Here is a 567,908-nt window from a genome sequence, read left to right as displayed (position 1 = left end):
CTTTAATCTGGCAGATAGCGGCTGTCGGGGATACACGTTCCAACCTGCTCCATGACACTGTAGATCATGTTAGCCTTTGTGCTGGTTTAATTGGAGCTTTGCAGTTGCCCTTGGTCACTGCTAATTGCCTTAATTGAAATGGTGCACGTCTGCGCGAGTGGGAATACATGCCTGTGTGGGTTTATGAGGAAAACACATCCTCAGCGTTCCTAGCCATTGTCCAATGAGTTCGGGCCGAATTATGTGATTGCATCAGCTGCCTGCAGTGCTTTAGAAAAGCTGGTTGGATTTATTGCAAGCTTATAAAAACCCAGCTCTAAGCTGCATTGGTTGCACTTGGTTACTTAAGGGAAGGGGAGAAGAGAAAGGCAATGGAGCAGTTGTCTGAGTTTGTAACGCTCACCCTGCTGGGGTGGGATCTCCGTCTGCACCCCCTCTCCCTACACTCCACGTCTTCTCTGGCTGGCTAAGGCTTGTATGTGCAGCAAGCTGAATTAAAACAGGAGCCCCCATTTTCTGCATGGATTTTCTCTGGGCTGAAGACAATGAAACGGGGTGGTACTGCGCACCTTAGAAATATCACGAGATACATTTGAGTGGAGGAGGAGACAGGAACTCATCTGTCTTCCCTACCTCTGAGCACAGGTGATCTCATCAAGAAATTGAACACATAACTCAGTGCACCTCCGTACCCAAACTGTAATTGCAAAATATGGTAATAGGCCTTAGTGTAGTGAGAGGTGTCTCTTCTCCCCGGCCAGCGCCTTTTGCTATAACCAATCGTCTATAACAGCGTGAATCCCCCCGCAAAGCAAAGTCCATCACTCCGCCACCTTGTTGAAGGCTCTAACCTCTAAGCAGTCCCATGAAAGCTGTGACTTGAGTCAAGGGAGCCCCATGCTTTGCGGTGAGAAGCCCAAGCAAAGGGCAGGACTTAAGAAACATGTCATTCCCACACGGGCAGCTGACTGCCTGGGATCTTCTAAGGCCTTTTGTTCTCCCTCATTCCTAAGGGAGATGAGATGCTGAACTCTGGGCCACGGACTCTGCTCATGCCACTAACCTAGGAATCGGGCTGCCGCAACACCAGGACTAAATCCTTTAGTTATATCTGGGCCTCAGCCTCTCCATCATTGCAAGGGCCTAGAAGCTTGCACAGATTTTGGCAGAAGGAAGCTTGGCAGCCCGCAAAGATGCATCACTTTGAGTTAATTTATAAGAACTTGGACAGGGAGAGAGTTCATTTAATTGAAAGATGTAATTATCAGGTGTTGGAGGCAAAGGGGCTCATTAATTTCTGAGACATGCTGTTGACTGAGCTGTCCTCATTTTCATTTTTCACTCCATATCAAGGCTGAATCCACGTGTCGGGGAGGCTAGAAGACACCAGATCACTGTTAGTCTTCTCTTTGTTTTATTTTCCACAGGGCAGAGGTTTTTCTTTAGCCCAACAGTAACCACAGAGTGTGCGGTCCTGCCCTGCACTGTATGACAACAAGAGCTCCCGTGGGGATCTGGGCATGATTTCATTAGGGCCTGGACCCAGAGGACTCACAAACCTTCTGGTAACAGGGTAGACTGGGCTAAGGCGGAAGGTGATGGATTACACAAGCCACATCCAGTGATGGAAGGAAAGCGATGAACTCCCTTCACACATCTCTTCGCCTTCCTTCAGCTTTAATGCTTACATTCAGCCCTCAAACCAAGAGGACCATGGTGCTTAGAGGGTCCAAGAGCTCCTACAAGAGGGAATCCCAGGGGGGGAGCAGTGAGAGGTTGTGGCTGTAGGCTAGCTGTCCCCTTTGCCAAAAATCCAGATCGCAAACCTCTCCATTTGGATTTTTACACCCATCCCACCATTACTCCCTCCTCACCTCTACCCCTAACAGAAACTGAAACTACCCGGCTGTCACCCTCCCTGCATTGGTATTCCCTCCAGCTTGCCAGTCTGCACTTAGATTTATGATTTATTTAGAATTGGATTACACCAAGGCTCAAGGCCAGCACTCCCTAATCTGTCACCGTCCCCGCCACGGCCATACACAAACATTTGTTTTAGCTGCGTCAGCATCTCTGGCTCCTGAAGAAGGACGCCCATTGTTAATTGCTATAGCAACCACGATTCAGGGCTTGGGCACTTTTTCTTTTTTTTTGTTTTAATACTCCTTTCCCTGTTGAAAAGCACTGGCGTTGTCAAGTGATAGATATTTATAACTTAATATAACAGTGGCGTGTCTGAGTTATGCCGTTGAAATGCATCACAGCCGGAGTTGTTCTGTTATTTGTTTTTGTGCTGAATAGCAGCAAGCGCTCTAAGTTATTGTCCTCGTACACCCATAAAAAGGGAAAAGAAGGGATGTATAATTGTTGCTCATATTTATAGCAATTGGATGCAGAGTGCCAAGGTGCAAAGAAGTCTGCTTTCAGCAATGTCACCCAAGATGATACCGAGGACCACGTTCCCTTCAAATACGCTGATCGTGAATGTCTATTTGAATTGGCAAATGAAAGTTTTGGGCTTGGATGAACGAACTGATTATGCCAGGGATATTTTTGGCCCCAGCTGGCTAAAGTTTGATGAGCTAAGATGAGAGCATGCTCAAAAACGTGGAACCAACACAAAAATAATGAGTAAGCCCTTTGAAATTACCAAGCACAAGTGCAAACCAGGAAACAATCCATCTTTAATGCACCATGACACACACGCAAAGAGTTTGCACTCAGCCTTTTCTTACTGTTTTCTAGGCAAGACCCTGTGGAGGCTTGTTCTCCAAAAACCCCTCGGGGAGGCACAGTGCTCTCACCACACACCTATTACCCGTTGAGACAACTCGGAGAGGACAGGGCAGGGAATCACCAGGCTATGGTCTCTCCTCACAGGCTCTGCAGCTGATACAAGTCCGTGCCAAAAACATATGTGTGCACACGTAATGTGCAACGATGCAATCCAACGCCTCTGCTAAGGAAAAGACTAGAAGTTGAAACTGTGTTTACTACCCAAAAATTTTTGAATTTGATACAACAGTCAGGTGCAATGTCAAAGCTGAAGCATGCTGCAGGTCAGGCATGTTTGTCAAGTGCCTCGTGGAGTCTCGCTCCACAGACAGCTGCTCTTGCTAAGCAAGAGATTTTGAAAGGGAAGCAAATCTTAACACAGCACATGCCACCGAGTCAAGGGTCCAGCTGCTGTGAAGGGGCACGGGGTGTAAGTGACCCCTGAGCCAGAAAGGACGCTACAGCACAGGGTCAAGAAAAAAAATCTCCTGTTGCGAGGACTGGAAGAAAAACAGGAAGACCGGGCCATGAGAAACAATCTCCATCAAAAGAAAGCTGAAGGCAACATGGGCCAGGTGATATGAGAGGATGGAGGCCTGGAAGAGTGGCCAGCGTGCACTGTACTGTGAAAAAATCTGAATTGCTTGTGACTGCAATAGGGCCTCTGGTCAACGGCCTTCGCATGCTGAGGGAAGCAACAGCATCACGCAAAAAGAGGAAAACTAGAAATCAATGAGGTCCAGATAGGACTTAAGATCTTATCAAGGTCATTGGATAGATTAAAAAGCATGTAGAGACACAGAGGCGATTAGGAGGAAAGAGGGAGCCACAAGAATGGGTAAGCTTTCTCTAGGGAGCTGGGAAGAGCCTCGGAGATAACAAGGTTTACGCAAGGGACAGTGCTGTGACCTCCACAGAGAGCATCTGAAGGAGGCAGAGCCATCAGGGTGGAAATCAAGGAGCCTCCTAACAAGAATTGCAACCCCATTTCACCCCTCTAGGTCCAGGTTCAGCTATTCATGCCTCATCTTCCCATGTTCTCAAAACCTGGCTTCCACGATGCTGTCGGTGCTTTGGTGCTCCCAGGCTGGTGGCGTATGGGTCTCTAGGGAGAGATGAGGACTGGGGGAAGGAGAGCTCTGACAGGACCACAGGCAGAGACCACAGTGTGGCGACATGGGATAACAGAGGACCTGTCTCAAAGACAAGACAGACATCCCTCCTTCTCCTGGACCCATTCATTCCTCTCTCAACACTGCGCTCGCAGCACGAGCCCTCTCGCTGTGCATCCTCGGAGGAAACCTCAAGTAGACTACATTCCTCTCCTCCTCCAGAGTGGTTTTTCCCTTGTGCTTGCAGACTACTTCTAGCGCTCAGCTTCTTTAATGCAGCCTTCCCCAGCCTGTTGTGGTTTCGGATAGCTTTTGGCAGATCAGGTCCCCATCCTTATGCTGCAGAGGAAAGCTCCCCAGCTCAGCTGCTCTCGATGAAGCACCTGGCACTACCTCCCAGTAGCTGCTGGGTGGACTGGGGACTGTAAGAAACGGCTGATGGAGCTGAGGTGGAATGAGGTAGGGAGAGGCAGGGCATTTTCTTAAACAGCTTTAAAACCCATCAATGATTTGATTTGCTTTCCCAGAATGGTTTAGCTCAACAAACAATTGCAAGCTACACAGTGGCAAGGTAAAACGAAAAGCCCATGGGCATTAATTATATATATAGATATTAAAAAAGAAGCTACTGCTTAATTATTGTTTGCAAATCTCGGTATTTAAATTGACTTATTTGCAAATGTCTGTTTAGAAATTGACTTTGTAATTATAAAGTCGGTGCAGGCATATCACAGGCCCTGGAGGGGTCTCTAACGAGGAATGATAATGTACCAGGCAAAGTGAACTATCCTGAGCTGCATTTTAATAACCAAGAGGTGCTCGGAAGGGGGAGCGGGGGGTCCGCGAGAAATCCCAAAGCCAACAAAAGAAGCAGCAAGAGGCAGAGGATAGAGAGAGCTGCCTTTACAAAGCAGAGGGCTAACATGTTTGAGAAGGGGCTTCAGGGGAAACGCCATCTCTTCCTGAAGCCCCTGCAGTAGGAGCGGATTGGCAACGTCCTCCGTTTCACCTCTTGAATGAGAATGAGACAGTCTGCTGGCAGCAAACCGCCGGCTGCTGCAGAGCTGTAGCTCTCTACCAGAGGAAAAGACACCGTCCAGCACGTACCCGGCCATCCCCTCTCACCGAGCACTCCCTGCAGGGAAGGACACGGTCTCACTTTGACTGTCCGTAAGACCCTTCCCAGGCACACCTGCATGCGGCACTGAGGGCAGCTCACGCTGCCCGTTCCCCGGGATAACGGTAAGCGAGGTGGTTCCCAAACCTAACACGTGTTTCTTGGAGCCGTGTTAACCAAACTCCATGGTTGAGGATCATCTCCAAAAGGGTGCGGAGAGCGTCTCCACGTGCCTGTGGCTGTGCTCTATCATGAGAAGCAGCTGATGGGACACAAGGTTTTCTGGGTGAAGAGGGGTATATTTTACCAGGCCACAAATCCTTGTCAGTCCCACAGCACGTGCAATAACTCTTAAGATTTAACTTCTGCATGTGTACAAGAGGTATATGTACATCAAAGGTGAAACAAGACTGTCCTGTCACCTTTTCCTCTCGATCACCTTTGACAACAGCACTATGTCTCCAGATCCAGTGGTCCAGGGCATTTCTTCTTTATGGACCATCACCATTAGCTTTAAAACCAGCCACTGGCCTGTGATTTCTTGTACAGTTCATTAACAAAGAGGGGAAAAAAGCTTGGCTACTAAGAGGTCCATTAGCGAGATCAACAGCTGGCAGGGTGCAAAAATAATAACCAAAAAAAATAATTATCATAAGCAAAAGCTCCAGGTTTTTGACTCGTCTGCTATGCATAGTCATGTTATCCCTTACTCGTGAGCATTCAGATGGCACCAGTATATTCATGAAAATGTGGCAGCTTAAGCAAGGTCTGAAAGTTAAATAGGATCCAGCATCCTACTGGAGCAGAATAATGTAACTCTTTTGAGTGAAATTGTGAGTGAAAATGGGGTCCTTGTAAAATCAAAGGCAAACACCCAAACACATTTTATTTTTTTTACATCACTGCAAAGGCAAAGGAACTATGTGAATTAAAAAACAACTGCTTCCCTGACCAACATAGCTGTGCCAGTATAAAAACACGGATGTGATGGACTCAACACCCTCCTGATCTGTCTCTCTAAAGAGCAAGCAGTGCTCAGTGTTTGCTTGTGCCTATTAAATACGGAACAAATTCTGCTTGGAATGGCAGTATAGGCCTTATATGAGAGAGATAAGAAACCCCACCCATTAAAACTGGTGACACGGAAGGCCCAAATTCCTTTATGTCTGTTTGAGCTGGCCAGAAATTAGATATGTCCCATCTGGAGGCCAGGTAGCTGCATTCGGATCGAGCTGGAAACACAAAATCACCACTGAGGGGTCTGTTCACAGGCACATGGCCTTGGAGAGTGTATTCAGCCTGTACGGTGAAACTAGCCTGGTCAATGATACTTGGATTTTCTGGTTGTCCTGCTCACTAGTCCAATGCATTTGGGTTTTAATTATATCAGTGAAGGATAAGAAATGGACAGAAAAAAAAAAAGAAGAGAAAAGCAGCAGCTTCTGTTGAATTAAAAAAGAAAAACACCCTCCAAGCATCTTGATTAGATTTGAAATGGAAGCGTAAGCTGCTTCTCCCATTAGTTTCAAAAAATGTGCTTTGCATCTTAGTATCAACTTGTCTAACAGAGAAATGATGTGTTGCCCTTGTACAACCGCAACGTTTCCTCAGTAGACCTTCGCATCGTGCAGAAGGGTGTGCGGTCAGAGCAGCTTTCCCAGGCAGGAGACTCAGGCTGAGAGGTCAGGGCAGAGCCGCGGGAGCCGGCACCGACCCACGCGTTCCTCCCTAGGTGGGTTCTGCTCAGAGGTTCTGTAGCATCCCATTTACTTCTGTTCTTCCCCCCCCCCCCCCCCCCCCCCCCAATCCTTTAATTCAAGATTTGTGCTAGGACAATAATTGTTCAAACAAGAAGCATATTACATCTCATATTCATGCATTAATTAAAACCATCCAAAATCTCACAAAGTTTGTCACTGATTTCAGAGCGAATGAGACCTGCAGATAATTAATGACTCTCAATGACAATTCTTGAAAAATTAGTTTCTGGCAGCAGTCAGCATGTGCTGGATAGATTTCTATTTTATAAGCCTGTTCTCTTCTTAAAGACACAAGAAATTGTGAAAGCAGTCTGTTCTTTTCAATATTAATTAGACCATTATTTACTTGGAAAAGAGAGTTTTTTGTTTTAGATACTTACATGTCAACTGCTGAGAATTCCACCCAAGTCACTTAATAGCCCATTAAGAAATTGTTGTGATGACTAATTATTTATTACAAATTCAGAATCCGTTTACTAGATAGCATTAGTTTTGTTAATTAATAAGATTACCTCTTAGATCCCAAACTTGTGTTGCCTATTCTGGCATTGTCTTGAAATACAGCATACGTGAAATACGACAAGTCGCGCATTCTCCTATTAGGGTGTTTTAAGTTCTGCCTAAGGAATATGACTGTTCTGTGCTTCACTGTGGACATATCATTAAGCCCAATTACAGCTAACAGCTACTAATAACAAACACTAATGAAGGGCTTGATTTTACCTTTAGGAGCAATAGAGCTGTAGGCGCACTGTGACTTTACATATATCTGCGTTACCAGCCAAAATAAACGGTGACAAGTCATGATGCAGTGTGGGCAGCCTGAGTTCGCCGACTGATGAGATGAAGGCAACCTCAGGTGATCTCCTGGAGGCCAAGTCCCCCTAATGGACCTGAATTAAGGTTGAACCAGGGTTCAGCCTTTACCACCTGATTAAAAAAGGCGTTTATTTTTCCTAGGAATTTATTCACAAATTCAAACCCCAGTCCTTCTCCCTCCACACAGCCATTTCCCACGCGTCCTAAGCCTCTGTTAAACTTTCACACCTCGGCTAGGTACTCCAGTGCCCTGCCCAGACGCCATAGCGTGCTACCGCGGCTCTGAGACAACCAAGGTCTCTGCCCAAAGAAGCCCACAGTCTATATAGCGTTCATCAACTTCAGTGGGCTGACCTTGAGGAGAGCACCTTGGACTCTCTCCGTGTGGAAGCAGCACCACGTCTAATGAAAATCCATACTGAGAGGGTATGCAAAGATCAGACTCGATTAATTCTTTCCAGAGGTGCCTCCACAATGTCAACATTGATCTGCTTCCTAGTCGCACGGTATTCTCTCGGCTGACAACCATATGCCAGTCAGAGCTCTGCTGTATTGTAAATTTTAACAGATATGGAGATAGGATCATTAAAATACCTTGAGAATACACAGCAAGTCATTGTTTTGCTGCTTTTGCTGAGAAAAATCTCACAGTACCACTGAAGAAATAAATGCTATGGGCCAATCTTATGGCAAAGAAGTTAATCCTACAATGAAATTGGATGAAACGCCTGAGGATAGGGATCAGTATGCGGGTGTCTTGTGCTGTCTGTGCTAAAAAGCGCTGTTTATAGAGCAGGCTTGTAGGACAATTGCAGAAATACACATGCATTTCATTTCTAGCCATACCCATGGGAAAATAAAACCAGCCTGGTCTCCATAACTGGTCGCTCGCAGGGTGCCTGCCTTTCAGACTGCCCTCAGATATTTTTTTCACTAGAAATAGCTTAGGGATAAACCATTTTATCTTACCAGAAGAAGGCGAGCTCAACCACCACCTCTCTTCCTACATATGCAGCAGGACCTTTTGGATTCAGACAGTATTTCCATGAGCCTGGAGTCATGCCGGTACTGACTTTTGATTCAGACCTGTAACATCCACCTGAGACACGCGGCAGCTATTCATATTGACTTCTACTACAGTTACCTTGAATCTGGGGGTGTGGGTTTGGCCCCACCTCCAGTCAGCTGTTAGTTGCCTAATTGAGTTCAGGTGCAACCAATCTTTGCTAATGGGCCGGGCATCTTTTCATTGTAAATACAAACCTGGGAAGATTGGGCTCTAAGGAGGTCTATTAGTATCTCCAAGTAAAGATGATCTATGTTAACAGTGACTATTGTTATTAATAAAGTCCACAAGTCAGAACTATGTCATTTTGATGTCCTTTTTAAGGCCAACTTTACCATTACGCAGAGATCTACCTTTTTTTTTTTCATCTTCTATCCTTTTTGGTTTAAATTTAAGGCAAATTAAACAACAAAATGAAAAAAAATTAGAAACTTCCTAATAAAAGAATTAAAAGAAAAAAAAAATCAGAGAAGAAATAGAGAAATTCTTTTTCTTGGGGCCCAAGCTTTGAAATCAAAGCTGTTTCACCCTTGCAAATAATCACCACATGACAAAGACAACACATGCACTGCAGATATATCGAGGGCCCCGCTGTCCTAAAGGTCACAAGCATCCATGAAAGATCTCCTCGGTAGGGTAAGTGGTGCCCAAGAAAAATGCATCGAGAATTACTCACCTTTCAGAGAAGTTGCAGACAAATGAGAGCGGCCTTTGGAAGGGCCGGCGTGATTACAACCAGCTGCCTTCCCTAAAATGCCTCTAAAGGCAACAGGAAAAAAGTCAAATTAAACCATCAATTCAGCAGCATCTTTGCTACTCATCACACTGGCATTTCTAGAATAAAAAAAAAAAAAAAAGGTTGAAAACAACCCAGAAAGAGATGTCTGTGCAGAACTCAGAATGCTTTCCATGCGCTAACCTGTTCCGTTCCCTTCTTGTGTCCCACCTGCACCGCACCTCTGCGCGCTTCCCAGCAATGCATTCAACAACACGTGCACGTTGCTGAACCTTCTGCTCCGACGCTAACTGCTTTGACTTCCACAAACACGCCGGCCAAGAAGACATCACAAAAGTACCTAACCTCATCTTGAGAGTGAGAGAGGGAGAATTATGAGAACAAGTTTAAAGGAAGAGAAAGAGAGGGAGACAGAGAGATTTTATTGCTCAAGGGGAAAAAAAGAGATTATAATTGAACTGCAGAAAATTCTCCACATCACGGGTAATGGTGCCTGGGTTACCTCTCTTTATCTGTGCAATAGAGATTAGCAAACGGGGTCATAAAGGGAAATTAAAGTCAAATAAATTCTGGGCCAGCACTTGGTAAGTACTGATTTCCTACCATTTAGAAAAAGGAACATCAGGGCAAATGAAGTGGCACAGCATAAGGTAGCAGCCAGCGGAGAGAGCACGCTGCCAGAAACATCGAACGGAGTGGGGACAGACCGGTCCCTTGCCACGGACTGCCGTCGTGGAGGATTGCAGAAGGTTTTCTCCAGGAGTGAGGGACTGTTTAGTGTGGACACTGGCAGACACAGCCCCGAGCACGTCAGACATTGAGGTCTCGGGCAAGGTGGACACCAGAAGCCTCGCTGGAGATGTAAGATATTATCTCCCTACTGTTTTTTTATTGCCCCTGTCCTGCAGGTTCCCATTTTCCCCAGAAAGACAGATGAAAGTAAAGAATGTACATGCCATGACCCCTTCCATGAGGAACTGGAGACTTAACCTCAGGCCCTCTCCCTGCCCAGACCCCACGCACCTATCCTTCCTCCGACGGCTTACACGGAGCCCCCGGACCTGCCACTGCAGCAGATGAGGAGTGCTCACACACAACCACATTTCCCACTCGGTCACAGCAGTAATTGCCACGACACAGCAAGGGGGGGGAGGCACCCCAGGTACGGCCGGCAGAGTTCTTCAGTATTTTTTTGACAAATCCTTTGGGGCCACAAGTCCTACTCCTGACTCTGCTTCACCTTTGCAGTGGGGTGTGTTGGACGTCTGCAGCAGCACTGTCAGAAATGACAAGAGGGTTTGGAGGCTGTTATTCTAAGATTTCCCAATCTGACACCCCTTCAAGAGCTTGAAAGTGCTGGGAAAAAAAAAAAAAAATCTCTGGAAATCGGGTTTCTGAAGGTATCCAGATACAGAAAATAAATAAAACACAAGGGGAAAAAATACAACCTAGAGAAGACATTACTACAAATCACTTCAGGTCTGTTGAAAGCTCCTTCCTGCTCTTTTTAGAAGTGACTGTTGCTTGTTATGAATGTTTTTCCTTGGCTTTCTTAAGTAAATTTTACTGACCTTCACAAAAATATTACAGCATTGCTGGCCAGTAAAATATTCTGGGAACTTTCTGAAGGAAAGGTGATGTCTGTATTGAGGTACCTCTACTCTTTTCTTGGAGTGCCAAATTAAATCAGCATTCACCTTCCTCCCCCTTGCCTGGGTGGGCAGTACACGGTGAAGAGGAAGAGGGCGGCAGAAGATGTCAACTGGCAAGAGAGCCGGACAGTCCACCCCAACCTGTCCAGTGCCCATTACTTTGATGGTGAACTGGACCTTACATCTCCCTGGCAAGTCCGGTGCCTTGCAGCGCTGTGGGCAGGTGAGCACAAAACTAGCTCAGCAGCTGATAGCACACCAGCCTTTGCGGCAAACAACCTCATCCTTATTCCTCAGAACTGGAGCGCTCATATGCGTTGGGGTTATTAGACTGTCTTCGCGGTGCAAAGAGCCAGGTTAGGTTCAAGTGGGGCAAGGAAATTGGTCTTGCAAGAGAGAACTGGGACAACTGGAAGAATAAAGCTGGGGATGTGGGTAGCAAAGATGGACAGATATCGGAGATAGAAATCAGCCTGTCTGCTCTTCTCCACTCACCCCTTTCAAGGGAATGTGTTCCCAACCATTCATTCCTTCGCTCCCTCCCTCTTCCCCCGCCACATATTCTCTCTTGACTTATTTGATGCTGTTTGAAATCAAGCACTTGGTTTACCCTTCTCAAGCGGAGCTGATCTCTCCCAGCATGACTCTGACTGCAGCGGGAGGCACAGCGGGATGCTGGATATGGAAACCTGGCATTAGTATCACTTTCAGATGACAGCAGATCAGAGAGCTGGACCTGGGAGCGAATTAATATAGGGCTAGGATTCACTCGAAGGGTTTGCTGCTGTCATCCTCCTCTCAAGATGTGAAAGAGAATTAATGCGAGGGGCTGGGACTCGCTCCGAGTGCTGCGATGGCTGCCTGTCATCCGCAGGGAGAAGTGGGACCCGGAGCACGAATGAACACAGGGGACGGGTTTGCTCCAGAGCTTGCAGGTATCCCAGGGAGCAGAGAGGAACGTTACTCAGCTTCTGATGACCTCCAGGGCTGTTGGTTAATTGTCTGATCCCAAATCCACCAGTGAGGATGACTGAGGGTTGGCTTAACTTCAAATAAACAACCAGTTGGTACAGGGTTTTCTTGCTCCGGTGTGATGTACTCTCTTCGCTGTGGACTGACGCAAACGGGAGTCTCATGGAAAACCATAGCAATGCTGCAGATCTCCAACCAACCAGTCAGCCACGGGACAAGGCACCCTCAGATCCACTGGAATACATCTTTAAATGTCTTTGGACAAATAGAGCCGCTGAACCCACCGGGCCCCCTAATCACTGACCCTCTGTATGGGCAGGGACAGAGCACGTTTCTCTAGGGAAGGAGAACAGCAACCAAACTACCACATCTGGGTAACAGAAATTGGCTTCGTGTGCGGGAGCTGCTGATTATCCAATAGCAGCGCCTTTTCCATAGATCCTCATGCCTGAAAAAAACAGCATCCGATGGCCTTAAATGGTTTATCTCACCCTTTGAATCACAGCTTTTTGCCTACACATGGTCTTCCAGGAGAGGTTAGAGACCTGCATGCTCTCTCGTGCCAATGTGGCTGGCCAGGACTTTGACTGGGAGCAAGCTGGAGATTTCCTGGTGGCCACAACCGGTGCCTCCCCTCTCATGGTGAACTTGTTTGCCCGACTCCAAGGCACACTCACGAGGACTTGTGCACAGGCACGTTTGTAACAAGCACAAACATAGAAAAGGGTGCAGAAAAGATAGAAAGATCTGTCATTGCAATAGAAAGTGACCCACATTTGGGGGAGGTGAAGGGTTATTTAGAACAATGTGTCCTTGAGCCAGTGGCTCTGTGGGGCAGGAACCAAAGGGAGGATTTGCTCCCTCTTTTCAAAGGGAGAGAGAGGTTTGGAGCCTGGAGCATAAACACAGCTGAGGATTCTGAAAATAGACAATATCCTTCAAATGCAGCCTAGGGACGAGATCGAATCATCGTATATACCCGATTTCTCCAGAAGAGAAAACAAAACAAAACAGAAAAGGGAGGAAATGGGCCCTTGGAAGCAAAATAAGGACAGAACAATGGAAAACTAAGCACTGGAGGACACAGCTTCAAATAATTACATTGTGCGAGCCTCACGCTGGGAAGTAGCATATGCTGGAGGAGCCCTCACTGGGGACACAGGATAAGCAGGCAGGGGGGAGGCCAGGAGAACCGTCAGCTTCAAAGCCGCACGCGCCAGGCCAAGTTCAGAGCAGCTCCGGCTCCGGTGAGGTCAGCGTAATGATGCCAGAGATGAAAATATCCTCGTGCTTAAACCAAAATCCCTTCCTTCCATTGCCAACAGCACCCGGTAATAAGCAGCAGGCAGGGGACTAATATTATAACAGATATTTGGGTCACGGGCTGTCACTTAGTATAGGCGAGAGAGGTGTATGTCACTCAGTGCCCCCGCTAAGAGCAGAGAGGGGGCTGAGCTCTGCAGGGACGCCTGGGGGGTCGCGAAAGAGCGCTTAATTGTTGAACTGGGATCAGGGCTCTGGTCTCAGTTCATACAGCACTGAGCCCAGGCAGCTCTGCTGCTGGGTTTCTAGGGATCAACAGCGCTGTGTTTCAGTTGTAGTTTCCCAACTAAACAGACGGAAAGTTAGGAGCCAATGCCTTGTGAAAGAGTCTGAAACAGTCGAGGCAGAAACTATGAATTGCTTGGGCTGCGCTGGCAGCGCACCCGGTTTGGAAAGCAAGGCTGAATGAGGGCAATGTTCCGGTTGTGGTCGGGTTTGTGATGCTGTTTGGCAAAGCCTGACGCATGCTTTAGTGCCTTTGTTTCTGACAGGCCTGTGCATTTTATATTTAAGTTCGCAATTTAAAAAATATTTTCAGTGTTCGGGCTTTTGAATGGGGACACCTCGATCTTCTTCTGTAAAGATAAGTAAGTTTGTTTTTAGAGAAAAGGAAATCCCAGCTTCTGTCCTGAAAACGTTCCACTTACGTTTCAGTTTCCTTTGGTGGTGGGAGGCAGCATCTAGGAAGCACCTATACGTTCTGTAGCTGTATGATCCAAATTATGCTAAGCTGTGGGACCAGCACCGTGAAGCCCATCTGGACGTGCCTGTGAGAGGTAGGACTTTGCTGCTTAGGAGCTGCCCTCAGCCGAAGAAATTCTCCCTTTCACCTCTCTGTGAAGAGACCACCACAGGAAAGTGCTGCGCCCATAAATCTGTAGTCCGGCGGTTTCCAGTCTGGAGTTTGTGAATCCTTGGAGGCCGTCCATTATTTTGCTAACGGATCCGTGAGTGGTAACTACAGAGATCGAGTCTGTTGTGACGGAGCTCACATCTGCTCCGCAGGGCCTACGCCTCCCTGGGGGAAAAATTTAGGGAGGCAACAAACTGCAAGATGTGAATTGGTGCAGACAGGCATGGTGCCCTCATCCTTTACACAATAAAACCACAATGAACCTACATAAGCACAGATGCACCTTAAATACCTGTGTTTACTAACTCAACCCAAACATGCCCAACCTATCTACATACATTTATCTGCTGTGGCTGGCTGTGGCAGCTTTCAAAAAAACAGAGAAAACAGCAAATCCCACTAGAGGGCTTGCAAACTGCTCAGAGAAATACTCCATTAACAGCAAAGAATATCCCCCACAAGCACAGTAGTGATACATGGGGTTGCTTCTTAAGTTTGGATGTTTTGTTATGTTCTCTGAGATGGCAAATGTCTTAGCACATGTCTCTTCCCAGCCTCCATCCCTCACTTCCCCCCCCACCCCAGCCCCGACCCATCCTCCCTGCCTGCAAAATGAGAAAAATGTCATTCATACAGAACGCTCTTCAGCAATTCTACTATTGATCCCCGGCAGTTTCATTTCAATATCGACCAGCTCCGTGATGATAATTGATGAGAGATGCAAGTGATGGAAGAGTGAAGAGAGCAGCGCTGAGCAGATCTTCCAGCCCAGATGGTAGGAAGCCCCTCGCTGTGCCTCATCCCCATTCCATTTGGTATTTCGTAAGGGAAAAAGGAAAAAGCTTCTTTTTTCTTTTTCTTTTGTGTTTTTTTTTTTCTTTAATAAAAGGACAGTGTAATTTTCAAGATTCCAGTTTGCATGAATGGCCCAAACCAATCAGCAAAACAATGAAGGGCAGGAGGGAACAAGGGGGACTGAGGATGCCATTGAAGATAAAAAACCTGAGCGGCTGAGCTTAATGCTTGCGGGGATTTTGCCCATTTTTAAAATATAAATCTCTTCCCTAGACATCCTATTGGTGAGGGTAATCTGGAAAGCACAAGAGACAAAAGGTTAGGAGTTAAACTTCCCAGCACAAAAAGCAACAGGCTAAAGGAAGTAAAGGTTGCAGCTGAGACATCCAGGAGGAATAAGCATCCCTGAAAAGCTGCCTTCATTAAGTGCTTCATCAAACGAGGATTGCTGCAGCACAGTCAGTGCTTGTGCCCATCCAGACTTCCAGCACTCAGTTACTCTCCTCACTCACTTTTAATACCCCAGCCGGCAATGGACGTGTCGTTTTATATCCCTGACGCTGTTCCTCTCTAGATGCTCAGTGATGGACTTTTAATATCACCATCCTAAGAGAGCCTAAGAGATATAGCTCCCACGGTGCACCGGGCACAGGACCGAGTTGTGAGCTACCGGCAACCACAACAGAGCAAAACATACGCATACTAATGCTCACCATGTCGTGGAGGTCACTGGATGTATCAGGTTTCTCATGCCTGCCTCTGCTGTGCAATTAAGCTCATAAACAAGGGAGAACATCCATATATAAAAAAGGTGAAGGAGGGAAAAAAAAGAAATCAAAGAAAACCTAATTATCTTGTCAGGGACAGCCATGAGATGCTTTACATCTCCTGGTTGTACAAATGGTCCATGGGTAGAGAGCTGTCAGGTTGTAGCGGAGAAGTGGCTGCCTTTCAATGAGGTGATGTCTCTGCTTCTCCTCCTTGGGGAAGGCTTCATGGAGAAAGGTGAGCTGCACTAACAACTCACTGATCTCAAAAAGGGATGGTTATAAACCCCTTGGCATGCTGTCCAGGACCTCCTGCCTCTGTCCTGGCTGCGCACATCCCTTTGCTTAGCTCTGGAGCTCACTGGACTGTTCAATGAGCCAGCTCAGCTCTCTAACCCAGCAGAAGACTAATCCAGCCCCTCAAAAATGTGTTAATTTACCTCATTTAATATGAGATCACTTGCAATTTTTATAGTTAAGGATGTTGCTCATATAACAACCTCCTCCTCACTCCTCTTGCTCCCTATAGAATGTATGTCCAATTTCACCTTGACTTCTTCTTCGCGTTGCCATCCACGCTGGGGAAAACTACTGAGTCACTTGGTAGCATTTCACAGTTGGTTAGCAGTAGCGAGAATGGCATTCGCAGGGGTCCCCAGATAGTGCTGTTGCAGACAGTGTTACAACCTCTTTTCCTGAGCCCTTGTGCGGGGCTTAGTCCTGCAGAGCGGTGGTGCAGGCAGTATGAGGTGGATCATCGGTTTGAAGGATCTCAGAGCCTGACCTCTGATGTGGACTCCCCTCAAAGCTAAAAATCACTCTGGGACCAGGGTAACGAGAAAATTGTGAGGCTTTCTACAGTTAGCTTTCCACATAGGTACACCTTGAGATCCTAGTGGCTGCCCTCAGAAATTGCTCTGAAATGTCCTATAAATAGGAACAGAGTAATTGCAATGTATATTCTAATAACTGCTGCTATAATAACACCCCCTCCTCCCCACTTTCCTCTTTAGGGGTGATCTGCCAAAATGAGAAACAAAATTACCATGTCTGTTCAGCAAATTCTTACTGACAAAATCTTTAAGAGTTGACAAGAGTAATATACTGAAAATTAGTTTAGAAGTGTTTCAAGTTTCAAAAAAATCAATCAAAATCAAATTAAGTTCTGAAGACGCTGTCTGTAGAGTTTAAGGAAAATAGAGATCAGCTGCAGCAACATGGGATCGTGGGCTCAGCTTCAGAGCAGGAGACTTATATCTGCTCTGCCACCTCTTCTGGCTTAGGGTAGAGAGCTACAGCTGATCACAAGGGTTTGCTGATGCTCTTGGCTAATCTGATGAGCTCGGGTACCAACAACAAGAAACCCAGTCTAAGTAATCCTCAACAGGGACCTCAACATGGCACTTCCCCCATCCTAAGGCTATGCCTTAACCAGTGAGCCATAAATCGCGTGTTAAAGAGAAGGTTTCCCCTCCTGCTTCCTGATAATTCCTTTCAACATTTGTTTACCCCAATGACAGATAGGGGAAAAGAAAATAATTGAAGCTCATAAAGATCCTCATCAAGGAGGACAATCAGTTTACAAACCAGATCTATTGTAAAACGTGGCAGGACCGAGCACGGGTTAACCCAAAACAGGGGCAGGGGCAGAGTTAATGTCACTTAAGTATTGCTTGTGGACTCTGTTTCCTTCTTGGCTGTGTGATCTCAAACAACCGAAGCTTATACTGGTCCCAGTGTCACTGAAGCAGCCTGGGACTCACCGTCTTGTTGAGAATATGCGAAAAATTACATGAGAGTTTGTCCTGTTTCTGAGTGATCAGAGCCTTTCTGGGTAAGCAGAGTGCATGGCTTGCTCAGATATGCTGTCTTTTTTGACCTTCATCCATATGGTACCCTGACCCCATCTTGGCCCAGCCGATCCAAGAGCTACTGACCTACAAATCCTCAGCCATCTGCTTTGCAATTCAGCCTCAGCCCAGCTATTCTGGCTTGCTGTTTCAGCACTCACTCCGAGTGGATGGGGTTGCTTTAGGTTTCCAATTATGTCTTTCTTAATTATATTCCTCCTTGGGGTCCTAGAGGCCCTGGAAATTTTCCCCCACTCTGTCTTTTCCCAAAACTGTGAGTCAACAGTTCAATTATAGTCTCTTTATACAGGCATGAGAATTTGTTTCTTGGGCAAAGTTCCTTGATAAGATGATATGCTACATAAATGTCTCTAGCAAAACACATTTCACAGTGAATTTATCTCTGCACAACTTCTCCGCCTTATAGCACCTTATCATTCCAAGACGTCTCAAGGCACTTTCCAAAAGGTGTGCAATAATAATACTTCACAGTTATACACAGCCTTTCATGGGAATATCTCTGAGCGCTGTATGGAGAGAAGCACTCAGCTCCATCAAACAGCTGGGAGTGCTGAGGCAAGGGATGTGGAACAGACTTGCCCAAATAAATTAGGAAAATGCAGGGCTTGTGATGCAGTCCAGGACCCCACAAAACCCCCCTTCTTTGCTCCTAATGTGCTTCTCACAAGTTAATTGCCCACCATACCAGTCCTGGGGACCAGCCACGCTGCAGAGAGGAGATACAGTTTTGTCCTCTGGTCATGGGATGGGGACTGGGTTCTGCGTCTATCCTATTTACCCTACACTCAACACACGCATGTTACGCAAGGAATAAAACTCCAAAACTGCAAGTGGTAAAAGGTTTATAACATGCCTTCTGTCTATTCCTGAAATGAAGATGTCTGTGCTCAGCTGAGGATCTTGGCCTGCAGTAAAGACCCTGTTTTCTATGTGGGACAGAACTCTGGATGCTGCTGGGGTCTCTGTAGTCCTTGGAGAACTAGCCAGAAGTGCACAGCAGCTGGGTTCCTTCGCGTCTTCAGAGGCACTTTCATGAATACATTTAATTCTTTAGCAATGACCCTAAATCTTGGACCACAAATGTTCTTTATCTGTTCCTGCCTGAGCTCTCGCACGGCACTTGAGAATCATTTTGCCTTCTTCCACCTCCCTGCTGTAAGGTTTTTCCTTCCTCTGGTGCTTTTCCTTGTTTGTTTGAGATTGAGCTGCAATTTGAAAACAGCTACATGAAAGACAGCCATCTTCTGGGGGACACCATGCAGCTGGATCTCCGATGGACCACTGGATTTGGTGTTGAGCCACAATGCTTAATGCTGCTGCCTTCCACCACTCAGCCTGCTACGGCCATAGGCACAGATGCTGCTACGCGTATTCAGGCCCCATCAGAAGCATCTTCTATTCCCAAAGTCTGGGGTTGGAGTGATGTTAGAGCTGTTCCTTGTCTTCAAAGGAGCACCTACATCGGTCCCCATGGGGTATGGGCACTACTAGTACCCTCCTCCATTGCTGTGAGGAATTGCCCACACACCTCACGCTTTCCATGGTTTCCCTTCTGGCTGGAGGACAAGTGCCTGAAAAACAGGAGAGCCATGAATAACAATGAGCATTTGCCTCCTCAGGGGTGGACTTCCAGCCAAATAACCATTCTTCTTCCAATATGTGTTGGGAAGCAAGCCAACAGCAATGCGCTGGGGTCCTGGTTATTTTTAAGGGTGCCTCATGTCTACTCAGCCAGCTCCTAAGTAACTAACCTTTCAGCGGCACAGCAGCCTGGGTGGCAATCCCTTGATTAGGGGCGGATCTACCTATCCGGATCCAGTTCCTGGCATTGACCATTCCCTTCCCGGCCACACGTCTCCCCCAGCACTCGCCTTGCACTGAGCTGCCATGTCCCCCATCAGCCCGGTGTCCTTGGTCCGGCCCTGCCCGTCACCTTCCTCTGCATTTTATCATGTTCAGCAACCTCTCCTCTCCCTCCTCCCCTTCAGCCCAGCTTATATCATCAAAAAATCACTTTGGCACCTTCACTGTCAGCAAGCGGCTGTTTATCTGCTATATCATTGGAAAGATCTCTAAAACCAGGCTTGGAAAACAGCCCTTCTTTTTATTTGATGCAGGATCATCTGAAAGGAGGATGAGAAGCGGCAAGAATATGTTTTCCTTGTACAGATCAATATGACTTTAACCTTCTTCCACAGCAGGGCCTGCCTGCCCCCCTCCTTAGCTCACGTATTTCTCCTTCCCTCCCTCTTTGCTTACCCTTCCTGCATTTTGGTGTTTGCAGCACTCCTCACACCTCGATCTCTTGATCCTGCACCCATCAGGGCAGAATTTCTGCCGTGCCAGAGCAGGTCCATGGGGTCCAGCAAAAGGATTCCTGGTCAGTCAATTCACAGACTCACTCAACCCCACAGGTTTCAGATCCTTTCCTTCTCCTCCTCTCTCCACTCTCTTTTACCGGTCCCGTGTCATATACTGTACAGAACCCTGCTTCCAGAGGTTGGGAGTCACTAAAAGAATTTTCCATCTCTTCCCTTTCTTCTCCTCTTCTGGGCAGAAACAATAGTGTCCTTCTCTCGTGCACCCTTCACCTCCACCAGTGGCAGATTTACTTCTGCTCGGTTTCCTGGCAGCTGCTGCAGCTGCAGCCCTGAATGGGGGCTCCGGCGTCTTTCGGTCCCACTCCCACTGTGCTGCTTTCCCAGTGGGATCAGAAATAAAGAAGGAAGTTGTCCAGGTCCTACGGTGCGGCTCTGAAGACCCAAGGTCAATCTAAGAACAGCAAGCTCACTCCTGAGCAACCTTGCTAAGAGACCAACGTTATCATTTTATAGACAGGGAAACTGAGGAACTGCTTGGTGGAAGGACCCAGATGTGTTGGCACAAGAAATGAGCAGGAGGTCGCTTCCCCCTGGCTCAGACATTAGAGATGTCTTTGAGAAAGGGGGAGAAAGGCTGAGACACGCTGAGCGGGCATTTCGTGGGGATAGTCTGGGCTGCTCATGCTTGACAGGTACCTCCCATATGAACCACCACTCACCAGGTTTTAGCCTGCCACGGGCAACTGGTACCAAACCTAATTTTAAAGAAAAAAGGAAAAGGCTGAGTCCTGTCTCAGATCGAAACCCAACAGCAAACGCCATTCTGCTATTCACACCCAGAGACAGAGAAGCACTTCTTTCTTCTCAGATGGAGATAGGAGGGGGGAGACAGGTTGTTACTATAATAGCAGTAAAGACGCCCACCACTGTGCTAAATGATGTATTTATATATACGTATGTAACGAGAGACTGTTCTTGTTCCCAAAGCACTGACAGCCTGAAGGAGAAACGCAAGCACCTTCTCCAAGGTCACCCACGAGCAGGGACTGCTGTGCTGGTTCCAGAGGGTGCAGGGAAAGGATTCACCCACTGTCCCTCTCCTCCTCCTCCCTTCAGATGTAATGTGCTTAGCTGGCCTCCCGAGCCCCTCGGTCAGCTAATCCGGACTCGGAGGGCTGACACTCATTCAGACAAACAGACAGGGAGTGCGACCAGCGCATACGGCACCGGGTCCTTCACCCTTCATGTACGACCCTCCTGTGGAAGGAGCTGCAACAGCGTCGCGGCAAAGGTAAAACAGGAGCGAGAGGGATCCCAAGAGCTGAAAGGTAGTTAGAAATCTCACATGAGAAATAAAAAACGCAAAAAATAGAGCTGCTGTGTTCTGTCCACGTCCAGCCAAACACCAGGTGCTGCCAGAGATTAGACGCTTTTTCAGATAAAAGCAGGTAATAGGGCCTTACCAGATACGGACAATAAGAGGAGAATAAAGGGAGGGGGGAAAAAAGCCAGAGGTGAAAAAGAGGTGAAAGGACAGAAACGGAAAGGATGCAGCAGATCAGACTGACAGATGGATCACTGGGCTGTGGGGAACCAGGAGCTGAGGGAAGGCACTGGCTACCCTGCAGGGACATGCCCTGGCCTCCACAGCCGCTGGCACTGGGGGCTTGGGGCTCTCTGCCTCCCACCGGTGCCGCTCCAGCATGGGATGCACAGGGCATCCCCAGCAAATTCAGGATTGCTGCTGTCCTGATAAGTAATGTGAACAAGCATCACTGTTTCTGGGCGGTCACCCTTCCCAGATGACCCAGCACGATGGTCACACTGGAACTGCTGTAAGCAGCAGATGCTGAAAGCAGCCAGGGAGGCAGAAGTGCCGGGACTGTGTTTTTTTGGCTGGGAGACATCCATCTCCTCACCACCGAGAAACAGCCATCAGTCAAGGGTGTTATTCTGCACTGACTGCAGCAGAGTTTCATCAAGGGTGACTCTGGCCTTATAAGTCAAGTGCGATCTGATGATCTGAAGAGTTTCCTGCTGTCCTCCAACTCCCCTCCTGCTCCCGCCTGTTCCCGCGCTCCTCACAGCCCCGGCTCGTTCCGTGCAGAATAAACGCTGCTCGTGTGCACTGCCAGGCTCAGCCCGGTAAAACAACTTTGAGGCTCAGAAGCTGCGATCAGCGCCTAAGGGCAGCTGAGATGCCTGAGGGGATTTGCCGTTGGGTAGGAACAGGGGCAGCGAGCGATCAATGCGGCGGCATGGCTGTCTCTCAGAGAGGACTGCATCCCTTTGCTTGAGATGCTCTGTGTAAAGCCGTAACAGCATTTTTGATACCTGACCCACCGTTCCCCAGGCTGTCTGTAGTGATGTATCACCCCCTCCATCCCACCCAACACCAGGGGAGTCTCTGCAGAAACGGGATGAACTTTGCTTTCCTCCGCAGAGGGGATCTTGATGCTCTTACTTTGTTAAAAACCCATAACTACACCTAGAGGCTTGGAAAAGAGGCGTCAGCCTGTCACTGCTTTGCGAGACCTGCGTCCCCATGTGGAGAAAGGACAAGGACACTCGGCGGCTCCCCAGGGAGCACCGTGCTGTTTGCAGCATCCGAGCACACCGCATCCCAGCCACCCGCCAGCCCGAGGGCCAGGGCCCCTGCGTGAACTCCTCTGAATAAAAATGGGCGAGCGGCAAAGAAAGGAAGAGCAAACCTGCAACATCATCCCCTCTCTCCTCGCCTCCCACCTCCAAAGCTTCCCTGAGCCGCCAGCGCCGCGGCGCCAATCGGGACCTCCGCGCACCTTGCGTGAGAGGTGGCCCAGATCTGTAACAAATGGGCTCTCAGCCTCCTCGCTGCATGCGACGCATCGGCACAGGTGACTCATTTAACTGCCATTGATTATACTTTGTGAGAGAAAGGGGCATGCTCAGGTTGGCCGTTTTTCTCTCTCTCAAACGCCTGCCACCTAGACGGGATGCAGAACCCGGGCTGCATCCTGCAAGCCGGGTAATAAACCCCAGGCTTTAGGCACAGCAAAGCACTTACAGGGAATGGTTCCACGGGGGAGGCAAAGGCTTAACTCCTTGATTACCCCGACTGCTGGTTCCTCTTCCTCGGCAGCTATCAATTAATCCACCCCAATTTTCCTTCTGCAACAGGTTCCTGTGAACTCCCCATGGAAGGACTCAGCAGTGAGCTTAAATGATTTGTGACTGGCCTGAAAAACTTCGGTGTGATGCATAGACACACTATCTCTCCCTTGGACTCGGTGGGAGCCGAGAGAGCCCAGCACCTCGTCCTGCTCCCCCAGCAGGGTGCAGGATCCGGCTGTAAGCCCCGGTACAGCATCACAGCCATCATTCCCCCTGTATGCAGCTGCGACTGCTGGGGAGCGCGGTCTCTCCCTAATAGAGAAATAGCCGCCTCTTTCTATGATTTATCTTTTGTTTGAGTAGCCTGATAATTCCCAAGTCTACTATTCTTCCTCATAAACGTGGAGTCCTCCTCACTTACCAGCCTCCTTGTTGACAACTTAATATCAGAGCCTCTGAAGAAGACATTGAAAACCTGGAAAGGTTTTGAAAACCGGGAGTCTCGCAGCAAGCTGAACGCTCTGCCAGCAGCCGCAGTGGAGAAAACTGCTTTCAGAGGAGGTTTAAAACCCAGTCCTGGTTATTTGTGGCTAATAAATCTCCCTCTGCAGTTTTTAAGAAGCTGACGCTGATGTCTGTACCCCAGTAAAGTTTCTGACTTTCTTTACTACCTTTCCGGTGGCAAGAAGGGCCCAGCAATTTGAATTTGAAGGGTGCTTTGCACAAAACGCCCTTTGCCTGATGCTTAGCCCCCACTGTGACCTAGAAATGGCTATGTTGGTGCTTCAGCCGATACCCCTCGCATGAGCTAGTGCGTAACACAAAACGGAAAACTGACCCTGTACCTGTCCCAGAGGACTTAGAGATTTTCCCTTCACAGGGGCAAGGAGCGGGGGATGGAGAGGGGATGGCAGTGGCCACTAGGAGAGTAAAGGAGAAAATCTATAGGTTTACAAATTGAGCAGAGGCTATAGCTACAAATGTGACGTTCATGGTCTCCTCCACCCAGCCCAACCCCTGCAGCGAGAGCATGAGGGTATGGCAGCACCGTATCAATAGGCAAATGTGACCCCAAACCACATCCGAAGCTAACCCGGGTTTGTTGCTCCTTTAAGAAATCACACCCCAGTGCACTGAAGCCCACTCAGAGGCAAAATTTCCTCTTTTCTCCCTACCATTTGTCATTCACAGGAAAACCCTACACCTCAGGGTAATCAGGATCCTTGCTCCACAGCTGCAGTCATGAGCAAAAGGGAGGAGGAGAGAAAAAAAGACTTTGGGGATTAACCATCCCAAATCTACCAAAGGGTCAACATCATTCCGACTCCATCTGCTCCACGTGCATAGCTGGAGCCAGAGTCCAGATTTCAAACGACTTTCCCCTTCCCACGTCCACACACGGGCTTCTCTCTAGCTGGGAAAGACAGAGACCATCGGCACGTGCAGCATTTGACAGGAGACCCAGGTTATTGATTCACAGCTCTACTTCCCTGAACTTTTCTGGAGGAAAACGGGGCTGCTTTGCATAAGGCAGGCATATGTTGCAGCTTTGGCACAAGGAGAGCCGGTTGGCACTTCCTTGCCAGACTTTTCCCACCCTCCTCTGACACCATCTGCCTCCCTGAAACGCTGAAACTCCCATCTGTCAATTTTACTGTAAACACACAATTATCCAGGCTGCTGGGGAAGAGAAGCAGCCCAGCCAAAGCTCGGCCATTCGTGGAAAGGACTGAGTTGGGATGTGTGGCCCTCTCAGTGTCCCCCAGGGCAGCTTGGTGGAGGGAGCCATGCCTTTTCATTTTCGACACCCCATCTGTGGTGGTGGCCCTCTCCTCCCAGTGACGGATGAGCTGTTGATGCCACCAACCGCTCCGTCCAGAGGCTGGTGGGGAGCTCCAGCCACTTGCAGCCCCCGGGTCATTGAAGCCAAGTCATGATGTTTCCACTTTCTTCCTTTCCTGCCACGTCACGCCAGGGAGGACAGCCTGGGCACAGCCACCTATAACCCAGGTCCATGCTATGCGAAATATCAGCCATGCAAACGTCCCAGTGACAGCACCCACCCCGAAAGCAGGGTCAGCACCGGAGAAAAAGCCTTCTCTTGCCAGGCCATGTCAGCAGCGTATTTGCAACCGACTCTGCCTGTGCCTCACCTCTGGGTTTCATCACAGCAATGCCCAGATCCTACAAGCTTAGACGCCAGTTTTTTTTCTGTTTTCTCCCTGGAAATCTTCCTCTTTCTGGCCGGGGTCAGCCTTCTCTCACCACAGCAGCCAGCAGAGCGCTGACAGCAGCCCCTGGCGTGAGCTGGGCCCTGCCAGCCCGGCCATCCACAGTCGAAAGATGTCCTCAGTGGTGCTCTAGGTGACTCTCACCCCTTCCAGGGGCAGCAGAGCCAAAAGAGCATCTAAGCATGTGGGATGAACAAGCAAAGCATGAAGACTGAGAAGAGAAGGAGCTGCAGATAACCGCGAGCTGGGGGCTGATTTGGGGAGCTGGGAGGTGGTTATATTTTTTTTTTTTATTAAATATTGGTCCCTGTGTGGTGTCTCCAGCCCAGAAACCAGCTCCACCACCTGTTTCATTTAGCTGGGAAGAGGGAGGGGGCCGTGGGGTGGCAGAGGAGCTGGCAGATGGCATGTGTTCCCAGAGATAACACGGGGCTAGTTCAGAGGTTACTAATTGGGTTTCTGCTTGCCTTTCATATTCAATGCGAATCAAAATGAGAACATGTGGTTCAACACACACACGTCGTCCTCCTTCCCCGAGGATGCTCCCCTCCGCCCCATTCCCCCGCCCGCTCCCTGCACGTCCTCACCCAGAAAGTCTGAATCGGGGAGGTGTCTACCATTCATTCACAAGCCAGAGCAAAAGGGAGATGGAGAAAGCAGTGGGAGGTTAGTGAAGAAGCAATTAACACATTTCTTACCCAGGGTGGACCCTCAGGCCTGCAACCGGCCCTTCTGCACAGGCAAGGCTGTTAGCAAACTGCTACTTCATGCAACCAGCGTGGGAACGCCACACCACAGGCAAGTGAGGCTTCAAGGGCAGCATGTAGAAACAGCATCCCAGACTGGTGGGGGCTGGCAGGGCCCTCTGGAGCCCCCCCAGTGCCACCCCCCGCCAGAGCAGGGGCACCTCCAGCAGTGGCACAGGACACCTCCAGGCAGGTTTGGAATGGCTCCAGAGGGGGAGACTCCCCCCCTCTCTGGGCAGCTGTGCCAGTGCTCTGCCGCCCCCACAGGAGGGAAGTCCCTCCTCAGGTTGAGATGGAACTGCCTATGGTCACGTTTGTGCCCATTCCCTCTTGTCCTGTCACTGGGCACCACTGAACAAAGCCTGTTCCCATCCCCCCGGCACCCTCCCCTGAAGGATTGATAAGCATTGATAAGATCCCCCCTCAGTCATCTTTTCTCCAGACTAAAAAGCCCCAACTCCCTCAGCCTTTCCTCAAACAAAAGATGCTCCAGTCCCCTCATCATCTTTGCAACCCTTTGCTGGACCCTCTCCAGCAGTTCCCTGTCCTTCTTGACCCGGGGAGCCCCAAACTGGGCACAGTGCTCCAGATGTGGCCTCCCCAGGGCAGAGCAGAGGGAGAGGATGACCTCCCTCAACCTGCTGGCCACACTCTTCTTGATGCCCCCCAGGATGCCATCGGCCTTCTTGGCCACCAGGGCACATTGCTGGCTCATGGGCATCCTGTTGGCCACCAGCAATCCAACAATGGAGTCAAACAATGGCAGAGCTGCAAAGGGGACTCCAACCACGGCGTGTCTGGTCAAAGCAGTGTCCATCCCTGACCTTCACCCCTGGCACCTCTCGAGACGTGCTTCAGCCTTGAGCTAGGGAGAAAGTCTTGCACCCAAAGAGGTCAACTGTTACCCTAGTAGAGGTATGTAGCAACACATCTCCTTTGGGGAAGTTCTCCTTTTTCTGCAGCCTCCTCAGTCCATGGGTGTCTCATGTACATTTTGTGCAGAGATGCAATCTCACAGTCAAAGGCAGAGGGAGAGAATCAGGAATAGAAAGCAGGATGTGCGCACACGTTGTTGGAAGGGGGAGAAGGATGGAAGTTAACTGAAAAAAACAGAATGGTCTCTGGAAAAGAAAAGATAAAAAACCCCACAACTCTTTTTCAAAGCTTTTTGCAAATATTGCTTTTTCTCCCCTCCCTCATTTTCTGACAAGCTGCAATCAGCATTCAATATTGCCACTCAGTGCCCAATTTCACAAGGGATAGGTATCCACAGAGCTCTTTAAATGAAATAAATAAATACATCTGGCCACGTATCGCAGGGGTTTAGCTGGGAGCGAAGTTCTTCCGAAAATCTGGTCAATCACAGTGACATTGATTTCAGGACAATTACTCCTGATTTACACTGGTGTAAATGAATGGAATGGCATTAAACTGCTGACTGGGGAGTCCATACGCAGGCAGAGCTCATCAGAAGGCTGAGTTCCCATTCTGTGAAAGATTGAGATCAGCTTCCCCATCTAAATCAGGACAAAAATGGTCTATTTTTCTTAAAATGGAACAGAAAGAGGGTGAAAAAAAGCCACTTGGGTTCAATAAAAACTTTGGTTTTGAATGCCTGGCATTTATCAGTTTGAATCTTCAAAATGTTATTCATATATAATAAAAGTAGGTAAAGCCGACTTTTCCTACTGTCATAATGAAGCTATTGCCTTCGAGTTTTCTTTTCGCCCAACTAAAACCTAATTGGGGCTAGGGAGGACAGAAATCTGTTTTTAACCAAACAATCAAGCCTGCCCCCACCACACCATCCCTTTTTCCCCCTTGCATTTCCCACCATCAAGCTCTGCCAGTAAAGTTCCCAAGCCCCTTTCTGCACCAGCCGGGCTCTGGATGCCCTTTGGAAGCGCAGCCCCGCGCCGTCGCTGGGGCACGAGCGGGCAGCTTTGGGATGCACCTTTAGCGGCACGCAAGGCAGGGCGGAGAGACGGAGAGGCAGGCTGAGGAAAAGGAGAAACATCAGGAACCTTTAAAAGCCACTTTTTTTTTTTTTAGGCGTAAAGGAATGAATGAAGGAACTGCCTGTTAGGGTGGTGAGGACAGCCGTGGGGAGGAGGGAAGGCTCCCTCACGCTGTGTCACCCCTGCATATTTATAACCGCAATTAGTTTATGGGGAAGGAGAGGAGGGGAAGAGAGTAAAGCTCTTTGAGAGCCCCTCCCCTAGTTTTTAAAACACTTTTTACCTGGATATACGCCCCGGACATAAATCACTGTTGCTCAGGATAAATGGAAGCCCATAAGTGCCACGAACACTAATGACAACATTCATCAAACACTGAACCGCTCCATATTGCGCCAGTCTCCGGGATGCCTGCGGACATATGGACCGAGCTCGCTCCAGCAGCCCCCGCTCCCCCCTGCACCCCTCCGCTCCCCGGCAGCGGGCAGCGAGCCTCAGCCAGCTCACAGCAACAGCAGGAGCGGCCATCGGGCAGCCCGGCACCGTCTCCTCAAAATAATAATAATAATAATAATAATAATAATTAAAAAAGTACCCAGAATAACTCCCCTCAGCGCCCCATCTCTCAGCACTTTCCCATCCTGTCGCTCCTGAGCCAGTTCCACTCCCGATTCCCCAAACCCAGGTCTCTGTCTCACAAGAAAAAAAAAAAATAAATCAACCCTCCATCAAAAGTCAGAAACACGAGGCATATTCTCTAAAGCAATCAAGTTACCAGGGCTCCGTGAGACAGTCGCTTGCTGGTAAGATAATCCCGCTCCCTTGCAAAGTGAAATGCATTAGCTTAATTGCCAAGGAAAGCTGGGCAAAGCCCTGAGAAGGTGGTTTGAGCTAACAAGAGCTGCTTTATAGTGGCAGCGGGCTAATACCAGGTGGAGAGATGGTTACTGCAGCTCAGCTGGCTGATGGGAATGGAATCAGGTATTTATCCCTCTCGGTACTAAAGTGCCTCCCATGGGACAGGGCAGTTTAGCAAAATAAAGTTCTCTTAATTCGGTATCAGCCCTGGGGCTCTGAAAGGACATTTAGTCTCCTGTACATCCAATTCAGGCCAACCCCAGAAGTAATAATTTAAAAAAAGAAAAGGGAAAGAGGGACCGTCTCAAAGGTGCGGGTAGTGGGAGTTTCTTGCACGTGGAATGCATTCGATGGTACTCACGTGACAAGTGTGAAGGGAAACGCTAAGTTCACGTGTCCAACACTTCACAGCACAGCCTGAGTCACCAAACAGGTCACTCTGTAATTACTTTTATTTATTGAGAAATTTATTAAACTGAGATTTTTCTGCAGTCATATTTCGGGTTCAGGAGTAAAAGTTCTCAAGGTGGAATTACTGCCCCAAACTCTGAAGACGTACCAGAAGCCTGACGGGATAAGGGAAGCTGGGTAATATCCACTGCATGATTCACAGCAGGAATCTAAAACTGGGTCTCTCTCACACCCCCGACTGAGCTGATTTCTTGCTAGACCAAACTCTTTCCCTCTGAAAAACCTGAAAGAACAAGTTCTTATTTCAGCCCTGGGTAAAAAAAAAAAACAAACCCACAACCAAAAAAAAAAAGGCAAAAAAGCACAATGTAGCCTTCTCATTTCCTGGCTTTGAGCTTTAAGAACAAGGTGTGCAAGTGATTGCCTCCATTTCCTAATTTAGTTAAGTAAGTTGCAAAACTTGGGTTCAATTTAAACACAAACGACCTGGCTGCATCCACAAATGACATGGTTTCCCCTAGAAAAGAGGGTAAAAAGTACAGCTCAAATAATGTCCTAGAGTAGAGAGAGAGAGAGATTTTGCTTGCTTGCTCACTTGTTTTCTTAAACCCTATCAGAAAGTTAATTTTGTGTTTGAGCTAAAGCAATTGTATCTGAAGACGTTTATTATAGTCATCTTGGTGCTTTCCCATGGGCGTGCAGGGAGGAATATCCATATAAATCAAGGGGGAATGTGGCTTTACTCTAGTGAAAATCAGCGTTAGTTTCGGACAGTGCTCTGAATCCCTCAAATTATTCATGAACAGGAACATTTACTCAAATGGAAATAAAGAAAATTTATTGAAATATGAAATGGCAAATAGAAATGGCTGTTTCAGGCCCTTTGCAGCAATTATGGAGGAGATATTCATTTCCTAGCTTTTATATGCAACTAAAAAGATGCTTTAGCTTAATTTTATAATTTATTTACTCAGGGAAATCCCAGCTTAGACACAGCATCTGTTTTCTTTTTCCTCGTCTCTCCAAACCCCAGTGCAGAAGACCCTTCTTATTTCTTACTCAGTTTCTAGTTATGAGCTAGAAGAAAGGCAGATGATGCGCCTAAGGCCATGTCTGTAGCCAAAATCACCAATCAATTTTGGAGACCCCCGTGGCCAAAGTTATGTTAATGTCATCTCATCCTATTATGTTGCCTTTAGGGTTGTCAAACCTAGGAAGCCATTGGGAAGGGGACGGTGCATGGTGGCCAGAGGCACTGGCCATATTTAGGGGACACAGGATGGGGTGGGGTACCCCCCAGGAGCCAGTGGGGTCCGGGTCTTTTGGAGATACAGGAGGGAGAAAAGAAAATGTGGCCGGAGAGGACAAGATTAGGAATTAAGGGCCACCTTTTGCCAAGCGTTGGGCAAAGATCACATCTGCCTGGGGGAGATTACAGCTTAAATGGGCAGAAAGTAGTGAGGGGAAACAAAGGCAGGAGGAAATGCTAAAGGCTGGTCCAGGACGACGCACATCACCGGTAGAGCTTGAAAAGTGGCCCAGAAATCCTCATGCAGCAGCAACTGCAGCTTCCACTGGATATCTCACGGTGAGGAGCTGTAACAGCCATATACTGCCTGGGGACCAGACACCAAAAATCAATCTTCAGAGCACAGTCGGTGGGGAACGCCGGATCCTGCTCTCGTGCACTGATGCCGGGGCCGTGCTGCTTTTCCAAGCCAGAGATTTGGGCCTACAAAAAAGGAGTTATTGTGATACATGTCCTCTTTCATCAGAACGGCTGCTCAGGGAGGGCTCACAGAAGTAAGAGATGCAACATAAGGGTTCTCCAGGTTTGAGCCCAGCTGCACCGCACAGATAGTTTTAAAATATATATATAGGTCCCTACCATGTACCTTCATCTTATTAGACTGAGCCAAGTCAAGCTGAGTTCTCGAGACAGTTAATTTCATAATTCCCTCATTTCATGGGTGAATTTCATGCGTAGAAAAGCAAAGAATTGGTGGTATGAGTGTGCTTTGCAGGTATAAGACCAAATGAGATCTGGATGGAAGACACCTTCTTCCATGAAAAATGTCAAATTATTTTTAAATGTTTAAGGGGGGGGGGGGGTGAAAACTTCGTTCCTTCATCCTGGAGAGTCAAATATTTTATTAAAAAGTCAGGAAAATAAATTTTTAGAAAAAGAATGTTTTTATGTTTCTACTTCAAGAAAAGTTTAATAACTTTTTAGGCACGCTCTGCACCTGCTCAGGAACTAGAGCCCGTCTGTCCCCAGGCCCACTGTCTGCAGAGGCGCAATCCCTCTGACGGGGGCTGGGCTTGCTATTTGCTCAGTCCCGACGGACGTACCCAGGGCGGATTTGCAGATGTTTGGGAAGAGCGGACATTGCAAAGACTGAAGTCTGGATAGGTGCGAGCTCTTGTCCGTGGTGTCGGAGTCCTGCTGCGGGGCCACTCGCCTCCACCTGAGCCCTTTTTAGCTGTTTGTGGCAATTGCAGAGTGAAATGGCTGCCGAGCTGCAAAAAATCCAGGGCAAATTTCAAACCAGCAGCCTTTCAAACCCGTTAATATTTCAGGGGCCATTAATCACACACAGAGCTCACTGCTGCTGCAGGTGACTACGGGCTTGAAATCAAACCCAAAAGTGAGGTGTGATGAGAAGCGAACACTCCCTCTCCTCCTGCGGCGACGAGAGCTGAGCAGTTTTGTTGGGGCAGAGTAGGGACCTTCATTCCCCCAAGCGTGTGCCCTTCTGACCACCAAAGCACCCGACCTCCCGTCCCCTCCTGCTGAGCTGGATGGGGCCGTCGCTGTGTCCTGAGCACCCTTCACTCCTCTCTCTGCTCTCAAACCTCTCTGCATCAGAAGGAGATATCTCTCCAGCACTGAGGCTTTTTCCTCTAGTTTTGTAGGTGTTTCACGTGACATGGGGCCTGTTTTATGTTTTCCTGCCTTACCATGGCCATACCTCTCCATCCACATCTCCTCCCAGCGCTCACGATCCTCAAACCGCTCAAGTCCTCTTCTCCCCGCCTCTCCCTCCGGCCCCAAACCCGCCCTGCTCCCAGCTACCGCGTGTTTGCATATTGATTCTGATTCAAGCAGCTCTTCGCCTTATTTCACATTGATACGGGAAGGGTTCACCAGGGGAAAGTCAGAGATTCTCCGTGGGGAGCGCGACCCGAGCAGGAGCCACCCCTGTCCCCGGGGCAGCCTGCAGAAGCAGGGGAGAGACGAGAAGCGGGGACGAGGGAGGTGATGCTCTGTGTGTGTGTGTGTGTGAGATCACATTTGTTTCATTGAGAACTGAGGAAGAGAGGAATTGAGAGGAAGGGGAAAAAAAATACATCAGTGGGGGGAAAAAAAAACCCCAAACCAAACAGCTAATAAAAAAATAAGTGCAAGTGACTGAGAGAGCACATGCGGGAGAGACGGCACTTCTGAACAGCACGGACTCTAATCTCGTTACTGACTTCAGTTCGGGAGGCTGATATACCCCTGAGGACAGGTTGACATTTTGATGCTCCTAGTTAGGGAAAACATGAACTGGGGGAAGCTGCATTAACAAGCAAATAAATTTATGGTCGGCTGGCACCAAAATGAATCTCGCTGTTTGTCGGCGGCGTTTTCAGGGTGATATATGAACAGGGTGAGCTCCCGGCAAAGCAGCGCTCCCTTCTCCCCCTCGGAGCCAGGGCTTGGTGGTAAGGGAGAGGGAAGGTCGCGGGATTTCCAGTGCTGCCACCGTGCCAGAGAGTGGGACTGAATAAAACCATCCCAAGGGTTATACTCAGGCCAGAGACAGGGGATTTTGCAGAGCGCACCACCGCTGACGCCGCAGCCAGGCCAGCCCCAGCCGAGCGCGACTTACCCGGGGAAGCGTCATCCTCACTAAAACGAGACGTCTCTGATTTATAGCAAAAAAAGTCAAAGCGCCTGTGGTTTCAAGCAGACTCGCCGGGGAATAAAACTAAGAAACTCCTGGCATCCGCACAGGGCTGATGCTCGGAGCGGCTTCCCGGGAGGGAGGTGTGAGAGGTTCCCGGCAGACCTTGGGAGAGTTACTTGGACTCCTCCTGCCGACATTTTTCAGGCTCGCACTGCCCACATGGGGCTGAGAAGGGTTTGGGTGCTTTGGGATCTCCCCGGAGAGATGCTTCTCAGGGACAGGAGCATCTTTCTGAGAGGGGAATCAGTGGTCAGCAGGGAGAGGAGCATTGATTTGTAAACCCTTGTTTTCCTGCTCAGGTGGGCTGCTCTCTCTGGAAAAATAAAACTTCAGATGGTCTCACATCTTTACACAGCTGATAGGGGAAAAAAAGAACCCAAACCAAAAAAGCTGTGAAACCTGGACTTTCTCCACACCCCCTCCAGCGAAGGAAACCTTTTGCTCTGAAAGCTTCCTCCAAGGCACCTCATGCAGAAGAAGGGTGTCAATCACAGGGTTTTGTCTTGCTCTTTTAGGATCCAGATCAAAACTTGCTGAAGACAAAATTCTTTTCACAGACATCTCTCTGTATTTTTTTTTTTTTTCATCGCACTTTTATTTTCCATTTAGGAATATGATTGAATTAAACCTTCCAAACCCTCCACAAGGGAGAAAGAGAGGAACAGCGAGTACTGAACTGTCTCCCGCATGCTTCAGGGAGAGAGACGAGCAGCAATTTAGCACTATCCATTAGTACAGAGAAAAGCGACTCCGGGGTCTGATTCTCTTCCCACATGCATTGATGCTAATCGGGTGTAACTCCACAGCCGTGACTGCAGCCCCACGGGCGCAGGGGAGAGCCGCGCCGCTCTATCCTTTCTACCTTCACAGGCAGCCCCAAATACCCTCTGTTTTCCAACCAAGCCGAAGTGGGAATTTATAGAAATAATAATAATGATTAATCATGATTTGCACTTCTCGAGGATTTTTCTTCTTGGCAACTCAAAGCTCTTTTGAAACGGCAATTAATTATGCCTCATAACCCCCCTCTCGAGGTAGGTCAAGGACAGTTAGGGGCTGTTTCCCCCTCCCACGGAAGCAAAGGGAATGCGTGAGCAGCTCGGAGCCACCCGTCCCTCCAGCGCAGGCTGAGGCGAAGGACCCGGCAGCAAGCAGAGAGCGCGCGGGGCTCCGGGGAACGGCGAAGCATCGCGAGCTGAGCCTGGGATGGCCCTGAGATTCCCAACCTCATTCCAGCAAAAGGCGCCTTGGACTATAGTTGGAAGCTAATTGTTTCTCTTGTAAGAGATGCATAAAGTAGTAATATTAATAATAATAATAATAATATTTATTTGTTTCCAGTGTGGGATGTAATGAGACCTTTTTAATTTTCTCGTAACACTTAAGGGAGATTATCCATGCTACTGATCCTGTGTACCGGTGATAAAGAAGGATAGGCTGAGGTGTGAAAGATGCAGATTAATTGCCCCTCCTCTTCTAATTAAGACCAAGGATTTGAAGCAGGTTCTCCTGCAGCATCAGCTTTGAAGCAGCACCAGGTGAACATCTCCCTCCAGAGCTTCGCGGCCGTTCCGCGCCCTCTTTCTCTCTTCTCCTTCAACAGAAATTTCACCTTAGACACGAGAAACCTTTTCCAATAAAAAGTCATCAAATCAGGTAGAGTCCCCCCACGAGCTTTGGACCTTGGAGCCCACACTTCACAGCAGCACAGGAACACCGAGCCTTTCGCAGCCCTTCCTCCTAATCAGGCCCCATGTTCCTCATCGTGGAGGAGCTGAAAACACGCTACAAGACAGCAGCTTATTTCACGAGCGCTCAATTAATTCGCAGGCGGCCTAAAAACAGCAGAAGCCGCGAATTTCACCGGTCCCGTTGGCTGCGAAGGAGCTGAGGATAAGCACAGCAATATGAAACCAAGGCACGCAAGCTAAAAAGTTATCAGCAGGCTGAGGCACTGCTGGAAGTCGTCTTTGTGCCCCAGGAGCTCAGCAAACCCCAACCTCTCTTCTCAGCCCAGATTTTATCTCCTCCCTCCCCATCCTGCCTCCTCATTTGCAGCCCGCAACTAATGAATCCTCGGCAGTTTTATTCGATGCGAGCTCCTTTTCCCGGCTCGCTGGAAACTCAGGGGACGGGCGAGGTGCTCAGTTCCAGGTTTCTCAATATCAAAGCCCTGGCGAGTTCAGCTGGGTCACAGTCTTTTTGAGCGCGGGAAGTACGGGAGAGAGAGAGCGGAGAAAGGAGGAGAGAGGAGGGAGTTGCAGTCCCGGGGAAGTCCCCGTGCAGTCGGTGGGGATGCTGCCGGTGACAGCACTGAGGTCCCCGTCAGCCCTCCCCAGGGAACCAGCCGCCCGCAACAGCCCCCCTGTGAATTGACAGCATTTTAAGGTGAAAAGCAGAGCATTTAGGGAAAAAGGAAAGCCCTCCTTCTCCCGCATCTGGAGGCACTCGCAGGGATATCCCCCAGAATCACAAACACGTGATAAAGTTCCCCTTGGCAGCCCCACCAACAGCTCACCGGGCCGAGGAGCTGGGGTTTAAGATGGGCGAATAAAGAAAGAAGCACGCTGAGCCCGCACAAACTCAGTACAACTAAGGATGCACCAAACCCGCACCCCAGGGAAGGGCCCTCTCCCGGCACGGTGGGAGGGATGCGCACAACCCAACTCCCAAAGCCACGGAAGAGCACGCTGGTGTACACTTGTGGAGCGGAGACAAATTCTCCTTTGCGCCCACACACACACACACATGCACACCCTCCACCGCTCTGCCGGGATAAGCACAGGCTGATGGTGAGCGTTGAGGTTCCCCCCGTGTCCTGGGGACGGGGAGAGTGAGGTGCCCGGCGGAGCCCGTGCGGCAGAGCGAGAGGAGCTCACCTCTGGGCAGCCGCCTTCCCCCGTGCATTTGCAACCCGCAGGGAGCGGTTGGTGCTGTCCTCAGGCACGAGAAACTTCCTCCATAAAATTAAGCTTACGGGCGTCAGGGGACGGGCCGTCACTTGGTTAATTTTCAAGGTCCTTCATATCTCTTGCCAGCAGCACCAGTGCCGCAAAACTTCTTCAAAGGACTGCTCCTGGGGAAGGCTCAGGCGGCCCCTTTCCAGCCTTATCTGCGTGGCTCAGACCAACGGATTTGCCTAATGGCATCGCTGCATCTGCCGTGAGACACACCGCGTACCTGACGGAAGCAAGCGGGGCTGAGCGAGGGCTCCCCTCACTCCTCGGTAGCCGGGCTGAAGTCAACGAGCCCACGGGACAACTGACCAGCAGGACATCCCGCAGACATTACATCTCTTAAAACGTAATTGAGCAGCTGAAAAAATTAAACTATAAACTCAGCTATAAACACATGCATGTTTATATGCAAATATTTACATATAAATATACCTCAGTTTGTAAGTAATATTGTAAATTACAATTCGTCCTGACCTGAAGGTTACATGCGCATGCGGATCTTTCTATCGCGAACGAAAATCTGAGCACAGCTGGGTCAGAAGTTGCTTCACAGAAGGTTTTTCAGGCAGAGGATGGTGTTCAGTGAATGCAAAGTGGCTTCCAGAAGTATGACAATTCCACTTACATTTTATTGCTTTTTTTAAAAAAAGTAAAAGTGATACAGTTCTACTTTGCCATTTATTTTGGTTTTCTTTTTTGGACTCTTACCACATTATCACTTGTAAAAGACTCCAAAAGTCAAGATGGAAGTGTCAGAGTGATCTTATCAACTACCAAAGCCAAAACAGTTTAATGCCGACGGTAATCATTCTAAATGCAAATATTTCTCTGCAAATTATTCTGTTTTTACAGAGGAAAAAAGAAAAAACAAACCAAACCCACTTTTATTCTACTTTGGAATGAAATAAGCCCTGGGAAATTCACAGGACATAAAATCTGAGTTCGGCTCTATTCTGCTTGCTAACTCCCCACACACTGATGCAAACTTACCCTACACATTTCAAAACACCATCCCAAAGTGCCATCCACATCTATTCCTGGGAATAGTCTCCTCCACGCGGAGCCAGCGCTGCGAGGAGAACACTGAGGCTCCTGCCAAAATGTGCCCAAGCCTGTATTTCATCCAAAATTTCCTTTCTATATTTAGTTATCGTGCAATTCCTACTGCAGTGGTTCTGGCAAAGTCCCCGCAGCTTTTCTGAAGTTGAAAATTGAACGGTGTTTAACAGCACCGGGTAAACAAAAAAAAGGACAAAGGTGCTGCGTGGTTTAGGGTGCCCCAGCCCCCTCTGGGCGCAAACGCTGCACAGCCGGGAAAAACAGGGACAGGGTTAAGGTTGAGGGGGTGGCATGGGGGGGACTATCCCCCACCGCCGCGCATCCCCGCCCCGAGCGTCCCCCGCCCGCGCATCCCCTCCCCGCGCATCCTCTGCCCTGCGCATCCCGCCCCGCGCATCCCCCCCACAGCCCATCCCCCCCCCAGCGTATCCCCGCCCCGCGCATCCCCCCCGCTGCTAATCCGCCCCACAGCGCATCTCCTCCCCGCGCATCCTCCGCCCTGCGCAACCCCGCCCCGCGCGTCCCCGCCCCGCACATCCTCCGCCCTGCGCATCCCCCGCGCATCCCCCCCCCCGCGCATCCCCGCCCCGCGCATCCTCCGCCCTGCGCATCCCCCGCGCATCCCCGCCCCGCGCATCCCCCCCGCTGCGCATCCCCCCCACAGCGCATCTCCTCCCCGCGCATCCCCGCCCCGCGCATCCCCCGCCCCGCGCATCCCCCGCGCCGCCCACCCGCGGCCGCCCGTCTCCCGTGGAGCTGGGACGCCACCTGCCGCGCGCGGGGCTCGGCTGAAACCCGGGTCCTAAGGCCACCAAAATCCAGCCGTGGCCCCCCCAAAACCCTCTCCCCCGGGGCGGGGGGGTGCGTGTGTTTCACAGCCGCGGGGGTGAGGATGCAGCCTGCCCGCTCCTGGGGCAACCAGAAAGCATCACGGACTTTGATTTTATACTTATATGCGTTCTTTTATATATATATATATAATTATTTTTGTCATGGATCTGCAGGATTTTGAGGAAATCCGCAGCAAGGAGCGCAGACGGAGATGGGAGGGCTGATCCTGACGTAACGTGTCCCCCAAAGCGAAGGCTGAGCCTTAACCGAGGTGTGGGAAAACTCATTTTGCGCGGCGCTGCCTTGCTCTGCTGACACCTCTGCCCCCCCCGCCCCGGGGCCGGCGGTTTAGTCTGTGTGGGAAAACAAGGATTCCTCTGTGGACAGGGCTTTTCCTGTGATTTCTGCATATTTTCTAGGTCAGAGTGGTTTGTGCACTTCTCTAAACTTTATTGCAAAGCCCTCAGCTTGGACCATCCCATCCCACAACCGCCCACAGCATCGAAATGCTGTCTTCTGCTCTTGACCGCGCTGGAAAATGGGCCACCAGGAGCCTGGCGAGGGTCACACTTCAAACCCGGCAGGCAAAAAGCGAGATATACGTCTTACCCACTTCATCCATTTTATTGACTCAGTATCGGCTCCCGCCTGGAAAACGCTGGGCAGCCTCAGTTCCCTTTACCCCACGCACACCCGACGTGGGCTGCGGGGCCGCGAAGGGAAGAAATTTTAAAGCGAAGTCGCAGGGAGAGCCTGAGAGCGCCGTCTGCGGGGTCACGCTGCAGCAGCCGGAGTTAAAAATACAGAGAGGGCAAGTTTTAAACGAGCTTTCCGAGCTTTAAGCGCAAAGAACAGCCTTTGAAAGGCGCTGATTGAAGTGGTTTGAGGTCAGCGTGGGTGAGCGGCACTGCTGCTCCGGGAAGACTTGCTGCACCGCAGCACCTCCCGCTCTGGCAAGGGCTGGCACGGAGCAGCGAAACTCAGACAGTTTGCGTTTGGCCAGGGCTCGTGCTGGGCCAGTTACAGCACAGTCCCGGCCATGGGTACCATGAAATGACACGTGGGTGGTTGGGGAAGGAGGAATCTTCACCAGCATCACCGTGACACACCTTGCAGGATCAGGCCCTCGCACGCCCGTGGTCCTCGGACACGCTGGCTATGCTGGAGAGGGACAAGCCTGGGACGTGGGGACTGTCTGGGGGACAGGGTGGGGGGCATCAGTTCACTGCGGGATTTTTGGAAGTTGTTTAGTTCTCCTGTTGGCTGCAGTGTTGACTTGGCAGCTCCAAGGGGCAGGTCAGGAACCTCCGGATGCGGAGGACCTCTCCTCTCGGGCTGCTGCTGTTTCCAAGGGAGTTGGAGGAGTTGGCTTAGTTTGCATGAAAAATTCCTGCGGAGGCAAAAGATTAATTTCAATCCCGAAGTTTCTTTGCAATTTCTTTAGGAAGCCAGGGAGGAAAACAAACACCGACCCTGTATTCAAAAAAAAAAACCCTCTCTGAAAATATTGCTTTTGATAAGACAAGTCATTTTGTGCTTCATGATTAGTTTTGAAGGGGAAAACAACCCTAACCCAACCCGCGCAGCCACCTGCCCGGCGTTCTGCACAACCTGGGCAAAACAGGGGATAATAAACACTCCTTTATCCAGCAGGCACGTTAGTGAGGCTTCATTAACTCCGAGGCTCAATTAAAGTCTCTAAAAAGCTTCGAGCTGCTTGACCGAAAGGCTCTATGAAAACTAATTTAGCGCTTTTCTATCTGCTCAGCACCAGGACCACAGCGAGATGCTCCGTCCCACCAGAACGGTGCGAGGAGGCTGACGGCAGGGGAGGGGATGTGACAGGTGACTTATCTGGTGGCACACGGTGGCCGGCGGGCGCGGGCTGACCGCGGCGAGGAGGGAAGAGCTCTGATTTTTAAACACTGTTTTTCCTCGGGTAGCTGCCTCGCAGCTGCGGGCTGAAAACAGCACGCTCATCTCTTCACAGCTGTAACGTTTGCCCAGCCTGGGAGCCTGATGAGACAGTTTGAAGTAGGAAGGGGGGGTTAATTGCACATTTTATGGTTGCTAAGAGTCCCCCTGAGCCAAACTGCCTGCCTGCTGCAGCGGCAGAGAGTCACGGCCGGGCTGAGCCGTGCACCGAGAATCCCCAGCCGCGCACAGGGACACTCAGATAGATGCTACCCCCGGTGCTTCGGTGGCAGATTTACCAGGCTGTTCACATCTCCGGTGTAAATCCAGTGACTTAGAGATAAACTCGGTCCATGGCAAGGAATTGTTTCAACAAAACAGGGCCCGTCAGGAGCGGGGTTGTGTTGACAGAGCGGCAGTCCCTGCCGTGCCAGCTCTTGGCATCCCCCAGCTGGAGCCTTTATTTACACAGCTCTCCGCAAGGAGCACCGCTCATCCCAGCATGTGTTGCTCTTTCCCAAAGGCGAGGAGTCGGGAGGAGATGTGGGAGAGCAGCAGCATCCTCTCGGCCTTCCCCCGCCAGGCAGGAGGAGCAGAGGCACGCCTGGAGCCTGGGAAACCAAAGTCCTCAGAGCACGGTGGTTTCCTCAGTTTCCCCATCTACAGTTAACTCCCAGAGTCCGTCCAGAAGGTGGAGAGCATGGTACCTCTGCGTGCCAGCAGACAGTTTGCCCAATAAAAGGAAAAGTGGAGGGGAAAGTGGGAAAGGGAAAGCACGGAGGAAAATAAAAAAGAAAAAAACGGGCACTGCTGAGACACTCCGCTCTGAATTTAAATAAAGCCCCGTCTCTTTTCTCCTGCTCCCTGACAGTTCTGTCTGCAGGTTTGCATTCAGCATAGGCTCCTCAGTAAACAAATACATGAGTTTTATGCAACAGAATAATTGTTTAGTATTAAATAATTCTCTCCATTTGTACACTTCAAGCCGCAGACGCTCAGCAGAGCCGACGCTCAGCTCAGGCAGGAAAGGAAAAAAGCATTGGGGCATGGGGAGAGCCGAGCTAAAGCCCTGCAGAGGAGCTCGCGGTGGAGTCCAGGCTTTCGCTTTCACTCCGATCCCCATATAATAGACTCACCGAACCCCCTGAGACGGGCGGGCGCCTCTGCACCACCGCCTCATCCAGCTGATGCTGGAGCAGGGCCAGCTGGAGCAGCTTGCCGCGGGTCCCCCATCCAGATGTGCCTCACCAGGGCCGGGCAGAGCGGCAGGACCTCCTCCCTGCTGGCCACGCTGCGCCCGATGTCCCCGGGTGCCTGTTGGCTGGCTTTGCCACAAGGGCACGTTGGTGGCTCGTGGTCAACCTGGTGCCCACCAGGAGTCCTGTGGCCTTCCCTGCAAAGCTGCTCTTGGGCATGTGCCGGTGCCTGCGGTCATTCCTCCCCGGGTAAGGGGTTATTCCTCCCCTATTTAACTTCATGGGATTCCTGCTGGCCCGTTGCTCCAGCCCGCCAAGGTCCCCCTGAGTGGTGCTGAGAACCATCTGGTCTATCAACCACTCCTTACAGTTTCTTCAAGTCAGCATCCTTGCTGAGGTGCTCTGTGCCATCCTCCCGGTCATTAATGAAGACATGAAACAATGCTGGTCCCAGTACTGACCAGTGACTGGCTTCCCCTTAATGGCCCGTGTGGGTTCACAGTGCCCACCCCACGGCATCTCACCGCCATCCCCACTTTTCAACTTGCTTGAGACCCTCCAGAGGTAGATCGGTTTTGTCCTCCCCATCATAAAGATGGGGGAGACTGGGACCAAAACTTTCCAAAGCAGTCGCTCGTTACAAGTAAGCAGGGATGTTTCCACTGGTTTTGGAGCGACTGTCTCGGAGAAGCAGGAACGGACAGTGCTTGACACTAAACATCCCTCCTGGAAGAAATTTCTCGTGCGTTTTCCCCGAGGCCAGAAGCGTATTGGTTGCAGAGCCGAGAAGTCTCTGCTCGTAGCTCACAGCTTAGAGCAGCAGACAGAGACAGCAGCTCTCGAGACTTTAGCCCTGTCTTAATAGGAGACACTGCAGTAAGGGAAATATTATATTAAATCTCTATATTTATATGTGTAACAAAAGTGGTATCAGCAAAATCCTACAGCATCAAAGCAAATCACTTACCTATTTTTAGCTGTGTGATTTAGTCACACGCTCTGCGGAAATAAGGTCAGGTTCTTTGCAGTGTATCCCTTTCTCCCCATCTCTCGCTATTTTTTCCTGTCCTTATTAAAATTCTCCACCCTGCAGCAGAGCTTTACGACACGGAGACTTTGCGAGCTCCTTACCATCTGTGGGGTCAAGCTGTAGCACTGTCCCAGTAGGAGCCCGTCCTGCTGTCAACGTGTCGGGATTAGAGGTAACAAAGGCAGGCAAGGCAGAGCCGGGATTTGCAGCCCAGCCTCTCTGCCGGCCAGCGATGCCGGGGGGTCTCCGAGCCTCCCCGGTCTCTCACTGGTCCCACAGCGGCCAAAGGGAGTCGCTGGCAGATGCCACCGCTGATGGCATCAGGGACCTGGCCTGGGAGCGCCCAGCTGTGACAGCGCTGCCTCCTCCCACAGCCTTCAGCTAGTAAGAAATCACTCCCTGCCTCAGTTTCCCCGGTTCCGATGTCATGCTTTTTGGTCTCTCATTCAACAGTGGAATGGGGAGTTACAAGCCTTCAAGAGAGAAGATTAAGTTTGGGCTCCTTTTAAATGTCATTGGAAGAGCAATTCAAGCAAATGATGGGGAAATTATTCTATTTCTTTGAATATTTAGTGTCCCCAAACCTTTTTCTAGAAATTGTTCTGGCAGACATTTTCCCAATTTAAAAAGAAAAAAAAAAGATAGATCATATTTGTATTTAAAAGAGAAACTACCTGGCAAAAGTCCCATAAAGCACACACAGTATTTTTTACCCACCTGCGAAACACCTCAGCATCGTTAGCAGTAACAAACAAGTAAGGGAAGTTAATTTAAGAAATTAAAATGGCTCTTGTTGCCTTCTTTTCAGTGAGACTTTATTTGTTCTGTTTTCACTTCAGCTGCTACAAAAAGGTCTTCTCTGGGAAGCAATAATACATTCATCACATGATGCAGCTGAACTTTGAACTTCGTGGTCCGGCACACAATAACCTTATTACTGCTTCTTTTTTTTCAGTCTGATAATTCATTATTATTTATAACTGCAACATTAACTGCTGTCTAATATATTTTGATATTGTACCTGTTGAGCAATGCCCGTGATTTATAGCCTTACTATCCTATGAGTACAGCTCTTGACCCCTGAAAATCCCTTCTTGCTTTGCAAGTTGCAGTAATACACGTGAAAAAGCTAAAATTGGCTCTAACTTGATTTCTGGACCACGTGAAACCAAGCTTTCCAATAAGGATATACAAAATCTTTGTAAAATTAGTTTTTCAGTCAGTCTGAAGTCAACCGAAAATCCCTTCATTTTAATAAGCTAAAATTCAGAATGATCCAAAAGAACTTTGAATCGAGAAATGCTTTCAAATTTTATTATTATTTTTTAAATTCTGAGAATCTAAAGTAGAGGACCTCGACCCTACGAAACATTTTGTTTCGTTTTCGAGGAACGTTCTAGTTCCTCTAAACAAAATGATGCCAACTTTACGAAGATAATAGTGTCAATTAAATAGATACTAATAAATAAAATCCTTTCCTTGGAAATGGATGTTGTGTCTGAATATTATCAACAATCTCTTAAGAAAAGAAAAGCCTGAAATACTGTTTCCAGTCTTAGATGCGGGATATAGTCTCTAGCCCTTACAACAAGCTATTTTACAGCTATGTATTGATATTTGCTCAAAACTCTAGATGCTATTTTCTGTGTTCATTATTTACCACTTGGAGAATGCATCTTGTTTGCATAAATTATGTTGGTTTGGGCACTGGGGCAGAGTTAAGGTTATTGTTGAAACTTCCATCAATACCTTTGATGCTTTTTGGCCTGTGTGTTTCTTGACCTGCTGGTTCTATATTTGTTTTAAATCTTGCCATTGAATAACAACAAAAGAAATCCTGCTATTTCCATGAATAACTGCAAGGTACTAATTATGTTCCTGTAAATTAATGGTCTATTTACTACCTTAACCTATCTTAACAAAGATTTTGTTTGGGGATATATTACTAATGAAAAAGCCTTGACATCTTAACACTCTCCTGGGTAAATCGTTAGAATAGATTCCAAATGCAATTAAAGAAAGACTTTTTTTTTTTAACCACTGTATTAGGAGATAAATAGGCACATTCTCCCCCCTGAATGCTTGTTTGTAAATTCACAGAATTTCCATTAACTCCACGCTTCTTGCCTCAAAATTGGTCTGCTGCAGGTGGACTGGGAGAAATGGTTAGGACAGGAGGAGGTTTTTGGTTTGCTTTTATTTTTTGTGCGTGAAGCGAGAAATTGAAATGAGGGAAATCTCCAGAGGTGGCAGCAGAGGAGGAAACACTGGGGGAAACTGGGAGCAGGAATATTGCCCTGGGGTGGGAATCTCCTCCAGGAGAGCACGGAGGACCCTCTTTCCACAGCCATCAGCAGGGCTTTCTCCAAGCATGAGGTGTCCACAGGTCTGAGACAGCTCCCCACTCCGATTTCCAAAACACCTTTTCAAAGGCTGTTGCCAACTCTGATGATCTTTTTGATAGTCTTGTGATTTCCTGGGGGAAAGGGGGATTTCTCTTGCAGTTTCTAACCACTCACAGCGTGCCATTTCTTTACAGTTCTTACGAAGGAGGAACTTTTTAGCCTTTGGAGACTCCAAGAGAAGTTTTAGAATGTCAGTCCTAATATTACAATAGTTTGAGAGAAGCCCTGGGTTATTATTTAATCAATCTTAAATATTTTCTGACAAAGACATAGCACAGGGAGGACCTGACCCTTGAATTTGCAACGAAGGGAAATTGCTTTTTTTTTTTCTTTTGAGGTGTACAGATCCTTTCCTGACAAATTCCAAATCTGCAGCACTCAAACATTTAACTTTTCCTTTCACTGCATTGACAGAGAGAAGAACGATTTCAAGGGAGGAGGGGATGAAAGGGAGGGGAACGGATGGACACAGTCCATAACCCCGCTGAGACGCACAAGAGATGTCCATGCCCCGCAGACGCAGGAGGGGATCCTGCACAGACAAGCTCCCGTGTGTCCCCGCGGTCTGAACCACCAAGAAGAGGCTTCTGAAGTTTGGCCAAATAAAGAGCATCCGAATCCTGTCAAGGCAGGGGCAGGCAGAAGGCAGTTGCTGCTTCTGCCACAGATTGGCATTCAAGCAGCTGAATTAATCCATAGTTTCGTGCCTGCCGGTCCCTCTGATTGGGCTTTTACAATTAGAACAATCTTGTCCCCAAGTGTTTATGAAAGAGCTCCAGTGCAGGTTCCCAGCTTTTTATTACAGCTGAATTTAAGGGCATTTATTTAGCTCGTTGCTGCCACTCCCCAATCCGTATTTGCTAACAAGGGCTTTGTTCCACGCTGGGGATTTAAGAGGGACAGAGGATTACTGCAGCCTCGCCACCCCTCCTCTCTCCGTCCCAGATCTGTCTCTCCGGCGCGCGCTGGCTCCATTGGATTACGGCATCGTGCCATGCTGCATCTCTCTCTTTGTGAAGTGGATTGATTTACCCCTCTCAGCCCACTCGCTTTTCTCCCCACCTTCCTCCGAAAGAACAAACAGCATCAGATATGCCGGAGCGTCTCATGTCACCGCTAAGATTTACCGCGCTTTGCAAAACAAAAGTGTGTAACTTTGCGGCCGGAAAGCGAGAGAGACAGGCAGGAGGTGACAACTCTTTCTGAGGCCGAAAGAGAGGAAAACGGATTACAAGGAAAGGCTTCGTGCCAGGGCTTCGGAACGAAGCAGAGCAGCACCAGCACCCCCCGCTCTCCCATCCAGAGCTGGGAAAGACGGGACGCTTTCTCCCACAACTGTATTTCCAGGGTAGGAGCCCATTCCCCATGCCCAGAGGACCATCTCCCAGCTATGTATTCTCCTCAGATCTCCGGAGTTGTAGCTCTCCTGTGTCGCTGGTCCTTAAACCACACCAGGCTGCCACCCAGATCCTGCACCAAACACATGCTGCCTAACTATGCTTTTGTACTAATGTCTGCAGTTTCAGCCTTCTGGGGCTTTTGGGCAGGAGGGAAGGTTGTTTTTTTCTTTGAAAGGACAGTTTCAGCCTTGAAGAAGGCATTAGAAATCTCCATGTTTAGTCACTCCCTTTCTTCTTCTCCCTTTGGTTTCGGTTTTGTAGATTTATTCCCCCCGTGGTGATTTCCCTGCCATTTAAATATGTGCCAGCAGTTTACAAGCCTTTCCTGAGGCTGCCGTAGGCAGTATTGTATGTTTTCGCCTTCCCTGCCTTCAAGGTTTCGCTCGAGGGCCCAGCCCCAGTGGTAAAATACCTGGCCCTTAAAATCCCAGCCTGCTGCCATCGATTGCGACAAATCGTCTCGGGCTTACGAGTCAAACCCAACAAAACCGAGTCTTTAAGACACAAAATGCCCAGCCTGTAAATATGGGGGTGCAGAGGGCTGAGGGGCAGGGGAGGAGATGAAGATGGGGGGGAGATACTGGAGGGCAGAGCCACGGGCACGTGCCCGGCCCCGGCGAGGGGCTACCGGCTGGGCAGGGTGTGCGCCGGGCAGGCGGGCGCCGACCCCCCCCCAGCCTTGTACGCTCCCTTCACCCCACACAATAGATGCAGCAAGCTATTTCCAGCAGGTAGGTCATAAATCCCCCGTTTATTGCCTTTTATTATGTTGTTTCAACAGCTCTTAAAGCTGGAACAGCGACCGATTGATAGCTGCTTTAAATCTCTTTCATTTTCTGCCCATATTTCTTTATTTTTCAGGGAGGGGGGCATCCATCTTTTTTTCACCCATCCACCGTCTCTTTCCCTTCAGGAGTCAAATCCCATCTCATCTCCTTTACGAGTCAAATTTTATAGATCCCCCCTCCGCGGTGGAAGACGGCGGCGGCACAGAAACGCTGCTCGCGACTGGGGAAGAGCAGCCAGGGAGGGCGCGTGGAAGAGGACACGGTGGTTACGTTTGGCTAGGAAATGCACATAGACCGAATTCGAACCGAGAGGGGCAAAGCGGAGAGAGGAGAAGAGGCGGCCAACTCGGCGGGGAACGATTGCCTGCCGCCGAATCGGGAGGGAGAGAGCCACAATTAAAATACTGTAAGACGGTTATAGCCCGGATCAATTTTCAGGTGTTCATTTGCAATTGCGTCCCCTCCTCTTGAACGACCGTCTCACCCTCCAGGGGAGAGGACAGCAAACGCAACTTCAGGGAGGGCGTCTAAGGATGCCAGCGGATCTTTATGGAGAAGCCAGAGGAAAGTTATGGATTAAATCTCAGCGTCTCAAACAGCCCCAGTGCAGCCCCGAGCACAAACCCTGATCTTAGGGGTCACCAGGGACCTCTGAGTCACACCAGCAGCAGCAGTGGGGCCAGGGCTCGCTCGGCCGACAAACCTGGAGGCAGGGATGTGATTGATGGTAGCGCTGGGGAATCTCGAGCATCGCCCTCCCGAAGCCTGTATTTTTCCAAGAGTTGATCAAAATCTTATTATTTTGGTCAGGGTAGCTATCTACTAGCAAAATAGAGTTTTCCCATGAAAACATTTCATAAGGATATGTCCACAGCGCTGAAATTTATAGTGGGGGAGAAACCGAGTGAATTATTTCAACAGTGTTTGCTCCAGTTCTCATTTTGATTACCTTCATTTTGACACGTATTTTAATATATTCATATTTTCATGCTTTGACCTTATCAGAACGAAACGCTTCATTCCATCTAAATGAAGGGATTACAAATGGGCTGGATGAAAGTCTTGGCTGTTCTGAATCTGAAAATGTGACAACTTCTGTTCCACAGAAAAGTTCCAAATTTCAGCATCTCATACGCATTCAAAGCAAACTCCCCAAAGAGTGAAAAGGTCTTGAATGAACACCAATTAAAAGTCCGGGAGCACTCACCAAACAGTAGCCTTTTTAGGCAGGTTTCCAACCTTCATTAAGGCATCTAAACTAACAGCTAATTTCCATGCCGGATTCAGACTGGCCGTGTCTGAGAACTTGCTTTAATGGTGGTTTTTAGGCACCTGGAAATCCAGCCCCAGGTTCTCTGGGCACATCAGATCCCGCAGCCCTCAGGTACATTCCTCAGAACTCCTTTTCTGGCTGGAGGTGAGGACTTTTAGCAGTCCATTAGCTGTAAGCAGCCCCTTACAGAAGGGGTTTAAGAAAAACACTGAATACCTTCTGCTTAACTAACCAACTGAATTAACAGTCACAGCAATTAGCATCCTTTCCAGTAAGAGTCTCTTAGGGCTGTGGCTATGTGCTGTGAAAGAAGCCAGCCAGCCAGCGGGGTAGCTCGGGCACCGCCTGGGAGGCCAGAAAAACGTATCCTCCGGCTTCAAGGGTAATGTATTTCCACGCGGTGCAACGGGATTTATACCAATAATTCCCAAAGACCAAGTGTGAAATAACTAAATCACGTGCAAGTGCCAAATGGGGGGGATCTCCAGTCACTTCAATCCACTAAACAGATTTCTTCCCGTCCAAAATGAGAATTAACTGCTTTATCTTCTTTTTAAATTAACATGAGGGGGCAGAAACCAGAAATTTTCAGCACGCGACTCCCAGTTTTACAATAACTGCAGCTGGATCCCATGTCTTGACTGGCTCCACCTTTTCTGATTTACGTGACAATTTATTCTACTGGGATCTGTGACAAAACCTTGGCGTCTCTGATGGATGGAATGTCACTGGTGAACAAATTCTTACCTGGGAGCTTTTGAAGCAAGGAGCACGCCTATTGTCCAACATCTTCATTTCACCACTCCATTATTGTATTTTTAAAGAACTCCCAGACGAAGGCCGAGTGTACTCTTCAAAGTTTGGCCAGTGCAAGCCCTGTCAGTTAAAAGGGCGAATAGCTTTTTTAATTTTTTTATGGTTTAGATGTGCCAATAAATCTCTTGGCCAGTTTTCCACAGTTTTCTTGCTGAACCAAGAGCAAATTAAACGGAGAAAGCAATTTTTTTTTTTTTTTTTCCAGGGGCAGAAGTTGGTAGAAGAGCTGCTTTCTAGGACAGCTGTCCAGGCAAACCTTTGAACTTTATCCAGAGGTAGAGGTGGGATTTGTAAAACTGCTTTTCTTGTCTTCAGAGAGACGTCAACTAAGATTCTCCCTTTGACACAATGTAAAGAAAAAAGACATCCCTTTCTGAAAAGCCTCATTCCAAGGAACTGAATAGACGATCCAAACAAATAAGCACAGAAATAGAGTTAAGAAAAGGTGGGATTTAATCTAAGATAAATCTGCATCTGAACAGGAATAATGGTGGCACAGAACAACCAGGAGGTTCAGGGCTAAAACTATCCAGCTGGGTCCTCAGTGTAAACTTCTGAACATGGGTGAAAATTCAGAATAAAAGGCAGATTCCACCTGCCTTCGCATTAGACCGACTAATTATAAAATTATTGCCCTCAGCCCTGGGAAACCTCCCTGGGCTCTGCTTGTGCTGAGCTGTACAAGCATGCTTCTAATCATGGTTGGCTCGGCACGATTTTTTTGTTTAAGGCACACAAAATCAAGCCCTCTCTGTCTCGCTCCTGCCCGCAGGACCTTAAACCACGATTGCGCTGAGGGGTGCGCAAAGCAGGACGGCTAACGTGCCCAGCCCACGCGCCGCCGTCAGCAGTTCCGCCACGAACTCACCCCAAACCTCCTCCCCAGCGTAACACACCCCACCCAGGGCAATAACAAAAAAGTGGTCCCAAGTTTTTGGGGCTTTGAGGTTGGTTTGTTTTTTTTTTTTTCAGGACCGCTAGCAGCAGCAGGAAAAACACTCTGGAAATCCTTGTTGTAGGTTGTACAAGAAAAAAAAAAAACAACAAACATATGCCATATAAAATGCATCTCAGCCAGGGTTCAAGGTCCCTAGCACCTCTGCAGATCTACTCTTTGGTGGTGCCTATATCACCGACCGCCCGAGCGACCTTACACCAAGCGGTTCGAAGCCCCGTGCCTCAGTTTCCCCACCTGCCAACGGGAGGAGGCACTATTCCTGTACTGCACAAACCTCCGCCTTTGGGAGGTGGCACAGAGACCACTGCTACTGGGAACCTTGCAAAACTCAGGTTATTGGATCCAGGAATACTGCTGTTTCGTATTAGCAAAGTATTTATTAATAACCGCTGTCACAGCAATCAAATATTGTCCACAACAGCTTCTGCGGTTCGCCACAAACAATGACAGTCGCTCGCAATACTTCTCTCTTAATCCAAGTGCCAGACTGCCTGCGCTGGTGACTCGGTTTCTTACTATTTCTGCCTTTAATAGCTGCAGCACTGATTAGATTGTTTGGAGTAGCCCATGTTCGGCGGTTTAATGGGTTCCAGCCCAGACAGACTAATGGATCTGGAGACCAGCAAAGAGCAGGAAGGTGAGCTGAGTGGAGAGTATTGAGGCTTTTAAGGCAGAAAAGTAGCAGCTAGACATGGGGTGGCTGACTCGCAGAGCCTCGGCGGAGACAGATATCCTCGCTGATCGTCCTCGGTCATTCATCACTCTGCAACGTGCCCATGAAAACCGGTCATTTCTAGAAACAATTCGCAAAATGCAAAGCAGGGCTGGGAAGGGTTCCTGGGGCTCAGGGCCAGACACGCAGCCAGGTGAATTATTGCAGAGTTGGAGCCCACAGGATATTCCCTCTCCTAAAGAAGTGCGTTTCTCTTCCTGATGCCTCTTATCACCACCCGGGAGATGTCAGCACCTCAGAGAAACCAAATCTCCTTGCTCCATCCAGCACGGTCCATTTTTTTCTGCCTCTGAGAGATCTAGAGAAGAGAGAGCTGCTCCTCCTTCTCATGACTACCAGACCCTAATACACGAGGTCTGCTGGGGGGAGAGGTCTTGGATTCAGTCCTGTGCAGGGACTCACCCAAAGGTTGTTTTTACCTGCACGTTATCACTGGTAGGTGACTTACCACGAAGGAGAGACTTCAGTCTACTTCAAGATGCGTTTCCAGACTGTACTGTCTGGGTTCTGGAAAAAAACTGTTTGAGGCATGTGCCACAGAAGAAACAGAGTAAGTAGGAAAGGATTTGCTAAAAACGATTCTCATGCTCACTCAGAGAAACCCTTAGGGTCTTTGCTTTGCTTTTTACTAAAAGAAAATCCTGATTACATAGGAGGGGAAGAAGATAGGAATCAGGGACACCGCGTGTCTTTTTGCAAAAATATTTGTAGAATAATATTTATAGTTCCCAAACTGACTGGGAAGTGGATGACCCTTTGCCCTCTCCTCCCAGGTATTAAGTATTCTGAGTGATGAAGAAGGGTTTGCACCAGTGGGAACACGAACAGAGAACATCTAGAAGTTGTTTGAGCAAACCATCAGTCGCCAGCAGAGAGGGAAGTACCTCCTGGACTTCTCACTGATATGATGCGAGGGGAGGCTGGGAGGGGCAAGAGACTGGCGAGAACATGAGTGATCCCATAATTAAACAAAAGGCTTTCTCTAAAATCCCCACTGATGGATATCCTCCTGCAGGCTGGGTACCAGCTTGTGTCGTTTGGTTTTGTTCCACCAGCCATAAATAAAAGGTCTCCCGGGACTCGTGAGGAGAGTAAAAATGGCATTTGGCAGAAAAATTGCAACAAGGACAAGGATGCGATGGAGACCTCGAGTAAGGGATGCAGAAGCCCAGGCGGAGACAAATTGCCAGTTTATCCTGATCTTCCCTTGGGGCATCCCTCCCCCTTTCCCAAATCTACAGAATGAGCAAGGCAGAAACCAATAGCCCAGCACAGTCGCCGAGACGATGAGGAAAGCAGCAGACGGACAGGACGGTAGATCAGGAAAGAAAACCTTGTAGGGAAACAAGCTTCCAGGGGAGGGGAGAGAGTGACATCAGATGTCACAAGGGATGGCATCCTTGTGACAACACCCGGGCGATTTTAAACCAGAAGATTCCTGTGCACATTGCAGGGGGTGGCTAATCATCCTCTGGCTGCAGGAAACCAGGAGATGGGGAAGGGAAGACACGTCTGAGTCAGAAAAAAAAGCCCAGGGAGAACTTAGGTGCCCTGGTAGTGCTTAACCTCCTCACTCAGGCCGTTTGCTGTGCCAGTTGTAAGAGCCCTGTAAGAGCCCCAGGCTGGGCCCTGCAGGGTGCAGGGCAAGTGATGCTGTTTGATAAGTCCTCAGACCACTGGAAACCCCCAGCTCCACCAGCAGGGACGGAGGTTTGCTGCCCCCCAAGTTTGGAGGAGGACAGGCCAGGTCTGTGGGGACATTTGTAAGCCCCAATCTGCCCAACGTCACAGATTGCTGGGAAGGCATGCACCCAGGTCCTTGGAGTCTAAACATTAAGTTTGATCTGCAAATGTGAACTCAGGCTCGCTGATTGGATTCATCTGCAGTTCTGGGCAGTGCTTTTTGGACAGAGAAGCGCCCCTTCTCCTGCAGACCTGAACCCCGGCAGCTAATGCTCTACAACGATGTTGTGCACCTTTTCACTTTAGTTACTTAAATTAAATTGCGTTCTCATCCCCGGTAAATTTAAAAGGCAAACACTCCGAAGAAGAGCCATGATAGAATTCAATTTGTGTCGACTCCAACCTGGTAAGGATTTACAGCCATGCTCGATCCGACACAATGCACTTTATTCTTTTTATAGTGCAGCCTGAATGCAATAGTGTAACAGTCACGTTAGAGGGAGTCAAGCAGGAGCTAAAGAACAGGAAGAGATTTTATAGGTACAATAAGATTTATGAAGAGAGACATTCCTCTGGAGCGGGAAGGGAGGGAATTTCCAAAAGCAGCAGAATACTTCTGCTCTTCCCCAGATGCTTTTAACGGCGAGAGGAGTCTACCGTATCCTTGATGGTTTTTATCATAAAATAGAAAGGAACACAAAGTGGTATTGTGTTCCGGTGACTCAATGGCACAGGAGGTGTCCAGGGCACCTTCATATATCCCAAACCTCCACACCACACACTGTCTCCTTGCAGGGGATAGGGCTGCCTGCTAACTTCAGGGGTGACAAGGAGGAAGACTTTAGGTCTAGAAGGGTATGGTGGGAAACCATGGCCATGACTGAATTTAGGAGACCCTGCAATGCAAACATTGCTGCTCCCCTTAATGGTCCCATCAGAAGTGTAGTGCCTAGGGGTCGTGGGAAGTCATTAATGGTCTGACCACAGACACTGGTTGTCATCTTAGCTGTTAACATGAGTTAGCAGAAGAGGAAAACGTCGGCTAAGCGTGCCCTCTCTCACAGGGCGTCACAACACAGCCAAGAATGATTTTTGCCTCCAGAGCATAAACTTTAACTGCAGTTAAACCTCCACTGGACTGCAGACAGAACCTGTGCAAAGTCTGGGACATCATGGCACTTCTTGCCTGTCACTCAGTTTCCTGCAAAGCCAAGATGCTGGTGTTTACCTATGAAATCCGTAAAGCATTTGGAGTCCCTCAGATGTAAAGACATGCGGGTAATGGTTCTCTGCCAACAACTGTACATGAGAGGTGCTCTCCCCCTCGAAAAGGCAGAGAAGCCTCCTAAGACCTCCATCATGGTGGGTCAGCAGAGCATCCACAAAGCCACAGCTGATTCGAAGTACGTTTCTGAAATCACAGGGAACTCCTAGGTAGCAAGGTACCTTCTAAGGCCCCCTAAATGCTTTTGAGGGACCCAGCCCTATCATGTGCCTGTCTGGGCTGGCACAGAACCCTCACTCAGGGTGTCTCTGTGGCAGAAGACGTGTCACTGCTGTTCATTCCTTACTGCCGCCCTCCTTCCCCAGCCGCCAGCTCTGCCAGCTCCAGCTAGCTCCAGCTGCGATTAATTGGAAGATCTCCCACTGATTCCTGATTAGCTGCTTTTGATTAGGGTTTAATGACTTCACTCGGCCCCTAATTCGCAGGGACGAGCTTCAAAATGCCTGGGAACTGCTCGAACAGAATCACATTTTCTCCCACCCTGGAGCTACCACCTAAGGTCTGTATGCACCCACCCTGCCCCCCCCCCCGACCCCCCAGAGCCTGCCGTCCCCAGCCCTCCTCCTCTCCGCAGCACCAGCCGCAGCCAGGATGCCAGACCCGGACTCCTGACGGCCAGGGAAGGAGCTGGAGGAAGACTTGTTCCACAAGTGCGAACACGGGGATAGATATTTCAAAGCCACCTGGGGACTCGGGTCATCTGTAACTTCAGTATTTTGGACACGGCTTAATAGCATAACTAAAGCACAGCTGGAAAACTTGGGATTGAGTCAGAATCACGGACCCTTGGGTGACTGTCCTGATGCACAATGGGATGTTCAGGGATGGCCAAGACAAACCTATCTCAGACTTCAGATCTTCAAGGAGTAGGAGAACTGGTGTGATCTGGCCCTCGGTGGAGAACAGCAGTGGCACTGCACACTGGAGCTGGACATCTCTTTTCTAAGTGGTGTGTCCGGATCCAGGATCTAGGGCTGAGTAAAAGTCTCAGTATCTGTATAGTCCTGAATCCTGAAGAGTTTTGTCCTACTCTCTGCCCCCAACTCCATCTTCCCTTTCTCTTTCCTTCTCCATCCCAAAACCGTTGTTCAGTGCCTGAAGAAAGACAGTAGGCAGAGGTGGGGGAGTTTTTGCCCTGGCAGAAAATAGAGGTAAACCTAAACACGGCATGGCTGACTGGTCCAGCCATGCTACTGGGAGCTCTGGTACCCACTCTGCTCCTGAGGACCAGGATTTGCACCTCAGCTTGACATTGGAGGCTGAGCTGAAGGTCGTGTCATGCCATGCCAGCTGCCTGCCCGGTCACCAGCCAAAGAGGTTGTAAACACTGGTTTCAGAGGCTGCCTTGCTTTTTGAAGATCTGAAAGTGCAGTTATCTTCCTGAGACATGCATTAATCTATTAACTACCAGCAAAGATACGGGGATGAAAAGAGGCTGTGAGGGGAGCAAAAAAAATGAAATGAAATGGAATGAAAGAAAAGAAAATATAAAATAAAACAAAACAAAATAAAATAAAATAAAACAAACCAGAATAAAATAAAGGAGCCATTTTCATCAGCAAGAAGAGGTTCATGGGCTCTTTCGCAGTGCCTTAGGCACAATGTCTCATCACACAGCTGCCTTATCACAGCTCTCCTCTGCACCAGACTCACCCCGACAGTGTGAGGTGACAGCTCACAAAGTGTCTGGGTCCCCTCACTGTGCCCCAAGCCCCACGGTTGATATCTTTAATCGCCACATCTTGGTGACAAGGCAAAAAAAAAAAAAAAAAAAATCAACTCAACTCCCAGCAAGACAAATCCAAAGCAGGTTGTTTATTTTCTCTGCAGGCAGCTTTGACTCTGTGCCTGGGAAGAGCCAAGCAGGGCCAGAGCTCGGAGCTTTGCAGAAATAACCCCTTGGTGCTCTGTAGCTGGACCTCAGGTCCTGCTGTGGGATGTGGAGGTATCTAATGGAAAACACGCGTGGATTATAATCCCAGCTCCAGCCAGCAGAGCACCTCATTGCTCCGAGCCTCAGTTTCCCCAGCTGGGAGAGAAGAGAATTAACATCGTCCTTCCACATAAAGAGAATTGATGATAAAGGACCTTTTGGGTTTTGTTTTGAATTATTCTCCACAGTCTGCTCCTCTGCTGCCCCCCCCCACTGAATTGCTTGCCCTTCATGGCAGAAGCCTTGTGGGCTCGGGCATTGAAGGGTTGCTAGCAAAGAGGAAAAAAAAGGCACAAAAATGACTCATTTTGGAAGAAGGCACACTACAACCGATAGGAGGGGAAGAGGGACCCAACTGCCTCCCTAACCTGGGGGCAGAGAGCCCCCCAAACCTTGTGAAGGGAGGAGAAAGATGGGCTCCTCCACCACGCGGCACAGCGGTGATTTTATCAGCAGCACGTCCCGGGGAGAGCTGGCTTTGGGCTGCGTGTGCCCTCAGCTACACCACGATGGGCGCAGGGTGATGCCACCACCTCCACAGCCCAGGTCCCCCCCGGCAGCACGGCTGGGCGTCTCCAGCCCAGCTTGGCCCCGAGCTGCCGGGCTGATCGTGTCCACCACGGCTGAAGACGAAGGAGGAATTAGGGGAAGGGAGGGTGGGGGGAAAAACGCCGCAGAACTAATAAGCAGCTTTGAAGGAGATGGGGAATTGAGTCAGGTCCACATTAAAGGGCACGGAAATGAATGCTGAGATGAAGGCGCCCGCAATTTCAAATGTATCAAGCCGATAAATAAATGAAGTTAAAAGAATGACTTTCAATTACATTTGAAAGAGAAAAATGGGGAGAGAGAAAAAAACCGCGGACAAACCCAGATGCTCTCGAGCACTGCACTCCTCTTGCGGGATGCTCCGCTCGCCCGCCCGGGTGAGCCCAAGCAGCCATCCGCCACGGCAGGGCTGCGGGTCCCGGGAAGAGCAAATGAACGCGTTTTTAATGCCTCAATTAAGGTTCATTCTGTTCAGCTTTAAAAAGCGATTTAGCCCTGCTAAGCTGCACCGGGTCAGAAGCAGGGATAGATGGCAAGTCTCATTTGAAAGCCAAACACACATGTTCCCATCATTAACGGTCCCTTCCCATTAATGAGAATAATGTTGTTGGCTTATAACGTTGCTTTCATTTAACAACTGGAGAAGAATGAAACGCTTTCCTCCGATTTTGGTCTGGTGCCAGGAGCTGCCTGTAAAATCCAGATAAGAGTTCTCAGCACAAACTTCTGATAAGGGAATTAACAGGTAAACTTTAAACTTTGGGGAAGGAAGAGGTGAGGAGGAGAGGGGAAACCTTTGTGATCTCTTCGCTGGTGTCCGCTTGTCAGGCTGAATCTCCCCCGACCCGGCTGCCGTGGTCCCTGGGTCCTCATCCCTATTATCTGTCTATACTGGGAAATTAGCCTTTTCCATAGCTTTGGCTAAGGCCTCATCTCCTTAAGAAGAGATTTTTCCTCTCTTTTCTATTTCCTTACCAACCCAGAGATCACCCTCCATACTATTCCTAGCATAGCTCTTCTCTTAAGTGGAAACTAATTCCCCGTCAAATCTTTTGGGTTTCTTTCATCCCTTTTTTTTAAAAATCACTTCTCCTAGATTATCCACAAATCCATCCAGAGCTAAGAACGTGTGTATTGACTCCAGATACAGCTCTCCTTTGCAGATGCTGTGAAGAAGAGCACCTTGTCATGGTCAGGATGAAACACCTGGATGAAATGCCCTCTGGGGAAAGACTCTTTCACCCCACTTGTCCACTTTGCCAGGGTTCAAGCTCATGAAAAGCTAAAGCTGATCCACCAGATCTAGGAAATCCTGGGACATCTGAAACTTGGAAGAAAAGGGTAATAAAGAAACGAGTCGGTTCCTACCAGCAGGTCAAGCTATACATCCAGAGGACACTTGGTTTAAGAATGATATATTTCGTTCATCTTTGGCCACTGTTTGGCTGGACAGGTTCACTTCAGGGATATTTCTTCCAGCTCTCCTCTACAACTAAATACTCCTTCCACCCTTGGAGAGCCTATGCCCAAGGGACATTACATGAACAGCTCGTGATCCCAGAGCAAATTAAGGTCAGAAGAGCAAAGATTAGAGCATCGAGTCATCTCTGTCTAGCGCTGAATCCTTGGAGTGGCTCCTAGCCAAGTCGCTCTGTGCTTAAGACTTTTAAAAATAAAGTGGTGATACAATCAGCAAGAAAATTTCGATGATCCTCCTAACACTGAACATATGATTTTGCCTGTACAGCCCTATTACCCTCTGGTGTTGAAAAGGTGGGTAAGGCACAGGAGCAGAATGACTCCTCACGGAAGCACCAAGGTTTCGCAAACTGCTCTTTTCCATCTTCCACCTTTTTCCTTCAGTAGCGGCTGCCGGAGCCGAGCAAACCAGCTTTGGGAAAGCAAGGGCGAAATCCAGACAGCTCAAATAGAAATATCAGAGTTTTTCAGAGGCTAAAAGGAATTTGATTGGTTTGCCCAATATTGCTGTTTCTGGACTTTTATATCCTGAGAGGGAACACCAAAATAACATGTCAAAGGCCATTCACAACAAATTTCCTGCTTGCACCGGAGCGAGCAAGCTGGGAATCCCAGAGCTTTTGTATGATCAGCAGCACTAACGCACCGGTCTCTCGGTGGTAGGGCTGATTAGCATCTCCAAGTCCTCAAAGTTTGGGAAAGGCTGAAATCCTTGTCACCCTTGGATATGGCTCCTTAAGCCTTATATTCTCCTTTTTGAACCCCAGCCTGAAATTCCCCCCCAACCTCTGTCCTCTGCCCTGCCCATCGTCGTGCACGCCTCTCCCGTGAAACTCACTCTTTCTGGAACAGCAAGAGCTGGGCAGGAATATCTTGTTAAGACATCTGTTGTGGTTTGAAAAGGGCTGATTCATCTCAATTGAAATGCTTCACAGAAAGAAAGTCAGTTTGATGAATTTCTTCTGTCGAGAAAGAAAAAAAAAAATGAGACTAAGACAACCTGTTTTAACTTTTTATTCAAAGTCACTTTGTTTTGAAATTTAAGCTGATTATAACAAAAACATTTTTTTTTTTAAATGAAAAAGAGGTCACACATGAAACACTTTGATATCATCAAAATGAGGTATTGCAGGCAACTTCTTTATTTTTTGTCAGCTCACGGGAGTCTTAGCGATTTTGACTTTTCATCCAGGACAAGGAATTTTAAGCCCCTGTTTTTCTTTCCACGATGAGAAATCATTTCTTGCTCATTTCTAATAGAAAAACAGAACCGGCCTTTCAGTTTCTAGTTCGGCTTTGAACTGGGACTGAGACTTAACTAGAGTGATCCAAAGTTGTTAAAAACCAAGAGAAAAGCTTTCATATTTCAGACTTCAATCTTTCTCAGCTCCCAGTGGCCAGAGAAAATGCCATTAGCCTTGGAGGTACTTTTGGTAAATAAAGAAAAGGGGAAAAAGAAAAAACAAGGAAAAAAAAAAAAACAGACAGACAAGAGAATAGTCTTTATCTTTTATTTTTCTCTCATATATATATGATAAACCATTTTCTCAAAGGCGTGAAAGTGTCGCACTTCAGCCCACGGAGTCAAGGGAGTCTGAGGTTTCAAAGTGGCATTTTGAAAGGGACGGGTGGCTTTAAAGCCCGTCTCAAATGAAGTTTGCTAATACGGGGCAGCTTGACACGGGTTCCCCGCAGAGATCCCTTCAGCTCTTCCTCGGATCGTGTGAGGGTCTGAGGGAAAACAGCACAACTCGGCGCTGGCTGCAAATCTCAGACACTATTTGCACATCAATACCCAGCAGAAGGGGACAAATGCTCGCTTATCACATCTCCCAGGCTTTGAGTTTCTTGCTACTTAGCTATTTATTTGAAAGTATTTCGGACGGGGGAGTTGTTCCGGGGAGGTGGGTACATCCCAGCGTCATCAGCGCTGCCCCTCACCGGAGGGGTCGGGGATTTGAGGAACACAGTGGTGACTTTTGCTTTTATAAAGCCGGAGCTGCTGCTGCTATTTTTACTTGTCGCTTTGCCTTTGAGACCACAGGGACAGAACTGGGAGCTCTACAGAAGCTGCTGTGGTATGGAAGTTTATTTGGAAAGAGGCTATTTTGAGAAGTGTTGCCCGTAAACGAAGTCACGGGAGGAGTTCGCATTTGGGTCTCTAAATTTCTTGTGGGGAGGTGAATCAGTGTGCGAAGAAAAAACTGACCTTTCACTTTGTACTTTCCTACTTCCCTGCCCCGAGGTGGGGCCAGTTAAGGCTTCTCCACAGAGATTTCTTTAACATAGTCTCTTATTGCAGTAGGGGTCCGTTTGTTTCCAAACTGGTATCTGCTAAACACACACACCCCCAAAAAAAAACCCAAACAAAACCCAACAAACCAGCAACAAACCCAAGGCATGAATCAGCAGCCAGGTTAGACTGCCAGAAAATGCCCCGTTTATTTCAGGATAAAGGATGTGTGCCCGCAGGATCAGCCTCAGGACCAGCACTCCAGCCGACCTGAAAACGATTGCTTCCAACCTGGCGATTCCCACCCCACCTCTGCGCCTCTCCCTATGAGGAAACTCTCAAACTTCAGCCTACTCCGTGAGACTGCTTGGACACTCGCATGATTTGGAGTGACCGCGTCTCAAATTTCTTCAGGATTGAACCACTAATGGACTTCTGACGACAGCATATATTTTTTAAATCAGTTTTAAATTTCTGCCATTTTTGAATGGCAATCTGGAAAGTACATTACTCTTGGGGAAGTATATCCTCCAGGACTATTCTCCTAAACCATCTGGTGCCTAACGTCTGCCTTGATATGTAATGAAAGGCAATGCCAGGAGGGATGGAAGCACATTTGGGACCTAAGGCATAATGAGGGCGAGGGCTGTGGTGAGGGCGAGGATGAGGGTGATTCGAGGGCGAGGATGATGTGAGGGCAAGGGTGAGGTAGAGCAGGGCAGGGCAGGGCAAGGCAAGGGTGCTGCACAACCAGCCTGAGAGAAGCCCTCTTCTGCATGTCAAGAGAAGGTCATAATCACCCCGCTTTGTGCCATGATGCATGGAGGAAAGGAGATGGTGCGGAGGTCTGCATCTTGTGTTGGAGGAGCTCTGTGAAGCATCCCCACACGAGAAACGTAACAAGATAGTTTGGATGCTTCCAACTAAATGGGTCCCAGGGTGAGACACCTGCTTCTGGCTTCCCCTGCTGAGTTCCTTAAAATGCTGGTGACACAGTAGTCAGATTTGAAGTCACTGGGAGTTTTGCAACCAGGTTGAGTACAGTGTGGGATTTCACCCTTTCTGAGAAACGATTTGCCATAGGCAGCCATTGCCGTGGCGAGGAGAGCACGAGGCACGAGGCAGAAGGGAAACCACAGAGCGCGTTTGCTCAGTGTTGCAGGAAGTCACTTAATGGCACTGCTGGTTTTGCTGGTTAAAAAGCAGATTCACTTTTAGCGAGCCGCCTCCAGAAACCCAGCACTGGCAGTCCCACCAGATTCCATTTTGGGTGGAAGAAGCAACACAACTTCTCCTCCTAAAGGAAATACGCAGACAAAGCATCTCAGGAAGAGCACAACAGTGCTACTTTTATTGGGAGAAAAGAGACACTTATAAGCTTATTATTACTGTTATGGCAAAGGTTCCACTGAAAATTAGGCTTGTCTCAGTGGTTGATGGTATTCACATTACAGAAGACATGCCCAGCTTCCAAGGACTCATCTGCATGCAACTCTGAAACAATTAGGTCCAGTAACATGACCATGGCCACTTGAGACATCAGTGGCAGAGACCAGACGGCTCTGTCCCACTCCGGCCACGCACTAATTGCATCCACCTCTTTCTTTTTCTTGCCTCAGAGTGCAAGCCTTGATAATAGAGCTGCTGCAAAACACTGCTGATTTTGAGCCCTCAGGGATTCGCAGCCCCTTTCATGAATAAAGGCAACCGCGCAGAAGCAAGGCAGCTCTGGTGCTGGTGATGCTCCCGCACTGCGGTGCTCGGGTGGCATTTCTGCATATATTTACAGCTGCACTCCTACGGAGTCTAATAGTCCCATCTGGAAACATTAGAGCTCAGAGGGGGCTAGAAGTGGTTCTGGCAATTCCAAGCAGCAGGAGATGGATGTATGGGGTTTCATAAAAGCCATTGCAAGGATGTGACACAGACAGACCTCATCTCCCCCTCGCATCAGAAGCAGGGAGAGGCTGCAGCGTAGCTCCTGAGAGAGCACACAAGCATGGAGAGCCTGCACTGTGCTTGGGGGGAGAGAGTTGGTGTGCACCTCCTCTGCACGTGTGTGTACATGTCCGTGTGTATACGCAGAACACCCCAGGCAGAGCAGCTGCATCTGATCTTCCTGAGTCCCTCCAAGGCTCCTAGACTGGAAATGGCCTGGACATCTTGGAACCACAGAATGGTTTAGCTTGGAAGAGACCTTGTAGATCATCCAGTGCCACCCCCTGCCCTGGGCAGGGCCACCTCCCCCCAGCCCAGGTTGCTCCCAGCCCCGTCCAACCCGGCCTTGAACACCTCCAGGGATGGGGCAGCCACAGCTTCTCGGGGCACCCTGCGCCAGGGGCTCACCGCCCTCGGCATAAAGAATTTCTTCCTAATAACTAATCTAAATCTCCCCTCTTTCAGTTTAAAACCATTCCCCCTTGTCTTATGGGATCTCCCTGATCAAGAGGCCCTCCCCAGCTTTCCTGTAGCCCCTTTAGGTACTGGAAGGGGCTATGAGGTCTCCCTGGAGTTTTCTCTTCTCCAGGTTGAACACCCCCAACTCTCCCAGCCTGTCCTCCCAGCAGAGGGGCTGCAGCCCTCACAGCATCTCCATGGCCCCCTCTGGCCGTGCTCCAACAGTTCCACATCCTTCTGACGTTGGGGGCTCCAGAGCTGGAAGAAGTCTTCTTTTTATCAGGCATGTACGGCTTTAGGGAAGGGGCTGGGAGGTCCCTATTGCACTAGAGGCACCGCTGCGCTCGCCAGCCCACTGCTGGTGCCGGGGGAGGTGGAGGGTGGGTGCCCAGCTGATGCTCTGGGCTCCCCCGGGGTCTTGGGACCGTGCTGGTAGCCTTTGGCAGGGGTGCAGGAACGGGATGGCAACACTTTCACCACTTTGCTAATCTCCTCTCTAAGGTCACTGTTTAGGCTCAGGGTGGCCCTTGCTACACTGATCAAGTATTTACAACCCTGACAAGCAAAAACTTCTCTGTCAGCAGCCTCCCCCGTGATCTCCAGGAGTACCTGCACAAACATGCAGCTTTACATCCTCGTTATGCACAAGTGGATACCTCCAGGCACATTTAAGAGACAGTCGCGACTGTTTAATTCCAACAGCCCACATCCACCAAGAGCCACAGCCCCATCCGTGGCTCGTACCATCACACCACATCTGGAGCACATGATGGTCTCTGGAAACCATGTGTGCATACCACAGCCCCAAAATGGCTTCTTTCTACTGAAGCAGCCAGATCTCACCTTGTCTGGGACGTGCCAGACCAGGTCAAACTCCCAGTCACCCTCTGAGGAGTCAGGAGGACTATCACACACCATTTGTAAGGTTTTTTCTGGGATAGATGGAAAAAGGGAAAGCAAACTCATTGCAGAATGACAGGTATCACAAGATGCAGGTTTTATCATCCCTGTCAGAGAGCGTTTAGTCCTCACTGCTCTGCAGAGAGCCACCGGCCGTGGTGGCTCTGTCAGGGCTCTTTTGCACAAAAAAAACACAGCAACCTGTAAAGCGGGAGTGTTCCCCGGGACTGGTCATGGTCACTCGCAGCTCCCAGAGCTGCAGAACACGTTTGGGCTTTCTGAGTTTCAGGAGCATCACAAGACAGGTTTGAGCTGAGAAATTCTACCACCCTCTCATGGCTTTATTTTGTTCTGCAATCAGTCCGATCTGAAGGCAAATCGTGATTAATAAAGGGAAAGGAGATGAAGGTGACCTTTGCTTTTAGGCAGCGATGGGGAGCTCCCTGCTGTGCCTGCTTACAAGAAAGAAGAAGCTGCGCTTCCCAGAGAGCAGACCACCAGTGGTCATTTGGCGTCAGACAGCCAAGCAAAGCACTGCCCCAACAGACTCCAAGTGGTCAGGACTCCACCATGCTCCCCCAGAAAGCTGCTTCTCCTGGGCCCTTGCCGTGTGCCTTCAGAGAGCAGAGGAGGTAGGAGCACCGGCACAGGCAGGAGGGCCAGGGCTCTGCCTTCCATCCCTCCCGTGGCGCTTCGGTTCCCCCATCCTGTTGTTACCAGCCGAGGATATTGTGAAGGTGAATGCGATATCAACTGAGAAGGGTTCTCAGCTCCTTGGAGGGAAGGACTGAGGACAAATGGAATGCAAAAAAAAAAAAAAAATTAAAAAAATAAAGCACAGAAATAGTATTCTTATGAGCAAAGGGAAAGAGGCCATGTTGCTCTGGGCAGGAACACAGAGCTGGGCAGGATTTGGCACAGTGTGTCTGTGTTTGGGATGCGGCACCAGGGGTGGGAACTCAGCAGCATCCTTCCCTGGCGAGAGCAGGTAGGTGGGAGGTCCCGCAGGTGGGAAGTCGCAGGTCTACGGGACTAACGGCCAAGGGAAGCAGCCTGGTGGTGTGGCCCACGTGGATAGACATGACAGACTGTTACAGCTCATCTGCCTTGCGATGGGCTGTCGGGAGAGCAGCGCTGCTAACCCCGTCTAGCAGGGACACAGAACCTGGCAAAAAAAGAGCTTCTTTTGGTGAAACGCGTGATGCATCACCTCTCCCCTGTGTGAAAGCAATAAAAGAGTCTTTCTCTCCCTCCAGCTGCCAGTGCTGGTTCTTGCCTTCCCCCACCCCCATAGTCCAACACCTCCAGCCCATTCCAGCACTGCCAGGACACCCGCCCCTTGTCCCTCTTGCAGATCAGATACCTGCTGGCCCCTGAGCACCCTTAGCAGGAGCAGCTGGATGCATCCAAGACCAGTTGTGCTATGAAGCAGCTCAACTTCTGTGCTTGGACAGTGAACTTGGGACACTTGGAAATCTTCCTCCTCTTTCGGCCACCCAAAGCGCTCAGCTGGAAAGGGATGCAGATTTTGTGACAGCAAAAAACGGAGTGTGGAGAGCCAGTCCTTGCTAGCAGAGCTAAATTGTTATTATCAGGAGGCGGTCTGCTCCCTTCCAACACCAGTTTTGCTCACCAGGCTGTGCCAGAAGCAAACAGGGGCAATCCTGCAGGGAAACCCACAGCCCCACACTGCCGTCGGTCTATCTGAAAAGCCCTCAGGACTTGTGTTTTTTGATGTTTCTTGATGCAAAATAAAATGGAAAGAAAAAAAAAAAAGTGTCAGCAAATTGGAGAGGGGCTCCAGCAAAAGGAGATAAAGATGATTAAGGGTTTAGAAGGATTGACCTATGAGGAAAGATTAAAGGAACTAATTATGTACAGCTCAGATAAAGGATGAGTAAAGAGGTGATTTAATAACGGCCTGCAAATACTCAGGAAGGTGTCAACAGTAAGGAAGGGGGAGGAATTATTTAGAGTCCTTCACCGAGGAACAACACAAGTGATGGAATGAAAGGGGAAGGTGACATGGGACATCGGCGCAATGCGGGCAAAACCAGAGATTTCTTTAGGGAGCAGCGAGTGAATTGTTAGGAGCACAAATCCTCTGGAAGCGCTCTGGCCTTCCATCCCTGAGTGATCTAAGAATGCGTTTTCAAAGGTGTTTAGGTGCTTAAAGGTGCAGAGAAGTGCTTTAATAGGATTTTCAGATGCATCTAAGCAGGTTAGGCAACAGATTTCAATATGCCGATGGGAGTTAGGCACTTAAATAGTTTCATCAGTTCCATCAGTTGCTTACTTATCTTTGCACAAAACAACCTGAAGGTCTGGCTCCGGGACTCATCAGAAATTGCCCAGTTGCAGCAGGTTAGAACTGAACCCCAAGCTGCCGGAGCAGTGTAAAAGTGGACCGGCTGATGTGCGGGAGGCCGTTGTGTAGGAAACCATCTTGCCTTGTCAGGGCATTGTGCATTGATCTGCATGGTCGATTTGAAAGTCAATGAGCTTTAGAGTCCCAGGCCCATTAAAATAAAAATTTAAAAATGCCTTTGGCACTTAAGCACCTTGGTCAGTTAGGTAGGTCTTTGCTGCAGAGCTACCGTGGGCTATCAGTGCCCAAGGTGAGCACAGTCACAGAGAAAAAGCCCACCCAAAGCTGCATGTTCTCCCTCGCGCTTGACTTGAGTGTGTCACCGGGTCCCCAGGGAAACATGGCCCATATTTCGCTGTGCTGCAATTAAGTCACCCGTTGTTTTCCTGGGGACAGGAGACATCCTTCCGCACTAAGTGGTAGGAATAATCAACTGGATGGAGGAGGGGTAGGAAGACATTAAAGGAGAAGCAGCATTGACGATGTAAATTGAAAGTGAAGAGGCTGCTAGGATGAAAGCCCAACCAGAGTTTCCAGCTCAAAGCACTATGAAATTATAGGGAGGAAATGGCAAGTGTGGACTTAGGAGAGGATTACTGACCTGAGAGCTGTCTTCCCAGTACCCCATGCAGACATTACCGAAGACTTCAAGACCAATCCGCCCTCCAAGGAGGTCAGCCAAGAATGCCTACTCGGTGGGGCTCTCCAGTGTCATGCATGGAGCTTCACCATCGTGCTCACTTGGTTTACTGCACCTACCTCAGCTCTCTTGGACAGCAGGTCTCAGAGGAGGTCACTACCTTCCCACCAAACACTTGTTTGTGGGAACTTTAACCCTGCTCTGCAGATGGTCACGGTGAACTCACATCTCTGCCCCGAGCCCAGGAGCACAAAACGTTGTGAAGTGCACTTGCGTTCTCACTGTTCCCAAATACACATACAAATACTTCAGAAAAAAAAAAATAAGAAAAAGGAAAAAAAGCCAGAATTGCCAAAGTGTAAGCTTACCCAATGCCCAGACATTTGACTGTCACAGCTATCGCAGCTGCAAGTTTAGATTCCGTATGAAAATTTTGAACACAGTAATAATAGAAGGCAAGGTGAGAGGAGAGAGGTTGTGACTCGTTCTTGTTATCGCCCTGAAGGGTTTTTCAGGGCAAATATTCTAGAGACAGTTTTCATTAAACCACAAACTTGTCAATTTAGCCTAAAATACATATATATGTATTTTCAAGTAATTGCTTAAAAAACGGGGAGATAGTTGAAAGACTGGTTTAACCCTTTCGCAGCACTTGAGTCCACTTGAAATGATATGAAAGAGGAAAGTTAAATACAAAGATAAATGCATAAATGGCCAGAGTTGCTATGGAAATGTAAGAGGATGGAAATTGAAAGTCAATAGAGGACTAACTTACTGTTCAATTTTAAAAATAGTCTTTCTCTACAGAAATGGAACATTTTTCAAATCTCTGTTGGCCTGTATTATACAAAATGGGAAGCGGTTTTGTGGCTGGGTACATCTATTTAATGCTGCATGCTCCATCTGCAAACCGTATGGTCAATGGTACGTACTAAGTGGGACCTTTTTCTCAGGTTAATGCTAATCTCCATCACAGCTACAGAGCCCTGGTGCTAAATGTCAGCCATGAAAAGCACAGGTATGTGGGTCAAACTCTGTGGGATATAATGACAAATAATTTGTAGGGATTTCAGGTCAGGTCTGTTTATTTTTTTAACAGTTTTTCCAAGGAAACAAGGCTTATCTGATTGGGTTAGCTGGCCCACAGGCATAATAGCTTTCTAAACCTGCTGGCCTGCAATCAGATTTGATGGAAGGAGAGACATCTCAGAGGAATTAAGTTCTAACAAGCTTTATAAGGGAGCATATACTCAAATTAGCGCTTCTTCCCACCCTCCCTCCACTTTCCATCCCACTCCCAGGACATGATACGAGTTCAGCTACTCTATCAGACACCAGAGAACCCACATGGGAGGCGACGGTAGGAAACCAGGCTTCCTATGTTCCACTGCTTGCGACGCGACTTGTTTTATTAAGATAAATGTAATACACTTCTCTGGTTCCATTCAGAGAGGGAGAGCGAATTATGTTTGAACAGCGTAAAACCCCGTCCATGAGCAGCATACCAAGTGGAAAGTGGGGCTTTGCTTCAGACCGTCCGCACTTACGCTCCCACTCCATTACCACTGGGGTTTGTCGGTAGATTTATTCACCTACAAAATGTCTGGTGCCATTTTGGCATTGGCAGCCCCAAATTCACAGCTAATCGCGTCCCACATCCCAAGGGCATGACTGTTTTGGCCCTTTTTCGGTCTTCTCTGCCTGTTTGCAGTGGCTTTCCCCACCTCTTCCCCTGCAGTGCCCAGAAGCTGCAGGCCACCAACCCGACACACAGCCCTGAGCGTGAGAGCAGAGCATCACTGGGACATGTTCCTGCCCACCCTTCCCATGAAATGGACCCCTGCGCCCGTCTCGTGTGTCTCGACACATATTCAAAGCACACGAGTCTCACCCAGCAAGTTTCTGGCGGCTGGAGGCATCTTGCTGACTTAGGTACAGCAAACCTAAAAAAAAATTAACAGACGCAGAAGATGCTGAAATTCAGCTTTCCAATGCGAAACGCTGGCACAAGCTTCCGACTTGGCAAAATAATTCTGCCTCTTCCCTATTTCTGAGCCGCGTTCCCCAAGCCTAGCTCCGTCCTCTTCTGCGAGGGGTTGGAAAGAAACCCACGGCACCAGCAGCGTTCTCACCAGCCCCGTCTCCCAGCCCGTTAGAAAAAAAAAAAAAAAAAAAAGGCTTTTAAAAATAGTTACGTGCTGCTGGGTGGGATTTTCTTCTGCAGGTGCTGTGCAATATAGAGCGAGATGAGATTCTAATCATAGCTCCTTCACAGAGGAAGGGTTCAGGGTTTAGCCGTGCGGCAGCAGCCTCATTTTCACAGCTATATCGTTATATTCTCCGGGTGTCAGGGGGACACATATTGCTGTCATTTCCCCCGCACTGTGTTTGGGTATCAGATGCAAAGAGCAGCAACGAAGCACGCAGCTATCACCGCTCCATCGCACTACACCGGAGGAGGGCAGCCTCTTCGGTGGCCCGGTGCATCTGCTCCGAGCTCAGCTCACCGAGGAGCTCTTGGCCAGCTCATGCCACAGGGGACAGGGTCCCTGGACTGGTGGGTGCCCTCCCCTCCTGCTGGAGGGGTGGGAAGAGAGGGCTCCCCATCCAAACAGGGACTGGGCAGAGAAATACGGGCTGAAGGCTGCGTTTTCCCAACACACACACATCCCGCCATGTGTCATACGCTCACTGACGCAGCTCTGTGCTCACCGCTGAGGACTCTCTGTTCCCCACAGCAGACCCATGCTGGCCCGTTAAAAATTCCCCACACCGTAAGACAAATGGTTTTCCCCCAAATTAGTCAAAAGCACCAAAATTTCCCTTAGAGCGAGTTGCCACCACCCTGCTCAAAGGTGTACAACCCGCTCGGCATGTGAGTGCCGGTTTTCTCGAGTTGGCCATCTCCCCAGGCTGCTCCCGCTGACTGGGCTGTGCACCTTCTGCCAGGTCCCTTCACAAAAGAGCTGTCAGCCCCCAGGAGGAGGAGGTCCCTGCCAGAGCCTCAGCATCTGGATCTCTTCAATAGAGCAGACTGGAAGCCTCAAGACGCAGAGGGATTTCTGACAAGGTCTCCCAACCTAGTCCGGCAAACGTGTCCACCATCTGCTAAAGTTCACATGACTGAAATGCCTGTGGGAATTGCATCACCACCACACAGCACAGACAATAGCACCTTCTCCTTTTATTTTCCTCTTTATTTGGCACTGTCTCTACTGAGCTATGCCTACTGCCTTCTGCCAGCTCATACAAGCAGGGCTGCCCTAGCTCTGCGACACTGCTGTCTTCCCCGTTTCTCCATTGCTGTGCTTTCAGAAGTTTGAGTCTAACCACTTACAATGTCCTGGAGGGGCACAAGGCACCACCAGTTTATATACAGTTAAATAATGTTTTCTAAATGGAGGGCCAAGCCAAAACACCGCTCCAAGGACTCTCACCACCATGAACAAATCCTTGGAAAGCTCAAGAAGGGATAGACTTTGGCCCAGCATTCATCTCCTCTGGTTGGTTTACCTGTTGTTCCTTGCTCTCCAATGTATAGTTCCTTCCAATGCCCCCAAGGTTTTATGAGGATGTTTCACTTTTAGCCCTTTGCTGCAATATTAAAGTAGACAGACTCTACGTTTTCCTTTAAGGATGTGGAATCAGCAGGAATCAGCCTGGATGCACTCAATCCAACAGCCTGGCGTGACTTAGGGAAGGATGTGAGCTTTTTGGGTTGCCTGGGCCTGTTCTAGGTCAATCCTGAGCTGGTTAGCTGGGTACCCAACCTGGAGCATCTCTGCAGCCCTCACCTGCCCTGGGGTCCCGGCAAATCTGCCCAGGCTAAGATGTACCTGTTCACTGTAGGATCCTATAGAAAAGTCTGATATCATGGTGAGAGGAGTGACATTCATCACCTGGACCAGAGCAGCCACCACTTCATCCTTGAGGGGAAGTTTTCAGAAACAAACAGATATTACTGCTACAGATCTATACCTTCACGTCACCCACACTGTACCCACAGCCAGAAAAGCATAGATGACAGCAAAGTCATCCCAGCGTGACCACGTTGCTGTGACATACCCTCAAATGCACAATTCCACATGCACAGATGTTTCATCAGATGCATGACAGGGCGAGCAAACCCCGGCTCAGGGCTCTTCTGTGGTTACTGGCAGCAAAGCTATTAAGCCCCCTTTGCAGCCCCATATGCATTCACTTCATGCATTTAATCCTGACAGTCCTCGTAAATTCTTCCTGAAAAGAAAAGAAAACCCTTGTTTCCCCTCCCCCTGAGCTACCGCTTCTTGTTAAATGTCATTAAAGGCAGAACCCACAGTAACATCAGTCCTTGCTGAAGGATGAAACCACCTTGACTGTAATCTTGGTGTGGCACTGGAGGGGGGGGGGGGGGGAAGGCAAAACCCCCAAATACTTCCTTCCACTTCTCTGTCAGCTCCACTTTGCATCAAAATCTCCTTTGTATGTCACACAGTTATTAAAGTTGTGGATTGTGGCTTGGAGTGTGTGTGTTTGTGTGTGTGTGTGAGAACGTGTGTGTCTGTGCCTGTGCCTGTGTCTCAGAAACTGGGTCACCCGGGGAGCGCTCTGTGAAAACTCTGCCCTGACAAATCCAGGCTGGCAAGACTCAAAGATACCCCTTATAATGCTTTTCTGCCTCCCATCATGCTTTGAAAGGAGCAAATAATACTACTTTCTGCTGTATTTTTGTATCTTTTATTCAGCAGCTTCCTGAGGTAAATAACCTCCGGCAGCCAAATCTAAGGGGATGCTCCTATCTCGCTTGCTGTCTGCTCACACCGAAATCATGATATACTTTGCTTTCATGAAGCTCTTTATAAAACATTCCTTTTTTTTTTTCCAAGAGAAGCAGCTATCAAGGAGGGCAAGCAACTCCCCAGATTTGGCTCAGGCTCCAGTCCCAGCGTCTTTTCATCCTTCTCTCCCCCCTCGCAGCCCCGGGGATGCCGGGAGGGCAAGTCCCCAGCGCCCGGGGGACATCGGCGGGCATCTCTCCGCTCAGAGCAGAGGGCTGCTCTCCAGCCGTGGCCCGTTTTAGCAGGCAGCCATCCTCTTATTGCCATCGGGGCTCGGAATAACACAGCTCAGGCAGTTTCTGTCTGAGGCTGAGCGGCGAATCCTGTCACCCACCTGCCTTCAGTGGGGCAGGGAGAGGTGGGGGAAAACCGGCAGAGCGTGGAGCGGGGCTGGCCCAGCTCAGCACCGCGCAGGGGACGGGCTGCCAGGGGGGACAAGCGGCAGGGAACTGAAACTTGCTGACTCTGTGCAGGTCAGAAAGACGCGGGCTACAGTCTCGGGAGGAAGCAGAGGAGGGGGAAGACTGTGGGTTTTCTTATTAACAGCTTGTTTTAATACGTACAGCACCAGTGAAGGGATGGCAGAAAGGAATACCTCGGCAGGGAGGGCTTTACTGCTAAGGCAGAATTGCAAAGAGGGTCCTGCGGGTGAAATACTGTCAGTGCACTTATTTCCCTTAAAGAAAGCAAAACTTAAGTGATCGTGAGCAGGACAAGTGATAGGAAAGGGGCAGGAAGGATCTGACCTCAGACTGCATTTGCTGCCATGGGGGAGAGCTGTAGAGAAGGATTTCAAAACCCTGGAAAGGGGGAAAGGGAGTCGAGGAACAGAAAGTGCAGCTTTCACAAGCTCTGGTCCCGACTCCACCTACCTCGTAGTGCTTCACTGGGTAAATCACAGTCTGCCGGTTGTGATCCCCACTTTCCCCACAGAGAAAACGAGGCCGGGCAAAGACAACAGGCGGCGTTTCTCATCTGAGGGGGCTCAGCAGCATCCAAAGGCAGGCAGGGGTGGTAGCGTGCCCCTCCCAGCAGAATACACTGCTCGGAGAAGAAAACAGAGGGATTGCACCGCGGGAGCAGGGGAGGGGAGATGGGCTCCCACCACATCCATCGCCGAGATGAGCAACTTCAGGCATCGCCTTGTGATTCCCACACCGCGGGAGCTGAACCACTGCAGAGCATCCCAGCGCCACCACATCGGCCGGTTCGGGTTTGTTTCGGGTTACTAAAGAGAAGTGCTCACCCAGGGGCCTCTGGTGGATACGTTAAACTGGACCTCCAGGCTCTAGGGAACAGGCACGCTGGAGAACAGTCTCCTGAAGCCCACTCCTGTCCTCTGGCTAATGTATTCAGCGGTGAGTTTAGGGGATCTAAGGAAAATGAATTGTCAGAGCATCGGAAGCAAGCGATGGCAGGGGAATTACTGCTAATCCTTCCTGCGGGCCAAAACACTCCAAAGGATTTAAAGACTGTTTAAAAAAAGTGAAAAAAAAGGACACCCCTCCCTTCTTTCACGCATTTTGGGTTGGTCACTGGCTGCTGTCTGGGAGATGAAAGAAAGTAAAGAGAAACTTTGAGGAGAGGGAAAGGATGAGAGAGGGGGAGAAGAAAAGATAAAGACTGGAGATCAGATCTGGAGAAAATCCTATCTTACCCTCTCTGGGAGTGTAGGCTGCAATTAAATCTCTTTTGCCTAACAATACCCCATTGTTATTTGCATAGTGCTCAAGATGTGGCGGCGATAAGGGAGGAAGGAGCTGCAAGCAGGGGAGGATGCAGTTCTTCTCGCTGCACTGCGCTGGCGCAGCGTTTGGAATCCTCTGGCTGGGGGGATGGGGGGCCCGAGCCCTAGAGAAGGGGGTGACCCTTTGCTTCAGCTGAGGATCTGCCCCACCACCAGTAATGAATGTTTTTTGACCAGCTCTGGTGGGAGAATTTTGGAAGTGTGGGGGCAGTATATCCTCTCCCTGCCCCACATCTGATGTGTAGACGTGGTGAAGACTTTACTTTTGTGGCTATTTCAAGCCTCTCCTTAATGCTTCTCTCGGTGCACCGCCTCAGCTGCGGTTCAGCGAAGGATGCTGTTGAAGAAGGGGTACAGCGGGGTGCTGCGGGGTGCCTAAAGCCTTTTGGGAAGTGGAGCCCCCGCTTTGCCCATCGATTCAGAGCACAGAGCCCCTGTGTGAGAGGGGGGCTCAGGCAGGCCAGGAGGAAAGGGGTACGTGCTGTCTATGGGAGGGCTTAGTTACAGGGGTTAGATATGGTAAGCAGATGTCTTTTGCCTTGGGACTATCTCTCCTCCCGTAACTTGTGTCCTGTAATTGAGAATGACTATAAGCAGAGTGAAGAATATCAAATTGTGACCCAGGGGATTTTTTTGTACATATGGGTTCACTCCCTCTATACATTGGGTAGCCTGGCAGGCAGGAAGGGAGATCTGGGATGGGCCCTCCAGGACTGTGGCCCTGCTGAAGTGCTTTCCTTCCAGTCACTTGCCCCAGCTGGAGCCCCAGGGGCTGCCACCGCCAGAACAAGGCTGGTACCCACGGGATGCTCATTCTGTCCCTCCTGCTCAGACTCAGGTCTTAAACCAACACCTGCTCTGGGCCGCAGTAGTACCGCAAGGACAGGAGTCTTATTAATACCATTCCTAAAGCTGAAGTGGCCCAAAGTTGTAAGTTGGGCAGCTGGTAAATACAGATGTGCAGACGTTTCATTTGCTAAACGGGGAGGCTGTGGTGGACGCAATGCAAGAGACTGTTGAGGGAAGTGTCATCATGCTTCTCTGATAGGGCGTCCAGTGACAATAATAGCTAAAATCACACTTTTTGCAGACTGAGGTCATAGAGAGCATTGCAGAATGGGTTTAAGGTCCCCTAATGAACACAGGAAGGCACACACATAACAGGCTTCAAGGCCAGGGTTTCATCTGTCTGTAAATATATTGAAACAGTGACTCGGGCCCTCTCCTCCAAATGGGTAGGAACAGGACTAATGTGGGTAGGGAATGCTAGCCCAGCCTCAGCTAGTTGCCGGGAACTGCCCATGCTAGGGAGACATGGAGAGGAACAGACAAAGCACCATTTTCATTCAGGATGCCTCAGGATGACATTTAGAGAGGGCGAACGAGGCTCTCCCAGCAAGGAAGCACCAGGGTGAGAACCTCACAGGTCCCCAGTCTGGGCTCTCCCCAGCAGGACTCGCTGAACAGAGCAGAATTACCTCCACCTTCTCAGGAGTGATGGAAAACACACCACTGCTGCCTTAGTTTCTCTCTGAGCAGGCACCGGTATGCAAAAACCTCATATAAAAGCAACTTCTCGGAGACACTGATTTCAAAACATTTTCCTACCACCATTACACAAAAAGGAAGCACTTACAGACTCATCACAGAACTCCTGCCTTCTAGGTGCTTTGGGCTGTTAGTGCTGGACGCCCTGGGACCAAGCCACCTCCAGCAGGTGAGACTCACCCAGCTGCGAAATGGTGGCCACTTTCCCTGAGATCCTGCACCAGTCTCTTCCCTATTCTTTTTATTCCTTTTTTTTTTTTTCCTCAATATTCAGGGCTCTTAACAGAGCTGTCCTCAATTATGCAATGTTTCTCTCCCTGTGCTCGCAGCAGCGCAGGGAGGTCCACGCTGGCGGATTATTGACTTTGCCCTCTACATGACCTCGAAGCTGAGGAAGGTGAGCGCTGTTGGCAGATGGGGTCTTCTTCTGCAAATCATGCTTTGCTGTCATTTGTCCCAATTCTCAGCCTGAGCCGCGATGGCAAAGAACAACTTGTTAAGGAATTGCTTCTTTCCTGCTACATTCAACTGCTCTCAGTCTCAGGCAGTTCGTATTGATTGACTGCACCTACTCAGGATGTTTTGCAAAAGGCACTTAGTGAAATTCATTCTGGGGGTTCTTCAGCGTTTTTTACTGCCCGAACTACATGTGTGATACAGCCAGGGGAAGGCTGAACTTTCAGGGTAAGAGCTGTCACAGAAGTGGAATTTCCATTTTGTCAAAAGTCCTACTTATCAGCAGGGTACAACAACGAAAAATCGTGAGTTTGCCCCCAAAATGAAATTTGTGTTTTTTAATTTGGGCAGGTGGAAAGATTTTTGCATTTTGGTTTTGCTTTGGGAGGCTAGTCAGTTTATATAAATAGAAAGAAATTTCAAAACGAAAGGGTAGTCTGAGAAACAACAGCATAAGCCTAACCCGACGTTTTTTAAACGATGTTGTAGAGCAATTTACCTTTTATTTGAAATCCTTTTTTCCAACTCCTCCAAAACATTGCAAAAATCACTGTTTCCATGCAAAGTGTCTGTTCCAAGACTACAACTCCATGCAATACTAAACCAGAAACCCTGCTATGACAATTTCTGTTCCATAGATTCACGACGCTACCTCATTAAATTACATAAACCACCTACAAAATAGCATTTCCCAGAGGACAAACACTCTTCCAGAAAAGTTTCAACCTGTTCCTGTCAAGTATCAGTCGGTCCAGAGAAACCAGCTGCTTTTTCTTGTTTTGTTGATTTTTTAACTGACACTGGAAGTCTGTGCTAATACTTGGGGAGGCCAAGGGAGCATTCACGCAGCGCTGTTCCCGCGGCCAGCCACATCCAGGCAGGCATCAATGCAAATGGCACTTGTTTTTAGCTTTCACATAATGTCTCTGCTACGGTGTGGAGATCACAAATGCAATCATGCTAATGAGGGCTTGCTCTGTTCAGAGCCCTCACTGCAAACCACATCTTGGCGATGATGCCGGCGCGTCATATGGGCTGCCTCTGAGACATCACCCTCTGCAACGCGAGCGAGACCGCAGCTTCATCCATACTGGCATTTTGCACGGGTCAAATTAAGTACATAGTGAAATCAGGGCACATCCCCATTACAAATGGAATGAAATTAAATAGCTTGGATGCAACAGCCCTTTGGAGCTTCGTCTCCATCTGTTTTCATGACCTTAGTAAAATAGATGCTTTAATAACTGGAACGTGTTCAGCTATTTACATGAGAGATGAATGCAGACCTGCATGGATGTCTGGTTGGCTGCTCATTTATTCACCCAAACAAGTAAATAATACCAAAGCTACCTGCTACACAGCGAACACTTCCAAACAACAACGCATGCCAACATGTTTGGAGACATGAGAACATTTAGAGTTTTCCTTTGGAAATTCGCTTTCTGTAACAAAGGCAAATATGTGTGTGTGTTTCTGTTTGAACCACAATATTTACAGTATTGGGAAAAGTTGTTCCCAGCCTTCCAAAAACAAATCTACTTTTTCTCTGCTGGGTAAATGGTGAAAATATAATTGCTCACACAGTCTTTTTCCTCCTAGACTCATAAACCACAAAGTATGGCAGACAAGCACTGCCAGGGCAGGTTAGTGAGCCCTCGGGGAGGGCTGGGAGCCGCTCACCCAGCAGAGGATGGACATTTACAGCACGTGGCTGTGCCTGGCACCCCAGTTCCATCAAGGGGCGTTCATGTCACCAGCCAGCCTCTCCTCCTGAGCCTCCTTGTGCCACACAGCAAAAAAAAATAAAAATAAAATAAAAAAATCCTCGTTCTGTTACTGAAGGTCTCAGTAGTAAACCAGCTTGTGCCTTCAAAGCACCAGCTACTGCCGAGGCCAAGTGAAATCTATACGCACGGAGGAAGGAGCCATCGTGACTGTGGGGCTTGCAGAGGATGAACCTCTTCCAAACTCCCTTGTTTTCTGAATGCCCCAGCCTCCAGTCTCTGCCTCACCACACTCTCTCCCTCCCCTCACCCCTTCCAGAAGCTGTGATGGGTTTTGTGCTTTCTCTCCGGCAGTAAGAAGGCCTGGGGCAGCTCACGTATCCGTCTCTGCTGCGGAGACTCTGAATAGGAAGAGAATAAGTGCTGGTTTCTTTTTAAATCGTACAGGTGGGAGCCTCCTCTCAGCATCACCTCAGCTCTCCTCCTAAAGTTGCTTTGGTATTCAACAAACACGCTTTTTAAACAATACTGTCCTAAACCCTTATTGTAATGCCCACAACCACTTGCAAGCTTTCTGAAACTCATTATTATAATTACAATCAAGAATCATAGGACTCTGCTTTGTGCCAGAAATACATACACACTGAATTGTTTGTAGACGAGTCGCAGAGAGAAAGAGCGAGGGAGAAATGCTGCTTCAGTGCTGCTCGATTCAGGAGCAGGAACTCCCACCTCATTTAATTTTTCCTCTTTTGTTTTCCAATTTAACTTGTAGCTGCTGAAATCCGGGCTAATATTTGCTTAGTCCTCTGTGCTCTCCTTTGGCCACAGCAGAGGGAACCTCATGCTGTGCCCTCATTTACTGTCCCCCCTCCCCGGCTGCTGCAGCCCCTGCCCCGGGGAGCCGTGGGGGCTGCGGGCAGGACGCAGCGCTCGGGACCCCCCGACCCCGGCCCAGGTACGGACCACTGCACTTGGGACATCGCTGCAACAGTACTCAGCAGATGCAAAACAGACTCGCTTGGCAAGTGAATGCAGCATTGAGCTCAGCTTCGGCTCATGGGTCACAAAAAAACCTTAGAGAGGGCTGTGGGGTTTTTTGGTAGTGTTATCCCAGTATACTACTGGCACAGCACGTGCAGAGGGATCCGTGATTCAGCTTTTCCCAGCACAAGCCCTGGAACTAGCTCTCCCTTCTTTGCAAATAGTGTCTGATGTCGGTCTCACTTATTACTGGCTTCCACGGAGATGTTGCAGATGTCGCTGACTGGTGCTTAGAAAAGTGAGACGGATCAGGCCCTTTCTTCTGAATAAATATCAGATCTGATTCACCACTCAATTGTTTCTGTTTTATCTCTGTAGAACGTCATTGATTATAGAAGGATTTGCAAGTTTAAAACTAGACTAATTCAGTGATTAATCCCAACCAAAGCCCTCCGTAAATATAGAGCAATACTCCAGCACTCTTCAATATTCGACACATCCATGGAGTGCTCTGTAACATGATTCAGTGGCATTTAGACTTCCCTTCCCTTTATTCAGGGCGGTGCTGGGATACATTTAGTTTAGCTAACCCAGACTTCTCTCCTCTACCTCTTCTCCCTGCAAAATATCAGCACATTCCCAGCGAAACAAAGACAAAATTCTCCCGTCCAGTGACTGTCCTGTTCCACGTAGCAGCTGAACCCTTGGAAAGGCTGACCGCTCATGTTGAGATGCCCACCAGGACCAGGGGCTGCCATGGGAGGAAGAAAGAGGGACTCTCAACCTCATTGCTCGGTCCAAATATATCTAAAGCCCATTTCAAGCCATGGGCTGAAGGCTCCTACAGCACCTTCCAACAGTGAATTAAGGCTGGTCCAGAGACTGGAAAAACATACTCTAGAATTGGCTGGCTGTAAACATCAAAACACTTTGCTCCAGCTCAATCTTGCTTATATAGGGCAGTTCCACACCTTATGTCCAGAAACACTGGATGAGGAGAAGCATTTCAAGCAAAGAAATATCTTGATTTTAAAGGTATCAAGTATTTCTGCAGCTTCTTCTAGTCCCACTGACCTTTGGATACTATAAGAAAACCTCAAAGCACTCTAATGCTATGTAATCTGGATATAAATAAGAGTTCCAGGTGATGGAAATATTTAGGTTTTTGACATTTGGTCTCGGTCTAAAGAAAACTGAAATAAACACGTTGGGGGAATTTCCCACCAGTGGCAACCTCCCCCCCCACAGATGACATAATTGCTCTGCTTCACTGAGTAGCTGCCACACGGCCCGTGGCTGCAGGGCACCCCATTTCCGTCTGCAGGGTTTTTCCCCTGAGTCATGGTGCCTAAGGAGGCGGACCCAAAACTTTCAGGATCCAAATCTTGTTTCTGTTTGCCACAGAGCCAAGAATCCTGTACCTTTGCTCTCCTCTGGAATACCTGGGGTCCACTCAAAGCAACAGACCTTGAAGTTCCACTGGGTAAATGGTCCCAGGACTCAAAACCACTTTCTGAGCCAGGTAAATGACCATAAGAGCAGTCCATCTATTCACCAACCCACCAGACCTGCACAGATTGCTGGACCAGCTTTGGTTGACAGCTACAGACAAATATGGAGCTCAGGCACGGGCAGCTCTTCTAGCTGTTGTCACTCCTTAGCTTTCAAGTTCCCTTGAGAACGGGTGACCAGCAAGGCAGGTATTTCTGTAGTGCTTTTACAGTGCCTCCATCCACTTCCTCCAACTCTGAACATCCACAGAAGAACCAACTTCTGAGCACCAGCCATCAGCCAAGGCCAGGACGGGAGACAGGACAGAAGTGATCTCTCTTTTTCTCACATGAGCTTTACCTCCTCGTGATTCCATTTTTTGCCTTCTAGCAGGACTCCTGTCAGCTGCCTCCAGAAGATGTGCTTGCTTATTTCCTTGTTTTTCCACTCTAGATAGGTGTTCCTCCTGAGGTATCGGGACAGCCCCAGCCTCTGCCTCAGCAACGCCTTATTCACTTCTTCTAGCACAACCATGATGATTCCAGCCTTTCCTTCAACAAGCTGCCAGGACTGGGCAATGTCAAACTCAAAGCTGCACCACTTGCTCTCCAGAAAGTCAGTAGAGATGACTGCGATGACATTTCTGCTACTCAGAAAACCTTCTTGGATGATGTTGGTGACAATGGGTACCCCTGGTAGGAAATCTCTGGAGTAAAGACAAAGCTGGAAGGGAGGTGTTCCTCCTTCTAAAGGTTCCACCAGCTCTTTCATCACCCATTCTTGGTCTTTGCTGGAGTGGATAACAAATGCATCATAGGTGTGACCCCTTTCTGCAGAGTGTTTACACCCACTGAGCAGCACCAATGAGTAGTATAGCTGGAAGTAGTACTTGTAAATCAGGAAGAGGAACACCGCTACAGCGACCAACGTGATCACTGAGAATGACACTGTGGTAGCATTGAGTTGGCAGGAGGACAGATCAAAGCTTGACAGGCTCACATTCTTCACGTATGCAGGTGTGTGGCATATCATCAACTCCTTGTTCTGCAGTAGCTCCTGCTTTTCCTTGATCCATTTCAGAAAGTTCAGGTATACACAAGAGCATTCAAACAGGTTCTGAGAGATGTCTAACAGGACCAGGCTATCAGGCAGGATTTCCATGGCTGAGTCCAACAGAACACTCAGCTGGTTGTTGCTGAAGTCCAGGGCTGTGAGGGCTTGGAGCGGCTTGTAGACTATAGGATCAAAGCTCAGTAGCTTATTGTTGCTGATGTTTAGCACTTTTAGTTCAGAGAGCGCATCAAATGTACTTCGATCCACCTGTACTAATTTGCAACTTGAAATATCCAAGGTGTGGAGGTGACTTAGGTTTTTGAAAGTGTTGGCCAATTTATTGTTCTCAAAGGAGTTGCCTGCCATCTTGAGCACTTGCAAAGAGTTCAAGCCACAAAAAGTACACTGGGATTTAACATGAGTTCTGGTGTGGGAAATATCGAGGTAAATGAGTTTCTGAAGAGATAGAAAGACAGGGTAGGAGCCAGGACCAAATAACTTTGTATGCTGAAAGTCCAAATATAACAAATTCTTCACATTGGTGAAATCTCCAGTTATTCTGATGTCAGAATTGAAGCTTAGGTTCAAATGTTTCAAATTTGGACACTCATGAAACTGAGGGGAACAGCAGCGAGTGAAGGAGAGGTGATTCTCGCTCAAGTCTATGACCTCCAGCTTACTTAGACTCTCAAATTTCTGCCGGAAGCTATTGAGGTGCTTGCTCTTGGTAATACGAAGCACTCTCAGCTCCTTGAAAAGAGACAGCTTGATGGCAGGCACTTCCTTAAACTTGCATTTCTTGCATTCCAGCTGTTTCACTTGAGAGAACATAGGAACCTCCGACACCTCTTCAAGTTGGAGGTCCACCAACCGAATACTGGAGACATTGCCTATGCAGTTAAAAAGAGTGTCTGTGTTATTCTCAAATCCCCTGAAACAGATTAAGACAAACTCTTGCATTTGTACCTGACACAGTCCACTCAAGAGTCCACTCTGAAAGCTTACCAGTCTCTGTCTGTCACTGAATTCTCCAACTATTAGCCTGTTGACCTGCAAACCAGTCAGGCCTTGAAGAGAAGTGTGCATCACAATGAAGTTCTCAAAAGAGGACCTTAGAACCAGCTCACCAAGGTGCATCTTTGCAAAGGAACCTGGCTCTATGTATTTTATATTGTTCAAGGAAAGCACCAGTGTGAGGTTGAGCCTGTTTGCTTCCCTCAGGGCATCAAGGTCTCCTTTGGAGATGTATGTGATCTTATTGGAGAGAAAGCTCAGGTGCCTGAGAGAGGTCAGGTTGGTGAAATACTTGGGAAGCTTCACTGAAGCAATACTGTTGTGGCCCAAATTCAGCTCCTGCAGGGTATGCAAGTGTCCAATGGGTAGGTCAGTCAAAGAGGATACGTTGGTTTGCACCAATACTAGTTTTTTCAGAGATGTCAAGCCATAGAAGGCTGCTGTCCCCATGTACTGGAGCGAATTGGCAGTTAAAATTAAGGTGGTCAGTTTATGAAGATCCTTAAAAGAGTTATCTTCTATTGTATGGAGGTGGCACCTGTTGGGCAGGAAAAGAGAATAATAATGCATGAAACACTGTCCCTTTCATTACATTTTCACAAACATTACTGCACTAAGAGCTGATGCAATGTTTTCAGGCTCGACCTCACACTGGGGTTTGCTTTGGCTTTACCGTTCTGGGCAGAGTCAGAACTTCTGAATGTGCAAATGAAACACTTCCACAGCAGGAGACCTTCTCTCGTCTCCTCCTCCCTCTCTAAGTCTGAGGTTCAACTGCAAAGCAAGAGACCTTGAGCCACGGTGAAGGTAAAAAATTCATGCAGGCAGCAGGGAAGAACAGTCCTTGCTTTCTGTTTAGGCCCTAGAAACATCGTAATGACCATCCCTGACGGCAGAGCCAACCAGATACAGCACTCCCTTACACCTTGCACCCTCACAGCCTTCAGACTGTCGCCTCAGCCACCTCTGGGCAGCCCCACTGGCACCAGCATGATGCAGCAGTGGCAAAGCTCACGACTGTCAGCAGTTTTGCTGATGATATCTGGGAGGGAATAGACCCCAGGCCATGTCAGCTCTAAAGGAGAGAAGGAAGAGGGGAAAAAGAGGATGGCCACCTAAAGATGGTCCTCAAACCAGGACAGATGGTTTCATATGGGAAGATCCAGAATTTGAGACCCAAGTCCATTCTGCAATGAATTAAAGAAAAAATAGTTTTACAATGCAGCCAGTGCCTTACAGCGAACCTGCTCTGCCACTCAGCCACTTCGGAGCTGTAACTGTGATGGGACTGAGTGACATTTTTCAGTGAAACAATTTACCCAGAGAAACTGTTGTCTCAAGTCAATGGAAATTATACATCAATTCAAATTTGCTAATAAGCCTCCCCCATCTCCTCCCCCAGATATGTAAGGAGAAGGAAAAAGAGAATATGTTGATATTTTAAAACAGCCTTTTAGAAAATGAATGTACCTTCATTTTATTTTTTTTAAACTGTGATTAGAAAAACAGCTCACCCAAGATGTTCTACTTCAGAGTTTCTGTAACAGTGAAAAGTCTGACATTTTTCTTGTTCAGAGAGAAGTAAAACATCTTCTTCCTCCTTCTCACATCCCAGCCTACAAGATCAAGCTGACAGACCCAGCTCTGCACAGAGGGTGTGCACTCAGTAACTGGACTACAAGCTGCACATCACTTGACTGTGGGGATGTGCCGAGAGACAGACACAGGGATAAAGTCACAAGCCAAAAAAAAAAAAAAAAAAAGAACAGCTAAGACCAACAGACCCCAAAATAAGCAACCACAGAAGCCCAGCTGGTGAAGCAAGATTAACCAGTATCCACATTACCTTGTAAGATCCAGAAGCTGCAGTTCAGGGACTGATGAAAAATAATTTGACCCTAGTGATTTCAGATTGCTGAAACTGAGATCCAAGTTCTGGGTGGTATTTGGGACTTCAGCAGGAACTCCAGAGACATTCAGTCCCATGCATCTGAAAACTTTGTTAGGGATGACCTGTAACAGTGGCAGATCCAATCACGGTCAACATCTGCTCTTCATGAAGTGCCAGAAAATTACACTGTCAGGAAAGCAGGAGCAGAATAACTAACCTTGTAGTTAATTTCTAAATGAGCCGCCCTGAGTTTTAGGAAATAATCTTATATATCCTAAGCGTCTTTCCCAGTTCTAATAGAACCAGTTCTACTCCCTAGGAAGAGCTACATTTCTTGCTGATTGAAGCAGGTGCAAAACTACAGGACAGTGTTCCTTGAGGCTATGGATGAACTGGCAGCAACCTTTGAGACAGCCAGCAAAACAAACACACGGGGATGCAGTGCGTGTCCAGGATCAGCAGGCAGCTCAGTTCCTAAGCAGGCAGTTCTAACCACAATTACTCTGTAAGCAATAATTGTCATCAAAGGTTTGCAAAAGGCAGTTGATGGGGTACTGGTGAAATCACTCTACGGTACAAACCAGGTAAAAATACTGTATTTTACAGAAAATATAGAAAAGGCTTGGATCTCTTCCTGAAGGGAAACATAATCTATTGGCTTAACTGTACTGCAGTAACCTCAGAGGTACAGAAAGCCAACAAGAAGAAATGGTTCATGCTGCTGGTTCTGGTTCTCAGATGTTTTTGAGACCAGCATTTACTTCAAATACTTCAATTGCATTGGTAACAGCCTTGGAAAAAACACAGGCTTTCGTAAGACAGCTAACACACAACAGACTTGAAGCATAAATCTGTCAAGCAGAGGGAAAACTTGCACCAGAGAAGCAGAATGATTTTGTGCTCGTTCAGAGATCACGTACCTCCAAACAGGGATTGAGGAGGCAGCCTGCCAGCTGTGATGGGACAAGCACCAGCTGCAGCAGCACCAAGTGTGTCCACGGAGGAAGAGCTCCTCTCCTGGGCATCTTCAGGAGGCCAGGAGTGCAGGAGAAAGCAGCATGGGTATCACTCAAGGACCTGGAGCGAGAAACCTCCTGAAATGCCAAGCGTTGTGTTTCACCACTCCTGCTTCTCGCTGCATGTCATTGAGGAAGTGAAACTGGTAGCTGTCTGGTCTCTAGACATGCTCTGAGTGACTTGCTGTTCTTGCAATTGTTTTTAAAAAATGTTTAAAAAAAAAAAAAAACAAGAAAAAAGGAAGTAATGAAAGGTATAGTTTGGACTAGAGGAATATGGGTTGTATCAGTGTCTCTCTTGAATTGATTGCTTCAGATTAGCTCAGGTCAAATTGGCAAAAAAAGGGAAACTTTTGTGAAATTCTGAGTGCAATTTCTGGAAGGTCATGCTTCACATCTCATAATTCAAACGAACTGGATAGTGCAAATGACTCTGCCTTTCTCCCCCTGCCACGTTCGCAGCTACACCACACTGGCAAGTACCAGAAAAGTGCTTATGAACATGTGCATCTAGGTTTTATCCATCTGGCTGGACCACAGTATTGCAATTATCGCAGGAACAAGTAGCACACGGCCAGGCACAAGATGTAAATGCTGGAGATTCATAGAGCAGTCAGAGGCCAGGACCTTACTCCCCTTCACACCCTTCCCCTGGGGGCAGCAAGCCAGGAGAGGCACAAACACCCCAGCTGGGCTTAGAGCTGCTATATGCCCTGGTCATGCCTCAATCTGCGTTTGATGCCTTGCTATAAAAGTGAGTACATCTCAATACCATCCTTAATTTACAGTGCAGACACGGCTATTGTTTCTGGAAGAGGCTTTGTAAAACCTCACAGTTGGCAATATTAATTTAAATCAGCTGTGAGCCTTCTAATAAAGCTCCCTGCCTTCATTTGCTCCGATAAATGGTAGTGCATTCATGTATCTACTCCTGTCTTTCTGTAGATAACTGAGAAGTGTTACTAGGGATCCAGTCATAGGCTTTCTGGGTATTATTAACACCATGTAGACAGAGAAGTAGCAAAAGTGCAAGACAAGGATGGGATACCAGTCTAGAGTTAGATGGAATGGGGAATGACTAGTCATGAAAATTTGTGAAAATTGATATTAGATATAAGCTGCAGTATCAGGCCAGTGATCAATCCACTTATAAAGAAAAGTTTAAAATAGGGAGAGGGGAGACCGGACTTTGGCAGATCAGTAGAGGACCACTGAGAGATGGGGAAATACTAAAATAAGAGATGATCTCTGCAATGAAAAACACATGGCAGCACAATGGGAGCTAAAACCGACACCCTGATGCGCAGCCAGATAGTGCCCATTAAGCCAGCAGACAAAAAGTTTGTTGAAATTGGGCAAGTTCTACAAAATCCCTGTTCTGAAAAGCCTCTCGTGATTGCAGGTATTTCCTTTCACAGACAGAATCAAAAGTAAATGGAAACAATTGCTGACTGCTTCTGTGACTGGATTAAGGAAATTGGCAGAGCATCATGTGTCTGCAGAGAGGACAAATGAGTGCATCTTTTAGTATTCAATATGCAGAATGAAGCAATCCACATTTAATTTTTATCTAAAGCTGAGATGAGCCTGAAGTATGCTCTAGAAATTACCATTTCAATGGAGTCTCACTGAAGATGCTGGAGAGTTTGGGAGCATCACAAAATCCGTCCAGCAGCCATGCTCATGGTCAAGTGAAAAGTACAGCTTGAAGGACATTCAAAGAATGTGCTGCTTCTATCACAAGGGACAGCTTCACAATACACATTGTCATTTGTTCAAGGACAAATCATATAGAAACTGCAAGGGATAGAGCACCAGCAGAAAACATGCAAGCTAGCAAATCAAACCCAGCCACCAGTTTAGAAAGTCAATGCTGGTTAACTTCATATTCTTCGGCTTGCATACAACAATGTGCAATGACTGCAGAAAGCCATAATATCTATGTAATTGCTTCTTTCGTTTCACAAGAAACAAAAGTATTATTTGGAATCCTTTAAAGTGACAAGAATAACATCTAAAATGAAACATGATTCACTGTGCTGGCAATTTACTGGTGGGATCATCAAAGATCTCTTAGAAAGGAGATGTTACAGAAAATCTATGTTTCTAAAAACACACGCCCAAATAATCTTTGTTCTCCTGAATATTATTATAATATAAGTAACACAACAGCAGACAGCGTATACTCAACCTCTGTGATCTCAAGCAAGGTATTACATAGCATAAGACAGCCACAATGTAGCTGGACTGACAAAATATCTTGTACTTGCTTATATTAAAAGAAAATAACTCGTGAACTCCATCCAAAAAGAGAAGTTAGCTAAACTCTTGGACAAGACAACTGGTGATAGCCATGAAAACAGATAGGGCCGTCTGTATCTATGGTGATTTCAAGGTCACAGCTAACCCAGTATCAAATGGAGATCAACAGTTATTACCCAGAAGAGAGGATATATTTCACAGAATCACAGAATTGTTATGGTTGGAAAGGACCTTTAAAATCACCAAGTCCAACCATCAACCTAACACTGCCAAAATCACCACTAAATCATATCCCTAAGCACCACATCTACCCGTCTTTTAACTAACTCCAGGGATGGTGATTCAATCACTTCCCTGGAGACTTCCCTGGCAGACTGTTCCAACGTTTGATGACCCTTTCTGTGAAGAAAGCCTCAGTAGTCATCCTGAGCAGTTCCCCAAGTCTATCTGCAAACGGAAGCTGAGGAACATGGCAAGAATTTTTTCAAGATTAAACAGACCAGTCCTTACATTCAGCAAGTCAGTCACCTGTCCAAGTCTTATTTAAAGTGAAAGGACCATCTGTAACAACTATTTGATTGTGAGTGATGGATCAGGCAGAAGAGAGCATTCCTGAGATGCTGGCACTTACACAACACAGTATTTGTGGAGCTAGAGATGGGGAGCACCACAAGAACTTCCAAAAGTACTTGAGAAACTCAGGCATGTGGTCATGCTACATACACCAGCTGACCCAGTATTGCTCTCAGATGCAGCACTGGCCATGTGTGCCTTCCTAACTAGCACAGTATCGGCTAATACAACTCGGCTTAGCAGTCACCTGCTAAAATCACGTCACAATACAGCTGAGATCTAGGCTCAGGGTGTGGAGATAGTTATTGAGTCCCCCAGTCCTTACATTCAGCAAGTCAGTCACCTGTCCAAGTCTGAAAGGTTGTCTGAGTGGACAGGAAAGGCAAAAGGAAATGTTTTAAAAATTTAACAGAATGGCTAGGAAAAACAATTTATATAAATCACAAGGAAAAATGTGGAAAAAAATATCTGAAAATGGCTTTAAGATCCTTTTGCTGCAAATTCCACAAATACATTGCTTCCTGGAACTGGTGAGTCACTGCCTCACCCAGCAACCCCTGGCTGACCCAGCAGAGACAGTGCTGAACCACACACACCCAGCACCAAGGCTGGTGAAGGAGCTGAGAAACTGGTGTCATCAGAACAGGTCCTCACTCGAGTGCCTTGATGCCTATAACTCTCACTTGTGATGCTTCCCCATATGAAGTGGGTGTAATAGCCTCACACTTGATGGAAGATCAGCCTGGAAGACCTATTGCCTTTGCTTCTGGATCTCATACCACTGAAGAAGAGAACAATGTTCAGATGGAGAGAGAAACTCTGCATTTAGTTTGGGGTGTTAGACAGCTTCGCTGCTGTCTGTCTGAGCAATGATTGACTCTAGTTACAGATCATTTAACTGCTAGTTTCAAAGCAAGGAGCATCAGTAATGCAGATTGCTTGTCATGCCTGTGACTGTAAGTGACAGGTAAGGACACAGAGGTGAAGTCACAGACAGTCTCTACATGCTATGTAGCACAGCCCAAGCCCCAGCCCATTGCAAATGGTGCCACCTCAACCAGAGAGAACCCAGCATAGCCAAGCTGTTTCCCATTGCGGAAAAGGACAGATACTGGTGTACACGGGACAGAAAAATCCCCAAAAGCTGGTGTCCAAGTTAGTTTGATGAAAAGCAGCCAAGCCTACATTGAAGTAGGTAATGTGTGTCATCAGATGGGCTATTCCCCAAGGCCAAGGTCATATGAATACCCCAGAACTATTCAAAAGCTATTAGGGAAGAACTGTGTCAAGTAACCAGGGACAAATACACAACTAGAAGAAGTGATTAATCAGTGTCAAGATAGTCACTATCTGTGGCAGCTACTCCATATGGACTATGTCAGGTCAGTTAGGAGCCCTACATTTTACTGAAGTCAATGTTTAACCTAAATGGTTGGAAGGATTTCACACAGATGGTGGAGGCATCCAGACTCGCTTGCCAAGCATTTGTGGACAGGCAGTGAGTGACAGGGGAGCTCCCTTGACCCCAGGAGAGAGGCAGGCTGGCACCAAACAGCCCAGCAGCTCCCTGCCCTTCTGCCTCGGATGAACCACAGTGGCCCCTGGGCTGGCCACAGGGCCGGGGATTCACTGTTGCCATCAACGCGAGGATGTTCTCAGTGCCTTGGTATGAAATGCGCTGTGCTTAGAAGGAGTATAATTGCCTTTCCGCAGTCCTGAGAAGGGTGGATTTACCACCTCAGACTGATGCTAGCTTTTGCTACTGAAGCAACAATAGGACTCATTTTCTTTTTCTTTCCCCCTCCATTACATCCTTATTATGGTATCTCGTAGACCTAATTTACATATGTTTTGTATTACTGTGGCTTTGCCTTATCCTACTTATTCCACCTCCTTTCCCCCAGTTCTCTTGCTAATAATGAGTCCGCTGTAGGGCAGGGATTTATTCAGACTATCAAACATGAAAGGTGTGTAGGGCACAGAGCACTGCAGATCTTAGACTTTTCAGACTGGACACAAGAAAGGTTAATTTGGGGATTCAGTGCCATCACCGAAGCACGGTTAAATACTAAGCCTCTACCACATTGCTCCGACACTCTGGGAAACTTTGAAACAAGAGGCAGCTCTAATGAACCATGGTTACCCGGAGAGATTCCAGAACCCTGTTTTGAGGAAAATCCAGCCAGCTCTTAAACGTAAGAGCAAAAAGCTGTGTAGCAGACCTGCTCGCTGCAAGTACTGAGAGCACTGCCACAGGCAGTGACCAAGGCTAAGACACTTGAACCTCATGTGTATGGTTTCACTACCATGACTTGACACTACATGACAGGAAAATGTTGCAACAACTGCGGCAGAAAGTGCAGACACAGCTCCTGCAAGCTGTGGCGAAGTTTTTGTACACACATTACCTAGAGAAATAATGTAAACCATCTCCTGGGGTTAGTTCATAGCATGCTTTATACATCAGCTTTTAGAGTTTTATGCCATTTTACTCTACCAGAAGAACATAGAATATTAACTGTCCACATAGTTGAGAGCTCACTTCCATTACTTATGAAGCAATAAATTCCAAAAGAGTGGTCGAGCCAGATCCAAATGCATATTTGCATGCATTTGGAACACTGTATTTTTGGAATCTGCAGAACCTGTGTGGCTATTATGTGCTATTTAGAGAGTAAAGACTTATTTGTGTACAGAGTAAAAGCTGAAGCCAGTGTTCAGCTGATAAAGAGGAATTAATTAAAACCTCCTTTTTCTCCCAAGCTCAGTTCAGTTCTGTTCGCATGTGAAAGATTAGGTCATCCTCCTTCAGCCTTTAAGTGACACTTCTCAAAGTGAGCTGAACCAGGGCCTCCAGTTCTTCTACCAGTCTCCCAGGGGAAGGCAGCTTTGGGGGATTTTTGTCACCATTTCTTTAGCCATGAATTGCACGCATGAACCAGGACAAAACCATTTCAGCTCTAATGGAAGAGGAACCAGACTGGCCAGAAGGGAATAGCAGTGGGAGCAACATTAACACTTTGCAGATCATGAGAGACAGAGCGTTATGGAAAGCTTTCAGGAGGCAGAGCTGAGATACTAGAAGAGAAGTTAGCCAGGAAAAGGACTGACACGAATAGCACAGGAAGTGCCCTGAAAGCCTGACCACAGCGTTGGGGAGGGAGGAAGGAAATGGGAGGGAAAGCAGAAGTTTCATCTCCTGTAGAAATAGTTAGGAGTTATATGGGTACTGTACTAATGTTCCCACACCCCAAATGCTGCTTCTGTAAGACACATGCAGCCTGATGTCAGTTAAGCCAACCCCACTCTTAGCATTGGCCCTCAAATAGCTATTGCAGAGGAGCCTTCTTCTCAATGCGCACCTGGGTGAAGAGGCCACAGCAAAGTGGTTGTACCAACATAGCCATCAGCTTGTGCATTCATCACTGCAGGTTCTTTCTGCTGGTAGAAGCAGTGTTTTGGTGAGGCAGCAACTGAAGGGAACCCACAATGATAACAGGCCAGGAAGAAAGTAGCAATGAGGGAGGCAAAGAAGGGGAAATGTGACATAGCTGCATCCTGAGAGGAAACGGTAGAAGATGAGAAGGTGTGGTCCCAGAGGTGGAATGTGGACATGAGCCAGCCACACATAAGCGGGGGTTAAAGGGGGCTTCTTAAATGTAGAAGGTGTTCAGCACACAATGTAGACTTGGCAGGGTGGGTCCATGCTTAGAACAAGCTTGAAGAGACACGGAAAAGTCTGGACAGCATACCAAAGAGAAGAAAAAAGAGGGGATTACATGGAGTCATAAAGCCATGAGAAGATCTCAGAGGAGATGCTATGGTAATTCTCACCTGTCCTGACCAGAAATACCCCTCCCACAAGACAGTGCTAACTCCTTGAAATCAGAAGTACATTTATTCTCAAACAGAACAATTAAAAAAATAATGTTTCTTGTTTCCTGCAGACATGAATGTTTCCCAACAATTAGCAAGACACTGAAATCTCTGAGTGTTCAACCTGGCCCTTTCCCAAAGCGGTGGGTATGACTCTCTCTCATTTCAATCTGTTTAGGAAGGAGGCTGAAATCCAATGGCAGATATCGTACCCTCACCCCCTCCCTTTCTCAGGGGCTGAGGACCAGCTTAGCATCTCGGTTTGGTACTTTTCACAAATAACTGATGAGCACAGGATGGCTGTTTACAAAACACGAGAGGATTACCGAAGGCAGAAGGGTTGTGCAACATTCCACCCTCCACCACAGCAGTCAGCAGCAGAAACCAGAGGCCAAAAGAGGAAAGGGCAAGTGCTCTGAATCTCAGGGATTCAACTCCCACCTCACATGCAACAGGACATACTGTGACCTGCTCAAAGCAATCTGGAACAAGGGCAAAGCCCAGCTGGGACCACCATTGGTGTCTGGAGGGGACAGCAAGCAACACAACCCTCTCTCAGCAGTTCTGGGCCTGGAAGGAAGGGCTGGCTAAGTCAGCAATCACTCCTAACTCCATCATTTTCAGCAGCCAGTTCCTTTCAGCAGTTGTATTGTGCCAAAAGAGCTGCAGGGTCCATAGAGGTAAAGTTATAGATTATTCCTTACAGTGCCCCTCATCCTGCCCAAAATGCACTGTGTCCTGCTCAACCCCACTTTGCCTGCAGCCCCTTGCAGGACTTGCACTGCACAGGACCCTCATCACCAAACTAGGACAGATGAAAGTCACCCTGAAGGTGCCCAAGCCACTCAGAGAACACAGCATGTCCCAACATGTTCCCCTGGTGTGTCCCAACATTTTCCCCTGGTGTGTCCCAGCAGGAATTTTCATGGTAACACCAGTGATAGCTACCAGACCTCTCATCTTGATTCCCAGCTTTGTCTGGTAAGTTCCCCTATGGAGACCACCTTAGTTTGAAGGGGAGGCATTTTCTACCTCTTTTTTTTCCCATGAGCGGCCCGTTTTGTAATAAAGTATTGGTGCAGTATCGTCATGGTTTCCAGGGTAACCAAAGCCTGCAATATTGACCTCTTGGCACATACGGAGGGCTAAGTTCAAAGCAATGATTCCCATGGTGGCATACGTCTGGGAAGGTAAAAGACAGAACATCTGTTTAGGATTTCAGACTCATACTTTTACAATACTGACACCAGCAACACCTTTGCAGCTGGGACCAGTAGCTTCTTCCACACTAAATATAGCAAAAAGATATGTTAATAAAACAGGACAGGTGCATGGACAGCACTCCCCAAACTCAAACAAGGAGCACCTTACGAAAAGGTGCTGCAAAAGATGAGGGCTCATGAACATACAACTTCTGGGTTGATAAAAGATAGAGCTCCACGGAAATCAAAAAGCTTTGAATGGAAGAAATCAGCACACTTTTTAACAAATCCACATCCATGACAGAGCCTATGCAAGGCCTCTGCATCTCTCTCTTCTCCATGTGCCTCTTTATGTGTATCCCCTGCTGGCGGCTCTTGTGTGAGACCTCACTTTTAATCCACATATTAAATTCCGGTCCCTGGCCGGTGTGCTACAAAACTGCCTTCTGCTCACGTAAAGCTAACATGACCAAGTACAAAAATCAAACGCTGCCTTAAAAGCCTTGTGACTGATCAGTGCAGCCACCACGCTCGCAAGCAGCTGAACATGCTCTCTGGTCCCCCAAGCCTAACCAAGCACTTTGCGCTCCTCGCCTGGGTTGTCCCACTTTGCACTTTCCAAATATTATAGCAGGGAAATGTCCTTTTTTTGCAGCATTGCTTCAGCAGTTAGAAAACTTGGCATCTAATCTCAGCCCCATCTGAAAGTCAGTGCATGACCTTGGACAAGGTTATTTTCCCAGACCAGGCCTTCAAGCTTCTCCTGCATTTGTTGCAGATTATAAACATATCCTAGTAGTGCCTGGCAGGCTTAAATTTAATTAAAGATTGCACAGCACCATCATAAAGATCATCAGGACCAAAGACAAAGTATCATTAGATTCATTAATGAAATAATCCTTCATCGTGCAGTGAAGGGGAAAACTGCGCTCCAGAAGCAGTGGGCATAACAGCCAGCCTCAGGCCAGAGATCTGTGAGAACAGAGTGTTTTAAGGAATGCCAACCAAAATTCCTCCCATTTTACGCTAGCTAATTATCAGTAATGGTCTTCAGCCAGGGAAAGCACAGGAACGCGTATGAAAGGGCTTATAAGGCAGAGCTGCTCGTCACTAGAGAACCAGGCTTTCTGAGGTCTAGAACTATGGACAGAAACACAACTCTGAACAGGGATTTTAATGTAAGTGGCAAGGGGTAATGGGCAGACTGGAATGAGAATAACACTGCAGTGCTGTGACAGGTGGGGAAAAGTCTCCCTTTTCTGGGCAGGAGCAGGGCTCCAAACCTGAAGCACCATGCTATAGGAAAAGGCTGTACTTACCAGGGAAAGGGACTAGCTAATCTAACGAAAAGGTTTTCCTTCCCCTTGCACGGCACTGAAGCAGTAAGGTATAAAGGAAGACACAGAACACCGGTGCTCATCTGTCTGATCTCCAGTGCGGTATCATACCCTACTCGATGCACTCAGCTGCAGCAGTTTGTACATCACTTCATAGGTGACATATGGGTTGAGAATATGTAGCTGAGAGACGTTCCCGTTTCACTCCCAGGGGGGCTGGTGCCAAAACTCCACCTTCGTCTGCAGGAGAAAGGCAGAGAGATACTTGAGGCATGCCCATTCACACCAGGTAGTGCCATGATAAAGATCCCTGCGTTAGCTGTGGTCTACTGCTCTGGCTGAGTGCTCAGGACTCAGGAGAGTTCGGAGGAACAAAGGATCTCCTGATCTCTTCCACTCATCCCTGTACACCTGTCTCCAATGTGGCTGAGACTGGGGTCTTTCTAATTAGTGAAAATTAAGGTTTCAGGTGCATTATGCAGCTCATTAAATATCTGAAAGATCCATGATTATTAGAGCTATTGAATATGTCACTGCAAATAACCTGGTTTCAACAGAAAGACATCTCACCTTATTTCTTGTTTTCAGCAATACTTCCCTTAGCCAGAGGAAATCCAGGGGCTTGAATGGGACAAACACCATCAATGTGTTATTGTCATTGTTTTCCAGGGGGTTGGGCAGAGCTGATTCAGGGAAGAAGAGACGGATGCTGGTTCTCTCGCCCACATCTTTCTTGAGCTCTTTTACTGGAGCATCATTTAATCTGCACATTAAGTGACTTGCACATTATCACTCCTCAGTCTCTGCTTAATTGTTAAAGGCTTTAGTAAGGATTCAGTACCTTATGATAATGTGGTGAGAGTCAATCGTTTCCCCAAAGCATTAGCCATGGCTGGAGCAGCCATTGCTGACCACAATGCACCTTTGGCACCATAAGCTGGCAAAAGAATAGATTGCAAGAGACTAAGTCCTCTGATAAGTGTCTCCACCAGGTCGGATCAGCATCCCCTGAGGGCCTTTTTGATGTTCCCAGGAAACACCTGGCATGTCATCAACGGAGCAAAGCTGTGACTAGTAGGACTCCAGCTGTATCCTAGACAAATGGGTCTTATCTCAGTGACCATAAGGCAATGCAGTGCCATCAACATACCAGTAAAATTGTGAGGGATCTCTGGTTAGCCAGAGGTCACAAGACACTCAAATGGAGAGCAAGTCAAGTGAGGATACCCAGCAGACCAGTAACTAGGAAGGTGAACCTCTGCTTAAGGCATGCAGTGTATTGTAGAGAGGAAGAATGAGAGGCCACAGAAAAATTCCTCTAATTAATTTGATGAAAGAAGGGCCCAAATGAAAGTGTTTGCCAACAGCTGCCACAGTCCATTTCGCTTTCTGCTCTCCCTGAATGTGGGCAGGCAGAACTGAGGGAGGCACCCAACTTTCCAAGCCCTGGACTGTCATACTTGGGTTGGAGTTAGAGCAAGAAAAAATTGGGACGGGGCAATACTGAGAACAGAGATCAGGGTATGACAGGAGTTAAAGGCAGGGAGCTGTGATCTAGCAGCTTAAGTTCATCAGTACCAGAGCTGCTTGAAAGGGCATGTTTAAAAGGGAGAGAGAGAGAAACCTACTGAGAGAGGAGATGAACAGTGACAGGAGTGAGAGGCAGAGAGGGCTGTGAAGTTGAGCACTACAAGGGAAAACTTCGAGTAGCTGCAGAACCCAGGGCTCTCAACCCAGCTATCACTTCCCTCACATGCCTGCTCCCCCAAAACTCATCTCCAGCCCAGCCTTCATACTGGCCAAAGGACCCAGGCAACTCCTGCTGTGGAAGAAGCTGCAATGTGGTAAAAGCCGAGAGAACTGGAAGACAAGAAGCTGATGAGTTATCTTCAGGGAAGATATGTGGCCCCACCACTGCCAATGGGCCAACTCTCTTTTTTCTTCTTCCCTAAAAAGATAGGTTTCATCCTTTCATAAAGTGCCAGGACACTTTACATGGGACAGCCTGCTCAAGCACCACTCTTGCCACGTCCATCTGCCCAACCCTCTCCAAACTGAGGCATTTTTTCACATAAAAGGCATGCACTTCATAACCAGCGCTACAGCAACCGAAGGTGGTCTGTCATACCTCACACTGAAAAAGGCAAAAGGCACTGACCCACTCAGCATCTTCCCTCTGTTGGCATTTGGTAACTTCCACAATGGCTCCCGCTCCGTCCAGAGCAGCATTGCTGTCAGCCTTCCCCTTTCCATCCCTCCTGGCACAGCTAGACCCTGGAGTTAAAGCACTAACCCCCTCCTTCATGACCACCATCATGGACTATGACCTTTTCTCAAAGCATGCCATCCAGTCAGTCCAGATTTCCCCTGGTGCACCCCGGTGCCCAGCTGTTTTTCTGCCTCCTCTGCAACACTCAAGGCTGCTCTATAAGGGGGAGGCTTTCCAGCTGCACAGTCTCCATCCAAGACATGACAATGCTGAGGGCAGAGCATTGCAATACCTGAGCTCTGCAGCCCAAAAGGCAGTTTACGGAACCACAGAACTTCTTCAAGCTTTCCTCTAAAAGGTCTGTCCATGAGTGAATATAAGCATTTACTAGCGCATGTAGTGATAGGACGAGGGGGAATGGCTTTAAACTGGAGGAGGGCAGATTTAGATTAAACATTAGGAAGAAATTTTTCACTTTGAGGGTGGTGCGGCACTGAAACAGGTTGCCCAGAGAAGTTGTTGAGGCCCCATCCCTGGAGGTGTTTAAGGCCAGGCTTAAACCTGGGCACAGGTCTGGTGGGAGGTGTCCCTGCCTATGGTAAAGGGGTTGGAACTCGATGATCTTCAAGGTCCCTTCCAACCTAAACCATTCTATGATTCTATGATTTGCTGGTCAGGAAAGGCTTCCAGTGAGATTCAAACCTACCAAGAGAGATGCAGAGAGGCAGCAGTTTAGGGATGAGCGGAGCAGTCACAGCAGTATCAGGCACAAGGACGAGGGCAGCTGAAGCAGGCTGTATAATGAAGAGCTTTGGAAAGCTGCTGAGCTATCCTGAAGTACTTCTCTGAAATGACCCACATCTTTTAAATACAGTGCTTACTGCTGTTTCTAATTCACCTTCTGAGCAGCAGTGACAACAAAATCTCATTTACCTCCAGTTCTGGCCCCCCAGTTCCTCTCCCTTTTCGGTCATTCCTCTTTCTTCACATGTTTGGCAAAGGCTTATTCATCCTTTCGTTGTTTATCCACAAGAAGAGAGAGGTGCAGAATTCCAGTTACGTTTCCAATTTCATTTATTCATTTACTTCATAACAAAGCTCATGACACCCATGACAAAGCGTCACTGCACACTGATCAGTTCAACGGTGTGTCTTTTTCTCTCTGATTGTCCTTCAGAGGACATTTTACACATGCATCTTTATTGCATGATTCTTCTGGCCTGTTGACTCATTTGTAATGATGTCAAGATGCCATTGTGCAACAGTTAACTGAACTTATCTCTGTTTCCCTTCCTGTGAATCTGCACATAAACCCCAGGCTGCCAGTCTCCACCCATCAGCAGCCATTGAAACACTGATTCATCTCTCAACAATATTCCCCAAACAAATGAGACATAGCTAACAAACCTTCCAAGAAAAGACTTTCTCCACACAAAACCTCTATGGGTTAATTTCCTACTAGACACAGTGGCTCTCAGATTGTGGCCTGAGAATCAGTGATAGCTCTGGAAGTGTCTTAAGAAGGTCTACAAATACAGGGTTTTGAGCTCCTGACCATGTTGTCCTGTCTCCCAGCTCCTGACCACTTCTGTTCCATGAACTGCACACCCCACTCCAAGAGCACGTAAAGGGCTCCTTTACACAAACAAATTTAGGTGGAAACAGATCTCTGGAGAGCTAATGCCAAAGTTAGGTCAAGATGTTCAGGACTTAGAATAGCTTGAGTTTTAGAAAATCATTGGCCTTAGGTTAGCCTCATTCATTCCTCCAGGTAGAGGTAGGGTGGGGTGAACAGCACTGTGGGATGTCCACAAGACACTCTGGAAGTCACCATCAGCACCAGGGTGCCTCTTCTGAAGTCTAGATAAGGCATCTCCAGGCTCACCGACGCTGCTTCATCCTGCTGCATTTCTATCTGCCCTGCCCTCATGTCACTGACAGGCTGAACACAGTCCTCCATAACCCGAAAGATTCACATTATTGAGTGAGCTGTTTCTCACCCCGGTTTTATCCTGGGAGGTGGTTGTCTTTTCTTTCCACAGTAATGAATTTTCCCCCACCTCTAACCCGGACCACAGTAGCATTGAGGTCAGAAAGGGGAAGAAGAAAAGGTAACTTATTCTGCATGACTTTCAAGTGAGTTCATCACAGAGAAGTACAGGCTCTGCACGCACAGACCCGCAGAAGGCAATGGAGAGGCTGACACAGGCGGAGCAGCCACACAGCCACAGCACTACAGCTAGGACCAACCCCGCCGTGCAGCCCACAGGACCTCTTCCCCCTGACAGCATCTCCCGAGCCCCTGCAGCCATTAGACCTGCAGACGAGCAGACCCTGTTTCAGAGTTTGGAGCCTCCAAGTGGCTGTATTCCAGTTAGCCCCTTGCTAGACAAAATTAAACGGGACCTTCTGGTGATGAACCCTCGCAAGTGCAGCATCCTTTTTCCCAGCAGCTAAGGAAACTCGCTTGCAAGCTCAAGCTTCACAGCGCTCCAGCAATTGCTCACATCAGTCTGTAAAATGACACATGGTGACAGTGCAGAGAGGGGAAGGGATTGACTATGGCATTCCCTGAGCTGGACAAGACCTCAGCCCCTCAGCATGCTCGTTGTGGGGCTGGTCTGGCTCCCCTTCCCTGCACCCACAGCCCTCCTGGCCGTGCTCGCTGCTGGGGTGAGCTGTGGAGTCCCACATCAACAGGATGGGCTACCCTGCTCCTTTCTCTCCATAGCTGTCAGCTGGCTGCCCCTCAGGATGTCACAGGAGACAGGGGACCATGAAGGCCTTCAAACAGCCCCTGTTGCACAAAGTGATCCATTATCCCACAGACAGGCAGTAGGATGCAGCTGCAACCCACACCATGGTGCCTGGGTACATGCCCAGAGGACAAAAGCCTTCGCTGAGGACAGCAAAGACTTGCAGCAAGAAGAAGAAATGTATATGCAGGAGAAATCCTCCAGTCCTGACCAGGGCTGCTTCCCAGGCTGAAATCAAGAGTTTCGTGCCAGAGAAAAGATTAGCAAAAAGGAGTTCCGTAACACGGATGGTAGCTTGGCTGAGTGGCTCTTCACCTTGACCCAGGTGCTGTGCTGATTCAGAGCACAAGCTCAGCTCACCCTGAGTGCCCCGCTGCACACAGGTGAATTTGGGTCTGTGGATGGAAAAAGGAAAAAGTCCTCCACCATTTGCACCCATCTACAGAAAATGACACTGGTCGCATCTTGGTCATTAAGCAGCAGTGACTTTTTCTGTGACAAACAACTAGCCTTTAAATGATGGTATGAAGTTAGAATTGGGTTTCTTTTACTCTTGGAGGGAGATCACAAGCAGTTACATACGCTTGTACAGGCACTGTATCAGTGGGTCTCTCCTGGACCTCCTACGCACCGCACAGAGGCTTTCATCATCCGATTACTTCAGGGCTGCTACACACATACACACAACACAGGTAAACACCCACCTTTAGACCCTAATCCTGTAAAGATCGCAGCAGCATTTATCAGAGGGTGACTGCTAGACCTCCCCCACACACAGAGGAATTTAATTTGTGTTTCACAGAAGCACATTAACCCTGCTCCAGCCTCCCACAGCCCTGTGCACACATTTCACACAGGATGCAGGCCTTGCACGGGTGTTTGCAAATATTAACCCTTTTGAAAGAAGTTATTCCTCCTTTGCCCTTGCTGCAGAGGCAGCATATCGGGTGGGAATAGGGGAGAATTCATCTTACAATTGTGCAAAACAACAAGAAGATTTTTACACTTGGGGAAAAAAGTCACCTTTCAGATGCTTTTCTACTCTCCACATCCCCAAAGGCATCCAAGATGACTTGATTTTTTAAAAATACACCCAAAACAGGCACAGCTAATGCCTCTCTGGAGAAGCCCAGCTTTGCTAGTGACAAATGCTAGTGCAAGGCCTGTGCACAGGAGAGCTGCGTATGGTGGGGCCATTTGCCGGACGGGGCTCAACACAACTGCTGGAGCAATACGCAGCTAAAGCAGGGCACCATGACCAGGGCCTGTGCTCCTGTTGCTGATGCTCATGTGTTGGAAGCACACATGAGTCCCCCCCAGTCTCAGCCACCTCGGGCTGCACATGTCTGATTTATAGAAACATGTCTCCTCCGTCCCCTCTTCTGCCAGGTCCCATTTTTGGGGTCTCTCCAGTGAAGGCACCAGTGGCTAGGAGGGTCCTCTCCTTCTGTAGAGCCTCAGCCCAGCAAGGCGCTAGGGTGGGGGGATGCAGTGGTGAGCGCTGGCCGGGAGAGAATAGGGCTCAGCATACACTGAGGTTTTCTTACCCACACAGAGCCACATCACCAGCTTTCTCCACTGGAAGAAGGCGAAGAAAGCAAAGGAGAGTCTCCTCACTACAGATCTGGCATTCACGCTGTCTCCATACACATCCTGCAAAACAGTGGAGATGACACAAGTGAAAAAGCTGATAAGCTTTCACCTGGCCCTTTTGCAGAGACAGACAGGCTGGGTGCCCATCCCACAAGCCTAGACTTCCCAATGCCGTGCCTCCATCCCTACAGCGTTGGTTCCCCCCTGCCTCTGCTGACCCTCTGTGTGCAGAGAAGAGTCACTGCATTGAGTCAAGCCCTTCTCTCACTGTTTGCTGAGTGCTGGTCGGTGGAGGCAGTAGAAAAGCACTCAAACTCCCTGCCACCATAGGCAGATCCCACCTATGCCTTGAGCCCCAGAAGCAGGCTCTGACTCAGGAACAGTGACCAGGATCAGTGCATCCTATCCCACCACCGGCACATGACCCATGGTCACAGCTAGCATATCCAGTAAGCCCTGGAGGCACCTGACTGCTTTCCCAGGGACGTTTCCTTCTCACAACCCCACAATTTGTTCCTTCAACAAGGGAAAGAGAGCCTGCAAAGTGCTGCTTTGACTGCCAAGCAATAAAGTCCTGTGATCAATCCTCATAAGCCATGGAGTTTGTAGTGTTTAGGTGTCTGAGTTTGACTGACAGCCTTAATTATATAGGGACAGCATCACAGCTCAAAGAGACGATTGCTGGTTCAGGCTGGTGAAAAACAGGAATAATATGTTCCTCTCTTAGAGGGATGGTGCAGAAAGTGAGAGCTCAGCTTACCCATCTGATGGTGATCATCTAATTATCCTCAATGAGCTAGATACAAATCCCAGCTCAGCAGTTGGAAATGCTCTGTGATGCTTTCAATCCACCCTCTTCCCCCTATACCCTGGCCTGGAAAAAGACCTTTGCGAGGCTGATTAATCCATCTAAGCAGATCCTTCTGCTGACTGCCACCCAGCTGGAGCACCACCACCCTCTGAAAACCAGGACTGGCAGCTGCTGCTCCGCCTGGCCATGCCAAGGAGCTCCAGTGACCCTCCAGCTGTGGGCAGCACCTGCCCACAGCTGTGCATAACGGCCGGCCTTAAATGGGCAGCCCTGGTGTGCGTTGGGAAGGCAGGGTGTTTTTTTCTGGGTATATGGCTATACTTTAGGTGAAGGTACTGGGAGTGTTTCCCAGAAAGATCTTAAGACAGGGGTGTAGAAAGAGCTAGCTCATGTCTTCTGGCTTCAGACCTGCTTTGGGCACGGGAGGGGGCAGAGTGGGTGCCCTTCAGAGGCTGCTTCCTTTGCTTAAAAATACAAGGAAGGAAAGAGCTCACTTACCACTTTTCCTGCAGGAAAGCCTTGCAGACTTATACTGTGCTTTTGCTTATAAATGGGGTCTCCCTTTATCCTGCTCTATCAAAATTTGCAGGCAAAACTAGATGCAAGGCTTTCAGTCTCTTACTAGATTTAGGGAGAAAATCTTCAGGTCTGAGCAGCAATTTTGTACTTGCAACTTCCCATCCCTCTCATCTGTCCCTGGAGTTAATATTGGCCTGGCATATGTAGGAGTTTCTTGCTGTTTGCTGCTGTTGTGCTTTCCCCAGAGGCAAGCTAAAGCCAAGGGAGAGCAGGTACAAGGAGTCCCATAATCAAATACAGCAACCACAACGGATTAATTTAACATTTTGCCCTTAAGTGAAGGAAAGAGGCAGGACAAACATAAGTAGAAGATCCTGTTTCCTTCTTATTCTCAAGACACGACCATCTGAAACTAACCCGTTCCGTCTGTCCTGGACACAGACTGAAGCAGGAGGTGGAGGACAAGCTGTTTGAGAAAAGATCTCTTATTTCTTGACAGAAATGCAACTGGATTTCTTCACGTAACCGTGACTTTCACCAGCACCTCCCTCCTTGCATTGGGCAAAATAGTCCCAAAAGCCTGCGCGCATATATGCGCTCGTTCATGCAAAATGCATCCTGGTAGCCAAAGGGCTTTGTTTGCCCATTTCTACTTCTCTCAAGTATTTTAGGATTCTTTTTACAGAGGCTGTTTCTTATTCTGTGTAATTTTTTTTCCTCCCTTCCATTTTAATTAAAGTATTTGTCTCCACAGCAGGAAATGTAAACTATGCAGCAGGCAATCTTGATGTATATTTTAAAAGAGGAAAAATTATTTAGCAAAGCTATTATCTTCTGATGTGCACAGAAGCAATCACTAGCCCTGTTCCTAGAAGCCAGAAAAATCAAAGAAAAAAGGGAAAAGAGGGATGCTGCTCCTTTAAAAACTAGAAAAAAACTAATGAACACGTTTTTAATTCTGTGCCTAGAAATGGAGGGTCAGAATTCTGGCAAAGAAAGAGACATTCCTCTTAGCAAAATGCAGGAGCTTTTCCCTAAGAAACTGCAAGAGCTGAGGAGTAGCTGAGTTCTTTGAAAATCTGCTGCTCAGTATTATCACTGAAGAAGGGCTGGCCGCTAAGCACTAGTGAAAACCTCGTTTTGTCTAAGTTTAATTCGGAGTTGAGTGCTGCTGGAGATGTGGTCTGGGTGGTGGGTGCTGACTATGTCCTGGTTTTGGAAATCAGCCCTTAGTGCCTGTGCCGTACACTGTTCATGGCTGCACAGGCGATCTGAAGGGAAAGGAGCCAATTTACTGCTCTGTGCCTCAGTTTCCCCACTTGCAAAATGGAGACTTTCACAGTGCAGGCTACAAACCTAAAATCATTGGCATAGACAATGAGTCACTGCAGCAGACCAGGAATAACACAAAAATACCTGAAGAGATGAGGCACTCTCTTCAGAGAGCAATTGATTAGTTGAGCTATACTGTGATTTTTGTCCATCAGAGACTGCAAACTTGAAAAAAAATGGCCTAGAAAATGAGTACATTCTTGCTGATTCTCTTTCCCTCTTCCCACACCATTCCTAGCCTCTACCTCCCCTGCTCCAGAAAAAAAAAATAAATTAAAAATCAACTTCTCTAAATATTGTTTCTCTCACATCAGCCCAGCAGGAGAGGCAGAAATCAAATTATAACCACTGAAATAACCATCAGCGCTTAGTGCCAGGAGGGTGGGTGTAGACACTGGAACATTTTGCTTTAGGTTTCAAAAAAAATAAATATCTATCTTTATTAAAATAAACAAGTGCAAAAGAAGAAAGAGAAAGAAAATCAATCAGCTGCATTTACAACAGGGAGATATCAAGCAAAGAGTGCTTCATCCAGAGAGACGGATGAGTGCTGCAGGAACCAGACCCCCTCTGTCCTTCTCCTCTCTTGGAAGACGTTTATTTTCCCTCCACTCCTCATTCTGTGCTTTCTCTCCTGGATATATATCTTGTTGCCTCTGGAAAAGTCCTAGAGACAACTTGTTCCTATGGGGACAACAGGAGGCGGAAGAGCAGAGCTATCCACCTTGTGCCTACCAGATAATTCAAGACAACCTTTATGAAGGGGATCACACTGTTTTTGATACCTACAGGATCTGGCGATAATTTGGGTAGAACTTGCTGGGTTTATACCTCTTCAATTCTTTGTAGATAAGAACAGATAAATATCAGGATTGTCACACCCAGATATTTTCACAGAGTTTCTCCCTTGCAGGGATTATTTCAGGAAAAAGCATGTGCTATATGGAAATGCTCTTGCAGCCTTTCTGTTCGTCTCTACAGCTCTCCCTGGGTTTTGGCTAGAGAAGCAGTAAATTCAGGAACCAGCAAACTAACAAATTTGCTCGCTCTCTTCCAAAACCCATCTGCCAGCCAGCAGGATGTTATCATGCAAGACCTGCACCAGGGCTTGATTCCGACCAGTGTGTATTTGAAGACCATCTCTCTGCCTGCATGATCTTAGAAGGTGAAGCCAGACAGCGTGGCAGCAATGGGGCTGAGGGAGGGGCAGCTTTTCTCGGTGCACCCAGGTGGATGCAGTTGGTGCACATTGGTCTACAGGTGCTACTGCCCAAATTAGCCCTAGACCTACTTGTCTTGCTGCCTGGCTAAGCACAGCCGGTCTCTTTGGGAAGGGTTGTTTGAGCCTATGCAGGGAGGGAGAATGGTCTCAGGCATGCCAAGACCAGGGACCCTTCCATGTACGGCTGTGAGGAACCACTGCGCAAAGCATCCACTGTGCATTTTGGAAGATGCCAGCTCACGAACACATGCTCAGGCCCATGTTGCAGCACTATGTGTACTTGTGTCTCCTCCGGTCTAAGGAGATGGGGCAATCCTGCAGCAGCAGCCAGCAGCTCGGACTCGAGGCTTTGCCCTAGTCGGGGACAGCAGAGCACTGGGCATCGCCATCTCTCAAACCTCCTTCCACACCTTGTCCCTGGAAAGCCACCACACCTGCAGCAGTTTCCCCTCCACAGAGGGGTTAAAAATCCAGTTGAGTTGCAGAGGAGGCTGAGGCGGTTTTGCGCTCCTGCAGTGCCATCATGTGCTTTTGGTACGCACTGCAGAGACACTCCTGACTGACAAAACTTGCAGGGACCAAGGAGGCAGAGGAACTGGTGAGCAAAACCTCAGTGTCCCTGGGTGTCCCTGGAGGTGGTATGTCCCAGTTCCTGGCACTGACCACCCAGGAGCTGAAAGTCCTGTGGCCACCACCGCCACATGCACATGCACACCAAGAGGCAGACACAAGGGAGCCGCATGCCGTGATGCTCTCTGGGCAAACAAATGTTTCAGCAGTTTCGATGCCGTTCAGTACAGGACTGAAATCAGCCCTACATCCCACAGAGCCATTGCAGGCTATGGAGATCTCAGAAGGGAATGGCAAAGGATCCCCCAGGAAAGGAGCCATGGAATGGAAAATGGGGATTTTGCCCTGTATTTCACCTGGAAATTTCCCCAACCTGGACATTTCCCAATAGGCCCTTCTTGCTGCTTAATAAACCCTGCTCCAGCCATGGCAGGTCCTCAGCTCCTGTCAGCGGGCGCTGTGCCACACTGTTAAGCGAATCCATGGGAGAAAGTGCTCATTAACAACACCGGCAAACAACGTCACGATACTGTGACGGCACCTATGGTGAGAGCTACAAAGTGCTCTGATCAGTGATGGCAGCAGCGACTGGCAAAAGCTACATGGTCTCCTGCCACCTCAGGGGACCTGGGAAAGCGACGTCCAGCAGCAGAGCTGTGGGCAGAGGAGCTCTGCACCGTGCATAGCGTGACGAGGGCAGGGTGCATGGCTGGCAGCATTCGGGGCCGCTAGTGTCACTGTGTTCCCTTTGCTTTGCTGCTGTCTGGCTCCCTGGTGGGAAAAGGCACCTTGGGGTGCTGCAGCCATCTCAGGAGCATCTCCTCTGCAGTCCTGGCCCTCCACAGGGCTGTCACTGTCCTTGCATGGCCTGTTGCCCCTTCCCATACCCCTAGTCCTCTCCAAGGCATGACTACAAATGAAACCCTCCTGCAGTCCTCATGTTTTCTCCCATTGCTCTAATGCCAGCTTTCCAGCCCAAAGCTTTGGCAATTCATCCTGCCCTCCACAGCTCCAGCCTTTCTTCCCCCTGAACCTCAGACAAGCAGCAAGATATGCAAGCAAGCAAGCCCTGGAGCCTAACCAAGCACTGGCCTATTCTGCAAGGAAAAAATGAGCTATTGCATGGGAAAAACGAGCTATTGCATGGGAAAAATGAGCATTTGCAACGGGAAAATGGGTGATTGCAAGGGAAAAATGAGCTAATGCAAGAGAATCCTAACCATTCGGGGCAGAAGCCCTGCAGGGCAGATAGAAGAGGATGGATCTACATGTGCTGTCAAGCTCAGGGAGAGACAATGGCTCTCACAGCCCTGGGGTATGCACCACACACATTCCCACATCTCCCTGGCTTGTGGTCCAGCCTGACACAAGCAGAGGGGAAGATGTGCACATCAGGAGGCCCCAGTTTCCCCTCCAGTGCCCCCTGTTCTGGAGCTGGAGCCCAAAGCCCTCACAGCTCTCCCCAACCGCCTGCCCCCACCACATCCTGGGGCAGAGACTGTCCCAGTGAGCAGTGAGCCCCTGGGAGGACAGGCCGGGAGGAGACAGCCAGAGACCAATGAGAGGAAAAGTCTACCAGGGCTTGTTCTGCTTGTGCCTCACAAAGGAGCCTGCAGCCGGGTTCAGCCATGTGCACCCGGGGCCAAAAAGCAGATGCTGTGAGCAGCACTGCCACAGGGACAGGCACGGTGGCAGCACAGGGCACTCCCGGCTTCACAGCCCTTGTTTCTGGCTCTTGCACTCACCAAGAAAGTAAAAATAAACCCAATAAAATAAAAAAGCACCAGAGGGGAGGAAAGTGGAGCAGTCTGAGAGTGGCTGGGGCGCACGACGCAGGGCACACCACCGGCTAACCACACCAGGGCTCTGGGGTGTGAAACCAACTGCTAAAATAGCCATGGCCTGAACTAGCTTTTCTGGGGTGAAAAGGAGGAGAATCAGGCCTGGTGCGAGGTGAGGGCAGGCAGGAGCACAGGGGCTGCCCGCAGGGTGACAGGGGAGCAGGAGCTTCTCCGCCAGGCCCCTGCTTTTTCCTCCCACCAGGGCAGCCATGTGGAAGGGGACCCCTGCCCAGACACGGGCTGGCCCTGTCACCCCATACCGCACAGGCCTCCCCCATGACGCCATGTCCCTGCCTTTGCCTGCCCCCAGCTAGTGGCCCCTGGGGAGGGTTTTGCATTCCAGTGCCCCCGCACCAGGCCAGCCTGCAGCAGCTTTAACACTTCAAGGCTTAGAAGGGGACCTTGTCCTTCCTCGCCAGCCAGCTCACATCCAGCTGGCCTTAGTCATGGTGGCCTTTGTGTCCCCCAGAGTGACAGCTCCCCCCGAGGCCTGCCACAGCTGTGAGGCACCGAGCAGGCCTCACAGGCCAGGCAGCCATTCTTAGCCCGGTACCATGCAGGCCTGTCCCTGTTTCCCTGCCTTTATCGGGGCACTGCAGACCCCGGGGAGGCACGGCCATAGGGGAACAAGCCATGGCCACCACCGTGATTTGAATCCTAGCCCTGCCCCAGCTGTCGGCCATCCTCACCCTGAGCCAGTGTCACCTACCTCTGCCATGGGCCCCCTGCACGCTTCCCGGGCTGGGGGATGAAATCCCTGGAGGTGATGAAACTGGTCCATGCATCAGGTGGCTGGGGGCTTTGTTTTCCTGGGAAGGGGCTTTTTCAGGCTGGGTCCCTGCCACAGTGTTTCCTGGAAAGGAGAGGGTAACAGGGTGACTCGCCACCCCACCATAACACCCACAGAGAAGAGGAGGGGTGAGGTGGGATCTCAGGGGACGGTGCTCCCATGGAGAAACTCAGCCAAAATCCTTCTGCTGTCAAAGTTTTTTTCTCAGAAATTTTGACTTTTCAATCCAGCTAACAAGGAACCAAACTATGTAGGCTTTGGCAATGGCCCCACCTCAGCACCAAATGTATTCGTGGTTCCTACGCTACAGCTATCTAGCTGGACTACCTTCACTGCAATACCGGGCTTTGGCTGGCTACGTTCAGTTATTACGTTTTAATGAAAAAAAAAAAAAAGATATTTGGGAGAAAGTAGGTTCTTTGCAATCAAATAATAAAATAAAGGATCTACCCCAACCAGATTCTGACAAAAATTTCTGCTCAGAGGAAATTTATGCCAGCGTAAATGGATGAAGAAAGTTATTAGAGTGGAATCACAATATTTTACATTCATTTTATAGCAGTCTAAATGACAGCAAAAACATAAGCAAAATTAGAGGTGTTCATACATTTTCATTTCTTTCCTCTTTGCATTTCCTTACCTTTCCTAGCCTGCTCCATCTGGAGGAAGGTTTCCAGCCAGGCATGCCTGGCAAGGAGTCAAGGGCAGAGGGACACCCTCTGACCAGCGTCCAGGGCTGATTCTGGGTAACAAAAGAGAAAGAAAAGCAGGATCTATTTAACCTCATGCTCTTTGTTAAATCTCTATAGAAAAGCACTGCAGTAGAGAGGACTCTGACACTGTCCATGCCACAGACACCCTTAGCATGTGCCTTCTATCATTGCGAGCCAAAAACTTCCTACAGCCAACTATTCTCTCAGTCCCTTTTCTACTTAAGCATGTTGTGTTTAATTTGAAATCACGTTGACGACAGTAGGATGCAAGCGGTTCTGCTTAGATGCTCTTGCGATGTGGGTGTCTAGCTACTGATCAGCCCTATCCCTCTTCCTTCCCCCACTTTGAGTCACACTTCCCAATTTTTTTGCTGGCGGTGGTGTCTATTTTAATAGATGGGAAAGAGACGCCTCTTCAGACTTATCATGCTGCAACCAGCAACCACCTAACTAGGAGCTGCTGGATTGCTGCTTTCTAATTACCCCTTGCATACCCAAATAACTTGCAGCCGGTGGCACAGTAGGAAGAGGCTGGTGTTCAGGTTCTCCCCTGGAAAGGCAGCAGGCAGCCCCGTGTCTGTTCAGTATCACTATTCCTGCAAGGGCCAAGCCTGTTGCAGTGTTTTGGCCCAGAGGCAGAGAAAACCTAGCTTTGATTAGAGATAAGCAGGATGTTTTCTATTCAGAACTTCCAAGGAAATATTAGACAGGATCAATGGAGCAAACTTCTCTTTAAACACCATCTGCAGAAGACAGAGATCCAGAGTTAACAGGGAAATGAGCTATCTGACACAAAAGTACTGCCCTTTGATTTCATCTTATCCCTGTGCCAAAGCAACCAGTCCTTAGGGGTGCACTGTGCTATGGCGTGTATGGAAACAGCATTCTGGGGTCCAGAGGCTTTGCATGGGAGCTGGGAGAAACCCTGTTTTACCCTAGAGAAGACCCACAGCAGCAGGGAGGGGGGGAGGTCTGAAGTGGCAGTTTGCCATCACGTACCAGTTCCAGGTGGTAATGGGCACAGCTCCTAATTGCACTGACCCCTCTTGAAAACCGGTTAAGCCCTTCCTGTACAATTGGGAGCTTTTGTTTCACGTGTTTACACAGGATGTCTGCAGGAGGGCTAAAACAAATCATGGGAGCAGACAGAGCTTGAGGGTCTCTGCCAGATACCTCCTGGCAAATTGAGCTAAGATGCTGCATGATCCTAGCTATCTGCTGGACGCTGCCATCCCACCACAACTGGCTGATCCCACCGTGGATGTCTGCTGGAGCCCTCTCTCCTCACACTCTGCCAGGAGAGGCAGAGGAGGAGGCATGAAGGCACCACGTGTGAGCTGCCAGCCACCCACTTGCGTCTGCCAAACTTCCCCAGCGCGCTCCCCCAGCCCAGATGAATAGTGTAGGTTTGGTCACGCCACTGAGGAGCGTCACCGCTTCAAATCATGAGACTGGCTTAAAAATAATAAATGGCGATAAGTGAAAAATGCTCGCTTCCTCTTCGTTTCCCTGGGGTTTAGGAGGGTTTTGCAAGATTTTAGAATTCCAGTTTTCAGGTTTTCCTGTGATGGCTAAAAGTTTGTATTTGCTTTAGTGAAACCTTATGACTCTTGTAATTAAAAGGTCCCAAGAACAGCACTTAAAAGTTAAACAAAACATAAAAAAAATCCAAATATCACTGTATTTGCCAAAAAAGCCTACCAGAACAGACTACAGTAAAAGGAGCTCTTTGGTCAGGCAGTTTGCTTGCCTGTGTATTTACAGGATTTACTGAGGTGCAAGAAGAATGAATATAAATTGACATGGGGACAGGACTCATTTTTTAAGTTCTGTAAGTAATTCATGTAACTTCAGTGGAGGGTCTTGCTTTCTGTGTCATCCTCTTTCTACAGCAGCTGCATCAGCTGAATCGGTGACTGTCACCAGAGTCCCCTTATGCATCTGCAAACAGACTGTAATACAGGTAAGGACTCTGGTTCCCCTCCACGCTCACCACTGTAGGTACCAGAGGCAGAAGGTACCCGTGGGCACACACAAGCTGACATGCCCTGTGAAATCAGACTGTCCACTGCAGACTTTTACCAATTCTGGTCCCCATTAGCCCAGGCATCTCTATGCTGCTCCCTGTTTTGTGAGCCAAACATGTCCAAGGGATGGGAGGTGAAGAGAGAATGATTTTTCACTGTCTTTTTAATGCAAGAACTGGGAACATTGAGTTAAATTAGTAGGTGATATGCTGAAAACAAAATAAGATATACAGCTTCACACAGGAGAACTATGGGACTATTTGAATGAAGATTTTGTGGATGCTCAAAGTTTGCATAACTTTAAAAAATGACTAGGCAAGTTTGAGGAAGAAAATTCCAGTCAGAGCTAGAAACCACAAAGATCTCCCTGGGCTGCAGACTGCTGGAGGCTGCTAGAGAAGCAGCACTCTGTGATTGACCTTTTCCTATACATTTCCCAGAGCACACACCGTTGGTCACTGCTGGAGACCAAATATTTGGCTGGATGTGCTCTGACCTAGCCTGGTCACTCTTCTGCCCTATTTATACCAGTGTATCAGCACTTGAGGGAGGGAAGATCTGTGCCATTGAGAAGCTGTTTTCCTATTTTCTGAAAGAAAAACATCCTCTGAAGGCTGAGTCTCATCAGGAATCAGTGGTGGGACCCTGGGACAGCAAGTCAAGGGTCCAGTGACTGAGTAGGAATATCCCCCAAAAACAACCGGCAGGGCTTTATTAATAGACAGCACGGTCAGGTAGCTTGGATGGAAAAACACATTCCTGCTATCAGCTTCAAAGGCTCAGCCTGGCAAAGAGTGTGACTGCAGATTGTGAGTGTCTGTTTCCTTTTCTTTGTTTCCTTGTTGTGTTTTTTTAAACAATCTGCCAATTCATCATTAAGAAATTAAATATTTTATAGCTGCTGTGATGCTGATGACAGGTGCCAGATTGATTGGTTCTGGCAGAGGAAATTTGCTGCTCATTTCTTCCCTTTGCAGCAATAAGTTATGTGCACAGGGGTAGAAAGAGGGAAGAGCTGAAGTCTCCAAGCTGTCCAGATCTGACCCAATAAAGAGTTTAAAAATAGGTACAATCTGGAAACATTTTGGTGCCAACAACAACAACAAAAAAAGCCCAGCTAGAGTGGCTGCGTTTGCTACTCCTTTACGCAGCGGGTGGAAGGGGAGAGTCCTTGGCACGGCTAGCAGAGATGTCAAGGTTGCCCTGACTTACAGGACCCCCAGGACAGTGCTGTTTCAAACCAGCCAAAGTGCTCTAAAAGGAAAAATCAGGTAATTGAGCCACTAGCAGCAGAACCAGAGACCTTGATCTCTGTTCTGGCCTCTGCCACTGACTTCCCATACAGCCCTGAGTAACTCACTTCATCTCTGTCCCAGGGAAGCTGATACACCTCTTTCTTCGATCCTGGCCTATTTCAGACAGTTTGGGATTAGGAATGAGTTTATCTGTACAGTATCTGGCATATCAGGGAGGCATTGGCTGGTGTGGCCCAGCGGACCTCCCCTTCCCACATGCAATCTGCCTGCTCTCCCCTTAGCCCCAGCCTGAACGGACCCCGTCTCGTGTCCTGGGAGAAAGGGGATTTGGGAAGTCTGGCCCATCTTTGTTCGCTTCCGCCTCCTCCTTCTCCACTGCCTTCCCCATAAGCCAAGTTCCCCTGGGGCAACCTGGTTTATACAGCACTCGGCTGAGGAGACAGACGAGACACGTTTCCAGAGATGACACTAACAAGATTTACTACGTGACTAAGGCTTGCAATCGGTGGTGATAACTAGAGAATTACCCTGATAAATATTTGATATGATTTGGAGAGTAATAATAGATTTTTCTTGCCCATGATTTCCATCAGGAAGAAGCAAGGGGAAAGAGCTGCTGAATAGGGGAATGTAATTGTGGCATCCGTCTTTCTGGCTGAGGTTACCTGTCCTTTGCAATAGATCAGTGGGGAACAGGGCCGGGGGGACGTGGAGGGGCAGAAGGTGACAGGGCATCCCTCAGCCCCACCACATTCAAGATCTTCTGGCAGGTCTGCGGCTCTGGGAGGATTGAGTGTGTGACTCTGTGAGTGTGTGACTCTGTGTGTGTGTGTGACAAGTCAAACTGAAAGATGGAGGGGGGGGGGAAGAAAGGGAGGTCAGAGAAAGAAAATAGGATAGAAGGATCCAGGGCAGCAACGGAAAAAGGGCTGGGCTGGTGATGAGGAAGGAGAGCTGGGGTGCAAAGGGAGATTTCTCTGTGCTGTTGGATGCGAAAGGACACAAGGGCTGGCTGCTGCTGCAAAGGCAGAGTGTCCTTTTGTAAACCGTCTCAGGGTGCAGGTCCGTGGGCAGATGTAAGCCATCTGCCTGTAACCCCGCTATGCCCCAGCCAGCCTTGCACCAGCCACCCCTGGGCTGTGGGAAGGACTGGTGCCTGTGTTAACTGGCGCTGCTCTCAGGCTGCCTGGAAACCCCATCACCTGTAAGCTGCACCTTTTCTTTCATGAGAGCACCCCAACACCACCAAATCCCAATAGGATTTCAGCTCACTAAAGGCAAGATATTTTGTGAACACGTAGCTCAGAACAGCAAATATCTTTGTTGGAGAAGGTCAGAGCAGCCAGTGACACACAACATGGCCTTGAAGAGTGTGAAAGCAAATCTTCCCCTTTTCCCACTGGCACAGGACGGTCTCGGAGACCCTGCAGTTTTTGCTGTCATTTGGTATCACAGGCAGCAGGACCGCAGTGCCATCCCGGTGTCACCAGTCTCCCAGCGCACCCTCAGCAAAGGCCAATAACTGGCACATAAAGGTTCAGTTTCTGTCTTGCTGCACCCACAAAACTGTGTTTAAGACCATAGGTACATTTTCATTTCTGAGAAATCACATTTCCTCACACTGTCATTCCCACAACAGGATGAGCCTGCCAGGACTCTCCAGCTAAGGATTCCCAACGCAGCGGTCCAGTACAGAGAACCCCATTTCCCGGCTCTGCCACCAACCTGCTGTGACGCAGAAAGCAAGTCACTTCACCCCTCCATGCCTTCATTGTCTTTCCTTCATTTTCCTGAAGTACCCGTCCCCTTTGGAGCAGAGGTTTGACAGTGCCTAGCCCAGTGGTGCCTGGATCTTTGGTTTCCAACAGGACATAAATCGATGTGTCCTGATTTCCTGAGAAGCTGTCACTGGTGGGAGCAGCAGAAGCTCTCTGCCTCTGAAACAGTGGTCCTCCTTTCACTTTGGTGGTGCCCAATTTGAGGCCTCTGACAGTAAGTGTTCCCCTCATTCTTTATTCCCATCCTTATTTTGCACTCAAGTCATTACTCAGGCTGCATTGAGTGGCATCAGCTAAAGGAGATTTTAAGCTAATGCAGAGAAAGCAAGTGAGAACAAAGATCACAGCAAGGAAAGTGGTACTTTGGCATGTTCACGTAACAGCTACTCCGTCAGGTGGAACATGACAGTTATTGTAGGAATCTCTTCATAAACCCTAATACACACTCAATTATATACTCTTAAGATTCCCTTTTTGTTCCATGTCATTCATCTAAAGAAGTGTCAGATGAAGAAAGGCAATAATCCACTGAGACCCCAATTCATTTTATCCACATGCTCAGGGATAGTTATTAATAGCAGAGCTGCTGGTTAATTGCACGTGTCCTGTTACAGGAGATCAATCACATCTAGAAGAGCTTGAAAACAACTTAGTGTCATTTTACACAGAACTGTTTAGTCAGGGCTACACTCCTGTCCTTGCCGGACTCGTACAACCTTTTGTGAGGGTTAAGATTTGCTATGGTTGAACTGTCCTAGAAACATTGCTTCCCTCCCTGGGTTTACGGCAAACCCTGGTCTGTCTGCACAAGCCAGCGTTCTACTTTTGGGCTGTAGTGTAGACACAATGTGAGGGGCCAGGGCTTGCAATATTGATATGCACAGCCTTGATGTCTTCCATATTAAAAGACAACAGGAAGAAAAAGCCAAAGGGCTTTTCCTCTGCAAGAGGCTGCGGACAACATGGTTGTCTCTTCTGCAAGCCAGCAGCAGCAGGAGGAGGAAAGAGAATGTGCAACATGTAACAAACAAAACTAAGCGCTCTGCTGTTGGTAAATAACCCGTCTTTTATTTAGCATCACATAAAGTTCCTAGGCAGGGATAGGGATCTTGTCGCATGAGATGCAGCTCACACATACGAATAAAACTTCAGTCTTCTAAATCTTTTCTTGTTTTTTAAAATATGAATAATAATTAACTCCACAATGAAATCAGATGTGGAAAAGTGGATGAGAGGAACCCCATCAAAGACAAACTCCATTTCCACCTTTGTCTGTGTCACCAAATCCTAGTCCAGTTTCCATCACTTCCAGCTCCAACAGTCTTCACCGGCTCTTGAAATGAACAACAATGAATTCTATCATCACATCGTAAAGGTTAATCTCCCCTTCAAGCAATCATCTTCATAAGAAGGACGAGTTTAATTTTAAGGGATAGGTCCTAGACAATAAAGCTACAACTTACTTACACTGCTAGGCTGAACAGATTCACACAAACAAGGCTGCCTCTGATGATGGATTCATTCAAATCCAGACAGCTGGAGTCAAAAGAAAAATTCGATAAAGCCTTCTTGATTTTTTTCTTTTCTGCCCATTAAGTTATCGCCAGATGCCTTAATTAGATATTGTTATTAACAAGAACGTAACACACAAATTAAACTTACTCCATGCTCCATGCTTCATCTTATTTGGGCAGTAATTTTACCCAACTGTGCTCTCTAGAGGCCATGGGATCTGCTTTATCTACTCTCCTCATCTCTGAAATAGCTCCAGATCTGGGCCCCAGTTCTGCTGTGCATTTGAGCGTGAGCCTTGCTCTAAATCTGCAGGGTGGGGAGATAGGTGTTTCACAGAGTTCAGACAGTTAGCAAAGACTTTTGTGTCTCATCCTGAATCCAAGACATCCAAAATCCTATGAAAAATGTGGCTGCTAGGATCCCGGAGTAAATTATTTTCTTCTTTTTTTCTGAGCCATACACCTGCAACCTGTTTTTGAAACACTGATACAAGAGGAAGGTAATTCTTATCCTGATACAGAGCGAGATGCGTACAGGCTCTGAAATGCAAATATTTTTTAGCTTTTGTCTTTATTTCATGGAAATATGTTGGCAAAGCATCTTTTTGAGTGGGGCAGCACTGCCCATCACCTGCAAGCTCAGTCCTCATCTCTCTTCATGGTCCTCACCAGCGGTCCCACGCATGGCACCTAAGAGCTGGCAGACAGCTGAAGCCTGTCCCCTCTGCTTCACAGCCTTGTGCCTGGGCTGGCTTCTCTGCAGGAGGGACAATAAGACTGGGTGGCCCAGGTGAAGTCAGACATGGCTCCATTTCTTACCCTTGCTGCCTGAATGTAAATAACTCTCTAAGCACCAGAGAAAGGAAAGCCAGACCCTTGGAGCAAATCGAGAAAATGAGTGGAGTGGTCTCGCAGTGTGCGGAGGAACTAGAGAAGCACCGTGGGAATAGGAGGAGAGGGTTGACTGAATGCCGGTTCAATCACTGCAGCACCACCGAAATCACTGGCTGTAAACCAATTCAGAGCAGCTGAGGAGCTGGCCAGAAATGTGTATGTGTTTGGGGAGACTTGAATGTTCTGCCATGAAAACAGACTCCTAGAAAGGCTGCCAGCTGCCCTCCTGCCCTGGCCTTTCTCCATGGAGCCACGTCCATCTGTCCGTGCTTTGAAAAGGTCGTGGTGCCGCAGCCCCGAAGCTCTGGGCATTGACCTTTTCTGGAGGGAACAAACACTGACACTCAGAGGTTCACCATCAACCTGCCAACATGGTGATCCCGCAGGAAAGGGAGGAGGGCTTCCTAATCTGGTAGCTCCACACAGACAGGGAGATTAAGCCTGACGCTCTACATATGTATCTGAAAGAGGAGTTGGGCCTTAGCAAAGCTGCCTTCCCCATACAGGCCTGTTCTAGGGAGAGCTCCTGATCTGCCAGGGCAAGGAGAGGGGAAGGGGCAGAAGCAGGTGACACAGAAGCCACCAGGCACACACCTGCGTGCTGGGCTGAGACACCCTTGATGCAGCGGGGGAAGGATTCTCCTGTCATTCAGACACGGGGATGGGATAACCTGAATCTCATGTCGTGTTGGATGAAGCACCAAATGCTAAAAACTCCTGAATACTTTTTACAGCTGTAAACCTTGACTTCGGACCACTTTCACTCTCTGTGCCTCAGTTTCCTGCTCCGACCAATACAGAGTATGGTGTTTTTTAGGGGGTATGGCAAGGCTGGATCCAGGAGAGCGTGTGAGCCGCTCTGTGGACGCAGAAGAATCAGCAGCTGGGGCAACTGGCCAGGCATGAGCATGTAGTATAGGAGCAAAGGTGCCACTTACTGCCCTGACTGTTTGTCCCCATCCCCTCTGAAGCTAAACCATCACCCCCTAAGCCAAATCCTGCCCACCAGGCTCTCTCCTGTGCTGTGTATGAAAAGAAATTAGGTTAAAAGAGCCGGGAGCTGCAGACAGGGAAAATAACAGTGACAATTACAATTTAGCAGAGTTCCCAACATACAGGGGAGAATGTACCTCAAAAGGATAAGATACCCCTGCATGTATGTTAAAGAGATGGAGCAGACAGACAGGCAGAGCCCGTGCCCAAGGCATGAGACAGTCCCCCACTCCCTCGCAGACTGGATGGAGGGTTAGCATTTTTTAAGAGGCAACAAATCACTGACAATCCCTAATCCGCAGCCCCTGCCTCTTCCTTCCCTAGGCCCTGGCAGGTTCCCCAATGCCTGGCACCTGCTAACGTAATAATCACAACAGGGGACAAAACTTTGTAAAAATTTCCTTAAACAGCTTTCTCCCTAGCGTGCCAGCATCTACATGTAATTACAACATGTGTGCTTCTGGTCCAAAGCTGAGAAGAAAACCTGCAGGCTCACCAAAGCCTTCCCCTCTCTCCCTCCCAGCACCTTCCAGGGGCATATCACCTTGATTGCTCAAATCTGACTGTTTCCCAATCTTCTTTCATCTCACATTGACCTCCCAGCATGGCAGGCAGCAATAATCAAAGCTGTGACACGTGTGATAGCCCTGTGCCAGACAAGGCATTAACAGTTCCTTTAGATTTAAGCCCAGTTCAAACCCACCCAGTAAATAGCCTTCCCAGCGAGCTCCTCAAATCCATAGTCAGTTCATCAGAAAACACTTGTCCCAGTTTCACAAAAGGCCTGAAAATGAGGCAAAAATAAAGCAGAAGGAAAAAAAGCATACACTAGTTAAAATGTCTCTAACGCAAAAGCGACAGACAGGAGGGGAAAACATGCACTTGCGCAAATTGTATAAGCACGTCTGATTCAAAATGCCAGCTTACCCTCTTTAGGTATCTTTAGACAGCAAAATGCAGAAGTGATTGTCTCATATGTTGATGTAAGCGAGGAAGAAAGTGGCAAGAAATGCTAACCCAGAGCAGTAACAATGCGATAGCGCGGGATAGCAAGCAGATCACCGGCACCCCGGGCAGATAGCCTGGGTTCTTACACCAGCTAACTCTTTTCCCGATCTGTTTTCCCTGGTTTTGTTACCTGTCCTGGCTATGTTAGACTTGAGATTTTCCCACGTGTGCTGCAAACATCACTTCAGTTTCCCATGCAGATGTATTGGCTCTCTGGCAGCAGTCTGAAGGTATTCTCAGGAGCACCAGGAGTAAGAAAGCTGGCCGGAATACCAGGAAAGACTCAAGGGAGAAGCACTCTGTCTGGGAGCACAGGGATGTCAGAGATCTCCTGGGCTGGAAAGGCCAGTCGCTGCCATGGCAGATGTAAAAGGAAAAGCTCAGACCTCAAAACATTCTCTTTTGCCCCTGCATCTTCCACCAGCAGGCAAGGAATGCTTTCTCCTAACACTGTTCTGCCCTAGCTTGCTTCAGGAGCTGTAACCCATCAGCTAACGGAGCTATTTACCTCTCTGGAACTTCTGCCATGTCAACCTGTGTTTTACCAAACTAAACATGCTGTTCCCGACTCTTTTACTCTCCACTCTGTGATCTGTTTTACATCTTCTAGATTACCTTCCAGCCTTCCTCTGCATTCATGCAAGGTTAAGCTTATCCATCTTGACCTTAAGAAGTCAGACCCACAGTCAATGACACCATTTTTTGTCTATATTTGCTGAAATATCCCTCCTGATACATCCAAGAATAGCATTCGCCTCTCTGTGCCTGACATCTCAGTCAATCTGCAGTCACTTAGACCACATAGATCTTGATCATTTGCAGCTCATCATCTCCTGTATTATATCTGAGGCTATCACAAGTCCTCAGATTTGTGACCTGTCATCTCAAAGTTTTTGTTTTCCATCTCATTTCAGATATTCCTATTCTCAAGGTCAATTAGTTCTTTCAGACTTGTACTCTCATTCTCTGCATTGCTAAAGCTTCCAGTTCTGTGTCGCTGGGCAATTTTAGCCTCAGGATCCTGCTTTCACTGCCAAGATCATCCACAAGAAGAAAAGATCAGTTCCAAAACTGTTCTGTGAGAAACTCTTTTGGTAAATTCCCTCCAGAGAGTTGCACCTCACCCTACCATTTACTAATCCTCCTTTTCTCCAGCTTCACTAATAATTTCCCACATGGCACCCATCAGATACCTTACTGAAGTCTAGATAAAGGAGATCGGCAGCATTTCCTTTGTCTAGAAAATCAGGTATCTTATCAAAACAAAGCTATCATGTTCGGCTGACACAATCTACATTTCGTAAACCCATGTTGCATCTTATCTCATTTCCACTTTATCTCTGGGTATTTAATTGTTCTTTCCTTCAAAATTCACTTTGAAATCTCAAGTCAAGGTTAGACTAAGAGGCTTGTAGTAAACTGGATAACTTTTTCTCCACACCTACTACTTCTACTGTTGTCTGGTCATATGAAATGACCCCTACAAGACATTATTCATCAACTTTTCTGCTGGACCTACACTTTAATGTGCCAATTCTTCCTGATCTACAGCTCCATGGAGCTCAGTTCATTTGGGTGCAGTGCAACATTAAAGCCTGGTTGCAGGTATATTGCAGGAGAAGGGATTTGCCTAGGGATACCCAGGGGGGTGGTGGGATGTGAAGGACAGAGGTCTGTGGGAGAAGTATTTTGGAAACTGGGCTCTGGTGGGATTCATCACAAAAGTGAATAGGAAGGAAGCTGGCTCTACTGCTCATGCCAACAGGGAGCGCAGGGTATTAACAAGGTGCGATCAGGCTGTTTTGTTTGTGAGCAGCTTTAAAAATGTTAGACTTATTAGCGACGGTTGTCAAAGTGCTGCTTGCAGAGTTCCCCACTGTCGCAGTGACTGCCAGAGCTTTAATGTTAATTGGACAGATTGTCTCTGGTTTTGAAGAGAAAGCTGTGATTAATGAAACAACTGTTAACGAGGCTGGAGGAAAGCAGACCCTTCACCTTCCTTCTTTTGAGAAGAGGTAAACAACAACTGGCTTTAGCTGCCCTTAAGAAGCAGCTGATTGAGGGCTTTCCTTAAGAGCGAGGACAAACCCAAGCTGCAGAGATGAATTCAAGGATCTGAAAGGCATGAAGGTGCTTCATGCTTCCAGGTGGAGGCATGACATCCACGGCCTCTTCCGTAGTTTAATTCCTGGGCAAATCTTCCTAGGTTTGTCTGAGATTCAGTACCGACTAGAAAACACAGTCCTGGACCTTAGGTATTTTTAGTCCCACATAGGTTCTCCATGGTCTTTTGCACTCTGTGCCTTTGCGCTGGTCTAGAAGGGGCACAGTTTGCTCTCCTAATTCAGAAGTGTCTTTTATGTTTATACTGGTTACTGGCTTCTATATTTACACTCACACAATTGGCCAGAGGAATAGGCATAGTTCCTCCTTCGATATAAAAGCTGAAGGGGATGAGTGCTTTTCTTAGTCTTTCTTTATCATTGGCTTTCCCTATCCATGGAACCTTGATCTCTGCCTACCAATCCTTTGGCACTACCACCCTCCCTGAATTTCAGATCTGCTTCCTACGGATTTCTGAAGATGCCCATCACAGGACACAGAGCTTAAAGCAGACAGGACCTTCACCTTCTGTTATACACCATTCTCTCCCACCTAGGAACTCAGTCTCTTAACACATACAGGCTAAAATGCTTCCTATTGGTTTCCGAGGGAAAGCACAGACTGTTCACAGGAGTATCCAACTCTCCTTCGGTTTTTGTTTCCAACTAAACTTCTGCTGAAGGAGAAGGTTGGAGCATTTGGTGTCTGAGCCCTACCAGGGTCTTCCTGCTTCCCCAGTGAATTCACTGGGGCATCTCTATGGAGCCACCCAGCCCCATTACCAGCACTTAGGTCTTAATCTTCCTCTCCCTGTGTCAGCAGCAAAACTCCAGGGTGACTTGGAGGGGACAAAGATCAGGCCTCGATGTCTGCTTCGAGCAGTGAACTAAGAGTGCTCCCCCCTCTCTCATGATGTGCTCACACTCTGAGGCCTCCGGTCATTACTCTCCTTGCTGCCTCATTACCAGAATGTGCCATTAAAGTTTCGCTCACTTGAAAATGATCTCTTATTATCTCTCCATGGAAATTGCCCCGGCAACAAGCTTCCTTCAATATCTATCAAGCCAAAGAAAGCCATTAGAGAAATTACAGTGAGCTGCATGGATGCTCACGCCCCTTCCCTGGCAGGTAGGCTCCCCAGGCACACGGCACCAGGTCCGCACGCTGCTCTGGCTCCATCATGAGGCCGGTGGAAGAGCAGCCAAGTGTCCCTGTCAAGGTCCCTGTGAGGATGGGTGGAGGAGACCTGGAGACCAAGCCAAAAGTGGTACCATTTGAGGCACCATTTGACTCTCCATGGAAAAGGTGATGTGCTGGGAGCCTGGTCCTCTGTGCCCAGCACCATGAGTGTTGTTGAATAGAGAAAGAGAAGGGGAATGACCCAGACTATCTGTACAAATTTGGGTAAAGGTTCCCCAATAATCCTTTCTGGTTGCTTTAATTTTGGGGTGTCTCCCATGAAACACCCGGAGAGTCTCCTCTCTTCATTCTGGATGTCTGTAGTGCTGTTTGTCTGGCTTCATCGCACTAGGCTGCCTTTCCAATCCGTAGAGACAAGAGGCATGTCAAGGACATGATTCATTTCACCTGTTTTAGACATCAGCGCAGGATGAACTGCACCCCAGAGGTATCTGTTTCTCTCCCCTGTCTGGAAAAGAAGATGAAACAGCTCACTGCTGTAGGTATCTGTGTGGCCAGATGAAGCGAATTCTCAGTGTATTATTTCCAGAGGTGCCAAAGCATTTGGATTAGGCATCATGAAAAGATCAGGAACACCAAGTGATTACCTGTTCCCAAAATATAGCCCAAACCTGTGCAGAGGGAGGACTTTATCTCGTGATATCTGGGTGTTTGACAGGGGAAGTATCAGACAAATTGAGGCTGTATTCAATATTTAAAATGTTACAAAATCCTCTGAATTCACATGGGGTGGCAGCAGACCAGGTCCCAGGTCCTCCTTTATTCTGTACTCCCTCCTATGACTCCAAGTCACAGTGAAGGCATGCGGTTATTATTTTTATTTCTATTTCTCTCCAGCAGCAGAATAACAGCACTGGCTCGTCTGCCACCTTCGACAGCAGTGTAAGTATAAAACACTCAAGGCATTTTCAGAGAAACAAACTAGAAACAAACCACGGGAGCAGGTCCCCGCTCTGCCCTTTCTATCACCAAACTCTGCAGGTTGCATTTCTGCACTTAAGAAAAGGTTTGATTTGCTACTCACAGCCCTGAAAATGGTGCAAGGAAAAAAGAACGGGGGCATGTCTTCATTGCCAGCCGGAGGTCTGTCTTCAGGAGGATTTTTATATGAGGAGCTGCAGCATAGCATCTCCTCGCCAAGCACCGGGTAGCCTGAGTGCAACGTGTCTCCACTACCAGGGTTACATCTTGCCTTTAGCTAAGACATGCTAGAAGGAAGGATGGCAAGAGGTTATCTTCCAGGCTAGTGACAGGAGCACTGGGTTTGAGTGATCATTATGCTAGAAACGTAGACTGATCCCCAAGGGTGTCACGCGTTGGATATCTGCTTTCCTCTAGTCGGTATTGTAGCTCCTTCCCGTGCTACACAGCCCTGTGCTGCGCATGTATTCTCCTACCTCTCTGCTCGGCTCTCTGTCATGAAGGCTTGTGCCTCCTCTGAAATGACTCCAGCTTCCTTGTCCCTTTTCCACCAAATATAGGCCACTGGGCTCCGTCTGCATTAAGCAAAGGTTGACACATATCCGTGGGAGCGCTGGCTCCAGGGAGACGCTCCGCATCCTGCCTGCCGCTTTTCTGGATCTTATCCCGGCTCTACCATCACCCATGTCGGACATCCACTCTGGTACCCACAGCCTCCCCCTGAACTGGAGCTGCTGCTCCGCTCGGTGATGGACCCACCATTCAACCCAGGTCACCCCAGGCTATAATTATGCCACTAAAATCTAGCTTAAATTCCTTGATCCCACTTTATTGTGTTTGTACAGCTCCCCTTGCTAAACTGCCTGGGCAAAGCAGTGTTATGCCTTAGCCCAGGAGAGGAGGGGAGAGGGAGAAAAAGAGGTATTGAAAGAAAATGAGGAAATCGATAAACGAAGTCAAAGTGATGCCAATACTGAAAAGTGAATGGGAGAGATGGAGAAAGAGAAGCAAGCCATGGGTGTGTGTCGTGTTCTTGGTCACACCTGATAAGGGACGGCAAGTTTCTTGATAGAGCTTCTCAAAGCCTGCCTAGTACATAGGTCTCCAAGGAGCCCAATTTTTGGTGCTGGAGCTGACGGTACTGAGGTGGAAGGTGTGTGCAGGGGCAGTGTTGGGAAAGCATGGGTGCACTTACCCTCAGAGAAGGCTTGCAGCTCCAACAACTCTCATCTTGGTGGTTTCCCTTGCCAATGCCACTGAGATGAGTTCATACAAAAAAAACCCAACAAAAAGATAATCTCATGCTAGAAGGGACAGGTTTTGCTAAGCACAAACCAGAAAGAAGGTCCCTGGAGGCACAAGCAGCGTTTATGGGATTTGGTTTGGAGTTCACAGCTTGCTCAGCTGCAGGAAAGGGATGCGGCCTGAGATTTTCGCTCGCTTACTTGGTCATAAAACAGCCAATTAAGTCGGAAACTCCCATGAGAAGATTTCATTTATTTCAGCTGGACCCCATATGTGCTCTCTTTCTCTGGCTGGCCAGCAGCCAGGCCTGCTAGAGCAGCCTTGGTGTTCCCCATACCTGGAGAGGTTTGTAAGCACTCAGTTGGTTTCCACTTACACTCTATAATGGAACTGGAAGTCACGACTCCTGGGTTCCTTTCCTGCCTCTATCTCTGCCTTGAGGTATGACTTCAAATAAATCATTTCCCTTCCCTGTGCTTGCCATCTGTGAAACATAGCTAATGATACTCTCTCTCCTACCTTTTAAGATTGCTCCGAGATTCTCTATAATGGCAGGGTAGTATTATTGTAGCAACCATTCTGGACTTTCCCGCTTCAAAAATGATTTTCTGAGATCTGATTGTGTTGAAGGCTGGTGTTTGCTGACCTGAGGCAGAGCAGCGGCCAGAGGGTAAAAGATCAGGAGACAGGATATGAGAGGCTTGGGATCAGCTAAGATTATAGCACCCAAGGAAGGATATGATGAACAAAAGGAAAGATCAAACTTGGTTAATATTATGTCAGGAATGGTCTGTCCAATGTGATAGTCACCAGCAACGGGATGGGGTCATTTTTTGCTTCCCCAGACCTGTTGAGAGTTCTGGTTTTGATACTCCAGAGTGGTGAAACATCCAGGATAGTACCTGGGTTCTAGATTTGTAAAGATAGTCTTGCAACATATTCAACTCAAAGTAAATCTTTACTGATTGGATCACATTAGGTCATCAAAATTACAACAGCAAAGGAGCTTTCCAGTGTTTCTCCAGGCATAGGGATGTTGAGTAGACAGTCACAGTACAACTCTACTGCTTCAGGGAACAGAAACAAATTTGATCTTTGGGAACTGGGATTTGAATTTTCTGCGTTAGGTAACGAACCACTGCCCATGTCTCCGAGCTGCTGAAGAAAAGATGTGGCCAAATTTAGCCTGGATATACTTAGACTCTAGCACAGTATGTTCGGGGTCATTTCACACTGGGGAAGATGTCAGTGTTTAATTGAGATTGAAAAACTGGAGGGAAACAAAGGCGACCGAAGGCCTAAATGGGGTTTCTCTACGACTACCCCATGTGGCCAGAATTCTCAGAAGGTATTTAGCCTGGGGAGGAATATTAATGGCAGGAGTATTTTAGAATTATATCAGTTATAGTGAAAAGCAATTTATTGCTCTTCTTGCCTTATCTTATAATATGAAAACTATGGTCTTATTCCATTAGATTAATGGTTAGGCAAATTTAATACAGGTTAAAAGAAAAAAAAACTACCACACCTGATGTACTGTGTAGTCAGTTCATTTAATTCACTACTGCAGGAGGTCAGAGAGTGATATGCTGTAGTTGGAGTTAAAAAAGGGCTCTGTAATTTTACAGCCATTAAGAGCATGTCATTATACCTGCGAATGGGGGAATGGAAATCTCAAACTTCAGAATGCAGAGAAAGAATCGCCTTAGGAAAGAAATTTCCCCATCTTCTCCCATCACCTTTCACACTACTGGGGAGTTGTATTAGACTGGGTTATTGCCATTACCCGTGGAATTGCCTGCTGGCAGCCACCACAATGTATGCAGGTGTTCACCGATGCAGTGAGGCACATCAATGAACATGGTCTCACGGAGTTTACTGAACAATGCTGTGTTTCCTCGCAGGACCTCAGAGCCCACTTGCGTATTGGTTTAAGGGAATGCACTCTGCCTGCACCCTGAAATGCAGCAGCACCACAAGCAGATCCCCTTCACCTCCAATGGATATATATGGCCAGGAGAAGAGAAGAAGAAAGGCAGTGCAGGTTTGATGGCACTTGGTGCCCTTCAACTGATAGTTCCTCTTCTTGTAGAGGCTCCTTGGTAGTTGACATCAAAGACTGGGCCTCATGGTTTGAGATGAAGGTGATGGGTGTTGAGCGTGGCACTTTCCCCATGGGGAGTCAGTGCCACATAAGGCACCACTTACTGGGCTTCCTAAAAGCAAGCTGGAGCGAACTGTATTTCCATGGAAGCAAACAGCATCAGGAGCAGCCAGAGGCCTCCATGCGAGTTATTTCACCCTCCAGATATTCACAGATCCATGAGATCAGATGAGCTGGGAAACGTGGAGCTCCTTTCACAGTGTCCTTTTTCCCAGGGAGAACCATGGCATTTGATCCCCAACGTCATGTCCCTACTGTCTACACAAATAACTCCTCATGTTTAGGTGATGAGGGCTGTCATAGAAGGGTATCCTGGGCCCAGAAAAGATGTCATGGATGTGGCAAGCACGCTGTGAGCTAATGGGACACTTTCTTGGGTGACATATCTCCTCAGTCCATGGTTCATCTTGGTTCACCTTCAGGTGCCAAGCTGCACCTGCCTCCCTCGCAGCTAAATGGAGACAGTTTGGTTTGTCACGTTCCTAAGAATTAGCCACACGTGGGAACTCAGTGTCTTTTCCACCTGCCTTCACCTTCAAAAAATGAATTAATCTGGATTTAAATTGGCATTGTTTTCTATGCTGTGTGAGGAACTGGGGAATAGATTCATGTTTTAGTCAGGTTCTAATTTGGTGGAGAATTAAAGCCTCATAAGTAAGGCGCGGTATTTATCCAGCATGCTTGATGAAGACATTCTTCCTATAGCTCCAACACAATCCTTTTTCTTTTTTGCAAGCAGAACACAGTGAAACGCCAAACATTCTGTATGCCATCAGCACACGCAACTCATGGCCCCAGTGCTCAGCTGGTGCAGACTGGCACGGGTTAGTGGCTGGCAATGCAAATGCATCCATGGATACTGCACGGAGAGGTGTCAGTGCTGACCTCGCTTTGCCCTCACAGTCTCTGTAACGTTGCCCCCAAACTGCGCGGTCACACTTGCATCTCCCATCTCCGCGTGGAAGCCTTTGCCAGTGCGCCGGACGCGGGGAAAAGGGCTCACAGCATTGCAGCAGTGCAGTGTGAGTTATTTCCTCCCCTGTGCGCCTGAGCACTTGCTGTGCCGCCCCACCGCCCATCTTCACAGAGAAACACAGGTGGATGCTAAGTAGTGGCAATGTGCTGGAGAGCATTTCCCGGGCTTAGGTGAGAGATTTAGCCTCCAAGCCACCAAAAAGACCTTTGGCAGGAGCAGCCTGGACCTGAAGTAAAAGGTGGATCATCCAGCCTCATGGCTCAAACTTCCCTTCGTGCTTCCCTGGGCTCCCTGGCTCCTCTGAGACAACGAGAGGAACACGCACCTCTCTGCTCTGTGCGCTCCTGCCACCGGCCGTTGGATGCTTCCGCCAGCCTCGCCAGCATCCCGGGGTCCAAATGGCCCTTCTCCAGCTCAGCTAATCCGTCACTGCGGAATCTGTCAGCTGGCGGATAATGTATGTGCACGAGCTCTGGGGGGGGCAGGGAGGAATGGCACGGACCCAGGATTTACAACGCACGCGTCCAGGGGAAGGTGGGGGTAAAAGCTGCAGACGTGACGCTTTTCTCTCCCTGTTTAGAGCACACTGCCCAGCCCCTTACAGGGGGAGTAGCCCACCTCCCCACGGGAGGCCGGGGGTTTTGTAGAAGCTTTTTGCTGACCCTGAATTAATCCCAAATTTTCACTGTCTCCCTGCAAAGTTCCCCTGAGCAACCTGCCTGGCTGACACCTGCCAGAAAATTAAAAGCAGGGCGTTTGGGGGACAGCCAGCTTTTCAGGAGTGTGTCTCCGGCTCTCCTGGGTAGGTTCGGATAGCACTGTCTCCCAGCTCCCAGTGCCTGCCGCTGCCGAGGAGCAGATCCGCAGTCACGGGGGCTCTTTGTCAGACTGATCCGGTGTTGTAAATCCACGAGCTGTACGTGTGTGCACCCCGGCGCCCCCAGCTAAACCCCATCTGCGCCGCGCAGAGGAGCTGCGAGACGAGGCCCTGCGTGGCAGGAGCCCAAGTTGGCACTGCTTCAGCTGGAGACCATCCACCAGTGACAGGCCATGTCAAGGTTGCATTTCACAGCTTGTGAATCCCTGTCTGTGGGTGTCTCTGGACTCTACGTGGCATCTGACACCCCGCTCAGACCTCGAGCCTCCCTGTTAAACAAAGCTCCTTATAATTACCCATCTCCAAAAGTCCTGCCCCTTCACACGCAGGCCACCATCCCCTCCCCCGCAGAGCAAGCTGTCCATTTCAAACGACATGGGTCAAACACTAGGCAGGACTTTCAGTAAAACATATTCAAAACAATACTATGACAAGTAATTATGATGATCCCTGCCCTGGAGATCACCGACCAGACTCACAAAGCAGTAAAGATAATCTCTTTGTATCAGCGGTAGGACGAATCCGAACTCTTGCTTCCACGTCTGGTTACCTGGGTCATGTCCCAGTGGACCCACAGATGCTGCTAGAAAGCCCAGGAGCTTTCCCGGCCGTGCGTTGGAGCAGGCACTGCCTTGTGCATAGGGCAGGACAGCTTAAAGGATTGACATTGAGCTGATGAACCAAACACCACTCAGCATCGCTGCAAGCACCGCATCGCCCGGGAAGATGGAGCGTGCCTTTGTAAGGCACACTCTAATTGCACGGAGCTGTGACAGCTCTTGTGGTGCCATCTGAATTACTATGTCAGCTGGACACTTATCACCAAGAAAATAATAAACACTTAGAAACAGGGTACATCAATGCCGTGGATGGCCTTCGGAACACGCTCGGTTCCCCCACCAAAGGAGCAGGTGTTTCTACTTGATGCTCTTCTTGTGAAGCCGGAGAGGCAGAATCCCGCGGCATGTTTCTGGTGACACGGAAAGTAAACAGTAATTTACCACCCACTCTGCTCTCAAGTCCTCTCTAAAGAATTGGGACCTGACATTGCTTCCCTGAGACTGACAGAAATCGGGAATGACTCTGGGCAGTCTGGGTGCTGTAAAGCTGGCCTGAGCGCTTCCTACCTTCTGCGGTGGTCCCACAGGCTGACAACTTTGTGTCCGGACTGGAATCCAGGGGGGTTTGCTGATCTACACCTGCAGATTTACAGAAGATTTTAATAGGGTAATTACAGACAAACCACATTTTCCTGTCGTTTACACCGAGCTTCCCCACGCACCTGCTCTCTCTCCAGTTCCAGCCCTTAGGAGCAGGTTGTCTCTGCAACTTCTGCAGGACTGCCTCCACACAGAGTTAGATCCGCAGATCTAACTAGGGGGAACTGACCCATCTGCTTGGCACGCTGATGCTCCCTTATGGGATACTCAGTGGGATACCTCCCTCCTAACTTCAGCGGGCCAGAAATCAACCACTTAGTGTAAACCGATTGTCTGGGCTTTTTCTATGGTCACTGGAGAAAGATTGGCGTGTGCCAGGACAAATTATTGCTGTCATACAGAGTGTGTCTAGGGAGGGGAGGGTTGAATTACCACCTCATTAGGGCTATGCAAAACAGGGAGAACACAAAACTTGCTTGATTTGCCTAAAAAAAAAAAGATCTGCCCCTGGGGTAAGTTAGTAAAGCTCTTCTAAACTGTGCCAACAGCACATTTGGATTGATCGATAGCCCTGGCTCAGCTACCCTTGATATGCAGTAGTGCTCATCTACAGCAATTACCTAAAAGCCTGGGAAGGGGAGGAGATCAAGTAATTTAGCAAGGGGACAGGGCCTCTGCATTGATTAAAAATGTAATGGGATCTTTGAGATGGCTTCAGAGTTGCCCCTGAGGTACTTCATCAACTAAAGGCAGGAGTCACAGCGCTGCTGGGGCTTTGCCTCTGTTCCCCAGCCCAGCAACCCAAATGCAGTCAGGGGAACATTTTTAGGTGAAGACAGTGCTTCCCTGGGAAGGGGTTGTGGCTACAGCCCAGTTACAACAACAGTGGATCGGAGAGGGAAAGAGAGGGAGATGTGCCAGAGATTAGGGAGCCCAGAAAGAGGGGCCCGGGCCAGCGTGTTTAAATCGATGGAACAATCAGTTGGAGGCTAAAGCAATTTCGAGATTAGGCCTCCTTTATGGAAAGCAGTGATCTCTTTCTGATGAAAAAGCCATGCCAGCCTATTGTTGTAATCTTACCTCTGCTCAGGCAGTTTCCCTGTGTCTGGTGGCTGACCCACTTCTTCAGCTCCTTTGCCTCTTTCCTTCAAGTGCAGTTTTAGCTCCAAACTACATAAACACCTTGTTTAAATTGCTTTAATCTCCAAGTGCTCTTTCTATTGATTTGAAACAGTTAAGCTGTCAATCAGCCCTTTCTCTTCACACTGTGGACCAGGGAGGAAGATTAAAATAACAAACAAACAAGAGGTGGATGGGCAGGGAAGTTTTAGTCTGGATTTCGCAGCGGGTGCTCGCTCTTAGGAGCCTGGAAACTGGTGAGAGGAGGTCCTCCCGGGTGCTGAGCTCTGTAGAAAGCCCCTATCCAGAAGAGAGAGCAGCGTGTGATGCCCTGCAATGCCCAGTTCCTCATCGATTCAGACACTCACACTGCTAATATAGGACCTGGGTGTCTCTTCATGCCAAGTGTTGTGCAAATATTTCTAGGAGACAACCTCAGTCTTCCCAAGTTTGCAGTCAACACTGATAAGACAGACGGAAAAAAAAGTGATAAGAGAGGTAAACATGCACAGAGAGAAAAAGTAGTTTTCCCAAGGGCAGTGCATGAGTCCAAAGAAAGACTGTCTCCTGATGAGGATCTCGCCCCTCATCAAAAAAACTCAATAAACACACTCAGGGTGACTTTTTTGTGCAGTAGTGAGGAAGCGAACGGACCTGTGCTCTTACAGATATGGGCGGCATCTGAAACCCAGCCTGCCCGCAGCCCTGCCCCCGCAGGCTGTGCAGAAATGCCATTGAGGAAGGACATCTGAGCTGGCCCTCCGAAACCGCGGATGCTCTTGCAGTCACTGGATACATCCCCTGGCATGTTCCCTCGCTTGGATAGCATACCAGGCCATCTGCGCTCAGGACAATCCTGATGGCAAGCTCGAAGCAGCAAGCTATTATTTCATCATTACAGCACGGATAATGACAGGGCCAGAGGGGCTGATTGCTGCTGGAGAGGTCGACGGTCAAGGAACTAAGAAGGAGAATAAAGCTGAGGCATGGTACGTGTGGCTTTGAAAGAGGTGTGCAGCTGGCTTAGCCTTGCTCTAGTCAAGAGTATTGATCACTAAAATGAAGCTGAGGGTCTCTAGTCAGAGTCTTGAGCGTGGAAATGCACTGAAGTCCAGTCCAGTGCTAGACACACGCTCTGAAAATCCATCAATTAATCACATTATGCAAAGCCAATATTAGACACAGCAGCGCTCAGATACTACATGGGCTTACTCTGTTCTGCATGGGCTGAGGAGAAACCTCTCTGGTGACCCACTTGTTTCTGCCCCCCCATAAACAGGTTTTTTTTACAGGCTGATGAGTGTGATAAGGACTCGGCCTCTGCTCTCACAAGAAGGAAACCAAATTTTCCCAGTACTTTCCCTTGCACCCAGCGCAGAGGGGTTTTCAGGGAAATGCCCCTCTTGCATTTGGTGCTGAAACGCTTTGAACGTGGTGGCCAGGGAGGGACAGCAGAGCAGGGGGATGACAACCCCCGAGGGGCTGGAGGGACCGCGGGGCGAGACGCGGCGCTCGTGGCAGCGCTCTGCTTTCTGCAGGGCTGAGCTGCAGCTCCCGCGGCTGGAGCACACGGGGATGCCAGGGAAGGGTTCACAGAACAAAGAGGCCTGAAATTGATTGGGTCATTCATTTGAATGTTTAAAATAATACTACTAATAAAAAAAAAAAAAAAACCCACAACCTTCTTTGAATGGGTTTCTTTCCCCTCAAGCAATTCAGGCAGCTGCTCGATTTCCATTTGGCCTCGAGATCCTTTTATTGATATGCTATAAAAATTTGCATGCGGTGGAAAGGCTGCTGGAGAGCTTGCGGTCGGAGGGTTGCACCTTTCTAGCTACGGGGGCTGAAGGGATTTCACCTTCTTCTTCTGACTTTTGGGAGAAAGAGTGGAAATAAAGACTGGGGCAGAGGGGTCACAGAGGAACCTGCACAGATAAAATGAGAAAAGATCACCGCCTGCACAAAACGAAGCAACTGTCCTACAGACAACAGTCTCCTACGCTACATTTCACCAGTCCACTCTCAAAAGGCACCAGTGTTAGATACAGAATAAGGCGGAGGTCCTGTGGGGAAAATACAAGGTGGTGACAAGAATAAAGATGGCATAACAAATTTACGTATGGGGTAGATTTAAGGTTAGGCGGACAACTGGCCTTTCATTTCTCGCTATCCAAATACTTCCTTCTTAAACCTGTACTAATATTCTTTGGTCAAATGGGAGAAGAAGGGGCAGAAAGGCATCGGAGGGATTAATGTGATTTTTGACATGATAGGGAAGGCTGGGGGGGACGGGACAAACTGCTTCTGCATGGGGGAGCTTCACAAAATGTTGACACCCCAGAGAAAACCTTCTGGAGGCTGGTAGAAGACAAGTCTACGCAGGGAGCAGTGTAATATGGCAAAGGAAGAATATACGTCAGCACTCCCTTTCTGATGATAGAGCAAAGTGTCATTCCAGGAAAACAAGCAAATTTCAAAGAGGGAAAAGAGAGAGGCTTCAAAACAAGCAGCGTTTGTTGGTTTGGGGTTTTTTGGGGTTGGTTTTTTTTTTTTTCTTTTTGTATACAAAACACACAGACTGGATTGATTTCATGTTTTTAGAGGGCTTCAATCATATGAATAAAGATGGCTTTCCCCAGCTCCCCTTTCCCAGTTGTTAACAGCTGGCTGATGGCCATCGCACGCAGCGGCAAGGGGCAGAGCACAGAACGGAGCAGCCGGAACCGACACTGGGGGATGAAGACTATGAGAACGGGACAGAAAGAGGCCTGGGGAGAGGTGTTAACTGAAATAGAAAAGGACAGCAGCAGGGCCACAGCACAATGATTTAATTTTTGGGCTTGTTCTGCTCGGTAGGGGTGGGCTGATGTGACACCCACGCACTGAGCAACAGCTGGCAACATCTGCCGCAGCTCCTCCTCTTCTTCAGCTTTCAAACACTTGCTGTCCTCATCAGTTCTTCTCACTTCTCCTCCCCTTGCACTTCCTGACTGCTGCAGTTTGCTTTTTTTTAATGAAGTCCCTTATCAGGGCTTCAAAGGGGAGGTGCACCGGAGTCAGGAAGAGGAGGGAGTGGTGCCTTCCAGTCTTTCAGGTTAAAATTGCAAACACACGCATATGCATACACATTGAAAAAGCAAAGCAAGGAGGGAAATCAATAGCCCTGGTCAAAACTCATTTTCAAATCTGAACGAAGCTTGTGATTAGTAGAGCCCCACAGAAGCCACTGTTTCCAGTCTTGATCTAATCCTTAAATGTCAGCCTTGCAGAATCATAGAAAATTAGGGGTGAGCAGGACTTCCAGATGCCACCTAATCTATCCCCGTGTCAAACAGCCCCATATGCACGAGATTCACCAGTAACGGGAAATGCCAGCTCCTTTTTATGGCTCGGTGCTGTGTTTGGACTAGAAAACTGCAATGGGCAGAACCTGCTTGCTTTACTGAATGTACCCCACCCCGAAGGCCAGTGTGTCCCAGGATCTCCAACATGAGCAGGGCTGATCAGACATTCAGACCCTCCTCATCACTGGCTCTGGGTCCTCCCCACTGTGTTCAAAAGGGGTGGGGAGAGTTGGGGGGGATAATGATGGATGAAGGAGGAGTAAATTCAGAAAAGTATGATCTTGTCTCCAAAATTAGTGATTTATATATATATGTATATATATGAGGGGTCTGGAGGACAAATCTTATGAGGAACGACTCAGGGAACTGGGGTTGTTTAGCCTGGAGAAGAGGAGGTTGAAGGGAGACCTTATCACTCTACAACTACCTGAAAGGAGGGTGTAGAGAGGTGGGGGCTGACCACTTCTCCCCGGTGACAAGTGATAGGACGAGAGGAAATGGGCTCAAGCTATGCCAGGCGAGGTTTAGATTGGATAGTAGGAAAAAATTTTTCACGGAAAGGCTTATCAAACATTGGAAGAGGCTGCCCAGGGAGGGGGTGGATTCACCATCCCTGGAGGTGTTTAAAAAATGGGTAGATGTGGTACTTGGGGACGTGGTTTAGAAGTGGTTTTGTCAGGGTGGGTTAATGGTTGGACTTGATGATCTTAAAGGTCCCTTCCAACCTCAGCAATTCGATGATTCTATGATTCTATGTATAAATACCTGTATTTCATCAAATGACACCTCACTGCCACAGTCCATAAATAAGTGGTGATGGGGTGGGAGGGTGGAGGACCAGGCAGGGGTAGATGGAGATATGAGAATGTGAGAAAGAGGAAATGAGGAAAATAAGCTCTGGCCACCTGAGCTCATTTCTGAAGGTGGACATACAGCCGGTGATTAGCTAAGTCCAACTTAACCACTATTATCTCCTGCCTAGCTTGCGATGTAAATGTCAGCCTCCTGCAGCAGGGAGAGGACCACTAATGGCTGCAGCAAAGCAAGGAGGGGCAAGGAACTTCCAAATGAGCTTGACATTTTCTTAACCTGAAGCAAACGGAGGCTGTGAAAGGCCAGGGAAGGAACCCATCGCAGTGACTGAGAGGGCTGTAAATGAAGAGCAAGACCTTGCTTAAACACAGCCATTTGTAATGGGCTGCCGAGCTGTGACAGAGGGTGAGTTGTGGGAGTTTGCACTGGGAGGGGGTGCCAAGAGGGTGGGTGGAGGAGCAGATGTGTTCACACTCCCTTTTGGCAAAGAGGATAATAACATTTGCCTTCTTTAAAGGGAATACTGATGAATAGTTAGTAAGCCTGGGCTGGGCTGCTTTCCATAGGCTCACTGTCTTCTCTGAGGGCTTTTCATATGGGAGGATTTGAGAAGCAGGACCTCTAAGCTAAATAAAAAAGCTGCGCAGCAGGGATCATTCCCTTTCTCACAAAATTCAAAATTCAAAGACATTTTTCATCCTCCTGAGGGTAAAAATGAGATCTCAAAGTTTTATGGGCTGAACTGGGAGGGGGAGCACGGTGAACAGGTTCCCTCAGATGAGTCAATACATTGATGATCAGCAGAGTCACCTAAGACGTGGCAAATGCAGATTCAAGCCTTTGCCTCAGCCTGGTTCAGAGCAAAGTTGCTGTAATTCACAGCTCGGTCGCTCTTTGGGTGACAGTCCTGTGTACCTCACCACCGTGACTCAGGTCTGCATCTCTCTGCCCGTTAGACTTGTCCCAGTTAGGAATTCGTGTAACCTGGTTCATTCCCTCAGAAAGAACTGATGTCAAGCCACGAGCGCTTTCCAATTAAAATCCATTTCAGGGAAATAAGACCGTAATAAAAGATCTGTGGTGCTGTGTCATACCGAAATTTCCTTGCCCCCCACCTCAGAGAGAAGACTGCAAAGCTTCAGAGAGGGTCTAAGATCAATTACACCTCTAAGCGTAGTTTGTGCCACTGGAAGAATACTTGGGTTTGAGGTGCACCTCAACCTACTAAGTCTCCTGGAACTTTCCTTGAACCAACACACAGTCATCACATTATTTTTTGCTGCACATAGGTACGTGCACGGTTTTGAAAAAGCTGCTTATTACAGTTCAATGGAGAAGGATAGACCATATTTTATCGCAGATCCGCTTGTAAGGTTCATTATTGATTTTAATGTACCTGTGCCAAGAGGCAACAACGGGCATAGTTTTTTAAAGAGAAGGAAGGAAGATTAAATATACTCAATCCTTGTCACCTTAGCAAACATTTATCCATCCGGTTGTGTGTGATGAGAAGTCTCTATTCCAAAGAAGGAATTAAATTTTAATAGGACAGAAACATGTTTGTAGGCCTGTCATGGCCCAGGATTGGAACAGACTACAGCACTGCAGGGAAACACCAGAGGCTGCTGACAGAAGAAAACCAAAAGGTGATAACTTATGCCTGAAACGACTGCTAGTAGGGAATTAGGTGATACAGGACAGGACCCATGTGGAGTGTCCTAGTCACTGATGGTAGAGACACTCCCTGCTCAGAAAGGAGGCAGAGCAGCCCCCAGCATTGCCCTGGCTGTAGTTACTGCTCACAAAAGTGATGCCAAAGTTACAACGAAAGCCAGAAAATCTCACTACAGACAACAAGGTGTATACTCACTGCTGCAGCCTTTCCCAGCAGCAGGACTCAGTCTGCAGGACGGTGATCACAAGTAATCCTCTTCCCTTCTTTGCAGATGGCCTTTCCTCCAGTCGGGGAATGTTTAGTCCTTCTAGGTGACACCGGCCAAGCTCAATGCTAACGAGAAGATTAATAACCTCCTTGCTTGGGTGGAGAAAGGCTAGCAGTGCCAGTGAAACCTTTGCTGGGCTCCTCAGGATACAGCCCGGGGCCCTCAGGACCAGAGTGAAGTGGGGGATAGAAGGTGCACGAATAAACTGGACCAGTGGAGGCTGCCAAATGGTTTAGGCGACTCGCACCTCCTCTGCCGTGCTCAGTACCACGGAGCGGGCACGGTAGAGATTGCTGCTCTCCCACTGTCCCGTGTACACCGAGGTTCCTTCCATGCTCCAATGAAGAACTCACTTTACCTCCTGCCCTTTAGTGGCCTCCGCAGCTTCTTACTTCCAGTCATTACCAGCCACGGTCTGGATTTAATGAGGCCAGAGTTCACGGGATGAAATAAATGCAGGTCCCCGAACCCTCTAAACCAAAGCTAATGAAAAATATATGCTCCCTCACTCCTGCTCTCATTTTCACATCCTGCAAATTATCTGTGCTAATGCACGCAACTCTCTGCTCCTCCGCGGCTTCAGATGCTGAACTTTGAGTCTTTGTCACATCAGCCGGCACCAAGTAATTCCGTACAGAAGTCTGACATTTCCAGTTGAAAAAAATAAATTGATTAAAATTCAACAGGCATGTAGTGTTCAGCTTTTAAAGGTCGGCAAATCTAAGGAACTATCAACTGTAAAATAATTCAGCATTTAGAGGGGAGGGGCAGCTTGGGGGGGGGTACCTGGGAAGAGGGGGGGAGCGCAGAATGTTAGGATCATTTACTGCCTGCATTTTGCTGTCAAGAACATAATTACAGGCAATTTAATTATCATATAATGGATTGGGTCCATCTTCCTGAGCATCATGGCCAGATCCTGCTTTGTCTCCCTGGGTCCTGTGAAGTGCAGACGTGGGGAGGGGACTTTGACAGTGACCATCTGTTCCTGTGAGTATCTACAAGGGAACCTCAGAGAATGAAGATGGGTGATGTTGCTTCTGCTGCTTCTCATGTTGGAGACTGGATCAGGCTCATCTGAAGGAGGCTTTGAGTCGCCCAGTAGAAGGATCAGGCTGTTGGAGCAATAGTGGCAGAAAATCCTTCCGGAGAGAACTGCTTTCACATGGGAAGTATGAATTTGCCCGGGCACAGGTCATCTTTTTAGCATACTGCTGTCTATTTGGTCCTGCGTGTCTCCTGTGACATCTCTATTACTAGGAGGCTCCAGTGAATATGGAAGCTAAGACGGACAAGCACAGCCCCGTAAGTGAGTTACAGAGATGAGTACTGATCCCAGAGGAAACTAGGTCAGGGTTTCAAGAGCTGCCCCATCCATCTCGTGTCCCTGGACTTCTACCAAGACCCAGATCTGGTATCTTGAAGTTCCTCCAGTTCTGCCATCTGGATTTTTCTTCTCGAGGTCTGTACGACCCAGTTTTGAGTAAGATCAGGTTAAACAAACAGGAAGCAAAGTCCCTTTGCACCAACCTTGATGGACCACCATCATTTACATGAACAAGAAACCCGTACACAGAAGTCTTCAGCCTGAGACTTCTTTGACAGGTTGCAAGTTATTAGTTAGGACAGTCTCCCTTCCCTTGATTGCACTGTGCATGTATAAATCATGATATCTAATGCATGGCTTCTCCTCTTCCTTCTCCCTTATCCCACCCTCTTGGTAAAATCTTTGTTCTTCACACCCTTTTGTGCATGAACTTGAGACCAGCTCTTTCCAGCCTGGAACATGTATGGTTTCACTGTTCTGTTAAGTCAAGAAATACATCCCAAGGGAACCATCTCCCAGACCTTAGTGGCAGTGAGAGCACAGGAGGGGTTGGAGCCCACCCTAGTGGGGTTTGGGGCAGCAGCGGCACTTGGGGCAATGGGCACTTGGCCTCCTGCTGGCTTTCTGACCCACGGTTTAGCAGGAAAGGGACAGTGTGATGGTCTGATTGCCTTTCCCAAGGACAGGATCACAGCCTGTTGTACAACCCAACTGTGACCCCTACAGGTCTCTGAAAGGAGAATACTGATCTCCTCAGAGGCAGGCACAGGGAGAGAGCAAGCAAGCAAGGCATCTCCTCTGTCCTTATCACTCAGTCCATCTGAATATCAGGGCACAGTTGAGATGCCTGTGATTTGTTATTCCTTGTAATATCAAATTCTCCCCTTGCTCACGCGGATGCCATGCCATTGATTGTAGTGGGGACAGGATTCCTGTGACTGAAGGGAAAAATGTCATTCACGAAGTTGCCAGTGAATCACAGTCTCCAGGCCAGAGACCACCAGAAGGACTCAGCTCCATGGAGCAAAAATACACATCAAAGGAGAGCGAGGTGACTCCTACCGCAAGGTGGCTGTAGGAAGCTTCTCCAGGGGAAATTGTGTCTCAGCAGCAGGCCAAATCAACCTTGAAAAATTGAAATAAGGTGAAAAGAAAGAGAAAAGGAAGTACCAGCAGTCACATTGCTATTAGTCTGTCTATCGCCCAAATGCTGCTCTGTGTCAGTACAAAGGAGAGGCAGAGGAAAGAGAACACTGCCTTCTTCCTTTAAAATGCTCCCAGCCCAATCTTTGCTAACTCAGCTCCATCCTTGGACCTCTGTTTTGCCTTGTCTCAAGAGGAATCCACTACAGTGCATCACTGCAAGCTCCAGCTAAGCTTTTGATCTCACTAGCATCACTGGAAAAGTCCCCCTGCCCTTTACCCTGCCTAGCGAGTCCCTTTTGCAAGCAGTGGACATCCACATCCCCACAATATCTCTGCTCATTATATCAGCCCAATAGAGGGAATTGGCTCATCCACCTCCACTACAAGACCTGGACCTCGCTTCTCCAAGACCGCCATAGTCTCCAGTGCACTACACACTTGCCCTGGATCATGGTGGGTCAAGCCCACCACATGTATCAGCCCATTGCCAGGCTGCATGGTCAAGATGCTCCAGATCCCAATCCTTCTGGCAGAAAACCCTATGGCCTGAAACCTGTGCGAGGGAAAGAAGAGGAACCCCTGCAACTCCACATCCCATTAGTGCAGAGCTTGCAAAGCCTGGACATGGGGAAGGTGGGTACCACAACTCCCCACTGAGTAGGTCTTGCTGATCATAGAATCGTTGAGTTTGGAAGGGACCTTTAAGATCATCAAGTCCAACCATTAACCCACCCTGACAAAACCACTTCTAAGCCATGTCCCCAAGTACCACGTCCAACCATTTTTTAAACACCTCCAAGGATGGCGAATCCACCCCCTCCCTGGGCAGCCTCTTCCAATGTTTGATAAACCCTTTCAGTGAAAAAATTTTTCCTACTATCCAATCTAAACCTCGCCTGGCATAGCTTGAACCCATTTCCTCTCGTCCTATCACTTGTCACCGGGGAGAAGAGGTCAGCCCCCACCTCTCTACCCCCTCCTTTCAGGTAGTTGTAGAGTGATAAGGTCTCCCCTCAGCCTCCTCTTCTCCAGGCTGAACAACCCCAGTTCCCTGAGTCGTTCCTCATAAAACTTATCCTCCAGACCCCTCACCAGCTCCATTGCCCTCCTCTGGACACGCTCCAACACCCAGGGCTCACTCGTGAATCAACAGCAGCCAGGCGAGCTGCTCTGCCTCCTTCCCCCTCCCACTGATGAACAGCAGCCAAAAAGCACCATGTTGATTATTCAAGAGTGGACTCTTAACAGCTCTAATCAGTTGATAATCCAATAACACACTCAGCCGAGCTGCACTCTCAGCTCCCAGGTCCCCGCCGCTGAGAGAACATTTACAGCTGCGTCGTGTTGATAATAACTGCCCGGCGGTCAGGAGGAAAGCACAGCAAACGACTTCTCCGCTCGCTCGCTGCCGCCTCCTGCTCCTTAGCCAGGTGAGAGGCAGCCAGACCTTTCTGCCCCATCGCACCCCGGCCCCTCTGCGCCCACCATGAGAGCAGGACGCCGCACAGCTGGCTGCCGCTGGCGCCCCGTCTTTTGCCTTGCTTACAGCTGCACAGCAGCCCAGCTCCTGGGATGCTCAGGAAAAGAAGTTGCCTGTTCTCTTGAGCTACCCCCCCGGCAAAACTGCTTTAAATGTAATAAATAAAAGGGGAAGCATCAAATCCATCATTTTGAGGGCATTTGAAATGCAAGATGCCGGGGACCAGCCAGCACAGCCTCAGGCCCTTTCAGTTCTCCAGCACTTCAGCACAAACTGTGAGCATTCAGCCCGGGTGGCCTGGAGCCAGCAGGCAGGGAGAGACATTAAATGCAGAAATATCCCTTCCTCCGCACCACCCCAGCTTTCCATCCCCAACCCCATCCTGAGGCAGGCAGAAAACCATTCACACCTGCTTCTCACTGCTTTCACAGCCTGATTTCTCAGCTGGAGAGCCTGGCTGAGCCTCCTGGCAAAGTCCTCGCTTTGCCTCACCTTCCACTCATTCATTTTGCCTTAACTCCTCTTGTCTGGTCCAGCCCAGCCCCTCTCTGCGTGCTGTGCTCAGCCCCCTCCTGCCCCACACGGGGGTGTGCCTGGCCCTGCCTCATTAATCAGTACCCCTCATTAGCACTGTGATTACAGATGGCTGCTTATTTCCTCCAGGTGTATCATCAGGGCTGCGCTAGGAAAAAGGTGTGGAAAGCCATTTCTGGACCAAAATACAGGTTTTCCATTAAGAGATTAAACCAATTTCCCCATGCATTGAGACGAGTAGTTGTGTCTGTTGTGTGCATGTGACTGCGCTCGCATGTGCGCAGCAGTTTGTGTGTTCGGAGTGTATCACCCTTTATTTCCTTTAGTTGGTAGATTTACTAGGGACAAAAAAGGGTGTGAAGAAGACTGTATCCCTGCTGCAACCCTTCCTTGGGTACCTGAAGAAAAAAAATGACATGAAATAACCCGGAGAAAGAGACGTGTGCCGTGTGTCTAACTCTCACAATGCCCGAATGCCTCCAAATGGTTATTTTTCATGGGCACCCCCATGGAGCAGGAAAATGCATTGCTCCTAGTAATATTGAGATGTTCGGGTCAAATGAAAATGAAAATGGGGTGTTTTTTCTGGAGCTGGCCTCCTCCGCATCCAGGGGACTGTGGGCACCGCACACCCTGGGTCCCCATCCTCCCCGCGCATTTACCCTGTTCTTTTCTCTCCTGGTGCAAAAGTTCCTCCGGCTCAAACCCCATGGTGGGGCACACTGGCCTGCTCTTCCTCCTCTTCCTCCTCCTCCTGGGATGGTGCCAGTTGCCATGGCAATGCTGCCAGCCAACCTCACACCCAGCAGGAACCGGTCAGGCTGCCCATCCTCACCACAGCCTGGGGCAGCCACCCAGGAGGGTTCCCAGGGGGGCTGTGGAGGCAACAGTCACCCCCCGTGCACAGACCACCACGGACCTGCCCCGCTCCATCCCTCCCACCTCTGCCCAAAAGCCAGTTTGCTCCCCTCTGCCCCTTCTCCTGCCTGACCCCATCTTCTCCCCTTCCCTGCAGTTTCTCCTGGATGTCGGTTCCCTGGAGCCGCATCAGGGATGAACTGTGCTCTCCTGCGCTCCGCGCATGGGGCCGGCTGCAGAGTCTCTCCGCTCTTTCGGCAGGTCTCTCTCCCACCTCCAACCTCCCCTCGCTCCCGCCAAGGTCTTTCCCACAACGGGGCCCAACCAGCAATTCTTTCTCTCCCGGTACTTTTCCTCCCTGCCCACTTCACAGGTTGTCTCCTCGGCACCCACCTCCAATGCCAAGCTGCCACGGCAAGGTCTCGGGCACCGAGCTCTGGGCATTGCCTCTCAGGCTCGGGGCTGCAAAACCCTCAGCGTTCTGGGCCGTGGGAGTGGGACATGTGCATCCTGATGCTCCACATACGCAGGGACCAAAAGAAAAGCCCATTAAAATCCAGAGCCCCCACCATCCTTCTGCCCACACAGCACATGCAGCGTCAGTCCAGTGTTTCTCCTTGTGATGCGTATTTTGAGTAGAGTGCAGATCCTAATAGATTGCCATAGCCCCGATGGGGCTCTTCTGCTCTATTGTATGTGTAATCCCCTCTGTAAGAACCAGTCCTGCCTGGTTATATGCTTGGACAAGGGGCTAGAACAACCCCAGGGACACCAAGATTCTCTACAGAAGAATCTGGGAAGAGCTGTGTTTTTGGAACTGAAAACAAAGTGAAGAAGTGCCACTGGTTCACTTCTTCCCTGCTTTGCAAAAATCTTCACAGCAATAATGAGTGGGGGGAATGTCTGAGAGACATCCCGTCTGGGGGAGACATCCCTTCTGGTGGAGCCAGGGGGCTGGAGGGGCGGAGGGGAGAGCAGAGGAGCTCCTACAGCACATCTCCAGGGAAGGACTTTCCTGACAGAAGTTCTTCAGGGCTGCAAACTGCAGCTGGCAGCAACCCAGATCCCAGTCTGCACCAGTGAGTTGGGGCCAGATGCGACCACCCCACCGGTGGTTTCGAGGTCCTGGCTGTTCACTCCTCTCCAATCCTTTCCAATTTCACATTAATTGGGCCAGTGCACAGCTATTTAGCATGATCCCACTGGGCCATGGAAGGTCTGCACAGGTCCTGACCAGCCTCATTTCACGCTCCAGGCACAGGGAAAATCCACAGGGATATGGGGAGCTGCCTTCACCTCCTCTCTCCCAGGCCCAGCCTTTCTGACCCTTCTGGGGTCCACAGGACCAGGACCCAAGGGAGGGGAAAAGACCCATCCGTGCATCAAGATCAGCCCCTGCCCAGGTGGTTCCCTGTACCAGAGCCTTCGATCCCCTTTTCTGGGGCTCAGGAGGTGCTTTTAGGCAGTGTAAGGGGTGAGGATGGGCAGAGGGTGCACAGACAGCACAAGAGCTCTGTATGTGGGCTGATGGGCTGGAGGAAACCATGCATTGCGGCACTTCAGCATCTCCGGGGCTTCCTCAGCCCCTTCTCCACATTTGGCCCTTGGTCTCTTTTGGTATATTCGCTCCTCAGCCTTGACGAGGAGGGGCCCAATTAGCGGAAACTGCTTTACAGCGGAAACCACTGGGCTGAGACTCCCAAAGCCATCGCTTGGTAATGGCTTTCTCTCAGCACTTGGGCGGGCACCAGCAGCCCACAGCTGGGGACAGGGTGGGCTGTTACGGTCCCCTGCACCACCCACCCCATCCCGAATTCCACCCCTCTGTGGCGTGGGCATCCCGGCTGGGAAACGGTGACGGTGCCCAGCGGTTCCTCCCGGGGCTTTGCAGATGTCTTCCTCGTCCAGAGCGCCCAGCGAGGAGTTCCTGCGCTGATTCTCCAGCGGGCTGAGGAATAAAGTCCACCTCTTCACGGCGGTCATTTTGGCTGAGCGCTCTTTGGGGTATGTTTGATTTGAGCCGTGATAATCAGGCGTACCCCTGGTCCTCGGCAGACAACGGCTCGTAATCAGGAGAGTTTCTGCTGCGAGTGCTAAAAGGCATGGAGATGTCTCCTCAAGGCTTGTCACTCGCTGCCTCCTGCCGTGTGTGTTGCCCTGTGAGAACGGGGCTGGGAAGGGCAGCGCTGGCAGAGGGACGCCGGCCAGTTTGGGGCAGGAAGCATGGAAAAAGAGGGCACCAGCAGCCAGAGAGGAGGCAGCAGCGCGGAGATTTTGGGATAGCACCTGGCACAACGGGGACCCAACCATCCTCCGGGAGCCTCAAGTCCTGTCACAGCAGTGTCCCTACAGCCATCTCCTGCGCTGGCGGCAGCCAGGAGCTCCGCAGGGATGCCCTGGCTGTCTCCTGCCAGGATCGAGCCCACGCCTGGGCTGGGGCTTGGCACGACCTGACCCGCTGGCACCGCTGTGCTCCATTCCGCCGCCGCGCATCCAGGGCTCCCAAACCCAGCTCGGCGTCGCATCCCCCCGCTGCCGCTCTGCCCCCTCCTTCCTGTCATTCAGTGACATAATGGAATCAAATTAAAGCCCCATTTACCAGTTTTATTGCCTATTATTTATAATACTCCAGCTCCAAAGTGCTGTTTTATAGAGTGCTTAAGCTGCCATTGCTGGATAGAGTTTGCCATAAATGTCTCCACATGCACAGAACATAATGTCCTCGCGTCGTGCAGGAAAAGGGAAGAGATTATTCTCAATTATTTCATATAGTCTGTTTTATTGTCTTATTGTAATAAACTGTCATACCCTACAACACTTTAAAATCAATAGTTTGCATTAAAAGTAATGAAAAGTAGTTATTAATCCCGCTTAGTGCTTCCGCTCTTCCGCTCACCGCGAGGCCCTGGAACAGGGAGCGGGTGATAATTATTCATTTCCGATCAATAGGAACGTTTCCCAGCGCTCCTGTGTGTATCTCTGCTCTCGCGGCTGTGCGAGCTAATGGTGCCGGCGGGCAGGGGTGCGGGCTGGGGGCTTGGCCGTGCCTCAGTTTCCCCCCATCGCCAGTGCCCGTGGGACAGAACGGTTTGCTTTGAGAAGCAAGCTGGAGTTTAAACGCAAACGAAGCAGGAGGGTGTATAGTTTTGTTTCGTCTCCCCGAGAGCTGCCAGATTTATGGCACATGAGGGATTTTTTTCAAGCACAGGAAGCAGATATTGGCCCATGGCTGTTTTTTCCTCATCCCTGGACTATCTCAGCTGACATCAGGCTCTTCTCCTCACCCAAGCTGTGCATCCCGGACTTTCGACCAGCAGCGACTGAGCCATGCCCAGGCATTTCTGAAACACCCACCAGTGCCATCTCACAGCGTCTGGAGGGACACCAAGGTCCATGTCACCAGCTCTCAGTTTGAAGATGTGTGGCTCATTCTCTGGAGCCCCACGTGGCCTTCAGCAGCACGGGACATGCTGTGGTGTCCGCTCACTTACTGCGCGTGTTACTAAACCTGTGTGTGTCGGGACATGAAAGGAGCCTGCGCTTCAGGCTCTGCATGCACGCTCACGTATGATGCCAAAGAGCTTGTAAAGACTGAGGAGGAGCCTGGACACCGGAATCGTAGGAATCGCCAGCCTGAAGCAGACCCAACTTCTCTCCAGCACAGAGAAGCATCCAAACAGCCACCGCCAGCTGTTTCCCACCCCAGGCTTTAGGTCTCCCCAGCACGTCAGCCCCTGGTAATCCCCAGAAAACTTGGATTTATGCATAGCTCCGAGGCATAGACCTTACCTTCTTCGGGAACCGTTCACATCCTCCATCCATGGTGCAGGCAGGACCTCCATGCTCCCACAGGAACACACCTCTTGTGTGGCTCTGAGGAGATGTAGCAGCCAGGGAAGGCAGAGCTGAGCAGAGAGGTTTTGCTGGTACTTGTGGGCAGACCATGGTGAACGTGGAAAAAAGATGAGCTGGATTCCAGGTTTCTTTGGGATCCTGCAGCGAGGTCTGCAAATCTCATACCAGCTGAGCAAGATGAACCAAATTTGACCTTATTCACATGTCTCATCTTTGTTTCATGGCTCTTCGTACTATTTGGGACCTGTGAGTTCCTCCCTGGATGTTGTCCAGCGTTGCCACAGTGTCACATGTAAGTCAGAGTGTGTGTTGGTGCTTTGGTAAAGCAAAATGGCCCTTTCCCAAAGGCACACTTTTATGTTAACCGCTCACTGCAGACATGGTAAAAGGCACCAAAATGCAACTTGTGTACATTTTCCAAAAACTGCATTTTGTTAAACCTTGATGGTGGGGTTATGATACAGGCTGAGCTCTCTGCCACTCCTCATCTCCAAGGAGGCGGGACCAGTTATCCCTGTACTCTGTACTGAAGCGTAGAGAGGAGAACTGACTGATGCAGGCGTCAAGGCCAGGAGCACGAGCCTGGACGCCTTCACCTGAGAACCCCAGGATCCTGCTCCGGGCCGGGGCCCGTGCTGGTACACACGGCACAGCTGGGAATAGCGGAGCAGAGCTGAATTTCAGCTGAGGAAGGATGGAGAGAGCAAACAAAGGGATGATGAGGCATGTTGAGCATCAGGTCCATTCTTTTTTTATTATTTTTTAATCGTATTTCCAATATTATTTTTTTCAATGGGAAAACCCAGCTGGTTACTTGGATTGACTCTGCCCCTGATTCAATACCGTTGTAATGAAAAGAGTCCACCAGCACATTAATTGTCATGATAAACATCAGAATGACCCGTCCACCTGCGTAGCCACAGCTCCATGGCAGGCCCATTGTATCCACAGCAGAGCAGCATTTCCTCACCCTCGCCGTCTGCAATAACTGAGAAATACAACAAAGTACTTGTACAACCCAGAAGGAGTTATCAATGCCTGATCAGATCTCCAGAGATTTTTTTTTTATTTTTAATAAAGTCCATCCTCCCTGTTGTTTGTCAGAAGCACTTTGCTTTCAATGTTGTATGAGCAGAAGCAGGAATTACCTGTGTCTGCATTCACTCAGGGAAGAAGGCATCACCAGGTGCTTCCACTCCTTCCATCCAAAGATCTCATAGCAGTTGAGAGCATCCTTACTCCAGCCAAATGGCTCCATTTTTGTCAGCCCCAAAGCATCGAACTGCAAGCCCAAGGAGCCACAGCTAGCAGGAGCGCAAGTCGCAGCGGGCTCCTGGAACTCAGCAGAGCTAACTCTGACCCAACACGAGCAAGGGAGAGACCGAGGGAGGAATAACATTAAAACACCAAAGCAGTGACGTCCAAGAAAGGTGAAACATCCTCTGTGCACACTGCTCCTCGTTACCTGTCAAGTACAGATATAGGTGTCTAATTTAGGGGCTGCTTTCATTTGACGATGCCATTCTAAGTGATGTTCCTAATTTCTGTATGTCTCTGGCAGAGCCAGGAATAAACCCCCCCCCAAATCAATAACCCTTTCTTTCTCTGCAGGCATGCCAGGAAGGGGACGGGGGGGCAGCCAGGCACAGAGGGGAGCTCTACACAACCTGTTTCCACCTTGTTCTTTAATGGTTGGCCCAACCATCCCTCACCTCTCCCTGCTTTTCGCACACCCTCCCACACTGGCAGCTCATTTCCCAAGTGTCCGTGAATGACAGCTCATCTGTGCCTCCCTGCTCCCCTCCCTTGTCCCTAGACGAAGCCCCCTGGCACCGTGCGAGCATCCCGGGCGCGATGCATGGAGGATAGCGGGGCTCTGCTGCCCAGGGTCAGGGTCTGGGGAGGAGATGGAGAAGGGGGTCCAACCTCCCACGCAGGAGCCTCAGCAGTGTGCCAAGACCTGAGTGTGTCTGGAGGGAGAGGAGGGAGGGATGGCAATCACTGTCCTGGCAGCTCAGTGAGATGGGTGGGAAGGATGGGTCTTTTTTTCCTACCTAGATGATAGCGCTTTAATCTGGCTTTGACATTATCTGAAATTAAAATCGAACCTGACACGCGGACAGTGGCAGAAATGAATTACACCTCTCCTGCTGGTAGATAATCCCCTTCTAATTCCCCCACTTTATTCAGATGGGAGATGGTTTAAGGAAAGAGGAGGCAAGAAATATTTTCCCTCTCCCCCTTTGCAGACGGCAGCTCTTCCAAAACCCCTCCCTGGCACAGCCCTCCCAGGGCGCATCTGCCGCTGCCAGCGCCACACCACATCAGGTCACCCAGCAAAGTTTTCCCCCTCCGATGAGCAGCACCCTCATCACCACCGGGCACCGATACAGCCGATGGCAAGACCGAGGCGGAGGAACTGAGAGCGCAGTATGCCAAGGGGGAATGCCTCGGTGCAAGAGGGGACAAAGAAACAAACCCCTGAATCCTGGAATGAAGACTTGCAGAATGAGTTCTCTGCCTCATCCCTCCCTTCCCCATAACTTCTCAACCTGTACACCAGCTTCAACCAATTTAACAGAGTAGCTAACGCACAGCTGTCGTGTTCTTACAGGTTGCATAAGAAACAGGTGGCCAAGTAGAGGAAGGCGAGATGAACGTTATTAGACATCAGAAAGGCCACAAATGACAGCACCACAGGAAACCTGGCCTTGTCTGTGCTGCTGCCCACGTGGTGAATCTCTCACTGCACCCCTGTGCCATCCAGCAGAGCATTTTTACCTCCACCAACAGCTGTGAGCCCGAGGCACCAAAAGACTCAAAGGTCTGCTAGGACAGACCGAAGCGCTGACCTTTGCAAGCCGAAGTTCCCAAGGGGAGGGATGCCGGCCATCTCCCCTCCCCGCGCTCTGCCCATGATTGCCACCCTGTGTAGGTGACACCACCATGGTGAGGTGGCCCCTGTGCTCCTCATGCCATCCCTTATAGGCACAGGTGAACCTTCAGTGGCCCCAGGCAGCTGTCTGTCCTCACAGGAGCTATTGCAAGATGTGTTGGCCTTTGAGCCCCTTCACACTCCTCCTTGTGAGAAACTTCTTATCATCCCTTCTTTTCCCTGTCTCTGGAAAGCTGTTGCCTTGGAGAGAGGACACAGAGGTTGATGTTAGCCCTTATTTGTTTTCATGTCCTCCCTGTCCTTGTTTTCCCTCAGCAGGCTCCCCCGAGTCGCTCATGTCCCAGTGTCCCTACGCCCTACAGCGACCCCGTCAAATGCTCTCTCCTTCCCGCCTCTGCACACCTTCCAAGCAGCCGCAGGCAGAGGGTGTGAAAGCCTCATATCCCAAAAGAGCCAAGCTGAGAGACCTGGGAGCGTACTCGGAGAAAAGCGAGATGTCGGTGGGGATGCTGTTACCCTCTGGCCCATCACTGCATCTCTAGAAGGACATCGGGGCATGGAAGTGAGGAGAGACGAGGCTGATGAGCTGTTTGCTCCTCGCTCACAGGTTCAAACCCATCTCAGAGCAGCAATGACTGAAAGGAGGGGACAGTCAGTGCTTTTAATGGCTGTACAACGTCTCTCCCTTCCTCAGCCAGTCTGTGGGGAGCAAATACACATTGAACTCCTCCACCACAAATGACCATTTCAGCAGAGGAGATACCATTAAGGGCAGCAAGACGCCCTCACTGTCCCCACCGCAGAATACCAGGTAGCGGTGCATGCCTCGAGGCAGTTCGGCTCAGTGGGGTGAAGAGTAATTTTTAGTGTGGGTTCTTTGCCTGAGGAAAGATTCTGAATGGGAAAAATTATTTACAGAGCCCCTCCTCCCCAGCCGGATCCCCTCCTCCAGCCACGCTTTCCTCTTCCCCAGGTCTAATGCAATCCCTGACCGTGAGCGAGTGAGGCTAAGATCAGCGAGGAATCTGCAGCACAATTCAATTTCAGAGCCATTGCAGCCAATAATGGCTCTAAACAAAATATAATGTGTAATTCACATAGTAATATCACCTTAATTACATTTTTTGGAACAGTCTTTTCTCTCTTGGTCTCTCCACCCTCCAGCCCCAATAAGCATATCTAAAACTACAGAAAGTAAGTCATCCATGTCTTAAAATATCACAAGGGATGGGAGGGAAATTGCAGGAAGAATAGATGAAAATTGCAGGGAATTTTGCCCTTTTTGTGGAGCAGCGTTCTCGGCATCACCTTCGCATGCTGAGTAATTGATTTTCCATGGAACTTTTAGAGGCTTTTTTTTTCCAATTTAGTTTTTGAATTTTCAGTTAATTTCACGCCAGTGAGCTGGACCTATACATTGAAATCTCCTGTGTTATCCTCAGCATAAGCATAGAAAAGAGACAGCAGGGCTGAGTCCTAATCCACCTGTCCTACAGCTATGCCTGAATCCCACTGTGTGCTGCGTAAACACTGAGGCTTATCCATCCTCATGTAGCTGGTCCTAGAAATGGTTAGGCCATACTGCCCTACATAGCTCTTTGATGTGATCTTCTCGTGGAAACATAGGTCCTAAGGCCAAAGGGACAATCTGGTTTGACCACAAATGTGACTATAGGAAGTTCTATCTCAACCTGAGGAGGGACTTCTCTCCTGTGGGGGCGGCAGAGCACTGGCACAGCTGCCCAGAGAGGGGGGGAGTCTCCCCCTCTGGAGCCATTCCAAACCCGCCTGGAGGTGTCCTGTGCCACTGCTGGAGGTGCCCCTGCTCTGGCGGGGGGTGGCACTGGGGGAGCTCCAGAGGGCCCTTCCAGCCCTCACCAGTCTGGGATGCTGTGACCTCTGGTATAAGAGGCCATGGGATTTTCCTGCATCCATACCTGTTTGGAATGTAAACTTGGGGAAAAAAAATCCAGTCTTGATGGACAGGGATGGAAAAATCAAGGACTGGAGAGTACTCAGTCTCCTATTCCTGCACTGTGGAAAGGAGTCAAACTTCACAACAAGTATCTAATGTAGCTTTGTCATGGCATCTCTCTCAGCAACACTCCTGTCTCTGACCAGAAAGCACGGCCACCGTCACATTCAACTCTTCACGGTAGAGCCTGCTGGGTACTCCATCCCCCCTAGCAGGGTATGAAATCCCGAGACAAGACTGCAGCTCTGGGTGGAACGCCAACATATTGCAGACCTCTGCGTTGCACGTCTCCAGCATTTGAGCTGAAAGATGCGGCTCTCAGCAAAAACTGTCACAGGCTCAGCAGCAGCTCCGTGTGACCCAGACGGCACAGCGAGGGGGGATGGATTACAAGTGCACCTTCTGTTGGACCAGCTGATCCCGTCCACGACGGTAGGAAAACGGCTCATAACACCTGTTGAGCGAGTGCTGGAAGGAGCAGTATTTGACAGCAGCTGCTACACACGGGTTATTTTCATAACACGGACACAAGTCATAATCTTGAGTGAGATTCCCAGCAAGAGGCTAACTGGGAGGCTATAGCTAACAATGCACACAGCTGTGACTTACCAAGTAAGAGCTGAGCCAAGAGCAAGAAGCCATTAGAAGGTAATAGTGTGAAAACACTAATGGCCTAGAGCCAGATTTGAATTAACAGTCCAGGAGAAAAGAAGCCTATCAACACTTCTTAGTTTCCCCTTCGGTTTTTTATAGGATTGCGGTGCTGTCAGAAAGCTGGGAGAAAAAGGTGGCGTGTCCTGTCGAGGATTCTGCCCCCAACACTTTGCAGTGCATTAACCTCTGCTCAGAAGATCCTCTGCTCACTGGTCTCCCAGGCTGGGAGGCTAATGAAGAGAGGCACTGAACGGTGGACCTAAAAATTAAAGGCCCTTAGGGCTTCCCATATGAATTTACAGGCAACGTTAAAGCGTATCATGTCACAAAGACATACGAGTGACTCAGGCTGAAAGAAGGTTCTGCTTTATTCCCCCCGTTTCAATTACTCAGACTGAATGCAATTACCCACTGAGCGTGCAAGAGAGCCGGTGCAAACGCCAGCGAGACATGGACATGCAATGGAGTCCGTTCCCTGACACCTCCTCCGGCGTGCGCCTGAGCCAGCATCTCACACAACAGGGATCTCATCTCCTTTGTGATGGGACACAGGAGCTGGTTTTAGGAACATTTTTCCTTTCCAGCTCCTACACGCCTTTCAACGCACTGTCCGCTCTTTGCCCTCCTCTAGCCCCCGAAGCCTTCTCCTCCTCTTCCCACCGCGGCAGCCCGTTCCACAGAGCAGCAGGGAAGGCAGCGTGTTGGAGCCCCCCCCACTGAGAGCCCCGATGGTGTAGCTCCAGAAGCAAAGCACGGTCAGCACGCCTCCTCCTTTCCAAATCCCTGACACCATCAGCCTGTACCTGCTGTCCCGTCACAGCCTGAGCCGTGTGCTTCCCACAGCTCCTCTCAGCATCTCTGCTGCACACTCTCACAGGTGCCAGATACATTCCAGGTGCTTTCTAGCTCAGCCCCCTCTGGATGTGACTCTCCAAGGCCACATACTGGCCTCATTCCCTTCCACAGATGGTTTCTCCCCCTCCTTTTCCTCCCCACAATAAATATGAAGTCTCTTTGCGATTCTGCATTCTGGTGTGACCGACAGCACTGGGGTGAAACCACTTAGCACAGATGGTAAATTATCCTTCCCAGCTGCTCCTATGTGATCTAGACCTTTTCTGCCTTCATCGCTCTTCAGCCCTGGACTCCTCTTCCTCCATGCTGCTAGTGGACCTCAGCACCTGGATGAAACTGAGTTCTGGTCCTACTGGGTCCCAGTAACTCCCGGTGATGTCAGTAGGGGCTACATTCTGGCTGAGAGGACAGGTCCCACTGCAAGCTCTCTTTTGGCGGGAGGAAAGGGAGTTTCCATTCTCTAGCCCATGTTTTCATCTTTTAGTGTCTCTTTTCAGAAGTTTTTCAACTTCTTTCTTCAATGGAGTGAGTTCATAGAGGTTGCCAGGGAGGACTACAGTCTTGTAAATACATGTGTGACGTCTTATATCTCTTCTTTGAATTTTTTTTTTTTTTCCATCAAAACAAGTCAGTAAAACACAGAAAACATCTTCCACAGATGCCCTCAGGGCCCCCTTATTCTGCCTACTCTGAACGTTTCATCTCTTGCTGATGCTTTGTTTGCCTTTCTCTGTTCTCCATTTACAATCAGTAGTTCCTCAGCTGTGGTCCCAACAGAACAACGCTTTCTGAGAAGACAGAAGATGGTTTTACTTACAGTTAAAACAGCCCTTCTCTTTCTACTGCATCAATGGTCCTCTTGTCATCATTCTACTTGGAGAAAGTGACTAGATCTCAAGCTGAAGGCCTGATGAGAGGACAGATGCTCTGCTTCATGGAGGGATCCATCTGCTGCCCCTGTCCCAGTTAGGCAAGAAATCCCAACATCTCAAAATCTCCCAGGAAGGAAAACTCCAGGTAAACGTGCAGAGGGGTCGCCTCAGGTAGACCAAAAGTGAGGTCTGTTCACCCCTGCTGAAGAGCTGGCCCTGAGACCCTGCCATGGAGAACCAACCTGATGACTGACTGGCCTGTCTGCATCCATGAAGTGATCCTCTCAGTCACTGCTTTCTGCTCGATGGTTCCCATGGCCCCGGGGCAGGGTGTCTGCACACCAAAGAACGTGTCATCCACATTCAGCTTTTTTTTCCGTCTTTCCTTTCCCAGTGCTGGACGCATCCCAGAGCCCAGGTCCGTGCTGGCTCTTAGTTCCTCCTCATGAACCTACATCGAACCCTCTGCAGCACACAGTGCTGATGGCTCCGTGGTGTGTACTTGTGCCAAGCGTGAAATAGGCTGCCCTTTGCTCACTTTTCCAGCCTCCCAGATGAGGACAACAGTGCCCTTGAGAGTTGGCTTCAAATAACCTTGCAAGACACAAAGTATGTGCCGTTCCTCCAGGGAGCCTCTACCTCCCATCTCCTATATATCGTGGGTCAAAGCTCCAGTCTACATTTGCTCAGATAAATGCAAACCTTGGGAAAACAATCAAGAAATGCCATTCATTATTGAAGGGGAACTGGGGAATAGGTGGAAATTACTGGCAAAATGACTTGAAAGCCCTCCCGTTTTCTGAACATTTTTCTTTGGTTTCTTGAAGATTTAAAAGGTCGCTAGGAGCTAATGAACCTCAGATAGCAAAGCTGTCTCTTGTTTGTTTGTCATTTTGAGTTTTTCTGGTTGATTAAAATCCATGCTGGCAGTAAGGTATAAAATAGCAAGTTTCTGTGTGTATAGTGAGGTCGCGTTTCCTACCCTGAAAAATTGCTGAACTTACCAGGAAAAACTGTTATTCGTGAGGACAGCTCTCAGCAGAGGACACTTCTGTGTGGTTCTGCTACCCACATTTCCTTTTTTATTCCTAGTCCCATAGACTTTCAACAGCACCCACCAATACAGTGATGTGCCAGATAATCTGCACCCCAAGACAGGCTCATCCTAAGGCTACCACATATTTGGGAACGGTAAGATGTGTCTTCTTTCTCCACTTGAGAACTTTACCTGGGGTGGATTTGAGGACTTTGTCTGTTTTTCTGCCTGGTCACTCGCTTGAAGCAATGACAAGAGAAGTCCAGATGCACATCTGGACACATCACCCCTTTCAGATCTGTGCTGCCCAGATGCCTGGTGGGATGCAGTGCGGCCATCGCTTCGACATATCGACAGCTTGATTCTAAGTGCCTGTCACACCGGGCTGAATAATGACGGAAGCCGGAAAAATGCCCATTGTTTGTGAAACAATGTGGCTCTGCAAAAAAGTCCCACCTGGTCAGCCAGATGTGTACAGGACACACTGGTCTGCACATACTCTGCCTATGAACAAGAAATCTGCCACAGCAGAGCTACTGAGTTCCGTGTACTAGTAATGCACTGGAGCGCAGGAGGCTGGACGACTCCTGGGTTTGTCAGATTCATTCTAGTTTGCATTCACGCTAGCAAATGCTAGTCAAAAGTATGTTAATATCCCTATTCACTACCATGACTGATGACTCACGTTAGTCCTATCACACTGGAGAGTCCTTGAAGGCCTATTCTCATGCTTTTATCAGTAGAAGCATGTCTCTCCTCTTATACCTCCAGCTCTGGACCCAAGCGACCATGGTAAAAAAAATAAATAATAAAATATCCATTTTCCACCTATCTGCTTCTGCTCCCAACCCACTCAGAGCTAAAGGACAAACACACCGTTGTTCTCCTTCCTTTAATCTCCCTGTTTAGGAGAGCTCAGGGTTCGCAGCACAGCACTGAACAACACCCGTTTTTTTCTGCTGAAACCACTGGAGAAGCTGAAGGTGCCTCAGCGTTTGCTCAGACCCCTCCCAAGAGCTGTTGACTGAAGTGGGAACTTGCTGCTTCCACTCATACAAGTGAAATAACCCTGGGGAAAGAAATCTTTCTTGATGGAAGCTTTTCTGTCTGTTTTCAGACCAGCTGCCCCAGTTTTGCAGGCACTTCAGGGGATCCTTCAGAAATACCGGTGGGCGTTTGTTGCTTTGTCTCTGTCAGAGACAGTGCCCGCTGCAGACCTAAGAGAAGCCTAAGGCAAGGGAAAAGTGACCTTACAGACCCAGCTCAAAATGTTTTAAGGGTTAAGGGCCCTGTTTCTACCAAACAACTCAGCCTACTCAGGATCAGAGCTTGATATGGTCCACACCTACCACCCCCTTGTTGGGGGGGAACCATTTCAGACCCCTGTCACAAGGCCCTGTGCTCATTTCCCACCCTGAATGGAGAGCACACCTTTGAGTGCCCCTACAATGCAGCTGTAACCATGAATTGCCATCCCCCCACAGTGTTACAGAGCCCACCGTCAACACACAGGAAAGGCTTGGACCAGAGCGTGACCAACATCTGGGCCAGCAAACCATAACCGTCTTGCATGTATCTACATTAAACTGCACAGTACTGACTTCAATGGGCAGGGATGGACATCTTGAAGAGAAACGTCATGAGGAGTCTGAGTTCCCCTGTTCACCTCAGCATCTGTTAGCACATGATGGGAAGCCACCACCACCACGAGACTTCACAGCCCGCTCTGCGCCCCAGCATGAAGATTCCCCTTTACCTTCCCGGAGAGCAATCAACCGACGTGAGGGTGTGTTTCCTCTGCAGTCCAGGCATGACAGAAGCTGCCCGGGAGCCAAACGCCGGGCACACAAAATCTGGAGCTTCTTTTGAAACGCTTGCCTTGCCCAACACAGAACTGGCTTGAACTTCCAAAGCAGTGAGCACCCATGGAAAAGCATATCCTTTTCCACCAACTCCATCAACTACAGCCTCTAAACTCTCGCCTTTCCCTGCTGTGAGCAGACCTCTGTGGAGTGGCATTACCTCACCGACTCTGACCCTTCCACTGAAATACATCCCTGCTCCCGCGGGGAACAGGGAGCAGATGTTTAATCACACATCGCAGCACAACAAAGTGGTGCAGGCCAGGGAGCGAAGGCGGATTCCACACTCCAGTGAAGCTGTGGGATGGATTTTGGTAGACAGAATGCAATTATCCAAATCATAATTTACTCAAGACATAAATCTTTTGAAATAATAACAACATTTAGCGCATATAAAACGTTATACATGTTCAAAGCACAAATGGTAATGTTTATGCCAAAAATGTTTGAACTTCCAATAATTAATAACAAGCAAGGAAATTGCATAGCTGGGAGGTTTTTTTCCAGCTTTAATTCACAGGAGCAGCATATTTTTTTTTAAGGAAGACTTTGCTAACTTCTCCCTGTCTTCTGCAGATCCCAACTTTCCTCCTAAAGCTGTGCCAAGAAATAATTTAAAAAAAAATCCTCTTCTCATAAAAAAAGACTGCTGAATCTTAGAAAAACAAAGAAAATTAAAAGATGTGATTTTATAAGTGGATCGCTTCTTAAGGCTTAGATACATATGTACCCACTTACACATATATTTTATATATACATATAAGCATATATATATATGTATAAAACCCACAAAAGCTCACACTTTGGGTATGAACCTTCGGTGCAGTCCAGCTCCACCCAGCTCAGATAATGGTACCGAGCTCACAGTGACGTTTCCTATTGCCGCAGATGTGGGTTCCAAGAAGGGACATGTTACATCACTCCATAACTTAAAAAACACCTGAAGATGGCTATAATATATCGAGGTTGGTAAGCTTCCCCTTCTGCCTCCTGCTACCACCTCTGCTTTCAGAAACTCATCGGCGTCATTTGGGAAGCACATACGGGATCAAACCTTATACTTGTGGGGAGTGGAAGCAGAAGAGCCTCAGACCCCCGTCAGCTGGTCAAAGGGAACACGTTCCTTGGGATACCGTGAGATGTAAACCACCTATGCGCAGCCTGGCTGCAAATCCACACCCTTCATATGCAAAATTTGGTAAAAGGCATTTGCTTGCAAAAGAGTCTGCTCCCATAGCCAACTGCGTGCGATGAGCCCTGGTTTTCTCAGCCTGACTGGGACTGGGCTGTAGAGCCAGCTCTCGCTGGGGCAGCTGGGGGAGGCTGGGATGTTTTTTCATGAGAACAGTAAGCATTGTGTTGAAAAAAATAAAAAGTGAAGCCGTGTCTCTGGACAACTCTTGGAGCCAGAATTCATTTCTCTCGCTCTGTTCTCCTAAAGCGTCAACAATGGCCAACGTTTTCAGCACTAGTGGCACGTTGGCCAACTCACCAGAGCTCCAGGGCCTGTTTCTCATTTGGATATTTACATAAATTTCCATATGGCACGGAAAAACAATAAATAGAAGTAGGAATGTAATTTTGCAATTTTCCATGTGTTTGAGGTTTTCTTCCTGCAAGTGGCCGAGCGCTCGCTGCCCGATTCAGCACAAGGGCCTGAGCCTTAGCTTTAAATTAAGCACGTGCTCAAGCGGCTGGGGCCGGAGAAGCAGCTCTCCGAGAAGCAGCCCAGGATGACGGCAAGAGCACGGGCGTTTTTTTAACAGCTGGATACATCATTTTATGGATGCTACAGGGGTAGGAGCCTTGGAAACAGGCTGAGCTGGAGTGAGAAACTGCTAGAGGAGTAGGCTGGGCCGTGGTGCAGGAGCAGGTAGACGTCTTGTTGGAATGCGGTTGGTGCCTGGGCGCTGGCCGTGCATAGTAAGAAGGCTGCAGCCTTGCCTGGGTCCGGCAGGGAGCACACCCGTGTGCATACACATACACACCACGTACACCCAACGCACACAGCAGGCCGGTTCCCCGCGTCAGCCTTTTCCCTCAGCCTGTTTTTGTTAACGGGGGAGCTTGATGGCAAACCTGCAGTAGCCCCAGCCCAGCTGCCAGACTGGGAAACAGGTTGGCCCTCAACCTCCCCCAGGCCGGGATGCAGAAGAAGGGAAGGCAACATGAGGCCTTCTGGATGAGGGGAGGAAAGAGAGATGCAATAAGTGTCCCAAATTCTGTTGGTTTGGTGTTGGTTTTTTGTTTTGTTTTGGTTTTTTTTTAATTAAAATCCAAGGAAACAAACAAAAATTCAACCCAACCAAGGCACTATCAAAGCAGCAACTTTGGTTTAAATACCTTTTCTAGGCACAATTACACTGAGCAGGATGCTTGAACTTTCCCCGAAGTGGGATCCCGGTGGAGTTGAGGCTTTCTGAACTCGCTGTGCCCAACTTTCTCCCCCTCTCCCTCTCAGAGCCAGAGGGGAGATTGACTCATTTGGTTAAAAATAAAAACACTGCTATCTAAACTTTAATGGCTTTGTTTCTCATTGCTGCAGGCAGTGGTTCATATGCATTCCAAACAGCACTTTGACTGCAAATGTACCGTTTTGGAAGCTATTCCACCTGAAAAACAATATCTTTCATCTCCCTGCCTTGCACTGTTGGGGGCTGGGAGCACACCCGTCCTGGCTCCAGACACCGAGGAGGCGGTGGGGTGGAAAGAGAAAAGCTGGCTCCTCCGCAAGGCTGACCCGTGCTGCAGCCGGCCTCTGCCTTCGCTGGAGAACCCCAAGGGGATGGAGAGTGGTGCGCCGATGCGCTGGAAGTGCTGCGGAGTAGGGCTTCAACCTGGGCTGGAAGAGAAAGTATTTGAGATGTTGGGCCAAACCCCGCCGCTCCCAGGACTTGCCGCGGGGCTCTGTCAGAGACACGGTGCTCCCTGCAGACCTCCAACCCTCCGGCTTTTGCTGCCCAGAGACTCCCCTACGCACCCAGAGCCAACTTTTGACTGTAACATGCACTGATGAACATGTCCAGTTGCATCTTCCTAGCCCAGGGACCAACGGCAAAGAAGAGGGGAAAGCTGGAGCTGGAGTTGCTCTACTAACCAGCAGGCACGCACTGCACCAGCACCGGGGAACCAGAGCTCACTCCTTGTTGAAGCCCTCGTTATAAAATCATAGAACCATAGAATCGTTGGAGTTGGAAGGGACCATCGAGTTCCAACCCCTGTGCCCTGGGCAGGGACACCTCCCCCCAGCCCAGGTTGCTCCAAGCCCCGTCCAACCTGGCCTTGAACACCTCCAGGGATGGGGCACCCCTTGTTGAAGCCTCTTCCATGATATCTTCACCACTGTCGTCACTTTTGTCAGGGCAGTTGTGTCAGGACCATGTATGCCATCACCTGCCCAAATGCTGCAGCTTCGTGGCGCTGCAGACGTAGCAGCCTCTCAACTGCACTCCTGGAGGCAGCTGAGCCACCCTGCCGGGCTCACACAGGCACATATTCCCCTTGCCCACACCAATCCCACACAGAGCCCGGCTTTGTCTGAGTTTACACAAGGGAAAGGCCACGGTAAGGTCTGGGATAAGTAGTCTGTGCAGTGGTCATCACTCCAGCCCCGCACTTTAAAAAGCAGCGTGGTTTTGCTGGTGGCCCCAATTCTGATGTTGAGTTGCTCAATTTGTTAGGGTCTTTTTGTCTAACCTTTGAATGACGGTTCCCCATATCGCTCCTGCTCCCACGGAAATCAGTGATGAACCTCTCACCGTGTTTTACGTCGTGGAATCTGGTTTAAAAGGGAGAGACAAAGGAATCCGAGTTGGGGGTCACAAAGGGACGGTCAAATAACCGGTCCTCCAAGGGGGTTACGTGTTCATCTCATGAATATAATGACTTTGTGGTGTTACCCTAGCAACTAAAGCTCAGAGATGATGCAATCAAATTTGGGAACGATGTGATTAGAAATGACAGGCAAGGGGAAACAAAGGGAAGCAAAGTTGCTGTGGCAGCTGGGATGCAGCGCTCGGCGCGTAATGCATGTATCGGGGCTGCGAGACATTCTTCCAAGCAATTACACTAAATATCATATTCTATTTGCCAGCTAATTACAGAATATCATTCAGCGCCTGCCGTCCAGCCTGTCCCTGCTCTCCCCGCTTTGGTGAAGCCCGGGGAACGGTACTCGCATTAACCCGGCTGTGTTTGATCTGCTCTTACATTTTCCCTTGGCACCTGCCCAGCACAAGCTACTATTTGCTTTTCCCCCCACTTTCTCTGCATATTCCCCTCCCTACTTCACCCCCCCCACCCCCCCCAGGGACCCGCTGCTCTCCCTTGGCAGTTGCACATCGCTGTCTTTGCAAGGATCCCTCCCGGGGAGAAGCGGTGCTGATGAGCATCATAAAGGGGAGTGCTTTGCTTGGGGCTTGGTGTGCAGGGCTTCAAGTGCTCCGCCAGCCTTTAACCCCTCTGTGCGACAGCCCCAGGAGTTCTCTGCACCACCTGAGGTCTAATAAAGCCGTGATATAAAGCTGAAATATCATTTAGGCCTGCACTGCTTGAGCACAGCTGCCCAGATGTTCTGCTGGCTTCACGCAGCCGCGTGATTTGATGTAGGGTGCGTTGCTAAGCCGTGAGCTCGCAGCTTCAGCATGGGGGGACACCTTGCCCGCCCCCGAGAGATGCCCTGTTTGCCTTCACCCCCCCTTGTTTGGGGGGGGGGTGGCGGGGCCAGGGCTGCAAGAAGTCTGTGGGCTCTGCCAGACCCCCGCTTCGGGCTTGGCTTGGGGGGGGACGCATTCAGGCGCTCCTGGAAATGATTGCCCTGGAAAGGAGAGAAAAACAAGTGGAAATATAGGGACTAGGGACTTGCACTGTAAATATTACTGATGATTCATAATCCCTTTCTCTCAGAATTTCAGGTTTCTTAACTATTATCCCTCTCGCAGGAAGCCCCGACTGTTCTTTTGACAGGTTTATGTGACCCAGCAGGCACTTTTCATTCATTTTCACTGTAAAAACAACAGGCTCAATTCTCTATTGCTTGGTACCTGGCGGTGTCATTAGCCCAGTGCCGAGGATGAGGAGGGGGAATGGGAAGAAAGAAGAAGCACTGCTGCTCTGATGCGACACCTCTTTACAGCCATCCATGCTGTCCTCAGCTGTCATATGTGTCTGACAGCAACCGAGAGTCACCTCAAAGATGTGGAAACCAAATGTTTCCAAAGAAGCGCTGAGAAGGACACAAAACCAATGCCATTTCTCTCCCAGACCCTCCAGCCTTGTCTCCGCTGCCAGAAAAAGAAAAGGTGGTTTGAAATATGCATTACCTGACATGTTTCAAGATCCTCGTGGTGACAGGATACCTTGGTAGATGGTCAGGATGAAGCATGAGGTTGTCTCCTATGAGCAAATGTGTTCAGAACAGAGCAGGCTGTTCCTAAATCAGGATTTTAATGTGCGAGTTAGCCACTTGGTAAATGTGATAAACTGCATTTCCCCCCCGCCATGTAGTCTCTCTGTTGTCAGCATCCCAAAAGGCTCCCTTCCCCTCCTCCTCATTAACTTCTCCCCCAGGCGGGAGCTGAGGGTAGAGAGAGGGGAAGGGGGTTCTGGCTCCCCTTATTGCTCATATTGTCAGTCTCTCTAGAAAGCCAAGGCAAAGGCTCTGCCTTCCATCGCCCTGTAAGGGCACTGTGACCCCGTGCTGGCCGGGGAATGGCCAGACTTCACCATAGCCAGTTTCTCTTTCCTTCTGTCCCAATCCGGGTGATAACATCAGTGCCAGAGGGGACAGTGAGGGGTTGGGCTTCAGCTCCCGTCTCAGGGACACCCCGCCAGTCCCACACCTACATCTCCCTCGTTATCCCAAGCGGCCGCCCGGCACGGCTCTCCTGGGCTGATGCTGTGGGTACCGCTGCCACGTCGCACCTCCGCGGGGAACCGCAGCACCGCCGCTTTCTGTCGCTCCTGCAAAGCAGCATTTTCACACCCATCTCCTTCTCCCCCAGCCCTCTCCCGCTGGTCCCCGTCTTGCATTCAAGAGCGAGTTGCTGGAGAGGGCTGGGGCTGGGATGCAATGAGCCCCGGCAGGTGGCTGTGCAGCACCGTGGGCCGGCAAAATTCAGACAGATCAAACCACCGTAGGATGCGAGAGAGGGAGAACAGCTGAGAAGGCAGCAAACATAAACGGGGGAGCTGCTAGTGCCAGATGGGGCATGGGGAGCCGAACTTCATTTGAATTGCTTGCAGGCTTAGCAGCCAGGCAGAAAGAAATCATGGCAAATCCATCTAATGCAAACTAATGCCGGTCATTAGAAAGCAGGCTAGAGGAGCGCTGCCTGCATCGGGGAAAAGACATTAGGAAGAAAGTTTCTGAGGAGGTTTCTGAGCCAAAATGGATCATCTCTGAACAATTTACTCTTCATTTACTGTTGTTCTCTGACCTGGGGAAGGGAGGGTTGTTTTGTTTTTTTTTTTCTTCCATAAAGAAAAGGTACCCCAGGATGATGCCGCTTGTACTGTGGCCAGCTTTTCAGCAGTGCTGGGCAGAAAGCAGTGCTTGTGGCTCTCAGCAAAAGGCCCGGTCACTCAGCATCACTTAAAGGCAGAGTAGCCCTTCCCTCCGTGCGCGCATCAAGGGTAATATCGGTAATTGGGTTTATGCAGTTCTGGAATGGAACACAGACCAGTCCTGTCCGTGACTGGCACTGACCACAGCCTCCCTCCCCACAAACACGGCTGCCACAGCGGTGGTTTAACAAGAACCAAATGCTTTTTGATGACGGTTTTGTAAAAAATAAACAAATCAATAATTCCCTCTCAGCTGCAGACCTTGGATGAGTTCTCCCGACCCTCCTGGCTGCTAATGGACGGCAGCAGCACGACTGAAGGGACACCGTGCCATTAAAAAGTTATCTTTCAGAAATAACCTGTCTTCCCCCAGAACAGCCCCTTCGATTATTCAAAATGGCTTCAGCATCAAGGCTGTTTCTAAACGTTTTTCCACATTTGCTGTCTCGTACTTCATTTCACTACACAGGACAATTTCTTAGCGCATAGTTTTGGGCATCAGTCATCATATAACTTGTCTTGCCAAAGGCTGACGGGGAAAAGAAACTGAGTCGTAGGACCTGGCTTGCTCCCAGCCTAACCCCTACTCCCGGTGGGGTCGGGGACGGTGGGGAAGGCTGGACACCCACCCTGCACTCTGCTGTCACAGGGTGGCTGGGAGCCTTGGGGAGGGGGGGGGGGGAGGAATAAAATATCACTGGAAAATGCAGATGGAGTTTTGGAAAACTTTTGCCAAAACACAGATCATTCTTGCTGGAAACTGCCACGTTCCTTCAGTGGTCACCTTCAGGACCTCCAGCCTCCAGAGACAACTTCACAGGGTGGGTCATCCACAATTAGGACATTTGAAGCCCTCCTGCGGGTCACAGGGGACAGGAGCCCCATCTCAAGGGCATGCCAGTCAACTCACAGAGTACCAGCTTTTTTTTTTTTTTTTTTCCAGAAGGAAAAAGAAATAAAAGAAGTCTTTTCTGGCTCAGCATTATTTTTTTGCTTTCTTGAATCAGGATGAAAACTTTCTGTAAGTCTCGAAGTATCAACCCACTGTAGCAGCCCGTGAGCGACATGCAAAGAGCATCTCTTCTCTCCTCATGCTTCAGCTGCGCAAGTCTAATAAAGCCAGACAGGGTCTCATTACTGGAGCTGAGCTGAAATGGCTTTTGGGGAAATGACCTCTTGTTTTGAGGTCTCTTCAGGGGGAGGAAGGCTCAGGGGAAAGAGGTTACAGGATGGGAGGTCTTGGGAGCAAAGAGCCTTTGGGAAGTCTGTAATTCCCCTTGGGACTGTTAGAAAATCACCCCCTGCTGTTGCTCTCTATTGGCTTTAGAATGAGATTTCAATAAACTCTGTTAATTTTCTATAAAACCCCATCAACTGCATTCACATTAAATCCTATAGCACTTTTGCAGACAGCTCCAGGGAATGATAACCTGGACTCTTGCCAAAAAAAGAAACTCAGCAAGAGAGACTTTCCACCAGAGCTGGTTCATAGACCATCAAGCTGGACAAAACCATCTCTTCATCTGCCCAGTCCCTCCTATATTCTGAGCCAAAGACATCCATCCCTGTTCTCTGCCAGGGCTCACCTGACATCCCACCAGCTAGCATGCTTTGCACAGGTCTATTTGACCAGTGTGGAGAGCTCTTGCTTTAAACTGGATGAACATTTCTTCGCTACTGACTCAGCAGACAAGACACTCCTGCCCACCCACCTCCCAAGGAAGGAGGAACCTGTGCGGGGCTGATGATAGACCTTCCTTTCCTACGTTAAATCCCAACACCTTCACGGAGCAGCGGGGTCTCAGCAGCTGTTGCCTGCCTGGCATTCCGTCTCCAGAGCCAAGAGGAGAGTGACCACAGAGAAGCCCTCTCGGTGCCATCAGTCCAGCGTTGGTGGTCTGCACAGTGGTCCATGGGGAGGACCGCAGGTGCTGTAGATTGATCTGAGCTAGTTTGAATCCACCCAGCTTGGAGGAGTTTCAGCAGGGGCTGTGGAAGCCAGCGAGGAAGACTACGAGGAAGAGGACTGACCTTTGCAGAGGACCGAAGTGCCCTAACGCCCCACTTACACTCCCCGTGTTAACAAATATGAAGTCTCGGTGACACTGAGGACAGACAGACTCTCTATTTCGCTGCCCAGAATGGGTGAGAGTCCGAAGCTGTGGCCTTGCCGTGGCTCCGGGATTTTGTACCCTATGCAGCTGTGGCTAATTGTTAGCCGGGTTTTCAGATAAGGCCCCTGCTGTATTTTAAAGGCAACCAATTTTCTTTCTAGGTGTTTTGTTTTTTCTTCCTGCATCTGCACTTGTAGTTACTTCTATCCTCTCTCTTACCATCTTTAGCCTGCCTTATAATGATTTGCAAATTACAGGAGTTGGAGGTGGCAGAAGCATCATCTTTTGCTGCTTTTCGGTACAAAGTGTCATGAGTCCACCTCAGCTAACGCACGCACGTTAGCACACCGTGACCTGCGCACCAGGACACCCTGTCCGGGCTCTCGGTCGAGAAGGAGTTAACATGTTTGTCTTGCACAGACAAGATTGAAGGCAGGCTGGGCTCAGCTGGAGAGAATCACTTTATCAGGAGAGGTTATGAGGAAAAGAAACTCTTAAAAGACTCTCTAGCAGTTTGTAGAGCTGGCGGGGCGTTGTGTTGTTTGGACCTGGGAGCGGGCGCTTGTTGTGAAAGCCTCTCTTGATGTCTTGTGGGGGCAGAGCTCAGCGCGTGGTGTTCGCCATGAAAGGTGGGGGTTCGGGGGCAGAGCGGCACAGGGAAGGGACTGTGCAGTCATGCAACACTTTTGATGTTGTTCTGATCCGGAACAGCTGAAAACCTCCATATTCTTCACACAGCAGTATTGCCAAAGCAGAAGTGATTTTTATTTGGTTTTGGTTTTGTTTTTTTTTTTTTTTATTATTGGACTCAATGTAAAGGCTTTTTCAAAGAGTTAATCAAATGCTTGTGTTCCAGGTCAATCTGTTGGTTTAGTTTCAAATCATCAAAACAAGGAAACATCTGGGATCATGTAAATACTGTTTTATTTCCTGAACTTTTCCTTTCTTTCTGGTGTGATATGCATGAGCAATAGCTCTGCTAAGTAGAGGGTTCCTTTTCTTTTCTAATTTAGAAAAAATAAAAGCTTAAATATAGGTTAAAAAAAATCACTTCCTGGACTTGAGAAAAGCAGAGACCAAGGCTGCAGGCAGAGTGCCATCCAGAACACCGGCCTGCTCGGTCCATCCAGATGGAAAACCCAGTCTCCTCATGGAGGACCCCAACACAGACTGTTATTTCCCAGGGCGAGCACTGCTCCGTGAACTTTCTGCCAGGAAACCCACGATCCCACTTGCAGTCACTCATGGTCTCTCCTTGCAGCTTCTATTTAGTCCCCCCAAAATGATCCTGTCTCATCGCTTGTCACAGAACATGGTGGTCCCAGCACCTGAGGGCTGTCGCCAATCTTCATCTTCAAACTTCACCCTTTACATGTCGGGTCAGGCTCACATGTGCTGGCCTTTTGGCTTGGTTTTGGTTTAACGCCGTGACTGTTATTTGGTGATTGTTTTGCCACTCACCGCTATTCACCTCCCCCTCCTCCTTTTCCCTGATACGCAAAAAAAAAAAAAAAAAAAAAAAAAGAAAGGAGCTTAAACATATTTTGCGGTTAAACCACTTTTTTTCATGTTGGCTGGTTCCCACTGGGCTGAAAAGCAATAAAAAGTCAGGAAGAAGTATGGGCTCCCCTCTCAGCTTTGTCATATGGATGAATAGCACAGTAAAAAGCGCTGAATGCTATCGGTTAAAACGAAGTCGCTGCTCTTCCAAGTACATTTTGCAATGCTCTGAAGCAAAAGGGTGGGGGATCGGATGGCGAAAAACCTCTCCCAGAGATGGATCCTTTGTCGGGCTAAAGATTTTTGCATTAAAAAGAAATTCTGGTTATAATCACTCTACCCACAGCAACGTTTCCAGTTCTGCCTCCCTCTGCCCTCGCCCCCCTCACTTTTCTGTGGCACTGAAATAAATCTCAAGGTAATGTAACTTGCGGCAAGGCTATCTTTGAGCATCTTGGAGGCTCTGTCAATAAAAGGCCAGGCTAGTAGCGCTGGAGTGCAAAGATCCTCTTATTATCTCACTTCGCAGCCCTTCCTGGGCATTTCTCTCCCTTGTGTTCCTCATCAGGTCCCTGATCATGCTGATAAGGGGGAAAAAAAAAACAAAAGAAAATGTAGGGGAAAACCAGCAAAACAAGATGACACGTCTTTGTACTATTTCACATTTTCACCTGGAAAATACTCTGGTCTGCAATGTTAATATCTAATTGCAGATAAAAGTAGACATGCAATGGCTGGAGAATTTCCCATTAAGTTACTCAGAAATCGCTTCTTACTCCTGGTTTTGATCTCCCATTGTTGAGCAAGCTGAAAGCGGTTCACTTCAGGAGAACTCAGGCTCCATTGTGTAAGGTCTCTTTCCAGCAACGACAGCCAGACTGGAGCTTTCAATAAAATGGGGTTCTCTTTTCTCTTGCGCTTTTTCTCCCCCCCTCACCAACCCACCCCTGTTGGTTTTTGTTTGTTTTTTTTTTTTTATTAGAGTAAAGCCAACTTCTCAAAACCCAAACCTTCCCGAAGAACAACTCCACCCTGATAAGATGGTTTAGCCCGGGCGAGAGGGATATATGGTTAAACCCTCTTACAAGGGGAAAGAGACGTCAGAAGAGCAGAGATTATCGGGGACTGTTGAGCGCCTGGTGCTCGAGCCACCCTGACGACAGGGGTGCTGTAATGCCCAAGTCTCTGTCAGGTCCATCAAGGGTGGGGATTTGAATCTCGGTCCTTCACATCCCCCCAGAGACCCCAACAACAAGGAGAGGACAAGCTTGTCGGCGATCTCAGGTTCAGAGGGGGATGACATTTAAATTCTAACCAACTTTAGAGATTGGAGAAGCCATTTTCTTTCCATACCCAGATCCTCTCTCTCTTTTTGTCCTTTTTTTTTTTCAGTTCCTAGAGATGAAGCCTATATGACCACGTATTTCTAAGACAAAAAGAGTGTCAGATCAGGGTAAACCCTGTTGTTTTATAGGCATACCACCAGAGCTGGGGAAAGGGTCTGGCTGCAGACTCGCTCCTCCCTGCACAAAGGCTTTAACTTGGGCAGCCGTGGACAGCCTCAACCTACAGTAGAGGCAGAGCGCCGCGTGTCCTGTGGAGACAACAGGAGGGTCTCAGTGAAGAAGAATTTGTCGCTTTTCCTCCCAAAGTTTTTCTCCCTTGTCTAAACATAGATTTTCACAGCTCTGCTTTCACTGGTGGGAAATCAAATGTTGATTCGGGTTTTCTTTTTTTTTTTTTTTTGCTGATATTCCACTCTGGTTAGGTTTGGTTATGCTTCTCTGAGGAAATATTGAGGAAAAGTAAAAGAATAGAGTTTTATCCCTTGGAATCCTCATAGGATATTATTGTGCCCATCCCGTTTCTCCCATCATTACACTGGGCAGCCAGAAAGAGTACTGGGTTTTTCCGGGTGGACTGGGACTCTCTGGATAGAGAGGCGCATCACTGTACCGCGGCACTGGATGCCGCACATGACAGCCAGTACAGGAGGAGGTGAGAGGAGCTGACCCTCCCTTTGGCAGCCCTTGAAGAGGAGACACCAAAAAGGAGGGATGTAGTGGGGGCCTCAGCCACTGCTGAAGGAAATGCAGCATTGCGAAACCGCGGGCTATAGGGACCTTTGAAGGGTCCGAGTCCCACTCAAAGCAGGTCTAACTTGGGTCAGGCTGCTCAGGGCTGGTCCAATTGAGCCGCAAACACTTCCAGGGTTGGAACTTCACCCAAGCTGTATTCCGCTACACTTGTTGTGAAAGTTTTTCCTTGTATGTAGTCGAAATTTCCCTTGTTGCTAGTTGTGACGGACGCCAGTCATCCTTTGCTGCAAGAAGAGTCTGGCTCTGATTATGATGAAATTGGGGTGGGAGGAAGGGTCTGACTTGTGGACAAAACAACCACGGAGGGCTAGGGCTCCGGAGGATTCAGAGAGTGATAGACAGATAATGGACATCCATAGATAAGCGGATAAAACGCTTACAAGGGATAGAATCCCTTCTGCTCCTGGTGATAAGCCAGCCGCTGACTGACAGAGGCACGGGGGAAAACCCTTGTGGGAAGCTTATTCCAAACCTGGTGAATTTAAGCCATGGATACTTGCAGAACTGGTTGTGGCAATCTCAGAGTCAGTAGTGGTTGTCTCTGGAAGCACCAGAAGATTGGAAGGGACAAAAAAATGCCTAACTTTTTAAAAGTATTGGGAACGTGGGCAGAAGTGGGGAACTATAGACCCATTGGTTTAATTTCAGTCCATGAAAAATCCCGATCGAAAGGTACAAATGCACTGCTGTAAAACAGGTATCTCTCAGGTGCCAAAGAGAAGAGTCTCAGTGACCATGGATTTGTCAAGGACACCTTTCTTCAAACGCCTCTGTGACAAACTGGAGAAATGGACTGAAAAAATAAGAGGTTGAGATTCAGCTGGGGCAGCCAGAAAGTAATATGCCTTGAGATGATGGACTGCGCAGGTGAGCTAGGCTTCGGTTCAGCAGAAAAAGATCGGAGGTTTATTTTGTTCCACTAAGTGAACATGAGTCAGTGATATCAAGCTGGTACAAAAATGGCAAACATCACCCCAGGTTGTACGAGAAGGCAGATGATGCAGGAGATGTGCATTAATCCTAGGGACTGGTGACACCACAGCGGAGCTCCGTGGCCAAAGGGGTTACCACATGGGAAGGAAGAGGTGGGAGAACGGGACAGAGTTCAGGGGGAAGCAACAGGAATGATGAGAGCTGGAAGAAATTATGCCCAAGGTAAAAAATAGTCTAGAAAAGAAGGAAAGTGGAGCAACAGTTTGGGTGATGCGAGGCTTGCCTGTTTTGGAGGGAGAAGTTCATGGCAATCTCTTTTCTGCCTGGGCCTCCGACTGGACTGAAAGCTTTAGCCACAGTCGATGCCTGGGATGGGCAGCTCAGAGGAGACCTGAGAGAAGAGATTTCTGGTCTTATCTGAGGATTGGTGGGTGGGTCTAAATAAAGTTTAGGGTATACCCAGGCTCTGCGTCACTGGAAACTGCCCTGCGTGGCCCCCAGCATCTGTGCTGCACCGCAACAGGAGAGCAGGCAGGCTGGGAAAATGTTTAATTTAACGGTTTTCCTTTTGTTAAATGGCTCCTGCTGCCCACTCAGGCCTGACAGAAGGAGAGGGGAGTACCAGAGCCGTTGTCACCTGGGAGGTGACACAGTGGCAGTCTGCTGGGGTGGCATAACTGAGTCCTCACCCTTGTCAGCATCCTGGCCGCTGCTGGCTGCTCAGCATCACTGGGCGGCGAGGACGGGGAGGTTTGAGGAGAGAAGGAAAAGCCCTTGCCCTTGGGTTCATCTGCTGCTTTGGGGGGTCTTGGTTTTCATTTTTAAGGAAAGAGATCCTCCAGCACCACTCATGACTGCCACATCTCGCTGGTTTTCTGGGTCAGGAGGTGAAGAGGCACAAGAGAAGGCATTCAAGAGTCTGGCAGCACGCCCCAAAGCGGCATCTCCACCAGAGAGCGGCAGACAGCAGGGAAAAGCCCTGTTAGACCATCCCAAATGGACCCCCAAAGTCTGAACAGAGAAGCCTTCGGCTGCAAACAGTCTGCATAGAGCTGATCCATCCTGGAGACCCTCTTTGATAAGTGTCTGGGGGGAAATAATTTCTTTTCCTTTGCAGAATCATTGTTTGATAGAGAAATCGGAGCGCGTAGTAGCTACTGAGAGATGGGCAGAAGCCCAGGAGAGGAGCGGAGAGAGGGCCCAGCCTTCCCCTGCTCCTCGGTCCCCTGGCAGGACCAGCGCCAGACAGCCCCGTGCTGCTTCCAAGAGCCGGGCAGCAGAAAATGATTCATGTCAAGTGAGCGCGAAATGGTGTGCAGACAGTCAGCTTCCCATTGTCTGCGTCCTCGGACGGCTGCCAAGCCCCGGTGCCTTGGCGAAGGCAGGGGGAAGGAGCCCGGGTTGGTTGACATCTGCTCTACTCAGGCTACAGCGGAGATGGAGGCAACAGGGCAACGTGCTCTTCTCCTTCCCTCCCATCCCTGGTTGTGCTGGAGATGGCAGCAAGCGCCTCCGTTCATCTGGAGAAGCTTTGGCCTCCTGATGGCAGTTGGCCATCTCCGGTCATTCCGGCAGATTGCACCACGCTTAAATCTTGACCCCAGCTGCTGGCACTCCACCACAAATCACACCGTGGGTGTTTGTAATCAGCTGCGCAGCAGCAGCAGCGTGAAATGCAGAAAGGAAAGGCTTTACAGCTTGTGGGGTCTTTCTCCTTCCGCGCCACTAGGCTAGCCAGCGAGAGGCAGACCTGGGTCTCACCTGGCAGTAGGGTGGAAACCAGGAGAAACCTCTGGCAAGACTCAGAGCCCCCGTAAAAGAGAGAGAGAAGAGCACGGGGGCTTCTACATTAATTAAGGGGATAATGTCGATACTGACGAAAGAAACGGCTTAGAGCGCTGTTAACGTATGCTACACTAACATATGCTAAGTCATCAAAACCATGCCATTTTAAAAATATCCAGCATGCTTGCAGAGAATATCAGCCCGTGTTAGATACACGCTTTACCAAAGAAGACTTTCTGTCTCATTTAAAGAAATCCAGGAAAGATTCTGCTTTCTGTCACCCAAGGGCAACCTCGGTATCAAAAGAGATAACATCCGTGGCTATAAAACACTGTGTGTATTTACCCAGACTCTAAAGGCCATTTTTATAACTTCAATCTTGGTTTACTTTTCAATACTCTTATCTTTTTTTCCCCATGTTTTGGAAAATATATAAGGATTGGCTATTGGAACATGCAGCTTCGTGCAAAATATTTAATCAAAGCCTTTAATTGCAAGCTGTAAATGTAGTACTAGTGACAGATTGTAAAGCCAGAAACCATTTGGTCAACACACAACAGCTAACAAGGGTGTTTCAGCAAAGAGGAAAAAAACATAGCGTACAGGACAGTATTTTAGCAGAGACATGAGTTTTATTGCAAGAAAATAAACCTTTCAGAAAATTTAGGAAAAAGAGGAATGTAGGAATGTGCTAGCAGATCCACGAGGCGCATGATAAAAATCAGGCTTCTTTCTTTTTCTTTTTTTTTTTTTTTATGTAGGAAAAAATATCTACTTTAAATCAGCCAAAAGAAGTGATATATTATTCTTACTGAAAGTAATTTTGTCTATAAACACTTTCAAGACTTCAAACAAAAACAAAGGCGGGGCTGGAAGACAGTCTCTGGAAGATGTTAGTTCCTCCTGTTCAACCCATGTTTCCTCTTGTTGCTGTAAAGCTTGGTTGATTCCTTAAATGTTTGAAATGACAAGCTTCTCTCGAGATGTGCAGTTGCAAGTGTTGTGCATCTGTGTGCAGACAGTCACAACAGAACTTCCCACCGCATTTGCTACGCGACCGGTGAGATGCTTTATGTACAACACAGCAAGGTCAGATGATGCTGCAGTTGGTTACTACTATAGCGGCAGCTGAAGCATAGAGTATTTATATTAATTGGGTTATTAGTTATCTGTCAAGAGGCACCTCACTAAATGTTGCTAAGAAAAAAGGACAATAACTTCTTTAATGACTGCTCAAGTTTAAAGGCACTCTTTAAGAATTAATTAAATTAAGAAGACTATTTTGAGAGCTCAAAGACTTTTATACATAAAAGTAAGGTTGTTTGGACTTATTGGAAACAGAATTTCACTTACTATTAAACCCTGATGAAACTAAAAGAATGAGTCAGAAAAATGACTGAATAAAAGAAAAACTCTTCAGATGCTGCGAGAATTTCCCCCAGCAAGAACAAAGGCAATTAGAAGTGTACTGCATAGGCATTCAGCAGATTACATATTCATGAGCTGAAGACATTACCAGGTCCTTCCCCTAACGAAGGGATGGCAGCAGCCAATTTTATATTGAACGTCACATTACCCTTTCCACAAAGCAATAGGGTCAGGTGGGGCCTGAAAACTCTGAAGCGAGCTGAAAGCCACGTGTTTGTCCCGTCCTTTGCTCCGGGGCCCTGGCAGGCTCGGCGCGCGAGCAAGACGATTCAGCAGAGCGAAGCACAGGAAGGGGCGGCCGCAGCCTGGTCTCTGCCCAGCCATATTTTCACAGACGAGATACAGCCATAAAATACCACCACAAAATTGTATTTGCATTTTTGAGCTGATTTAAGGGGATATCAAAGCGCTCTTCTACTTCGCAGTATTCAGAGCTTCTCTGGTAAACACCAAATTGGTTAGAAATGTTGTCCTGCAATTGGGAGACCAGCTAAATTTGTGTATAGTGTGATTTTATTCAGATGTAAGAAGTTTGATATTCCATGACTCGCCTTTCTTAAGGCGGATCTTGCTATGGTTTCTTTTGAATAAGTGACTTAAATATTTGCACTGGCTTCACAGGGTTTACTTAAGATTATTCGTGTTTCTTATTACTAGCCGTTTAGATTATCCTTGATATACCAAAATAGGATTTACAAGACTCCCCCCGTACATATAGACAAGCCATGTCTGCGCCTTGTTTTTTATCTACCATTAAAACAAGATTACAACTCATTTTAGTAAAAAGGTACTTAGATCCTCTCCAAGAGTAAATCCACTCTTGCCATATATAATCTCTGTTACAGTCTCCTCAGAGAGAAGTACAGAGGAGACTGTAACTGGAATAATCACAATTTATTGTTTATGATCTCCTTTGGTTCAGAGTTTGCTTTTGCTTTCTTTGGCGATAAAATCGCCAGTAGTCATTCACAAAAATTGTTGTATTTGTTCTTTATTGAGACAACTTTTGAGGATGGGGCAAATAGTGACATCACGCCTTTGAACTGCCATGAAAGGCAATTTTAAAGATGGACACTCCTTGTGCATCTTGCTTTTAGCTTTCAGCAGGTCCTGAGGCAGAGCCCAACAACTGGAGACATCATCTCTAATCCCAACCAGCCTGAAAGGTCCCTTCCTTCTGCATCTGGGAGAAGGGGATATTCAGCACCTACCGCTTAACAAAACCTTTTCCTGCCATTGGGGTGAATGTCAGGGAGTAGCACCACTTGTCATGTTGGTGGGACCCCCAAATTCAGAGGACAGCGCTACCCAGATCCCCAGGACTACACAAAGCCACAGCTGACCCTTCCCAAGCCTGGCCATGCCTTGTTATGGGAATGATCAGTCCTTGGGAACGATCGGTCTCCTTCTTCACTGGGGACTGAATTATGGACATCACCTTCCAAGGAGATGCATGTGTGCCCTCCCCCGTGGTGTCAGGGCCGGGAGAGCTAACGGACTATAATGGCCTGACCAGCCCCACCTGCCCCAGCCACCACGAGCTGTATTTAAGCTCAGGCCCAGCACTTGAGCCTCCCTTGGGCTGTGCGTGAGGCTGTCTCTAGATCTCTTATGGCTATACTGCTCCTCTGTGTCCTGTCCCACCAACTGGCCTCCTGGATGGATGCTGGACCGGCTTTGTTCCTACAAACTGTCCTGATGCTGTGGGTTCTCAGCAGCTGGCCCAACTGCCCTGCTCAGGTATAGTGGGGTGGGATGGGGACCACGACAGCCCCTTGGCTCCTGGCCCTAAAGGAGCACCAGCCCTCATGCCACCTGGATGTGGTGGCCCAAAGTGCCATCTGCCTCTCTGGTCATTGACAAGAGACCCCAGAGGGCTGGGATGAGCAGGGAGGCAGCAGGCAAGGCAAAACCAGCAGTACTGCAAGGCATGAGGTGGGCCTGAGTCAGGGCAGGGATCCCAAGGTGGGTTCTTTCTTGCAGGTCAATGTAGCTGAGCCCTCCAGACCACCTTGACATGTGCAGCCTTTCTCCATGGAAGGATGTGCCCTTCAACATGTGTTATGGTGACCTCCAGATGCGTTGAGAAGGTTTAGCCCAGTGCTGTAAGCCCTCCCTACACACTGTCTATCTGACCAGGACCCTTCTGCTGTGCTCATCCTCCTCAGGACATGAGGTCTACCAGCAGGCACCAGCTGCCCTGGCTCTCTGGGGTGCCTGGGGCAGGGGAAAGCTTGGTCACAGCGGAGCAGTTTCTCAATCTGTTGGCCTGTGTGGCAACAGCTCTGAAAGATGATTGCTGTATGTTTTGATTTTTTGATATATGTGCTTGAAGGGGTCTAGAGAAGAAAACCATGGTCTGCAAACTCGGTGTTTACTGCACGCTGCCAGACCCTGCTTGTGCAGCACCGCTTTCCTCTCCCCTTGTGCTCCCGTTCCTCGCCTGTGCCTCGGATGCTCTTCCTGGAGGTGGTGACAGAGCTGATCCCCGCAGAAAACTGCCGCTCCACCACCACGGACCCTCCGCCTCCACCCAGGAGGACCACACGTACCGCGGCAAAGTGACCCAGGAGCATCTCCCTGCAGCTCCCAGCCAGAGCAGGAGCGCGGTAGGGAGGGAGATTCTGCAGCTCGCTGCTCCGTGCCGTCCGCGCTGCTGCGCTGCAAAGGCCCTGCAAATACTCCCTTGGGTGCTCGGGGGCACTGCTCGTGGCCGAGCAAGTGGGGGCGCCGGGGCAGGGGGCTGCCGTTTACTTTGTGCTCGTAGATTAGACCCAGCGCCGAAGGCCGGTCCACGCGGCGCAGGATAAACGGTGGGTGAATGGCGTAGATCTGAGCCACCAGCTTGCGTATCTAATCATATTTTTCTAAAAGATGCCAACAGAGGGCATCCGCTGCCAGACACGCAGCCTGCGAACTCCCTGCTGCAGCCCCTCTGCCTGGCTTCAGATAAAGAGCATCTCAGGTTTTTTAACCCTCTCCCACTTAGGCTCGGGTTAAGCTTTGTCAGAGGTTTTGAAGCAAATGGGCTCTTTCAGTGGGTGTTTTTTTTCTTTCCTTCAGAGAAAGGAGAAGGTGGGGGGAGAAACAATAATCCCCAGCTGCAGTCTCTCGGTGGAGGCAGGACTTTGATAATTAGCATTTAAGGGCTTCACGCAGCCGGGCAGAGCGACAGCCGGGTTCAAAGGGAAGGTGGATGCTCTGTTGTCCTGTGCAGCTGTAAACAAAATCCGAAGCGCTGCTGTGCTGGTGCTGGGGGAGAGCAGGAGATTTCATGACAAATGTCCTGGCTTTGGTGGACTTAAATAGTCAGTTTTATTTATAGGTGTTTATTCCTGGTGTTTAATCTCCTTCTTTCATGTCTCTTGTGGACAGTCAAAGGGAAATCGAAATTCTAAAGCCTGCTGCTCCCTCTGGTAAATCCATATCGATGTTTGGGCTGTGGAGCAGGCTCCCTCCGAGCACATTGTCACTCTTACCTTGTCAAGACCTCACACCAAACCATCCGAGATGCTCAAAGGCCAGACAGCCTGGCCAACGGTAAGCTTGTGAATCCAGTTTTGACTGGGGCAGCAAAGGTCCCGAGGCAAGGGCTGGTGTTAAACAGGGCTCATGAGAGGATCAGGGATGGAAGAGGTCTTATCAGAGGCTTCCTCCCCGCACAAACCCGGCAGAAGGTTAGTAGGTGCAGGAGCTGGGGAACTGTGCCTCGAAGCGGGCTAAAAACAAGGGTCAGTCTGAGCTGGGTGAGGGCTTAGGTGTATAGGGATGGTTCCAAGCGGTAGTTTTTAATGGAAATAAGGATAGGGCACAAGACAGATGTTCTGCTCCCTATAGTTGTGTAGTTCCTTTGAACCAGCCTGGATGGAGCGTGACCTCTTTGAGATGCAGCTGAACCTCAGCAGTGATGGGGCTGGTGATCGCTGGGCTCCCAGAAGTATATTCTGGTGTAGGGTTTCCAGCCGCTTTGAGCACAAAATGGGGCAAAGACCTAAAAAATGCAGATGGCTGATGGGCCTGGCTAGGGTAGTCACCTGTGCTTTGGAAAGACCTGTCTCGGCCTCACGAAGCTAAAGCTGATCCAAGCTGTGCTGTGGCTAGCCTGGTCCCAGAGTACCTGTTCTGGGTCTGGTTTAACTCTTGGTGTGGGAACATACACCTTTTAACTTCTAAAAAGTGTTTGTGTTTTCAATGGTGCAGCTAGAAACACAGGAACGTGGTCTTTTTAGAGAAGGTGCTTGCTTGTTTTGATTTTTTGTTCCACCCAGGGTTTCCCAATTGGCCACCAAAAAAAAAATAAATCTCCTCTGTACATGTACTTCATATTATACATTGAATAAGGGCCAGAAACATACAGCCAAATTTGATTTATGGACTGCCTTAGAGATTTAAGAAATTTATGATTTGATTAATCCATCCCATATATCTTTTTCTTTATTACCGGTAATTCGTGCTATATATCATAGCCTTCGGAGCAGTAATTTGGCTGCCTGGTGCATGCCAATGTTTCCTAAGGGTTAAATTCTACGGTGCACCAACCAGACAATAAACTGTTGTGATCTGCTGGTTAAATATGTATTTGGCAGTACCGGAGTCTGACTTACCCAATAGATTTGTTCCGGTTTACCAAGTGCGTATGTATTTAGGACACGTAGTATGTGCAGAAGAACATACCGGGAGCCGGGGGGGTGGTTGGAAAAAAATCTTTGCAAAAGAGACTGATGTGCCAGGGTGGCCAGAGCTTGTAGAAAATGGACAGCGCTCCTAAAAATGTATGCTGAGCCTATAGACAGGGTGACCAGGTCTCGTTATGCAGAGGGACCGGCCGGTGACAGCCCTTAGGAGCAGGTGAGGAGCCTCGGCAGCGGGGCTGGCTGCTGAGAACTGGTCCCTGCTGGCAATCGTTGTTTTGACTCGGAGGGAGGTGGGGGTTTGGCACAGGGCAGGAAAAGCAAATCAACTAATTAACTCAATGAGGGAATAAAAAATAACATACCTCAGACTGAATGAGGATGTGACCTGCGCCTGTAGATGCTTCTGCGGCTGGTAAACATGTTTTCTGTTTTTCCCTGTAACGCTATCGACATTTTAAAATGATCAGAATATTTCAGAGCGCATTTAACGAGCCAGAAGTACTGGATTTCAATAGCGTCAACTCCAGAAAGCAGAAGGCGGGTCCTAAATTACCTTCAAAATCATAACAATTTAAAAAGTGCAATATTTTCTAATTTGCCTTCTGTTTTTTTGGTGCTGGTGGCTTGTTCCCACCCCCTTCCCCCCCCCCCCCCCCCCCCCCAGCTCGCCTCCTCCCCTGGGAGCAGGACTTTGAAAAGGAGGAGGAGAGGGGTGATCGTGGCAGGCGCACACCTGCCAGCCCTGGAGCACATTCCCTCTGTGGGATGCAGGTGTGTGAGCTGCCGGGGCCGGGGGACCCCTCTCCCCAGCCCTGCGGTCCCCGGGCTCTGCCGATGGGGATGGGGGATGCCAATTAGCAGGAGCCCCGGGTTCATTTTGCAGTGAGGACTCCTGACGGGTGAGAGTCGAGCGTGGTTTCGCCCAGCAGCCTTTAAGAGTGCCTCGGCTCTGTTAAGCTGCCCACAGTTTCCGCCAGCCACCTCTTTCCGAAAAGCCCTGTGTCTTCATTACCTTCCCTTCCAGCCATCTGGTCCTCCAACCTGACCTTTTTAAAAAAGATTGGTTTAAAAAAAAAAAAAACGAAACCCAAACTGGAGCAGTCCCTGGACAGAAGACCTTGTGTGTCATGTTTAAGCCCAGAGCAAATTTTTATGTCCAAGCTGTAAAACCTTGAAAATAAAGATTTATAATTGAGATTCTGGCTGAAGCAGAGCGAACAGAGATGGTCTAATTAAATTCTGTGGTGGGTATAATTAACCCATTTATTCATTTATTACCCTTTATACAGCTAATGCAGGCTACGCCATGGCCGTATGTTTATGAAGAACCTGTCACCTGGCTGCTTGGCTTGGGCTGTGCAGCAGCCGGGCCCATGGTGGGGCTCCGGAGGGGCTGGTGATCCCCTGCGAGCAGGTCTGATGGGACAGATGCTTTTTCGGAAGCCAACCCAGCTCTTGAATGAGTCAGCCGAGAAGGAGCAGGGCAGAAAGCAAAGAGACTCCGGGTTGTGCTTTGGACTCTTGGGCAGAGCTGACAGAGGACTTGAGTCAAGTGTGGTGGTTTGGGAGAAAAGCATTTTGATTTTTTGGTGGTTGTTTATTTTTTTTGTTTTTTTTTTTTTTTTTAGAGCAGAGTGGCTCTCTGGTGTCGTGCACACAAGGTACCGTGGCACTGAATTCTTGCTGTGCACTATCGAGGGCTGCTGTATTATCCATGCTGACACGTGTGGATTTCTGCATTCTCCCCTTCAGAGTTCAGTGTGGAAATGGCACTTGCAAACCCGAAACACAGATAACTACTCACACGTCCTTTGGGAGAGCCTCGTCTGACTAAAAGCCCGGCTGGCTCTTCCAGAACGGAGCTGTTGCTTTTCACCAAAGACTCATTTTTGCTTCGCTTTCTCGCAGCCATCACAAGATAAAAAACAATGAATCAACCAGAGATTATTTTTCATGAAAGTTTAATCAGGCACCGTCCCTTTCCTGTGCCTGTGTGAGCAAACCTTGAGGAGCACGTAGGGCTTGAACGCGGCTTAAAACCCATCTGCTTGAGAGGCGAGAAGCGCAGGGAAAATCCTTTGCTCGCTGCCATCTATCTGTCTGGGCAGAGGCACTGTCTGCAGATCTGCCTCGGGGTCCCTTAGCCCATCCATCTCGAGCAGTGAAAGCTGCTGCCATCCCCCCCCCCCCCCCACTCTCCGCTCTCCTTCCCCTCCCTTTCTTGCTCCTTAATATTTCATGCATCAAAGAAGTTTCACTTGTAATGCAAAAACTGATTAATTAAGTAGAGTGCAAGAGTTACATGCGTTTAAAGTTTCTTTCATCTCGGGGAGAAGAGGAGCCGCGCTGGAGGCTGTTGTTGCTCACCAAAGAGTGTCGAAGGGTGGGCAGTGATGGAGTGGCTCCGTGGTGCCGAGGGAGGGGAAGGGACAGCCTCATTCCCTGGACTGTGGCTGGAGCAACAGCCTGCTTTCCAGTTGTCTGTGGGTTCTCCCCTCCTCCCTAAGTGCACTCGCTGGCCCGTGCCCCCTCCGGCAACGGGTCTATTTGGGGAGGGGATGTGTACCGTGGCACCTGCCTGATCCCAGGCTTGCCTCGGGATGTGCGAGGTCCCTTTCCAGTGTGGCTTTGGTCCTAGGAGTGGCTGAAGGTGGCTAGCACGTGGCTGGTACCGTACACTGTAACGTCTGGCTGAAACCCCAGTGTGCTCCAGGGTGAGTTATAAAGAGGGAGGGAGCGCAGGATGATGCCACGCAGAGGAGGAAAATAGACAATGCCCTGACGCCACGATGATGGGCACCTGGCTGCAGCATTCCCATCTGGGTAAGTCCGGGCTGTTATTTGCAGTGTAACCGTTTAGCTTGCACCTCAACCCCAAAATGCTTAACAGCCTTTCCTGGCTGTAGAAACTGTGCGGCCCCCTGTTCCCTCCCCCAGGCCCTCCTGCACCGAGCCCGGGGGCTGCTCCCCGGCACGCAGCGGTGTGGCACGGCAGTCTGGAAAAAGGTAGGAATCAACGACTTGCGTTTGAGGAGGGAATTTGGCGGCTGCTGGCTGCTTCTGCAGAGTGTCCCCTCAGGGTGCTTATCTGGAAGTGGTCAGGAAGCTCCCGGTTTGATGCTGTGTCAGAAAGACAACATCTCCTGCAGCTTTGAGCACAGCGAGGGGTCCCTTGGCTCACCATTAACCCAGGAGCAAGAACGTCACCTACTGAATTGCGAAGGGCACTTGCTGCATCCCCTCGCTCGCCCTCCCAGGAGGCGTTTCTCTGGATTGCTGACCCAGCCTGTCGCTTGCTTTGCTTGCGAGAGCTGACAAAAGCACAGCTTGAGCAACGTGGTCGTCGACCACAGGCAGATACCATATGGCTGCGGACCAGCACTCGTACGCCGCGGCATAGAAACAAAATTAGTTTTGTGGTGTTTCCTCCAGAATATAAAAAAAAAAACAACCCTCAACCCTTCTCACTTCTTTAGTGGAGCTATGGATGCTGATGTGACTCTTGCAGGGTGAAATATCAGCCTCTGATTGCATCAGAGCTGTGTGACTGACTTTCTCCTCCACTTGCTAGCGGTAGGATTTGCGATATGCGTTACAGACATAAATTTTTCTCTATATTGTAAGTACATAGTGCATTTTAATGATTGCCGCTGTATGTACATATCTTCGGTAATAGGGCCAATTGAAAACCACTTCAGAAAGCTGCTATTGATATCTTTGCAATAACCTCCTCCTCCTCTGCGCCAGCCGATAAAAGATGCATTAATTCTGGGTGTCCAGAAATCCAGCTCGCAAGATTGAAAGCCGAAGAATGCTTCATCTGTGACCCTTTAAACGAGAATGACTTTTTTTTTTTTTTTTCCCTCCCGATCATTTTTAAACTTAGAATGTATAGATATTTTAGGCATTTTCCAGGAAAATGTCTGCACAAAGTTCTCCACAGAGACACAAAACCCTGGGTATGCCTCAATCCCACTTGGGGTATTGTCATACAGAAGAAAATGACCCTGGGGATGAGCTGCTCTGCTTGGGAAGAAGAAATAAATTGAAGAGTGTCTCAAAGTTCCTGCTAAAAAAAAAAAAAAAAAAAATCGACTCAGGTGAAAATTTGGCATGAATGTAGGCAGATACAGACATAAGGTAGGCATAGTTCAGCATAGCCAAGGTTCCCGGTTCACATGACACACAACATATGCTCTGCCTACTTCTAGAGGCGGCTCCACCTGAGAACATCCCACTATCGCCGCTCAAGAGTGGAGAAACTCCCAGCTCATGCTGAGAACGTCTGTGCTTCTTGTACCGAACCCCCCACGCCTGGGACTGTCACAGATCTGATTTGCACAGCCCTCGGTATCTCTTTTTATCTATTATGGTAACGACTAATTATTTTCTTGAGTTTCTGTATATAAAAGAGGATACAAACCGCAAGGATGGAAAATAGAAGGGATTCGCCCGCAAACGGCATAGTCGGCAGCCGAGGTGAGAAAGGAGCTGGTGTCTCCTGACAAGCCGTCGCGCCCTGCCCAGATGGGTCTTCTCGCTGGAATGTGTTTGCACTTGTAAGATGATTTCCATTTTCATCCCGGAGTTTTTGCTCGGAATGGCAGTTTTTGCTGGTTGCTGTTGAAATCGATGGTCAGGCAGTCGCCGACTTTCCTGAGGAAAGGCTGGATCCATGAAGAATAGGAAAAAGATATCAAAAAAGGATTTTGTTTAGAAATAGAAAGGTGGATTATGGGTGGTGTAATTGGCCTGGAAATATGCAGTTTGTAGGGACTTAAAGTAACCCAAAATTAGCAAGTTTATGCAAACTTCTGTATGTGTTCCTGGAATATTTTGGTAGCGAGTGAAACTTGCTCAGCGTGATGTGCTTTACCCTGTTTGTGCTGTTTACTTTTCTGTTGAATGCTGCTTGGGCGCGCAACAGGAACCCGCTACCTCAGTTGTAAGCCAGGACTGACACGTTTCCCTTTGGAAGTATTATTGGTGGTTTTCAAACAGCGAAGTTTTGTGTTTAGCTCATTTCTCTGGAACTAGAAAGCAGGTGCAATCCTTTTCTCCCAAGACCAAGAACAGTTTTGCATTAACACCGGGAAGGATCGAAGTTAAATTGAAGCTGAAAGTACCCATATAAAGGCAGCGGTTTGCAGAATGTTCCCCTTTATCGTTGTGTCCGTGCTTGTACAGGAGGACTTGAAAAAATCTCAGCGTGCTTCTCGGAAGGTAGTTGTTAGCAGTACTTTATGGATACAGACAGTGAGGCAAAATAGGGTTGAATGATGCACGTAGAGCTGCGCGGGATATTTGGGCAGAGGCACAGACAAGACAACCCCTCAAGGGCCCTCCCAGCAATATTTCCTAATATCTCAGAAACCCCACAGCCCAAAGGGTGCTGCCCAGAGCCGTGACAGCAGTGGGTATCTCTGGATGCCATTCCCACCCCAAGGACAGCCCCTTTGCCAAAATCTTCTGGTGCTCAATAGCAAAAATATCTCTACTTATGGCACACACACAGAGTTGTGCAGCAAGTGGCTACAAAGAGACCTAACAGGGATGGGGCCTTAAACAGAAATAGATATTTTTCTTTTTCAGGATTTCCAGTTCTAAAAAAAATTTTAAGAAGTGCTTCATCACTTTTTAGACATACTGCCTATTAGTGTGTTGTTTTGCGTTTCTATGCGGTATTGTTTCTTTGCTTTTTTTGCCCAGAATAATTTTCAAAACTAGGAAGAAGAAATCAGCGTGCACCCTGCCTGGAAATTAGAACACACACTGACAACAGCCTAAGCCAGTCCAAAATCTATTCTTTCCCCCTTTAAAAAAAAAAAAAAGAGGGGAAACTTTTTTTTCCTATTACGCTTTTCCCAACCAACAACTGACGTTTAGGACTGCATTTTTTGTGAATTTTTTTTTTTTTCCACCATGCCTGGAAACTTCATCCCTCCCAGTTAGGCAGACCTGGGGTCCCACATTAAATGTTTCGTAACTAGTTGCCTGTTTGCTGGCGAGCGCTTTTTGGTTTCTCTCTATCCCTGCAGCTGGAAATAGGCACCGTACGCACACTGACACCCTTTTGGTGGGGGCTGCAGCTTGTTCAGGCTGTGAGCTGGAGCTGCGGCCGCTCCTGGAGCGGGGACTGGCCCCCGGGAGCGGAGCTTGAGCTGTTTGTTTGCTGGATTTCACGTTCTTTGCCATTCTGCCCTTGTTGTGGTTTTAACATTTGATGACCTAGGTATCTCAGAAGGCTGCTTTGCCTCAAGAGGCGTATGATGAATTGATCTTAATTAGCTTGTGGAAATAATATAAGCCTGAGCATTAAGCGTGCTTTGTTAGGGTTTTGACATCTTCTTTTATATGTACATCTACAAATAAAATCAGGTAGATTAGCAGTCACTAGGAAATTGTTGTTGTGAGTCACTGACTCATAACTACCGTAGGCTGCCTCTCCCCGGCTCCGTTAGTCATGCCCGGCCGTGGGCAGGGGTTCACGCGGCTCAGGGGCTGGGGTCAGCCGTGTCCCTTTTACCCATAGGGACAGGGTTTGCCTCCAAGCTAATCCCCGTCATTTCCACCTTCCCGGCGGGAAGAGCCGGTTGGCTCCGCCGCGGCTCAAGGCAGAGCGTGAGCCAAACCCGCGGCAGCGGAGCTCACCCGCTTTGCTTCATGCACAAGCTCCAGCCCTCGGGTGGCACCGGGGCACCCGTGCGACGGATGGATATAGAAACCTGTGATGAGACCTCAGCATCATTTATCCCTCCGGCTCCCATTTAAACACGGGCTGTTTAAGACCAGGTCAAAAATCTTTGCTAGAAGCCACCACTTGGCCTCCTCCAGGCGTGTCATCGCAAGCCATGGCCGCGTGCCCTGGCCGCTGGCGGTGCCTAATCACCAGTGAAAGGGTAATAACTAATAAAAAACTCCTGGAAAGCGTATTTCTGTGCTGTTGCGCCCTGGCAATGACCGGTAAGGCTGGGGGGTGGCAATGAGCCAGGTGCCGTGGCCGGGCGGGGGAAGCCTGGATGCTGTGCCCGGGGGGGGGAGCGGGGCAACCGGGGGGGAGGGGGGGGGGCGGTGCCGAGCCAAACCGGAACACCGGAGGGGACTGAATAGCCTTAAAGCTCCGCGGGGCTGCGTTTGCCTCCTTCTCCCCCCCCCCCCCCCCCCCGCCGGTTGAGCGGCGGAGGGTCCCCCCAGGCACGGCGACGAGGGGAGGGAGGGGGGCGGGCCGGGAGGCGGAGCCGGGCGGCGGCGGCGGCGGCGGGGCTGGGGCGGCTCAGTGCTCCCGGCTCCGCTCGCCTCCCCCCTTCGCCTCGCCTCGCCTCGCCTCGCCTCGCCGCCGCTCTCCTGCGCCTGGCTCCGGCCCGGCATGGCCGCTCCGCCGCTTCCCCGCCGCCTCTCCGCCGCGTCGCTGCTGCCGCTGCTGCTGCCGGTGCTGCTGGGCGGCGGGCCCGGCACGGCGGCGGCGGCAGCGGCGGCGTCCCCCCCGCGGGAGCCTCCCGGTCCCTGCCGGGTGAAGACGGTCACGGTGTCCACGCTGCCGGTGCTCCGCGAAAACGATATCAGCTGGAGCGGCGCCCCGCCGCCCCCCGCCGCCGCCGCTGCCGCCGCCGCCGCTGACTCCCGCCTGCTGCTCTTCGTCCGCAGCGAGCTGCCCGGCCGCGTCGCCGTGCAGGACGACCTGGACAACACCGAGCTGCCCTTCTTCACCCTCGGTAGGAGCCCGCACCGCTTCCCCCGCCGCCTCCCGGCCCGTCCCGTCGGTACCCGCCACCCCCCACCCTCCCCCCCCGCCACCCCTTCATCCGCCTCCCGCATCTCCGCGGAGCATCCCGGTGCGGGCAGCCGGTGCCGGGCTCTCGCCCCGCCGCGCCGGGATTCTCGGTCATCCCCCCCCTTATCGCCGACAGCCTGGTTGTGTTTTGGAGCTGTCGAACCCTGCCCTTATCGCACCCGCTTTTATTTTGGGGTTGTTTTGATTTTTTTTCTTCCCGCTGGGGAGGGATTTTTTTGGCAGGGCCCGAGGGGTGCCCTGGGAGTGAAGCGGCTCTGCTCGGGCTCTAAAGTGATGGGCGCCGCTTCTTGTGCTCCAACTTGAACGCTGAGCCCCGGAGGAGGTACCACCGAGCTTGGGAGAACGGGGAGAAGCTGTTTTTTCTAGCCGGAGCCTAATTTTATAAACGCTTCTTCTTAATTCTCGAAGCTCGCTCTTGCTTCACGCGCAACTCCAGCGCTGGGGTCGGCGGCGAACGCCTGCGGACTTTCCTCCGATCTCCGCGTTTGTGGGGAGGGGGATGGGACTAGAAATAATTCTGTTGGCGTACTTTCCTCTGGATGCCCGCTCCTCTCGTCTCAGATGGGGTGCCCGGGCTGCCTCTTGTCACTTTTATCCTTTTCTCTGCCTTAATCAACCTGGGGATCCTCCACGGGAACTGTTGAGGAGCCGTATGGAGAGCGCGGTGTTTACTCTGCCAGGTCACCGGAGGGTTTCTGTTGATCTTTTCTTTATCCACTAGCTCGCTTGCTTTTCCGTGTCTGACCCTAAGATAATTCGAGTACCCGCTTAACTTAGGGTCTGAGATCCTGCTTGTCACCGCTGGCTTGTGCCTCCCAGCGCATCGCCCTGCCTGCATCAGGCGTGTCGAGGTGTGCCCATGTGCAGGCTGACCCGGTGGCCACCTCGCCGCAAGTCCCTTCCCGTACCGTGTGGAAGGGGCTGCCTTTCACTGGCTGTGATGTGCCAGGGTAGGAAAATGACTGTCTGTGTCTCCCGGTCCTGTCATTTTGCCTCCTGTGAAGCTTTCTTGTAGCAGGCGCCTGTAATAAATAAGTTGATGGTACTTCTAGAGCCTCTTGGGCTCTGGCTTCGCAGTGTGGCTTCCTTAGACACGGTTGGTCAACCGCAAAAACCCCAAACAAACCAGATACTCTATTTCAAGTAATAAAAGTGAAAAATCAAAGGTTTGACGCGGTAGGAATGACATTTACCTTGAAGTGATTAAAAGTAACAAGAAGTTTCATGGTTCACCGAGTTGAATTTTCAGATGAGAGTAGGGTTTCTTCAGGGACTGGGTGTGAATTGCGCACTGATCTAAATATATCAGAAGGCAAAGAAACCCCTCTGTGTGTAGCTTAGGTAATAGCTCAAGTTGGAGGAGAGAAATTTGTCTTGATAGATCAGAGACATGATCTTGTATAGCAAATCCTATTTCTGTGAGTGACTGCCAGTAAAGAGACCATGTCTTGGTCTAAAAAATTCTCTTTTGCTTGCCTGGGATGTTGGTTAGGCATGTACTTTTGAATATGTAGCATGTCTCGTGCAAAACTGTGGGGTTTTTGCTGCCCATTCCTGGACAAAAGACCCCAAAATGTCCCCTCCTGTTTCCCTGAACCCGCAGGCATCAGGCAGATTGGAAGATAAATGGAAGCTTTGCCCATGGTGGGATGGCTTCATCACAGTCCTGAAATTAATCAGCACGTTGCCTCCAGAGAAGGTAAAACACTTGTCCTTCCCCAAGGTCTAGCTCATGAATTGCCGTGGATGCTCTGATATTTCAAAGTTGTTGCATTTCTTCCCCTCTCCTGGTGTGGCAACTGAGTCTCGCTCGCAGTTAACTCTTTTCTGGGTGAGCGCGTTAGCGGATTTCTGCTGGCTTGGTTCTCTAGCGCGGGAAGTAAGGCTGGAGTTTTCTGTTGTGTTTTTTTCCCCACTGCATCCCTTTCTAAGTTCATCGGCGGTTGGGAACCGGAGAGCTGCTGCTGCCTTGTACTGGGCTCCTGGAGGTGAAAATCGCGTTACACGTGGGAGGTCAGTCGCGTGGCTTTGGAGTGACTTGGGGGCAGGGATTGCTTTAAACAGCGGCTTCTCTTTGCCCAAATCTTCGCTAGCCCTTATCGTTAGCTGATATTTATGCATGTTGCTGGACCTGTTTGGTGGCTGGCTGGGCCTGAGCCGAGGGAGGCGCGTAAGAGCTGATGTCCTGCCCGTGGCAAATGTGTTGGGGGCTCCCTACTGCTTTTGCTGCTAGCAAAGACTGCTTTCTGGCCTCCTGGGGGTGAGGATGGTGGAGGAAGACCTCCTAAAGCACACATCTCAGGACAGCCACCCTGACTGACATCCTGGGCAGAGGAAAAAAAAAAAAAAACAACCCAAAGAACCAGCCCCAAAGCATGAAGCAGGCAGAGCTGAGTCCTACAGGCTCTGAAGTGAAATAAGTTGAGAATAAATTGAGGCCGCCCCGTTCTGCAGGGCTCAAAAGTCTTTCCAGGCCAGGGAGCATGAAATGAAACGCCGCCTTGCTTGGTGGCGATGAGTTTGTTTAAGTGCGGTGTTTGAGCAGGCGGTCTGCAGCCGTGGGTCTGCTCAGCAGCTCCGGAGGCTGGAGTGGTTCCCGTGCCGCTCTGCGCGGCAGGAGGGTGGGCGATCTGTTGCTAAAGGCTGGCAGATGCCAGAGCCGTGTCTGCAGCAGCCTGAAACTTAGAATCCTACTTTCTTTTAAGTTGGAAGAGACCTCTAAGGTCATCGAGTCCAATCGTAAACCTGACACTGCCAAGTCCCACTAAAGCACATCCCAAAGCACCACATCCTCTGCCGGTTGTTTTTAGGGGCAGACCAAGTTAAAATAGGCGGAGGAGATAGATGCTCTGCATCGGTACAAAGCACATGCAGTGCTCTGTGTCTGCTTACTTTAAAGGATCCCTCCTTCTAGGGAGGAAGCAACTTTTTCTGTTCCCTGACAACAAGAGATTTTATTCGCTCGAGTATAAACGCATGACACGCGGGTTGCGGGGCTGCATCCCTGCCTGCCGGAGAAGCCTGGTCTGCGGGAGCCGCTGCACCACTTGAGACGAAAGGAGAAAGCGGCGCTAGGAAATCCCCGGGCAGCTGACCCCTTGGCCCCACGGCACGCTTGCAGGAGGAGCAGCAGGAACAGCAGGAGCAGCAGCAGCCGCTTGCTCGCCTGCCTGAGCCGTGGGCCGCGCGTGGCGCGCGGGCAGCGCGCGGAGCCCGCTAGAGGGTGATGGGAGCTCGGAGATGCTCTGCCGGGAGCATCTGCTCTGCCGGGAGCCTTCTGCAGCGGGTCCAGCCTGCGCGCAGCCGCCTGCCAGCGGTGGGGAGACTGGGAGGGGGTGGTTTCATCCCTTTCCAACAGAGGTACAAAACTTTGTCTCCTTGTTGCATCCTTCCCGGGCTGCAGCGGGGGGACCTGCCGCCGGAACGCCGATGGGCAGCTCCGCTTTGCTCGGTGTCCCTTCTTCAGCGGGGTGTCACAGTTTCTGTATTTCCTACGCCTCGGTTTATTTTTTCTCTCTTGCGTTGGAGACAAGAAGGATGTTTCTCTCCCTACTCCCCTGTTACATTGCTATAAAATTACCCGGCAAAGCACAGTGGTGGCAGGAAAAGACAAATGTAACTTTGCCACCAGCGCGTTATGAATTGCTGTACATCCCCTTTCCTGAAAAAGCATCCTGCCCTTTCCTTAACCTTGGATACAACTGATGCTTTGCGGTATTTCTCCCCCCCCACCTCCCCCCCCCCGCCTCTAATTCTTCTAGTGTTACGCTGGCAAATGGTGCAGACGATCATTGACTTTATTCCTGTACAATGAGGTCTCTCCAAGGTATGTGTCTTGATTTAGTCAGCAGCCGTGTGCTCTGTACAATAGCTGCTCCACGAGCGCCGGAGCCTGCTTTAAGTGCAATTCAGGGAACGAAGCAGTTAGCTTCCGAGCTAATTTAGATGAGCTCTGCCTATGTGTGAGCAGATATATATAGAGAGAGAGAGAAGGAAAGAGGCAGACAAATTTTCACCGCTGCTCTTACCCGGTAGTGGCTTACGTAAGAACAGTTTACTACACACTCCTCATAAATGGCTTTAATGGATGCTGTTTGACTGGCGGCTGCGGTGCTACAAGGTGCTTTGTTTCGGTGGTTGTCAGAAAAGGTGCTCGGGCATCTCCATCACCGGCGTCCCGCCGCGGCCCCTGTGCGTGGCTGATGGTTATCCCTCGCTTTTCGAAGCTCTGCAGCTCCTCCATCTCCTCAGCAGTTCGCTGCTGCTGCTTCTTTTATCTTCTTTCTGAACTTTTCCTGGAGCCATCTTTTTGGTTCTTCTCCTCTTCAGGGTGAGAATGCATTAAAATAAGGGAAAGCACTTAGTTCCCTCTGGATTGTTTGAATTTACTGCTTTTTCTGAAAATGCTTGAGCAGGGTTTGGCCACCCTTGCTTTTGTCAACACCTCCCTTTATTGTGGAGAGGGGCGGAGAGGCTGGAGGGTACAGGGCAGCACCGGTGCCACTGAAGCTTTTTGACGCCGCTGGTCAGCAGCGCTGTGTCCTGCTGTGAGCTGACCTGCGAGGTCTGGAGCAGCATGGGGTGGGTGGCGGAGAGGAGCGTGCCCAGCGTGAGACCCTGCTCCTCTGACAACTGGGTTGTCTCTGCAGGGAGAAACCTATGAGCAAAGTTCGGTCCCTTTTCTGTTAACCGCCTCCTGCTAGACTTGAAGAGCTGCCCTGCACATCTGGCCAGAGGTTTGGTTAATCAAGTATTGGGTTTTTTCCTGTTTAGTTTTTTTTGGGTTTTTTTTTTTTTTTTTTTTCTCCCCTGGCTGTTCCAGAGGTAATCCAAGGGGTAAAGAGTGTCATCTTCTACCAGGCAAGTGGAGGGAGCTGAAAAGCCCCAGCGAGGTGGGACAGTGAAGATGAGAGGTGTTGGTGGGCTCCTGGGGGTGGGGACTGGAGGGGGATGTAGACCTGGGAGCGGGGGCTGCTTCCCTTTCCCTTCATGCCCGTCCACAGCCGTGCGTGGCCGTGGGGTCTGGGCCAGGTCCCCAGTGGTGGGGGCTGCCTGGGGAGGAAAGGGGGAGAAGCACCTGGTAGCAATGTTCCTCCCCCACTTGTATGAAAGGATATGGTGACTTCAGCTGTCCAAGCTGTTGGGTTCTTCTGGTTGGAAGGGGCAGGAGGGATGTGGTTGTACTGGGGATGTGAGTCGTGAGCTGCAGTCGTGCCCAGCGGGGTTGCAGGAGAGGTGAGCTCTCTAACACCCAGAAGGTCCGTTAGGCACAAAATGCCCATGAAAATGGGTCAGTCCACAGATGACCGTGTCCCTCCTCAAAGGCAAGGTTGAAGGTGGCTTCTCCAGCACGGTGGGCGTGTGGACTGGCGGGGGTTTTGCTTCGTCTCGGGTATTTTCTAGGGTGAAAATCCCAGTTAAAACTGGGAATCGGTAACTGAGTGGCAGGCTGTACTTGGAGAGCTGCTGCTTTCCAAGAGTACCCGCGTTGACCAGCTAGTGGCAACAGAAGATTAACTATGGAGAGAGGAGCCGGGTTTCTGCGGCGGAGCTGTCGGGCTGGAGCAGGGGGAGGAGGCGCCGGCTGGGGATCCCCTCTGCTCCCCCCGTCCTCCCCTGCCACGGCAGCGGGTTTTCCATCATGCCGGTGTGCCGGAGGTCTTTATTGCTGTTCTGCTGGCAGAAAAAAAAAAAAAAGTGCTTTTTTTCAGAATTAGGTGGGGAGCTTGTGTGTTTTCCGTGGGGGCTGGGGAGGTGGGTGAGCTCCGCCTGCCACGACGCAGACGTTGCCTCCAAAACTTGCTGCCTTTTCCTTTCTAAGCCCTAAAAGTGTGAACCCCGGCTGCGTGACGCGCAAGCCTTTGTGTTGCCTCGGTGAGACGGCGCTGATGCGCGGTGTCGGCCGGCTGTGAAGCCGGGCTGAGCCCTTGGGCTTTCCTGGTGGAACAGGAGTTGAGGCGCGGGACTGGCTGGGACAGGAGGAGAATGGATGGATCCCACTTGCGGGAACGATGAAGTAGTGATCTTACGCTACCTCGACACGTATGTTAGCAGTTGCAGGCGGCTTGAGAAACACCTCCTGTCACACCAAAACGCCTTGTGGAGCGCGGGGGTAGGCTGGGGTTGGAGGCTGAAAGGAGGAGTGAAGAAAATAGCAGTGCCTCGGTTGAAGCCTCTCATTGTCCGTAATTCCCACAGCACAGCTCATGTTGGGAGAGCCCTCGGCCCTCTGAAATGGGGAATGATGAGCCTGGGCCAGTCTTCCCTTGCTGCTCCCCAGCCCTGCCCCCGTCGCTACCTGTGGGGCGGGTGAGGGCACCGAGCAGGGACGATTCTGGGGCATAAGCAGCTTAAGGAATGGTGCCACTTAAAAGAATTGAATGCTTGTGCTGCTGCTCGGGTCTCGGCTAATGCGGTTAAGGTTTCCAGTGTCCAGACAGTATGGAGACGCTTAATGGTATTGAAGAAGCAGAATGGCACACGGAGGGGACGAGCAGTCATCTTGGCTGCCGGCATCTGCGCTGGCTGGGGGAGGCTTTCTGGCTGTCTCCTGGGAAGGAGGTGGGGGGGGGAGTTTATCACGGAGTAAATGATTTTGGCCCTTCGATCCCTTTGGGCATCTTCCCTGTATGCCGTGCGAGGAGCACTGCTCTCGGATGCATCCAGCGTGCTTATCCCGCTGAGGTCTGGGGAGGATGGAGGGATCCCTCGCAGGAGGAGGTCGGGCTGCCGCTGCCTGCGGGAAGATGGGGTGGATAAATTTGGAGCCAGGGCTCTGCCTGTGGGCAGAGGCGGCTGGTGGGGAGGAAGACACAAGTCCGAGTTCCCCCGTTTCTCATTATCTGTTCCCCACCAGCCTCGCACCCCTCCCTCTGTGCTTCCACCTCTCCCGTCTCTGTGCAAGACAAAGTCCGTATGAAACCGCGACCGGCTTTGAAAGCAGCAGCGAAAGGGGAGAAATTTTCCATTAGCAGCATCAGCAGCAAAAGAGATTTTTTTTCTTTTTTTTTTTTTTTTTTTTTTCCCCAGTCACCTGGTAACTGCTGTATTTAGGAAGATTACTGAGCTGATGGTGTTGCTCCCAGGCGTACGCAGGGGAGTGATCCTGTTAACAAGGGGAGGCGAGGGCCAGCGGGGATGGCCGGGCGCAGCAGGGGCTGCGTGGCGGAGAGCCGGTAAAGGTCGGCCGTGCATCTCTCTGCGGGGAGAGGAGAGCGGGAGAGGGGACCCGCTGGGCTGAGCGGGAGAGGAATCGCATCGCCAGCCGCACCACCGAGGGGGGAGCGGGGCCAGGCGGGTGATTTTGGTGCACGACACCTTTCTTTCTCCAGGTCTGACGAGATATAACTATGGAGGGGTGCTGCCCTGGCGGCACAGACCTTAGCAACTAACTTGGGGGGGGGGGGTCAACCTGCCCTCCCAAAAGCCCACGGCCCCGGCACCGCACAACTGGGGTGCAGCATCTGGAGCCCCCAGGTTTGGTCCCAGCCCTGCTGCTGGCCGTGAGCATCCCCACAAGAGCTCGGCTGTGCTCACGCCTTTCCGGCTTTGGTTCTTTTTCCTTTTTCCCCTCCCTCACCTCTCTCTGGGGGGCAGCGGGGTGGCCTCACCTGCGGCCGGAGCTCCGCTGCGTGAGCCGGGCTCCCCGGGGGCTGCTGCCTGCCGGGGCACTCGCCTAAGGTGAGCTGGCGTTGAGAGCGTGCCTGCGGCTGCCGCAGTCGCATCCGCGGCTGTCCCAAGGCCGTTCACAGCCCGTATCCTTCCCATGCTGCTTTTTCTGGTTGTCGAGCGGTTGGCGTTCCAGGGAGCGCAGCGCATCCGTGAAACACGGGATCAAGTGATGGAATGTAGGAGTTGGCAACAACATAGGGATTTATTTTATTTTATTTTATTTTATTTTATTTTATTTTATTTTATTTTATTTTATTTTTATTTTTGCCTCTAGCCAACTGCTCAGTGACATCAGCTTCTTGATGCGCCGCTCCCGTGTCGGCAGCGTGCCGTGATGGCGAACGCGGGGCGGTGTGGGGGGGGGGAGCAGGGAGGAGGGCTGGAGCGCAGCGTGTTTGCTGCAGCCCTGGACCAGGACCTGCTGCTTGTCTAGCCTGGCCGGGGAGCACCGGGTCTGTGTGCCGAGGCTGTAAAACCTCTGCCTCCGCTCGCCCTCGCCACGTTGCTGTCGCTCTGGCTGCCTGGGGGTCTGACGGGAGCTGGGGTAAACGCTGATGCCGCTGACCTAATTAATTACTCGTGCAGCCCGCTCCCAGAGTGAGATCTGCTCTCTCGGGTGGTTTCCCACGCGGATGGGCTTCCCGGGGCGGAGGAGCCCCCGCGGCAGATGCTGCCCGTTGTTCCCACCTCAGTCTCGTTACTCCGTGCTGCCTCACACAGAGTGCTGTGGGGGGCGGTGGGCGATGGAAAACCCTTCACCTTGGCTTGCTGGGTCTGAGCAGCCACCTGTGCGGTGGGTTCAGCATTGGTGGTGGCCCTGGAGAGCTTTGGGGCTTGTTGAGACATCCTGATATATCCCTGTTCCTTCTATCCCCATCACACTTCTTTCTTGTTCTTTGTACCTCTCATCTGCTCAAATTAGAGGGGTTTAAACTCTTTCCTGCCATGTAACATGCCCAAGGAATTCCTCCCAGGCTTCTTTGAAAGCCTTCTTCTTGGCATCTTGTTGGCATCACATGTTCTTCCACCTCTGATGTCTTGGGGAATCGGGACAGAGAGAGGTGCCCAGGAGGAGCGAGGTGTTGGGAAGGTGATCCAAAAGGAGGATGCACGTTCCCATCCCTTTCTTCCATGCCATTCAAACTGGGCAGCCCATGGTCGAGCTGCGGCCACAGACTCATTTGTAGCGTTTCAGGTGATGTGCTGGTTTGAGGTAAAACAGAATCAATTTTCTTTTTGGTAATTTTACTTTTCAGCATCAGTTAGGCTTCCAAAAAGAGCCAGAGCAGCGTGCTGGGGTTTACCTCCGTGTGCCTGGGGCTTTGCTGGTTCAGGCTCTGCTTCAGGGCCACCTGCTGAATGTAGCAAACGTCTTCCATCAACTTCTGGCTGGAGGAGGTGTTTGAGGGGGGCAGCTCGAGGTCTCCCAGGGGATGCCAGTGCTGGGTACCACTTGACTGAGGTAGGCTCACCCCACGGGAGCCTCCTGCCCTTACTGGGGATGGCCTCTGGGAGAGGAGGCTGCGCGGGTGGTCCAGCTAAAGAGGAGGGATGCTGTAGAGGCGCTGATCACAGCAGTGGTGTTTTGGGGACCCGACAGGTATGTTTGAGAACGAGACATGTTGCAGGCTGAAGGCACATCCAGCAGCGATGCCGTTGGCCTTACCTGTGCCGGCGAGTCCTCGCTGGCTGTCGCGGGAAGGGCGCTGGCCGCTCCGGCTGCCGTGTTCACATCAGGGGCTACAGCATTTCGCATCCCCCCGCGGTGTATTCGTCACCTGAAAAGCCCCCGGGCTTGGGCTGAACTTTGTGTTCTAGCAATAAAACCGTGCTAGGAAATGTGTGCTGTAACAAAGCCCATGGATATAATACAGCCGTATCATACTGTACCTTTCATCTTGAAGGATTCCCTCGGAGCTTTACAGGCTCGGTGTGCTGCAGCCTGCCGGGGTGACTGAACGCTCTCAGTACAGGCTGCGGTCTAATCTCGGCGGTGGCGTCGCCCCCCGCTCCCCCTCGCAGGGGCAACTTTATGAAGTCTGGTCTCGGACCAGCGCTGCGCCGGGTGTTTTCCTCTAAGCCTGAGTTTCTCGGGAGGGGAAAAAAAAAAAAAAAAAAAAAAGAGAACCGTGTAGCTGTTTGTTATGCAAAACCGGTGAAGAAATATTCTTCCCGGGGCAGTAGGAATGGGTGGGAATTACTTTCGTCCAGCTTCAACGGCTTCGGATCTTGGCAGAAGAAGCATTGGCAGGGGAACGTGCCCTCCCTGCAGCCCCGAGGAAGGGGATGATGAAGTCTGAGCGGTTGGGAGATGGCTTCTGGCCGTGAGCGGGGCGGCAGGGTTCAGCTGCCGGGCACGGGGGCTGCTGCCGGGGCAAGCTCTTGGGAGGGACGTCGTAAATGTCTGCCCAAAATACTTGGTCTGCAAGCCCTTTGTCACCCAATGGCCCCTTCTGTCCCCGCAGGGACAGTCCCCGAGCCAGCTGCTGATGGTGTGTCCATCTCCTGGCAACATCTGGGCTGCTGTGGCTCCTGCCACCCGCAGGCTGGGGGCAGGGGAGGGTGAAGCAGCCCTCTGCCTCGGTCACCCGTGGGGGTCTCCAGCTCCGGTTGGGTTTATTTTCCCCTGCCCCCGGCTCGCCTGGAGCTGTAGGGCGGTGGGAGGCATCCGAAGCTGCTGTCGATGGTGGCGGAGCCTAAAAATCAAAACTGGAAGTGGGATAAGGGGCACTTAACGAAGCTGTCAGCAGAGGCATATGCTTGAAAAGCGGAGGTTAGCTCCAGTCTATTTTTGTTTGGAGTGGTACACACTTAGCCTCTTTTGTTTAGCAGTTTGTTTATGGGATGTATTTTCCCATCCTGTGTCGCTCCTCAAATGTATGCTATAAACAATCTGCAAAATCAGAAGCAGCCTTTACTCGTTCCCATTAAATGCATCGTGGTGCGCAGGAGACCCTGAGGTCCTCGATGAAGGAGGAGACAACACACCAGCGAGGGAGGCTATTTCGTAACATTTGAGCATGGAAATTACTGGGGGGGCCCCTGGGATGGAGCAGGGACACCTCAAAAGTATATCAGCCTCTTTGTCCATTTGCAGAGGAGGCTCCAAGCCTTCTCACACTCATCCCTGAGGAGCACCGGCGTTACCACCCGCAGCCCCTTTAGCTTTGCCTCCTTCCCTGGACCCCATCGAGGTGGCTCCTCAGGCCACCAGGAGCAGGACGCGGTGTTGCCAGTGTAGTTGGTGGATCCTGGACTTTAAGAGCCGTCAATATCGATTGCATTTCAGAAAGGCAACAGAGGTTTGTGGTCTTTCTTGCTGTAGTTGTTGCAGGTGCATGCCTTGTACTGGATCAGCAGCCACGTGTTTCTCGCTTTATTTTTTCTGAGTGTGATCAGAGGGGCTAGAAGTGTATTTAATTAAATCGCAACAGCCTTGCTGCTTAACACAGTTCAAGAAGCCAGAGCTGCTTGAAGACAAACTCCATTACATTGCTTTACATTGCATTTATCACATCCCAGCGCTTGCTGTTTCCTCCTCTTCTGTTCTTTGCTCTCCCCAGCCAAGCAGCACAGTTGTCCTTACTGTGTTCCCGGCTTCTGCTGTGTCGGAGGAGGAAATCCATTATCCGGTGGCATGGCAGCTGGGAGGGAGGTCGGGGACGCTGCCTGTAGGGGCTGCTCATAGCCAGCTTGGGGTCTTGCCGGAGCAGCAGTTTGCACGACAGACACGCTGCTCTCTCGTTGTACTCAATTTTATTCTGCTTTTGTAGCAGCCGCCTTTGCCGCTTAGCTGACAAGCTGTTCCTTACCGTGCCGTGGCCCAGCGGCCGGCGGGAAGAGGGACAGGAGCTGGGATTTGGGCAGGGATGCTGGGGCGGGGATGCTGGGGCGGGGATGCTGGTGCAGAGATGCTGGGGTGGGGATGCTGGTGCAGGGATGCTGGGGCGGGGATGCTGGTGCAAGGATGCTGGTGCAGGGATGCTGGGGCGGGGATGCTGGTGCAAGGATGCTGGGGCGAGGCGCAGGGATGCTGGTGAAGGGATGCTGGCGCGAGGCGCGAGGATGCTGGGGCAGGGATGCTGGTGCGAGGGGCGGGGATGCTGGCGCAGGGATGCTGGCATGGGGTGTGTGGATGCTGGTGTGAGGGACAGGGATGCTGGCGTGGGGATGCTCGTGCGAGGCGCAGGGATGCTGGCGTGGGGATGCTGGTGCGAGGGGCGGGGATGCTGGTGCAGGGATGCTGGCATGGGGATGCTGGTGCAAGGATGCTGGTGCGAGGGGTGGGGGATGCTGGTGTGGGGATGCTGGTGCGAGGGGCAGGGATCCTGGTGTGGGGATGCTGGTGCGAGGGACGGGGGTGCTGGTGCGAGGGGCAGGGATGCTGGCACGGGGATGCTGGTGCGAGGGGCAGGGATGCTGGCACAGGGATGCTGGTGCGAGGGACGGGGGTGCTGGTGCGAGGCGCAGGGGCGCTCCCATCCTCTGTCTCCGCTCCCCGGCAGTGCGTGTGCTGCCCGAAATCCCGTGTGCCACCCCAAATTGTGCGAGCCGGGGGGAGGTTTTCTCTGCTGCCTGGGCTCGCGCTAAAGACTGTTGTAAAACCTTTCCCCTCCTTGCCGATGAAGGGTTTTACAGCATGTTGCAATGAGCCACTTAAACGCAAAACAGGAGGGAAAAAAAATCCTGTTTGCAGCACTGCTCCCGGCTGAGCCGGCGTGGCAGCCCGGAGCCTGCGCCGGGGGAGATACGGGGGGTTTGTAGGGGATGCTGAAGCAGAGTTGAGCCTCGGGAGAGCCTTCCCTTTGCAGAGCAACACATGAGTGTTTCTCCCGTGGCATCTCCCAGCTGTGTTACCTCCCCAAAACAGCGTTCCCCGCTGCTCGGCAGGCTGCTCTGCCCGTTTGGGGTGTGCCACAAGTCATATGAACCCAATATTTTAGTAGACCTTGGTCTGCAAAGCCTCTCTCCAGCAGGAACGGTGCAGGTTTCTCCGTGGATACCTGGCCCACATCCAAAGCAGCTCTGTGGTCACCTCTCTGGTGACCCGGCGTCCCAAATGGCCCCGTGTCCTGCAGCATCTCTCTGCAGGGGGCCGGTGTGGGACATGGGCTCCCTGACCCTGCTAGCGGAGGGGGTCTGGGCTGGGAATGAGGGGGATGTTTTTGCCGTGCCTCTAAAAGGCAAGGTTTTTCTGTGGATGTGGGGCTGCAGTTTTTAATCACCGCTTGTTCTGATCCTCTCTCTACAAAACTGCTCTGAAGGCACCTAAGGGCAAACCAGCAGGTGTTAATATTCTTCTCATTTTGCTGTTGTTGGGTGGGGGAAGAATTTAGATTCAAGAAAAGCTGTTATTTGAAATGGTGCTTCTCGGTTTGGCTGTGGCAGCTGGAGGGCAGGTGAGACCTTGGCGAGAGGAGAGCTGCTCTGGACCTGGCTGGGGGAACAAGCTGCAGCTCTAATTTGGCTGGTAATGGCCATGAAGCGTTTTCCCCAGTCTTCTCCATGGCCTCGTTCTTCCAACTCTATGCAAATATTTGCAGCAGTTAGGGAGCTGCCCAGGGAGATTTTTATTCCTGGCATGGATGGAGTTAGAGGGAAAGGTTGGGCCAGGAGTATGGTCTCACGGTGGGCACCACGATCCACCTTGTCCAGCAGCTTCTGCTGCGGCGGCCAGCAGAAGGTGGGGAACAGGGCCCCTGGAGCACCCCATGGAGGTTTGCTCCTGCGTTCCCACGGGATGCTTGGTTGCACATAGCTGCAATCGGCATCTGTCCATCTTTACCAAGCTGAAAGGGTCCCACAGCAGCTTCCAAGGGGCTCCTGCATCTCCCTCCTGCATCTCCCTGATGTTGGCCTCTGGGAGGTCCCTCTGTTGATGGGGATACTGCGTAGTGCCATGCACAGACGGGCTGCGGCGGGGGAAGAGGGAGGTTTTTCTTTGAGGTCTCATGGACACGCCGAGTGCTGACCAGGGGCCGGCACAGAGGGATGGATGCTTCTGTTAATTAGCGCGAGATGAAAGGAAAACTTGTTTTTATTCAAAGAGCGGCTTGTTCCAGTTTCATCGCAGCCCCTCAGTTCTGAGCTTTAAAGTTCGGCGTATGTGTGAACAATAAGTTTGGAAAGATGTTTTGAAGCCGAAATCGCAGCATTGTTATGAAAATGCTGAAGGGGAGTTGTGACACTGTTTTGAAGATGAAAGTATTTTTACAATCTTAAACTGACACATTAAAAGGAAAAAAAAAGGGAAAAGTAAAGTAAAGTTTGTATGAAAGACAGCTCTCAACAAGACTTTCCCTGACCAGAATCAAACGGGACCATCCCTGAAGATCAGTGAAGGCACTTTGAGGTGCTGCTGGCTTTGGCTGTCACATAGGTGACCCTGCGTCCAGCGTGGCAAAGTGAGTGGTGTCTGTTGGTGTTACTGGTGTGTGCTGGGCAGGTGAGCACCATCCAGCCCTGGTGGAGGGAGCAGTGGGTTCATAGAATGGTTAGAGTTGGAAGGACCTTGGAGATCACCTAGTTTCACCCCCTGCCCTGGGCAGGGACACGTCCCACCAGCCCAGGTTGCTCCAAGCCCCGTCCAACCTGGCCTTGAACCCCTCCAGGGATGGGGCAGGGTGCCTCCTGCCCTGTTGGGTGCTTACTTTCCTCCAGGCAGCTGCGGGAGCAGCAGAGCAGCAGGAGGAGGGCGTGAGATGAGATGTTGATGGAGCATGGACATGTGCTGGTCCCATCCTTGCTGCCCAAGCGATGCCCCTGCCACTTCTGACCCCAGCAGCGCTCGCTGCAGTTGGAGTTGGTCTGTGAAAACTAATTTTTCACAGCTGTTTAGCAAGCGTCTGCCTAATGGATTAACCGAGCAGCACCTTCTCAATGCAGAGTGAAAGGGGAGGCTGGACCTGGCCTCCTCCAGTGTCGACAGTCATCTCTGGGCTGCTCCTGCCCCTTGGCTGTTCCCCGGGGCTCGTTGGTTTGTACCGTTTCATCCCACCCGTGGGCACTGGGGAAGTTGGGCTGGGGGGCAGAGGCTGGCTATGAAGCACCGGTGTGGGGAGGGTGAACGGCCTGGTGGGTCTGGGGACTCCCAACAGCTTGGGCTCCATCACAGCCTCTTCCAGCGACTGGTTTCCTTGTCCCAGTGTTGCATCTCACTGGTTTAAGCTGCAGTCCCTTGGTCCAGCCCTATCTGCTCGTGCGTTGCCTCCTGCACAGAGCCACCTCTTACAGAGTCAGAATCGCTATGGTTGGAAGAGACCTTTAAGATCAGAGAGTCCAACTGTTCACCCAGCACTGCCAAGTTACCGTTAAACCATGTTCCTCAGCACCACGTCTACACGTCTTTTAAATCCCTCCAGGGATGATGGTTCAACCACTGCCCTGGGCAGCCTGTTCCAGTGCTTGACAACCCTTTCAGTGAAGAGATTATCCTAATATCCACCCTAAACCTCCCCTGGCACAACTTGAGGCTGTTCCCTCTTGTCCTGTCGCTTGATCCTTGGGAGCAGAGACCAACCCCCTCTCTCTACCCCCTCCTTTCAGGCAGTTGTAGAGAATGATAAGGTCTCCCCTCAGCCTCCTTCTCTCCAGGCTGAACACCCCCAGTTCCCTCAGCCGCTCCTCATCTTGCACCCCATGAAGACGTAGCCTACGGGAAGGTGGCCGGGCTGTCTATTGAGGCTGTGCTAAGTGACCTCCCGCAGCTCCTCTTGGCCGGGATGGCGACCAGCATCGTTGGTCGCTCACCAACCACCTTTTCTTGGCATTTTCTTTCCCATGACCGCCTAAATGCACCGGTTAGTGGCAATGGTTTTTTTATTATTCCCATTAAGCTCTAGCTTCCATTGCGCTCCCTCAGGTACCCAGGGGCCTCTGAGCGCCTGCCCTGGAATGAAGAGCAATCTACTGCGATGTCCGAGGGGGCCGTGCGAGTGGCAGGGCCACGAGCCCCGGTCTGCTGCAGAAGAGCTGTCAGGCAGTTCCTTCGTTAGAAAATAGACACCAAAAATTCCTCTTCCGCCCCCAACTTTGTCTTCCTGCCAGCCCTGAATTCCAGATTTATTTAAGGGTCTTTTCTTTTGGGCTCGGGTGGGTGTGGAGCGTGTATTTTTTGCCATGTGAGTCTGACAAGCCCTTGGGGAGGATGAGTGGGTGTCTTGAAGCGTTAGGGAGAAACTTGGCAAGTGCTTCAGCTCCAGGGATCTCTTTGCATTTTTGGCTGCATCTGCTTTTTCTTTTTTTTTTTTTTTTTTTTTTTTATCCTGCTGCTCTTAAACTTTTCTGAACCAGCAAAGTCACACACTCCGGCAGCGCTGCCATCCAGGAATGACGCCGCTCCTGTTCCTCGAAGGCCTGGCCGCAGAGACGAGATGGTTTCCGTGGTTTCTCCTGAGGGTGCCAACTGATGGATGGTGCTGGATGGGACACTCCTGGGGTCCCTCTGCCCATCCCTCCCGAATCTGGGCGTTAACCAGGGATGGGGATGGTCTTGCCTTCTGTACCTCCTAGAGGAGGATCCTCCACTCGTAGAGCTGGGATGGAGGTGGGCAGGAAGGCGCTCAGAGCCGCACAGCCCATGTGGGACGTGCATGTCATGCTTGGGTGCTTCCCAAAGGAAGGAGAGGCTCTCCTGAGCCTCTTTGAGGTGCTGTTTCTTGTCGTGCCTTGTTCCACGCTCCCAGCGTGGTTCCTGCCCTTGTGTAGGGGATTCGGGGTCTGGTTTCAGGAGGTGAGAGCAATCTCTTGGCTGTGGTGGTGAGGAGGAAGAGCTGCCCTCCCTGTTCTTTGCTGTACTGGGGTTAAAGGAAGCGCACGTGAGTGTGCGGATTCATCTGGTGCAAAATACAGGGCTTTTGAGTCATTCTGGGATTCTCTTCTTGGCTTTGCTGCCGACTCCGAAACGACCTTGACCGAGTGAGCGCACCTCCCGCGACCTCTTCCCTCCCCACCGCTGGCAGGGGGTGTCCCCGTTTGCATTGCCAACGCGATGTAGAATTCCTGCGTGGAGGTGGGAGGGAGGGACGGACCCTCTCCGCTCCTCCCCGGCTGCCCTGCCCGCGGGCTCCCGCTGGGCGAAGAGCCGGGGGAAGGAGACCAGTGGAAGCGCAAAGCCAGAAGTGGGAGAAACGGGTGGGTGGAGGAGTGATGAATGGGCTCGGCAGACCAGGAGCCACGGTTTCCCCGAGCTGGGGCAGCTGCTGCCCCGTGGGTTTCTCCATCTGACGGTCCTCCCCGCAGCTCTACAGGCGGCTGGGCAGCGGGAGGGCAGGATGCTGCTGTCGAGTCCGATGGCTGTAACGCGCCGTCCCGTTAGGAGTTGGGGTTTTCTCTCTGCTTTAGCGTGCTGAAAATGATCTGCGCACTTGAAAGTTCCCCTCTCCCCCGCGTGCACGCACGGCTCCTGATCTCGGCGAGAGAGTGACAGCTTCTCTAATTAGGCAGCCGTGGAGGTAACCTTAGCAACTCCACGCTGGTGCTGGGGACCATCTCCAGCTACCGTAGGAGATGGCGTGTCTGGTGTTCAAATGGCCTCTCGTGAGGCCGGGAGAGCTCGGGCTGCCCGCCCGCCCCCCCGGCGCCGTTTCACGCGGCCGGCGGTGTCTGCCATGCAAAGCGAGAGCCGCCACGGGAGGAGGCACCTACGTCCCATCGCTGCTCGCTCTGTTCTTGACGCACAGGCTGGTTGCGGCTCTGGGGAGAAGGGCTGTGGTGTCTGTGGGCAGTACTGGAAGGGAACTGGTGCAGAAGGAGGTGCTGAGCCTGCTTCGCCATCGGTGATAAGTGCTCTGCTGTGAGGGGGGCTTGGGGCTGCATCAGCGGAAGCTCTGGAGATCCAGGAGAGCAGGACCGTGCCCTCCAGGAGCGCAGCGTGGGCTGTGCCTGTGGCTTGTCCCGTCTCCTTAGGTTGGGAGCTGACGGCCTGGCATCAGAGCGGCGCTGGCCGGGGCTTGGAGGGTGGTTGCGGGCACAGCAGGGATCCGTGTTTGCCGCAAAAGGACCAGCGGTGTCCTGTGCCCTGAGAGCCTGCCCGCACCACAGCATCCCCATCGGATGCTCCGTCCCCCTCGTCGGATGCTCCGTCCTCCCCATCGCTCCATCCTGCCCGTCCTGGCTGACGCGGCGGCTGCAGCACTGAGCGCTCCCTTAAAATCTGACTGTGCCTCCTGCCCCGTGGGCTGGAAGGGGCCTCGGCTACTCGAAACAGCGCTCGGAAATACTTTTTTATAGCAGCTGGGAGCGAGCCAGGGTGAAAATGAGCTGAGGCCGCTGAAGGGAGATAAGCTGAGACGTAAACTGTGATTTTCTGCCCTGTGAGCCCTATGCATGGATTTCATCTTTTAATGGAAGTGCAGTAAATAAAAGCCATTTTCACAATAAGCTGAGCAACAGGTCATAAGCGTCTGAGCCACTGAAATTGATAGAAGCGAGCTAAGCGTAACAAATCTCCCAAAATTGCACCAGACTCCACTTGTATCTAGTCCCTTCCTGCATCTCACCAATTATAGCAAACGGCAATTATTTCTGAGCCAGAGCTTCCTCTGAATAAAACCTCAGTCAAACGGCAGATGCTTTATCTTCTTTTCAAATAGATTTGTACCGGAGGAAAAACCCCCAGTGGGGAGAAATCCCATTTGAAGGGGCTTTCCCTAGCAGTCTTTGCAGAGACAGTAGACGCTGGACATGCATGGAAGCCGAAATTTGACCGGTCCGTAGTTTGCTGGCTCTGGCCGAGAGGGGAGATGTCACACACGTTCCCTTTCGAATGTCACTTGTGTCTTTGTTAGGACGGAGCGTGGGCTGGGGATGTGCTGGCACCAGCCGTGACCCTCTCGCTGCTGGGATGCTCCTGTTGACGGGGCCATTGTGGAGCGTTGACTTTTTCTCCTTCTTTCAGTTAGATCCAGTACGTGACTGCCCAGTCCCCACCACCGGGCTCCGTGCTGGTACCCAGCGACGCTTCTGGGGTATAAAGCAGACTCTCAAGCCCACGCTCAGACTAAATGCCAACACTCTTGTCCCGTATAACCTCTAGGCTTTTTTTAGAAACATCTCTGCCGCAGAGCCTTGGGGATGCACCTGCAGCAAGGAGAGCGTCTGGGGTGGAATTTCCTCATCTCTGCACCAGTTCGTCCGATTTGAGGGGGGTTAGCTGGGAATTTATTAAAATTTATTTGCAAGCGCTTTTCAAGAGGCGCTCATTTTATAAGCGGAGTCGTGGCACCGCTGGTTTTACCTGCTCGGTCTGCAGTCCCGAGTCAAATAGCCCTCTCTTCACCGTTGCTTCTGGCTTGGTGGCGTCCGAGCAAGATGTCCCCGGCGGCGCGCAGCCCGCAGGGCTCGCGGAGGAGGGTTGTGCGGGTGGCTGTCGGCGTGAGCACGCTTGTTCCTTGGCCGAACGGCTCTAAACCCTGGTGTTTTTCTATACGTGGGAATGAAGCGCGTTGCTTGGGGTTTGTTGGAAGGGCGCTCCTGCTGTTCGATGCTGCTAGGGATGCTGACGAGGAAGTGCCACAGGATAGCGGGTGCATGAAGCTCAACTGGCTTTCTGATTGATGTCGTTAGTGGTCCCTACTGAAAAATCCCTGGGAAGCCGGACGCTTTCTGTCTCTGGATTTCTCCACAAGTTTTAGCTGAACAGCTTCTCGTTAGGTGCGTAGTGGCTGCTAATGTGGCCCCCTCCCGGCTCCCCGAGAAAAAAAAAAATAAAATAAATGGCAAGGTCTTGAATTGCCCAAGAACTGATTTGTCTCTGGTGGTGGTGTTAGTGAAGTGCGTCACTGGGGTGTTTCGCGGCGCCTGGGAGCCTGCGGGAGAGGAGCGGGCTGCTGCATCGCCGGCCCCGGGGCCGCTGCGGGGAAAGGCTTTCCTGGCACGGGCGAGATGGGGGATCACCAACGGGGAGCGATGAGCGTTGTTCAATGATGCGTCCTCCCCTGTCACGGGGGAGCAGGGTTTGATTGATTTACTCTATGTTAGCTTCGCATGAAGAAAACCGTTGTGTTATTTTTGGGGGGTTTTTCCCTTTTTACCTTAGACTTGGAATTACTTTCTCTTTTTTTTTTTTTTTTTTTTTTTCCCTTCCTCCTTGGAGGGCTGTTAATGAAAAGCACTGAACCAGCTTCTCTTCAATTTAATTTGTTTGCATGAGCTGAGCTGGCAGCTCTCCCCCCGCCTATTCCCCCCCCCCCCCCCCCAACACCTCCCCAAAATATATGTCAAATATTTGCTGAGAGCTTCCAGGGCTGCCTCCGAAGGGGCTGCGCACACAATCCCGCCTGCAAACCTTCGCCATAAACTTTGCAGCTCAGTGCTTGCGGGCAAATCCCTATGTGTGTGTGGCCGGAGTCCCCTTGTCCAGTTTGGTGACGGAGCGTGTGCGATGTCCCCGGGGGCAGCTCATGGGGGGAATTTCTGGGGAGAGCAGCCCTCGGAGATGGAGTGAGTCCCGTTTCTCCGCTGAGGCAGCGGGTAGAAGGAGGGGAAGCGTTAAAAAGTCACGAAAAGCTGCATTTCAGACCTCTGCTGGGCTTTCATGGGGAGGGGAGGGTTGGCTGGTGGCAGGTCCTGGGGTGGTGAGAAGGGCCGGCCCTAGTGACAAGCGATAGGATGAGAGGAAACGGGTTCAAGTCATGCCAGGTGAGGTTTAGATTGGATATTAGGAATTTTTTTTTCACTGAAAGGCTTATCAAACACTGGAAGAGGCTGCCCAGGGAGGGGGTGGATTCGCCATCCCTGGAGGTGTTTAAAAAAAGGGTGGACATGGTACTTGGGGACATGGCTTAGAAGTGGTTTTGTCAGGGTGGGTTAATGGTTGGACTTGATGATCTTAAAGGCCCCTTCCAACCTCAGCGATTCTGTGATTCTATGATCTCCAACGGGCAGAGGGAGATGGAGGGTCACGATGGGCAACATCACGATGGGCACTGGCCAGGCTGTGAGCGCCTGTTTTGCCGGATTCAGAAAGCATTAAGAAGCCTTCCTGTGTCCTCCTGCCTTTCTCTGGAGAGGTGTTGCAGGATGCAAACTAAATTCCAGGTGTTTCCCGAGTAGGTTTTTTTTTTTTTGTTTGCCTCCCCACGTGCACGTGGGCAGCCCCACCATCAGCATCTCCGCTGCTGCAGGATGGCACAGGCACCGGGTTTGGAGCGGGTGAAAGGCAGCCCCGCTCCCCGCGGGCACCGCCGTGCTGCCTCATCTGGTGTCAGAAGCAGGGATGTGATCGGGTCTCGCAATCTCCTTTGCCATCTCTCTGCCAGCTGTGGCACATCTGGCTCTTCTTTCCTGGTCCAGCAGCAGCCAGGGCTCTCCATGCATCCCGCCTGGGGGATGCGGCTCCGTCATCCACCTTCATAGTCTCCTCTGTTGGCAGTATTGGAGGCAAATCAACTAAAATATTGGATCAGCGTGGTTATTCGGTCCATCCACCCTCCTCTGGCGAGCGGTTCAGCGTGCAGAACGTGGTCACTTACTCGCCTAAACAGAATTTCTTGGTCCGCCTCCCGCGGCGCGCGATGCACCCAGCCGGAGGAGCAAACCGCAGCTGCCCAAGACCCTCCGCACACCGCAACTCCCTCTCCGCTTCTCGCGGCGTTGCCGTAACGCAGTCGGCCCCCGCGGACTGCTTTTCGATTTGGGAAGCGCCGTCTTTGTCTCCTTTTGCCTCGCCAGCTGTAATCCCTGCCTGGCTGTGCCCCTGCCTGCCTAGCCGTTTATTTCCCTTAATCTTTTTGTGAAGCACTTTTAGCATAAGCTCTCTGAAAATCCGCTGAAATTAGACCCTCTAAATCACCTTCATCTATTTTACGGGCTTTCTTTCGCAGATAATACTGCCAGGTTGCGTAGCATGCCTCTTTTCCACCATCCCTTAAGGGAGTTGCGTTGCCTTGACCTGTTCAGATTATACTTTGCCGGTTTTTATATCGGCTGACCCCTAATTAGACGCCGAGTGAAGCTCCTGCTCTCCTGCAGTTTGGTATTTAGCTCTGCGTGGTCCATTCAGCATGGTCTTCCGCTTTTTAAAAATAAAATAACAATAAAAAAAAAAAACACAAACAAACCAAACCCAAACCAAACTCCCACAGCTTTTAGGAAAAAGCATCTCGGTGGATATGGTGGGAATATCCACAATTATTAGTGTTTGGTACATCGCTGTGTCTGAGCTAAGCAGCCCGTTCGGCTCGGAAGGACCGAGGTGAGCTTGGCAGCCGGGGTGCCCCCGAGTTTGGCTAAGTAGCCACAACTTCTGAGAAACCTCACCGTGCGCCTCTGCCGTAGCTTTTCTGATAGCTCATGCCTCGTTCGATTTGGGGGGGGGGTGAAGCAGGTGTTTGTCCTGGAGATGCTGACCCCCGTGAGATGGGGAGAGCCGGGGATGAGCCGCTGGCGGTGGTCCGAGGTCGGGGCTGTGCGCGGGGAGGAGGGAGGCCGGAGGCTGATGCGCAGCCCCGCGCTCCGCGGGAAATTACCGTTTTCTTTCTTCTATGGTAAAAGAAGCCCATTTTCGAGGCGCGCGGCTGCGGCCTCTCCCTGGTGTGAAAACTTGGGGGAAAATAGCGTTGTTGACCACCTCTCTGTATTTGGGCAAATGAGGCTGTTCCGAGCACAGCCTGCCGCCTCGCAGGCTCAGGCATAACTGTATCCAGCAGCTGGAAGCTGCAATTAGATAAATTCAGGCTGAAAATGGAGCACAAATCCCCAAATGAAATTAGCTGGCCGCTGCGGGGTGGGGGGGTCGCGCTGCGTGATTGCTGCGATCTCTCCCGCCCGCCTGCGTCTTCGGGAACAGCCGGTTTCTGGAAGAGCTGCTCACGTGGCGGCTCTCTCCCGTACTCCAACTGCCGGAAGGCTACAACAGCCCGGAATATTGCTTTTTTTTTTTTTTTTTTTTCCCTACTCCCTACGAGTAAAGCAAGCTTCTTCCCGGACTTCTCAGGAAGGGTAGGACGATGGAGGGATGTCTTTGAATAGAAACATCTATCCTCCCCTGCGTCCCTCCTCCTTCTCCCCCCATCCTCTCGCTCCTTTCCGCAAGGTTAAATGCCACAGCAGAGAAGGAAATTGAGTTTTGGTGTCTGTGCTCCCAAAGGCTGCCCTCAGCCGGGGAAATGCATCATCCCGCTGGGCTCTCGTGCTAATCCCTCCTGGGATTGCTTGCCGGCTGGGAGGCAATGACACAGACCGAAGGGGTTACAGCCGACGCTCCCAGTGTCCTCGGGTCAATGGGATGCTGGTCCCATCATGCACTTATAATGGAGAGGGTATCTCGAGAAGCAGGGATTTATTTACTGTGTCTGGCCTGGCAGGGGTAATTTGGGATTGGAAGGAATAAGTAATGAGATTTCCATCTTCTGAGGGCAATGCCAAGTAAAAACGTATGAGTCTATTTCATTTTTTTTTTATTGTTTAGACGAAAAGGAACCTCGCAGCCCGCACAACGGGGTGGGCTGTATATTAAAAAATAGAGGATAAAGCCTGGGAGCAGACCTGCAGAAGCTTTGTAAGAAGGACTCCAGGACATTTTCCCCAGTAATCTGTGGGTTGAAGAGCTATTGACCCGAGGGTGGGCTTGCGGAGAAGGAAAAATCATGCTGTCCCCCATCCTCTCGCCCCCAGTCTCCCTTCCCATAGGGCTCAGTGAATTCTGCCTCTGATCACAGAATCACAGAATGGTTTGGGTTGGAAGGGACCTTGAAGACCATCCAGTCCCACCTCCCTGCCCTGGGCAGGGCCACCTCCCCCCAGCCCAGGTTGCTCCAAGCCCCGTCCAACCTGGCCTTGAGCACCAGGTGTAGGCTGATGGTGCGGGTCGCCATCAGCTGATGGGGGACTTTATCTTCTGCCTCCCCTTGGCGGGGTGTGGATCGGGCTGTCCGGGAGACGTCCTCCTGCTGAAGTGTTACATCCGCCGCGCTAAGGAAGAAAGATGCATCAAAGGTCTCTGTTTTCAGGGCGGGAAGAAATTGAGCCCGTGTTGCCCATCAGTGCATGTGTATATGTACGCACATATGTATGTGTATATAAAAAAGCCTATTTAAACATGTTGGCTAACACATTAAAAATAATTGTTATTGGTTACACAAATTACTAGCAATATTGCTATGGCTGTATTACAGCTTAAATTTTCACTTGATTGCTACCACATAATTTTTAGCAAATAACCAAAGCGTTCTAACTTAAATATTGTCACAGTATCATTTTAGTAGGCAAATGAAGTAATTATAATCTCCTTGGATATTAGGGTATCTTCTACCTACCAATGTACACGTAATGCATTTTGCCGATTTCAAGCAGGCTTTGGAGAGCCGCCTTTTCTTTAGTGGTAGTTCTGGAAAGCTTGGGGAAAACCAACCCCTTCCGCTGGGTCAGCGGGGAGGTCTGCAAACGGGGAGGAGGACACGCGTGTCCCGGTGCCGTCCTTCCCGCTGAGGCTTTTAGGGGGCGTCGTGATTTAGGCTAAATCCGCTACTGGGGACCTGGGGGACCCCAGACGGGACCGACAGATGCTCCCCTCTACCCCTCTTCAAAGAGAGGCAGAGGAGGAAAAAGAGACTTATGAGTTTAGAAGGAACTAAACTAATGAAATATTAATAATAAAATAAAAAAAGGAATAATGAAAAATATACAAAACCGTATCAAGCTCCCGAGATGACAATCGCGACACCAGTTGGCACTGGGGCAGCCCCAGGCTGGACTCAGTGACGGACGGGAACTGGATTCCGGATCTGGATTCAGGATGGGGATCACAGGCAGATGAACAGAGTCCTCCTCAGACATCGGCCATTGGAGGAAGAGCGCTGACCCTTTGATCCCTCAGCTTTTATCCTGAGCGTGAGGCAGATGGGATGGAATACCCTGTTGGTCAGTTTGGGGTCACCTGTCCTGTCCGCTCCTCCCTGCAGGTGGGACCCCACTATGCTTTTCCGCTTCCGACCCTCCAACGGGGCAAATACCAAAGTTGGTTGGCCGTGGGGGTTACAGCAATGAGTATAAGCGAGAGCCGCTCTGCATCCCGTGCCCGGGCATCGGCTATAGACGTGGGTCTGATCGCTCTGGGAGAGCCAACACTGTCTGCACAATATGCTGTTAATGTCAGTAGTTAGAAGAGGCCCAGCTAAGAAGCAAAGTTACTGAACAAATTTAGTCCTGTTTTACCTCAAACCAGGACAGGGGGTTGCTTTTGTCTGCGCACGGAGAAGCTCTTCCCAGGGGTTAAACTCGGCAATAACCTGCCCTGCTGCGGGCACGAGGGCGGTTCGGCAGCGGTTGGGCAGAGCTCGTGGCAGAACAAGCGTTTCTGGCGTAGTGCTGGCCTTTGAAAATGATCTGCCGATCTCTTGCGGCCCCAAGACCTGAAATCTTCTCGGGGTTGCTTTCCAGCTCTGCAAATGGAGTTTGGTGCATGCGTGGCAGCGAGCAGCTCGGTGCTGCTGGTGCTGCTGGTGCTGCTGGTGCTGCGGGGCTCCCGGGGGCGCAGGCAGCCGGCGCGGGGCAGGGGCAGGCTTGGCGCTACGGCTCTCTTTGGTGCCCACCGGCTCTGCGGCATCTGCTTCATCGCCTTCCCCTCCAAAGGAGGGTTTACCCTCCCCGTGAGTAGCGGGGCGTACGGGGAAGGACCAGAGCTGGAGGGGTTTTTGTTTCCAGCTCGTCGAAGCTAGAAAAGTTTGCAGGGAGGCGTTGGGAGCGGCTCTCGGCGGTTTGGATGGCGGACTGGTGGGGCGAAAGCTGCGTGTGCGCTCATTTCAGGATGGAGGGACGGGGGCTGGACCGGACCGCGGGAGCCGTCGCCGTCGGGGCGCGCGGGGGGAGGGGAGGATGCGCTAAAACTTCACCGGCATTAACTGCGGCCGGGGAAAGGAGTTGGGGTGCGGAAGGTGGCTGGGATGGAGGTGCTGCCCGCGCGTGGCATGGCTCGCTGCCTTCACCCTGCCCGCGGGCGCTCCCGCCCAGGGGGACGTGATGCGCGCAGGGGAGCTCATGGGAGCGGGCGCTCACAAGACGCACGTCACATATTCGTCCCCCGCGGCACCCCCTGCTCCTCCAGTCTTGGAGATCTGTGGTTTGGCACATCTTGGGAGCATCCAGCAGCCGCCAGAGCCACATTTCGCAAACCAGCAGCTCCTCTGTCCCCCCCGGTCTCCCTGATGCTCCCTCCCGCCCGCGGCAGATGCTGATGGGGAAGGAAATCACAGCTGCAGAATGAGCCGCGCCGCTGTACCTTGCCATCACCTAAGCTATACTTTTTTTTTTCTGTTCTTGCTCGTGCCCCGACTCCGATGATTGTAGCAGGGAGAACGCCTTGATTGCTGACAGCTTCTCGGGAGTTGCGGCACAATTGAATCAGTTCCCTTTCAGTGCATAGAAGCCCTTCAAATTGTAATCACAGGCCATTCTCCATCTCCGCATTGTGTTCCGCAGCAGGCAGCTGCGAGCCAGAGCTGTCCTCTTCCTCCTCTTCCTCCTCCTCCTCCCCGGAGCCCCCTGGGCTGCGCTGGCGGTGATCCCCTCGCTCTCACCCTCAGCAGGGCTGCTCCTTGGCGGGTGTTCGCATGCCCCCTGCGAACAGGAGTTGTGATGGAGTGGGGTGGGAATGGCGTGGCAAAGCCAGCGGGAGCGGGTGAGGTGGCTTCTGGGGACAGCCAGCACCAGCCGGCCCAGGGGCTGCGCCTTAGGGATGCTGCGCTTGTGCACCTGCATCCCCCTCCCGAGCGGAGGGGTGGAAAATCCCGGGTTAAAGGCAAAAAGAGGGTGCTGCCCCGCTCCCATGCCGCCTGCTGTGCAGCCCGAGGCGGATGGACATCGCACTTGGAGCTGTAATGCTGTCTCCAAGGTGGGTCTTCTCCTAGGAGCAATCCTCTTCCTAGTGCTCTGCTGGTTTTTTTGGGGGAAACCCCAGGAAGGAGCTGGGGGCAACCAGCTCCCTCTGCCCAACGTGTCTGGCTGGGTAGAAACCAGACGAGAAGGCAGCAATGAGCTTCCGCAGTGCTGGGAGCAAAACCATCCCCGTCTTCCCCCGCTCCTCTTCTGGGCACCGCGGTGGGGCTGGGAAGAGGTGACCAGGAGCCAGGCAGGGCAGGACTGGTGACACCCGGAGCCGGGAGAGTTGGCAACGACAGCCCTGCCGGTGCCTCGTGCTGGTGCCACGCGGCTGTTTCATCACCGCGTGTTGGCATCGCGTTTTCTACCCCGTCAGCCAAATTTCTGCTGCTTTTGCTCTCTTTTTTTCTCGCCCCCTGACCCTTCCCTTTCTTTGCGCTGCATCTTTTCTTGCTGTCCTTGGCTTTCCTTTTGTTCAGCGGCTCCCTCTCCGTGTCTTTGTGCTCCCTTCAGAAACTTCCCAGCCTTCCCTCTCCGGCGGGGCCGTGCCCGTACGGATGCCGGCAGGACCAGGAGGATGCCTTTCTCCTGCTCCTCATCTCCCCTTTCATGGGGGCAGGTGACCGAGCGCTGCCTGCCGCCTGCCCAGAGCTCGCAAACGCGGCAGAGGGTCAACCCGTCAATGGAAGATTGAGTGCGGAGAGAATTAGGGCAGCGAGGCACCATAATAAAACCTACTGGTGTTGAAACCGAGCTGGGAGAAGCTATAGAGGGAGGGCTGGGTGCCAGCTCTAGGGGAGATAAAAAAAAAAAAAGGTATGATTCAGCGTGGCCCTGAGCTCATCCATCTGGAGGTTAGGACAGGGCTGGGATGAGGTTTTGGGCACGGGAACGGCAGGGAGGTGCTGCCGGCCGTGACCGCTTCCCTCGGAGAGCCGCGCTCCTCTCCCCGCAGCGCCCAGTGCCTGCTGGTGGCGTTTGCTGGTCTGGCCTCCTGGCTGCTGTCAGGAGTTGTTCTGTTCCTTCCCTGTAGGGTTGGGGAGGTAAATCTGAAAATAAACTAGATATTTAGCGGGATAGAGCAGCTTGAAAGGGGTTCTGTGGGTTTGGGGTGAGGGGGTGAGTTTTGTGGTTCTGCTTGAGCTCACATCGTGTGCTTTCTCCAAGGGGAAAACTTAAAACTTGGTAAACTTGAAAGGCGCGAAGGCCCCGGTGTGCAGCGTGGCCGGGGGTGATGGCTGCCATGTCCTCTACTCGTCCTGCGCTTATCCTGGGAGCACGGGTCCCGAGTCAGCAGCGCAGCTCGGGCACGCGCTGTGCCTGAAGCACCCGCGTCACGGCGGCTTCCAGCCGGTGCTTTGCTGAAAAGGATCCCGTGGGCTCAAGATGCTGTTTGCTTTGTTGTGATTTATTTATTTCCCCCCCCCCTCCCCCCATGTAGGGAAGATGAACTATCTCAAGGTGGCAGTCAATTAAAAAAACAAAACTCCAAACCTGATCCCTCGTGTTCTTCTCCTCCCCCCACTAAGCCCCATCGGTTTCTTCTGAATACAGCAGTAACCTTCGCAGTGCTAACGACATCGTTATCCCAGCCCGTGTCCTTAGGCAGCCTGGGTTGTCTCCAAGGCTTTCAGACTTTCTTTTGTCCCAAGAAGTCAAAGTAAATTGTAGGCAGCCAGCTAGAACACGCGTTCCTGGGGGATCTGCTTTCCTTGGCAGATAAATGGGCTTTTTTGTTACGCGTTGAGGTCTCGGTGCATTCCTGAGCCCTCTGACTGTACAACTGTCACTGTTATGCGCTGCGTAACGGCACAGTGGGAGGTACTGGGAAACCAGGCGTCCCTGGTGCATCCCGCAGCATCCTTGCTGGGCATCGCACGGCACGTGGCGCAGCATCTGGAGGCTTCGGTGCCTGATAGGCGCGCTCAAGCTTGAAGCAAAGGGGAGAGGGACCCCTTGCTTGATCTCCAGCTTCACGCCGGGCTTCCGTGCTGGCAGGAGCCCGGGTTCCCCCAGGAGGATGGCCAAACCTCTGGGTTAACCCAGTCCCGGAGCCGGGGAGAGGAAGGACCCAACCTCTTCCCGTGTCGAAGCTGGGAAACAAACGGCCCTGACTTCAGCTTAAAGATTGCATCCTCACATCGGCTGGGGCAGAGCAGCTCATATATTCTTGTTTCCCTAAATGAAGGATGCACTCAAGCAATTGAAAACAACTTCTGGGACAATCTTGTTCCATTATGTCTAATGGAAGCGGGTGTACGTGGCGCGTCGCGCGTGCTGATATCTTAGAGAAACAAAGAGGGATTTTCCCATTATTCAGAGAATGGATGAGACGTGAAATGAACTCCTCAGAGGCGTTTCAGTTTGTCACAATAGAGCAAAGTGAGTCACGTTTGGAGAATTCGGGAACAAAATGTGTGCGATTTCATGTATTCCCCTATTTGTATGCTCCCTCCCTCTTCTGTCCCCCTCCTCCCTTTCCTGTTAAAATTTGGCAGCAGAAACCCAAACTCCAGGCACGCTTCCTTACGCTCTTAGAGTCACGGGTGGAGGTTAGAGGGGAGCCCCCTCCCCTCCTTGGACGGGGCTGCGGGAGAGGACCTCGAGGACCTCTTCGGCTCAGGCATCAGCAGATGCTCCTGAAATGGGGTTTTAGTTGTCATTTGGTTTGTGAGCGCGGAGGAGGCATTTGCTTGTGTCTTAAAAGCTGGTGGTGACTGGGAGGAGCAGCTACTCCAGTGAGCCAAGGCAAGAGCACCTCCGCTCTTTTTGAATGCGGTAGCCGGAGCATTAAGAAATGGCCAAATATCCCCTGAACTGGAATAATTAATCTCCTATTGATAAGTAAGGTAATGAATTCAATGGACTATAGGATGTTGTATTTGCAGCCCTGGGACTGCTTGATGCTTCCCAGCCAGAGAGGAGCATCCAAAACTTTCCTCGCAGTTTTTCCTTCAGAAAACATAATTTCACTGAAGAAAAGGAGGGGGGAACGCTTAATTCATACCCTCCGGTTGGCTGAATTAGAATCAAACCTGTCATTTTGCGTTGAAACATTCTTTTTCACAGCTGGATGTCAGGAGGTTTGGGATTCTGCTGGGCAGGCGTCCTGCTTCCAGCCCCGCACCATCATGAAGGTGGGATGGAGGAGGCTGGTTTGCCGTCGGCTGCGGCGTAAACCCAGCGGGGCCGTGCTGCGCCGCGCCGTGCGTGCTCGGCAGCATTGCTGGGCGAACGCCTTTGCTTTGGTGGCACCGAAACCCCTCCAGAGGCCAAAAACGGTGCCGCCCAGGAGGTCTCTCCCGGCTCAAGGAAGGGGTAGGTGCGACCTTAATGCGCGTGAGGAGCACCACAAAGCTGTGTCCTCCCGTAATGGGGGACCTGGTGCCAAACCAGGCGGCGCTTCCAGCGGCGGTGACCTCACCTGGGTCGGCACTTGCTGGGTACCCCCCCATTTTTGATGATTTACGCTTTTGCAGCGGGTTTCTTTTTTCCGAAGCAAGGCACGGGGCCGGCGCGGGGCTGGTGCTGCAGGGGCAGGCGGTGGGCAGCGCCTCTCCTCGGTGGGCTGGTGCGGGTTTCGGAAGGGGTGTGGAGTATTTCTGTTATGGCCAGCACGAAATACTGCGGTTTGTTTCTCCTTAAGCGGTGTCGTTTAATTTTCTCCTGCGAAAGTGCTGTCCAAAAATAAATCCCTTACGGGAGGAGCTTTATTAGAAAGCCTTGAACGTAAATCCCTCGCAGGGTCCTTTGAGCCGCCCGGCTGCCGTCCTGGCCGTGGGGGTCCCTGCCGGGCGAGGAGGGGGAGACCTTCCCCTGGAGTGGTTTCTGCCTCTTGTTAAGCTCTTCTTTGCTGCACCTGGGTTGCTGATTAAGAATTGCCTTGAAAAGCATCTTCAAACTCTTAGAGGACTGTTTCCCGACTTAACAAATCAATGTGTTAAAATCTATAAATATTTAATCGCTGCTTGCTCTCCAGAGGGGCTTGCCTTGCGCCTCTCCCCCTCTCTGCTCTCCCTCCGCCGGTAAAACCCTTCCACGCGATGCCCACATAATCTGTTTGCTGCTGACCGCCGCGGGACCGTGTCCCTTCTTCTCCGGTAACGCGATGTCGGTGGAAGAAGCCGCCCCCAAAGAGCCCGGGAAAAACTTGGCCGCTTTTCCAGCAAGCGCGATGGCGGGTCGAACCCCACACAGCTTGTAAGGAGGTGGGATTTTGGTTTTTTGAAATGTTCTCGCATCGCTGGTGGAGCCTCCACTGGTGGTCTGTGTTGTGTGTTTGAAACCGGTCGTTCCCTATATCGGGGTAAGCAGGAGGGGGTGTGCGGCACCGGGAGGTGAGGGGCCGGCAGGTTACTGAGACGGTGAGGTATTTGCCCCGGTTCCGTGGTGGCTGGTTGCGATGCCAGACGCCTCCGGTGCCGTACCGGCAGGGTGCTCACGGGCGACCGCCTTGCCTGGCTGCACGCCGAATTCTGTGCAAGCCGTGGCCCTGAATCCCAAAATGCAAACCAACCCCCAAGCCAACTCTCAAATTCTCTAGAAAAGAGACACAAATAATGTGGCTGATGAAAGGGGCTCTTTATCACTCTGAAAGCGTCTTCTTTTAATTTTTTTTTTTTATTTTTTTTTTCCCGCACTCCAATTAAATTCAAGGTCTTGTATCATCTGCTGTCATCGTTCCCAGGGCGAAGCCGTGGATGTGACAGCAGGAGCGTGCCGGGGGGAGCCAGGCTGCCCCCCGAGCTGGGGAGAGGCGGCAGGGCAGCCTGCCCTGGGTGCTGTGCCCGGACCCCTCCCGGGGGAGGCTGCTGGGGGGGGGGGGGGGGGGGGTCTGGGATGAACTGGGCTGTCCTGCCCAAGAGGAGCAGAGTTGCTGGCGGGATGCTCTGCGGGCACGGGAAGCCGAGTTTCCCAGCAGGACCGGTGATGCTAACATTCCCAGTGCCCGGGCTCGCCGGGCTTTTGCTGCGTGAAACTTTGTGGGAGGGGGAATGGGACAAGTTTCACGGGGGGGGGGGGAGGGGAAGGCATTTTGCAAAAGCTGATAGCAAGTTTTGTGGCAGAGGAAGAGGCTGAGCTGCAGGCTGTTGCTTGCCAGAGCCTTCCCCCTCCTCTCCCCGTGCTCGCCAGCGTGATGATGGCTTCTTGCTGTGCCGTCGCGTGCCTGCGGCGTTTGCGTGCGTTCTCCCCGTTGCTTGTTTGGAGGGTTTCGGAGGCTGTTGGCTTGAGTCACGGGAACAGGCAGGCGCTGGAGCAGCTGTGTTGGTGGGCGCAGGCTGCTGCTGTCCCTCGCTCCCCGGCTGCGCTTCCCGCGGAGTCTCCTTCTCCTGCCTCTCTTCTCACCCTCAGCGATTTATTAGCCGTTGCCCATCTCTGGAGGTTTGGCTGTCTTTGCCTCTTTTCCTGAGAAGGTGACGTTTGAAGGGCTGGAAGATGTCGAAATGACGGCTTAAACCAGGGGGGCATGGGGAGAAGGGTGGTGGTCCTTCTCCAGGCTGTCCCCAGGAGATGCTCCCGCTGTGCATGGGGAGAGCCGAGCTCTGCCTGGCGGGGACCAGAGCTGGACGTGGTCGGCTCTGTGCTTGTGTGCTCTCGTTCCAAGAAGTCCCAGCGATGTGGATTGGCTTTTCTGTGTGTTTGTGCCCCGAGATGTAGCGCTGGGTGCCTGTCAGTGCTGGCCGTCGCTGGTGGGTCTAGGAAGAGGCTGGATGACAGTTTCCCCTGTAGGAACCTCAGTAGGGTGCCCTGTTGTCCTGTTCTGCAAGTGGCTCCATCCAGAATCTGCTTTATTTTTATTTCTGAATGTGAAAATGAGGGAGAGCCAAAGGTGTGGGTCTGGCTGGCTCCGTTTCGGGGGCTTTTGCGGAGTCCTCCAGCCAGGAGCCTGCGGGGAGCCGGGGAAAGCTGGAGGCGGCGGCAGGAGCCATCCCGTTTTGAAAACAATGAAAAGCAAAAGGTCTTAATTTCCCCCACCCCCATCCCCTGAAACGGGAAGGAAATTCCAAAAAGTCTCGTCATGACAACTCTGACACTTCTGTTCCCATTTGCTCCAAAATTACCTTTCAAATATAGTTCAGTTCTCTCCAGCAGAAGACCTGTCAGAGAGAGACTCTTCCAGGACAGCTGAGAAAGAGAGAAAATACTGAAGCAGCATCCGTCCCCGCTATCTCTAAGGGAACTAAACGTGGCACATTCCAGCTCTGGGTGCCTGTGCTGTGCGCTCTCCTCCTGCAGCACGAATCCCAAAGGGAGACAATGTTCTGAGTATTATAATTTGATGATAATAATTCAGCATTTAGAGAATCTTCTATCTCTGAATAACAAAGCATGTCAGGAAAAAAATATTATCCCCGGTGACAGGTGGGGGGGATGAAAGGTGAAGTCGAGCGAGTTGAGCGGAAGATCTGGGTGTGAAACGTGGGCTTTCTGGCTTCTGACTTGGAGGCTTTGGCTTTCCTGATGCTCTCCCTGTGCTCCGACTGCCTCGCGGGAGGTGTCACCCAGAGGATGCTGGCGGGATGCTCTGGGTGCGGAGGTAGCGGTGAGTTTGCGGTTTGCTGGTACCTGGGCTCTGTGGTGGGCTCTGCTGGAAGGTGAGGTGCCAGCAGGGAGGAGAAGGCATCCCAGAGCTTTGGAAACGATGGAAATAATTATTTGTTTGAAAAATAAACAAATGCAAGCTTCCCGAAAGAATCCTGATGCCGTTTCTGATGACATAAAAAATTGCAAAGCTTCGGAGTCCTGCCCTTGACGCGCTATTCGGATATCTGTATGAAAGTGATGTCCGTATTATCATTATACCTAATTGTTCAAACTCCTTCTTATCTGCATGACTTCACTTCTGAAATGACTGAATGAGAGGATGGGGGAGAGAAGGGGGGGGGGTCTGCGGTAGTGAGTCAAAACTGGGGATTAGAACAGAAATTGTCTTATAATTAAAGTTACAGAGCTGCTGCCGCAGCAGTGTAATTACTAATGGGGACCAGCGAAGCGCAGACGAGGAGACGTAAGATACCTGGCGTTTGGCGAGCAGGGGCGAGGAGGCGAAGTGATGCTGCTTGGGAGGACAGCTGGGGATGCAGTTAGGGGATGAGTGGGATGAGAGGAAGGGGGCAGGGCAGCGATCCTGTCCTGCCGCAGCTCCTGGAGGTATTTCAAGCCAGATGTGTGGTACGAGACGCTCGGTGACGGGGTTTGTGTGGGCACTGTGGGGTACGGCGACGCGCCTTGCAGTCCCTGCTGCCGAGGAGCCGCCGGCACGTGCAGGCGTTTCGCTCCAGCAGCAGCCGACCGGTTGTTTGTGCGAAGGGAACCTTTTGATTGGCGAGCGTTGGCCTCTGCCGCTTCGTTTCGTGCTCGGAGATGAGGAGCTGTTTCTTTCCAGAGCTTTGCTAGATGCTCCTGAGTTAGAGGAGCTGGGTGGTTAGCACTGGGCGGGAGGATGGGGAGGTGTTTCTTTTCCTGATCCGGTACTGGTGGCTGTTTTCTCGCATTCCTCTGCCCCTTCCGTGTACACGCTGGCTGGTTTTTATTTATTAATGTTGGCCAAGTGTTGGTTTTTGGGAGGGTTGTCGGTGCTGACACAGTTAGAGCCGTGCATCCGTAAGCGCTCAGAAATGAGCAGCTATCCGTGTCTGCAGCCGGCAGAGGCCGCGGAGTCACTGGCCACCAAAATGAGCTTTGGTGACCCTGGTTTGGCTCTTGTGCTCAGGGTCAAAAGGAGTTGTTTTTCTTTTCGCCTCCGATACCATCTCTTCTCATTTGGATGCTCTTCCCGACGGTCTCTCTGCCCGGCTGCTGCCTGGAGGATGGATGTGGTACAGCCGCAGCATCCTCCACCCAGGGCTGGAGCACGGGATGTGCTTCTCCACGTGCAGAATTTAAACTGGCGAGAGCGAGGAGTGTTTCCTGTGCCGTACTGGGGAGGGTTGAGGTGGAGAAGTTGTTCCTGCTGATGTGTCCCCTGCCAGCCGGTGGGGACGGGAGCGGGTTGGGACGAGGGGAGTGCCAGGCTGCAGGCACTGGAGCCGACGCGCATCCCTGCAATATGCAAAACACTTACAGGAGCAATGGGAATTTCTGCCTGACCTCAGCTGGTGTGATCAACTGATGCCCTGAAGCATGAAAATAAATAGCTCTGACTCATAAGAACAAGTGGTGCAATTACTTTAGCGAGAATAAAATATTTGTAAGTATCTAATCCTTCTCTGTACCGTGTGCAGCGGCGAGTACTTATCTCCCCGCTGCTCCCTCTTCCCCGCAGCGGCGCCGCTCCGTGCAAACAAGGAGCCTCTTGAACTCCTCCTCTCTCCCTCCATCTGTTCCCGCAGCCCTTGCGCCCAGCCGGGGCGGTGGGAGGGAGGCGCAGCCCCGGGGGGGGCGCTGCCGGTGGAAGTCCCGTCTCTTGGTTTGGGGTTGTTTTGGGGCTTTGCCTTAAAAAAGCAGGGCAGGAGAGAATCTCTGAGCAAGAGGCCAGCGCCGGCCAGCTTGCCTTGCTTCTTCAGCCTGGGGGTGGCGGAGGGGAGGTGGGACCCCGCCGGCAGGATTGGCAGCGGTGACCCCCGTTAAACAACACCTAGAAGGCGGACTCAGATGTAAACTCAGCTTTTTATTTTTCCCCTTTACTGTTATCCACCAGCTGTGCCCCTCCCCTGGCTTTGCTCGGCGCCGCTTTGTGTTTTAATTTTGATTGCTAATCTTGTGCTTAGCGGTGGGGAGCCCTCCGCATCCCCTCGTGCGTGGGTGGGCACACGCCTCATCCCTCCCGACCCGTGGGTGACGGGAGCCTTGTACCGATGTTAAACAACCAAGTCCTCGGATGCGTCGGCTTGGGAAATAAACTGCTTAATAGGCAGGGAGCTGGAGTGGCAACGGGGCCGCCGCCCGGGGCCGGTGCTGGCCATTAGCAGGTGCCTTTGCCCACCTCTTGGAGAGCAAATGCCGCTTCATCAATGCCGGGGAGACACGAGTCGTGCTCCGGGATGGGCGATGGCAATGCCATTCCTTCCACCAGTTGAGCTCGAGTGTGTTTCCGTGGGTTTTTCTGTCCTTTGCTGTGTCCCAAGACCATTCCCAGCGACGAGGCTGATCCCGATGCAGAGCTGGGATTTTTCTGTCTCAGGCTTTTTTTTTTTTTTTTTTTTTTTTTTTGAAATAGGTTTGGCCCAACAGTGATTTAATGATCTTTTTCTAAAATTTAGGGGGTTTTGGCTTTGTTTCAAACATTCGCTATTTCAGGACTAATAGTCAAATGAAACATTAAGTTCACAGCAAAACATCTTAAGCTGTTTTTCCCCTTAATGCTTTCAGCAAACAGAAAAATGACTTAATCTCATGGCTGTGCCCTGATGTCCAATCTGCCTTTGGTAGTGCTATATCTGGACAAATGTACATAGCAATACATTTTTTTTTTCTTTCCCCCCACCGATTTCACAGTCAGCAGGAAAATAGTCCTGACTTCAGCGGTCCTTTTACAGCATTAGCATCTTGCAAGGACCTGACCTGAGCAGCTGGAGGCGTGCGGGTTACTGCTGCGGACTGCCCGTGGACTCGCTGATGGCTGCGTCGGAGCGTGTCTCGTGGTTTTCCAGGTTTCCTGCAGGAAAGGAAGGCTCGGTACCACCGGACCGCTGGGTTCAAACTGCTCTGAAGCAGTGTGAGTCTAGCTAGGAGCAGAGCTGAAACCTGAGGTTAAGGATCCGGTGGTCCAGCGCTGCCCTCGCTGATGTTCTCCATCCTCCTCTGAGCCCTGGTGCTGGTGGGGGGCTGAGGTTTGCCCTCTCCCCCCGGCGTCTCCGGGCTCGCCTCAGCCTGCTGGGGGTGAAGGTGGTCCCTCAGACCGGGTGAGCTCTGCCTGGGTTGGGGGGGGGGAGGCATCATTTCCTGGGGCTGGGAGAGAGGGATGGAGCACTCCCAGAATAATAGGGTTTGCTTCCAGTCCCTAAAGGGGCTCCAGGAGAGCTGGGGAGGGACTTTTTCCAAGGGCATGGAGTGATAGGATGAAGGGGAATGGCTTCAAACCGGAAGAAGGGAGATTTAGGTGAGATATGACGAAGAAATGTTTCCCTGTGGGGGCGGTGAGCCCCCGGCGCAGGGTGCCCCGAGGAGCTGTGGCTGCCCCATCCCTGGAGGGGTTCAAGGCCGGGTTGGACGGGGCTGGGAGCAACCTGGGCTGGGGGGAGGTGGCCCTGCCCAGGGCATGGGGTGGCACAGAATGGTCTTCGAGGTCCCTTCCAACCCAAACCACTCTGTGATTCTATGACTAAAATAAGCTATTTCTCATAGCTGCTCCTTCTCTAGAAGATGTTTGCTCATGGGAAAAAAAACACCAAAACCAACAACCAAACCAGCCCGGAGTGCAGTGCTTTTTAGATAGCAAATAATTGGTGGGACAAGGCCAGTTTTCGAGAGCTGGAGGCCAGCATGGTACCGGCTCAGCCCCCACCAGCAGGACTAGGTCCCTCCAGAGCACTCACTGCCCAGCGGCTCGGGTACCCCTGCCAGGTTCCCCGAGCGGGGCTTGAAACCGAAAATGCCTCCGAAGCACACAAACTAATTACTGTCGCCTGCCCCTGGAGAGCGCGTGTGATTTGAGCTGCGAGCCCTGTATCTTGATCGTTCCCTGGGAAAGAAACAAAAACCAGGCTTGTACCCGCGGTCCCCGCGGACTTGGGGAGATGTGTGACTCGGGCTTGATTGCATTTCTCTGTCTGCCACCGCGATATTAAAAACATTTAATAAACCCATTTGGAGGGTGGACTGGCGCGCCTGCGCTGGGCTGGCTTTGGGACCAAAGTGCTGAAGTTCAGCGGGAACGGTGTTTCTTGCTGCCGCCCCAACATCGCCTGGTCCTGGCCGTGAGCCGGGCTGGCACTGGGAGTCACCAGTTTCCCAAGGGAATAATTTCCTGGACCTTAATGCTAAGGCTGGCCAAGAGATCAGGCTGTCCCATAGCAAACCGCCACCCTTCAATGCTTCTGAGCCCTTAGGACATATATATATATATATATTTTATTTTTCCCCCCCTTTCAGAATGGGGCTGTGTTGATCTGCCTGTCTCGTGCATCACAAAGGTTGTGTTTTGCAGTTTAGTGGGTTTCTTTTTTTTTTTTTACTGCCTTTCTGATCAGAAGTGCCAAAAGCGTCCCTGTGGCACCCACCAACCTTCCCACTGAAATGCAAACACCCTGGGAAGGTGTTGGCTTGAGCAAAAGCCACCCTTCTGATGGAAACCCATTAGCTGCTGCTTTTTCTTTCCTCCCTCCTCTCTTCCTTGCTAGAATAAAGTAGTTTGCATCATTTTCCCCCTTGTTTCAGCCAGCAAACATGTTTGTTTCTCCTTAATTACCTGGGTGTCAATGGGGTGCTTCATCACTGTCTCTCCTCAGCCGGTTCCTTTTCATTTCAATATGTAGCAGATATTTAGAAGCCTCAATTGCAAAGCCGGCAAAATCCTCCAGACTCGAAACTGGAAAATAACCCAAAAATGACCTTGAGATGACTTTCCACGTCTGTGGAAATTAAAATTAACTGGACTGATTTGACTAGCCTGAGGGGAAGAAGGTATTTATAAAAAAAATAAGAATAAAAGAATATGACAAATGAGCCAGGAAAGTTTCGAGTGTCTCAGGTGAACGGGAACATTAGAATATGTATTAGTTGTAAATGCTCTAGCGCGGGGTGCCCGAAATCGTTATAGGGAAATAATCTGTGTGTGTGCATGAGGAACGCCCGTGAGTCGTGCACGGCCGCGGCGGGAACGTGACCGCGGGAGCCGCTCGTCCTGCAGCGGGAAGGCAGCACCAGCCGAGCGGTCCGCGCTCGCGTGCCGGGGGGGCTCGGGTGAGCTCGCTCGCCCTCGTGAGCTTCGCTGTCTGTACGGAGATTTATTTCGGTGGTGGTGGCAGCTCTGCCCGCGCTCGACCCTCGCGTTTGCTGCGTGCCGCACAAAACGCAGAGGGCTGCGGGGGTGTGATGCGGAGCGGAGGGACGTGGCGCACGGGCGCCTGCCTTCTGGTGGCTGTGAAATACTAAATGGCTCGCGCGAGGTCGCGTGGGCTGGCCCTCCTGGAGGTTGTCCTTCAGTCCAGATCCCCTGAGCTGCCACTGCTGCCTCTCACCTGTGAGGCCCCTTCCATATGGACAAACAAGCTGGAGCTGATGGACACGGGGTGGAAGGGGGCTGGAGGTGTGCACAGGGTTGACCCTCTCGGGATTTCCCAGGCCCTGGGCTTTTGCTTCAAGCAACCACCTTCCCAGGGCAGTCACACACTGCTGTGACACCGTGAAATGTCACCCTTGCCCTCATGTCAAGGGGACGCGTGTCCCATGACAGCCCAACGGAACAGCTGTCATCTTCTATCTACTGCTTGGGTGTGCTCCTTGTCTTCGCGGATATCTGGGGAGGTGAAAAGAGACTAGATGAAGGCAAAGCGGCCAAAAGCCCGGTGTCCGGAGTGGAAAGGTGTTGTGTGTGTTGACTTGAAGGAACATACCACCTCATTGGCTATGAAGGAGCACTGGGGTTATGTGAAGGGGCTGGAGCATCCCTCCTATGGAGACAGGCTGAGAGTTGGGGGGGTTCAGCCTGGAGAAGAGAAGGCTCCGCAGAGACCTTAGAGCCCCTTCCAGTCCCTAAAGGGGCTCCAGGAGAGCTGGGGAGGGACTGGATCAGGGAGGGGAGTGACAGGATGAGGGGGAACGGTTTTAAAGTGAAAGAGGGAAGATTTAGGTTAGATATTAGGAAGAAATTCTTGACTGTGGGGGCGGTGAGCCCCTGGCGCAGGTTGCCCAGAGGAGCTGTGGCTGCCCCATCCCTGGAGGTGTTCAAGGCCGGGTTGGACGGGGCTGGGAGCGACCTGGGCTGGGGGGAGGTGTCCCTGCCCAGGGCAGGGGGTGGCACAGGATGGTCTTTGAGGTCCCTTCCAACCCAAACCGTTCTATGATTCCCCATTCCCCTGCACTGCTTGCGGGGGGGGGAGGGAGGTAGGAGGGTCTGGAATGAAGGAGTGCGGGAGCGGCTTGGTGGGCGTATGGCAGCCAGCCAGGGTGGACCCACCATGGAAGGCAAGCAACGTGGGCGTAAGGATGAACCGTCACCCAGCCCAGGGCAGGGGGCCCGTGTTGAGGTCCTTGGAGTTGCATGTTGGAGGCTGGTCCCTATCTGGAGCTGCTGGAAAAGGGATCCCCTTGTGCTGTAGCATAAAGGGGCTGTGCTCCGTGATGGTCCAGCCAGCCCCTTGTTCGGTCTCCACGACTGCTTCGTGTTTGCCTACGGACCCGTTTGTCGTTTGTGAGGTTGGGCAGTAGCATTATCTTGACAAGAGAGAGAGATTTAGAGCTCTGTAATCCATGCTTGTCCATCCTAATTACTTCCCTTATCAGCCTTCAGGAGAGTAACTTTACAGTGGTAATTAGTCTCTTCAGTCCCACCCTATCTTCATAATTAACACAGAGTTAGAATGGGAGGGGAGAATGTCTGTTTTGGGCTGAAAAGGTCCTTCTTGGGGGAGAGCAGCCTAGATTTCTTAAGCGATCAAAAGCATCCTGGAGAGGACAGATTTGGGGATGGCACGGGGCGGCTGTGTGCAGAGGACCTGTGGGATGGCGACGACGAGTAGCAAGCGATGCGAGCCAAAATTGTGTTTATTTAGTGTGAGTTTGAATGTTTTATTAAAGGAAGCGCTTGGCAGGCGCGGGTGATGCGGTATCGGAGCGGTGAGCATCTGCGGTTTGCATGGGCTTCACCTGGAGCTGCGAGCATCCAGCTCTGCTGAAAATGAGCCCATTCATCATCTCTAGTGTTTGAGACACAGCACAAAAAGGGCAGTTTGACCTAATACTGCCCTATAGCAGCTGCAATTACTGGAGGATAATTCATTTCAAATGGATCCAGAGATTTCTTTCCATTAACATCCAGAGTGAAAAGCCGGCGAGCGGGCAGGATTCGCAGCCCAGGCGGTGATCGCCCCCACGGTCATCGCAGCCAGGGGATAAGTTGCGTTTTGCGGAGGCAAAGGGCAGGACTGGACCTCACGGGACTCTTTTGCGCTTCTCTGGGAAAACACCGGGTTTCATTTCTGCTGTTTAAATAAGGCTCTTAACCCTGAGTACAGGCAGCAATATAGCGTGTGATGGGACGATCAAGGGCAGCCACGGCGGCAAATTCTTGCAGGAGAACTTGATTCTCAGCTTTTTCCAAGTAGAAGGGCTTTAGTTCACAAAACTCCAATCTCTTTAGGGCAGTATGTTGGGTTTGGTTATCGTAAAATCACAGAATGTTTTGGGTTGGAAGGGACCTTAGAGATTGTCTAGTTCCACCCCCCTGCCCTGGGCAGGGCCACCTCCCCCCAGCCCAGGTTGCCCTAAGCCCCGTCCAACCCGGCCTTGAACACCTCCAGGGATGGGGCAGCCACAGCTTCTCGGGGCACCCTGCGCCGGGGGCTCACCGCCCTCACAGCCAAGAATTTCTTTCTGATATGTAACCTAAATCTCCCCTCTTTCAGTGTAAAACCGTTTCCCCCTGTCTTATCAGTCTACTCCCTGATAAAGTTACGTCCTTTTTCAGAAGGAGGCCCACAGAAGAAATTTGCAGGAGAGGGAAAAGCGGGGCCCAGGAAATCCTCCATTCTCATCAATTTTAGGACGCGTTGCTGGGGCAGGTTGCACAGAGGCTGGGGTCTTAGTTTGGACACTCAGTGCCGCCTCAACTAGAAGATCTGGCTGTGTGTATTGAATTTGGCGGTTCTTTGAAATCAGTTAAGTCTCAATGGAGTCTTGTTTTGTGCTGCTTGGAGCAAAGCCGCCAGTCAGCAAGGTGGAGCCGAGCAGCAGAAAGTGCTTTTGCATGCTATGCCAGTGGTGGGGATGAATGCAGCTGGGGCACCGGTGCTCCGGAGCTGACCTCTCTCTCCGAGGAGCCTGCGAGTAAATACACGTAAAGGGAGGGATGGAATTGAAATCTTTTTTTTAGGCTACTCCTTTAATTTTCAGACATCTTCTATCTAACCTGGCTCTGGGAAAAAAAAAAACATCTTGGTTTTTATTACAAGTCCCAAAGGCTCATACTAATAGGTTGGTTTAGAGGTGGCAGTTATACCTTCCAGACGGCGTCTGCAAACCTACCTGAAGCCGAGACCCTGCCACCAGCTTCTCAGTATCTCCATCCTCGCTGGCTTTTTCCATCCCTACTCCCGGTCTGTTCCCTTGTGCTGGAGCACCAAAGAAGACCTACTTCTGCCAGGTCAGCCCGTCCGGGTTAACCATGGGACATGGCCAAGCGGGTTTGAGGTCCTGGTTCAGCCCAGGTTTTCAAGTAGAGGTGCGGGGATATGGAGGGGGTCACCTGTCTGAAGAGCTTCCCTCTCTTCCCAGGCTGTTACTGTGGAAGATGTATTTCCCTCGGCTTCTTCCGAGATTAATTCAATCCCCACCATGCGAGAGGTGCCAGGCAGGTGTCAGGCTCTGATGGATGGGCAGAGACACTAAGCAGCTGGGTAAGGATCCCGCTTGGTCGTGCCCCTTGGCTCCTTGCCCCGCTCCCCTGCTGGGGACCTGGGCCCTCTGCGGTCCACGTTTCCCTTCCATCATCATCGTGCTAAACTGAAGAGACAGCTCCATTCCATAATTCATAACCTCACATCGTCTTTGTAATATTTAAAGGAGGGGAAAAAAAACCAACCCGCTTCGGTTTGTCCTTCCTCCAGGCTGGAGGTAGAGCAGCAGAAGTGCTGGAGGCCGTCGGGCTCCTTGGGCCGTGCTGTGTGTCTGGCCGGATGCGGTGATGGGTAGGAATGCCTCCTTGCAGCCGGGTGCAGAAGACCTTCTGAGTGGCAGGGACGCGGGACAGGCAAAAGCCCTCTGAAGGTGTGAACGTTGCGTTGGAGAAGGCTTTGCGAGCGACCCGTGCGGAGGCCAGAGAAATAGATTTTACTTTTTTGTTTGATTTTTGAGTGCGTTTCAATGATTGTGATGCTCAAGTCTGGCTTTCAAATGGGCTTTGATCATTCAGAAACTGGGATGTTATGAGAACCAGCAAAACTGGCTCTTAAGCAATTTTGCGACGAGTCTTGGGCAGTTCCCTTCCCGCCCGCGTAACTTGGCCTCGTGCAATGACTGTGGAAACCATGCCCCTTCCTTTGGCTATAAGGTGAGATGCTGGATTCATCCCCCACCCCTCCAGGCTTATTTTCATTCTTGTACAGACTTTTCTGAAATCTGAGGAGAGGGTGCCATGCAAGTCCAAAGTGTTTGATTGTTTAGAAGTCACTGGAGTATCTTGTGTTCATTATTTTAACAATTGGAGAGAGGGTTTTATTTTCTCCAGCATCATAAACACAATCTTCAGTGTGTTTTATGAAAACAATAAAGCTAAACTCTAATAACCACACATTTTCCTTGCTTTATGTGCACACATCCTTGGGGAACGGGGCCTCAAGGACTCATCTTGCTCTGCTTTTAACAGAGTTTTAATGCGCTCAAGTTGGTAAGTGGTGGAGAGCTAGATTATGAATTTGCTCTGGTACCTAAAGGAATTTTCTTTGCCTTTAAAAACGCTCAAGGTGAGCGAAAAAGGCACCTCTGGAAGAGAAAGCCAGTGACGCAATGCGAAGATTTTAGCACTGCGATCCAAAAATCAGACTTCATTTAAATGCTGTGTGTTCCGGACTCCTCTGTACGAGGACTAATTAGCTTTCTTGCATCTCTCTCCTATCCTGTGAATAATACTGTTTTCTTTTAGAAGAGATCTGAGGCTCTCAGAGGCAATTTGTAAAGGAGGATGCTCTGCTACAGACGGAGAACCAAAGCGGGGAGATGAAGGGATGCAGTTCCTAAAGTATTTAGCCACCTAATGGATTTTTTATTTTTGAGTGCAGAAGTAGGTTAGGGCCCCAGCTCCGTCTGTGGTAGTGACTTTTTGCTTGAGAACTCATTTAACGAGGTAGTTTTCATCCAGAAGTGTTGAGAAATCCTAAATGCCATGGACATGCTCCAGTTTTGAACACTTTTTTTTGAGGGGGGGAGAACACCCCATCTTTTGGCATTTCTTCAAAGAAGAGCGTGTGACCAGGTGGACAAGCGTCCATGTGTCCTGTAGTCACCCCGGCACAGCAAATAGCCATGGGCTTGGCCAGGTCATGCCTGGTGCTTGTCTTTCACCCTTTGGTTGCAACCTACATTCACTGTTGCTGGAAGGCATAGACGGAGAGGTTATTTTCCACCCTCCCTCATAGGAAAACTTCCAAATGGTCAGTTTCTTTTTCCACCACAGACCAGTATAAGGTTTGAAACCTCAGAAAAACCACTTAGGTCTTGACGGGAGTAGCTTCTCTCTTTGTTTGGTTTCAGTGAGGTGTGAGTTGGACATGCAGGCCGCGTCCCTACCTTCCAAAAGTCCCAAGAGGGCCAAGCAGATTCATAAATATCTTTTACATTTATGAATTTCTCTGGGGCGAGTGGCAGAGCCAAGGGTAGGATGGAAGGCTCCTCAGTCTCTGCACATCGTGGCAGAGATGGGCACTGTAAAGGATCATAGAATCATAGAATGGTTTGGGTTGGAAGGGACCATTAATGGCCATCTAGTCCAACCCCCTGCCGTGAGCGGGGCATCTTCAACTGGATCAGGTTGCTCAGAGCACCGTCCAGCTTGACCTGGAATGTTTCCAGGGATGGGGCATCTACCACCTCTCTGGGCGACCTGGGCCAGTGTCTCACCACCCTCAGTGTAAAAAATTGTTTCCTAAACAATGTCTAAATCTCCCCTTTTTTAGTTTAATCTCCAGGCTGCACTTATGGCTCATCCTTGCAAGCACCATGGGCCAGGAGCAGGATCCCAATGTGTGCGGCATCTGGAGGGATGATCTGTAGATCCCAAAGCCTCAATGCCAAAGGGCTGGAGCCCTGAAGGAAGGTGGACCTGTGTGCCCGGCACCCAAACTATACTGGGGGGGTGGGAAGTTGGCAGGGAGGGAAGAGGAGATGAAAGGTGTTGCTGCTGACATGCAGAAGATGGTCTGTAGAGGCAGGTACGTGCCTCTCTTTGGGAGAGGAGAGCTTTGAGCCATCGCTGTGTAGGGACAGGCTGTGGTCCCCGTACTTACGGTCCCAGGCAGCAGGAGTTAATTAGCGTGGGCTTTAATGCAGCGGTGCTGCTCAGCACCATTGCCTTTTCAAGCTAACGTGGGGTTCTCGTGTCCGAAGTCCTTTGATGTTTGTCTGAGAGTATCTGGGCTCTCTGCTTTCCAAAAGCAGCTCTCCGCAGAAGAGTGATAAATGTGTTTAATTTTTGCAGAGCTTGTAGCCCGGTTTTATCCCCGGATCCGTCTCTTGAGGTTTTATTAGCTGATGGTGTCTGTAGGAAAAAGTCAAAGTGACTAGACAGGAACAGCCGTGGAATTGATGTAGGAAGCAAGAGCATGTTTTGGAGATAATGTTTCTCATTCTCGCCGTCGCTACGTGCTGAGTTTTAGCCAGTGCGTTTCCAGTTTTGCCGTAGTTTTACAGCTGGTGCCTGCCAAAAATTCCTCCTGCCGGCCTCCCGCGTAGGCAGGGAGCGAGTCGCACGCTCTGATTGTGGTGGGTCCCCTTCTCTGGTCCATGGAGAGTCCCTGCTGGGTTGGAGCAGAGGGACGGGTGACAAGCCAGGTGACAAACGCCCTTCTCCCGTGCGTGCGGCTCTGATAAACCTCACGCAGAGGACAGCTTGGCTTGGCTTGGCTTGCTGAAAGCTCGGGGTGGCAGGAGGGGCCCGTCTGCGTGGGGAGATGATCACCCTACCTTCGAATCTGGGAGAGAGACAATTTGCAAACATGTGTTGATGCGTTCCCGTAGGAAGCCAGGCACTAAATCATCACCTTGCAGCTTGCATGCGGATTCATCCAGGGAACCTATTTAATTAGGGGATAAATTTAGAAATCAATTATTATTTGCAGAAACAGTTTCTTTCCCTCTAATGAGGCTGTAAGGATTCATCCCCCTCTGCCTCTCTCCCATGACCTTTGTGTATGCAGATCAAGGGTGGGAACGCTCCCTGTCTCTTCTTTCTTGGTGGAGGTGGCCCTTTTTGGGCGGCTGCCGTACAGCTTTCCCCGAGAGTCCGTTAGGAGAACAAATGGGGGTACAACCGTGACACCATGCTGCTTTCGGATCTGACGGTGTGGTAATGATGGGGGCACCAGGTCCGCTGGCAATGGGGACGTGGATTAGCCTTTCCTAAATGGGGTAGGGAATGGGAAGCAATCCGAACTTGATGAGAAGGGGAAAATAAGGATGAAGGTCTGGAATGGGGTGGAAGCCCCGTTGTTATGATGGGAGGGAAGGACGGGGGGGCAGGAAGAGCCTCACGAAGCATTTCCGCTGGTGGGGAACACCAGGCAACCTGGTTCGGGGAAGGAGCGGGACCATATGGGGTGGGTGTGGGGTGACGGTGAGTTGGCAAGGGTTCTGCAGAGCCGGGCTGGGGCTGCAGTGACGGCAAAGCTGGTCCTTCTCTGCTTGTTTGGAAAGATGTGGCACTGGGGGGCTCGAGCTGCCACCAGAGCTGGAGGAACTTGTGGGCAAACGCAGTGGCTGGAGACCTCCCTGTGCCTGGCTCGGGCTGGCACCCGCGTGGCATCCCATCCCGGCACCGTCGCAGGCGCCTCCCCGACCCTGGCACAAGGGCTGGCACCCCCCCGCGGGGTCACGGGGGGATGTTGTAACCCCTGGCAGGGTTTTCTAGCGACCCAGGATTGCTCTCGTACTTCAGCAGGCGGAGGACGTGGTGCGAGACGTGGCTCGCACGCCTGCGTCTCCACTCCTGCTGCCGGAGAAAGGGACCCGGCTCGTGCCAAGCCGCGGCGGTGATCGTGTTTGTGAGGGCATCGCTGCTTCGGGCTTTGGTCTCTGCCACTTTGTCGCTTCTAATCTCTGACAAATTGCTTAGCTTCTCTTTTTTTGCCTTACTCGCTTTTAAATGGGGAAAAATTATTTTGCCCACAGGCTCCGAGAAGCCTTAATAAATTCGGTTGCTTTTATTATTTGGGATTTTAATGTCTCCTCATCTTAGGATGCCGCTTTCCGAGCCCTCCAGCGACTTCTCTGTGCTCTTAGATCAGCTGCTTTGAGTCCAGTGCATTTCAGCCTGAGTCAGTCCGGAGATGGGTGAGGATTTTCACAGCCGCGTCGCAGTAAACCCTTTTTGCTCCTGGCAGCCCTGACGCCTTGCGTCCTCCCACCGCAGCCCTTTTGCTGTAGGGCTGAGGCTGCCCAGGTGGTCTGTCCTGCTCGGGATGGGGTCTGGCACCCCGGGATGACATCCTCGGGGAGCTGCAGGCTGCTCTCGCCTCGCCCTTGCTGTGCTTCTCTCCTTCCCTGCGTAAACCCGGTGGCGCTTGGCCGGCGGGAAGCCGTTGGTGCGTCCCGGGCTGATGGCATCCCTCTGGGGAGGTAAACGTGCGGGTCGGGCCGGGGTGAAGGTGTAATATTGGGCTCTCAGAGAGAAGGGAGTTTTCTGTCAGGTTGCAAGAATACCTTTCTGTAGATAAGAGCTGAATTTGGGGTTTGTGAGTAGCCAAGACGGAAAGTGGGTGCTTGGGTGGTACCTTGGGCACCTGAGAGGCTTTGGGGGCTTTCCAGGGAGCCGAGCGCTCAAGAGCCTCCCAGAGAAGAGGTAAGACCCTTAAATCCTTCTTAACCATAGCAGATCACTGCCTTGACAGCAAGGGAGGGGACCCTGTTGGTGTAGGAGCCCCACCACCACGCACATGGAGGGGCTCCAGCTCAGGTTCGTTCCTGGTAACTGATATTTTTGTCTTTTTGGGTGAGGGCGTGCCCAGAATTTTCAGGCCACTTGGCATTTGATGCACCCATCTGGTGCTCCGGGTGACGCAGAGGCTGAAGAGCCCAAGTTATTATCTGCTGCCTATTTTTTTTCCTGAAAATGCCCAGCATTTATCTTTGCACTGCTGGCTCCTTCTCCTTGGCAAAGGATGTCCATCTCTCAGGAGGTGGAACCATCCTAGTGTTTGTCTCTCTAGAAAGCGGCGAGACCTCCTCCCTCCATCCCCCCTTTCATCTCCTCCTCTCCCCATCCCACCCCGGTGCGTGGGGAGTTTCTACTGGGACCCCCCCCCCCCCGCCCCAGTGCTCAAGCGCTTCTGGGGAGCGAAGGTCCGTGGAGGAGCCCTGCTAGAAAAATTACTTTGCTTCACAGTTTGAGCAGCGCCCTGAGCTACCAAACTACCTTATCATTTTAAGAGGTATGTTTCCCAAAGAGAGACATTAAAGAAATGCACAGAGGTTATAAAGCCCTTGGCTAGTTTTAATCAAGCTCTGAGCGATGCTCGCCCCTCGAGGCCGGCACCCTTCGCTCGCTCCCCGGCGTACGCCGTGCAGAACGGCGGGTGCTATAAAGCCGACGCAGCGCTCTGCTTTGTTGTGAAGTCCGCCTGGCTTTGCAGCGCTCTGCGAGACACCTGAATAGGTCACGTTGCCCTTCTGCTCCTGCCGCAAGCTTGCAGGGAAGAGAAGCGCCGTCCCCACCGCCTGGCCTGTCCCTTCGCCAGTGTGACAGCCCTCCTCTGCCCCTCGGGGCTGCCCTCTGCCCTGCTCCGCTCCCAGCTCGCCGCTCCTGCAGAAACTCAAGAGTCAAAGAAAAAGTTGCCGGTCGCTCCCGTCACCCCCACAAGGAAGGGGTTGTAGGGGTAGTTCTCCAAAACTGGAATGTTTTCTCTTTGCACAAGCCTTACCTAGTGCCGTAATGACTCCTGGGGCTGCCGCGGCTCCTGTGTTAGAGGTGCTGCTGGCTGTGCTGGAAAAAGGCATCCCCCGCCCAGCCTCGCGGGCTGGTGCCCGTGCCCAGGGAAGGCAGGCAGGAGGGATGCAGGCAGCCTGGGGCTGCCTCAGCACCTTCTCTCTTTTGCTGCGGGACTTGGGTTAAAATATCGGCAGAACCTGCCGGACCCCATCTCCATGTGCCAGTGTGTTCCGTCTGCTCGGGGACCACGTGCTGCCACTGCAGGTGGTGCACGGTGCCATGCCCTTGCCGTGCCCATGCCTTGCCCGTGCCGTGCCATTGCCGTGCCATTGCCTTACCATTGCCTGTGCCACTGCCGTGCCATTACCGTGCCATTGCCTTACCATTGCCTGTGCCACTGCCGTGCCATTACCGTGCCATTGCCTGTGCCACTGCCGTGCCATGACTGTGCCTGTGCCTTGCCATTGCCTTACCATTGCCTGTGCCACTGCCGTGCCATTACCGTGCTATTGCCTGTGCCACTGCCGTGCCATGACTGTGCCTGTGCCTTGCCATTGCCTTGCCATTGCCTGTGCCACTGCCTTGCCTTCGCCTTGCCTTCGCCTTGCTGTCACATTGCCCATGTTGTGCCATTGCCGTGCCATTGCCTTGCCCGTATTGTGCCCGTGCCTTTCCATTGCCTTGCCATTGCCGTGCCATTGCCTGTGCCACTGCCTTGCCTTCACCTTGCCTTTGCCTTGCTATTACATTGCCCATGTTGTGCCATTGCCGTGCCATTGCCTTGACTGTATTGTGGCATTGTCTTGCCATTGCCGTGCCATTGCCATGCCATTGCCGTGGCATTGCCTTGCCTGTGCCATGCCATTGCCATGTCTGTGACATGCCATTGCTGTGCCATTGCTTTGCCCGGGCCGTGCCTGTGCCATGCCATTGCCTTGCCATTGCCGTGCCATTGCCTTGCCCGCGCTGTGCCATTGCCTTGCCCGCCCGGCTGCCTCCTTCGTGCTCCCTCAGCTGCTGTGAAAAATCAAGCGAGTGGTTATCGCGCGCAGCAGCTCTTGCTCAGTAGCCTCCGGTTGTGTCATTAGACACTTCAGATCCGTTCAGGCTCCAAGTGAAGCTCCGCTGTCACCGTGCAGGCAGCGGTCTGCAGCGGCGGGCGATGGCAATACGAGCACCAGCACCTCGGCTTAGCTGAGCTGCGCCTGGGCTGGAGGATTAAATCGGGGTTTTTTTTCTTGCCCAAGTGCAGTGGGAATAGACCCTCTAATTCCTGTAGTGGTCCTGCGGGAGCCAAGCTGGGGTTTTCAGGTGTGCTGGAGCCACGTGCGGGGCTGGGGCGGTGATGGAGAGATGTCCCGAGCGGCAGCGGGTGCGGGCTGGCACCCGGAGCGGGGGCACACCAGGTCCCTGGAGGGCTCAGGGCTGAGCAGAGTTGCCGGCCCTGGTGCAGCAAATCTGCCGATCCCCTGCACGTCGCTGAATTTCCTCAGCCAGGACATCCCTACTGTCTTCGTTAAAACCCGTCTCGTTTAATCCATCCTTAAGACAGCGACGGGCCGGGGCTGGCAGTGCTGTGTGCCCGCTGCCTGCAGAAGAGCTCCCTCGTCGGAGACATTGGTGTCTGTAACAGGGATTAATAGTTGGACCATCAAAAACTGGTGCTTGTGATTCTCAAATAGTCTTTTTCCCCCATTTATCAGCTCTGTCTCTTGTTGGTTTTGAGGATCTGGAGTAAGTGTGGAGCAGAAGACTTTTGCAGCTTTCCTCAGGCAGCGCTACAGCAGCAGCTTTCATGGACCGGCAAATCTTTCTCCTGCGACGTGAGGGAAGACGCGGCTCTTCCGTCTTCCTTACACCTTCCAGCGCTCTTTCGGAAGCGAACCCGGTGCCCCTTTTAGCACCTTGAGGGAAGTGGCAAAGCCTGAGCGTGTCAGTAAACCCCCAAAGCCCCTCCGAATCGAACCCCTGTGCCTGAACCGAGGGCTGGGGACGCGGGGAGGTGAGAGGGCTGCCGGACAAAATCGGTGCGCCTTCCCACCCCTCCCTCTTGCCAGCCTGCCCCTCACCTCTGCAGGACACGCAGGAGGGGCTCTAACGCCCAAAGTCGCTTTCCTTCGCCTTTTTTTTTTTTTTTTTTTTTTTTTAACCGATGGCTGCATCAGCCGGGTGGATGGCACCGTCGAGGGGCTGCGGCTGAGCCCCCCCCCCCACCTCCCTCCCCGCTGCTGCTCCAAGCCCGGACGTCCCATCTCACCGTGGGAAGCTGTGCCCAGCAGCGCTCTGCCCGCTGCTCCTCCCAGCCCGGCGCTTCTCATTCCCAGCGAGATGACCCGTCGCGTGGAGCTGCGTGCGAGTAATTTCGATGGGATTGGCTTAACCCGCGGTAGCGCCGTCTGCCTGCGCGCGGTTGGCTTCCGCCGCTGGGCGAGGGGAGTCTCTGCCGACAAATAAAAATGGAATTGAATGGAAGGGAATTGAAAGTCAAAAGGGCCCTGTAATAATTTTAGAGCGCCTGAGGCGCCGCGCCGAAGCCCTGGCATTATAAATAAGGGTAATGTACTGGGGACTGGATCGCAATCAAAGCAGCTGTACGAACGTGGAGCGTGTGCTGAGCTTCTTTAAGGTGCGCGGAGTCAGATTGTGATCTGTAGGCAGCGCAGGCAAACCAACATCCGCCCCCTGACGTACACAGGGACCCCAAAGCCCGTGGTTAGAGAGGCCGAAGGGATGTGGGGAGGGTGCAGGGGGCTCCCCAGCTGGGAGTGAGGGGGGGGCATCGGAGCAGCCCGACCCTCCGCTTGTCTCAACGCGTTTCCAGGGGCTGAGCCCTGGAAGGGGCTGTCTCCGTCCTCCCCGCTCACCCTGTCGCATCTGCTGGGCCATTTTGTGATGATGCAGTGTGCTGACCTCTTGCTGCGTTTCACAATAATTACATCTACCTAAAATATTCTCATTAAAAAAAAAAAAACCAAAAAAAACCCAAACCCATGTTTATGAATAAGGTTGGTGGGAGGATGAGAAGAATGCCAATGTCCTGGCTGAGTTCACTGTTCCTGACATTAGCTGGAGTAAATCCAGTCCTGTCGCTGGGCTCGTGTGTGGAACACCAGCTCATGGCGAATTGCAGGGGCTGCCCCAGAAGGGCGGGAGCCCAGTCGGAGAGTCGGGCAGGGAAGCGTAAGGGCTGGGGTTGGTGCCTGCCGAAGCTGGGCAGATGCTGTGGGCCACCCATGGGACAGCTGGTGCAGCTGCGTGGCTCTGCTTGCGATGGTGAGACGTGATGGCAGCGAGGAGAGCCCTTCTTGTGTTGGGACTCGCTGCCTGACTACAAGTGCCGGTGGCTGAATTTACCAGCTCAAGGCATTTATTCCCTTACGTCCCTCTCAGCCACCCTGGGCTGTGCGTGTCCTGCTTTGTGCCACGTGCAAGATGACAGTCCCTTTTTCTGCAAAGGTGCGTGGGCTTGGGAAGAGCAGCAGGCGAAGGGGTGCCGTGTACCTCTGCCTTGTGGGTGCAGATGTTCCCACAAACCTTGCTCCCACCAAATCACAGAATCACAGAAAGGTTTGGGTTGGAAGGGACCTCGAAGACCATCCAGTTCCACCCCCCCCTGCCGTGGGCAGGGCCACCTCCCCCCAGCCCAGGTTGCTCCCAGCCCCGTCCAACCCGGCCTTGAACACCTCCAGGGATGGGGCAGCCACAGTTCCTCGGGGCACCCTGCGCCAGGGGCTCACCGCCCCCACAGGGAAACATTTCTTCCTGATATCTCATCTAAATCTCCCCTCTTCCAGTTTGAAGCCATTCCCCCTCATCCTATCACTCCATGCCCTTGTGAAAAGTCCCTCCCCAGCTCTCCTGGAGCCTCTTTAGGGACTGGAAGGGGCTCTAACATCTCCTCAGAGCCTTCTCTTCTCCAGGCTGAACCCCCCCAACTCTCCCAGCCTGTCCTCCCAGCAGAGGGGCTCCAGCCCTGCTGCCTGTGGGGAGATTTTTACTGGTAAACCGGTTTAAATCATCAAGTCCGCAAGGTGAGATGCATGTGATAGGCTTCCAGCTCTGTGAGAAACCAGGGTTGCTTGTGTTCATGAGGGAAGAGTTGCTGGGTGCCTCGGTGGCTCCTCGCTGTCGCCAAAAGCATCGACAATCTCAGCCTGGGAGTCACCCCTGCACGGGGCAGAGTCCCTGCAAAGCCCTTCTTGGCTGTTTCTGAAAAGTTTCCAGGAAGGATTTTTGGCCAAGGCACTGTGAAGGTGGGAACAGCACCTTCTTCTCACAGTTTTCTGTACTTGTGATGCCCCACGGGCATGTGGGGGGATGCCCTGGGGCTGCACAGGGGCACGTTGTGGGCTCGCAGCGGTGACGGAGCAGGCGGTTGTGCTGGAGATTTGTCTGTCCACCCACCTTCGGCAGTGCGGATGGTGAGGTGGTGCCGACGGTGCCGTCCCTGGCGAGCGCCGGCTCTCCCTGGCAGCACGGGGGGATGCTCTGCCCTCGACAGGGGGGCTGCCCTCGACCCTGTGCCCCTCCAGCCTGGCCGTGGGGAGAGGCAGGCTCCCATCCAAACTGAGGAGGTTTTCTCATTTTTTGGGTTCCTCTTGAGCTTGGGATCTGCCCTCACCTGCAGTCGTGTTGCTCTGGTCGTCAGGGACCCTTTGGTGGCAGCTCAGCTCTTACCGCATCTATGTCACCTTTGAGGGGGCTGGTCCCAGGAGCCTGTCGGCGAGTGGGTTTCTCCTTCTCCTTCCAGGCGGTTTGAGCAAAGCCTAAAAATCGCCAACGCCACTTTCCCGCAAATCCCGTCTCGCCCCGGGGCAGCTGACGTTTCGCCCCTCCAACATCAGGCGGGCGATGCTGCCGGCAGAGCAAACGGGGCGCAGAGCGAGCGCCCCAGCCTGCCCGCCGTGCTGCCGGCGTCCCCCACGGACCACCCCAAGCCCAAGGCTCCCCCAGGCCCTCCTCCATCCAGCGCCGTGTCCCAGCAGACAGGCGCAGCGCCGAAGCCACCCCTGCAATGCCCTGCGGGTGCAGCCCCGTGTTCCTCACCGACAGGAGCTTTGAAAGGAGATGATCAGAGTGGAGCTTGTCATCTTTTTTTTTTTTCTTTTTTTCTTTTTTTCTTTTTTTTTTTTTTATTTTAATCCCTTCTTAAACTTCTGAGCTTCTCTATTACTTTTTACGATCTGCAGCTGCGTTTGTGTGTTGCCCTGGGGAGTACTGCGGGGGGAGCAGACGTAGCAGGGAAGGAACATGTTGGATGAGCAGAGGGGAAAGGGGGGAAAAAAAATAATGAACTGAGCTAATGATCGCGGTGAAAAAACCCCCACCGCATCGCCACCAAAAGACCCAAACCCTTAGAAGTGTTGGGGCCTGTTTGAGTGCAGAATAGTCCCCCGGGGAGCATAGGGGAAGCCCCATTACTGGAGTCGTTTTGGAGCTCGTCTGCGCAGAGAGCGATAATCTATTCTGCAGGGAGCAATCCTGCGCTGGCAAGGGCACTGGGGAGAGCTCTCTGTTTATGACTTTCTGCATAAATTCGGTTTATTAGCATAAGTGGTAGCTAGCACCGAAGAATCTATAAACTAACACTTCACCGGAGGTTGGTGCCTCTGGAGAGCATTAACTCCGAAGTGCCCCTGGACTAATAGCAGGAGGAATGGGGTTGCAGGATTAGGGGTGATGCTGGGGCGAGAAGAGGACGGGGCGGTCGTCCGCGCTGGCTTTCCGTGCGGGATGGGATCGCCTTTCCGAGCCTGACGTGGAAGGGAATGTAATCGCTCGGCAGATCTCCAGCTTTCCCCCTGCCAACAGGTCAAGACGATGGGTTGTGCAGGTGAGCCGAAGTCTGGGTGTAGGTCCTGCCGGGATGAAGCTGGTGAGAAGGAAAAAGGCAGGAGGAGCCTGGAGCTGTGCACCGGGAATGGATCTCACAGGGTTCCCGCTCCTCACACCGAGGGTTTGGTCCTTACAGGGAAGGTGTGCGGCGGGTCCCGGGGTCTGAGCGTCGCTGGGGCACGGGGAGGGGTTGGTTATCCGGGGGCGGGGAACTGTGCAGGGATGAACGAGCAAAATGGCTTATTTTAATAATGACCTTCAGGAATTAAATAAAAACACAATAATCGTGGTAGATTAGGGAGGCCAAGCCAATTAAATACAAAACAGGCTTTGTAAAACGCCGCGACAGATAAGGCAGGGCTGCAGCCTCCCGAATCAGCGACGAGTGGTGAAGCATCGCGTATGGGGGGGGGGGGGAGGGGGGTCTGGGGGGAGGCAGGGAGTATCCCAAACCCCGGCAGGCTGCCTCGGAGGAGGCAGGGGTGAGAAGGCTCTCCCTGCCCGCTCCTGCCTTCCCCTACCACAGCGTCGGGGGGGGGGGGGGAGAGGAGGGAGGAGGTGGGGAGGACGGCCGGGAGCCCCAAGGCACGGAGTAACAATCCTCCAACTTTAATATCTGCTGTTTCATTTTATATTCATCATGTCAGCCTAATCTGCTTTTATGGGAATCGTCTTGGTTCCCCACCAAATGCATTTAGGCCCTTTCGCTTTTAAGTTTGATTGTAATGCGAGTTGAAGACTCCAGTGAAATGTTTATATGTGAGGGCTGTAGCAACAGGGAAGGGAAAAACGGAAGGAGAGGCTCCGCGGGAAGGGATCTTGCTGCGGTCGCTGCTGTCCCCTGCCTCGTCCTGGGCAGGTGACCTCCTGATGGGCACCGGCCCGTGTTGGGGTCTGAGCCCCGGGGAAAGGTTTTGTTTGGATTGCTTGTTTGATTTCCAAGGAAAATGTGGGAATTGTAGTTTTATTGGACCCAGAACCTGAGGAAAGGCAGAAAATGCCCTTTTCTGAAGTTGAGCCTGCGGTTCGGCGACGCCGGAGGCTGGTGGGGCCGTGGGGGGAGCGGTGGTGCTTTGGGCTCAGCTGATGGGAGTGATGGGAGCTGATGTGTGATGGGAGACGAAGCGCAGGTGTGGAGAGCTGGGGGTGAGTGGCCAGGTGGGGCTGGAGAGGAGATATCTCTGCCCCCGTCACAAGGGGAAGGGGCTCCTCGGGCGGAGGAAGGTGGTGGTCTGCGGGCGTTGGAGGGGAGAAGGGGTCTGGTGAAGGAGGACCGGCGTCGTCCCTTCTCTGCCGTTCTCCGTTGGGTGCGGTGAGCAGGTAGGAAGATGGCGTGGCAGACGTTTCGCGGTCTGTTTGGCTCTTTTACTCGGTGTTTTACCCGCGAAGCTGTGTTTGAGCCCCGGCAGAGAGCTCCCTGTCTGCTAGATAAATAGCTGCAGACTGCAAGTGCTTTTCCACCGCTGCCCATTTAAAACCTGAACTGTCTCTCATTCTATTTTGGTGCAGGAATGCCCTTAATTTGTTCCAAAAGCGTTTGAAAGCTCTGATAACAGGCAATCTCGCCGCAGACTATTGCATCCTTTCTGATGGACGGGCTATCGCTGCTGTAACTACCGTGTAGATAGCGGAGTGACAATGCGTGTCCAGTGAAACACAGGCGGTGTAATATTCATGTCAAGTATATGAGGCCAAGAAACTTCCTCGCGTTGGGATATTGAAGGGTTCAGCAGCTAACGGGGCTTGAAAAGGCGCTTTTTTTTTTTTTTTGTTATTATTTTATTTTATTTTTGTGAGCAGCGGATCTGATTGAAGGCTCACGACAGCCTGGCAATGCGGGGAGCAGTAATGGGCAGGTTTCCTGCAACACGGGCTGCAGGGGTGAAAAGCATACAGGTCTTTATAAATGTATGGTAAATGGTACCCAGGCTTGGCAAGCCAATTGCCTTGCTGCTGGGTTTGCTTAAAATTGTGAAATGAATGTTAAATTGAAGTTTCTACTTTTGGAAGAGACCTTTTGAAAATGAAACAGGCTTATCTTCAGTCTAGGCTAAAATCCAAAAAATTGCCTATATCTCAGAACTCCTCAGAAATGTTCTCTGTGATCCTTTTAAACACCTCATGCAAAAATGTGTGTGCAAGGGGAAAAAATGTGGAGAAAGATTGACCCCGGAGGGCTTTTTTTTTTTTTTTTTTCCTCTGCTTCCCTAGTGTGATGTAGCCCTTGGGAAGCGTGGTGGTGGGGTCCTGGTGGCACCCACAGCAGGTCTGGGTGGTGGGCTGGGGGATGGAACCTCCTTCCCTGGGCCCTTTTGGAAAGGTCTGTGCGGGGGGGGTGGAGTGGGTGTGGTGAGTGTGTAATGCTGTAAATCACAGCATCCCAGACTGGTGGGGGCTGGCAGGGCCCTCTGGAGCTCCCCCAGTGCCACCCCCCGCCAGAGCGGGGGCACCTCCAGCAGTGGCACAGGACACCTCCAGGCGGGTTTGGAATGGCTCCAGAGGGGGAGACTCCCCCCCTCTCTGGGCAGCTGTGCCAGTGCTCTGCCACCCGCACAGGAGAGAAGTCCCTCCTCAGGTTGAGATGGAACTGCCTATGGTCACGTTTGTGCCCGTTCCCTCCTGTCCCGTCACTGGGCACCACTGAGAAAAGCCTGTTCCCATCCCCCCGGCACCCTTCCTTGAAGGATTGATAAGCGTTGATAAGATCCCCCCTCAGTCTTCTCTTCTCCAGACTAAAGAGACCCAACTCCCTCAGCCTGTAAATCAGCCTCTCTTACGGGCGACTGTCGCTCGGAACAGAATTAAGATGGCTTTGCATGACCAGTCCTGTCTCTTGATGCTTCTCCGCTGTCCCACGGCCCGTTTGTCTCTGTAGAAGAGCTTGTGCCACTGTCCCGAAGCTGAGTTACTGCTTTTAGTCCCAAAAGTAGAATTTGTTGCAATTTTAATTAGACAAGGAGATGCTTTTCAATACAGACCTTTGAAGTATCGCTGGGAGGATGACTGCGGTTAAGCAGCACTGGTGTCCCTCCTGTTTTGTTCTTCTTCTCACCGCTATAAAAAAAATCTTCCGCTTTAGCCTCTTTGGAGGCGAGAGGCACAAACCTCTCGTGCCGTGCGATTGCCAGGTCTTGCCCAGGCTGCTCTCCTGCAGCGCCAGCCGCGGGGCTGGCTGGATTTACGGGGTAAAGAGCGCAGGCAACACCTCCTGCCGGCGATGTGCTCCAGCCAACAGCTATTCCCTGTGAAAGGAGGGAAAGGGGTTATGAGGAGCGATCTCATTGCGGTGATGGAGAGGTGACGGGGAGTTCGCGCGTCCCCTCCGAAGCGCGGGCGCTTGATGGATCCCGTGCACGGTCAGGAGCGGTTTAGTTTTTCTCCTTTGAGCGCTCAGATGTGCCGAGAGATTGGGGATGAGGAGGGGCGCTGTGCTCGGGAGGCAGAGATAATGAGCATCGCCCTCTGATTAGATTCGGGTGAGGGTGCAGCCGGCTCAGCCATGTCAGTGGTGTAATTAGTGAGTGCTGGCACTACGGGGGCGACCTTGTCCCTGCCCTCAGCCGGGCTCTGCAGCGAGGGGGGGTCCTGCAGGACCAGGGGCGCCATGGGGACATCTCTGGGAGCGGGGGGATGGTTGGCTCCGTTTTAATCCACAGTGGAAAGCCGGGAGCCTGCTGCTGGAGAATGTATTGATTTCGGGGGTAAGAAAAAAAAAAAAAAATCGGTCCTGAAGGATCGAGAGGTTTTTGTTGCTGGGTTGGGACCTGGCTCTGTAGAAGTGGAAGCGCCTGGTCTTGTAGCCTCGTGAGCCAGCACCGGAGTCTTGAAGCATCTCATCCTGAAAGGTGTGGGTGGCTCCTCAGGACAGCCTCAGCTGGGCTTGGTCCTTTCTTCGTCTCCACCGGGAGCTGGAACTGGACGTGCTTTTGCTCAGCTGGGTTCAGGAAAGCAAAATGCAAAATGCCGCCGCTGTAGCCGCAGGGGAACGAGCCCTGTCCTCCCCGCTGACCCTCTCACGAGTGGCGCTCTGCGGCCAAGGTGTGGAGGAGGACCTTGTCTCCGTTCCCACCGCGGTGCCAGGGGAACCTCAACTCATGCCGTCAGCCTTTCTGGAGCAGACACGCCGCGCAGATTGCGGGTCATAGTCCGTTACAGCCGGTTGCTCTTCCCAAACAGGAGGGAATTGAATTTGGGTCTCCCACAAAGTGGGTGATTGCCGAAGCCGCGGTTCCCGGTGACTAAGAGGACCTGACTTGCTTCCCATTGCTTATATTGCAAATGGAAAAACAAACACCGAAAAAAGAGGTGGTGGAAGGAGAAATATTTTGGCTCATTTTGCGCTCGTAATTTTTTTTTTTTTTTTCCAGTTTTGATTCCGTTGCTAAACTGCCAAATCGGTTCTTTGCAGAGAAGCGTTTAAAACTTGATGGGCAGCTGTGGAGCTGTCAGCGCTCCTGCCTGCGGCTGCTGCCGCCCGGCCGGGACGGGAGCTGCAGCTGAGCCCCGGAGCTGCACGGGAGACGGCGGACCTGGGAATGCCTTTGGGTTACTCGGTGCCTGGGGGGGTCGTCCGAGCCCCTAATTAGGCAGGGGAAGGTGCCGCGGTAGATGTGTGTGCCGGGATGCTCTGATCCCAGCTCCCGGGGCGCTCGCCCCTCAGGATTGGGTGGGATGTAAGACTAACAGAAGGCTGGAGAGGAAGACGGACAGGCATGCAGCCCCCAGGCCAATGGATATTTGTCAAGCCGGGGGGTTATCTCTTCTTTCTGCTGCTCTATGTCTGTGTTGGGGCCGTCCCTGCTAAAGCCGGCTCTAGTGCTACCTCAGTACCCGAAAGAAGGTTTCCCCTGCAAATGCCGGCGGAGTATGTACCGGTGTCTGCATTTTGGCTTGCTTGGCACCGTGGCCTCCCTCCAGCCCCTGCCGAGCGGCAAACCTCCCCTGGGCTTGGCTGCCGACCTCCGGGAGCTTCTTCCAGCCTTTGTGCTGGGAGAGCCTCAGGAGGTTAAAAGCACCTCGTGCGATGTGTTCTTTACTGCTGTTGCCTTCCTCGCCCAGAAATCCCAAGGCGCTTTGTAGCCCTTTGCTTTTTATTAAGGAAGACAACTGTTACTGTTCGTATATGGGGGAAATAGCAGACAGAGGCCAAAAAAACCCCCAATGCTCAAGCTCATCCTGCAGATCAGAAGCAGTATCTAGGGGTAAGAGTCAAAAGTCCCGATTTCCAGGAGTGCCAATAATACCGCCCTTTAGCACCGTGGAGAAAACCGATCCTCAGCTGCGCGTTTTGTCCCTGCAGAGATGTCGGGGACCGTGGCTGACATTTCGCTGGTGCACTGGAAGCAGCAGTGGCTGGAGAACGGCACCCTGTACTTCCACGTCTCCATGAGCAGCGCCGAGCAGCTCTCCCGGGCCACCCCCCCCAGCCTCCAGGAGCCTTCGGAGATAGTGGAGGAGCAGATGCACATTCTTCATATCTCGGTCATGGTGAGTCAAAGCCGCCAACGGCATCCATCGGAGGGGACGGAGGACAGCGTGGGAGGGGACGGTGGCTGGCAGCCAGGTCGCGGTGGGAGGGTGGTGATAAGGAGCAGAGTGGCGAGTCCGGGTTGCAAATGTCCATGTCCCTTCTCGGTTGGGCCTCCAGAGAGGGAGAGATAAGTTTGAATGGGCCAGGGGAAAAAAAAAAAAATAAAAAAATAGTGGCTGGTCTGTTAAGAAAACGAAATAAAATAAAACAACGGACTGTAGGGAAGGAGCTGTAGAGGGTAACAAGGAAGGCTGTGGTTCCTCCTGCCTCTGCTGGCAACTGGTGAGGGGTGCGAGTGGAGTATTTCTCCTTGGTCTTGCGTTTGGGCATGCGCAGAGGCAAGATTTGGGTTTGGTCGTTTCTTCTTGAAGGTTTCTGAAACTGAAATGTTACCTCTCAAGTGGGTGTGGGCTATAGCGTGATATCCTTCTCTTGCAAAGGACGAGCCTGACTGAAAAGTAAAAAGACGATCCAGATGGTTTGAATATCCTCATCTCAGGTGTTTGTGTGACCTTTTATTAATGTATCATGTATGTGCTTTGTGGCCTTTTAAAATGCTTATTTCGGTATCTCATGAGGTGGTTGCCTACGTATTTGGATCTGGTCCATCATCCCTCTGTGCCTTAGAGCTCCGTCTGTAAAATGGGACTAAATGTGTTGTCCCTTAACTCCCATTGGGATAAACTATCCTGTCAATAAAAGAACAAAAGAAGTTAAGCCTGTAGAGCCTGTGTATCTGCATCTCGCCTATTTGCCCAAAGAAAGTCTTTTATAGGATTGGGGATGCCGTTGCAGCAGCCCTCTGCAAAAGGTGCATCTGTTCATATCTCGGAAGCCGTGTGTCATCTCCACGCCTTCTGCTCTTCGTTTCGGAGCAGAGACGATGGCTGCACGAAGCCTGTATTTTTCCATTTGAACGAGCAGCTGTTTGGCTTTTACAACTTAAATCTGGGGTTTTTTTGAGCATCTCGGCCCTTGTCGGTGGGGCTTTAGATTGGGCAGCGAGTGCATGGGAGCACGGACGGAGGCTTTGCATTAAGGCTGTTGGGCACGATAAGATGCGCTATGATAGAAGGATGGCAGAAGGGAGGGTAGTCAGGGACTGCAGCTTACGGGGTTGGATAGGGAATGTTTTTATGTCCTGCTAAAAATGTCAGCGTGATGGAGTTTTGGAGGGGAGAAAAGGCAAAACTGGTATACTTGGAAAATGAGTCTGAAAAAGTAAGAGAGGCAGAGCAAGGAATGCAGATGGCAGAACCTGAGCGTGGGGGGTGAAAAGCTCGATCCCTGCTTGGAGCGTGGGATTGCGTGGCTATTGCGGGCAAACCGTGGCGAAGTGGCCCGTGGCTGCGGGGGGACGCTGGCTCTGGAGCCTGGCGATTACCCCAATTGCTCGAAATGCGGGTTTTGCTTAGCAGGGGGAGATTCAGCCCCGGACCTCAGACCCTGCTCAAGCTGATCTTTCTAAAAAACATGCCGGTTGTAATGGATTGATGCTTTAGAAATAAGTTTCTTTGAAAAATTCCTGCCTGGAGCCTTCACGTGCTGTACCTCGGAGCGCAGGAGCAGCGACGCCGGTGGGGTGGAGCTGAAGGCATCGCTCTGCATATCACAGCAGAAATGTGATTTTTCGCTCTAATCCCGGGTTAGCCCGTGAAGATACGCTTTGCCACATCTCGCTGAAGCCGATAGCCCGGGAGCATCCGTGGCTTTGTTGTGTGAGTTAACTCATGCCCTGAGCCTCTCCCGCAAGCAGGGGGAAGGCAGGAGGGAAACAAATGTTCCTCCTACACAGTATGAGCCATAACTCCACTTTCTTTATAAATCCTGACGCTCCTCGCAACGGGAGCTGAGGTCCCAGGCAAGGATGTGGATCCGGGATGGGGTGTGGGCTGGATGTGTCTCCCTGGGGAGGCAGAAGCCCCTGGGTGTTTCTGCCCTGGGTCGGGATTGCAGCACAGAATTGAAACTTTGCCCAGTTTTGGTTTTTTGGTTGTATTTTTTTTTTTTTTTTTTTTTTTAGAAGATGCATTAACTTTTTGAGTGAACCAGAGCCAAGTTTTGAGTTACTAGCAGAAGACAAATGTGCGTTTTGTTGTCTTTTTTCACCCTCGAGACCACATGGAGTTCTGTAGCTGAAGTAAAATGGGGTGAAAGTCTTTTGTTTGTTGGGTGAAATATTTCATCCAAGTCCCCGGGCTCCGCTCAGGCTGCTTTCCCACGCCTTTACTTCCCTCCCTGAGCCCAGCTAAATGCCATCCCAGAGAGCCCCCCTCGTTCCCCAGCCCTCGGGATCCCGCGTGTGTGGTACCCACTCCCCTCCTCCCCTGTGCCCGCATCCCTTCTCCTGCCTCGGGATGCAGCTGGACATCCCCGGGACCTCCTTTCCAGCTTCTCAAATACTTTTCCTTCTGCTTCCTACCGTAAAGCCCGATGTCTCCCTCGTGCTCTCTATGGACTAAAACACCGTTCCCGCTACGCAGGAGGAGTCTGAGCCCGCCCCGGCGTGCCGGCTCTGCGTGCCCCGTTCATCATCAGCCCGGCGTCCCGCTACGGGGGACAGGAGGAGACAGGGGAAAGTGCTTCCTTCCATCTCCTTTAAGTGGCTGTAACACTCCCTTTTACCTCTCTCCTCGTCCTCCCGCTGAGTTATGGAAAGCCGGGGAAGGTTTGCCTGGGGGATCTCGCTAATCCCCGGTTTAGGGAGTACTCTGGGAAAGCTTTATTGGGCAGTGAGACATCTCCGAGCTGAGCTCCCTCTGATGGGAACGTTGTTTTGGATTTCTGTAGATGTTTACGACTTGGCTGGTTCCTCTGGCTCTGCCTCTAAAGCCGAGACCCCCTCTGCGCTGCGTGGGGGCTCCGGGGGGGGTGTGTAAGTCCCGGGTTTACTCCTTCTTCCCATGTGATGGTGTGTGGCTTTCTGGTTTGGGGTGGGTTTGCTTCCAGTGCAGCAGGAAAGGGGCCACCGGTGTCTGTGACCTCGTGTCCCTGGGGCCACCATCTGCCCCTGCAAAAGCTGTGGGCGCTGACTGACCATGACCCCCTTCACACCTCCCTCCCCGAGCTCAAGGGCATCTTTGACAGCAAAATAATACTTGATTCCTATCCCCCCCCCACCCCGTCACTGGTTTTTCTTAATCTCTCCCCAGTGAGACATAACATTAATTACTGCAGTTAAAGGGAATTCAGTCTCCATTACTGTCTGCCACCCCTTTCCTCTTGGCTTGAGCATCTGAAATTTGTCTCCCAGATAAAAAGAAGGGAGGAAAGGGAAAGAAAACAAATATGCAAATGCTAGATTTTATTTATTTACCTTTTTTTTTTTTTTTTGCGCAGTGTCAAGTAGAAAGGAATCAATATTTTTGTCATTATGCCTCTTGTGTTTTTTTCCCCATAATCTTAGCTGTCATTTGGGTTTAATTGTGTTGTTTCCTCTTGTGTGGAAGTAAATCTTATCTGTTTTGGATTAAAATTCAATGAAGGTCACAGCAGCTCGAAAACTTACCAGGCTGCAGCAATTAATGTTCATTTGGCTTTGATAAATTGGAATGTTCCCCACAATAGGACTGGAGTGGATTTCAGAAGCAATAATTCTTCCATTAACTCAATGATTCCCCGCGTGATGGAGCGTCTTGTCACTGCTCTGTTTGTCATCTGTCACTTCAAGGATCCGGGCATATGCCTGATATGATTTATCATGATTATTGGGGCTGCTCGTGTCAAAACATTTTAAACCAGTAATTATTCCAGCCTTGTAAATTGCGGAATTTAACAAAACATGAGAGAGAGAGATATTTTTTGTTGTTGTTTGTTGTTGTTCCCCACCATCTTGTGTCCCTGTTTAATTATTGCTCAGTGTCGTGGTAAATTCAGACCCGGAGCGTTCGCTGTGGACGGGGGTTTATTTGCCGGGCTCGGGGGAGGCGGAGGAGCGGGGGTGTCTTATCTCTGCGTTGACCCACCTCACGGACCTTTGGTAGAGCGATCTCAGCCAGCGGCTCCTCCCGGCCCCGCCGGTACCCGGGATGCAGATTTGGGAAGAGGATGCGAAGCCGCATCCCTTCCCTCTGGCAGAGGGATGGGTTTTCCTCCCTTAAGCCCGTGTGAGCGATGCCGGTGAAAGCCCCGGGTGCGGGAGGCGAGAGCCGGGACCGTGCCTGTGTGGTGATGAGGTGCGCAAATGAGCTATGTGTCGCCTCTGCTCCGGCTCCAGCAGAAATAAGGTGGGCTTTTTTGAGAACGGTAACAAGCAAAAGCCTTGTTTCATCTTGTACCATTGCCCTGCAAGGGAGCATTTCAGTGTCTGGAATAAAAGGTGACCAGACCTCATCAGGCTGCTTTTTTTTTTTATATTATTATTTTTTATTTTTAATGCCTACTTTCTTGCCGGCTGTTACCGGCAGTAGACAAGTTAGCTGCTGGTTTCTAGGTCTCCCAGCAGACTTTTTCAGCTCTTATTAATACGATTTTTCTTTTTTCTTCTGGTTCTTATATGCATCCTGATGTTACCCTTATGATCAGCCATTGGTGCTGTGCTCCGTCAGCCTCTGAGCTGGGTGTAGAGTCTGCTCTTAAACATTTTGCTCTGCTGTAGCATCCCGCTGTGACGCGGGGCCGGGGAGGGGTCCTGTGCGCCCCATGCACCGCGCAGGCGGTTCCTCGTGGCTGGGGCAGCTCTCCGGTTTCTTAAGCACCGCAATAACATCCGAAAGCGCGGGAGGTTTTATGAGCCTCTGCTGTCTCATTTCTGAAGCTGCCGTCACCCAGCGAGGGCCATGACAAGTGCATCTGTTTGTTGTTTGGGTTTTTTTCCCCTTTTTTGCCATTACCCGTGACCCGTATCCCAGCTCCCCCTCCCTCTACGCTTCGCTGCCCGTGTTTCCTCGGGGGCGATGCTCTCCATTAGGCTCTCGGCTTTCAGCTTGGCTGCGCAAACTGAGGCGTGCGGGTGGCATCCCGCTTGTCCTGCGCAATCCTTGGGGTGCGATGGCCGCCATCCCTCGGCGGGATGAGCCCCTCAGTGCCTCGGCTGCCCTGAACACAGCATCCATCCAGCGTGTTGGACATGATGCTGAGGTCTTCTCCAAACAGCTGAGCGAGCCCAGTTGCCCTTCCGTCTGTGCGTGCTGGCAGGGGCTATTCTCCTTCCCAGAGACGGGTGTAATGTCACACCAGTGCAGCTGGGCTTATCTCGGCGTGCGTGGCAGGGGAGAGGAGGGGTAATGGCTTCAAACTGGAAGAGGGACGATTTAGATTAGATATTAGGAAGAAATTCTTGACTGTGCGGGCGGTGAGCCCCCGGCGCAGGGTGCCCCGAGGAGCTGTGGCTGCCCCATCCCTGGAGGTGTTCAAGGCCGGGTTGGACGGGGCTGGGAGCAACCTGGGCTGGTGGGAGGTGTCCCTGCCCAGGGCAGGGGGTGGGACTGGATGAGCTTCAAGGTCCCTTCCAACCCAAACCGTTCTATGATTCTATGACAGCCTTTGCAGAGCTGGGGTGATTCCCATCCTCCCCAGCAAACAGCTCTCTGAGGGATGACTCCGTGTCTCGTGGCTTTGGGCACATCCTCATGTTGGCTCCTTCAGCTCTGGCATTCCCCTCTCCTCGGCCATCATTTGAGTGGTGTCTCATTTTCCTACCCAACATTATTTTATCCTCTTTGGCAGAAAGCCATCCAATGGATTTATTTCCCTCCTGACCGTGTGCTCACAGCTTGCGTATCGCACGTCCTGCGGGATAGCTGGCCGCTCCAGTGGAGCCGTGTACTTTGGTGGGTCCAAAACGTTGCTTTAGCCTTCCTCTGGCACCTTGCAGCATGTCTTGCTGATGGCAGCTCTGGAGCTCCTGTCAGCCAGCCCAACTGGGGGGGAAAAAAAAAATCGGTGTAACATGAGTAATGAGGTAGTGAAGAAGGCACAACATCTGTGTCATCATTTCTGCACCAGGAGGTCAACCAGATTCATAAAACATACACTTCCAGCTTGTGATATGTTTAGGAATTAATTAAGCTAGGGAGAGAATTGCTGCCGCAGCAGATTTACTTATCTGAAAGGTATTAAAAAGCTAAATTGATCTCCAAAGAGCTGTTTGTATTAAAAAACCAACCCCCAAAAGAACAGCCCCAACGCCCCAGGAGCTGGGCTCGCACTGTCCCTGTGTGGGAATCGCTCTCCCCCGCTCCTCACGTGTGGGGAGAGGAAAGAGAGGCGCCCACCCCCAACGTGCCGATGGACCGAGCATCCCTCGATCCCCGGGGTCGGCCGGGAGCCGCAGGCTCTGTGCTGATGACCGGCCAAGCCGTTGGCACCTTGCCTGGAGCAGCGTCCCACCAGCGGTCCCCCCGGTCTGCTGAAGGTGACCCTAAGCTCTTCCCTGAGCTGCTTTGGGGTGGCCAAAGGGGTTGGTGGGGCCTTTGCTGGGTCTACTGGCCCAAGGCGGTGGGGCTGAGCACTTACAGAGCCTGTTGAGGTGGCGACTGGAGCTCAGCACAGAGGAACACAGACTTCACCCTGATGACCGTTACCTGCCCTGCGACAAGTTTCATTTCCATAATGTGCCATTAACCAACTTTTTGTAGGCTGGGAGAAGCAGCCTCTTTCATTCACCCTCCCCCTCTCCTCTGCCCCCCTCCTCCTTTGCGGAGACGGTATGAAATGGGGACTAAATGTAGTTAACGATGTGCTCTTGTATTTAGGGAATTCGTTTGGGGGGGATTTGTCTTTGAAGTGTCACTTTAGTGACAACGACACCTGTTACGTTAATAATTTTTCACTAATCTCTCTTTGTTTTCTACCTTAGCTACTGCGAATACATTAGACGCTTTATAGCCTTCTATCTAGCAGACTTTTTTTCCCCCCCCACTGTGTTAAAATATGTAACTGGAGTGCTTGATTTGCATCTCTGATAAAGCGAGGCTGAATAAATACTCCTAGTTCATCCGAACTGAGCAGCAAACTTAACTTTCTCGTGTCATCCCCAGAGCACTCGGAGTTGGTACTGGGGGAGAAGCAGCCATGGGAAGCGTCGGGGAGGGGGTCGCTTTTTGCAGATGGCATCGAATGCGTGGGAGGGATCTGCAGCCTTAGAAAATTCCCAGCCTCGGCATGCTGAGAAAAAGAGGATGGAGGGGGGGGGAAAAGTAAGAGCTGAGGTTGGAAAGGTGGCCAGTATAGCCAGGGGGTGGTAGAGCTGGAAGGGGGATGCTGAAGCGGTGAGGGGATGGGGGAAAAAACTGCAGAAGGAAGGTTCTGGAAACGGGGTGAGGAGCAGCGGAGCAGCGTTAGCTGGTGGCTCGAGGTGGGACACGCAGCAAGGCGTCGTGTGCGTCTGCCTTCGCCCCCGTGGCGGGTCCCTCCACGCTGCCGGTGACAGCGAGCCGGGTATTTTTATCCCCCGGTGCGCTGGGCTGCGCGGGCAGTTTGCCGATTTCAGATTCTTGTCTTGAACTTGTTCCCTTCCTTCCTCCTCCTCGCTCTTCCCCTTCCCACCATCTGTCTGGGAGAAATACTTGTGCATCTACAGCGCCGCGGGGCGTAGCTGGTACCTTGACCTTTTCTCGGTGCTTCCCCCCCCCCCGCCTGGGTGAAGCGGATGGCAGAGCCGGGCTGGGGGGGTACCTCTGCCTGGATCCTGCTGCGCGGAGCGGTCGGAGCATCCCTGTCCCGCGCAGGTCGGGGGTCCTGGTGCCGTGGGTCTCGCTGAGCTCTGGGAGAGAGCAGTTCCACGCGGGAGCTAATCCTGCGTGTAAAGTGCCGGGAGCGTTTGAAGGGTACCTTTGAAACGTTGATGTAAAGCCCGGAATGCTTTGCAGCTGCCAGCCTGCGTCGAATCGCTTGAAACGGCCGGGCTCCCAACTACGCGTGGCATTAAAAGCGTCACGAAACTTTAATCCAGGGAAACTCCGAGTTCTCTGGGAGGTGCGGCGGTGGCTGGCGTATGACGGAGAGTGTTTTCTAGGGGTGCCCCTGGGGGATGCCGGCAGGGTGTAGGGTGCCGTCCCCTCGCCGGCGAGGCTGTGCCGTGCTGGGGCACGGCGGGGGACGCCCGGCACGTGCTCTCTACCTCCCCGCGGGAGTAGCATCGTCTCCGGCTTTCCGTCGGTACAGCACAGGCTGTGACCCCGGGGATGCGGGGAGCTGCGCGATGCTCCGCGCCGTGGGGTCTGCTCTTTCTGTTTCAGCTGCGAGGGAGAGCCCGTGGGCTCGAAGGCTGGGTTGGTCTTCAGACAAGGAGCGCAATATCTTACCTTTTTTTTTTTTCCTTCAAACCTTGTGTTATCTGCATATCCCGCTTCTCTCGGTAGTTACTCGTGTTTGAATGCAAGTTAGAAATGTTTGCGTCGGTTAAAATGTTGTCGGTATCATGCGTTGGCTCGTGTAAAGATGAACTGTCGTGAACCTGATGCAGAATAGCTTAAAGGTGGTTGTGAAAGATCTTTGCGTTACAGTGCTACAAGAGACTGAATTTTCATTTGGTTGGCAAAGCCCAAAGATGGGAGTAAGTGTTAACGACAGGAGGAAATGCAGTATCGTATTTGTCCCCAGAAATATGGTGTTTGCTTTCAGTTAGGGCTTTTTTTCCCCCTCCCCCATTTAAAAATAAATTGGACTCAGTTTCACAAGGCAACATTACACTGTGAAAAGGCAGAGCACTTTTTGTTCAGGAAAGTGTCAGAATGAAATGTTTCTACTCTTCCACGCTTTCCATATCCTCCCCGAAACCACTTAAGCTTTAGTTTCAGCTGATGTGAAACTGCCTGAGCAGATAAACCATTCCTTGAAAAACCTTGCCGAGCTCTTCATGGAGAAACTGTGCCTAAACCAGAGGAGATGCGGTGCCGTGAGGGATGGCCGTGTGGGTCTGACGATTGCCCACTGAGTTTCTCCAGCTTCTGCAGCGCCTGGCCCTGGTGAAGGGGATGCTCAAATGCTCACTGGTGTGAAACGGGGAAGAAGCTCATGCATACGTGATTTTTTTTTCTCTGATCGTCATGAGGCTGCTAATATAGCAGAGGATTTTTTTTTTATTTTTTTTTTTTGTGCGTGTGTGGATCTCGCTGCTGTAGGAAGTTGGGCAAAATTCCCACCGGCTTAATTGGGAGCAACATCAGGCCAAGTGTGGTTATTTTTACCTGTCACTGCTCCCACTCCGCCTCCTCCCTCCCACCTCCATCCACCCGGACAAGAGGGAACGAGCTCCGTTTCAGCCTTCCAAAGGTCTCTGCCAGCTCCTGGCAGCAGCCTTGCATTCACGGTGCGCAGCAAAGGAAAAGGGGGGGGGGAAGGAATGTAACCGTACTTATTTTTAAAATCCAATTATCTAAAACTGCAGGAAAATAATTATTTCTGAAGGGAGCTGTTCGGACTGGCTGGGCTTTGCCCTGGGTGGGAGCTCCCCGGGGCCGGGCTGGATTTGTGATGGCAGTGGCTGGAGAAGGGAGCGAGCGGGAGCATCAGCCCCAGCTCCGCTGGGAAACGCTCAGCTTTCAGGGGTTTGGCACTTTATTTGTGTGTTGCTCTTTATCCAACAGGGAAACAGCTGTTTTCCCTTCTAGCCTCCTTCTTTCTAGCTCCTTAGGGCAGAAGAACCTCTTTTTTTTTTTTTTTTTTTTTTTTTTCCCTTTTGGATGGGGAGGCAAGAAACCTGCCTGCGGGGGGATGGCAGCAAAGCCGACTGATGCTTTAGCAATGTCAGGTATCTCCGTTTCACTTCCCAGAGGTGTATCTGCTTAGGAACCCATTGCCAGCCTTCCCTTAGGCAAGCTCGAGCTCTCCCGCTGTCCTGGGCATGGTTTTCCTCATTGCACCAAACTCGTGAGACTCGGGGTGGAACCAAGGTGGTGATGGCAGCGATGGGGGGAGCAGCGAGCGGCCCCTGGAGTTGAATTTTTTGCCGCTTATTTTGCAAACATCGGCGCTGTGGTGGTTTTGGGAGCATCGTTCCGCACGGGTCTGTGGTGGGGGTGGGTTTGATAAGGCAGAAGTAAAGGGATGGGCAGCCCCGTCTGGGTGCTGTGAGCTGCAGCAGCCTGGCAGCCGTCAGCGGCGCGGCATTGCGATGGGGGGGAACGGCTGGATGGAGGGCGCCGGTTAATGCCCCAAAAGGACTGATGCGGTACGATTTAAGCTGCAGGTTTTGCTTGCCCTCTCCTGGAGATCCATCATTATTCACGCCAGCACCGGGCCTGTCAGACTCCCTCTGCCGCAGAAATGAATGATTTGAACTCGCCGACCAGCTCGCGCGCTGGGATGCTGCTCGGCGAGGGCTCTGCGGGTACTGGGGACCTGATCCCGCACAGCATCTTTGGGATGGCCAGGACCTTGGGGATGGGAAGTGCAGGGCAGCCCCTAATCCCACAGCCCTCCCTTGTGGCAGGGGCTTGGGGTGCGGAGCTGTTTAGACACCCTCTCGGGACCCTGCGGGTTTAGGCACTTCTGCAACCCCCTGGGAAAACGGTCCTTCAGCTGCCTGCAGCATCAGGTGGTTGGGAGATGATGGGGGAGGAATTATCGGGGTGCCAGTTTTGGAGAGCACCGTGGGATTGGAGAGGTGGATGTGGGATTAGGTAAGGAAGAGGCTCGTTTACAAACTGCAAACGAGAGCAGTGATTGCTGCAAGGCTCGTAGAAACAAACAGAAATGCAACAACAGCTCCAGGTACATCGACCTATCGCTCGAATTAATGCCGAGGATTCCTCTCGCCCCGCAGCGTCCCGCTAACAAGCCGTGAGACGCCCCTCGGCTGCGTGGCTGAGGATGCAGTTATTAAGTGAGGTTTGTGCCCATGTGGCTGAGGTTACGGGAGGGGATGTAGATGTGGCCGTGCCCTCCCTGGTCGGGGAAGGGCATTAGCCGCCAGCGACCGCTTTCTGGCCCACCGTCTGTGCCCTGCGAGGAGGGGCTGGTGCTGTCGCTGCCTGCAGCTCCCAGAGTGACGCAGCCAGTTTGTCACCGGTCCTGTTTGGCACCAAACATCTTGAGAATCAGTTGCCTGGGCATGCCGGTCGGGCTTGGGGAGGCTGGTTGGGCTGACAGACCTTGGTTCCCTCTTTGAGGGCTACCTTGACCTCACCTCAAGGCATCCTCAGCACCAGTTTGGGGTCGTTCTGTCCCAGGTCCAGCTGGGATGCTCGTGGCTTGTGCTGGGATGAACGCTGCAGCACTAGCTGTATTGTGGAGCTGTTTTCAGTTCTCCTCTCCCTCTCCGTGTACTTGAACTGCCTCTGCTGTGCCCCCAGCTCATCCTCCCCTTGTCCGGGGGCCGAGGGAGGAGGAGGAGTCAGGCAGGTTGTTGTAGTAGCTGATGCTCAGTCCTGGGAATTGGGGAATAACCTCGCCAAACCAGGGGAGTGAAGTGACCTGATTCCTCTCCCCCCTCAACCCTGTGCTCCCTGGAAGGCAGGAGCGAGCCGGGCTGTTTGCTGGTTTGTGTTTCCCCCCCCATAGGTCAGGGAGGTGGGGGTTTGCGGGGGCGTTTCGGCAGCCTGCCTCTGGGCTGCAGGGAGGGCTGAGCCCGGCGTTAGGCAGGGACACAGGCACGGGCAGAGTCCTGGGCCAAGCTGCTCCTGCCTTAGGGTACTGGCTGCTTTGGATTTGGCTGCCACAGTCCCTACGCACCCATTCTGCACGTGTACCCCTGCCCAGCTGCCGTCCCGGCACCCCGCACCGCTGCGGGCAGAGCCTTCCCTGCGGGCTCTGGGGATGAGCCGTTCCCGGTGGCATGGAGGTGTCCTTCCCCAGCCGAGGTGGGTTGGGGTGAAGCGAGAGAGAGAGAGTTGGGGTTGTTCAGCCTGGAGAAGAGAAGGCTCCGGGGAGACCTTATTGCAGCCTTCTACTGCCTAAAGGGGCTCCAGGAGAGTTGGAGGACTTTTCACAAGGGCACGTAGGGGTAGGACGAGAGGGAATGGGTTCAAAATGGAAGAGGGGAGATTTAGATGAAATATTGGGAAGAAATTCTTGACTGTGCGGGCAGTGAGCCCCTGGTGCAGGTTGCCCTGAGAAGCTGTGGCTGCCCCATCCCTGGAGGTGTTCAAGGCCGGGTTGGACGGGGCTGGGAGCAACCTGGGCTGGGGGGAGGTGGCCCTGCCCAGGGCAGGGGGTGGCACTGGATGGTCTTCAAGGTCCCTTCCAACCCAAACCATTCTGTGATTGACCGTGGCAGCTGCAGACCCTTGAGGAGCGTGTGTCCCTGCCTGTGTGCACCCCACTGGCCTTGGCTTCGTGGCAGGAGGTAGTCCTGGGTTGAGGTGCCCCACGTTGGCTTTGGGCCACTTGTGCTGCACAGGGCACGGTCATCCGGAGATCCTGGTCCTGCCAACTAGGCAGATCTTCCTGGAGGGAGCTCTGGGCACGTGTGAGCAGGCTGCTGGGCTCCAGGGCTGGCTCGAGCTCCCCACCATGGCATGGGGTAGCTGAACCTGTGGAGGTACATGGTGCTGGCCTTGCCAGCATGAGGCATGACGATGGGAAGAGTGGCTTTAATGATTAAGTTATGTGCTGTGTACCTCTGCCAACCACTGTTTTAAAGCCATCACACTTCATCTGACCGTGCCTTGCCTGTCGTCTGGGTGTCTCTGCTGCCACACCGTCTCTCGCCACGCTCCCTTTCCATGCCCGGGTGGCTGGGGCTGTCTCTTTGCTCTCCCCGTTGGTCTCCTTCTTTGCTTCTCCCTTGAAAAAAACAATTAGACGTTGGACTCATCCTGTGCTTCCCTGGAGGCCGCAGCTCCAGGCTGCGATGCTCCAGCCACAGGGGGTTTCACCCGCTGTACCCTCTGGGTGCCCTTCCAGCTGCAGCATCCTCAGCAGAGCGGTCACCCCCCGGGAGGAGCGAGTAGGCTGGTAGCCCCTCTGCCAGCCACCCTGCCTTTTTGGGTCATGACATTTTGAGGCAAAATCCCTCTATTTCGCCCTCACGCGTTCAAGCCTGCGTGCCCAGCAGCGCTCGTGTCTGCAGGCTCGCTGGGGCGAGGGCACTGGGGTGGGCACGATGTCTCCCTGGGAGACCTCAGGGTCGCTTTTGGGGGCTCGGTACGGCAGTGTGGGGTGCAGGGGGGCTGCACCAAATGGGGGGTGCTTCCTCCTGCTTTCCCTGTGCTGGCTGGGGGAGGCAGGAAGGGTGATGGCTTTGCCCTGGCCACCGAGCAACACCATGGCCCAGGGTGCATCCACTCGCCTCCTGCTACAGCTCTGTCCCCTCGGCTCAGCCATGTTTCCCTTAGCAATAAAAAAAGTGGTGTGGGTTGTAGTGGGTTGTTTTGTTTTTTTTTTTTTTCTTTCCCTTTTAAATGGTACTTTTCCCTTTTTTTTTTTTTTTTTCCCTCCATGCTCTTCCTCCTTGGCATGCAGGTCAGCGAGGGGAGGGAGCCTTCAGCCAAGCTCTCCATCACATGTCCCTTGTTTTTTGTGTGTTATTTTTTTCCCCCCACTGCTGCCCTTGCCAAGGGAAGGACACTGTATAGCCGCTGAGACTGGCAGGGGCTGTAATGCTGCCTGCCAATAGCCTCCGTGTCTGAAAAGGCTTAGGCAATCCAAGCTCTAAATTAGCTCCCAAATCATCATCTTCCTTTTCTCCGCTTAGAACACCCTGCGGAGCAAGCCCCAGCTCCCCTTTTGTCCCTGGGCTCCCCGGCAAGCGGCTGGCTCTGCAGCCCTGCTGGGGGGACTTTCCCTGGAGAGCACAGTGTGATGGTCCCACGGGGATACCGGGAAGATCCTCGGCACGGCGTGGCTCAAGGGAGAGTGGTTTGGAGGGGACAAATTTCTGGCGTGCCTCCTCCCAGCCTTTGCCACCCCGTTCCCCCCCTGCCCGGCTGCCTCCCCTTGGCAGGACGGGGGGGTTGTGGGCTGCGGAGGTGATGGATGGCCGCCGAAAGCCACCCTGGGGAGGGGGGTGACCCAGCCTGTGCTTGCCCCAAGGATGCTGCTGAGAGCGGCCAAGGTCACAGCATCGCGGGGACATCTGGGGCCAGATGGAGCAGGGGGTGTGCTGGCTGTGTATCTCGGAGAGGAGGGGACAACCTGTGCCGTGTCCAGCTGTCGGTTCCCCCCCCCGCAGCACCTCGTTTCTGCCCTTGCCGGGGCAGTGGGCGATGGCAGGGGCTGCGAGGCGGCAGCAGCCCCGTGTCCCCGCGCCCTGCGGTAGCAGGGTGGCCTCAGGGCAGCTTTTCTCCCGCGGCACTGGGTGAGAGGCGGTTGGGCACCGGCTGAGCCTGGGCAGTGCCGCTGCCTTCCAGCGTGGCTGTGTGTCGCGGGGCTTCGTCTTTTACTTCTGCTTTCTCCTCTCTTGGGAAGGAAGCGGGAAGGGCTCAGCTTTGCCATCTCTCCTGGAAATTTGGGCTTCGGCTCTGCTTCTACCCCCTGCCAGCACCCCAGCCTTCGCCACCGAATACAAATCCTTCTTTAAATGTCTCCAACAACTCTCTGCAGGCAGCTTGTGGTGCTCGGGTGCTGCGAACAGAGCGCAGGCGTCGCATCTGAGACGCATTCCTCCCCCCAAACCATCCCAGAAAGGGCTCCTGCGCGTTGGGGCTGTCGGGTTCCCGCCTGGCTTTGCCTGCGGGCGAGGAAGGGGATCCTTCCCCGGAGGGCTGAGCATCGCCAGGGCACCTTGCTGCGGCTCAGCAAGGCAGGCAGCGAGGCCGTGCTGCCGCCAGCATCGCTCCCACTCGGAGCCCTCGGAGGTGGCCCGTGGGTGGGAGAGAGCAGGAGCTCCACAGAGTAGCTTCGGGCGGCCAATTCTGCCCGCTTCATCCTAGCGGTGGGTGCCTTAGGAAACAGCAGAGGAAAATTCCACTTTTAGAGGCATGTAACTTGGTGTGTGGTGTTTTTTTTTTTTTTGGGTTGTTTTTTTTTTTGTTTTTTTTTTTTTTTTTTTTAAAAAAGGCTCTGTCGAGCTCCCTCTCCCCCTCCCCATGCTATGCAGCCAGCTCTGAAGCCAAAGTGGTACTTTCTGCCAATGCAATGATTAGCCTTTCTGCTAATGACCCAAGAACACTGTCCAAAATAAATGAGCCCAACCTGCTCATCTTATTAGCCAAATGATTGCAAAGAAAGAGGAAATATCTGCAAAAACCGCTTAGGCAGCTGGAATTTGGAAGTGTGTTGGAGTCATTGCTCGATGTATGGAGAGGAGCCATATGTCTTCAAAAAACCAGTCCTCTCCCGGAGCGGCGATTGCTCTTACAGTGTAAGGGGGGGATCTGCTCAGCCCCTGCTGCCCCTTTTGCCAGGTGGCTCTGCGGGTCTGGAGCTGTGTCTGTCCCCGAGTTCTGCTGGTTCCTGGGGCAGAGAAGCTGGGGACGGGCAGATATTTCTCCTCCCATCCTCCATGTCTGGTTTGTGGCTTCCCGCATCCTTTAGGTGACGAGCAGCAGCACTGGGATGTTGGTCAGGAGAGCAGCTGATGTGGTAACCGGTACTAAGTCGTTGTTCTTATGTCCTTCAGGCTCTTCCCAATGCACTTGGCAAGGTCGTGGAGCATCCTAGTTTCACGTGAGGAGGAATAAAAGAAGAGGTGTGGAGGCACAGGGGGGGGTTCTGCAGGGAAGGGAGGTGACAGGGAACTCTAGTGTGCAAACCCCGTCTCGTGGGTCACGGCGATGCTCAAGTAAAATGAGGGTTCACCCTGGGGAGGGATTTTCCCCTCTGTGTAAATGGGAGAGAAGAACAGGGCTGGGTGCAGGAGACGGGCTATGTCATGAGGAGAGCGAGTGCATGGAGAAGCTGGAGGGCTGGGGGCAAGACCCCCTCCCTGATTTTGGGAACAGCTTGGGCAAACTCTATTTGAGAGGTGGCTTGTCGCGCCGGTTGCCGCTCATGCGTCCCAGTAGGTCTCTCACCAGCTGAAAGCCCTGACCCCGGTGCGTGGCTCTGGGGGGGGGGACAGCGGTGACCGTCCCAGAGAAGAAGGCTGAGACGAGCCTGGGACGCATCACCCTGTAGCCTTGAAGCTGTGTCACGTCAGAGGACGTGCGTGAGTCTCGCATCTTGTTTGATGGCAGGGAAAAACGCCCTTGTTCCTCTTGTCCCCTTGAGCCAGGGAGACCTGGCTCACCACGCGCGAGGCCCTAAAAATTGCTGAGGAGGAGGAGGAGGTCATCCTTCTTCCAGCACCCGGCGTGCACGCCATATGCTTCCCTGGCCTTCTCCGTAGCGCGGCCGATGGGAGCTCCCGCGCGCCTGCTCGCTCGCTGGGCACGGCCGCTCGCGTGGGCTGGTGCCACGGGCTGCCGCGGGGGTCCCACCAGCCCCTCGGCATCGCGGGTCCCGGCATCCCACCGGGGCTCTTCAGCAGGCGGATATGCAGAGCTGGTGTGTGACCAGAAACACTTCAATCATATTATAAGTCTCCGTGTGTGCGTATATGAAATATACGCTTTATATACATATGTGTGCGTGTATCGCTATTTTTATATATATATATTGCTGAGCTGGGATCTGGAGGGTGTAATGTACAGAAATAGGACCCATGACTTCTTTATTTTTTTAGTTTAACTGCATTCATATATATCTAGTTCTTTGCTCTTTTCCATCTTATACAGACTTAAATTGTGCTTTGGACTTCTTTCTTCCTTTCCTCGTTGGTGGGGGAATTACTAATTGTATGGGGTTTTGTGCTGAGAAGTTTCAGTTTTAAACGATTATCTGTGCCGGAAAACATCCTGGCGGTGCAAATGTTGAAAACTCGAACGCGAAGTGGATAAGCAAGTGCTCCTCACTGTCCTTGCACCCGTCGGTGGCTTTGGCTGCACTGGGCGTCCCTGGAGAGCGCCGGCGGCCCCCGCGGTTTGGAGGTCGGCGAGACGCGGGTGCGAAGGGAAGCCTCACCTGCACGCCCCGGGCTGCTTTGTGAAGAGTTGACTTGTGCTAATTTTTCATCGTCATCGTCTTAAACAAGTTTTTCAGGTTAACGCTGCAGTGGTTCGGCTTTGGAAGGTGCGGCCTTTTGTGAGAGCCAGAGTTGTGTTTTGTTTCACTTTGTTTTTTTTTTAAGTGGGGGGAGTTGTTTTTTTCAGTACCCCCAGCTCCCTCCAGGTGCTTACCCTGTCGATGGCACTGGCATCAGTTGGGATGCTGCAGGGATCCTGCCTTTCTCCAGGGTTTTGCAGGGAGAGGATGACTTTTCCTTAGGATCTCCGGAGTGGAAGGGTTTTGCAGAGGTCATTGACTCCATCTCTTTGCCCCGGGGCGGGATGAATAACTGTTTGTCTGTGGTGATGGATGTTTCTCTGTCCTGTTCTGCAAGACTTGCCCGTCCCCCCGGGGCGGTTGTTCCAGCCCGCGCTATCAGCCGTGGGCTTGGACTGTGGCTGACCCGAGGAGGAGCTGCCCCACACCCCCCCCTCCAACACCCCACCTTCAGCCCAACTTTGCAACAGCCTCAGATTTCAGATAACTTTTGCAATGTTTGGACTGATTTAAATCAGCAGGTGGCTCGAAGGGCCTTGATGGAAATCCTTTTCCTGTTAAATGCTTTGCTCTGAGGATTTAGCGGCGGTGGGGAGCAGGACCGCAGGCTGGCATCCTCCTCGTGCCCCGGCGCTGCCCGCTGCTCCTCGCCTAGAGGTTGCGGGGACACGTGCGTGTGGGGGTGACTATCTGCTTTTTAAGAAGAGGCGTCGAAGCACTCGTACCTTTCTTTCCAAGGCGTCCCTTGAAAAATGGGGCATACCCATGCTCCACGGAGCCACGGCCGTTCCTTTTGCTCCGGCCGCGGGTGCAGGGACCGGGAGGTTTGGGACCAGAAGCAGGGATGGTGGAGAGCTGCAGCGATTCCCAAGGCCCTGAGTTCTGGACGTTCATTCCCTAGGGCTCCTTTTTACTCCGTGCAAGACACATTCAGCATCTGGCTTTAAAACAGACTCCCCTCCCCCCCCCCCCCCCCAGATTGTGCGAAGGCACCTGGTCCTAGATAAGTAACCGAGCTGCTCCTCTGTGGTCCCCAGCACAGATCTGTCCTTGGATTTATGGATTTATCCTTGGCCCGCTCCCACGAAAGAGGGGCAGGGCTGTTCCCGAGTTGCCGAAACGACACTGTGGTGGAGGGATTTAATGATTTTTAGGCCAGACAGAGCTGACCGCAGCATCTCCCCAGCTGTGCAGCACCCTGACCCCCCCGGCTGCCCTCCCTGTGCCTGGGCGAGCAGAACGCCGTGGGCTTTGGGAGTGCTCTGGGCAAGGGGGGACTCCTGGCGGCCCCCTGGGTGTGCTGTTGCTCTTCCTCCCATGGGATCTCCATGCATAGGAAGGTCCTTGTGATGGATAGCTTGGTATCATGGTGCCCAGCAGCCCTGGCCAGGAGTAAGGGCTCTCCAGGGGCTGCAGTAGAAGCTGCTGTCCCCCTGCCCTGAGCTGGTACTCGTGGGTCACCGTGAAGTGGGGAGAATTGGTGCGTGCAGGGCAGAGATACGGTACAGTGAAGCATTTGGGGGACTGAGCTCTTCAGCGTCAATGGGCAGAGCTGATGCTCGGTGTCGTTCTGCTGAGGCGTGGGTCACCTTGCCCTGGGGAAGCCCAGAAAGCGTGCCCAGCATGGTGGGGTGGTCACCAAGGAGAAGAGTGGAAAGCTGGAGCTTGGTGCAGGTTCTTGACCCTCTCGTGGTGCTGTTAGTCTCGCTGTTTTCATCCTTGCGCGTTTGCAGCTTGTGAGCGTTGTGGGGTCCATTAGTCCCTACTAGTGCCACGTGTCCCCTCTCTGGTGTAAGGGTGGAAACTGCTTTGTGGCACAGGGTTACCATTCATGGAAGAACGTAATGATGTTGTTGAGTGGGGAGGATTCTTTGAGCTCAGTTGCACTGTGGAAAAAACATCACTGAGATGTGTAGGGAGGAGGAAAGCAAGGGCGGAAACGAGGAGTTGTGGGAAGCGATCTTTAGATCCCCTAAACTTGGGGGTCCCATTCTGGCAAGACCCATCTGTGGTGGACAGGCGGTGCTGCGGCTCAGGGCGCTGCGGCAAATCTCCCCAGAGCAGCCCTGCCTGCTGCTGACCCCTCCAGCCCTCCTGGCGGGGGTAGTACCCACGCTTTAAATACCCAAGGGAGGGTGTTTACCCCCCTTTGCAGCCTGGCCTTGGTCCACAGTGTGCATTTACAGCCCGGGCAGGGACGCAGCGGCCACGCGTGTAACTTAATTCACCCAGTGCTCTTGGGACAGGCTTTTCCTCGCCTCGTGCTATCCAGGGCTATCGCATTCAATCGCCTGCTGCAATTGCTTGGCCGTCACATAGATTTTTATCTGGAGTGTCCTTTGGAAAGGGAGCCCTGAGCTGTCGCTGGGAATGTTAAAACGATAAATGTGTTTTGCACCTGGCGCTGGGAAGGAGCAGCTTTAGGGCTTGTAAGAGCCTGCAGCCTCCGCTGCCCGCACCGCCTGCCTCTTCTCCGGCCAGCGGAGCATCCCAGAGGGACCAGAAGGGACCGGCGTGTCTGCTTTGGCACGGCCAAGCCCTGCTGGTGGCTGGAGGTGGCTCAGGTCCTCGGCTGTGCCCTGGGAGGAGTTAGGGAGAGAGGGGCTGTGGTGGGAGCAGGACTCGGTAGGGCAGCGGGAAGGGTGTGCTGCTGCTTGGAACGGGGATGCAGGAGAGGGAGCGGAACCCTGGATCTCGTGTTCTTAATTGTTTTCTTTCACGTAGTGACCCTGGCCCCATTTGGGTTCCTGAGGTCCTGTTTATGCGCTGGAGCCTGTCCCAGCCCTCTGCTGAGGCTGCCAGGCGGGAAGAGCTTGTTTTCAAGACTCCTCGATGGAAAACATTTTCCTGCCTCGGAGAGAGGGTTTCCCCCGTTTGGCTGGGCAGTGCCGGCTGTCCCCTCCGCGGCATCGCAGATCCCGGGCTTGGGGGTGTGGGTTAGCCCTGCAGAGTCATCTGCCCCTGGGAAATCCCCACCGGCGTGGGAAGCCTGGCCACGAAAGGGCAGGGAAGGCCGGGATGGGGCTGTGCAGCAGGAGGGGTCGGAGGAGGACCATGTCTCTTTGGCCTCAAGCGAAGCTCTTGGAGAACAGCATCCAGGCATTGCTCAGGGTGGTGGCTAGTGAGGACCTAAACTTCCCTGTCCTCTGTGGTACCGCTCTGCCGTGGTGGCATGTGGGGCGCTGACTCCGCCGGGTCTTTCATCTGGGTGCTCTCCAGCCATGGACTGGAAGGTGTCCTTCACCTCGGTGTTTGGCACGTTGACTGGGTGTCCTGGGCTCCCTGACATGGGGGCTTGGAGAAGGACCGTGCAGGCATGGACAAGAAAGGTTGAACCGAGTTTCCAGCGCTCCGTCTATGCAACATACCATGGATGCTGGTCTTTTTTTGGCTTCCTTTGTCCCGTGGGAAATTACTCTTTTGTGATGAGAGCCTGAAAGGAGGTCGGATGCTGAGGACATCAGCTGAGCGCCTGGGGAACGAGAGGTTCTTTTTGTTCAGAATAAGAAGAGGATTAGAAAGACAGAGGAGCCCGTGCAGATCTGGGCTGCCTCTCGAATGGATGCTTCTCTCTACCCTGGGGCTTTCTCCTCGCCTCGCTGCCTGCCTTCACCTTGCCACCCAGGCAAGCTTCTCCGGGAACATACGGCTGTATCTTCATCTCCCATTCATGCTTTTCCCCTCAGGCGAAGCTGTTTCTTCTGCAGGAGGCCAGGCCTCCTCGGAAGATGGGAGCACCTTGCGGGCTGGGCTTAATTTAGATTAGATGTGCACTTGTGAACTCAGCCCAGCCGGCGAGACCGGCACCGCATGGCATCGGGGTGAGCGGCGATGGAGCTGGGTGGGAGGTGGTTTTCCTTCCTCCCGGATGCTAAAACCAAAGTGTTGGGGGGTGCATGCGCATTGGGAGGGGGGAGCAAACCAACGCTCGGTACTCACTGTCTGCGTCAGGAGCAGCAAATAAGGAGTGGAGAGGTGCTTGGGGAGCCGAAAGGTGTGGGTAGAAGGGCTTTATTAGCTCCATTTGAAATATTTCGTCTCGATTCCCATTTAGCTGTGGAATCTAACTTTATTTTAGCTTTAAATTTAGATTTTCAAAACAGGCCTGTCAAATTAGTAAAAGGGAATTTGATTAGAAAATGGCAGCGGGATTGAGGTCTTTGTTTTTCTCTGTGCGTGATTTGGCTTGGAGATCGCTCTTAACCAAAAATACCCTATTGGAAAGTGGTTTTTAGCTAATCAACGCTTTCCAACTGGGGAAAAAAATAGAGCAGAGCTGGAAAATTCCTGCCACCGGCTCCTCAGCCAGCAGCCACCACTCGGCAGGGACCGGGAGGGTTGGGTTGGTGGGTCAGGGCTGCAGTGGTGTTGGGGACGACTCAGGGACTGGAGGGAACGGGGAACGCAGAAGAGGGTGGGATGGCTTTGTGCCTTCCCCTGTCCTCTCCTGCTCACTGCTGTCCCCGTGACTGGCTTCCACTGTTTGAGCTCCCTGAGCACGCGGGTGGCCGAGCCCAGTGCCACGGGTCTTGTGCCACGATGGATGCTGCGATGGGGGGCAGAGGGCCGGGAAGGGGTAACGGGGGTCTGGCTGGCTCCGAAGCAGCCATCCTTGCTCCGGTCCCTGCCTGCTGGCGGGGACAGTGCCACCTGCCATCGGTGGCTGGATTCACTCCGCGATCACTCACAGATGCTGCAATTACGCTGGCGACACCGTGTCAAAAACCTCACGGCAGCATCGGTACGCGCACAGGGATGGGAGGGGGTTATTAGCCTCTTATTATCCATTTACCCAGATATCCCGGCTAATCAGCTTTCAGATGGGGAGAATTAATTGGTTTCGTTTGGAGCACCAGGCACGTTTAATTGAAATGAATTCTCTCCCGTTTCCAAACGGGCACTTTCTTGGCCGCCGTGGGATGGGGAGGGGTCTGCAGCATTCCCATCGCGGACCCTCACGGCGCCGTGCGGCTGCAGTGAACCGGCTGTAAGAGCTGTGCCCTTCACCCCTCTCTCCATCTGGGAAGGAGCTTTCATTTTTCCACGCACACAGCTTTCTCGGGTGTGCTCCAAACCCTCTGCTTATAGCAAGGCTGGGGAACGCACATCCCACATTGTCTCAATCCCCCTAAATATGTAGAGCGGCGTGTACCGCGGAGCTTGGCAGGTCATCTCGGTGGCACACGGGTGGCATGGCTGTGATTCTCGCTGCTTTCTGGGAGCAAGAGGTGCGGCAGGGGGATGGAGCCAGGAGAGGAGCGTCCCCGGGGCTGGGTGGGCATGCAGGATGCTCGGGACTCTTGCCGGCAGGGGTGACTTTTTGGAATATAACCACTTTTTATACTTCTGTTGCTGCTGTACTATGCTCTAGGTCTCACCCGGGCTTTGCACAGCTCTGGGCAGGCTGCTGAGCTGGCCCCCCAAATTAAAGGGGGATCTGAGCAGTGGCAGAGCTCTGGCAAAGGTGGAAGGGGTGGCAGCCGGTGACCTGTCCTGCACGGGACGGCATCGATCCTGCCGGCGAGGATGCAGGGAGAGATAATCCAGCACCCTGCTGGGCTCGCTCGGTGCCACACACACCCCAGTTCCCCCAAACCCTCCTGCCCCTCTGAGCCATTGCTGCTGCTGCTGCCCCCCGCTCTGGTGCCAGCTCCTCTTAATTAAAGGCTGTCTCGTCACTGCAAGAACGCGGCTGTAATTAGTGCTGGGCGCGAGGACTGCTCCTCGCTCTGTGAGAGCGCAAGTGAAAGCTCGTGGCTCTGCAGAAGGTCCACTGGGACAGCGGGGACGCAGCTCTGAGCCCTGTACCGGGGGGTGCTGCTGCTGGGTGGTCCCCGGGGAGTCCCCTCAGGTCCCCTCTTCCCAAGTCCTGCTCCAGCAAGGGTGAGGGGTAGCTTGGTGGTGGACTCGGAAAAAGTCATAGGCTTTAAATTCACGCTGTTGAGGAAGGCTGGACTGGAATGTCCGAAATCACTGGTTCTTCCTCAAAACGCGCAGGTAAATGTCCCTTTGGAAGTGCCAGCATCTCCGTACCTCTCCAGCGTCTCCCTTCTGCAGCATCCTCCAGGGGAGGGGTGTAGGTAGGAGCCCTGGTTTCTTCGCCTTTGCTCTGCTCCCATCACCTTGGATGTCCTGTATCCATACAGGGGGGAAAAAAAAAAAAAAAAAAAAAAAGGTATTTGAATTGGAGGTGCCTCCAGCTGCAAGCGCTTTGGGACGGGGACTGTCCCCGGGGTGTGCCAAGCTCTCCAGAGCTGAGGCTGCTCCCGCTGCCCCCCGGGGGTGCCGAGGGCCGCTTGGCACATGCCAACTCGGCTTTTCCCCTCCCGGGCTGGCAGCGGGATGGATGCCCTGCGCTCCCCGCGTGCGGCTCTGCCTCCCCGGCAAGGGGGTCGCTGGCCTCGTCCCCTTCACAGCGCTCTTGAAAACAAGCAAGCAAAGCAAAAGTGGTGCGTTCCCATCATTTTCTATTCCCAGCAAGAGGGTCGGGCAGGCGGGCGGCAGGGGGTCGGCCAGGCGGCGTAGGGTGATCGAACGTGCCGTGAAGCAATAAGGTTTCTGTGGACGGGCGGGTGCGTAAAGCAGCGAGCGTGGGAACTGTACGGCGGGACAGCCCCTGGCCCTGTGGATTTGCTTTTCCACTGTGCCGAACCCCGACGTCATTTGGAGGCGTCGCACCGAGGGCTGGGTAAGGGGGACGCCGCGTTCTTGGGCGGAAAGGGAAAAAAGCCCTGAAACGCCTCATAAATTGTATGTATGTGCAACGTTGCGGTGAAGTTAATGGGAGTTAAGTGTATGGTTAAGTGCTGTACTTAACCGGGCTCTTAATAACCCAGTGGGAATAGCTGTGATGTTTTGGGGAAAGAAAAAGGGTTTGTGAACTTGCTGAGCTCTTTGATCTTTTCTTGAAATGAGAGTCGCGGATTTGCCTGTGCTGTGATGCACGGGGACGGGGGGGCAGTGCATTTCTCAAATTGCGTATGTGTAAATGGATAAAACTTCCCCCCCCCCCCACTGCTGTGCAGTGCAATGCCGCAGGTACCAGTGGGGGCCCTTCTCCGGGGGGCACGGGGGGGCTGCGGTGCGTACCTCCTGTAGCGTGAGTGGCGATGCCAGAATTGCAGACGCCGAACGCGGCGCAGACACGTGCACAGAGCTTTTGTGCCCGTTCCTGTGGCTGAGTGCCCTCCCTCTCCCCCGGGAAAGCGGTGGTTTGTGCTGCTGCTTTTCAGAAAGATGTTCATTACGCTGAAATATTTGCACTTTAAATATGGTAAGGCGGATTTTTCTTTTCTTGACACAATAGGCTGGATCGTTCCCAAAGCAGCTGCCAGATAGGGGCTCAGTAACAAACCTTTAAAAAAAAAAACCAATCCCCACAACAGCAAAAAGAGCTCTTTCCCTCCATTCCTGCTTGCACCTTCCCATCGCCTCCTCACTCCATAAATTGTTTTCAGATGTCCATAAATAAACTCTAAACCCCTTTTCCAGTCCCTCGCGTGTCTTCGTTCCACCCTGCGCAGAGCAGCACGTGCCAACGCAGAGGAGACCTGGTCCATCAATGGGGCTTGGAGGTGTTGGGCTACTCCAAGAAATCCCTATTCCTTAAGGCGGCGGTATATTTTTCTCTATGTTTTGCCACCTTTTCTGGACAACTGTCCAAGATCTGGCAGCCCCCAGAAGCTGGCTGGTTAATTGAGCAGAAAGGATGCTGTACCCTGTCGCTCACCAGCACTTGGAAGCTGGAGGCACAATGTGAATTGTGTTCGTGGTCCCTCAGCCGGAGATGTGCATCTCTTATTAGATTAATTTTTTTTTAATATATGCAGAATATACAGTGGGAGCAGCATTAATTCGCACTAATGGTTGCGAGATCTACTGAGAATTAACTGCATTTTTTGTAAATTAGGGAGGAAGCGGATAAACACAATTATTAAAAAAACAAGAAAGGTACTTTTGCAACAGCAGTACATGTTACTCATTTATCTGACAAGTGTTCTTTACTTTTAATTATATTTCATCGTTTGCTAGCGAATGCTCTGCTGGTAGATATTGTAATAACCCCAGTAATTTCAGACCTGGCTTTTGCATTTGTTCAGCCTTTGTTTGGAAGGGGTGTACCGCGGCGGCTGGGATTTGGGGGAGGGGGGGGCTCTGGAGTAAGTGCCACTGGAGCCTGCAGCGGCTCCGGGGTGCCGCAGAGATGAGCTGTGTACGCGTGTTCTGGGAGATGCTCTCACCCACTCGCTGCCCAAACAAAGCAAAACTGTGTTCAGTTTTGGGTCCCTCATTACAAAAAAAAAAAAAGACATTGAGGTGTTGGAGCGTGTCCAGAGAAGGGCGACGAAGCTCGTGAGGGGTCTGGTGGAACAGGTCTGATGAGGAGCAGCTGAGGGCCCTGGGGGTGTTCAGCCTGGAGGAGAGGAGGATGAGGGGAGACCTTCTCGCTCTCTATAGCTCCCTGAAAGGAGGGGGTAGCGAGGGGGGGTCGGTCTCTGCTCCCAAGAAACAGGCGACGTGACAAGAGGGAAAAGCCTCATGTTGCCCCAGGGGAGGTTTAGGGTGGATATTAAGAGAAATTTCTTCACGGAAAGGGTTGTCAAGCACTGGCACAGGCTGCCCAGGGCAGTGGTGGAGTCACCATCCCTGAGGGTATTTAAAAGACCTGTAGTCATGGTGCTGAGGGACATGGTTTAGTGGTGGACTTGGCAGTGTTAGGTTGATGTTTGGACTTGATGATCTTAAAAGTCCCTTCCACTGTAGATGATTCTATGAACGCGGGGTGGGAGCAAAGGTAGGACCCGCACTGTGTTCTGGGGAGGGCACTGATCGGTGGAGGTGCTGAGGTTTGAGGGTGGTCGCTCAGGGGGTCTGAAATCAGCCTGGGGTTGAGGCAAAGGCTCCTAAGAGATGTGCAGCTTCTATGAGTTTTATCCCTTTTTTAAATTAGCACATTTAGCTTCGTCCCTCCTTCCTTGTGCCACCTCTACACACCTTTTGCTGTGACTGCTACCAGTGCCGCCCTGTCCATGGGGGCCAACTGACCAGCAGGTTGGCTTCTCCATCAGATGCTAAAATGGCTATTCTGCATCAAGACCAGGTTGGACGGGGCTTGGGGCAACCTGGGCTGGTGGGAGGTGTCCCTGCCCAGGGCAGGAGGGGTGGAACTAGGTGATCTTTAAGGTCCCTTCCAACCTAAGTGATGTGGCTCGGCCAGCACAGCCAAGGGCGTCGTGCCAGATGCTCTGCCGTGGGATGGGGCACCTGCATGGGCAGAGCTTTGCCCACAGCTAAGGGCAGGAAAGTCCAGAAAAATCCCATGAGATGTTCCTGTAGGCAATGCTCTCTGTCCCTGAAACGGGAGGGGTGAAGTGTGGAGCAAGGCGGGTTCGGGCTCCCGTGGGACCGGCTGTCCCTGCCCAGGGGCGCGCGGGTGCAAGGTGCAAATCTGCAGGTCTGTTGGAGGGGTCTGGTTAGGAGGATCCCCCAAGTGACCATCTTGGGAGGCTCTGGAGGGAGGAGAGGTGCAGCAGGGATGTGCCCCCTGCTAGCATCAGGCAAAGCAGGCATGGTCAAGCTGCGGTTACTGGGGATTTCAGTGAAACCAAGCCAAAACTGAGCCTTGGAGAACTTCATTGCTCTTCTCTTTCACGTGGGAAGGCCACACACAGTCTCTTTGGTGGTCCTCCATGGTATTGGGTGGATTCCCACTTGCTGTTCCCCTGGCAGAGGCTGCCTTTGCTGGGATGCAGCCTCAGAGCAGCTCCACCGGCCGTTGGGATGCTCCTCGCCGGAGCCGGGTCCCCGCGGGCGGTCGGGGTTCGGGCTCTGCTCTGAAGACGGTGCAAAGGGGGACATTGCATTGGGTGGTGGCTCTGCGCTTGCTGGCTTTGCGGGACGTGCCTTGCGCCCCGCGGGTAATGGCGAGGTGCGTTGTGTGTCGGCACAACCCTGGGTGCCCGCAACGCCTGGCAGCCCTTGCTGCGAGACCTCTCGTGTGCCGGAGAGACTTACTGTGGACGGGGTGAATTATTTTATTTAAAAGCAAGATTGGCTGTTCTTAACTCAAGTGGGTTTTTTCCTTCTGTTTGGAATGTGGCTAAAATGCAGTTCGGGTCCCGGGTGTAAATGAGCCGAGCAGGAGGGATGTGTGGAGGTGTCTCTAGCGGGCTCAGGCGGGGAGGAGGGATGGGGCTCGGTAACCGAAACTCCTTCGGGGGGGAAAAATAGAAGAAAAGAGAAAAAAAAAAAAAAAAAAAAAAAAAAAAGGGGGGGGTGATTTTGTTTTTGGTGTCAGCTTTGCGCTCCGCCAGCCTGCCCGCATTAGGGAAACATGAGCGCGAACGCACGAGACCTTATGCATTTTAAAATCTTCCCTCTCTGAGGGCAAGCTCCGGGTTAGCGGGTCAGCCGATTTAGGTGAACCGTTTAGAGCGCATTAAGATCACAATTTATGCAATCTGCGCTCTGGCTTTAAAAAGAGCTGGCAATCAGGTGCTTAATAAAATCACCTCCAGCCCTCCTCTTTCAGTTCACTGCAAATAAATGCCTTTTTTTTTTTTTTTTTTACATCATAAAAATGGATTAGGAGTCGTTTTGAATTGTTATCCTAGCAGGATGTGCAGCTCGGGATACGCAGGCATGTTGGGTGTGATTGAGGTTTGTGTATTTTGGTGCTCGCGTACAGCCGGTGCCTGGGAGACCATTCAAATAAACATTTACTGGAACATCACATCGCGTGTCTGAACGGCGCAGAAAAGGCTGATTGGCAGGTTCACTCCTCCTTTTTGTTTTCCGTTGTTGGATGAAACAGCGAAACAAAATTTAGCGTGGCTTAAAAAAAATAAATAAAATTATATGGAAATGTGACTTTTTGTCTGACTTTTTTTTTTTTTTTTTTACGTGGAAGAGTCGGAGATATTAAAGTTATGGTTCCCACAGCAACTGTAACTCTCATCTCTTGTGCGTGTGTCATACTTTGCAGGACTGTATACGCTATTAAATTTATGCCCGATGCGTGTGCGGACGGCATGGCAAGCAGAGCAGCCGCGTGTGACGGATCCACACGAGCCTGCTGGAGCCATCCGATGGGAACCCTTCCTATCAACCCCCCGGGCCACATCCTGCGCTCCCTGCGCAGTATAAGCCCTTTCAGAGAGGATGATTCATAGGTGCTGTGGGCTCTGGGCAGGGTTGGGTGATGTGGCTGTGATAACAACAGCAACAGAAGGCAGTGCCCCATCATTGCTGGAGCTCGGCGATGTTGTAAGAGCTGTGGAAAGAGGGGAAAATAAAAAATAAAAAAAATAAAAATACAGTTTTCTTCGGGCCACAATTCAAGCAGCCGTCCCCGCTCAGCAAAGCGCTGAGGCGTGTGCTATAGTCTCATGGACTGTAATGGGAATTAAACACACATTTAAAGTTAAGCGTGTGGTTAAGCACCTTGATGAAGCAGTGCTTGAATGGGGATTGGAAGCGTGCAGGGAGAAAAAGCGGTATTTTTCAGTAGATTTGCCCTGTATCATTGCTGTCTTGTACGGAGAGGTGGGGTTAAGTGGTTTTGAGGTCAGGACCGGATTCAGATCTCTCTGGAGGTTTTATTTTGGGTTGGTTTTTTTTTTTTTTTTTTTTTTTAATCCCAGTGTTCATCTCTTCCTCGCTGGGGTTCATTCTGGCTCGCTGTCTGCCCTTGCTCTCCTCCTCATGCTCTGCCTCAGTTTCCCTGCCTGATGCCCACCCGTGGGCTCAGTTGCTGACCCCCCGCAGCGCGCGGGGGTATGTGCCTTCAGAGGGTGTCTGTGATTCACGGCCAGGGGTGGGCAACGTCTCCTCCAGAGAGAAGCTGCCTGCCATCAGGAGGGGCAGCCGGAGGAGGGAGCTGGCAGGACCCCCGCGGCGTGCCAGCACCGCTCTGCAGTTTGGGCAGGCGACGTCCAGTGACGGATATGTCTCAGCTCTTCCAGTAACATCGTGCTTCTTGTGGTTGTGTTTCTTCTTGAACTTCTTCACTGCATGTCAAGCTCACAACTTTGCGTGCCATCCACCGTGGATGCAGGAGGAGAGTAAGCATCCTTCCATCCTTGGTGTACGTTGTCCCTTTCCTTCTGCTGGCAGAGGCCGGGTGAGGACCGAGCAGGTTCAGTCGGGTCTCTGCCTATGTGAGCATCTCCCGAGATGGGGTCCAGCGCCTTCCTGAACTCCAGGTGCTCCTGCTCTATCCATGAGCCCTGCTTTCCTCTTGTAGGAGAGGTTGGACTAGATGATCTCCAGAGGTCCCTTCCAACCCTGACCATTCTGCGATTCTGTGTGACTGCTTCTGGCAAAGCCTCTTTCCCAAAGCCCTGTTTCTCTCCTGTCGTCTCCCTCCTCGTGTGCCTTTGTGTGCCTCCAGTAACCCTTCCCTGCCCTCCTGTAGGATGTGCAGTAGTGGATGGGGGTGATCTTTCTTCTTCCTGTGTCCTCTTATCACAGAGCTGAAGGAACGTTGGTATTTCTGAGACCTTCTCTGCCTTTTTAGACTTGGTTGCAATGGGCCAGTGTGTACGGACAGGAGAGGGGGAGGACGGGGAGGCAGACAGGAGTGCTGTGGGTGCGGAAACCTCCGTTCTGCAGGAAACAGCCAAAACTCCCCCATTATGGGGACGACAGCCAGAGGCTGGTGTTATCCCCGCTGGAGGGAAGAGCAGACTATAGAAGATCCTTTCCCCTGCCCTGCTGTTTCTTTAAAGCCAGAGGGATGGTGTGCCGTCTGCGGGCATGTCCTGCGCCCCGGGAGGGCGAGGAAGAGGCAGGGCGCAGAGGAGGTCGTGAAAAACGGCACTGTGCAGGAGAAGGAAGAGACTCCAGGAGATGTCTGCAGAGATCAGCCTTATTTTTCATCGTTAATGATCTGAAAGAAGGTGCAAACAGCATGTTAATTAAGATTTGCAGAAGGAATATTTAAATTGAGAGGTGCAGCAAAGAGAAAGAGCAGTAAGGCAAAGGAGTCGTAGGGAGAAGCTGGTGTGGTGCGGAGGTTTGATCTGGAAAGGGAGGAAGCAGATGCCATGTAACCCAACACCTTAAATGCGGTGTTTTTCTTCCAAAGTTGTCTTGAGCGTAGGTTGGTTGGGGTGCAGGCACGGGGGGTCTTGGTGCAGGGTCTGGCTTGGGGAAGGGACCTGCTGGTGGGACTGGGAGGGAGAGGATGGACAGAGCTGGGGCCATCCCCCGGTCAGCCTGGGCACACCGATGGGCATCTTCTCGGAGTTTGGCTGCAGCAGAGTGTTTGGCCGAGAGGATTGATTGCTAATTAACAGACACTGTTATAATGGCAAACACGGATGATCCCAACCCTGGTCGCGGTTCACCCTGGGACGTGGCCTCGGAGGACCTGTGCCCGGGAGCAAGCCTCTACGTGGGGAAGCGGCATTTACAGGGTCTCCGTGCTGCCGTGCACCATCACTTTTAGTTAAATTAATTAGAAATCTGTTAGCTCAAATTACAGCATGGCTAAAACCTAATGCAAATGTTTGCTACACCTGCTCATCGAGCGCTGCTTTATTATAGCCCTCGGCAATGGCTGAGATGAGCCGGGAGAAGTTTGTGTGCTGAGGTGTGGAGGTCCAAGCTTTGGTCCTTGCTGGTGGCATCTCTGCCTTTGGTCTGTGTTAGCTGGATGTGTCTTACCTGCCTGCTTGTGTCCATGGGCCGGTGGTGCTTTCTGTGTCTGGATTGAGCCAGGAGGGGATGAAATGTTGGAGCAGGTCCAGAGGAGGCCCTGGAGATGCTGGGAGGGCTGGAGCCCCTCTGCTGGGAGGACAGGCTGGGAGAGTTGGGGGGGTTCAGCCTGGAGAAGAGAAGGCTCTGGGGAGACCTTAGAGCCCCTTCCAGTGCCTAAAGGGGCTCCAGGAGAGCCGGGGAGGGACTCTGGATCAGGGAGGGGAGCAATGGGACGAGGGGGAATGGTTCTGAACTGAAAAGGGCAATTTAGATTAGATATTGGGAAGAAATTCTTGACTGTGCAGGTGGTGAGCCCCTGGCGCAGGGTGCCCCGAGAAGCTGTGGCTGCCCCATCCCTGGGGGCGTTCAAGGCCGGGTTGGACGGGGCTGGGAGCAACCTGGGCTGGGGGGAGGTGTCCCTGCCCAGGGCAGGGGGTGGCACTGGATGATCTTCAAGGTCCCTTCCAACCCAAACCATTCTGTGATTCTATGAAATGTTTGAAAGAGAGATAAAATGCTCTGGAGCTGAATGCTGTGTCTGATGAAAAAACATGGGGAGGACAAAACTGGGGGACTGGAAGACCAGAAGTGACTGTGGCATCATCTGCTCTGCCCTCCTGAAGCCTTTATTTCTCATTTGAAATAGAGCATAGCTTTTCTAAAAGCATTCAGGCTTGATTTAAAAAAAAATAAATATAAAAAATTGACAGTGATGGATAATCCACTACAACCGTTTGTAAATTGTTCTAGTGTTTAATTACCTTCACGGCCAAAAGGCAAAGAAAGGAAAAAGTACACAGTGTGAAGAGCTGTGAGGATGGTGTGGTTATTGCTGATACCTGTTTGCTTACCGTGGTTCCCCTGCTGGGACGGCACAGGGCAGTGTGATGCTCTGGCATCGGGGTGCCCCTCGCCCCAGCCTTCCCAGGCTGCAGGGCGCGATGGGGGGGTCTCTGTGCAGGGTCTGTGCTGGGCAGAGCCCGGCTGTCCCAGGGGACTGTCCTTGGAGCGATGGCCCTGGGCTGCGAGAGCCCCGTTTCACCCAGCAGCGGGTAGGTGGTTGTGGGCTGGTTGTCAGCACGATGGGGGACAATTATTGGTTTTGGGTGTCGTGCGGGAGCAAGAGTGGCTTCAAAGTTAGAAAAGAAATAGGGATTTTTTTTTTCCTCGAGGGCAAACCTTTGTATCGGTGTTCAGGGGAAGCAGCAGAAGGGGTTTGGGTCAACACCGGGCTGAATGCTGCGCTGTTTTGCACTGGTTTTGCTTTGACCTGCAGAGGGGATGCTTTGGTGTAAGAGGTCTGCCCGGCCCAAACTGTTTTCTCCCCTGGCCTGGGACCTTCTGTGACTTCAGCCCTGTGTGCTGCGGTGGCCAGGGCTTGCTCTCGTACCGGCTGGGCTGCAGGGCTGGAGGAATCCTTGGGGAGCCCCACCATGGCCACAGCGGTGAGCAGAACTGGCCAAGGAACCAGGGCAGAGTCAGGAAAAAACAGCCTGTTGGAAGAAAGACTTTGTCCAGACCCCAGAGGAGCAGCAGGACTCCCTCGTCTTTCACCGCTTTGGTGGGGAAGGCTGGTGGCTTGTGTTCGAAGAAGCACATGCATCTTCTTGCTGCTCAGAAATTGTTCAGCCTCTGAAACAGATGCCCAAACAGTGATCGCCCTCTAGGTCGGCGGCTTGGCAACCTTCGTAATTTATATGAGCGCCCAATCTCTTGGCTTTCAAGGGGGCTTCTTCCATCGGTTTTCCTTCTGTGCTTCAACTGAGTCCCAGCCTTGCTGCTTTCCAGCTTCAGCTGAGGTTTGCTCCTGTGCCACGAGCCCCGCAGCTCTGCACACGCATGGGTTGTCCCCACCAGCCGCCTCCTCCCCCATCCTCCTCCTCCCATCCCTTCTCCTCCCCCGTGGGTCTCAGCAGCCCTCCGGTGCCCGGCGGCTCCCGCTCGGCCGGCGCGGGGCACGCGGGAGCACGGCGGGAAGGACATTACGTGGGAGAATATGCATGTTCACAGCTCAGAGGATTAAAGGCCCGTGTTCTTATCGCTGCAGAACAGAGTATTATAAATCCAGCCTTAGAATACCAAATCCCCGCGCGGCTTGGCCATTGTTTGGGAATATTAAAAAGCTCGGAGACAGAAATAATCAGTTTCCGAATGACACATTGTCAAATAAAACATTTCTCATATTATCCCTTCCTTCCCCTTTCTCTCTCCCGCTCCCTCAGTTGGATAATTTAACATGAAAAATAGATTAAAATGAGGCTGGCTTGAATGCCTCCTAAGTTTGACTCTTTTTTTTTTTTTTTTTTTTTTTTTTTTTTTTTTCCCCTTTTCCCCAGGAAGCTCTCCTGGTGGGTGTGTGTCACGGTTAAACAAGTGGCTGCCGTCGCGGGGTCAGGGATGGAAGGAGCATGTTGAAACCGAGCCGCCGGCTGTGAGCCCACGAGTGCTCACGCGAGGGGCTGGCGCGGCACCCCCGACCTTCCCCAGGCGGAGAGGGGACCCTTGTCTTGGTGGCTGGCAGAGACGAGATCTGCGCATCCCCAAAGGATGCGGGAACTGCGGCTGGGCTGGGCTGGGGACCCCCTGTCATTCCCAAACTGGGGTGGGGAAGAACAGCACGCTAATAATCTCTGTGCCTTTGCACCTTTTTGTAATTTCTCCTGAGTGGAGAGATCTTTAATTTAATACGCTGACAGGTTTATCTGTTCCAAGCCCTTTCCCGGGGGCAGATGCAGCCAGGCAGGCATGTGGCCCTGGCACTGCCATGGATGCTGGGACCCCTTCCTAGGGTTCAGCCTACGGAGCTGCCCCTCGTGCGGGGCTTTCTCGGCCACCCTTCCCTTTTCCAAGCGTCTGGGTTGTCTCCGGTTGTGCTTCCCCAGGGAGGGCGAGTGCCCTGCTCTGCCCTGCAGCCACTTCGCGCTTGCAGACAGTGCCCCGGCACCAGCGAAGTCCAGCTGGGCAGCTTGGTAGTGAGGCCTTGGAGATTCGTAGAATCATAGAATGGTTTAGGCTGGAAAGGACCTTGAAGATCATCGAGTTCCAACCCCCCTGCCATGGGCAGGGCCACCTCCCCCCAGCCCAGGTTGCCCAAGGCCACATCCAGCCTGGCCTTGAACACCTCCAGGGATGGGGCCTCAACAGCCTCTCCGGGCAACCTGTGCCAGTGCTGCACCACCCTCACAGGGAAAAACTTCTTCCTCATGTTCAATCTGAACCTGCCCTCTTCCAGTTTAAAGCCATTCCCCCTCATCCTATCATTACATGCCCCAGTAAAAAGTCCTTCCCCAGCTCTCCTGGAGCCCCTTTAGGGACTGGAAGGCCGCAATAAGATCTCCCCGGAGCCTTCTCTTCTCCAGGCTGAACAGTCCCAGCTCTCTCAGCCTCTCCTCATAGGAGAGGTGCTCCAGCCCTCGGATCATCCTCGTGGCTCTCCTCTGGACACGCTCCAGCAGGTTCATGTCCTTCTTATGTTGGGGACTCCAGAGCTGGATGCAGTACTCCAGGTGGGGTCTCACCAGAGTGGAGCAGAGGGGCAGAATCCCCTCCCTTGACCTGCTGGCCAGACTTCTGATGCAGCCCAGGATACGGTTGGCCTTCTGGGCTGCGATGGCACATTGCTGCTCATGTTGAGCTTCTCGTCAATCAGCACCCCCAGGTCCTTCTCCTCAGGGCTGCTCTCCAGCCATTCCCTGCTGAGCCTGGATTTGTGCTTGGGATTGCCCCGACCCAGATGTAAGACCTTGCACTTGGCTTTGTAGAAGGCTTTTCCCAGTGGTCATGTCCATGGGTGTTGCTCCGAAACCCTTCAGAGCGCCCTCACTTTGCTGGAAGGACTCCAGCAGGCAAAGCCGCCCCTGATTTTGCTGTGTGGTTTGTTGCGTTGAAGTTTGTGGCCCTGCTGTGTCCTCGTCACGGGGTCTTCCTCTTGCAGGGTCTGGTGTGCTGTGGTTTCTCTCCAGAAAACTGGGCCTCCAAGGGAACAGCCCCAGTTTGGTGCTGGGCGGCTCACACCAGGGAGCTCCTATGATGCTGTGGGGTCTCTGTGCATCTGGTGCCACACAGAGCCAAGGAAACTCATTTCTGCTCTTCCAGGTTGAGGTGTTCATGTTGTTTCTCACTTCTGAGCGTGGAAGGCCATGGAGGGTCTTTATCCTGCTGGTCCTTTGGGTGCTCTGTTACTGCAGGGCACAAACCCGGTCAGCTCAGCGAGCCATGCCCTTCTCCCATGCGGGGATCCCTGAGCATCTCCTGGCCTCTAAACAGCCTTTCCTGATGGCACATGTCACCTAAATTGGGGAAGTCAAGTTGAGCAATGTCCTCCTGAGTCCCCAGGCCCTGCTCCCATTAGCGCCAATTAGTGGGGAGAGGAGAGAGTCCCGATAGGAGGTGCTGGGTGAGCTCCTCTCCTCAGGTTGTGGTGCCAGGATGGTCCAGGGATGTGTGTCTCCTCCGCTCCTGCTCCCAGTGCCTCTCCCCCAGCTAACTCATCCTGTGAGCTGCAGTTTTCCATGCCAGCTCTTTACAGCTGATCCTGTTGAGGAGCCGGAGCCGCGCTCCGGGTATGGCACGGTGCTTTGCATCGAATGCAGATGAAATATTTGCGTGTCTCCGCTTTGCTGTTGCACACTCTGTAAAGTCCTGGGCTGCGGCATCCCCTGTGCCTGCCCTGTCCTGGCTCTTCCTGGCTCGTCGTGTTGCAAAACCCCGTTTGCTCACGCCACTCGCGATCTACATGCCCTGCTTTGCTTCTCTGCCGTGGGATAAAATTGCTCCGACGCTGAAGGGGCTGGAAGCTGGTACACGCAGGGCTCTGCCTGCGCGGGGCTGAGTGACTGGGGCTGAATTTTACTTCCCGAGCAGCTGGAGGCAGCGCTGGCTCCCTTCGGCGCTTCCCAGCCTGGCTCCCTCGGGAGGAGACGCCACTTCCAGGGGTGTATAGTTAATTAGGAGGCTTATTTTTTCAGTAAAGATTTTTTTTTTTTTTTATTTTGGATGGTAATGTAGTTGGGAGCTGCACTCAAGAAAATTTGGAGGGGAGGGAAAAGGAGAGCTTTGCAGGGGTCTGGAATGTGTTGTGCTGTGCCCCCGGGTCTGCAGGTGAAGTTTTGTTGAAACCGTCGGCAAATCACAACCTGAACTGGTGGTGCTGGGGTAACCATGCCATGGGGAGTGGCAGTTCTGTGGTGCTGTTTATTGCACCATCGGTGGTGTGAAATGTTGTGTGTGTCTCTGTTGAGGCTTCACTGCTCCCCCGTTAGGGGCTGGGTTGTTTTAATGAGGATTTTTTCTCCTAAGTGGTGGGATGCGGTTGCCTCCTTTCCCATTTCCCGGTGCAGGGCAGGAGGGGGTGCTCACTCACCTCGACCCCTGTGCACAGGGGTGGGCGCTGGGGGGGCCCAAGTGTGTGCGGTAGGAGCAATGACCCCGGGAGAGCAGGCAAAATAACTTGGGCAGAGCTGAGCCACTGACCTCTGGCACCCTGCTGCTCCTGCCTGTGATGTCCCACCCCAGAGGTGACTGCTCCATGAACCCATCTGTGTGTAGTTCATGGAGCATTGATGAAATGCTGCTCTGGGGGTGGAAGAGGAGAGAGAGGAAGAGTCCATGGATTCACAGCACCCCTGGCCCATCCCTGTACCCTCTGTATCTTGTCACCCATCCCTGTGTCCTCTGCATCCCCTGGTCCATCCCTGTATCCTCTGTATCTTGTCACCCATCCCTGTGTCCTGTGCATCCCCTGGCTCCCTCCCTGCGTCCTGTGCATCCCCTGGCTCCCTCCCTGCGTCCTGTGCATCCCCTGGCTCCCTCCCTGCGTCCTGTGCATCCCCTGGCTCCCTCCCTGCGTCCTGTGCATCCCCTGGCTCCCTCCCTGCGTCCTGTGCATCCCCTGGCTCCCTCCCTGTGCCCTCTGCATCTCGTCGCCCATCCCTGTGCCCCGTGCATCTCCTGACCTGTGCCTTTTGCTCTCCTCTGCAGGGTGGGCTGATCGCACTGCTCCTGCTCCTCTTGGTCTTCACGGTGGCTCTGTACGCCCAGCGGCGCTGGCACAAGCGCCGCCGCATCCCGCAGAAGAGCGCCAGCACGGAGGCCACCCACGAGATCCACTACATCCCCTCGGTGCTGCTGGGCCCCCAGGCCCGCGAGAGCTTCCGCAACTCGCGCCTCCAAGCCCACAACTCGGTCATCGGGGTGCCCATCCGCGAGACCCCCATCCTGGATGACTACGAGGATGAGGAGGAGGAAGAGACACCGCGGCGGGCAGAGCCCAGCACCAGGGAGGATGAGTTTGGCAGTCAGGTGACACGGACGCTGGAGAGCCTGGGCCGGGGCGGGGAGGAGAAGCCTGACTACGAAAAGAAAGGTTTGTGGCTTTTCTCTCTCTTCTTTCCCTCTCTCCATCCTGTGCCGGGGTGTCTGTCCTGGGCGGTGTCACCTAGAGAGGATGGCTCATCCATGTGGGTGGCACTTGGCTCTCCAGGCTTTGGTCCTCAGCGGTCATCTACAAGATGGCTTGCTGCCCTTCCTGAGCGGGGAATCACCTTTGGGTGGTGCTGGGGAAACTGGGGCACGGTAGCTGTGAGCCCTCAGCTGTCACCGCCAGCCCCGTGCACCGGGTCCCCTGCTCTCGCAGCGCTCCCTGACTGCCCTTCGCTGGTGGTTCAGGTGCTGCGGGAGCGTGTGGGCTGTGTGCTCCATGGAGAGCCAGCTTCCTAGGATTTGACCCGTCTCCTTTGTCACACCCTCTTCCAAAACCAGTCTCCCGTTTCCATATGAGCCTGTGGGTGGGATGGGATGGGAAGCTGATGGCTCTGCTGTCGGGCTCGGTGGTGTGTCTGGTCCTAGCAATGGCAGAGACCGCTGTGAAAGCCCCGGTGGGATAGGGGATGCCTGGCTTGGGGAGCAGCACCGGCATTGCCCCAGGCAGGGGAGTTGCTCTTTTGCCGTGGGCTCGCGCAGCGCCTTGCACCGGGCGGCACGGAGGAGTCCTCGCGAGTGCGTGCTCCCGCGGTGCGATGGGCTCCTCAGCAGGATGGGAATGCTGGCGTTCATACCGTCTTCTTGCCATGAGTGAGAGCTTAGCACCTGGGCATCAATCAGGCCGGTCTTCTCTCTCTAGGTGGCAGAACCGTTCATCGCCGTGCTGTCGAGTAGGGCATCGGTTTTAGCGAGCGAGCGTGTCGGTGCGCTGGGGCTGCGGCAGCCTGCCGAGCCTTGATGCTCCTCCGAGAGCTGCTCCATAAAGCTGTGTTTTCTGTGAGCAGCAAAACATCCCCTGTGCTTTATTCTCTGAGCAATCAGACAAATGATCCTGTAGTCACCTGCAAACAAACTCATCAGGACTGTAGATTTAAGGCAAGCACAGAGGAGCTCCGTGCGGAGTTGGAAACGGCAGATCAGAAAATTCCCATTGCGGGAGGGAGCTTGGAGCTGAGTCCGTGTGGATCCGAGGGACAGACACAGACCCCAAATGTGAACCGTTACCCACTTGTGGTGTTTGGCATGGCAGGTACAGTGTTATACAGCGCCTGTAGGTCAGAGTAGAAAGAAGCCAATACAATTCCGTAAGTGTAGGTTCTGGCTGCTGCCTGTCCCTATGGTGCTGACTGCTTGTAAGGTATAATACTGGGTAACGCCGCTGTTGTGAGGTATAAATTCCCTGTTAGGAGCCGCGGGGAGCTGGGCAGCGAGAGCTGGGCTGGGGTGCCTGTTCCTGAGCAGGTGAGGTGCTGCGGATGCTGTGTGCCTTCCCTGAAGGTGCTGGGCTGGGATTTGGAGGAGCTCTGGTCCCTTTGGGGTTCTCCATCCCCAAAGCTCTGCCCGGTTTGGAAAGAAAGTAGTGGTGGGGTCCCTTTGGGTAAAGCGGTCCGACATCAGCACAGCGAGCAGCCAAAGGTTGGACGCAGTAGGATGGGCAGACAGGGTCCCCTGCGGTGACAGTGTACACGATGGCACCCGTTGCTGGCTGTGCCGGGTATGGGGGAGCAGAGGGGAGCCCCTGCAGCTGGGGCTGAGCAGCTGGGGAGGTGCTTTACCTGCTGTCAGCTTCTCCTGGGAGAAGAGGAGAGACCAAACCGCGGGTGACGGGTGCTGGTGGCACCTCTGAATGCACTGCTGGAAGGCGCTCAGGAGCTCTGGGAGGAGGTCAGCATGTATGAAGCAGTCTGGACCTGCTGCCCTTTATTTAGTTGTTCTCTTAACCGCGGATCAAACCCGTGCTGCTGGACCCTCCTGTCCTGCTCTCGTGCCTGGGGAGCCGTGGTGAGAGGACCAGGCAGGGTCTGGGTGCTGCCCCCCTGCCCGTGCGCGGGGACGGAGGGACCGGGGGCTGCACGGGTACAACTGCGTGACTCGGGGGGGGATGTTCCTCCAGCGCGGAGCAGCGTGGCGCTTTCCCTGGAGTGTTTCGGCTAATGCACACTTGATTGCCTGCGTTTTTAAAGTCTGTCTCTCAGAAGCTGCAACACCCACCTCTGCTTATTGAAATGTTATTAGAAGCCATTTAATATTGTTCACCTGTGACGCACAGTAAAATGCATTTGAATAAACAAAAGCAAAGTACATTAGTGCTAATTGCTGAGTGACTCCAGCAGGAGCGAGGACGGGATGTGCCGGCTCCCTCTGCGCAGGGAAGGGGCTCTTGGGGTGACGCTGGACAGTCCCTTCCGTCATCCCATCGGCATGTGGGATTCCCATTCCCCACTGGGCGATCCCTGTCGGAGCACCCGCGGTGGCAGTGCTGGGCGACAGGGATGGGGACAGGGACTCTTCTCGGCTCCACAGCTCTGAGCGTGGGAGCGGGGCGATGCATCGTGGCTGGAAAGCGGGTCCCTGCAGCTGCCGGGGTCGTAAGTGGTGGCTGAGGTTGTGTTTCTTCCACCCTTACAGTGCTTTTTACTCTTTCCTCTTCTAAGCAAGGTTATTACAACGGTGATGGTTGTTGCTCAAACAAACGCAGAGGTGCCCAGGGGTCCATCTGCCGTCCTTGAGTGCGGAGCTGAGCATCCCTATTGGCATCCTCCTTTGTGCACCGCTGGCTGTTACCGGCCCGCGGTGTTAAGAGATGTTTCCCCAACTCTCTGCTTGGTAAGAATGAACAAATGAAAGCCTTCATATATCGTAACTGAGCTGCCTTTTTTATTCTTTCATATTCTCTTCTTTGTTTTGCTTTTCTATAAATTATTTAGAGTTGTGTGAGTGGGGAAGACAGCAGTAACTGCATTTCAGTTCTCTTCCAAACATAATAGTAAACAAGATCTAGGGCAGAATATTAAACTATCTGAGGGCTTCAGGAATTGGCAATAAAGAAACTTCTTATACTGACTGAGAAATCCCCCCGTGGCAGGGCTGCAAGCTGCCTGCAGGGCCAGGGCTAACCCAGGCTGTGAGATATGATCCCAAATGCTCCCACGGGTTCAGCTCGTGATGCTGCCAGGCTCTGTGCCGTGGATCGAGGCAGGTTTGTGCCTTGCCTGGTCTCATCCTTCCAAACCGTGCCGGTTCACTGTGTGTTTCCTCCCAGATGGATGCTCTTGGATGAGGCTTTGCTGAAGGATCAAGCTTCGGTACAAGCTTCTCTCTGCTGACGCTGGCCAGAGCCTGGATTGCCACGGACGAGGCGGCTGTAGGATTTTTTACACCAGAAATACAAAATATAGGTGCTGTGGGCTTTGCACGCGCGTGGGAAAGGTGGTGATTCAGGAGGTGTCGGACGTGCTGCGCACACCGACGCCTCGACCTGCCGGCGGCAGCAGATGCAGCGGGGATTCCCGCGGGGCTGCGGCAGGTGGGGTGAGAAGCTCTGCAGTTGGTGCGAGCAGACACCGCGTACCTGGAGATCCCCCGGGACTGGAAACCAGTTCTGCTCGGGCACCGTTTTACAGGTGGGTTGAAGAAGGATGCCTGAAGGGGAAGCCGGCTGGAGCGTGGCCCCAGCTCGAGGACGGGGTCGGCCGTCCCCCCGGTGCCCGGCTGCCTGGCCGGAGCCACCAGGTTTGGGTGCCATGACCAGGGCCGGGTGAGGAGCTGCGCCCGCATCCCGGGGAGTCCATCAGCGCTCAAGGGAAAAGCTCTCCTTGCTGCTCCGTGCAGTGTAGCGTTGTGATAAGACATCAGCTGGGACTTGTCAGCGGGCTCCAAACGGTATCATCACTGGGGCTGTCACTAGAGGCTCTTTCAAGTGTCACTTCCCAGCATTAATTACCAGGGATGGCAAATCCGATGAAGATGGAGCATTTCGGCTCGCCCTCCACCTGCCTGCGCTGCTTGCTTTCCCCCGGCGCCGGGCAGTGATTGATTTGCAGGTGCCGGGTCGTGCCGGCGGCGGGCGCTTTCCATCACTGGGGATTTGTGCATCCCGTGCTCTGCGGCTGTTGGGCTCGCTTGCCCTTTCCGTGAGGAAAAGTGGGTTTATTCCCTGCGCGGAACTTCTGGATGTATCAGGTCAAGCAGGGAATTGCAGTGGATGAATGACTCTGCAGCCCTGCAAAATGGGAGAGAAGTCCCTGGTCGGGAGGTTGAGCGGTACAAAATGTTGTGCAGAGGACGGATCGACGAGCCAAACTTTCCTCCCCAGTCCCAAGCAGCGCTTTGCAGCGATGCGGATGGGAGGGATGGTCCCACACGGTGCCGGAGCATCTGAAGTGAAGCCCAGCGCAAACAAAACCGCGGGAGCGATGTGCTGAATAATGACATCCAGCAACAAGCGCGTCTGAGTGATAAAGTTAATGAAATTACAGGTTCTGACCTGATACCAGGCTCTGCTGTGGGTAGATAAACAGCAGGGCAAAGATGAGATGTTTATTTCTCCCTAGCCGCAGCTGAAATCTGGATGCGCTGTGCAGGGCCATTAACATTATTACTGTTATGCAAAATCATTTTTGACTTGGGGGGGGGAGGAGGGGGGAAGAAAGAAAGAAAAATCCCCCAACTCCCTAGAAAAATGGAAAGCTGACAAAATTAGAATTACAGCAGGAGCACAAACTGACCTGGTGACATTGCCCAGAGCCCAGATGAATTTAGACCAAAGGAAAATCTGAGGCAGTTGAAGAAGAAAATGCGGTCTTTTTTTTTTTTTTTATTAATATAACAAAATGAAACGGAGTGAGGAAGGGAGCAGTAGCTAGGCAGTCCTAATTAGCCAAAAGGATCCTCGTGGGTTTGGGTTCTCTCTGGCGATCAGAAGGTCTCTGAGGGTTTTGTGCCCCGTGGGTGTGCGTGGTGCCAAGTGGGGTCTGCTGGTGCGGGGTGAGGTTCCGGGGTCTTGGCCTTCACCGGGGAGACCCCCGTGTCCAAACCCAGTCCCCATGTGTACACAGCGTTCTAAGATTAACAGGATTTGGATAAATTTGTGCAGGTGATGTCAGTGTTCTCGCTGCTGCGGGGAGCCGTGCCTCGGTTCTCTGCGTAGTTTCCAGTCCCTGCTCCTGATGATTTCTGCTCTCCTGCCTTTCCCGAGCAGATGGCCTCAAGCTGCAGCCCTTTGGGAATTCCTGACTCGCTTTTGTCTTTTAATATACCTGGCTCGCATCTTTACCGACACGGTTTTGTCCTACAGCAGCAGGAGCCCTTTGCTTCTGTCCCTCAAATGCTGTTTGGGGGAGTTTGGCCCCCGGTCCATCGCAGGCAGCGCCGCTGCATCCCCAGATGGGACACGCTGGACACGCAGAGATGGGGTTAGTTAACGAAGGCAGGTGGGAGTCCGGCAAGCCTGAATGTGGGGTTATCCGCGAGTTCCCCAATGAGAAGATTTTTGCCAAACCAAATCTCAGGATCAGTGAGAAGCAGAACTTCTGCCTGGTGAAAACTGAGGAGAAAATAGATGTCAGTCTTGAAAATCGAGTATCTGCGATTCCAGTCCTGCAACAAAGGACCCATCTTTATTTTCTCAGTTTCTTTCATGTTCAAAAAAAGAACTTTTCAAGCGGGCCTTTGTGCTGGCTTCACAGACTCTGCAGTCTGGGTATGGCCTCCAAGTCGAGACAGGAGACAGGACTTATTACCGATGGTACCAATGATTAATGCCATAGGCATATCAAAGGCGTGGTTGTGCAGTCATCTTGAATTCATATCTCCTGGACTTTCTTCTCACCTGCTGTGTTAACTTAGGTAAACCTCTGAAGTTTCTCTTACTTAATCCATGGATGCTTTTCTCTGTAGTGATAGCGAGAGGCTTTTGAGCATGCCTGAAAGATGGTCTGGCACCTAGAGTGGACCTGGAGATGTAGCTCCAGCTTTGCTCTGCCACCGGCTGCTTTGGTAACCCTGGTTGTGTCACTTAATGGTCCAGTCCTCATCTGTGAGTCGGAGAGGGGAGCCCAGCCAGAGAGCAGACAGGGCAGCACAAGGAGATGTTGAGAACTGCTAACGTAAGGGGTTGTGGTCCCGACAGCCTCCCAGCCAAACCGCTCTGGGTGATGCGGTCCAGGAGAACTGCAGGGGAAGGGGTTTTGGGAAGGGAGACAAATGGCCTAGGTTTGAGATAACAGCAAATGGCAGGCAGGGAGGGTCCTGGTGATGAGGAGGGGGAGCTTCCTATGCCACCCACCAGTGCTGGAGCAGCTGCTCTGGTGGCCACATCTCAGCCATCATCCTCACCACCCAGTGAAGGGAATCTTACCTCTAGGGAAGAGGTAAGGCAGTGCTGCGGCCTGAGGTTGTGGTGTCAGGGCTGGGGAAAGGGATGTTTTGGGGGCTGAGATGTGGAAGAGGAGGGCAGATGGTTAAGCTGTGCCCTAGAGCGGCTTTTCGTTGCAGATACCTGAGCTCTGCGGTATCTTGGCGGTGAGATTTAAAGATGGGGTGTGACTCTGAGGCAATGCCCTCATACTGGGCAGCGTGATGGTGTTCTCCGTGATGGAGAAGGGAGAGCCTACGGGCAATGGGGGCGAGATGACCGGCCTGATGTTGCCGTCCCTGAGCTGACAGCCCGGCGTCCTCGAGGGGACGCGGGTCCCTGGTCAGGCTTGTGGCTGTGCTGTCCCCGGTGCCCGCGCCGCCGTGCCGGGAGCCGCTGTCTGCATCTGCTGTTCGCTTGGATAGGCGGATACAGTGCCACCCTGAATCCGAGCATTAACCGGAGGCTTTCTGAGCCTTTAATAAATAAAACGACGACTTAACGTTTGCTGGAGTCTAAAATGGGACAGTACGTCAGGCCAGCATCTGATGCGTCTTGGGGCTCTGTCTTCTTTCCAGTGACCTGATGGGATCGTGACCCTCTTTGTACGTGATCAGCTTTTCCCGGCTCTAATCCCCCGCCAACTCCTTGCGTAATTTACAGAGACCTTTGAAAATGTATATTCGTGTCGCCTGCCAGTGGAAAGTGTTTTTTGCAGTCCGCTGTTCCTGGCTGAAAAACCTGGCTGCAAATTTCAGCTTTAAAGAAATAAAAAACAATGGGGCCCAACAGGGCAGGAATTGGGTCCCAATTCAGAAAAGCATTTAAGCGCATGCTTAGCTAATGTCTCTGGTTGTTAGAGAAATTAAACATGTCTTTAAGTCCAACGTGCGTAATTCCAGCCGATTTGAGTGCATTAATGAAGAGACCGGGGGCCCCATTTGCAGTGGTTACAATGGATATGCCGTTGGGTCCTTCAGTTTTATGGTGGTGCCAGCTCTGACTTTAATGTTGATTTGAAAACGTCCATACCTGCCAGGGCAAAGCTTTGCTTTCCAGAGAGGTAAACACAGTCATAATTAATATATTAATTGCCTTTTGAGCTCTGAACAGAAAGCTGCCAGGCTGGAGTTTTAGGTTTGCTTTTGTCATTGTATCACACCGAACCGGTTGCCTTTATCCAAAATTTGGGTCATCCCCATCAATGTGGAAAGAGGGAACGATGGTCTCTTGGCCTGGTGGTCCTGCGGGACACGCACCCCCTCCCTTACACCCCCCAGAAAGTGGCCTAAGGCAGCATTACGGGTGCGCGGGAGCATGCTCTGGAGGTTTCCCATGTCCGACGTGCCTTCTTGCCTCCAGCAGCAGGTCAGAAGGGATGGGGAAGCTCCCGGGGCCAGTGGCCTCCTCTGGTCCTGCATCCCCCTGGCCGAGAGAGGTGCTGTGCTGGCACGTGCTTAATGACTAATTAAGGCTTAGACATCTCTGCGGCCAGAAGGGCTCTTCCTGGCCCACAGTAAGCGTTGGCTGCTGAGCAAAGGCTGGGGGGTTGGTTCTCCTGATGCGGGTTTCTTGTTTTTCTCCCCTCCCTTCGCCCTACCCCTCTCGTAATTTCATAAGACAGAAGAGGGAAGAAGCAGATGGAAAAGCTGCTTCTGACGATGCCGTAGGGAATGGAGGAGAAAAGGGGTGTTTTAATATGCCAGCGTTTTGCTGAGCATCCCATAGGGATGGCAATTTTGTGAAGTCCTGCTGGTTTATCACCGCTTTGCCAGGCTTGGGCTGGTCTCGCCCCACCGTGGCACGCCGTCCCATGGGAGACGAAACGCCCTTGGTCGTCCCCTCTCCCAGCCACGGCTGGGTGACCTGTGGCTCCTCAGGTCAGCAGCAGCTCTTTTGAGATGGGCTTTTTACTGGGTTTTGTGGGGCTGTTGGTGCCTGGCGGAGATGTCGTGGCAGTTTTGCGTGCGGTAGCCCTGATTCCCCAGGTGTCCAAAGTGCTTTTCGTCCAGGCGAAATCACAGGCTCACAGAAGATAAGCTGTGAAGTTTTGGCTGTCCAAGGAAAACAAGCCATCAGGAACTATATTTATATAAATGTCAGGCGCGCGTTGTTCATCACTTTGTGCATCACTATGAATGTTTGATAAAGCTCTACATTATTTAAGGCGTAGCTGGGTTGTAGGCCAGTTGTTGACCAGGATTAGCTTCCAGATGAGGGATGTTTTTTTTTTTTTTCTTCTTTTTTTTTTTTTTTCCCCTCCCTGATGCAAAATCTAAAAAAATAATATGGTGGCTGTTTATTTTTCTTGGGAGACCCTGAGGGATCTTGAGTGTCCTTGCCTCTCCTGCCTTTCTGTGCTGAGCTGCATCTTGCAGCTGCCTTGTCTGCGATGCAGAGGGCCTGGGAGAGCTTCAGCTTTGCCCGGGGCCGTCCTTCCGTGGTGTCACTGTGGAGCAAACGTGGGGGCTGGGATGAAGAACAACCCCACAATGTTCCCATTTCTATTGAAAATAAAGATGCCGGTGAGGGCTTGGGCAGCCCCTGGGACGTGTGGCTTAGATCTGAGGCTGCTCCAGATCCCGCCGCCTGCATGAGAGCGATGGGTTCCTCTTGGTCCATGAGGCTCAAGGCTTCTTCACCTTGACTTAGCGGCGTCGCGGTTCCGCCGGTCAGCGTGTACGAGATGTTCTCCCCATCGGTCCCTCCCGGGCTTGTGGCTTTTATGGGGAGGGCAGCTGCAGCGCCAGCTCTTCGCTCCGTTTGCATGTCCTCTTCCCATCGGTCATGTTTTACCTGGCTGCCGGGACAGTTAGTTTTGTCACCTGGCTCCTCAGGAAGATGGATCGAGGCCGGGCACCTGCGCCGGTATTAGGTCTGCAGGCACCTTCCAGCCCCATTTATCATTAGGCAGTGACCTACCCGAAGGACCGGCGGGAGAGGAAACTTATTAACGAGGTGCTTCAAATCAATCCTTTCTGACGGCCCCGCTGAGTTACAGCGGTCGCTGCGACTCACCCACCGGGTCCGGCGGGCTCTGGCCGTGCTCGCCCTCGCTGCCTCGCTCGCCTGGCTCGGAAGTGGTTTGCTTTCCACAGCCTGTGCTCTCCGGGCGTTCCCTCAGCTCCAGGTCTTCTCCTGAGCCAACAAACCGGCTCTCAGCAACTCCTTTCCTGCCTGCACCCGTGTGCTTCCCGCTGTGGGAGGTGGTTGGCCCTTGTCACTGCAGGGGGGATCCTCTGGTGGCCTTTGGGCCATGTGTGCACGGCTGAAGCTTCTTGGCTCCGTTGCAGTATGGGGTTTTGGTGGCTTGCCTTTCTCCTCCGGGCTAACGTTGCTCCCTTGCTCTCCCTGGCACGTGGCACGGAGTTGCCGGTACCGGGAAAGGGTGTCACCTCGCCTGTTGGGTAAAGGAAATTTAATTTCCAATTAGCAAATTCGTGTAGATGAGAACAGTCTTTTCTCAGTGGTGCCCAGTGACAGGACAAGAGGTAATGGGTACAAACGTGACCACAGGAAGTTCCATCTCAACCTGAGGAGGGACTTCTCTCCTGTGGGGGCGGCAGAGCACTGGCACAGCTGCCCAGAGAGGGGGGGAGTCTCCCCCTCTGGAGCCATTCCAAACCCGCCTGGAGGTGTCCTGTGCCACTGCTGGAGGTGCCCCTGCTCTGGCGGGGGGTGGCACTGGGGGAGCTCCTGCCAGCCCCAACCAGTCTGGGATTCTGTTGTGCAACCGCGCTGCCGAGCAGGGAGTTGAGTAACAGTTGAGACTTGAAAAGGGGACACTGTGCCATGTTTCCCACCCACGTTTGCCGGTGTTGCTCTTCCTTGACCATGCCCATCCCCGGGGGTGCCGGGACTTGCGCACACTCACCCACCTCCTGCCTTGCAGATGCCAAAGTGCTGCTGCCTCCAGGTTCATCCTCCAGTAGAGGTTCCTCAGCCAGGTGGGGACGGGGCTTTCTCCTGCCCTCGGTGGGTCTGTGCCCCAGCCGGCCCCCACGGCAGCGTCCCCCCTGGTTTTGTGGAGTTGCAGGAGATGTGCGGTGGAGAGAGGGAGCTGGAGGTCAGCACTGTGCTCTCGAGCTGGCAGCTCTCCTCCACGCAACATTAGCCCAGGCTTCTCCATGTGCCCATTAGCACCGAATCGGGAAGCTTCCTCCAGAGTGTTCTTATTTAACTTTTCAATTATTTTATAACTTGCGGAGCATTAGCTGCTGCTGAGGATCTGCCTATCTCCCTTGCTCCTCTCTGCTTGCTGCGTAAGCGAAAATGTTATGGGTCTCATAAAAAAAAAAGGTAAGCTAAGGGTTTTCTTGGAGTAGAGAAGGTGGGAAGCAGAGTCTCTGCTGGCCTGGACCTTCTTGGTGGTGGGGCAGGTGGAGATGGGGCAGGCTTCACGGGGCTGCATCCCATGGCCAAAGGCTTTTCCTTGCAGAAGGAGAAATGGCATAAAGAGGTAAACACTCCGTAGATGTCAGGGGAGGGATGTGCTGGAAAAGTCTTTGCCCCGTGGAAGAGCTGAGGGTCTCCTAGTCAGAAACAGCTCCTGGGAAGGTCAACCCAGCTGGTGGCAGCCCAAGGAGTGCGGGAACCCGTCTGCTGTTGAATGATGCTCACAACACAAAGGTGCGAGGCAGAGGCGGGGACTGTTGGACCGCGGCTCTTAAGCGTTTGATCTTTTGCGATGTGTTTATAATTATATTGCATTATCTTAATTACCAGCGTGGGAAGTCGGGAGCGCAGTGGGGGGAAGGGAAGGGAGGAAGGTAGGAAGGCAGGGAAGGCACGGGGTGACGAATAACTCGCAGCCTCCGTCGGTGGGGCCACGATTGTGGTCAGGGTTGGAAACGGTGCTATTAATACAATGCTTATTCATTTCCCATAATAAAAAAAAAAAATATGGAAGTGCTGTGCAATTACCCAATTCTGAATGAAATTAACATTCCGTGGCATTTTCCAGTAAACGGTTAGTTTGCACACATGAGTGGAGGCAATTAGCTGGGAAGCAATTGAGCGCCGTGACTGGAGAGAGGATGAAGAAGGGTCAGGGCAGCCGGTGCTGGGAAGGTGCTGCCGTGGGCTCCGGCTCCGGATGCCCCGTCCCGGCGGGCTGAGCGTTCCCCTGGGTCCTGCCGGTTTGAGGAGCAGCTCACCCAGCTGCAGCAAGGACAGGAGCTGCAGATACGATCTCCTGCTCTCTGTGGATGGGGGAGAACGGCAAAGCTTTGCAATAAAGAGGAGAAGCAAAGAGTGGGTGCGTGGTCAGAGGGGTTGTGGGGTGCCCTGGTGCTCCCTGAGGTCCCTGTCCCCACCACGAGACCCGGAGCAAACATGGGTCTCCATCCCCCAGCCATGCTGCACGCCAGCCTCTCCCGGCATCCCCCCTTCCCCGTCACGCACCCCAGGCTTTATTAAAAACCAATGGAGACTTTTTTTTCCAGATTTGTTAAACTACTGAAAACTTCTGATCCTATCAGGGTGTTCCCCCCCCCCCCACCTCTTACCAGATAAGGACTGTGCTGGCTCTGAGCCCGGAGCTGAGGGTGGTGGAGAACGGGGTAGGGAAGCAGTCATCTCATGAATATATGAAGGAGGAAAGTACATTTGTTCAGTTTCCTTCAAAGGAGACATCATGAATAAAACTTTATCTCTTCTTCTGCTACCCTCCCCCTCCAATTTGCAATTAAAATCAGATTTTTTACGTATAAAAATCTATTTTTATAGCGAGAGATTTATTAATGTATGTAATAACGTATTAATACGTATGTATTAATAGCTACCTTAAAAAAAATGTATACATTTTCTATTCTAAAACCCAACAAAAAGGGCCGGGGAGAGAAAAGAAAGGAAAAGTCGAGATGGAATGTCTTGAGATGGAGTCGAGGTGACTCAAGATAGAGTCGCCTGTTCGCAAAATGCTCCCGGGTTCCCATACCCCTGTGTTGCTGCCTCTGAAAAACCCCTCCGTGTAAAAGAGCTTCTCAGCAAGAGATTGATCCTCCCTGGCGCCGCGTTGGCAGGCTGGGCTGGGGGCCAGCTCCGGCAAAGCGCGCCGTGCCGCGTATATCACGTCCCCTGATGGGTTCGCCTGAGGATGGCTTGGAGATGTATGCGCTGCAGGAGGTGCTTGGTCCCCTGATGTATGGGGATGTGTGGTTATTTGTGCTTTGTTATGATGTTTTTATATATATATATATTTTTTAAATATATATATCTCCCTATATATATGTCCTGAGCGGATTGTGTAATGCAGCCAGTGGTCTCCCAGTGTTTCTTGGACACTGCAGGCGGCGTATGATGGGGACTGATGGAGAGCAGGGGACGGATGGGGACAGAGACTCTTGCTCGAGGGGTGGCAGAGGTGTTTGGTGGCTGGAGAAAGAGACGGAGAGGTAAGGTTATCGGTGTTTCTCGTGTCTGTGCCATATCCACTGTGCTCGGTGGCAGGACATCGCTCTCCGGATGTGTTTTCATCCCAACACGTGTGAAGCAGTTGTACAAATCTCTCCCGCAGTCATCACATAGGCATCGGTGTAATTACCTAATTTTTAGGCTAGTCAAGCTCTCTGCTTTCTGGAGCTTAGTACCTTCAGGGTGGCACTGTTGGAAATCAGTCCACATCCCAGTTTCAGAACAAACACTGTTGCTTATTTCATGCTTCAAAAAGCAACAAACACCCATTATTTAGAGCTGGTGAGAAAACAGGCTTTCCACCATGTGGAGAACTTCCAGTATTGTGGAATTTATGCTTGTCCCAAGTAGAATCGGAAAGTTGATTTCTTCAAATGCTTTGTAGAATAGAAATTTCCAGAATACTGATCCAGAAGCATCAAAATGTGCGTATTGAAAGTCAGGGGTTTGATTTGGAGGAAACTATTATAATGTTATTAAACTGCGTTACACATACCGCATGTTTACATGGCGTGTTATGGACGTGATGATGCATTAGACCTCTCGAGCCAGCGTCAGTCGTTCCCAGGAGAGCACCCTCCCCTGTGCCTAGAAAAAGCGGATTATCTGAAAAATACTGGAAGCAGTGAGTGAGAGGGCAGGAGGAAGGCATGGAGAAGAGGTGGTATCCGAGTCCAGGGGGCTGTGTCCTACACGTGGCCATGGGTGCCGTCATGAATGCGTGCACAGGTCGAGAGGTAAAAGACCCCACCAACCTTGACTTCTAATTGAGCCGAAACTTTTCCATTTATTCCTTGATTAAGTTTGACGTGTTCTTGCAAAACACTTTGATTCCAGCGAAGCAGCATGCTCAGTCGAGCAGCTCTCGAGCCGCTCTGTGAGTTACTCCTCTCTCCAAAACTCTGGGAGCATTTTAAACCACCGGTAATGTTGAGGAATCGATAATAACTTGCCCTCTGACACTCAGAAATCAGAGAGAGGGATGGGAAAATCAGATGCTTAAAAACACTGTATTTTTAAAAAATATGTTTTACTCAATACCTACTATGGGAAGCTCTAATAGAAGCTGTTGTTGCCTTTCCAGTCTTCTCCCGGCAGCTGTAGGGGTGTAGATGTTGTGTGAGGAGGACACGGAAGGTCGTGGCTCCAGAGACCAAAACTTTAAGCTGAACACCAATGACCGGGAGACAGGGAAGCTGACACCTCTGCCGACTTTTAGCCTCACCACTCTTTTAACAACCAGCAAAAACCGAGCCGTGAGGCTCTCCAGCTCTCCCAACAGCCCTGTGACACCAGGAGGCGTTGAGCCTGGTTTGGAGAGGAGCTGCTGCCCTTCCCCTGCCCAGCCTGCAGCATCGCGTGGGGCTGACTGGTACTGGGTGGATGTGGGGTCTCTGTGGGGTGCAGGAGCGTTGGCTTAGGCTGAAGGTAGTACTCTAGCATGTGGTACAGCTGCTCCATTGGGGTCCTCCAAGGCCACATCTGAAGACCCTAAGATATCTCAGTGAGGTTGAGGGCTTGTTTCCCAGGGCTATGGGGCACCTACATCGCCACCAGCTCCATCCCGGCTTCCCAGCCTCTGCTGGTTGCACGGTCAAAGGGGTTTTGCAGTTTCCTCTCCCTTGAGCTGGACCCTCTGGAATGTCCTGGGATGGTGGAGGCACCGTCCACGTGCAACCAGTGGAGATGGAGGCACGCAGCTAGTGTGTCTCTCAAATACAAGTTGTTGGTGTTTGTGCTGATCCAAGCCTGGGACTGTGTTTTGGAGAATCCCTCCTGGCCGCTGAAGCTGGTGAGATACTAGATTTGGTGTGTCCCCAGAACAGCCCTCCGTACCCAGCCTTTGTGTCTGGGAAAGGTACGCTGCTCCTGGCTGCACTGGGAGTCCCGCGAGGGCTGGAACGAGTGCTGCCGCTTCCCAGCTCTGTTGCAATGTATTTTTACCCAAACATCACTCATATTGTTCAGTTGATGACTTTTTTTGTTGTTGTTGTAATTTTTAAGTCAAACAACATATTTTCCCACCTCAATTTGTGCCAGCAAAGAGGATGGAAGAAAGCAAGGCTATTGGTACGAATCGTTTTGTGGGAGACGCGCAAGCGAACAGGGGAGCTGTAAGGAGAGCAAATCGCTTTCAAAATAGCGTACGGGGGTGGACAGGAGGGAGGTGTACGACGGGAACGTGTAGTGTGCTTTACAAAGGTACGTGACCTTCAGCTGCATCCTTAAATCGCTGCTGGAGATGGAAGCTGATTTTGCGGAGGCTGAAGAGCCTCAGGCTTCCTCTGCTTCAGCTTGTTCGTGGGGTTGTTGCGCTGCCGAAGGCTCTCACTGTAGGACGGGGTGAGATTGAGCTCATAGCGTTGTGCTAAGCCTCGGGGTGGATCTCACCACCTCTGCCAGGCTGGAGAAACTCTCGACGTGGTGACGAAGACGTGGGCTCGATAGCCCTGACGGATTTATCTCCTGGAAAGCAGGGATGGGAGAGAAGGCGGTTTGGCAAGCTCTGCTCAAGGAGAGGACGGTCCTATTGCCTCTAAATCTGTGTCGTGTTCGGCCGTCGTCGGGAGGAGCTGGTGCCGAGGTGCTGACGACGTGGCTGCATCGTGTTGGTGGGAGGGAGCAGCCTGCGGATCGCGTGGCACTGCCGGGAGCTGCTGCCCGGGTCCGTGTTTGGCACGGGCAGCCCAGGCAGGTCTGGCAGGGCAGAGCTGGGGGAATAGAAAGAACAGAATTAGAATTGGCATAGGGATAGAATAGAGTGGAGTAGAATAGAATAGAGTAGAGTAGAATAGTCAGAAGGGACCTACAAAGATTGTCTAGTCCAACTTCCTGACCACTTCAGGGCTGACTAAAAGTTAAAGCAAACTCTTGAGGGCGTTGTCCGCCCCGTGGCAGCGCTTCTTTCCCTCTTTTTCTGAACAATTAAAACTTCGGTGGGAGACGGGAATGCCAGGCATGCGTGCAGGGGGTGTGTGGCAGGGCGGTGCGTGTGTGTGAACTCGTGTGTGCTGTGTGGTGCCCACGGAAGCATCGGTGTGGGCGGGCGGTGGGCTCCTGCTCCTGGCTGTCCAGGCTCGGCTGGTTGGCTATGGAAATCCCTGGGTGGCGAAGCCCAGGTGGCAGTTTGCGGTGAACTGTCTCTCTGTTATGGATGCGATGGACACCCCCATAGTCAACAGGGTCCCAGCGGCCTCAGGGAGTGCTGTGTTTCATTACGTTACAGTGCATTGGTTTCTTCTCCCTCCCTTTTGTCACGCTTGGCAGTGCATGAAGGGTCCTCCCTTCATCCTTGACCCCTGATGCTCACTCACTTGAAGCCCAGCTACCTCTCTTTTGTCAGCGAGGGTTTTCTCCATGCAAGCCATGTCGAACTCTGCTTCCTGAATCATGTTGACAAGGGTTTTTTCTTTTTTTTTTTTTTTTTTTTCCTTTCTTCTTTACTTCTTTGTATTTTTTTTTTTTTCATTGCTCCAAACCCCCGAGCTCAGGGGCACGGAGAGGCCAAGGATGTGCTGGCGCACACGAGCTGTGCAGAGCGGTGAGATGCACCAGCTTTTTGCTCCCATTCCTGGAATAAGTATTTTATAGCATCGTGGCAAATACCCGGCGACCGCGGAGACCCTCTCCCTGTGAAGGTAACGCTCCCCCCGCTTTTGGCGTTGGCTCTGCTGACGAGCGCCTGAGCAGATGCCTCTGGATGGATGTGCCGAGCGTGGTGGCCAGATGGGGTACGAGTGCTGCGGCGCTGATTTCTCCTATGAGCTGAGCAGGGACCACGAGAAAGCTGTGACCTCACTGCGTTTTGTCGCTAGCTGAAGGCATGGCCCTCTCCTCCTCCCCTCCTGCGCTCTCCTTCTGGCTTCCTTTCGGTAAATAAGCCTCAGCCGCGCGGTTCCTGAGCTCCTGGCTCCACTTGCACACGTTATATATCGCACAGCCCCGAGGTTCAAATAACTTGCCATCTGTTCGCAGGGAGGCCCTGCTATGCTTGCTCCCGGGCGCAGGAGCTGCGGGGATGGGCTTCCCTCCACAGACATGGCAGTGGGGTGCTGAGCTGCACTGGTGCTGCCACAGCATCCTTCCCTCCAAGCATCCCTCCTTCCCTCCAAGCATCCCTCCTTCCCTCCAAGCATCCCTCCTTCCCTCCAAGCATCCCTCCTTCCCTCCAAGCATCCCTCCTTCCATGGTGCCTCGGAGGAGTCCTGCAAGAAGGGGTTGGATGTGTGCTGTCAGGGGTGGGACTAGATGCTCTGTGGAGACCTTTCCCCCACTCTTGATGTTTTTTTTCCCCCTGGGATGCTGCTTGCTGGGGCATCCAATGTCACAGGATCTGCCGCGCCTGCCCTAAATGTAGGGGGCTTTGTGGAGCTCTGCCTTTGCTCTGCGGTGCCTGGGGTTGAATAATTGGAAGATGTAACATAGCTGGTCCCTTAGGTCACCTTCTCTCTAGAGCTCTCCTGAAATGATTCCCACCGTGGGTGCTTACGTGGGCAGCGGGTTTGATCCTCGTCTCTCCGTCGCCCGGTGCGGCAGCACTGGTGGATGGATCCTCTGCTGATGTGCCTGCAGGCACAGCGGCCGGTCTGCTCCTCTCTGGGGCTCCCCCCCTCCCAATGGCCCTGGTGGATTGCGGTACCTTCTTGGCAGCCTGCGGGGGTATCAAAGCACCCTGGGGTGGTCTAGAGCCTCTTGCCCCTGGGGAGGCTGAGGACATTGCCTTTGGGATTTGGGGAGAAGGAAGGGGGAGCTGCTCTGTGGGCTTGTGGGCTGGGGTGGTTGTTGGAGGAATCTGCTGCTGACTCCACATTTAAGTCAAATCCTCATCTTCTAGGATTACAGATGCCTCATCCTGCCTGGCCACCACCTCATTTCGCACTAAAATGGATCCTTTCACGTACTGCGAAGGGAACTAGAGTCCGTGGTCTGGAGCAGTTACGCACCCTGAGCTCGCCGGGTGCCCGAGGAGCTCCATACTGATGTGTCTCTGGACCCGCGAGATGCGGCGGGGTGGTGCATCAGCCTGTAACTCCTGGCGGGCTGGGGAGCACCGAGGTTGCTCGTTCATCCCTTCTGCGAGCGGGGTGCGGGGTGGCTATAGGGCCGGTGATCCCTGCCAGCCCCGCACCGCACGCTGCGGGTAGGGGGAGCTTTGGGAGCTAATCAGAGGGACTCTGTGACTCTGGAAATGGAGACAGGACAGAGGTTATGTTCTGCTAATGAGTTTATTCAAGGGGCTGACAGAGGCCAAACCGTTTGTTAAACCTGGGAGACCTCTGTGGCCTGCAGAAGGACAAATCTTTTTGATCCCGAATTTCATCTTTGTGAGCGGTTTCATGATTTCCCGTAACGTCCCGTTGCATGGGTGGGTGGCGAGTTTCGTAGGACAATTCTGTTTTTTTTTTTTTTTTTTTTTTTTATTTGGCATCACTGGGTACAGGTTGCATGAGAGCAAGAAGGGAAGTTGCTTAAACATCAGCAAGCTGCACTGTGCCGTAGGACACTGCAGTAAGTGCTTTCTTGAGCTCAGGTGCCGCTGCCCAGCGTGTGAGTGCAGCCCCCGGGGATTCCCGCTGCACCTCGGGCCGTGCCCGGACCGGCTGTGCATCGTTCACCTGGCTCCCTCCCCAGCCTTGCCCATCGCTCCGTAATCCCAAACTTGCCTGCTGGGGAGTACCCGACCCCCCCAAAAGGCAGCCAAGCCTGGGGTTGACTCCGACCTCCCAGGGTAGAGTTAAACCCGACCCAAAGGCAGCTCAGTGCCCAGGGGGGGATTCCTGTGTGTTTAGAATTCTTCAGGCTGTAACTGGGATGAGGGCAGGATGCTGCCAAGTGCCCTGCGTGCACCTGGGGGAAGAGGCGAGGGATAATCTCCAATGCTGGAAAGCAGCGGGAAAAATACCATTTCTGTAAAATCAAAACTTTCTAATTTCTGTGGCTTTGGTGAGACTTGGAAAGTGCTGGATGAGTCCCCGTGGGTGACTTCGGAGGGTCTTGGCAGAGCTCCTGCCCCAGGACTCGGCTCTGACTCATGCTGTCCTCTGCACGGGAGGGGTGGTACGGGCAGTGGGGACACGGTGGCCCCGGTCATCATTTAACCGCAGTCCCTTTGCCGGTGTTGCAGCTCCCGAGGTGACGCAGGAGACGGTGGAGTCCCTGATGCAGAAGTTCAAGGAGAGCTTTCGCACCAACACGCCTATTGAGATCGGGCAGCTCCAGCCCGCGCTGCGCAGCACGTCCGTGGGGAGACGGAAACGCCGGAGCCGGCCCCGAGGTAGGCTGCCACCATCACCGGCTGCTCCACTGGTGCCCTGGGTTTGGCCACGGCCGGAGGAGTTTGGTTGGGGAGGAAGGCAGGAGGTCCTCCCCATTGCTGCTGAGCGTGGGGACCCCGGAGCTCCTCCGTGACGGGGTGAGGAGGAGCAAAACCCACACAGCATCCTCTGGGTGGTGGTGCTTGGGTGCATGGAGGTGCTTGGGAGTGGTGTCACCTTGTGTGTGTGTCCCCCTGGGATTTATCCAGGTCTGCTGCAAGCCTACGGTCCCTGCCAGCTGCCCCAGCTAACCGAGGTTTGGTAGGAATGAAATACGGTTTCTTGGTAAGTTTTTATTCTGGAGGAAGGGCTGAAGTTCATTTTGGCTGTAACTCACATCGCTGGGACCTCTCTTCGTTGCGCTTTCCCACCAGCGCTTGGGTTTTTTCGGACTATTTTTTTAGGGGCCACACAGAGGATGGGAGCAGCATTTGTGGCTCTAAAGGCTGCACTGTGCAAAAGCGTGCTGGGGGCTGCTGAGTTTTACTTGTAGCCTTGATGGCCGTTGGCAGCTACGCTGGAGCAACAGGAGGAGGTTGACTGGAACAGCCCCGTGAACGAGGTTTCGTCCTTGTATTGCCTCTCAGCGAGGGAAACCGCCGCCTCCCGTTGCTATCGGTGCTTAAAACGGTAATGGCCACAGGTGAAGCGGCGAGTGCCGAGGCTGTGCGGAGGGTTTGGGTCCAGACCCCCACCTGGGGAGGAGGAGGAGGCGTCAGGGTCCCCCCAGGGATGACGGGCAGAGGGGTCCCTTGGCCATGGTCTTCACTGCGCACTGCGGCTCTGTGGCAGCGCTGGGAACCGCGAAGGAAATACTTTTCTTTCTGTTTACTGGTGGTTTTGTTTTTCATTTATTTATGAGTCTGAAATGTGATCTTTTATTCTGGATACATTTTCCTGCAATACAGGCCTGGAGAGGGCTTTTTTTTTTTTTTTTTATTACAGCTCTGCCCATAAATTATTCACTTAGTGTGAAGAAAATGTTCTGACTCTTTAACTGGTTTAAATTATTTGGTTTGTTTTCCAGTAGTTATTCAAATACATATATTTGGATTTTAGCGTGCATGAGCGTGGGTGTTTTGGGGTCCACAGTGACCGTCTGGTGAAGTTTCCCTGATGCCCTACTCTGGCCTCATTTTTCTCTTTTTGGTTTTTATTTCACTTTTCAACCGCCTGAAGGCAAGAGGGTTTTTTGGTCACTAATGGAGCAAGGCAATTAATCCTCGTAGCCGAGCTTAGGAGGAGACCCGGTGCCCGGCTGCAGGCACAGCCTCTGGCTGCATGGGAGCGGAGCGGCCCGGCGCCAGCCCGGCTTGTCCCCCGTCCCTGGGGACACGCACCCTCCATCTCCCACCTCCCCGGGCCGGTGCTTCCCTGCCTCCCTGCAAACCCCCATAGGCAGGAGGAGGTCTTCCCAACCCTCACCCCATCACCGCCACCCCCCGGGTCCCTCTGCCCATCAGTGGCCGCAGGTATAGTCGGTGATATCAGGACAAGAAATCCCTTTGTTGCCCTTCGTTTCTGCCCGGACTTGTGTCTCCTTTGTACGAGGGCTGGAGACTGGCTCGTGCCCAACATCTCTGCTTGGCATGGGGAGCTGAATTTCCCCTCCAGCTGCCATTCCCTGCTTGGCACCCCCTTCACGGTGCTCGGCGAGGTCACCCTCCGTCCCTCCCACGGCCACCGCACGGCCAGGCCTCGGCCACGCGCGATTAAAGCTGGGCTGTCAGCAGGGCCCCGGCAGCAGGCTCGGCCAGACCCATCTCGGACAAAACAAATTGTCTCCCCTGGGGCTCTTGTGCCATTCCCAGTGGGAAAGGGACCCCCTGGGAGCCAGAGCCCACCCAACTGCTTGGCCACAAACCCTCCCCGCCGTGCCCGTCACTCTGCGACTCTCTCCCGGGGCATCAGGCGTGTGCTGGTAGAAAGGAAGAGGGTGGCTGGAAGGGAAGGGCCCAGGTTAGCTGGGGAGGTGCTGCCATGGCTGTTCTGCACCGGGAGCAGGATGGGTCCCCACGGTGCTGGTTCCCAACCTGCTGTGGGTTCCTCGTGTCTCTGTTCCCCCCGGCAGCTCCTGCGCGGATGGTTGCGGGGGCTGTCGGAGGTGGTGGGAGCTGTGTCTGCCCTTAATTGCCTGAGGCATTATGTACCCCAGAGGTTCAGGAGGGGACTGTGACTTCGAGCGTGGCCATCTATGGGAGCCCTCACACCCGGGAAGAAAGATTTTAAGGTCTCAAGCATCAGAAATCAGCGAGCACCCCCAAAAGCAAGCCGGTTCCAGCATCTCCAGTGGAGATCTTGCCCCCCACAGCCCCATCCCATCCTCTTCCTTCTAATTTCAATTTCTTTTCGCTTGCGGAAGCCGTGGCCGGGCACTGCTGCTGAGGCCATATCCACACCTTTCCCATGCTGGAGAGTTTGTTTTCACAGCCTGTGGTTAATTGTCCCTCCGGTGGGAAAGTGGTTGGAGTGCTATCGGACATTAAAGTTAAATGATGATATCACAACTCACGATGTTTGCATTTTACATGCAATTGCAAACACAAACCCTTCGCCTCATTAATCCTTTGCAATCCGTGAGGTTTTGGGTTTTTTTTTCCCTCCCCCTAAATGAAATTGTCCATTTGGGATGCATTTATTTCCTTCTAACAGCCGTGTGACAGTTCCACTGATGGAGTTCGCATCCAACTTTGTTACTGGGTAGTGACAAGTCAGCCTGACGGATGCATGTGTGTAATTATTTTTCTCGCGGTTCGATTTAATTAATGCTTAACCTCATCAGAGCCCTACAGCTGGAGCGCTCTCCCCGCAGGAACCGCGCACAGCAAAAGGATTTCCTCCTTTACGGAAGGGCTCCGAAAGGGCTCCGAGTGCCGCTCCTGCGGAAGGATGGGATAAACCAAACCAGAAAACAAACACCCCGCCGCCCCGGCCCAAAGAAAGCAAATCCGGGATAAGCTTTGCCTTGCTTCGCTTCCCCGCACTAAGTGCATTTAAACTGCTGCCTATTGCTTGTCATTAAATCTGATTCTGCGCTAAGTGTTTCTAACAGCTCTGGGAAAGGTCGTATTTTGCTGAGATTGACTTTAAAAAAAAAAACCAAAAAACAAAACACAACAAAAAACCAAAATACACCACCCTCTCCATTTACAGTACCACATAGCTTTATTTTGCCTAATGCCTTTTTCATACAAACTTTCTCCCCAAGCACTTTTATCGAGTGAAGTGCATTTAGAGTTTATAAATAATAGAGGGACGGCGAGGATGATAAGAGCCGAGGTGCAGGAGGGGTGGGCTGGAAGGAGGAGGATATCTCGGCTGAGGGCTGGCAGCGCGGGAGGGAATGGATGCTGCTGGATTTACTGGTTCCCAAAATGCAGCCAGGCTGGTGCCTGGAGCATCCCAACCCGGCTGTGTCGGAGCAGTGGGAAGCGATGCCCTGGGAGAGGCGGGGAGAGGCGACGGCGGCGCAAGGGATGGAGGATGCGGGTTTGGCCGCTGGACCACCCTGCGCCCACCCCGGGGGCTGGGGGACGTGTCGGGGTGCGGGGCCGGGAGGTGGCCTTGGGGGAGGCCGGTTTGCACAGAGAGGGGGTCTGGTGCCCTCTCCTGGGGCAGCCCTTTAAAAGCACCCTGGCTTTGAGAATAAATAAGCAATTAATAGAACCTTCTGCCCGAGACGGAACGCGGTGTTTCTCAGGGCTGCGGGTTCTTGTGTTTTGGAGGTTTGGGATGTGCCATAAGTTACCCAAAGTTAGGCCGGGGCGGAGAGCCCTCTGTCCCGCGCTGCCCTCAGAGCGTCACGTTTTGCTGGCGAGGCTTTTTTGGGGTTCAGCCGGGAGCTCTCACCTCCTCCGAGTCAAAGCGTCGGGTCCAGCTCCTTGAGTTGGTCCTCAGTGAAAATAAAACCCTTCAGAGCTGCGCACAGGCTGGGGTCTGGGATCAGCGCCGTCCCGGTTTTCCGTGGTGGAAGCCGTGAGACCGTCACCTGGTTGTTGTACCACCCGTCCCGCTATGGGGCTTTTTGGGCATAGGGAGAAGGAAAGGGGAAGATCAATGAGGAGGAAGAATTTCCATCGGCTGAAGGCAGTGTGTGTGCGTGCGTACCCCTGCTGCAATGACAAACTAGAGCAGAGCGCTTCATTTCTTAAAGTGCTTTTCTTCTTTATCGTTGTGGTTTTGTTTTTTTTTTTTTTTTTGCATTGACTGGATACATTTCAAATGAAAATGTTTGCATATTTTTTTTTCACTTCCCTAAAATTGCTTCTAATTTACCTTTCTCTGGCCGCGTTTGGTTTTTCAGTTGGCGGACGTTCTTTTTGGGGGCAAATTAATTAAACTGAAAATTTCCACTTAGCTAATTGTATGGCTCTGTGTCGCCCTGCCAGCCCTCCCCGGTGCAGGGACCTCGCCGCAATGCTGGGGAGGGGACTCCTCATCTGGTTTTTACTGGGAGCAGAGGGGCTTCTGAAGACCTGGGGGGGCTGCGTTGCACGGGGCAAGCGAGCGCGGAGGTGGAGTGAGCCGGACGGAGTCGAGCAGGGAGGTCGTGGGTCTCAAACGCTGCGGCGTGTGCAGGATTTGGCCCTTTTTCTGGAGGGGAGGGATGGAGAAAATGCTTTGGCAGCGGGGCTGTGGCTGCGGGCAGGGGGATGCACGGACATGGGTGTCACCCACTGTGACCCTGCTGGGGACAAAATGAGCTCCCACTTCTATTGTAACATCCAGCTTGGAGGGATTAAGCATCCGAGCGAGGTCAACCGAGCCTCAGACAGGAGTTATCCAAATAGCTCCTGTTACTTATTTCTTTATTTTAGCTCAGTTTTGATTCATTTTGCATCCACGGTTCTTTCCCTGAGATGCTCTGTAACCTTCTGGCTTTGGGGAAGGGATTTAAAAGGTCAAATTTTTCTTTTCTTTTCTTTTTCTTTTTTTTTTTTTTCATTTGTGTGTGACAAAACCATACCTTTTAAAAAAACACACGTGGCTTTTTTTAGTCTTTGGGGATGCTGGGGCCTCTAATTCTTGCATTTGGTTTCCTTAGTCCCCTGTTTAACGCTACCATCTTTAATTACAGCATAAGGAGAGGTGTGTTTGCCTTGGCACCCCCGCCTCGCTCCCCACTAAATGAACGTCGGGCTCGAAACGAGCGCCCTGCCCTGCCCCGGCGCGTGGCTGAGCTGCGATCTATTTGAACGGATTAACGGGCTTGTAAATCTGCAAACAGGATTAGAGGCGAGAGCATCTTCCTTGAGCTCCCCCTCCTCGTCCGAGCCCCCGCCTCCTGCCCCAACGCCTGGTCCCCAGGCGTTGGGGCAGGAGGCGGGGGCTCGGACGAGGAGGGGGAGCTTTGTTTTCTCCCAAATCTAAATAATAGGAGTAAACCGGGTGTAAAGGGGACGTAGCTCCTCGGGGAAGCCACTGCAAAGAGTTGCCGGTGCTTTACGGGTACCCAGCACTGGCGAAGTTGCTCTTTTCCCCATTGTCTCTCTTTTGAAGCATCTTAATTCTGCTTCGTAATGGTTGCGGCGATTGGGATCTATTTTTTTTTTTTTTTTTCTGTTCCTTGGTGGTTTTCTCCCTCTTTTTTTTTTTAAAAAAAAAAAAAAAAAAAGAAAAAAACCAACAGAGAAAAGGAGCACTGACCAGGCAGGGCTGATTGGCTTTAACTGAGCGTTCATCCCTGTTTGTCCCCATCGCAGCTGCAGGTGGGGGCTCTTTGCTGTGAGCATCCTCAGCCCCATCCTGCGCATCCTCAGCCCCGGCGAGTGACCTGCCACCGAGGTGGAGCCTGGTGCAGGAGGTGTTGCCCCAAGCGTGAGCATCGCACAGGGATGCTTCGGGAAGATTTTGGGACCAGTTAGACGTGAAATCAGATTCACTTCAGGATCAGTTCAGCATCAGCACTCCTGCATCCTACGGGCTGCCTCGCCTCGGCTCTGGGACCTCCAAACCCACCGCCAAGATGCCTTCCAGCATCCTTGACAGTGTGAAGGGGTAAAAGCCCATCCTTTGCAGCCGTTTCTCTGCCCTAAGCTCGTGTTTCCAAGCTGACCTCTGGCACCGCGTGTTGGGTCAGAGGAGACGTTTCCGCTGCGGGCTGGGGACCTGCGCCGGGTCTCCCGACTCCTGTATTTATACATCCTGCGCAGTGCTGGGTAATCAGAAAATGCAATATCGCTGTCACCAGCTCTCCGAAGACATCCAGCCTGAGTAATTTAACATGTCAGCGCCATCCATCACGGAGACGCAACCGGCAAACAAACGCGGAGCGGCCGGAGGGGGCTGGGACGGTGGCTGCTGCCTGCGCCGGCTGCCCGGTCACGTCAGCGGGGTGCCAGAGCGGAGCAAACACCAGACGTTGCCACCCCTGTCCACCCCCAACCATCTGCCTGCCCAAAAGGGACCAGGTTTGGCTGGTGGGAAAGGCGGCGGAGGGATGTGCCGTGTCCTGCCTGCACAGGCAGCGTCCAGGTCCCTCTCCCGGGCGGAGGAGCTGGAGGGCAAGTGTAGGGTATGGCATCTGGGGGGGAATAACCCCACGCACCAGTACAGGCTGGGGGCTGATCTCCTGGAGAGCAGCTCTGTGGAAAGGGCCCTGGGAGTCCTGGTGGCCAACAGGATGCCCATGAGCCAGCAATGTGCCCTGGTGGCCAAGAAGGCCAATGGCATCCTGGGGTGCATCAAAAAGAGTGTGGCCAGCAGGTGGAGGTGGAGGATCCCCCTTCTACTCTGCCCTGGGGAGGCCACATCTGGAGCACTGTGTCCAGTTCGGGGCTCCCCGGGTCAAGAAGGACAGGGAACTGCTGGAGAGGGTCCAGCAAAGGGCTACAGAGATGATGAGGGCACTGGAGCATCTTTTGTTTGAGGAAAGGCTGAGGGACTCGGGGCTTTTTAGTCTGGAGAAGAGAAGACTGAGGGGGGATCTTATCAACGCTTATCAATCCTTCAAGGGAGGGTGCCGGGGGGATGGGAACAGGCTTTTTCCAGTGGTGCCCAGTGACAGGACAAGAGGGAACGGGCACAAACGTGACCATAGGCAGTTCCATCTCAACCTGAGGAGGGACTTCTCTCCTGTGCGGGCGGCAGAGCACTGGCACAGCTGCCCAGAGAGGGGGGGAGTCTCCCCCTCTGGAGCCATTCCAAACCCGCCTGGAGGTGTCCTGTGCCACTGCTGGAGGTGCCCCTGCTCTGGCGGGGGGTGGCACTGGGGGAGCTCCAGAGGGCCCTTCCAGCCCCGACCAGTCTGGGATGCTGTGATCTGCTGAGCTCTGAGGGGAAAACCTCCCGTGGTTGGTGTCTGCCCCCCCGCACGGGGCACCGCCGGCAGCGGAAGAGCCCGGGGCAGCCCCTGCTCGGGGACAGCGGGGACGTGCGGCAGAGCTGCAGCTCTGGCCGGTCGCCCGAGGGCCTGCATTAGAATCCCAGGTTAATTAAGATCTTCCTTGCTGATGTGAATAAGCCGTATCGGTTTCACCACTCTGCTGTGCCCTTCCAAACCCCAACCCCTGGGCGTGGGTGTAGCCTGTAGTTGGGTGTTCGCTGTGATATGGGGGTCTGAAGGTGGGTTACGGTTTGGGGTGCGAGTCTGTAAACCCCCCAGACCCCATATCCCAGTACTAAATGCTGCTGTGTGCAAGCGCTGACCCCTCCTGCCACTTTCAGGAGGAAAAGAGCTGGCAAAACCTCTTCTGACCCCCCCTCCCTCCCAGGGCACCGCATGGCTGGGTCGGGGCACGGATGGGGCAGGAGCCACGTGCCGAGCTCCCGGCGTCCCTCCGGCTCCTGCCAGCCACCTCTCATCGCGGTGATTAAGGATTTCAGAGGGCAGAAGGCACCGCTCGTTTTCTGTTCTCCTGCCAAGAAGTGGGGAAATTGCGCTTCTGCCTAGAATAAAGGATTTTTTAAAAACAGTAAAATATTTTAATGGCAGTTTAAAGGGCCACTGTCAACCCCCGGAGGCCTCTTTGCTTTAAACTCTGCAAGGATTGAAGGACTTCTGCCAGCTAAGAGTCTGCATCGCTTTTTAAGTGTCCGTCGCTCCTTGGTGTGGGTCCAGGGACTGAAGCGAGCCGGGCTCCTCCAGCATCCTGCTCCGGCTCCGGCAGGGAGACAGTGGGTACACCACGACGCTGCCCGGCTCCTCGCCACGGCCGTCGGTGCCACCGCTGCAGGGACACGTGCTGCTGGCCATCACGGCGAGCTGCTGGAGCAGATGAGCCACAGTGGGCGCTGGGGGAGGGACGCGGACCGTCACTGTGCAGTGGGGTCCTGAGTGCCCCCTGAGCGCTGCGTTCCCCCCACACCGCTTGTCTCCGCTGGGTTTGCTTTGAAGCAAACACCTAAAATTGACGGTACTTCACCGCGTAGGTGTCTTTGGGGAGAGCAGCTTCTGCATTCACAGGTTTTCTGCGTAAACGCATTGCAATATGTTTGTAAAATACGTTCCTGGGGGTAGAAAGGACTTTCTTACATTCACGTCGCGGTTGGCACCAACGGGGTCTTGTTTCTTGATGAGGGCAATAAGGCACCAGCGAAATCATGAGTGGCAAAAGTCCCCAGTGGCTTCTGGTGTCCCCAAGCAGAGCACCTGGGCCGGGAGCGGTGGATGTTGGCCAAACCTGGCGGCTCTGCCGAGGAGCTCCCAGCTCTCCCCGCCGCTGCCGTCCATCCCAGCTGACAGGGCTGATTTTTTCCTCTCTGTTGCTTGCAGGTGGGATCGGGTTTGGACGTGCCAAAGGAAACTCTGGCTCAGAGGCGGACGATGAAACCCAGCTAACCTTCTACACTGAGCAGTATCGGAGCCGGAGGCGAAGCAAAGGTACAAAGCGATCTGGGCACCGGTGATGCGCATGGGCGTAAGAGGGGAAAAAAAAATGGTTGAGCAGTATGATGGTTTCCATGGGTGATGCTGTGTGATGCCGCACAAGTCCAGGGAAGGAGGGCGATACCGGTCTGTAGGGATAAGGATGTCCCAAGGTGTGCTGTTTGCATGATGCAGCACCGCGCGGGAGCCATAAATAGCAGTTCCCATTGATGTTGCTGAGGTTCGGGGTTTCTTTGATGGTTTCTACTATCGGTTACATTACGCGTGCCCTGGCACTTCTCTAAAGCTCCACCAGCGGGTGGGGACTGTGTCCGTTATGGTCCTGGTGCCAGCGCAGCTGTCGGGGATGGTCACCTTGGCAATTCCTTGCTCCAAACTCCTGTTTTCTGCCCGTTATTTCCCATGCAAAGCATCCGTCGGACGGAGATTTCCCGGCCTTCCTCTCGGCACAAAGGCAATTAAAAAGGAACAAATTCAAAATGAGGGCTGGGGCAGGGATTTGTAGACCGGAGTCCCTTCAGGCTTTTTTCTTTTTGGTGAGTTAGAGGAGCTGAGAAACTGAAATATCATCCGCAGTTTGAAATTAGCGTCCACGTTTCCTCCACTCACGTCACGCTGGATGTTTTTTGTTCGGGACCCTCGGACTAAGCTCTTTGGCGGAGGACAGGGCGAGCTTTGCTGCTGCACTTGAAAAATCACTGCCAGGAAATAACTGCGTTGGGAAGCAATTTAAAAATTGCCCAGCGAGTCTGCTCCCTCCGTTTGTTTTCCGTATTAAGCCGGGCACCGGCAGAGCGCAGCGTGCCAGATGGATGCCTGCGCCCACCGCAGCAAACCCGGCCCCATTTGTTTCGATGATGAGGCATTCCGATAAATGCTCGCAATGTGTTTATTTGGATGCGAAATTACCTCGACGCCTCTGATCAGCTTGATGATTGCACATGGGAATAAACACACGCACGCACAGGGGTGCATTGCATTTCTTCCCGCTGAAAGGCAGGACATTCCCTTTTTTATTTTTTTTTTTTTGTGTGTGTCCTTTCCCATGTGTTTTAGAACCACGAGAAATTCTCGCCGAGTTTAAAATGAGCTTTTGATGAAAAGCAGGGAGAGACTTCGTGAGTTAAAGTTACCTGTTGCAGTACAAACGTAACTGCGTTAAGGGGAAAATGATTTGCGATGTCTGCTTTGGAAGAGAAGGAAGAAATTGGTTGTCTTGCAAACAGGGACAAAAGAAATGGTCCCGAAAAGTCGCTGGTGCAGGGGGAAAATTTTCCAAGAGCTGAAGTAGTTTTTTCAGTCAGTTACTCTGAAATATTGGGCTGGGCGTGAAAGTCCTTGGGCAATTTGGAAAAGTCACTGAAGTTTGGGTTTTTTTCAGCTCCCCCAGGGAAGGGGGGAGACGGTGCTGCGCGAGCAAGGTGTGGAAAACGGTGTTTTAATGAAAAGCAGATAAATCTTTGCTTTCCCGGTGCCTTGACGCCATTCCTCATGAGGTCAAGTGCTCCGTCAGTCTCTCGAAACACGCTCGTGCTGGATGCCGGGTACAGAGATACTCTTATTGACATACGCGTTGGCTTTGAGTTGTTTGTTTAAGCTTCCTTGTAGGGCAAATATAAAGGAATAGATACATGGGAAGAATTCCTTTATTTTCCTTTGAATACGCTGTTGTTCACCTGGGCAGCTTTGATGGTGGGGTTTGAAGGGAATTCAGGAGGAAGAGCTGCCTCGCGCGGTTGCTCAGAGCCGGCTGTTAGATCTACGGTAGCGTTTGAGCGGTGCTGCGGGAACCCGGTTTGTTCGCGTTCGGTGGTGGCTAACCGAGGGAATTGTCTTGCATAAAGTCCCCATTGTATTTCCTCTCCTGTCTCGGTACATTTTGCCGTCGCTGCGTCCTTGAAAGGAATTTTCCATTACCCTTTCATTGACTCTTCTCTCCCTCGTGGAAGGAAAGCAATAGCTTAGTGGGAAGTCACAGTACCAAACTCATAATTACAAGTTCAGCAAAGATCCATAATTGGACGAGATCATAACTCTAATAGAGAAGGATGCGTCGTCAGACATGGTTAATTCTTACAATGATGTTCCCGTATCGATTTCGCCATGGTTGCGTGTCATTGCGGGTGCCGTGCAATAGTTATCAGGTCCAAGGAGAGAGATTCCTTGGGGTTTCTCGCCTCGGATTAGGTTTTGCAGGATTGAGCCTAATTGCTGATACTGTCAAGGCATTGATCCCAGCCGATGCGATGGGAAGTTTCCACTTAGGTGGCGTGTAGGTTTGGGTTTACTTTGAGCTGGTTGAGTGGCCGTGGGCCTCGTGTGTCTCCTGTAAATGAAAGACCGCGGGTTTCGTAGTGCCTTGGCAAAGGCGTATTAGAGGGACAGTCCCACAGGTAAATATCGAGCGAGGGGGAGCTTGTTCTGGGAGCTCAGGAGCAGCAGACCCGTTGGTATCGGGTTTTCAACGCTGGAGTAAACGGAGAAGTAAATCTGCTCAGTTCGGGCACAGAGGCAGGGACGGCCGAGGCATCACCTGTGGTCCCGGCACACCACACCACGCTTCTTCCCAGCTTCTGGCTCTGTGGGATCCCCTTCCACTTACGTTCCCCTGTCTTTGGAAAGTCTCCAGAGAAGTTAGGGGTGGGGAGAGCGTAAGAAATAACGCAGAGGAGATTTTCCCGCGCAGCCTTGGTCCTTGTCAGCTGTTGGGCTCAGCCCCATCTCTGGGATTTGAGCTGGGAGAGGCAGCGCCGGTCACCGCTGTCTCTGGGGAGCTGGCTCACGCCAAGAAGCTCTCCGTTCGTACCCGTCTTCAGCGAGGCATCCCTTTTCTTCACCACGGCCCCGTGCCTGCGCCCACGCCGGCTCTCCGCCCTCTGCTTCTTTTTGATGGATCCGTGTGAGCTCCGCTCTGGGTGGCAGCGCTGACGGCTGGCTCCAAGGGAATTGGAATTGGGACTCCATGTCCCGCTCTTCCAAGTGAAACGAGTCCTGAGAGAGGCTGTCAGGCTCCGCGCTGGGAGGTTGGAGGGACCCTCAGCCGGGGCTGGGGGTGGCTGCTTTGCTCCTTCCTGTTACTGACTCCACGAGGTTTTTCCAGAAATGAGTTTTTTTTTGCAACCTGTTTGTAACAGGTTTGTGCACTCCAGGGTTCTGCTTGCTGGGAGGGGGGTGAGGGGGTGGCTCTCCCCTTTCCCACTCCCCTGGGAGAATGGGGAAGCGTGGGAACCTCCTCGCCGTGATACACAGAGGGCTCCTGTCCCCAGGGCTGTCCATCATCGCACCTTCCACCAGCGCTGAAAATCTCTGCCAGAGAGAACCTGCCAGTGTTGTAGCGCTGCTAATCCACATCCCCAGCTGCCCATCACGGGCGATATCAAGCTTTGATACCTACTCAGTTCCTCTCTTCTCCTGAGCGGCGTTGCATGTGTTCAGTCAGGTCCCCCTCTGAGTTCAAGAGGAAAATATTAGTAGCAAAAAAAAAACCCAACCCCAAACCAGGGATGCGGAGCGCCCTGCGCAAACCTCGCTTGCACGGTCCACCGCTCCTGCTCCATCCCCCCTTGCTCTGGGGTGGTGCTTGCCTCTTGCCCAGCAAAATATATTCAGCTCCGGCTCTGATTTTGCAGCCCTGTGCAGAGCCTGCCCCGGGGGCTGTTCGGATAGAGAGAACCATGGAGTGGGGGGGGGGGGGGGAGGGGCAAAAGAAGCAGTATCCTAACTCCAAGGCCATACCAGGCTCCCCGCAGCGGTGCGCTGGTCCCAAGGACTCGGTGAGTCTAATGACACCCCCCCACCCCCCCCCCCAGCTCACTGGTGGGGAGGGGGGAGGCATGAGCGAGCCTCCCCCACCTCCGTCTGCTGCCGCGGGCCCCGGAGCAGCTGCTCTGTGATACAGAAATGTTCCTGCTCCTTCAGAGCCTCTTCTAGGAGGAGGTTTCTACGGGGTAAATGAAGAGGAAATCAGCATCACGGCAGGTCTGCAGGGCAGGTGCTGTGCAGCAGCCCGGGTTAGGGGAAACTGAGGCAGGGAAAGCAACGGCGTCGTGCGGAGATCCTGCGAGGGGCTGAGCATCCCAACCCCATTCGTCTTGGACACCTGGAGAGCCTCTGGACCCCTCCTGCAGCCAGCCGTTGTCTGAGCCCCTGGGACCTGCGAGTCCCTGGGGTTGGGGCCGGTCTCGCTCCCCCCACCAGGCGGGAAGGTCAGGGACGGAGAGCTGCTGGAAACCCGCATACAAAGCGGAGCACTGGCTCTAAGCGCAAAGCGGTGCTGTTGACACGGTGATGGTTGAGATGTGCTGGAGGGCGCCCAGCGCAGTGTCCCAGCTGGGGGTCTCACTGAGCGTCCTCGGCGGGCTGCTGCTCTCCGGGCATCTGCTTCAGCCCGAGCTGGACCACCCCACGCCCGCTCCTCCACGCTCGGGTCTGGGATGGCTTCACCCCTCTCGGCATCGCCTGTTGAAAGAGGAGGGGGAAATATACCCCACCCTGTCTTCGTGCATTGCTTTTGGTCCATCCCAGCAACCTGCTGCCATCCCGGGAGAGCTCCCCAGCACCTGGGGAAGGCGGGATGTGGTTTTGGGATGCTCCTCAGCTGAGGTCTCCCCGAACAAGGCACCCGGCTGTTTCCATAGCACGCGGTGATGGTTTAGACAAATTAGCAGAGTCCAATTATGTACCTTGGATTGGTGTCAGCCACGCGTGTGTGCGCCTTGCTGGCTGGCGAAGTCTTCTGAGGGCTGTTAGAGAAATGAGAAGCTGAGCTTTGATCTGCCTCTGTATTTGGTGTTTAAAACAAGGCCTTTTATAAAGGAATATTAGGTATTCGGAGTCTGTTACATATGAAGAAGCTTCGCTTTGATCCTCTCCTGTCTCCGGAGGCAGCAGACACTTATTATTTCATGGGGAACTAAACGCAATGCAGAATGAAGTTTGGGTACTGCTCTCCGTGCTCTGCCGGTGCCCCCGGTCCCGCCGGGGCTGAGCGAACGCCGCGGGCAGCACGTCGCCCCGTCGCTGCCGCACTCCGTGGGGAATCCATCCCCCCCGCGTCTGCGCCGGCATTGGCTCGCCATCCCAGAAGCTCTTCCAAACTGGGCGAGACACCGTCTGGAATCACATGTGGGGCACAAGGCGATGAAGCGAACTTGTTGATTTGGATTGCAAGAGGGAGTGCTGGGTCTGTCCGTGCCTCGTGCTGTCTGTCCGTGCCCGGGGAACCTTCTCCCTCCCTCCCCGCTGGCTCAGCCGCTGCCTGTCCCCTCTCCGTGCAGTCAGCCCGTGGCGCAGCCGTCTGTGCCTCAGTTTCCCCAGGCAGGGGACACACAGCCACTCGCTGCGGGGACAGACGGATGGCTCAGTGCTGGTTCAGGGCACATGGAGCCGTGCTGCTCTCTGTGAGCCTGGGCAAGAGTAGCCCAGAGGGGAGAACCAGGGTCCCATGCGACCTGGACATCCCCAAATCTCTGGGGGTGAGATACCTTTGTAACACCAGTCTCGTCTTTACCTCCCAGAGCAGCAGTGTGCAGCCACCCCCCCCGGCTGCCCTCCCTGTCCCTGCGGAGACCCCTTTGTGCCCATGAGAGAAGCTCTTTATTTCCAACTTTCCTCGGCTCTCAGAAGCTCCGCCAGGGATGCTGTTTTCCCAGCAAGCACACGAACGCGGTGCTTTCGCATGATGCCTTATTTTTCTCGCAGAGCAAAACTGGCGCTGCATCAGCACATAAAACCCGCCCAGAGCCCCTCTCCATCCCCGTCTGTGCGGGGAAGCTGGGCTGGGGTTGCTCCAGCCGCCTCCTTGGTCCCGTAAATCCCCGGTGGGTCTGGGGGTGCGGTACCGCTCCTGCCCGTGCCGGGGGTGCGGAGCTCTCGGGGAGAGGGGCCGCTGTGGGAAGCGTGAGCCGGGGAGCAGAGGGATCCGCAATTAAAGCGGTCGTGGTGCCACGGCAGCCGCAGGCTCTTTAACTTCCCTGGACTGCGCTAGAGATAACGGCTTTTACATCTGTTCCTGGAGGCAGTGTGGGTCTTTCTATTTATTTATTTATTTTTTGATTGTATCTGATACAGCCTCAGCGAGTAATTGAGTGTTTGAGAGTGAAAAATTATCTCTCCGGCTTGGCCCTTATCTTGACAGCAAAGCAGCACTTTTAATTTAATTTTGTTCAGAGCATGTGGGTAACAAATTTCACTAATCGCTCTGCTGTCGCCCTCCGCATGGTAACGAGTCTCTTGTTTCCCAGGAAGCGGAACATAAACACGGCGCTGGATGCGGGCGGGAGGAGGGCGAGGGTTAGCGCCGGCTGGGAAATGAAGATGCGTTTCGGTGCCGATGATGCTCGGCGCGCCCGTGACGCCATGGATTTGTCCCTGGCGGGAGCAGGAGGAGGAGGAGGCAGAGGGCGGTGGGCATCGCGCCGCGCTGGTGAAGCTCGCCTGGGCACGGCGCTTGGCTGCGGGGGAAACTGAGGCACGGAGGGGGGATATACCCCAACCCCGGGGGGCTGTTGAAGGGCAGAGATTTTTATTCTCACCCTGTTGGGTCATTTTACATCTATTCCAAAAATAACAGAGGGAAGGGAAAGATGGGTTTTGGTTGGGTTTTTTTTGGTTGTTTTTTTTTTTTCCCATGCCTGGCTTTGATACTCCCAGCCCAATTCCCACATCCCAGGCAGCAGCCCGGCTCTCCCAGCGGGAGGGGGGGTGGGGGTTGGGAGAGCAGGCAGGGCCCGGATGGGCAGCACAGCGAAGGTCCAGCAGCGGTGGGCATCTCCTGCTGGGTCCTGAGGCCCTCCCCAGCAGCCTGGCCTCCATCACCTCTCCCTCCCAGGCTCCAAAATCAATTTAGCTGTCTGACCAGCTCTTCGCTCGCCGAGCACAATCCTCCCTGGGCTGTGACTCAACACGAGCTATTTCATAGATAATGATTACTTTCCCCCCCCCCCCCCCTCCTCTTTTTTCCTGTAGGAATAATGTTTTCGTTACTCTGTATTGAAAATTGCTTTTCCTCCTCCTTAAAATGAAGCCTTCCACTCAGATTTGCCTTTGTGTTTGTATATTGTAAAATTGGGACTCGTTTGGATTTTAAAGCAAAAAAAAATCAGGCCTTAATTCCAGAAGAAGTGTTTCCATTGATTTGTGTGAAAGAAAATTCCAGTGCAGGCAATGTCTGCCTTTAAATATGTAACTGTTTCTTTAATATGATTTTATCTCAACTGATTCAGCACTGAGAACATGAAAGCAAAACTGACTTCATTGATTTTAATTGTCCATGCCCAGAGAAATGCAAAAAAATGTAACAGCGCCAGGAGAGCAAATCGGATTTGCACAAATTCTGCCCGCTTTGCTGTGCCAGGGCAGGTCTGAGACATATGGACAGGACAGCCTGCCTGCGGTGACAGGGCTGGTGGTGACAGGGCTGGAGGTGGTGATCCTGGTGGTGATGAGGCTGGAGATGGTGACCCTGGTGGTGATGGGGCTGGAGGTGGCGATGGGGCTGCAGATGGTGACCCTGGTGGTGACGGGGCTGGAGGCGGTGACCCTGGTGGTGACGGGGCTGGAGGCGGTGACCCTGGTGGTGACGGGGCTGGAGGCGGTGACCGGGCTGGAGGTGGTGACCCTGGTGGTGACGGGGCTGGAGATGGTGACCCTGGTGGTGATGGGGCTGGAGGTGGTGACCCTGGTGGTGACGGGGCTGGAGGTGGTGACCCTGGTGGTGGCGGGGCTGGAGGTGGTGACCCTGGTGGTGACGGGGCTGGAGGTGGTGACCCTGGTGGTGACGGGGCTGGAGGTGGTGACCCTGGTGGTGACGGGGCTGGAGGTGGTGACCCTGGTGGTGATGGGGCTGGAGGTGGTGACTCTGGTGGTGATGGGGCTGGAGGTGGTGATGGGGCTGGAGGTGGTGATGGGGCTGGAGGTGGTGATGGGGCTGGAGGTGGTGATGGGGCTGGAGGTGGTGATGGGGCTGGAGGTGGTGACCTTGGTGGTGATGGGGCTGGAGGTGGTGACCTTGGTGGTGATGGGGCTGGAGGTGGTGACCTTGGTGGTGATGGGGCTGGAGGTGGTGACCTTGGTGGTGATGGGGTTGGAGGTGGTGATGAGGCTGGAGATGGTGACCTTGATGGTGATAAGGTTGGAGGTGGTGACCCTGGTGGTGATAAGGTTGGAGGTGGTGACCCTGGTGGTGATGGGGCTGGAGGTAATGACGGTGGTGGTGATGGAGTTGGTGGATCAGCAAAGACCCGTATCTCCACCTGTGCCAACTCGGTCTTCTCATTTCCCCCCTCCCCTCCGCTGCCCCTTCCTCGCCCGGCCTTCAGGGCTTTTCCTTTCCCTGCACTTCCCCCCCTTTCTCCTCCTCCTCCTCCTCCTTCTTCTCATGATTGAAATTTGCTGGTGGCGTCTCCCTGCGAGCTGCAGGCGCAGCTTTTTAGAGCAAAGGGGGAGCACCACCAGCAACTGTATAAATAGGAAGTAAATACATTTATTCAGCATATGAGGCATTAAAACTCCGGGAGCACGTAAAGAGCCGAGGCTCAGGCTGCTGGAGGAGCGCGAGAGCTCGCCGGGGCGAGCGGCGCAGGCTGCGGTGCACACCAGAGCTCAGCCGCCGAACCCCTCCACCTGCCCTTTTCTGCAGCCCCCCGTGCCGTACTGGAGGACGCCTCGGCTAATTGCTACTGGGTAATTCATAAATGTTAATAGTATTAATCTGATTCAGCGTGCGCTTAGCAAGATCAAATCCGCTATAAATCCAGAAGTGTCTGATCTCGCCCTTCTGCTGCACAGCGCCGTTGTCTTTCCTCCTCGCTTCCCCCCACCATCCCTTCTAGTGTGCACCCTCTCTGCCTCTCGGAGGTGAGAGGGGTCTCCCCCGGCGCGGGGGGAGCAAAGCCGCAACTTTGGGGCTGATCCCCATCCTGCTGGCTCTGGGGATGAGCCTGGAGACAGCCCCGTGCCCAAACCCTCACCCACATCAAGACCGTAGATGTGAGCACCTTCCCTTGGGATTTGTCCAAGGCAGCGATGGAGAAGGTGCCTGCTGGAGGAGAAGCCAAGGTCAGGCCTTGTAGAAGGAGCATGCAACGAAATGCCTGCTCCTGCGCTCGCCCCGCTGCTCAGATGCTGCCTGGGGGGGTGGTTGTGTCAATGTCCAGTCCCTTCCGAGGGAAGTGGCTCTGGGGCAGCATGGTCCATGAAGGCTTGGTCCATGAAGGACCACGGTGCGGCAGAGCCGTGTCTGGCTGGAAGCAGGGTGTGCCATCCCGTGCCATCCTGTGCCGTGTGTCTGGTGTGCTGGAGACAGCGGCACCATCCCAACGTGGCACCATCCCAACGTGGAAGGGGTGGGGAGGCCCCAGCGCGGGGCAGGGAGGGGAGGTGGGCAGCGCTGCTCCCCGGCGCGGGGGTGCTTCGTGGCAGGAGCCGCCTGCCAACACCGCTGCTCATCTTAATTGGCGTTTGATTTGATTCGACATGATCTCCCGCTTGTAAAACACCTTGAGATGTTTCTGTGTGTGAGGGTGTCCTGGAAACGCTGTTGTACCGTATTAATGAGCCTCTGCTGGAACATAAAGAAGGATCATTAGGAGCGCCCAACTCCTCTGACATGCCAACAGCGGCGGCGGTGCGTGGTGGGAGCGGCGTGGGGATGCCGCGGATGCGGGACGGGCTGCGGTGGGCTCGCTGCTCCCTGGGGGGGGGGGACCAGGGCAGCTGCTCGCCCCGCGCCGGGCACTTGTGCATGCCGCGCGGCACGGCGGCGTTGCTAAGCAGTTCAGGCACTCGCCGTTCTCCCGCTCGGTTTCCTCAGCCCCGTCTTCCTCGGGTGGTAGAAATGCATTTTAATATCCGAGTAGCCGCCGAACATTCTGTATTATGGTATTATCTCTGGGGGGGGGGGGGAAGTGGGGGGAGCGGGCGAGATTGCAAAGCACTTGGCGTTTAACACCCGCATATGGCTAACACCATGGGCTGTGTGCTGATAAAGATGGGGTAATTAAAGTTTATATTTTTTTTATAAACTAATCTCCCGAGCATGTATTTATGAGCCTGATTTAGAAACATCATATTACCAAGAGCGCGGGATATTTGTGTTGCTCGTAAATCCATACGATTTCTGAACATACCTTACTCCCCCCCCCCCCGCCTCTTAAATTTAGGCAACACTGCCAGTATTAAAAAGAAAAAAGCTCGGAGTTTTGTTGGGATTTTTTCTCCCCTTGTCCTTTAGGTGGGCAAAGGAAAGAGTACAAAGCAGTGAGTAATTAGCTGCACGAGGAAATGATATTTCAAAGGAGACACTGTGCGTTTGGAGGGGCCGTTTGCAGAGCGCTTACACCGGTGGCTTTGAATTTATCTTCATCTTGCAGCAGGTGCAAAATCTTCAGGGGAGCGCGGTGCTTTGCAAGCTGTTCCTGAGCTGTCTGCAGAGGGACCCGCGTCTTCGCCGGGAGGCCGGAGCCGGGCTAATTGGCACCGGTGTTAACGGGGGAAAAAATCCTGGGTGGGAAAGGTGGCTGTGGCAGGAGCCCCTCTGACCACAGCCCTGGCTACTCCTCTTGTCTTCCAGTCTAATTAAGCTGCCGTTAATGGGATCGCTAGCAGGAAGCATCTCAGGTACGACTCTGCCCTAAAACGGGGCGCTTTGCCTTTCCTGTCGACTTCTTTCTCCTTTGCTCTCGCAGGCTGGGGGGAGAGGTTATTTCTCCCCCTTAGGGAAGAAGTCATTTCTTCTTCCTCCTCGTTGCGCATCCTGCCCGCTGCTCTGCCCGCTCCTCGGGCGCAGGCTCCCTGGGTCTGCCTCCTCCGGGAGCCCCCGTGGGCCATGGCTTTCCCTCCAGGACAGCCCAGCTGAGCACTCGGGCACCCACTCACTCCACTGCAACCATCCAAAATGCACCAGAAACCTGTTTTAATTAAAATATAGAGAGGTCGTCTCAGTACATGTAGGATTTAGTAGGGCAGATGAATCTGGAGAGCGAGTTTGGTCTCAGCCGTGCCTGGTCACAACCTTCCTCTTGCACATTTTGGACCCCACAAGACCCAAACGCAGACTTGCGTTGCGTGCTGGTGGCTCTCGGGGCTCCTGAATCCCATCAGCCATCCATGAAGGTCTTGCATTCTCCCCCCAAGCTTCCTCCTCTTGGTGAAGGCGGTTGATACCATCTTTGTTTGGTGAATGTGGGTTTGCAAATCTGCACTTTGAACATCTCCCTGAAAGTCTGGAGATGACAAGGAGAGGAGGGAAGGAGCAGGTTTCAGCTGGGTAGAGGTCCCGTCTGCGGCGTTGTGGTTTATGCGGTGCTGCCCGAGTTACCGAGCTGTGTTTGGATCCCCTCCCTGGGCCAAGGAAGGAATCGGTCATTTTGTCTCGCCTCTTGACCAGGCACATGAAGCCCCAGTGAACCTGTTGAGGTTGGCGTGGTTAGGAGTGGCTTGCTAAGAATACATTTGCCTGTGGTTTTAGAGGCCTGGCATGAAGCTCTTTACCTCCGGACGGGTGTTTAAATGCAGTGCAGGAGTGCTTCTGCTGGAGTATCGGTGGTCTGAAGAGCAGGCAACGGGATGGAGAACAGGAGCCATGTCCCTCTCTTTAAAGAACGAGGGAAGGATCTGTTTTTCCTACAGCCTCTCATCAAACCTGGCAGCAAACTGGCCGTGAGCAATAAAGAGCTGAGTTGGAAATCCAATTTCTGCTCAAGCAGAAGACCAGTTGTTTTGGTTCAGTTGGTCAAAGCCAACGTCAGGCAGTTCTAGAGTTCAATAATTAGTGCCGTGATGGAAACGAGCCGGGGGTAGGGGAGCGGAGAAGGTAGTTATAGGAGACTTGTAGCACATTGTCCCTTTCCTTGGGCAGCCAAGCGCAAACTCGTTGAGCTGTAATGGGCTTTTTTGCTCTTTCAAGCTCCTGTGCCCCTCTCCTCTTAGTCACGGGGAAAGAAGAAGCTATGTGGACCGATGGAGATGGGAGCTCCTGGATCCTAATTCCTCCAGCTCCACTTCAGCTGCAGGATGGCGAAAGCTGCCATCGTACCTGTGATTCGGGCTCTTTATGAAAAGGAGATAATACTTGTCTAACTCAGAAGGGATTTGTGATTTAATGTTTGCAAAGCACTTTAAGACCCTGGATTGAAAGGTGATTTATAATGGTAAAATCCAGTGTTCTCTGGTCTATTGTATACTTGGCTGTGTCCAATTATCCTGATGGAGGCTTTTTTCCTTCTTTTTGCTTCTCCCCCACTCCCCTCTTTTTTTCTTTTTGCATTCGCGTAGTAACTCTGAGCAAACGCAGGGTTTGTGGCAGGCACAGTATGCCTAGCGAGAGGATGAGTTTGCCTCCCAAGGAGGTGCTAACTTATGCTGATGATATGAATAAAGATTGGGAAGAAAAAAAGGGGATGGCAAGGTGAAGGGCGCAGGAGTTCGGCGATAAAGCTGCGAAATAGGGGTGGGAAAGCTGTTTAGATGATGCATGCATAAGGAACGTAAAAGATGCTTCATAAATAATCAATTCGCGTACTCCTGTTGGTCGCAGCGATGGGGGTGTTTTCCAGCAGATCAGCCACTTCGGCTGATCCATCCTGGCTGATCCTGGCAGGCTCCATCCTGCGGCAAGGGATGCTTTGGTGGGGCGCGCTGCCCTGCCTGGGAAAGGCAGGTCGTGCCGTGGGCTCAGCCCGAGCGCGCGATCCCTGCCCGGGCACCAGCGTCTCGCACAGCGGCTTCGGTCGAATTACAGGGTGGCGCGAGTGCTAACTTGCTGGATGTATTTCCCGTTCAATTTTCAACCTGCTGCTTTTTAAATCTCTCTTTGCTGATGAGAATGGTGAGGGCCAGGGAGGGAGAGGATGGATTGGCTTCCAAAAATAAATCGGTTGTCCTCACCTGAATCCTGAGCAGGGACGTGGTTCAGGTCTGCCAGGGGCTCCGTCATCTCAGCTGCACCGTGATAGACTGTGCAGCGAGTGGGATTAATTGCCGGGCTGTGCCTTCTCCTTGGCATTGCCGTACTCCCCAGGTGGGGTTTAATCGGTGTCCCGAGCACTGGAGAAGGGAACCAGCTGCTCCGCTGCGCGGTGGCTGCCGTTAGCTTCGAGCAAAAGGGAGCGCTGGTGCGAGGTGTCGGGCTCGGTGGCCGTGGGGGATGCGGTGCAGCTGGAGCAGCGGTGGGGCAGCCCCTGGCACTGGAGGGACTGGGCGGGCAGGGGACCAGTGGTGCCCCAAGCTGTGGTCTCCATGACTTCTGCCTTCTCGGGCAGTGGAGACCTGTTGATGGGGTAGCGGTGGCCAGGGGACAGTTTCTCCTAGTTATCTCCATCAGTGGAGAGTGTCGCATCTGGACACGTGTTTGCATGCGTCCAACGAGAGCATCCAAACCTCCTGGGGCGGCCAGGTCTCTCCTGATGACTCTGTGTTGCCCAGCTTCACCCCCTTCCCTGCGGAGTTTGGGGGTTGCTGTGTCCCACCCAACGGTAGCTGACAGGGATTCGGTCATCTTAACGCCGCACTGCTCCGTGAAGGTTTCCCGGTGGGTTTGTACCTGCTGCCGGCCCCTCTACACCTGCGGATGCTCGAGCTCCTCGTTGGCTTGTTGGCTTTCACCTAATGCTTTGGAAAAAATCTGAATCCAAGTGAAGCTGCCGACCAAGCCTGGCCGAGTGCACAGGTCTGAGCGGAGCCGTGGGGTGATGGGATCCCTTCAGCCTCGTGGGGTTATTCCTCGGCGCAGGCATCCCGTCGCCCTGGTGCCTGGCGGGGTCGGGGCGGGCTGGGTGGTGCCTGCTTCGGCTTTCATGTGTGGGAAACTGCCGAGCTGCTTTGTGGGAGATGCCGCCAGCTTCTGCGCTTGACAAAATAGAACTTGTTTTGTAATATCTCCTGCCTGTCAGAAGCGGCTGGCTCTGTAGCTCGCTTTGTTGTTTGGCGTAGTCCCCCTGCGATGACTGAATATTTATATATATTTGTGTAAATAATTAACGTTCATTGGTGCTATGTAACATCTACAGGTGTAGATTTCTCCCGGTGTTAAGGGAAAGCAAACGATGCCATGGTTGATGCAGCCTTTGGATTTGGCTTGATTTTTTTTTTTTTTTTTCCTTGGCGAACCAAGGCTGACAAGAAGCGACGGTGGCTTTGCCGGGGCAGCCTGGCAGGGGCGGTGAACGGCTCTGGGGATGGGGGTTCCCAGGGAGAGGGTCTGTACAGGGCTCTGAGTAGGTTTTCTCCCTCCTTTAGGAAAATACAGTCCCCAAGACAAACGTAACTCAGTGAGTGAAACAGCGCGAATATTAAAAACCCGGCCAGACAGGGTGGGATGGGAACGATGGGGTTTGCAAACCTCAGGAGCAGTTCCAGTGCTACTGAGCTGACGTCTTTCTTTTCAATGCCTGCCCTTTCCCGGCTTGGGGCTCTCCTCTATCCACTCAGGGAAGGGGGGAGGCCGAGCGAACCCCTGGTACAGCTTTGTCTTTTGGCCACCCACCCTTCTCTCTGCCTTCCAGGTTCGATGAAGAGCCCCGTCAACAAGACGGCGCTGACCCTGATCGCGGTCAGCTCCTGCGTCGTGGCCATGGTGTGCGGCTCCCAGCTCTCCTGCCCGCTGACCGTCAAGGTGACGCTTCACGTACCCGAGCACTTCATCGCGGATGGTAAGACCCTCCGGGGGGGACTCGGAAGCCGCTGTCCCACCGGGTGTGTTTGGGACATGGGGGTCCTGCTCTTCAGGAATTGCCCCGGCTGCGTTCGGCTGCAGGGATCCCCCTTCCCAGAGGAGCAAAGCACATCTGTGAGCTTAAGGCCGAAATCTCAATTGCATATTATTATTATTGTTGTTGTTGTTATTATTATTATTATTATTTCTTCATTACCACTACCACTAAAAATAATTGCGTCTGATGGATATTCCTGTTTTCCTCCAAACTCGCTGGCGAGCCCTGGGAGCCTGCACAGACAGACGTCCTCCTGTCCTGCAGCAGCCAAGCTGCCTGTCCCAGCCGCTCGCAGCAGCGCGGAGTGAAATCGCTAGGGTTTGAGCAAAGGCAAAGATGTTTTGAAAAATTAGACGAGGGCTGCTGTCACTATTTATTGCTTTCTCCAACTGGGCTCCTCGCGTTTGTTGTGTTTCACTGACCTTTTCTTTATAATGTGCAGTGAGCATCGAGTGCAAGTTTTCAGTAACACGAGGGCAAATTTCATTTTCTTCCAGCAGACGGGACCCATTATTCAGTCGGTTCCAATTCTTCAGCTCCTGCACTTGTCTCGCTGCTCGGGGCATGCGGAGGGGGCACTTTTTCTCTGCCGGAACCATGCGGCAACGAGCCGGTGCATCACCAGCTGCCGGGGTGCCCTGGGGCAGTCAGCTCCTGTACGGCCCCGCACTTTGGGGGCTGGGATGGAGGGCAGCTCCTGGGGGGATTAATATTTTGGGGAGAGGTAGATGGTTAGAGAGGTGCAGCAGCACACGGTGATGGAGGGGGGCTTAAACCATCACCCCGTGGCGGGGAGGGACTCCTCAGCGTTTTTGGAGTGGGATTCAGCCCTGCTCAGAGTGGTTTCTTCTTGGCCATGATGTGCATTCATAGGACGTTGCCTGCGCTGCAACACCCACAGAGCATGTGCTCTGCCCAGCCCCACCGCTCACCCTCGCTGCCTCGTTAGCCCCACTTCTATGTCTGCACCTAACGAACCTCGTGGGATGGGTGTTGTGTGCAGTGGGTCGATGTCCCCACGCTGATGTGCGAGGCCGCCTCTGCTCTGATCCCTGAGGATGCTCCTTAGCCACTGACTCTGGAAACTGCAGCCTAATCTCAAGGAATGGGGGCGATCCCGGGGGTCAAAGGTTGGTCCTTAAAGAAGCGAGGAGGAGAGCATCTACTTTGTGGTCTCAGCTTGGAGGAACTGAGCATCAGTGGAGATGTGAAAAAGGCATAACTTGAAACAAGGGACTTGTCTACTCCTTGACCTGTTTCTAAAAAGCTTTAAGAGTTGTCCAGGCTGCACGTAAGTATTCTGAAGTCTTCACGGATCATTATTCTGAGTAGCTGGAGAACAGAAACTCTTGGCGCTTGGCAAATGAGGCTGCTCGGGTGTCAACTCACGTCCCTTTGACATGGGCACTGGCCAGGTCATCGCTCGGACTGGGAGTTCACAGCTGGTTTTGGTACTTGCTGAAGGACAGCCAGGAAGGCAGTGGTGGAGATGGGACCCCAGCTTCCCGCTCCCCACCTGCGGTTCTGGCCCAGGGAAGACAGCGTGTCCTCGAAAAGGAAATAAAACAAAATGCAGTTTGACTGTGTAGAATGAAAGTGAAAAGCTGAGCCTGTGCTTGTCACCGGGAAAGGGGTGGCAATGCAAATTATGCAAATGCAGAGAACACTCGAATGGAAATGACAATGAAATACCAATAAAACAGATTAATATCCTGGAAACTGGGGGAAATGGGATGATCTCCAGTCCCGACTTAATGACTTTTCTAAAGAGAAAGTGGCAAGAGGACTGGTAAAAACGGTTTGGAGAAGAATTAAAATGAGCTTTGTAATGAAACTGTAAAATATAATTACAAACTGCAAAAACTTTTTTAATATTTTTTATGAGAAACAGTCAAATTCTTCACATAGAAGCAGCCAAGACGTTTTGCAGTGGCTATCACTTTTACTGAAATCTCATCATTTTATGCGATGGCGGAGTCCCTTGCCTGGGAAGAGAAAAGCTCTTAAAGTTGTCCCTTCTTTTTGAACAACGCCAAATCCCAAGGCAGCGCCCAACTGGCAGCAAAATATTATAAAACATTTAAAGACATTACAGAACTGAGGCAGGTTTGGGAGGCTTTAATGATCGCCGGGAAAAACGTGGCTGGGCTGTGTTTGCGGAGCCTTGGCACCGGGGGTCTTGATGCGGATGGAAAAGGGGGGGCTTGCTCCTCCCTGGGCAGCTCCTGGATGGGTTCAAAGGGGGTTGGCGTGGGCGTCCCCTCGTCAGCGGAGCTGCTGGCTTTGGCCCGGCCGAGGCTGGGGGCTTTGATGGGCCTGAGCACAGCCTCTCGCCTGGCGCCTGAGGGTGCGCACCGCGTCTCGTAAATGCTGCCACGCACTTAAAATACCCTCTTCCCCTACGCTCTCCTCTTCTGTGTTTCGCGTGCTGACTGGGCAGGGATGGGGCATTCACTGGAGCCGTTCCCGGGCGGGAGAAGGGTGCCCTCTCCTTTCTTTTCTGAAACGCGGTGTTTCAATAGATGCCGGTAGCCAAGGAAAATCTTAAAGCGGAGCAGCTACCAACACCTCTGCAGGAAAAGCCAAACAAAGACAGAGGCTGAAAGAAATCCCTCTCCTAGCAGATGCAAACTCGTCTTTGAAGGAAACTTTAAATAGATGCCAGCCAGCTCCAGCGCGCCAGGAGCCAAAGCCAAGTCGGGAAAAGGAGGGAGGAAAAAGCCCCACCAAATGTCTTCAGCCTCGGAGGAAAGCAGCTTTCCCCCTCTGCAGCCAGCAACGGCGTTAGAGACAGGAGCTCCTGGACACGCTGGAGTAGCAGGATGGGAACGGGGAGGGGAAGGACTGGGACCAGGAGCCAACTGGCAGCAAAGGCTGGGAAAATATATTCCAAGCAGCACTGTTAATAACCAGCCTGTCTCTGTCGCCCTTATTTCTCTCTCTCGGTTTGTTTTCATCCTTTTGTTCATTTGATGAGGTCCCCCCCCCGCCGGCTCCTCTCCCCTCTGAGCAATTACTGCCTGGTTTGCACAGCCGCTCTGCCTTCCTTTCCCGGGGCGGCCAAACCCGGGGAAGCCTGGCAGAGGCTACCATGGCTGGCAGAGACGGGATGGGGGCCACCGGCCTCCGAGGAATGCGTTGCTGCCTCTAAATCTCTTAGGATGCAACGGGGGGAGCATCCTGCCCTCCCTTCCGTGGCTCCGGGGCATCACGGTGCGGGGCAGCATCAGCCCGCGCTGAGCGGGAGGCACCGCTCTGATTTCGGAGGTGGCTCAGATTTATAGAAAGACTCGTAGTGGCTTTTATGAGGATATGGAAACACAAAGCATTATTTAGAGGAGCCTTAGCAGCGTCCAAGGGGGGAAGAAAGGAAAGAGAGCCCCTCCATCTGAGCAATAAAACCCCTTATGAATATGTGAGCCACTCAGCTCTGTACATTCAATAGTTGGGTGGTGGTTTTTTTTTTTTTTTTTCCTTTCTTGTAAGTAATCATTCAAAAAGTAGAGCTGCAGCAAGGGGAGCGGCTGGCAGGGAAGGCAGGGCTGGAGAAAGGTACCCTGGAGGACTCAGCCTGGAGTATGTCCTTGCTGCACAACAGTTTGAAATATGGTATCAATTAAAGCTTCCTATTTTTACAGCCTGCGAAGAGGTTATATATGGTGTGGGTGGATGTTTGTATCTGGATACTTTAGCGGGAGAGGTAGGTGAGATCCTCCGGTGCGTACAGAAGGAAGCAAGAGCTACATTTAGCTGGGGGCTTGTAGGGCTGCGTTTTATAAGTAGAAATAAAGTAAAGGGCATAAAAGCAGGTTTCTGTCACGTCAAAGACATCTTAGGGCGTTCGCACCCTCCATCCCTCCTCTTCTGCGACGTGTGCCGGAGGAGATGTGGTAATCCCTCAGTCTGCTGGGCTGGGGGCTGGCTGGTTGCCGGTGGTGAGGAGCGGTGTCCCCCTGCAGCCCGAGCCCCCCGCTGTCTGCGGCTGCCCTCCTGCCAGCGCCGCCGCCTTCCCCCCGGCTGGGCACGGCCCCGCAGGCAACGGGGGGAGCAGAGAGAACCCACTCCCACCCCGCGCAAAGCCCCGGAGAGCCGCGGGAGGTGGAATTGCCCCTGGAGAGCGTGCGTCGGGTTTGAGTGTCTGATGGGACGGCAGAGTCGGAGGAAGCTTTTCGTGGCTTCTTCTTTGTTTTCCTTTCAAGCTTCATGCATCTGCCCGTCTGAGCGGTGATGTTCTGTGGTTGTCACGCAGCTGATCAGTAATTGTTTCATCTGAAGATTATTTCCTACCTTCCCCCCACCACTCTTTCCTCCAAGACACCGGTGGAATTGGACGCTGCTATTAGCAGCTTGTGTTAATTTTCCCTGAAGATTGCCGGAGCTCGGCAGCCTGCAATTGTTGGACTCGCAACAACTTCTCATTTTGGTTTTAATTAAATGTGTTGCTTTAAATTGTTTGCTTTTGACATCTCCTGCTCAATCTTCTGCCGCCCTCAGAGGTGACCAGGCATTAGTTTGTGTCCTCAGGCGCTCAGCACGTGCTGCGCATGCGGCTGCAGGGAAATGAGCAGCGGGAGGTGGGGGCCCGGCTGCCTCCCCATTCCTTTTTACAGGAAGAAAAAGCTGGAGACCCTCTTTGATTTACACACGAAGCACCCCAGGTTTATACCAGAAGGATGGAGAAAGGGATCTGATCTCAAAGGTGTATCTCTGAGTTTTCAGAGGGATGCTGCCATTGGGGTCCCCCGTGCTCTCCACCCGGTCCCAGCCCCACCAGCCCCAACTGAAAGCAGCAGAGGGAATTTGCTGGCTTGAAATCCGTTTTTTCTTGTGCTGCTTTCTCCCCCTGGAGTCGTTCTGCTGCAGAGGTGCCTGTTTTGCTGCACGGGGACCTGGGTCAGGGCTTCGACAGAAGCGATGCTTTCCCTTTGCAGACTCGGTGCCAGGTCTGGCTGTCCCGGACCCCGCGTGTTTCTGGTAAGGCGGCCGTGTTTGGGGGGCAGCTTTACAGATTGCATGTAATTCCGTCAGCTCTTAATCACCGGGTCACCTCCGTGTCTGCGTTACAGCTCACTCCTGTTCCTGCGCCTGTTTGGCTGGCAAGAAAATGCGAGCAAATGGCTGCAGCATTACCAGACATGAACTCTAAATATTAACATCAATTTCTAAACTGTATCAGCGTGGATCAAAGGGATTCCAAGACGGTTTTACGGCGCGAACGCTCTTTGCATGAAGAACTAATGAGATTCTGGAGGCTGAAGTACATCGTGTTTTTCTCGTGCCTTTGACAGGCGTGTGATGCTCGGCTCTTCCCCGACCCTGTGCCTGCCGCAGCGCGCCCGCCGGCCGGGACAGCTCGGTTCGCAAGGGAAGGCAAACGCCTCATCCTTTTTCCTTTGCAGGATCCGTCGGAGCCAAGCAGGGGGAAAATGGCGTTGAGATTTGGATGGTGTCAGCAGGGGCCCGTTCAGAGCCGGGAGTTGTTGCATGCTGAGGGAGGCAGGATGCGCCCATCGCTGGGGAGGCGGCATCTCCCAGCGCCCGCTGAGCTTCTCCCAACAATTTAGCCTCTAATTTGGGAGTGGCGGTGAGGGGAGGCTGCAATCTTTGATCAACTAACCTGCTCCCTTCCTCGATGGAGGGATGCCAACGTTGGCTTCTGCATCTGCAGCGTGAGACCCTGCCTGCTTGCAGCACGGTGGTGGGTCAGGCTGGCTGATGCCACGCTGGCTTTTGAACCAGAATTCGTGGGATACCTGCAGCAGCAGCGATGCAGCGAGGATTTTTGGAGGCCGCGTAGCTGGCGAGGTGCTACTTCACTTTATCATTCTCTTACAAGGAGCGTTGCTGATGTGCGAGCTCTCGGTGGTAGCTCACCTTGGTCCCGTGGCGTATTAACTTTGTGTGCGCTGCCTTTTGGTTGTGTTTTCTGCTGGCCTGGGAGGATGTTTGGTCTTCGTGCTGGCTGAAAAATCTTCATTCACACACCCTTTATGTTTCTTAAAGCTTATCGTAACTCATCCGTCATATGCTCTGTGATGTGATTAGATTTAGGCTGGATTTCCCCAAACCCTAGTCCAACATCCAGAGAGCATCACTGAGAAAGAGCCCCGGGCTGGAGCGTGGGAGTTGGGAGATACGGAGCATTAAGGAGAAGCTTTTCTTTAGGAGTCTAATTTCCGTCTCAGCCATTGCTGGTCCAGACACCTACTGAGGATGGAGATGTGCTGTTACTAACGCCTGCGCAATTATATTGTCTAATAATGCCGTGGGAGGTCTCGTTGCAGCGTGAGCTTGACCACAAGGCAGGGGTGGGAAGATGCCATCTCGCTTGGGTTTGGGAAAAGGTGGCCAAGTCATCGCCTGCTGAATAAAGTTAAATCCGTGCGCTGTTTGTCAGAAGTTCAGCCCTGGCGAAATCATGACTGACTGCTAAGAAAGAAAACCCAAAGAAAGAGTCTGTCAGAATTATCAAGAAAGTGCAATTTAACAATTAAAATGTAACCCTGCTCCTCCCACGGGAAAGATGCTTCTAGTCTGAGCTGTAATTACATACAGATTTGTATCGCTAATTTGCTTCTGCTTTGCCAGAGTGGAAAAGCTCTGGCAGGATTGACGGCGTTTCTGAGGGCCGGAGGTCTCCGGGTTCGATCCTCAGCGGGTTGGGGAGCGCTGGCGGGAGCAGCCCGCGCGTGGGCTGTAGTTCATGTGCCGAAAATACATGCTTGAGTCAAGCACTGTACGCGGTACAAACTCTACGCGCTTCGGCTGATGGAAGAGTAAATGAAAGGCACATCTATAGGCTTTTGCTGTTTTAAAAAGTTGCTATCATAACTTTCTGGTTAGGCATTTCAGCTTGTTGAACAGAGAAACCATTTGAAAAACAAGATGAAGTGGATACCTTGAATTTTATCCCGGTGCGATACTATCCCTGGTTTCAATTTAGAATAAAGAATCAAGAGTTTGCCTTCGAAGAATTTAAATTATTGCAAAATTACTGAGTTTTGTGCTGAGCAGGAGTGGTAAAGCTGAGCATCGTGTTGGTCTGTGGGTGCGATCCTGCACCAAGCCTGGTTTGCTTGCTTCGGTCAGTAAATGTGTGTCCTGGAAATCTAACGGCTGGCCGGCTCTTCTGCATTTTCTGAAAGAAATTTAAGGAGCAGAAGTTTTCATTCCCTGGGACCAGGACAGGAGGGCGAGAGCTGATCAATGGAAGGAGCTGATAGGGGAGGAGTTGTCTCTTTGGGAAATGTTCTTTCAAGTTTAACAAGGGGAAAAAAAAAAAAGATCTCTAAAGAAATCAAATAGGTTTATTCTTTGTACCTATAGAATGGAGCAAGAAGGATAATCCTTCCTCTAGCGTTTAAAAAAAAAATAATTCTCTAACAGGATTATAATTGTACGATAGTATAGGGATGGTACATTAATAGCAACCTGTAGTATGACCTCCCGTGTCTTTCCAACAGAAAAAACTAATTTTAGATGAAAGGGAGTTTCGTTGGCCAAGATACAGCGAATGGACCAAAGAGGACAAAAAGAGCGGAGGGAGGAAGAAATAGAAATTCTTCAAAAAAAAATATTTTTTGATCTCTTCCCTTGAAAACAAGCAAGAGAGAGAGAAAGGAAAAGCCAAACCCTTTTGGCTGCCTTTTGGCTGCTTTGTTCTTTTCCCTTGTTAGTTATCTCATCTGAGCTGTTTTATCCTGTTGTGTTCTGGAAAATGATTTTTGAAATGTCAAAACTTCAAGCCTCTTTTGTCAAGGCTTAAGCAGTTTCACTGAACTTGCAAGGAAGACCCCAGCATGAGAGACATGAACTTTTGATGCTGCCTTAACTGATCTGGCTTTGATCAACGTTGGAGAAGGAGGCGGGGGGAAACACACGCATGCAAAAACCCAAACAAATCAATGCCCCAGAGTGCTGGTGGACCTCGTGGAGGCGGTTGTGTAGTTGTGTACTGATGTTCTCCACAGCACTGCAGTGCTACTCTCGTAAAGCCAACAGTGCTTGAGGGACATGTCCTACAACCGGGGGTTCCTGGGAGGTGGTGGTGGTGGATGGAGAGCTGTCATTTTGTTACTGTATTCATGTTTGGTTGATGGTTGCTTCACCTTGACACCTAAATGTCTCTGTTTAAGGGGGATTTCACCAAGCTTTTGAGTGAGAAGCTCAAAACTTGTGACTGGGAGGACACCTGGGAGGGGACAAGGTTGGCATTAGGGGACAGCAGGGTAGATGGTCTCTCCAAGTGTCTGCAGAGAGTTTCTCTGGGGGACCTCATAGTGGCCTTCCAGTATCTACAAGAAAGCTGAAGGGAACTTTTTGCAAGGGCACGTAGTGATAGGATGAGGGGTAATGGCTTCAAACCGGAAGAAGGGAGATTTAGATGAGATATCAGGAAGAAATGTTTCCCTGTGCGGGCGGTGAGCCCCTGGCGCAGGGTGCCCCGAGGAGCTGTGGCTGCCCCATCCCTGGAGGTGTTCAAGGCCGGGTTGGACGGGGCTGGGAGCAACCTGGGCTGGGGGGAGGTGGCCCTGCCCAGGGCAGGGGGGTGGGACTGGATGGCCTCTAAGGTCCCTTCCAACCTAAACCATTCTGTGATCTGCTCCCCAGGCTCCGTAGGCGGCGACTGTAGTTGTGCTTCAAGCTGGGTGCAGGTGTGGGGGCATTTCGGTGGGGTCTGAGGTCCTTGAGGCAGGTTTGCCGAGGGTGGTTGGGAGCAGGGTCTTCCCTGCACCACCCTAGCAGTGTGAGCCCCTCGGGTTCCCCATCACTCTCCTCCTTGACTTCCCTGCCGTGAGCGACTGCGTGTTGGTGGAAACAAGCCTGGCTGCTGTTCCCAGCAAGCTAAAAGACGTTTGAAATGGCTCCTGCTTAGAAAATGTTTGTTCTCGGTAGTTTCTAAAAGGATTTGATACTCAACCTGCCCTTTCTGGGCTTTTCAAGGTGGTTTTGATAAGTGTGCGCTGGAGACTTTTGAAAACTGTTTTCTATGTGTGGATTCTTTGAAAATAAAGAGAAAAATTGTGTGAAAAAAGCTTTGAAGTCTTCCGAATTTTAGCTTTCAAAATATTTGTAAAACGCCTTTTCCTGTTATTTTTTTTTTTCCCAGGCAAGCTATAAAGGGATCAAGGTTGGGATGTTTGTTTGTTTGTATTTTCAATGGGAGTGAAGATGGTGAGAGCATCTGTGAACATCTCTCAAAATCTTACCCAGCTGAGCTGCAACACACTCGGCTTCAGAGATGTGGGAAGTTTCCTTGCTGGAAGTTGTCCCCTCCCTCCTAGGAAGGAAGGAAAGTGTTTACAATTAACTAAAACCTTTAATTTCCCCAGGTTTGGGTTTGGTTTTATTTTTTTCTTGGACTGAAGTAGGAAAGCCTCCATTTTACACATGTTGAAGTCAGGGATTTTGGATTCAAATGTTTTCACTTCTGCTTTTTTTTTAAAAAAAAACTTTTTGATATTAAGGAGGATTTCTCAATCAGACTTACTAAAATCAAAATAAGTTAATTCATCTTGAAAATACCAGGACTTTTCTTTTTTAAGTTACGGTTGTGTTATATTTGGGAAGATCTTTTTCTGCACAGAAAATGGCAAAGCTTGATCAATTTGCAGATGCTTTCAAGCTGGCCAAATTCGGGGTTTATACATGGACACCGGACTGAGGCGTTATTGGCTCCTGGCCAGGCATCACGTTTTGGTGTTGATTTAGGAGGTGCTTTCCTAAATAGATGGTTTTGGGGTTTTTATACTTCCAGCAGCAAACGGGCTGGGTTATCCAAAGAAGGGGAAAATTGAGCAGCGAGGCCACGAATGTGCTTCCTCCTCCCGGAGGAGCTCAGCACATGGGACTGGTGGGGAGCTCCATTGCCCACCCCGACCACGGGGTCCCCTCCGGGTGGCAGCTCCTGGGCTAGGATGCTCTGCCAGCTCGAGTCACCTTCGTCTTCATGAATGCTAATTATATGACTATTTTATGTCTGATTTGCTTCTGTTCCTTTCAGGCTGGCTGTATTTTAACTAGAAGTGGGGTTCATTAAGTAGGGATTTAATCGAGAGCCGGTGGTTTCGCTCTTCAGTCTTTGGGTGCAGAGGGAGTTGTCTGTAGCTGAGCCTCGAAATGCGCTTCCGTGCTTCCCGAGGCTCGCTCTTTATTAGGCAACTGCAGGAGTACGGAAGAAGGCGAGATTGACAGGTTACTGCATAGACACGTAAATAGTAAACGCTCCCCATGGGTTCGTGATGCAGTTCTGTTCGGTAAAATAAACCGGCAATGGTTATCGTTGGTATTTAAAGCTATCTTTAAATATGCACAGAAGAAAAGAATGATAATGAGAAGTAAAATTACGTGGCTCTAAGGTACTTCTTTGTGCTCGGCGCTTCGATGCTTTCCACGGGTGCCGTGGAGCTCACCCGGCAACTTAGGGCTGCCCCGTGTCTGATTGAGATGTATCCTGCAGCCGTGGCGGTGCGGGCTCCTGCCTCGCTGCGGCTCCAGAGCAGCCGCATCCTGGATGTCTGATTTCCAGTCGCTCCCACAGTCAGTAGCTTGGCAGCCTCCGTTGGCGCCGAGCGTAGAGATGCGCCTGTGAATATGTTTCTGGTGTATAAACTACGTAAGTGTAGAAGATTTGGATTCATGTGAAATTAGGGCCCGGGTTTGTGCAGTGCCTCAAAACAGGGTTGCTCACCGGAATGCGTGAGTTCAAGCTTCGCCTTTTTTAACCTCTGCATGGATAAAGTGGCACGGGATGCGGTTTAGAAGGGCTCCTTCTTGCTAAAGCATCAGTGATTCTCTTCAAAAGGAAATGGGGAGTTTGTGTTCAGGCGTGGTCGTGTGGGGTGGTTGCTGCTGTGGGGTTTTTTGTCCTGCTTTTTTAATCTCTTGGCTTTCCTTGAGCTAAGACCTTAAGCAGTGCTTAGAAAAATAATGTCCCAGCCCTCTACTAAGAGATACCAGCCCTAAAGTTTCATGAAAATACCCCCCTGGATCTATAGACTTGCCTCCCGGGGTGACTGCTAAGAAGGATTTGAATCTTCAGATAGCGGTCGCAAATTTTACGTGTGTTTGCAAGTCCTGGCGCTTAGTGGGAGGATGGCTGGGGGTTCCTGGGCTCCCCTTGCCCGCTCCCCTTTCAAGGTTCTTCTCCCCTGGTTTTAGAGGCTTTTACCCCGGTAACTTTTGCAAAACACCACTTAATGGCAGAGGTGTTTTGGCTCCCCTCTGATCTGTGCGGCACTATTATGGAGGCAGTCTTATAATCAATGTAATTGAAGATCAGAGTTAATGAGGACCTCTGTGCCTGCAAAATCCCCCAAGCGATGCTGGGCCTCAGATGTTAGATAAGGAAATGATTGGGCTGAACTGAAAATCTATTTGGCTAATTAGATGATGCATATTCCCAGGTGCTGGTGGGGAAAAATACATTTCACAAAATAAAGAAACGTAAGATTTTGTAAGAAAAGAGTTTGGGCAGGAATTCACTTCTAACTCTCAGGAGGGAGAGGGCGAGGGAGCGTCTCTGGTACGAGACCGCTCAGAAGAGAAGTTGCGTGTCGGGCCAGTTCGCTCACCTTCAGGTAACGGAGTGAAGTGGGAGCAGCCCGCGCTGCCGCTGCCCCCGTGCTGCCGCTGCCCCCACGCACCCCGTGCCCGGCACCCGCGCGTCTCACGGGCACCTCCGCCGTCAGCTGGGGACGCGATGCTCCGGTCTGATGGATCAGAATAGTTACATCGGTCCGTGTTTCTGCAGAGATCTGGGAATTGAAGCCAGTGTCTTGTGATGCTGAGTGGGGGTAGGGGAATGTCTGGGCAGAGGGATGTCCCAGAGGGTGGACCGTTTGCTGGGGCACGTGCCTATGGAGAGGAATGGTCAAATGAAGTTTTCTGCATCCGAGTGGTGGTGAACGCGGTGTTATTTTACTAATCTCAGCATTGCGGCACCTCCTGAAGAGTAGAGTGTTCTGGTGTTGGGCCAAAACGCGTGTTTTGGGTTTTTTTTTATTTATTTCTTGTTACACTCACCTAACTCACTCTTTTCCCACCCTCCAGGCAGCAGCTTCGTTGTGAGCGAGGGGAGCTACTTGGACATCTCCGACTGGCTTAATCCAGCCAAGCTGTCCCTCTACTATCAGATCAATGCTACGTCCCCCTGGGTGCGAGACCTCTGTGGACAGAGGACCACTGATGCCTGTGAACAACTGTGTGACCAAGAGACAGGTAAGGGAGGCTGGGAAAGAGTGAAGACCTTGGAAGGCTTGGAGGTGGGAGGGAGAAGGTTTGTCTGTGGGTATTTCGATGCCCGCTCAACTCGCCTCTGCTTTAGCCTGGTGTTAGGCACGGGGGACCAAGAGGTACCAGCAGGGTCACACGGTGCTGACCCCCGACAGCCAAGTAGAAAGAAGGTGGGGATTTGAAATGGTGGAACTATCAGTTCTTTGGGGTGGCAGCTGCAGGCACATGGAGTTTATCTGCTTTTAAGTTGTGCTGTTTTGCTGTCCAGTTTGGAAATCCTACTCGTGAGCTTGCCCCATCTCCATCCCTTTTCTTTTTTGACCGTTCCGCCACAGAGCACCGCTTTTCCCATTCGTGCTCCTGCCTGATGGTCACCTAGGTCCCATCTCCTCCAATACTTCCTCGTGGAGCTGTGGAGTCTGTCTGCCGTCTTTCCTCAGCTGTAAATGGCGTTTTTGCTGAGCGCGTTCCGCTTGCACGCAACGGCCACCCCGTGAAGCAGCAGCCAGCCCTGCTGGGACTCTGAGGTGTGGAGCCGGGCAAAGGAGAAGCATCACCTTTCCTTCTGTCCTCTGTGCTTCTGAGTGACAAACGGGGATCTGGAGTGTGCAGTGGAACGCAGGAACAGCAAATGCGCAACTCGTGAATGAAAGCGTGGCGTCTGCGCGGGTGGGGAATATGTGACCCCAGCCAAGGGGTGGCCCGAAGGAGGTGACATCTCCTCAGCTTCTGTGGGTGACAGGACCTTGCACAGGAAGGTGGCTCAGGCATTGTGCTGTTTTTTTGTAACGTGGGGTGTGCCGTGTCCTCTGCAGCGGTGAGCGTTGCTCCTGCTCCCCGGTGCCTCGCCTCGGGTGGGACGCCTTCACGGTGGCGTGGAGACGAGTGGCCCCGTTGCTCTTGGCGTGCTCTGCAACTAAAGAGTTAGGGATGTTGGCTTCTGGTTTTTGCCAGGGGGTTTGACGAGGGATGGCTCACAGAGGAGAAGGCTTTTCTAAGCCTCCCACTGCCATGGACTGTGCTGTTGATACGTTAATAATAAGAGATCATCCAGAGTCACGAACCCACCGTGGGCTGGTGGGGGTGACCCTGTTCTCATCCTTCCCTGCTCAGCTGAGATGCAAATACTCAACTTGGTCTTAAACATACACTTTCCTCATCAAGACAATGTTGTCTTCTCAGTACTCCTCTTCCTCAAGGCTTGTCTGCGCGGAGGCACTGGCGGGCATCGCTGCAGCAGAACAGTTGCACTGGATGAATTCCCCGTGTAGACGAGGCCTGGGCATCACCCCCAGTCCCAAGGAGGGCTGGGAGGTGGCAGCAGCCACCTCAGCAGATGGAGATGGTACAGGAGGAGGCTCTTCTCATCCAGATGTCACAGAGCAGAAGGATGGTTTCAGGCATCAGCGAAATGCAGCCACCTCCGTGGGAGAGGGAAGATGTGTTCAGCTGTCCCCTGGTTCAGGGGAGGAGGAGAGAAAAAACTCTGCCTCCAGCAGAAACTGTGGGGAGACCGTATGGAGCCAGACCGTGACTTCCCTGCTGGAAGAGCCCTGCGGCTCCGCTCGCCAGCCCCACGCCGTCCTTGGCACTGAGCAGGGCTGGTTTCATCCTTGCATGGCCTCCGTTGCGAGGAGCGGCTGTTTTCCCGTGCCGGCCCAGCTGCTGCTCCCCCCGTGTCCCCGGCGTGCCGGAGCAGCTTGTCGCTCTCGCTGGCTGCCCCACGCTTGAGCAGGATGTGTCAGATCTCGTTTGCAGGGAAGGGAGCGACGCTCGTTAGCCCAGGAGGTGCTGTGCTCCGGCACCAGGCTGCATCCTAACCTCGCCAGCTGCTCTGCGGCTCCCGTCCCTGGTTCCCGTCCTCCCTGCTGTACCCGTGATGGGAGGTGAGGGCAGAACAGCCTTGATCTGAACCTTCAGGTTCCTCACCCGAAATCTGTCATTCCGCTTCTTCCCTCTCTCTCCAGCCTGGAAGTTCACACGCGGATAAAGCGAAAGCTTTCTCCTGTCTGTGCCAGTTGGATCCTCAGGGGTAGAGCAGGACTGGCCGCTGGGGCTGCTGGTTTTCAGCGCCTACGTCTAAGACCCCCTTAAGAGGTCTGAACTTCACAAGAGCCGAGTGACCACCCACTGAAAATTAGGCCTCTGGAAGTACCAATTTGACACCCTGCCCCAGGACATAGCCCCAGGCACCGCTTACGGTCATCGCCATCGAGCAGCCTTCGGCTGGTGAGGTGTTTGCGTGCCAGGCTGGGAGCAGACCGTAACCCCATGATACACTGCATGTATTTTTAGATTTATTTTTATTAATGTCGTTCTATTTTTAAGGGTGATTTATTTTTATCGCCGTGAGAGAGGCAAGCTTGTGGTTTTTACTATAGGACATAAATCCTGCGTAGATTTCAACCTTTTCAGGTCAGGGATTTTATCATCTCTCTGAGCATCCCAAGGGGTGGGTGCTGGGGGTTTCCCCTGCCCTCCGTGCTCTCGGGCTGGGTGAAGCATCCATGAAGAGGATGGACTGAGCTTTGTCCTGTCTGGAGGATGAAAGCCTTGAAGGGTTCCCCTGTGAGCAGCGGCAGGGACAGCCTTGAGGTCCTCCAGCGCATTTACAGCTAACCTGACTCCAGCCTTCCCCTTGGATCCCCCATCCGTGGCGGTGTGGATACAGCCTTGTCCCAAAGCGTCCTTGTGCCACGGTGTAGGCAGACCTCTGCAGGCAGGACTCATCCTCGGCAGCAGTGCCACAAGCTCCCGGCACGTTTGGGGAGAGGCCCCTGGGTCACGTATGCTCTGTCTGGTGAGACATGAGCTCTTACCCCTTCCCAGCTCGGAAGACCTCTTTTGGGCTGGAGTTTGAGATAAAATCTGTGCGTACGATGTGCTGACTCATGACTCCAGCCACCAAGTACTACTTCAGGATGAGTAATAATCCGCACTGAAAACTGAGGCTCTGAAACACTAGGAAATGCCAAAATACATTTTGCTTGCCTGACCTTAATTTGCCTTCCCTTGTGTCTTTACTGTGTGACTCACTCTTTAATTAAATGATTGCTGCCCTCCTGACAAATTTCAAACCCGCATTGCGAAGTACCAGCTCATCAGAGCTTTTCAGAGGGAGCACCAACATCTGCACATGAACGAAATGTCATCTTTCTCCTTCCCCCCTGCCTTGGAAACGGCCGAGCCGTTTGGGCTGACAGGACTGTACATAAAATAAATAAATGGATGCTGCAGAGCATCTTCCCCCTGCAGATATTACACAGTGGCCGTGCCCCAGCCGCCACGTCGGATGGGACAGGTACCTCTCCGGGGTCAGGACGCGGTCCTCGGCTGAAGAATTTCAGCCAAAACGCTCCATCCTTTTGGCAGCTGCTGATTTTGCTGCTTGAAGTGAGAACGGGGAAGGTTAGTCGTCTCCTGGGACTTCCCTCTGTATTTTCTATGGATGTGGAGTGCGATGCCAGTGCCACCGCTCATACCACACGCTGGGATACCTCTGGGTAAAATCCAGGCACGCTGCTTTATCCCTGGCCTCCCTTGCCAGCACCGGTAACATTTAGGAGAGCATCGGTTTTCGGCGACATATGCAAATTCTGATTTGTGAGCACAATTACCTGCTTTGTATGCACAAAACTGATTTCACTTGCACATTCTGCGGGCATCGCTTAAGAGACCTGCTGGAGAATCGGTCCCTTAGGGCCGAATGCTGGAAAAAACAGCCTCTGATTTTGTGCCGCCAGGCTTGCCGGAGCAGTGGCATAAATGAGATGGATAGCTACCTTGATTAGCAGGTGCAAATGCGTTGATTTTTTTTTTTTTTTCTTCCCCATCTATAAATCAGGGACTTCTCCATTGAAATTCTCTCCTTTGCATCCACAATTGATGGCACTCCCCCCAAAGCAATAGGCACGGGCTTGTAAGGACCAAATGAAATGTGGGTAGCGAAGGGTCTTTTCTGGAAATTGGCAGGAGGAAAAGAAAAAAAAAAAGAAAAAAGGTTTCCATCATCTTCCAAATGGGCTAGATTGTCACCAGAGCCACAGATGGTGTTTCTGTCCGGGTAGGACAGGGGTCTTGCGGGCAGGAGACAGATGAAAGTCATTTTTAAGCAAAGCCATTTTTTTAAAGGCAACCTGTTAAGGGGATTTGGAGGTTGCGGAGCTGAGCATGTAAATCAGGAGATGGCCAACCTTGGTGAGGGTGGCTTTGTGTTTATGAAAACAGCCGTTTTCTCCGATAGTTCAATTTAATATCGTGCAGCTTTTGCGCACATCAAGTAATGTTTGTTTGTTCTTGTGCACTTCTGCTGTTTTCGCTGTTAGAGGATCCTAGTGTCTTTATTGACTTAGACTTTTATAAGATGAGGTTCTATCTCTCTAAGGTATGTAGTTTAATAACTTGGTCAAAAACCATGTAATATACGATTTCTTTTCATGTGGCGGCACAGCTTGCCTTGTGCACCAAGCAGGGCAGGAGGCAGTTAACTCCCAAGCTAATTTAGCTTCGGGCTGAAGTGTTATACATAAACAGCAATCAAAATGCATGCCTGCAAGGGGGCTGAGTTAAGGTTATCGGTGCTGTCTTTACACTCTCATTTTCTGCCATTAGAGTGTTTAATCCGGCAGCTGCTAATGTTCTTGTAATGGCATTTCTGTGCTTGTCTAAAGACCAGGGAGAGGGGGGAAGAGGAATGAGTTTTGCTGTATGGAGCTGCTCCTGTGCCCACCTCCCTGTCTTGACCCGTCCCACCAGTGCTGCAGGAGGTGGCTTCTCACCCCTCCGTGGTCAGCGCTGGGACAGTGGTCACCCCAGAATCCCAGACTGGTGGGGGCTGGCAGGGCCCTCTGGAGCCCCCCCAGTGCCACCCCCCGCCAGAGCAGGGGCACCTCCAGCAGTGGCACAGGACACGTCCAGGCGGGTTTGGAATGGCTCCAGAGGGGGAGACTCCCCCCCTCTCTGGGCAGCTGTGCCAGTGCTCTGCCGCCCGCACAGGAGAGAAGTCCCTCCTCAGGTTGAGATGGAACTACCTATGGTCAAGTTTGTGCCTGTTACCTCCTGTCCTGTCACTGGGCACCGCTGGAAAAAGCCTGTTCCCATCCCCCCGGCACCCTCCCTTGAAGGATTGATAAGCGTTGATAAGATCCCCCCTCAGTCTTCTCTTCTCCAGACTAAAAAGCCCCGAGTCCCTCAGCCTTTCCTCGTAAGAAAGATGCTCCAGTCCCTTCATCATCTTTGTAGCCCTTTGCTGGACCCTCTCCAGCAGTTCCCTGTCCTTCTTGACCCGGGGAGCCCCAAACTGGACACAGTGCTCCAGATGTGGCCTCCCCAGGGCAGAGCAGAGGGGGAGGATGCTGGCCCTCAACCTGCTGGCCACACTCTTCTTGATGCCCCCCAGGATGCCATTGGCCTTCTTGGCCACCAGGGCACATTGCTGGCTCATGGGCATCCTGTTGGCCACCAGCACTCCCAGGGCCCTTTCCACAGAAGATGACAGCCATGGTACGGCGGACCACCCCTGGTCCACCCTCGGGACCTCTCAGTGCACCCTTGCACCAGCTGCGCACGCCTGCCCAGGGAGGGCTTCCTCGGCGGCTGAGCAGATGATAATGAGAATAAAATCCGTGCAGAGTGTAAACCCAGACACAGTCCTTGGAAGGTAAGCTTACGCTTAAGTGCCTTGATGGATCTGGGTGAAGAGGGTGACTTGCAGCAGGGGAGAGAGGAGGGGTAACTGTCAAATTAATCCAGGTTTTCCCTCCATATGCTGTGCCAGGTTGGCCGGGCAGGAGCTACCTTCCCTCTCTCGTTCCTCAAGAGCTAAATTGCTTTAACTGAAATTGCGTTTCTCGTCAGAATGAAGCAGAGACTCAGGGTCGGAAAGTGCCATCCCCGAAGGCCGGGGACAGCAGATAGCTAGGGCTAGAAGAGAAGCTCTTCAGAGAGTTTCACTGGGAGCCACCACCACTAGTGCGGTCGTTGGAGGAGCCACAGCCTCAGCTGGGGCCGAGCCCGACTCGAGGAGCTCGAGCATCTCTGAAGATGCTTCACTTCTTCATTGAAGTTGGGAATTTAATGAACTATTAAGACCCCTGTTCATCCTTACCTGTGCTTAAATTTTTCCGAATCTCTTTCTCAAAAGAGGCCCTCGCTCTGCCATCCCACAGGAGTGTAGCGAACTTTAGGGAAGAGTCTTATTGCAGGTATTTTTTTAACTTTTGTCTCATCCGTACCGCTATGGACAGGGAACCCTGGCTCCAGCCCTCGTGCAAACATGTGTCTTGCCCCGTCCCTGACAAGCTCACCCTTGTCATCGCCCCGCTGGGAGCTGCTCCTCTCATTATTTAGGCCAGGCTGCAGGCAGAGAAACTCCCGGCTGGAGGAGGACTTGGTGGCTGAGATGTCCTGTGTGGTTCCAGGGTTGGCGTTTCCCCGGTGGAGCAGCGGGAGGAAGGCTGGCAGCACGGAGAGGGGTTGCTGGGGGGGGGCCGTGGCACCTCCCCGCGGGTTGTCCCCGATGCACCCCGGTCTGCCTGCACGGGGGTTGCTGCAGGCAGGGAGGGAGATGGGCCGAGGCAGCGAGCATCACACATGGTTCGGAGACGGTGGTGGGGACCACTGGCCCACGCCGTGCCCCGGAGGGAGCCCTGCAGCCTCCCCTTGCCCCGAGGGTCTGCGGTGCTTCGCAGCGGCGAGGAGGAACAGGTTGGGAAAGATGCTTATGGGGTCACAGCATGGGCTTCAGGTGGCTGAAGGACACAGGGTTTGATTCACTGCCATCAAACTTTCTGTGGATTCTGGATGAAGAGGTGGTTTCTCCACCAGGAGCTCAGAAACCTTTTGCAAAGGATAAACGGGTGCAGGGCTTTCTCTGGCTCTGAGGCCTCAACAGCTTGTTCATGGGAGGTTGGTGGCCGTGGCTGTTGGAGGGATGGGGTGACTCGTCCATCTGTTGGTGGCTTGTGCCATGCAGCTGATGCTCAGGGCTGCTGCCGGTGGTCCTGGGCATTGCCACCACCTTGGAAGGGACATGTTTGGGGACAGCAGAGCTAGGGGCAGCACAGGGTGTCCCACATGGTGGCAGGAGGCAGCCTATGAGCTCAACATGGGAGCACCCAGGTCCTCTCTGCCCCCGTGGGGGCTCCTGGACAGCAGCTCTTGCTGCGGGCAGTGGTGACGAGGGCACATTGCCCTTGCTGAGCACCAAACTGGGGGCCAGGACAGCAGCGTGCGGGTGGGAGATACCATTTGCATCTGCCTTTGCTCCTGGTGAGGGCAGTCGGGCGGTACAGCTCGAGCTGCCGATGGGGACGAAGGCTTTGCATCCCCACCGCAGGGAAGGAGGGGGGACCCTCCAGTCCTCCCACCTCGGAGCAGGCTGGTAACCCTGGAGATGGCTCCACGCTCGCCCAGAAGAGAGGGGCTTTGTGCCGCGGCCCCGCAGCAAACAGTGGCGCAGTCAGGGCTGGCAGGGCGGGCAGCCGCCGCGCTCAACGGCCCCCTCTGTTCACCGAAAAACGCTTGGCCTCGGCTTGCTGCCCGGCACCCGCCTCCCTCTGCAGATCCTTTCTCCCCCCATGCTGTGGTGGGTGGAAGGAAGAAAAGCAAGAGGTGGTGTTGGAGGGATGGCTGTGCCGGAGCTCTCCCCGCCGCCGGGACACCAGCCGGGATGGGGACTCTGCGGGGAGGATGACCAAACTGGGTGGGGAAGCGGTGCTGCCGCTTCCCGGCTCACCGGCACTGAGGATGCTTTGCTGGAGCAGCCATGTCCCCCGGTGTGTGTCCCCAGGGAGGAGGGTCCACCCTTAGGTGCTACCCTGAAAAGCTGGGGCTGGCTTGTGCATCGCTCGGGGTGGGAGAGGCGGCCCCGAAGCAGGCGTGAGCATGTACATGCGGTGCTCACGCAGGTCAAAAGGCGCGTGCTTGTAGCCCTGCAGCCTCCGGGAACGGGCTGCCACCCCAGCTGGGCTTGGGACTTGTCGCCAGGACCGGGCTTTCGCGGCAGCGGCATGGCCACGGCACAGCAGGGCATCCCTCCAGGATGAAGGCAAACACCAGGGGTGGAGGTGCTGCTGTGGAGAAGGGAACCATGGACACCGGCAGCGGCAGGAGACGGGTGACAAGCCACAGGTTTGCTCCACCACTGCCAAATCCCCTCTGGCTCCTTAAATAAAAATGCCAATGACAGCAGAGAGCAGCTTCCCCAGGAGCACAGGGGCTCATGGAGCCTCCGCCGTGTGCTGCGCGCAGGGCGGGTGGATTAGTGGCATCTTGCAGTGTTGTCACCGTGGATCGCCTCTCGCCCTGACGGGGCGCACAGGATGGCCCTTGCACGCTGGCGGCTCGTCCCGCAGCCCTGCTCTGCTGCTCCCCGGGCAGAGCGCGGGCACGGCCACGGAGGATGCGGGTGCGGCACGAGACCCCCTTTCCCCTTTCAGGAGGAGCGGCAGCACAGTGCGGTGGGCAAAATGGAAGAATAGTTCTGCAACTTCCAGCTTAGATATTAAAAAAAAATAAGAGAGCTAAAGCCTCCAGCTGCGCTGGTCGGGATGCAGCAGGGGCCGTTTTCCTCCGCGTAGTTGGCTTTGCACCATGCCTGTGCCCCTGGAGGTGGTGAGCTCGGATGTGGTTCGCGTTAGATTCGTTTCCTTCAGGCATGAGCGAGCCTCAGCGTGGGCCAACCCCGAGCCAAACGCCACGGATGCTAACGATGGCTGCAGACTGCCCCAGCCCCTGCCCTTCTGCAGCTCCGGCTCTGAAGCCGGCGTGAAGCCTGGGCAACGTGAGGAGCCCTTCGCTCAGAAACAGGCAGAGGATGCTCTCGTCTGCGTGTGGAAACCGGGTCGATGTGTCCTTAACTTGCACCATTCCTCCAGGTCGGGCTCCAGATCCTTCTCTCCTCCCAGCTAAGGGCAGGGGCAGTGCCTGCAGCGCTGTGGGGGCCAAAGCGGGGCTGGGGCTGCGCCGCCGCTTCTCCGGGTGCCGCAGGCTGGGCTCCCCGCTCCCGCCCGTGCAGCAGCCCGATGCCTTGCTGCGCACGGCTCTGCGGGGCGCTTCGGGCTGAGCTGCCGGTAACCTCTTCCACCAGCCCCCACAGGGATGAAGGCACAGCAGGAGGGAGGTTGCAGGTGAGATGCGCCTGCAGCGTGTGGGGATGTGCTCTGCTGCTTCAGGCAAGGGTTCACTCTCCCCGAGGAGAAACTGGGGCAGAGACGCCGTGTCACCTGTAATTAGTCATGGCAACGCGGTCTTTGATGAGATTTTGTGCAAGTGGGGAGAGGGACGCAGGGGAGGATGGAGAGCTGCGGGTGCTGCTGCGTTCCCGTGGCCTCAGCTCTCCTCTCGCCCTCCCACGTCGCTGCAGTCATATGAACATCATACACTTTTTCTGAGCCTCTCGCTGGAGCTACGGTGTTGCATTTCCCATTTATGCATCTTCTCTCTGCAACCGCAGAGGTGTTTTGTTAAATAACACGTTGGACATATGACATGGGACCTCCAGAGCTGAGCGTGGGGATCTGCTGTCGCTAAAACTGCTATAAGAGGTCGACATTTGCCATGGATGATCTGACGTGATTTGTGAGGTTACGAATCCGAAGGAAGAGGAAGGACCGCGCGCACCTCTGTTTTTACCACGGGGCAGAGTGCGGGTTGGTGACTGTGGAAATAGGATGCTTGTCACGGGGGTCTGTCCATCCTGATTCATTTGTCCTCCCGCAGCAACCGAACGCTGCGCGGAGGCGTGGGCAGGACCTGTGGAAATTGCATCCAGCTTCAGGTGCGGTTATTTGTCAAACTTGGTTGTTTTAGTCAACTCTGGCTTTAAGCTCAGGTTGAATCTTAACTTAGCCCGAGCGATGCTGAGCGGATAACTTCACTCGTCTCAGAAGCGCGTGGGATTTTGTAGCTCTGAATGAGGGTGATGTTTTGGCTTTTGATGGTGTGGGGTTTTTTTAATGGTATGTGGAAATCTCTTTAGAAAATGCACTTATGCTAAAGAGGCGTTAAAGGTGCAGTGACGCCTGTTCCTGCCACTCCAGGGACTTCACCGGGTGTTCCTGGTCGGCGATTAGCCCTGCTGCCCCGGCGGGGGCTGGCTCAGCGTCGTACCCGGGAGGTTGGGGCCAGACTGAAAATACCGGAGCAGCTCAGGCGGCCAAAAAGAGAAGGGTGGATGCTGCTGGGGAGAGAGCAAAAGAGGAAAACCTGTAGGAGCACAGTAGGTTCTGCGGAGGTTTTTTGGAAACCCCACTAATTGCCTGTTTGTGGTTGTAGCTACAGAAATAGATCCTAAACCATCTGGCCCAGGGAGACGGAGTCCCGGCTCCTCCGGCAGACTGCAACGCTCAGCCCATCCCGCGCTGGGAGAATTCGTATCCAGTTTCTAAAACTCTGCCAAAAGTGTGCAGATCTCCCTGGAGAAGGCTGGTCCCGAGTGGTCCCGGTGAGGGGCAGGTACCCGCAGTCTCCGTGCCCTGGGTGGCTTTTCCCGGGTGTCCCCCCCTCTCCGCCGCCCCGGATCTCCCCCTCAGCCGGCACCGCCGTTTGCCCTCTCGCTTACTGAAATAAACCTCCCAATAAAGCCTCAAGCACCGGCTGTAGCTGTTGAAACTCCAGGATTGGAGTCGATAAAATCAATATTTCTGCAGGTTGATAGAGTTTCTCCTCCCGACACCAAACTAACGGAGCAGTAAACAAACCGGCGGACAAAATAAACCCTCCTGCGCCGGCGGGAAAGGGGTTCACCGCCCGGCACCTCCAGCCGCCGATGCGAAGGGAGGCGTTCAGGCTGTTGGATGCCAACCGCTGGAGGTGGTTTTTCCCTACTTGCTCTAATTTGTGTGGCAGGAGCTGAGCGCGAGCCGGTGCCCCGCGACTCCCAGCTCTGCTTCGCAAGCACTTTGCGATGTCTCTCGTTTGCAGAGCATATATTTGTTATGTAATAAGCGCCGGGAATTAATGATCCGCGGCATGGCTGGGGAAACTTGCGTACTAAGCACCCAAGGAAAAAATAACTTTTCCTTTTTTTTTTTTTTTTTTTTTTTTTTTTTTTAAAATCACTGCTGGAGCCATTAGGACGCGCGTTTTCTTGCAACGAGACCGCCCCAGCCCCCGGGCACGGCTGAGCCGGAGCAGGGGCTGATGCCGCCGTCTCTTTCCCAGCTCTTTCCCTTTGGAGAAGCAATGTTCCTGCCGCTCCCATTATGAATCATGAGGTTAGCAGCTTTTGACAGATCATAAATCAGTGCTTCGAAATCGCTAGGACAAATCCCAGGACATTTAATCTTTAATATTAGACGTGTTTAAGGCAGTGAATATTTCATGAAGGTGCTGTTGCATTTTAGCACATCATTAGCTGTCTCTTTCTTTTCCCCCCCACTTCTTTTCTTTTTTTCTTTTGCCGCCTCCCCCTTTCCAGGCGGCTCTTCTGTTAAAATCTCAGCGGTTGAACCCCCATCTTGCTCCCTCCTGACAATAAAGCTCTTTACTGTAATCCCTGCGAGGCATTTTAAGAACTTGCTTAGGATCCTGATGAGCACGCAGGTACCTGCCAGTCTGCATTACCGCCGTGATGGGGGTACCCCCCCCCCCCCAGCTTCCTCCCCGGTCCCCACCTCTGCCCGTGTTTACAGCTCAGCCTGCCGTGCCGTCAGGCACGATGGGGAGAGGAGGGGAGGGGGGCGCAAAAAAATCCATTGGCAGGAGCTTGTAACCGAAACTCCACGTGCAAATCCAATTAATCTTTTGGTTTTGCTGTTTTCTGCTCCGGGTTATGTACTTCTACCAAACATGGAATCAATTTGGGCCAAGCACGGTCGGGCTTCTGGTGGGGGAAACATCTTCTCCTGCTGTTAAAAGGGTATAACAGGGTGAGGCAGCACCCAGAGGGCAAAGGGGAGCGGGGCCGAGAGCCCCTTAGCCGCAGGACGGGAGCACGGCATGGGCACTGCCCGCGGAGGATGGAGGTTGGGGCATTTTGTGTCCTCCTGCGGGAGTTTGGGCTGCAGGAGGCTCATCCCATCGCCGTGCGAGGTGGCAGGAGCAGAGGTGGGAAGGGGACGTGGCCAGGATGGGTGAGGAGCATCTCCCCACCCGGGAGGTGCATGGAGGTGGACACTGGCTCTCCTCGAGCGAGGTCCTGATCCCTGCTGAGGAGGGACCCGCTGGCCCCAGCGCAGCCCCGCGGCCAGGGGAGCGGGCAGGGCTCAGCAGGACGCGGGCAGGGGTCGGGTCTGTGGGGACATGTCCGTGTGGGGAGTGTGAGCTGTTCTTGGAGGCCATCGAGCAGAGGTTTGCTGAGCCGGCGGAGCTGCAGGGCTGCACAGGAGCAGACCTTTTGCATCCTGAAATTCCATCCCCAGCCACTGTGGGTGTTACATTATGCTCCAGAAGAGCTACAGGTTTCTTGCAAGCTTTCCACATCTCCTCATCTCCTCCTCCACATCTCTTGGAGGTTTCAGAAGAGTCCAAAGTGCTCCAGACACATGGCAGGGACCAGGAATGGCTGTGAACTAGCAGAGATGGGCAGCAGGGGAGGAAGACCCAACGCCGCAGTTCCTGACATGCCTCTGGTGCAGAGAGGTCTCATTTTCCCCTCTTCTCTTTTAGGAGAGTGCAGTTGCCATGAAGGCTATGCCCCAGACCCCGTCCATCGCCACTTGTGTGTGCGCAGCGACTGGGGACACAGCGAAGGGTGAGTGGTGATGTGATGGTGCGTTTGCTCTGTCTGGGCTCCTGTGTTGGTGAGGAGCCCGGTTCTCCTCCCCACCGGCCATCACCGGCACCAAAGACCCGGGAGTGGCTGTGCCGCTTTCCCTGCCTCGTGACGTGCCACAGCTGCTCTCCCCCTCTCTGCCCCCCAGGCCGTGGCCCTACACCACGCTCGAGCGGGGATACGACTTGGTCACAGGAGAGCAGGCGCCGGAGAAGATACTCAGGTGAGTCAAAAGAATGTTCAACTTGGACATTTGGGAGGGGAGAGACGGTGAGGACATCCCAGCAGATGCTACCTCTTGGTCACTCCTGGCTCCGTCTTATCCTACTCCCTGGGGGACACCAGTGTCGTTTGCCTTTGACAGCCCTGAAAGACTTGTCCATATTCCTCAGCCAGGGAAGGGCTTCCCTTTCACCCCCTTGGTTGAACCCAGCTCAGCAACAGCGAGGACGGTGCACGCATAAAGTCTTCCTGGACTAAAAAGAAGTGCTTGACCATCCCCACATTCTCCCTGTCACATCGCTACCTATTCCTCTCTCATTTGGCTTTCAGGACAAGACCAAATGACTAACTTATCCAATGGTGCCACAACTGCTCTGACTTCCAAATGGTCAGGTGCAGTAGAGGGCCACCACTCACTGTGGACGCTGTGTTCTTGTATGACACGTTTGTCCTTATCCCAGGTCCACCTATAGTTTGGGTCAAGGTTTGTGGCTGCCTGTCAGTAAGAGTTTCGTGGTGCCCCCCGTGGAGCTTTCCATCAATCCTCTCGCCAGCTGCAAGACAGATGTTCTGGTGACAGAAGATCCAGCAGATGTCAGGTAGGAAGCAGATTTCTCGTTTTCCTCATGCTTGAGTGACTATGCTGCTCTTTAAATTGTTATTGAGGATGCGGTAATTTCTATGATGATAAGTTTGATTAATTTTCTTCTAATAAGAAATCAGATGTGATAGCTCTCCGGGCATTTTGGTCCTGATGGGTCTTGGCCAGGCCTGCGTATATAGCTCTGATGTCTGCCAATCCAGTCAGGTAAATTGGTATGAACCCGTGGCCAGGCAATTTCAGCGTGGCTTAAATCTAATGTTAGATTGTATAGCTTAAATTGATGCATTTACCAGTGCGGAGGTGCTATCATGTTTCAGAAACTCATACATATATCACATCCTCCCAACCCTTGATAGTCATCTGTGGTGCTCATGAAGTGCCAAGGTCAGACCCTGGTGAAAGGCCACGTTGCTTGTTCAATTATGATACAACTAGAGGGTTTTTTTCCTTCCTCGAATTCAGTATGCGCCTGGATATTTCTCTGGCTCCCCCGTTTTGGCTAGCGTGTATTTTAACCAGATGTCACTGGGCTTGTGACAGTCTGGTTCAGAAGTGGGACCTAAGAGGGCGTTGCAGGAGGAGGATTGCCCTGGTGGAAGGGGAGACCGTTTGCTGGGAGACCAGGCTGAGGGTGGGCAAAGGGGGTCCCTTGGAAAGGGAGCCAGCCGATACGGTTGTCCTCTGTGCCCCAACTGGAAAGGGAGCAGCAGCCTCTGCCTCGGAGGACAGCAGTGGAGGTGATTGTCCTCCTCTGCCTGGTTTACAAGGGTTGAACTGTAAGCTACAAGGGTTTAACTGTTTAATTCCTAAGGTATTTAGCATGTGTTCCCCTCTCCTCCATTAAATTAAGGTTGAGCCTGTGCTCGTTGGGGGCCGGGGAGTCTCTGTGGTGTCTCCCTTCTTTCTCGCTGCCTTCTGCTGTTGACTCAACACAATTTCCTGACCTGCAAAGTCTTGTCTGTGTTGCGAATCATCTTCCTGGGCACCAGCAGGATCCTTGTATCTCCCAGCCCCTTCTGTCCTGTTTTTTCCCAGAGCAATGGGATGGTGGATTTCCATTTTTCTGTCCCATCATTATGAGTTTTGGCAGGGCTATGGTTGAAGTAAGCACCTACAAAACCTATGGCAGAGCCAGGACTGGTATCCAAGAGGTCCTCACTTCCAAGTGCGTTTTTGTTGCTAATTAGCGCTTGTTCTCTCTCCTGCAAAAAGAGACTGATGGTACATATTTATCACAATTTAGCTCTCTTAGGAGCGTTGTTTTTCTTGTCTGCAGAAGACTACCGCTTTTCATTTGAGAAGGTGAAGGGTCGTCTTGTTGTACGTTAACATTTTCCAAGTCAAAATGCCAGGAGAACGTTATTTCTTTCTTGCCTCTTCACATCTTCGTTAAAAGTACCTTAGCGAAAGCAGAGGCTAGGAAGCTTGCTTTCTGCTCCAGCGCAGTAATTGTCTCCGGGCACTCATCCTTGTGGAAGTGTCTCGGGATGGATGAAAGCCAGGCAGGAGGAGGAGGGTTTCTGGCAGAGGCTGCTGTTGCCTGCTCCCCTCGCAAATGAAACCCAAACTGAGAATTCCAGGTATAAATATTGGAGTGACCCAGGTAGAATAAGGGAGGCGAGTTCACGGCGCTTGTGTCTTACATACAGGAGATGCTAAATTATTAAAACTTTAATAAACGTAATAATAAATATTTGATGTCGAATTATGGAAGGTTTCACAGATACAGTGAAAACCGAAAAGCGATCTATTATTTCTGCATTAGAACTTAAACACTTCTCAAACGGGGATCAGGCTTCTAGCTCGGGGTCCCGAGCACCCCGGGGTGGGTGGAATCCAAGGGGGTACCGCCTGAGCGGAGCGTGATGGTGCGGAGGAGCTAATGCTGGGGCTGGTCAGATCCACCGGCGTCAGTGAGCCGGGATGTAGCTGTGTTGGTGCTCATGGGCATCACATTGGCCTATCTCTGAGAACCTCCTCTGAGGTTCTTGGGTGCTTTCACGCAGTGCGAAAGGTACTTTTAGAGCTGTTTATCTTGTAGCCTCTTTGCTTTGTCCCTCTGGACTGGGACAAGTGTTGGTAACTTCTCAAGGGAGGTTTGGTGGTTCAGGTGTCAGGATGATGACCCGTAATGTCAGACCTACCGTCAGAGGTGAACATCTGCTGTCCGTTGTGTGGGTGTTCAAACGCAGCCATCCCTCTGCACGGGAAGGACCTGTTCCCTGGGCTGTGGGACTGCGGTGGCACTGCTGTCCCTCCGTGCTGGCAGCTCCTGCGGGTGGTCCTGCAGCACCTGAGCTCTGATACAGTCTCGTCCCCATGCCAAGGGGCAGATCCTGGGCTGTATTACACCCGCAGCAACACGGCCGCATCTCAGCACCCGGAGTGCCGTGTTTGCGGTCCTGTAACACTGTGATGGTAGCTCAGCCCTGTATTTCTCCTGTGTCTTTAATGACGAGCGTGCTGCATTCCTCCAGACCTTTCATTAGTCTGACACCTTTTGGCTCCGGGGTCACTTGTCTTGAAGAGTTTAATGGAGGGAAATTGCAGAAAGCCTGGTTTGGAGAAAACAAGTGATGAAGTCGTTACAACTCCCAGGGTTAAAGGTTCAAACGTGGCCTTGTGTTTTTATGAAGATGCTTGAGGCTGCGGAAGGGCCAGGTGGGGCTCTTCCTTTCAGCAGCTCTCTGGAGAAACGCTGACTCCCTGCTGCCTCTCTGGAGGGATGCTCTTCTCCGTGTGTTTCGCCGCCGAGGGCTTTGTTGGATGGGGACGAAGAGCCCGAGCCTCCTCCCGCTGCTGCAGCCAAGTCGTTAGAGAAACTTCCTGCAGACAGGAGCCAAAAGCTCTCCCTGCAAACGTGCCACCGGGGATGCTCCGGCGGGCGCTGCGGCATGAGTGGGGAGAGATGCAGAACTTGGTGGTGGAGGTTTAAGGTCTGTGCATCATAAATTAAGCACAAGGGTGCTTAGAGTTAATGAAAATTTATATATAATTTGTCAGTAACCACACTGAGCATCCCCTCCTCGACCGCGGAGTCTGATCCTCCACGCGATGATCATGTCGGTCACACGTCTGGGATCCTGGAGACCACGCTAACGGCGATGCCTTTGCTGGTGTGAGGATGGCCAGCGGCGCTGTGCGGCTCTCCCCGTGCTGGGAAGCCTCTGGTCCCAGGCTGGGCAGGCTGCCCCAGCGGCGCATCCCCTGCCTGGACAAGAAACGCCTCCCAGTCCCACCTTATCTCGCTTGTTTTCAAGACCTGCCTTTATGCCCCTCTCCCCATTGCTCCTGTCCCTCTCTCTTTTCCTTTTTTCTCCCATAACCTGGTGTTACGTAGTAGCCCATATTCACAGTCATCCATATTCATTTTAATAAATTGCTATCAGGTGTTCAGTCCTTCCGCTGGCCTTCCCCGGACATCTTGCCATCTGTTTTTTGGCCCGTTAGGAGGTACCGCTTGTCCTGTGGGACCAGGAACGGCTTTAATTGTGGCGGCGTACGCTGCTCTGCCGCATCGGCAGCTCCCGGGGAGGATGCGCACCCGCCGCCCCTGGGTCCCACCCCCGGGGGAGATAATAAAAGCATCCCTTGGGGTGCAGCCAGCTGCGGAGGACCAAGAGGGGAGATAACCCGGGGACAGAGCACGGCACTGGGAAACGCCTGGTGGTCCTGGTTCATCGTGCCACCTGCTCTGCAGGAAAGTTGATAATTTCTGATGAGTGACTATAAATCAGAGGCGCGAGCCTCAGCTGCCGCCTGACATGACATATAGCTCTATCGTTATGGCAACCATAGAAACAAATAAAATCCTTTGCCTTCACTTGACAAGCCTTTGAGATGTCCTGATGGAGAGACAAGTGTTCAGCGGCAGAATGAATTCTCTTGAACTCGCTGTCGATTCATCTTCGTTTTGCTCCCAAGTGAGCCCCTTTGCTCTCTGAATTCTTTGCCAAAGTACAGTCAACTGGATTTTTTATTTTTTATTTATTTTATTTGTTTGTTATTTTATTTTTGGTTCTCTCGGTGGTGGCAGAGAGCTCTGCTCCCCAGCTCTGCGCCCACATGCGTCCCGTCTCATGTTGAGGATGGGAGCTGGGCTTTTTGCTCCCTGCCGGTGGCTTTCCCCGGCTCAGCCCTGCTGTGCCCTTGCGACACCACCGCTGCCCCAAGGCTTACAGGGGGTTTGCAGTGATTTTTTGCAGGGGTTTTGCAGTGATTTTGGCACTTGTGATTTTGCGAGGCAGTGATGAGCGCTGTGGTGTGAGGCTCTCTGGGAGCGGAGGAGGATGAGAAGCGAAGCGAATGAGAAAGGCAAAGGGAATCTGGGCCAGGAGAGGGGAAAGAGCTTTGCCGTGGCCACACTGTCGCAGCAGCAGAGCCCATCTGCCCCACGACTTGGCCTCGCGCCTTATCTGCGGGAGCACAGGAAAATGGGTGCTGCTGCAGGTGAGCACCACTGAGGCTCAGGAGGTCAGCTGGGCCGTTCCCCGCGGGCAGGAGCGGGCAGAAGGCACCTTGCCAGCTCTTCTTGCCGTTTGGTGCAGGAGATGCTGTGGGAACTTGGTCTTTTTTTCCCCTTTTTCTGCCTCTGGGAGCAGAGCTGGCTGTGATTTCTGGGTGCTGGATGCTGGAGGGACCCTCAGCCAGGAGGTCAGGGGAGAGGGGAAAGACTGTTTTCAGGGTGTTCCTCAGCGGGGAGCTGCCTGCGGAGGCTTTTGCTCCGTTGGTGCCAATAAAGCGTCCGTGAGCAGCTATCAGCGGGTGCCCGTGATGAATGGACGGCTTCACATGATGGAGCAAATTGATCATTGCATCACCAGGCACAACTTACTCATTTCTGCAAAGAGGGCAATTCATTACCGTGCACATCACAGAGACACCGTCATTCCCGCAGATAACGGCCCCGCCGCTCTGGCCGGGGCTTCTTATCACCCCACCACGCCGTCGTCTCGCGAAAAGCGGTGGAGAAGCAGCTTGCGGTGCTTAACACAGGGATAACGGCAGCCTTTGGCCTCATCCTCTGGAGGGGAAGGACAGATGCTTTGCAGAGATGCAGCCACCGGCCCCTGCTCTGCATCTGTCAACTTAGCATCATCCTGGCTGCTTACGGGGATTTTGCCTGCTCCCTGCCTCCCGCTTTGATTTATGAGAGCGGGTTAGAAGAGTCAGGTACGTCTCCCGTGGCTGCGGGGTGACTAAATGGAGACGGAACCTTGCAGCGGCCACCAAAGGGTGTGAACAGCAAAACGAGAGGAATTACAGGAGTGGTGAGATAGGGAGATAGGGAAATACGGACAGAGAGGAAAGGGAGGGAAAAAAAACCCCAAACTGAAGCTGAACTCACCCAGGGGGTGTCTAGGATAGGTCAGAATTGAAAGGCGGGTCACCCAGCACCTCTGGGAGGGCGCAGGGACCTCACTGCCCTCAGCACGTCTCTTCCTCATCCATCGCCAGCCCTGGGTGATCTTTCACGCCCAGAAGCAGAGGGACATTTCAGCCCTCCCTCTTCAGCGCCTTTTAATGATTCCTGCTACAGTTATGCCGAGTTCAGACTCTCTCTGTGCTCCGGTCCTTTGGAGCACTGCATTTTGGAGGTCTTTATGCAGGGCTGTAAAACTGCCCAGAAAATGATCAAACCCCTTAGGGCGGTGGTGGCTGTAAATTTGGATCTGATTCGTAGGCAAATCCCTCGCAGGGAGCAGCAGCACCAGTTTGGCAGCTGAGCGATTGTTGTTCTTCTCGTCCACGGAGCCACAGAGCCCAGGAGGGAAAAACAACCCGACAAGCGAACAGATTTTGTTTATATATTTATTGAGACAATTAAAACAACTCTGACAGCCGCCAAATATGTAAATGCTGTCTCGCACCCTGAATGATTCCTTTTAATGTATCTGGGATCCCCCCTCACAGAGTAGGGTTTGGCACTGGACTCTGCAGCCGCCCCTGACGCCAGATCTGCTGCCGGGAGCTGTGTGTCCGTCCGTCCGACCGCCTGGGGACGCAACACCCAACCGTCCATCCAACCGGCTCCATCTGTGGTGGAGCGGGGTCCTGCCGGCGCCGAGACAAGCGGCGAGCGCAGAGGGCTCAGAGGGGGAGGCAGGGGCTCGAAAACCCCGTGCCGATGTGTGAGCTTAGCAGAAAGGGTGATGCAAGGCGGCGAAATCAGGCCCGGGGTTTCTTCAATGAACGGAGTTCTCCTGTCCCTGTTTGATGGTGTTATTTGTTTTTATGTCCCTGCCTTTGCTTTCTGTTAAACACCGGCTGAGGTGTGCTTTGTAGCTGCCTGTTCAAAGTGCAGCCCCGTGGCCTCTCTGTTTATACAGCCTGTCTGTACTACTTTTCCCGAATTACACTTTTTTTTTCTCCCTATTTGATTTTTTTTTTTTTATTTTTGCCTTTGTGTGCATCTCCCGCCTGGGAAGGGGACCAGAAGGTTTGCAGACAGGAGAGGCACCAGGCGGTTCATCCCCTGACCCCGACGGGGGGGGGAGCTGTGCGGCAGCACGGTGCTGGGACGGTGGGGACCTGTGCCAGGCTTGGAACAGAGACCCTCTGCTCTCCTCCTCCTGCTGCCGTGCTGGGGAGGGAGCTGCGGTGCCTCTGGAAAGGGTCAGGTCGCTGGGGATGGATGCAGCGGTGCCAGGTCAGCGCTGGTTGCGGGTACTTGAGCCCCAGCAAGGGCAGAGTATTTGGGGTCAGCTCTGCCCTCCCCCATTTCAGAGCAAGCCAACCCCCATCGCCTTCACCCAGCGGCAACCGAGAGCGTGCGGCTGCCCGGCCGGACAGCGGGAGGGACAGGATTTCCTGGGAGCCTGGGGAAGGATGCTGTGAGTCACTGCCCTCTCTCCCAGCGCTGTCCTCAGCAGCTCTGTCCTTAAGGCCCCGAGACGCTCCGGGGCAGGTGGGACAATGGTCTGGATGAGCAGCTGTCCTTCAGCTTAGCTGTGTCACTGGGGGATGCGGTCCCAGGTGGGGCAGTGACATTGGGAAAAGCTTTTCTTCAGCTATTTCCTAATGCAACTTAGTGGAAAGAGCTGTCACCGTCCACCAGCCAGTTCTGATGGGATTTCAGTTGCCTTAAACTTGCCCGACGTGGACCGTGTCTGCTCCTCCTTTCTCGTTTTTATCTCCCGTAACTACCGTTGGATCATTTCATCCAGAGGACAGAACTGATAAAATTCAGCTGAGCTGAAACGTTCCTGGGAGCGTGCCAGGGACCTGCGACAGGCTCCGCAGCCGGCGCGGGGGAGGAGAAGCCACCTCGGTGGAGATGGCGGTAACGGAGGTGGACGTGAACAGGGGGACTTTGTCCTTCTGTTTTAAGGGCACCGCAAGAAGACACTGTCCCTTGCAGGCTTGGAAAGGACTCCTGGAGAAGATGGACCTTTAGGTTTATTTTTATGTTTGGGTTTTTTTTAACTGCTGCAGGGAAGGGGGGGGATGCACATGTTGCTGCAGAGGAACATCGTTCTTGCCATGGAGGGACAAGGGAAGGCAGCTCTGTGCAAACCAGACAAAACTGTAGGGGAAAGCTCCCGTTCAGCTCGCACCTCGGGGTGGGCAGCGACCGGGCAGGCACCGCGGTGGCCAAACCCCGAGGCGTGGGTGGCCGGGGCCGGGCACGGGGGCGGCCGCAGGCATGGCCAGCGAGCCGGGACGGCCACGCTCTCTGAAGACTAATGAAGTTGATTCATTTCAGCTCCTGCTCCTGAGCAGCCGGGGCTGGGCTACTGTTCCCATCGGCTCCGGTGGACTGGGTACAGTGCCCCACCACCACGGCTGCTGTTCCCGAGGGATTTGCTCCGCTCCAGGATGTCACCCCGGCTCCTGGGGTGATTTATTAGGGCAAAATGCCCTCCGTTCTTCCCACCAGCCTCGGGGCAGCCTCAGGAGCCATCGCTGCAGCGCGTTCCAGAGTAACTTTGCTCATGCCGTGCTGGTCCTTCTTATTCCAGGCGGTTTCCAGATGCTCTGCAGGCTCTCCCCAGCTCCCGACCTCCAGGCAGAGGAGCAAAAGCAGCTCCAAACGAGGTTCAAAGGACTGAAAAGCTCAGCACGTGGTTTAGAGACAGCATCGGTGCTGCACGGAGCAGGGGACAGTGCACTCTCTCTGGCGTTGCCCATTTGGCTCAGGAAACCTTTCCGTGCTTTGCCACAGCCGGACCGGACCGTGTGTCAGCCACAAATCATCTGCCCCTTCCCTCCGCTTTGCCCAGGTTTCGTGTCGTTGTCCCTTTCCGTCTGTTTATCTGCTGCTTACTCGCCTTAGATGTTTATAAGTACCTGTCAGGTCTTTCTCTGGTCTCCCCAAATCTGGCTGCTGGCTACAGAGTGAAAAGCAAAAGCTTTCTCAACCTTTTCCTGCTGCTCCATGTCTAAAGCCCAGAGGACCGGTGGGCGGTGATGCTTTCCTGGGCACTACGCTGGGGTGCATTAAGCAGGATACTTTGTTGAGTGACTAAATCAAAGAGCGGTGCCAAGCTGGAGAGGTTTGGAAGGAGGGCTGGGGAGCAAGCAGGGGAAAAAAGAAATCAGGAAAATTAGGTGAAGCTTTGCAAAAAAAAAAAAAAAAAAAAGTAATCCCACCTTGGGAATTGCCCTGCTTTCACTGCCGGAGGAATTACTGTGCCATAATCAATTCAGCTCTAGACATTTCCTGCAGTGTTTTTGATATAATGAGGTGCTATTGGCTGCAGCCAAGTGCCTTTTATCATAACGCAGAGAGGTGCAGTTGGGGACCCACTGCCGCGCCGTGCCGCGGGCTGCGCTGCGCTGGGGTCCGGGCTCCGGCGGGGCTGAGCAGTGCTGGGGTCCGGGCTCCGGCGGGGCTGAGCAGTGCTGGTGGCGGCTGGGAGGGAGGCATGGGGAGGAGGGTGTTGATGGACCACAAGGTCTGTACGTAATTCATATATCTCCTCCGCGGGAGGGAATGAGTGTGTCTGGTAGTGAGCAGGCACTGGGGGGGAGGCAGGTGGGGGGTGAAGAGCCCCCAGTTGCACCTAGGGCAGGTTCAGGTCTGTTGACACTGTGGCTGGGTGGCTTTTAGGGAAGGTATTCACGTCTCCTGCAAACAGGAGGTGCGGGAGTTGCACGCTGGGGTTTGTCCCAGGCATGACGTAGCCGGGTCACTCGGTGCCGGCCGATGTTGGTTCCCCTTAACTGTAAGGCAAGACTGGCTCAGGCTGGGGTAGCGTCCCCCGCTGCTGCTCAGCCTCCCGGCTGGTGGCTCTGCCGTGGGCTGTCCCCCTGCCACTGCCATGCCACCTCCAGCCCAGCGCTGCCCCTGCACTGCTGTGGGCTCTCTCCCAGCGGCAGCTCATCGGGAGCCGTGCTGAACCCAGCAGCACACAATTAAACACCGGCTAATACTTCCCCACTACTGCGGAGGGCTTAAAATGACATGAATGAAGAAGCTGAGAATTAAGGCAGGATACTGTGTAAATATGCACTGAGCTTTTGCAGTACAAAGTCTCTTTATTCAGTTCAGTCCACATTTCCTTTTTTTTTTTTTTTTTTTTTTTTTTAATCAGTGCATATCTAGCACAGATGGGCCAGAGCTGTTTGCTCTGAAACGTGGTTGCTCTGGAGTGGGACACAGCTTGGCGTTAATGATAAAGTTGTGGGTGGTTCAATAAAGGGCTCCTTGACCCATGGAGTCCAAGGGGTGAATGCATTGCTTATAACCACCCATATCCGACATGATCTATATGTGTAACAGGTCCCTGACATGTGCTAGGGCTTATCTACCTGAGTAGACGCTGTGGAGCAGCTATTCTGCACTGCCTCCCCAGGGGGATGCCCTGAAAACCCATGGGAACGGATGGAGTTATAAGCCACAAGGCTCTTGATCTCAGCCCCTCTTTTATTCCATACGTGCCCGTGCTGACAGCCCGTAATCTGACATTTACCCTTTATTAACTCAAAGCCTGCCCTTATTTTGCAGCCTGACCTTTCAGCTCGATAGCAGCCATGCTTTTTTCCCAGGGAGCAGTGTCGGCAGAGGCTGAGTGCCGTCTGGGCAAGCGTTGGCAGCGGCCGCCGGCCCGGCGCACAGCCCGGCCGTGCCTGGGTCCCTGCCTGCGGGCTTGGTAGGTGTTGAGCGGTGGTACCCGGTTTCCTCCTCTTGTTGCGTGGTGATGCCTTCTTTCGGGGAAGCTGTGGGTTTCTGCTCGCCTCCTGCCCACAGCCACTCTTCGTGGGGGTATTTCACCTATAAGTTGGTAGTTGGCTTCTGTTTGGGTCCAAAGGGTGTTGACTGTTGTTTTACTGACAGATAAATGAGCCCTTGTAGACCTGCTCCATGTGGTTGGGATGGGCACCACTGTAAGGCAAGATTATTTATTATGGATGGATTATTCCAGGATATCTGTAATAGTCTGCATCCAGCTCTGGAGTCCCCAACATAAGAAGGACATGGACCTGCTGGAGCGAGTCCAGAGAAGAGCCACGAGAATGATCCGAGGGCTGGAGCACCTCTCCTATGAGGAGAGGTTGAGGGAGTTGGGGCTGTTCAGCTTATTGCGGTCTTCCAGTCCCTAAAGGGGGCCTACAGGAGAGCTGGGAAAGGACTTTTTACTGGGGCATGTAGTGATAGGACGAGGGGGAATGGCTTTAAACTGGAAGAGAGCAGGTTCAGATTGAACATGAGGAAGAAGTTTTTCCCTGTGAGGGTGGTGCGGCACTGGGACAGGGTGCCCAGAGAGAATTCTATGACTCTGTCTATGAATCTGTTCTCCTTAGTTCTTGCCCTTTCTGAATAGGTGGTTCATGTTCCCCATTCCTGTAGGGAGCTGTTGACGGATCCTGCGTCTCCCCTTGGGAAAGGACACCCGGGGGAAGCAGGGTGTGGTGCTTGACTTATTTGAGCTGAGAAGCCAATGCTAGATGTGTTATGAGACCTGGCTTCTTCTCGTCCTTACAGGAGCTTCTCAAGGACTTGAGGTAGGAGCAGATCATCTCTAGCTGGTGTGACCGTAGGCAAACCTGAGCTTGCCCTTCCCACCCTCCCATGGGGCTGGTGGGTGCAGGTGCAGGGACCCTCCTGGGTTTGTGTCAGTTTGACTTGTTGTCAGACCAGTGTGATGACATGGATTTTTTGGGGATGAAAGCCACAATTTGTGCCTGAACATAGCTGATACGTGATCGGGATAGAGGAGAGTCAAGAATAGCTGCCATTGACCTGAAGGGCTTTTTGTGGCATCTCATTTGGAGCTTGAGGAGAGTTAGAGACTCCCTTTTTCCTGGTAAAACCGGCATATGCTGCATCACAGGCAATTAATTATAAACAGAAACCTCCTCTTGTATTGAAGGCTGGTTTATAGAAAGGAAAAAAAAAAAAGGAGCTTTTAGTCTGAAAAACTTCATTGCAGTAAAAATAGCGCCCGGCTTGTTTATAAAGCACAAAGGAGCAGGAGACGGGCTCAGAAGCAGCAGGGGTGACCAGGTGGGGGGACAGAGCCTGTATTTGGGGACCAGCTGTGCTCATCTGCTGCTCAGCTCTGGGGTGGAAAAGAAACCGCAGAAATTCCTGTTGTGCCCTCGCCCGGCCTCGCGAGGGGCCAAGAAACGGGTGGGATTGAGTGGAAATCTGGTGAGCGGCACAGGGAGAAGCCCCGGTTGCTGTGTGCCTTTTGGATTCATCAGCTGGGGCTTTGCAGGGATTTAAGGGAGCATGAAAAGATTTCCTGCTGAACATCTGGCTCCCCGGCCTTTGGGCAGCCTGCTTGGGTAGGGGGCAGAGGTGGGGAGGTGGCAGCAGCTTTGCCATCCCTTTGCTGCGGGGATGGTGGTCCCGACCCCACCACCGCCTCCAGTGCAGGTGGGCGGCCGTTGTCCTCCATCCGTCCCTCTCCCTTGGTGTCATTCCAGCTGTGCAGCTGCGGGTGACGGGGCATGCAGGGAGTTGGGAGCATCCCCAAAGATGCTCCAGACCCCCCCACACCTTTCCTAGTGGCACCCGGTCAGGCAGAGGGAGGGTGTTCCCAGAACGGCCAAAAATAATCTCATTTTTTTGGGAGCGTGTGGGTTTGGCTGTGGAAAGCCCAGTTGGAGTAGCTGCAGCAGGTAGCTGGAGTGAAGTCCTTGAGCTCTGGCCTCTCCGCGGCAGCTGTGACAGTCTGAACTGTGTCGGCACATCGCCTGCTGTGACGGGTTTTCTGGGCTTTGCAAGGTTCACCTGGTCTCTCCTGGTGTTCCCGGTGGGAGCGGGGCTGGGGGAGGTTGGGGCTGGGAAGGCCCGAGCAGTTTTGAGGGAGCTGAGCTGGTTTGCAGGGCCAGCACGGCGTCTCGGTGCGGCATCCATCCTGCCGGTCTCCGGGTCGGGCGACCTAGTTCGGGAATCCACGTCTCTGCTCTGACTTGGTGCCACGGCGTCCCGGCAAAGTCGGTCCCACGTCCTCTGGTGCAGGTCCTGCGCTGCCGGGAGCTGCTGGGGTCCCTCCTGCCGGCATGACCGCGCGGCGCGCCGACGGCTGCCCCACACACCGCGCAGCGGGGGATTCTCACCCACAGCGGCGGAAATTGGGTTCTGGGGAGGGCTGCTCTTCCGTGAGGGAGCTGATGTGGTCGCTGAAGGCAGAGGACACGCTTGTGTGGGGGGAGTTGTGCCTCTTGAACAGCCTCCACAGCTCAAGTGGAACAGTTTCCATGTGCTCCTCCTTGGTTTTGGGGACTGGAGCAGGGAGATGCGTGTCATCTTTTAATTGCACGTATGTGCGTGCGACCTGTCGCCCAGGGGACATTAACGGGAGGGCTGTGACATCAGCCATAGAGCCACACGCCTCCCGGGCTGCTGCCTCTCTCTGTCTCGGTTCCCCTGGTGTAGAATCAGGACATTGTTTAGTAGGGTTACCCCTGGCTTGGCCAAGACACCGTTTGCAGGGAGATGGAGATGGCGTTGGCGCTGGGGATGGCATTGGGCACGGCCCCATGAGACTCGCTCTTGCTCCGTGCGCCGGGCAGTGGGAGCCTGGGTGGGAAGAGTCATCGAGTCCTACGACTTTGGCACTGACGGACTTTGCTGCCAAACTCCTCCGTCCTCTAAGGAGAGCACTGGTGCAAATAGGATCAATCCCCGAATGGCGTGGGAAATGGTACCGAAACCTCCCTTCTTCCAGCACAGCTCAAAGGCTGCTTTAGTACAGTCTCTGAGCCACCTCCCAGTTACATGTCAATCCTTATCTGTGGTCACGCTGCTAATAATTTCCCCACATCACTCCATCAAGTCATCTGGTGAAGTCCAGGTATTTCCCTTCCCTCAAAAACCCAATACAGATCCTCTTATCACAGAAGAACGAGGGGGGAATCTGATGCAGTTCAGGCTCAACAGGTAGACCCAGAGAGAGGGGACAGGGACCAGTGCGTCCGGCAGCACCTGCCCCCTCCCTGCTGCCTGTCCCTCCTGGGTGCGCCCGTTGTGCATCGGCACGTGGGGACATGCCAGGTCCCCCACCGGGTCCGTGAGCCGTGCAAGCCTCCGTTGGCACGTCCCAGAACTTCCCAAGCTTCACCCACCCTTCACTGAAAGGGTTATTAAACATTGGAATAAGCTGCCCAGAGAGGTGGTGGATTCACCATCCCTGGAGGTGTTTAAGAAAAGGGTAGATGAGGTGCTTAGGGACATGGTTTAGGAGTGGTGGTGTTTTTATCAGGGTGGGTTAACGGTTGGACTTGATGATCTTAAAGGTCCCTTCCAACCTCACTGATTCTATGATTCTATGATTCTATGATTCTGTGATTCAAGCCCTCCATGTCTCACCCCATCCCAAAGGTCTCTGGTCCCCTCCGTGTCCTCTCCCAGTGCAGAGTCCCCCTCTGCCCACCCCGGAGCCACCCGAGAAGGAGGGGTTCCTGCTTTCTCCCAGTGACAAAATCAATACCAAAAGCCTCCATTAATATTCTAGGAATGGCAGAGAAGATTGACTGCCTCATTAGCAGGCATCGTGTGAAACTCTGACAATAATTAACAACTCAACGGTCTTATTTGCTGGCCTATCACAGAAGTATTCAATCAAAAATGTAATTTGCTCGACGCTCCCATTTACCATAAAGAGAATATTCCTTCAAAGTTTTAAATAGACTAATTAAGAGGGAAGAAATACAGGGAAAAAAATTATTAACAGTATAGTTTTAATGGGAAATTACTAGAGCGTATTAATAATGCAATAACCATTTTTAACAGCTGTCTGTCAGTTTGTGGGCCGGGGTAATTAAATTAGTCACTAAAGGGTTAGTCAAATTAGGTGTTGGAGAGCAGCGCTGGGGCTAACGAAGGCGCGTCAGGCTTAATGCTCTGGCACACGAAGAAGGGCGAGATGCTGAAGGAGGCCGAGCTGCTGACATTCGGGGTAGGATCCCTCCGAGGTCCCCGGGGACCACGCGTGGGGACACCCCGGTCACCCCCGGCACCGGCATCTCGCGTCTCCTCTCCTCGGTTTCGATGGACCCGTCGTGCCGGGTGATGCGAGGAGCGGGGCAGAGCTGTGCGTTGGCAAAGGCTGGGTCATCTCCGGGAAAATAATGATAAAAAAGAGCCTTATCTGAGCATGAGCGTGGCCCAGGGTGGCCTCTGTGACGTCTGCTTCAGCTGACTCTGTGATGCCGCTCGGGTTTTTAATCTCCTTCCGAAAGCAGAAGGCAGCTGTGCAGGGGCTATTTGGCAGTTGCTTTCAAGACTTTTATATTCTGCGGGTTTGAGGTTCGCGTTCCCCCTTCCTCCACCGCTTCACCCCTTTTGAAATGAATCACAGTTAATTTTGGATGTTGTCGAGCCTGGAAACACATCTTTCTCGCTGCCAGCCTATTAAAAAATATATTTACAGCTCCATAAAGCAAAGCCAGCTGTCAAGGTAATGTCCTGCTGGCTTCCGTGTGTTTGGGGCGGAGGGTAAGGATTTGGGGGAGGGACTCGATTGCATGATTGCGGTGAACATTTTAAGCCCAATCGAGAGGTTTCTGGCTGAGAAAATCATTATGGCCAGCCTGGGGAGGTGTTCATGGGAAGCACGGTGCCCGGGGAACCCGGGGTGCTTGGGTTCCTGGCTAGGTTCCCTTTCCTTCTCCCCTCGGTAAAGCAGGATGGGGATGCTGGCCTCTGGGTCTGAGTGGGACAGGATTGCTCCTTCCAATGTGTTTTTTTTGAGATTTGAAACATTTTCTCCATTTTATATTGATGAAGCAGGACCTTTTCTGTAGTACGTTCCTGTGGAAAAACAAACCGACACAAAGCAGTAACAAAAGCCCGGAGCAAACCCCTCACTTCCCAAGGGGCACCAAACAGCGTGGTGGTTGGGGTGTTAGAAGGGTGTAGACGTCTCTGAAGCCATGGCCTAAATCACGCAGAGCGAGGACATATATTTCCATATATCGACTAAACGTATAGGCTTTTCCGGGCAATTTTCTTGCTCTGATTTTACAGAGAAGCACTCTTGAGATTTGAAAGTGATGGAGGTGGTGGCAAAGCCTGTGTGTTCCTGTGAGAAGTTTTCAATGGTTGGTTGGTTGGTTGGTTGGGGTTTTTTTCTGCATAATTCTTTCTCCTCTCACACCCATTTAAAATTTAAGCGAACTACAGAGACACCCCTGCCTGCCTGAAGTGCTTGGGTCTTTCTGCTCCTCTTTTTATATCATTAAGATGTAAAGCTTTAGCTGGGTGGTTTGGGGGGGAAATGTGTGCTGCGTGGCACGCAGGAGTCAAACAGATACCCCTTGGAAGCAGCTGTGGTTCCGCTGCTCACTCCTCACATCGCTTCGAGAGGAGAGTCCCGGGAGAAGGGAAGTGGTAAAACCCATCAGACCCACCAAAACACCTCAATATCCCAACAACTGCAAAAAGAAATATGTTCCTGCCCGTATTGCGGCGGGGTGAGCGGCCGGGCTGGGCGCTCGGGCGAAGGCAGGCCCTCCTCTTTCTCACATGGTGGAGAATTACAAGCCGTATAGATTATTTTAATGGCCGTATTACTTCCAACTGTGCCTCCACCATCTGTTCTTCCCCAATTACGGATGCAAAAACCCAGCGTGTTTCTCCATTCCGGCAGTAGAGAATGAAATATAAACGCTGTAAAAAGGGTGTATATTCTTTCAACAACATAGTTGGCACCTGCGATATTCTGCTCACGCTCTTTCCGACCCGCGTCGGTCGGGATGCTCCGCCTGGTCCCTCCGCATCGCTCTGGGCCGATGCCCGGATCCGCGGTGGCAGAGGGAATGGTTGATAAAAGGAGGAGGCTGGTGTGCTGCGTGCTTTGTCCAAGCCGTGCGGGGCGGCTGAATTATTAACGCTGACCAAGCGTCTAAGTGCTACAAAACTCGACAAGAACCTCTTACCTCCGGCACAGCGATAAACAGGATTGAGGCACAGTGGGAGGGAGGGAATTAAGACAGGACATCAAAGACTGGATTCCGTCAAGTAAATCATGCCATTGCTTCAGTAAAAGAGTCCCTAAATGTTTTATTAGGGATTTTCAACAACTACCAAAATTAAGATGGAAGGGATGAATTATTAAAAAATAGATTAACTAAACTAGCCTCTGAATTAAACATGAAAGGTACCTATTGGGAGCGGCGTGGCCACCGTGTGCTGCAGGCGTCCGAGTCCTTCGGCCGGGCACGGTGGAGGTGGCCTGGAGAAAGCGGGGGGGGGGAGGCGGGGAGGTGGTGGGAAAGGGATGGAGAGCCGCAGGCTGCTCCGCCGGGTTGGGGTTGCATTGCCAGGGCCCGGAGAGGCTGGCTGCGGGGTCGGGAAGGCGGAGGGCACCGTGCTGCGTGGGCAGCAAGGGAGGAGGTTTCTGCCTCGGAGAGATGCAGGCTAGATACACAAGGTGGAGCAAAGGAAATAATGTTAAATAATGCAGGGAGCGTAGGTACAAAAAGGTGACTTGCCTGAAGCGTTCAAGACAAGAAGTGAGCTGTTTTTTGCTGTGGGGGCGCTGAGCCCCCGGCGCAGGTTGCCCAGAGAAGCTGTGGCTGCCCCATCCCTGGAGGTGTTCAAGGCCGGGTTGGACGGGGCTTGGGGCAACCTGGGCTGGGGGGAGGTGGCCCTGCCCAGGGCAGGGGGTGGAACTAGACAATCTCCAAGGTCCCTTTCAACCCAAAACATTCTGTGATTCTATGTGCTAGTCTGGTGCTACCAACCCAAAGCCGTCCGTGGCTGGAGAGGGACGGAGCCTGCGTGCAGCTCAGGGGTTGAGGGTGGCACTGGGGACTCCGGACCTCCTCCACCGCCTTTGGTGCTCGCAGCAGGATGAGGGGGGCTGGCAGGGCCGGAGAGCCCCCGAGGCCGGGGGTGAGGAGTGCTCCCACCATCCTTCGGTGGGAATACGGTTTGCGTAGTGCCAACAGCTGGGCACAGCTGGCGCTGCCCCAGCCGGGGCAGGGGGTCTGTCCCTGCCTTGGTTCAGTTCTGCCCCCAGCTTGCTGTGGGTGATTTCAGCGTCTTGTGCTCCATTTCGCCCACCTGTCGAATAGAGACATTATAATCATCACTGCCTAAAGGGGCCGTGTGATCTGAATGTGCTGTTGAAGTGCCCTTCCAGTACGATCTGTCCTGACGTTCCGCGTGCAGCGCTACGGCAGCCCCTGAAGGGAAAGCACAGGCGAGAGCGGGAGGTAAAGATGCTGTTGTCTCCGGTTCGTTTTGTTCCAGCCCCTGGGAGGGGTGGGAGCATCGTCTCCAGATGCTAAACGCAAAATGTGGTGGAATTTCTATTTGTTTGTTCTCCCTCTCTTTCTTCTTCCCCAACATGTTCAAAGCTCTTAGTTACAAGTCCATGGTCAGACTCCTGCGAGTGCCAGCGGTAGTACCGCTGCCGGGAACAATTCACAGTGTCTGTGGTAGCGCTGCTTTAAGGTGCAGTCTGACGGAACGAGCGGAGGCTCCATTCATAATAATAATAAAGCACTATTTTGCAGTTACACGCCGCTTTTCATCTTCACAACTCAAAGGAGCATTAATTAACTGCGCGGCACGGTGGGAGGGAGGTAGCTGTTGTTGTCCCCGTTTTACAGATGAGGAGTCCGGAGGGTTGACGCGTCCTGCGCGTTGCCCGCGGTCATGCGGTAATTCCACATCCGAGTCTGCAGCCCATCCCGAAATGCCAACTCCCGCTCGGGGCTTTATTCCTGGGAATAATCTCTGTTCGTCTCTGTGGCAGAGCAGCCCCTCAGGACTTTTGAGGTCATCTGCATTTCTTTAAACCGAGTTTGGTTTAGGATAGATGGAGGTGAATATTGCTGAAGTCAAATTTGAGTCTTGTAATGTGAATTAGGCCAGATGCTGAAAGCAAGTTCATTGCCCTCAGGCCAGCGATCAGGCAGCGTTTCAGCTTTGCGGTGCTCCTTCCATCGAGAGAAAAACTTGGACAAACAAGTTAAGCTCCATCTTTGCTATGATCCCGGCTTTCTGCAAATATGTACGGAGAAGCCTGTTTGGGCGAAATGGTAAAAATACAACAACCGCCTGTTTTCTTGCTCATAAATCCCCCGGTTTGCCTCTCCGGTGAGCTCTGCCTCCAAAAACCTCCTACTTGACTCTTTTTCCAGGGGTCACATTCACAGGGACCTGCTTCTGCTGCTGCTTGTTGGCTGAAAAATCAATGTTTTGGCCCTCGTGTCTGTAGTCAAAGAGGAGTCTTGGCCTGTATTTCGGGAGAGCATTTGTCTGAGAGGCTTTGGGTAACCCTCATCTCTCCTTGCAGGCAGCGTGGGGCCGGCAGCGCTCTCTGTGCAGCTGCAGAGTGAAGCGGATCAGGCTGAGGGGTCACCCCGTGAAGGGGAGTGGGGTGTCGGGGTGGGATCAGCCCTCCCTCGCCCCCCACCTCCTCCGAGAGCCCACGCGATGCTCACGGCTCCCCTTTCTACTCGGAGGCACCGGCTGCCACGGGCTCTGGTGGGTGCCCCTTGCACCCATCAGAAGATCTTCACCCATCACTCCCTGCCCTGGCAGAGGTTGGTTGTGGGGTTTGTGGTGGGACCGTGGAGAGACACATCTCTGCGTGTTCGTCTCTGGCACCTTTCAGAGGAAGCAAATTGTATTCTGAGCATCCTCCTTGGCCCCGCAGGGCAGACCTTGGATTAGCGTGGAAGCCTTTCCATTTAGTCCGTTTAATTAAGATAGACACCAGAACAAAGGCAGCGGGTGAAATGTGATGAGCAGGAGAAGGATGGTGGTCCTGCAGTGTGCAAATGCTTTTCTTGTCTTCCCCCCCCCCCCACCCCCCTTTTTTCCTTTCATCACTCTCCTGTTGCTAAACGTGCAGCCGGAGAGCGGGTTCCCAGGCAGACTTCCCCCTGATAGGTTTTGACAGATCTAATCAGGCAGGAACGGTGACGGCCATGTCCCACACTCCTGTGAATTGGGTTCAAACTGAATATCCTTCACCGTGACACTGGCAACTGAAACGAACCTGCTGGCTGAGATCTGGCTGGCCCGAGGGGAGGGATGCTCCCATCCCACGCGCGCCTGCCTGCAGCTCCTGCCTATGCCCGCGGGCTCGAGCCCCCGACACATCCCTTCCAACCTCTGCCGGAGCGCGGCTCTTCTGAACACCTTTGATGTGGGACACTTAGTGCCAATAATTGAGCTCCGGGAAGAATCTGCCGGTAGGTGGAGTCTCTTCTGCCTTTAATAAATACATATATTCTTTATGTTCTACTTAATAATGCAATAGCGCACTGGTTTCCAGGTAAAGGGAGGATGGTCTGGGGTGCTTGGTGTCAGGGTGAGGCGGGAGGAGCTCTGAGTTAAAATGCGGAATCGGTGTGTGTTTGTGGGTGAGCACGGTGCTGCCGTTGGGTTCATGCCGTCCTCTGTTCTTTAGTGGTGTTTCAGGTCGTGGGTTATTGTTGAGAGGGCGTAGGCTTGTGAATAAAAAAAAAAAAAAGACCCAACAGAATAAGGTGGTGGATCTTCCAAAGTGATGTCTCCTTTGGAAACCTGAGTCTGGGACTCATGAGCAGCCCTGGGAGCCTGCTCAGCCCTCTGCATTTCCACCCACACGTCCCATTAATAGCCCAGCTCGGCAGATCTAAGCTTGGGTCTCTACGATGTCAAGAGGCTGAAAGATGGGACAGCACAGCGAGGACAGTGGATCCTGTTGTGGGCACTGGGATTTTGACATCTTACAGGTTTGTCTCACAGTACATCTGTGGTGTCGAAGACAGTGCAAAGTACAAGGAGTCTTTTCCATAGCTGAGGCTTTCTGTCTCTCTCCCAAACGGTGTTTTAGGTATCTTAATGCTACGGGTAAGCTCAAGACCTTCCCCTTCCTCAGGAAGGCCAATAAGAGGCTCCTCCTCTCCCTGACATCTATCGCAAGTAGTTCCGAGGGCCGTAGGGTGGGAGTGATTTCACTGTGCTTAGAAGTAGCTTTGATCATCCCTAGATCCATATCTAAGCTGGTCCCGAGGCTGCCTTTTCTAATCAGCAGAGATCTCGTCCGTGGAGCTCAAGGCACCGATCAGCTCCTGCTGCAGTCCTTGACTTCCTTGGGGCAGGGGATTGTCCCCCAAATGAGCTCATTTTTCCCTGCTGAGTTTGGAGGAGCCCAAAGTGACCAGTCCTGTGCGTATCTTGGGTTATCTTGGGATGGGTGAGCTGAACCCCATCCTCGGCATCTCTCAGACCTCAGGAAGGGTTGGTCTGGCCACCTCGGGACCAGCAGCAGTCAGGTCTGAGCCCTGTGCCGGCTGTACACCCGCTCCAGGCAAATGCCGTTGGCACCAGCAGGTGCTGGGTTGCAGGATTGCAATTCCCCATTTTCTTATCTCAGGATTTGGGTCCAGGATCTTCTGTTTTAAGCACATCAGACCCAGTCCCGCGGCGTAGTCCCAAGCCTCGTCGGAGCCGGCACTGATCCTCCTCCCAGCGCTGAGCTCCGGAGGGAGACACCCTTACGTGAGATACAGACCTGTGCCCTGCTTCAGCCTCTCTGCCTTTAACCCTCTCTCCTCCTCAGGTAAACGATGATGTTCCCTGTTCCACGTTCAACTCCACGCTCAATTTATCTTGTTTATTGACCCAAGCAGAAAGTCAATGTTTTCTTCATCTGCCATTTGCTTTGATGGAAGCCAATTTGGTTCAGCGGGAACAAAAATGGATGCAACAGGATTCAGTACCAGATTTTTCTTTTTCTTTTTTTTTTTTTTCTTTTTTTAAAATGCTGATTATCTTTTTTTGGGTTTTTTTTTTTTTTTTCTGAACACACCTGGCCCTGGACGCAGCTCGGCAGCCTTCGCTGTACGAGATGGCTGCAGGCAAGGCTAAAAATGTACAGCAATTACCCTGCAAATCGGAGAGCCGGGAGGAAGCCTGCGGGTCAGCTCATTACAGGCAGGCGTTGCTGCGGCCAGGGCTGCCCGCTCCCTCCCGGTGGGTGCCGTTTGTTTGTGAAACATTGGCCTCTGGGGCTTTCGTGTGCATTTGAAGCTCTGTCTCTTCCTCAGAAGTCTGAAGGCGATGCTTTGCAGCCGTCACGCGGATCGGAGGTTTTCAAGGCACGGTGCCGGGGGCTCCCGGGGGCTGTGGTTGGCGATGGAGGTGTGAAAGGGGACGGGGAAAGGTTTGCTCCTGTCTCCACTGGGCTATTTGTGAGACTGCAACTCAGGAAAGGTTCACTGAAGGGGGCTGTCCCATGTGAGGGTCTACATACAGCTTCTGCCCCAGAGTTTGCAAGTTGGGGATGGCGTGTGGGTGCTTTGAGGGCTGTCGAGGCAGCGCTCGCTGACGTGGTGGCACTGGGGGCATGGGGCATCTTTGCAGGGGAGATACAAGAAAGACTCTCCTGGCGGCACGGGTGCAGTTTTAGGACATAGCCATGGGGATCTAGTGGGTCAGGGCCACCACACAGGGTGGTCCTGGTCCTCCCTCAGCCACCGATGCCCATCGCTTGCCCCATGCCAGCGGTGGCATCTCTCTGATCCTGGGCTGAGCTCGTTCAGGGATTTAAGCCAGCATAAACCCCCTCTTTCTCTGCGGTAGGAAGTTATTTGCTCTCAGATGCCCACATCTCCAGTGAGATGGGTCCCTACCAAAGGCAGCGACAGATTGGGGTACTCCTCACCTCTGGAGACCAGACCCATGGAGATGGTGGCCTCAGAAGGCCTCGGTGACCGGTGGCTTACCAAGGAGGGCGCTGCCCTTGTGACAAACCCAGGCGTACTCCGAGGAGCTGCTAATGAATGCTGGGCACCTTGGAAAACACAGTCTGCATTGGGTGCCTCGATAAAAGCTGAGTCCTTTTGAAAAATCTGCCCATATGGATGGAAAATCCCTATGCAAATCTCTCCCCAGGTATGAAATTAATTGGATTTCAACTTCAAAGACTATTTCTGGAAACGAGCTGTAAATAATCTAGTTGTGCCTCAGTTCCTCTGTCTGCGGACATTCACCTGGCTTTTTCAAAGGCAGTGAGCGTTGCTGATAAAGGTGCTATATATAGCAGCAAAGCTCTGCATATGTGTATATTTATGCGTAAGTGCATCCCTAGTAACTGGCCCAGGTGAGTGGTGTTTTCTAAAGTAAAACTCATGGGTTTGGTTCTCCCAAAAGTTCTAGTTTCGCTTCTCGTGGGCTCTTACCCCCCTCTCCATGCAGCCATACGCGCCCCAGCGCCGTGGGACGCCTGCTCGCTCAGTGCCGTGGCTGGGAGCAACGCGCGCAGCTCCCCAGGTCTGCGGGAAGCAGGGAGGTGGACAGGCTCTGGTGATCCCTGGGATGCGGAGGGGTCGGTGAAGGTCAGCCAGCTGTGTGGCTTTTGGGGAGGTCAGCTGGATGGAGCTTTATTGCAGAGCCAGATGTTGCCCCTGGAGCCGCACGGGGATGCTGAGCAGCTGTGGTCCTCTATGGACCATCCTGCCTGCGGCGAGCATCTCATCGGGGCAGGGATCTCCAGTCCCAACCCTTATCCCTGCCCATATGGAGATGGCTGATCCCCGACACCCGGGTTCCCGGGGGCTCGACGCTGTCTGTTCCTGGTGGATCAATAGGAGCATCTGTGAAAAAACAGGGCATGGATGTCTGATCCTGCAGCCCTGACCATTTCTTATTTATCTAATCTAGTTCTTTCAGTATTTCTAAAGTGCTTATCGCCACCTCATCGAAGCACTTTATATGCATCTTGAAAAAAAGCTAATTGCTGTGTAATGAGAATGGTCAAGTCTGGGATGTGGCTGATCCCAGTGCCTGGGCATAAGCAAACAACGGGTTAAAGGATAACCCCCTCCCTCTCCCACTTGCCCTGCAAAGTCCAACTTTTCTTGGTGACCCTCATGAATTGCTACAAAGTCAGATCCAGAAGAGCCCATTAGAATAGAAAACTTGCTCAAAATACCATCGAAGGCTATAAAAGGGAAGGAGAACCCCAGTGACTCGTTTGTGCCTAAGCAGATGCTGAAGTCTGAGCCCCAAACTGGGATTTTCAAGTTTGCCATTGCAAAACTCTCATGATGACGGAAGGCAGACACAGCCCCCTGTGCCTTACCCTGTGCCAGTCTGTCCCTGGCACCCATGGGACACTATAGGACATCTCTGCCTCCACGGGGCTGCGGGATGAGCTGCGGCATGCGGGACTGTGCCACCCCTGGGGCTGGGATGCGGGCTGAGGTCCTTCCAGCTCCTCTCTGTCTTTCTGGCCCCTCCAGCAAGCAAATTCCCAATTTCTAGGTGAGGAAATCAGGGTGGAGAGATGGGATCTTCTGCAGCCAAGCTAGAAGATATTTTGGGCTAGAATATATGTCTATTTTAAATGGGAAAATCCTTTAGCTCATCCCTTTGGGATGACGAACGAGTAGTGACCTGAAGTCTCGGTTTGCTGATGGCTGATTGTTTTGTAGGACAAAGACGAGGGGAATGTGGCTGGATGCTCAGTTCCTCTCTGGTGTCTGATCGGGTCCGCGTCGGGAGCAGATACGGGTGAGGTAGCGAGGAGATGCCCAAATCTCATCACGGCAGTGAAATTAATAGCATTTTTTGCCATGACACATAAAGTCTATGTGAATCTCTGTTTTATTTGAACCAGCCCAGGCAGGGCTGCAATCGCTGCCTGGTACTGGGGTGACCTGACCCATCTCATGATGTTTTCAACCTTTAATAATTTAGGATGAGAGATCCCAGGCCTTCTGTCTAGGCTTTTGCTCGATTGCTTGTTTTTGTAAGATTTCTTTTTCTCCCCCAGGCAAAACTGTTGCAGAGGATTGAGGCAGACGTTTTGTGGAGGGTCTCTCTTTTACAGGCAAAGAACCGCCTTAATTTGGCCAGCTTTAAAAGCGCTTTTGAAAAACCTGAATCGCCGCACACGGCGTGAAGTCGTGTTTGATTTTAGCAGCGAGCGTCGGCAGCAATCCTCCCTGCCCGAGCACAGCTGAGCATCCCCGCTCCGCAGCGCTGGCCGAGGGCGCGAGGGCCAAAAATACCCAGTTTGGGTCTAGTGGGGAAGGGGAACTGGGGGAATGGAGGAGAGGAGTGGGCTACACTGGGACAGGAGGGGAAGAGGACGGTGAGCGGGCAGGTAGGAGCCCGCGCAGGTGATTTTGCCCCCGGCGAGAGCTCTGCCCACCAAAGGCTGCATCCCGCAACTGCTGCTGAAAAATGTCTTCTTTTTCCAGACTGAGCACCTTCCCCTTCCTCTCTGCCCAGAATAAAACCCCGATTAGGCTCCTCTTTAGCAAACGTCATCGAGTTTGCAAAACCCCAAAGCCGGGAGGTGCCAGGGTCGGTTTGCTGCGCAGCCTTCAGGCAGCCCCTCTGTGCATATGCATTATGAAACCATCTTTAACGGCACAATCACATCCTCGTTTTTCACCTTTTGCCTCGGCTTCGCACAGCCGCCGAACCTGCTCTGGGAATGATCTGCGTTAATGCGGAGCCGTAAAAACTTCAACCGAAGTCAATGGGAGCTGTGCTTTGAGCAGGGGAAGTGTCATTTAATGCTAAGCACTCTGAAAAATCAAGTCTAAATGTCTCAAATTTGGTGCGTGTAATGTAGCGGATGTTTTTTTTTCTATTACCGTTCCTGGGCCTTAGCTCCCTGTCTGTAAAATGGGGCTGGTAACAGGGAGATGGGGAACTTAATCATTTTATTGGTTGTGAAATACTGCTGTTTTTTGGTGTTGAGCGAAGGGTAAGCAACCCGTGAGGGGCTGAGTAATTGTGCATGCAGAGCAGTGTCTGAATAGAGTACAGTAAAGTAGGAGCTATGTGTCCTCCAACAAAGAGAGAACAAGATACGGAGAAGCTGCAGATGAAGTTGTTTGTAGGACGCGGACGTTCGTAGGTCCCCGGGGGTGGGTTTGGGGTGCCCAAATGCTGAGCCCCGGGCTGTTTCAGGCACCCAGAGGCATGGGGCTACAGCTCAGCACCGTCACCTTTGGTGCTGGGGGAGAGGTAGGTCCTTCAGATAACCCTCCTGTGGGGGGTCTTGCAATCAACACCTTCACTGAAGTGCATAATTACCAGAGGCTGAATTAAGGTTGCTGTGGCAACCTTGGTTCTCATATTTTCTTAAGGTTTGAATATGTGGCATTGCGACCTTTATAATTTCCTTTATTACACTTCTTCTGTGTGCACAGACCTGTGCGTGCCCACGTTGCGTGGCAGCGGCTCCCGTCCGCAGGATGCCTGATGGGCATTGATGTCTCACGGGCTTTGAGGTGCCCGTGGTGCCCGCAGCCCTGCTCACACGGGCTTTCCTTGGAGACTTGGTCTAGCTCCGCGTTGCGGAGGAGATGCTCTGCAGGATCCCTTTGCCAGCGGAGATCCCACCACCCGGGAGGAGCTAGCCTGGATATCATCCCCCCGGAGGGCTTTGCTGTAAATTTGACTGTGGTTCAGTGCTCGGCAGCCACTCTGGATTTGGGTGGCAGGGCTGCGGGAGCAAGGCAGGGATGCTAGCAGAGTCCATGCTCCTGCAGAAGCAGGATTCCCATGGAGGTTCTAGTGCCTTTGGTCACAACACGTGTTTCTGGGGTGAGAACTGGGGGTTTAGTCAACATCAAACCATCTTTCTCTCCTACCCCCTCCCCCCCACTTCTCCTGCTACAGCATGGTGTGTTTTGCTCCGTCCCACCGGGTAAGCCCATGGGACTGCCCTTGGGCCACACCAACCCCTTGCAGCACTACAGGATTGGGGCGGAGTGGCTTGACAGCTGCCCGGCAGAAAAGGACCTGGGGCTGTTGGTGGACAGCCGGCTGAATATGAGCTGGCAGGGTGCCCAGGTGGCCAAGAAGGCCAACAGCATCCTGGCCTGTATCAGGAATAGTGTGGCCAGCAGGACTGGGGCAGTGATCATCCCCCTGTAGTCAGCACTGGTGAGTCCCCACCTCGAGTGCTGTGTTCAGTTTTGGGCCCCTCACTACAAGAAGGACATTGAGGTGTTGGAGTGTGTCCAGAGAAGGGCTACAAAGCTGGTGAGGGGTCTGGAGGAGAAATCTTATGAGGAACAGCTGAGGGAACTGGGGGTGTTCAGCCTGGAGAAGAGGAGGCTGAGGGGAGACCTTATCTCTCTCTACAACTACCTGAAAGGAGGGGGTAGAGAGGTGGGGGCTGACCTCTTCTCCCCGGTGACAAGCGATAGGACGAGAGGAAATGGGTTCAAGCTATGCCAGGCGAGGTTTAGATTGGATAGTAGGAAACACTTTTTCACTGAAAGGGTTATCAAACACTGGAAAAGGCTGCACAGGGAGGGGGTGGATTCGCCATCCCCAGAGGTGTTTAAAAAAAGGGTGGACGTGGTACTTGGGGACATGGCTTAGAAGTGGTTTTGTCCGGGTGGGTTAATGGTTGGACTTGGTGATCTTAAAGGTCCCTTCCAACCTCAGCGATTCTGTGATTCTATGACTCCTGGCTGCCTGCGCGGTGCCGGGGTCGGTGTTCCATTGGTAGGGGCGTTAGAAGTATTTTTGGGTGCCTCCTTTGCCGGCAGCCTGCCGAAGGTCCTGCCCGGCTCAGAGCGGCTCGGCCGTGGCGAGCACGAGCCCTCCCTGTGGCCTCTCACTTCCCTTCTGCGCAGATGGTTATCACCGTGTTACCTCTGAGCGTGAAAAATACCCCTCCAGATGGTTTTTATTCCTAAATTGAAGGCAGAAATGTGTTTACACGTTCACTGTTTTGAGAATAATGCTTTGAGAGGATGGGATGGAAGGAATTGCTGGGCGAACTGAGCTAGCAAAAATACTAATTAGCAGAAAGAAATCATTTGATAATTTGCATTTATGTATTTTTTTAATTATGCATTGCTGCCTTTACTGATAACCCCCACGCCAATAGCGTGATCCATTTTGCTAGATAAACATATTACTTTGTGCGTTAATTAGTGTGCAATTACTATCCATTAATATGTACTACTACTACTGATTCTGTGTTGGACAAGCAGATTCCACTACTATTAACTGTTTAAAATTATTAATATTTGGAACTGCCTAGAAGCCTTCGCCAAAAGGCACTTATTGGTAATTGCAGTGGTGTGAGGGGCCAGGTGGCTCCTCGCTGAGCCCGGGGCTTGCTGTTCCTGGTGGCCTAAATGCTATATTAATTTTTTTTATTATTTAATGTCATGAGATGTTGAAATTGTGCTTTTCCCGTGCTTCTGGTGTGCTACCGTTTTTTTAACTTTTAGAATTCATATTGTAAAGTTTTTCTTTGCAGCTGAAGCTTGGAGAAGCAGTGTGGGGAAAGGGATGGGTCAGGCTCATGTCAGAGAACCTCGCGTGCTTCATAGGTAAATAACTTAATAACTAAAGTTAATAAAACTGAATTAGGTATGTCTGGCTCTGGCCGGCGATATAGTCAACAGAGGGAAACTGGTTCCTTTGAAGCTGAAAACATCAGCTGGAATGCTAGCAGCAGTTGTGGTAATAGCGGCAGGGAGCCAGGGCTCTGCTTATCTTAAATAAATGCAGAATGGGGTGGTGGGGATACAGGGCAACACCGTCCCCTTTGCCGAGATGTGCTGGGGTGGGACACAATGCTCGGCAGTGCTGGTTCTTCTGCTGGCTTGTGTCCCCAGGTGGTCAGTGTGGGTTTTCTGTCCCACAAAAGGCACTTGCTATGCTCCAAGCCCCTGTACCACCCCACCCCACCCCACCCCACCCCACCCCACCCCACCCCACCCCACCCCATCCCATCCCATCCCATCCCATCCCATCCCATCCCATCCCATCCCATCCCATCCCATCCCATCCCATCCCACCTCCACCCCATCCCACCTCCACCCCATCCCATCCCATCTCATCTCCATCCCATCCCATCTCATCTCCATCCCATCCCATCCCACCCCCATCTCCATCCCATCTCCACCCCATCTCCATCCCATCTCCATCTCCATCTCCATCTCCATCTCCATCTCCATCTCCATCTCCATCTCCATCTCCATCTCCATCTCCATCCCATCCCATCTCCATCCCATCCCATCTCCATCCCATCCCATCTCCATCCCATCTCCATCCCATCTCCATCCCATCTCCATCCCATCCCATCCCATCCCATCCCATCCCATCTCCATCCCATCTCCATCCCATCTCCATCCCATCTCCATCCCATCTCCATCCCATCTCCATCCCATCTCCATCCCATCTCCATCCCATCCCATCCCATCCCATCCCATCCCATCCCATCTCGCATTTTGCTGTCGGGGTGCCTGATGCACAGGAGCATCCTGACAGTATCACCACCGCATGGGAAATGCAACCCACCAAATTTGGGATTAATTCCAAGCCACAGTGAAGCAGGTGCTGACAAGCGTGATGTCCAGTGCCATTACTGACCGTGCTTTATCAGCCCTATTAAGGCTCGTGCACCTTTTCTTAAACCTCCCAGTGCCGAGGTCGCCTGAGAGACGGAGCCGGCACCGCCTGCCTTTGCCTTTGCCTCTCCAGGTTGAAGCGGCGACCACGATGCTTCCCTGAAACAGGGGAAAACAGTGCTCAGAATTAAAACTACTTTCTTTATCTCATCTGCAACACCCTGGTCCTTCGTACGGCAGAGCCGTGCTGCCTCCGAGGGGGCTGCAGTGGGGCAGGGGGTCCTGGCGAGCCCCGGCATCCCCCGGGACGTGCGCTGCGTGCGCTGGGCTTTCCGAGCTCACTTTTATTCTGGTGTGTTTGTTTTTGCTTTGCTCGGCTGTAATTAAATTTCTGGCCTTTCTGGTTGCCGAGGTGAGCTTCAAAACACTCCGGCGGAGCGATGGTTTTATTGAATCTCTAGCAAATTATTGAAGCGTGGTAGGGAATTTTTCACACTTGCAACCTCAAGGTTTTTGGGAGAGCGTTTTTGCAAGTGTTTATTATAGTATTACTACAAGAAGTGAGACTACCTGGAAAATTTATAGTAAGCAGCTCATCAGCTACGGTATGTCAGCGTAGTTCCGTTGAAGCGCCTTCTCCAGTGTCACTCAAGTAAGGATGATTTCTCCCAGTTCAGGACCTGGTGACTGGTTTTCTTCAAACCTCCCAGCACCATTAAAGTGGCTGAAAAGTGTCTGTGGGTGCGCTGGGCAGAAACTCATTTTTTTCTGCATAAAATAATACATCCGCTCTGTGCGCCCGCGTCTTCGGGCACCGCGCTGAGCAACCTGGTTGAAGACGTGTGCTGAAGCGTGCCGAAGCTTCAGGCTGTGAAATCCCTCGGTTAGAAGCTGCCACCACCTCATCATGTCCTCCAACACCGGGGCTGGAGATTAACTTTTCCAGAGCACCCCAGTTTGGTCAGTGTTTGGATGGATTTGCTCAGCAGGTAGCTCATGGTGGGGCGCTGCAGGAGGTGGCTACTGCATTGACTGCAGACGTGGGAAAGGGTGGTGCAGGAGAAGGCTGTAGAGGGAATGGTCTCTTGTTGCAGGCAGAATAAAAAAGGGTTGAAATCCTGGAAAAAACATATCCTCTTGTCTTTAAATCGGAGACCACTTTTCTGAGGCGACCGTACGTTTGTTATAATTTAGGTGTTTAACTGCATGGCCATCTACGCAGAACAGCTGAGCCTGTGGTGCAATCAAACCCGGTTGGAATTGTACTGTGAGCGTGAGAAGTGCTAAAAGTACTAAAAATAATTTTGAAAGCCTCTCCAGTTGGACATCCGACAGCGGTGAGCACCTTTAACTCAGGTGGGCTCTGAGCAGCGAGGCGACCAGCCCTTTCTCGAGCCTCACAGCACAGACGAAGTTTTGTGGCCAGCGCTGGTCAAAATTGTTCAGGGGAGCTGCGGGCGGGCTGAAAAGTGCAGAACCTGAGTGTAAATTGCTCCGTGCTGGTTTGCGAGGGCATCAGGTCCGAAGTTCTCTGTTGAGCAGGGTCTCGCCGATGGAAGTGGGAAGCAGCGCGAGGTGCTGGACAGGAGGCTTCCCGGCTGGGCTGCGCCGGGCGGTGTTGGGTCCCCAGTCCGTAGCGGTCCCTCCTTCGGGATGAGGCTGCAGGTGACACGGCGTCAGTCCTTTTGCCGCTAGTGGGCCCCGTCTCTAGAGACTCATGAACCTCAACTCTCCCCCCTGATCCCTCTCCAAACACAGCTCGGGGAGCAGATGGCGGAGCAGCACTGGCTTAGTCCCCAGCTCGCGTCCTTTTCTTTGTTTTTCTCAGCGATGGTTAACTTTGTAAGACACTGAAGTCTTTAACCATTGGAAGGCAATAAGGAGGGGCAGCTGAGTGGGATAACACCCACTAATCCCCTTGCAGGATGAGCTGGAGAGAAGAGCCACTGCGAAGCTCAGGAGCTTATTCCGAGATGAGTGCTTTGGAGGCTTTGAGAATCTCATGGTGTTGGTATTTCATGAATAAATAACCCCCAGTGATATTTGTCACTGAATCCGCTTCATTAATGAGGGCCTGGAACAAAGGGGGAGGATGGAGAAAAGGATTTTCGAGGGAATCGAGGCGAGTGGGAACGATGCGGGGTGGCACGGGGCTGGGTGAGGATGGGTGCCGTGGTCTGCACCGCAGGAGCGGTGCTCGGCCTGGGGGACAGCCCTGCTGCTGGGCATCACACTCACCGTTTGTGGCGATAGAAGTTGCTAGAAAAGGGGTTTTTACTGAGGCTGTGTATCATCAGTGGGTCCTGGTAGAGAGGGGAGTGTGTTTCAGTTATAAGCGTATCATTCGGGCGTCTGCGTGTGCCTTTGGGAGGGCTGGAGAGTCAGAGAAAGAGCCTGTGCGTGTGTTGATAAACACAGGTGAGCTTCCAGAGACAATCTGGCAGCAGAAATTAGGTCGTTTGCTCCAAAATGCCCTTTTTGACGGGACCTAGCGTCTGCTTCGGGACAGTGGGGCATTGCCCCATCCCCCCAGCGCTCCGGGTGCTGAGCCCTGTCTGGTCCCCGTGGCTTCGGTGCCTGGGTCCGACCAGGGCCCCTGGCCGCTTCCCCGGCTCTCCGCTGTGCCCCGGGCACGGCACGAACCGCAGAGCCCATCTTCTCCATCCTGCCGTGTCAGAACGGAGCCGGGGGTCACTCAGTGAAATTCAATACGGATAGATGGAGAACAAGAGAAAAGAGCTGTTCTTTTGCAGGCAGCTCGTTACCGCAGGGAAAGTGATTCATCCATCAGGGCTGGTCTAATCTGGCGTGTCCGGGCGGTGGGGAGGGATGGCTGCTCCCGGCGGGCACCGTGCGGCGGTGGCCAGACACTGCCATCGCTCCTCAAGTGTCCCCTGCCCTGGCACTGCCCGCTCTCCGGGGGCTGCGGGCAGGGAGGGACGGGCAGGGTCACCGCCGGCGCTGTGTGGGTGGAAAATCATCTGCTCCGTGCCACGTGTTGCCTGTCCCATTGCCGCTGTGGGAGGCGGGTAATTAATTATTGCTCTTCACCCCTTAAAATTAAAAGGCGATGCTGAGGCTGGCAGTGCCAAAGTGCACCGAGCCCCTCCGGAGGCAGAGGAGAGCGGATTGCTCCCGGCTGGCTCCGAGCATCACGCCAGCCCTCTCGTCTGCTGACATCCCTCTCGTCAGGGCGCCGCACCGGAGCGATGCTCCTCTAATCTGACGACGGCCGACGCAGCAGCGATCCGGCCGAGCAGCCTCCCTCCGTCTGCAGGCAGCAGCGTCACCCCGCTCCTCTGGCAGGTGACATTTGAACACTTCTCTCGGGCTCCGCTTCCCCACCTTCCAGCGAGGTTAATATTTTAATACGCTTAATGGCTCATTCCAGTTCGGCAGCCCCTGCCCCTGCTTTGTCGGGGGTCATCCATTATGCCAGGCACCCGAGGGCGAGGTTCCCGGTCCCATCCTCCACGCTCCTGAGGGCAGAAGGTTGGGTTGTGCTTCCAGGTTTTAATTAAAAGCGTGACGAGCTGCCCCTGCCAGCTCCAGCCTGGGAGCACGGCGCTGTGCGGGGTGTGCCGGCGTCTCCCACCAGCACTCCGGCTCTCCGGAGTTACCTCGGCCGAGGATCCATCCCTGGGGTCTCCTTTCCACCACCCAGCGCAGCTGTAGCTCCTCACCTTCACCCTCCAGGGACGTGGGAGCTGCAGGAGGGTCAGGTTGTTTGATGACCAAAAGAAAAAGCCAGGAGGGAGGACGGGGACAAGGTTCTCCTTGCCGTCACCTATGATGAAAAACCCCTTGGGAGGACCAGATGGGGCTGAGCTATCCGGGTGGGCGGTGGAGGAGTTGTCACGGTTTGTTGTTTTTTTAATTTAAATAATTCTCTCTACGTTAATAAACAGCATTTTGGGTTAGTAAATAATATGCCCTTTCTCTCCCCCTGTCTCTCCAGCAGAAATACGTGCCCTGATCTAATATATTCTGCTTTTCTCACTCCCTCACTTCGGAGGAGCTGCAAATTCTGGTGGGAACAGAGTGCTAATAGAAAAGGGCCTCTAAAGATATTTGAAACATGACCAAGAAAGGACAGAGGGAGATTCAGCTCCAAATATGCTGGAAAATCTAGGAGATGGGCCAAGAGAGGGGGAATATTGGAAGCATAATCGCCAAGAGGGAAAAGTTAATTGGGAAGCATTAATTGGGGTGAAAGCGGGTGGCGCAGACATGAATTTGCTACACGGGACAGCGATGCAGCCGGAGGCACCGCGGTGGGCACGGAGCTACCCCTGTACTGGGGTAACGGGTCCGCCCCAACCCACGGTAGTGGAGAAGCTGCCCTCTACCTCCGTCTGAGCGGGGTTGTGCCATTTTACCAGTTCTTGCTGGTTATATTGTGATTTCCTTGTTGAAAGTCCCAGTTTCTGGAAGCCTGTGATTGCCTGGAAATCTGGAATCTGCAAAATCATGCCTTCAGTACCGCAGAGGGCTTTATTTCTCTGGATTTGGTCTCCGGGTAGTTTCTAGCCCTCAAGTTTGCAGGGAAAAGCTCGATTACACCCTGAAGGCTCAGAAAGGAGGAGGCAAATTTAGGGGGAGGAAAAAAAAACAACAAAACCCACCCAGTGATTGATTTCTTTTTAAAATCTCATCATTTTTATGCCAATCGCATTTTTTTTTTTTTTATGCCTGACTCATGATTTTTCCGAGCGTGAGTGTGACGGCGTGTGCGCGCGCAGGGGCCCTCCCTCCGCCAACAGATAACGCTGTGCTAGTTCGAGACAGCGATGCTGTGGTCTTCGAGGGCTGTTTGACTGTTCCTCCGCCGCTTTTTCATTGCCAAGCACGCGGTTTTCAAATTAAAAACCCCCCAAAAGGGAGACTAGCAGTGGGCATTGCGTCATTGTGCGGCTTTTTAGGTGCTGATGGGAGAGCAGGGGAGATGCTAAAGGGGAATAAACCCCCCTGTGACTCCTGGCACTGCCTTAGAGGGTATTTTAAGGTCAGAAGGTCAGCGTTTGTTTGCAGCCCCCTGCGTACAAAGGTCTAATAAATAACCTATGGTGATCAGGTCCATCTCCATCACTGACTTGTTCTGCGACCTTGGGTGAGTCGCTTTGTCTCTCTCCTGTCGCTAAGAGGGTGACCAGATCTCTTCCCCGAGATGGGTTGCAGGTATCAGTTAATAAATAACACGTGCTTTGAAGATGAAAAATACCTTGGAGATGCCAAAAGCTCTTGACAAGCATCTGTGTTCCCTTTGCAGGAACGCAGCAGAAAGCAAAGCGCCTGGATACTTTGTCACAGACAAAATCTGCTGTGTGCGCAGCTCGCAGAGGCAGGGCTGGGAGCTTCCCAGGCTTTCCCTGGCCGTGGAATCTGTGGGCATTTAACACTTCTTGCTTGCTTAAGAGAGGGGCGTCGCAGCGCAGCCGTGCCCGGGGCTTCGTGAGCCGGAGCAGTGCAGCAGAGAGCGGCGCCCGCGTCCCTCCCTGCATCCTCTGCCCCAGGTCCCCCGTTCCCCGCAGCACAGGGATGAGCTGGAGCTGCATCCACATCCCAGCAAGCTCGAAGCCAGGTTTCGTAGGGCTTTCCAGCTTCAGCAGTGTCCCCGGGTGATGGATGAGGTGTGGGTGCTCAGGGAGGCTTGGCCCAGCTGTGAAACGTTCAGGAGTGTCACTGTTGTGGATTCACAGTTGTCTAGTACAGGGTTGGATTCATACACAACTCCAGGCTACTAATAAAGTATCTCTTAGTTGCCAGTTTGCATGAAAATGGTAGATGGTATCTCTGAAACCCCATAACTGGTTGGTTTTCATCAGGGACCTTAAAGATATGAAGCAAATTTATTTTGTATAGCATAATCACAAAGCCTTAATTTTCTTGGGAAGCCTCCTTTGACCCACTTTGCTAATCAAAAAGACGTGATTTTGCCAGCGCAGCTTTCTTTGTGGATTGCTCTGCCCATGCCAGCTCCCTGCCAGCTCCCTGCCAGCCCTAACGGTGCCTTTTCTCTCCAAGGGAAGAAGCGATGCTGTCCACCTACTTTGAAACCATCAATGACTTACTCTCCTCCTTCGGGCCGGTCCGAGACTGCTCCCGCAACAACGGTGGCTGTACCCGCAACTTCAAGTGCGTTTCAGATCGCAAGGTGGACTCAACGGGCTGCGTGGTAGGTACCGTGACTGCTGGCCCCGGGGACTGGCATCGGTTTTGGGGTCATGCTGGAGGGGGACATTGCTTTTGCCACCCTCTCGGAGGATGTGGCCGAGGGGACGTGTGTGCTGGTGGTGGCCTCCCCCCACCCCTGGGGCCTTCACGGCAAATCACACGTGCCTTTAGGACCTCAGGGAAGGAGCCCAAGTGCTCAGATGAGCAAAAGAAAAATGTTTGAGGCTGATGGTCATTTTCCTGCGTGTCAAGAGAGCACAGGCTGAAAGCAGTCTCGCTTTTTCTCCTGTCTTGTGCTTCCCAGCATGGGAGAAAGATGAAGCATCTCCCCGTCCTCTCCCCCTCAGAGCCCCTCTGACACCCTCAGAGTTTTGATTTGTTTCTGGACGTGCTCACATCTTGCCAGACAGTCTACTGAGTCCCAGGTTTTGCAATAACCCCTCCAGAAGACCTTTTAGATGCTCGACCGTTAGTTTTGGGCAAAGGCTCCGAATCATCCCCAGCTATCGATGCACAGAGGGGTTTCGCGGTTCTTCCGGGGGGGAGCAGCAGAGCTCAGCACCTCTCCCGGCTCTAACCCTTGACAGCAAAGTCAGCACTTCCCTGCATGCGGAGCTTGTGCGAGTCCGGGACGATGTGCGGAGACGCCGGGGCAGAGCCTTGGGAAACTGGGGGAAACCTGGAGCACCCTTCTCGTCTGTCTGTTGTAGGAGCCCCTGCCTGCGGGTGGTGACCCCTGAGGGGGTGCAGAGCTCGTCACCCACTCCGCCTGCCCCGCAAACACGCGCCTGCGGCTCCGAAACCCCCCGAAACCCCTCTGCCCCTTCCCCTGCCTCTCGCCACAGGCAGAGCCCCATTGCCCCATCCCTCCCATCTCGGCAGAGGCGGGAGTTAAGTGTCTCTTTATTTATTGAAGATGTTTATACACAGCAGCTGGGAAAGGTCAGGCTGGAACTGTGCTGTCCCGGGGGTGGCGTTTTCATTATCCCCTTCTCCAATTGCTTGTTAAGGCCGTTTAGCATGACAGCCTGATGTGTCACCAGCAGCGCCCAGCACCGTCTCCCCTTGCCGCTCGGCTCCCTTTCCTCCTTTCTTTTCCCGTTGTCATTTTCTTTTGTTCTCTTTTCCAAGGAACGGCTGCCTTTCCAGTCTTTTAGGGATTTTTTCCTTGTGTTTTTTGGGTGTTGTTTTGCTCTGAACGCCAACGTGCCTCCCAGACACTGTCAGAAGCAATCGGGGCTCTGATCGTCCCGTGCTGCTGGGAAGAGATGCCTCTTTTTAAAAGTCAGGATATATTAAGATAGAAATTGTCAATAAATTACAGGCCTAGCGCTCGCCACGCCGGCATGTGGAGAGGCAGAAATCGAAAACTGTGTCACTCGGGGAAAATAAGCCCCCCCCCGCTTCTGAAATGCCTAACCCAGGCTTTACGTAAAGAGAACACAACGTGTACAGCGGGCAGGGGGGGGAGGAAGGAGAAGCAGCAGGAGCCCTTCTCCTGCAGTGCATCCCCACCTCGAGAGCTGTGGGCGAGAGGTGACACATGGGGACCGACGGACCCCCCACGCATCACGCTGGGCTACCGGGGCTGTGCAGGAGATGGCCACAGAGATGCCCGTCTCTCCTCCCTCTGCTCTTTGCCCCTTTTTCTCCCTGCCGCAGCAGCATGAGGCTGCTCTGCCCCTCTCCGCAGCCCCTGGTCGTGGGGTGAAGCCCCCCCAGCCCCAGCTGCAGCCTGAGGACAGCAGAGCTGAGTTCCCCAGGGGGAGGCTGGAGGTGACTGCTGCAACCCCCCTCCGGTCCACATCTCTCCCTGCTTCCCATCGGACTGACACCAGGGCACAGTGCTCCACGTGAGCCGGCATCCCTGGCTGCATCCCCCGCAGCGTGGCCAGTGGGGTGAGGGAGGGGGTTCTGCCCCTCTGCTTCGCTCTGGGGAGACCCCCCTGCAGTGCTGCCTCCAGCTCGGGGGGTCCCAACAACAGAAGGACACGGAGCTGGTGGAGCGGGGCCAGAGGAGGCCCTGGAGATGCTGGGAGGGCTGGAGCCCCTCTGCTGGGAGGATGGGCTGGGAGAGGTGGGGGGGTCAGCCTGGGGAAGAGAAGGCTCCGCAGAGACCTTAGAGCCCCTTCCAGTCCCTAAAGGGGCTCCAGGAGAGCTGGGGAGGGACTCTGGATCAGGGAGGGGAGTGACAGGATGAGGGGGAACGGTTTTAAAGTGAAAGAGGGAAGATTTAGGTTAGATATTAGGAAGAAATTCTTGACTGTGTGGGCGGTGAGCCCCTGGCGCAGGGTGCCCCGAGAAGCTGTGGCTGCCCCATCCCTGGAGGTGTTCAAGGCCAGGTTGGACGGGGCTGGGAGCAACCTGGGCTGGGGGGAGGTGGCCCTGCCCAGGGCAGGGGGTGGGACGGGATGGTCTTTAAGGTCCCTTCCAACTCTAACCATTCTGTGATCTCTCCCGTCTCTCCCAATCCCGTGCAACATTTTGCCCTCATCACCTGCTTGTAGGTCCCCAGCAATGGCAGGGGCGCAAGCAGAGGTCTGGAGGACACTGTCCCACGTGTCTGACTGGTCCATGATGGTCATCTGGGGAGAAGCCGAAGGGGTGGGCAGGCAGCGCTGCCCCAGCCCCAGGTTGAGCCCATGGTCGCAGGTGATGGGGGCTGAGTTTGGGAGCTCACCACAGCCCCGGTGCGTGACCTGGCAGCACCTTCTGCACTGGTCCCTGTGCTGGGCGATACGTCCCCTCCTCATCCCGCCCCTGCGCCCCGCACCTACCGGGAGTGAGCTGTGGGCTTCCAGTGCGAGCAGGGATGGGGTCATTTGCTGAAAATTTGCAGGGATGTCAGTTAGTTTTAAAGCCGAACTGCCGTGAACTCAATTTGCCAATTTGGTAAGTGCTATGGGCAATATCGGGATGTAATTTAATTAAGCTATCCCCTTTTTATAGAGTTCAGGGAGCATTCGCGTACTAATTTTAGCACTAGGTTTGCTTCAGCTTTACTCTGGACACTGTTTTGCAAATCATGACATGTTGTTAATCTTTACCAGTCAACAGTTTATTAATTTGCCAAGGACCACAGAAGTATATAATCAGTGGTTCATCAATCAAGGCTAAATCCAACAAATGTTCCAGGCAGGTACTGAGCATAAAATATACATGCAGCCTTGTAAGCAGTTAATACACAGCAGAGCCGGAGCCTAGCAGCTCAACCGGCGAACAGCACAAATCTCAAAGATTTCTTATTCCTTTTATATATAATCATCATCTGTTACCAGTTCCTTCGTGCCCTTAATACGGCTTCCAGTAATTCTGCGAGGGCTGAGGATGCATTTGTCTTCGGGGGTTTTAGCGGCGTGGGCTCTGCCATTACCTAATTGTTTGGCCTTAAAAGGACTTGGTTAAAATGTCGAGGGCGGTTTGTTCGCAGCTCGTGGTGTCTCTCTGAGGACGGTCTCTGGGCTTACAAAGGAGAAACGAGGATGTCCCTTTGCTTAGTTAAAATCCTGCGTGCGAGGCATCACCGGGAAGACCCCAAAGGCTCCGCGGTGGGGTCCCCACCTGGAGGGGTGACAGCTCCCCAGCTCTCATCCCACACTTCCCACGGGGCCCCTTTTTCCCCCTCATCTCGTGGCTTTTCTGCTATTTTTACGTGTACCCAGTAGATGGCATTAGTGCATAAAGGTTTTCTGCTGTTCTTTTCTTATCGGAGGCTTTTTTGTTGGGGTAATTTTAAGAAGTATGAGCTGCAACCTTGCTAAGACCTTGGCATTGCTAACTGGAGCCTCTCCTTGGAGCCCTGCCTTGCAACGTAACAAGACAATCCTCAAGCTCTAGAAAACCCATATCCGGGCTGCTTTTCCTTGTTGCGCCCCAGAATTGCTGTCGGGTCTGGGGAAGCCACAGGCGTTTCCCAAGAAAACAAAATCCCAGCGAGCTTCTCTAAATCTGGTGGCTCTTCTCTGCTTGTTGAGTGTAGTGTACGTTTTGTACCATCTTGTAGGGATCACAGCAACCCAGGAGAAACTGTGCTGGAGGATTAAGTCAGGTTCAGTACAGGAATATGCATGGCTGATCCCTTCTACCGGCACGGTGGTAGCTGCTCAGCCCCGAGCGAGGATGCGGAAGAAGGGCAAGTGGTTGACCCTCATGTGTTGGTGATATATAATTTGAGATTAAAACCTGTGAATTGGCCCTGAGGGACTGAAGGAAACACCTGTAATGTGGTTTAAATTCAGGTTTCCCCACCTGTCTCTCAGCTTGGCTTTTCTCACTGATGCCAGTCCTCTTGTCCACCCTAAGGAGAAGGGGGGGGGGGGGGGGGCACTTGTATCTGCTGCCCCACGGCCGTGCCTGTTTGCGAGCCCTGGCAAGGCAGGACTGCAGCCCTGGAGGAATAAGAAAGATGAGGTTTTTTACCCCAAGGAAAGTGAGCTTTGGTCTCAGCACGTGGGCAGGGTGAGGAGGTGGATGGTGCCCCTCTGGTGTGTGCTGGGCATCCTCGGCATCGCTGCGGGAGGAGGCAGCAGCAGGCACAGGCGTGCACTGAAGGTGTGTGCCCGAGCCCCATGGTGTCTCCCAGGATGGGGTCTCATCACCATGAGGACCTCCTGGAGAAGCAGGAGGGCACAAGTTGCCCAGCTGGTAGCGAGGAAGGCAGCTCGGGGTTCCAAGCTAAGGTGACAGCAGAATGAGGCCCCTTGGGTCCCTGCTATGTGAGCAGCATCGCCGCAGCGGCGCAGGTAGTGTGATCTGATGGTTCTGCAACATCTATGATGCCTGCAGGTGGTGGTGAGTTAGTCTTTTAAGTCAAAAAAGAGTGATTTGTGCCACGGAGGTCAAAGAAGTCGCAGGTGGCTATGGAAGGGCTCCAGGCTCCGTCCCATTTGGGAGAGGTGTTGGCAAGAGGCGGGAGAGCCCACCCAGCCCAGGCAGTGGGCGCTGCTGTTCTGCACAGACCCAAAATCCTGCTGACCGTCACCATCTGCCCGCTCGCAGGCTGGCGTTTCTCTAGCACAGATTTATTTCTAATTTGAGTGAGAAAAAAGTATAGTTCGGCTCCAGGTATGATGTGAACTGTTCCTCTTCGCGAGCAGGGGCTGAGCCGGTCAGGCAGGAGGGAGTTTGTCTGGCTCAGCAGTATGCAGAAGGGACAACATCTGCCAGAGAGTCTCTTAATGAAGTTGTGGCCCACGGTGACACCGGTGCGGTGTCAGTCCCAGCCTTTTTAGGCAGAGAAGGAAGAGAAATTTGGCATGGTCCACACAGGTGGATAAGCTTTAGCGCAGCCTGTCTGGAGCTAATCCCTCTCTTTTGCTCTCTTCCACATCAAAACCGTGGGCTGTTCCTTAGCTGCTGCGAAGTGGGGCAGAGAAGCAGCTTAATTTAAGAGCGTAACCATTTCAGGGAGAAATGGGATTAAAAATGATGGAGCAGGGCAGTGGCTACCGCTTCAGTCTCCTCCTTCCAGCCCAAGTCACCCAGGGGTGGCCTGGGGACCAAGGGGAGTTGGGGGGGGACTTTGAAATGAAGCGGGTGAAGCTGAGAACTCATATTCTTAGGGGGGAAATTGGGTGTTTGGGAGTTTCAGCCCAACCCAAAATGCTGTGCAGAAATCCCCCGCATATGTGCGAGTTCCAAAATATTTTGGTTCAAAACATCTCCTTTCTATGAAGGAGACGGAAATGTTTAATTTCAACATTATCATCTGGAGTTTTATGTTATATATTGCGTTACCCCAGTGTACAGCCTGAAATAAAAACAAAATTAGGCAGTGGAAACCAAAACATTTCAACCTTGTCAAAATTAAACGCTCTCCTAATTTCCCAATGAATTTTGAGATGTAATTGATGGAATCCCACAAAGCACTTAAGCTTCATCAAATCTGCATTTTTCTGACAGACAATTGTTCATCGAAAAATAAAAACTCATCCGTCCCTGGCTTACGAGGCACCTAGCTAATTATGTTAGAAATGCACACGCAAGGGAGGGAGGTGGGGAGGAAACCATTCTCTTTCTAATCCCTTTAAAGTTTAGCTGGCTCCTTGGAGCAGAAGATGACTCCTTATGCATGTGATGGTTGGAAGCGGAACCCCCCTGAGCTCAACAGTAACCCCCCCTCCCAAGAAGCCTGAGGTTTTGGATTTAGCTCCTTAAGCCAGGTAACCACCTGTGATGAAAATGGGATTTGGGGAAGAGAGAGAAGCAAAGGATGGCAAAAGCCGCTGGGGGCGGTAGCTGACTGCGGCAGGGAGTGGAGGGGCAGATGGGGAGTCTACCACCCACCTGCCTTTGCTTTCAGTGCTTCAGAAGGGGTTTGCACCACGTTGGCAAGCGGTGGCCAAATCTACAAGCAAAAGGTGAGCCGGAGGTCTCTCCCTGCGCTGGGAAGAGGTGGTTTGGGTGATAAAAGCCCCATTTTGTCCAGCGTTGGCTTTTTCAGTGGCGTTCCTCGGAGGGCTTGGCTGGCACCAGCTCTTGCCCCTCTGCTCCCCAGTAGACTGGGATGCTTCGTGTGTTGTAGTCACAGCTGGGTTGGGGCTTTGGGTTTGGTTTGGGTGGTAGGATTTGGTGTTGTGGCGTTGTAGCGTTGTGGCTGGATGTCCAGTAGGGCAGGAGTTGAATTTCTGGTCTCCCAAAGGGTTTTGGAGGTTCCAACTTCTGCTGTGGTTAGGAAGGGATATGCCCCGATGGGCAGAAGGTGCCAACGCACCCCAAAATGAGCTGTTGGTGACTCCTGGAAGGAAAGCAGCTGGAGGATTTCCGCTAGCTTGATTTCCTTGCTGCAGGAGCTCTGAACACTCGTGTCTGTGTACATAGCATCCCACCAGCCGCTTGAAAGGAGTCCGTCTCACTTTGAATTGAGATGCGTAAAACACACAGTGACTTGCCCGAGAGGGGCCATGCGAGAGCTGTGCGGTGGCTGGAGGCGAGGAGATGCCGCCTCATTGCCCGGAGCTTCGGCTCCTCCGTGGAGCCCCCAGCCCGCTGTCACGGGGGGGGGGAGGACCGAGCCGAGGAGCATGTGTGCTATTGCAGCGTGCGCTCGGGAGCCTGGAAGACAGATGGGTTTGATTTTTCTGAGGCTAAAATAATGATTGATGATCTTGAAAGGGAAAAGGAAGCAGGGAGAAGGGAGGGGGGGGGGGGAAAAAGGGTGGGAAGATAATGACTGTTATTTCAGAAAACAGTTGTAATGTTTCCCCCTGGGGAAGGATGCTCCCCCGCAGCGGGGGTGCCGGGGAGGGCTCTGCCGCAGCCGGGTCCGTGGTGGGGACATCGCTGCCCCGAGGAGGTGAGGCAGGGGTGGCCCTGGAGAGAGATTGCCTGGAACTGACGGGTGCCTTAGTGACCAGGGTTTTGGCCCGTTTCACCAGAATATGAGGACAGGAGGGATAAATCTCACCAGTAGAGACTGGGTTGTGTATAGCGAGACTGGTCCTGCTGCTGCTGAGGAGTGTTGCTCGCCTGGGGCCTTCCGGGCCAGGAAAGAGAAGGCAGAATAAGCCAAAGTAGTCGGAAAAAAAAAAAAAATACATGGACACAGCAGCGTTTACTGCATTTGTATCATTTCTGAGCTCCAACAAACAGATAAAATACATGCCAGTGCATAGTTTGGAGCTCATTAAAATGCTGGCACTTGCTTGTACCTCAGCAGTGCCTCAGATTAATGTTTTTGTCTCACACGGAAGAGGTTCCTCGGCGAGGAGTGAGGATGCCTCTAAACAACAGTGGGGTATTGGGGCCTTTGGATGCTGCCCTCTGTGGCGCTGCGGCGCTGAGCCACCAGCCCTTCCCGCAGCCTCGGGCCAGCGGCACTGGGCATGCGGCTGGGGGAAGATGCACCGGGCACGGGGCCGGGGTCCTGGGTCTCACCTCTGGATGCATCCGGACGTGGGGGTGTGGTACCCGCAGCAGCACCGGGAGCCCATTCGTAGCAGCTTCCCTGTGTGGTTTTGAAGAGCTGGGGAAGAGCTGGGCTCGTCTGCGCCCAGAGCATCACCTCCGACACTCTGGCGCAGGAGAAGTCTGGGCTTTTATCTCTAACAAAAAGGCTGCTATTGTTGAGAAAACAGAGTGGAATAAGAAAAAGAGCAGTTTACTCTCTACAGAAACGCTTTATTAAATATTCTTTTTTTTTTTTTTTTAAAAAAAAAAAACAACCAGCTTAATAACGGAAGAGAGGAGCTGAGAACCCTGGCAGGCAGCTCAGGTGGAGAGCTGAGGTCCTCTCGACTGGGGGATCCGTGTCAGTAATGAGACTCGGATTTTATTTCCCGTGACCCCCTCACCCATCTCGCTGCTAATGAGCTTTGTGAACGAGGGGGGGAAGGGGGCGGGGGGCTTTAGTACTGATGCAAACAGGGATTCATCCAGATACTTATTTTCCTAAGACACAGTCTTGTACGGGTTTCAGTGGACGCTTGCTTTCTTTGCCCTTGAAAGATGATGCTCCTCCCGCTGCGTTGGCCCTGGCCGTGCTGCGGGCGGTGGTGGTGGGTGGAGGAGCCGTGCCGAGCCCTGGTGGCCGGAGGCCAGGCGGTGTCACGGGCGGTGGGTGCGAGCATCCCCTTTTGTTGCAAACCGCGGCCCCGTGCGTCGGCGAGGCTCTGGTGGCCTCCGGGGTGGCAGCAGGCACGCAGCAGCAGGTCCTGCCAGCTTTGCCGCTCCATGTCACCTTGGAGATGCCATTTAAAGGGGAGAAAAGCTCATTTCTCCAAAACCCAGGTAAAAATAGCACTCTCATATTCAGCATGTCCATTCCCTGTGTGTACGCGGACTCTGTTTGCTGACTGCAAAGACCAAAGTAAAGACCAGGGTGCTCTGCCTGTCGTGGCTGGGAGGGGACGAGCCGGTGCGCGGCAGTGTCACCAGCCGAACCTCTGCCGAGCTGCCGGCGGTTCTGCCTTCGCAGAGCTATATCGGCAGCAGGGGGCTCGGGGTGTTGTAGCTGTGGGTCACGTTTAGCCTGCAGGATCTGTGTTATCAGTGCTAATGCAGAAGACGACAAGAAACTAAATTTTCTTTTCCAATCCAGAGAGCAATTCTCAGGGCTGGGCATCATCATGGAGAAACCAATTCATTCCTGCATGGATGGAGTGGATTTGCAAGGCAGTGGAATTACATTTGTATGGTAACGTCTTCTCCCTGGCTTTTTCAGAGCAGATTAAGTACCGAACCCTCTTCCCAAGCTCTGAGATACTTTTGCTTGTCAGATCCACGGGTGAAGGATGGTCTGGGAGTTCGAAGCGAGTTCCCAAGCAGCGCGGGTCTAACGTAGAAAGCCACGAACAACTTTTTCTTTTGAATAGCTGACTAACAGTTCGTAGGATCCCTTTGACTCCCTGGATAAATGGATCCATCCCATACCCAGATGAGGGGTGTGCAGAGGTGGTTGGCCGGGGGCTGCTGGGGCACCACGTCTCACCAGCTCTCCTCCCATCGGGGAGGGACGTGTCACCCATGATCGCCCAGACAGAGTTATTGGCTGAGTTGCTTATTGATTTTCTAATCATTTTCCGACACAGCCCCCCCATCCTGTGTCACTGCCAAGGCAGATCGCAAATTGAACTGCAGCTGAATTGATGGGGGATTGATTAAAACTCACTGTAATTATTGGTTCTCTGCTGCCCGAGCCAGACAAATCAATGTCAGCAATAACAGATCTGGTCCTTTATAAAAGCCCAGCGAACGCAGAAAGGGCGCTGGTTTTTGAACCCACCCCAAGAGCCCACTGACCCTTCAGCCACCGGCCCGGAGAGTTGGCGTTAGCACAAGCTGCCTCTTTCCTGGGTCCTTTCTGACATAGTTACACCCAAAATGGGCTTTAGCTTTCTCCCTGCTCTGATTTTTTTAGTGGGGCATCCTGGTTGCAAATCCTCTGCTCCAGGGGCAGGGATATGTGTAGTAAAGATGTATTGTCCCCGATAGTTGCTCCCTCCATCCAGTCATCGCTGCAAAACCCTCCGGGCCGGCAGCTGGCGTTGCCTCTCCTGCCGCCCGCCCGTTGGGTTTGCTGGCTGGCACGAATCGCAGAGCTGGCCGGTTCCCCTGGCTGGCTCGCCCCGGCATCTTCGTGTGTCCCCCCCTGGCCCCACCAAGCAGGGACACCTCCCGTGTTTGTGCGCTGGCTGCCGGAGCTCTCTGTCCCTGGAGACCTTCTTGCCCCAAGCCCACCGCTGGCCAGAGAGCGGGCGCCGTGCCGAGCCGGGGACGGGTGCGGAGGGGGGAGGGTGTGTGCTTTCTTCTGCAAGTTTTGTGCTGAGCTAATCGCCTGCCATAATTAATGCGTATTAGGATGCATAATTACAAACAGAAAGGAAACGTGTTTCGTGGTGATTAAAAGCCCAAACTGGAGGAATATCCCAAGGGTGGCCTCGAGCAAAGTGGGGCTAAGGGAGGGAGGGTTTTGGTGACCTGCTAACTCAGTCCCGGGGAAAGAGCCATCATCTTCCTCTGCAGGCTGGGGAAGACGCTGAGCTCAGCACATGGATCAGTGCCAGGGCGAGAGTCCCAAGTGACAGCTCAGAAAAGCCATGACTGATGCCCTGGCTGTGATCCTGTAGTTCCTGCTGACTTAAGGTCCCATCTGGTTGCCTTCAGCACTCTGCGAGGTCCCTCAGGAGCTCCAGAGGGGACTCGGGCAGAGTCCCAGACCTCCCCACCCGTGTCAGTGTGGAGAGAACAGCAGAGAGGTGGATGCGGTGCTATGGAGTGGAAGATGCTGTTTGCAGTCAGCCCTCCGTCTCCTCCAAGGAGACGTATTTCTACCAATTTGCACAGCTCTTATTCTTACACTGGGGCTGGCAGACGCGGCAGAGACCACAGGAGAGAAGTGTTGTATCTGCAGATTCGCAAACACACTTATCCTGATCCTGTTTCCCAGGCAGCTCAGCGGCGAAAGCACAGATTGTTCTAAGTGTCCTCTCCTCCTTCGTATTTATTCTGTACATGCAGCTAGAAAGCTTCTCGCTCCCATGTCTTCTGCTGCTCCATGCCTAGGCAGGGCCACTGCTTCCCAGGCTGCCTCTCCATGCCCTGCCTGTGCCCTGCCTGCTCTGCAGAGACGGGCAGCATCCTGTTCCAGAACTTTGCTGCTAACGTGGAATCATAGAATGATTTGGATTGGGAGGGACCTTTGAAGGTCATCTAGTCCAAACCCCTTGTCATGAGCAGGGACATCTTCAACTGGATCAGGTTGCTCAGAGCATCGTCCAACCTGACCTTGAATGTTTCCAGGGATGGGGCATCTACCACCTGGGCCAGTGTCTCATCACCCTCAGCGTAAAATATTTCTTCCTTATATCTAGTTTCAATCTACCCTCTTTTAGTTTAAAGCCGTTACCCCTTGTCCTAACACCCTTTGGCTAGAAAAGCCATGTGCCTCTCAACCTTCCCTTGCCTCCCCTCCCCACCTCATCCATTGCCTTCAAGGAAGGGCTGAGGTTTGCAAGGTCCACCCGAGCTGCAGAGCTGAGGGCACGGGAGCCAGCGAGGTGTCTGAAGGATGTCATGCCCGAGACATCACGGTTGCTGCGTGTGGGGCAGAAGCAGCTTTGATGCTGCTGCCACAGGGAAATGGCAGAGGGTTTCGAGGAGGTGGAGAGAAACTTCTCATCACTCAGATGGGGTGGGCCAGGACTCCCCAAAGCATCTTCCTGATGTCCCCTGCGGGAATTTTGCTTCTTGAGTAGCCAAGAGTGAGCAAGGCTCATCAGCCCATCTCCTGTCGGGACCCCACCTGGGACAGCGAGCGCGGGGTCCAGGGTCTCCTGAACTTTTATTAATATGTACAGCATTTTTCTCACACAGAAAATTGATTTTCTTTTCTAAGCGCAAAGTATAGCAGTTTTATAACCTTTCTTCTGCTTGACAGAGGCCATTTATAACCTGCCTTCATCCCTACCTGTACAAGCTCCAGTCTAACTCATCTTCAAGAAATTCCATAATGCATTTTTAATTGCGAGCTGCTCCTAGGCAAGATTTATTTATTTTTTTCAAGGACTGGCCTTTTTGTTGTTGTTTGTATGCGTGCATGTTTGGCGAAAAGGGATAAATAACACAAGTGGAATAGAAGAGAGCTTTAATCTGGGTGACAATTTATTGATGGCATTTGCCGCCTGCTGGCTTTTATCTATTGGGACAAGGAAAGCCAGCTGGGGAACTGAAATTAAAACCCCGAGCCAGATCCCCAGCTTGCGTGAATCAGCATGGTTCCCTCAGCTGCGGAAAACTCTTCTGATGAGTCTGGGTCGCGATCCTGCCCTCCCCCACTCCTGCCTGCACCATGGGCTGGTCCTGCCCGCAGCTGCCTCCTCCGGTGGGAGGCAGAGAGATGCTTTTGGAGATGATGCCAAGGCCTGGGTTGAGATGGTTTTCTGGATTGAGATGTTTTTCTGGGTTCAGATGGTTTTCTGGGTTGGTCCCAGGTGTTGAGATGGTTTTTCTGGGTCACACCGGACTTCTCTGCATCTCAGAGGAACAGGTAACAAACGCAGAGGGTTTGTCCAGCACGTTACGAAGCAGGTCATCACACTTCGCCCCACGCTGGCTTGAGGCTTCCTCATTGTGTAATTTTGCTGCCTCGAGGATTTCACCCTCCTTCGGAGGGAGGATGGGCAGCGTGGCTTTTGCAGCAGACCAGGTCCTTGCCCTGTGGTCTTTGGCCCTTCCCCAAAGGCCGTGCAAGGTGGTACAGGGCCCTGGGGCCCCATCCATCACTCAGGATGAACTCATCTCCTTCAGATGTAGATGGAGTTCAGCAGCACAAATCCCTCTGGCTCGTGGGTGGGCTATGCCCTGGGTGGGCACCCACCAGGCTGTGGCTCCAGGGGACGTGGGGACCCACAAGTAACCTTACCACGTCCCCTCTCTCGCTGCAGTGCCCCGAGGACCTCCGACCCATGAAGGATGGCACCGGTTGCTACGACTACTCCAAAGGGATCGACTGCTCGGATGGCTTCAACGGCGGCTGCGAGCAGCTCTGTCTCCAGCAGACCCTCCCTCTGCCCCACGACCCCTCCTCCAGCACCATCTTCATGTTCTGCGGGTGAGTCCTCTCCAGCGTTCCTGCAGCTCCCACGAGCAGCTGAAATAACCCGTGCCCCTTTCCATCCCCACGAGCCCTCCTCCTGTGCCACCCATCCGCAAACCGGTGTGCCCTCCGAGGGAGCCGGGCACCCCGGAAAAAGGCTGTTCACGGAGCCGACTTTCAGCAGGGAATAGAGGCACCTGCTTTGCCTGCAGGCAAAAACGTACCGGAGTGTGAGGAGTAGTGTGAGCAGATGCACCGTCCTCCTCTCCCCCACTGTGTGACAGTACGGTTCGATCTGTGACTCACTGGGATGGGACCCAAAAATTGTACATTGCGTGTTGGAGGGGGAAGGTGGAGGATTTGTTTAAGAAACACTACTTTTTTTTTTTTTTTTTTTTTTTTTCTTCCCCTGTGTCTCTCTTAAAATAGAGTTTCATCCCTGATTTTGGCCGGGATCCTATAATCCTACACAATTTAGCATTTTCTCTCAGGAAAATCTCCCTGGCTGCAGTATGTTCTAAAAGGAGCTCAGTGATTATCTGGCTTTATGCTGCACAGCGGCAGGCAGCCATCCATCCATCCGTCCATCCATCCATCCATCCATCCATCCATCCCCGCCCTGGCCCGGCCCTGGGGTTCTGCAGATTGCGTCCCGCGGCTGGTTCACACGCTTGGGCACACGCAGGAACCTACTTCACATCCCAGTGGGAAGGATTAGGGTGAAGGAGGGGAAAAGGAGCCCCTTTCGGGGAAGGAAATGCCCATGAATTCCTAACAGTACATCCTTCCTAACAGAACATCCTTCAAGTCGTGATGCTGCAGATGCAGCAGAGACCTCATGCAGCCTTGGCCGCTGGCTGCTCCCTGGGCAAGAGCAGCCCGGGGAGCTCTGCCCCTGTCAGCCTCTCTTTTTTTAATCCTTTTTTGCGTGTTTGTTGGTTTCCCACCCACCCCCCTCTTCTTTTTTTATTATGGTTTAGCAGCACAGAGCGGTTGAGTCACCAAGAGAGAGCGCGTTGCCTGCGCCGTGCCTCTAAAGGGGGTTGGAAATCCATGTAGGCACCAGCAGCCTTCGTGGGGAGGGTCTAGAAAATCTCGGGACATTACGCGGTCTGCATCTGCACACACGCAGGGAATCTGCATTTCAATCTGCCATGCCCAAGGACAGAGGCTGTTTCCCTGTTTGTTTGGGTTTTTTTTTCATAATCCCTTTTCAAGGCAGAGCTGCACTTTGGGAACGGGCAGGGAAAAGTGCGACAGATGGGGGGGAGTTTCGCTTGCGGCAGTGAAATGCAGTAGAGGAATGGGAGAGGGGAGCAAGCCTGGATGGAGGTGGGGTTGACGTTAGCAGAGCGCTGTGGCTATGGGGAGGAAGGGGCAGGGAATGGAGGTTTCCTTGTCAGCCAGGAGCCGCATCGCTGGGGAAAAGGCCGGAGGAAGGAGAAGAGGAGGGGAGGCAGGGTGAGCGCTTATGCAAAAGATACCCCTGATGTCTCCAGTGTCTGTAGTTACATCACATCCCTGCTGCCTGCCTCAGTTTCCCTCACTGTCTGTTGAAGATAAGCATGTGTGTCTTACCCACAACCCGCTGGAAAGCGGGACCAAAGAGCGAAGGAGCAGCCGCGCTGGAGCTGCTTCCTTGCAGGAGGGCACTGCTGGGTGGAAAAGAAGGGCAGGAGCTTCGTTTTGCTTTGCTCTTGCCTGGGGGAATTGCCTTGCCTAGTTCAACAAGGGCAAGTGTAGGTACTGCATCTGGGGGGAATAACCCCACGCACCAGTACAGGCTGGGGGCTGACCTGCTGGAGAGCAGCTCTGTGGAAAGGGCCCTGGGAGTCCTGGTGGCCAACAGGATGCCCATGAGACAGCAATGTGCCCTGGTGGCCAAGAAGGCCAATGGCATCCTGGGGGGCATCAAGAAGAGCGTGGCCAGCAGGTGGAGGGAGGTCATCCTCCCCCTCTGCTCTGCCCTGGGGAGGCCACATCTGGGGCGCTGTGCCCAGTTTGGGGCTCCCCGGGTCAAGAAGGACAGGGAACTGCTGGAGAGGGTCCAGCAAAGGGTTGCAAAGATGATGAGGGCACTGGAGCATCTTTTGTTTGAGGAAAGGCTGAGGGACTCGGGGCTTTTTAGTCTGGAGAAGAGAAGACTGAAGGGGGATCTCATCAACGCTTATCAATCCTTCAGGGGAGGGTGCCGGGGGGATGGGAACAGGCTTTGTTCAGTGGTGCCCAGTGACAGGACAGGAGGGAACGGGCACAAACGTGACCATAGGAAGTTCCATCTCAACCTGAGGAGGGACTTCTCCCCTGTGGGGGCGGCAGAGCACTGGCACAGCTGCCCAGAGAGGGGGGGAGTCTCCCCCTCCGGAGCCATTCCAAACCCGCCTGGACGTGTCCTGTGCCACTGCTGGAGGTGCCCCTGCTCTGGCGGGGGGTGGCACTGGGGGGGCTCCAGAGGGCCCTGCCAGCCCCCACCACTCTGGGATGCTGTGAGTCTGTGAACGTTTGTACGTGCCCGCAGTGGCGCCAGAGGGCAGCGGGCGCGCAGGGGCTGTCGGGACGGCTGGGCAGGGGCTGGGCAGCGCTCTGCAGCGCGGGGGCAGCTCGCAGGCAGGGTGGTGCTGCTGCAGGAGGGATGGCCGTTGGGAGCCAAGGGCTCTTTTGCTGGTTGCCCAACCAAGCTGCCACAGAGGATGTGGGGTCTACAACCTCTGCACTGTCCCGGGCAGCTGCTGCAGGTGTTACAATCATAGAATCGTGTATGTTGGAAGGGTCTTTTAACATCACTGAGTCCAACCGCTAACCCGGCACTGCCAAATCCACCACTTAATCATGTCCCTAATCACTATGTCTACCTGTTAAATCCCTCCAGGGATGGCGATTCAACCACTTCCCCGGGCAGCCTGTTCCAACGGTTGATAACCCTTTCTGTGAAGAATTTTTTCCTAATATCCATCCTAAACCTCCCCTGGCGCAACTTGAGGTCGTTTCCTTTTGTCCTTTCGCTTGTTCCTTGGGAGAAGAGACTGACCCCCCCTCGCTACATCCTCCTTTCAGGCAGTTGTAGAGAGTGATAAGGTCTCCCCTCAGCCTCCTTTCCTCCAAACTAAACAATCCCAATTCCTTCAACTGCTCCACATAAGACTCGTGCTTTAGACCCCTCACCAGCTTCTCTGCTCTTCTCGGGACGTGCTCCAGCACCGAGTTGACGATGCTCAGCAGAGGCTCATCCTGTGGCAGGGCTGGGGGGTGGCACGCTCTGTGCCTGGCCCATCTCACATAGCTCCTGGTGCTCTGCAGGTGCGTGGAGGAGTACAAGCTGGCCCCGGATGGGAAGTCCTGTCTGATGCTGTCGGACATCTGTGAGGGCCCCAAGTGCCTGAAGTCGGATGCCAAGTTCAACGACACCCTCTTTGGGGAGATGCTTCACGGCTATAACAACCGGAGCCAGCACGTCAACCAAGGGCAGGTGTTCCAGATGACTTTCAGGTATGGCCCGGCTCTGCTCCTAGTTTTGGGAACATCGGGATGGTGAGATGGGACCAAGGTCTGTTGGTGCAGAGCCAGCATCTCTGACACGTTCACTCGGGGAAGAGAGCAAGAGGACAACAAACATCCATGGTTTTCCTACTTGCTCATCCCACAGGCAGCAGTGTAGGACCCTCCTGGGCCAGTGTGTATCTCGTCAGCTGAGTGTTTAATTGCCTTTGATGGGCTTTTCTCGGTAGTGTTGCCTCATCTCTTTCTGAACGCTGATATCTTGCATCTCTGCGATATCCTGCGACAATGAGTTCCGCCGTTTAATTGCGCGTAGTATGAAAGAGCATTTCCTTTGGTGTGTTTACAGCCTGTGCGAGCTGGTCTTATTCAGTGCCCCCAGTTATAGCACTGGGAGGCGCCGTGGATATAGCATGGTAAGAAATAACATAAATAAGCTGAAGGTAAATACCCCACCAGAGCGCAAGTAGCAGATAGCAGGGGGTGCTGGCACGCTGCACCCCGGGTATACTGGGAGCGCGGAGGGTCGGATGCTGGTCAGGAGAGCGGGATGTCAACCGCCCGGGTCTTCGCCTGTCAGTGCTCACGGAGAGGAGCTTGCTGGTAGTTGCTGAATTCGGGACTGGAAAATGAGTGTGTTCGTTTATTTTTCTTTGGTTCTCCTGAATGCGGCTGCATTTTGAGCGGGTGTAAACCAAGGTGGGCCCGTGAGTTTCAGTGCTGATCACAGTCGGGAGAGGACCCAGCCCGCATCCCACCCAGACAGCACTCTTCCTTGCCCAGCGTCTGCTGGTTTCTTTCCTATTAAGGCTCCGAGACCTCATTGCTGCCTCCGATTTTAGCTGCAGTTGTGAGTGCTCATCGCTCCTGGCCACGGTGTTTTTCTGGGTGTTTTTTCCCCAGCTGAGTGCAAAGCCTTCCCTAGCTGTGAATTCACGCTGAACTCCGGCCTTTTGCTCTCTTGATGGCAGATGAATTATGAGCTCCACCAGCACGAAGGCGCTCAGAACGCTGCAGCCACAGAGTGCTTGGAGCCAGCAGAGCCGCAGCCTTTGCTGGAAGTGAGAATTGACAGTACATGAAGGCAATTTTCCCAGTGGGCTCCTCTTTGCTTTCTCTCCCTCCCGTGTTACAAGTGTCCGTGGGTCTGTCAGAGTAGAGCCAGGGCTGCAGAGCTGAAATTTTCCATGAGCTGGCGGGTCGAGCAGGTGTGGGGGCTTCAAAAACTCCCCAAGCCCATCTCCTAGAAGTGCCAGACCCGGACAGGCTTCTCCTGAATGAGGTCCAACCCCAACTTGTGCCATCAGTCTCTATGTATCAAACTGTCTTTTGCAGAGGCTTTAATCTTCTCTCCAGTTCATCCGTAGCCCGCCCTTTGCTTGCGCTGCGAAGCGGGAGGGTTGGAAAGCCATCCTTCCCCTGCCGCAGCCAGGGCTGGGCTGTAAGGGCGGCTTTGTCGCTGCTGGGAAGCGGACGCATCCCCTGTCCTCAGGGCTGAATTCCAGCCAGAAAGCGCGCGAGGTCGTCTGCGGGTCTGGTTTATCCTGGGAGATGTGGCTTCTCCAAGTCATGCTGTCCGGGAGCATCCCAGGGATGGTGGGTCTGAGCAATCCCAGGCTGGACCAGGCGCGGTTCCTGCCGGGGCTGCCCTCGGCCGCTTTGCTCTCGGGATAAAACACCTGCGGTGCTGGGATTGCATCTTCCAGGGCTCAGAGCCCAAAGCACTCCCCGGGGCTCAGGGCTGACAGGTTTGCGGGTTAAAAAGCAGGTCTGAAACAAGAGCAAACTGCAAAGCGTGCCCGCGTGTCGCAGGCCGTAGCGTGCCATGCGCTGGCTCGGCAGAGCTCGGGGCCTGGCGGGAGGCGGCACATCTTGCTCCAGAAATGCTTTCGGCAGCCTGGAAGGTCGGCACGGCCCCCCTTTCCTGTGTGAGCGTAGCCCGGTGGCTCCAGAGGCGCCGGGCGGTGATGAGAAGGGCTCGCTTCCCCGCGGCCAGCCTGCCCGGTGTGTCGGAGGGTTACGCCGGAGAAGCACCATTACATCATCTCCTAACAAGGGAAGAGAAGGAGGTTAATGGAGAAGAAATTATTAACTAAAAGATGTAATTTGCCTCTGATTTTCATAGATATTCAAGAACCTCTCTGAGCATTAAGACACCAGCTGTTAGAGAAGCCCTTAATTTGGTGCATTTGAAACATAGCAGGAAGCTGCCTAATACCAGGGATTAAAAGCCTGTTTCTGCAAAGTAGGAGCAAGAACCTGCTATCAGAACAAGGGGCTGAGTATTTTAGAGGGATTTATAACTGCTGGGATCCTTTAGCTATGCAGATGTGACAGTCCTTTGAATGGTGTCTGCTTCCCATGTCGCCGCATCTTCAGTGTCTTTAATAAATAGGATATTCTCAATCCGCCAGGCATGTCAGCGTGGTGTTGGGAGGAAGCCTTTGTGCTGGGAAAAGCTGTCTCTCACACCCTGGCCCAGGCAACACCTATCAGTTACAGCAGTATTTCCGTGCCGTTGGGGTCGGGGTGGTTTCTTTGCAATGCTGATTAGAGCTTCTGCCCTTCTGATGGCTGCGTGGTCCTCCCGTCCGTGGTTCGGCACAGCACCGGGATGGAGCTGGTAGCACCGATGGCTTTATGGTGTCCAGCCAGCTCGAAAGGATGGGGATATGCAGCAGGTACCTTTAGGACGCAGAGTAAGGATGGTGTTTGCCGTGAGCACGTGGCACAGCAGGCTGATAATGAAATGGGAGAGCTGCACAGCTCGGAGGTACCAGCCCTGCGGTTCTAGTCAGTGCTGCTTCAGATTTTGGTTTTCCCTTGATAACCCACGTCATTTTATCCAAGGGAGTCAGGCAGCACCCAAACACTTTGGTGGCGTGGCCGAGGAGATGGTAACACCCAAGGGAAGGATGGAGGAGGCAAGTAACGGCTGCTGTGAGCAGGGCTGGGCAGCAGCCAGAACAGTTCATACTATGTGCACTGTATGTGCTCCATATGTACACCAGCACTGGGGCAACACCTGGTTGTGTTGCACAGAGCCTGTCCCTGCTCGCATGTCCCTTCGTGCTGGTACCAAGGACCTTTTCTCCATCCGTCAACGACAGTGAAGCCACAGCCCCGCAGGACGTGAGCACCAGAGCATCCCTGCAGCTCAGCTCCAGCCCTTCAGTTAGAAGCTCTGTGGACAGCATTTTCTGTACAGAGGTGGCTTAACAACCCCTAAATATCGCTGTGGTGGTTGGGGCGCTCGGCTGACCTGTTGGACAAGCCAGCATCGAGGTTCCTGCTCAGAGTAGTGTGCTACATCATCGCTGTTCCTGCTGTTTTATTGAAAGGATTTAAATCAAAGCCCTCCTCTGGTGATGCTTCTCCTGTGCAGTCCCTCATTGGGCGCTTTGGTGGGGGACAACACACGCACCTGAAACCCACCTCACTCCTTCCACCATTGAGCCAAGTTCACGTTCAGAGCGGTCTTCTTCTGGACATCTCTTTTTTTTTTTTTTTTTTTTTTTTTTAAAAAAGGTTCTTTTTGGCAAAATGCTGTGCAGTGTTAATAAATAGATGGGATTGCAGCTGATCTATTCCAGTCACACCTCTTGGTCTAGCCAGGAGGCTCAGTGGTGGATCCAGCTCACTAAAGACTAGATTAGAGCAATTTTCCCCCCGTTGCCTCATGGTGGGGCACAGCCCGAATTCCCCGCCATCCCCGAATCACCAGGGGATTATTTTCCAAATGGGTTGTTTGTTCGTTCCTTATCTGTTTTGTGCCGTCTCTTTGTCACGAGGGAATAGATATTTTTGTTTAAGAGCTGTTTGCAGTTTCAGACTGTTGCTTTTATGCCATTAATATGGAGAAAACCCAAATTACTACCTGTGGAGCCAGCTTTACTCGCTGGATTATTACTGCACAGCAAACGGGATGTCGGAGCAACGTGCGGCAGAGCACTCCCCGGGGAGCAGCCCTCTGCCCTAACCGGGGTCTCTTCCCATCCCTGCCTCCGGCTCTGCCTCTCATCCACACTCTTGCTCCAGCTTGGCATAGCCCTGGGACATGGGGAGCACCTCGCTCGCCCGCGCAGCCCCCATTTGATCCCCCCCCCGTCCTGAGAGAGATGCAGCGAGTCCGGGGAGTTACTGGGTGTTGCGGGCAGATAAGCAGCCAAAGTGGTTTGGTGGCTGGAGGGGGGAGCAGATTTGTGTCAGTGCTCCCTCACTGCAAAAACCCTGCTGAGCACCGAGTGTTTTTCCCCTTTCTATAACCTGGGAGGATGGCTCCGGAGGATGCCATGCTGAGCTCCTTCCTGCAAATTGGAAGCACCCTTCCCTCTGCGAATCGGTCCTCGGAGGGTGCTGGTCATCAGAGGATGCTGGTCCTTGGAGGATGCTGGTCCTCGCATCCCCACCTGTAAAACAGGGCTGCTGCTTCTTTACGGCCTCGGGGAAGGGAAATGGTGGGTTGGAGGTGGTGCTGAGCACCGGCTGGCGTGGCTGAGCACAGCACCGAGGTGGCCAGGGTGCCGTAAGGATGGACGGGCACCCGTTTGCCCCGAGTGCTGCCAGCCTGCAGCCGGCTCTGCCTCCACGCAACGACGTTACTGCTGTCAGGCGGCGCGCCGGGTCGCTGAACCGATGCAGGGAATTGTCATAATATTGATGGGGAGTTTGGCAAGTTAATTTTAAATCTGTCACTCCTTCCCCTCGCTGCTTCTCAGCCCTTAATAAACTGGCGCGGCGAACGGCGGGGTGTGCTGACAGCTCGGCGCCATCCCGGCTGGGGGGCTGCTTGGGGAAATGTCCTCACCCCGTCGCTCCCCCTGCGCCGGGGGAGGCCTCACGTGCGCTGCACCCGCTGTCCCCCCCGGCGGTGGGTGCTGCGGGGGGCCAGGATAGGTGCTCAGATGGGTGCAGCATCACATCTGGGTGCGGGAGGCCGGGGGGGGGGTTGGCTGGGAGCTCATGGGCCAGCCCCGGCAAGGACACCCCGCCTCCCCCGCGGCAGCACAAATGTAATGTCTGTAACTAGTTAAATTAACGCTATTGATTTTTTCATATTTTTTTCCTCTCTCTCTGAAACCTCCGAGCACAGAAGTTATAATTGCGCTGTTTATTATTCCTGTGCCGGCAAGTTCGGCGTCAGCCAGTACCCCAACGCCTTGTTTACCTATTACCCTTCAGGCCGGGATAACGGATGGATCTCTTTTCCAGTGGCTGCCTTCCATTTCATTCCTCTTTTTATTATTTGTTGCTGCAATTCTATTACCTGTTCACAACTCTGAAGCCTCAGACATACTGGTTGGAAGCAATGATGTCTTTCCAAGCCAGGCTAATGCCTCCAGCCTTGGGCCTCAGTAGCAGGTAAGGGGGTCGTTAGTGGTTTAGCAGCTCTGTGGAGCTGTTGTGGGATGTGATGCTCCGCTCTCTGCCCTGGTCCCCGGACGTGCCGCGCGGAAGCACTGCCTGCTCCCAGCCAGGGATGCTGCTGGCAGAGCAGAGATGTCCTGGTACCCGCTTGTGGCCGTGCCACACACAACGGCTTTTGCAGCCCCCAGAGAGCCCCCGTCAGAGCTGATTTTCCTCAGTCCCCCAAGGGCGCCAAGAAACTGAGCCATTTTTCCTCAATCACGCTTTTTCCACCTCTCAACCTAGCGTCAGGGACGTCCTGGCTGCTTTCTTGAGTCCATCCGGCCCTTTCAGAGCCCACAACGGGTTGCGCATAGACACACGCTATGTATTTTGAGCGCATCCTCACTGGCCAGACTCAGCATTGAGGTTTTATCAATCCGGTGTCTGAATGACTAATGCAATTAGCACAGCACCCCATCAGTCAGGTTACTGTTGCATCCTGCGTGCATCAGCCCTGCTCCATTTCAAAGTTAGCATCCCACCGAGAAGGAGAACAGACTGTGCGGCTTTGAGCTGGTGTTCCCGACAGTCTGCAGCCACATGCTTTTGCACCGGATTGGTAGCGTTGTTTTTTTATTCTTGTAGCAAAGCAAAAGCAAGCCTGGCGCCAGCGATATCCTAAAGACAACACAGGGGTCCAGGGTGGAAGAGATGTTTTTTAAAATATACTGATTGAGACATTAGTAATAGAGGTATTCCCCAGCGCCTCCTGAGCCCAGCGGTGCCAGGTGGTGCGCGAAGCTGTGCCGGTACAAAGAAATAGGCGGGTGTTGAGAACCACAACCGAGCTCTCCAGTGAGGGGGGCAGAGCCGGCACGGTGCCCTGGGAGGTGTGGGTACCACAGCTATGTACCCCAAACCCACTCACAGACACAGGCGCAGTCCAGAGCCGAGGCGCTGCTGTTGGAGATGGTACCAGCACCCACCGAAGCCCATGGAGTGTCACCCACAGGCTCTTCTGGGCTCGGGGACCAGCCGGCGGTGGCAGAGCGTTCCTTTCCCCCGGCAGCGGAGCTGCTGCCCCCGCAGTGATGGATACCGGGGAGCTGCTCCCCCCCAGCCCCGGCAGCGCATTTCTGTCTGCGCAGATGTTTGTATTCTCTGCAGCTGATGAAAATATTCATTATCTTGTTAGCTGCTGCGGCGGAGGAAGTTCAGATTTGCATTTCCACAGCTAATCACGCAGCGCAAACAGAGCCTGTCACCCAGCAAGCGCTAATTGGGCAGAGCAGCGCTGTGCCCCGGCAGGGAGCCCTCCCTCCTGCCCTTCCCACCGCCAGCGCTGTCCTGCCAGCCGGGATGGCAGCGGAGAAGGGCCGGGGACGTGCGGGCACAATGTGGAGGCAAGGAGGATGCCGGGGTTCCCAGCAGTGGGCAGTGGAGGAAGGCAGCGGGCAGCGGGACTTGGGCTGCGTTGGTGGGATGGAGGAGTGCTGGTCCTCGGGCTGGATGGGAGCAGGATCCCAGTCCGGGAATGCTGCTGGGCAAGGCGTGTGTGTGTGTGTATGTATGGGAAGGTTGTGTCTCCTAGCCCTGGGGCTGGGAGCTTCTCGTGGGATGGGAGGTGAAGGGTCTGGGGGGATGCTCGTCCCTTGGGGAGCTGGTCTGGAACCCGGGCTCCTCCTGCAAGGAGCCTGTCCTGCTGTCATCAGCCTGTGCCCTTGGGGGACACCCACATCCCCCCACGCAGCCGTCAGGGGCTCAGTGAGGTCTTCAGGGTCCACCCTATGAAAAGCTGATGGTGATACCTTTGTCTCGAGTCCTGAGTGTTTGAGAGAGGGGACGTGAACCCGCACAGGAGAGAAGGGACCGGAGGTTGGCGTTGGGCACTTGCGGGAGGAGAGCGGGGCTCTGCTCCCCTCCTGGGTCTGGCAGAGGCACGGTGATTCCTGTGCCATCCCCTTCTTGTCACCGCTCCCTCTGTGGTGCCTGGCACTGCCGAGCCTGCCTTCGCTTTCCCGAGCTCCCGGGGCACCCGGGAGGTTTCCCCCTTCCCCCGTGCCGTGGGGAGCAGCCCGCGGGTTGGACTGCCTGACCTGCTAGCCTTCCCCGTCTCTGACTTTTATGATACTAATTATAGCTGGTGTTATTGCATAGTTAATCTGCATTATTAAGAGATGCGGTGGAGATTGGTTTTATAATAATAACAGCTCAGATTTATAGAGTGCCTTTCATCCCAGGGGGTCCTTATTGGCTTTATAGCCTTGCAGTGGTGTACAGGCTTGCAGAGTGGAATTTCTTCTCCTTTCCTCATCTGACGTGGGGTGCAGCCGCCCCTGGGGCACGGGGGCTCTGCACCCACTCAGGACACATGAAAATAAGGGTTATGTTCAGCTGAAAAGAAAGAAGAGAGTGAGGCAGGAGGGTTTGAGGCAGTAAATGGCAATCACCTGACTTTAAGCTGTGATAGCAGAGTTTTTCCATCATGCTACGGGCACTTCTTTGGTGGTCACCATTAGCACGGGCCGTGGGTTTGTGCTGCCTGCACCAGGGACACCGCTCCAGCGGCACCTGCGGGGACAAGGCTGACACTTACCAGCCCGTCACTGCTCTTCCTCACTAGTGCCAGCGCCGATCGATGGAGATTCCCCATCCAAGGACTAAATTGGCTTGACATTGACTTAGCAAGGCGAATCCTTGCTCCAGGCAATGCAGTCACGAGCAGGCTCCAGCGTGGGGATATCTGAGCGCTCCGCAGCTATGCCAGCTGTCGAGCCGTACCTGCTTCCGAGTTAGCAGCAGGGCTTTGGATGCAGTCCTCGGTGCAGCAGAAAATCTTGTCTTGCTCTTTCCCGTCCCAAGTGATCTCTCCAGAGATGGAGGATTCGCCCTTCTGCGCGTTCAGTGTAACTCGTGACTGCGTAAACCTGAAGGCAAGTGCTTTGGTTTGGGTTTGGGCCTTATCAGTTCAACCCACTGTCTGCCAAAGGGGTGGAACAAGCTCTGCTGGGAGCCCTCCCATTCCCCGCCTCATCCTACCCTTAAGGCATACCGAGGGGATCTCCTAAATCTTCCACCGCACTCAGTTCCTGAGCAGTGTGACCTGGCCTGGATGCTGCAGCCATTTCCCAGCGTGGAGGGATGCAGGAGCAGGCGGTGGGGACCAACCCAGCATCCGCTCACCCTCCTCCCTGTCCCCCACTGATGCTCCCTGCCTGTTGTGCTGTCACCGTGCCCAGATTGCGGCCGGGCGAGGAGGAGTCTCCCATGGGCTGTTGCCTTCAACAACAATTTTCTTGAGATGAAAGCTCGGGGCGTTTGTGCCAGTTCATTTCTCCCCCAGCACGGGCTGAAGGAGCCTGGTTTGTGCAGAGCAGCCTGCGTGCCTGCGCCCCGGCTTGCCGGGGAACGATGCCACTCGCCAGCTGTGCCCGCACCCGCAGGCAGCAGGCGAACATCTGGAGAGTGTGATGGCACTGCCACTTGTCATCGGGCAGCCACCTAGCCTGGCTGCGATGGTCCGCAGACCTGGGAGGAGGGGAAACAAAGTGGAAGGTGCCCCAAGGCGCCTCGCTGGGCCCCCGGAGCGGGGCTTGGCTCTCAGCGCCGGCCTTTCCTTGGGAGGGTGGCAGGGGGTGAGTTCGCTGCAGGTGCTGTCACCCCCACCCCAGTTCGCTGCGCGCATCGTTTCGTGGCTTCCATCAATAACTTTGCACGCAGAAACATGACTTTGCAGATGTGGTCGCAAATCCCAGCTCATTCACCATATGCTCTGCCTGCCTGACAGTGCCGGGGAGCTCCCGCTTACGGATGCGCCCCCGAGCGCTGCCTTCACTGTCCCTGCCTGTCCCTGCGCTGCCCGGTCCCTGGGGAACACTGGGCGCTGCACAGCGCCTCGCTGCGGAGCGGCTGCCACGATGGTCCGCGCTGGTGGGTTTGCTGCTGGGCAGAGCCGCGGGCTGTGCCGAGCATCCCGCACGGGCATCGCGGGCGGGCTGCCTGGGTGCCGCAGCCCCGGCTGGGGGGCACTGGGCACCACCGGGGCTGCCCCAGGCTTTTGATCGAGCCCGGTACGGGGATGCTGGCGTACGGCAGGCCTGGCGTGGAGGGGAAGCGGGAGCATTAACTGCGTTGAAATGACTTTGTCGGAGTGCCAGCATATGAAATGTGTGGTGATATTGCAGCCCTGCCACTGCCTGTGGCTGTTTTTCCTCTGCTTCTAATGACTAATAGAGAGAAGACAAAACAATTTCTATTAGTTTCTCCCACGCCGCAGTGGGTTTCTTATTTTCCAAACCTCATTAGAGTTTGTAATACCATGGTGGTAGTCAAGAGCAGTCCGAATCACCCTGGGGGGAAAGAAGAACCAAAGAGATATGATGTGCAGCCCAGTATTAACACTGCTCCTGGCTCGTTTCCAGGGTCCCTCCTGATTCCTTTCCAAACTCTTAAGCCTTGTCTCCATCTTAAAGGTTAACGATGAAGCTTAGGAGAGTAAAAAAAAAGAAATGCTTAAGATCCCAAATTGTTAAAAGAGAATAGATGTGTGTGCTGAGCGGAGAGCTGGGTCTGCATTTACATTGGAAAGGCAAATATTATTGAAAAGGCAGTGCTTGCGCTTCCCGGGGCGTTGGAGCTGGGGTGTGGGTTTCCCTGGAAGAGCTGCCGGTGGGAGGGACTGCTGGTGTTCGGAGGGGCCACCGGCTTCAGGTCACCATGTCCAAATCCTGTAGGAACTGGACGCAAGGCAGGCACCGACCTCGCACCGCTTCCTCGGGAAGTCCCAGCGTGCAGTCCTGGCTCCTCCGAAGGCAGTGGGAGTTTTGTTATTTGTTGCCTCGTTACAAATGATGCTCATGAAAGCACCAGGCACGGAGCTGCTTGAGCAACGCTCGGGAAATGATTGCAAACAGCACCCAGACAACCTGCGCGAGAGGACCCGCAGCCTTGGCTCAGCTGGCTGCTGAAATAATCATTCAGAGGAGGCATCCAGCCCAGCTCTGGGATGCTCAGGCATAGAAAAACCATCCCCACAGAGAAACCGTCCTCAGATCATCTCGCAGTGGCTACAGCCCGGTGGGCAGAAGCTCCGTGAGCTGCTCCAGGAGGTCTGTCTGTCCCCACGACGCTTCTCCATCCAAATCGTTAAGAAGCTGAAAGCTGCTGAGCTTATGGAACCTGACAAGGTCAGAACCTTCGTCTGTCAGCAATGACGAAGCTAATGGAGGGAGACGTCGTGAAGAGCAGGTACATGGAGCAAGACATGGATCCTCCTGGCAGACACTAAGCAGCGCCAGCCCGCTGCAAACAGGCAGATTTCGCATCATCCTCATCAGCTATTTGGGCATTTCCCAGACCTTGCAGTCAGGGAGGGATGGGACACGGCTCAGCCGTGTCCTCCTGGCCCTGCCACCGAGTTGCAGGCTCAGGACAAGGCTGCTGAGGCCAAAACCCAGCCAGATGTGGGCAGTGGTGGAGCCACCGCCTGTCTCGCTGGTGAGATCAGCCAAAAGCTTACGGCAGAGCCATGCAGGGTGAGAGGTTTTGGCTACTTGTTTGTTTGCTTTTCCCCTGCTGAAGGAGGAGAGGAGCGGAGAGGTGTGTGTGGAAGGGCTCGTTCTGGGTGATGATACACCTAAGTGACGTGATGCACCTACATGGCGTGACTTGAGCAGGGTAGTAGAAAGGAGATGGCAACTTAAAAGTGTTGGGTCAGACACACGCTGGGTTGTGTTTTATCAGCTTCCTACTGCTTGACTGGGAACAGTCCATCAAACGAGGAGGTTTCTGGCAGTAAATGCAACGAGTTTGGAGCCTGCTCGGTCAAAGGGAAGGGTCTGTCAGTGAACTCGGGTATTTTGGGCTCTGGTCCTGATGCAGCCAGGAGATGTTACCTGGGTTCGAGTGTTAATGATGGCAGCTTCTGCACCAAGTCGTGTCTCCCGGCTCACATCCCTCCCCAGGGATTTGCTCTCTGCGAGCGTGGACTTCCAGGAGCAAGTTGTGCCAGAGTTACAGGCAAACAAGAGACAGGCATCGCTCTCTCTTCCCTTTCTCCAGCTGGGGATGTGTTGGCTTTTCGTCCTCACCCTCTCACTCTAAAATGGGGATTTTTGACTTTCTTGCAGAAAATCACCTTTGAGCTTAGGTTAAGCATGGGAAATTTCAATCCCAGAGGGAATAATCTGTATATTTGCAAAGTTGTGCACGGGGCTGAAAACTAGAGCTTTGCATGGGGTTCCTCTTGCAGCCCCGACTCCGTAATTAGGGCATAAATCCAGCTTTGCGTGCCTGCGTCTGCCTGCTGCACAGGCACCAGGCGTTGCTGTGGGAACCGTAACTTTCCAAATTTGTTTTTACTCGGCACTCCATTTCAGCCTGTTCCCAACAGGCACTTCAGAGGAAGAAAGATCCACAGCCTACCGCAGGATTTCACCCACAGGAGACACGCTTTACTGGAATAAATAAATAGCTGTATAATGGGGAGCGGGGCGGGGAGGATAATAAAAGGTGACAAATGGGCACCGAAGATGTCACCGGGACCCGGCATCTCAAAAGCCAGCAGCTGGGAGAGGCCGAGGAGCCTCTTGGGGTCCCTCTGCATGGCCGTGGGCACTCCACCAGTGTTGCGTTGCTTCTGCTGGCCAGAACCACAAGCCAGTGGTGGACCTCCCCCAGCATCACGTCGCCCCGCCGGCTGCCTGGTCCAAGGCTCACTGGTGTGCAGGAGGGAGATCTCTGCTCCCATCACTCACAGCTTCTCCATCTCCCCGTCTCAAAGCAGATTCCTGTGTCTTTCCTTTAGAAATGGCTTCAGGAGAGGATGTACTTTTTCTCTGTGCCACGGTGGTGGGTACCGCTGGCTGGGTTTCCCTGAATGCTCGGTGGTGTCACTGGGGTTGTGCGGACCAGAGGAAGGCTTTAGTGTTTGGGGGATGTTTGGAGGTGATTTGTAGGAAGATCAGGTTGGGATGGTCCAGCGTTGGCGGAGCATGATGCTGATAGGCATGGGCACGCACCTCCTGGGTCCTGCTGCTGACCCGGGCTCGGGCACGAGTGGTGTAGAGAGTTGAGTTAGCGGTTCAACAGCTGAACTAAAACACCAGCAGCGGCACTCTTTGGAGTACCATGAAATGAGTCGATGTTCTGGTGCACTAACGGAGACCGGGAAAGCAGCGGCAGTCTCTGTTGAGACTTGCCTTCAGCTCCCGGGGAGGCGCAGGAGCCCCCGCGGGGCACGGGGCTGGTGGCAGCACAACGGTGGCAACTGTTCGTCTTCCTCCATCTATTTTGTACTTTAAAAGAAACAACAACCAAAAAAAAAATCTCTGCTCAAGATCTGCAAGTTTCAAGCGGAGGTGACAAATAGCTTTGGATCAACTGAATTCCTGTTTTATGATGAATAAACTATTCATCGGGAAGGACCCCCCTTCCCTACCTCTGCTGGCGCCTGGGGAGCAGCGCTGCTCCCACCGCCTGCATCCTTCTGTCCGGCTGTCACTGCTGTCCTGGGTCATAAAGTCCCATGTCCAGATGTCGTTTGCTGGCTGTCACCATCATTGTGCCACAGCTGGGGTCCCCGCATGGCACCACGCGCCCGGTGGCACAGGCACTAGGGGGGTTTGCAGCTCCTGCTCCCATCCGTGGTCCCTGATGACAGCCACCACCCTTTGCCCAGTCCCATGACTCTCACTGTCCCCTCCCATGCTTTGCTGTCCCCAAATTGGGTGCGACGAGGGAAGAAGAACCCCAGCGGTGCCACCGAGGGCCTCCCGCAGCTGTGCCGGCGTGGCGCCACAATTAGTATTCCAGTGCCGGGATCAAAGAGCTGCCGAGACGGAGCCCATGGCGTTTCGCCGGTGTCAGCTGAGCCTTTTTCACCACATTTCAACATTCCAGCGCAGGTGACTTTGCCGCCGCACAGCTCCAGCCCCGTGGGAGGGAGGGAGCGGAGGGCGCAGGACGGGGGGTCCCGGGTGCGGGATAGGGGTCCCGGTTGCTCCCAGCCCCACGGAGGGTTTTGGGGCTCGGTCCGAGGGCGCGTGGAGGGGATGGTGCTGAGCACCATACCTGTAGGCACATCGCGCCGGCCCCGAGGAGCCCCGTGCGTGCCCGCAGGCACCGCGGCCCCAGCGCTGGTGTGATTTACCTCCCCGAAACACCTCAATTTAAATGCTAATTCTCCCTGAACCGAGGGGGTAAGGCAGCTATTGAATATTTTGGGGCTGTTTATTGCTGGCGCTGAAGTGGGGCAGGCTGGGGCCGCCGGGCAGCGCGGGGACAGGACTCATCCGCAGCATCGGGGCTGATGGAGGGATGGGGGCGATGGCTGTGGCCGCACTGGAGGGACTCGGGGCGCACGGGCAGCTCTGGGTTGGTGCTCTCCTCTCTCCCCGCAGCCCCGGCCGGCCGCGCATCGCTGCGAACGGTGCACAGGGCTGAAATTTGGGGAGCTGGAGGGGGCTCCAGGGCATGGTAAAACCTGACCGGTCTCTCTTTTTTTTTTTTTTCCTGCCTCGTTATACAGGAGTGGGGCCTCGCTAAAATTAATGACCAGTAAATTTGGAGTAAGTAATTGCTGCTTCAGAGGGTTTGCATTAAGCCTTTATAATTCACCAGTGCCTGAGGTCACGGAGACACATGGGGGGAGATTTACGGCGTGCTTACCTTCTCCAAAGTGGCTGTGGAAACAGGACACCCTCTTTTCTGTCTCCCAGTGACTCTAGATCAATTTTTTTTTGGTGATGACAAGCTAAAAAGAAGCTATTTCTGAATGTCCCCGTGTCAGATGCAGGCTGGGCTCTTGTGAGCTTGCAGCCACCCCAGCGGGAAAGCTGCTCCGAGGGAAAGTCGGGTCAAAACTGGCACTAAATAACCTCAAATCCATCATGTTCTCCCCGAGCCATCGCAGGACAGAAAGAAGATTAATAAATTATTCTTGCCAGAGAAGGCGTCCTCTCAGACTTGCACAGCAGAAAGCGCAGTCCTCGCATAGACACTTTGCTGAACATAAGCACGCTGGATGATAATGTGATTAACATTTGTAGCTGTGCCGGCTCAGATAAGGGTAATTAAATCTCACGCTTCAGGGCATCAGCTAATCACTTGTGGGGTCATTTTATTTTTTTTTTTTTTTTTTTTACCCCTTCATGAATATATTTGCCCGGTTGCTGCGATGCAGCGTGTGCATCCGCTGCCCGTGGCGGACGGAGGCAGGAATCCCCGCGCCAGCCGATGCTTGGCTTTGCAGTGGGAGTTGTACCGGAGCAAGGAGGGTCTCCAAAGGGGTCGGTGGGCACAGTCTGGCCACCAGGCTGTGCTCTTCAGGCGCAAAGTGCAAAGTGGGAAACCGCAGCTGGCTGAGCCGAGGAGGAGAAGCTGCTCCTTCACCCGAGGGTGTTGCTAACAGGAAAATGAAACAAATGTGAGTCACCAGCTGATCTTCCACTACTGTGGGCCAAAATCCCACTGGGAACTTGGCCTCGGTTTTCAGTGCCTTGGCAAGGGGATGAGGTGCCCCAGGGCTCAGCAGAATCAGACCAGGACCCGGTGGCCGTGGCCCCACCCAGGAGGACCTCAGCACTCTGCCTGCTCCCCAGCATCTGCATCGGGGTCTCCTGCTCCCCCCAAAAAACCCTTTCTTTCAGGGATGCTGTGGGATGTTGGTCCTTTCTGGAGGCTCCCCATCAGCTGCGTGAGATGATACCAGCACGGTGGAGCACAGCGATGCAGCCCTACGCTGCACTGTGCCACGGCTGTATTGCGTGACCTTCGGTGTGTTCTTTAAGGTCAGATTCCCCCAAAACATCTCTAGTCTGCGTATCTAGTTTCAGAAGGACAGGAGAACACCGGCACAGCGGGCTTTCGCTGCCTGAGCCATCCTCCTGGTACCTGAGCCACCACTAATTGCCTTTACCCCACCAGCACCCCGAGAGGGAGGAAGCCGCTGTCTGTTATCTGTCACCTGAGGGAACGGGTGCGTTTTATGACTCGGCCAAGGTCACACGAAGTGTCCATCAAAGCCAGGGTTTTGAACTCCGTTTAATCCAGGTGACTGCCTGCCTCCTCAGCCCACCCTGCCAGTACCAGAGCTCAGTAAAGCCTTTGGCCATCTGACCTTTCCCAGCATCAAGGCTCCCTCATCTGGAAGTCAGCTCCCTCCCAGGGTGGGGATGTACTCTGGGTCGGATGCTACGGGGGAGCAGGGCTGCGAGGGAGAAACAGCATTTCCCTGTATAATGACTCAGTAGCTGCAAAATGCCCCGAGAGACGTTGAGGTCCCCACCAGGAGAGCGCTGTGAGTCGGCGAGTGGGTTCAGTGTGCGTCACGCTGGAGAGAGCAGCACGGTCACCGCTCCTGCGAGTACTGGGCATCTGCTCCGTGAGTTGTTGGGGGGATGCTGGGGGGCAGAACAGGAGACAGGAGGATGCTGGGAGCAGGTGGGATTGCTGGGCTGTCTCCTCATCCCATTGGGATAAACCTGGCTCCACGGCTGGTAGGCACCGCAAGGTGATGGAGGTACTGCCGTGCCTCTGGGAAACAGGATGGACCCCCCGGCGTGAACCTGTGCGGAGGTGGCGGTGGCTCGGCCGTGCCCCAGATGGAGGCACGTGTGGCAGCACATGCACAGGGATGCTGTCACATCCCTCCCCTCGTCTGTGTCCCTGCCCTTTGCACAGAACCCGACAGCTTTGATCAGAGCTTTCAGAGAGCACAAAAGCCTGGCAGAAACTCTTTTTTGTGCCTTTACGGTGAGCAGCGCTGCGAGCCGCAGGGTTATTAATACGGCGCAGTGGAAGAGGAGCTGCAGCCCTCTGCCGGCTGCGGCTCCGTGGCACACAGCCCGGCACGAGCCAGTTTGGGTGTCCCCATCACCTGCCCTCCCGGTTCGCCGAGGGCAGAGCGCGGTGCGGGCTGGCAGGGCTCACGCCGTGCCCGGACCCTATGCCCGGGGGGGGGCTTCCCCCCACGCGCCTTTGGCTCATCCCTGCTCTGGGGCTGGAGGTGGGGAGGGAGGGAGGAGATGCAGGAAGGATTTGGTCGCAAAAAAGCCATTCCTGAAGTGCTGCCTTGTACCGCTGCTCCCTCCCACGCCGGGGGCACACTGTGGGCACACGCCGGTGTGTACACCCACGCCTTGACTCGCACTTGCCCCTTGTTTTTCCTCGACCTTTCGACTGCCGAGCAGGTAAAGCAAACGGCGTTACAGCAAGCGGCACCGCAGAGCACGGCTTTTCAGTAAATACCTTTTCCTAAAGGCGTCAGCTCTGAGCCGCAGCCGCTGCACGCGGGTTCCCCGTGCGCTGGTGTGCGTCTCCGCCAGCGTCTCCCTCCTTGGCTGCCCGTGCACGGACCACCAGCCCCCGGCCACTGTCCCGCCGCCCGGATGAGCCAGGTTTATGCCCAAGGACAGCCAGCCCGCAGGCTCGTGGCGTGGGGGGGTGTGGGTGAGATGGCGCGGGTGGGTTTGTGTGCGAGGAGGGAGAGAGGCTGCAGCTTTGCACCTTCTCTGCCCCGTGCTCGGGCGCAGGGTTAACGTGGTCTTCTGGTGTCTGCGGTGCCGCGTGTTTCTATCCCCCGTGGCTCAGCTCTTCTGGCACCACCAGGTCTGTCCCCTGCTGCAGGGCGGTGGGAGAGCACTTGGGAAGGTGCCACCAACCAGTGCCGTTGTCCCTCCTGGTCCTACTGGTGGTGGGATACAGGGCTGGACAGGCTGCCGGTGCGCTCACCCTTGGGTGCAGGGCTGACCTGTCGGGGGGGGACGGTCCCCATGCCCCGGGGTGGCAGGTGGGCTCGGCGCAGCTGCATCCCTCTTTCCCGGTGCAGCATCGCACTTCTCCGGGACTTTGGGGTTTGGTAGCGCTGGTGCTTTTCTGCCTTTCCTGCTGAGGCAGAGCAGCAGAGATGCCGACACGCTCCTTCCTGTGTTCCCTACCAACTTCCCTAATTTTGCAGCCCCTGCTTCCCACCACCCACGCAGCTCCCGGCTCCGGCAGTAATTTCAGTTCCCCATTCGCATCACTAAGACAGCAAAGGGCTCAGAACAGCAAAGCACCACTCTGCCACGGGGATCCCGTGCCCGGCGTGAGCAATAGGAGATTTGTGAGCACACGTGTGAGCAAGAGGCTTTTCCCCTCAGACAAATAATCCACTTTTTCTCCGGCAGTGCGTCAAGTGAAGCTCCTGAGATACAATCAGGTGCGGGTGGCTTTGAGACAGGGGTGCAGCGTGGTGGCCGGGCTGCCTGCATGGCCGTGCTCAGTCCCGCTTGTGTGTCCCCACCTGAAGCTGCTCATCCCACTGCTCCTCCTCCACCTCGGGGCTGGGAACATCCCCAGGTTGGTTGCATGGAGCTATGGCCTCCCACTCGCCACCGGAACCGTATCCTGACCCTGGAGCAGCGGGGGGGTCCCCGAGGGAAGTGCTTCGCCAGCCCAGGGTCTCGCTGCAGCGGGACCCTTGGAGGTGGCCAAGGTGTCCCCACGTGGGAGATGATCATGGGATGATGGAGCATCGTGCCCAGGGACGGGCTCCAGGGGGTAAAACCAGGGGAAAGGGGTTAACTCAGCAGCTGTTTAAAGGAAAATCTGTTCGAGGAAAATGCAGCTGGGGCAGGCGGTGCCAGCCTGAGCCTCCCCCCAGCTCCTGGGGCTGACCTGATTTTGCAGGAACCTCCCTTTTTCCTGCTCAGCTGCCCTTTTGTCTCCGCACCCGGAGGACGCAGAGCCTCCTGGCCTATATTTTGGCTCTAAGATCAATATTTAAAATCCCCCCTCCCGTTGCCTTTGCGCAGGCGCGAGGTGTCTCACTTGCTGGGGGAGGCTCGTCTCCCAGAGACCTGTCTGTTCACCATTTCAAATAATTTCCCCGGTATCGTTGTTCTAGAAACAATTCATTAGGGACCTATTATACGATGTTATACCTGCCAAGGTTAGAAAAGATCCCGCATATGTGGTAAAATCGCACTGCGAGCTGCACGCGCCGGCTTTTTTTTTTTTTGGTGTCTGTCTATAAATGTACCTTTTCCTCCTTTTGCAGAGTCAGTCACCCGGGGGCAGATCCGTGGGGGTAACCACGCTGCCTGGGCTGGTGTCCCCCAGCAGGGGTTGGTCTGGTGCTCGGTCACAGTCCCATACTGGGAAGATGCTGCTGGTGGTGGAAAGGGGCAGTTTTGGAGTGTAGCAGCTGTTCCTCTCTCCTCACCGCTGTTTGCCCCTCTCCAGTGGCACATTTTGAAAATCTGGGCCAAAACCGGTGCCCAGGTCCCCAGGCTGAGAGCGGTCACACGTTGCCGGAGAGCTAACGGAGCCGCGGTCCCCAGGGAGCTCATTAAGCATCACCTCGGAGGGCTGCGTGGCCAGGGGCGGCTGGCGGCGGGGGCTGCAAACCCCATCCTCTGTTCGGTCTCCTGCCCGCAGGAGATGTCCCTCACCCTCCTGAGCCATCCGTCCCGGTGCCGCCGGGGCGGCTCAGCGCCCCTGCCCGGCCGTGGCCTGCATCGTGGCTTTGCAGTTGTCTTTTTCTCTCTGCAGGGAGAATAACTTCATCAAGGATTTTCCCCAGCTGGCCGACGGCCTCATGGTGATCCCGCTGCCCGTGGAGGAGCAGTGCCGCGGCGTCCTCTCGGAGCCCCTTCCCGACCTCCAGCTTCTCACCGGTACGAGCTGCCCCCGGGCTCAGCTCCCTCGGGGGAGAGCGCAGCCGCACGAACCCCTTCTCCCAGCCTGGATCCCAGCATGGTCCCCGAGGGGCATCAGCATCCCTGGCGTTGCGGGGTCCTTTGCCGCATCCCTCCTGCATCCCTTGGGCAGAAATAGCCTCTGGGCTGGGGGAGTCCACCCCAGCACGGCACGGCGGCATCTCCGTCCCTGCGAGCTCCAGGCAGCCACAGCCATGGCAATGCTGGTCCTGCCAGCAGCCCGGGGACCCCATGGCATAACCGCCGGAGGAGGTCATCCCTGCTACCACCCCGTTCCTCGCCCCTGAGGCTTGTAGCAAAGCAGTTGCTCGGTGAGAGCATCAAGCGTTCCCCGGAGCAGAGCCGCCGGGTCGGCCGGCGCTGAGCAGTGGCTCTTCCTTTGCAGGGGACATCAAGTACGACGAGGCGATGGGCTACCCCATGGTGCAGCACTGGCGGGTCAGGAGCAACCTCTACAGGGTGAAGCTCAGCTCCATCACCCTCTCTGCAGGTGAGGGCTTCTAACAGCGGGGAGACAGCACGTCTGCGTGGGCGGGTGGGTGGTGGTCTTCTGCCCCAAGGCATGGTCGTGCAGAGCATCTCACCAGCATTTTCCATCTCCAGGCTCTGCTTGGGCAGTAGCTCGTGCTCCCAGCGCTGCCACAGAGGCAGGCAGAGAGATTTTCCTCCTTTTTATGGGGCGGGGGGAAACTGAGGCAGGGAGTTTGTGCGGCTCGGTTGCACAAACCAAGAGCCTGGGTCAGAGCCAGGATGGAGGTAATAAGAAACACTGCGGGGAGGATTTGTGTAGGGGTGGCTGTGTATACATGATGTACGAAAGACAGTAATTTCTTGAAAAAACATGGTTTCAAAAGGACCCAAGGCGCTTGTAAATGCGGGTCATAGAAAGCAGGAGTTGCAGATGAAGAAGGGGCGGGCGGGAGGATCCTGCAAACGTCAAAACATTTCACTTCCACGTTTTTATAGCTACACATTTTGTTTCAGAAATGCTGAAACATTTTGTTGCGACCTGAAATGTTTTGCCTTTTCATTTCAAAACAGCATTTTTTATTTAAAAATCAACCTGTTTTTAAAGAGGGAAAGGGAAAAAAAAAAGATTTAGTGCAGACAGGCTGCACAGCCCAGGAATGAAATAACCTGTTCGGAGCTGGACGAAATATTTGGGTTCAGCTCAAAATAAATTATTCTAGCTTTTTTATTAAACCAAACTTCTCCTTCACTAAACGAACCAACCAGCCAGCCAGATAACCTCATTTTGGTGACAGCTATGACGTATTTTCTTGCAGTATGTTTTCAGTTCCACCACTGAACCAAAACGATGATACCAGCCAGCTCTAAAGGATGCCAAGGCACCGTGTCGTCCCCAGTGCCTCCACGATATTTCACCTCCATAGAGCAGTGGTCCATGGCCTTGTCCCATGCCAGCAGTCCCTGCTGCCCGCACAGGCGCTGCAGGGCGCTGCTCAAGAGATCATAGAATCATGAAATCATAGAACGGTTTAGGTTGGAAGGGACCTTGAAGGTCATCTAGTTTCACCCCCCTGCCCTGGGCAGGGCCACCTCCCCCCAGCCCAGGTTGCTCCCAGCCCCGTCCAACCCGGCCTTGAACACCTCCAGGGATGGGGCAGCCACAGCTTCTCGGGGCACCCTGCGCCAGGGGCTCACCGCCCCCACAGGGAAACATTTCTTCCGATATCTAATCTGAATCTCCCTTCTTCCAGTTTGAAGCCGTTCCCCCTCGTCCTATCAATGCCCCAACCCTTATGCACCCACGGAGCTGCCACCAGCCCAGCCCCATGTATCCCTCTGGGTTGTCTCCAGCTTTCCTAAAAGTTATCAGTTGTGCAGGGTATTTACACTGGGGATGGTCTGCAGTGCAATCCGTATTAAATTACACCAGGAGAACATCTCTGGTTGTGGTTACTGCAAAGCAAAGGCCAAGCACATCCTCTGGGGAGAGCGTTGATGGTGTCCCAGCAGCCTGGAAAATGGGATGGAGCTGGTGGGGAGGGTGTTCATGTGTGTGTGTGTGGATATGTGTGTCTGTGCACACCTGGGTTCACATGTACCTCCCTACAAATTGGGTTTGGAAATGTCTTAGGGAGAAGAATCATAGAAGGATGCCAGAGCCACAGCCCAGGCTAAATAGGTTGTGGATTCCAAAGGATCGTGTAGACCTTGGAGGCAAGAGAGGAGGAACTGCGCTTTGCGCCCGTGTGGGGACTTGGGTGTCTTGAGCGTGGGATCTTCTGGGGCTCCTTCCCCGCAGGCTGGGGCTGGCAGCCCTGCCTGGCCAACCTGCCAATCCCCTGCCTCCCTCCCTCCCGCAGGCTTTGCAAACATCCTGAAGATCCTGAACAAGGACAGCAGCCGGGAGGAGCTGCTCTCCTTCATCCAGCAGTTTGGCTCCCACTACATCGCAGAGGCTCTGTACGGCTCCGAGTTCAGCTGCACCATCCACTTCCCCAGCAAGAAGGTCCAGCAGCAGCTCTGGCTCCAGTACCAGAAAGGTGAGGAGTGCGGTGGGAACGGGCAGGGCCACAAATACCAGTTATTGTTTGTGCTGTTTGCCATCTGTCAGCCCCTCTCCCCTGTGCAAACGCCATCACTGCGCCGGTTAGTGGGTGCAGACAGGAGACTTGTACCACATTGAGTGCCCAGCAGCAGGAGATGGTGACAGCATCCCATAACCAAGAGAACCCATCCTGCCCGCTCCTGCCCTCCGGCTGCCGTACTCCGGCTCCGTCCTTCCCCGGGGGGACCTTCTTCACTGCCCGGCCCCGGCCCCGCCGCGGTGGCCCCCGCACGCCAGGGGTGCTCAGGGTCGGGTGATGGAGATGTGACATAATTGAGCTGTCTCAGAATGGCTTCGTTTTATTGCTTGTGACAATGACGGTCTTTAAGGAAGTGTATTAAATCAATAGCAGACTCATTGTGCTACACCATAAATAACGAGACACATCATTAAACAGGGCAATAAACTTCAGGACTTTGAAGTAATACAATTAGGTTATGTTTATAAAAACTCCCTTATCGCTGTAGCCTTCCATTTGCCAATTCATCTCTCTCCTCCAGGGAGCCGGGGATATTCCCCGGGTCTGATGTTTTTCCGTTGAAAAACATCTGTGATGTTTCATAGGGCCCGTCGTAGGGCTGATGGTGACGGAGCTCGTCGAGGCGCTTGCATCCTGCCCCGCGGCGCTGCCGAGAGCGGCCTCCTTCCGTGGAAGCTCTTGGACGGAGCTTTGCTCCCGCCTGCCGCCTCCCTCGCTTTCTGCTGATTTTTTTTCCTTTGTCTTCCCAGCGCAGCTCATCTTCTACGCGTATTTATACCGCCCGGTACTCGTTTGTTTGGGTTTTAAATAGTGATAAATGAAGTTTGCCATAGCAATGCCCCTGTTCAGCAGGAGAAAGCGTCGGGGAGGTGTGTTGTTTACGTACTCACGGCATTATTAATCATTTGGGTGTGCTCCCTGCCATCCCTGGGCAAACGTGGCAGTGGGGAGCAGACCGGAGTGGCTCCATGGCCCCAGCGCCATCACCGCAGACGCAGGGCTCCTCCGGAGATGCCGGGTGGGAAGGAGAGGCGGGTGCTGCAGTCTGAGCCCGGCATGAGCATCGCCGCTGTTTCACGGTGCTGCGGCCAGAGGGGAGATGAACACTGGCAACACTTGGTCCAGTGGTGAAATATCTCCTGTTTCTGAGCCCCCACCTTCCCCCTAGCCCGGGGCAGTGGTGGTTCCTGGGGCTCAACCACAAAGCCCTGCGGTGGCACGGGGCCTGAAGGCGAGCAGTGCCTCGCTGACAAAATAATTTCCTTTTTAGTCCATGGTATGCGGCTGGCCGAGGCGGGCTCCCTCGCTCCCCTGGAGCCGTGCCGGCGCCGTGCCGCTCGTAGGGCTGTCCCGGCGTGCGGGGGACATCCCGAGCATCCTTCCCCACCAAAGCACTCGTGGCACCGCACAGATCCCTGGGGGTTTTGCATGTAATGCCCGGACATAAGCATTTCATTTCTGATGGTGTGGCATTCAGCCGCCAGGGCTGGCTCCGACCGTGCTCGTCGTGGGTGGCTCCGTCTGTGGCTTCGGTAGCTGGTGGGGTCGGTGCGGTTGAACTTTGGGGCCGTCAGTACTGCAGAGGGGACCAGTGTTGTACTTAGTTCTTTGATGGCCAGAAAATGCTCTTGGATATTCTGAGGATATTCAGGGCTCTTGCCAATACCGGGGGAGATCGGGTCTGGATGGAGAAGAAGGTTATCAGGGAAAACCCGGGGCTCTCTCCTGGTGAAACCCCAGTTAGCTGGGAGAACGAGCTTGCTGTTCATGGTAGATGGATTTTATTCCCAGCTTCTCCACTGATTTACCCTCATTTTGCCAGTGACATAAGGAGGATTTGAATAAATAGCTCCAGCTAGACAGTTCTGGATGCCTCCTCCGCTCAGAAACAGCTCTGGCCCGCCGGGCTCCCCGCTGCTAGCCAGCCCGTTTCCGAACTGCTCTGAGAGCGCACATATGCATCATCTCTAATAAATACAAAAGCGAGGCCAGGATAACTGTAATTTGTTAGCGAACAAAGCAGGTCGGAAGAGGAGGGGGAGAGGAGAGTCTCGAGCTAATTGGAACGGCACCAAATATGATAAAAACGCACATTGCGGCGTGTTTGCAGCATCGCACGAAATTATTTTAATATTTTAATCATCTTCATAAATCAATCGGCGGGCCTCGGGAGGAGGCCCCCCGCCAACAAAGCGCACAATCTGCGCTTCGAGCCCTAATTGAAAACACGGTCTCGAAGAAGAGCCGGCGCCGCTGGCAGCCGGACCCCTCGTCGAGCGCCCGGGGCAGGCGCTGGCTCTCTGCCGGGGCTGGAGCAGCCCCGCCGCCGCCCTCGCAGCCCGTGACGTGGGTCGGTGTCTGCGGAGCGCTTCCTTCAGTCTGAACGGAGGAGAAAGGGATCCAGCTCTTGCCAGGGACGGCAGAAAGTGGGTGCCGGGTTCCTTTCGGGGCAGATACAGAAACATCCCCCGGGCTCCCCACCTAGGAACTGTATTAGCCCGCGAGCGGACCCAAGCAAACCCTGATTTTATTTCACACAGAGTGATTAAAAGCCTGTTTTGGGGGCTCCTTGCTCTGGCTCTGTGCGGCCGAGCCATGCTTTAACTCATCGGAGCGGCCTCCAAGCGGGGACCTTGAGATCGACCCGGCCATTGATCTGTGCCACGGGAGCCCGCATCGGTTTTCTCCCCCGTCGAAGCCAGCATTTAACGCCGACGGCACCTCATTAAGTTTGTACCAATTGTGTGAGCATCTTAATTTGGCAGCTGGGGTGAACGTGACACCCCCGGCCACCGCCTGTTGCGCGTAAGAACGTGCCGGGTGTGGGCTGGATGGAGTGAAGCGGCTTCGTCGCAGCCCCCGCGGTGCTGCGCTCTGCGTTTGTGGCTAAACCAGCGCTGAGAACACCCCAGCGCGTCGGCTGCTGCTGAGCGGTGCTTGCACAGCGTCCGGCCTTCCTCTCCTTCCCACTCTGTCCCTGCAGCGAGTAGGTCGGGGTGGGCAAGATGCCGGGAGGGGACCCAGCCAGGACTGCTGACCCAAACTGGGCCCTTCCACACCGTGTAATGCTCAGAGATAAAACTGGAGGGGAGAGGCTGGGGGTCAACCCACCACAAAGATGCTCACAAAATGTAGAGCAGGAAAGAGCGATCCCTCCATCCAGCACATCCACCTGCCAGGGACCGCTTCCGTCCCTGCTGAAGGTTTATCAGGGACCCGGTTGCTCTGCGGCCCCTGGGTCTGGCTGGACGAGGAGGAGTTGGAGACCTTGGCTGGGGAAAGGGAAGAGCTGCTCCGAGAGCAAAATCTGACAGCCCCGGTGGGATTTCCCCAAGAGCTGTTCCAGCTTGCTTGTTCTCACTGCGATACACAAAATGCAGAACAAATGTCTGTAAGTGCTCCGGCACTTAGAGAAAATGGAGACGTTATCAGCAGTAATGCGGAGGGTCTCGTCTTGTCGAGCAATTGAGTGACAACTCTTTTCCTTCACACGGTGCAGACTAGCTGAGCCTCAGCGTGGGAGACTTCTGTTCTCCAGCTGGGAAAAGTTGGAAAAAGAAACGGCGTGCCGGTGGCGTGCTGCTGCGGAGGAGCACGCAGGTTCGCGGGACCTCCTCTCCCTGCCCACCGAGGGCCTGGGGAGAAGCCCAGCTGGGGATGCTGCTGGGTGCGGGATGTCCTGTGCCTGGGTGGAGGAGATTCAGAGGGTTTTGCTCCCCGACTGTTACATTGCTTTAGGTCTGCAGTGAGTGAAATATTTGGTTGGTTTGCATTTCCTAGGATCTCTAGACAGAGTCTCCTGGGCTGGGGTCACCTGCCCGCGTTGGGTGCTCAGCTCGCTGAGCTTTGGAAGCGGCTGGTACGGGTGTGAAAGATGTTCCCTTGCAGGAACACCTCCTACATTAGAACAGTCCAGGGAGGGGCTGTGCCCTGACAGATCCTATCACAGTCCCTAAGGCTTTCTGCCCACCAGCCTTCCCCAAACCCCCCAGTACTTGCTTCTCTTCTCTTGGACCATAGGCCGTTGCTTGCATTTACCTTTAAGAGGTTAAACTTACGCTTTCTTGTGTTCACAAGATCTTCATAAAATAGAAGCGATATTAAGAATACAGCTTCGAGCTCTGCTAAAATAGCAGTCCATATTCTTCTGAGTAGGGTCTGTGGATCCCTTCTGTCCTCTCAAGGTCTCATTCATCTCCCTTCAGGTCTGATGCTGCCGTAACACAATTAAGATTGAACTAGTGCACGGGAACCTTTAGTTTTCGTTTCCGAGACACAATCAGGTGCATTCAGAGAGCTGTAAGGCAAGCTTTGCATCTATTAAAGGAGATAATGGCTTTCCCTTATACCTGCTTGGTCAGAAGTAAAGCGTACAGAATTTCCCTGTCCTTGAGATCTATTCCTATAGAGAACCACTCTATTACCTTTGTAACACTCTTACTTGCTTGCGGTTTATGTCATTACATTTATTTCAAAACCTCAGATTTTGACATTTTGTTCGGGGGAGGAAAAAACAATCTAGCTGGTTGCCGTGAAATTTAGTTTAGACTAAAATATGTGCCGTGACTCAGTCTGCTAAATGACCTTATGCACTGCTCATTGTAATCCAAAATTACCAGGCAAGGAGAGTAATTAGTTGTGCAAAATGAAATAACTTTAAATCCTCGCATTGAGTAATGACCCAGAAAAATCACTTAGGCTATACAGAAGAAAAGACTCGAAGCATCTGGCTTTATTTCTACTTTTGTAGCTCTGCCCCCTTTGATTAAGAAGTGGGCTCTGCCCCTCATCCCGTCAGAAACTCTGCCTGTCGGTCGCTGCCCAGAACAACGTTCACAGCTGAGTTGCTGCTCCCCTAAGAAATCATAACTTCTCCTAAAGCCGCGGGGTGAGTCTAACAGCAGCAGCACAGCGGTTGTTCTGTAAGGATTGCATACGTTTGCTAAACCAGCAACTCGTATCTGTTTAAAGAGCTGCTTTATATCATCCCAGACGAGCCCAAATGATAAAAACCTCCACCCAGACCAGCGAACCCAGCTGGTTGGCAGGACCAGGGGAGAACCTGCTGCTGATGCACTGATACCTTTGGAAGCTGAGCGGCAAACTGCTCAGCTCCCCTTTGGCTCCACCTAAATACACTGCTTCTAATGCAAATTTTTGCAGCATTTATTAAAATTATCCAGGAAAACAGGTGAGCCCTCACAGCAGCCCTCCTACCAGCCCCAGCAAAGGTGTCACCTCTACAGCGCGGCAGAGCGGTGCCCGTGGGACGTGGGTGCTGGAGCCTCCAGCCAGGCTTTGTGTCCTGTTACTGAGGGCTCGGTGCCAGGGAATTTGGACCAGACCTCTAAAACAGCAGGTATCGGCTACGGTGAAAAGTAAGATATTGCCCCTGTGGGAGTATCAGCGTGAATGAAGGTAGGAAACTCTAGTATTTGTTTATGAGGTGCGTAGGGGGGTGTCAGATAAAGTTACGTGAGACCTGCCAAGGAGAGCAGATTTATCTCCCGCAACCTGACAGCATAAAAGGGGTCTCATAGCCATTGTGTTCCCAAGTCTAATCCCCACTGGTCGTAAAAAAAAAATCTGCCACCAAAGGGAGAGATGAAGTGTTTTTAATAAGAAAATGAGCCGTTTGCAATGCGCTTTTAATTGGATCGATTTCTCCTTTATTACACAATCTTTAAAAACCAAACACAATACGTATAACCAGACAAGCTCTTTCTCCAGGTAGAGAGCAGAAGCCAAACTATTTCATCACAATCCTTAATTATTCCATTTCATCTCGTTTGGCAGACGATCACAACATTGTGTGGGGGCACCACAGCAAGAAATATAGCTCTGCAAAATCATCTCACAGTCACTGTCGAGTTTTGTCAGGGGACGTGCGTACCATGGGTGAGGGACAGCAGGTTTTCTTTTTCCCTCTTCCGCCTGAAAATCAAGACTAGAAGAAGAGCCGCAGGCGACACGCACCCCCGGGCGCCGATCGCAGCGTCCTGGCCCACCAGTGCATCGCAGGGTGGTGTTATTTTTCTTCAGTCTCCGAGCGAGAAACAGATGACAGACGCTTTGTTTGAACTGTGTAACCAGGAACAGGCTGGGGTAACCAACTGCTCAGTTTACTGGACCAGCTTTTATGGCCCTTCAAGCGCTCCAGGAAATGTTATTGCTAGTAGCGTGATGTTTATTGCAAAGAAAAAAGAATCCATTGGAACAGAAAATGACAGAGGTACATATTATCATAGATAATATTGCTTCAATTATTCAGGTCCACGGTAGCTTCCTGCTTGGAGCAGTTCTTAGAAACAGGAGAAATGTTTAAAAGAGATCAGTAGGAGAGGAACTGCCATTACCATAATACTGGAAAAAATGCCTTGAGTTACAATGTAATTAACTGCAGAAGGGCCCAGTAATAGTCGTCATCTCCCAAAAACATACAAGCAAGATGAGATCGGCTCCCTAAACTGCTGTTACATACCTTAAGCGACTTCCCCCTCCCACCCAGAAAGAGCAGCAGAGAATGTAAATAATTATGTGCCAGTCGGTAGCCTTGGCAAACGCGCAGAGCAGCTCAGGAGGGAAGGGGGGTTCAGTTCCCGTGGGCACCGTCTGCCATGCTGGTGTCTTAGCTCCTACTCCCTTCTCCCAAAGCTTTTTCCAGCCAATTATAGCGAGAGAAATAGGAAGTTGCCCCGATAGAGGGGCACCTCCATCACACAGCTGGGTGTTTGTTGCGCTGGCCCTCTTCAGCACTTTGGCTGAGCAGAACAGGGAGAGAAAAAAAAAAAAAACAAGCAAAAAAAAAAAAAAAAAACCCAAGCAAAAATCCCACCAAAATCTGCTCCCGTCGCTTCTTTTGCAAACCCTGTAACTGGCAAACTGGCTGGAGCAGCAGCAGCTTCGAAGCTTGTTTTACTTTGCTGTTTCACTAGGGGAAAGTATGTGGGAACTTAAAAAAAAAAATCACCTGTTGCTTACATGTTGTAGCACAAGCAGCAAACAATTTGCTGTAGCATGGCAGCCACCATAAAATCAGCTTTTATATTGTCTGTCGTGCCCCCAAATTTGCAACTACATTGTTGATAGCAACAAATAAATGCACTGTAGTGTAACTATTATCTGTGGCAGATTAACATGCTACCACTGTGCCCTATTTAAATGCATCTTTCCTTCAATAAACTATTCTGGGCGAGCAGCACCACACTGAGGTACACATTTATCAGCCAGGAGAGTAGCACTGTGGGGGCCTTGGTTCACACAGCTGCAGTTTTGTGCTTCATTTGGCCCAAAGCCGTGATGAACATGAACTCTGGTGCCTGCTGGTGCCATAAAAAAAAAAAAAAAAATCTGAGGAATACAGTGTTTTGCTGTGCAAGGGAAAAAAAGGCAGTGCACCAATGGATGTGCTTCCAAGTATTAAAAAAATAACAGCGAAAACAGTCGTGCCCCCCCCATCCCCATCTCAGCAGTGAGTAGCTTGCACAGACGAAGTGCAGATGAGTGGAAACCTATTGCTAAATGCAATGGGCCGGAATGCAGAATAGTGAAGTGCAGGTGAACATGCAATACGTTGCATTTAATCTCATTTACTACGATCTCCCAGTCTTATTCTCCCAGCCCTTCCCCCCCTCCCCATGAAGCTTTAGGTACCAAACATACCTTCCAAAGACAGTTTCCAGGATACACTTAATAAAAAACTAACAGTGAATATCAACCATAGGTTTCCCCTGTTTGTTTTTTTTTTACCCCCTTCTACCTAGCAGAACTCTTAGTAGCAATAAAAACCCTGTTGCCATCAGAGAGCAGTTTTCTGGCTCAGCTCGGTCTCCCATGATGGCACAGTACTCACTTCACACTGAACAGACACGGTTCACAAATGACACAACAGGGGCGATCTCCTGAATACCAGAAAAATGGGGAGAGAAAGCCTTCCCTTGTCAGTTTGAAAGTAAAGCTCCATCTCCGCACAGTTTAAGAGGGCTATTTTGTTTTATGCAGTGCTGCAATCAGAAATTGCTTTCTCTAGTAGTTGCCCAGACAACTGCTACCCAGTTCCTTGTGAGTACCACAGCAAGAAGAGGATTGCCTCTCTAGTCCTCTAAGGGAAGGTGATTTAGAGCAGTCAGTCAGTGTTTATGGCACAAAGAAAGATACAGTGGTTGAAGCTGGAAGTGTAGGAGATGCGGTGTAAGGAGGTGAGAAGGTTTATGGAGTGACCATCATTTAGCAAGGAACCAATACTTTCCCTTGAGCTTGTTCTTTTTTACTGTATGGATTTTATATAAAAAGAGAAGAAGAAAAAGCAGACCACCACCACAGAAGCTATTTTGTTTCTAAACACAAAACATGACGGCCTCTATGCTAAACCCCCCTTCGGTTATGGCACAATCTTCCTGAACGCTTGACACTGGTTCCTGTCAGATTGCAATGAGGCTGGAAGAATCTGCTGCCAAAAGAGGCTTTGCTTAGAGACATGCCTTTAAGGTGTGGAATATCTTCTCAGATGGTAACTGTAGATCTTAATGCAATGATCCCAACAGTCCAGCACCAGCAGCTGCCCTTTGGGAGTAATGGCGATACCGACAGGACAGGTGAGTCCTTCCCGGATTAGGATATTGTAGCCCCCTCCTTTAGGAAAATGCAGGATTTCTTTACGGCTGCTGTCAGCAACAATGAGGTCTCCCCTGGCATCGACACACATCCCAGCTATGCACCTGAAATCCTCATTCTCGGAGAAGAAGTGGCTAATCTGGCGTCCCAGCTGGCCGTCCGGGCCGACGGAGCCAATTGAAAAACCTCCTTCTAAATGGTGTTCGTACTGCCGGTTTTCCAGGTTAAGGCCCAGCCCTTGAGTAAAGTATATGGTCCCCTCAGCATCGCAGGTGACAAACTTTGGGCGCACTGCGCTACACAAGCAACTGTACTTCACTACCCCCACGCCACGGTCTACCGTGAAACACCAGAGTTTGCCCCCTTCCACGTCGGTCACTACAAACTGGCCGGAAGGCAGGGCCGCGATGCCCCAGGGCTTGCTTAGCTGGCTCCGGTGACATGCCACGCAGTGACCATCCATGGTGTAGACCTTGACAGAGTTATCATAGCTGTCAGTCACACCTATCAGGCCATGGCAGTTCATGGTGACAGAAAGGGGAGTCAAATTGGGCAAGTCTGCTCCAAGGAAACTCAACACAAAACTATCGATTCCACTAGGGCTCCGGCGGATCTCTTTGAGAAAGCCCTTGCGGGTAAAAACCTGGATTCGGAAATTGCCTCGGTCTGCCACAAGCACCTCTCCTTGCAGGGTGACGTGTAGGCTGACAGGGAGATTAAACATCCCCGGCAGGCTGCCCTTGGAGCCCATCTTCTTGATGAAGTGACACTGCTGGATGCTCGTGGCTGCTTCAGGCATCCTTGGCTTGGCTGGTGAGGAGTTTGGTGTGCAGCTGGCCTCTTCTTGCACCAAGTCAGGCTCACGAAATGACGCTGATGAGGATGCTGCAGTTTCCATGAGCGATTCCTCCATGTTAACAGTCCGGGGTTTCTTCACCACCTGCCCGATCTGCAATGGTCCCACATGGCTCACCTTAAGGAGTTCAACCTCTTGAAGAGTCAGCTCCCTTGGGAGACTGTTTGTCAGTTCTGGTTCTTCCTCATCTGCTGCCTCCTCCAAGAGAGCTATATCTCCCTGCTTTATTTTGGCGAGGAAATAGTCACAGCGAGACATTATCTGCACTTCTGCTAAGTTCAGCAGATAAGCTTGCTCCTCCATTACCTGATTATTTACCTTCTCCACTTCAGACAAAGACGTGGTGAAGAATTTGCGCGACCTGGCCAGTTCTTCCTGGATCTTGCGCTCTTCTTTGCTGTAATCTTGCAGAACTGCTTTGTATCTAGATTGCAGGTCTCTGGAAACACCCTCCAGAGATGCTTTTCTTTTCTGCAGATCACCCATGAGCTCCCGAAGTCTGGCAAGCCTCATCCCAAATTCCCTCCTACGCTCTTCAGCAGCCTCTTTGATAGCAATGACTCTATGCCCTTGGGGCATGTGTGATGTCTCCTTGCACGGCTCACATAAAACCAAGCTACAGCTCTTGCAAAAGTGTCTTGGCAACCGTCTCCCACACACCTTGCACATGAGAAGACACACCACTTCCGCCAGTCCAGTGGTGTCTATGATCTTCAGGACAGTAAGATTGTCAGTCAGCTGAGCTAAGCTTGTGATCCGTGTGATTTTGCTGCAAAAGGGGCACCGTATCCCATTAATGCTGTTTGCTAGGAGTTTCTCTAAGCACTGTTTGCAGATGGTGTGCCCGCAGTGTAAGAGCTTGGGTCTCAGGTGCTCCTCAGTGAAGGACTCCATGCAAATGGGGCACTCCAGGACCTCTCGGAGTGCATCCGAGTTGAGATGAGGGGCAGCAGCCATGGCTTTCCGAGGCAGCTTTACTTGGTGCAAAGACTTGTACTCGCATCTATTCCAAGGTGCTCCAATTCTGTCCAGAAAGAAAACAGGAAATGTGATTTATGTCATCACCAGCAGTTACATATACATGCAATTTAGTTCTGATTTATCACCCAAACCTGGAAAAAAGAAGCCCAGTTAGCTTTTCTGCGTTTGGAAAGGATGGATTAGTCATAGCTAATCTCGGAGTGGGCAAGTTCCAAAACTAACTTGCAGCTCCTAGTGCGATGAATTATTCACTTGCAAAATTTATAAGTAGAGCTGGAAGAAGTGTAATGGCAGCAATAAGGAAGCCCAATAGATATTGATGACTGAATCATCTCCTCATGGTGCCCATCTCCCGCTGCCAAGCCTCCGAGTTTACATAATTTACTGAAACCCAGGGAGATTAAACCAAGCATTCAAAATGTTGCACATCAAAAGAGGAACCAGATGGTGCAATGCTTTAGGACATTAATATATCACCTCTGGAGACCTGCATTCAGATGTGACATCAGATACGAACGAAATAAATGTGGTTGTTTTACTCTGCTTTTCTAGATAGCCAAAATAAATTTTCAAGGTTTCATACGATTGCCAGGAAGTGAAACCAGAAGGAATGATTTGTCAGCTTCCACTCGTTCTGGGAATGACTGTACATACTGAAAACACACAGTGAAGATTTTACGCCAGTGTATTTCATTAACCTCCGCCATGCTGCATCATGCTTCAGCATGCAAATTAAACACAGAACACAGCAGTGTTCTAGCAGGTATTAGCAATAATGGAGTTAACAGACAACTCCAAACATTCGTTAATATATACGACAAGTAGTTCTTGAACTTAGCTTAATTGCATATAATTTCTCCTTATTTCACAATCTTGCAGCATTGACCTCATTCATGTATTCTGGTTCAGTTTTATACCGCTCTGGTTGCCGTTCAGCTTCAATCCAGGTTTCTCCATCCTCACATCCCTCACAACAGGGAGCAGATCCCAGCAGCTCTCTTACTAAAGCAGCCATCCATTCAAAAGGAACAGAACAGGGTTCACATCATTAAGTTATTATTCAGTAGACTGGGTTTCAATACCTTTGCTATTGCCTTGCTTAGCCATTAAAAGAAATGGGGAAGAAAACATTTCTTCTAGGGGGAGAGGACGAGAAGGAAGTATTTAGTCTTTAAAATGAAGAGACAGTCAGAGGGATGTGAACAGACAGCTTTTCCTGAATAATGGCTGCATGCATGCAGCACTCTCGCTTCCCTGCTGGGTTTGCCTGCTTCATCCTCGGGAGCATTTCAGACAGAAAAGTTCACTGTATTTCTGTTTACCATTTGTTCAAGTGGAAGAAGAAAACTGCAATGAAGAAAAGTTCTTTATGTTCATACAGAGAAGAAAAAAAATATATTAATTTATCAGCTTTAGTTAATGGTCCTTTAAAGCCCAGGTTTCAGGAAGGGATTCAGTGGCATAGCAGAACCTCCCAAGTTCCAAGCTGGGATCTGATCCTTGGCTCGACAGTCGCACAACAAGTATCACATCCCTGGAACCCGGGGAGCAGCGGCAATCCAGGCGCTTGCTGCCACTGGCACTGAATACACTTCCCTTTATTCTTAGCATATATCTCAGCTGGGGAAGCAGAAGCCTGGGCACTGCTATGTAGATCAGAAACCTTCCTCTAAGGGATGAAAAATCTGTATTTTAAAACCATTTTTAAAAATGAAACACAGGGTACCAGATCCATTAGTCTTACTTTCCTTGGAAATACGTCAAAAGAATTGGTTAGGGAAGGATGGAGGAGCAGCACAGACACCAGATACACCAGAGAGTTACATAAAAAGCCACCTTTAAAACAAGTATTTTCATTAAAGAACAACGGCAGAGAGGATTTTGTTTAGTTTTAAGCTAGATTCGGTTTTTAGAAAGATGATTTGTGAGACATTCTTTTCATATATAAGCCCCTTTTATCAGAATGCTACTATGCACCTTAGTAACGTGAAATTATTTTTACTGCTGCACTTTTATCTTTATCTCGCACTCAGCTGTGCCTTCATGGAAGTTTCCTTAAAAGTGAGTTGTTCTTGCCTATCAGTCCCTCCCAAGGCCGTTCCTCTGGCGCAGAGCAGGGTATTAGAGAAAGCCACAGCTGAGGATCAAGCTATAAAACTTTGTAAATTATGTGAGTTTGGTTTCCTTATATTAAAAAAAAAAAAATCCTGTGGTAGTTTCTCTCCTCACTCTGTAGTTTTTACTTAGCATGCATGGTGAAACAACTAGTTTCACTTGTAATTCTCAGCTTGTGTCATTGTGGTGGGTTGACCCTGGCTAGACACCAGGTGCCCACCAAAGCCACTCTATCACTCCTCTCCTCAACTGGACAGGGGAGAGAAAATATAAGGAAAGGCTTGTGGGTCAAGATAAGAACAGGGAGATCACTCACTCATTACTGTCATGGGCAAAACAGACTCAGCTCGAGGAAATTAGTGTAATTTATTACCAATCAAATCAGAGTAGGGAAATGAGAAATAAAACCAAATCTTAAAATCAACTTCCCCTTCCACCCCTTCTTCCTGGGCTTAACTTTACTCTCAATTTCTCTACCTGACCCCTGCCAGTGGCGCAAGGGAACAGGGAACTGGGGTTGTGTGTTCATCACAGGTTGCATCTGCCACTTCTTACTCCTCAGGGAGAGGACTCCTCAAACTCTTCCTCCGTTCCACTGTAGGGTCCCTCCCACAGGAGACAGTCCTCCGTGAACTTCTCCAACATGAGTCCTTCCCACGGGCAGCAGTTCTTCATGAACTGCTTTGGCGTGGGTCCCTTCCACGGGCTGCAGTCCTTCAGGAACGGACTGCCCCAGTGTGGGCTCCTCTCTCCACGGGGTCAGAAGTCCTGCCAGAAACCTTCTCCAGTGTGGTCTCTCCATAAGGTCACAGTCTCCTTTGGGCAGCCACCTCCTCTGTCTGGGGTCCTCCACAGGCTGCAGGTGGGTATCTGCTCCACCATGGACCTCCATGGGTTGCAGGGGGACAGCCTACCTCACCATGGTCTTCACCACGGGCTGCAGGGGAATCTCTGCCTGGAGCACCTCCTCCCCCTCCTTCTCCACTGACCTGGGTGTCTGCAGGGTGATTGCTATCACATATTCTCACTCCTCTCTCCAGCTCCTGTTGTTCTCCCCGTTTTTTCTTTTCCTTCTTAACTTTGTTATCCCAGAGGCGCTACCACAATTGCCGAGGGGCTCAGCCTTTCCCAGCAGTGGGTCCGTCTCGGAGCCGGCAGCATTGGCTCTGTTGGACACGGAGGAAGCTTCTAGCAGCTCCTCGCAGAAGCCCCCCCCGTAGCCCCCCTGCTACCAAAACCTTGCCACGCAAACCCCATACAGTTATTAACAAGTTAAAATAATGGCATAAAGCTGCAAAAATTTGCGTTGTGACTTATTCCTACAGCTTTATGACAATATTTCAGTAATGATGACAGAACCAGCACAATACGCGGATTTGGTTTGTTTTTGTTTTTGGTTTTTTTTTTCCCAAAAGCAGACGCTCTCAGCATCTGTCGCTCGCAGCAGCACCCCGGTGCCGAAGCAATGGCATGGCGCTGACTGACCCTCAGCCCCGGGTCCGGAGGCGGCGAGTGGGCTCTTGGGAGGGACACACGCTTTTAAAGGGACGCTAAAACGGCCGGTTTAATGGCAGAACGAGCCCCCTCCCGCCTTCCCCCGCCTCCCCCCGCCGCGGCCGAGCAGGTGCCCGGGCAAGGCCCGAGGCGGGCGCGGCCCGAGGGGGCTCGGCGGGGCGGATCCACCGAGGGGCTCTCACCGGCGGGGAGCGCCCATCCCGCGGAGGGGGAGGGCCCAGGCGGGGCTGCCCGGCCCGACCGCCCCCTCCTCAGCCCGCCGAGGCCGCCCCGGCCCCGGCCCCGGCCCGCGCCCGTGGGAGGGGAGGGGAGGGGAGGGGAAAGGGGGGGGGGGGGGGAAACCCGACCGCCGCCACCCCGCCGCCAGGGGGCGCCCCCGCCCCGCCGGGCCCCGCGCTGCGCCCTACCTGCCCGCCGCTCCCGGGCCGCGCGCGCCGCTTCCCAGCGTGCTCCGCGCCGACGCGCCGCGGTGACGTATGAGCCGCGCCGCAGAGCATGCTGGGAGAGGGAGTTCCGGGAGGCGGACGGGGGCTGGGGCCTGCAGGGGAGCTGGCGGCGGGGGAGGGAGGAGAGGCTGCGGGGGGGCCTTGCGCCGGGCAGGGGGGGCGGTAAGGGCAGGCGGAGGGCCCGCGGACCGGGGCCGGGCCTGGAGCAGGGAGCTGCCCGTACAGGGAACGGCCAAGCGGCCTCCTCCGCGCGTGTGCCGTAGGCGTTTCTAGGGGGGAAAATTAAGGAAGGAGAAACGTGTTTTCTTTTATTTTCTTTAATTTATTTTATTACTTGGAGTTTTGCTACACGCAGGTTGGTCCGCACCCTTTCTCTGACCAGCCTGTCCTGCTGCTGGAGCAGCCCCTTCCCCCTGCCCTTCCCTCTGAAGGGGCCCTGAGTCCCCGCCGGGTTCTGCCTCACCCGCTGAAAAATTGTCTTTCTGGGCCTGTTTCATAACCTGTGTTGGAGCAGCCCGTGGAGTCCCAGGACTATTTTTAGGTAGAGAATAGCAAATGTAATCAGTTGATTGGGTGATGCGCATAAATATCGTCAGTGAATAGATAGGCAGCTGCAGCTGTTTATGCAAGGACTTGCTCAGCGCGTGTCCTGGTTGGTATTAATTCTTTTCCCACAGTGCCCCGATTCTGCACTGGTGGCCTGCCATCGGTGCAGCTGCAGTGGCTCTGGCAGGGAATCAACCGATCGTGGGGAATGGAGCAGTTACGGGGTTTGCCCTCAATCAGAGGAGAGCTTGCGTTGCCCTGTTATTTGACGCCTCTGCTCCACTCACAGGAGGTAGTAAAGGATGGCATCTCCATTACACCCACACAGGGTTAATGGCTGGAGTAATTAATCATAGAATCAGTTGTTTCCCTCCGGCCTCTTCCCTCGTCTCTCCAGCCTTTATTTCTGACCTCTCTGCCCATCAGAGGGGCTCTCAGCTACCCTCAGGCTGGCAGCAGTAGCCAGAGGAAGGGATTTCACCACTGGACCACGGCTCTGCTCTGCCCTGGTGTTTCTCAGGGTTGCAGTGCTGTAAGGGACGTCAGTAATGCCAGGCCCATTTCAGCTCAGCTTTTGCTCAGCCATCGTGAGATGGCTTTACGGATGGCAGGGAGACGACTTTTGCTGTGTTCCCATGGGGCTGCACAGCAGATCAGGAAATGTTGGGGCTTGGGGCTTCCTCTGTGGAAGCAGGGAGAAGCCCAGGCCTGGGCAGGCAGGTCCAGGGGAACCGTGTCCTTCACATACCGGCAGTGCTGCAGCTCCGGTGCTTCCGGCAGCATTGCTGGTCCCAGCAGCATCCAGGCAGTATCCCACAGTCAGCCCCCGTAAACTGTGCTTGTGGCCCCTCTGCCTGCGTGCCCAGGTGGGAGTGTGGCGCAGCCGGCTGTGGGGCCGTGCCCAGACCTTTTAACAAACGCTGCAGCACATTTCCAGTGTTGCTTGCTCACCCACTCCAGCAGCTACCAACCAGCACTGAGAAAAGCACTAACATAATGCAGCCATTCTTGCCACCTTCTGGTTTTGGTATTTTTTCTACTTTTTTTTTTTTCCTCTTTAGAATAGAATAGAATAGTTCGGTTGGAAGGGATCTACACCCAACTAGCAATCAGGAGCAGCAGGGTTCAGCAACGTGGGCAGCAGATGCACTCAAAGGCAGAGAGAGCAGATGCAAAGCCTGACCAGGGTTGCAAAAGAAAATGAGTGAGATTTATGGTCTCCTGTTTCATGCCGTGCTTCAGGCCCTGAGCAGCAAACATCAGCGGGGCCCCCCCAGGCACTGGCAGTTCCCTGGGGGTGTTACTGTAGCTGGGGAGGGGACATAGGGTTCGCTCCCGGCATCGGCAGGGAAATGCTCTTTCAGCCCCCGATATATTTTCCAGTGAATAAAAGTGGACGTTAGCATTGAACTGGGGTGGTCTGGCAGATTTTGTGAGAACACTCCTGAAAATGAACAGTATGAGAGAAAAATAATGGTGGGAATAAGAAAATAAGCTTTTAATGCATCCTGGGGAGAAAACAAAGGACTGTCTGTATTTGGTTAGAGGTGATAACAATGAGCTGATGATGTTACCCAACGTGTCGGAGTATGGGGATCCTGTGCCATGACCAGGAATGCTGGGGAACTCGGACATCCCATGGGAAACTGACGTGGGTGCGTTGGAGCAGGGAGGGAGCCAGCTGCCCATATGGGTCTTATACAGCAGCCCGTGGGGGGTGGCAGCAGCAATTTGGGGGGTCATGGAGCCGTCCTTGCGGGGCCACAGTGGCTCAGGGGCAGGGGCGCGAGCACTGAGATGCTGCTGAAGGTTGGATGAGCTGAGCAGTGCTTTGGTTGCTCTTCCTGAGAGCTGGCACAGGCAGCGGGGTGGCAGTGGAGACCATGCAGGGCTCTGCAGAGCTACTTCCTTTGATAAAGCGAGCTCACTGGTGCTGTCTGCACCATCCCCTTCTATAGAGGTTTAATGGTGGTCTCTAAAAGCCTTCTTGATATTTTTTTCTTAATACCACAGATTTGCAAGCCTGTAAATGTCTCATCTGAAGCTGAGGTTACTGCAGAGCCTGCCTGGCCGACCTGCAGGCAGAGATGGTCTGCCTCCGGATTCTCCCTGCTGGTACCTTCAGAATCAGCCCCAGGGCAGAGGGACTGCCGCGGGCAGGCAGGGTGACATGCCCACTGAGCCAGAAGCACCACGGTATGGCTCTCTGGCCACTCCTTGCAGTTGTGTGTCGGGACGCTGAGAGTCCGCAGGGTTCTGTGTTTAATTGAGTTATGTTAATCAGCTGGGAGCAGCGGTCGGAACAGCAGCAGGGAGAGGGGGGTTTGCAGCCGGAGGCTGCTGGGGGCAGAGGGAGGCAGGCAGCTGGCAGTGTGGGGCTCTCCAGACATGATGGGGGGAGAAAAGGGGTCACAAACCATCAAGTTCAGGAGGTTGTCCCATGTTGGCACTCAGGGATGTTGCGCATTTGTGTTGCCAGACTCATCTTTCCGAGGCGTGGGGCTCCCCAAAAGAAGAGGTCCCCACAGAGGGGCTGTGGGGTGACAGCGGTAGAGCGAGCAGTGGCGGGATCTCCAGCCCGAGAGCCATCCTGCCGCAATGCCACGAGAGGGCAGCAGGTCCTCACGGACCGCGGTGGCCACAACTGCCCCGCAGCCACGCCGGTGGCAGGGCCCCACGCTGCCCCACGGCTGCTCAGGGGCTCGGCGGCAGTCTCCCACCGCTGCATTACTGCAGCTGCTTGCAAGCCGCAGCCTGCACGCTTCTGGGGTCTGCACTCATGTGCTGCGTCCCTCCTGGACAGGCTGTAGTCATGCCTTCACCCAGGCTTCCCACGGGAGATGCCATGCCACAGGATGGCTGCATTCCCCAAAAGATGGGTAGCGGTTCCTCGGTGAGCCTTCCCTTGCCCCAACCCACACGTGAGCCCCGGGGACGCGGGCGTTGCTGGCTGCTTGGTGGATTGGCACAGCCGGACCGAGCCGCTGCCGGTACAGCATCTCCTGGGCAGCAGCAAGGGCTGGCACCACACTTCATGCACACATGGATCGTGTGACAGAGGAGCACTGCTGGCTCCCCCAACATTGTCCTCATGGCAGCCCTGAGCAGTGTTTGCCCATCACTAACAGCCAGCAGCGTTAAATCCATCCAAACTCTTCACAGACCTGTTGGTTACCACACTGACAATAACTCACTGCAAGAGAAATTCCCAGGCAAACACAGCTATTGATTTCCTTTCTAACGCCTTTTCTATGAATTTGCCAACAAATGGGGTATTATTCCACCAGGTAATAAATGGATAGCCTGTGCCAGCGGATACGTGCTGGCCATAAATCCCCACTGCTCTGCCCGTGGTGGCACTAGGTCTGTCCAGCTGGAGGGTGGTGTGAAGGAGAGGTGGACCAGAATTACATCTTCCTTGCATGAAATGCAATACCCAGGTCCTAAGTCAGGCCCAGGTGAGCAGCCAGGTGGTGTCGGCGGGGTTAACCTGCTGAGCCTGGAGGAATCCCTGCCTGGGTCCGTTCCTGATATTCCCTCTACCGCTTCAGCTGGAGAGCCTTCTCCTTTCTTTGTTCCAAGCTTTTCTGCTGTTGAAGAGCTACCACATCCTACCCCTGATGTGGCTGCATTCTTGTGGTGAGTGGAGTGATTCGTACTTTTGGCATGACTTGGGATCTTTTGGAAGAGGTGCTGTATAAAATGCTGGACCACTAGGAAACCCGTCATCTCCTGGGAACTCTCAAGACAAAACAGCACTCCAATACAAAAGAATTAGGTATTATGCTTTTGTTATTGTTATAGTAGTGGTGTTATCATGTTTTCTTCTTGTCCAAGCACTAGGAGGTGCTGCTGGTAACGTTGGAAGCGTTTCCCCACATCTGCAAATGCTGATCCTGAGCAGGGACCCCTGCGCGCTGTGCAGGCAGTCACCTCGTGCTGTGGGGTTATTAAATCCTGGTGGAGCGTGGAGACAGAGCCAGGCACCCCAACAGGCGAGCGCTACCTCTGCACACCCTGTGCTGCTCGTCCTCCCTTTCTTACGCAAAGCTTGACGCTTAGCGGAAGGCTGTTATTTTATTTGTTTTGTTGTGTTGTTTTGGGTTTTTTTAAAGACATATTTCAGACAAACAAACAAACTAATAACTCCCACAAGTTGCCGTGATGCGTCTAACCACATCCGCGGTGCTGTGCTTCCAAACAGATGTTGGCAGGATTCAACTGAGTCGCCAGCAGCGTTAGCGAAAGCGTGTTCAGATGCGAGGGCTGATAAGGAGTCCCTCTGTCCTTGCTGCTGCTGCACCACAGCCCCTGCAGCTGACCCTCATCCTCCTGCCAGAACGGGACCTTTGGAGCACCCCAGCAGTGGTCACCTGCAAAGCCCTTCCCTAGGTGTGAAGCAGAGGCTTTGCAAGAGCAATCTGAGTGCTCTGGGAGGTTATCCAGTTCTGCACGGGGCTCGTGCAATGTGGACCTGAATGCTAAAACTGGGTTTACTTACTCTGGACTGGACCCAGCTTGCAGTGAAGACAACAGGAGTGTTTCTGTTGGCTTCGCTGGCAGCTGGAGATGGCATTGCAATAGTACGTTCCAGGGTCTGGTTCTGATTCTCTCCAATCCAATGGCAAAAACTTCCTTTGACCTCATCAGGAATAGGGTTGGGCTGCCCATATTTTTGTTCGAGAAGAAGCCAGTCAGCTGGGCCTCAGCGCTGACGAACGCTGTGCAGCGACTAGGTAATAAAAGCCAGAGTGATCCTCCAGGAATACGTCGGGTTTCTCCAGTTGTGGAGAAAAAACTGTCGGGTTTGCCGTGGGGAAAGCGGGCTGTCCTCCGAGCCCCTTCCTTGGGTGCAGGCGGGGGAGCAGATAACCGAAACTCATCTCAGGGGTAGGAGAGAGGGAGGTAGAGGGACCTCGATCCCTTCTCCCGGGGCTACAGTTGCGATGGCAAGTCCAGGAATAAAGGGGGGTGGTTTTGGGGAAAAGACCTCCCAGATCTGAATAACTCCTCTGTGAGATGCTGCGGATGGTGGGTGATGTGGGTGGGAAGAGAAGGAAGCGCAGCTTCCCTCAAGGGCATGGCCAGCTTTCTAGCGATGAGTGCAGGCCCGAGAGCACCCGGAGCTGATGCTTTCTACCCTCTGAGCAAGCAGATGAGGATCAGCAGTTCCTCCTCGCTGCCTCTCCCCGGCTCTGGAGGAGCTGGCTCACGAGCAGGGTGTGCAGCTGGCGCTCTCAAAGAGGTTTGAATAGCAGAAACGGGGTGATTATTTTGTTAGGGCTGTACTTAAGCCCCCAAAGCTCGTTCCACAAAAGCTACCAGGAATTGCTATCCAGTGCTGATGACTTCCAAGTGCTCGTCTGGATGAGAGCTGGCAATTTGGCAGCGAAGCCCGTCTCCCTCTGCTGAGCCACGTCCTATTTCATTTTCCTCCTTTGGAGTTTTACCCAGAGCCTTTTTGGTACAAGGGAACACCGTGGATCCCTTGCCAGCATGCTGAACCAGTAAGCTCAGCTGCAGTAACCCGTTATGTCCCCAGGAATCCAGTCTGCAAAGCAGTCCTTTTCCCCAAAGTGACTGGGGCTTCAACTGTTATAAAGAGGATTAAACACAGACAGCCGTTTCCACCTCACCTATGAAGTCTGTGCCGCTGACAAGTCTGCCACGAGTCACCAGGCTCCATGGTTAATCTTCTCTTGCCAAGTGCATGGCTGCTCTGGAAGGGGGGCTGCACTACTCACACAGTTTTCTGCCTTACTTTATTTGCAGACCTCTACGCTTTCCCCTGTGCAGCTCCATTTGACAACTGCTGAAATGGGTCTGCTCCATCTGGGTTTTCTTCAGGAGAAAGGAGGAACCCTCGCTTTCACGCCGGTCCCTTTGGAGAGCTCTTGAAACCACCACCTCCACCACCCCCAGCTGCAGTGCCCTTTCCTGGGAGCGATGGGCGAAGGCAGCGGCGGGTGGTGCGGGATATGTTGGATGAGCTCACGCTCATTTTATTGTCTTTCTAAAGGGACTGTGTTGTCAGGGTGGACGCTGGAGGACGGCGTTCCACGTCTAGCCCACCATTTGCAGGGACGCCATGTCCTCTCCTTCCCCAAGGTGACATGTCTGGTGGAGCATCGCTGCACACAGCTTCATCTGTATTCCTGGACGGGGCAGCTAACGCAAACACTTGAGTCTGAGCTCTTACAGCCGCAGCAGGCGGGGGTGTCCCTCAGCACGGGGCAGTGCAGGGAGACTGGACTTAGCACTCTGTTGCAGAGAGAAATTCTTGCTCAAGAAGGTTTTTTTTTTGCTCCTTACTTGCCTCGGCTTGCTCCTTGCGAACGCAGACCGTAAGTGAGGGGGACCAGTGGAGGTTGCTTTTCCTGCTTATTCATCCCACTCCTTACTGCTTGTTTGTACTCGAAGAGCACCTGAGCCCACAAGCAGTGTGCGCACACGCAGCGTGGGCCCTGTGCTTTATCGCTGAGAGGATGTCACGGGGGGGGAGAAGCACAGAGCAGCCAGCTTGGAACGGAGCCTCCGACAAGGCATGCCCAGAGCAGCGCTCCGGCAGCTGGGACCATGCTGCCCATCCAACCTGGGCTGTCTCCACATCTTCTTCCAGGTGTTGGTGGAAGCCTGTATGTGCAATATGAACAATGATTTTCTGAAAGCCTTTTAGAAAGGCTGGAAACTGCGCGCCACACCTCCAGACAAGCCTTAGCTAAGCTTAGGCTGAGCCATCGCCTGTGTGAAGGGCGCATTCAGGCATTTGATGCTAGCGGTCTGTAATTCTCAGCTATCACACCAATAATTCATGAAGGAAGGTTTGATAATCATGAGGTAACTGATTCCACTTTCTCTTCAGCTCTATGTTCATGTTCTCCCTTAAAGCATGGCTCCAAAACTTCCTTCCCTATGGAGGATTGCTGAAATCACTGCTTGAGCTCTGGTGAAGAAACTTTGCAGCTCAGAGTGTCATTGTCATCTCCTTCTTTCTTTTCTAAATGTAGTTTAGTAGTGATGTTAAAAAAAAACATGTTATTCTTGCCCAGAAGTGAGCAGAGGCTCATGGTATCGCTTTGTAGCTTCGCTCTTGCAGAGCCACCCAGTTTATCATGGCTTCATGGCTTTCACTTACAAGGCTTGAAGTTGCCTGGAGCTGCTCTTCCAGAAAACAGTCTCTCCAAGAACCAGCTGCAACTCTCGTTTTCCGTGTCTGTGCACACCAGTGTCTCCGTAGATGTTGAGACATCTCCTCACAGCCTTGTTTTAATTTATCTTAGCAACGGCCCCCCTTTTATCCCACTGAAAGACGGGTTGGTTGGAATTTGCTCGTTCTTTCCGTGACAGCTTTGATCCTGTGCACAGAAGTGTTCCCTGACAGCCAGACAGGGAAGGGCTGTCCCTAGCCTGAAGGGCTTGGGGAGTCATGAATGAATGCTGTGTTTACTTGTATTTCTAATTGACTAGTGCCTTGCCCGATCAGCTGCGTGTCACTGCAAGCCGAGGGCATCGAGACAATCCTCATTCCTCTACAGCTCCTTCTTGGGACTGGGAGGTTGTTGTTGGAGGCAACAGCCACCCGGTTCGCGGTGTTGGGAGCCTCATGTGGGCATAGGATGGAGAAAGGCTTTTCTTCTGGAGGGCTATCACCAGGTTATGAAAATTGGGCCTTCCTTATAGATGAAGATAGGAGTGTACAAGACAAGGATGGGAGTCTGGGCTCCTTTGCTGAAGGTATCACCAGGTTCGATGCTTTCCTTGTCCTTAGTGAGTGTTTGGACCAAGGCAGAATCACAGAATCAAAGAATGATAGGGGTTGGAAGGGCTCTCTGGAGCTCATCCATCCCAACCCCCTGCCAGAGCAGGCGCACCTACAGCAGTGGCACAGGACACGTCCAGGCGGGTTTGGAATGGCTCCAGAGTGGGAGACTCCCCCACCTCTGAGCAGTCTGTGCCAGTGCTCTGCCACCCACACAGGAAAGTTCCTCCTCAGGTTTAGATGGATCTTCTTACGTTCAAACAAAGCTCTCTGGCTTTATCTCCTTGTGGTTAAGACCACTGGGAAGTTTCACAATGGGTTTCAAAGGCCTGAATATTTCCTGAAAGCAGAGTGTTGACTGGTTTTGGAAACGCCTCTGTCTGTTCCCCATGCGGTGAGATTGTTCCGGTACCGGCTCACCCTCTCTGCCAAGGGGCATCATCCCACAACATAGTCTCTTTGCAGCCTCCTTTGGGTCTGTCTCGGTGCCCTGGATAATGTGTCACCCAAAGAGGGAGCTAAGGACCGCAGGGCATTGCGGAGAGAATGAGGGCACTGGTGTCTTTGACCTGTTCACTTTGGAGAGGTTTCTTTTTGGCAGGGAAGGTATACTTGGGTGGGTTTGTTTCATTTTGAAGTGCAGAAAGTGAATATGCAAGTTACAAAAAAGGAAGCTGGAAATGGTCACACTTTCTACCCACTCCCAAGCAGTGACCAGCAAGTCCTGTTTTTCTCTCCTTCTCTCCGTGACCTTTCTGGTTTCCTGCTCCCACCTGGCCTACACCTTCAGCAGCTGCATTTCTCCTGGCTTCAGCAAAGTTTGGGTTTGGGGTGACTGTGCTGAGATTTATTTAATGCTGTTTGGTTTCTTCCCTCTCCCTAAACCAGAAACAACGGAGCTTGGGAACAAGAAGGAGTTGAAGTCCATGCCCTTCATCACCTATCTCTCGGGCCTGCTGACAGCACAGATGCTGTCTGACGACCACCTCATCTCAGGTGTGGAGATTCACTGCGAGGAGAAAGGGCGCTGCCCATCCACTTGCCATTTGTGCCGGCGCCCTGGCAAGGAGCAGCTCAGCCCTACGCCGGTTCTGCTGGAGATCAACCGAGTGGTGCCTCTGTACGCTCTGATCCAGGACAATGATACCAGGGAGGTGAGTGAGCCTGCGATGGACCAGCTCCACCGCTATGATCCTGCCTTAGTCACCTCTCAAATCTGCCTTCCTGAGTCTCTGCATAAATGTTGGGTTCCCCGGATAGGGGCAGTGTTCTTGTGTGCGCCTTTGGTGAGGAATGTTTGAGGACAGTGTCAGTGATGGAGCTGGCAGCTCCTGCTGCCCACCACCCACAGCCCTCGCTGACCTGTGTCTCCCTGCCTTCAGGATGGTGAAGGCAGTGGTATGAGCAGCTTGGGGCCGTGGTCATCCCTGGTGTCCACCCACAGCAGGCACCGGTGCCCAGGATGTGTCCTGGAGAGGGGTCTTAGCAGCCAGGCGTCAGGTCAGTCTGCCACTCCTGCTCTGAGATCTCAGCCGTTGGCTGTGCCAGGGGTGGCCGAAGCCCTGTAACTGGCCTTGCAAAGCTCCGGTGCAGAGGGAATAATCGGCCCCTCGGGACAGTCCCGCAGCCACAGGAGGTCACTGTTACTCCAGGAGGGACCAGCCAAGCTGGAGGTCACCCTTCCCTGGGGCTGGGCTCTTCTCCCTCCTGCAAGAACTTCGGTGTTAATCCTATGGAGATTGATTTCCCACTTTCTCGGTTCGCTGCTGCCCCCTGCTCCCCTCTGTAGCCCTCTAACCCCAATCCCAAATCCAAAAAATGACAGACCTGCTTGAAGTCACTTATTAGCACTGATCCTGCACTTGATTAAGATGCCTGGAGTGAGCCAGCAGGCAGCAGCTGTGGGTGGGACGCAGAGGGCTGCAGGTTGGGAAGCAATCCTAGCACATGGAGGTGTGACCACCAGCAATGATGCCTCACTCCCTTCCCAGATCCATGGGCAAAAGAGCCCCCGTGCTTCTTCTGGCATCCAAGTCCCTTATGGGGATTGTCCCTCCTTGTCTGTCTCTTGATCTTGTTCCTGCTTTCCTGTCTGTCAACCCTCCTGGTTCTTCCATGCAGCCATGCCTGGCTTCCATACCTCAGTTCCTCTCTCCTTCCAGCTCTTTTCCCCAAACTCCTTTCTCACACTATTTCCTCGTCCTGCATCCTTTCCCCACCCATACCTGCTCTTCCTGCTGCGCAGTTCTTGTGTAGACGTTGACCTGCCATTATCAGCATCTCTAAGGCAGTGCTGGGATGAGGCATTACAGGTACAGAGAGAACAGTGGAAAAATTGATTTCCTTCAGGCAAGAAAGATGTGTTCCCCAGCAGGAGCCTGCAAGAAGACAGTTCCTTTTGGGGTACAAGAGGTACATTAGCCAGCAGGGAAGGAGTAATGGTGAAAGCAAGCAGAGCGGATCTGGGGGATCTCCATGGATGCTGCTCACCACCAGCTCCCCTTCCTAGCCCTGCACCCCGCTGGCAATGCCACCCTGTCTCTCTGGCCCTGGCTGTCCCCTCCTCTTCCTCCTCACCTGTCCCCCCAGCCCTGCCGGGCTCGCTTGGGGCACCTCCTTGTCCTGGGGAGCCGGCGGCTGTGTTTCCCCAGCGGCAGCAGCAGCAGCCCCCGTCCCTGCCTCCCCTGGCTCCCGCGGAGGGCTGGCCCCATCAGCTGCAGCTGGAGGACAGCCCGCATTGTGCTTTCTGCAGAGGCGCTGGGAAAACCAGCAAACAAACAGGCAAACAAACAAAAGCAACCAAACGAGAGAAGCCCCGGCCGTCTTCCAGAGGGCTGCGTTGGAGGCATCCCTCCTCCTCCTCCTCCTCCCTCCTCCTGCTCAGCCAGAGGTGGAGGGGCACCCCGGGAGCCGGTCTGCGCAGGGGTGCTGCGTGTGAGCCTGCTGCCCCTTCGCCCCAGGGCGCTCTCGCTCAGCGGTGCTGGGGTTAGAGGTGGTGGGGTGAGGAATTCGGGTGGCTGCAGGGCGGAGGATGCTGCTGAAGCTAAAGGGACACCGGGAGCTGGCAGCGAGCAGCCCATGCCAGGACAGGTCACCTTGCTCCATCCATAGCGGCAGATCCCGGGGTGGGGGGCAGGTGGGTGCCGCTGTCCTGTCTCACCCCCCGCCTGCAGCTGGACTGGCTCTCTTTATTTTGGCTGCGGGCTTCCCTTGATGGCAGACCCTCTCATCCCCCCCATCCCTGCAGCCCATCCAAGGCTACCCCCACCCTTGCCACAGCAGGACACAGGGAGGGCTTTTTGCCTTCCCTGTCCCTTCTTCTCCTTCCTGGCCATTCCCATTCCCTCGGCATCAATCCTTTGTCTCGCATCAGCTCCAGCACTTTCCTTTCCTCTTCTTGCTCACTTCTTAAACCTTCATCTGATCCGCTGTCCTACTCCCCCCATCCCTTCCTCCCCAGCTTGCTTCTCTCCATCAACCTCTCTCCTGCAGGATATTTATTTCTCTCCCTCTCCTCCCCCTGCTGTCCTTCAGCCCCGTGGGCAGGGACGAGTCCCAGTGCCTGTAATCCACTGCTGCCGGAGGGGCTCACTGCCACCGTGACACTAACCTCACCTCGGCACTGGAGGTTTTGGTGGGCAGCCTGGGCTGGGAAGGCTCTGCCCATCTCTGGAGGAGCTGGAACAGACGGTAGCCATGCCCATGCCCTAGTGAGGATGGTTCAGTGTGGGGTTAGCGCTGCCTGTGTGAGAACATGTCCCCATGCCTCTGGTGGCATTGCGAGCTCAGGGACGAGGGATGCCCACAGGGGCAGGAGCATTGCCTTCCCCTGTGAGGAGGGAGGGAGGGAGGGTGACCACGTAAGGGGAAGGGGTCTAGGGGTGGTGGGAAGCTGCCACCTCCATGGGGGCATCACCCTGTCACTGAGACCCAGCGGTGTGCCCTGAACCCCTGCAAGTGTGCTGGAAAGCCACCAGCTTGGACCACTTCCTCACTCCGCACCCCAGGACAGGCTCCCAAAGGGCAGGTGCTGTCAGGAACACCTCATGTACGGGCTTGATGATGAAATGTCCTTTTTCAGCATCAAGCAGGAGGCCTGGGGGGAGGTGCCGTTTGCCTGTGGCATAAACAGGATTTGCAGATGCCTGGGCTCAGCCAAGTCCTGCACCTCCGAGCGCAGCATCCACAGCTGAGCGCTCCCCTGCCCGCTTTTCCCCCTTCGTGTGGATAATGCTCAATCGATACAGCAAATGCTGACCTTATGGGAACTGCAAGCAGATCCCAATTCCCCTGTAGTATTAAAAAAATAATAATTGTAAACAATGGAGATCTTTTTCTTTGTATGTATGTCCACATAGATAATTCTATACGTGTACAGAGAGAAAGCAAGGTCATTAATAAGCTGGATACTAACAGCTATAAAGTTTGCTGAAAGTTTTCCCGTATAAGCCCAGCAGCAGAGATGAGGCAAGACACAGGTAAAGACATTTTACCCACTTCAGTATGTGTAGTTTTTTTAGTAGGTTTGTCTTTTCATCTGCCTCAGGGCAGTGAGTTACGCACTTTTTAAAATTTACAACTACCGCATGGTACGAAGCCATGTTTTCGGTTGCTGATGACCTTGCCAGACTCTTATGTGCCGGGGTTTAAGTTTCCATGCTGGGTGACTGCCTTGGGCTGATTTGTGATTTTTCTATGCGTGCATGTTTGATTTCAGCTAAAACTGACCATTTCCAAGAGGGAGATTAGGTGAAAATATATTGCTTTGCCCACATGATATAAGTTGAAGAACTCTTTATTTCCATGTCATTGAGAACGGCTGTTTTCTTCTTGCTTTGAAGCAAGGGCGTGAAATTTAGAAGGGCTCCAGGAGTCAGGTTTTACCTTTTGCTGCCCAGGGAGCATTTGTCCGGAGGCATTTGTGCTGTGAGCTGAAGGAAACTCTCAGCTGTGTGTGATCAGTCGGGGTTTGGTCTCTGTCTCCCCAGTCCTGCTCAAGCATCGCTCCCACTCCCAGCAGCGGGGAGGAACCGCGTACCAGGGCACTGCCAGTTATTGATGGCCCTTCTTTTCCTTCTTGTGTGCAATGAAAACTTCACACGTTGAGCCCCTGCTAGGAGGTGTTTCTGTTTCCTCCTGTGGTTTAATGGTGTTGGGCAGAGAACTTGCACGGTCACTGGTAGCTGTAGCCTGGCTGGGGACTTGGGCAGCACTAGGGTGGGAAAGGAGCTTCCCAGGGTCAAGGAGATGTGTTTGAAAGTCAGAGCACCTTTTGAATGTGCTTGGACTTTGTTGAATGGCTTTTTCATAGCTGTTATAGCTGATGTGGCTGTGGGTGGAAGGTTTCACAGAGGAAGAAATGCTTGCTGGAACAGAGGCAAGGCAGGAGTCCCCTCTCCACTGGTCCCATTCAGCTGGTGAGATTAAACTAGTCCGAGTGGGTTCGTAGCACCATTGCTATTATACCTCCATTGCTTTTAAGTCAAAATGCTCACAACATGAGTTCAAGAGATGTAAAGAGACAGAGCTGTGACCTTGGTGATGACTTCTTTGGATGTCTCTGGAACCTGTTTTGATCAATGCCATCTGCCCACATGTCTCTTCTGCTTCACTTGTGCTCTGCACCAGTGCAGACACCAGAGCGGTCCCTCCGTTGCCGTATCCAGATGAAGCTGGAGGAGATTCTCCACTGCAGGACTGTGAAAGAAACCTCCACCAGTGTCAGTGGCTGACCAGGCCCAACAGCAAAGAGCTTCTATCCATTGTGGGGCTTTCTGCAGGCAAAATGTCCCTGACACCTCGAGGGCAGGATGCTGTTGAGTGCATGTGATGGAGAGAAGAGAGACGTGGTGACCCTGGTTGGTTTCCCTTGAGTGAACATCCTGCAGCCAAAGGAGAGGAGAGCTGCACATCACCCCAGCGAGAGTGCCAGGCTGTGGTGGCCTTCCTCCTCCACCATCAACATATTTCTGCCTGCCTTCACCCCACGGGATGGGCAACGTACTTTTTGCTGCCCAGCACAGCCCTGGAGTCCACCAAGAGGCATGGGCTGAGAGAGCGAGACCCCAGGTTTGCATATCCTGCAAACCTCCACGTCCCCTGGCTAGGCTGCAGCAGCTAACGCTGAGAGGCACTGGGAGGAGCGGGGATGCCCTGCTTCCCCCATCCCTCCCACTGCCAGCACCGGCCCGGGGAGTGGCACTGAGACCTGGAAGATCCGGTGCATCCAGGAGCAGCTTTGGCAGCGATGCACATGTGCATGGCTGGAGCCACAGGGCAGCAGTGGCCAGCGGTGGGGAGGAAAGGTACAGGCATGTTTGGCAGTGTTGGTCCCTCCTGTTTGTGGTCTGTTCCTTTCCCCCCCTGCAAAAAAAACCCCAAACAAACACAAAGCCGCTCCCACGGAGCAGCTCAGCCAGCTGCAGAAGTGCTTAGAGGGTGGTGTGGGGAGGGGGGTGCGGGGAAGAGGGGCAGGAGAGATCAATCTCGCTCCTGGTGGGAAATGGACTCAAACCCCTGTTGTTTGTATTTAAGGAGACAAATGGACGTGGAGCCTGGATTTTTAGAAGACCGTTAGGGCCGTGATTTAATTCGAAAATTGAGTAATCTCAGCATTTGCCTCCAGCCGCAGCCTCCTCGCAGCACACGGGACCCAGCCCGCGGTGCGGAGCCTGGCCAGGGGGCACGTCCCCACCCTGCTGTCCCCGTCGGCCTCGGCAGGAGCCCGGCGCCTGGCTGGGACCCTGGCAGGGCTCTCGGTGACATCTGCTTCACTGCCTGTGCATGGACCACAGTGTGCTTGAGCCAGCAGCGCCTGCGTGCCGGGGGCCTGCAGAGCCCCTGCTGGGTCACCCCCCGGGACGGCAGCTCTCGAGGTTGGAGCAAAATTCCCCATCGCTCCTTCCCACCCCCCGCCTGAGAGCAGCTGGTGGCCCCAAGGAGCCATCTCTTGCTGAGCAGAGCACAGCCACAGCTGACCACGTCAGTGTCCCCAGGGTGGCAGAGTGACGTTGGCCAAAGCACTGGGAGTGAGGAGCAAGGGAGCCGCAGGCAGCGAGCGTCCCAGCTCGTGTCCCAGGGGAACGCTGCACCGGCTCCAGCGTCTGCCCAAGCCTGGCCAGATGGGCAGCTGAGTTATCAGGGACCAGAAGGCAAGCAGGGGCAAGGAGAGAGGAAAGCACCTCTTTCATCCATCCCATCCTCCTTCCTTCAAATTATTTACTCTCAGCTCACTCCAAGAATGCACTGATGACGATGGAGCATGTGTCCTTCCTCCCCCCAGAGCGGGCTAGCTGCTCGCACCAATGACGGCAAAGTGGCGGTGGCGGTTTCAGAGGGAGCTGCATGAACTGGTGTTGCTTTTCCTCCTGAGTCCAGCTGATCTCCGTGCCCTTGCCGCTTGCCTGCTCCGATGCGTGTATTCCAGTAGAAGTGCAAAGTGTAGCTGGTTTTGATGTCTTCTGTTGGTGGTTCTTGATCAGGTCTTGGGGTCAACGTTGTCTGGCACTTGCTGTTTGTAAGGCAAAGTGTGATGGAGCTGTGCCCTGGCTGTGTACGTAGAGCCCTCCTATGCATTTATACCAACCCTGAATTACCAGGATGGATCATCTGAAGGGCCCACAAGTGGGTGAAACGCAACCATCATTCCTTCACCTCTGCCTGTCCGTCAGGGCAGTGGGGAGACCACCCTTGTTTGTGGGGACTGGGCATGCCATTGCGGTTCTCCAGCACCTGGGCAAGGAGCTGGAGTATCCGAGAGTATTGCTGCTGCTGAGACCCCCCCACTTTGGTCTTGCCCTTGACTCAAAGGGCAGAGCAGATGGAAAAGGGCACACCTGAGAAATCCGGTAGCCCGGGAGCTCAGCGCTGTTGCCCCGAGACCCTGTGCTCCCACAGCAGGAGATTGCCTTGTTGGGCATCGTCTGGGCTCTGATGCTGGCTTTGAAATCACGACTGTGCCCTGGAGAGGAGCCCTTGACTCCATTGGGTAAACATTGTGCGGCCATCCCGCTTCAGCCCGTAGGGAAGCAAATCTCCCTAAGTGGAGACCAGAGACGTGCCTGGAGATCAGTCCTACGCTTGAGCAGGACTAGGAGAAACGTACACCTGAGGAGGAGGGATAGAGGAATTGAGGCAGAGGCTGGAGAAGTCACACTGGGACTCATTTCTCAGGGAAGAATTTGGCCGCACCCCTTGAATCCCATTCAGGAGGGCAGATCTCCGGGCCCTTCCCATCGCCCTGGACCCCAGGGCTGAGTCTCCTGATGCCTTCTGCCCATCTGGGGCGGCGGGAGGAGGCTGAGGATGCTATGGGGACAGGGCGAGAGGCGTCCCCATAGAGCCCCAGACAGCAGAGCTACTGGAGGACAACGATCCTCCCTGCACACACGCGGCTTCCCCGAAGCAGCCCCTGAAGGCGTGAAGAGCCGGTGCCAGGGATTTCTTTTTCCACCGCCAAAGCTGAAAGGGAGCCAGGGTGAATGAGGACAGTGTTTGTATTGTTGAGGTGAGGTTTTTGTTTTGGTCTGGGGTGTGGGGGTTTTTTTTTTGTTTGTTTTCGCTTTGTTTTAACATCAGCTAATTGGCCCTTCTCCTCCTCCTCGTGCACTTGAGCATCCTGCTGCAGCTCTGGCCCACATCCGACTCGCGTTACCCGGGGAAGAATAGCCGCACTGTAACCGCCCCCGTCGGGCTATAATGGGGAGCTTTGTAGCCGAGGTGTGAAAGCGGAGCCGGCTCCCCGGGACGGGACTCTCGCTGCAGCGCAAAGGCTTTTATTTCCCCTGCTGCCAGGTTTTACAGTGTCCTCCGCTGCTCCCTGGGATCCCATAAATAACAGAAATCAGGATGCTGCCCACCCTGGGTCCCTTCCAGCACCCTGACCTTTCCGGTAAACCGCTGATGTGCCTTCCCGGGATGAAGTGCTGGTGATCCTGCTCCCCGGGGACAGGCAGCCGGAGGCGGGGAGGGTGTGAGCAGCACAAGATGAGATCACCTGCCAACAGCAGTAGGGAAACTTCATCCTCCTTTGCTGTGAACCTGGAGCAGACTTTCAGACGCGAACTGCATGATCCTGGAAAGAGTCTCTGGCCTGGGAAATCCTTAGTTTTCCCCCTCCTTTTTTTTTTTTTTCCTTTTTTTTTTTTTTTCTTTCCCTCCTCCCAGAGATGTCTAGACCAAGGAGCAGCGTTTATTTCCTGAGCGTTGCTGTAAGGGCACAGAAGGCTCTTCCTCCTGCCACCCTATCATCATGGTAGCATTCCATTCAAGCTGTGAAATCCCTGCTTGAGCCTGCATCCCATAGTCGTCTTTCCCTGGATGAACAGTCAGTATTGCTATTGTTATCTACAGCCTTCTTGGAGCACGGCACCGTCCGGCAGCTCCTGTGAGTGTCTGGTTGTGTCAGGCACTGTGTGGGGTGGCATTGCTGGGAGACTGGATTTGCTGGTCAGCAGAACAGGGCAGCACCTCTCCAGGCAGCCCTCTGCCTCCTGCGGTGGCACCTGGGGAAGGTGGTGGTGGTGGTGCAGGCACCATCTCCATCCCGCAAAAAGGAAGGGACAGAATGTCTCTGTTGGCTGCCATGTCCCTGGACACGGGGCCGAGCCTGTCCGCTGGCATGAACCAGCCTGCTCCTGCTCTTCTTCTCTTCCTTCTACGTTTAGAAGAATAAAAACAAGCAAAGACCAGGGAAACTAGTGCAGAGCCCAAAGTGTACCAAATTGCCAGCTTTTAGGTCATCTCTGATATCTTCATGATGCCTGATGTCTCTGTCCAGCCTGCATGATCATTTATGGTTATTTTTTTCATTTTGCTGGATTTCCTTTTTAATTTTTCCAGAAACTGAGGTGTGTATACCCACCACAAAGAAACCTAGACTCAAAGAAGCAATTGAGCCGGATTGTCATATCCCTGTCAGCCGTGGAGAAGACCAGATGTTCAAACACACATAAGCACCCAACACGTGCCCTTTCCCATACACCATCTGGAAACACCGGGCCCTGTGGTGCGTGCTGAGTCCCGCAAATGCTGACCTGAAAGGTTCCTTCATGTCCTATAACTTACCTCTCCAGGGATGTTAACAGAAAACCCACGGTCAGAAATAACTTAATGCTTCTCCCTCCATCAGCCAGGTCTAACAGAGGACAAAGGAAATGTTCTTCTATATTCTGTTGCAGAGCGTCTAAGCTATAAAACGGGGCCAAATGGCCTCCCCCTGAGCACAAATAACAACAGGAGAAAGATCCATGTGCAATCGAGTGTAGGATAAATGTGCTTAGCTGATCATTCATTTCCCTAATATTTTTTTTATGAATAGGCTTAACTTATGGTAAGATGGGACTTTATGGTCCTGTAAGTCTTGCTCATGTCAAAACAAATGAACTAGCCATCCTATGGGGGAACTATCAATCCAATATATGTGTGTGTATGGGTGTGGGGAGTCAGACCTATTATACCTTTAAGAGCAAATTAGATGCTGTTCCTATGATTCATAATGCTATATATCTAATGGCATGACTCGTCATCTAGAAAATAAACGTTTCGAGCCAGTTTCTCATCTCATAAATTTCCCCTCTGGCACTGAAGGACATAAACTAAATGGGCTGACTCACAGGGAAACAATACAATTTGGATACTTTTAAATGAAAGATAAAATTGCCTTAGGGCACAGAGGGGCGTTGAGAGCCTGGGGAGTGGTTGGTGAGCGCAGGATGGTGCGTCGGGGGCTGCTCTGCCATCCCCAGCAGGCAGGGCTGCTCCAGGGAAGTCCTTCACGCTTCCAGAGCCTCTTGGGTTTTCCCAGCTCGGTAGCTTGGCGTGACTACCATGGCGTAGCATCTGATGTGGAGATGGTCATGGTCGAGATGGTCGTCTTCTTGTACATGCTGTCTCCTGGCAGGGAGGAGAGTGTTTGCTGCACATTTCCAAGCACGGCAGCAGGGAAGGACAGGAGATACGGAGGTGCCTCCTCCAAGGTAGGAGGGGAAGGTTGTCCTTGGCCACCGCAGACCAGGGAGGTTCCCGTGCATTCCCATCTGCAGCTCTCCTGAAGGCTGCAGCTGCCTGTGGAATGGGTCTCAGCACCTTTGCTGCATCCTTTGTCCGTTGCTCTTGGTCTTCCTGTGCCATTGGGCTCCTGGTTTAGGTGGCAGCTGCCATTCCCCTGGGTTTGTGTGAGCAGTCCCATAGCTCCTGAGCGATGCTGTCAGAAGGAGACAAGGAAGGGGAGGTTTTCATGTGGTTGCCACCTGTGGAGCAGCACGTGCCTACAGCGTGCCTTTGGGGCTGGGCTGGTTAAAGCTATCGCCTTTGCGAGGGAAAGCAGCTTCCACTGCTGAGCGCTACCGGGGCCTGAGGGCAGCCTCTGCCACCGCAGCCAGCGCCTGCGCCAGGCGGGGGGAGGTGGGGGACGGAGGGGTGGGCTCTGTGTGAACTACAGCAAAAGCCGTACGTGGCTTCAGGGCTGGGAGGACCACGAGTCCTCAAAGCTCGCCGAGGCCCTCTGTTTGTCCTGAACTTTCTGCGGAGCAAGTGCATGTCCATAGGGAGTAGGCTGGTGTCCCCACGGAGGATATAGAGCCTCCTAAAGTGATGGTGAACATCTTTGCACGGGGAGCTTCATCCCTTCTTTCTGCACGATCTTACCCGTTTCCCCCCATCAATTCGCTCTTGCCACTTCCCCAGCCTTCAACATGCGCTCCCCGTGTGCTGATGGGAAAATCCTGAAAACTACTGGCTAGAAATCCCGCTGGAAAGCGAGGGAAGGTGAGTCCTGGCTGCCCGGCCACCCCAGCCCAGCCCCAGTGTCAGCCGTCTGCTGGAAATTGGACGGAGGCAGCAGCCGTGCACTGAGTAACCCGGTTAGTGCGCGTAGGTGTGCTTGCCTTAATGAGTGCAATTGAAGGACGCATCGATTAGCTAACCTCGTTTGTGTGAAGGTTGACACAAGGCAGATGACGGCTGGGTACCTGCAGGATCTAATTAAAATGTGCACGAGGCCAGGCAGGCAGAGCAGAGGGGATTGCTCATCCAGCCTCGCACTTACCGTCGGGAAAAAAAGAAAATAGAAGGAAGGAATTGACTATTGGATTTGGCTAAAGGGCACGGATGGGGCGGGTGGGATTTCTTCCCTGGGTTGGGGATGCGCAGGGAGGAGCTGGGGTAGGGGCCAGGGAGGGAGCGTGCAGAGCAGCAGGGGTCAGGGCTGGGGACAGGGTGACAGCGGAGCGGTGCCATCGGTGTGACGGTACAGCTCTGCCAGGGATCACCCAATATCTGTCTTCGCCCACAGGGCATGTCTGTGCACACACACACCCGCAACGTACGTATCTATCCTGCTTCCTAGGGAGAGCACACGCTTCCCCATCCACCTACGTGCATCGCTTTCTGGGTCTATCCTGCACAGACCCACCGCTCTCTACAGAAGTGTATCTGCACCCATTTATCCATGTGTCAGATAAACTCCTCTCTGCCTTCCCTGCTCTCCAATTACTTTGAGATGTCCTTTCCAGCCCAGCGCTTCAATTACATTCTAAAGAAGAAAATAAAATAATGCCACATTTTCTCTTTCACATGTTTTTTCCTTCCTTTTTTTTTTTCTTCTTTTTTTCTTCTTTTTTTTTTTTTTTTTTTTTTTTCCCTTCTGGAACAGTCCCATTTTGTAAATGCCTGGAAGCAGAAAAGGTTTCAGATGCGAGACCCTCAAGGCGCCTCGTTAAAGGTGCTCGGGGTGTTCGGGGAGAGCGACAAAACCCCGGACAATGGGAGCCCTGACGTCAGGCTCTATTTATACCTCCTCTTTTCAAAAACCTCCCCAGGATGGCGATTTTCCTAGAGTTTTCTACTAAATGCCGCAGCCGCTGGAGCCGTCCCTGTCCTCCTCCAAGGGCACGGTTTTATCTTTAAGGCGTAACCTGGCGGCGCGGGCGGTAGCGGTATCGCTGGGGCCAGGCATCCGCAGGCGGCTTTGAATGGGCGGAATGGTGCTGCTGGGAGCTGGGCTGCGCGGAGGCTGGCAGCGAGGCTGCTCTGCGTGGATGAGGACCTGTGAAGGCGTTTCGGCCCCGAAATGTGCCTTTTTAAAAGGTCAACAGCATTACAAAGAGGTTTGTTTTAGTGGATGAAGTTGTGGTGTTACGATTATTGTAGCAGGGCGTTGTGGCTTCCCGGGGTCGGGTTGAGTGTTGGCCGTGTGTGTGTGTGTGTGTGTGGAGGGAGAGATGCTTTCTTCCAAGCTGGAGGTTTAATTAGGCACGACAGACGAAGGTAGCAGGAGAAATCACTGTGAAGTTTGAACTACAGCAGAGTACGGAGCGAGGAACGCCCCATCCTGCAGTGTGGGGACCGACACCGAGCGCCCCAAGCTGCGGGATGAGCACAGGGAAGACAGCGCAGAGGTAGATCTGGAGGGCTTTGGGAATTCAGTCAGTGTGTTCCAGACTCAGCCCCCAGCAGATGGGCAGCTGTTATTCTGGGCATCCATTGGCATCATTAGGAGCCGTCGGGAGGGCTCCTGGTCAGGCTGGGGACAGCCTGCGGAGGGGACTCTGTCCGGCTGGGGAACACCCTGCAGGTATTTTGCAGGATTTTAGTTTTTCCTTCCAGATAGTGCTGTTTTGCTTGTGAGTATTCCTTACGCGAGAGGATAAAGCAGCAGTTTGCTTGCAGGAGGGGGGCTCGTATAAATAACAAACCCATGAGAAGGTTGGCAGTGGTCTGTGCTGTTGGGGCCGTAGGAACGACTTTATTCTTAGCGGGGACACAAGCAGCGACGGGATGGGCTCATGGAAGAGTTTCACTGTGCTCAGCTGCAGTGTAACGGTACCCTCTGTCTGATCTCCTGTGTCACAAACGGGCTGTCGTTTGCGTTCCCTCGGGCAGCTCAGCCCTCCGTCTTGGGAGATCCCCTCTGTACAAGGCATTGTGCAGACGCTCCCCGTCCCCACACCAAAAGTGACACCGGAGGATGAACCAGCATCCCTCGATACGCAGGAGCTAAAGCGCAGGGAGCTGAAGGGACTTGCCCAGGGCCACGTGGAGAGGCAGTGGCGGGGCTGGGGGTATCCCCCTGTGTCTCCCGCTCCCCGAGCGCTGTGCGCAGGCACCCCTGATGCTCAGCACCGCACGGCTGAGCCACCGGCTGGATCTCACCGAGGCTTTAGCACACATGTTCACGCTTTTTGTTCTCCCGTCAGGCTTTCAAGGGAGCCCTGATGAGCTCATACTGGTGCTCGGGGAAAGGCGACGTTATCGAAGACTGGTGCAGGTGTGACCTCAATGCCTTCGATGAGAACGGACTCCCGAACTGCAGCCCTCTCCCTCCGCCTGTGTACGTATCGGTGTGAGCCCCTCCCGCGGGTCACAGCCCCCAGCACCAGCCCCTTTCCCGCAGGCTTGGCCCACGGGCACCTCTTTCCTCTTGCCTTCGAGCCCCGGGGCCGCAGACCGGCACTCCTCACCGCGTGACTGATGCCTGTAGGATGTCCTGGCTCCGGCTGTGGCCCTGGAAAGTTTCCTTATAGATTTTCATCACCTGATTAGCAGGGCTTGTAGAATGGGATTTCAAATGCTGAAAGAAATGGAATTACAGTGCAATTCGTTGTGGCTTGTCAGAGCAAGAGCAAATCGGGAGCAAACTGATGGGAAATTAGCTGAGAAAGCAGGAAGACTGGCTCCAGCGATCCACAAGGAGCACAACACCTTCTTAGCGAGCCAATATCCTCAGAGGGGATTCATTTCCCATCCTGAGCTCAACAAACACGCTCTTATGTTTGGAGCCGGACTCTCCGTAGCCCTGTACGTTGCGTTGTCGTTTAGCCCGGTGCAAAGAGCAGCGGATGCCTTTGCGCTAGCCCGGCCAGGAGCACAAAGCCGCTCTGCCTTTGCCCCTGCTCACGTGGTCCCTGACCCGGGCAGGAGCTCCTGCACAGCTGCCCTGCTTTGGCTTTTGCTCCCACCCACCGGAGGTTTGCTCATTTGCAGCTGGGTAAATTCACAGCCACACCTGCCCCTTCCTTCCCTCCCACCCTCCCTCCATCCCTCCCATCCTCCCTCCCTCGCTTTTGCTCGCTGGCAATGCGGACCCAACCCTCCCCTCCTGTAGGCTCAGCCCTGCTTGGGTTGTGCAAAGGTTAAGCTGGAGCATCCCCTTCTCTCTTGCTCCTGGGCAGCTGGACCCCAGTTCCCCCACAGGGCTGCTGAAGTTCGGTAGTTCTCCCGGGAGATGGAGATTCCTTTAGATGGGATATTCGGGGTTGCGGCTGCAGGACCTAGGCTTTTCCAGGAGCAGGGGGAGGTAAGGACACACTTTGTGTAGGCTGTGCCCAACTGAACTTCAACTGGAAGTTCTTCTGTGCTCACCTATGCACTCTCCCCTTGTGCCCCCCTGTCCTGGTGGGTCTGCGTGTGAGTGTGAGCCCTTCCAGGGGCTGCGCTGCCTGTAGAGGTGGGTTCCTCCCCAGAAAGTGAGCTGATGTCTTACATGGTTTCTTTCCTGTCTCCTGCCCAGCCTGCGGCTCTCCCCCAACGTGGAGCCCTCCAGCACTGTGGTGTCTCTGGAGTGGCTGGACGTGCAGCCCGCCATTGGGACAAAGGTGTCTGACTACGTCCTGCAGCACAAGAAGGTGGATGAGTACACAGACACGGACCTCTACACAGGTGGGTGCAGCTTGGTGGGCAAGTTCCTCTCGGTGCAGGGGGTGCCTGGTGATGCATCCTGCGCCCTGCCCGGCTGGGAGCCGCTGCTTTTGTGGAGAACGGCGCATAGAGCTATAGTGTTATGTGAGGTATCAAACCCGCTCGATGCAGGAGAGGTCTCTGAAGGCTTCTGCGGACACAGCTATTTGAGGGGAAGGGGAAAAACGAAAATGCAACATGGCAGAAGGAAATGGTTTGTCCTTTTTAAGTAGGAGAGCCTGTGAGTTGGAGTTTCTGAGTCAAGCGACTGTTTGATCTGATCGATCTCAAGTGCTACAGGATGGCGGGTGTGGGAGGAAGGTCAGCCCTCAACAACTCAAGGGCTTTACTGGTCCGTTCCAGCAAGTATTGCATTGCATGCCAACCTTTGAAAGGATACTTTAAGTTGCCTTGCACACCTATTGAAGTAACTTAAAACCTGAAATATTTAGAGGGATCATTTAAGCAGCACAAAACATCTCCATGGGAACCTGAAACTCCCCTGAGTTGGACTTTTGTTCCCAGCTCAGGCTTGGACTGAGCGCTCTGTGCATTGCAAAGGCTTTGTCAGCAATTCGAGCCGTGCTCCAGGAGCTGCTGGGCAAGGTGGAAGGGTGTGAAGGATGGGGTTTGATTTGGGTGAATCAATGATATATTTTGGTATTAGACTTGAGACCTTGAGTGATGCTACTGCTGCATGGAAAGCCAGGCAAAACCTCCTGCTGCTCTTAGCTCAAGGATTTTGGGTGGTGTTTGTTAAAGAAGCCCATGTGACATGACAGGGGCAGCCAGTGTTGTTGACCCAAGCAGAGATTTACCTTTGTGTAAAGGGCTCCTTCCCCCAGACGTTGGCAGTACTGAATTTTCCCCCCCTGACAGGTAAGGGAACATAAGAAGAGGGTTTCCACCTGTCGTTGGAGCAAGAAGGCTCTGCAACAGCTACCGCTATGGGTCAGTAAGAACCTCATTTGTTTTAAGGAGGAGCCTGGTCAGCTTATGCGAGCTGTGCGTGTCCGGGCTGCCCGCAAGGGCGAGGGACCAGCCTGAACATGGGGACGTGGCTGGCATCGGAGCGGGGAGCCTTGCTGCGCTCCTGCGGTCTTGCGGGGGCTTCCCGGATGGAAAGGCAGTCTCAGGAGGATCATTCAGAGCAAGATCCGGGGTTGCACGCACACAGTCCTTAGGTCTTGGTTGGAAGCTTTCTCTGCTTGGTGTGGTGGCTTTTTTCTTCTCCTTACTAATTTTGTAAGACCCTCTGGGCCGAGCTCTCTGCTGCCACGGGGCAAACTGCTCCAGCTCACAGCCACAGGGAAGTGTTCACCCTCTCTGTTCATCTCAGGCCCATCTCTTCTGCTCCTGCAGCCTCTCTTACCACCACATCCAAAATTTTCGTGCTGCAAGAGCTGGACTTTTCCTGCTGGAGGGAGCCAGAGCCCCACGTCCTGGGGGGGGGGGCAGCTGTTTGTGGAGACCCCCACAAGAATGAGCTCTGGTTCCTGGCTCACACACCAGTCCTGTCCCGCAGGAGCTTTCTCCTACACCTTGCCAGCATCCACTTCCAGAGCCGCCCAATGCGGCCATGGCCCCTGGGTTATGTTTCTAGTTTCCCGGCATGGAAGAAGGCTTGCTCTTTATCTTGGAGGGGCACCCTCCAGTAACGGAGAAAGAAAACAAGCCACCAAAGGAGGGGCTTTGTTTTGGATGGGGATTCCAGATTGCTCACACATCGGTCAGGTGAGGCCAGACTGGGGAAACGTGGGGTTTCTCCTTTGAAGTGGCTGGATCTTTGCCTGGCAGCCAGAGTAGGAAATACAGATTATTATTATTATTTTCCTTTTATGACTGCCATGTGTTTGACAGGTGATTGAATTCATTGTGGGGTGCTGCCCTCCCCTCTCCCTGCTCTGGGGGACCATTTGGGACAGAATGACCCCATTAACAATTAAAGAGAAAAGCCAATGCTAAATCTCTCCTTTTTTTCTATGTTGTTTATAACGAAACAACATTCCTGCCTTCATTCCTTTCTTACCCTCCAGGCCCCTAATGCCAGATGACTCGATTCTTGCAAATACCTTGTGTAGGTTTGCAGAGATGCTGACTGCTACAGCTCTTAAAGGCTTCGCTTGGTACCGTGCTTCACCTGGCCAAAAATCCTACTGTGGGTATCCCCTCACCACCATCACCCGCTCGCCATGCTGCACCACATCTCCATCACATCTGAGCAGCATCCGCAAAAAAAATAAGTCAACCCCAGAAGAAGGAAGCCTTGGGAGAGGGGTGTGGGATATAAAATTTGGATGGCTTTTGATGGATATTGGCAGATCTTCCTTCTCCATGAGTCTCGTGGCGGCGGGCAGATAGGAGCGGGTCGCTCCCATTGCTGGGAGGTGCACCACGGGTGTCTGCGGAGCGCGGCAGCGCTGGGCTGGGAGGATCCTGCAAGGTTTGAGAGCTCTTGAGGCTGCTGCTGTTCATCCCTTGGATCTCTTGAGTTTAAGTGCGTGGGTTATTTGTGCTTGTATGGGGTTTTTATTTGTTTTATTGTCGTTGTAGTCATCTCTTATTTGGATTCTTGGCATTGGCTGGGGCTAGTGCTGTGCCAACCTGCTCTTCAGCCCCATGGCAAACTAGATGGTACCTGCCCCTGCCTAACCTGTCTCCTGCCTTCCTCCTGCCCCCCAAAAGCTTCCAGTCTCTCACCCTTGCAAACCTCCTTGGCCTCCCCCTTGCTTTGCAACAGGAAGATGTAGCCTTTCCCTTGAGCCGGAAAATATTTGCTCCTCTTCTTCTTGGAGCAGTGTCAGGAGGGAATTTTGGGGCTGGTCTAAGGTGCATCCCCACTGCTCCCTGCTGGGCTCCGCGTGGGGCGGTGATGCTGTGGGACAGGGCAGAAGGAGCTGGGAGCTCGCATGGGTCGGCTGCCCCCGGCTGTATGTGCTTTTTAAAGAGGCATATTACTGGTGCTTAGAAAAACACAGCCCTCGGACCATCTGAGGCTAATAGGAGGTGAACTGGTGTGCGAAACAAACCACGCTTTCAACACCAGCGCGCGGGGAGCGAGCGGCGCTCCGCTCGGGAGCCAGCGGAGAAGACGGAGAGCAATTACATCCCAAACTGTTTATTAAAACTTGTGAAATTACTCATAACTCCATGTGTGCGATGGCTTTGTAGTTGAGTGATGCTCTTTGTTTGAACATGGGGCTCTCGAAGAGGGCGCGAGCGCGTGTGTGTGTGCGCGGCCGAGCCCGCCAGCGCATTATGTCATGGACGAAGCAGGCGCTGCACTTGAGAGAGGGAGAGGGAGAAATGTGTTTTACAGGGTGAGGTACAAACTGAAATGGCTGTGAACATCTGGAACTGATATTAGGCTTGGAAAATGTTTTCTGTCACTCCAACACTCCTCTGGAGGAAAGCCTCTGAAGTTAAGAAGCTCCGAAGGGGATGAGGGGGAGGGACGAGGGGATAATATGACCGCGGTGCAAAGTGCTTTTTATGCCTCAGTTCTGGTTGCCGTAGCCAGGCTGTGTCCCTGCCTGTGCTGGACGGAGGACCTGGGGTACTGCTGTGGCTCGTTGTGGTGGCCCCGGCTTAGAAGGTCCCCTGGATGAGCTGAGCCCCACCACTCAGATGGCCCTGCATAGGGAGCGCTGCATCCTTCAGCCTGCGATGGGTAGAAGGACAGAAGGATGCTTGCCCTGGTTTTAGGCTTGGGAGCCAAGAAGCTGAGGAGGGAGGCAGCATCTGAAAGATGAAGAGTGAAATCCTCAGGTGGGGACAGGCAGACCTGTGCCTGGTTTAACACCTCCTGGACCTTCTCCGGGGCCCACCTGGGAGGTCGGACCCACCTTGGGGCCAGCGCAGGTCGGGGCAGCTGCTGTGCGCATATAAAATGCAAGGTTTAAAAATAAAAAAGCACTTTGAATGTGGTTGTAGCACACACGCAGCAGGCCTGGGGGCAGCTGGGGGAGGACGAGAAGCTGGGCTCTCGCTGCGTGATGGACTGGGGTCCGTGGTTTTGGCAGGGGTCTGCGTCGCTCCTGGGGTGGTGGCCATGTCGCTGCTGTGGTGCTTTGTAGCTCTGGGAGCTCCTCAGTCCCTTTCTTGATGTTCCTCTCCCTGGTGCAGTTTTCTTCCCCTCCTGCCCTTGTCTGTTTGCTGCCGGGTCTCCGACCGCGCGTCTATCGAGCAGAGGCTGGTGGGGCTCCCCACCAGGATCGCCCCTGGGGGCCACAGGATGGTGCTGAGCTCCTGCCGTGCCTCTGGGCCCGGCTCTCTGCGGGGGACTCGATGGGTGGCCACCATGCACCTGCGTCGGGGAGGGCGAGGAGGCCTGTGGAGCTGGTGGTTTCAGCGTGTGTGCCACAAGAGGATCTCGAAGGACTTTGCTGTTCATGAGTTGGACCCTTCCTCCCGCAGATCATGCAAGGGGCTCTGCCATGCTGTGCAGATGGAGGGAAAATAACAAGACACAGATAAAATGTCTTTAAAATGTTTTCCCTGAGGTCACAAGCGCTGGGCGGTGAATTAACCTCAGCAGGAGACCCTCATCGTCGAACAGAAGTTGCCTCCAAGAGCAGAGGGGGTGCAAGTCCTCCATCCCCCCATCTGCGTGTCCCACGCTCGCTCCTTTGTCAGGAGCCACGTGCTGACCACCGAACCACGCTGCACCTCCCGGTTATTCCCCGCCACCAAGATGGTCAGCCCTGTACCCCCGTGCAAAGCACATGTTGTAGCGGTGCTCCTCAAGCGTGAAGCCGCCTCCTCCTGCTTGTGCTCCAGTGTCAAGTGGGTAGAACTGGGAAGATGCGGGGAAACAAAGCGGCGCTTGGTGTCACTGTGGTTGAGGGCGACCGTGACATTGCCACAATGCGCTGCTCGCTCTGTTGCTGCCCGCAGATCGCGATAGGTGGATTAGACAGCTCCACCTCTCTGCCAGCCCCTCGTCTTCTGTCCTGTTCTGCATAGGCTCTTACGCTGTGGTTTCCCCTCTCTTCTCTGTGGTACCTCTTCTACCGCTTGGTGTGTGCCGACAGCTGCGTTAATGTACTTGGGGATATTGTGGGCTATTAGTTGGAAAAAGGATACAACAAAAAATGTATACCGCTCATTTTTTTATTTTTTTATTTTTTTTTATACAGCAGTGGCGCTGTCGGTCGCGAGGTGCTGTGTGCCAGAAGGGCAGGTGAGGTCTGAGCAGGGACTCCCAAGCTGTGTTATTTCTCACGTCACCAAGAGATGCTGGCTGCTCCTGGGTCTCTTTGGCTGGGCAGTGCTCGCGTTCATGAGAAGAGGTAGCCCTCATGCAGAACAGCCTGCGAGCCTCGAAGCAGGGAGACCAGACACACAGCCTGCTGAATGAGCTTGTTGGGGATCACGTAGACCTCAAAGCGGGTTTTGGCAGCTTGGTCGGGGCGCTCTGGTATCCTAGGGCCCTCTGTACACAGGCCCGTGGTGTGAAGAGCTGGCAGGCAGGCTGGGGAGGGTGTCTGGAGAAAAGACTGGGCAGAATGATGTACAGGAGTTGAGGCTATGGTTATATAAAACATGTGCACGTCACCGCGCCGGCGTTACAGGCTTCTCTGGAGCAATGCTGGCTGTTCCGCAGAGGAGGCTCTGAATACGCATCGTGTCTGTAAAAGAAAGCGAAAGAGGTCAAACCAGAAGGCTTAGCGTTTTGTACACTTGCAAGTAGTGCTCCGAATTGAGGCGTGAGAGTCTCTTATTTATAACTTAACTCTGTTCTGTAGAGCATCGCTCTGACGTGTCTGGATGGCCGAGGCTGTATAGAGATAGCTATGGCAACCGTCGCTTCCAGCACACCCTCTTGTGTGCAAGCTGTGCTGCTACTGTCATGTGAAAACCAGTGATGGGCTGGAAGAAGAAGAGAAAAAACTATCTGGCCAGAACAAATACTGTGCCTGTCAGCGAGGAGTCAGTGCAATCTTCGTACAAGCAGGTTGCACTCCTATTACATGCCTTAAAATCATCTTTGGAGTACTGACTTCCAAACAGGCTGGGCACCAGAGAGACTAGTAGGACTTGATACTGCCCTTAGAAAGCTGTAGGAGCTTCAGGTCCAGCCAGGAGCTGGGTAAATACCTGAACATCCAGAGTTTTAATTCATGCCAGTGAAGCATGGAGGATGTTAAAGCATGAGTATTTAAACCAGTCGTTAAATATGCTAATGATCTTGAGCATGGGTAATGGTATTGACTACCTCTGTAAAGCCCCATGGAGGCGAAGCTCTATAGAGAGCACTATGGCACCTATGTTAATTTAGGTGCCATTCTTGTAGATGATTTTTGAGGTGTAGGTTGGCCTGGGGATGTAGGCTCTGCAGCTGGTGGATCACAAACTGAGACTTGGAAAAGAGACCACGGCCTCTGTTGGTTTCAGGAGAGCAGTTCTTCTGCTCTCCCTATCTATGATACCCGACCGCTGCTCTCAGCACAGTGATGCTGGTGGTCAGGAAGGTTAGTGCTCCACCTGGGAGCGATAGGCAGCTCTTTCGTCGCATCTGTGCGTTTGACTTGTGTTCAAAAGAGGGCCTTGAACATCACCAAAGTAGAGGATGGTGGTCAGGAGCTGGTGACCCACCATTGCCAGTCTTAAACTCAGTGCCTGGTTGTCTCTACCTGCTCAGGTGATCTGCCTGGTGGATCTCAGCTGGTTTCTTGGTGGGCAGGTGTGTTTGGCTGACCACAACCACCACTCGGCGAGGACTGGCTCGCTTACCTGCGGGGGGTGGAAATGCAGCAGAGCTTCATCAGTTGAACGCCTGTGTGCCGGGAGCCCGGGCAGGGCAGGGCTGCTGCGTGGAAGCTGTCACTGCTGCTGCCTCTCCTGTAACCAGCGCACGGGTAAAGATGTTTTCAAGACCCAGAGTACCCTTCTTGAGTGCTGAATCCACTTCGCTTGTTAGCAAAAGGAAGGATGATTCAAAAAGGAGCCTTTGAAGAGAAGGTCAAGTTTTTGGAAGCTGCTTCCTGAGATGTGTTGTGTAATAGCACCAAACAAGTGCTTAATTTTGGCCATTACGCTCACTGATTTCTCTCCTACTGGGACAGCTGTAGTTATTTCCACCTACCAGTGTCATTTTTGTATCCTGGAAAGCAGAAGGGAGGTGGAGGGTTCTCAGCTCTCAATTAGGATTGAGTCAGTTGCTGAAATATTTCATTAATTCACATTTCCATATGGTTATTCCAGATTTTGGGGGGAGGGTGGGTTTGTTGTGTTTGTTTTGTTTTTTTTTTTTTTTTTTTTTATCTGCCCAGACACCTTTTGGACAGAACTGGGCATTATCTTTGCTTTCTCCTAAATCACTTCGTAGGTGGAGAGCGGGGACTGTCTGCCCATTCCCCGCTGACTGCAGAGGACGGAGCAGCCTGGATGGTGCCACGAGTATGTCATGCACTTTGAGAGCAGAGTGTTTGCCAAGGGCTCTGTGCTGTCTGCTCAGAGCAACCTCTCCCTCAAGGCACAGGACAGCTGTAGATGCTCCCTTCTAGCTGAGAAGGCTCTGAACTTCTTAAATGGCAGTTAATGAGGCCAATCATGGAGGGTTTTTTTACTGGTCTGTAATTTTATCCTCTAGGATTAAGTTTCTCCTGATCTGGAAAAGTCAAGGCCACAAATCCATCGTGTCGGAAACCATCAAAAGCAAAGACTGCTAACACAGTCAGACGGATCGTGGCATGCGAGTGCAGTTGAGTGGAACCTTTTCATAGGAGCCTTTATTGACTAGACAGGCTCTTCTAATCGATAAATTGTGGCTGGAATTTGGAGGGCAGCTCAGTCTGCGCTTGCAAAGCTGGCACTTGGCAATGCAGCCCTGAGCTACTTGGAAAATTTAGGCTGTTGGGGCATGTGTGGATGCAACACAACTCTGCTCTGGGAGGAGACTTGGGCACGCTTGCTGAGCAAAAACCACGGGTCTTCCCTTTGGATGGGCTCTGAGTGACGCCCAGGCTGGGATTCCCTGCCAGGTTAGGACCTTTCTGGAGATTTTGCATGTTCCTCTCATTCTAGCCAAAGCATGAGATGAGATCCTGAGCGGGATGGGGAATCTGCTTTCCACTCCTCTGGCTGCCGTTGAGGTTTCCCATGCGTTCAGCTTTGTCAGGTGGCTGAAATACAATCCAAAAAAGTTAGACGGTGTCCCTCCACGCTTCTCTGGAACCAAATAAGGATAGGAAAGGGATCCAAGGAGGCATAAAGGCTGTCTTGGGAGAGCCTGTTCTGTCCTGTTGGAAACCTCTCAGCCCCAGTGCAGGAGGTGCTGGGGGGATGCTGCAGGCGTTCTGGGCTGTGATCCTGCCCATTGCCTGCTCTGCCCTCCAGCGTCAAGGCTGCACTAACCCACACCGTTCCCTGGGTGCATCTGTGTTAGATGGCACATGGTGGTACCAGCCCTTTGTCCCTGCATCTCCCAAGCTGGGCTGTGTACGCTGCGTGTCCTGAGGACCATCGTCCCCTGCCTCCCTGCTCACCAGGATGATGGGGGCTCCTCTTGTTGGGCAGCGGCTCAAGGTGGGGCATGTCATCTCTTCCCCGTGTTGCTTTGGGGTGAGGGAAGTTGAGCAAAAATGGAGAGGGATTTAACCTCGAATCATGGGATTTGCCAATTAAAATAGCTTCTCCTCCTGCAGGTTTCAAATGATACAAGAGCAGGGGGAGACCCTCCCCGTCTCCCCCGTGACCCCTTCCCAGTTTGTTCAGCTTGCTAGGGATTGAGATCTGGCTCTTAGGAGGGAGGGGGCAGCTGGGTCTATGTTACATTTCATGCTGTTTAGATAGGATAAACCTTTCCTCCCTGTAATTGGGTGATTGGACTTGTGAGCTTTCTCAGATATTAATCTGGAGACCCTAGAGGGGGTCAGATTAGGTTATGGAGACATAATAGGAAATACTGCTGTGGCTAGTTTGGGTTATGGGGGATAGAGTGGATATTCTGCAGCGTTCTCCTGCTGGGTTCCCACTGATGGGACCTGTGTGGTGGGGTCAAGGAGCGGTCTTATCTCAGCATCAGGTTGACTCGGTCTTTGCTGGGAGCGACTGTGTCTGAACTCTTTCCACCCCTGTAATCCTGCTTTTCCAGAGAACCGGACCATGACCTCTCTTTTGCCGGAGGGAGGGGTGGGTGGTGCTGACCTGCCACCGGGGCTTGTTTGCAGAGGAGAGACCATCTTTTTTCAAATGGGCGTCATGTCTCCAGGAACCCTGGGATAGAAAAAGCTTCATCTTCTGAACTGGTATCATTTAGACCAAGCAGGATCTCTCTTCTTGCTAGCACGTGTCATGCCAATTGTGGGGAAGGGGTTGATACATCCCACAGGGGATCATTTTAGCAGGAAGCATTTAAGTGCATGCTTTCATCGGTCCCATGTGAGAGATGTGTTTGAGGAAGGATGTCATGTTGGTCCAGTCAGAGCTAGTGAGATGAGCTTGCCGCTGTGGCCAAACGAGTGTTTCAGAGCTGTGCTGATTAGGGACGCTGTGCTGAAGCAGCATCCCAAATGGGTATTGGAGAAGGAGAGCCACTGCGTTTATGCTGGAGACCTGTTTGGTGTGTGGGTTAATACCTTCTCCCGTTCCTGCATGCTGTGTCCGGGAGCAGCTCTGCAGCGCTACTGGAGAGGAGTTCTGCTGATACAAGCCTGGCTCCAGGCACCGGTCTGCAGCACTCCTTCCAGCCCTCGTTTCTTTTTATTAACAGTGAGATGACAGATAGGGGATGGTCATTAATTTAATAAAGGAAGTTTCTGATTGCGACTACAGAAGCAAGGTCCTGAGGTTTTTTGTGGTGGTCTGATGACTCACACTGATGAAATAGGGTGACACTGGGATAGGAAATACCTCACTGGAGCCCAGAGCCTGGGAATGGCTGCGTAGCAGCCCAGCTCCTACAGTCATTCTGCCATCCTTGGCTGGGCTGTCCTTGGGTCTGGCCTCACCAATATGCGCGTTATCCCCACTCAGAAAACCTGAATTTCAGCTGCGGAGAGACCCGTGGTCTTATGCAGCCAGGTCAATTTGCTGGCGTTAATGAGGCTCACTCTTTGTTTCCCTGGTGCTGTCCCTGAACATACGCCTGGGGTGGCAGTGGAGTCAGGGTGTTGGCTGAGGGACCCCACTCTCCATCTGCCCCTCTGTGGCACACTCACGTGTGTGCACACTCATAAGGACACCGAGGGCAGGAGCGCGGGTGCAGCAGCACGGCTGTGCTGAGAGAGGAGAGCGGGTACACAATCACAGACGATACTTTCCTTTATCCTGTGCTGTCATCTGTGGAAACCAATAAATCTCACCAATTTCATTGTGCAGCCTGGGAAGTAGAGGCACTCAGCAGTAACGACCAAAAATTGTGTATGGACTCTAAATCCAGAAGAGCCAGTTAAGAGCAAGTGGTCTAAATTAATGTACAGTTAGTATTTACTGTGAGGTCTTCTCTCAAGCCTCAAAAGTTCACACTTGGCTTCAGATTATTTTCAGATCTCAAGTTCCAGTTCCTCTAGACAACCTCGGTGTCATCTTGGTAGATGGAGAGAGCGTCAAACCCCGGCGAAGGTGCCCGTCCTGCCAGGGGCCAAGGCGGGCAGGAGCAAGGGCTAAAAGAAGCCGTCAGGTCTGCTCCATCCTGGAGCACAGCTCAAGCAGATGGGGAACGGCCAACCCATCTGGGTGTCCTGGGGCACACTGGACCCTGCTGGGACAACGTGCAGTGGCTGTGGGGACTATTCCCCCTCAGCATCCTGACTTCACCGGGGGTCGTCCCACAACCCTGTGGTTCATGGAGCTTCTTCTGCCAGATGCCACCAGGATAGTGTCTGGCAGCACAGCTGTGTCTCAGCACCCTGTTTTTTGGGGACAAAGGTACGAGGCCGTTGTCTCCTTAATTAAGCTAAAGAACTTTCCAGCTCCCAGACCCTTTCCAGTCCTCAAGAATAAGGTCAGAGAAGCAGCAATAGCTGCTTAAAATTGGGCACTGGGGCCCCCAGACCTAGAGAGAGGCTGCTCCTTCCCCTCCTGGGGGGACTGGGAGGACTTTTGGCACCTGCTCTGCCCGGCCCCAGCTCCCAACCTCCCTGCTCCCTCCTGTCCCAAAAGCGGGCGGCTGCGGAGAGGCATGCCGGGGCTTGTTGGGAACGGGGCTGGAGAAGGGAGCGTGTGAGCTGGAGAGGCGGCCGGTGATGGGGGGGGAGGGGGTGGAATGCGGGAAAGCTGCCAGGTTCATGCGGGCAAGGCGGGAGGCGAGTAGCCGGACAGGCACTCCCGGCTCACCCCAGATGTGCGCCGGCAAGGATCGGCTGCTCGGCATCTGCCTGCCTCCTCCAGCCGCAAACAGCTGGCGCGTTCGTCGGGAACACGCTGAGCTGCACCGCGACCGACTCCGCTTCGTCGCGGCCGGGTCAGCCGGCTCCCTTCGGCCCTCGGCCGGGGGCTCATCCTGCACCCCAGGTGCTGCGGTGCCTGCGGGGGTCCTCTCCCCCTGGGCTGCCCCGCAAGGAGGGTGCGGGGGCGAACCTCTGCCCTCCCCTCTGCGTGTCCGGCGGCGGGCAGGCGGTGCAGTGGCCACCGAAGCCGGGCGGCAGGGATGGGGATGGGAACTGCCTTCCTCCCTACCCTGCGCGCTCATCGGCTGACCTCCTCCAGCACATGATAGATTCCCTTTATCTGCTAATATTAGTCATAAAACAATCCGGCTCTGTCCATAATCCTGTTAGAGCCTTTGACTCTTGCTCCTGTGACTCCCGGCAGCTCTAATTACAGATACTCGCGCTGGTGATTAATGACTTGATTCATCCTCAGTGGCACCAGTTTTACATGTGAAGCTCGCTCCCCCTCCCCCCCCCCGCAATGATTTCTGCAAAGGGGAAATAATCCCTGTTAAAAACCAACAGCACAGAAACGTGGCGTTGGCGTTTTGCCTTCATCTGGCCCTTCTGCGTCCTGTCCATCCTTTCACTCCTCTCCCCCCGGCCTTTCGTCTCGGAGGGAGCCACCCTAATTGCCGCGCGCTCTAATTTTGCTGCTCTGTAACCCATAAATCAGTCCCATGCGCAGAGCATTTTCATGCTCTTTAACAAAAGGAGCGGGATTTTCTCCTCTGCTGCGTGTTTTACAAGTGACTAATTGCATCGAGGTACCTTTGAAGCAATGACTTCATCAATTGCTCATCCTGCAGACGCACTGCTGGTTATGTATGCCTGATCAGAGCCCTCCATTTATTAGGATTAATTTATTCTCCAATCATTTTTCTTCCACCGCAAGGACAGGGAAGTTGAGTGATGTTACTTGCTCAGCTACGTAAGCACGATTTCTTGCCTCATTACTGAGCCTGAGATATTTTTGTTACACGCTGAAACTTCTCCAGATGAAAATGAGTAATGTTACGTCTCGGACAGAAGTGCTCCCGGGACACTGGAGAAATCAAGTTATTTCAGGGTGCCTACAAATCGACTTTAGATCTTCATCATCTTCCTTCCTAACTTCGCCCCTCCCTCCATTTTTCATGGGGCACACGTCTGCGTGAGCGATAGCGCATCCCGGGGCCTCCTGCAAAGGGGGCCGGGAGTGGGTAAGAGTATATGTTTCTCCCAACTAGAGATCATCCAAAACGGAGGGTTCTTGCACCGGGTTAGCGGATCCTTACGAGGCTGCTGGCAAACACGGCGGGTGTGGGGCTGAGCGGGAGGGGTGTGGAAGGACTGGCCGTGAGAAAAAAGGCTGTAGTGAACACAGGCTGAGCATCTCCAAGGAGGAGGCACCGTAACTGGTGAGGACAGAGAGCAGTAAACACGGGCAAATTCACACATTTTCTTAAAAGCTGTGGTCAAACTGTTTCGTAGGAGTAGTGGCTGATAACAACTGCCAGAAGCCCTTGGCTCAGCTGCTAACCTCCCACCCCCAGAAAGGCTCCTCCTTGGGGAAGGACGGAACTTGCTTGCATCCAGGCAGGAATTTTGCCTTGGCTACTTCCAGCCTGGTGTTCATCTGCCCTCAATGCGCTGCTGCCCCCAGCAAGTGCCTGGGGGAGGGGGGAGTTGCAGCGTATTTAATAGACCAAATGGGGTCATCTTGAACCAGAGCTGAGCTTCAGGCTGTGGTTTGGGGGAGCTGTGGCAATGCTGGGGAGCCTCAGCCGGGTGATGTGCAGTGCTGGGATGAGGAGGTGCAGGAGAGAGGATGGAGAAGGACCATTGGGGGTGGATGGTTTCCTTCTGTTCCACTGTGAAGGAGTGTACCGAGGCCCTCGTAACACGGACTGGGAAGGTGCTTGTGCAGCAGCAGGGAGCTCGGGTTTGTCAAGAGACCAGAGAAAAGTAGGTGACTGTTTTGGAGAGGTTGGAGAGAGGGCAGCTCTGGACCTAGGAGAGGTACTGAAGCCCGGAGATGTACCGAAGCCCAGAGCTGCACAGAGGCGTGCTTGTTTTATTTTGCCAACAGCAAGCTGGCAAGACGTCGGCTGTTTTGATGGCAATTCTGCTGTCCTGCTGGATGTCCAGCCTCAGTTCACGTCGCGTGTAATGGGGCCAGCTATTAACGAGGAGCGGAGCAGAGACCTGATCCTCGGCTGGCACGGAGCTCTGCAGTCCTGCTCTCCCACCGGCCCCGTGGCGGAGGGCTTGGATTGGGGTGGACAAAGAGGGGGTGTTGCTGAAAAAAAACCCATGTCAAGAAGCAGGGGATGCTGGTAAACGTGGGTCTTTGCCTACAGAGGGGGCTCCTGCACTGCCCGAGGCTGTCCGGGCTGGGAAGGCAGGAGAAGGGATGCAGCGGCTGCCAGCTGACCTTTCTCAAACAGTTCATGGGTTTCCAGAGCAGCCGAGGTGTCAGCGGTGTGGAGCAGTCACAGCTTCCCAGTCGCTGGAGGAGGAAGGCAGGGGGCACTCGAAAGGGGAGGAAAAGGCTCCGTCCTGGAAGGGTGGAAACCTTGCAACCCGTTAACCGTTTCTCGGCGGAGAGAGACGGAAAGCAAACAAGGGTCGGCTCTCCTCCTGCGCCCTGCTTGCCCACTCCCATCCTTTCTGCCTTTCTCTCCTCTGCCCCTGCCCGCCTTTCCCTCCCGGCTCCTGGGAAGGCAGGACCCAAGACGTTGAGGATTTAGGTGAAAAATCAGCTGTGCCCCACCATGCCGAGCAGACCCGAACCAGCAGCGTGCTGGAAAGCAGAGCCTGCCTCTGCGCCAGAGCCCCGGCGGTCCCCACGGTTGTGTCTCCGTGCAAAGCCCTCTGCTTGGACAAAGTCTCTGCCATCAGACTTAATTAGTAGGCAGGGACCCACGGAAGAACCTTTTCCAGCCTTTTTTTTAACCAGCGTGTAGCGGGGTGCTCTGTGTTGTCAGAGATCTTTACGTGCTGAGGGCGCGTTTGTCTCAAGCGAGGGAAGGGGCTGAGTTGCTCCGTGACAGCCTAAAACTAAGACACGGGTGACAAAGCTGGGGAGTAAATTAGCAGGCAGAGTCTGTGAAAGGAAATGTTTCCTTAAACGTTTCCATAAAAGCTAATTGGCCTGTGAGAGCAGCGTACCTGTGGGTGCGCTGCCGCCCCGGGTTCAGGGCTCGGGGAATCTATTCCTGGCTCAGCTAATAATTTTCAGTGTGACTTTGAGCAGGTCATTTCGGTTCTTTGTGCCTTGGTTTCCCTCTCTTTGAAATGAGAAGAATACTCCCTTCCAGAGCCTTGATAAGGTTTAAGTACTAAAATTTTATTACTCAGTTGAAGATGCTTGGCAGAGAGATATTATGCAGATAGAAGGTTAATGATGATGATAGGGAGAGAATAAAAAAAGAAATTGCTGTTTTATTTTTATTTTGTTCTTTAAATGATGTTTAATAGCCAGTTTTCAATTCAGGAATAAAGCCCAGTCCTCTGTGACCACCAAACTGTCTCGCAAATGCTGTTCTGCATGCTCTTAAAGCTTGCAGAGAAAGGGAGGTGCATACCCCTTCTCTCTGCTCTTAGGAGCAATCAGCAAAACGCGTCTTGAGCAGCTGATCTCCAGCGAGAGGTTTTTTTTCTTTTCCCAATTAGGAAGCTTGTCCTGATTCATGAATAATTAAGAGGGTACTTCCCCAGAGTCCTTCACCCAGTGTCATAGGGGTTAGGGGTGATGGTCCCCGCTGGGTGACAGCCCCGTTGCACAAGGCGTGGTGTGTTGAGGCAGCTCCATGCCCATGGTCTGAGCAGATGGAGACGGATGGAGGGCCCTGCCCGAGGTCGGGTAGGAAGTCAGGCAGACCAGGCGGGCAGGACTTTAGCGCTGCCAGAGGGAATTAAAGGCTGAACCGAGCCATTACCCCCACAAATTAACCCCATGCCTTTCCAGCAGAATTCCTAGGCAAGCACATCCCGCCGCTGTGAGGACCTGGAGAGCCGAGGTGCCCCTTCCAGGGAAAGAGCCCGTTAGTGTTTGCAGCGATGCTGCGGGCTGGGAGGGGTGTCCGCAGGGTGGGTGCCCACCCAGCCCCTCGCTGGCTCCGCAGTGCTGCCCACGGCGCCCTGCCCGGCAGCACCGCTGGCCACCCTGCTTTGTCATCCTCACCACAGCCACCGTAGGCTGTAAATGTCAACCACAGTGAAACCAAGTGCAGTCTGCGGCCGGGTGTTTGCTTCTTTCTTTCTTTTTTTTTTTTTTTTATTTGTTTCTTTCACAAACATCAGCTGCGTCAAGAATGTGTTCGTCACCCCCAAACTGTTACAAAAGTTAAGGTCAAATTCATGGAATAGTTTTGGCTGGGGGGAAAGAACAATCTAGATGAGTTGGTCCCTGGTGGGTGATGCATTAGGGCTGGAGGATGCTGTCTCCTCTCTTTCCGCCGGTTGTGGATGAGGGTTTCCTGTCTTGGTGGCAGTGTCCAGCCATGGGGTGGAGGCTGTATTTGTAAGGATGCGCTCTTGGTGCTTGTGCTCTTTTTCCTGCTGAATTCCACTTTGGAGAAATACTTAGTGAAACGTGGTTTGTTAGGGGAGTTAATATCTCGTTAGGCCAACTGGTATACCTGGAGTAGGAAATGGGACAAAGGACTAGCTTTTGGACACACCGTCCTCCATTAGTCACCAGCTAATCCCAATTGCCATCCTCCTACACTCTGTGGTCCAATGGCTCGTTAGAGAGGTGTGACACCTCTGCCCATTTTGCCCATCTCCTCATGCACTATTATAGCCCCCTGGTTGCCCACACAACCTTCCTCTGATCCGTCCTCCTGCATGTCCCCATTACCTCTCGCCAAGCTCGTTGTCCTGTTTTCTTTCTGCACAAATTTCCACTCCTGAGATTCTTTTCCCCCATTTGCATCTTCGTGTCCCTCACAGTGAGCTCTTCCCGCCTCATCCCACGTACCCAGCGGCAGCTTCGCCTCTTCCCTGGGGTCCCCCACTGTGCTGCCGAGCAGGAATAGCTCCAGCCAGGATCCTGCAAGCCTTCCGTGGGTGGCAGTGCAAAATACGCTTGGGGCATTGCTTTTTGGTTCCCTGAGCAGTTGCATTTGACTGCAGACAGTTTCTCCCCTGGCACAGCTTTGCCATCTCTCTGTTTGGGAGGTTGTGTAACGCAACTGCAGCGTTTCTTCTTTTTTGTGAAGCGGCTCATCCCCAGAGCAGATGACAACCTTTTGCCACGGCTTTCTTGGTCTGTGTTTCTCCACGCTGGTTTTGACACTGAGCACAAGCCCTACAGGTGGCTGGGCTACAAAACATGGTGCTGCTTTCTGCTGGCCAGCCAAAATGTCTGGCAGAGAGCAGCCAGAGTCTTGAGCCAGGCCTGAAGACCTTGTTGGCCATTATTGGAACATAATCTTCAATTATTGGGAAATAATTTTCTATTTCCTTATTGGAAAGTAAGCTTCAATGGATCTTAAGGCTTCCCCGATGAAGCAGTTGAAGCTCCTTGTTCACACTGGCAAGCAAGCCAACGCCAAAATTGCCACAGCCACATCAACTGCAAGACCTTGGTGACTCATGACCCCTTAATCCAACTTGATGACCAAGTGCCGGCACAATGGGAAAAATCACTGTGGGAAGACAAAGGAAGAAACCAAACGGTCTGTCTTTATCCTCCTTTTCAGCCCTGTGATGTAGATCTGTCCTGGCATGTGTGTCCCCGTGGAGGCTCTCACCGGCAGAGTTCGGGCGCCTGTTCCCTCTCTGCCCATGCCAGGAGCTGAGGGCCTGGGGATGGGAGGGCCTGGGGCCAGTGTTCAACCCTAAAGAGCTGGGCCATCACTTCTTGGCTTTGCTGTTGACCTCTTGAATAGCTCTTGAGTTTCTTTCCAGCGCTTCAAATTTTATCACCTATATAAGAGGTTTTTAAACAAGGATCCTTGTACTATCCCCATCCCCTCATCATGTTTGCTTAAAGCTCTTCTCAAAACTTTCCCAAAAAGCTGCCGTGTTGGGTAGACAGCCAGTTTTCTCCTCATCCCCATGCCCCTCTCCCTCATTCCTCCTTTTCCATCTGGACTCTCCTGGCTGTGTCTGGGAGGGGTTCACCTGCAGATGCAGGGAGCAGTGTCTGCACGGGGAAGGGGCCACGCTCCCCTTAACCCTCCCACCTCCAAAAATACAGTCGTGGTGAATTTGTTGAAGACATGGATAGATTTGGGGTGGGTTTTTTTCCCATCTGTGTCTGTACAGAGCCAATGTGGGACTATGATAGTGACAATATTTCATAGAAGCATAGAATATCTCCAGGTGGAAGGTATCCATAAGGCTTGTCGAGTCCAACTCCTTGAAGCAGGAGTTGTCTGCTCGCATGTATGTGTATAAAATCTCTCCTAATGAGACCCTGATCTCTCTTGGGACCTCGAGGTGCTGCTGTAAGATGAAATGACTGAATACCATTGCCCAGCAAAAGGTCACATTGCATCAGTAAAACTCATCTTTGTAAAGAGGAGGAGCTCGGTCTACCTCTCTGTTTAAAAGCCAGGCTGCAAGTTGTTGCCAGACGAGCCGTTTGGGTGTTGGGTCTGTGCGATGGACGGCGGGGAAGCTCTGCGGAGGGCTGGAGAGGAGATCCCGCAGGGTGTGGATTTGCCTCCTGCAGCCTCCCTGCCCGAGCTCTGGGTCGCGCCGCTGGCTGGGTGCTTATTCATACCAGGAATAAACCCAGCCCTTTTTTGACCTTAAGTGATGTTTTAGGATTTCTTTTATTTGTGGACCTTGGCTTGGCCTTCTGCCGCTATTTGTCTCTCCAAAAAAGGATTCTGCTCTTTCAATTTCTGCATCCAATTTGGAGGGAGGGTATTACCTATCGGGATCAGTAAATAGCTCATCTGACTTCGTAATACTTAGCATTTAGATAGTGCTTTCCACCGTCAGAGCCCTTTGCAAACTCCCAGTAATCCTCCCAGCACCCCTCGAGTTAGGTAAGTATAACTAATCCCAAACAAATAGCTCCAGTGTGGAACTAATGTAGAGAATGCATAAGAGTAATTTAAGGTTTAAAAGAAAACTAGTGGGTAGTCTCGCAACAAAATTAGAAAAAAAGGGCAGAGAGAAGGGAAAAAGCCCGAGTTATTGAATGTGAAAGTTAAATCAGACTTGAACACGTTAATTTGCATTTCAAGTAGCCAGTTTGGCTGCAAGTATTACAACTACTTAGTGTAGATCTGTCCATTCGGAGGGATAAAATACATCAAAGCTTCAATAACCTGTAAAATAATTAAATTAAAAATGCCCTCAAGTTTAGCCCTTTTTGTGCACATTAGACCTTATCAATTTTTCTATATTTTTTTTTTTTTAATCTTGCAAACAGTACTGAATTCCATATTTTCTCTGTGTTTAACAACTGTATTTACGTATTAGTTTCCTAATTTCATCCCCCCTCCTGCCTCTCATCTCTGACAGGGAACTGAAGGAGATTTGCACACCCCTTTTAGTAGCTTCGTCAAAGCGTCTTGTCATGTGTGTGTCTTGGTTCACTTTTTTCCAACTCCAGTTGACCAGTTCCATTTGGTCACCAATAGAACTAATTAATCTATGTTCCATTCGGGATAAATTTCTGAGAGAAAGAGTTCGGAATTGGATTCCCTTTGGAAACTGAGGTCTTTGTTCGAGACACTGCCCTGCCTTCTCGTGCATCCTGCACCACGTGTAGGAGACCACGTCTGAGGGACTTGGGAGCAGGAAAGCGGCAATTAGAGGCTTAGATTTCCGATTTTGATGGTGCCTCAACAGGTCACCTCCCATCTGCTGTCCAGCGTCAGCCGCGGGTGCTGGACCAGCCCTAGGGCTCCAGCAGACCCTGTCGCCTCTGAAAACCCATTTGCTTGTGCAAGGATTTGCCCATTCAGGAAATCTCCTTGCAGACGGAGTGGCTCTGAGCTGGCGCTTTGCCTGTGCGCATCCTCTGAATGAATCTTCTCATGTATGGACTTCAAAATATGACCCCTGCTTAGAGGTACCTCTTTGGTTTTCTGGCACCAATGCGTTGCAATTGCGCCCAGTCCCTGTGTTGTGCAAGATGTTGCATGGTCGGTCGGGGTTTTAAGGAGTGGTGCTACAGAACATCATAAGGACTTTTTGCAGCATTTTTATTGCCCCCGAGTGTTGCCCACTGCTCCGGGTCCCTTCCACAGAACCAGCACTCGCAGCAGCAGTGTGTGCCAAAGCCCCCAGTGTCCCCACTGCCCTGGCTTGGACTGGAGGGACTTGGGGTGATCATGCGTGACAGTGCTGGTGTGCGATCCTGGATGGGCGCTGGTACAGCTGTGGCAGGACCGAGGTGTGCTGGGGGGGTCCTGGCGTGGGAGAGGGCTTAGACCTGTGCGTGGGGCAGAGTGTGAGAGGGGCTGGGAGCCCCCACTGGGGCATCTCAGGAGTGGAGATGAAGAGTTGGGACAAGCTGTGGTCCAGGCCAGGCTAAGCTATGTTAGCAGGACCGCAGAGGATGCTCTCTGGGTGCTTTTCTCCCTTACACTCGCCTGAATCCCCAATCCACTGCCTCCCACCCCGGCTATTTCTAAACAGTTACATCTTTGCTTCAGACTTCTCTTCTCCTCCATCCTCAGCCCCACGTTTCGAAAGGAGAGCGATGAAACATGCCTGAAGAGCACCAAGCATGACCATTTATCACAGAGATCGGGCTCAGGAGAGGCAGGAGGGAGCCCACCCCTCCCTCGTGCCCCCCACCCTCCCCTCCGCCCGCCGTACCCCTCTGCCACGAACTTCTCAAGGAGAAAGAATAATAAAGGTTTGGCAGGTCTATTCACACTGTGTAAAATTGAATTAGTGGAGGTATGTGAGGAACATGGCTCGATTTCCACGGGGATGAGGAGATCTTTATCACCACCCCCCCAGGATTATCCCGTGCAGCACAAAGCCGCTTTCGGTGCTGACGGGTGGGCATCCCCCCCTCACCACCGTGAGCCTCCTCGGGGTAAAATCAAGGTGACGTCCGAGTTGGACTGGCCTTGCTGGGCTGGGAGCTTAACCGGGGCAGGGGAGTGAAAGGGGAGAACAGAGCAGAGGGGAAGCTGAGATGAATGTCTGTAAAAGGTGCAGACTGGAGATCAGGTGAGCAATAGAAGACGGGAACCCACCCCCACCCCCCCAGGGTTGTTTTCTGCCCCCTCTCCTTTGACAAGGTTCGGCACCTTTTGGTGCCCTTTGACAAACCCGTGGGGTTTGAAGAGGTCCTGAGCTGTGGCCGGGCCAGGAGGGACTGCAGCAGGGGTAGGGGAAGGCAATTGGAGGAGACCGCAGCCTAATCCCAAAAATAACACCACCGGTTTCCCCATCCGCTGCTGCTGATCTCCACCTCCCCCTGCGTTCAGTGGCAGCTGAGAAAATGTCCAGGACACGACCTGTAGAGGTGTTAGCCCCATCACAAAGGGATTGTCATCTGTCTGTCCCCAAAAAGGTCCCTGCAGCCCATCCAGAAGCTCGTCCAGCCCAGCGCACCCCCGTCGAACCTTGGGGCAGGGCTAAGGCTCCAGCCTGAGCGTGGGTGGCAGCGCCGCAGGACGGACGTGACGGTGCTGGTGACGGGGGAGCGATGGGGAAGCGATCCCAGCTTTCTGGGCTGACGGGCTTCGTGATCGCTGCCCTGGACGGCGAAGCGCAAAAGGGAAAGGAAAAGCGAGAGGGAAGAGCCCTGTTTGCACACACGCCCCTGCGCAGGCAAGCCAAGCGACCGGCAGCGAGCGGCCTCTTTGCTTCCTCCCTCTCCACCCTGGAGGGACGTGGCTGGGTGGAGATCTGGCCAAACCTCTTGTCCTCGCACTCGCCAGCACAGCTGAACTGGGGCAACTGGTATCTCGAACCAGCGCGGTTCCGGCATCGGCGGCAGGGAGAAGCGCCGTGCATCCCTATAGTGTGACGAGGGCCAAGGAGAAAGTCATTGAATGGGGTGGGAGAAGGTATGGGATGGGTGTGCTGTGGCTTTAGGATGAGCAGGACAGGGTTTAAAGCAGAGTCCCACCACGTCAGGTGGGAAGTTATCTTCTCATTGCATGGACAGCATGGGAAATGGAACAGGGCCAAGAAAAAGGGGCTGCTCGGGGCAGAAGGGCACCCGGAAAGAGAAGAGGGAATCACGGGCATGCAGTGCAGCATCCCCAGGAGAGCAAGCCCACCCAGGGGGGTGAGGAGCGTTGGGGTCCTGCGTGGGCAGCTGGTGGAGCGGGGAGGCTGGAGAAGCCGCCCAGCCCTTTGGTCCTCCCTCCTCCGTCAGCCGGATCTGCCACTCGCTGCATCTTTTTCCCACCTTGGAGCGATTCGTCCTCCGCTTCCTGCGGGAGGGCAGCGGCCCAGTTCTCATGAGCAGCCCTGCCAGATCTGCTCGCCGAGACCTGCCCAGCCCAGGCTGGGAAAACCGGGCCCAAAATACCATGCGATGAGCAGATGTTCCCTTTGGGTTCCTGCCCATCCCGCGTATCGCAGGCCAGGCTCCATCAGCACTGACCCATGTGCTGCGCGCTGACAAGCCTCATTTTTATACGTCGGAAAAGCCCGTTTCCTTTAGGTGTGACCCTTCACCATCTCAAAAGTTAAATTTCTTATTTGTCAGAGACTTGGGCACAATGTCTATGGCTGGGACCTTTCTTGATCGAGCCTCTCTCACACCTCTGTTGTTCCCCGAAATGGCACCCAGAGGCTCTAAACACTCTCAGTTCACTTTTGCAATGAGGAGCTGCTCCCTTTCCGGCACGCGTAACTGCTGGTAACTGTGCGCTACTCCTATATGGCACCCGTGTGCAAGGATCGTGTGTTACTTGACATCCAAGCATCCTCCAAAATGGGGGGAAGGTGTGCAAGGGGCATTTGGGAAGCTGCTGGGGACCCCCTGCCGTGGCATTTCACCCATGTTCCCCCTTCAGCAAGACGGGGTTTGGCAGTGCGTGTTTGGGGAATGGGTGCTGGGGAAAGGCGGAGCAGCATTTCACCCCGCTCACTGGTTTGTGTAGCGCTGCGGCATGCGTCGGCAGCACAGCCAGGAACAGAACTCATTGCTGCCTGTGGGTACCACCGGTCGCTCCTGCTCCAACGCAGCCTCCCCCGTATCCCACATCATCGCAAGACCCCTATTTTGATGCCCGCGCAGGCTCAGGTAGCGAAATGAGCTTGTTTCCACATTAGCAGAGGGTTAAAAACAACCCGGTGCATGGGCACCATGCTGCTGCCCGGGGGTAGAGTGGTGCTGAGCCCTTCGGTGCTGAGCCGGTGGGATGGGGAGCGCGGGGGCTGCCTGGCCACAGTGCCAGCTCAAGCCCTTGATTTGCCCGCCGCACGCCTTCCCTCGTCCCCGGGAAGCAGAGCCCACAGCCCTGTTGCTTGTTTGGTTTCGTCCTGTACCCAGCCTGTTTATTGTTCTGAAAAGGTTAAATTGGTCAGGGGAAAAAAAAAAAAAAAAAAAAGAAAAGATAGATTTTTTTTTTCTTCCCCTTTCTAATGAGAGTCTGGGGACCTTTTCCCTTCTGACGTCAGAGTCATATCCAATAGCCTTTGCAGTGAGGCCTGATTTGCAAAGGACACCCTGGGGAAAAGCAAAAATCTTGGTGAAACCTTTAAAAAGAAAAAGCACCCTTTGAGACGATTTTCTGCTGCTTTTATGTCCTGATTTCACCTTCTAATTACTAACTCTTTTTTTTTTTTTTTTTTTTTTTTATTATTATTTTTTCCCCCTAGCCGGGGGAAGGCGGGAGGGTAGGGCGTTTGCAGCCCCCCGTGCACGCACAGGCTCCCCGTCTCTCCCCGCGCTTGGCTCTCCCCCCCAGCTGCCATGCGAGAAGAAGCCAAGCCCCAGCAGCTGGGCTGCTCCGTCCTGCCTTGGCCGGGAAGCCGAGGGGGCCCCGTCTGGGTCGCTCGGCTCTCAGGCAGCCCCAGCCCTGCCATTCGCCCCGCGCGCCATGCCTTGCCCGGCGGACAGGACGGCACGGTGCCCGCTGGGCAGCGGTGACCGCCCCGCACCATCCGACACATCTCAAGGGGTACGGAGGGGCCATCGCCTCCTCCCTCCCTCCCTCCCTCCCCACAGCAGGAACGGGCAGTGCCGAGGTGGAGTTGTGGTTCTGCCTGTCCTCCTGCCCCTCTAGGATTTCGGGGGCAGAGTGGCGTCGCCCGCGCTCTGCCCCATGCCCTGCAGCCCCCCGTCCCCCCCTGTCCCGGCGGCAGGACCGGTGAGGGTGTAGGTGGCAGGGACATAGTTTTAGCTTGCCGAACGCCACGCCGGGGAAAGATGCCAGAATGTCCCGGCTGGAGCCCAATGTCCCACATTTACATCAAGGCGATGCCCGGGCATGTGCTGGTGGCTGAGGGGGGGTCAGAGGGGAGCTCTCGGCCGGAGGTGGCATTTCTGAGATGCTGCTGTGGGCACCACGGCCCCCTTGGAGCCGCTGCCCACGGGTGGCTGTGGCCATGGTCAGGAATTTGACTCAATGCTCCTAATTACCACCATGACTTGTGATCCCACATGCCCAGGCTGGCCCGAAACCCGCTCCCCGGGGGCGAAGAGCTCCTCATGCACAGCTGAGTCGTTCCATACCCTCTGGGTGGAGGTTCTGTTTTAGTTGAAACAGTTTAAATGTACTGTTATAAGTTCAGCTGCCTCTTCCCCCCTTGCCTGTGCTTGCCCAGGGATGGAGGATCCCAGCAGCCTTGCGGCACCAGAGCTGCTCTTCAAACCTTTGCCCACTGTGCCAGCGGGGTGGGGGCAAGCGGGACTTCACCAGCCCTCGGCACTGCGGTCGAGGGATGGCCTTGGGGTGCTCATCTCCTCTGCTTCCTCCGCGAGGGAGGCTGGGGTGCACCCAGGCCTCTTGGACATGTTTCTTTGGTGGATTTCTGGGTAGCTCACGTGCTGGTTTTGAGGACGTTCGGAGGAAGATGTGTCTCATCCTCGTTATAGCTGGACTCAGTGAGGTTTGCTGGGTTCAGAGCTGGCTTGTTTGGAGAATGCAGAGTGCTGCTGGCCACTGCGCGATGGCATTTGATTACACTCCTGTGTTCTGGAGGGAAAGACCATCTCTTTCTCCCACGTTGCCACGTTTCGGGTGGGCTGCGGTGCGGGTGCGGAGGGTACAGCTGCCCTGGGGTCCCAGCCGTGAGCGGCAGTGGCTGCTTCCTCAGGGGACAGGGACAGCAGCGTTTACAAGTCCAACAAAAGACCTGACATTCAAACTGTAAAAATTCAATAGAAGTTTAGTTCTGGGTGCAAACTTCATGGCCCTTCTCTGCCTAAGGAGTTGAACCTTCTCCCGGTACGAATACATCCCGACTTTAAGCGAGCTCAGCTCCTGCTCTGGCTCTCAAGCCAAGCTTTGCAGGTTCGATCTCTCTCCTCCGTTCTCCTGCGTTGCTCTGGACACGTTTCAGCGCTAAGTGGAAGATCTGGGTCCAACAGCTCATGCTTTCCTCATCCTCCCCAAAGCTTTTCCTGTCCGGCAGCAGTCAAACCGCTTGGGTTTTGTGTGCTGAGCCCAGTAACTGCTTTGTTCTGCCCTGGCGTGCAGGGCTGCTGGGGCACCGGGCTGCGGGGAGAAGTGCCCGGGTGTCTGCACAGGCACCGGTGTAGGGGGACAGTTGCACCTCACTGACGGGATTAATGGGACTTGCTACGAACCTCTCTGATATCTTATTGCCTACTAAGTGCAGGCTGCAACCACGCAACCGGCTGGAAACATCACTGGTTTGACAAACCTGCTTGTTTCTCTGCTGAGTGCTGGCAGTGGGGAAATCCTGCTGGGAAAAGGTATTTCCTGGAAAAATAAAGCCCTCCATGTCCTGATGTTGGGAGGGTCTGTACGTGGGGCTCTGCACGTGGAGCTCTGGTGTTATCCAGGACTCTCTTTGCACTGCAGACCGAATACCTCTGCAGTAAAGCAGGTGCCCATGTGGGGTGGAAAGAGGCTTCGCAAGACATGGAGGACAGTATGATGAAAAGAAGCTCAGCATCTCGTCTGTCTATCTTAAGGCAAGATTTCTTACAGCACTCTCTGAACTGATTGAAATAAGTGACTGGCGGGGGGTAGGCGTGTGATGATGAAGGACCCAGAAGTGATTTCTGCATCTTTCATGCTGTGTGCAGTCCTGAGGATGCTCCTTTGGGAGGCGGTCAGGTAGCCACGACCCGAGAGTGTGACCTGTAGGGAAAGGGCCACCAGGGAAACACAGCGGAGCCCTGCGATGGCTCTGGCACGTGCCGCACCGTGCTTCGCCACGGCCGCAGCCGGTGGCAGCTCTGGGGAGAGCCCCGTTTGCAGAAGGGAGCCAGGGGCTGTGGTGACACGGAGAAGTGAAGCGGTGGGGCTACAGGTCATGGTGCTGGTCCCCCACCACCGAACCGCTCTCCGTGGCACCCCCAGCCCCCGGCAGCACAACCTGCCCCCGAACAGCCGCGGCGGCCGCCTCCGCCAAGAAAAACATCCCGGCTGCCGCGGTGGTTGAGCAAGAGGCTGGAGGGGGGCGAGCGCGGCGGGATGACGCAGGCATGGCGAGGAGGTCCCGGCGACGGCTCACGCCGGGCTGCAGCCCCGGCTGTCCTCTCGCTGTGCTCCTCGCTGGAAACCTGCTGTCCCGCCAAGTTTGTCTCCAAACAGCCGCGATACTTCGGGAAGCTTGGGAGCACCCTCCGGCCGCCCCTCCTCCTCGTTTTCTCTCGTCTCACTTTTTTTTTTTTCTTCCTTCCCCCCCCCGCCCCATCATCGCTTTCTGCTGCTTCTTCTCACTTTGGAGTTACCTTCAGCAAACACCTCTGCATCCTACCCGAGCCAGGCGAAAAAGCAGCTCCGGCCCCGTGGCCAAATGTAGGCTTAGAGGCACAGCACAGACACAGCTCCATTAAGCCAGGCTGAGCCTTACGGGAATCGTTCCTGGCCCGGGCTTGAAAAACAAATATAGCACGTTGGTTTGCTTTGGCTGCGCCAGGAGGGTCACGCAGGGACACAGGTTTGCTGTTCTGATGGGAGGCAAGGTCCAAAGAGCAGCGTAATAGGCTGGAAAGCCGTGGAAATGGTATGTCATTATTTACATGTCAGGGACGGAGCCAGCAAAAGGCTGAGGATGAGCTCGTAGGAACCTCGTAGGGTTTGTGCTCGTGCTCATCACGTGGGGGAGAGAGGTGGGGCATGGCGGAGGCTGGGGGGGTCTCAGCCACGTGCTCAATGGGAGCGGGGCCGGGTGAAAGCCCAACCCTGCCCCGCGAAGGGCAGGCGGTGGCCCATCCGTCCGAGCTCACCCCGCTCCTCTACGCCCGCTCGGCTGGCTCACCGCACGGCAGCGCCGCGCCGGCTCAAAGCATCCAACCGCTCGCTGGGTTTGAGAAGAGGTTTGACCATCGGGAGCCCTCCCTGGGTGCTTCTCCTGCCTTGGGTCCGGCGAGGGGCGGGTGCGGAGGTGCTGGCAGCGGGAAACTTTCTGAGCTGCCTCGGGCACGGGATTTATTCTGCCCCTTGCCGCACAACCTGGGCAACGAGACTTTTCTCCCAGTTTTGCTACATCGAAACTGTTTAAATTGCCAGTTCTTTGGGATAGGCATTATTCATCCATTAAGCATCCAGCATGTGTTGGTTATTATTTGGATATGTTATTATGAGTCAAATAGGCAGTAATAATTTATGCTGGAGCTGGAGCTGACCTTTGTACACCAGGGAAACCAACCTGAAAAGGGAAAACAGTGACGACATCCACTGTGTTTACTGACATTTTGGCTTTTTACTGGCATGTTTTCAAACACCAAAAAAAGCCAGTAAGTGTACTCTATGAGCACACATAGATATAGTATATAAACATGATGTATAAGCACGGGGTTTAGTTCTGTGTCTTTGTTGTGTGTGTATATATATTTATATACATATAAAAATGCAGGCATCGGGTTTGCAAAATTAATATCTAAATGATTTTCTGTTTGCGTGCTTTCTGTTTATGACCAAAAGATGACTTCCTTTTCTTTCATAACCCAGCATTTAACTGAAAAACAAAAAAGCCATAAATCTAGATTATATATAAAAACTCATATCATCTGAAGCTTACACTAGACTGAGAGGAAAAAAAAATGCCTTGAGGTTAATTTACCATTTTTATTGCCATGGGTTTTTTTGGGGGGTGAGGACTCGTACCAAGATTCGGTCTTTGATTTTATTTCTTTTCTTTACACCTCATCTCGGTAATTTCAGTGCTGGTTGCTAACCCCCTCCAGGAGGTGGGCATTGACGTGCCTATGGGCACGCACGTGTGTACACACAATCTCTCTCCTCTCTTTCATGCTCACATCCAACCCAGCCCATGTAGACAGCTCTTCGACTGTTCAGTCATCACCTTATAAATAGCTTTTCCTTCACGTACTTGGCCAAGTCCATAATGCAGTGAGTGATACCCGGAGCTCCTTGGATTCTGGTTGCAGGTTTGCCGCTGACCCGTTGGGGGAGTTTAAGCTTTTGCTGCGCCCCTTAGATCCTAATTCATCCTTTGGTTTGCTCTTTTGGGATCGGGAATTGTCCAGGGCAGGGATTGTGTCTACATGCCCAGCACAAACAGGTATTAATTAAACCTGGAGAGGGCCTGGATATTCGGTCTGAAGGGAAAAGAGGTGTGTATGCATATATACATGTATGTATATACATAGTATGTGTGTATTTAATTATGACCAAAGGGAACGGTTTCCCTTCTTTCCCTCCTGTAATAATTTGAAAAATTCCCTTAAATAAATTCTCCCTTTTACAGCCCTCTACCTCCCCTCCTGCCCCTCTTAAAACCCGCTCAGGGTTAATTTGGAGGCTTTGTTGTGTGAAAGCGAAAAGTTTTTTCTCTCCTGACCTTTTAAAACCTTAATATTTGTAACCCTCGGTGATTGTCTTTAAAAAAGTCACTTTGAAAGCTAAGATTGCATTGTTCCGTTCCAAAAATGTCGTAATGGGGCAGTTTCAACACTGTCAAAGGGATCGCCTTGCTTTGTTTCCCCCAACCCAAAATTTCTTCGACCTGCACGCCTTGTTTCTAAACCTGTTATTTTTAACCAGAAGGACTTCTTTTGCTGGCCAGCTGGTCTTGACCTACTATTCCTAACCAGTCCTGCCAGTAACTGCAGCCTGGTCTCATGGGAGATGCTGTCGTTCATTGCGGGTGGCCCAAGCCTTTTCTTGAGGGGACACCAGTTTTGGGACCCTTTGCGTTCCCCACCGAAGCAGCAGAGGTGGGTGGCGGAGGCTCTCGGGCTCAGGCACGTCCCCTGGCTGGGTCCCACCAGGCGCTGCCCCACGCACACGCGGCGTCCCTGCCCTGTGCTCTGCCAGCCTGAGGCAGGGCTGGGTCAAACACCACCGAGGGCTGGTGGCCCCCCAGCCACAAACCAGGAGCTCCCCGCACTGCGCCGGGCACGAGCACACGTGTGCAGGTGCATGAGTGGCTCTATGTACACGACTCGTACATGAGCACACATCAATTTATTATTCCACGTTTTTGCAAGCCCTTAGTTTCCCCAGCTCAGCCAAGAACATGTCCTTCTCCTTCTGTACCCCAGCTGCCCGTTGGCTTGGCTCGCCGGAGGGTTTTCGTGTTTGCTCCTGTGGTCTCTCAAGACAAAAGGGCTGGGATTTAGCCAAGCCTTGTTTTGTTTTGGAGGGTTTTTTTTTTTTTGCATCATCCCAGCAAGGTGAGCTGCTCCCAGCTGACATGACATGCCTTCGGACCTCTCCTCCTTCGCCCACCCATTCCTCACGTGGAAACCTCACCATCCTTCCCCGGGTGTCCGCAAGCCGCGGGAGCCCCTCTTGGCTGCCCTGAGCCCTGTAATCGTGAACGTGCTCGGAAATAGCTCCAGCAGCACCTTTCTTAAATCATGTGTATTACATGCAGCCTCGATGTTCATTGGGAGGCCACTGGAATGGCTGGGAGGGATTTACCAGGTCCAAATTCACTTGACAGAAAAACAAAATTCCAGCGTAATTTTAACCAGCTGTGGTGGGAGAGTGAAAGAGAGAGAGAGGCAAGGAGAAGGAGAGCGCGGTGTGTGGGGGGAGCGCGCGGGAGGGGAGGTGGGAGCGAGGTGGTGCCGCGAATGGGCTGATTTGAGCAGCGGCTGCACGAAGAGGAGCCCGGGGCGGCCACCTCGTCGTGGGCTGGTAACGATGGGGACTGGGTGTCTGCCCTTCCCCAACGAGGCAGCGCTGGGGTTGCGTCGTCCAGCCAAGCCCTGGTGGCATCGCCGCTGTTTGCCCGGCGGGACGGAGGGGGTGATGCGCTTTCCTCCGCCCGACAGGACAAATCCATCCCCTATTCATATCATCTTCAGTACCACGGTGGAGAGTGTGTACATGATGTTACAAAGATTGCCTAAAAATTCATGTTTAAAAAGAGAAAAAAAAACTATAAAGAGAAAAGAACTACATGACTTCAATATCTAGCTTTTACTTCTGTATTCTTTGCTATTCCAGAGTGAGGATAGCATGTCCTCCAAAGACATATGGCAAACAAATACATTTAGTTTCAGTATGATTTTAATTTTAAATTTAATTTAAATAATGTAAATATATATTTTATAGTGTAATAACGTATTTTATACATGTATATGTTGTGTCTTTTGTAGGGATAATTGGAACAATGAAATTTTAAATTAAATATGAGCTACTTTTAAGTCTAACTTTGTGAGAATACCTGTTCATGATTTCAAAAGTTAGAGAAGTTACAAAGAGAGATTTTTTTCAATAACCTGAAATGTTTAAAGACATTTTTATTACATTTTATTATGTTTCCCATCCCCTGTTTCCATTTTAGACTGCATGTACCAAGTGAGGCAACCATCTGATGAATCTGGGGACTCCTGTTTGAACCCTATTGCTACGTAATGATTTTTCCATGTACATAAAACATAAGCACAGCGTCAGCCTCTTCAGCAAGCTGCCAACGAATAGCTCATGGAAGCCAGGGAGGTCTCAGGCATACACAAAGCTGTGCCCGTGTCGAGATTTTGCAGGATCAGGGCTGTGTGTTATGATGCATAAATGTTGGTGAAATTGAGTTCTTGTAGGACATAAATAGAGGAGAACTTTCACACTGTTTACAAGAAAAAGCTGCAGCTTTCGTGCTGGTAAAAGTACCCAACTGAATGCTGTCCTGTGGGGAGGGACATCCTGCTCAATTGAGAAGTTCCTTGGAGATAAATGAGCTGAGCATGCTGAGCTTCCTGGTGATGATTTCCATGGAAGTACGAGTATTTTTATTTTATTTTGTTTTACTTTTAAAAAGAGTAGCACAGCATTGTAGCTCCATGTTTGGTGTTGCGAGGGCTTCTGTGTGCCCCAGACTCGATGCAGGCAAGAAATACGGTGTGGTGGGGTTGGGCTGGAGCAGGAGGGCCATGCAGCGAGGGCGGAAGGTTGGAGAAATCTGCTTAATCTCTGGTGTAAAAGAGGCTCTTGGTCAGGGGGGTAGTTGTCCCAGATGTCCTACAACACATGAGGGTGGCTGAGAGTCCTTGTTTCTCCTGGTCTGCCCCCACAACAGTGGTCTCCTGCTCCCCTGGTGCTGTTAGGGGACATTTGGTCTGAGACAGTTGTGTGTGCCTGTCTGCAAACATGGTAGTTGTGGCTGACGTTCTTGGAGCTTCTGAAAACCCTAGAAGACACTGCTTGTGCCATTGACTATGACCCCATAGTCCCCTTTACTATGTGCCTGCCCTACTTTCTCAAATCCTTTCCTCCTAGATGTTACAGTTTTGTGAAGGCAATTGCATGAGATTGGGTTTTGCATCTTCTGGAGGTGGACACCTCTTCCTACCCAGGTGCAGCCTGCAGATCAGCTCTGACCAAGCCACAACCCCAACCGGTGGTAGAAACTTGACAAAAGTCAACTGTGTGAAAGAGAAACCCTGCTAGGTGGAAGGCAACTGGTTAGGGTATGGTTAGACAACCTGCAGTGTTGGTGTCGCTCCTCACTTGTGTATTTGTATGCTGAGTGGTTTTGGAGAGCCAGATTCAAGAGGCAAGCATTTAAAGGAGCTGTGCGACTGCTCCAATGTCATCCAGGTAAAAGTGGTACCTCTTCTTCCTGGGAGTCTAAAGGCTTCTGGTTCAATGTGGCTTGAGATTCCTGTGAGAAACATTTCTTCATTAGAGATGCCAACAGTGGCAGGTGGCACGTAGCGCACAGCCCGAAAGGTGTCCTCTGGGCATACTTTCCCTAACAGGTCTGCTGACCAGGTGATGTTGAGCTACCTATTGACTGTCACTTGTTCCCCTGGACCCCAGCACTCTCACTTCTCTTTGCAATGCATTGCATGGTTTCTGTCAGACCAGATGGCCAAACTAGGCTTCATACAATTATTTTTTACCCCAGTCAGCATGAGTGACGTTGTTTCTATCTGCTCCTTCACGGCTGCTGAAGTCATGAGTGAACTTGGGGTGCCTGGGGAGGGCAGCTTTGTCATACGTTGGACTAGGTTTTACCGACAGCAACACCTATTAGACTGAGTCCTGTTCAGTACCCAACAGGTTAGGAGCAGGGAGACTGAGAAGTGGCAGCAAATGAGTTGTGATGTTGATTTCCCATTGATTTTTGAGGTGCCCCTTTCCTCCTGCTGTCCTGAGGACATTGACATCACCACTTCTGGAGATGCTGCTGACTTAAGTATGATTTAGCGTAAAACGACTGAGTTTCGATGTAACATGTGTCTGCCTTCCCCTGAGAGCCCAGAGGTGTTGACTCTCTCTGATCACTCAGTCCTGGGCTCTCACCCATGGATAATTACGTTCTTCCATGGATGATCCTGAAGGCCAAGTTCTGCTGGAGCAGGAGGACTTGCAGGTGGGCAGTGGTCAGCTCTTCACCTCGTGCTTCGTACAGCTGTTGCTGCAGCCACTCTTCGGTTTTCTATCTAGGGAGGGTTGGAGGCAGGGAAAAGAAAACCTTGACGTAACTGTCCCCTCCCTTCCCTGTTCGGTAGCAGCAGTGAAATTCCTGATCCATTCCTGTTGGCGCTGAGCTACCCTTGATGGCTTCTCGCAGGAGCACTCAGGACTTTGGCTCAGTCCAAGGGGTGATATTAAGCAAAACACTTCATACCTCAGCGATCCCTGGACTGGGAGCTGGGCTGCTATGGTGACAGTCTCCCTTGAGATGCCTAAATTAATTAGACGGGGACACAGCATCTCTGGTCTCTCCACTTTTTCCCCGTTGCCCTCCCCCATCCCATCTAGCTGCATGTTCTGTGCGAGATACCTACCACTCCCAGCCGGTAATGACTTCCACATGGGGCTGGACCTTGTGGACAAATCCCCTGTAACAATAGGAAATGTTCCTTGGTCTCTCATTGTGTCTGTCTTTGGGAAGGAGGAGAAGGCGTTGACGACAAGCCGAAGAGCTCTAATATTCCTCCCGGACAGCTGATTAATTCCATCCTCTGCATCCGCTCTGGACCATCCCGCCCCGCCCCGCGCCTTCTGCTTTTTATTGTTCTCTCCACCTGGCTCCCTCTGGCAGGGAAACCGATGGGATTTTGTGCCACGTGGAGCTCCAAATGGAAAACCCGGATAGCCGAGAGCCTCTGCTCCCCCCGCGGTCCAGGCCCAGTGGCTCTTGCTGGAGGAGGAGAAGCTGCACCTTCCTCGCAGCCAAGACCGAGCACTGGAACGGGGACGCAACATTCCTCCCCAGCACGTCTGCTCCCGCCTGGGAGAGACGAGACCCTGCCTTTTCCCACTCCTTCCCCCGCCGTGGGGATGGCTCCTCTCTTTGCAGATAGAGCCAGGCTCGCTTTCCCGCTCGGACCTTCTTCCCACACGTATGGGCACGTTCCTGCTTAGAAATGGTCCAGGCTCCTGCGGGGCTGTGCTCACCCTCGCCTTGAAAATTGCCCGCCCGTTGCGTGCTGCAAAGCCCCCCTTGCTCGTCCCTTCCCCTGCTCGTGTCGTTTGCTCACCCACGGAGTGACAGAGGGAGCGCTTGTGGCGGCTCCCACGCCCAGCTGCGGTCACACGTGCGCGCAGAGGCGCGCAGGTCTGCACACTCACTCGCACGCGTCCCCTCGCTCCTTCGCCACAGCCTGGTTCCGTCTCGAGTGCTTGCCGTTCCCTCGCCAGACGCACGCTCCAGCCTCGCTGCTCAGCTGTGATCCATGGAAAAGAGGGGGAGAAAGAGAGACAAGGGCATTTTGATTATGATTATGGAGTTGATTTATTAGAATCATTTTAAAACACAAAGCCATCTGTGTGCCTCTTCCCCATCCAAGATTTGTAAAAGACCAAACCATCCATCTGACCCCCAGCTCTCCCTCCCCTCCGCTTCCCCCGCCTCATCCTCGCCTTCCATTCTTCTCCATGGCTCTCTTGCCAAAACACTTGCCCATACTTAATTCTCCTCCCAGAGAGACAATGCTTTGCATTCTTGTATCGGAAGCCAAAAAAAAAAGACAATTCTATTCTGTCTCTGCGTTGCAGCTCGGTCTGCGAAGTTGCTTTCCCAAGAGTCTGTGTTTAAAACAGAAAGAGATAAAGGAAAAGACAAGTTGGTGCTGAAAGGTGCTGGAACATCATCGCGTGGGGGTAACGTTTTCATTCACTCCACATATCAAGCAGCCACTGGCAGGCTGTCCCCAGGCGGAGCGAGTGGGACTCGAGCCTGTTCCAAAGGGCTCACCTTTAGGGCGGAAAGACGCTCTTGGACTCCGTCTCCCATCCTTCCTTTGCTCCCTTTTGAGGGCCTTGGCTCAAGCCCCAGTTTTCGAAGGGTTGAGGTGCGCTGACAGATTCTCCGAGCGGGATGAGCCGGTGGCTGAAGTCCAGAGCAGGAGGAGAGCCGAGGTCCGAGTTTCCTGGAACCGCGTTGTGACAAGCAGGAAGAGGCTCAGCCCTCCTCTTCCTCACTGCTGTGCTTGATGCCGGTCCAGCCTCCCTGGAGCGCTGACATCAGAAGAGCTGTAATGATTTACACCTCTTGAGGATTTGCCTCTCCTAAGCCAAGTCTCTTCACCTCTCCATGCCTCCATTTTTTCCACATCTGTGATGCTTTAGGCATTTCTGTGGTCATCAGAAAAACTAAGCCAGTGTCACCAACTGGCAGTTAAGGATTTTGACATTATAATGCTGTCGTCCTTCTCGCGAGGTTGGAAGGTGGGGAGCAGATCTGGAGCTCTGGAGCTCCTGTCTTAGATGAAAGGAGAGCTAGAGTTGAGTATGAGCATGTGGTCCGTGTGAATTAGAAGTGGTCAAATGAAGTTCGGGATTACCTAATGCATGTTTAGCCTTTGCTTATTTACACATCAGGGAAGCATTTTCCTCAGTTTCAGCAGATTAATTTGTAGCCAGTGTGCCGCATTCAAAATCACAGTGATGGTGGGAGAAGGTCACGGGCGATGGCGATCGCAATCCTGAACAGCAGAGTTTTGACTTTGATTTTATTTGCATGTGCTTGGGTACAAACAAAACCTTTCTGGGTTTTGTAACTGTTCTTTTGAACTTCATCTTTCCATATAAATCTTATTTTTATGTTGTTAGTGGTTCCCATATGAGATCTGACATTTGTTATTTGATACTGGCAGAGGAGAATGAAACCTATTAGTGAAGGCTCATGGGTTCAACAGGATCCTAGGGAATAAGAGCAGGGCTCGTGAAAAGACCTGAGGATTTAGTGTCACTGTCATCCGCTTGGGCTCTTGAATCTCTTTACTGACCCCTTTCTCTCCACAGAATTGTTTGTCTTCAGTTTCCCTGGTTCCAGGTGTATATTCATCGAAGCTGATGACTTATCCACTATGTTGTACACTAAATCACCCAAGTGCTGAGTGTCCTCCAGGACCTCTTCGCAATTCCCTTACGTCTGCTTAGAAAAGCTAGGCATAACCTCTTGCATTTCTTTTGCAAAGAGGGAAAAAGGAGTTTTACTTAAGAGCACAAAACTGCTGTGGTTTGTGTGGCACCTCTTTGCAACGTGGTCTCTCCAACTCCTCTTCAGGAAGGACACCTTATAGAAGAAGGACATTACTCAGCTGGCCTCAAATCTATCAGAATCCTAGGAAAAGGGTGGAAGCAGTGGTCTTCCAGGCCTAGAGCTGAATAACCCTGCTTAAACCAGCCATGACGAGGGTCTGACCAGCAGCCTCCCCAGAGCACCCACATCTGCACCGAAATACATGGCAATCGGACGTGGTACCTGGGGACATGGTTTAGAAGTGGTTTTGTCAGGTTAGGTTAATCGTTGGACTTGATGATCTTAAAGGTGCCTTCGAACCTCAACAATTCTGTGATTCTATGAGAAAGCCTCAAAGGTGATCCTCCAGTTTATGTATCCCCAAATGAGTGAGGACAGTGAACGGCTGTATCTCGCAGACTCTTCTTCTTGGATCGGAGTGCAAAGATCCTGGTTGCTCCATGAATACCGACCTAAGAAAGGGAATTTCCAGCCCATAGTCCCGATGCTCTCAGCTTCTCCCTTTTGATTTCTCTTGAACACGCCGTTCATCTCTGCTTCCCGTCCAACGCTGCTGTATCATGGTTTAAACAGCTGCCACGTCCCACCCTGGAGGCAGCTGTGTCTCGGGGCCGCCTGAGGAGCGCAGGGTTCCTCACCCCAATGCCGGTCCCACTGCCCGAGCGGGATGGGGCCATGGGGTGCAGGTCTGGCTGGAGGGACAGGGCAGGACCACGCCAGGCCATCGCCCCATCTTCCTTCACACTTTGCAGCCTTTTCTCCTCATTTTTTTTTTCCTTCCCCATTTTTTCTTTCTTTTTTTTTTTTTTCTTTCCATTGGTTGTTTGGATTAAGGGGCCTTAAAGGGGCCAGACATTTTTTGTGTTCTCTCATACCCTATAAATAACCGGCACCTCTCCAGTGCTCCAACTCCACCCTTCAGTTGCAGATTCCACTGTCTAGCTGCCACCACTCCGCATGGCCTTTCACACTCTTCCTTTCTATTTAATATGGAAATATTAGTAAAAAAACTCACTGTCACCAATTCTCCGAGAGGAGGAGGGGGGAAAGGGAGAGAGAGGTGGGAGGCGGGAGGGGAGGACACAACCAGCCAAAAAAAGTATCCGAAGGAATGTTCTTCTCCCTCCCAGGTTTACAGCAATGCCTTTCCATCCAGAGTCATCTGTTTTGTTTTCCTTCTCCCTCAGCCTGAAAGTGCTGCAGCATTATCATGTAATGTTGCTTAATGTGACCAAAGGCTTCGGCGAGTTGCCTCGCGGACCGCAAGCATAGCCCAAATTCCAAGGCAGCGATGCCTGCGGCGTCTGGTTAAAGCAGAGCACTTGCAGCTCTCTGTGTGTCCCATGAATGGTTGTTTGGGGTTTTGTGTTTTTCTTTTCTTCTCTTCTTTTCCCCTTTTTTTCTTTTTTTTTTTTTTTTTTTTTTTGCAAAGGGCAAGCCACCACCCCAAGTGCCGGGCAGGGATTTTGTAACCTCGTGGGCATATCGGGGAGGTATGCGTGGAATCTTTCAAGTGCTTGGTCAGTCCTCTGTGGTTTCCTTTGAGCAACTGCCCACCCGGCCAGCTCCCACCACCCCTTCCCAAGCCCCCTGACACGCAACTGGTTGCGCCATTCACACTGGATTTTCACATGACATTCGTCTCTTCTGGGTTTCTTTCTCTTCCTTCCTCCTGGCATGTTTCCCAATGCTGGTGAGGGATCGGAGGGTAGTAGTCCTAAAGACTGGAGTCGTCTGTTGAACCACCAAGCAGGGAGAGATACAAGACAAGTTCTTACCTACCAAGTGTCCCGATCCAATTTAGGGAGTGAGATGTAAGCCCCACTCGGTGCTAGATGGGGTTAAGAATTTGGGTGAGGGAAGTGGGATACTCTAGCAGATGAAGGTCTAACTTTTTGCTCTACCTGAGGTGCGATTCCATCAGTATTTTATAACATCTTGTGAATTTTTTTCTCACCAACTATCTCTGGGGCAGCGAACTCTTTTTATTCCCATTTTGGGAAGGTAGAGTTGAAGCACGCAGCCCCAGAGATAAGGGTTGGCTTGAGCATTGCTAATTGCCTAGGCTTTCCAGCCCGGTTGGTGCCCACTGGCCAGGGTGATGGGCTCTTAGTCTGTGGGTACAAGCTGCCATGTACCAATGTCCATGTGGCTCTGCAGGAGATGTGCTGGTGCATTGTGTTAGCTGTGGTTTTGATCAGAGTAGTTGAGACTACGTGGATGGAAATGTGGACCAGTGGGATGGCATCTTGCAGTCCTCCTTCCTGAAGCTCAGGTTGCGTCCACATTTCAGTTGGACTTTCTTGATGGTGTGTACGGTAGAAGAGTCTGACTAAGAAACCGGTGGTTTCCATGACAGTTTAGCTGTATCCTTAGCCTTGGACACATCTGCATTAATGTCGTCTGCCCAACCTGCACAGCCAGGCCCCCGCGGTCCTCAGTGGAGCTGCACAGGTTTCCTCTATGGGAAATCCCTCTCCCTTGTCTTCATTAGCGTTGTCTGAGGAATCACCATCAGGAGATAATCCCCTTACCTTTCTGGTGACTAAAGGAAGAACCTCACTAGATGCCTGGATTGGAGAGGGCTAAAGGGAGGTAAATCCCAGCCAAAGTGATTCATTTTGCAGCCCTGCTTTCTGCTTGCACGCCATGCCAGCGGGATTACCCGCCGAGCAAATGGCAGCATGTGATTACTGTTACCACTTGCAATTAAAAAAATTAATAGAAGAGAAACCCCAGTGCACTAAAACAAGCAAGGCAGCGAGGCCTGTTCATGCAGAATAGGTCATAATTTGCAAGATACTTCTATATCCCTTTGTTACTGGATTTTCTTATTTTATTCTATCTGGTTTTGCACTATAAGAGCTGAATCCTGCCCTGCAGAAGTCACTGATGTTCCCCAGTCTGTTTCAGCAGGAGACGGGTGAAGCCCTTTCATTCGGGCATTTCTCTGTGCGGTGAGATCTCTCTGCGCATTCATCTGTGGTGGTCTTACAGAGCCCTCTTCGACTCAGCATCATCTGCGGCCCCTGCCCGGCCCTCTGCCCTTTCCGCACTACCATTGCCTTCGTGCTTAATGCCCGCGTTGCCTCTCCCCGGGGCTGCAGCAGGCACCAGGCAGCTGGGAAGCGTTAAGCAATGTTTTTCAGTCCCTGAACAAGTAGTGATGAAGCCATGGGCTGCCTTTCGGCGGGGGCATGCTCACCCACCCTTCGGGAGGCATGCGGGAGGGATGTGTACGTGGTGTGGTCCAGTGCAGGAGCCGTGAGGGGCTGGAGCATCTCGGGGAACTCAGGAGAAGCCAAACGACCTCTCTGCGGAGTGAGCGCAAACTGCCGGCCTTGCAACACTGCCAATCTGAATGCAATTTCTAATGACAAAGCCGTGTCGTTAACGCAAGGACCACCCCGTCTGCCAAACGCCAAGTCCCTGCTCTGAACACTGGGGCTTCGCAACAAAAGTTGTAAGTTGGTTTGGGTTTTTGACACTTTTTTTTTTTTTTAAACTTGAGGAAAACTATATTTTTTCCTGAGCTGCCTTGTTGGAATTGGCTGGACTTGTTTTATCTGAAACTTTCCAAAAAAAATTCAGCCTGAGGCAGATACCCAGTGTGGAAAATTTCAACCCAAACAGTTAAAGTTTGGCAGTGTCGTAGGTGCTGAACATATGGAAAGTGCTGGGCCAGCGTGCTGAGGCCGTGCTACCTGCTCTGCTCCGCAAGGTGTTTTCACAGGCGTCCTCTTCTCGGGTAGCTGAGCCCAGAAGATCTGGCCTCACGCACCTCTATGGGGTGATGGGAGTCTGCATGCTAACCATCAAATCCCCGTTGATGGAGATCATCCTGCCCGGTCACCTTCATAGAGACGCTGCAGTGAGATGCACCTGCACCACACTGGGTCAGGGCAGGGCTGGTGTGGTTGGGATGGGTGGTGGGAAGGATGGCTGACTTCAGTGGGGAGAGGAATCCTGTCCCGCCTCTGGTCCCACTCAACAAATGAAGGTGACACCAGCTGCTGGCTGGCGGTGTTAACCCTTGAGAGCTCGCATCCGAGATGTGTGCTCATATCCCAGTTGCACCCGTATGTATCTGCTGTGCTGGCTTCTAGCGTGCCCACCACTCCACCCAAAAGGTGAGCAGTTGCTTTATGTTCCCTCCATGGCATCAGCATCAAACAGAGCCGTGGTTTTTGCCTGGTGCCCGAGTGGGACGGGCACTGGGGGGGGCGAGTGCCGGGGCACCCCGCTTCTGTGCAAGTGGCTTCCCAAAACCCTGTGCCCTTCCACCCCTGCCAGCCCCAAGGCTCCTCTTACTCTGCTCTTGCTCTTGGGTTCAGAAGGGAGTTTTTGAGCCTAGGGTTGGGTTTTATTGTTGTTGTTGTTTTTAAAGAAGCGTGCAGCCTTTTTGGGAAAGTGTTTAATCCTGTAAGATCCTGTTTAGATTTCTCAGTGGGGCAGCACGCATCGGGCATTTATTTCCCCCCAGTCTGCCGGTGGTGGGGCAGGAAGAGAAACACCCCTGTCTCCAAAAACCCAAACATAACCTGGAAGCAAGCACCAAGCCAAGCCTTCAGCTTTTCTTTTCCCTGCCCACCCGCGTGCTCGCGCAGAGGCACGCCGTCCCCATCACCTCCCTGGTGGCCACCAGGCATCCCGTCACCCGCCCCTGCCAGCCGCGTGGGGACGGCCACACGCACGGGATAATGTGCTACCACCAGACAACCTGAGTGATGACTTTTCTTAATTAATCTGGCTTTCCTTCCCCCTCCCTTCTTTTTTATTTCCGTCCCCAAAGTGTGGCAGAGAAGAGCAGACACTGGCGGATGTGTTGCGCAGGCAGGGTGACATCAGCTCCTCTCCTTTGGGACAGCGCTTTACAGTCCGCCTGAAATGTTTAGGGCCGGTTTTCATTAAAAGTGGCTTTTGAAAATGGGTAAGTAATAATTTGCTAAATCAGGCCTTGAACTACTCAATTTAACAAATTATTACTTTTTTTTCTTTTTGGGAAAAAAAAAAAAAAAAGGGAAACCCAGTTTAATGAAAAATGGCCAGGTTGGATCAGACTGGATACTGATTCCAGTTCGGTGTCACCACCGTCTTCATCATCATGGTTTAGTCATGTCCCTCCTTTACATGTTAATTAAACTGATGTGTCAGTAAGCGTTCTAAGTACAAACTTGGGTAGTGTTTGGGTTTTTGCTTTTGCAGAGCTGCTTTTGCAGCATTTGTTCAGTTTTCATTCAATGCATAAAATATGAAGGGAACAAGAAACTCATGCACATTGTATCATGTAATTAGACGAGTAACCAGATGTTAATTAATATATGAATATCGTTTTTATTTCCAATCGTCTGGCTGTGGTTTGAGCAAACCTATGTCCCCCAGCTGTTGCTACACGAGACACAGTCAGAGCAAAAACAGAGCCAGAGTTCAGCTGCTCTATTCCCAGAGCACAGACTATTACCCCCGCTGAAAGAGGAGATGCTTTTAGGATGTGCTGTCCCCAGACATGACACAGCAGTGTGACATTCTCCTTCTATCCAGCGGAGGGCATCAGGGGACACGCTCACAGCGGTGTACCTCCTGAGCCAGTCTGGGGAGGCAGCGTGCTCTGAAGCCCAGCGGAAATAGAAGCATGGAACCATTTAGGTTGGAAAAGACCTTTAAGATCATGGAATCCAACCGTAAACTTAAGATTGCCAAGTCCACCACTAAGCTATGTTTTTAAGTGCCACATGTACACATTGTTTAAAGACCTCCACCCAAGTCTTTCCTCCTGGACATCACAGTCCAGTAGGATTTCTTCTACCGAGCAGTAATTATTTATACACCAGCAAGGTGGTTCTTGGAGGAGTCCCTGGAGATTTTCAAAATTCAACTGAATAAAGCCGCGAGCAACCGTGCCCTGGCTTTGCAGTTAGCCCAGTTTTGAAGAGGTCAGACTGGAGACTTTCTGTGATTCTCTGGCAGCGAGGCAGGTACTGGGCCACCACATTCAGCCTTTCGCTATCAAAGGATTTTATTCTCCGTTTCAATGGGAAGACCCTTTCTAAGCTGATCCAAAAAACTACCTTTCCTTGTCCCCAGCTCTCATCCAGCGGCAACAAGTGGTTGTGCTGTGACCAGCCACTGCATCCAGGCGTTTCTCCTCCTCCTCCTTTGTTTCTATCTGAAGAGGTTCCTGCTAACAAAAGAGCTATTTTAATGTCCATCGTTAAGTTAATTTGCATTTTCTAGTATTAACATTCATTCCACTTGTATTAATATAGCCCTCGAGATCTTTTAATTTCTTTTGACTGATCCTCTGATCTCCCGTGCACCAATAATGCATTCCACTTCATCGGTGCGAAATTCATTGCTGTATTTCCAGTGAGGAATAAGGTTGATTACAAACCTGATTATTGAGGAACTCTGCTAGTTATAACTCAGTTCCCATCGCTCTCTTCTCAGCATAGCCTGTTTTCATTTGTCCATTATTCAGTTCCTTACCTACTGTATAATTCTTCTGCTAATTCCCATCTTTTCAAGCTTGCCTAATAATTACTCACGTTGTGTCATGACTAGTGCCTCTTGATACCCAGATAAATTAGATTGTACCGCACTTCTTGTGTCTAGGGAATGAACTGTCTCATTGAAGAAATACATCAGGTTTGTCTCACACAATTTACTAAACCTGGGATTGCAGTTTATTCTGCTTGTCTTCAAGTCATTAATGATTCCTTCATTTAAAAGAAAAAAAAATAAGAAGAGGGCTTTATAATGAGATCATTTTCTCTCTCAAAGCTACACCTGTGCCTTGAATATCAGCAAGGAAGGCCAAGCTACTCAACCTCTTTGACCCATCACATGGTCCATAGACGCATTGACTTTCTCAAGGCATCCCATCTTCTGCTAAGTCAAGATGAAAGCCCGTGACTTTCTCTAAATTGCCTGTGAACTCCCTGACACTCTCTCTTTGTCTCTGTTTTTCCTTCTCTCCCCCCTCCCCACCAGTAGCTGGCACAAGGAGGATAACAGTGGAATCTCCCACATTGCTGTGGTCTGAGCAGGTTTCCCTCACATTATGTCTAAATAAATATTAATAAGAAAGATGGAATAAGAGCTCATTGACAAAGTCGGCAAATATTTGCCTCTGCCTTCCCTTTCCAGCCACCTGGCTCCCGGAGGAAAGTTTTGCCCTTTCTCAGACCAAAGCATTCAGGAAATAAACACTCGGTTTATTTTCTTGAAGGAGGAGGAAAATCAAAATAGCATTATGGGGTCTGTAGCCCACAACTCACATCTTGCGTGGCTGGAAGCAATTTCAAACCACCAGTTTGAAGAATGGCTTTTATCTTTGCCTCCAAGTGACAAGTGATCACAGAACTGGCCAGGATGGGCTTGAATGATGTCCATGATTTCACCTTGATCACCTAGAGTGCACCCTTGGGGGGACTGTGTACCAATAAAGCTCCCAGAATAAAAGTCTTGAGTCTTCAAGCCAATCTTTGCACTTGAAAAATTGAAGCCTCAATTTTAACAGCAGCAGCGGGCAGAAGGAATAAAGAGAGAGAAAAGCAGGGACGGTAACGGTGCCAGCTCCCCGGGGGCCGCGGTTCAGGCAGCCGTAGCTGTGGTTGCTAGCGGAGACCCAGAGCATGGTCTTTGGAGACAAACTCCCTCCTGGGAGGTGGCTTTTGTGCAAGGCTGCTCCAGGACTTAAAGGAGGCAGGGGCACCCTGACTTAAGAAGATGACTTCAAGGGTCAACGCATTTTGCTTGCTAGGATTTGACTTACTGACAGCTGTGCTGGAGGGCAAGAAGACAAAGTTGAGGAGATGAAGGTCAGGCGGTTGTGTTGTTACAGAGCAGGTTTCCAGTTGGCCTTGGCTTTTTGGTGGGGCTTATTTTTGTTCCTGCTTTTTCTTTGGTTTCTGAATAGAAGAGGAGTTGGGGCTGCGGTAAATAAGCAGGGATGAGGAAAAACAAGTTGATGGGAGGTATGACAGTGAGTCAGGAAATGAAAATAAGTTAATTGTCACTCTGATTTCTCTGCTGGTTAATTGGATGCCTTCTGGGAGAGGAAAGCCCATCAGGGAATACATGGGGTTCAGGGCAGCAGATCCCATAAATCAAACAATTACTGCAAAAAGGCTTTTTCTGGAGAACCACAAAATCCAGCATCCAGGACATTTTCTGGGTATTTCTGTTGTCTTGCCTTCCCGCTCAGAGGAGCTGCACCACACCAAGCGTGGTTTAGAGCCAGGCTCTCGGCTGGCACAAGTTGTTCCATTCCCACTCGTGTCAGCGGAGCTGCTGTGGCATTTGTTGGCAGAGACTCCCACTGTGGCACTGACACAGGTCTCTGTGTCTCTGCTTCTGTTTCCTCTGAGGAAATGGTCTCTTGGTGTGGTCTTGCAGTGGTATGGCAGAAACTATACTTTAATCACTTACAGTTATTCTCTATGACAAAAGTACGGGACTGTACGAGATGCTCAGTTGAATTTAATAGCAAGCTGCTGGGGGAAACAAGCAGAAAAACGCCAGACACTCAAGAGAAGCCACCCTTTTCTGAGCAATGGTGGTGGCAATTTCTTAGTCAATAGTCATAAAGATCTCCTGCCTTCAGGTTATGGCCAAGTTCAAAGCCACTGACAGGCAGCTCAGAATGTTTATCAGGTTCCCCCTGTGCAGAGTTTGGGAGTGTTGTTGCGGAGTTTTTGGTCTGATGTGCACAGCTATTCACCCTGGAGACGCTTGGGAGTACCAGTGCTGCAGAGACGCCCATCAGAAATGGTAAGGTAGACCTCCTTGTGGACTGTTGAGGTTTGCTGTTGCTCATGAGCTCTCTGTGTATTTTTCCTGTGTGGAATTGGCTAATTGTTAACTACTGGTCAAGAGGACTCCATCTCCCCTGCCCACACTGGGTTAAAAGGCTGAAGAAGCAGAGGGACCTGAAGCAGACCCCATGTCTAACTGGGCAAATCGGTCAGCTCTGCCTCAGGGGAGACAAAGACAGGATGTGGTGGCTGGTTCTCAAGCAGCTGGAGTGGGCAGTTGAGGTTCAGGTAGCTCTTTGGCCTTGATGCCATCCACACGACTGGCCTCCGTGGTCCCAAGCAAAGGTGAAGGACATGGTTACACTGCAGAGGAGGAACTACCTCTCCAGCAGCTCAGTGCAGAGGCTGGCACGGGGCAAGATGTTTGCAACGCCCCATCAGGGGTGAGCCTAACCCACAGCTGCATGGAGGATTTTGGTGAGAGGGCTGCCTACCTTCCCCCAGAGGAACACCTGGTGGTGTTCACACCATAGGCCATCTTCTGACTTGAGTGGCCACCTTCAAGTTTTTTCTAATCACTGCCAGAAGAGAGCTGCCTTTCAGCCAGACGCGGGCTTGCCTGGCACCTGACTGTGGCAGCGTGGTAGCCGTGCTCCCCACAGCTGCTCCAGCCCAACCTCGTCTGCCTTCCTGCTGTGGGGCTTCGCTCCAGGTGCTCGCTGGGCAGAAAGCAGGCAAAAATTGTTCCTGGGATACCACGTGGTGGTGTTCCTTGGTCCTCCAAGGACGGAGCGGTGAATCCCGCCAACAAGACCAACAAGACCGAGTGCAAGGTCTTACATCTGGGTCGGGGCAATCCCAAGCACAAATCCAGGCTCAGTGGGGAATGGCGGGAGAGCAGCCCTGAGGAGAAGGACCTGGGTGTGCTGATTGACGAGAAGCTCAACATGAGCAGCAATGTGCCATCGCAGCCCAGAAGGCCAACCGTATCCTGGGCTGCATCAGAAGTGTGGCCAGCAGGGCACGGGGGGGGGATTCTGTCCCTCTGCTCCACTCTGGTGAGACCCCACCTGGAGTACTGCATCCAGCTCTGGAGTCCCCAACATAAGAAGGACATGAACCTGCTGGAGTGTGTCCAGAGGAGAGCCACAGAGATGATCTGAGGGCTGGAGCACCTCTCCTATGAGGAGAGGCTGAGAGAGCTGGGACTGTTCAGCCTGGAGAAGAGAAGGCTCCGGGGAGATCTTATTGCGGCCTTCCAGTGCCTAAAGGGGGCCTACAGGAGAGCTGGGGAGGGACTTTTTACTGGGGCATGTAACGATAGGATGAGGGGGAATGGCTTTAAACTGGAAGAGGGCAGGTTCAGATTGAACATGAGGAAGAAGTTTTTCCCTGTGAGGGTGGTGCGGCACTGGGACAGGTTGCCCAGAGAGGCTGTTGAGGCCCCATCCCTGGAGGTGTTCAAGGCCAGGCTGGACGTGGCCTTGGGCAACCTGGGCTGGTGGGAGGTGTCCCTGCCCATGGCAGGGGCGTTGGAACTCGATGATCTTCAAGGTCCTTTCCAGCCTAAACCATTCTATGATTCTATGATTCTAATTATTTATTACAAGGGAGGTTGCGGGAATCTGGAGCAGAAACTACTCCCCAGGCCAGCTAACTCACACCTAGGCACCCGGGCTGCTTTCAGAGCGAAGCACATGCCGGAGCAATCAGACCTGCTGCTGGGAGGCTCGCAAGAGTGGGACCCAGGCTATTTCATGCATATGTGTGTGAGTGTGTGTGTATATATATATTTCTATGTATAAAAAGTATGTGTGTGTGTGTGTATATTTTACTATGTTAAGCTATAAACTGTATGGGTTAGGTATGAATTAGAACCTTATAAAATGTGTTTACTCGTTCTGTGTAACTCAAAGCGGGGATTAAACAGTAGGAAAAACTGACCAGGAGAATTTTCCAAGCAGAAGTTTTACAGCTTTCATTGTGAACTTGAGAAGGAGGATTTTTTTTTTTTTTGTATTTAGGTTTTTTTCAGAGCAAGTTTCTTGTGTTTGAATTTTTATGGTTGTTAAATAAAAGGGGGGAACAGGACGGCTGAGGAGGAAAGATGAATGGGGGAATAGCAGGAGAGCATTCTGGCAGGCAGAGTTCTCCCCAGGCACCTGAGCCCCATCCTCCTCTCCATCTCTTCTGACAATGTACTTTCTGTGCCAGTGGCATCCAGGAGGGCCTCCCCATGGCATGCTGTGCTCCTAAGCAGGCCCTGCTTTTCTCATCTCCTTGAAGGCATCTTTTATGGGGAAAACAGAGTCCCATAATGCTGCCGAATTTAAAGGGAGTGGGTGCAGGAAAGAAGCAGTGGAAGCCGAGGCAGCAGGGAGGTGAGGCTCCGCTGAGCATCTCAGGCAGGGGAAGAAGAGAGGGAGGAGCAGGGAATGGGGATGGATTGAGGTCTTACAGCCTGTTTGCCCTCCTTCTCATAAAGCAAGGCTGGACGAAGCACCAAAGGAATAATTTCACCACTATCAAGTGAGTCATCCTGGGTCAGTTCCTGTTGCGTGGTGTTTGATAAAGAGCAAGGTGCATGCAACCCAGAACCATTAAATTTCCTATTTCCTCCCCTTCTTTGATACAACTTTCTGCACCCTCTTTTCAGTCTCTTCTGCCTTCTAGTTCTTGGTGCCTTGGTGAATCATCTCTGCCTTTAGGACTGGTGACCCGAGCGCACTTAGCAGAGCCTGACTCACTCTTCTCTACGTGTTATTTCCACAGCCTTAGGAAGGTTGAGTTTGGGTTGTTGGGGTTTGGGATGGTTTGGCTTTTTTTTTTTTTTTTTTTTTTTCCACTTCACTTTATGAACATTTTCCAGGGGACCAGGGGAAGGGAGGGGAGAAGAGAGACCTGAGAGAGTTCATTGTTTGGGTAATTTTACCTACTGCTAAATGTCAACATCCTAGGCTTGATGCATAGGGTAGGGAGTAGCGGGGCTTCTATTTCAGGCTTTGCAAGGGATGGGAGAGACTCACCTTATCTCTCTAACATGGCCTAAGCGATGTTTGGCTTCTATTTATGGATTTGAAGAAAGGAGGGAGGTGATAACCTCACCATACAAGCTTGGGGTTGGCTACCTGGCACTGGCTTCCCTCATCAGCACAGATCCTGGAACAGCCCTGGAATCCGTTTACCACTTGGCTTAATCCTGCTCTGCCCATTCTGGGAATCTGGCTTTTGTCGTCTGAGTGGTAAGACGTTGCACAGTTGCTGGTGATGACGTGTCTCCAACTAACCATCCTAGAGCGATCGGTGATCCTGGGGATGGGAAGCATGCCCAGAGACCTTGCTTTGCCAAGGACATCTGGGTGTCAAACAACTGTTCCCACCATAGACGGCTTTTGGTGAGGTGAGTTCCCAGGGGACATCGTCCATCAGAGCTGTCCTGGCTACTAACAACTCCCCTTTCCTGTCAATGCCAGGATTGATTTCTCTTGGTTTCTGGGAAATGCGACTTAAAATTCAGAGCAGAAGGTGTTCCTTCAATGCCAGCATCCTGCTGTGTGCTATGGCAGGTATCCTCAGCACCTGGAGTTTGCACCCTTGGAAAAAAGGGTTAATAGTCTTTCAGAGGTGAAAGCCAGCCATTAGTGGTTAGAGGTCTGGACTAGGGTTCTGTGTTTTATATATATATATATATATAATTTTCCTTTTGCCTGCTATCTTGAAAAAGTAATTTCCTTTCTTTGCATCCCTGCTCCTTTGCCTGACACCTCTTGTGACGCTGCAGCCTTCTGCGATGCAGGTGTGTGTTGTCACAGAGCTCGTGTCTTGGCTGAGGCATGTAAATGCTGCCACATCGTCAGAGGCATTAATGACCTTTGTGAAGTGCATTGAAATCTCTGGGTGTCAGGAGCCTTGTTACCGTGTGTTTTGTCCTCAGGGAAACAGAATCAGCTCAATTTAAGAAATGAGAGATTGTATTCTGTCCTTGTGAGAGGTGGGACCGTGCAGTGGTGCGGGAGATCCTGTCTCACCTTGTAGTCTGAGTGGAAAAGATGGAGTGATTGCTGATATGACGACGGGTGCTGAAGTAGACTCCTCACGGCCAAGAGATTCCCAGCTCTCTTTCTCTTCTTCACTGACTTGTGTCTTCTAATGAATCAAAACGGTGAAGAAAAATGTTAACTTCATTATAGAGAAATCAATGAGTGAATGACCATTAGCTGTGTTAAGAAAGCTGTTGTGAATATACTCTAGTAACCCAATAATTTGTTGTTCAAGAACTGGTGTCAACTCTCGCATACGTTAGTCCTGACCGAGTGGGTGTTTTCTAGCTTCTGAGTTTGGTAGATAATTGCTTCTTTTCTTAGTTTTATCCTTTGGCTTCTCTTGTGATACCTGCTTGGATAAATGGAGAGTTATGAGAAGAGGCACAGTCAAATGACATGCTTTCTAGTCTGAATCTGAGGTAACTGAACGTATCTACAAAAATATTTAGAATTCACTTTGTTTGCACAAGTTTTAACCTTGGTCTTGCAAGCATGTACATTAGTTTATCTGGCACATGAGTGTAATGGAACAACTCACATGAATAAAGTTAAACATGTGTAAATGTTTGCAAGATATGGGTCAATAAGTCTTTGGAAATCATAGCAAACCAACTCTCTATTTTCTTATGCAGTGGTATTCTCCTATCCGTCTTAGACAAGTGATCTGAAATATCTGTAATAATCATTATGGTGTAGTTGTTCCAAATAGCTCACAGCCAGGATGCAGAAACTCAGCTAGTGTAAATTGTTATTGTTCCATTGACTTCAAGGGAGCTACAGGAGATTTTATGAACTGAGGATCAGCCCCCACATTCTCAAATGTCCAAAAATGCATGTTAGGGCCAAATAAGAGGTCTGCTTCCATGCGGGTCTATCCATCAGGACCATTTTTTTTAAGTGTTCGTTGGCTAACGGGCTGCAGATCTGGCTGCAGTTATGCGTGCTGAGCCCTTCGGAATATACTGGTCCAAAGTCTTATCACTAATTCTCTGTGAGCGTCAGAATCGACACATACTGCCTCTATTTAGAATAAGTGGGACCAAAGAATAGTTTCTCTAAATTGGTTGCCACTAGAGGTAGTGATTTGGTTCACTTTCCAGCACTGAGCCATGAAGTGTAAGAAGGGACTGGGAGCAGGGTTAGGCAACGGTGGCAATATAGAAGAAATTGGCTGACCTAAGAAGTCCAAAAATTCCACTTTCCCAGTAAGTGGAAGGAGAACTGAAGCACGAATCAGCTGATAGCTTTTCAGCATAGGTTTAAAGTGATTTGTTTTGACAAATCACCCGAGATAATTGAGTTTTTAGTGATTACTTGCACGCTGAGTTTCTTTCTAGGAAATGTTCTTTCCCCTTCCTGCTGGTCTGGTATTTGCATACGGGTGTAAGGCTTGGTCTCCAGTGGGTGCAAGTCAGCCAGTGGGGTTCTGTGGGGCATTAAATTACTGGAGTATTTGGTCATAAAGAGCTGAAAATAAAGGTAAGAGACTGCTCAGTGGAGCTGGAAATGAAGGACCCGACCCTGCTGTTTGGCAGGTCTCCTCTGCCTTCTTCACAGACCATCATGTACTGGGCAGGTTAGGAAGTTTGTCTACTAGGCAAGTTTGTATGTCAGACGCTTTGTAGTTATATCAGCAGGGCCCACTTGGACTGGCCAGAATCACTGTGTCATTGACCTTTTGGGTTTAGTCATCTTAATCCTAGCAGATGGAACCTCCCAGTGCTCTGGACCAGTGGAGCCCAACTCCTTGGTGCCGTCTTTGCATCCAAAATTTGGGAGTAATTTTCGGACAGTAGCTCATTCCGCTAGGAACCACAAGAGTGCAGTAGCTTTGTGCATTTTTAAGAAGAAGGAGGTTATGATACAGGTCTTGTTGCCCCCTCTGAAGTATCCGACACATCAGTTCATGCTGTAGAAGGTTGGCTCTGGGGCTGTAGCAGTGCTGGTGGGATTCCTGGTGAACATAAGGATCCGTGCAGTCCCTGGATCTGCTACAAACTGCTGACTACAGGCCTTGGGGACCACCAAGTGGTCTGGACCATTGCTCCATTGTTTAGAAACCTCTAATTAAAAAGAAGCTAAAAATGAAAGGAAAGCAAGAATGAGGGTGGGAACTAGATCTGTGGTGATGAGAATGAGAACTAGATCTGTGGTGGTGGACAAAATCTTCTGCCAGATAAGAAGTGTCTGAGGACAAAGCTCACATCTTTGCTTTGTGTCTGCACAACGCCCAGCACAAATGGGTTCCCGCTTTGCCTCGAAATCAAGTAACTATTTTAACATGCTGCAGAGCCCAAAAGAAACACCAAGGGAATAGATGAATTCACTTGGACTCTCCACCATGCTAATGTGAATACGTGGCTTTGAGACTGGAACAGGCTCATGCCTGGATGGCTCCAAGCACAGCAGAGTCAGCTTGTGTCTGGCTGTGGTTGACCCTTAGCAACCCAGTGAACCCTGAGAAATACTGGAGGGCTCACAGCACAGAATGAAATGCATTAATTCTCACTCTCCTCCAGCAGCATACTGCCTTGGGAGAGATGGAGGAGGTGATGCGTTTTTACATGAGTTGAAGCAGTTTTTCTGAGGTCTAAGATATCAACTGTGAAAGAACTGTGATAAGCAGTCTGTGGAGAGCTCAGGTGAAAGAACACTGAGCCCTATTGATGACCCTAAAAGAAGAATACACTCATGATTAGCCTTGTGCATCATGTTTTTAGAACATTGCAGCTCATCCAAATTAAGACCATTTCCTTCTGTTTTACTGGCTGCTCTTGATAAGAACAGTGCAAGACAGCCCATCCTTTAGTTCCACATGGTTACTCCATACGCAGCAAGTTCTGGCCCTGGAGAGCACCAGCAAAGCCATTTGAGGGACTTTTGTGCCACTGTAATGCAACTTTTCCTCTTAGCTCAACTAAAGCATTGCTCCTTAAATTTAGCCATCTACAAATGCAGTCTTCCATCAGCAGAGGAACTTGGAAGCCCAGAGGAAGAAGAGCCCTTCATCATTATGTGTCTAGTAGCATACAGACAGACATACGAAGCAAGTTCCCCCAAAATTCATAACTCAGGCAAGGTGAAGTCATTCAGAGAAGTACTGCAATTTGCACCTCTGTACAAATTGACAAGTGAGGCACCAACTGTGCCTGGAGTTGCACAACATTATCACTGGCTTTTCTGTTTCAGCCTAGACAGCCTCTGCCCAGCCAGAGGGATTCCTGATGGATGTCTCTTTGAGAAAAGTCACGAGAAAGAAATTGTTTCAGAGGCTGCAGGCTTTGGGGCCATGGGGCTTAGGCTCCTATCTGACACAAGAGGCTGGCATGCATGGATGCTCCCAGAATATGAGCAGAAGATTTTTTAGTAATAACTAGACCTTTTTATTTCTTTTATAATCTGGCAAGCCATGTAAGGAAGGAGGTTTTGACATCCTTCCACCAGGATCAGCGAGACAGACCATCTGCTGATGTAAATTGGAACAGCTCCGTCGCCTAAAGTTATGTTACACTAATTTAAATCAGCCCATCATCTCCAAGACAAACCACCTTTCGCTGCCTTCCCCCCCCCCCCCCCAAGCACCAGATCCGAAGCACATTAAACCGAGGTACAACCTGGTTGTGGAGGAACCACCCTGCAAGCCTGTGCTCCCCATCTACCCATCCAAAAACCTGGTCCAAGCCTTCTGCTCACAGCCCTCCTCTGAACCTCCCCTCCTCCTCCACAGAGCCCTGGAGGAAGAGGAGAGTGGGACAAGGAGCCCCAAAAGGTGACAATCTTGGAGGGCTGAGAATGCCATTTGTTTCCTCGTTTCAGGCACCAAAACCTGGCAAGAGCAAAGTGGAGTAAGGTCTCTTTTTCCATCTGCTTTGCTGGCATTGCTCCGGAGGTCACTGCCGGGGACGGAGGTCCTCGCTGGGCCCCATCTGCCTTCCCCGGGCTCCTTCGTTTATGCCCACTTGGGCCTCTGACATTCTACTCTGTTTTTCTTTCCTTGAAAATGGATCGGGAATTGGGAGCTGCTGTGCAGGAACGCGCCTGTTCCCCATTACAGCTCCACCGGGGCTGTAACACGATCGTGCCTGCTCCATACCCACACAGATATTTATTTATCCATACAGGCTTTCTCCTTGTTTTCATTAAGTTAGGCAGAAAAGGTTAATCTTTCTTCTGCTAAAGCTTCAAAACCAACCAAGCTAAATAAAATATGATTTCTTTCATTTCTTTTTTAAAGGACAGTCTCTCCCCCCCCCCCCCCCCCCCGCCCCTTAAGTACCAGAATGAGGTCACAGTCAGAGATGCCACAAGAGTAAATTGAAAACAGGTTGAAAAAAAGCAAAAGGGCGAAAGACGGAGAGAGAAAACCACAATCAGAAGAAAGTGACTGGTAACATCGCAGGGTTGGTTTGATCCAGTCTAGTAAAGAAGCTGTCAAGACAGAGACATTGGTGCTTCCTATTTTCCCCTTCATGCTCTTTCTAGGAATCTTGAAGGTGAATCACAGTAGGGAGGTCTCCTCTCTTCATTTCCGTTCTGGTTTGCACCACCTGGGTTTTGTGTGTGCTGCTCTCAGCACAGGGACACGGGCTGAAGGTGTGGGAAGCCCTGTGAGGGTCCCAGAGCTTCCTTTTGCTCCTCTAATCTCCTGGAGGTTCCTGGCCGCACTCTCTTGTTTAGTCTGGTTGAACTCAACGCCGTAACTCTTGTTGTCTTTGGTGGGATGGTTGATAGGTGATTCATCCTGCCTGCTGTCCGCAACTGCTGGGCGCTGGCACGGGTCGCAGTGGAAGGACTGAGGCAGACGAAGACTGTTGGATGCCGTGAACAAGTGGTCTGAGCCTGCTCCCATCCATTTTCGTTCCTCAGTCCCCATTCCTGCCCATCGGAGCCTCCTGCCACTAGAAGTGTGCTTGCTCCGGAGCAGATTGCCAGCTCAGCCTTGCAGACAGGCAACAGAGTCGGGGCTGTCCTCCTCCTCCAGACCAGACATCAAGTTGGGTTCCCAGGTGGCCGTCCTAGACCCATCACTGGTGGGTTGGCCCACATACCTTGGTGTGGCCAGACCTGGTGTGACCAGAAGTTTGCAAAGCTTCAGAAAATGGGGCTAACCCTCCTGCCAGCTCCAAGCGTGCGGTTCTTTTCTGCTGTTTTAGGGAGAGGTCTGACTCACCACAACACCAGAATCAGTCTAAGACACATGTTTACAAAACCAAACTCCACAGCTGTGTCTGCAGAAGAAGTCGAGGCAGTAGCGAGGGGTTGCACTGGAGAGAGAAGGAAAATGCCAGCTGGAGGGGGCCATATCTTCCCGAGAGTCATTAGTAGAGCAGAGATTGATTTTCGAAAGCTGCCTGGGGAACTGGGTGGTTTGGGGTAGACCAGTCCTGGGAAGGCAGTGGCATGGAAATGAGGCGGAGGAGAGTCATGCAGGGATTTGGTGTACAGTTGGGAGTATCAGCATCCCTTTGCTGAGCGTGATTGCTCCGTTACCTGTAGTCAGTGGGCAGCAGGTACCATCTTCTGCTCTGTGCACAGCACTTGCCATAGTGATGTTGAACTCTGGTTTGGATTTTTTGCTGCTGAGAAGTGAACGCAGGTGAGGCTTCCTCACAGGAGCTGATCATTTGTCCTTGATAACTGTAACAGCTTATTGCTTTATTTAGCGTGACATCAATTATTTATTACTATTAATGAAGGACACAGATGGCTGTCTGGTCAATAAAATATCTCCTACTCCACAGAGATGATCTACTTAGCTATCATTTACTCTGCAGAGAACCTTTGGATTCTTTCTGAAATTTAATAACGCGAGCAAAGATACTACAGCAATCTAGAAGGTTTGTGCTTCAGGGCTGCTTTGGGAGGCTGAAATCCTTCTTTATATTTGCTGGCGGGTTGTGTGAGAACACAAGTCCAGACGGGAAAGAGAAGCCCCTTTGCTTTCCATCACAAGCTACTTATCCATATAATCCCTTTTATAAAGTGATCAAACTCCTTCTTAAAAGATAGATGATTTGCCCTTCTCAGGAGTAGACCGTTCGTTCATATCCAATTTACTTTCTCTTGCCATTACTGCCCATTAGCCTAAATATTTATTTTCCATCTGAGTGCCTGCCCTGTTGATGTATTCACAGAGTCCTGTATTTCTGCTTGGCCTTTTTATGTCTCTGCTCACATGGTAAACTTGTGCTTTTGGTTATTTCCCTGTGAAACCTTCTCTCCTGCTTTCCCTGTGCCTTGTTCCTAAGCACAGATGAGCAATACTGTGCACTGAGCTCTCACCTTTGCCTTGTGCATTTAGGTCGGTGTTCCTCCATTGCTACAGCATCCCAAGACCACTTTGACTTTGTAGAGCAACATTAGTGGTCCATCATCCTCTTGCAATGCCAGCAAATGCATCTGTTTCCTTCGTTGCATTTCACTGATCTAGTGATGGTCCCAGTCTAAATCTAGGGAATAACTTGTTTTCTGGTCCTAGGGAAGGCTGAGGAAATTTCATTTCAGCTGCTCTCAGAGCACCACGGACTGAACAAAGAGAGACTTCTTGCGTGCATGTGAGATGAACAAAGAAAGTGGCCCTGTGCTCTGCTTCACCCAGGGGAGACCATGAGAGAGCAGCTCCCTGCGTTTGCTGTGGATTGACAGCTCTGGGTAGTCAGTTCATCCCTGGGGCATTCCTTACCCGACCCGCTGTTTGCCCCGTGGACTGTGCAGACTGGCACCACCAGCGATCTCACTGCTGCTGATACAGGTGCAGAAAGACTTCAGCTAGCATCTGTTCTGCTGTTTTCATAACAATCTCTTTGCTTTTGTTTGATTGTAACAGAGCCAACGAGAGGGGAAGGTTCCCCAGAGGCTCAGGATTGAACACAAAGCACCCTCTTGCTGTAGGGATTTTTTACTGCACGGGTTTGGGCTTGTGCCAAGGTGACACCGCACTGACAGACCCTGAGACCTTCGTTTCCTCCCGTGCAGGGGGACAGCAAACGCACTCCGCAACCTGGGCAGGTCTGATCGAACTCCGTGGCAAACCAGAGCGTTGTGTGATGCAGTCACCTCTGTGTTTTGGGGCATTTCTCACTGCCAGCCTGCTCCTCTGCCCTCAAAGCTACCCAAAAAGACCATAAAAGATGAGCATTCAGAAGTTAGTGGATGCCTGAAGGAGAGATATCGGTGCAATTTTAATACATGCTTTCATTCAGTGGTTGCACATAGAATCATAGAATCATAGAATGGTTTAGGTTGGAAAGGACCTTGAAGATCATCGAGTTCCAACCACCCGGAATAGGCAGGGACACCTCCCCCCAGCCCAGGTTGCCCAAGGCCACATCCAGCCTGGCCTTGAACACCTCCAGGGATGGGGCCTCAACAGCCTCTCTGGGCAACCTGTCCCAGTGCCGCACCACCCTCACAGGGAAAAACTTCTTCCTAATGTTCAATCTGAACCTGCCCTCTTCCAGTTTAAAGCCATTCCCCCTCGTCCTATTGCTACATGCCCCAGTAAAAAGTCCCTCCCCAGCTCTCCTGTAGGCCCCCTTTAGGGACTGGAAGGCCGCAATAAGATCTCCCCGGAGCCTTCTCTTCTCCAGGCTGAATAGCCCCAACTCTTTCAGCTCTCCTCATAGGAGAGGTGCTCCAGCCCTTGGATCATCCTCATGGCTCTCCTCTGGACACACTCCAGCAGGTCCATGTCCTTCTTATGTTGGGGACTCCAGAGCTGGATGCAGTACTCCAGGTGGGGTTTCCAGTCTCCTTCATGTCTGGTGCCACCCTCTGTAGTCCCTGTCTCAGCCCTGGGCTATTCTCTCCTGTCCCATCTCTTGTGCTCCCTGGCACAGATGTCCTGATCGATGCTCCCTATGTCCATGCACTGCCAGTCCAAATCTCCCCTTAGTCTTGCCCAGCTATTTTCTTTCCAGCCCCTCATTGGCATCCAGTCAACCCTGAGTTCTCCGGGGAAAGGTGCAAGATCCCACAGGAGGCACCCATGGGATGATCTGTCCCCTGTCCCCGCTGTGAAGTTTCCTCCTGCTCAGAAGTTGGTTGCTTGAGATCTGAAGAGGCTTAAAAGCTCTTGTTCTGGTTCAGCAGCACAATCTAGTCCTGCTTCGTCGTTATGTGTTTGTGATTCATCTGGTTTGTAAGTCACGGCAGTGTCTGTTCTTAATGACTTCTGGTGACAGGGAGTTCCCCAGTCCAGCCCGATGTTGTATGAAAAGGGATGGAAATGAAAGTTGGAAATGAGCAATAGGGTTTTGGTTGTTTGTTTAAATCATAAACCCAGAGCTACGGGGCTTGCTCAAGGCCATTCCGCGCTCATGACTTCCAAGCAATGATCCTACCGCTGCCAACCCAACCTGCCCGTTGAGCTGACTTGGGGTTTGGTACAGACCCAGTGCCGGGGACTGGATTAAACTACAGGGACCAGTGACAGCCGCCTGGAAAAAGTTTGGAAAGAACAAGTCGTGCTGGGAGCATTAAAATGAATAATTAAGACTTGGATTCCTTTAGGGAGGAAAAGAATTTATTGCTCCTCTTTTCTCTAGCTGAGGGGGACAGTTGTTGTGTGTTTTGAGACAAGACGCAAATGCGGTTTGGGGGGGGCCGGGGAGGAGGGGATTTTTTCTTCTACCTGGGTAATGCAGCCGCTCAGCGAGACGTTCGGGGCTGGTTACACCACTGGGTTATCTCTTACGGTCCGTACCACGAACCTAGACCCGTGCTTCATTTCAGTAGTCCTCAGTCATTTTTGCTTTTAGAAAAATAAAGGAAAGTGCTGAGAAGGGAATTCTCCTCTTCCCTCTGCTGCTGTGTCTCAACGTTTACACACGCACAAGGTACCCGGCACCGCCACCTGGGTCCCGGTTTGCTTCTACCGGCACAACTCCATCAGCTGCAGCAGCCCTTTCTCCCATTCCCATCAGTGGGAATGGGGGCACAACCAGAGCAGCTGCTCTGGGTTTTTTACTGCCGAGTACCTTGGGCTTTGAGCTACACTGATGCAAAAAGGGAATTGAACGCGATGAGCTCTAACTGATAGACAGCCTGCCCACTGCAAGGAGACAGGTTGCACTGCAGTGGATAATCAGGCCCAAAAAGCTTAATAAATGGAGCTTTTTCAGTTTCAGCTGGGTCGTGATCTAAGTGTTTAATAAGCTTTATAAACCAGAAGACCAAAAAAAAAAAGTTTTTCAGCATTTTTAATTATCTTTTTTTATTTTTTTCTTCGAAGGCTTGTAAAGGGGTGAGTGTTCTTCAGCACAGCTGAAGGAGCTCCAGCCAGAGGTCCAGGAGCCAGCAGAGTGCACATGAAAGGGAATGCAGAGCTACTGATTTTCATTGAATAAAATTAAAAAAAAACACATGAAAAAAACCCAGCACACTGAGAGCAATTCCATCCAAGCTCTAAAAATGTCTCCTTTCCTGACAATCTGACATAGCAGAAACACATTTCGCTGGGGCAGGTGGTTTTTGAAAAAGGCTGTGTCCCCTTTAAGAATTTGATTGCAATTAGGGCAGGAGAGCCCTATTTAGCCAGGCTTCCAGCTCTTCTGGGGACCTGGAGCCCATCCTGGAGTGGTGGTCTTGTATGTGGTGTTTGCAGTGAGTCCACATGTTCCTGGATGCTGTGTGAGCACACCCTTCCACTGTCTGAGCTGTGATTTAGCCATGGCTCTGATTTCTGCAGTGGGTCCCTGGTACTGCTGATGGCCCAGGTATATTTTTCTACTTCTGCTTTGTCCACAGGTGATGTTCTCCATAGAGACTTGGGGCCATTCCTGCCAGTCACAGCCACCTAGACTTTGTTGATTGTCTGTCCTGTGTAGAGGTGTTCCTACAGTGTGGTTATTTTTTTTAAATGGTCAGCAATAGTTTTGCACCTGTACTGATGTTTTGGTCTTGCTCATCTCTTTGCTCTCCAGGGGAATCCTTGAGCTTTGCAGATGATTTGCTTTCTGGCCTTGCAACCTCCTGTGTGGCAGCGGGTAGGAGCCACGGAGATGTCCCTGAAACCAGCCTCTACTCAGTCATTTTCAAGTGCCTGGAACCAGATGGTCTGTACAAGTAAGGAGAGGCGTGTGGGGAGGTGCTGGGGGCGAGGGGGGATCTCCAGTGCTATTATTTAATTGTTATTAACCTTTTTGGTTAGCACCGTGTTCCAACAGACACTGGAGAAATGGTGAGACTCTTCCTGTTGCTCTGAGTGTTCGGCTCAGCTAGTGAAATGGAAAACCAGTGTCTGCTGGTACAGCACGGGAGGCACTGGGCGTCTGTGGGAGACTCCACTGGGATAACTCACCTTCTCGGTACGCCGGGCTTCCAGACCCATGCCTGGTGGGACAGGGTTGTTTCTGGTGGGTGAACTGAGCTAATGTGGTCGGATTGAAGCAAGTTGCCAAATGCTTGGCGGACCAAAATAGTCAGATGTCAAAAGTGTGGTAGGTGTTGTTCATATAAGTTGCTGTTTGTATTAGCAGGACACATACAGCAGATCAGAGACACCAAATCCATCTGCGCGCCACGCCGTCTCTTCTGCAGGGGTGGCTGGCCACCCCTGTGCTGATCCTCTTGTTCACTTACTTGACACCCCTGAGATATCCGTTGAGCACACGGGATTGGATTTTGTGACTGAACCCGGTGGAGTAATTAGTGTCCAAAGCAAAAGGATAATTTCAGGATCTGAGTATTAACTTCCTCTTCGGTATGATTTGGAGAGGGTCTGGGCTCTTCAGCCTGGCTTGTGAGCCAGGGCATCCTCTGTCTTGGGAGGGATAGCAGGAGTCAGGAGAGTAAGAGAGGAAAAAAAGAGAAGAAAAAGGCAAGGAGGCGGAGGAGAGACAGAGTAAGCAAGAGAGAAACACCCAGGGCTTAATGTCAGAGTGACTGTAATAATTAAAACACATTTTGTAGTGAGTAATGAAACTTTTTATGGGACCACAAAAGCATTTAAAGCAAGAGCTGGCAAATGGTCTGTCAGCGAGAACTTTTAAAGATCTTGATTAATACTTTCCCTTTGCCTCCCCCTCTACCCCCCCAGTTAAGTATGTTGACAGCCTCCGAAGAAGGAGAAGCCTTTATTGCGCATCCCTTGAGCAGGGCGGTGTCCAGGAGCGGGTTCCAAGTGATACCTCTTGCCACTTAATAATTTTAAATGTTTTCCTGTTAAATACGTACGACACGTAAATATAATTATTAATATCTCTGGGAACTGGGCTGCCCTGACAAGGTGCCAGGGAGAGGCTGGAGCAACCGCAGAGCTTGCTAATAACCCGCCGCCCATAAAACCGGCCAGTTGTGAGCTCTCAGCCGTTTGGCTCACGGCTGCCAGGGGCACTGGGAGAGGGAAGAGCCGCTGGGTTTGATGGGGAGACTGCTGCCGAGGTGAACACGCGGAGCTGGGAGCCAGAAGGTCTGGCTCTTGGGCAGCCCGGGCTGCCAAATCATCTTCCCCATCTGCCGGGCAGGGATAATTGCACTCACCCATTGCTTTAGGGGCTCTGTGATCTAATTCCTGATGTCTGTAAAGAGCTGGGAGAGCCTTGGGTGGAAGGCGTAAAGCTTTGTCCAGGGTTTTGTCATGTCTTTGGTCGAAGACGGGCTTCTGCTTCGTGGTCGTGAGGCACATCGCCACGGAGGGGCTAAGCAGAGGTTGGCGATGCCCTGCGTCCTGGGGGGTGGCTGTGGGCAGCCCCTGCTCTCTGTGGGTGCCCCTGGGTGAGGGGTGAGGGACAGTAGCTTTTTTGTGGGGAGCCATGGCTGCAGGCAGCCAGCAGGCATCAATCCCCTGGCATCGGGGAGCTTTGGACCTCATCCTTCTGCAGGGACAGGCCCTGGGGTGGCGCACAGTGTTGGCTCCGTCCCTCAGCTAATGCTCAGCAGGGCTTGGCGCGCCGTTCCTAGGGCTGCGCACGCTTAAGCGCACATGTATGGACACATGTTCACGTTGGCACCTGTGGGGCATGGACCCACACTCCTGGGCATCCAAAAAACATGTGTGCGCGCACACTACAGCACACCCTCCTCAGCATCTGCCGCTGCATGCCCCAGGGCGCCTGCGTCGACTGATGCTCAACGCGTCTGCATGCACCGCCGTGGATGCATGTGTATCCACCACACACACACACACACACACACACACACACACACATTTGCTCCAACCTGGGACATAACCAGCGTTTGCTTGGCATCTCTGCATTCTTGGATACATAGGCACACACATTAAATATATTCCTCTTGTTCAGATGTCCATATAGTTGCAACGCAGCGTGAAGAAAGCCAGAACAGTGAAATGTGAGGCTAACACTCTGTTCTGAGCCTGCGCAGATGAACCAACAACAGAAACATGGGCACGAGGTCATTCCTTAAATTGAATTTCTTCCGCTTGTTTCATCTGTTTCTTTGGAAAAATAGCTATCTTGGAAGGCTCTGGCTTGGGCATAATCCTGATTATAGCAACTCGGCAGGGACCTGTGCTCTTCTGTAGGCTGTTAGGAGAGCACACAGTCTGCAGCATCAGAGCTCTTCAAAAGCAAATGCTTTTGCTTGTTCAGTAGTCTAAGGGTGTCACATAACCTGAGAGAAGGGACTGTGAGATCGTGGAGGTCTCTTCTGCTCTGTAAACGTGTCGGACATCCTGTCCTTTTTCTTCTGTAGTACCTACAGCAATTACACTCTGCTGTTGACCATTCTTTTGGAGTACTACCAGCCTGAGATCAAAGCTGGGTTTGAGTATGAAAAACAAAACCAAAAAATGCTCTACAAGCAAACAAATAAACAAAGTCTGATTGATTCCTCTGCTTTTGAGACTTCTGTAATTTCAAAACATAAACTAACAAAAGGAGAACTAATTTCTTTGTCCTTTGCAATTTCACTCTGAAGAAAGTATGTTGCCTGTCGGCCCTTTTTTTTTCCCCTGCGTGTAGTATGTTGGGATTGAGATGCTAGTCCCTGTGCAGAGGGTTTTTGGAGGGAAAGTAGTTCATGTCAACAAAGATGCGTGTGCTCCATATGCTCATGGACACTGCTGCTGGTCCGTCAGGCGTGGGTGCCTGTCGGGGGGGATTCATGCTGCAGTCATGTGAATGTGCTCGAGTGCACGTGCACAGGGACACTGAGGATGGTCCCTGAAGACTGTGAAGTTTGGTTTAAGCTCTTAAAAACCGAAAGTCTTACAATCCTTGCAAAATGCGTCACAGGAGAGGGAATGGTTCTCCCCCGAGGTCAGCTAGAGCAGAGCAGTCTGTCAGGCTTCCTCCTGGGTAGATCTGGAAGAGGATGGGGTGAGGAAGGCAGTGGGAGAGATGTCTATGTGTCTGTTAAGTGCTCGTCTTGCATGGACCAGCTGGTCCGGACAGCAGTTAATGCCAATCAGACTGATGGTTTGGGAGCTTGGGAGCACCACGCAGTGACAGGAAACTGGTGATGTACCAAGCGCCAGTCAAGAGAAGGAGCTCTGCCTTGTCTCAGAGGTCAAACTCAGCCTGAAGGAAGAGCTTACATTGCTCATGGCCCTTATATAGCTCAGCACCCTACAAACCCAACCGATCTCTTTGCTGTGGTGACAGGAGCTTCCCCTGTGCATCCCATAGCCTCCCTGAGCCTTCAGCCCAGCTCACCCACCTCGCTAGCTCATCCATCTCAGCTTCTCACCCCGTTGTTCCCTGAGTGCCTGGGGATGCCTCTTTGCTGAGCTGTACCTGATCGGCAGCTGGAAAGCGGCTTTGCCAGCCCAGCACGTTCGTTTCAGATACTTGGGGAGACACCAAGTATCCCTCAGCCAAAAAAGGGGAAATTTTGGAATGGGAAATGAAAACCCCCTCCAGTTCCTCAATGGATCTGCAGTGCAAACACACCAACTTCTTCCCTGCGCCACAGATACTATAATTATAGATTAGATTAAATCCCAATGTTTCACTTTATTTACATTCCTGACCTAGCCTATTCATTTCCGGTGTTTGTGCCAAGAATCAGCACTAAATTTACTGGAAATAATATGGAAGTCATCAGGATCCCTTCCAGAGCCTTTCCTTGGAGTGTGTTCATGTGCTGAGAAGGAGCCTCAAATTTGCATTCCCTTTGCTGGCTCAGATAGGGTTTCCCCAGGGTGATCCTGAACCAGCCCAAAGGCTCTGGGAGAACATGTTTCAGGAGTGCTGGAAAGGTGGAAAACCTTTCCTAGGGGATGAAGATGGGACACTGTCATCGGATGGAAGGGGATTCAGTTAGACCTCAGCATAACAACACAAGGCTCCCATCCACAGCCGAGACCCACCAAGACCTGCCCGGCCAACGTCACCCTGTGTAGGGTCTGGAGGGCATCGCCAGCATGGCCAGGCTTAGCCTCTGTCATCGCATGCTGGCTAACAGTGAACGTACTTTATTTTGGCGAGCCTAAGGAAAGAGGCAAAGGCATTGAGTAGGGGGAACCCATCATAGCACGGAGAGACAGCGACTGCAGTTCAGCAAGCTGAACGCGCTAAAGGAGCTGGCCCAGAACAAGGCTGATTAATGTTGACTGACCTCTGCCTTGTGCATAGCTGGGATGAAAAGTGGAATGGAAACCCTTGGTGCTCTAGAGTGTGCTAATGCTGGCAGCAGTCCGCTACTCCTTATGTGATCCTAATTGTTATTGTTGGTCTTCCATCAGGAAGACACGTGAACGAGCACTGGAGCAATCGGAGACAGATCCCAAATAGCTCAGTGGCATGGGTTAAAACGCATCTGTTACAGCCCTTGGCTGAGTCCCCTGCGTGCACAGGAGCTGTGCTGCTTCATTGAATCCACCTCTTCTGAAGTCGAGCAGTGTGTGGCTGTAGTTTCTTCTCAGGCATTGCTGGCTTGTGGAAGCTCAAACAAGGCAAGTCAGTAGTTGAACAAGTGTTTGCTAAATCCCAGGCCTGTGCTCCAAATGCAGGCTCGTCCTTCATCAGCAGTTCAGGGTTACTTCAGAACCAGGCTGCCCAAATGCTGGCTTGGATGTGGTTTTGCTGAAGTAAGTCCAGCACCGAGCTGACTGGGCCCATCTGGGCTACATGGAGGTCGCTACAGTGAAGGTGGATTGGCCCCATGAAAGACAGTCTGTACAGGGAGGTCAGGGGCTCAGCAGAAGGAGATAGTCTCTCTTTCTGCTGATATTAATGAAGTCCCGTGCATTGGGCTCTTGTTGAAGTTTCCAGCATTAGGAGAGAACACGTGTAGAAGCCATGGAAAAGATATTCACGCTTTCTTCATGGCCAGTCAAGGTGCTGGAGGCTCTTCCCAACTTTGCCATTTGCTCTACTGAGTGATTTAAGGAGATCACTTTTCTCACTTTCATCTTCATGTTTGCCTGTTCTCTTTATAAGCTCAGGTTTTAAGCTCACTCTCACTATCTCTGTGTACAGCCCGGCCTGTGTGACTCCGATCGGGGCCTCCAGGTGCTGCTGCAATATTCCTGTACCGACCATTTGCCATCACCCTTCTAAAAGTTGGGTTTGTGCCTGAGTCCTCATTCCAGATCCAGATCTGTCCCTGCCACCAGTATTCAGCCACCTGGGACAGATCAGGAGTCGGGAGGTACCTGTCCACTGACCTCAGTGGAATATTCTTCCCTAGTATCTGCCAAGCATGTGAGCATCTTCCTCCTTTTCACTGGAAAGACAAGGTTATCCTCCCCAAATTGTCTGTTTCTGCTCATATGTAATGCCACAAAGAGAACAGAAGAGCCTTTGTTGCCTCCCACGGCCAGCTCCTCCCCACCCCTTCCTCAGGATGTCCGGATTGAAATGCCATTCTGACGTTTTGTCCTAAAAACTCCCAGCATCCGAACGTCAAACCTGGCTGGGTCCAGACCCGTTCGCATTGCTCCTCTGGGGGTGGCTGGAGGAAGGCGGGCAGTGGGGGAGCGAGGAGGAGGAGGAGGAGCCATAGTATCATAGAATGGTTTGGGTTGGAAGGGACCTTGAAGATCGTCCAGTGCGCCCCCCCTGCCCTGGGCAGGGCCACCTCCCCCCAGCCCAGGTTGCTCCCAGCCCCGTCCAACCCGGCCTTGAACACCCCCAGGGATGGGGCAGCCACAGCTTCTCGGGGCAACCTGCGCCAGGGGCTCACCGCCCCCACAGCCAAGAATTTCTTCCTAATATCTAAACTAAATCTCCCCTCTTACAGGGTGGTATGGTCAGGTCATTGTGTAGGGTATCGCAGCTGCAGGAATGTATGAATATAGAATTCTTCCTGGAAATTGTAATGGGGTGGAGAGGAGGAGTTTGGCCTCTTCATCTGTTGGTAGACAAATGGACCTTTGCAATTCCACCTTTTCCCTATCACCAATCCCCTATCACCAACCCTTTACAGTTATGGACTTGGAGAGTATTCTTATTTCTGAGTGTGTAGAAACCTAATGCCACTGACGTAGCTGCATCCAAGTCTTATCTCATTGACTAATGGGAGAGCGAGCACAAAAGATGCGATACAAATATCAACACAGGCGCTGCTGGCTTTGATTTGCCTCTAAGCCAGCAAAGCTCCACTGCGCTACTGCGTTAGAGTCATTTGTTTTGTTCATCGGGTCTCCACGGCACAGAGCACCTTTTTCATGAAAACTGAGGGCTATGTTGATTTGATTCTTACAGTGGGGTTTGAACCCTCTCCTCTTCCAGGACACAGGGAATTCACTGCTTGGAGTGGGTGTTTCTTTTATCTTGTAGGGGGAAAATGGATCAGGAGAAGGGAAAATCAGTTTTGTTCTTGTTGGCCATGTCCTAGCGAGGGAAACTGAGGCAGGGAGAGGTGATGTGACGTGCCTGGAGCTCTTCGGTGGGCTGGAGCTGAGCAGCGCTGAGGGATGCCCTTGCTCACACTTCACATAAGCCCCACTTCAGAACAGCACTTAAGAGAATTGCTGTTTTGGTCAGGGGATTAAGCAATGCCACCTGCACAAAAGTAGGGTCTCCTCTTCCTAATTTCCTCACGCAGTCTGGGACCAAGGTACCTGAGGGGTCACGCCGAGGAAGCTGTGGCATGCCCTCGAAAACACTGCTGGCTGGCTCGGTGTCTCGCACTCTCCCTTCTCTCTCGTTCTCATTCTCAGTGTGTTGGAATAGTTGTTTTTTTTTTTCCCCAGCAAAGCCAATCTGGCAGGAAAATGACTTTTTTTTTTTTTTTTGCACAGTACTAGAGACAGCAGGCGATGCCACTTTGCCAGCTGGCGTTTCCCCTCTGTCGCCAGAGTGCAGAATGAAGTTCCCGCGCCGCGTCTCCATCCCGGGCGCTTAGCAGGAGCGATGCTGGCTGGCCTTGCGGGGGGCAGCACCGGGGCTTTGACACAAAGAGGCACTGTTACATCGCGGCTGCGGCTGCAGGTCCCGCTTGCAGTCTTGCCTGGGGTGCGCGCAGCCCAGAAAACAAGCTCTGCCCATGCCGATCCTGGAATTTAAATGATGGGCAAGCGTGACGCGGAGGCATCCAAGCGGGCTGCGTGCGAGCCAGCCCCAGGCAGATGCAGCACGGCCGCGTTCGCACGGCTGTCCCGTGGCTTTACACCTGCTCTGCCAAGGCGAGAGGAGAGCGAGGGGGTATCAGACGGGGTGCGAGCCTGGGCTGGCAGGATTGGAGCCAGTGCCTTAGATTCTGTGAACTAAAAGCATAATATATACCTTCAATAGAAAGGCCAACCTAGAATGAGAAAAAAAGAGGTAAATTTCAGTCTTAATATGGCGTTATGGCTATACTGCACCTCGCTGAAGAAGTTAACATGTCACTTCACCCATGTCCTTCTTTCCCCCTCTATATTAAACGATTTTCCAAAGTCCATTTCTCACCAGTATGGTCTCACATTTTTGAACAGCAGTAAGAGACTTCAGCGTCTGTGACAAACATCCCAGCTGTGTATGAAGATCTCTAACATACACTGAAAATGAGAGGATAAAGTGTTTAGAGCTGCACAGAGAAAAAAAATCCAGCTGGAACGCGAGTTCAGCACTAGCTGTTACTGCCTGAAGTTATCAGGAATATCCTTTTTGTGGTATACAATGAACTGCCTCACAGATCTCAGCAGATTTCTCAGCTGCGATAAAACGTAGGACATATGTTCAGTGATGAATCTGAGTCTGCATTTACTAGCAGATAGGTACAGTGCTGGCGAAGTTTTCCTGCTCAGGTCACTGTTCGGGTGATTGTCCCTCCGCTGTGCGTTCTTTTGTGGCTGGCTAGCTCGCGTACACCCCAGGCAGACTTTGTCTCTGCAAAATGACGGTTGCATTTGCCACGTGGGGGTTCATGCGTCACTAGCCAACACTTAGATGTTTGGATGGGAGGTTTCTGCCTCCCCCTTTGACTACTTCGCTGCACCCAGTAGCAGCTCACCCTGATGTTTGCAGGCAATTCAAGTTTTTAATAGGCTAATTCTAGCCTTACGGAGTGGCCGAAAGCAGCTATGCTGTATCCATAGATGTGCCCCAGGAAGGATGTGACAAGCCGCCCTGGTGCCCAGGTGTTCAGATACTGCCGCCCCCACCGGTCTTACCTGAAGCCATACCCACAGCCCATGGAGTAACTCAGCTCAGACAGATTCTGGATGGGGCTCCAGGTCCCAAAAGCTGAGATTCTGGGCCCAAAAGGTGATGCTGATCCAAATAAAAAGATAAGCCACAAACTGATCCTACCTGCCCATCTTTTCCTCCGCACTCTAGAGGTAAAGTTTGGATGCCATTACCTGCTAGATCTGTCCCAGTTCAGACCGGCAATGTGCGTATATCTCACATATGGCCTGCACGTCCACAAAACTAGTTAAACATTTTTTTTTTTGTTTCATTTTTCCAAAGGACACCTGCAGCACATCCCACTCCATCCTTTTCTTGTAACGACAACAGCACAGAGAGTCTCTCACCAGCCTTGTCTCCCAGAGAGCATTTTGTTATCTTCATTTTCCTTTTTTTTTTTTCTTTTTTTTTTTTTTTTTTATTTTAAATTCTTCTTTATTCTTTGGCTTGTGAGGAGCATTACATCTGTGAGCACCCACCTCTTGGTGGTGCCACACTGGATTTTATCAGCACGCAGCAGCCCCTCCAGCTCTGCCACCCCTTCTCCCCCTCAAGGACAAGGCTGTTTCCCAGCTGCAGGGAGTTTGTCACGGGGGAGCTGCATGGTGACAGAGCCCCTGCGCAGACGGTTGCTGAACTCAGCTGCTTTCCAGTAGATCTGGACTGACCTTTAACTTGTTCCTTGCATTTTGGGATTGTTTCCCCCCTGCAAGAGGAGTTTGCTTGTATTTTCCTGGTTTGAGGATACTGAGTGCATCTGGGCTTTTCTGTGCTGGTCCCATCTTCAGCGGTGTGGGAGGGAGGAGTTATTCCCCTAGACCTCAGGCAGCCTTGGCTTCAGGTGATGGAGCAGGAGCATAGTAGGGCATGGCTTGCAATTTCTCCACTGCAACTGCTGCTCCTTAACTCTTTTGCTTAAAAGTGAACTGGTCAGGAGTGCCCATGTGTTGGGACCTTTTTCAGTTGTATGTCCCGAGGCTTTAGAAATCCCTCAGCTTCACAAGTTCACAGCCCTCATTGCCCGTCTCAAGTTATGTTAGTGCTTAGGTGGCCAATCCCTGCTGCAGAACCCATGTTTGCAAGAGTAGCCAACAAATTCAGGCATCTCCATTTTGGGAGCATCATCTTCAAGGCTTCACTGGCAGAGCCACAGGTCCCGTTGGCTTCAGCTGAATTTGCACCAGAGTAGGTCAGTGTAAAATGGAGACTCTCAAGGTTAGCAAGTAACCTCAAAGTAGCTGCTTCTTCCTGAGTTTTCCCACCTGTAAAACAGACGTGTTACAACTGAGCGACAGCCTTCGCTAGGTTTCCTATACAGTGAGGAGAATGGCATAATAAAATGGGAGAGAAAGCCAAGAAGTAGCTGCTTGGTTGCAGAAGTGGCATCTACGTGGTGAGCTGGGACTTGCCGTGGTTGGTGCTCCCTGGGGGACCTACGGCCCACTTGGTCTCTGCTTGGTCTCCCCACTCTGATGCCACCTCGTACTGCCAAGGATACTTGCCTTGAGCACCTTCAGAGTGATTGCTCCCAACACACATGCCCTCATCACTCCTGGTCACCTCGCACACGGACTCACTTCCCTCATCAGGAACGAGATAAATTCGATTATACAGCAATATGGTTTCTGTTATGAAAAGGGGAAAGAAAATACCCTGGCTTTCACTGAAAACCTTCGGAGCCAAAGCTTATGTCATAATTTAAACGTTTCTAAAAAAAGAAGGAGGGTCTGAGGGTTGCGTTCTGTTCAGGGGATGGTGGATGGAGGGGGTGGTGGGGCAGGGTCCTGTCTTGACTGGACGAGCTGCTGGAGCTGGGTGCGGAGACCCGCTGCCCTGGCAGGAAGGGGTGCAAAGGGAGCCCCCATTCAGGGAGCTCGGTGCTGGCTCACTGGCAGACGTTTGCCCAAACACCCGGGGCCACCAGCCAGGCAGCTCAGTGGGGCGGGCTTGGGTGCTTACCTTGACTCAGCTCTGGGCTGCCGTACCCCCGAATCGGGGTCTGTTGCTTTCCTTCCATCTTTTCCCCTCTTGATTTCTGCTGGGAAAGCCGCAGGGCAGCGCACGGCAGCAGCAACCTGAGCAACCTCGGGAGCATGCCAGCCCCCGGCATCATTTTCTCCTTCCTTCTGAGCATCTCCCACCGCTCTGCAGCGATGGAAATAGCCCCAGCTCTTAATCTCATTGCACAACCCCAAACAGAAGGACCTGCCGCCGGGCTGGGATACTTTCATATTTTCTTTCTGTCTGGTTTGCATCATAGCAACATGTCAGTCTTCCAGCCTTTCTGTGACAGGGGATGGGGGGAGTACGCATCCTGCACACCAGAGGCTCTACTTGTGCCAGTTTCTCACATGTGGTGGGGGATGCTGGGGTGTCTCTGGGACCCCAGGCTGCTGGGGGAACCTCTCGGAAGCAGCACACTGAATCAAAACACTTCTTCAATGCCCTTTGACGTGTCACCACTGGGACAGGGAAAGGATTTTAAGCCATTGTGGCTGCCACAAGTTGTACTCTTGGCCCTACATCGCACCTCCCTTCTTTGCAGGAGCATCGGTCCTGCACAGGCAAGGATGGATGCACGTCCATCCTTGGGCGGCGTGTTCTCCAGTGGAGGCTGCTGTCTTAATAACAGCGTCTTCTTGCTTAATTGTGAGCTTAGTTGTCTCAGAGCGAGTCTGGGATGATGCCTGAAAGTCGCATCAGTGCATCTCTATGTATTATGCCGATAAAGTAGTCCGAGAAAGAAGCAAGGACTGTGTCTCATCCCAACCCTCTGTCTTGCCTGCCCAACTGGCCTCATCCCCATCAAGGCAGTATGTAGGGGACTGGTGGGGACCTGAAGCTGCCTGGGGTAATCTTATAAATCCAAACTTTGTGTCACTGCCACAGCTGTAACGTATTTACCCAAGTGACAGGCACCAGCACTACCAGTGTCACCCTCTCTGTCCTCTCTGCCTCTTGTGCTTCTCCCCTCTGGGTTTGGGGGGTTTGTTAGGTTCATGTACATTTTGCGGTGCTGCGTCCCCGTGGGTGCTGCCCTTTGTCAGTGCTGCACCTGAGATGTATAGAGATGTATGGATGAGGACCAGTGTGCATTTCTGTCCGTGGTGTTTACAGGTTTGGCTCTGGGGGGCTGGGACACCTCACTTTGCTGGAGGTCTTTCCCGTACCAGCAGCAGGAACGTACACCATCCCATAGTCCTTATCCCGTAGCCTGTCTGAGGCAAAATTGTGGCCAGATCCTGCCCTAAATAACCACTGGGTGTGCAGGTGTATTTTGAGATGTTTGATGAGGATGCCTGTGGCTGTGTGTGGGGAGCAGCGGGTGGTCATGGGGCTGGGTAGCCCTGTGCTCCGGCAGGCGAAGCAAACCCTTTACGGAGGGTTTTCCACCAAGGGCACTGCAGAGGATGGAATAGCCTAAATACTGCTGCAGCCCAGCGAAGCGCTGCACCTCGAGTTCCCCTTGGCAGTGTACCCCGTACCACGCTCCCCAGGCTTGCGGTGACATCCCTGTGGCTCTTCCGTCGCTTCTCCAAACCCGTCTGATGGCTGCTCCGGCAGAGCTGCCCCGGTGCAGCCCACCCCATGGCCTGCAGCCCACCCCATGGTGTGAAGCCCACGGCTCCCGAGCTCGTGCGGGCCACCTCCAGCTCTGGGCTCTGTCCCTGGCTTGTACCTGCGGCACTGCCACACGCTGAATTGTTTTCCAAGTGGAAACACGAGTGGAAGTATTAACTCCACAAGGGCCTTTCTGTGCAATGCACGGGGATTAAATATTTATGTTGGCGAAAAGCATGTAATAGGCAGCTCAAGATCAGAGATAGTGAAATTGAGGTGTGTGGAGCAAAGGGAGGGGGAGGCAGGGGGCTTGCAGGAGCAGAAGGGAGAGGGACCCAAGCGGGTTGCAGTATGTGGGCATGGGCGATTGATTTTGGTTTTATTAATCCCCCACCTGTCTGCAGGGGGGGCCCAGCCCCATCGCTGGGAGCTCTGCAGTGCGGGAGGGAGCGCGGAGATCAGCCATCGCCGTTCCCAGCGTGCACACCAGTGTCGGGCAGGAGTGATTGCCACCCGGGGGACTTTAACTTAGAGCCATCTGAAGTGAGGTGGGGCAGGGACTGTCCTGCAGAAGTTGCCTGAGCGGGGAGCAGCAAGGGATGAGACCCTCTCTGTGTCATCTGCAAACGATGTGCAATCCTTAATCATTAATAGCGCTGATGTAGGATCCCTCGCTCTTCCAGACCGCTGCAGTCAAGGTTATTTACCGGTGACTGTGGCTGAGCAAGCAGCAATGTGGTTTGGATTATATGGAGGGTTCCCGATCGGGTCAGGAGGATGCTCATCGCAGCACACCGAGCGGGGAAGGCCCATGCAAACCTCCGTGGTGGGTGTTAACGAGGTTTGCAAGGGTGGGCAGCAGCACTGGGTGAGGGGAGGGCACCGGGTGATGCAGGAGGAAGGACCTGCTCCGCCGCCGTGGGAGGAAATCAAGGAGCACATGCAACAGCAAAGGGCGCTGCTCTTTCTCAATTCATTATCTTTATGAGACAACAACATCTCTCTCTCCCCCCCCTCCCCAACAAATATCGCGGAAGGCGGCGCATGGGGGGTACAAGTCCCGCGCCGTGCTGTGGGACCGCGGCCAGTCGCAGAGCCTCCGGGGAGGTATGAAACGAGGCATGAATGGAGTGTTAGGAGAGAATGGAAACTCTCTACTGGCTCCCAGGCTGGCTCTCTTGCGGGGGGTCCCTTGCTCACGATGACAGCGCTGCCTCTCATAAACACGCATTTCCTCATCCCCGTTTGTTTCTCTCTCTTGTGCAATCTCTTGTACCAGACGGGATTGGGAGTGAGTCCCAATGGTACGTGAATGTGTTACAAAAATCCTTCCCACCCTGCCACCAACGAAGTACTGAGAATAACAACAGGGTTTAAAAGAAAAAAAAAAAAAGAGAAAGAAAAGAAAGATGGGGAGAGCCGGATGGATTTGCTACTGGCCATGAGTTATTATTCTGAATGTAAACTCAAGGGCATGGCCGTGCTGGTTGTTTGCAGCATCAACCAGCGCTCAGAAGCCCCTGCTCCGCTCGGTGCTGTGCATCCCTCTGGCAAAAAGAAGTTCCTTCCCCAGCTGTCTTTCCTGGGTGAAAAACATGGGACAAAAATAGGGGCAAAGTAACTTGGCGGAGATCACATAGTGCTCAAACCAAGAGACCGTCCCAGCTCCAGCCTGCCTGCCCAACGCCGTCCTCTCTGCTGGGTCGGTTCGCTCGGGACGTGTGAGCAGCAGAGCTGCTGCGCTGCTGCCAGCCCGGGGACATCGGCCAGGCTGCCCCTCTCAATCGACACCGAGAGGATAGAGCGCAATCGGGGTGAGGCGTGATGCTAAGGTGTAGGAGCAAGGGCAAGTCCCACCATCAAACACAGAAAGTCTCCTGGGCTGGTCGTAGAGGTTAGAAGGTCTCCTGGACCTGGGCTGGTGGAGCAGAGATGGAGGACCTGTGCGTTGCCTCAAGCTGCAGGGGAAAAGCTGCTGGGAGTGGCAATCCTTCCACGCAGAGGGAAAAGCAAAGGAAGAAACCTGTGGGGAGCGATGCCTCTGGAGCAGCATCTGCGGGAGAGCGGGGCTGGCTCCGCACCTCCGGCCGCTTGCAAGCGCGGCCACCGCAGTGCCGAGGAGCGCTCCCGAAACACGGGGCAGCGGGTCTCCGGTCCCGGCGGAGGCCTGCTGGGGGTAGCAGGGCTCTTGCCGAGGGCTGGTCGGCTGTATAGCCATCATTTCAATAAAGAAATGATTAAAAGGGGGCCGGGGGGGGGAGGGGGGGAGAGAGAAAAACCCAAAACATCTGTTTTACTTCAAATCAGGGAAGATTCCTTTGCTTGCAAGGAATGTGTAAATCACGCCGGGCTGGGAGATGTACATAACCCTGCCTGAAAGCTCCTCTGCACTTCAAACGAATTCTAACGTGCTTACTGGGATTTTGTTTTTATTATTTGTTTCGGACTCCCCCCCGCCACCTCCCCCAACTCGTCCTACCCTCCGCCCTCCCTTGTCTGCTGCCGGAGCTGTGAGAACCTCCCTCCTGCTGCCAGCCCCTCGCCCCATCCCCCCTCCATTCGGGGGGCAGCCAGCGGGCAGCGGCGACCGCAGACCTGGCCAGCGTCCTTCTGCCGGGGCTCGCTGGCACGCAGCATCCCCGCCTTGCCACCGTCCTGCCCCCCGGCACCACCCCCATGCCAAGGTTGCGGGGCCGTCGCAGGGACCCCATGGCTGCCCTTGCGGCTCCCGCAGCCCGGCGCGGGGTGCGGATGCCCCTCGCTCAGAGGCTGGCACATTTGGATGCTGCCGGGGATGCTGCGAGCGCCACTGCTCCCTTGTGTGCCGGTGTTGTCGTGCTTTGGTTTTGCTTTGTTTCGTGCGGAGGGTGAAGCGTGGGCTGGCCGGTGGTGCTGGGGACAAACCCAACGGAGACAGATAGAACGACGACCTCTGCTCATAGGGGTGCACGACCACCCGCCCTGTGCCAACTCCCTAAGGTGACTCGCCCGGCACCAGAGGGACCAGAGGACAGGCTCCTCTCCCTGTGGCCGGTGCAGCCCTTCGCCTTTCTTCTGAGGCTGTCGAGCAGGAGGCCGTATTGTGGTGCTTATATAAGAACAGTCAGCCATCAACTTGCTTGAGGTGGACCACCCACCACTCCTCAGATGACACTGTCTTTTGAAGTCGCTACCAGCCTGGGCTGGATTTCAACCAGCAGCCCAGATGGAAGCCAAGCCCCCAGGAGGATGAGAACAAGCCCTTCCAAGGGGATCTCCTGGGGGAGCAAACTGTGGAGTGTCTGGTTCTTGTTTAGAGCGACTGTGAGGTTGGGAGGGGCAAACGTTTCCCAATTTGCCAAGGGTCACAACCTTCCTCTCCCCCCATGTCCCCAGGGCCGGCGATGGCCAAGCTTTGCAGAGCGTTGGTAGGTTGAACGGTTGGTATGGTTAGCTGTGAACATTTCCATTGTGGAGCTCACTGCAGGGGTCCAGGGCCTCGCTCGTCTCTCCTTTCTCCCTGGCACAACCGGAGGAAGAGTTTGATTTATTCCCTCTCTCCTTCTGAGCAGCCTTCTCGTCTCCTGCAGCCGCAACCTCCCCGAGCCCTGCTGTCTCGTCATGGAGGAGGACAGCAGCCATCCCGGGAGCAGCCCAAGGAAGGTACTGGAGTGATGTGTGCCCACCCTGCAGGCAGGACTAACGCTTTCAGATGAGTCGGAAAACCACCCACCCATAGATCCGTGTGAAGAAGACAAGCAAAACCTCAGAGTAATGACTTAGCCCTGAACACGTAACCTACGCGGAGCCAGGGCTGGAGGCTTCGGGGTGTCTGTGGCTGAGGGAACGGGCTGGGTTGTCCCAGCGCTAAGAGGAGAGCAGAAGGTACTGCAGCGGGAAGGAGAGAGGATGCAGGTGCTGCCCAGGGGTACCCTGGCCCTGGGAGCAGAGTGGGTATTGGGGGGGGATTGTGGAGAGCTGGAGGGACTGATGGGTGTTGTGGTGCCTGTGTGAAGGCTGCGGCAGGATCTGAGGGACGTGTGGGACACACAGCCTGGGGAAAGCCCTCCTGGGCCGTGCTGCACCCAGGACAGCTCGATCCATCACCAGCTCTCACTAACGCTCTGCAGCTGGAGCGGGACCAGCCCCTGGGATGTGCAGCCTCGGGCACCAGTCTGAGCTGTGGCACGGAGGGAATTGTTCCAGCAGCACGGGAAGTCAGAGGCAATTCGTTTGACCTTTGTCCAAGGCCTTTGTTTGGGATCTCCTGGTGAGTCCCAGCAGAACAGGGACTCTGGCGCATGACAGACTGATTCAAGCTGCTTTTGCTTCTGTGGAGGCAAAAGCACCAGCCCATAGTGGCTCAGCACCACCTCCTTCTGGTTCTTCATTCCACCAAAGGACGTTAGGATTCACGTCCTGGGTGACCTGGGATCTTCTCTGGCCTTGCCTGGCAGAGGGGCAGACCACCTTGCCCCAAGCCCTGAGACAGGCCATGGTGATTGTGAAGAGCTGGGCCAGCTCTTGCTGCATCGCCTCTATAAGCACATCTCTGATTTTTCATCATCACAGCCAGAAGGATTGTAGAATCGTTATGGCTGGAAAAGACCTTCAGGATCAAGTCCAAGAGTTATCTAACTCTACCAGGCCCACTTCTAAACCATGTCCCAGGATGAAAGCAAGGACACAACTGCCAAGAAATATGGACCCTGAACACCCTCTATCCCTCCTCCCCAGAGCTGCTAATTCCACAGTGACCCTGCTTTTTCTGCCATCGTCCTGTTCCTGGAGTTCAGGGACCGTCTCTGTGGGACAACCTAAGGGTCTACTGGACATCTTCAAGCTAATAAAAGACCAAGACTTCCTGCTCCTTGGAGCGTGCCTAGGAGCTAGAGCCCCAGGGTTGCAACATGGGCTGTTTTCATGTTACCTGCTGTCAGGGAGGCATTTTTGGGTGTGCTGTCCTGCTGCCACGCCACAGAGCTGCTCTCAGCCACATCTCCTCTCCGTCAGAAACTTTGTGCAGTGCAGTGGCCCCTCTCTCCAGAGAAGATTGCTCTGCTCTTCCTTCATCAGTGGTGTAAAGCTGCTCCTGAAAGGATGTACTGGGGAAATAGAAACTTATCAAGGGCGACGGGGGGGACAGGGGGCACGGGTGGTGCTCTCAGCCCTGGGATGGTGAAGGCACCTTGGGGACACAGCAGCCAGGAGGGCTGCGCTGCCTGTGCTGCACCTTCTGGGTGAAACCGCGGCCCTGCTGAAACCGGTTGGCGTTTTCCCCTCATTTCCAGTGAAACACGTTTTTGCCGAAGGCAATCTTGGCACTGCCTCCTGCAAGGTGTCCGGCTGGCAAAGGGGCTCCTTGTGGGATCTTGGCGCTCCAACACAGGTAGCATTCAGGAGCAGGGCTCTAGGGAACAGAAGGTGGCCTGTGTATCAAGGCCCTCTTTCACAGCCATGGCGGTACTAGGAATCGCTGCTCTGGTGGGGTTTATTGACAGGGTTTCGAGGGAAATCTCAGGAAATTGAGATGTTGTGGCTGAGGCTGGGAGGGTGAACATCCTACCCGGGATTTCTCTAGCAGAGAGGCAGTGGATCCAGGCAGTAGCAAGAAATGGTCAGGATTTTTAATCCATTTCTTTCTTTCCCTTTCATCTTTTTTTTTGGATCTTGTCTGACAGGGATCTGAAGCAAAAAAAAAAAAAAAAAAAAAAAGAGGTTGATGAAGGGCTGTCAGGAGCGAGAGCTGAGTGAATCTGCGTGGTAGCTCAGCTCCGGCGTGCAGCGGGGAGTCGGGGGGACCAGTGCTCACACCTTGCCCACAGCAGGTTTTGGCTCTCCGTGGCCTCCTAGCTCAGAGACCGAGGGCAAGCCTAGGAGACCTGGAGCGGCATGGTAAGCTGCCCCGGTGCCGTGCGGAGGCAGCGTTTCAGTGCCGAAAATCTCGGGGCGGCATTTTCCCATCCCTCAGCTCTCGAGCTGATGAGACTCCAGCAGCGGTAACTCGTTCGTCCTACCTGGGGAACAACCGTGCGCGTAGACGTGCTCAGCAGTCTCCTACGAGCCTCTCCTCCCTCTTGTCATCTCCCCAGTGCCACCCCGCTGTCAGAGGCCAGCAGCCACTGCCTCAGACAGACCCAGGTGCCGGGTTGGAGGGCATCTGATACCACTTCAGCGTCTGTCTCTCGTCGTGCGGGGGTGTGTGGCAGCTGTGGGGTTTGCGGTACGTGCAGTGGGGGCTGCAGAACACCTCAACGAGCACAGCGGGGGGATGCCGTGACACCAAAGTGGCACTGTCCCACACTGCACCCCTGTAATGCAGCAGTGTTAAGGGGTCCTGCCCTCCTCCCTGGCAGCTCCCGTGAGGAGTACCACGCTCTCAGGTCAGTGGGTCTGAGCATGGACGTGGCATCAGCTACAGCTGAGGGTAACCTTGCAGCGCGGATAACCCTGGGTGGCTTTCCCGGGGTTGTCACAGAGCAGAGATGGACCCATGGCTGTGCAAGCTTGTCCCCGACCCCGCCGCTGCTCCGCCTGCCCTCCTGTCTGCAAAATCAGGTCTCCTCTGCCCTTTTCCAGAGGTCTCCTTGAACAAGCAGCCTCTTACTCTGCAGAGCAGCCTGTGTTCTCCCTCCTGCCAGGAGTAGCTTTGATGGGCACTGGTTTATACGCTTCCAAAAGGCATCAGACACCTGAAACACGTTGTGGCAGGTACATTTATTTCCTTCCATCTGACAACTGTGGTCTGGTATTGTTGGGAGGCATCTGTTGAAGGATAACGATTAGTCTCACACCATTTGCTGTCCTGGACGAAAAGGTGTGAAATGTGAGAACAGTTTACTGACAGCCTCGTGTGTGTGCCTAACGGCAAAGCTTCGGTACACTGACGTGGCACCAGCATCGCTGCTAACCTGTCCCTCCATCATGCTGATGGGAGTAGGGTCAGTTGTCACAGATGGTTAAAAGAAACCCAGTTATAAAAGGTAATTTTGGGGTGGTACAACTGTGAGGAGAGCTTTCTAAAAGATGGGGTTTTTTTTCAAGATGGCACTCTCCACTGTTTCCTTATTGAAGTATGTGGAAGTATTCCTCTCTGTGGAAAAGCAGAGCCAAAAATGATGGCGATGCAAAACTGAAGACGCCGGTCCTTTTGCAGAAGATGTACGATACGTGAGCAGCAGTTCTCTGAGTGGCGGTAGCAGGTTGGTGTCGCCTCCCTCAGTGCCTCTCCCCAGCGTGCAGCAGGCACCGAGCCCGCGGGCACAGCGCAGCCCCTTGTCCCCAGCCCTGCCGGGCTTCAAATGCCCTAACGGCACCGTCTGATTGCTGTAATGCTTGTGGTGGTGCCAGCCCTGGCGGAACAACACCAGGACGTCCACTGCTCCATAAACCGTAGCCAAATCCCAAACCTCCAGCAGGGCCGGTGGTAGGGAAGCCGCGTGGCCAGCCCCGTGCCAGGGTACCAGCCCGCCTCGCTGTCTGGCACCACGGGCATGAGCGATCCGCCTGAAGTGGGAGCCCAGCAAATAGACCAAGAAATCCTCTCTTTCCAAAAACCACTCCCTGCTCATTGTCTGCTTGGTATTTGCCGCAGAGACCAGGGGGTGGGGGGTGGAGGGGTGCGGGTGTTGTTCTCATTTACCTTTCTGAATTATTTCAAATCACAGAGTCACCAATAAGCTAAGCTGCATTCCTGTGGCTTGTGTGGACGGGCTGCTTTTTATTCGATTTGATTTCTTTTTAAATTGTAATGGTTTCTGAATTGGGAATGCTTGCACTAAACACCCCCACCCCCCCTTCCCGTGCTTGCCCAGGCTGCTGCTGGCCGGCAAGCCCCGCTCCTGCTCCGTGGCCATCAATGACAGCGGCTGGGAGGCTCGGCAGGAGATGTACGAGCCCAGGGTGTGGGGACAGGGGTGGGTGGGTGCCCTGTGGCCCCATGGACCACTCACACCCCATGGCATGCGGCTGGGGCTAAAACACTCACAGCTCCGCTCCACCCCGCAGCGCCTCTGGGCTCCCCCACCTTGCAAGAATAGTCGTTCAGGGAAGCTCTTTCTGTAAATTTATTGGTGTCTTTAGCAGCCAGGAGATGCTGAGGTGAAGGTCAGTTGCTGCTCACCAGACTGATGCTCTGCTGTGAGTATTGGGGCACAGAAATACCCGCACCATCTCAGCCTCCCCACCTCCGGTGAGCCCCTCACCTTGGTGTCTGTCACCTTGGGAGCTGAAGGCACTGAGACTGGGAGAGGACAGCGTTTGCTCGTGGGTCCCCCCAGCACAAGGGTGTGCGCGGTGCTGGGTGCGAGGAGGGTGTTCACACCCGCGTGTGTTCGTGGCACCATTCCTGGCCACTCCCCTCCGCACGTGCCCGAGTCCAGGCGCAGTCAAGCCGCGCTGGCCCCGGGACCCTTGTGCCCGGTCCCCGTGTTGAGATCACCAGGGAGGGGGGAGGCAGGGATTGCCAAGAGCTGGTCCACCGAGGGCTTTTAAACAGAGGCCTCCAAATTGTTTTTCAGCTGGAACAGGAAGCGAGCAGGGCTGGCAAAGCAGGGGTGTGATGTGCGTGTGTCAGCGCGCTGGACCAGCCTCGGCACGCACGGCGCTGGTTGCGTGTGAGCCCAGAGACCCCGGGCTGTGCGGAAGGCACGGGTAAGCCGTGACCGACCAAAGGGTGACGGCAGGACGTGTGCGTAACACCGAGGTGATGCGACCTCAGCCAGGTCAGGATTTGTGTTTTCGTGCTCAGCGTCACGGGTGGCGGTACCCACGCTGCCAGGGGAGAGCGAATCCATCGCACCACGTGTGTGACACCGGCCAGATCTGCCCTGTGCCGAGCTCCTGGAGCCAGCAGTAAAACAGAGTCTTGTGGCCACAGCAGCAACGCGCCAAGCCCGGGTTTATCAGCCAAGCTCAAACCGAGCCCTACTGGCAAGAGCATCTTCTGGTTGCACCACTTTGGAAAGCATGAGACCATTTTTCTGCACGATGCTGGACTCTGGAGCAGCGCCTCTGCCCCATCCCTCATTTACGTCCCCGTAGCACTGCCCAGGTTTGCCACACAGCCGTTGCTTTCAGATGCAGCCAGCTACTCATCGGCACCCGATTAATTTGGCATGGGTGTTTGGCAGCTGCAGGAGTGCTTATTGGACTCCTTATTGGACCCTTTTCTTTGCAGCCCAGGCAGCTCGTTTGTGGTACGGCATCTCATTGAGCAGCTGCAGAAGCCCAAAGGCTTCAGGAAGAGCAGGGCACAAGACAGATCAGAAATGTGTGTGGTATCGCTGTAGGATATAAAGAAATCAGCCGCTGAGCTAAGGAAGGTCAGATGCAGAAGTCCTTGTCTCCCTTCCCGCAAATAAGGATCATGAGCAAAGCACTCAAACATCATGAGCATCATGAGAGGGAGTTAAAAAAACATGAGCCGATGTTGTTGTCTATAAATAAATAACACGTTCTGGGGTTTCATTCTCAGCCTTACGGTTTTGTGCCTTTAGAATCTTGTATTTTGGGTTCTTTTTCCCTCTGCATTGAGCAAGGATAGAAACATATTGTTCTGGTTTTTAATTTTTTCAAATGCGATTGACAAACTTCCACAATCATTGGATTCCAGGAACCGAAGCTTTAACACCCCCCTCCGCTTTCTCTTCCTCCCCCAAGAAGCATCTTGAGCCTAGTGATAAAATCCAGGCTTCAGCCAGCGTTGGGTGGGGTATCTACGAGGAAGGTGGTGTTGACATTTCCTGAGGCCACGTGTTAATTGCTTTCTATCTCTCTCTAAAAGTCCCAGTAGGATTGATTTTAGTAGTAAACATTTAAGCGGCATTACTTTATAGGACTTCATACGCTGTGTTTTGCTGCAGCGGTGGCAGCGTTTCCAGGCATGGAGGGGCTCATCTCTGCCAAGAGCGTATGTGCTTCCAGTGGTGAAATGCTCTTTGGAACCACTTTGAGCAAAATATATCTTAGTATTTCTAGAAAAGCAAGTGTTCGTGTGTGATTTTACTGAGGGCACAGGTGAAAAAGGTGATCAGCTGCGAGGCAGTAGCAGGTAGCCCCAAGCTCCTTTGGAAAGCACAGGGAGAACAGGAGAAAACATCACGGGGAAAGTTTATTGCTAAACAAAACACCTCCAGGTTAGGAAGGAGGCTCTGCCAGGTCGTAGCTACCATATGGCATTCCAGGTTGTCTGAAATGGTTTTGTGCACTGGGTGGGAGGTCTGGGACCTTTTCGTTTCTGGGTTTGACTTTACCCCAGAGATTCTCTGCCTTGGGCAAAATGCTCAGAACCACTTTGGCCTCTTTATTTTTTTTTTATTTTTTTTTTCCCTTAAATTATCAGGGTTGGCATAATCAGGTGCAGCTCCAGTGGGGATGCTGCCTGTTTTGGTCCTTAGCCCAAAACGCTGTGTGTAGATGTAAGTATGGCAGGAGACTCTCCACGTAGCGTTGCAAAGCTGGACTCCAGCCCACCACGTGCTCTGTGTAGCTCCCTGCCTCAGTCATACTCACTTCGTTTTTCCCCGTATTTGCCATGCAGACCTCCCCATCCCTCCCATGCGGTGGTGGTCCCTCTCCTCCTGCAGCCCTCTTTGTGCCCTGTTGGGTCCCAGGCTGGTCCCATCCCTGCTGGTGGCTCCTCGCCTGCATCTGCTGGAGGTTGCTCTTGGACGTGGTGAGCAGGAGCTGCCTGGTAATGCCGGGTTTATGCTGAGCTGCACATCTTTGCACTCTCTTCTCTTAATTGTCTATTTCCGGGAATAAAGGAAAAAACTAAACCCCAGCACTCTGTGCAGTGCCATTAGCCGTGGCACTGCACGCAAAAAGTGTTTTGCTGCAGAGAGGCTGGGTGGTCAAGTGGTTTGAGAACAAGGTTGGAAACCATCATCTTCCGAGTTTCCAAACTGTTCATGTCAATGAGCCTCTCCGGGGTGTGATGCTTCACCCTGTATGTCTCTGTTTACTATCGATAAAACAGAGCTATTAATACTGCTGTGCTTCAGGGTAATCTCTTGGACCATAATTAGTGTTAAAACCCTCTGAGATCACTTGTTGGAAGGAGCTGGAGAGGTGCAGTGGGCTGCGTACTGCCGGGGCTGCCAGCTTCCACCAGAGCTGAGTTTAGTGGTGCTGATTCCAAAACATCTCATTCAGATTGAATGGAAATGAAAAACTTTCCTCCAAGATTTTTGAAAGAGGACTGGTTTTAGGTGAGGTAAAGCAGTTTGTTTTGGGTTTTTTTTTCTCAAAAAAGCATTTTTGACCAGACCAAAATCACTTTGATTCTGATGTTTTTCCATTTATGTTTTGATTTTTTTTTTCATACATCTTCTGAAAAAAATTATGAAGTGAAGGGCTTGTTTGTTGATGTATTTTTTAACCCAGGCCTGACCACTACAGATGCTCTTGCTCTTGGCAGCTGAGTGACTTTGTTCCTGTGTGTGCTGGGCAGAGGGGAAGAGTGCAGCCAAAGAGCCAACGCAGGTCTCTAACATCGCCCAAAGGGCTGGATGTGCTTTAACACCCTGCCAAGCAGAGATGCTCCCTCCTGACCCTACTGGCCATGGAATAGGTGATGTGGGCACTAATTGCCAAATATCACAATTGTGTTTTGATGAAAGTCTGCCATTTTTCAAGGGAAGTGCTCTGGCACTGATGGCCTCGGAGCTAATGGAGCCTTACTGACTGAGCCGCTACGGGCAGAGCAGAGGTTACGCATTAGCTCTGCTCACCCATTTAAAAAAGAAAACACAACAACACAGCCGCTGTGGCTAAGCGAGTGACCCCGGGATGGGGATGGAGATCACCTCGCAGCAGTAACCCGCTTGTTAAACCCTCTCACCACTTGTTGTGCTTACGCTGATGAGCAGAAGAGCATTGCCTACTGCTGAGCTCCTGGACGGGCAGCGGGTCTCCTGGGGTCTCTGCCCGGCTCTCCTGCTGCGGAGTTCCTCGTCTCGCTGGGGCTCAGGTCCCCCCACCCAACACTGGGTGCCTCTGTTGCTGTTGCTTTCTGGACGTGGAAAGAGGGGGATTCATGCTGCCAAGGTGCAGAGACACGTACCTTACCTGCTCCCAGCAGGAGACTCCTTACTTGCCCTGAACCCCTCGTCTCTTGACGGGGGGAGGCGGGATGGTGGCACCGCTGGGATGGGATGCAAAGCCCTGAAGTTAGAGTCCTGCCCTGAATTCTGTATTACCCTATTGCTCTGTTGCTGTCCCTTAATTATAGCGGGAGAACAGCCTGTGTGTGGTACTTGTGAAGTTGCACAGTTGCGGACGTCCTTCCCGAGATGCTCCCACTCTGAGCAACGTTCCCTGTAAATTAAGGAAAATGATGTCATGCCAAAGAATTAAATAGCATCGCCTTGGGTGAGCTCAGCGTGTGCGTCCCCTGCATGCCCCAGCTTTGTGAAAATGGGAGTTGTCCCAACACACAAGTGAGTTCCTTGGCAGTCTGCTGGCATCCTTTCAGACAGCAAGTATTGTTAAGGAACTAACGCTAATTGCTCGGAGAGAATATGTCCCGTGCTGGGAATTGCTACCGTGCAAATGTCAAACTCTTATCAGCCACATGTGGGGTGCACAGGGCCGGCAGGGAGGAGAGAGGGGGGCTGGCGGTGCTCGTGCGGGAGGTGAGGAATGGGGAGGCATTGCTTCTGTCCCTGTTAAGGATGCTAAGGAGTTCGGACCATTCCTTAAGTAAACATACCCCAGGGTCTCAATCCCATCTAAGCTTCAGCTGCTTTTATGCACTCGCTTGCAAGAGCTGCTCGGTTTTACCTTAGGATAAGGAGAGGGGCTGTGTTATTTCTCAGGACCTGGGTACCGCGCCGCCAGGCATCTCAGACCTCCGAGGGGCTCAAGCCAGCTCCTGCATTTTGTCAAAGCCAGCTCGAGTTGCCATGCCTGGCTCGGAGTGAATAAATATGAACCGATGCCTTTTGGGAGAGCGGACAGAAGATTGTCGCCCCTGCTGCGAAGAAGCATTCTCATTTTGGAGCTTTGATATTCTGACCAGGGCTCTGAGCTCAGCATCCCGGGACATCCCATGCAGCCGCAGCCTGTTTATTCAATGTTTCATCCGGCACAAAAGCCATATTTTACTGTCAGATGCTCTCCATTAGCTTCAAGTGTGAAATTATCATTCCCGCCCTTTAACCAACCCCACCCTGGTGAGGAAACGAGGGAGAAAACAACCTCAAGGGCCATTTGCAGGATGTGTACGAGCTGTCGCTTGTCAGCACAGAGCCCGCTTAGGGCAGGAATTACTGCTCTGCTCTCAGGAGGGCCGGAGAGGAGCCCGGCTTGCAAACGCCGCAGCGTTACGTTTGCGTCGGTGCCTGGCAAAGCAGCCCCAGAGATGTTTGCATCCTTTCGCAGTCAGGCGGCTGCAGGGTACGGCCCCACAAAGCTCCCAGGGACGGCCAGGGGAGAGGAAACGCAGCTCTGCAGATGCTGCGTGGGGACGCGGTGGCCTGTCCCCATGGCCCTGGCTCCTTTCCCTCGGTGCTCTCCTGGTCTAAGCCCGAGATCATCTCACGTCTCCTTGAGATGCCAAATCTGGCTGATAGGAGCCTGGACCACATTTTCCTTTCTCTTGTGAAGGCTGGTTCCCATAACAACCTGGTGGTGTGGGACTGAGGGATAAAGACATTATTTTCCTTTTCCTTCCTGCCTTCCAGATTTACCCTCTACGCAGTGGATACGCGAGGGAGACACTCAGAGCTGAGCACGGTCACCCTGAGGACAGCCTGCCCGCTGGTAGATGACAGCAAGGCAGAAGGTCAGTGTTGAGGTGCCTCGTTTTCCACAACAGAAGACATTTCCTGCAAATGTTGCTTTTTCTCTATTTATTGTACTCCCGCAACCCCCTCCAGTCCCTCCTCTCCCAGTGTGAAGGCTCCTGCAAATTCACCCACGGGCACAGGGACGTTAATCTGGGGAGGGGTGACAAATTGCAAGTGTCCAGTAGCAAAGTCCCGTCGGCTGGGCAGCTGGTGGCTCCCGCGGTCCCGTGCCATGCAGCACCACGGCATCCTTCCCCGTACATGGCCGTGGGAGCCGATGACGTGCGTTTGACACACATCCCCTGGAAAAAGAGTGATCTCCTTTTGCAGAAGCGAGAGAGGCTGTGCCGGGGCAGTGAGCTGTGCGGGACACTGGCAGCTCCGGATGTTTAAAAGGATGCTGGTGGCAGCTGGTTCGGTTCTGAAACAGAAACGCCGGTAAAAGCCCAACCACTTCTGCACATTTGCATTTTCCAGTTTTGAAACCAGTCCCATTTGTTCTCACTCCCAAAGCGCTTTGCTGCTTTTAAATTTAAAAAGATTCCTCTAGATGAACGGCGGGTTACCTGTTTTCTTTCTGGTTTGCTTTCCATTTTGAAAAGCACACCAAAGAGAGTTTTCATTAATGCTTTGCTTCATGTTATTGCTAAACGTTCCCAGTAAAAATGAGCAAACGGGAGACTAAATTAAAAGAAGGAATGGGATTTTGTGCGTTTTTCATTTCCAAAAAGAGATCCTTTTCTACAGCAGAGATGCACCCTCTTGTTTAATACAGCTGAGCTGCTGTAGTAGATACCCCCAACGATGATGTACCACATTGTTATCAACAGTGTCATATTCTCCTACCCTTCAGCATCATCACTGTGAGACTGCGTTTGGTTTGGTGAATGAGGGAAGAGCTTGCCTGCCCCACCTGGGAGGGTAAGGCTGCGTCGGCCTGTGCTGGCAGCCCTCCTCCTCTCCTTCTCCCGTTCCTTCATGGGGTACTGTTGGAGTCTTTGGGGCTGTTCCACTCGTGCAGAGCACTGGCTGCAGGATTAGCCTGAGGAATTGCAAAATGCTCCCCAGGTCACTCAACCCTGCTGCAGGTGGCCTGGATGCCATCCCAGATGCCCGCCCCTCCTGCCAGCCCTGCCAAGGGCTTCGCTCCTCCTCCTCCTCCTCCTTCTCCTCCTCCTCCTCCTCCTTCTCCTCTTCCTCCTCCTCCTCCTGTGTTTGCGCCTTCTGGTGGTTTGTTAATTCTGTCCCCCTGCTCCTTTCCAGAGATAGCTGACAAAATCTACAACCTCTACAACGGCTACACCAGTGGGAAGGAGCAGCAGACGGCCTATAACACGCTGATGGAGGTCTCCGCTTCCATGCTCTTCCGAGTCCAGCACCACTACAACTCCCACTACGAGAAGTTTGGAGACTTTGTCTGGCGCAGTGAGGACGAGCTGGGACCCAGGTATCTGTCCCTTCCCTGCGTTCCCCCCTGCCCCGCCGCCTGCAGCACCCCTCTGCTGGGCCACGGTGGAACTGAACCTCATTGCCTTCTCCTCGTAGCAGAGAGAAGTTCCCCTCTGGTGTTCACCAAACTGTCCTGCCATCCCCTGGGTCTGCCAGGTCCCAGTTGGTCTTTGGATAAATGTTTATGGGACATCTAGCAGCTGGGTGGTCTTTGGATGAATGCTCGTGGGACGTCTCGCAGCCAGCCTGAGCCGGGCGGGCGGTACCGCAGATGAGCTGTGTTGGAAAAACTTTGGGGGTGAGGGGCAAAGGGTGTAAAGTCGGCCTGGGACATAGTGACGGATGCCAATGGGTGCACAGCACCTCAGCTGTTGCTTATATGCAGCTTTATGCTGGAAATATTTTCTCTTTACTATACATTTGATGCTCTGAGGAGGGCTGGGAGGGGATTGTTCCTGGGAGTATAAAGAGCAACCTTTCCGGAGGGACTGCATCTGCAAACCCCCAGCGTACAGTGAAAGGGGTGATGAGACTCTGAGAGATCACAGCTCAGGAATAACAGGTCCATGGACTACACTGCGTCCAGGGGACTGGCAGCATCCCGGTGGTGTCCCTGCAAAGGCCAGATGGCCACCCTTGGGAAACACTCCGCAAGAAATGCTCAGAAGTAGACATATCCATCTGAATATCTTAAGATCTCTTATAGGATTCAAATAGCCTTGACCTGCTTTGAAGCTTTTAGAGACAAGGTTCATCCAGCATCCTCGTCTAACATGTTGCTCTCTGAGACGCTGAAGCAGAGGAAGGTGGAGAAACAGGGTCTTGCAGTCCATGAATAATTGGAAAAGATTTTCCTTCACTCCCTCCTGCTCCTATCTGCTTGTTGGACATGGCTGAGGATCTGTCTGTAATACCAGGATGACAGCTCCTTGCAACAGTTTACACCCCTCCTGGACGTAAATCCAAGCTGGCCTGGGGCTTGCCCTTCTCCAGAGGTGACCTTGGTCACAGTTTCTTTGGTAGTTCATTAGCATCTGGCACAGAGCCACTCTCTTCCTTCCCACTGCCCTCCTCCTTCTTTGATGACACTGCAGACTTGTTTGTCCTTTTCAGTTGCTCCTCTCTATAAATCCCTGGGAACCACCAGCCTCTTCTTACACATCCTTATTTCCTCTGTTACTTGAGACCCAACGCATTTATTGAAGGATGCTATCTAGCCTGATACCTACATCAAGCCATGAGATTTGCAAGGTGACATTTGTATTGCCCGACTCTGTAGCACGCTACATCTGGAGTCAGCGGTCGATTCGACTGCTGTCTGTCCTCCTCGCCGAGCCAGATGAGCTCCTAGCAGCGCTCGTATGCCCCGGTTCTGTACTTGAGAAATAGGTGACTTACAGCCAAGGAGAAGCATCTATAAATGCCGTGGCAGCTGGTGCCAGGCTCTTGACAAGAGCGAAGCTCTGCCGTCCAGCCCCGCTTCTCGGGGAGCTTGGGCAGAAACGGAGGCACTGACGTAGCGGGAGGCGAGTGAGGCTTTGCCAAGGGAGGCCATCTCCTAACGCGATTTTAATTGACGGACTGTTCTTCTTCCCAGGGGGACATTCATTTTCGTACCTTGAAATGTTTATCAGATGAGCCTCAGCTTCACAGTAAATGTTCGCTCATAAAACTGAGCGACAAGAGGGAAGTTGATTGCCTCTGTGTAATAAATACATCACAGTGGAGTCCTCGTGAGCCCAGTTTCCATGAAAGCCACAGGTTACTGCAAACAGCTGCTTGCGAGAAGACACACTGACAGCCAGATGTCCCAACCAGACGGTTTACATTAAGGAGACATTAAAAACTTAGCTCATAGGTGGCCCTAAACCAGGACTTTCTGTGGTCAGCAGCATCTTGGCACCTGGCTTGCCTCATCCTGCTCGTCTCCTTTAGCAACAACAACCCCTTTCCTGCTCCCCCCATTCCTCTTACAGACACCAAGCGAATCTCACAGAGTTAATTTGTTCCAACAAAACAGAAGAATCTGTCTAAACCGGTGAAGGTTTAATGCTACTGTGCATTCAGACCTTTGGATCTGTGCAGCCAGAGTGCTTCCCAACACAGCAACGGGGAGATTTCTCTGGTATATTCTCTTACTGTATTTTCGGGACAATTCTTTTGACCACTGCAAACAGGGCTTGGCTTTTAGGAGGAGGCGGGACAAAAGTTAAAATCTTCCTTCCATGCCCCTACTTGTGGCTACCGGCGACAACGGGGTCAGGATGTGGCACCAGCCCAGGGCTCGCAGCGTCTCCTTTGCTGAGCGCCTAGGGACGGCCGCGGGAGACGCGGTGCATCTCCAGAGCAGCTGCCTTCTGGTACCGAGGGGGAATGCAATGTACTGATGGGAGGCTGTGATAAGAGGCCATCGAGTCCCGGACTCATTGTCCTTTCAGATGAAGGTCTGACAGACCCAGGTCAGTTCTCAGTAGAGTGGAAAAATCTGAATTGATGACCAAATAGCCCCATATGGGAACACAGCAGCCAGGCAGCCACCCTCTCCCCGCAGCGGTCCTGGGAAGCTCATCCTTCCCTCCAGCCCAGGTATCATTGCTTCTTTATGCTGGTTCTCTCTCCTTTAGCACCTTCCTCCTAGGTGAGATAGGGCAGTGTTTCTCTGGCTCTGGATACGTTTTCATCCCACACCAGCCACACGGGTGAGTGATCACTGTCCCCTGCGCAGCTTGGGGACAAACACCCCTGCAGGAGCACACCCAGGGCTGGGCAGAGCAGGAGGGAACGTGTCTCCTGCTCTTGGGCATGTCCTTGCAGAGCTGGGGCTGGCAACCAGGGACCTAGGTGCCCTGTGCTTTGTGCAATCACTGCACCGCACTCCCTCGCGCTGGGGCTGCTGGTTCACGCACGAGCCAAAGTGCCCTGGCAGCAGCCACCCATCCCGCTCCCCTTTCCTCTCCCCCACCATTCCGCAAGGTACCACAGCCGTGTAGAGCCATCACTATTTTTAAATCCCCCTCTTCATCATTTATGACTGTGGCTGTGACCTCCGAAATCCGTCACTTAGATGGAGACCAGAATCAGGCCCTGGCTGGCTCCAACTTAAAACAACTGCCCCTGCGGTGGGCACGTGGCCAGTGGGAAGGCACTGCTGGCTCGTGCCAATGTGAGGGCACCCCCGCCCGGACTATGGGGTGAGGGGGAAGGGGTTTGTTTCATCCTTTTGGGGGCTGAGAGCTCGGGGTATGGCCACAGGCAGCCATGAGAGTGACTCCCCCCTTGCTCGCTCCCCTGCCGTCCTCTCCCGATTCCTGCCCTTTAATAAGGTAATAAATTACTGCTGCTGGCAGGGATGAGGTTGGTCAGCATTTAGGAAGATTTCATTTCCAGTATTTGAAAAGGTGGTCGTTCTGACCCGACAGCCCTCCGCAGGGAGCACTTGGGTAATACCCAGGGCTTGATTTATGGTGTTAAATTGGCAGCCCAAGAACTGCTCCTGTAATTTATTACCCAGCCTTCACCAGAAAGCCTCTCTCTCTTTCTCACCCCTCCCCTCACCCGCTCTGTCTCTCTTTCTCCCTTTTTTTTTTTTTTAAGAGGGAACAGCTGACAGCCGAAAGCTAAATCTAACATTTACACATGACTTCATTACCCCACTAAAATAAATGACTCAAAGTGGTGAAACTCATCAAAACTGGGGCTTTGGCACTGGACATGGAAAGCGAGGGGCCTGGTTCCCTCCCTCCACATCACCCTGTCTTCTCCTTGACTGCGGTGCAGTGTGTTTTCAGCATCCTCATAGGGCCAACTCATGGTGTGCTGCTTCCCACCCTTAAACATCGATCCTTTCCTGGGACTGACTGCGACAAGCACAACTCAGATGCAGGAGGTGTATGGAGACCAGCTCCATGAGGAGCATGGCACATGGGACATCAGCAGGTCTGGATGGGTTGACTCCTGGACTTCTCGCCACCTCGAGCTGCTCCTCACACATAGGAATGTTTGCCTGAATAAGAGTCCTGAGTATGTATCAGGAAGCAAGGACAACATGGTGATTTTTAGCAAAATCCAGAAGATCATGGAAGTATGGTGTGGCAAGTAGTGAAAATGGGAAGGTAGAGAAGGCCAAGGAAAACGGTGGCAAAGGAGTGAGTAGGTTGTGCGAGGGAGAAGTGAGAGGTCGGTGAAGAAAGCTACAGAGAGGGGAAAGGCGAAATGGTGAGAAGGGAGGAGAGGAAGAGAAGATCTTGGCTGGGAGGCATGTGTAGGTATGTGCTGGGGAGTCCACCCCTTGCCCAGGTTAGGGCCAAGTCTTGGTTACCCACCGCTGGGCTGCTGGAAGGCTGGTCATGGCCACTTATTGTCACTCCCCTCTTGCTATGGCTGAGAAAGCTGGAGTGGGAACCAATCTGAGGGAAACTCCATAGGTTGCTTGGTTGGCCTTTGGATGGACAACTTCCCCATGTTGGCCACGTGGACACCTGCGCCAGCACAAGCAGATGGGCAGGGACAAGCTGGGGAAGGGGCAATACCCGCTTTTGGCAGTAGAGGTGATTTATGATAAATAAGGGTGACCATGGGGCTATGGCCTTAGAGAGCTGATAGTTATCATTTTTGAGGAGGAAGGTGTTCTGGCTAACACTCTCATCCCGAGCACTGTCAGCTCACATAAAAGTCTGTCCTATGAGCTGACCGTGGGCCCTGTGCTTGCTTCAACCTTCCATGAAAAAAACAGGGAGAATCAGCTTAGATGTTAAGAAACAATTTCTCAGCGTTAGGATGAGTGAGCACTGGAAGAGTTGCCAACTCTTGGCTCTAAGAGCAGTTTCGACAGATATTCATCAGGGCAGGTTGATCCCAGCAAGGAAGTGGCACAGATGATGCCTTGTGGTCCCTTCCTGCACAAGTGACTGTGATTTGCTGAAGTTCGTTAACCGTAGTGACAGTCACTACAGACTTTGATTTGCTGCTGAGCTTAGCTTTAATCAATCCGCCTGTACTGAAAACATCTAATGCCATCGTAGAATTTCATAACTTCTTAGTGGCAGGTGTCCAGCAGCGAAGGATCTGTTCTTGGCAGTGTGTCAGGTCTTGACGTGCCAGGGGAGCACCAGATGCTGTAGAGGTCAGGTGGATGCTATGGAGAGTAGAGGTGTTCTGTCAGAGCTGGGCACAGCTCAGCCCATGACATCATTATTGTATATGTGTGTATAGCTAACGAATAGCCTAGTCAGGCTCGTCTTTAGAGATTAAATCGATACATGGATACCATGTAGTGTTGTCCAAGAAGTGCTAGCTCCCTTTGCTCTTCCCTTCCCCTGGAAAGCCGACCCTGAGCCCATCACCCCTGGGGAGGAGCGGGGAAGTTTTCCGCCTGCAGCCCTGGAGAAGCAGTGGTTTCCTACAGCCTTTCATCCAGTGTTCCCGCTCCGGAGGGAGAGGTCTGTAGCCAGCTGGGGATGCCAGGATGCCCTCTTGCCTCCTGCCACCGTCTCTACCCTCTGCACTGGCGCTGGGAGGGCTCTGGCTGGCCCTTCCCGGTGTCCCATCCCCGGGTGCCTGCGGGTGTGCGGCCCCATCGGGCTCCCGGCTCTGCCCCCCCCGGCTGGGAGCTCACAGCCCGGGCTGCAACACCGCTCAGCTTTCCTAATCAAATAATCCCCATGTTTATGCCTCGCTGACTGACAGCGCTGCCCCTGACATATCATTATCGGGAATTTACATTCCTGCAGGAACTGCGAAATCCCTTAGCCCCAAATACAGAGCTTTCCTGTGGCACCAGAGGGAGAGGAAATAATCTGTGATCTTGAGACTTTCAGACCACTGAAGTAAAACCTCTTCCCCTCCCTTTGTTTGATTTAGCACTTTACAGACTCCCACAAGGGGATTCTTGGGTTCTTACGGGTTTATTTTGTTTTGTCTTAATGTGTTGTGCTTTTATTCCGTGCTCTTCTAGTGTCAGTCCTTTTGGGCCATTTGCCTCCCGGAGATTTGGGAAAACAGGGACGGGAGGGCTGTGCGCGTCAGCCGGGCGCAGGAAGGTGCTGGGGGTCTCAGCAGGCTGCGTGGGGGCCAGCACGTGCGCTAGAGCCTGCCAGGAGCACGTGGCGGTGGTGGTGACCATCTAGCCAGGGGCAGACAGTGTCCCCAGGGCACCCGAGCTGCTCTAGTGGGTCAGACCTGAGGTCCCTCCAGCCCTGTTTACCCAGTGCTGTGAAGTAGTAGATATACCCAGGACTTTTGGGCAAAACAGAACCTCTGTCCACCTGAAACAGGAAAGACATAGTCTTAGGCAACAGGTCTTGTCAGTTCTTGTCGCAAGACAGAGCCGGTGGTGGAACACCGGAGTCCTCTCTCCCAGTCTCCTCTTTGCATTGCCCACCCTGCTCTGTCTCCATCTCTGTTTGTCCCCTCCAGGAAGGCACACCTGATCCTGAGGAGGCTGGAGAAGGTCAGCAGCCACTGCTCGACCCTGCTACGCAGTGCCTACATCCAGAGCCGCACCGAGACCATGCCCTACTTGTTCTGCCGCAGCGAAGAGGTCCGGCCACCTGGCATGGTCTGGTACAGCATCCTAAAGGACACCAAAGTAACGTGCGAGGAGAAGATGGTCTCCATGCTGCGCAACACGTACGGGGAGTCCAAGGGGCGGTGAGGGACGGTGCGGGCCTGGAGCTGTGGGAGGCAAAGGGACTCCGAGGAGTCGAGGACTCGTGATGTGCTGAGTGGCTGGTGGGGTTCGGGGTCGGGTGGTGTTCGGAGGGGGTGGAAGGGGACAGCGAGGCCAAACAGGACTTTCTCACGCAGACAGCAGAGAAACAAGAAATCAGCAAGTTGGACTTTAATTTCTTTTCCTTTTTTTTTTTTTTTTAATTTTTCAAGAGGAAAAAAAAAAAAAAGAAATTACCTAATTTGACTCAGCATAAAAGCCTCTACTTTTTAATCTTTTCTTACTGAATTTCCTGGACTACACGCTCCAAAACCCTGGGAGGAGGAGATACCCGCTCGAGGCTAGGGCCAGGCAGAGGGGAGCTGCTGGGCACAGGGTGACCCCCTCCCTGCCTGCCCTGCCTGCTCTGCCGCCGGGCAGGAGCTGTGAGGCGAGGGGCCCCGGTGCCGTGGTGGCCGAGGACGCCGGGAGGAGGTGGCGTGGGCGGCCGGTGACACCGCGCTGCCAGCGAAGGTCCCGGAGGGGGATGCCAGGCAGGTGCGAGGATGCTGCAGGCAAGCTGGGCTTTTGTACCACTCCGAGTCGACGGACCAGCTCCGTGCGCAGCCTTCGTTCGCAAGGCTCCCGGCAGCTTGTTCTGTGCATTAAAGATTCATATTAAGTCCATCTTCGCTGCCTCCTTGGTGTTTCTCGCCGCCGCTTGGGCGTTCGTAGGGTTTCACGACCGGAGAGCGCGTCGCCGATGGCTGTCCCCACGCTGGGACGTGGTTGAGATGTGGGGCCGTATCTGGAAACCGGCGCCGACCCCAAGAGCTGGACACGCGGAGAGGAGGGGAAAGTGCAGCCTCTTTGCGTAGGGTCCTCTCCCTCCCCGACACCCAGCTCGGCCACCGGCCGTGGTGGGAGCTGGAGACGTGTGGGAAAGCCCAAGAAGGAAGCCAGGGGCTAAAAAGACATGGAGAATCTGGTTTCTTTTACTGTCAGATGTGGGTTAGGCTGGCCCGGGATCCCTGTGGGTAATGGATTTCTCAGCCTGGTAGCCAAACCAGAAAGTGCAGGAGGGTGAGAGGGGAAAAAAAACCCAACCCAACAAAAATCAGATCAGCTCAAAGCTGTTGCTTTTTCTTTTTAAAGCAAAACAATGAACCTGAAGGGGGAAAAGGGAACAGTGTGGGTTGAATGAATCAGTTCAGTCAGCCCAAAGCAAATAGTTTTGTTTAGTTTTTTTCAGGTTATTTAACCCTTTAATATCAAAGCAAACAAGCAGGAGGTGAATTTCAAAATGAAAATGTTTTGAAACCAAACAAAGGCACAGGATTTTGTGTGGAGGAAGTTCAGCCAGCGACTGTTTGTCTTCTTGAGCTAAACCTATTTGCCTGATTTGCACCCACTCAAATAATTCTGATCCTTTCATCCAAACTGCTCTTCTTCCCCCTCCCCCTCACACCCCCCTCTTTGGTTATGTCTCTTCATTTGTGGTGAGCTACATTGCTGTGGCACATTCAGAAGGCCTTCAGTACCTGCTCAAGGTCCCAATGGAGTTCACAGAAAACTTTGCCTTGATGTAGGAGTCCGTGGAGCAAGTGCCAAAGCGTTGCGGGTTGCCTGAGGTCTTAATTTTTAAAAGTTAAATCCCTTTTTCTGATGGAGAGGACAGTGACACTGAGGGGTCTGGGCTATGGCCGCTGTGTCACCGAGGTTTGTGCAGCACCAAGCACGGGGGCCATGGAGGGACCACGATGCCATGTGTGTTAAATGCCCGTTAACCATCCCTTTGCCCTTCGGAAGTGGCCATGGAGTTCGGTTGTGGGGATGAAGATGACCGTGACTTGCTGCAGACCAATGTAGACACTGCATTTGCTTGGCTGGAGCACTCAGCACCCGTCCAGCACCCCATGCACCAGCCAGGACTGAAGCGCCGGAGTGCACAGATCCTGCACCTCGCAAACCAGGAGACGCCGGGGCGGGAGGAGGTGAGGCAGTATTTGTCCAGCTTTGCTATTGTGTAAAACACAACACAGCAAAAGCCTTGAAGTGCAGATGTGCGGGTGCCCTGGCCGGTGCCGGGTGTTTCTGACACCACAGTTTTACACTGAGCTGCTCATTTCGTGTGGTGCCACACCACAGTAGATCATAGAATCATAGAATGGTGTAGGTCATCGAGTAGACCATCCAGTGCCACCCCCCTGCCCTGGGCAGGGACACTTCCCACCAGACCAGATTGCTCCAAGCCCCGTCCAACCTGGCCTTGAGCACCTCCAGGGATGGGGCAGCCACAGCTTCTCTGGTCAACCTGGGCCAGTGCTTTAACACCCTCAAAGTGAAAAATGTCTTCCTAATGTTTAATCTAAACCTGCCCTCTTCCAGTTTAAAGCCATTCCCCTTCATCGTATTGCTACATGCCCTTGGAAAAAGTCCCTCCCCAGCTCTCCTGGAGCCCCTTTAGGGACTGGAAGGCCGCAATAAGATCTCCCCGGAGCCTTCTCTTCTCCAGGCTGAACAGCCCCAACTGCCTCATCCTGTCCTTATAGGAGAGGTGCTCCAGCCCTCGGATCATCCTCATGGCCTCCTCTGGACACGCTCCAGCAGGTCCATGTCCTTCTGATGTTGGGGACTCCAGAGCTGGATGCAGTACTCCAGGTGGGGTCTCACCGGAGTGGAGTAGAGGGGCAGAATCACCTCCCTCGATGCACTGCTGCGGGGGAGAAAAACCCCAAACCTCTCTTTGGAGCCAATGAAGGAGGTTGACCGGGACTGATCCTCCTCTCCCAGCAGCTGCAGAGCAGAAAGGTCCCCCCGGACACTCAGCAGGACACAGCACACGCCAGGACTTCGGGGGCCGGCAGCAGCCGCGCAAAGCCCGGCTGGTCCCAGCGCGACGACGTGTTGCTGCTGGGCGCACCTCCACATGCTTTGAAGCCGTCTTGTTTTCTCAAGGCTTTGGCCCGCAGCCGTGCCTTTCCCTGTATTTTACAAACATGGTGTTTTATTTTGTTTTTGTTTGTTTTTGCTCCGAGATGATTCATTTCTCTTGAAAGCCCCGTGCGGTGTGTGCTGCGATGGGGAGCAGCTCTGCGGTTTCACTGCAGGCGAGAACCGGTGTCGACCGACCCGACGGACAAATTGCTTGTGCTTTCTGTAACGTCGCTGACGGGACTGGAGGTGGCATTAGGTGTGCCGGGGCTAATGCTAGTCGTGGGATTCCTGACCATCACGAGTGTGGTGCTAGGCGCTAGGAATGGGAGATGCCAGCCAAAATACGGGGCGACTGGCTGGTTGCCCTTCAGCACGTTTTTCTCCGCTCTGATACAGTGAGTTCCCCCACAGTGGTATTTTGTGCCCATGAGATACCCATCCCGGCAGCCCCCCCTCAGCAGAGCTCGAGGGGAAGGGGCAAAGCCCACAACGCGGGGCTGTTTTGCTGCAGGCGGTGGTGGAAAGGAGACCTTCCACTCCGGTAGCCCTCACTTCTGCTGGGAAGAGCGGAGCAGCACGAGGACGGGCTGGCTGTCCCCCGGCTCCGTGCCACAGCTGCATCCGCGGCAGAGACCGGAGCTTTAATTCTCACTGCTTACCTTGGAAGGCTGCTGAAGAGCTTCGCTTCGCATCCTTGGTGAGGCCGGCTGTTGCGTACGGGTGCGTATACAGAGCGAGTTGTGTGTGAGCCTGTGTTAATATGTACACAGCAGGTGGAAGAGTCTAGACTCCCGGGCAGGAAGGCTGCGGGGTTTGACGGCTGTTAACCCGTGGAGAAGCGCACCTAGCGCTCCGATCAAAGCCAGAAGAGCCTCTGGCCGGTGATGCTACCCGGCACAGCGTACCCAAGCCAAACAAAACCGAGGAATTCGTCGAGGTTACACATCCTCAGGCGCACAGCTGAAAAGAAGGGTCTGTATTTTCTCCCTGGAAACTTTGGAGAATGTAACCCTCTGGCTTTCAAGATAAACAGTTGTAGTCACAGCCCAGCAACGCTGGTAGATGGACCCGTGCCCCGTGGTGTGCACACACGCGCACCCCCTCACCATTCCTCTGGCTCCCGTAGGGAAAGGGCATCCTCGCTCCAAAGCACGTTGCTGCTGCCCCAGGAGCTGACTCCTCTGGCCAACCCGTATCCCGATGTTGCTCATCAGAGCAGGGGCCAGCGCTATCCTGGGTGGGGAAAGCACTGAGGGGTGAATGAATATGAAAAGCCAGTGGGGAGAGGAGCAAAAAGATGCCACCATCCAGGTTTACTAGATAAACTACCCACAGCCATTGGCAAAGCTGAAATGGTTTGCCTGATGGCACGAAGCAGGGAAGGGTACCCTGGCGTTGATGGCTCCTGGGTAGAGCCACCAGCTTTAGGAAGAGTTCAGGTCAAAAGGAGTGACCTCCTCCACGTGCCTTTGCAGGGAGTGCACGTGCAGGTGATGGCATCAATAGCGCGGTCACGGGTGCACCCACTGCTCCCTGCGCAGCCTGGCCATGCTCCCACCGCCCGTGCACCCCCAGCACCCCTTGAACCCCAGCTCGGCACTGGGAGGTGGTTTCTCTGCAGAGGCTGCTCACTCTTCACCCTACGTTTGTTCACACTTCTCCTTTTAACAAACACATTCACTGCCACTTTCAAGCAGCCCTTGAACGCCCCAGCGGGCACGCACCTTTCTTAAGGGCACCCCAAATCTACCATTTGTTGGGCAGCTCGGAGCTGGTGACAGCCGCAGGACCCCTCCCAGGGCTGCATGGGGCTGTCCCCTCCTGAGGAGCAGAGCGGCCCTGAACAATCCCCATTGTCCCCACGGCCATTGTTTCCCACCGCCCTCGTCCCCGCCGGGCGGCAGCTGGCACGGCGCACAGAGGGGCCGATTGTTTGGGTCGCTGTGCCGCTGGTGACACACCGCTTGGGGACAGCTTCTTCCCACGGCAAAGGCCTCCGGAGTCAAGTGCCGCGTTTGCTCCTTTATTTATTTGTTTGGTTTCTGCTTTTCCTCTTTTTTCTTTTTGTTTTTTTTTTTTTTCTTAAATTTTTGCTTGGTTGGCTGAGGCTCTGCCGAGGCAGGGGAAGAAGCCGAGGCAGTGCCACAGGCTGCGCAGCACGGGCTGCCCGGGTCCTCCTCCGTCCTCCCCAGGGCAGCCAGGGATGGACGACCCACGCTTAGCCACGACAATGCCCTGCGATGTGACGGACGCCTCGGTGGCCTGCCAGCCCGCATCTCGTCGCGCTGGGAGGATGGAACTGCACGTTGTTGCTGCTGGGCCAGAGGCAGGGTTAGTTCTGCAGGAGCTGAGCGGCACAAATGATGTGAATTCGTTTGTGCACTGAAAGATGCAAAGGAAAAGATTCCTGTTTGTTTGTTTATTTGTTTGTTTGTTTTTATCGGCACACTTGCCCTGGCTGCCTCCCCCAGTGTTGGTGGCTGTGACATCCCAAGCACAAATCCAGGCTCGGCGGGGAATGGCTGGAGAGCAGCCCTGAGGAGAAGGACCTGGGGGTGCTGATTGACGAGAAGCTCAACATGAGCAGCAATGTGCCATCGCAGCCCAGAAGGCCAACTGTATCATGGGCTGCATCAGAAGAAGTGGGGCCAGCAGGTCAAGGGAGGGGATTCTGCCCCTCTACTCCACTCTGGTGAGACCCCACCTGGAGTACTGCATCCAGCTCTGGAGTCCCCAACATCAGAAGGACATGAACCTGCTGGAGCGTGTCCAGAGGAGAGCCACGAGGATGATCCGAGGGCTGGAGCACGTCTCCTATGAGGAGAGGCTGAGAGAGCTGGGACTGTTCAGCCCAGAGAAGAGAAGGCTCCGGGGAGATCTTATTGCAGCCTTCCAGTCCCTAAAGGGGGCCTACAGGAGAGCTGGGGAGGGACTTTTTACTGGGCCATGTAGTTATAGGATGAGGGGGAATGGCTTCAAACTGGAAGAGGGCAGGTTCAGATTGAACATGAGGAAGAAGTTTTTCCCTGTGAGGGTGGTGCGGCACTGGGACAGGTTGCCCCGAGAGGTTGTTGAGGCCCCATCCCTGGAGGTATTCAAGGCCAGGCTGGACGTGGCCTTGGGCAACCTGGGCTGGTAGGAGGTGTCCCTGCCCAGGGCAGGGGGGTTGGAACTCGATGATCTTCAAGGTCCTTTCCAGCCTAAACCATTCTATGATTCTATGATTCTATGACATTAAGCCGTGGCTCATGGTCTCACCATGAGGGGTGGCAGGGACATGTCTTGGGCAGCTTTGGCCCTGCGAGTGCCGTCTGCAGTGCTGGGCTGGGGCGGGTGAGGATGTGCCCAAAGCGCTCAGTGACTCCAGGCACTGGGAGCTGCAAAGGCTTTGAGAAGCAGTTGGAGTTAGCATGGAGTGCTTCAGCTTCGGCATTTCGCATGGTGCTGCGGGGGTCAGGAGGCTTTAAATGGTTGGATGGACACTTTGAGCATTGCAGTGTTAATAAAGTGTGCAGTAAAAAGGATTCCCTTTCCCTTCCCTGCTCCTGCCCACCCTCCCGTCTCTCCAAGCCCGTTTAGCGTGGAGCCTTCACATCTCACGGAAACACAGCGGGGTAAGGCCTTGGGAAAGACCGTGAGATTTTGAAAAGAACCTGCTTATTTTGTGAGTGTCTGTGCTACAAGGTGAGTGCCCAAAGGCAGAGCTGGGCTTTGAAGTTCAGCCAGAACCATCTCCCTATATTTCAACTCTTTCATCAAAAGTGCCAACGAGCCTGAAGCATAAGTCTGTTCATCCCTGCGGACTGGGTGATGATAAAGAGAAGCAGCAGCAAGCTTAGATATGGGGCTCTTAGATGTCTTTAAAATACTATGATGAGTGGGGGAGTGATTTATAAATGGGTTAAATTGGCAGGCAACATCTTAAGAGCAGGGTGGGGAGGGGGCAGCTAGGTGTGACCACGCTGCTGTTTGGACCAGTTCTTCATTCATTATAACTAAAGTGATCAAGAAGTTGTGAATAACATTTAATGTATCTGCAAAAAAATATTGATTTTGTAAAAGCTGTTTTTAACCGCTAACGATCCTCCCCAGGCCCGAGAGAAGTCAGCCAAAAGATTCTCAAGACCTTTAAAACTGTTTTGACACAGTATTGCCTCACTCGCACTTAAAAAAAATTTAAGACCCTGGCCCTTTGGCTGCATTTTATCAGAGAACTTAGGCCAGTTGTTGACTTGAACGATGTAGGCAGCGGTTATTCCAATTCAGGGCAGAGGGAAATTCTGGGGCCATTGTAGTGTTGTGGTAGTTCATGAGCAGCAAAAAGGAGAATTCTGGCCTGGGAACTGCTCCTTTTTCTTCACCTCCCAGGTGTGTGCCTGAGGGACTGAGACACTGAGGAAGTGGGATGAACAAGTCCAGGAAAAGATAGTGGTGGACCACAAAGTGTTTGCTCTGTGTGTGTGTGTGTGTGTGTGTGTGTGTGTGCGCGTGTGCACATCTGTATGAGCACATGGGCACACATCTGCCGGTGTACGCACCTGAACATTCATTTGGTCTTCAGATCCCCTTGCTTACGTGGAAAGAAGTTTTCTTTTATACTTGTGAGTAGTTTCCTTCTTATTCCAGTCTTACTACAGAAGTTTTTTTTAAGCCTCTGTGTCCTTTTGTCCAAATTGTTCAAAGTCGCTAACAGCTTCATTTTCCCATTATGACAATTACCAACGCCGTATTTGTTCAAGACGCTGTGGCTTTCAGCTGGGAGAGGACTTTGCTGTATGAATTCAGAGCAATTTGCCCCACTTTCGTATATAATTAATGCAGTCAGCTCCTTTTGATTTAATGCAGCCAACAGGAACCACGTCTGGTGTCACAAGCGCCTCGCAGTCACTTCAGCACGTGGGCCGGTCTGGGTGACTTTGAGTGTGTCATGGGCCTCCCTGGGCTGGCCACCACACACAAGGGGATGGCATCGCTGCTACAGTTGCGCCGCTGCTGCATTCGCCTTCCTTGCTACGTCTCAGCCAGATTTAACATTTACTGGTGGCCACCAGTCCTATTGCCACCTCGCAGGACAGTGGCTTCAGACCTTGCTCAACACGTGTATTGATTATATTTTTCCTCTCCCGCTCTTCAGCGATTGATTTCCAGACAGGCGTGTAAACTGGACATAGAAACTGTTGTTTTGATTGTGGGTTTCAATGGATCGTGCAGGGGTGGGTGCGCACGCGGGAGGGGACCGGAGCTGCAATAGCTCAGCAAACGCAGCCCGGTGCAGCCGGAGCGGGCTGCCCGCTGGTCCCTGCCCTGGCGGGATGCTCCCGTCTTCAGGTCCTTGTTAATGCTTAATAGATGGTTCAACACACAGGCGATTGATTTGTATATTGCTATAGACACAAACCATTTAATACATTGTTTATGGGCCTTTTTATCTACAGTATGTTCTATTGATAGGGCTGTCTGTCATGCGCTTATACTCTATTAATAATGCATTGACTGTGGAGGAGGATGGTATAGAAAACATGATGCACTCTCGTTCGTGCTCCTTCTGTCTCACTCTCCCGGCTCAATATGTTGCAGTGGATTTTGACAGTTAAAATGCAAAACATTTTTATTGACTCACTTACACCAGTGTAAAAAAAATACATTTATTCTCACCCTTCATTCTATTGCCTCCAAACACCCCATGGAATGTGTGGTGGTGAATTAATTTATTGTGCAGTCCACAGGCCATTTATGCACTATAGTATTACTGGCAGGCTTTTAAAGGGAGCCAAGGTGGTACCAGCCCGTACCGTAACTACGTCAGGATGGCATTATAGCCATGCCCATTATACAGTGGGCATTATAGCCCAATGCTGACTAAAGCAGATGCAAAGAGAAATGTGTAACAGGGAACGCATAGCCCGTATTTAACGCTCCTGCCCCCAGGCACCCCCTCCTTGTCCTCACCCCATGCTCCCAGCCTCCCTGTCTTATCAGGGCTTTCCTGGGGAGTTAAATCATTAATGAGTTTGGGAGTTAACCGGGTTGAAAATGACTCGTTAGGATCAGGGGTCAATAACTGTCAGGGCTAAATGGCACCTATCCCGACTGCGTGGGCGGCCTCAACGTTTGGAGAGGTCGATGCTGAATCAATTCACGTTTGGAAGCTGAATCAATACAGATTTCTCAGTACAATGGCATCGAGTCCCTTTCCTTGCCTGCCAGAGCAGGCTCTGAGTGGGCAGCGGGGGGTTCCTGCCCCACAGCCCCGGCGGGGGGGTCCCCCTGGGGCAGCAAGGGGGCGGGGGAAGCACCGGCGCCACGGGGCAGGACCAGCGCGGCTGGGACCAAGCTGGGGGGCAAAGCCTCAGAGGAAGGAAAATCTGCAAAGCTGGTGGGCCAGAACGGGGCCAACGGACTTTACCGTTAATGATTATCAAGTTAATTGCCCGGGGAAGCTGCCCTCGGCAGGGGGCAGGTGGGCTGCACAAGCTGTGCCCGGGGCTGTTGTAGGCTTTGGCAGAGCTGCAGCCCCTCCGGCCCCTCTCCCTGCCCACGAACACCGGCCCTGGCAAGAAAAAGCCACACTTCTGGTAATGAAGGACCAAAAGTTTCTGAATCCCGTTCAGGTTATGTCGCGCATTAGCAAGAACCAACAGCCCTGTGGTTTGAGTTCCCCCCGCTTCCCCCCCTTTCCTTTTGGACCAGAGACGTGTCCATCCCTGTGCCAACCAAAACGATGCTAAAGGGTTGCAGAGCCTCATTCTCCAGGAGGAGGAAGATGTGCATCTTCACTGCAGGTGAGCCAGCCCTCAGCAGGGCTCTGGACTGGGACAGGCTGTAACGCTGCACAGTGGTGTGGGTGTGTGTGTGTGTGTGTGCGCGCGTGTGTGCGCGCGTGCCCAGGGCACGGGGCTTTATCATCACCAGACGCGCACTAGCTCAGCGCACATACCTTACACGGCTGGCGTGGGCGGACTGTAAGCCCAGCTATCTCTTGCCCACTGGAGACTGCCTTATCTTTAACTGCATGTTTTCTTGTGTGTCCCAAGGCTTTGTGCATCGGCACGTTCTCCTCTGAGGCTGCACGGAGCTTTCAGCCTTCCTTCCCACTTGGGTAATACCCTTGAGTCGAGGCAAATTCCCATCGGGACTCATTTTCTGGATGACCACGTTATGTATTTGGTGGAGAGGGTGAGCCAGAGACCACAGACATCTTTAAAAAAAGCATCATCCAACCTTCATTTGAAGGTTGAAGCATCTCTCACACCAAAACCTACACTGGGCACCAGGCTGTCCCGAGTGAAGAAGAACCTTGGCAGAATCAAACCCGCCGGAGGTGAAACGGGCTCTCAGGCTGACACACGGCTCTGGTCGGCTCTGCCTCCCTCCACCCACCACAGCCCTCTCCCATCGGGGCTCTGTCAAAGCACCGCGATTTTCACCAGCTCTGCCCAAAACCGAAGCGCCGGAGCTCAGCAGGAGCACGCGGACAGGGTGGCCCCTGCAGCTGTGCAGCCAGATGTGGGACCCCGCAGCCGCACTCCCCGCCCCGGGGTACCCGGTGATGCTCGGGGCCGGCTCGACCGAAAGCAAAGGAGACGTGGCAAGAGCAAGCGGTCCAGTTCAGAACTCTTTAATACAAGCTTATATTGTTTGTGTTTCTGATTCTCTGTTCTCCCAACATCTGGGGACATTGACCCTCATATGTGTGTGAGCATGTGTATGAAGATATATACAAAATCACACAGTTAAATATTTAAGCATACAAGGTATTATATATTTATATAATATAGAACTTTAGGGTATAGGAATCAACAATGGCAAAATATTTCTGATGAATCTGACATAACTTTTTTTGAGTGAAACATGACCTGTTTTTGAAAGACCAGAGGAATTTGTTGTTTATTAAAAGAAAGAGAAAAACCTGTATAAAGAAATTCTGTGAAAATGATTTAAAAAACCTCATGAACCAAAAAAAGGACAACTGTTAAAAACTGTATTGAAAAAAAAAAATAAATTAGATGAACAATTGTGTAAATATAAATTAAAAAAAGATGACAATCTTAATAAATAAGCTTTACTATTTACATCTTTATATATTGCTTGGAGACTTAAATTAGATCCGTTAAAAACAAACGAACGCAAAATAAAACCCAAAATCGGAGCAGCAAACGTACAGGCGTGAGGTACAGAATTAAGGGTTGAACTGTATTTTGCTTGTTTCTTTTTTTTTTTTTCTTTTCTCTTTTATACAGTAGACCAGTAGAACTCTTGTGAAAATAGATCCTCAGCACTTCATTGGAGTATTGGTTGACGTGGCTTCCAAAAGGTGCCAAGAAAGATTCCATAATAATAATAATAATAACCATAATAATCATAATAATTATAACAATAATAAAAAGATACAATATGATACATAAATATGGAAGAGCAGTTGGTAATATGAATACATTTTTCTCTAGACGAGATCACAGTTTTATTTGTAAATATTACACTGATATATATATATAATATTACACATATAATATTATATATATATCATATATATATTTATATATATATTTATATATATAGTACGGCTCAATCCTGCTCCCAGTGAAGTCAACAACAACAACAAAAACCCTCGTTGACTTGATGGGAGCAAAATTCAGCCTATCATCTGCAGACAGGTAAGTAATTACAGAGGCCGTACAATGCAAACTCCGCAATGGTTCCAATTCCCTCTTTAATTGCTGGTGAAATGTTTCGTTAAAGCCCTGGTTCTTTGCACTCAGAAGATGGAAACTGGTGGCTGAATCGTGGCCTCACCAAATGAATGAAAAACCAAAAGACCAAACCAGAATGGGAACCAAAGACAACTTGGACTCATTAGTTCCTCATCGCGACCTAACAGGACTACCACCACCAAGTAGCACCAAGACTCCTCTCACCTGACACCTGAAGCCAGCCCAAGCCCTTGTTTCTGGCCTCAGAGGAAGCGATTATTATTCTTAATGAATCTCAGATGGGCAGATCAGGCGAAAAGGGGGAAAATTCAGTTTGCCAAACTACGACAGCAACAAAACGTTAAGCCCCACTTTGCTCCTGCTAAAACGACCGGGGGTTTTGAACACCGGTTCCCCGGGTGGCAGGAACAGCCCAACACCAACCCCCTATTGCCCAAATTGACCGTAGCTCCAAGGAAATACATCTTGGGCCACCTGGACCTGCTCCTGCTGATGTCTTGGTCATGCTCCCACTGAACTGAGGGCTCAACGTCCTCCAGCGGAAAGGGGACCGTCCCCGGGGCTCCAGTGCACGCAACGCACGAGGTCAGCTGGAGGCGCAGGCACTTCCACCTCCCCGGCAGAGAGATGCCTTTCCCCAGAGGATGGGATGACATGGAAGAAACGCAAAGCAAATCCGCTTGGTTGCACCACTGAGACCAAAATGGGGCCCACAACCATGAAGATTTCAAGAGAGCATCTAAGCCGGGCATACGGTCCTCTCCCAGTGATGCGAACATGCCCATTAACTCACGCTGGGGCATCCAGGGATCGGGCAGGGGAGGGCAAGATGCTGCCGAAAGGCTGGGAATTTCCACGGCGTCCAAAAAAGTTCAAAGGCCAAATCACCAGCTCTGAAACCTCTTTGAGCATCCCAGCCTCGGCTGAATCCCATCCCCTCCTGTCTTCTAGCATGGCCTCAAATGGGAACGCCGGGCTGGAGCGTGGGAAGGGGCTGGTCGGCATCCCGCTTCCCACTCGCGGGAATCCCCTGTCTGCTCACATAGCAGCTTTCTCCTCCCCCCCCCTCCCCCCCCCTCCCCCCCCCCCCAGTCTCTCGCAGCTCTTGGGGATTCAGACTGTGCAGTGCTTCCGAGTGCAGTAATTCGAGCACAGTGAAATACTGGTTAAATGCGTATGTACAGTTGGATAATGTAAAAATAAGCACAAATACACACTTAAAAAAATAATCTGGAAAAACAAAATAATAATAAACTCCGCCCCCCTCCCCCCACAAACAACAATATACCAGGGAAAAAAATACCTTAGCCTTAGTTCCTGGACTTAGCACAAAGCACAAGGAAAACAAAACCAGACAATGTTATAAAACCTCACGGTACTTCTAGGGAAATCTACACTTAAGTATCTAGCTCTCTACTCAGCTGGCAGAATCAGTGTTTTCCTTTCAAACACACAAAAATAGGCTTTGCTCTTCTTGGATTTGGATTATGCGGGTTTTCTTTTCTCCTTTTTTTTTTGTGGTTTAATTTTTCTTTTCTTCCTCTCTGTAAAGCCTCTCTTGGTGTTATTTTTTTCCCCCACTTGAATCAGTTGCAGCAAGAAACTTTTGTTGGCTATTGGATTCTCTTTTTTTCTCTCTCTTTTTTTTTTTCTTTTTCCCTTTTTTTTTTTTTTTTCTTAAACACAGGTAAAACCTAGAACAAACCGACAGTTACAACCAAGTGACACCGAAACCGGAAGGGAGGTAGCTGGAACCCGACTCCAAGAGTCCTCTGGTGCCATCCTCCTTTCTCAGCCTGGGGGAGTGGGGGGACAGCGGAAGATGCAAGAAAAGCAGGAGGACACCAGCTCAGCCCGTCTGCCGGAGGTGGGGAGGGAGAGGGGTAGCAGCTGATAGGAGTTTCCCACCCCACCGTGCACCATTCACCGCTTTCTGCTCCAGCTTTCCCCCCCGTTGGCCACGGACGCCGCCCATAGCCAGGAGGCTGGCTGGTGGCCCCAGGTAGGGTGCAGCCTTGGCTCACTATCTGTGACAGAGAAGATCTTGGCACTAATGTGACCTGGACTTTACGAGCAGCTAAATTTCATCAGCATGGGCACCCTCTCCTGTTCTCCCAAGCTTCTTGTTTGATGTTGTCCTATGCCACTGGCTTGGTGGGGTGGAGATGGTGGGTGACGTCCCTTTCGCCTCCTGCCCAATGGCCATCACAATCATGGAAGGTCTTCCCTAGGGACGCCACTGGGCATTCAAGGCCCTTACAGTGGCAAATGCTGCAAGGCTGTCCTAGCTGGCCTTCCCCCAGCCTGGGGGCGCTGGGGACAGGAGCTGGGCAGGTGTCCATGTCCCACAGCTCCCCTCTGCACCCCCTGGGAGCACGGTACAGCACCTGAAACACAAAGGGCAAAGCTTTGCCCCAGTGCAATCTTTTCCCAATAGAAAAAAAGGAAAAAAAAGCCATTGGGTTTAACATGACCCAGAGCAGCACTTCTGCTCCCGGTTCTGTCAGCCCTGTTGGAGGAAACGGACAGTGCCAACATGGCAGCTGGAAAAAAAATAACTGAATAGCAGCATGGAAAGCCTGCCTGTGGGAAAGGGATTTGGGTCTCCCACGGACTGCAGGAGTGAAGCTGAGGTGTGAGGCTGTGCTGGCAAGAGGCCACTGTCTCCCTTGAGCTGAGAAGGACTCCAACTCAGTGACCAGAGCCTGGTCCTGGCCAGGCAGAGGAGCTTGGCTCAGTGACCTGAGCCTCTGGAAGCCCACCAAAGCAAGTGGCAATAATGCTTATACAGACCTGTCTCTCCTGGGCAATGTCCTAGGTGGGAAAAGCAGGTGGAAGATCTCCATGCTGAGCTGCAGAACTGAGAAGGGGATTTTGCAAACTGAGCTGCCACCAGGAGGCATGTGGGACCTGAACTGGGGCTCCCTGCTAGGGCGAAACCCAGCTGGGGTGGAGGGGGGACATCATGCCAAGATGCCTCAGTCATTGAGGACATGATGCGTTGGCAGTCTCAAAGGCTTTTGAGGTTGTCGGCTCTTCTGATGGGCTGGATGGCACATGAGCAAACTGCCAACACACAAGGGGAGTACAAAGGGACCTGAAGGAAGCATCTTTTTCATAACTATTTCCTTCCATTGTTAATTAGGTGGCATGGGGCAAAAGTGGAAGTTTTGCCCAGGCCCAGTTTTTGCCAATGCTCTCTACGCTGGAGGACGTTCAGCCTAACTCCACAGAAGGACTGCACCTCCCTTTCCTGTGCCCACCCGCACAGTGGGGACAGAGCCATCTGCTCAGCTCCCATGGACAGGCCTTCTCCAGGAACACCTAGGAGCTTCACAACAGAGAGTTCCTCACCTTCTTAAGACAATCACCTCTCCAGGCCTCTAAATTTTCATTCTTGAGATTCATCTCTGATTTATTCCGACAGAAACAACCCCAACAATGGGTGACAAGAGCCTGGCTCCTTGCACCTACAACTCTGTCAATTTTCCATTTCTAGTTCTCCTGCCCATTTTATACCCATCTCCGTGAGTCAAATGATCTCCATTTTATCCTTCTCCAGTGCCTAAATGTTCAACCAAGCAGGAGCAGGTAAAAACCTTTCCAACCTGTCTCTACCCAGTAGATTGTACAAGTCAGGAGAGTCCCAAGGAACAGCCTTAACACTTGGAAGGATGCTTTTTTGGATGTGTGCTCTTCCTAGAAGGAGCCTGAAGCAGCAGGAGACAAGCCCAAGCCGCACTGGGGTTTCCATGGGATGGGTCGTAGCAGCAGCACTAGATGCACTGGGCACCTCAATGACTCAACGTGATGAACCCTAAGACGAAATGAGTCCCCGGGGATCTGGAACGATATGTGCCCCCTTGGGCTGAAAGAGGAGGATGGAGCTGTACAACAGGGAAGTATGAGGTCTGCTGCAGCTAATGCCCTTCCTTCTGGAAGATTACAAGCAGCGGAGCTCCTGGTCTATCAAAGGTGTCCAACTCACTGGCCTGGCAGCTTAATACTGACAAATATGGCCAAAATTCTAATACTGTTTCCTGTGGTCCCTTCCCCATATCACGTGCCTCCTCCTCCTCTTCCCTTCTCCTGAGAAAACAGGAGCATGAAGCGGTTGTCAGATATATACCACTGTTAAGAGGGGGGTAGAGAACTACTTGGCTGGGTGGAGACCAGAAAGCAGATTCCTTTGGCTGGCTGGTGTCCTGTTTTCTTGCCCCAATGCTGAGGAAGAGACCAGAGGGTTTGAAAGGCAGGTTGTAGGTAAGCTTTAAGGCAGACTGTTTGGTTGCATGGAGTTGTTTTTCACCCTGTCCAGACACAGTAAAGAAACGAGTTGTATGGGACATAGCAGCAGGAGTAGCAGCAGCAGACATGCTCAAATGACAAGTGCGGGCGCCAGTTACCCTCTCTGCTCCTCAGAAGCAATCATCCGCTTTCCTCGATGCCAGTCCTTAGACTCCCCATTCCCTGACTCCCCCATGGGACCACCTGCCCACCCGGCAGCCCTGCAGCTTCCAGGCAGGCTACAAGGGGGCTTTCTGTTGGCTTTTTGAGGGCAGGGGGAGAAGGAGGAGCTGTACAGAAAGGCCACTGCAGTCTGCTGAGCTCCCTGGCTGGAAGCAGTGTTCCTGTGAGGAGCAGATGCATCCCACGTCTCGAGCTGGCTAGGCGTCTGGCAAGTCACTTGCCAAGAGGCACAGCCCTGTGGAGATCCCACCCCAATCTCAGTGCCCCGAGCATGCGATACCTTGGCATTCAGCATCAGAAAAGGCTCAGCTTGGAGTCCTCCAAGAGCACAGCCTCTTCCATGAACGGTCTGAGTTGTGAGTGCTGGAGAGGGGAAAGTGTTTTTCCGTTG

General features: G+C 52.3%; 3 protein-coding genes and 1 pseudogene across 4 annotated transcripts; 1 reads left to right on the top strand and 3 right to left on the bottom strand.

Moving 5' to 3' along the window:
* Window positions 1–78,900: 78,900 nt before the first annotated feature.
* On the bottom strand, window positions 78,901–83,769 carry TLR4 (toll like receptor 4; the record flags this gene model as incomplete). The annotated part of the gene is made up of 3 exons (XM_082492635.1): window positions 78,901–81,391; window positions 82,700–82,866; window positions 83,665–83,769. The coding sequence occupies 3 exons, from the start codon at window positions 83,767–83,769 to the stop codon at window positions 79,132–79,134; spliced, it is 2,532 nt and encodes an 843-aa protein (XP_082348761.1). The 3' UTR covers window positions 78,901–79,131.
* Window positions 83,770–91,026: 7,257 nt separating this feature from the next.
* LOC309679274 (CMP-N-acetylneuraminate-beta-galactosamide-alpha-2,3-sialyltransferase 4-like) lies at window positions 91,027–97,179 on the bottom strand (annotated as a pseudogene). The gene is made up of 9 exons: window positions 97,051–97,179; window positions 95,883–96,013; window positions 95,512–95,606; window positions 94,807–94,870; window positions 93,852–93,947; window positions 93,581–93,773; window positions 93,122–93,250; window positions 91,504–91,653; window positions 91,027–91,134 (listed from the first exon to the last, which is right to left on the bottom strand). The product of its transcript is annotated as a CMP-N-acetylneuraminate-beta-galactosamide-alpha-2,3-sialyltransferase 4-like (transcript).
* An 85,295-nt stretch (window positions 97,180–182,474) lies between these two features.
* ASTN2 (astrotactin 2) lies at window positions 182,475–551,470 on the top strand (the record flags this gene model as incomplete). The annotated part of the gene is made up of 23 exons (XM_082492552.1): window positions 182,475–182,820; window positions 242,258–242,445; window positions 279,077–279,461; window positions 298,252–298,401; window positions 307,155–307,262; window positions 321,770–321,916; window positions 334,028–334,195; window positions 346,820–346,904; window positions 347,074–347,148; window positions 347,609–347,746; window positions 382,516–382,666; window positions 395,547–395,713; window positions 398,996–399,184; window positions 418,076–418,200; window positions 418,628–418,732; window positions 420,573–420,752; window positions 444,517–444,782; window positions 457,824–457,957; window positions 459,137–459,285; window positions 517,380–517,521; window positions 543,200–543,300; window positions 544,568–544,751; window positions 551,168–551,470. The coding sequence occupies 23 exons, from the start codon at window positions 182,475–182,477 to the stop codon at window positions 551,403–551,405; spliced, it is 3,921 nt and encodes a 1,306-aa protein (XP_082348678.1). The 3' UTR covers window positions 551,406–551,470.
* On the bottom strand, window positions 426,403–432,153 carry TRIM32 (tripartite motif containing 32). Its single transcript, XM_082492467.1, has 2 exons — window positions 432,134–432,153; window positions 426,403–431,290 (listed from the first exon to the last, which is right to left on the bottom strand). Exons 1-2 carry the CDS (start codon window positions 432,136–432,138, stop codon window positions 429,280–429,282), a joined length of 2,016 nt encoding a protein of 671 aa, XP_082348593.1. The 5' UTR covers window positions 432,139–432,153; the 3' UTR covers window positions 426,403–429,279.
* Window positions 551,471–567,908: the final 16,438 nt, after the last annotated feature.

This window comes from Vanellus vanellus (genome assembly GCF_965231255.1).
Source record: "Vanellus vanellus genome assembly, chromosome: 18".
NCBI lineage: Eukaryota > Metazoa > Chordata > Aves > Charadriiformes > Charadriidae > Vanellus > Vanellus vanellus.
Note: the sequence above shows the minus strand (reverse complement) of the source record. Positions and strands in the feature narration are given on the sequence as shown.